Source organism: Hippopotamus amphibius, chromosome 8 (assembly GCF_030028045.1).
Source record: "Hippopotamus amphibius kiboko isolate mHipAmp2 chromosome 8, mHipAmp2.hap2, whole genome shotgun sequence".
Classification (NCBI taxonomy): Eukaryota; Metazoa; Chordata; class Mammalia; order Artiodactyla; family Hippopotamidae; genus Hippopotamus; species Hippopotamus amphibius.
Window position 1 is genome coordinate 64,941,365 of NC_080193.1, and position 540,120 is coordinate 65,481,484.

Genomic DNA, 540,120 nt, shown 5'->3' on the forward strand with positions numbered 1-540,120 from the left:
ATTTCTATTGTTTTAAGCCACCCAGTTTTTAGTAATTTGTTTTAGTAGCTCTACAAACTAATACATTGACCATGTCTTATACTTTTATTTCTTCAAGTTTCAGAGAGTTTTGAGTTTAACACTGGTGATCAGTAATCAATGCTTATTGACTAACAGGAAGATACTTTACAATAATTGTGAAAGTCAGGGCAGCTGGTCTGTGTAGCCATGACTGAGTAGATTTAGGTGGAGACAATGGCCCATTCTCAAGATACTTGTGAAGCAGAAGAGTCCTGCTAGTGATTTCCCTGTGCCATGGATAGATTCAAGTTCAAGAGGTGGACAAGAATAGGTGTTTTTATGGATTTGTTATTGGTGGGGGGGGATTAATACATTAAAAATGTTTTCTATTCAAAAACATTTTCTCTTACCCACATGCTACTTATTTACTCCTCTCTTAAAAGGGAGCTATAGGATTATAAGCAGAGGAAAAGATTTTGCTTCAAGCCTTTGATATGCTAATCTGATCATTAACTTCCACAACCATATATAGTTTTCAAATTTCCCATATTTATTTGATCATGGGTTACTTTGGGTTGGAGAGCATATCCAGGGAATGATATGTTGAGTTACACATTTTAGGAAGCTGACCTAATTAATAACCCTTGCCTCTGATATTGAGACTCTTTAGGCTGAAAGTAACAGGGAAAATGATTTAGAATGGCTTAAACAATAAGAATTATTATCTCATATAACAAGAGGTTCTTCATTAAGTGTCTCCATGGATGGTTAATTCAGCTGATCAGTGGTGTCATCAGGCCCTGTGAACTTCTGTCTCTCTTTTTTGCTTTTTTCAGTGCATCATGTGATTCCCCTCAGGACTGCAGCAACACCAGCCATCACCACTATATATGCCATTTGGAGAGGCAAATCACTCCCAGAAGCCTCTTGTCCAGTTCCCCTCACATCTCATTGGCCAAAATCGTGCCACATTTCCCTGCTTAACCCAACCACTGTCAAGGGGAACTGGGCCACCATGATGGGCTTAAATCATTCACACTCAATTCATTCTCTAAAACTGGGAAGGTAGTCTTCCAGCATGAATGAGTCACACTCCCGGGACAGCATGGAGGAGGAAACTCAAGAAAACCATGATTCTGTTAGTGGGGCTTTGGTTGCCCCTCAACAGCCACCCACCCCTGCTCGCATCCCAGCAGAACCAGCATGTGTGCAGAACAGCGCTGTGCTCAGCCCCGTCATTTGAGTCATTGTCGAAGCCGTTCCTAGAAATCTCGTGTTCGTCAGGTACTAGTTTTCTCAGACTCTTGTACTGTGGGCACCATAGGACATTCTGGCCAGTGAGATATGACTAAAAGTCTTCTGCAATCTTTTAATACATCCAGATATCTATGTCTACTGATAAATCTTATCTGTCTAATCTAGCAATCTGTCTGTAGAGAGAGGCAGAGACAGAAAGAGGCAGACACAGAGAGAGAATTAGCTTAAGCCACTTCTCCCACCTACCGCTCCTCCCGCTCCTCCTTTATGCCTTTGAATATGGTCATGTTCCCAGGAGTTGTGGCAGCCACCGTATGGCCCTGAGGTAACCAGCACAACAGCCAAATACCAACACACTGAGAATGGACAGAAGACGGAAAGAACCTGTCGTCCGTGAGCTGCAGAATCCACCCTGGATGTTCATGCGCTGAATGCTCTTCGTAAGATCTATTCATATCAGGCTGGATATCCACAGGACACAGAAAGCAAGATGCCAGAACGCCCAAATCCTAGAATGAAGACACTGTTGCAACTGAATCACCTAAGCCTGACCCTGTTTTTTTTAAAAAAAAAAAAAAAAAAAAAAAAAAGGAACAAAGAAATATTGGTTTGGGGAACAGTGTGTCAAAGACAGCCAGAAAGCACCTACAAAGGCAGGTATCCCCAGCACTTTGGCTACACAGTTTGCAGGTGTATCTGGGAGGTGCTCGGAGGTGCCCCTGTGCTTCCAGCGTTGTGGGGAGGAGGCACACAGAGAACTGGGGGGAGAGTGCTTCTCTGCTGTGAAGAAAGCAGTTGGAGCCTCAGGGAGGTCACGGATCAGGAGAAGAGGTAAGTGTTTCCCTTAGTGACTCCCACAATAATCATTTTAACCAGATTTTATTTGCACAAATCTGTGAGGTGAAGAGAAATCGCCCAACCAGTATCATTGGCACAGGTTCTGTATCACCCACCTACTCTGACCCCCAGGATGGTCTCAGCGGCAAACCCTTCTTTGGGGTATCTCTCTTCACTCCCTCCCCATAAAGTCCCTCCAAATCTCCTACTTATTTGTGACCACAGTTTTGTAAGATACAGGCAAAGCACTAAACTTCAAAAGTATGCCTGGAAAAGGGGAACTGAAAAATGTCAGTAATGAAATGAGATCTGGCAGAGCAAGCGCAGGCTTGGTGCTGTACCAGTAGCAAAGAGAACCTAGCAAGTGTGCAGAATCAGCCCACTCACTTTCCTCAAACTGTGACCATACCTTCATCCTAATCATTTATACGGAAACAATACACGTTATGCCCTCATCATGCACTTTCATCATGTCATGTAAGTTTAAAATACTTTCATTTATTTGTGTATTAAATTATTCTAAGAAATATACATTGATTCATGGCTTCTGAAATTTTAAAACCTGAGTTCAGGTCAAATGAAGGAGGAGGAAAAGGAAGAATCAGGAATGGAGGATAAAAAAGAAAAATAAATGATTTTCTAACTAGAGGTCTCCTCATTCCATGCCCTTTCCTATTCAGGCAAGGAGCAGAGAAATTAGTTTTGTGCCAGCACAAAAATCCATATTTCTGTAATTCCTTCCCAGTGCTGTTCTCAAGGGACTCATCGTTTTAATTTCAACACCAATTTGTCAGGCCGAAGGGTGGGAGAATTTTAATCATAAATTATTTGCATGGAAGCACATCAAGAACTTGCCGCAAAAATATACATTCCTTGAAATATGTAAAAGTATTGCTTTTCACACTTTCTAGCTCTTTGATTGTAGTGCTGTTAGGCTCATAATAGACCCACGGACTTAAGAAGGTTTCTCAAATGTGACCATGCTGTCCCTCAGGGGACAAACAAGACTGACAAATATTCAGCCAAAAATACCACCTGGAATCACAGTGTTTCTGATAAAGGAGGTTTCTGTTTCATTTAATCGCTGAAGATCTTGTGGTTCTAGATCAATCCCCCCACATCCTCAAGGAGGGATATGGGCAGGGGTGGGTGGGAAGGAATGTCCCAGTGATACTGTAAGGCTTTAAGCATTTCCTTCAGCTCTGCCTTCCAGAACTTCCTTCCCAACCTCTTGGTTCTCACTGGTTTGCATCCTGCATCCATGGCTATGTTACTGATTTCCATATCTCTTCAGTTCCTACATATGAAATTTTCAATTTGGACCAAACATCAGATCCTCACCTGGACAGGCTTTTGGAGCTCCTTGGCTCTGCTTTTGGCAGTCAGTGAGCCAATCCCACCTCCCCAGTGCCCCCTCACTCCCCAGATCCTGCTAGCCTAGGTCAAGCCCTTTGAACCTACAGGGGGATTAAACATTACCAAAAATGAGTCAGCTTAGCCTTGAAAGGTAGGCAAAAGGAAACAAAGAATGAACATAGATTTGACTTTGGTCAACACACCTAATTTGGAAAAATCCTATATCTTACCTGGCAATAGCACGTCTTAGGACTTAGAAGACCTCTAAATAGCTGGATGACCCTTATCAAGGTAGCTCAATTTTCTAAAGTGTACGATCAAAAGATTTGGACCACTCAATCCCCGAAGTCCCCTCCAGATCTAAAATTCCATGGTTGGATGAAGTGAGTGGACCAGAAAGCACAGGTATATAAACTTTCTAATAATAAACATTTCTTAAACAACACAAGATGATGGGGGAGCCCAGGAGGAGGCACCAAGCAAGCAAAACTCAGTATAGCTAAGTTTTCTTCTGTTCTCCCATCCCTGTCCGAGAGAAAGCAACCAAGATATGGTTTTTGGCAGGCCGATTAGCAACCTAGGGGGAAATCAGAAGTACTTACTTACAGGATTCCTAGCCTCAGCCATTTCCCCAGTTCAGTGAATGTTACATCATGATGAGGAAGGTAGATTTGCAGTATTGTAATCGGATTCTTTTAAAGTTCCAGAGGCTTTGGTTCAAAAAGAGCACATTACCAATTTGCATCTATTTGGAACGTCTAAATATTATTTTAAAAGGCCCAAACTTAAAGCATCTATAATAAAATAACAATCCCCTGGGCTATATTCAAGTATAGCACAGAATACATATTTTGTCTTAATTTAATCACATTCTCAATAGGAAAACAAGTACAACAAACATACAAATGTTCAGATTTACCCTGCTAAAGTAAAGAGGACATCCAGAAAGTAAGACTTGTCCTTGACAAATTCTGTCTTCCATTTCCCTGACTGACACATCAAATTTCTGCAGCTCTCCAACCAGTTTTCATTTCCCAGAAGTCTTATTCCTAGCTGACTGTCAACTATTCTTTCTACAGATAATGGCTTTTAGCTGATATTGGTTTAAGGTGTTTCTTTTCCCAGGTGTATTTGCATATGTAAGTGAAAGCTTCAAATCATCAGCCTTAGGTTTAAGAAGCTAATTATGATATGGATGAAGGGAAGGTGGGGGGGGGGGGAGTAGAGTAGAAAATAGGAAAGTGTTTTGGTGGAAAATTCTCAATTTGTCAGCTCCCCTTGTCAAAGTCTGAGAGAGAGAGAGAGTTACAAACAGACATCAAGATACTTAAACCAGAAACTGTCACCTGCTGGACTTTTAGATTTCTTTTAGTTGCAAGTGACAAAAGCACAAATCACCATGAACAAATATGGGACTTTGCTGGCTCATGATAGGAAAGAAAAGAACAATAAGACATGGGAAGAGCAGGGATGCTATTGAACTTGTGAAATTATTGGAATTAGGTACTCAAACGCACAGTGGGCTTTTACTCTGTTTCACATTCCTGCCTCTCTGCCTGTCTACTTCATCCTCTTCCCCCGCAGAATGATTTTTTTCAAATGAGAGGATACATGACCTTTGACAGTTGCTGACTTTTACATATTACAGACTTACCCCTAGAAAGAGGCTGTCCTCAAGCTCTCTCTGGCCCCCAGACCACCCAAGGAAAGTATTCATTACCTCAGCTTAAATCAGTCATGGGACAAGTCAACTAGGGCCAGAGGAAGAGCCGCTGGGATTGGTTCAGTTCCCAGGGTGGACCCAGCAGGTAGAGCTTGGGAATGGAGACATGAAAGGAGACTCAGGTGTTTATTCCTATGTTAACAAAGATGAGGAAAAGGGGAAGAGGGATGCTGTCAGACAGTCCCAGGTGCCAATTGTCCTCCACAGCTGGCACAGCACAATGCTGCTTAGAGACCCAGCGTCTCACATTGGCAAAAAATCCTCACTCCGTCAGTATGGAACACCATGTGGTTTCAAGTCACTGGGGACTGTGAAGAACATAGCCTTCTTGGGTTAAACTTGTAATATAGAGACAGAAATAAGACAATACCATGGGGACACCAGAACAGAAGAAAAGGATTTGGTGGATACTACATGTCATACCAGTACCCACTGGTCCACACCTACCAGACAGTCTCTGGGAATTCCCAGAAATAGTTGATGGTGGGGGCAAAGGGAGCTTTGCTGGAGGCTGGAGTTTCTGCAATAGTAATTAGGTGCTAGAGCTAGCAAAATAATAATTAATGCTACTAGTGTAGGACACCAGGGCATAGGGTTAAGAGCTGGGGCTCTGGGCTAGACAGACTGGGTTTAGATTCTTACTGCACCACTTCCTAGCTGTGGGGTCTTGGGCAAATGGCCTCTGTGCCTCAGGTTTCTCATTTGAAAAATGAGAATAATGACAGTACTTAACTCACAAGGTTATTTTGAGGATTAAAATATGTAATAGCACTTTTAAAAATTTTATTTCTCAGATGCAGACAGAGACCTCTGGAAACTATTACATTTCCAGATACAATGGAATGAATCTCTAATGGTAAAATTACAAATAGTAATAGGATATTTCAGGGCAGAGAGTTATGCCTAATACCTCTGTCTATCCACCATATAGATACCTACCCAGTCTGATTTTGAGTTCACTATGCCAGGCAAGAAGGAGCTATTTCTAACTCTTACCCTCTTCTTACCGTATCTCTAAAGGTCTGATCTCAAGTAGCTTTTTGATGGCTCAGGAATTCTTGGGCCCAGGCCTTGAAGACTTCCCAGTTTGGGCCCCATCCCCAGTGATTCTAGTCTCTATAACCTGAAACTTCAGAGTCTCTAAGAATTACTGGGGAGAGGTGGGAGAGGAAGGGGAGATAAGTCCTGAGAAATATCTCACAATGGCCCGCTGAAGGAGATAAGAAATAAAAAAGAAGGGTATACATTTGTGCAGTCTGGTGCAGCGGTCCAGGCTATCTTGGAGACAAATGATAACATCCAGCTGTTCTCCAGGCCAAGGTCAAGGCAAACAATTCATCTCTGGCTACCTACCATGGCTTTGAAATAACAAGGAGTTAGAAGACAACCAGATTAATCCAGGACACTTATAATCAGAGAGTGGCAACATCCAGGTCAGCTGCCCTACTTCTTCCTGAAGTCAGGGAAATGTCAGCTCAGATACAAAATGGAAAAGTGGACTCCTTTGAACTGTTGACTGAAGATAACCATTGGTTGTTGAGTGCAGTGAGTGTTTTTCTTCCTCTCTCTCTTAAAAGGAAGTTGCTAAACTTGTTACTGGAAAGAGTCAGATTCCTTAGATTGTTCCATATGCCCAAATCTGACAGTTACACTGGCACACTTTGATTCCCCATTTCAAAAACGTGTGTGGAGACGCAACTGAGCGGCGGCTTCCATGTCACATCCTGTTCTCTCAATCCAGCTTTTGACATTTGCAGAGGACTCTTCCAAGGGAGTAAACTAAGCACAGATAAAACTCAGTCTTTTCCCTTTCAGCCATCTCTTCCTTTAACATATTCTTCATCAAAGATGCACTAGAAAACACTGTCTAGTGCGTAGAGAAGGTGTAATTTTTCAGTTTCTCACTGAGACGCAGGTTGGCAAATAGGTTAATTTTAACTTCACAGATTGCAAGGTGTGTGAATAGAACAGCTATATCAAGAACAAAATAGAGCTGAGAAGAAAGAGCTGCTCTGAACCACTAAGCTGTTTCCTCCCTAAGGTCACAGAGGGCATAGGGGCTATTGCATTAACTGCGGAAACAGTACTGAGTTAAAGAACTTCAAAAAGTATCTGCCCCTTTGGTTCTTATCAGGAGAAGAGAAAGGTGTGGAACATGAAAGATAGAAAGAGATACCCAAATTTTTCATGGATAATAATTATAGCTAACGTTGACTAAGTGCTTGCTGCATGTCAGGCACCAGACCAGGAATATAACACACATGATCTCATCTAATTCTTACCACAACTCTATGAGAATGGGACAATTTCAATCTCCTTTTGTAGATGGGGAAGCCAGGGCTCAGAGAAGTTAAAATATTGCTTGACATCATATAACTGGTAAGTGGTGGCGGTGAGATTTGCACCAAGGTCTGTCTGGCTTCAGAACCCATATCCCATTTCTCTATCCTGGCTTGTGCCATAAACCCAAAGATAAGAAAAAATCGTTTGCTGTCAGCCTTCAGTTGCCTGGGGCCTCTTACACAGTTTAGGGATTACCCAGCCTCTCACCTCTCTTCCTAGCGTCAATTTGTTAGATCCTCCTTCAGAAGAGCGAAGCATAGGGGCTAAGGGCCAGGGAAAGAGGAAGAAGCAAGCAATTGATTTGACACACCTGGTACCAAACCCATGGAGGAAGTAATTAAAACCAATGGGTAGAGAGATTTAGGGATTATCTGCATGTTTCAGTTATCAAAAGTGTTCACTGTTCTTCATAAACCTATATAATCAAGTTGGCTCCAGAGCAGTTTTGTTTGCTTTGCCCTTTTACCCACCTAATTAGCCTAGACAAAGACTTCACCTCTGATTTTAGATGAACAGAGTCATTCTGTATGAAACATAACTGGTTCTGCAAGTCGTACAACAGCAGAGGCCCACCCTTAGATTAAATACCATTTAAGGCCAGTAATGAACAAGGTCAATAAGTCATTTTAAGGCCTCTTACTCCTACTGCCAACCTAATCAGGGTGTGTTTATTCATTTTCAAATGCCAGAAAAGTCTAAAGAAGGAGATCTGGCTCATCTTAATAATGCATGAATCTTAAAGGGTGTAACTTCCATACAACCGACTTAGATTCACAGTTTTGTCATTCCCTGGGTATAGACCCTTGTCTCAGTGATAGAAAATACACACACACACACACACATGCACATACACACAAATACACACTCAAAAACAAATGTTTGCAATAATAATGTATTGAATCAAGCAAAGCTTTGTTAAACACTTTGTTTTAAAAAAAGAGTATTAGCCTGAGGATATTAAATGACTGTCTTGGGGGATAAAGGCAGAATGCTATTCCTGTTTGATTTAGGGGCAAAGCAGAAAGCTAAGGCAGCATAGAATGCTGAAGTTCTATAAGCTTGTATATGAAAATAAATATTTCTTCTTGGACGAAGTCACAGTTATCTGAATGCTTTGGAAAAGAGAGCTCCCTTTTAAATCTTTCTGACAAAATTCATCCCTTGAATGAAATATATCTATTCCCACAGGTCACAACAGCCATTGATTGATAAATGGACTGTGGCAGAAACTGCCAGCTGCTCACTAAAATCCCTGTTTTCCACTTCTCCCTGGGAGCACAGGTAGCCTGTGTTTCCCACTCTTCTCTGCAGTTAGAGGTCACCATTTAGCCAGCAAAATATGGGCAACAGTAATGGGTGCCACCTCCAGGCCCATAAGAGCCTTCCATGCTCACTGCTCTCCGCCCTTTTCCCTGCCAGCTGTGTGCTTGGAAGCCACATGTTAAAGATGGCACATTCTCCTTATGCCTGGGCCCTAAATGACTTCATGAAAGAGGGCCACCCTTCTGCCGTGTTCACTTGCCCAGTATCATCATGGGAGCAAGAAATACATTTCATTGTGTTTTAGCCATAGCATATTTTGGGGTCTATTCTTGTGGCCGTTAGCCTATCCTAACTAATACGGATACATTTTTTCAGGCAAAAATCAGCTCCAAATCTATTATAATCATTTGAGTTTTGACTGACCTCCTAGGTATGACTCAGTAGAGGCATTAACCACCTATAGCTAAGTCTCTATTGTTATTTACTTAGCAGCACAGCTACAAGGAGTGGGTTGCCTGCAAATCAACATCTGTAAATCAGAACATCTGCCCTTGAGACTTTTCACTTAGAACTCATTTTGAAACAACCGTTGGTTTTCTTTGTCCAGGGAGCCTTGACACATGCACAGTTCCTTTTCTAATTCACATGCCAAGAGTTTCTAGTGCCACCTCCATCTCAGCCTATCTAGAGAATGAGTACCTATCTCTTTGAAGTGGCCCCCAGGAAACTCACAAGTGAATTTCTTCTTGTGAAATTGTATGCCGTATTGTCTGAGTAAGATTATTTAACTTTCTTTAAACAAATTGTGCGTCAATTCCCATCTCAATTGAAGGCATAAAAAGAATTTTTAGTTTTTTTGAACAATGTGAAGACCAACTAGAAAACAATGTACATAAAACTAGTGTAAGGTAAATGCTGTTTTCTTCAATATTCTATGCAATTACTCTGAAGTATTTTTTTAAAGTGGTTTCAAAAAACATTTTAAGATGATTTTTAAAAATCTGCATAAACAGCATGTATAAATTATCTTTGAAGTATGCAAATTATTTGTTCACATACAAGAACACCAACCTCCCCTGTTCTCCCTCCTCCCCTCCCCATTATTGAAGAACAAGTATTCTGAGGAAGTTATTTGATTCCCTAGTTTCTGACTCCACAGATTGCTGGAGCAGGAGATTAGAATAGGGTTCAGAGCAGAGGCCAGTCCTAGAAATTAGGGAGGGAAATTAGAAGGAAGATAGAAGAAAAAATATGAGGGGAAAGAAAGAAGAGCTAAGCTTGAAAACAAGAGAAAGAAAGTTCCATGCTCAGACAAACAGGCAACATGGGGCTGGGAAAGGGAGCTGAGGGTGTTGGATAGTTAGTTATGCAGTGACTGAAGGGGAAGATGAGTCAGGGACACCCCTTCATAGGCTGCGTGAAGCAGCTTAGTAATGTGACCAGTATGTTATGGTTTCATTGACCCATGAATTATAAATTCAAAGTATATTAACGTTTAGTGCTCAAATCATCATAGTACTCTCTACAAATGAAGTTCTCAGCCTCCTTGCCCAACCCCTGCAAGTTGCTACCCCCACATTATTTGTGGAGCCTCCAAAGAAGTGAGTCCTTTGTGCTTAAAAACAACTGTCCACTAGTCACCAGTTGGTGTCTTCCATGGTTGATGTCCACTCCTTGACTTGAAAGGAGCCTCTTGATTGCCACTGGTAACACATCGCTTATGAGATCACCAGCCAGCTCAGGGGTGAGAAGTTGAGGGCACTTATGGCTACAGTAGAATGAAAAAGTCAAATGAATGGCCCGGAGCTGGACATGAACCTGCCTTCTCACCCAGATTCAGCTTATGTTAATCACTGGCCAAATCAAGTAACTCTTTGGTGTTATGTCCCCTCCACCCTTAGTTCTTCCTCTGTTTCCTCTAATCCTTGATTTTTTGTAAACATGTCTTGAAGGCAAAAGGAATCTGATCTCAGAATGGATTCCTGTTTGGTTTTTGAGGTCTGCCAGTAATTTGTACCATCTAAGGACATCAGAAGCAGCTATTTTGACCATAACCAGATGGCTGCAGCTTCCCAAATTATCTGTATCTTCAGTATAACATTTTTTTCCCATTTGTTTTATGAAACTTTTTGTGAATCTATTGGTATCTTTTATTTTAGCAATGAAAAATTCCCCCAAGGAACATCTTTTCAGTCTCCCTCTAAGCTTTTTCCTAATAGTTGTAAATTGTGAGGTTAAATATGAATTAAGTAATCTGTTCAATTTTATAGTGCTGTGAAGAAACATCAGTAACTTCCCAGTAGGCCGTGCTAATTTATACAGAAAAACTAGTCTGGATCCAGATCTGAATGTTCCAATAAGCATGCCCCGGCTCCTCAAAAGAAAGAAAAAAAAAAAAGAGGAAGAAAGAAAGGAATTTAAAAAAATAATAATATATGCTTTGTGTGCATAAAGTTTTATACATTATATAAATATATATTTGATTTATATGTTGTATCTATATAAAGCTTTATGGAGATACGGTTACACAGAACTCTAAATTTCATCCAAAATTAGGAGAAAATGAAAAGATGACCCTAAACTCTAGTAACTGGACTTTATTTGGAGTTATTAATAAAAATTGATTTGATTAGGAAAGGATTTCAATAGGAGCAACAGAAAAGCTGTAATTACTGTCATTGGACTGATACTCACTATGAGATTATGTAATCTCTCTCCTCTCTCAGTGAGACATGCTCCTCTTTAGAAATACAGCAAGTTTAATCCCCATCTCTTCCTTGCATAGGGCAAGTGTGACTGAGAAGTCTACACGTGACCAGCAGAACTGTCTTTTGTACCCATTCCAGTCCTTCAACTGGATCTTTGTGCAGGCTGGTGTTTCTCTGGCAACACAGTGATAAACAATACCTCTTTCAATGTAGCCTGCCCTGGTAAAGGCTTCAATGGCAGTTAAGGAGGAAACCAGATAAAAAAGGGAAGCTGGAGGATGTTACTGTAAAGCAGTGAGGGTTGGAGTATTAGTCTGCATTTTTTTGCACCTGATTTACTATTCTTATGCTAGTCCTTAAGTATATGAGAAAAGATCACCAACTTGGGTTAAAAGATTATTTGAGGAGTGGCTCAAGGTCATTCTTTAAACCTCTCTGGGTCCTTATTTCTTCCAAGTGTAAATTAAGAATAATTCCTTATTATATTACCAGGGAAACTCTGAGAATTTGAGATGCTAACATGCTGACCATTAAACATTTGCATTTTGCATCGTCAGGATAGGCTAAATTATGCTGAGTTTAAAAAAAAATTTCACTAAAACTTTTTGTGCTTTAACATGTTGCAAGTTGATTATCTCATACACAGTCCAGGGCAGACCTGGGCCACTCTCCAAGGTAGCCGTTCTCCAAGCAGCAGGGCAATCCCTGATACTTAGATCCTAGGGCTCCACCATCTCAACACGTTCCCCTCCATGACAGCCATAGCAGGAGAAGAAACTGGGGCCACTCACAACCTGTCAGCCAGAACTTGTCACCTGACCTCTCTGTGGGGACAGGGTTGGGGGCTAGTTTTCCCACTTACTCAGATGAGTTAAGTGAGAACTAAAAGTCTCTTCTACAGAGTTTTGTAAGAAAAAACATGTAATGTATATAAAATGATATAAAATATCTAAGAAACCATAGATAGTAGTATGGGGAGTTATAAATATGCTCACAAGTACCTAAGAAACCAAATCCTTGCGCCTAAGACTCAGCTTCACACTAGGGAAGCTGAAAAGAGCTCTAACAGTTCCTTCTCTAAGAGAGCTTTCCTTCTTATTGGAGAGACAAGATATCCTTCAAAGAAATGAGGCAGCCAGAAATAGTGGAAAGAGATCTGTGTTAAGAGCCAGACCGCTTGGATTCTACTACCACCTCTATCACTTACTAACTGCATCATATTGGGCAAGTACCTCAGTCATTCTCAGGTTTTCATCTAAAAACTACATAAGAGCATCTACTTCACCTGCCTTATAGGGCTGTGGTAAGGACCAGATGAGATGACCGGCATGCCTAAGAACTGTGAATGACAAAGTGTTCTCTACATATAAGCTATATCTGGAGAACAATACAAAACACTACAATAATAGCACTTGAACCATTCATTGAGCACCTACTCTTTTATAGACTTTATACTTTACATAGGATTTCTCTTCTTGGAGTTTGTCTGTGGATTTAAACAGGAAGAGAGAAGGAAGAGAAACTCAGTTACTCAATTCCATGTGTAGCGAGTGGCTTGAAGCAGATGGAGGGGCTGGATTTGTAACAGTAAAGCCTAGTGTTAAAGACAAAAAGAGATGAGAAGTTTCTGGAGATGTGTGGTTGCACAACAATGTGAATATATTTAACATTACTGAATTGTACATTTAAAAGTGCTTAAGATGGTAAATTTTATATAAAGCTGTGTATTTTACCACAATTAAAAATTTTTAAACAAAAACAAAACAAAACTTTCCAAAAAGAAGGTAGATCTGAATAGTATAAAAGTTTCTGAGAAGCCAGAGTAGTTGTAGGAAAAGGCCCATTGATGAAGAAATTTTAAAGGCAGGTTGATAAGAGTGGCCTAGATCCAGGTGTTAATAGGAAGTCGTAATAGGTTCTTGAGTAAGAAAAATGACGTGACAAAAATGCTGTTTAACAAGATTAATTGGACACAATATTCAGGATGAATATTTATATCTGGAGAGAGGCTGGAAGGATGGACCATATACAATTATTTCTTGAATCTACAGAAACATGACTAGAGCCTCAGCTGGGAATGGGGAGGAAGAAAATGTGGCTGTGAAGACAAAAACCAAGATATTGTGCCACTGATTGGATAAGGAGGATAATGGAAAGAGGAAAGTCAAAGATACCCCCAAGTTTGAATCTGGAAGATGGCAAAAGTGACTTTGCACCTTTCATCTGCTATCACTTAAGGAGGGCCATTCTTAAATATTTTGATGCAAAAGGAAAATTATATGATTACTTAATAATAAAATGAGAGCTGAAGACAAATTGTTCATTTTAATCTGTTTGAAGTGGCCACACAAACTCTTCATCAGAAAAGTGGTGTTGAACTAAGGTTTAAACTGTGGCCATTCCCCTGATGGCCATCTCCCCATTACCTCTGAACAAGTCCACAATCCTGAGCATAACATGCAAGGCCTTGGCTAGTCTGGCCACACCACATTTTCTTGAACGTGTAACTCATTACATGTCATATACCCTCATGCTTCCCACACCAAACTGCCTGAGGCTTCCACAAGCAGGCCATGCAGTTTCTAACCGCATGCCCTTACTTCTTCAGTTCTGTCTAGATGGAACGCTCTTTCCTTGTTTTTTTGTGAAGAAACTTGCCATGCCTTGCCCTGTGCCTCAATATAACTTTGTTCTTCTAGCATATTTGATTCATCTGATTTGGGATTATGACTAACTGAATACATGTTCTTCTGTCTATAGGGTAACCAGTTCATCTGGATTTGTCCAGAACCATCACCATTTTAAAACTGAAAGAACTGCATCCCAGGAAGCCCATCAGTATCAGGCAAACCGTGATGATGGTCACCTTACACCTTTACTGTATCGCAAGCCAAAGGACAGAGAGAGAAGCCTAGGTATTTCTACAAACGCTTTATTTGTATTGTCTCAATCATCACAGCCACCAAGAAGAGAGGTGTCATTATTCCATTTTACAGATGAGGAGACAGAAGCTCAGAGGAGGTAAGTAACATGTTTGGAAAATGGCAGAGCTGGGATAAGAACCCAAGATGTCTGATTTTTAAGCTCATTCAGTGGAGAGCCAGACATCAAGGAGTTGGAGCAGGAGACTGACAAGTGTTTCCCCAAACCCTGCTTTTCTTAATAAAGAACTACTTATTCTATATTCCAAATGTGACAATGACTAGCTCAGTCAATGTTAATTGAACTGAGGTTAACTGATTGGTAGGCACCTAATGTGAAAAAGAAGAGAAATGGATAAAGAATAAAGGAGTCAAGATAGAGAAATAGTAACTAATTTTCCACAGTACAAAGGAGAAAGAAGGATAGCAATGGTGCTTCTAGTTTGAGCTTAAGATAAAATTATATCTAGCCTGAATGCTCTCCCAAGTCTCACCTCCTTTCAATCCGATGAAACCGGGTCCTTTTTTCAACATTTTCTCAGAACATTTCCTAGTATTACTTCTCATTATTCTTATATTATTCCATTTGCATTTTAAGCATACAGTGTAAAGGCTGGAAAACAATGAAACATGCAAATAAGGAAGCTGAAAGTGTTCTTTGAAAAGTTAAGTGATGAAAAGTAATGGCATTCAGGTTCTTTAAATGCAATACATTATCTCTTAAATCGACTTTTCTGTTCCTTTTCTACCTTCCCCCCTCTTTTGTTACTCTCTGTGTAGAAAAAAAAATAAAATTCTACAATAGTATTTTTGCAGGGTAATTTTTAGAGTTTGAATTATTTGTTTTTAACCTTAACCTGGATGAAAAATTCTATAACAGTTCTCCATCGTTACTATTTGAGGCAGTTTATCCAATTAATCCAGATGCACTTAGTACTGAGTATTCTTAAAGTCTGAGCTGTCCTGAAGGTCAAGGCTTTTCCCCTTCCTAGGCCAGGCTTTGTGCCCTGAACTCCACTAAAGGGTGTTTTTAGCCAATTGGATCATCGCATGGCCATTCAGGGCATCATTGTGAGGAGCTACATTTTATAATTTCTATTTACATAAAGTAAGCTTTTAAATTGTTCTCTCTCATAATCTGCAAGCTCAAAAAAAATTATTTCTATGTTATTAACCTTTTTTCAAAGTGCCCAAATTAGCCCTCCACACAGATCAATTGAGAATAAATGTATCTTCATAATGACAGTGATCACAGAAACCTTCTTCAAGGATGCTAGAACGGTCAGTAAAGCATTGCATATCTATTTTTAAATAAATCCAAAAAGATCTCTGCACTCACAGAATGCCAATGTGAGCCCAGCCCCAGTCCTCTCACTGTAAGCCGTGGACTGCTTCCCTTCAGTCTCACAGCTGAGCCCTGGCCAGAGTCTTTATAGATAGTGGTTCTTCTCTCCGCTGCCACTTGGTAGAGAATCTTGGAGAGTATCACCCCTCAGGCAATGTGGCATCAATGTTAAGAAAATTATGTATCTCAGTTAGGACATTTGGTAAGACGAGTCTTGGGGGAAGCAAGATGCAAATGCAGCTTATCTTTAGCTTGACCTTTAGGGTTTTATAAGCTCCTTACTGGGTAGTTTTCCCACCTCCACAGACCTACTTTGTCAGTGCCCATGAAGGGCTCTTCCTATGCCTTCTACCTTCATAAGTGACTCTCCTCAGGTTTTCACCAATTCTCCTCCCAGGAGTATTTGCATTTTAAATACAAAAAATATCCCTAAAAAAAAAAGAAGCAATTTAATTATTTTTAATTATAAAATGATACATACTTACTTCATAAAGTATGGGGAATTATAAAGAAGAAAATAAAAATCACCCACCATCTCTGGATGGGATATATCCTTCTGGATTACTTTGCAAGCCACAAGTAATTGAGACCATGCATATATAATACTATATAATAACCTGCTTTTCCCCCCTGTACTATCTCATTAATAAGAGCCCTCAAAGCTTTTTTTTTAAAGTGTCTTAATAAATGCTGGCAAAATCTGATTCTAACATTTTGTCTTTTCTGGTAGAAAAAGACCTGCTGCTCAATCAGTCTCTCTCTCTCACTCCTTCTCTCTCTTTGCACCTTACTACCAACACAACATTTGGTCAGAATGATACAGAGAACACTCTTTATTCACGAAATAAATCACAATTCACTCTTCAAATAGGATTAAGAAAACCCACCAAATGTGGCAGGTCTATCTGCCCCCTACACTGTGCTCTCTAAGGACAGATGCCAGGCCCTGGTCTTTCTCTTTGTGCTCCTTAGTGCTCAGAACTTGGACTTTTTCATGCATTGAGTAGGCTCTCTCAAGCTGAAAATCCACGTGTTTCAACTCTGGCAGACTGTTTTCCCTCACTGTTTTGAGCATTTCCTCCCCTTCATTTTCTGTCCTTTTTTTCAGAAGATGTTGGACCTCCTGGTTTGATCTCTTATCTCATTGCATTCTGTATTTCTATTTCTTTTTATTATTGTTTTACATTCCAGGAGATTTCCTCTACTTCATTTTCCAGCTCTTGAACCAAATTTCTTTTATATAGGTAATAATATTTTTATTCTTTAAGAGTGCTTACTTTTCTGATTGTTCTTAATTCATGGAATATTTTCTTGACTCTCTTTGAGTATTTTTCTTTTAAAGTTTTAATCTGTTTCCTAAATAATCTTGGTTTCAGGGTTTTCTTTTTCCTATTAATCTTGGTCTTTCTCTTTTGTGGTGCTGTATCTCTGTGTCCCTTGTCTGTCCTATTATATTTAAGAAAAGGGGATTACAAGGCTTCTGGGGGTTCCATTGCTGCTGCATAAGCCAATCTACTGCTTAGGAGAGGTCTGAGTAGGAAACGTAATAGAGAACTATGTGTTCGTGGTTAAAACATAAACTCACAGCTTCATTTAAAAAGTGATGGTAAGAGCTACCTCGGAGGCTACAGACCCCACCCCTACCTGCCCTAAACTAAGAATATAGGCACCATCACCAAAGCCTTAACTTTCCTCCAAGGGTTAGTTCAATTATTCAAGATATGTGGTCTCAGAATATTTTCCTGGGACTAAATGACACTTTAGGTTTCTAGGGATAGAAATATGCATTATTAAAGATGCACAGTCTCTTACCCACAGTTCTGAAATCCAAAGACCTCTAAAAACCAATGTTTTTTCCTCAGTTTGGAGCTGACTTATTAGGTAGCAAATCCAACCTGAACTGATTGCAACTACATAGCGTCTTTATTTGTCTACTTAATATGGAAATATTAAAGAGTTTGGTTATGAGGTGCTGTCCCAGACCTTCCTGAAGTGTTATATAATATATGAGATACATATTTCCCAAGACCCTGTTCTTTTAAAGGGTTTTTTCAAAACAATAGATTTATTGCTCAAAAGGTAAACTAAAGAACTGATTTATACTTTTAAATGGTGCATAACAGCAGTTTAGTTGTTAAAGGTTTTTATTGGTTGGTTTTGGTTTTTTCCATTTGTACCTATGAAATTTCAAAAGAAAAAAAAAGTCTTAGGGCTCAGTTTTAGCCAAGTTACCCCATTTGTACACAAACAGGAAAATTGTCAGTGATCCATTAGTTTGTTTGTTTTATCACTTGGAGTTGATTCTGTACTGAGTTTTCTTATCCTTTTCCTGTTTTCTTTTTATGCATGGACCAGTTTTTTAAAGATCTAGTTCTGTTCCTCCTGACATGTGTATAATGGTGAGGCAAATTAATTTAAAATCTATAGTGAAATACCATGGTGAAAAAATGTGAAAATGAAACTTTCATTTAGAAATGGTTCTTCACCCAGAGCCATTCATATTGGCCACACATAATTCACCAGTTATCTCAGGCAGAATCATTTTTCTAGTTACATGTGGAGTCATAAGGTGGAAATCACATTAGCCTCCCTCTTAATAGAGCCCAAAGCTATTAATAATAAATCCAAGAGATATAGTTTAATTAAAAAAATAGAAACTCTTGTCAGACAGAAATCACCTAATAAAAAAGTAATTTATAATGCACACCCTAATTAATAATTTATTCCTAAGGTGAAAAGAAATTATCAAAAGTAATTACAATTAAAATACACTATTTCTTCTTTAAGGACAATAGAATAACACTAAGAAGCTAGGATAATCTTGAGCAACTAATTCAACTGCTGCTATCTCCAATTTCTGTCAAAAATTATGATTATTTTTTAATGCTATTTTTTATACAGAGTTTTCTTTCCCTCAGCTAACAGTTCATTAAACTGGTAATTGTAAATTTACAAATGGTAAAAGTTTCTAAATATAGTCTAGTATAATTCTACCCAAGAAAGATATCTACTAATTTAAAAGGATTTGGAAAACAATAGCCAAGTGTGTAAGGCTTGGATGAGAGATTAAAATTGGCTTAAATTAGGCTACATTGAGTTACTGACCTAGAACCAATTTTTGATTAAACAAGAGACTTCAAGGAAGGAGATTAAATACAAATAGCCTCCCCCAGGCTATAAACATTACAAGAACAGGAACTTGGTACATATTTTTCATTGTCATATCCCCAACCTCTCACACAGTGCCTGGCCAAAAAAAAAAAAATCACGTTGAAAAAATTTTTCTAATGGAAAGGATAGAGAATTATAATATATACATATATCATATTGTACATCTAAAACTAATATGCCATATGTCAATTTCACCTCAATTTAAAAAAAATACTTTCTCCTAATAAACAATTTTGCCAAATTAAAGGAAAAAAGAAAGAATTCCAGAAAAGAAAATGTGTGAATATAAACAGCTGTGCTGGGTGCTCAGCTATCCCTTAAGGAACAGAGGACTTATCTTCCCCAGGTAGGGGCAGGTGCTGCTAGCTGCTAGCTGTCAGTAGCCCTGTTCAGGTTTTGTATCAGCTAAAGAACACCACCTCACCCAAAATCACACCCCCTTTACCCCAGGGTGGCCTATATCCAGTGACAGATCTTTGTGGGTAGAAAAGGCCCAGCCTCTACCCTACAACTCTGAACAGGTTATCCTATCTGAATTCCCTATAGGACTGTCTGAGGACTCTGTTGAAATTTCATCATAGCTCAGTTTCTTTCCTCTGCCCAATTCTGCCTCCTTCCATTTCCTTCAGAGACATTGATGCCAAGAGCATTCCCTAATAAATCTCTGGTATGCTAATCTCCCAGGGGACCCAACATGTGATAAGAGGTTGAGAAAATTAAATATTTAGCAAAATAAAATATTTTTAAGCATCATTCCCTAAATCGCCTCCTTTATTATCCAGAGTACAACTAAACTTAGTAAGCCAGTAAAGAAAGGCTGGAGAAGGAAGATTTCAGTTAAGACAGACAAGAATCTCCATGGCAGATCATTGGCAATGGCACCTTATTTGAGACCAGTCTTTCAAAACAAGAATGGGCCCAATCTCCAAAATATACAAGCAGCTGATGCAGCTTAATACCAAAAAAGCAAATAACCCAATCCACAAATGGGCAGAAGACCTAAGTAGACATTTCTCCAAACAAGACATACAGATGGCCAACAAACGCATGAAAAGATGCTCAACATCAGAGAAATGCAAGTCAGAGCCACAATGAGGTATCACCTCACACTGGTCAGAATGGCCATCATCAAAACATCTAGAAACAACAAATGTTGGAGAGGGTGAGGAGAAAAGGGAACTCTCCTGTACTGTTGGTGGGAATGTAAGTTGGTACAGCCACTATGGAAAACAGTTTGGAGGTTCCTTAAAAAACTAAAAATAGAACTACCATATGATCCAGTAATCCCACTACTGGGCATATACCCAGAGAAAACCATAATCCAAAAAGAAACATGTACCATAATGTTTATTGTAGCACTATTTACAACAGCCAGGACATGGAAGCAACCTAAATGCCCATGAACAAATGAATGGATAAAGAAGATGTGGCATATATATACAATGGAATATTACTCAGCTATAAAAAGGAATGAGATGGAGCTATATGTAATGAGGTGGGTAGACCTAGAGTCTGTCATACAGAGTGAAATAAGTCAGAAAGAGAAAGACAACTATTGTATGCTAACTCATATATATGGAATCTAAAAAAAAAAAATGGTACTGATGAACCCAGTGACAAGACAAGAATAAGGATGCAGAGAATGGACTGGAGGACATGAGGTTGGCGGGGAGCAGGGGGTGAAGGGGAAGCTGGGATGAAGTGAGAGAGTAGCATAGATATATATATACTACCAACTGTAAAATAGATAGCTAGTGGGAAGTTGCTGTATAACAAAGGGAGATCAACTTGATGATGGATCATGCCTTAGAGGGCCAGGATGGGGAGGGTTGGGGGGAGTCGAGGGAGGGAGGGAATATGGGGATATGTGTATAAATACAGCTGATTGACTTTGGTGTACCTCAGAAGCTGGTACAAGAGTGTAAAGCAATTATATTCCAATAAAAACAAAAAAAGAAGAAGATGTGGCACATATATACAATGGAATATTACTCAGCCATAAAAAGGAATGAAACTGAGTTATCTGTAGTGAGGTGGATGGACCTAGAGTCGTCATACAGAGTGAAGTAAGCCAGAAAGAGAAAAACAAATACCATGTGCTAACTCATATATATGGAATCTAAAAAAAGGGTACTGATGAACCCATTGACAGGGCAGGAATAAAGATGCAGATGTAGAGAACAGACTTGAGGACATGGGGTGGGTGGGGGCGAAACAAAGGGGAAGCTGGGACGAAGTAAGAGAGTAGCATTGACATATATACACTACCAAATGTAAAATAGATAGCTAGTGGGAAGCTGCTGCATAACACAGGGAGATCAACTCTATAATGGATGATGACTTAGAGGGCTGGGATAGGGAGGGTGGGAGGGAGTCACAGGAAGGAGGGGATATGGGGATATATGTATAAATACAGCTGATTCACTTTGTTGTACAGCAAACACTGGCACAACCGTGTAAAGCAATTATATTCCAATAAAGAGCTAGAAAAGAAAAGAAAAAAAGAAAAGAAAAGAATGGACCCAAAGGCCTGCCTACACACACTTGATGAGCCTGGAAGCAGAACTTTCCCTCTACCCTCAAGCTGAGCCTTCACATGAGCCCTTAGCAACTGAACAGCTTGATTAAACCTTATGAGAGATCTTTAGTTAGAGGCACCCAGATACACCTCACTTGAATTCCTAGTCAACAGAAACCATGAGATAATAAATATTTGTTGCTTTAAGATATTATGTTTTGTAATAATTTGTTATCAGTAACAAATAACTAATAAACTGATACTTGCCTAACAACAAAAAAAGAATGGACCGAGTTTGCCTGCTTGATGTCTGAGAATAGTGGTATCCCACAGGAGTATAGCATGGTCATTAACAACATGGAATTGGGTATCCAGCTGACCTGGATTTGAATCCTTTCTCCACAATTTACTGGTTGAGTGCCCTTGGACAAGTTATTTTTTCTGAGCATCGTAATGGAAATAATAACACATAAAGGTGTGAAATGCTTAACAAAGTACCTGGCACCATAGTAAGCACTCACTAAATTGTAGACATTCTTACTACTTTTTAAATATTTATTACTATAAAGGCAGAAAAACAATGCTCTTCCATCGTCAGTCTCCTAACCTGAACACTAAATGACAGCTGTTGTTGCCAAGGGGGAAAATAATCCTCTGCACCTTGGTTATCAGCACTCAGAAATGAGAACACTGAAAATTCATCACAAGGAAATAGAGAAAGAGATATGGGTAGAGCTTTAAGCCTGTTTGCTTCTTGAAGGATGGATGATGGATGGAGTATTTCTTGGTTTGGGACATAATGTCAAATATAGTGCATGACCTTTTATATCCACATGCAAAAGATATGGACAGCTCATCTTCAATGAAGATCTTGTCATTAAGACTAAGTGTAGAAGACTTCCAGCTTCTCCTATGACAGGATAAGGAAATCAAAAAATTCTGTCTCCCAAAAGCAACTGTAAAGCTGGACTAAAACATTCATTTAAGCATTCTGGAATTTAACCAAAAACATATGATAAACTGAGAAGCATTTATTCATGAAGATGACTAAACTTTGGGTAAGAACAGCGCAAGTCTGTAGCATTTTGCCTGAGGCTGCAACCACCCCTCCTTTAGTAGTTCAACCAGAGTGGGACAGGCTGTGAAAATAATAAGCACTGCTGCTGCTGCTGCTGCTGCTGCTGCTGCTGCTGCTGCTGCTGCTGCTACTCCTGCTACTCCTACTACTCCTACTACTCCTACTACTCCTACTCCTACTCCTACTCCTACTACTACTACTACTACTAGTACTACTACTACTAGAAGGGACTCACTTGAGTTGGAGCATTGTCAGTTGAAAAGGATATCTGGTGGCTAGGAAGGGCTAGGGCTCCATTAGCCTGAGATTGCTGGCCTGTTTGGGGCAAGCAATGGATTGATGGACTAGCCAGAGTTTTAACAGAGAGTTGTGGGAAATGAGACATCCATAGGGGATTTGATAAACTTTTCAAATATCCTGGGTTGACCAGAGGCTGTGCACGTGCACAGCTACCCACATGTTCCTGGCTGACAGAGCTGAGTGTGGGCCTATGAAGAGAAAAAGCAAGAGAGCCTGGCAGAAAGTAAAAGCTGATGCAGACTTGAAAATTAACTGAAGTTTGAATACACTTCCTGGCCTACACACAAATCCATTAGCAGTAAATAGAAGCCATACTGAAAGTATTTGAAGACAGCCTCTGATCAATCATTGGCTGAACACTAAGCTACATAGGCAAGAAAAAGAAAAGAGAAAAAGAGTACAGATATCAGGGGCCATGCATTGCAGAGGAGACAGACTTCACAGATTTATTCCAGGCAAGTTATTAAACAAACAAACAAACAAAAATAAATCTTTCAGGGAAAAAATTCAGAATCTAGAATTGCTGCAAGAGACTATCTAAAATGTCCAATATCCAACAACAACAAAATTATGACTATGCAAAGAAAAAGAAATTATGACCCATATTCAGAGGAAAAAGCAGTCAGTAAAACTGTCTCTGAGATAATCCAGATGTTGGATTTAGCAGACAAAGAGCAAAAAATGGTTATTATAAATATGTCCAAAGGATGAAAGGAAACTATTTAAAGAATTAAAGGAAAATATGAGGACAATGATTCAGCAAAAAAGAGAATCTCAATAAGAGATACAAATTATAAAAAGAACTAAAGGGAAATTATAGACTTGAAAAATACACTAGAGGGTTTCAGCAGAAAGTGTAATATGGCAGAAGAATGTGGGAGGTATTTGAAAATAGATCCACAGAAATTATCCAAGCTGAAGAACAGAGAGGAGGTAAAAAAAACAATGCAATTAATGACTAACGTCTTATCAGAAACAATGGAGGCCAAGTGACAGTGGAATGATAAACTCCAAGTATTTAAAATTATTGAATTGTACAATTGCAATAAGTGAATTTTAAGGTAGGTCAATTACAACTCAATAAATCTGTTTTTAAAAAACAACAATAACAACAACCTAAGAGATCACAGCACAAACATATTTGGAACCATTTCTAGAAGTACTCTACCACACTCCCACTCTCGCCTTTTACTCTCTTCCTTGCTTTTTTTCTTACTCTCCCTTTTTCTTTATCTTCCATCACCATTTTTTTCCTTCTCCCAGGCCATGACTTATGGTACCGATAACCCATGGAGATTACTCAAAACCAGAAATAATACTGAAATGTAGTCTTTGAGTCACAGATATTCTAAGACAGGCCTTCTCCATCTCAGATTTTTCCCTTTTCTTTCTGAAAGAAGAATTTCATTCCCACTGAGCAGTCTGTCTTCATACATTTTTACAAAAACAAAAAAAATACCAAAAATGAAAAAGGGACAAGTTGGATGCCCAAAGTGACAATTTCAAGATGGCTAGCATTCAGAAACAGACAGCTTAAGAAACCCAAAGGATAGGTCTCATATGCATACTTGGCTTCGGCTCCATGATTTAGCACAATAGCAATTTTTATGTAAACTTAGATATCTCAACTAAATAGTCAGCTAGTTTGTTATTTATGCCCTTGTTATTTATGCTGATATTGTCTATAGAAAAAATAACTCAATTATATTTACTTCTGTGCATTAATGTGAAGCAGGTTTAGGGGAGGGGAGATCCCTTGAAAATCACTGTATGCTGACAGTAGCATTTTCTGTAAGATTAGTCAGATACAGGAGAAACTGAGCAGCCTTTCAAAATTAAAGCCGAACATGACAGACAGGGGCTAGCATCAGGTGGGAAAAGTTACACAGTGTTCTTGGAGCCTGGTGATGGGACTGTACTGGCTAAGCTGGTACACTTAGTTGGTGCAGTATGCTACAAGGACATTCAAATTAACTTCCTTTTTACAATGCTGAAAGGACATAATGTGATGCAGGCTTCAGAAAACAAACTTTTATCAAATATGAAATATCAATTATTAGAATTCTACCCGAGCCAGCAGCTTGATCTGGTGGGAAAATCTAAGGCAGCAGGCCCTCATAACAAAGCCTTGGGCTGGGAATCAAGAATTGATTCTGGTTCCACAGGTGTTATGTAAGCCAAATTGTGGCATTTACATTCTTTGGTCTTCAGTTTTCTCATCTGTAAAACGAAGGTGTTAGTTCATCTGGCCCCAAGTCCCCTTTCAAGCCTAAATATAAATGAAGCTTATAAAATAGTCTCTAGCCCCACCTCTATTTTGTTAATTGCTAATTCATTTTCTAAACGTTTGCCCAGGAGTGATTGTTACCCTTCCTGAACAGTTTGGCAGATGATGACCCTACAGCAGATCGTGAGGGCTCTGAACAACTTGTAATAAGAATTTACCAAATTCCTTATATTATTAAGGAACTTCTGGAGCTCAGTCATGACTGGATATGAAAGCGCTTGAGATTAACATCCACAAAAAATGCCTCCAGACATTTTTGTCTTTTGTGGAATCGTGTCTGGATTTTCATAACAAGATATTTTAAATATTCCACCCACTTTCCATGGAATTTTTTTTTAAAGGTTTAGTCAGATATGAAGCAGAAATCAATTCACCAGTCTTTTCTACCTAAGTTGTTTGTTATCTATGTGTCTCACAAAATGTACCCCCTTATGCTTTCAACATTCTTTTGGAATGAATTTCCCAATGAGGGACTTAGGAAAATGCATACTGCAAAAGCACATATTGCAAAGGAGAGTCTACCCTAAGATGTTCTGTTTCACTTTCAGCAGATAGTCAACACTGAGGAAAAAGAAACCAGACTAGAGATGAGGAGGAAAAGAGAGAGAATAAAGTCACAAATTGAGAATCTGGTCAATCTGCTCCCTACATAAAGAAATAATTCTATAGTAAGGAAGCCTGTTGCCCCCTATGCTCCTTAACTGAATCAAAGCTCCTATTTCTGTATTTTTCTGTAGGACCTCATTGCTAAGAGGTTTGTGTTTCAAGTTAGCTATTTTCCTGAATCAACCGGGGGAAATTCTCTAATTTGCATTAACTCTAGTCTAGTCCTGGGAGCTTGTCCAGTAGAACAGGAACAGGGAAATTTGCATTTGGGCTGACAGATTTTTCACAATTTAATCAGCAGGTGAAAGAGAATCATCTCGCAAAATGTTCTTTATCTTAGATGATCCTTAACTGTCAGTAACCAAGCTCTTCAGTGATCACATTGGACTAGAAAGCAACATTTGCTTTGCTCTACAGCTGTTGAGGAGTGGCCATGTTGTATAAGAAACTAATGCTTTATTTTGACAAATGGGTATTGTCTTTCTCTAAACCATCTCTCTAATGTTACTACTTATATTTTTTCTATACAAATTCAATTCTTAATAAACCAACCAGAAATAAATTCCTTTCATTGATCGTTCTCCCCACTGCCCCCTCCGTGTAGATCCAAGGTTATTTTACTACCCTGGATTTTTATTGACTATATTGATTCTCACCAAGGATCAGGGATGAGGATTCAACTGAAGATACATTACAATTGGACATGATTCGGGGATGTTTTACTTGAAGAAGTTCTTCATGGTCATACATTCTTACTTCACCTGACCAAAGCTTATATCAGTTCTTGTGGTGAGAAGGATATACTACCATCTGTGATTTTTAGTGAAAGATGATCCCAAGCCATAAGAAGCAGCTAACCCTCACCACAGCAGCTGGGCTGTGTCTCCAAAGAGAGTTATAGGAGAATCACTGCATGCATAGCATTGCTTTGCAAGTATCTGATTAGATACAGTGTGGTAACCGAAAAATGTGAACGAGCACAGCTTCAGAAAGTGAGATTTACCATTCTATTCTCAGTTCCACATACTTTCTGGATTTCATGAGTAGAAAGTCATTGTTTCTCAGATTTTCTCTGAAACGACATTAAGTTATTTCACATTATCTATCTGGAAGTAAAATCATGGAAGAAAATTTAAATGGAGGTATGAAAAATAAAGCCGAGGTTATTCCCCCACTGTTGCCCATAAAGTTGGGGCCGAGATGGGGCACTGTATCCTTTGTAAGTGTGTGAAGTCAGAATGGAATCAGAGGAAAACAATGACATTGTAAGGCAACAAAAAAAAGTAACCTGTCTAATGAATTGTAAGAGGAACTAAACTTTTCCAACCATGTTCCTTGAAGCAAAACCTAAAGAATCACACCATTTTAGAAGATCAAGGGAACAAAACCCAGTCAAGTGCAAGGATGGCAAACCAAGGAAGCTACAGGGCCCAGAAAGTTGCTGCTATTTGAGAATGCAGGCTCCATATTGCCACATCTTTCCATTTCTTAAGAGATACTAGAAATCTTAGGCTAAATTTCCTGACTTTTAAAACAATATGTAGCTGAAACAAAACACCTGTACACATTAGATTTAAGCCATAAGCCACCTGTTAACAAATCTTTCATTTCACAAAATGAAGATACTGAGGCACAGGAAGTTTAAGTTCAAAGTCCAATAGCTGCTTGTGGGCAAATCCAAGCCTGGATTCCAGGTCTCTGTGTTTGGTCTATACCCTTCAGTATAACTGGCTTACCCTAACTATGTCAACAAGGTAAAGATGATGGCAAGGAAAAAAGGGGAAGAAATACAAGTAGATAAGGACCCTTCCATTCTTCCATATTAGTACCCAGTTTGCATTTGCACTGTGAAAAAACGAATCTAACCCTTCCCAACATGCATGCGCTCTGCTGTGAGAAGCAAGATGCTTACAGATCTGCAGCCACAGATCCTTTGAGAGATACACAGGAATACACAGAACACTTCCCAGATTAGAATCTGACTCAAGGAGTTTACAAACCTTTTTCTTCTAGGATTATGACACTTTCTCAAAATGACAAGCGTGTTGACATAAGGCAATAAACACAACTGACCAGTATTTTCTAAGAAGTTTTACTCGTTAATGCCTTGAAATAACAAACACTATTTAAAAGCCTTTAAAAATAACTCATCCTGCAGTATTTACTTGTTCCTGTTGAGAACTGAGAGCAAAAATAGCCACTCATGGAGACTTGCATACGAATAATGTGCTACATCTTTTCAATAAAATCACAACCAATTGTCTAAGGTCAAAGTCACCAAACTTTCACCAAACAAGATAACGCAAACTCAGGGGGATATTTCATTCCTGCAAAGAAAAAAAATGTAATGTTCTATGTGAGAATGTTATTGGGGAGCAGTGACTTGCATCTTGCAAGAGTGTGGAATGCATTATGTATGCATAACAGGTTCGCAGTAAAGTTGGGGACAGGTATTTAACAGGTTTGCCTTAAAGGAACTTTCAGCCATGGGTTCTAAGATGAGAATTTTAGTGTCTAATACTACAAATACTGTAAGTACAAATAAGCATTTTTATTTTTAAATGCATATATTCCTATGCAAATAAAATGTGATATTTGTAATACATAGACACAATATATTTTATAACCAAGTTTACAAAGCATGGATTGGCTGAGTTCACGGGCTGAATTTTTTTATCTATTTTATTTAGAACTATATAATCCATAAGGGAAAATCGTTGAAATTCCTTTAAGAAGAGTTGACCTAATTTCTTATAAAATATTACTATTTAGTTGGTTTGCCTTCTGCCATTGCACAGTCTCAGAAGGCTCTGAGAGTACGAAATAAATTATACTTACCACAGACCATACAACTAAATGTCCTCTTATGTTATCAAAAGGAATCAAATTAGAACACCAGCACTTTGTAAATAGCTGATCATGTGATCAGACATTAAGCTAGGAGGTCATTCTGTAAGGACGTAGGAGCTTTAAAAAGATCTAAGAAGACAGGAAACTGAACCAATAACTAAATACTACCATGATCTCATGCTTCATTTTGGGAAACAGTGTAGTGGCAATAAAGAGAATTTTAGGACTATTTTAGATACAAGTATGCAAGGATGGTGAGCTTGCTGTCTGCAAAGGAGCTAACTGCTCCTTTATAAATGTCAGAACCAACTTCAGAAGGTTCTGGGCCAATATAACATCATCTCAAAAAATAACAACTATTATTATAGGTCATACTGCATACGGTATTCTGAATCATACCATCCATACCAAATAAACTTTCCAAAAGGTAAATCGTGTGCTTCCCGGCCAATTTCAGTGGCATATGTGTAATCCAGTTCTCAAGACCCAACATTCTCACAGGCAACAAATGTTTGCTCACTGTTTTTTGATTGTATTTCCCATAGTGAGAAATAATTTTGCTCTCCCAAACATGCCATACTTCTTTAATGAACATGAAAACGTTCATCCTTGTATTGCAGCGTTTGTCATCTCTTGGGGATCAGGATTTATTCATCTTTATATTTCTTGCTATCTAATGGTATATTGCACGTAGTAGATGCTTAATACGTCTGTTGATTGATATTCATCAAATCCCCCTTTCATTCATCCATTCAATCAATCAATCTAATATCTATTCAGGTCACTTGAATCAAGAAAAGAACATTGAGATATGAAATTTGTGCTATTTGCTTTGTATGCTTTGATATATTTTCACCAATTAAGGCTTGTTTTAATCAGGTTTTCTGCATTCCATGAAGTACGTTCTCTCCCTTGACATTCCTAGATTTAGTGTTGCAATCCAGGGGAAATAAAATACTGATTTCTAATACTGTTTATGACAGGAATATGGTTCTTAAATCTCTTCCCTACATGTAATGACATATAAGAGTTCCATCTTCTCATGGGGAACTTACAAGGATTGCAATACCAATCCCTTGTGTCATGAAACTTAATCCCCCAGCGTCTGGCCAAATTTAAATTGGAGCACATTCACAGTGCTTTCCTAATCCAGCAAAATGCAAGCAGGAGTTCTCGGACCATTTGCTTCATCTTTCTCAGTTAATGGGGGTCACTTTCCCCCTTTACCCTAAGAAATACTATTTGGCATGGTCTTCAAGCCACTGCTGCTTTTGGATTTTCAGTTAGCAGCTTGAGCTGACAGTGTCAAATTCCTACTGTGTTAGGGCACAGACTGTGGCCACTCTCTGAGAATCACACCTTTACCGACTGCCTACCTCGTACAAATCCGCATCAGTTTTCTAAGCAGCATACGGCACCAGGGAGAAACCAGAATTGGAAAGTAGAAGGCCTGGGTTTTTGTCCTTGCTGTCACTATTTTCAATCACAAAGAATAACCCCTCAAACTTATCTCTTCGTGAGTAAAATGAAGAGTTTGAATAAAAGTGTTTTCTGAGATACCTTCCAGAGTTGAAAATCTACAACCTCAATCTCTTATAGTTTTCTCTTCTATTAAAGGGGGCCATGTAAAGATTAAACTACATAGGAGACATACTAGATCAGGAACTTTATCTATTTTGTCATTGCTCTGGCACAAGAGACCAAGACAGAGTCTACCCCTTTGTAGGCACCCAATAAATATTTGTTGAGTGAATCATTAGATGCTTTGAACAGGAGCAACGTGAATGTGATTCCTTCTTCATGGTTGCTACGCTGGTGCTAACCAAGGAGATGATCCAACAGCTCTGCCTGTCTACTGAGCAGTATCAGCCACAACAGCTGCCCCACACTTTATATCTTGCCTGCTTATCTCTGGTGCCATTTAACGCCATGCCTATTTTGGAAAGGTCTCGTGGTTTTGCTCCAAATCTCTTAACGCTTTAGGCAGCAGTGTTACGATTGTAGGATTGGTCTGGATCACCCTGTTTTTAGTATTTTGCACCCACGTTTTCAATGATGCTGCCACCTGCTGAGAACAATAGCAAAGACCTGTGTCTTCAGATGGCTGCCTGGCCAGGTTGCCCAGGGCTACACCATCTCCCATCACCCTCTTAGCATGAGGTATGCGTTGATCAAAAGTTCTGTATTATTGGAGGCAGATCCAATTTCAGATTGTCTTATTGTCAGAGAATATGTCAGATCATGTGTACCAATTTTTATTTCAGGGTATGTATCTTTTCTCTTCACTGTTCTACAGTTCTTATTTAAGAAATTTAGGGTACCATTTACCAAAGCAGTTTCCCCAAAACCTGGTCTTCAGAGATGCTCTCTGATTAAAAAGAGTCTTATGGGAAAATAATTTGAGGAAAATATTGCACACACAATGAATATTACCATGTTAAATGTTCTGATAAGTTCTGTAGAGGAGAAACCAACTTGTTTTTCTAGAATTTTCCCAATCTTTTTTCACTGGGAAATATTTTCCTTTTCCGATAACACTTATAAACACGCTGGAATGAAGGAACTTTTTAAAAGAAATGTTCACAAGTCTATTTTAATTTGGGGCAAAGAAGGAAATGCAAAGAAATTTATGGGAAAAATGACAACCTTCAAATTAGTACTGACAAAAACATTTTAACCTTAAAATTTACCTGTGAATAAGCTTCATAGTAAGGAGGCAGCTCTAGCTTTGATAGATGCTAGCATTAAACTGTTAAAAGGCAGAGCCCCAGTGAGGCATGCTTCCCTCACAAGGGAACAGTCTGTAACCTCAGCTATTATAGCCAAGTGCAGGGGTGGGGGAAGGGGGAGCATTTGATAGCTTGAAACAGTAGACTGCCCCAGAGAAAAGAACTTCTGACCAATAAGGGGAAATCTTCCAGGAGACATTCGGACGAGAGATCATCTTCTCTTTACCCAGATAACTCCTCACAGCGTTTATTTTAGATATGGAAGCAAGTTTTGTTGTAAGGCTGTTTTAAAGAGTGTATTCACATTGGAGGGAAAACACATACCCTACATTTCTCCCATTTGATACAGTTTTACAAGAGCAACAGGAAAAGTTTTTCAAAGACAAATGCAACTGATAGAGGTCACGTGTGAAGTCAGAAATTACCTGCACTAGAGAATGATATCCAAACAGGACCAATTCCTATGTGAGGGCCCTGGCCCCAAGAGGCACACGCAAAACCTCATAACTGTAAGGGCATGTTTGCAGGTCTCTTGGTTGCTTAATCCAGCTGTGGGTGGTCCTTGACTTCTGATTTGACAAGGACACCATGGGGTATTCTATGGTGAATTCGGTCGGCTGCCCTCCGTGGGTTCAGCGTCAGGCACCTGAGTGCCTACCCTTTATTAACTGATTGTGATGCAGTCAGAACTGAGGACCACTGCTCTATTTTCTTCCAGAAGATTCTTAATCTCCCTGACAATGCAGGTTAAGAAAGAAGGAAAGGAAGAGAAGCCAAAGATGGACAAAACCAGAGTCAGGATTCTGGCTCCTGTGGCAGACATTTCACATGTCATGTGGAAACTCCCTGTGCAAGTTGGTGATTGGTTTCGGGTAAAGAGTGATCAGAGCTGAGACTAAAAGTGATTTTAAGTGACAGCAGTTTACAGAATACTGTTGATTATGGTGACAGTGAGCAGAGGGAAAACAAGAAGGCTTTTACGAACCCCAAAAATGCTTTTGTAGTATAGGATTATTCCTTGTAGGAAATCCATTGTAACCAAATCCCTAGAGACCAATTTCTTAATGCCATGACATGAAAACACCTTTATTTTACAGATGCCTTTGTTGAAATTCTCTAGTTCCAATTTCATCTTCCCATCAGATAGCCACTAATAACACCAGCTAACATTTATTGAACTTTCATTACGTGCCAAGCAGTATGCTAAGCACAGTAGCTCACTTTTCATCCCAACCCAGTGTGGTGTGTAATGTTATTCTCCGACTACAGAGAGAAAGGTGAGGCTTGGAGAGTTTAAGTAACTCACTCAAAGTCACCCTGCTGGAAAGCAAGCAATGGAGGCACGGACAAGCTGGCCCCTGTCTGCTAGAGTCCCTGCCCTTAAATTGCCTATGTCAGGCTGCCTGAATAGATAAAGTTTAATTATCTACCACAGTACCTCTAGGGTGTGTGTCCATGTTCTGGGTGAAGACCAAGCAGACCTTGCCTCTCTCACATTGTGAAAGGGTGTTAGAGCTGTCAGACTCTCCTTCTCCCTGAGCTTTTCTGAGATGGGATAGCATTCACTCTGGGTCAGACATCTTCAGAACTCACACATCCAGGTGATCCAACTTTCAGATTTTCTTGGGTTTGTAAGCATCACAGAAGGGTATGTCTGAGAAACACTACATTTCTCCATGTTCGTCTCTGTGGATCCAAGTGTCATCTGCCCAACCTGTGTCCTAGCTCTGTATCTGGTGGTGTCCCTAGTTCCACTGATAGTCAACTTCGGTGCTCCCTGTTCCATGGTTCCCTCTGTTCTGAATGGGTCCACTTCAATGTTCGAGGGTTACATTTATCCAGTTGAGGAGGGAGCCTGTTGTCTATAGACAAAGATCACAAATTTAGGTCCTAAAATATAACAAATGATATATTCCTATCCTCAATTACCCTTGGCCAAATAATGGCAACAATTTTCAAGAACAGATTGTGAGTTTCATTCCAAAGAGGTAAAATACCATTTAATCAGTTCTGTTTAGTACAGCAGTTTCCAGGTCTCCAAGGCTAGGCCATAGTAAACATGCTTTGCTGATCTGGTTTCCACAAAAAAAAAAAAAAGAAGAAGAAGAAAAATCTATTGAAAGAAAATCCTTTAGAACAGATGTGTTGACAAATCCCTGTCCACAAAGCAGTCAGGCTATTTAACAAAAATGTTGGTTCAGTATTTGTTCTCTCTGTTATAAGTGTGTGTGTTTGCTGAGTTTCAGTAGGGGTGGGTTGGAGGAGGCAAGCTGAGGTTCGGGAAAGAAGCATTAGCAGGGCCAGGTGAGGATGAAAGAAAACAGCAGCGGGGTAGAGTGAGAGGGGGTCAGAGACAGAAAGAAAGAGAAGACAGGGCAGGACAATAACAACCGAAGTTTCACAGAAGTTACCAGAGGGCAGAACCAAGAAACCAAGATGTTTACCATTCCAGGCAATGCTAAGTTCAACAGGTCTTCCCCCAACACAGCTACTGCAAATCATGTTCCCCCTCACACCTTCTCCTAAAAGAAACCACTGGATCCTCAGTCTGAAACCTGTATCTTCTAGACTCTTCTGTCTCACTCACCAAGCTGGAATAACTCTTCCACTTTACTGTTGTATAAACCTGTCCCCTCTCTCCATTACTGCCATGGCCTCGAGTGCAGGCTCCTCCAGTCACCCCTTACTGCTCTCCTCCAACCCATTCCTCACCTGGCAGACCAGAGGGCTTTATCTAAAATACAGAACTTAACACCTGATTGTATCTAAGCACACTTTCTACTCCCATCTTTTGCCCCCTCCTTCTGCCCCCAGTGCTAAGGGGATGCTTAAATTCCTGAAATGGTGCCCCCATGGCATTTCAAATAAAATTCCAACGTTTAGAATGCCACGTGACACCCTCTAAGATTAGACTCTGTTTATAATCCCAGGTTCATCTTTTCTCCCATCTCCCTTTCCAGTCCCCATCTATACTCCAGACAGCATCCTCAACTCCCGAATATTCCCATCTCTGTAACTTTGCACATGCACAGCCCTCTACAGAGAGTGGCTCATCACCATCACCAACTCTTCCCACTAGGTACAGAGCTAGAGCACAGATCAGGCTGATTCTCCCAACTGCCCCTTCCCTGAGGTCCCACTATCCTTTGAGCTAGCCTCTACCAGCCCTTGTCATTGTCACACTGTGTTCTAATCTTCAAAATATTTTAATCCCCTCAGGAGCAAAAACTCTCTCAGGACACCCTGAGCATCAGCCTAATACTCACCACACAATAGCTACTTAATAATTGCTTCTGGAATGAAACAATCTTTGCCCCCACCCAAACTTTCAATGTTAATAAGCTGTTATTTGCAAAGAGTGCACACCAAAGCGGGGGGGGGGGGGGGGGGGGGGGGGGGGGGGGGTAAATTTTCCATACCCTGTGGCACTGACTTTTTATTTTAGCATAATTTGAATTTAACAAAACCAACTGAAGAACACATCTGGTTGATTAAACTGAACTTTTTACCTGCAAATATGAATAAGGTTTTAAAATAACTTTATATACTATTTGAATTGTTCTCTCTGATGGAATCCTATCTGCAGTTTAATCACAGTGTTTATTGATGTTTCCATAAATGTATCTGTACCGAACCACAGTTTATTTTCCAGACCACAGAGCTCTAATTTCAACCACCCCAGAGAATACCCATCATTTTCATCCAATTCCTTGACTTCATAGGAGGTCTTCCTTTCTTCTCAATAGGGCAAATGAACCATTTCCCATCATTTAAGCTCACAGTTGCTGCTGTAGTGGAAGTCCTTTGCATAAGAGAGAACAATTCATTAGGCACTCAACAATACTACACTAAGTGCCAGGAGGAGAAATTAAGGACGTAGATAAAGGTCCTGTCATTGAGGAACCTCCATTTTCAGATGCAAATAGTCAGCAACTTGGGAGAAACTGTTCTCAGCACCTTGTATTCTTCCCAGTCTATCCACCTCTTTTCCTGGTTTGGTTTTCTTTCCCTTTTCTGCTTTCCTAGCTTTTGTCCACTCTCTCTCCCCCCACCCCCTTTTTTTTTTCCTTTTTGAGGGTTCCTTCATATATGCCCTTGGCCTTAGGCATGACACTGACAATCCCAATAACTCAAAGCTCCCAGGCTAATACCAAACTTTTCTCTTGCTCCTTCCCTCAACTTCTACTGCCCCAGGTTCCACAGGGAGTCACAGCATCCCCCCCACTTTCTGCAAGTGATTTAACTTCTCTGCAACATTGTTTCCATTGAAGGAAGTCAGGAGAGCACCATCTTTTACAGAGTGGTGCTGTGGAGAAGATAATGAAAATAAAAATATGCTAACACCGTAAAGTGCCACACAAATCCCATCATCATGATGACACTTATGATCATTTTTTTAAGTAAAAAAGATAAGAAATAAGCATGCAACTGTCAAGTGGACCAAAAAAGCTCATTTGATTGATTTATAACTCTGCCTAAATTTTCAGTCCCAAAGCCAACCTTAATTTTTAAGAATGTGTAATGATGAGTGGGTGGGAGTGGTGCAGGAGGGAATAAAATGTGGGGGGAGGGGTAAATTCAGCGACAAATACAGGGATTTCCACACAATCCCTTTGGGAAGCATTGCTTACATTAACTGTAGGGACCATGGTAATAACAACATTAATAATAATAGGTAGTATTTATTAAATAATCTACTATATGCAGACACTCTTTTAAGTGTTTTACATGTTCTACTCTATCCTCCCAACAACCCTATGCAACAGTAAGTGTTATTACTCTTCTTTTACAGAGAGGGAAACTGAGGCTCACACAGTTATGTAAACCCAAGTCTGGAGCCCACACTCCTGACCAGTGTGTTCCATTGCTTTCCAGCATAGAGCTGTGCTTGAGACATGGGCTGTAGAACCAAGCTGCATAGAGTTGAAGGTGCTGCACCACTTGCAATAACCCTCAGATTCATGAGATAATAAATGCCCAGTGCATGGTAAGCACACAGTAGATGTAAGCTAGCAACACACTGCCTCAGTCTGCTTTCTTTGCTTCCAGAACAATGAACTGGCTCTACTGATTGTCCCAAAGCAAAACAGTTTTTGAAGATCATATATTTAAAATAAGATGCCAAGTGAAAACCCATGCAGACACACAGTGAACCAGAGAAACTAGGATCATTAAATACATCAGGCTCAGACCCTCCCAGGCTTGACAGTAGAATGGGGCAGCCAGAAACTAGAAACATTCATCTTGCCATTTGCTCAGTGCTACGAAGGCCCTTTGTGAATAGAAGTAATTGAATTTTTTGGCCCCAAATCAATCCATACAGGGTAAAGCAGACACAGCCTAAGGTCTGTCTCTCTAAACAGATAAGGTGAAAGAGAGAGCAAGACAATTTTAGGTAATTTTAATGTAGTTAGTCCAGTTGAATAATTTAAGCCAAAAATTCCCGTTTAGCCTTAATGAAAGTTTTTTTAAATGAAATAATTTAGGTAATTGTCCCAGATTTTCATTTCATTTTACTTGTATACAGAAAACTTAAACTTTCAATTGGGAAGCTCATTTTTAAAAAGGGCAAGGAACTCGGCTCTCTGTTCAGGTAGAAGGGAGAATCTTTGCAGCCTTCGCTTTACCTGATCAGGACCTTCCTTAGCCAGTTTTCTTTCATGGGTCCTGTGCCGATACTTCCCCTGTAGCTCCTCTTATCATGGAAAAGATATGATCGATTATTTCATAGTAGGGTGTGAGTTACTCAGCATATTATTCCTTCCTGGAGTGTTTGCAATTCAGAAAAGAGCCACTAAATGAGAGAAGAGCTTAACAGCTAGTAATGAATCATTATTGGTGCCATTTCAAATATCCACAGTAGGCCCATATCTTTGATCAGGGAAACTTACCAGCTTCCTGTCAAATCCACAGGCATCTATTTACACTATAGACATTGAAACACTTCAAACTTTTTGGCATTTTGAGAATTAGAAATAATACATCATGATATTATAAATACCAAAACAATATGAGCTTTTATTGATACAAAATAAACACACAAAGGGATTATCTATTCAATATACCAAAAAGCTATAAAGTTAAAGACATTTTATCACTCAAAATGTAGTGGGTTTTTTCTATTTTTTCATATATTATATAAGCTAGAGAAGATATTCTTTTCAAATGTAATGAAATACATGGTAAATCTGACCATGATATTTGGCACCAGATGTAAATTTTTTTAGATATAAGAAAGTATAAACAAGCACATTTGTCACATAGGGAAGGTACTAACTCATTAAATATTACACATTTTTAGAGTAAGTTAAAAATCAGAATATGTGCAGTGTAGCTGTGGGTCTGCATCATATAATGCATGTTTATATGTGTCCCCAAGAAAAACACTGAGTTTTAGAGACATGACACAATGTCTTGAGCTTTCACCAGCTTTTCTTAACAGCTATTCAACACCATGATGATATTTATAAAAATTGCCCGTATGCATTTTTAATATGGTAAAAATTTAAGTCCAGAATTTAGAACAATTGCATTGTGTAAGAATTTGACCATTCTCATTATTAGAACTACTTTCTTTAGCAGCAAGATTACATGTATGTATTGTTGGACATATCATAATACTTACATAAGATTTCAGCCTACCTTCTATGTGTAAGAATTTTTTTTTAATTCTGGTGAAATACATATAACATAAAATTTACCATGTTAACCATTTTTTAAGTGTAAAGTTCAGTGTTGTTAAGTATATTCACATTGTTGTGCAACAGATCTCCAATGCTTTTCATCTTGCAAAACTGAAACCTATTAAACAACAACTTTCCTTTCCGCCTCCTCTCAGCCCATGGCAGCTACCATTGTACTTCCTGTTTCTATGAATCTGACTTACTCTAGATATCTCATGTAAATGGCATCATACGGTATTTTTATGACTGACTTATTTTATTTAATGTAATATCCTCAAGGTTCATCTAGGTTATAACATGCGTTAGAATTGCCTTCCAGAATGGGAAAAAATATTTGCAAATGAATCAACAGACAAAGGATTAATCCCCAAAATATATAAACAGTTCATCCAGCTCAATATCAAAAAAATAAACAACCCAATCAAAAAATGGGCAGAAGACCTAAATAGGCATTTCTCCAAAGAAGACATACAGATGGCCAAGAGGCACATGAAAAGCTGCTCAACATCACTAATTATTAGAGAAATGCAAATCAAAACGACAATGAGGTATCACCTCACACCAGTTAGAATGGGCATCATCAGAAAATCTACAAACAGTAAATGCTGGAGAAGGTGTGGAGTAAAGGGAACGCTCTTGCACTGTTGGTGGGAATGTAAGTTGATACAGCCACTATGGAAAACAGTATGGAGGTTCCTTGCAAAACTAAAAATAGAGTTACCATATGACCCAGCAATCCCACTGCTGGGCATATACCCAGAGAACACCATCATTCAAAAAGACACATGCACTCCAGTGTTCATTGCAGCACTATTTACAATAGCCAGGACATGGAAGCAACCTAAATGTCCATCAACAGATGAATGGATAAAGAAGATGTGGTACATACATACAATGGAATATTACTCAGCTGTAAAAAGCAATGAAACTGGGACATTTGTAGAGACATGGATGGACCTAGAGACTGTCATACAGAGTGAAGTGAGTCAGAAAGAGAAAAACAAATATTGTATATTAACACATATATGTGGACTATAGAAAAATGGTACAAATCAACCGGTTTGCAAGGCAGAAATAGAGACACAGTTGTAGAGAACAAACATGGACACCAAGTGGGGACAGCGGGAAGGGTGGGGGGGAACAAATTGGGAGATTGGGATACCAAATCGTACACTCTAAATATATTAAAAAAAAAAAAAGAATTGCCTTCCATTTTAAGGCTAAATAATATTCCACTGTAGGTACATACCATATTTCGCTTACCTACTCATCCATCAATGGACCCTTGGGTCGCTTCCAAATTTTAGCTGTTGTGAATAATGCTGCTATGAATACAAGAAACACAGGTATACAAATATCTCTTTGAGACCCTCTTTTCAGTTTTGGGGGGTATATACCCAGAAGTGGAATTGCTGGATCATATAATAATTCCATTTTTAATTTTAGGGGGAACCACCATACTGTTTTCCACAGTGGCTGCATCATTTAACATTCCCACCAACAGTGCACCCAGGTTCCAATTTGTCTGTATTCTCACCAATACTTGTTATTTTCTGGTTTTTCAATAGTAGCCATCCTGATGGATGTGAGAAAGAATAATTTTTAAATATATTTTCCTAAAGTCAAAGGCAAAGATTACTTATTAATTGAACCCGGTGCTGCATTTTGTTGTTGAAGAAAACATTTGGAACTAGACACACATGAATCCAAACTGCAGCCCCATCACGTTCTGTTTCTTCTCCAGTGCGATAGGAATATTCACATCTTCCTTATAAGATTATTCTAATGACTAAGTTAATGTAAGCCAAGCACATAGCACAGTGTAAGTGCTCAAAAATGGTATTTGGTACTGATATTGGAACTGATGTTAGAAAAAGAAGACTTGAGTTACACATTCATAAGAATCTTGCTATCTTGTTAAGAGACAACTAACTCACATGGGACTTCTAAATGACAAGACTGAACTCAGGACATCCAGAATGTGTTGTAAGAATTCAACACAGGCAGAAATCAACCTACAGCATTCAAAGCACTTAATGTTCATGGCACTTGTGAACTGGATGAACGAGAAAAAATTATCTCCCTGATTTTTCCATCTGGCATCACACCTCAGGTTAAAAAAAAAAAAGATGCAACTTGACTTTTTCATTCCTTCTACCCCAATACAGGTAGTCAAATAGGGGGTCAGTGGGAGGTTTACTGGCAAACCAAACCAGGGGTGGCAAGACCTGGAGGTCTGCCATGCAGACATGGCAGGAAGGAGGGAAACCTGGAATGATGGGCAAGTTTTAAGGAGTCAGGCAGCTGGCAACAAGCACAGTTCTGGCAAAAGAGATGGTTGCTCTGCTGTCTAGTATCAAGTATTCAGCCACAGAGGCAGGACTCTGGTAACCCAGAAAAGAATCTAAATTAAAATACATCCTAGAGCAACTGCTGTATCAAGCAGCCTCTCAAAGTAGGCCTAGGAAGACAAGGACTCACTCAATTACTGGAATTGGGTACTGAAGCAAAACAAGAGCCTGAATATTAGCCTTACCATAGAAGGTAGAAGGTGGACTAGAAAGCATAAACTTTGAACTCTTGGATCAATCCTCTAAAAAAGACATGTTGCTAATAAAAAAAAATAGGCTTGAGATAGTAGACTTAATGCAGTGGCTCCATCTGAGAATCAGAGGAGCTTTGGAGTCGAGGAGGGAGGGGTCTGTTCAAGAGCCCTGTGCTCTCTGCTAAGATTGAAGTGGCCTGGAATGCAGACTGTTAGGTGAGCTTATGCTCGCGATACTTAATAAATATCTGTTGAGTGAGTGATTTGTGGTTAATGAATCATTAGCTTCACTAGCATGATGTCTACCACCTTCCACTATAGTCAGGTCATCTGTTTATTCATTCCACCAACATTAATTGGATACCTGCTATGTACAGGGTCCTATTCCGAGTGCTGTGGATATGGAGATGAATAAGCCAGTCCCGAATGACTCTCAAAATGTTCCCAATCTGACAGGCAATGGGAATCTCTTGGCAACCAAGAACCTTTAGATCAAGCACACTTCTCCATGGGTGATTTCGGCTTCCTGCCAGTGTTATACAGTGAAACTGGAGCATGTGGTGAGTGATTCTCTGATCCATGTGAGAACACACACTGTGCTTCCACACATGGATATAACTGCCAGAGGTGGAAGTGAAAAATAGGAATGGTTTCAGTAGTTTTCAGAACATTCTACAACCATCCGGGTTTTGGTCAAACAGATGGCCTGGCTCCTCTACTTACTAGCCATGAAACAATGGGGAAGAATATAACTCTCTGTGATTCATCTTTAAAATGGGAACAATAGTAGTATCTACCTCAAAGGTAATATTGTGTGGAACAAAAGCACTCAATAAGGGTTGACCTTTTTAAAATTTATGTTGCTAATAACTTCTTACTACAGATATTAAAATGTTCTGAGACATGAGACTAACTTGGCGACAGTGGTTGCTTTAACCAGTGGTGCAGTTGAAAATAACACTGATTTCCTCTCTTCCAAATTCCTTCCAACACATGTTCCTGGCTCTCCTCACCACAAATCTGAAATATTGGAAAGATTTCTTCAGTATTAAAGAAAAAAAACTTTATATCTCAGTAATATACCATGGCTTAAAAATGTATATCTCAGTAATGTGCCATGCCTTAAAATAAGTACACTGTATATTCTTGAAATTAAAGATTATGAAGGGGAGGAAGGAAGGAAGGAGGGAAGGAAGGGGAAAGGGAAGAAAGGGGTTGCAGTAAAATTTTGGGGTTAAAGTACATTGTGCTTGGTTCTTCAAAACTTAATCTGAGCTTTTTCAAATGTGTAATTACCCAACATCCATTCAATAAATATTTATTGAGTGCCTACTATGTGCCAGGAATTATCCTGGGTGCTGGAGATATTTCTGTGAGCAAACACAAAATTCTGACCTCTTGGGACATACAACAAATTGGGAGAAATGGACAATAATCAAACAAATATATAATATAATACAGGAAATGACAGACATAAAGGAAAATAAAGCAAGATAAAGGCATAGAGAGTGACGAGGGAGGGACTTCAGATAGGCTGGTCTCTCTGAGGAGGTGATGCTTGAGACCAAAATGGAAGAGGAAGCAAGGTATGCAGTAATCTGGGGAAGAGCATTCCAACCAGAGAAACAGCAAATGTGGAGGTTTCTGGGAAGAGAGTGAGCTTAGTGTGCTCAAAGAATAGCAAGAATGCCAGTTTGGAAACTACAGGAAAGAGGGTGATGGAGGGATGACAAGAGATGGAGTCACAGAGCTATGTAGAGGCCAGATCACGTAGGCCAAATCTAGGGTTTGGGGAATTTGTTGTAATTATAATAGGAAGTCATTGGATACCTTTAATAGGGAAATGACATGATCCAATTTGTTAAAAGATTTTTCTGAATGTTGTGTGAAAAATAAACTGAAAGGAGACAAGATTGGGAATGGGAGGCTATTGCAGTCATCTAGATAAGTAAAGATGTTGATGGGACCAGGTTGGTGTAGTGAAAGCAGCAGCAGTAGCAGAAGTGGTAATGGTAGTACTAGTAGTCAGAATTGGTAGATTTCAGGATATGCAATCTAAAGGTAGAGCTGGCAGGCCTACTGATGAATTGGCTGTTGGGAGTGAGACAGAGAGAAATCCAGGATGACTTGTTTCAGTTTGCTCAGCTGGTGGAATGGCAGTTCTCTCTACTGAAATGGGAGAAGACTTGGAGAGAAAGGGGTTAATCAGGAGTTATACTTCAGACATGTTAAATTTGAGATTTCTATTAGACACCTCGGTGGAGATGATGCGCAGACAGTTAGACAAAAGTCTGAGGAAGAGACTGGAGTTGGTGTAAGTTTGGAAGGCGCTCGCTCTTAGATCACTAGATAATGAGTAGAAAATAAAGAAAAGAGGGCTGGAGACTGATCCCTGGGGCATTCTATCATTCAGAGGTCTGTTAAAGAGGGAGACCCAGCACAAGAGACTGAGAAGGAGCAACCAGTCTAGCAGCAAGAAAACTAGGAGGGTGAGAAATCAAGAATTATAGAGTATCCAGAAGAAAACTAGTGAGTACAAGATAGGAAAATACAGCTCCTATAAAATGAAATACGAATGGCTCCTGGAAAAGAAAAGATAGTCAATTTCCTTCATAAGAGAAAATAAAATTTTAGCATCATTGCAATATCATTGTTCACCCATCAGATTAACAAAGATTAAAAAGTTTAATAACATACTATGTTGGTGAGGTTGTAGGGGAACAGACAGTTTCATTTATTGTAGATGGGTGTATAAATTGGCACATTCTCTTTGCAGAGCAACTTGACAATAACAAAATTTTAAGAGTAGATACACTTTTTGACCAATCAGTTCTACTTCTGGGAATTGATCCTCTAGTATATTGATACATGTGCAAAATGATAAATGTACAAGCATATACACTGAAGAATTATATTCAATAGCAAAAGGTAAGAAACAATCATCAGAGAATTGGTTAAATAATTTGACTCATCCTGAAATAAATGTAATAAAATTTTGAGAACTGGTGAAATAAATTATGGCTCATCCCAGAATACTATTCAGCAATTAAAAAGAACATGGCAGATTTACAGGTACCATATGGAAGGCTCCTGAAGATATGTGATTAAGTGAAACAAGTCAAAGTTTAAATTAGTGTCTCTATCATGTTACCTGTATCTTTCATAAGAAAATAAAAGAATAGAGGTACATATATATATTTGTATATGCCTAGAATATCTCTGAAAGGATACACAATAAGGTTGTCTCCAGGCATGAGAACCGGAGAGACTTACTTTCAGTTTATTCCCTTCATACCATTTGATTTTATGGCACGTCCATAGGTTTCTATTTTTAAAATCTTTTTTTTTTTTTTAATTTGAGGAATGAGTGTTGCCAAGAGGTCAAGTAAAATAAGAACTGAAAATTGACCATTGATAAGGCAAGATGCAGTTCCTTGGTGACCTTTATAAGATCAAGTCCACTGGACTGGTGGGGATGAAAACCTGATGAAACATTCAAGTGAGTGGGAGGTGAGTACATGGTGATAGTGAATCCAGAGTTCTATACTGGAAAAAAAGCTGAACTCTGTTTCTACTTCTGACCCAGCCATTTCTAATTCTTTCAGTTGGGACAAGTCACTAAATTTCTGTGAACCCCAATCACTACATGAGTAAGATGAAGAAAGCCATATTTGCCCTGCCTATTGGAGAGTATTCTTGTTGGGCTCAAATGAGAGACTGTCTCTTAATTGATACTTTATAAAACCCCATTAGATATGATGTATCATTGCTGTTATTAAACCCAAGCACTCTTGTACTGCAGAAGAAATTCTGAAAGAAGCATTTTGGAAAGTTGGAGATTTAGTGTTTGCTCTATGGGTCTCTTTTTATAATATAACCTATATTGTATTCTAGGTGTGTTTATATTGCTGCTTTCATAAATGCCTCTTTTTTTCCAAATGAAAATATATTTTATTCTAGCTTAAAGCTCATTGATTTTAAAGCTATAGATTTTTTTAAAAAAGCTTTTTAAAAGTCCTACGGGTTATCTTTAACAATAATAATAATGCTTTAACATTATTTTGATAATATAAATATACATAAGTTATAAAAATAAAATATAATAGTCTCACTTCCCAGAGATAACCACTATTAACTAGTACATTTTCAAATCTTTCCGGATATTACTCTATCATAATCAATATCCTTATACATATTTACTTTGGATTTAAACGAAATCAACTTGACCCTTCCTGGTAATTCTCAATGCAAGCATTAACCACAGTGTCCCCCCAAACATATGACCCACCCAGGTTTGACTTATAATAGGAAAAATCAAGAACTTTTTTTTTTAACGAAGAAAACCCACATCACAATTTGAAAAGAAACCATCAGTTTTAGTTTTAGTCGCTTTCTAAATGTTCAGGTTTCTGTGTCAAGTAGAAGTTGTAGAGCTAATTTTACCCTGCCAGATAATTCTTATCTCATTGGAAGCTGGGGCAACAGCATGGATGTGTACCCTGCAGAATAAGAAATGCAAAACTCCCTCTACTACTAACCCTTTTGACCAAGATAATAAGGGATCATCTAATTTAGCCCTGAACACTCAGTAGTGAGTAACATATTCTCACTTGAAAGAGAAATTTTAAACCATAATAAATATTCTTTTTCATCAAATTAATCTTTGTTTACATAAGTAGATCCATCTCTAGGGAAGGCCCAAGAGTAGAAAGTGCACATAAATCATGCAATACACCTCTGTCTACAAATGTGAACTTGTGAGTTGCAGAAACTGAGTATGCACTGCTGAGATGAAGATACTTCTTTTCTCACCTTCCAATTGTACTTCAGTAAGGCAATGTCAGAACTTGTGACAACACAAAATAAATGAAAAAATAGCCAAATTTAGCCATATTTACCCCCAAAAATGTATTTTTTTCTTGTATTGGTTATATTAGTCTGCTTGGGCTGCCATAACAAAATACCATAGACTGGGTGGCTTAAACAAAAGAAATTTATTTTTTCACCATTCTGGAAGCTTGAAACTCTAAGATCAGGGTGCCAGCAAGTTTGGTTTTCTAATGATGGCTCTTTCCCTGGCTTGCAGAGAGCCACCTTCTCACTGTATACTCACATGGTGTAGAGAGAATCAGCAAACTTTCTGGTGTCTTTTCTTACAAGGGCACTAATCTCATCATCAGGGGCCCATCCTCATGACCTCATGTAACCCTAATTACTTCCATAAAGGCCCTATCTCTGGATACGGTCACATTAGGAGTTAGGGGGAGATATAAATATATGAATTTGGGGGAGATATAAACATTCAGTCCATGACACTAGTTCTTTCTGATATAATTTTACAATTAAAAGAATTATTGAAAGAATGAAAAGTAGTGAAAAATGCCCTGGATAAGAAGTCAAGAGACTTAAGTTGTGTTACAACTCCTGAGTGTCTTTGAATATCTCTCAGTTTCTTCCATTTGTTAAAATAAGACAGATGAATTTTATCAGAGCTAAAATTCCATTTATTCAAAGAAAAAAAAGTTATAGCACTTAACTTTTCTAATGCCAGCTAAAATTAATTTCTACCCAGCTGTGAAAATATGATTGAATTATAACTTCCCTTCCTTTTCAGAAATTATCTTCTCCAAACAAAAATCCAGTTTTGTTCCTAAAAATGTTACAGTATCTATAAGAGAGATAGTTTTAATGTTGCAAAACTGTGTATAATGTATATCACATAACTGTTGAAGAATTAAGAGAGGCTCTGGGGAGCAATCCACCAGAGAAGAAGTTTAAGTGACTTCAAATTTCTTATTAATTTCCTTTCATCATCTCACCTTCATCTCTGAATTTACTCCTTCATACTATGATAATGTTATTACAACTGGACTTAATACAATTAGTTTGTAATCTTTCCACTTCCATAGTGATACATAATTACCTGAGCTTTATTTGTGAGGATGATGTATAGGTTACATGACTGTCACAAGATACTTTTCAGATACTGTGAATTTAGATAAGTAAGTATTTAGGAATTTTGTTACTCATAGGATTCAGACATCTTATAAATTTTAAGAATTATAACATAAACTCCAAAGTTACTCAGTAAGTGTTGAGAGTTTAACAGAGCCATGTAGCTCAAGCAATGCTTAATTTTTTTTTAATTAGAGGTAGGCATAGAAGATATTTATCTATGACACACAGAAAGCCATAGAAATGATTTCTACACAACAGAGCATTATTTTTCATTATTGAATCCAACTAGTAGCTGCTCCATTATGTCAAAAATCCATGGAAATACATAAATTTTTTTGAGTCCTACAACATAGGGCAAATCCAAAAAACTCTTGCGGTTGCAGCAATGTAAGCAAAGAACAATCCCACTCCAGGGACCAAAATGGGGGCTAGGATTTTGTAGAATATAAGGGAGGCCAGGAATCCCCCTTACATTTGATGCAATGATGGATTCGATGCAAATTACATTTGATGCAATTACCTAAAGAAATAGTTTATGAAAATTCTACTTAAAGGCTGTCCTAAGCAACTGTAAATATAACAACTAAATATCCTCTTCCAGTAGTACTACTGAGTCTGAGGCAATGCATGTCCATTCTGAGGCAGGAAGATGTAGGACCTGCAGAGTGTAGGATCCACAAAAGGAGCTATCCGAAGGGGCCAACACTAGGTCAGAGATATTTTTCCGATCCACACTTACCTAGGATTTCACCAGTTCCCTTATGTAAAGAGATGAGTGTCACCATCAGAATAACATTCAATGTTCGTTGTAATTTGTTGGCGTATATTCAAGTATAACTTAGTTTTAAGTATAATAGTACTAATTTCATATCATGGGTTCAGTTATTCTCAATTGCACAAAATTCCTCCAAATCTTATTAAAAAATATGGTCTGGAAGAAGTGATCTCCAAGACATCAAGTAACAACTGCAGTCAAGATTCAGTTGCCCAACGTGATTAGGGTAGGAGTATCATTCCTAGCAGAGGGTGCTTAAACAGGTCTTATTCCTGCCTGGGTATATACCAGCCTTTAACTGGGCACTAAACACATACTATAGTGCACATGGCATTGTTCCTGACTTTCAGAAACGTATACTATAGTTGGCAAGGCAAAATAGATACACATACACTCACAAATTTAGCAAAGGAAGCCCTGTGTACAAGATGCTATGCGAAGAAGAACATAAAGAGAAATGGGACTGCATAGTCCTCGACCTCCAAATGACTACAGTCTTTAAGTGGGGGAGGACATGATAATAGCAACAAAATGATCATTTCAAACATATATTGGTCACATTATGTGTGAAGGACTGCACCAAGAGCTTTACAGCACATATACAGTCTCATTTAATCTTCATATTAACATGATAGGGTAGGTATTACTATTCTTATTTTACAGATGAGGAAACTAAGCTCACCGACTTTAAGTGGTTCAAATTTTTAAAACTAGTTAGCAGGACTTGTGGGTCTGAGCCCAAGGAGAATTAGCTCCTTTCTGTGATATCACACTACATCTCCTACGTGTAGACAAATCACTGTGAAATGGCAAACATCATAAAAGGAGACCCATGAACCACAGTACGCAGTATTTTACAGCAGTCACTTCCAGCCTGAGGGAGCTGGAAATGTTTGGTGGAGGAGGTGACCTTTGAGCTGACCTTTGAACAACAGTGAGGAGCCTAATAGGAGATGAGTAACTGTAGGAAGTTGGATCATTCCAGGAAGCACATAGGCAAAGGCAAAGAGGTAGGATAGCATATATTTTGTAAAGGGAAAATGACTAATAATTTATTTTGGTGCTAACCTGGAAATAATATGATGGTGTGATGGGAAAAGTATCAATAAGGTGGAATCAGGTTTGGAATCAAATGGTAACAATCAGGTCTTGAATACTACTTTAAGGAGTTTAGACTATTTGGAGGGTACCATTGACCTACTGAAAAGTGTTTGTGGAAAAGGGCATAATCTAACAGTGCTTCAGTGTGATTAAACAAGGAGACAACATTAGGTGATGATGCATAACAATTATTAAATATTAGCTCAGTGTGAAGAAATGTTCTTGTCATAATATAAGGAGAGAACTGGTAAACTGTTTTAGGAGTGGTTAGTTAAATAACTAATCACATCTTGACCAGAACTGACACAGTCCAGACTGGGCCAAGAAGGTTTATAAACTCGGTTTCATCCGTTTCACCCCCAATAGTTTGATCACACTGGAAGAAATAATAAAGCAGTGAAGAAAATAAAATAATAATTTATAATAATAGCTAATCTTTGTGGAGCTTATATTATACGTTAGACAGTGCCCTCCAAGCTCTTTATAATAACAGTCTGCTGTCTGCTGAGCCCAGGTTCACTGCAGAGGAGGTTGGATAGTCCTATGAACTATTTAAATCAAGCTGTCTGAGAAATCAGATGATTCATCACCTTGCAAGTGATCTAGTCTAGTTGACTAGTGACATAAAACATAGTCTTTTGCCCCTGTTGAACAATCAAGGATAAACACTGAAATTACTGGCCAACTTTCCTTTTTCCTAAACTCCATAAGCACCATTTGTCTCTAACATGTTTCCATTTCCAGGATTACAGTTTCTTTTACATTAGTTACATTTTATGGTGCTTGTTTCCCGGCACTTCTGTCTCTTCAACAAACTCTTCTCCAAATCAGAGTGTAGGATGGGTTATTTCTAGGAAAAGCTTCTCCAAATAAACTGATTCCACCCACTATGTATTCATTCTGGTGTCTTGTTCCTGCATTTTGAAGCACTTTTGAAGCCTACAGCTCACTATCTATGATTGCCTAAACTTCCTCAATGTAATGAGGGAAAGAGATTGTGAAACAAAAAACTGGATTTATAACCCCTATACATCTTAATTAGCAAAGGAATCTCAGTCACCTATATTCTCACTCACCAAACACCTACTGTAAGTAAGCTATATGTGTAATAAGTCACATTAGGACAGGATGGGGTGGGGGTGGGGGGTGAGGATGACACTAGTTTGAGCCAAATTACTATCTGTAAGTTCTCTAGTAATAGAAGTTATTTCTTAATAATTGTTGCATGTTTGAAATCCCTAGCATGTTTAACTGCACACCCTAGACACCGAATAAATGGATTTTTTTTTTAAACAAACCATAGATTGGTAGAAGGGAGGGGAAATAAAATTCAAACATGAATAACTCACTTGTTTTAACAGCTTGCGTTTAAAATATAGAATAAAGAATGAGGCTAATGGCTAAATTTGAGCAGAATGTTGGATTTTTACAGGGGCTTGATAATCTTTTCTTTTACATGACCAATATAATGAGTATCTTTAATAGTAATACCTGATTATTTAATTTAACAACTCAGGCAGTTATCAGGTGTCCTCTCAGCTAAAATTGAAATTGTATACATCCCTCCCTCTCACCTCATTTGCTTTTCTCACCATCTCCTTCATTTCAGTGAATGGTGCAATGTGTTGAATAATGGACCCCCCTCAAAATATATCCAAGTGCAAATCCTTGGAACCTGTGAACATTACCTTATTTAGTCAATGAGACTTTCAGATATAGATAAGGATCTTGTGATAGAATCATCCTGAATTACCTCATGTGGGGCCTAAGAGAAGCACCCTATGAGACAGAGAGCAGGAGTCAAAATGACCACAGAGGCAGAGAGTGGCATGACATAGCCAAGGAATGTCAATGCAAGCTGACAGCCACCAGTGCTGGAAGACACGAAGAATGGAGTATGTGCTAGGACCTTTGAGCAAGTGCAAGCTTGCCAACACCATGATTTTGAACGTATGGTCTCCAGAACTGTGAGAGAATACATTTCTGTCATTTGAAGTCACCCAGTTTGTGGTAATCTTTTACAACATCCCTAAAAATCTAACACAAAGGACAACTCTTTCCTGCCAGTTGCTCACCAAAACCCCTAGAGTTGTCCTTAACTTGCATCTTTCTCTTGCATCACCAATCCGTCCAACAGTAGTAAAGAATTTATACTTTTAAAATACATCCATAATCTGACTGCTGCTCACTACTTCCACTGCTCCTACCTGTCAAAGTCACAATCCTGTATTATCCCAGTCTTCTTGGTTCCAACCATGCCCTCTACAACCTATTCTCAATACATGAAGCAAACTGAATCTTTTAAAACTTAAGTCATGTCATGTCAAGACACTGCAAGTCCTCCCCATTTTACCCACAATAAAGCCAAAATTCCCACTCTGGTCTATATAAACCCCGTCACCCTCTGACCTCATCCCCCCCACCCACCCACCCAACACATTGCTCTGCTGCAGCCCACAGCCTCTATGCTCTTCCTTGCTCCTCCTCCAATACTCCAGGCATGGTCTCTCCTCAAGGCCTTTGCACTGGCACTTCCCTCTGTTTAGAAAGTTGTTTCCTCGAGTATCTCTGCAAAGTTTACTCCATGACCTCCTTTAAGTCTTGCTCAAATGTCACCTTCTCAGAAGTGAGTAAAAACTTATTGAATAATTAAGTGAATGGATTTCAAATCAATATCTTTTATAATTATCAAGCACTTTTACTTTATAATTATTCTAAGTATTATTTTTTTTTTAACTATATGACCTGGTGTTAGCATCCCATCCACATATTCCCAAACTGTACAGGATCAGATTGTTTTATAATGTCTCATACATTAAATCCGTAACTACTTGATAACTTTGGATGTTTTGGAAGCATACAGTAATGTCCAATATCTTCTGAAGTATTATATCATAACTTGCCTAAGTTTTCATATGTGACCTAAGTGAAGTAGTCTTTTCTTTATAATCAGGGAGACAAGCATGTATCTTCTCATTTTTTCCAAAGTTGCAAACTACTGTCAGAAATATAGATGGCAATTAGTTAATGAATAATGTAAGAGAGTGGTAAGAATAACATAGAAAGTTAGTTCAAAATGAACAAACCTATCAAAGAAAAAGCCATTTCTCCAATATGGTCAGCATGGTAGCAGGTATATTATCTCTAAAGGAAGCAAGTTTGACTGTCAAGTTGATGAAGAATAATTATAATTGTCAGGCAAAGAAATGATGAGATTGTGGGAAATTGAGCATTCCAAAATTCTCACACAATTGTTGACTTCATGTTATAGTCCCCAAACTCATTTTTATGCTATAAGATCCAATTCACTTTTCCAGAAGTCATTGTTGCCAGTTTTCATCCTGCCAATTGTGAAATGTTCCAATGTGATTTTTGTGTTTGTTTGTTTTATTTGTTTGAGAATTCATTATCGCATTGTCAGATTTCTAGGTCATTGCTTAGAGAGGCAATTTTAGTAGTGTTTTAAATCACGCATGTGATAAACCTTTTCTTTGGAAAAACCTCTGTCTCAATCATCCAAAATAATTTCATAATCTCTCTTGGATTGAAAGTTTATAGATTTGAGGCCACATAATTCTTTCTTTGGCTAAGATAATAAATTTTCCCAAGCTGAAAAGAACTTTCCCAAACCATGTTGAAAACAAAATTGTGACATTCTACGAAGTGTCAATTTCAACAGTTCAAATACATTTTCAGAAACTTCAAGCAGATCAAATACGTCTACAAGTTAGGCACTTCTCCTTGTTTTGCTAGGTACATGGTTTGTAGTGTTCATAATAGCACAGTACTTCCTTTGATGTCAGTATTCTTGAAGTCTCCAGAGGCTCAAATAAGTTCCTCAGAGACAGATCTGGTATAATTTGTATAACAATAACAGCCCACGGCATTACCAGTTCACACTGTAATTTTGCCAGACCTTATAAAATAAGCTGGCTTGGCCCTAGTCATTAGAGAGATGGGCAGCCTCCAGGGTAAACCCAATTGCTGTAGAAACTATCATTAAAACTATTATTGAACATCTATCTGGTGCCAAAAATACATCCAACTCATTGTAGTCACTGGGATCTGCAGCAAGACAATGCTTCTGTGCTTCACAAGGGACACATGAATGCTTTGGCAGTTTTAATCCAGGCAAGTGCTGAAATGGAAAAGCACTGGTCCCAGAGGGCTCTCAGGAAACATCATCCTACTCCCTGTGATTCTGGACCACTTCCAGTTCCAGCATCCTTGATCATCCCCTTATGTAGCCAAGAGTCTGAAGAGAGGCCCAGATGTAATTCGATCATGTTTGGCCAATATTATCTCCAAAACACTTCTCAAATCTGTCTCCTCTTCCTTCATGCCAAATACCACTGCCTTAGTTCAGTCCTTCATACTGTTCACCTGGACTAACACAAGATCTTCCAAACTGGTCTAACTCTTTGTCTACCCACCTCCCCCACCTCAGATCTACCCCCTTATATACATTCTCCACATTGCAGCCAGAGTGACTGGCCTAAAATACACATCTGATCCTTTCACTCCAAAGTTTTGAATGGTTCTGAACTCATTCATCAATTCATGCAACAAATCCGCAGTGCTCCAGCACTGGGATACAACAGTAAACAAAATAAAGGCATTTTTGCCTTCTTGAAGCTTGCATTACTGTGAGTAAGACAGGCAATAAGAAGACAACTGTACAATGACATATATGGCAGGAAAGAGAGACGGAGAGTGATGAAGGTGGGGGTATCTTAGAAAGGGTAGTCAGGAGTGAAGGGAGAGTGTCAGCCATGAGACAGATGAACAGGAAGGAAGGAAGAGTACTCCAGGCAGAGGGATTAGCAAGTGCAAAGGCCTGAGTCAGAGAGATGCCAGCATGTTGGAGCACATCACGGCAGCCTGTGAGGTCGGAGCCCAGTGCGTAAGGGGGCTGAAGGCAAAGTGGGGAGCAGGCAGGAGCCAATTCAAGTAAGGGCTTGCCTTCCAGGCCTTGGTAAGAATGTGGGTTTTATTCTAGATGTGAAGAAGCCATTGGAGGTTTGAGCACTCACTGGGGAATGTCATTATCTCATTTATATTTTAGAGGGACAACTCTTGCTTCTGTGAAAAGGGTAAACTTTAGAAGAGCCGAAACGGAAGGAGATTGATTCCCACTATAATTGTGGAGCTATTGCTGTGATCCATTGTAGTTTGGACTAGGATGGTGATGGTGGTCAAATTTGGCATATCTGGTCATGAGGTTTTGCTGAAGGATTGAATGTGGGTACAAGAGAAAGCAAGAAATGAAGGACTCAGCATTTCCTCTAGAATAAAGCCCAAGGTTGTAGCACAGCATCCAATTCCCTCTCAGTCTAACACCTGCTTCCTTCTTCAGCCTCATCTCCCACCCACATCTGAAAAATTTCCCTCCAGGAATTCTGAATTCTGAGAGTTTCCCTGCCTGTGTGCCCATGCTACTTCACATCTCTGCAATGGTTTTCGTGCTGTACTTTTTGTGTGGATTTCCCTTGCCACCTATACAATTCTTTCTCAATCTTCAAGTCTCAGCTCAGGCATCATCTCCCCAGAAAAACTTTCCTGGATTAACTTTCCAGGTTAAACTAAGTACCCCCTCCTGTACTCAACATCCAAAAGTCTTGTCTTATTAAGCATTAATCATATTACGTCAAAACTTCTGGTTTTAGACCAGCATGTCACCTCCACGAAAGAGGGCTCTTGCCTTATGTGTCTTGGCATCCCCAGAGCCTCACTCAGAGCTTACACCCAGCAGAGGCTCAACAAATGCTTGTTGATCTGAACTGAATCTTCCAGGAACTCTTCATGCCATCAAGGCAGCCTTATCAGGGACCAGAGAGAATCATATCACCAAAGAGAAACAGAGAGTGAAACTTTCCTGGATAAATCTCATTGTGCAGATGGTCATGTTGACCATGTGGATCACGTGCTCTGCTTATGGAGTGCTCACGCCTTTGGTCAAAGCAAGCCAGCCCCAAAAGATCTCTGGGTGTGTAAATATAAGGATCAAGGAGTAAACGCTTGGGAGTAAAGGGAAGAGAGAACACAGTAACTTACTTGCTTTTGAACGTGAGGTAACAGGCTTCTAGCAAAATGAAACAAGCAGGCCCTAGCCACCTGTTATCTCTGCCTGTGTCCTCAACACCAGCCCGTGCTGCTTTTCCTGGTCATCATATCTGACAGAGAATATTAAGAGAATCAGTCTGCAAGCTGCAGGTACAGAACAGTGTTCAGGGGACCTATAATCACATTACGTAAAGTGGGGTTTATATAAAGTTGACAGAATGTGCTGATGTGAGCCATTTACAGTTCAATTGTAACAGAGCAGTCTGGCAAGCAGCTAGCTTTATCTGGGAGATGATGTACTTTGGATTCTGCCATGAAGTCAGATTTAGAATAACAATCTGAAATGAATACAATCCCCCTCTTAAAAATCCTGCCTTCTCTTCCTCGGATCCAGTGAAGCAAAAGAAGTTACAAGAGTCTGCATAATACCAGCAGACTTTTCATTACTTTTTATGGAAATGCAACTTATCTAAGGACTTTTTTGTCAAGGGAAACATAGTCAATATACAAAACTTGATTTAATACAGCAGACAACAAACTTTTTTTTAAACAGCTATGTTCCTTGAACTTTAAAAATTTGCCAGGTGAATTAACCAAACCTTTAAAAACTTTTCAGCATAGCTTTACTAGTTTCTATAAAACATACAGCCAATGACAATTCTATAAAGGGACTAAATTATGGAAAAAACACAGATTGTCACTCCATATATGTTGCATGTGTGTGAGAAGATTGAAAACTGTTTTCCTTAAACACAAGAATGTATTGTCACCTGGTTTTATTTTCAGATACATTCTCAAACATTTGTTTCAAATAGTTTTCCCAATTTCTTTTATTTTTTTTTTTCTGTTTTCCATGGTTTCTTTTGCTATAATCATTTTTTAATTTTTATACTTAAATGTTTTAATATTTTTCTTTAGGGTATATATGAGGGGGAGAGAGAGTGTGTGTGTGTGTGTGTGTGTGTGTGTGTGTGTGTGTGTATGCGTGTGCTGGTAAAAGGCTTTCTCCACCACAAGAGTGTAATACTAGCCACTCTTGGTTTTTGTCTTTCAATTCTATGGTTTAGATTTTTACACTAAATCTTTAATCCATTTGGATTTTATATTAACATAATAAGTGAAGTCAGTATTGAGCTCTTTTTTTTCTGAATGACTAACCAGTTTTCTTAACATTATTCATTAAAGAATCCATCTTTTTGATATTGCCATCTTTATTATATATTTTATTCTCCTACTAACTTGTCTCCTTCTAGGCTCATTGTTTTATCTCATCCTCTGTCTATTCCTGTCCTAGCAAAACAACATTGCTTTACTTAATAATGCCTTTTACCCACTTTTCCTTTTCAGAATTTTATTGGCTATTGCATTCATTGACTATTATATTTTTCAGAATATTGTTGGCTATACTTATAATCCAGTATTATCCTTTAGATAGGAATATTTTAGAATCTTTAGAATCATATAGTCGGGTTCCCTCCAAAAAATACTATTTGGAATTTTGACTGGGATTACATCCACACCTTGAATGACTTTGAGATCATGGACATCTTAACATTAGTGATTGTTTCTAGCCAAGAAAAGGTCTTTCCATTTTTTGTCTCCTTTTATTCCCCTCAGCACATTTTGTCACTTTATTCATAGGTCATGCATATTTCATAAGTTTATCCCTAGGTATTTTGGATGTTTGCAACTTAGAAGTTACAATTTGTCCAAATCCTACACATCAAATTCAAAAAAGATCTTAGCTTCCAACTTTTAGTCAGCACATCCTGTTAATGTACCACCTAATTTTAATTTCTAGCTCATCCTGAAATAAATGTGTCCTCACTGTTTCTTTAGTCATAGCCTTTAGAACTTTATCATTTGTAGCTGCCTGATATCTTTTAAACATTCAAAAGATTTTTTTATTATTTTCAATGTAATAAAATTTTCAATAGATTCTTATATTATGAATATAAGAATATTTCAGTAGATTCTTATATTATGAATCTAGCCTTGCCAAAGTAGAATTAAACAAAAAAACAAACGAAAACACCAAAAACACTACTCCTTTCAGTCTCTCTTGTAGCTACGCTGCAAGCATCAGACCTAGGTTGTGCCAAACAGATACACCTGTGGAAGACTCCAGAGGTAAAACATGAAAGGTAGCAATGTGAACCAGTGGCCACATGTGGAGAAATTGATCTTCTGGAAAATGTGGGAGTGGTTGTATCTGATTCTTTAGAAGGTGTCTGGCATGTGGCACCACGCACAATCAGTGGAGGGTGGCAGCATTGTTCTCTTGCTATGACAGTCCTGCAGCATGGTGAAGCAGAACTGCAAGTTATATTGTTTAAGAATGTGTTGCATTAAAACCTGCCCCAATGGCTCCTACAGAAATTTTGTGAGCCACCTGAGATACTTGAATAAATCTCTTTCTCTTTAAACTAGCCAGAGTACCATGGCTTGCAACTAAGACTGGTCAATTTATAGACAGAAGATGGAAACCCATGCAGTAGGCACTAAGAGAAAAAGAACTATAAGCAAAAGTGGATGGATTGTGCCTATGCTTATCTTTCTATTCCCAAGACATTTATCTAATTATGTCCTTTACTAGGGCCTCTGACTGGTAAACAGTTTCTGTTTGAATTCCTCAAGTGCTACTAAACTTGGCTCCCTTGTGTGAAAAGCAAACATACTTTCATAGTACAGGACTTTGATCCTTCAGTTGTGTAATTAACCATGTGTTACAGAGAAAATGCATGAATTTGATAATTTTTTTTAATCCTTATTAATATTGGCCATCAGTATATAGAGAGGAGATTTAAGTATAAGTATGCTTGAACATACAAATTCAGTATACATACACAACTATTTAGTTCACAATAAAACAATAAACACATATATTATTGCTAAACTATATACTTATCTCAGCTACACCATCACCATCAATCACCCTGCATATTTTCCTGGGTTTCCAAGGCCATGTTAGTAAGCTAAAAGAGACCAAGACTTCAGAATTGAATGGGGCTGGGATTTATTGCCTTTGTTATTGGCTCCTCATACTGGAACACCAACTGAAGATAAAAAGCTGTCTTCAAGACTGTTAGGTATAAAATATGGACACATGAAGCTGGGAATATATTCCATTCTCTTTTTGGTCTAATTCCATTTTCTTTTTAAACCTCATGTACGTGGGTGACCCATTTCTCTTTTCAGGTCTCCTTTCCACTTCGTCAACTAGATAGTGAAAAAGTTGTTCTGTTCTCCCTTAGTCAAATTCAGAGATACCTAGGGCTTCTCTATTTGCCTTCACCAAGACCAAGATAACCACTACTCATTCCCAGGAGTGCACTTCATACCCTGTTTACGGCATCTGTTACTCATTAGAAGAACAGCTATTGACAGAGGACTAATTCCCAGAATGCTCACACCCATCTCAGGTGCCATTTATTTCTCTGGTTCCAGAACTGCTAGCCTATAATCTTCATCAGGAAGGAACCTTGTGCCTCTAGAGTTTAGCGCAGTCCCTGGTACGTGTAGGCTTCACAAGCACTATTTGTTAAATGATGTTTTGGCCTTGGATCATCATTGATCAGTTTCTTGGATATATGTGAAAATGCATTATAACTAAATTTCAAATTTCCAAAGTATTTGAAGTGGTTTATGGTCCAAATAGCAAAACATTCTGAATAAGTACATATTGTTTTTCCTTCTGAAACTTATTCTTATAATTTAATTTAGAACCAAGAGGATGAGAAGGAAATTCATATTTATTCCACAATTGCCTTATCTGAATACTTTTTTGAAAACCTTATAGTTCTGCTTATATAACCAATTATATGCACTAGAAGTAGCTTATTCAAGTGAATTAATCAACAGGGACCATCTAACAAAGAGTTGAACAGAAACATTTAACCACTGAGAGTTCGAGGGCTTATCTCAACTATTTTATGTGTTGGAATTGCTATTTCTAGACTCCATATTATAATATAATTATGTGGGAAAATTTCTATCAAACTGAAAAGTCTGACTTTTTTTTGCTAATAGGCAATGCTGTTCAGACATAGTCTTTTCCTATGAGGACATGGCTAAAGTGGATTTTTAAATACTAGTTCCTTTGGCTCTCCGTTTATCCAATTGCCCTTCTGAAAGATAAGCCCTAGCTCAGGTAGCTGCTACAAATTTTCTCTTTTGTGCCATGATTCATTTTTCTCCTACTGACCTTCCTTTTTCAGTAATTGCAATAAAAATTAATAGCAATTGGGAAATCAAGAAGAATTTTACCCAAGAAACTTAAGAATGTGAGAAAAACTGAAAACTTGAAGGGCAGTGTCCTTTACAAGTACTTTCTTGAAGTCATTTATTTATTGCCTTAGCTTAATCATGTGGCTTGGAATTATTGGCTTTCATATAAACACAATTAAGAAACATTTTCTTTTCACATAAAAAACAGATGGATACTTGTTTTCTAATAAAGCAAAATGATGACAGAATGAAAACAGGAAAGAAGGGAAGCTCTCCAAAACCTACAGAATTGTAATTGCTTCTTCTTCTTAAAGAATACTAAAGGGTATTTTTTTGCCCCTTCATTTGGGAATTTATTTCCTAAGCTTCAGTCATGTTTAGCAGGAATCTTACGGTTTAATGCCTGTACCTCACATTGAAAAGAGCAGGCAAAACTGTAAATCAGCATTTTAAAACAATGAGTTTGCTCTTAGAAGTCTTTCAAAGCCACTCTGAAGAAAATCAGGTCCATAATAGTTGGAAACAAGAAAAAATAAGTGACGATTACTGATAGTAAGTGGCCACTTACAAAGCAGAGGCTTCTTTTACGCATAAAGTCTCCATATCATTTACTTCAATTTGGATGACCCATTTCTTTGCTGTTTCAAATTCGTGTCAACTCTGGTGATCCCTTTTCTTTATGTACCACACTGAGATTAAGGTCACTGCTTTTGCATAGAACAAAATGAAGAAAAAAAGAAAAAAAGGAAAAAAAAAAAAAAGAGGACAATTTTAAACAGTTACTGGGAGAAAAAAGGTCAGCCTGTTAACAATTATCTATTAAACAGCCACTATGTGTAAGTGTCGAAAGATTCTGTGTGGGGAAATGGAAAGCAGAAGATAGTAACCATACCTCTTGAAGAACTCAAAATATAACAGGGACAGAACAAATCTCAAAGAGACTAAACAAATACAAAAATAATGACTTGCAAACATATAGGGGAAATGTGTATGACCAGCCTGAGAATTCCATGCAAGACTAAAATCAAAGATGAATCTGACTCACCATCTTACCTTTCATGGTACAGTTCACCTAACTCCTCTTTACTGCTTTGCTGTGCTTATGGGATAGACCCTAGGACAGGAAAGCAGGGTCAAATAGGTGCAACCCACATGTATCAGCCTCTCATCACACAATTGTTGGAACTATTCAAATTTCCCTCCAGAGGCATAAATTCAAAGGGCTGAAAGAAATTTTTTAATCCCCAAACTATATTCTAGAAAGCCATTAACTTAAATCTTCACTGGAGTACGAATGCTCTTGCCCACTCCCCCCCACCACCGCACACAAACTGGTTTAATAAAAAACAATTAAAAGTAACATTTTTCATTGGATTCCTTAAGAAAAAAAGAATTTAAAAAAGAAACAATTCTCCATTTGTGCATCTGGGCCAAGGGAGCAGAAGACGAGGTAAAAAATGAAACATGGCTCTGGTTACCCCATGCAGCACTGGGGAGAGCATGGTGTTACTTCTCCTGTTTATCTTGATAGGGGGCTGTACAAACAGAGGGCAATTTTTGAAAAACAGTAGAAAATGAACACAGAACAGCAACCTGGGAAAATCACCAAGCATGTCAAACAGCTAGTGTTCTTCACTTTTTCTTCCTTCTTTTCCTACATTTGTTGGCAATGAGAGTCACCAAAACACAGGATCACATGCATTAAACTTTTTCGAGATAAAATTCCTATCTCAAAAATGGTAAATTCCTAGTGGGAGCAGGGTAAGAGACATGTTGGTGCTTTTGCAGATAGATAGTTAGTACTGTGGATGCCAGTGTTTTTGTTGATTTTGTTTTTTTTTAAGTGCTCAAAAAAAAATACCATCCATCTGTCCTTAATCTGGAAATGACTTAATGGTTTAGAAGCTTTTGTTTAAAGCTCACAGAATTGCTATACATTGACTTGACTGCCTAAATGTGAAACTCAGGCCTTCAATGAGACACCCAAGTGAGAAAATTATTAGAGTAAGAGAATTATGTTTTTTAATAACCATTTATTGTCATCCAGTGTATTTAACTTTATACCTTATGTCTCTTTGACATCTAGTTAAAATGTTAGTCTCATGTAACTGAAATTGATGAAATCTAAAATGTATAATTAATGACCTCCTTTGCAGAATAGTAGAAAATTAACTTTATTTCTTTCAGAAAAGGTGTTATTCTCATGAATAACCAAATTTCCCTAAGTTGTTGGAAGAAGTTTAGCTTAATAGTCTTATTTGAAAAAAGATCACAGAATTTTTATTTTTCCTTTTGCAAAAGAAATGAAAGCCACATACACTGTAACACTGATACTCAAAATTAGAAATTTTTGCTGGCTACTTCCATTCTCAGCCCCCACACTCATTGATTGCCATGCCCCTTTTTTACCCTTTCATATTATTTCTGTGCTTATCCGTCTCCCCCACAAGACAGTAAGCTCTTGGGAAAGCAGGAAATAGGTCTTCATTATTATAAGCTTTAGCCCTCCCATCACCCAGTCCAACAATGTGTACAGAGTAGGCACTCAGTAAATGTTGCCCCATAAATATTTTAAAACTTTAATAAATGTGCAAGAGACTGCATTTGTTTCTATATACAAAGATAGGGAATTGTTGACATAACAGCCAGGATGACACCAAACAATTCCAAGTGGGCACATGGTATGTAAGCAATACCTTGCCCACCTTCCCCTTCCCCTAGCAGCCTGAAGCTGCTCTTTGCGTAATATAACATTCCTCCTTGCTTATCCCCAAGGCTACTCTTGATACCAAGTATGTACTAAGTGCTACAAGGTTGAGAGTCCCTGCGGGGAGAACTTAGCTTTGAACAGTGCTTTATTCCAAGGACAGATAGAGTCCCAAAGAAACTCCTCTAGACTTTCCCAGCCCTCTAACCTGTGTGGGAATCTAATGCTGCCCTGGACAGGAAAAGGCAAAGTTCCTTAGACAATGTGTGTGTGCTTTAGGAAAACGGTCCCACAGCCTAGGTCTACTTGGAGAAGGGAAGATTTATCAACTGCTAAAAGTTGGCCTAGGGCAATGGTTGTGGGGGGGGAGCATCATGAGTCTGTAGAGTGTTTATCTAAATCTTCTTGGGGTCAGCTGTATTTCTACCATCAGCAGATCCAGTGTTCCAGTACACATGGGTTAGGGTGTTTGGCTTCTCATTTTCATCTGCACTCTGGCTGAAGCCAGGCATCCTCACCAGGGAATGAAAAGGCTGGAGCAGAGACTCTTTGCGTTCAACCTCCCCTGCTCCAAGAGTTGCAGCAGTGAGGAGAAGAATAGCAGGACTAGCTGGAGGCTGTGGTCAGAGGGAATTAAAAGTCCTAGTCCTGGACCAGACAGCCCAATAATCAAGCCCAAGAATCAAGCACAGAACCAGAAATGGTTCTAAGCACAAGATTTGCGATAGAAAGCAAAGGGGCAGAGGGGTCAGAGAGAGAACTGCAATGATGTGCCAAAGGAGGAAGCTTTTGATGCTGTCCCACACACGTATTTACCAGCAGGCAAAGAACTGTTAAGGGCCCTGGCCAGTTTGGACTTCTTTTTTTCTCAGTTCCCAAGGGTATCAGAATGAGAGTGGGAGATTATAGAATACAGGTGCTTGCCCTTCTAGGAACAGTTTTTAGTTTGGAGTGCTTGTTTGTTTGTTTGTTTGTTTGTTTTCCAAAATCAGCATCAGAGAAGCATCCATTGACTTTGAGAGGGAGGGACAGAGCGATGTGGGAGGTGGCAAAGATGAGATGATGAATGCAACATTGGTGAAAGCAGCAGAAAAAGGCTCAGGAAGTCAGCAAAAAACGAGACCTATCTGTGGTTACAGGAGTAGCACCTCTAACTAAGATCAATGAAGGGGAAGCCAGAATAACTCAAATAATTGTACTAACACATTACTTTAGCAAATAATAGCTGGTATGTGAGCAGGTGAGAGGATCCTGAGAGACCAAGGGCGCCAGGGTAAGACATGAGGCCAAGTTTGCTAAAGGAAACAATGGCAGTGCTACACTCTCCCTGTGGTGTACAAAACCCATGCCTGTGCAAACAGTGACTGTCACAATTGGATTGGATGGCTCAGACTAAGACTGGGACTCACCTGGATGCTGTGTGCACACACACAAGGGAACTAGGGGTTTTCATCTGTCATCTGCATCAACATTCCTCAGATATTCACTGAATGACCAGTAGACGCAGACATTGTTCTAGGACCAGGGATATACAGTAGTGAGCAAAAAAGATAAAACCCTGCCCTCATGAAGTTTGCTTTCTATTTGGGGAAATGGGTCAATGATTAAAATATATAATATGAGAATGATAACAAGTATTATGGAGAAAATATATCAGGCAAGGGGGTAAAGGAATACTGGTAGAGAAGAGGTTACAATTATAAATAAGGTGTCCAGAGAAGGTCCACTGAAAAGGGGATGTTTGACAAGTGATATATTCAAATAACTTTTTTTTAACCATGAAAATTTCCTATCTTTAAGTAAATGTTGAGGACTACCTAGAAAGAATAAAAAGAGGAGTGGATGTCTCCTAGGGTAAAGTGTCTTTTGAGAAGCATATGTGGAAACGCGGGAGGAGATGGCTGCCCAGCAACCATCAGCAGGTCCAGTGTTGAAGTATTTACAAGGAGCCCAGGAGCTCCTGGAGTCACTGCCTCCTCCTTCAGGAAAATGGTGGTCTCTGTCCTCTGGGTGCAGTCAGAGCCTGCTCTTACTGCCGTGTTCTCTCCAGGGGCTGCTCCCTCCATGATGGCTTCCCTGTGCAATGCCCTTGAGCACTTGGCATCCACATGGAACTCAGAGCATTACTGGAACCTGGAGAGGAAGGGATCTTTCCTTTGCCGCACTAGCCTTTTAGTTTCCACAAGAATAACCCAGCAGGGACTTCCTTGGTGGTCCAATGAGTAAGACTCCGTGCTCCCAATGCAGGGGGCCTGGGTTTGATCCCTGTTCATGTAACTAGATCCCACATGTGTGCTGCAACTAGAAGATCCTGTGAGCCACAACTAAGACCTGGCACAGCCTAAATAAGTAAACAGTTTTTAAATTTAAAAAAAAAAATTAAATGCCAGCAGTTAAAAAGAAAGGAAAAAGAAAAACCCAGCAGACTGCATAAATTCCAGAAAATTTCTTTCCTAAAGATTAGTGGAATTTCAGAAGAGAATAAAAACAGAGGCAGAACAAATATTAAAATTACAGTAACTTGGACTTTCTCCTTGAGTGTCAAATGTACCACCCAGACACATCTTAGGAATTAAACCTTCAGAAAGGAAGGTCCCTGTGGAACCCTTTCCCCAGCTCCTACCTTGGTTGTCTTACATGCACATAGGCACAGACACACACACTCGTACAACCTTCCTTCCACCACTGTGTTCAAACAGATGCCCGCTGATGATAGAAAAAAAGGAAAAACAATATAGACTAACCATCTCTAGTTTTTATTGACTCCTAAATGTTACCTGACTGGGATGGGGGCATAATTCCTCTTTAATGGGTCTCTTGAAACTTTTTTTTTTTTTCTCACATTTTTAGTATTTTTTAGTATTAACTGAGAACCATCTCCTTATTTACACTGTCTCAAACATATAACCAACCATTTATTTTCAAAACTCTGGGGGTCCATTCTTCCCCAGACTGACTCTGTATTCAGAAACAGCTCTTAGTACAAAAGCAGCACAGAAATCCATGTGAAATCATGTGAAAAAAATGATTTGCAATAAGAAAATGAAGCCAAATTTTCCTTAGTAGTTAGATAATATAGCTTGAAATTCATCTCTGAAAATTCCTTTTTAACTGGACACCCAAAGAATAAAGAAATTTAAGTTACCAGTATATCAGAAATTGAATAGCTGTTGAGTGCTCAGAAGAGTGAAGGTTGACTGATTTGGTATTTCTGAAAAGACCAGTTTGATAGCTATTAGAAAAAAAAGCTATTAGAAAAAAAAGACCAGTTTGATCACAACCATCACTGGACCATGCCTCAGCATGGGAAAACCAATCAGTGTGGCCACTCAAATCTGTCCATGTTTAGCAGAAGAAAATTTTAATATTCCTCTAATATTGAATTAAAGGAATGCTATGTCTGAGAGCTTATGGCACTCATGTTTTCAGCTCCGTCTGATTTGATGAGCACTGTCCCTTTTTCTTTCTACAGATTATTTTCATGTAAGTTTTTCTTGATAAGGTTGCATTTTCATCTAACTAATATTCTCTTTATGCAAATGAAGGTTGTTTACATGTATAAAACTGGTTAAGAAATCAAAATGACATCCAATTGATATTTACAGGCAATTTCATCTGCTTATTTTTCAGTTTCATAGAATTTAAATTTAGCATTTTCTGACTTGGATTCCATTAGATTGATACACTTAAGAGTTAAGCTGATTTTCTTTCATTAAAGTTTAGTTTCTAAGGTTTAATCAGTGAACATATAATTGCTTAAAGTATTCATTTTATAAGATTTTTCAATAAATTATCAAGGATGTTTAAATCTAAAAACCAGTGCTATTTCTGTACTTGTGGTCATAGATACACAGCACAATTTTTGCAGCTAGTCAGCTTGCTCTACTTTAATCTAATAAACCAGCTGGAAAAATGGTTCTGTTTTCTCTCTGCTGGATTTCTTTCTTTTTTTTTTCTATATGAATATGGCCCTTTCACACTTAATCACGCTGTCTCAAAGGCCATGAGCTTTTATTTCATAGCATTCTTTGATTCATCAGGTAGTAGTTAACATTGATTGAGAGTTTACTATATGCTAGTCACAGGGTAATGAATTAATTCATTTAATCCTTATAATACCCCTAAGACATACTCACCTTCACTATCCTTATAAAGATAAGAAAAGTATTGCACAAAGAGGTCAACCTTAGGAAATAACACCTACCTTCCAAGTCCATCATAGTCTCATTAAGTGGAAAAGTATATATGTAAAATATGTAGCTATACAAGGTCTGCCATGTTCTTATTAAATGCAATGAGATATGTGAAGCATGCAGCCTAGCATACTTTTTGCATTGTAAGCATTCAACGAGAGTTTATTCCCATTGTACTCTGTGTATGTTTCTCTATTAGAGCAAGTGGCTCACCCTGTTCCAGGTATTTATTTAGCTAAATGACCTTGAGCAAAGTGCTTAACAGCCAGTAAGTTGCACTGCAGGATTCCTACCCAGGCAGTTCTTGTCTGGAGCCCTAGCCCTTAATCTGTATGATACGTTGCTCAATAAATGATATAGCATTGATAATTCCATCAAATCAACACATTCTGCCTTATTACACTATTGTGGTACACAATGGGTACCTCTGTTCCCACACTGATCTGAGAATATCAACCATAGTCAAATCTAGATGAGAATGTCAAGCTGTAAATAAGGAAGGAAGATATCAAATGGAATAAGTACACACAGCAAAGGGTGTAGGAATGTAATGGACACTCTCAACAGAGCTGGGAACCTAGACTCAAGACTGGATAGTCATGAGTCATCTAACGGAGGAAAGAGAAGGTGCAAAATCTAAATTCCAAAATGTGAGAGGGATGATGAAGCATCTTGTTCATGAACTTAATCATGGAGATGCTTTTAAGTCAGTAAAGAAAGGAGTATAGTAATTGTAATTTAGAAAACTTTTAAAGATATAATCAGTCTTCTTAAATGCTACCAACTGCAACACAAATCTGATATTTCTCTGCCAAAATCTTTCAATGGCTACTCACGACCCATAAGGTCACCATGATCTGGCCTTGTTTCTTGCAGTTTTCGCTCCTTCCCCAGCCTTGCACAGACCACTTGATATGGTGGAGAGAACTTGGGTTTTGAAGCCAGAAAGATGCAGATTTGGATTTCTCATTCTGATACTACAAACTGAGTGATCTAGGGGAATTTAACCTCTCTGACCCTCAAAGCCTCTCTATAACTTGAAGATAATTATAAATACTTTTGTGGTAATATTATTTGGATTGAATGTGACAACATTATTCAGATTAAATAACATAGCATAATGCCCAACATGCCATAGGCATTGTAGATATTCAATTAGCTTTAATCCCATTATACATTATTTGCATATTTTTCCTATAATAATACTTGGAAATACATCCAAGTTTCTTCATTTCTTTAGGATCCATTTTCCTCATCTTCAAACTGGGCACCTAGAAGAGTTTTTATGAGGAATAGAAAAAATAATGAAAGCAAGGTACGTAGAAATTACTCAATAAATGTTAGTTACATTATTGTGACTGCTGCTCCTGTTAGTCCATGAACTCCTTGCAGACAGTAACTATGTCTTATTCCTCTTTTTTATCCCTTGTGTCTTACATAGCACCTGCTTATGCAGTGGGTACTCAACAAACTTTAAACATGTACACAAAGGAGTTTTATCTGCTCTGCTCTTGAGGCAGCATTTCTTGAGACCCACCAACAATACTGGACAGTTCCAAAATCTCATAAAACAGTTCCAAATCTCATATTCTTAGTCCTACTAGAGACTTCAGAATCCAACTTTATTAGTTACGGTAAACAATTACAGTTGCAATAGAAGAGAACCCCTAAACCTCAGTAGTTCAATACGAAGAGTTTCTTTCTTTCTCATGGTACAGTCTAAAGCATATTGGATTCCCAAAGGTTTGTGATGGGGATAAAATTACCAAAAATAAATAAGTTCGTATAGAGTAGGATTAGAATGTATATTTATTTATATGCATGACTTCCTTAATTATCACTACCCCTTTGTCCATAGTCATTAACACGGTGCTTTGTTTTCTATAAGAATTCAGAAAATATTTTTTATTATTAATCAAGCTACACAATAAAGTTAAGCTGCTATCCAAATATTTTAGGGAAAAAAACTCTTATCAAAGAAAAGTTGGATACAAAAGCCTATATTTGCTGGTAGTGTTTAAATTAGGTGGCTTTGCAAGAAAATTGCTTAAATCATATATCACATTGAAAAAAATCTTTTCTTACTAATTTAACGCACTTCTACATTAAAAAAAATTCTCAACTAGCTTCGAATGTGTATGACGGGGTGATAAGTATTCTTTTGTACACTTATCAAGAGTCTGAATCTTCCTGAATTCAATGTGGAGAATGTGTTAGAGTATAATAAATACTGAATACTTTCTCAATGTAGGCACTAAATGCTTTGCTGGTATTGACTCATTTAATCCTCTCAATAAACCCCATGAGAGAAGTCCTATTATTATTCCCTTTTACAGATAAAAGAACTGAGACACAGAGAAGTTTCAAAATTTGCCCAAGGACTCACAGCTGGGGAGTGGCACAGCCAGACAACCTAACCCATAGTCTATGCTCTTTACCACCTCCTCTACTGTCTCCGCAATACAGCATAGTTTGAAAAAACAAATCTTTACAAAGTAGAAAGGACTGTGTGGAATACCACACAGGCAAATTGTCATTCTAAACAATATGTTTTTTATATTGTCTTTTATTTTTTTAACTTTAAAAGAGCTAAAGCTTTAGTATAGCCTAAATTGACAGCACTTGAGTTATGAATTAGCTTGAGAACTGCTTTCTTTGATGCCAAAAAGGCATTTGATTTGCTGTGGCAAAATAATACAATCCAGTTTTAAGGGTAACATTTGAGCCGAACTCAAGATTTGCTTTTTAAAAAACAATCTGTAATCTTCAGTTACCAATGGCTGATTTCCAGGTTCTATTTTGAAAGTGATAATTAGGCCTGGAAATTTTTGCTAACTTTGTTATGTAAATCACACCTTTGGGGGAAAAATTGGACAAAATAACACAATAGCAATAGAAAACCATTTTACCCTGAATGATTTTTTTTCATCTATTCAATCAGATGATATATGTGCCAGGCTTTTTGCCATACTCAATGATTCCTAGAGCATTTAAAAATTCAGCCCCAATTTAAAAAAGAATGGTCTTTGTTTCTGTTTATTCCAACCTCAGATACAATCTTGAGTTTCTCAGATCTTGGTTTTTCACCCCTTGACTGGTTGGAGGCTCATTATAGAATCTTGTACTACCAGAATCTTAAACACTTTTCTCTTTGTCATCACCTCCCAGCCTGCCACCCCCCCCCCATTTTCAACAGCTATTCTCTGGAAAAACATATAAATTAATCTCCAAATCATGTTTTTAAATTCCTATTTCTACACTTCCTAAAAACTTTGAGACTGACCTAATTATACAACTCCAGAAGACTTTTCTTTGTCAAGGTACTCCCCAAATAAAACTCTATAACCTCTCTTGCACAATCAATTGGAGATAACTTCTCTGGGTCAGACAAAAAAAGAAAAAACAACTGTATCAGCTCTGTGCTGCTTCACAGTAGAAGGCAAAATGAAAATGGTCCCGCCAAATAGCACCGGACACCCTATTCTGGTTCCCCCAAGCAGCAGTGTCTGGTTTTGATGGGAAAGTCCAATTCCAATGATAGACTCAAGACATCTGCAAAACTAAATATATCTCTAAATACAGCACAGCTTGAAAAACAGATCAGGTCTGGTTTCAAAACACAATGTCGTTAACCCTTTTCAAGATTCGGAATTCCTTGAAATGATTATCCTCATGGTTAAAGAGAAAAAGTATCACAGAAAATCACTCTGTATCCAAATATTTGCTTGTATCTCAAATATGACATTCCACATGGTGGCTACATTCTACCTTAAATTACTTACGGAATGGCATTCAGCGGTTTACTGATTGCTAAAGCCAAGAACAAAAGCAAAATGGATATAATTCCCCTATTCATATGTCGAGGTCAGAATAGAGAGGCTGACTCATCATAGAGTGGTTATAGCAAGTCATAGGCTCTTCTACCATCAGTCTGTTCATTTGTTATTATGAGCTATACAATTGCTCTTTTTCTTTCTTCATTCAAGGCAGAAACATAAGGTCTAGGCCAGAGAGAGTGGAGTCTTTAATGACTCTTTTCTCTCACTTCCCTACTTGACAGGCTAGTCAGTTGACTTACGTAGCCAGTTGGACACAATGCCTTTGTCATCTCGCCTCCTCATGCCTCCCCGCTTTAATTGTTTGTCAGTGTGCTTTTGTCTCTTGTCTTTTGAGAGGGTAGGTTTCCTGAGCACATATGCTCTCTTTGTTGCTAGATATGATATTCACCATAATGCAGTTTAGTTTAATGTATATTTTAGTAATTTACCTACTTTGAAGAAGTCACCTTCCCTTTACAGGCAGACCTCAGAGATATTGCACGCTTAGTTCCAGCACACCAAAATAAAGCAAGTATCATATTAAAGTGAGTACACAATTTTTTTTGTTTCCTGGTGCTTACAAAAGTTGTGTTTATACCCTGCTATAGTCTATTAAGTGTAAAATAACATTATGTCTAAAAAAAACCAATGTATATACCTTAATAATAAAATATTTTATTGCTAAAAAGTGCTAACCATCACCTAAGCCTTCAGGGAGTCATATTTTTTGGCAATAGTAACATCAGAGATCACTGATCACAGATCACCATAACAAATACAATAAAATGGAAAAGTGAAATACTGGGAGAACTGCCAAAATGTGACACAAAGACACAAAGCGAGCAAGTGAGCAAATGCCATTGGAAAAATGGTGCAGAAAGACCTGTGAAATTAAGGGTAACCTGCCTTCACTGATTAAGCTCCTTTAGCTGTTGCTACAAAAAACTTACATATCCTCCAAGCATCAAGTAGCCTACACAATAAATTGTTTCCCCGAGTTGTTTTTCAGGACTTGGAACCAGCCATGTCCTGTTCAAGCTCCACCAGTTAAGACTGGTTAGGACCACTGACCCTCCAACTGGGAATGTGCAAGTGTCCTCCCAGTGACCTTTCAATGTCAGAGGGCCCAAAATTCCACCCTCAGAAAGCACTAAGGCCATTTTTTTAACGTGAGTCACATAAAGAAGTTTAGTTGCACCTGCCCAGAACGAAGATTATCTCACATTTTCCTTATTTCCGACCACCTTTCCCCATGCCCTCCACACCTCAGCTTTATCCCATAAATATCCTGAGCCACTCAAGTTTGAGGGGGCAGATTTGAGATTTGTTCTTCCATCTCCTCACTTGGCTTTCTCATGAATAATCTCTCTGCTACAAACCTCGGCATCTCAGCATTTGGCTTACTGTGCGTCGGGCAATTAAGCCTGGTCTGATAACACTTGCTCAACACTGGGTTACCACAAACCTTCAGTTTGTAAAAAAAAAAAAAACAAAAACAAAACACGACATCTGAAAAGCACAATAAATCAAAGCAAGGTATGTCTATACTCATATTCTTCCCAATGACTGAAGATTCTATATGAATAAGGGGACTTTTCTTTTTCAAACTCCAAATGCTAGTATATCTAGTTTTTTTGTAAACATGCTGACTCAATGAAATCTTCCCTGATTTCATAATATTTCCCTTTTCTGTTCCTTGGCAGTATTATTTAGAGTACCTATTTAATATCTTATTCTATTCTTTCTCACTCAGCTTGCCTATCAGAGGTTCCCAAATCTGATGCATATCGGAAATGCTTGCGGAAACCCTAACCCTGTAAATTCGGATTCAGTAGTCTCTGAAACCCCCAAGAAACCCTGTTTTTAAAGCTCCTGCAATTTTTAAAATTCTTATGCCATCCCCCCCCACCAAAAAAAAAAGGAGAGAGAGAGACTTCGCTTTGCGTAGTTGGCGTGAAACAGATTAAAAGGGCCACAATATCTATAAGGGTGTGGCCTGGGAATGTAAATTTTTTAAGTTCTCTAGTGATCCTGAGGTAGACACCGTTGACAGTAATTGAGAACATTTGTTAGCACCTTGTAGCAGTAACGGGGGATGTTAAAGTGGAGACGGTAATAGAGAAAAGACTGAGGTGGCTGGAGCACACAGGTAGGGACTAAAGGTTAGATTAGGGTAAAGGGATAAGAGCTCTTAAATGCTAAATTAAGGAATTTAGATTTATTTTGTAAGTAGTGAAATGCCACCAGAGCTTCTTTAGGAAAGGAGTATCATGATTCAGCTACAATTTTAAAAATATAATTCTGAAAGCATTAGAAGGATGGAGTTGATGGGGGAAAGACTAGAGTCGGGTAAAACCATAATAGACCAGAGATAAACTGAGGAGTTCCCGATTAAGGAAAGAGGCAAAATAAGGAACATGTATGAGAAAGCAAAGAAATACTGTCAGGTGTTAGAGTGGAGATGAAGGGTCAAATGGTGGAAGGGACTGAAATGACTCAAGTCTTTAGCTAGATTACAGGAAGACTTGTGATCCCATTTAGCTGAAAAAGGAGGTCCAAATCTTGAGGGAAAGATAATGAGTGTAGTTATGTATTTCTTACTTGAAAATCAGACTCAAGTTATTTTGGAAAGATGCTCAGAAGCCAGTTGGAAATTTAGGTCTGGAATTCAGGAGAGAAGTCAAAACTGAAGGGGTTTAGGTTTAGGGTCATCCACACAGAGGTACTACTTAAAATTGTACACAAGCCTGCTTCTCAGGGAATTTGGATATTTTGAGATTGAGGGGCTTGGGATGAATTGGGGCCTTAAAGTTGAGGGTAGGCCAACTGTAGCTTATGTCCCTCTATTGAATTTATGAGCTCAGTGAAGAGGAAATTGTGAGGAATGTGAGAAGGTGTAAACCAAGAAAAATAAAAGGATCATCTAGCAACTGTCAGTGCCTGTCAGTCAGACTATGCCAACTGCTGTAACAAACAGCCTCCAAATCTCAGGGCTTGACACAACAGTGTATTTCTCACTTATATCACAGTTCAGTGAGGGTTAGTGGAGTTCAGAGGGAGCAAAAGATAGGGCAGATGAGGGGCTTGATTCAGCTCCATGTACCCTCTCAGGCACCCTGGTTTCTTTACTCTTCAACTATGGTGTCAAGACCACCCTGGCTCCCTCCGACAAGAGGATTAGGAAAGAGGAATTATGGAGGATTTATAAGCCATTTAGAGGTCAGGCCCAGAAGAGGCATATATCACTTCCACTCACACTCCACTGGCCAGAACTCAGTTATAGGGCTTAAACTAACTGCAGGAAATGCTGGAAAATATATTTTGCTGCATGCCAGTTGGAAAATAAAGCAGATCTGATGAGCACTTGAAAGTGTCTCTGCCACAGTCTTGGCCACCACATACCTATTTTACCCCTCCTCCCACGTGCAGAACAAAATCACCACCTCCCTTGAGAGACAGCCCCAATTCCCATTCAGCCACTGCATCCAGCCCAAACACAAGGATCTCTGAGTAATGATCGGGCCCTCCACCAGGTCCAGATGGGATTTCTCAAGTTCTTGTAAACTATGAACTAAAAAAGGCACAAATTATCTGCCTCTTAACACATATACTCCCAAAATTCAGTGGTGGAATGGGTGCATAATTACCACCAGAATACTCCCATTTGGGAAAAAGAAACAGACATGAGTTAAAGCAATTCTAAAATTCTGCTCAGCAGACACTCTGAGGGCCTACCACCCTGGAGTGGGAGGTAGGGAAAGATCTTCTTGTACAGGCCCTGATTCTACTCTCTGGGAGAACTCCCTTGACTATTTGGTCCATGACCACTGTCCCTACCCTCTGGGAGCTTCTTCCTTGTCCAACATCTCCTTTGGCCATGTGTCAAATGGGTACTTGGGAGTACTCCCTTCTTACAAGCTGCACAGTTTTTACAGGCTGCTTCCTGTTGGAACAGCTTGGGAACCTAAGAGTTGTCTTACTACTTAAACAATCAAGATTTGTTTTGTTTTGTTTTTTAATAAATTTATTTATTTATTTATTTTATTGCCTGTGTTGGGTCTTTTCTGCTGTACGCGGGCTTTCTTTTAGTTGCAGTGAGTGGGGGCTACTTGTTCATTGTGGTGCGCGGGCTCCTCATTGCCGTGGCTTCTCTTGTTGCGGAGCACGGGCTCCAGGTGCGTGGGCCTCAGTAGTTGCAGCACAAGGGCTCAATAGTTGTGGCTCACAGGCTCTAAAGCGCAGGCCCAATAGTTGTGGCACACAGGCTTAGTTGCTCCGCAGCATGTGGTATCTTCCTAGAGCAGGGCTCAAACCCGTGTCCCCTGCATTGGCAGGCGGATTCTTAACCACTGTGCCAACTAGGAAGCCCAATCAAGATTTGTTTTTAATCCAAGCTTGCAGTTTGCAGTTTCTCCAGTAATATAGTTCCCTCAAAAACATAGAATGCTTCTTTTCTACTGTATTCAGGTTCATCCTGTTCGCTAAGTAAACATCCTCCAATTTTTTTTCTAGGTGTAATTCTCAAATATGCTTTACTCCCCTTTTTCCTCACTCTTCACCTTGCCTTCTCAATTTAATGGCAGTCACATCTGTGCCATCAAGCTTGGTTGGAAAGCCACATCCTTAATTTGATCTTTGCCAAATGCTGGATATAATGGGTTTTTTAATTTTTTCAGTCTTATTTTCTACTGATTGGGGCTTAGTAATGGTCATCTTTGTTAACTCTTCAAGGCCCCAAATTTCTGGGCTCTATTACTTTAATTTCTGCTTGCTAAGTGACCAGTTTTTTCCTGACCTTACCTACCTTTGGAAATATTTTTCAAAAATTAGCCTACAGTGGTCAATACACATTGACAATTTGATTCTTTTCAACTATTTGCTCTAGAGCTATTTGTTCAATAGAGATATCATCTGCCGCCAAAATATAAGTGGTCACAGTTTTCATCAAGCCATTTGCTACTATATAACATGGATTGTCATTTTTTCAGGCTTTAATATTAGTTTCTTTGCTACCTCTCTCTCCTCGCTAAGCCAATAGTTTAGGTTTTGATTATATAGTACACCAGTCTTGGTACCAATTTCTGTGCTAGTCAAGATATCCTAGCTGCTATAATGACACCAACATCCTAGTGAGTTAAATAATAAAGGTTTCTAGCTCATGTCATAGTCAAAGCATGTTAGGGACGAAGGGGGAGCTTAGATCCTCCCAACTATAACATGATGGCTTTTATTGTGGGCTTGTGTCCCCCTCACCAAAATTCATTTAAGTGCTAACTCCCAGTAACCTCAGAATGTGATCATATGTCGAGACAGGGGCTTTACAGAATTAATTAAGTTAAAATGAGGTCATAAGGGTGGGCACAATCAAATATGACTATGTCCTTAGAGGAGGAAATTTAGACAGAGACACATACAGAAAGAAGATGATGTGAAGACACAGGGAGAAAACAGCCATCTACGAGCCAAGGAGAGAGGGCTGGAACAGATTCTTTCCTTAAGGCCCTCAGAAGGAACCAATTCTGTAGATACCTTAATCTTGGACTTCTGGCCTCCAAAACTGTGAAAAATTAAAATCTGTTGTTTTAAACCACTCTGTTCATGGTACTTTCTTATGGCCATCCTAGCAAACTAATGTGACTTCCTAGTTGCCAGGTGTCGTCCTGCCAGCAAGTGGGGAAAGGGAGAATGTGAGACTCTTGCAGGACATCACAGGATCATTTCCTGGAGATTTTAGGGGCTATGTCTCTATATCATGACCACCACCATAGCATTAGCTAGAACTCAGGCACATGGACTCACCTTATTGCAGGAGAGATAAGGAAATGTTTAGTTGTTTGCCTGGGATAAAAAGGAAATGAGTTTGGTGAGCCCATTAAAGTATCTCTGCTAGAGTGGCCTAGCTCAAATTGGGCAGTTTGAATTTGAAGTGGGAATGATTCTCTACTCAGACCAGCAATTAGTGTAATTTCAGCAGAGAACTGGAGAAGGAAGCAAAGGGAAGAGATTCTTCTTTCATTTATATATCACTCTCTTGTTGACTTTTCTCAGATTTTACTCAATTCATTTGGTTCTCAAAATTGCCGATTTAAGCATCCACTGAACAAATATTTGTTGAATTCATTATACATATTAAACACAAAAGAGACTCTCCCTTAAGAATTTCCCAGTCCATTAGATGTATGGGTGAATAGGTAGGTACATAGTTGTAGGGATGTTATTATCCTTATTTATTTATAAGTAAATAGAGTTGTGGAGAGATTGACTTGAATAAGTCACATAGTTAATAACTAATAGATAGTGTCTTTTAAAGAATATGTATATATACAGTTCCTGGCAGGCATATAATAAATACTAGTTACCTCACTCCACCCTTTGCTTTTACATCCAGAGTAGTTTTCACAGATTACACAGGGTAATCAAGTATATTAAAACTGTAAGTGAAAGGTACATTATAAGAAGCATGATTACGTTAAATGCCTGTACCTATACATGTATCTCTTATTCTGTGGCACCACCATCAAGTGCAGACTCCTCAGTCACACGTTCAGATATGACTGCCACACACTGGCCCTTCCCACTTGAGCTACCCAGCTGAAAAGACGCTGCCGTGCTCACCATTCATCCCACAACACATGCTATGAAAGACCCCATTTTCTTGTTTGTTCAGGCTCTTTTTTGCCTGTCATCCCTGTTTATCTAAATTCTACCAATTGCTCAAGTCTCTTAGATGGCCTCCTCCTAACTTTCCCTGCATATTTCAGCCGACCTCAAGCCTCCATTATCTATTCAAACTCACTATTTTTAATCCTGCTTTGGCATAGCATCCTTAGACTTCCCTTATATAACTTTTTTATGCTCAATAGACTTAGAATAAAGCATATTTTTATATTTCTAAACTTCCAGGGCGTTCAAAATTCTTTTTGTGTTTAAAATAAGTTTTGCATGAATTGTCTACTCATTTACTTCTTAAAAAGTCATAAGTTGGAAGATCTTTTTTCAGTGGTGTCTAGATAGGGCCTTCTCTGATCAAAAATGTGAAATAGATTGCCTTGTGTGGCCTTTCAAATCTGTCTTTTCTTTTTCTTTTTTTGCACTTAAAAAAAAAAGGAACCCTGTAGCATCTTCCTCCCACTGTCAGTGTAGCAGGGCTTCCTTGGCCTCGTAGATCTGCCTGGAAGAACCCCTGTGGCCATAGACATTCTCAGTTTTCTTCATCTCTTTCCCTACAAAACGTATCTGTCCTTTCTCCCACCCCCAGGTATCCAAACTTAATCAGGTAAACACATTTCCCATAAGATACAGATGCTAAACATGGCAGCAGTTTTCTGATTGCAATTTCATGACATCTAAGATTGCTTGTGCAAATTGTAGTCAGTGAGGTAACACTGAAAGTAGGAGGATAGGATGTGAAGAACTTTTGATGTCCCTCAAATGACAAAACCATATGCTATGCTATGGACAAAACTCTGATTCCATAAAATATCATCAGTGTAAGGGGGGAAAATTGATTTGAGTAGTAAAACATCATAAAGCATGGCATCTATAGAAATAATTTTAATGTAGAGGTCTTGTATCCCTATTGTAGCTTTCTACATTATTAGTTTATGGCTATAGAGCATATAGAGAAGCTGGCCAGCTACTTAATACAAAAAGTTCCTTGTTGCAATGTTAACACCAAAAGAACTGCTTTTGGACTTAGCATTTAATAAGAGAGGCAATAACATACAATGCTTTGGAGGACAACTTTCTGTTTAACAGTAAATTAGCCTGGTAGAAAAATAATGAATAGGGCTTCCCTGGTTGCGCAGTGGTTAAGAATCTGCCTGCCAATGCAGGGGACATGGGTTCAAGCCCTAGTCCGGGAAGATCCCACATGCTGCGGAGCTACTAAGCCTGTGTCCTACAACTACTGAGCGTGTGCTCTAGAGCCCATGAACCACAATTATTGAGCCTGAATGCCACAACTACTGAAGCGCACACGCTTTAGAGCCCATGCTCCGCAACAAGAGAAGCCACTGCAATGAGCAGCCCGCGCACCACAACAGAGAGTAGCCCCCACTCTCTGCAACTAGAGAAAGCCCGCACACAGCAACAGAGACCCAATGCAGCCAATAAGTAAATAAATAAATTCATTTTAAAAAAAAGGAAAAATAATGAATAGATTTAAGCATGGAAAGCATCTGCCTTCTTTGCAAGTTTGCTGGCTGTTAGGGCCACAAACATAATGGTACAGGCCCTGAATATAGCCCAGGCAGACTCCGACCACCTCTAAGAGAGAGCTGGGAACAGGCAGGTTGTATTTTTAGGTTGAGCTTCAAGTACCTGGACACCATGTCTTGTCCATTCTCTTGGCTCACTCTTCCACAGTACCACATGCATTATTGACACTCAAACATCCTTCTATACTGGTATCGGACACCTGTCTGTTTTTGTTCATTTATCTCAAGAACAGAAAGAAAAGAAAGAAAACTTCACCCCACACTCAAACGTTCCCATACCATGTAAGGCCCAAAAGTTAGAAGTCTTCCCCTACTCCATCATAAAATATTTTATTATGACAATTATGGGAAACCCAATCACTCAAATAATTTATAGTGAGATGGAACAAAGTACCTGGAGAATCAAGGGGAATAATCATAAAACTAGCCATGGATGTGAACAGAATGATATGAACATCTTTCTAATTTCAGTAATTCCTTATTCCTGAAAATAAAGGAAATTATTCATTCCTCCCTTTTAACTACAAATATAGATACAAATGCATTTAAATAGAGGAGTTAGGTTGAACATCTTAACCACCAACTTTCATTATAGATGAAGTCAATTCAAAGAAAGAAGAAAAAGACAAAAACTAGTCACATTCTCTCTCTCATAATAATTTACTATAAATATATAGTAAATCAAGCTTCACAAAATTTTATTTGATTTCTAAATAAAAATAAGGTCTTCACTATAGAACAAAAAGATGAAAAAAGTAGAGTTAGCCTATTTATTTATTTATTTATTTATGGAACATGCCTCCCTGTTTATAAGTATTTCAAAAGCACATCAAAGGGTAAATTGTTAATTATAGAACTAAGATGGCATACTGATTACATGCAAACATTCTTAGCTCTATTTTCCTCTATCACACAAAAATGAAGAAAAATTTTATTATTCTTTTCATTTCCCGTTTTAACAACTTTATCACCAACTACTCAATATTAACATGTTAGTGAATCTTACAAACAAAACCCTATACTCTGCTTTTTTAAAAAAAAGTCTGTTCAATAGCCTTTTTGTGGTTAGAAATTCTTCTTTTCATCATCTTTACTGTATTATAGAAAAAGGCAATCTTAAATCTTATAAATGACAAAAAGTATTTTTAAAAGAAAAAAATAGTGTCAATGATGCTTTTTCAACTCATTGAAGTAGAACCTCTCTGATACACCAATGACAATGTTTTTGTACAATTTATCATTAGTGCTTTCATCTGTTCTGTATCTAACCTCTCTAGCTTCAAATATGCTAAAAAAAAACATGTAAATCACAAAGAAACACACCTTTATGCCTTTCTGTAAGGAAGAATGAAGTTCTGTGGCTACGTTTCTGAATGATAAGTAGTCAGCTTTGCCCTCCGTGTATTCTCCATCTGACCTGGAATGTGCACTCACAAATAGAAGTGGTGAAAACAGGTAGAGGACTGTCATAGGTCCACCCACCCCCATTTATGATTGAGTCAATAGGACCTGTTGTGGCCCCATACATATGTGTGAGGACAGGAGAAAGGAGGAAATGCAAAGAAAGGACTTCTCCAATGCTGGCTATTTGAACACTAAAAGATATCACGTACCTAGTTTCAACAACTCACTGAATGTTACTGCAGATCTCTGTGCAAGTGAAAACATTAGGCCTGAAAGAGTGGCTTTTCTAGTGCTTCAAACAGACAACCCACATCCTCACAAAGAAAATAAATTCTTGTTTATTTAAAAAATGTCTTATGTGCTTAGAATCAAAACACTCCTCTAAACGATATCACGCGGTAGGAAATGAAAGGAACAAAGGATGTTTTAGTAACTGGGTCTTGTTGTGTTAAATAAATGCAGCATGAAGTTTACATATTTATGTGGGCATAATGATGTAATCCAATCTCAGAAAACTCATACATTTACAAGGTATGTTGGGATATAAGCATTCCTGAACACTGAGATTAACAATATGCTTATATAAAGCTACAGACATTGTTGATAAAAAATATATGTATTGCCAATTTTATGGGAAAAAAATGAAGACAAAGACAAGCCATTTGTATAAAATATTTTTAAGCTCTTTATTGGAATATATTTGCTTTACACTCTTGTACCAGTTTTTGAGGTACACCAAAGTGAATCAGCTGTATGTATACATATATCCCCATATCCCCTCCCTCCTGTGACTCTCTCCCACCCTCCCTATCCTGGCCCTCTAAGGCATCACCCATCATCGAGTTGATCTCCCTTTGTTATACAGCAACTGCCCACTAGCTATCTATTTTACAGTTGGTAGTGTAAATATGTCTGTGCTACTCTCTCACTTCATCCCAGCTTCCCCTTCGCCCCCCACCCCAGCCCAGTGTCCTCAAGTCCATTCTCTACACCTGTATCTCCATTCTTGCCCTGTCACTGGGTTCATCAGTACCATTTCTTCAGATTCCATATATATGTTAGCACATGGTATTTGTTTTTCTCTTTCTGGCTTACTTCACTCTGTATGACAGTCTCTAGGTCTATCCACCTCATTACATATAGTTCCATTCCATTCCTTTTTATGGCTGAGTAATATTCCATTGTATATATGTGCCACATCTTCTTTATCCATTCATCTGTTAATGTGCATTTAGGTTGCTTCCATGTCCTGGCTATTGTAATTAGTGCTGCTATGAACATTATGGTACATGTTTCTTTTTGGATTGTGATTTTCTCTGGGTATATGCCCAGGAGTGGGATTATTGGGTCATATGGTAGTTCCATTTTTAGCTTTTTTAAGGAACCTCCAAACTGTTTTCCATAGTGGCTGTACCAGCTTACATTCCCACAAACAGTGCAGGAGAGTTCCCTTTTCTCCACACCCTCTCCAACATTTATTGTTTCTAGATGTTTTGATGATGGCCATTCTGACCAGTGTGAGGTGATACCTCACTGTGGCTTTGACTTGCATTTCTCTAATGATTAGTGATGCTGAGCATCTTTTCATGTGTTTGTATAAAATATTTTGATCAGTTCTTTGTTAGCTTAAAATTGAATTACTCACTTTTCTCCTTCCAGTTTAAGATGGTCCAACAAATTTTCTCCAAGCATTTATAGTTCAGTCTGAATCTTGTTTTTGTATTCTTATTTCTTTTATTTTACCCTAAAACTCCTTTATTTTTTGGCCTATTGTATTGTGTAAAAGCGATGGCAAAACCTCTTTGAACCATGGGGGAAGCATAGCCAATCACATCTCTTCCCAGTCCCGAGAAGCAGGGACACTCAGCTCTACCTTACTGAGAGTCTCTGTGCCCAAAGCGTACCTCCCAGCTGCCTTGGGAAAATTGTTCAGCCCCCACAGCAGCTGCACTCTTAGCTTCACAGTGTCAGGGAAGGGTTTGGGCAGTAACATGGGTCTGTGCACATTAAAATCACCGGGTCTAAAACCTGGATGAGGTACATACAGAACCAGATACCTCATGTTAGAGTCGCTACAGTTAGACTTCTCTCAGGTAACGTGAACTGAATTGTCCTTTCCTATCTCTTCCCCAACACAGTTAAATGCCTAAACAGTAGGATTATGGGCCTAACGTTCTTTGTACCCCTCTTCACATTCCCAAGGATTTCATCCAATGCTGTACACATAATAGCTAATGTTTATTAAGCACTTACTGTATGCCAGGCACTGCTCTGTGCACTTAAAATATATTATTGCATATAATCATTGCAGTAGTACTTTGAAGTAACGTTAATTTTATCCCCATTTTACAGTTGACAGAACTAAGTCATAGAGGTGTTCAAATATGTGTTTGTAAGCCAGTATTCAAAGCAAGAGTGTCCACTGCTGACCACCAAGAAACACCTGCTCCCACTAAGCACATCAGAGATGCTTAATCAAATTTTGATATGAGAATAGATGATTCCAGCAAGCAGGGTCATGGAAATGTGGGAAAGCAGTTTAAAGGCCAATTCTTCAAGTAAAAAGAAAAATATGCTTGATAACTCAGACACTCTGCCTTATATCATCTGTTCAGTCACAGATGGCATCAATGGCATCTCTTGAGCCAGACTGTAGTGTGAACACTGCCCTCATCTAAATGATAGCAGTAACTTCTTATGTGGCCTCTCTGTCTCCAGTCTGTCCCTCTTCCAAACCATGTTCTATGCTCTCCAAATTGATTATATTAAGGGTTTGTATATAGACCAGGTCAGAATAATTTAGTAAAATCATTTGCCTCCCTTATTTGTCTCAAAATTCAACTTCACTGAGGTAGGGACTATATCTTTTTATTTTGCTATATTGCCTTTCAAGTAGTAGACTCTCAGTAAATTGTGAGATTAGTTAAATGAGGGGCTTATCAGATTCAGCTACTCTTTGAGGCACAGAGTAGAGTGATCCCAATTGGCAGAATATTCTGGGAAGAGGCAGTGGTAGACAAATGCAAAATTATGCATACAAAGGCAATTTAGCTTTGATTCTATATTGTTAGGAATGTGCTCAGCTACAAGTAATACAAAACTCAACTAACTAGTTCAGACCAACAAAAAGTATCTTTGTCTTACATAACAAGATCAAGGGTAGCATTTGACAGGATCATTTCTACTGCTCAAATATGTTCTGAGATTCAGGCTCTTTCTACTCTTCCCCTTCACCATACTCAATGTACTGGCTTTTCCTCAGCAGGATTTTCATCTTATGTTGAAGGATGTCTCTGGACGTTATATCCATACTCAGGGCAGGAAAAAGGGGACATGGCAACACCAGCCACCCCTCTTAGGAAAGCAGTACTTTACCAGAAACCCCTGCTCCCATCCCAGGCAAGCTTTTGCGTACATCTCATTGGTCAGCACTTTGTCACATTTTTCCAGATGTCAGGAAATCTGGGAAAGTAAATTCATTTTCCCAGCCTCTTTAGTGAAAGAAGACCAGAAAGGAAGGGAGTTAGAAATTGCTCTGGGTCAGCCAAACAACAGTACCTGCCACAGAGTCTTCCCTTCCCATCTTCTTCTCCCATGAGAGCATCATTTCCAGGAAATTCACATGCATGTGCTCTTTCCATCATCTCTTAACCAGTCTACATATCAAAACTATTTCTATAAAAAGAATATGGAATTTATGGTAAGTTCTGAGTGAAAATGACAACTCCAGTATTGACATGTTAAAAGAGGCCAAAGTCTTAAGCTAGTCTCTGTCAGTGTCTCTCACCACATGCATTGTTGCCATTTGGGTAGGATAGTTCTTTCTTACACATGATTGACTGCTCATTCAGGGCATTTGCCATCATCCCTGTCCTATGCTTCAACTGTTTGTAGTAATCCAAATGTCTCTTCTCATTTCCAAATGCCGCATGGAGAACTCCCAGTTGAGAACAACTGAGCTGAATGTTGGAGCTCGCAGGTGAAATGTCAGAAACCAACAGCTGGGGACTGAGTAAGGAACTGAGTTGTGAGAGTAGAAAGGAAATTTTGAAGTGTAAACAAGAGCTTCTGAGAGCATCTTGAAAAAAAGAGCCTAAATAACGTTTCTTCAGTCTTTGCCATTAGCTCTTAAGAAAAAAAGAGATCATCTGGGGTCCTTGTCTGACCAATATCCCTGCAGTCCACAATCCATCAAAGACCACAAATGGAATGAGGATGGTGAGTAAAGGTTTGCCGTTCAGTTTAGAGAATGGCCAAAGAAGCAGACAGACATTTACACACACACAGACACACACACACACACACACACACGCACCCCACATACATATACACAAACACATTTGCTCACACAGACGTTTTTTAAAAAACAGTTTTATTGCTCTGTCAGCCATATACCATACAGTTCACCTGTTTTTGGTGTGCAAGTGCAGTTTTCAAAGTGGATTTTATTTATCTCTGGGGAATGAAAATGTTGGAGTCAGTGGTCTCTAAGGGCACTTGCAGCTTGGGGATTCTCCAGCTCGCGGAGCTCTCCCACGTGCCCTCCTTATGAGGGGATGGAGGGTCATGGAGAGGAGAGTGACTGGCTCTGCAGTCAGTGCTGTAGGCAATGACTCTTCTCCTGCTTCAAACCCTTGCACCAAACACTTGGGAAATGTGGTGTCCCTGAGCAGTAATCATAACATTTATAAATTGTACTTTCCTGCAAAGAGCTCAAAGCTAATGTTGTTACCGTACAGAAGTATTTATTTTCATATATGCATTAGGTAGCTGGGGTTAAGTATGATTATCTTCACTTCAGTAATAATGAAAGTGAAAAGTATCGGTTTAGAGTGGCTTAGTCAAAGTCCCACCATTTATCACTAGGTTAACTGAACTGAGGTTTCCAGGGAGAGTGCTCTGCTTTTATCTCTTAGGAGAATAAACTTTAATGGCAGTTTTCTACAAAGTTGAAGAGCAAAAATTACAATAGAATACAATTCCTTTGTAAGAGATTCTTGATGTGTTCTCTCTACCTTAATCTTTTGTTGCTAACAATGAAGATTTAGCACTTAGGTAGCACTTTTCATCCACAAAGCACTTTTCAGATGTTAACTAATTAAACATCACAGGCACCTTGGAAATGAGAAAGTTCTTGTACTAGACTTATATGCTTCCTCTAACATGTATATTAAATACTTTATTTTGAGTTTATCAGAATATTTGTGACACTGATGAAGAAAATCTTATTTTAACTAATTAATTGTCTTCTTTACAGAATGCAATAGAGTTATTGAAAGCATTCATTAGAAATTCTGAAATTTTCATTTAAATAGAATAAAACAGGGCTTGACGCTCTTAATATATATTTGGTGTGACATATTGTGATTTGAAAGCATAATAAAATAATATGAATTGGATTGTTTTAAATCAACCCTTGAGAGAGGGCAATAAAATCATCAAAATTGTTAATATTTATCAAGCTTCCTCTATACCAGGCACAACTCTCAATGGTTTACATTTATAAGCTTAGATAATCTTGCCAACAGCTCTATAATGAAGTATACAATGATCCCCATTTCACAGATGAGGCGACTGAGAAAAGAGAGGATAAATAACATGAACAAGGTTAAATAGCTAATAAGGAGCCTAGGCAGGCAGCCTGGCTCCAGAGTCTGTGCTCCTAAGCTCTAAAGTATACGTTTGAAGTCACGATTGAGAGTAAGTTTTTTAAAAGATTTTAAGTTAAAGGGTCATGGACAGTTATTAAGACATAATCTGTCCAGGCCCTAAGAGGTCTTAAACATATTTAATCGTGAATACAGAAATAGAGCTAAAGTTATGGCACCATTACAGATTTGGGGAAAACAATGATAGATTTCATATTTTCAGTATGGATTTTAATGCTTGATAATTATTTTAAATGCACATATATTAAAAATATTCTCTGCCACTAACCACAGTTAAATTTTTGAATTTTTAATTTGTCAATTTGTCTGTTAATAACTTCTAAAACAACTATTAAACTTAACACTGAGTGGGAAAAAAGTGCCATATGTAAAATTTCTTCTTTAGATATGTAAAATACCCAAGGATTTGTGTGTGTATGTGTGTGATATAAGCTAAGAACAAGTGAAGTAAAGCCTTTATACTAGGAAGAAACCAAAAATCTAACGAACCTTGGTCAACATATATTGTTTCAAATATTATAGTAAATTCAGTGGATATTTGACAAGCATTCTCCATGCACACATTATGTATTAAGTTCTGCTATGAATCTTTGGCAAGGAAAATAAAAAATATTTATCTATAATTGAGTATATTAGTGTAAATAACTTAGAAATCTATCCTCTTTATAATTGAGTACATTAGTACATATATCTTGATAGAAAAGGAAATGTTCACTTACTATGATTTAATGTGTCAAGATACATGACTTAACATCTAGGTTGAATCAAAGTATACTGTTATACTATGATAATTTGTTTTGTTTTACGGTGAATTAGATTTATACTTTAGTTCAAATAATGACCTTGAGTAGCTCGCTCATTAAAACACCGAAGAAACCTAAATGATGAATGTAAATTTTACCTCTGTCACCAATATTACGTAACAGTGGCTCCATTTGTATCATCAGAGTTTTAAAAGTCAACATTGAGAAAGCTACAGAATTCTCACCTCCTGGTGGAACCAGCACAGAACAAATCCTCAAGGCTGTTTTCCACTTCTTTTTTCTTTCTTCTCTCACCAAAACCCCTCAACCTTGCATCTCAAAGGGTAAGAGGCTCAGCCTAAGAATCTATGTATGGTCAAAGACATGAGAAAATAACTCAAATTTAAAAAATACCTTAGCTATTATATCACTCATTAGGAAGACGTATGCATTACACCCTTGTGTTACTTTTCCCCTCCTGTTAACAACTCCAGCACTTCCTCTATACTCCTGAAAGCGTAAACATACTCTCATGACAGTTAAAAGCAACAGAATTAGTCATGGAGCTTGCAAATCAACCTGTCAATGACATTTCAGAATTCTTATCAAATTAATGTCAGCTTTATTAGCCCTCCACTTTGAACAACTCATTTCCTTTGCTTCACCAGAAGGACAACTATTGTGAAAGATATATGTCAAGTTAAATTTTAGTAATGATTAGAGAGTACATAGAAAATCACTAAGATATTTTACCCTTACCTTCAAGACTGGAAAGTTTTTCTTTCACTTTCTGTTTGTGTCTGAACTACAGTTTCAGGAATGGGAAACCTTGTACCTGATATATGTGTTATGTAAGGCTGATGGCGATAACGCCACTCACAGGCTCTTATAAATCTTACACAGAACTCTCTAACTCAAGATATGGAGCCGAACCATCAAACAGATCTTCCCATTTAGGAGTCAATCATTTTGATAAAAGCACCAAATTTGGTGATGTTAAAAGAAACTTACAATAAAAAAAAGGAAAATGTGACAAAACAGTAGGGCACACTATATTCTAACTTGTCTCATTGGGGAATTAATGTTCTGTAATGTTTGATCACAATCTAGTTGTTAAGTGAAGTGATTGTGTGACAAATGAGCATAACACAAGTGTCACAAGGACCATCTAGATAGTGAAGGGGTGTTTCATGCCTAAAAAGGATAGCATTCCATGTTAATAGTGCCATGCAGGAAGAAGTACTTTTAATAATGTTTATTAGTTTTTTATTATGAAAGTAATATTTTCCTATGTATATTTACATAGTTGAGATTATACTACAAATAGAATTATACATATATTATATGTGTGTATGTATATAGAAATTTTTTGTCCTGCTTTTTTCATCTAGCATTACATCTTACACTATATTTTCTTAAGAAAGTGTTTTGAAAGTGTAATTAAGGGATCGTTATTCTGCCACACACCCGAAGTCAAAAGGAAGGGGAAAAAACAGTGAAAAATGGGCAGCCAGCTGAATGTGCCACAGTGCTAAAGCAGAACTTTCATTTATTTAAAAACAGATTTTTTAAAAGCTTATCATTAGTATTGATCATTTGAGCTCTTCACAGGGCATATAAATAAGGTTGTGGCATGTAGTACATTACTCTTTATGTTGCAGATAACAGAAAACCCAACTCAAGCTGCTTTAAACAGTGTTTTAAGGACCTGAAATCCAGAGGCCTTTCTGACTCAAGGTTAAGCTGAATTTAGCAGCTTCATGGATTTTACCCGTGAACCAACTTTCTCCATCTCCACACTTTACCTTCCTTGCTGTTGCTTTTAATTCTCCAGCTCCACATCTTTGCCCCTAGTGGCCCCATCTGCAGCAACTGCAAAGCTGACATCTTAATATCATGCCAGCCAAGAAAAGAAAGACTCCAACAGTCAAATACTAATTTTTGGTTCAGGATCTTTTTGGTCCAGATTGGATCACATGCTTAACTCTGAGCCAATCACAAGGGCCACAGGGAAGAGATGCTGATAAGCCAAACAAGGTCCAGTCCAGGGCTGAAAATAGGGTAAGCCCCACCTACCAAACCTTTGGCAAAGGATAGAGAAAAACAGGATGGGAATGAATATTGCCAGAAAAAATAAAATAAAATCATAAACTCATAAAATATGTACTCTATGCCAGCCTATTATTGTTCCATTGTGTTGGCTCAGATCACACCTTCCTTGATCCATAGTCTTCACAAATAAAGTAAGAGATGTGAAAAAATAGTAGGTAATTCATAAGTGAACAGCAAGGAAAATTAAAAGTATTTGGATTCCTTATCCTCAGAAAGGAAATTTTAAATCTGATTCAACAGACTCCATAAGAATAGTTGTAAAAAAAAAAAAAAATTTCGATCTACATATCACTTCACCATGACTTAGAATGGCAGAATTAGCCTGGCCTTTCACCCAAACATTCTGTACTCACAAGAATAACAAATACGACAAGGGCTAACTTCTGTTGGCCACTTATTATGTGCCAGATAGTGTGCTAAGAGCTTTGTATTCATGCTTTCATTTAGGTTTCACAACTCCATTGGGTGGTAGCTATTACTATCTTCATTTTAAAGATGAGGAAATGAAGTTGACTTTCTTCTTCTCCAAGGTCACAGCCTGTTAGTAGTGCAGAATTTTTTCCATGTGTCCAAATGATAAGCAACACAAAGATCCTACTGAGCCAGTTGCAAGGCTCTAAGAGAAGGTTTGTTTTGTTTTGTTTTTTAAAAAAAGATTCTCACTTTTCTTAAGGACATATTCTTGCACTCTTTGAGGATAACTGCCATGTCTTACACACTTTGAATGCCCATTCCAGCTATTTCAGGACTATGACCAGAATTGGTACTTAAGGGCTATGTTAGTGGATGGATTAATCTGACCAAAGAGAGTCTTAAACTATTTTTCGAATCTATCTAATTTATAATAGGCACATCGACCCAAGTGAATTTTAAAGTTTCTTTTACATGCTCAATATGTAAATATATGTTCTGTATTTACAATTAAGCCCCTCTGTATCAGTCAGCAATTGGTCTGTAACAAACCACCCTAGCACTCAAGTCATAGAAAAATAAGCATTGATTCTTAGTCACATATCTGTGGGTCATCTGGAGTGTCTTTGCTTCAAACCGGACCAGAATTGTTCTCATTCACTGATCTTATTCAGAGGCCCAGGCTGAAGAAGCAGTAGCTACTTGGGGTATATCCTTTTCTTGATGGAGATAGAAGAGAAAGTGGGAAAATCTTAGTATGGACGCACATGTCAAAACTTTGCTCATATTTCTAACATCCCATTGGCCAAGGCAGTCACATGGCTAAGATCAACATCAGTGGGAGAGGGAAATACACCTCCCTCTCAGAGACGTTGAAGGGGGAGAGACTAAGTATTATCTGATCAATAATTTACTCTACCACAACTCCTCAAATAAAGAATGAGCAGAATAACAAGAATTAAGCACATACTCGTTTATCCATCAATTATCCATCAACTCCAAAAAAGTATGGAGTAGGTACAAATAGTAATTTTTGAGCTAGATGCTGGGACTGCAATAATGAACAGTAGTCTAGTGGCAAAACAAATGCTATTTCTTTGTGAATCCTAATAGCAATCCCATTGGTAGATATACTCTTCCCCATTTGATAGCTGAAGAAACTAAGGCACAAAGAGATCAAATAAGTTGGCCAAAGACACACAGATAACAAGTGCCAAAGGTAGCAGGTAAAACCTGAGTATAAAGCCTGAATTTTTTCAGCCTCATCAATGTTGTTTCCCAGTAATGGAGAAGCTCTCAGATTGCTTTAGAAATGAATAACACAACAATGAAAAAAGACTGCTTATTAGTTAGTGTTCTATCAGACAGGCAAAGCCAATACAAGTGACAGAGAACAAGGAATTCACTACTGTAGGCATTAGCCTTATACAGTCTGTAGGCATGAGCCTTATACAGTCATGGATGTCTGCTGCCTCTAGATCTGGTGCTAAGCCTAAGTATCAGCAGTAAGGAAGAGAAGAGGGACATGAAGTAGGGCAACCAAAGACAGACTGCAGCCTGCAAGGAAGAACTGAAAGTTCACCTGATTGACCACTGCCTCCAGTCCCAGTGATCTGGGCAACTTGTAAGATAAGCCAGCATCCTCTACTACAGAATCCCCTGGCCCAGGATTCTCAGAAGCTGAAGGAGTTTGATGGGAGCTGCAGGTACTGTGGGCCCAGGAGCTGCTCCTTGCCAACAGCAAGTCTGTGACAATATGCACAAAGTGCAATAGCACTTGCCCTGCAGCAATCCTCTGAACCTAGAAATGGCTGCCCTTTGGTGCCGAATCTCGCTCAAATTTCTATTGTGGCCAACCCTAACCTTGAGCCACATGGGAGGGGAATAGGAAAGTATGAAATAAAATTATTTGCTAGAATTTTCAGGTGTTCTAGGGCAGATGTCCAGAAGCTACTTCCCATACCGTAACAGATCATGAGTTTATTTCTTTAACCCTGACATTTCATACTTAAATAGCCATAACACTTAGTTTTTTTCATCATGTCACTCTGATGTATACTATTTTTGTTGTAAGAACTCAAAATAGCTTAAGAAAAAAAAGAGAGAATTTATCGGCTCAAATACCTCGAAATTTAAGGACCGCTCTCACTTCAGGCATGGCTAGGTTCAGGGATGCAAATAGTATCATTTAGTGTCAAATAGTATCATTAGGGTTTATTCACCATCTCTCAACTATGCTAGTCTCTGCTTTTCTTTGTATGTAAGGTTCATATTTTCCTCCTCCACATTTCAGAAGACATAAGTGCCGGTATTTCCCAAGTGTGCATCTTTACATCTTGAGATGCAAAAAATAAATAAGCCCATCGGCCACATGCACACACACATTGAACGGTTCCAAATTGTCTTGTCTGGGTCACATGCCCACCACTTGCATCAAACACTGTAAGACAAAAGGATGAGATACTATGATTTAACAGCCTTGGGTCTCCTGCCCACTTCGACAGCAGAAGCTGGCAAGACAATGGGACTGTCATTTCCACCAAAACCCATAAAGTGAAGGAGGAGCCACTCCTGAAATAATCCAGGGATCATGGCCAGATTAAAATGGCATCTAATGCAAATACACTTTAAATCAAAGAGTTGTGAAGTCTTTGTTAATTGAGAGAGGAGAGATGTTGAAGTTTATGCTATTATTCTTTTCCCTTTTCTAGAAAGCATGACAGTGACATAAAGAAGCACCTTTATTAGTTCTCTGATAACGGATGAACTGTAGGGGAAAAAAGTACATATTGGCAAGAGAACCAAATGCAGTTTTCTATAGATAGCATTGGCCTGCTGCTATCTCAATTTAAAATACATTCAAAAAATCACCAGCAGATGAACTTTATGACCAGCTTTAGCTTCGAGGCAAATGAAAGAAATCTAATGTCCATCAGCTACCCTGGAATGTTTTTGCCTTTGCTTGGAATTTTTTTTATTAACAAATAATGATGCATGCAGCTGTTACCCATTGGTCATGCACAGCTCATATTTTTAATAAAAAAAATCCATAAGAATGGAGAGGCTTCCTAATAAAGAAGAATGGCCTCTAATTGTAATGGATTTTACTTTGAGGTAAATTGGTAAAAGCTAATTTTTATAGCTTCGCTTAAAATTATCGTTTTTCTTAGTGGCTTTGTTTCCAGACAGAATGTGAATCCAAAAGTAATAGCATTGAAATTGGTTCACAACTAAAAGTACCGAAGGGTTTCTTCATTCCCTCATTTCTTCACTCTGATTTTGAGCCCACTGTGTTGTCATGCACTAAGCTTAGCATTAGGGATACCAAAAAGAAAAAAATATGTCCTTGCCCTCAAGAAGCTCAGAGTGGGGGAGAGGAAAGCTCAAGCAACACAGATAGTACTATGAACCACTGGCATCCAGACAGCTGTGACGGCACAGAGGGGCAAGCACTTATTTTTGCCTGGGGTGTCAGAGAAAGCCTTTTAGATGAAGATCTTGATCGAGAAACAGTAATTTTCTCATCAGAGACCCTAGAATATGGTATTGCAGGAAGAAAGACAGCACCCACTGTTATAGGACATTGGGGATTAACTGTGTTACAGTGGAAGGAATGTCCAGGAAGCTGACAGGGAGTGAGAACAGACAGAATGGGATGGAAACAGTATGTCACTTCAAGGAGCTTGGAAAGATAACTCTGGAATCAGGGAAAAGGGACAATGACAAAGGAGAGAGACGGATTGCATGGAGACATCATAGAGGTTACAGAGAAGCCTGACATGGGGCTAAACTAGACACACTGCAAAGTTCAAATGGAAACTAGTAGTAATAGATTGAATGAAGGCACTAAGGAGGAAGGAGGAATCAGAATTCCTTTCTTGTATCCAGTTTAGGAGACTAGCTGGATGGAGATACCATTAAAGATACAATGGGAAATAGACAAAACAGACATGGGGGTAGAGAGGAGGACAAGGAAGATTAGGAGAGAGAACAGAGCTGTGATCGCCTGTACTACGAGACATTAATTTGTGTTTTAGTACAGTAGCTACATAAAATAATCTATTTTACGCGTAATATATTATTCTTTAGTATATTTTAATGTCCAACTTAAACATATTCATCATGTCAATACACATTAATTAACAGTATGGACCAAGTCATCTGTTTCTAGATTCCCTATACTATATGAGGGGTATACTGTTTTGAGTAGCAGTAATCTCATGTATGTTTAGTATTCTGTCTTCATGAGTATATTACAGATGCTTTTGGGAAAAAATACCATCTCCATGTGACTACACAATACTTTGAGATAAAAAACAAATGTTTCGGACCACAACTAGTGACCTCTTTACAAAAGCCGAGAGCTGTTAAATTTCCTAACCTTCACTTTTCATGTGGCGATATTTTCATCCCTAGGAATAGAACGAGGTTAAACCTTTCAAAGGTTGTCTTTTGGTTTAACTTGCAAAACTTGAGGACTACAGATTCGTATGGATTAGGAGTAAACTATTCACCAGAAACAATAATAGTTACTAGTTGTTGAATACACATAACATTTTTTAATGATGTTCTAAGAAACTTGCTTACTACCATATTATAAAACTTCACAGTGATCTTAGATAAGGCATTAAAACGAATTACAAGAAAGGTAGCTGAGTTTTTTTCACATCAAATGTTGGGGTGGAGAGAGGTTGGTTGTCTAGTCTTATTTCACAGAGTCTTTTTCATTTACTTTCTTAATGCATTCAGAAGTTGTTAAAGTTTCTTATATAAAAATATGATTGATTGTTACAGTGACAGTAATTGCATTTTAGCAAAAGTAACCATTATAGTAATTTTCTTCAAGGAAGAGAAATCTAACTAACTAAAGTAGCTAGTTACTTCCTAACACATTAACTGAAATTTTTTAACATAGAAATACTTGATAAGAGAAGTACAAATTGAAGAACATAAAATGGCATGCAATATTTATAAAACTACTTCCATTAGGTGGTTCTCAATTTCATGTAGCTGTTAATCACGAACTAACTGAAACAAAATATAGGAAAAAGCTAAAATTTCTATACTAGTGGGCCAGCTAAACTAAATCCTCATTTGAAGGCTTTTAAAAATGACTCTCAGGTAGCTCTTATTTTCATTTCTAAACTATAGAAGGTAAGAAATTTTTTGAAACCAATATTTATTCATATCATTCCCTTAGAAGGCTGAATCAAAGGAACACATGAAGATAGTATGATTACAAAGAAAAAAGAAAAAACAACTACACATGTGCATAGACAGGGTAACATATATATATAGTAACAAATTGTACATGTTAAATCACAAATGAAAGAGCATTAGCATTTAATTTCATGTATTCTGCTGCACACCTGAATACTAATTAGCAACTAAAATAGGAAATGTGTGGTACTGCATGTATTGATAAAATCTCAGTTCTGTATCCTTCAGACACCAGCAATTTAACATGAATTGCATACTGGGAAAAGCTACTTTATCATCTTCACGGTTTCCTTTCTAAAATTCTTTTTCGTTATTATTGAAAGCAATATACTAATTTCAAAATCAGTCAAAGGTGACTGAAATGTTGGCTAAATTGCATTTTCTAATATTTATTGTTAACAATGTATAGACAGTAACTGCAGAGTACAAAGCAAGAAGCCTCGAATTCAGTATGCAAATAGATGAACAGCAATTCAAGGTAACCTAAGTCAATTGAGTTAACTCAAATTTTTCATTTTTAAGGGGCCACAGAAGACACTGGTGCTTTGTTTCTGCCCCTCCTTAACCCTGTTTTTGAAATGGCCTCTGCAAAAGAAAGATTTATTTCGATGACTGAGACAGAGGAAAAGGAGTTTAAACTTCATGATTTTTCCCTGGCTGCCTCTATTCATCTCTCTCCATCTCCATTCCTTTGCTAGCCTCTGTATTTAAATTGGTCCTTGCACGACCATATGATTTATTTTGCAGTTATTCTTATAGAAGAGAATTTTATTCACAAAGCCATATTTCTTTGAATTAACACTTTATTTTTCCACTATTCCCCATAGATTACATATCCTCTCCCATTTGTTTGTACCATTTTTTCCATCAACTGCATCTGCAATACAAGCTAGTTCTTATTATGTATGGCACGGAATGCAGTGGGGAAAGTTGTAGGTGTGTGTGTGTGTGTGTGTGTGTGTGTGTGAATACACGTGTCTATTTGCTTTTGAGTTGTATTCTAAAATAAGGATTCAGTATAAAATTGACAACAGTAGTCTTTCATCAAAGTCCTATTTCCTTAAAGTCTGGCTGGTGTCTCATTTGTTAAAGAACACAAAGGTAAAAGGTAATTACAAAATAATTACACTGGTGGACATCAAAATAAGATGTTTCAAAGAGAAGGACCTAATAAATATCTGCTAAGAAAGTTCCAGCAACTATATCATTTAGGATGCTTCTAATTACAAACAATAGAAAAACCAACTCAAACTTGCAGAAACAATAAAGTGAATTTATTGGCTCAAAGAACTAATAGTTCAAAGGATGGGAGAGATTCAGGTGCAGATGACCTGAGTTCCAAATGATTTGGCTGCAGTTGTGTAGTTCTTCCTTCTTTGATTGTTGTCTCTGTCCTTAGGCTAGCTTCTTTCCAGGTTGCAAAATTTCAGCTCACAGCAACCAGGATTCTTCCCCATTCACATCTCCCAGGAAAGGGCATATTCTCCCCCAAAGACTAATAGTCGTGAGCTTCATTTTGATTGGCCCAACTTGGGCCACTCTTTAATCACCTGTAGTGGCAAGAAGGAAAGACCAACCAAGTCATATGCCTGGCACACAGGGATACAACTAACTCTATAGATTCTTAAAATATTGAAACGCTTCTAAATCAGGTGATAAGTAGCTAATGCTCTAAGTCTTCCAGGTGTTCCTCACTGCATCAGCCTGGAATCCCCCTGACCCCTCTTTCAGCAACTAAAAAGTTAATATCTGCAAAGCAGGGATCCACTTGAACACTGCTCCAGCAATGCAGCAGGCATCTCTTCTGTTTGGATGGATCATGCCCTGATTGTTAAACATGAATTTATCCCAGGCCTGCAACAAGGGTAGGATCAATCCAATTGTATTAGTTTTCTAGGGCTGCCATAACAAAGTACCAGAAACTGGGTGGCTTAAGACAACAAAATTTTATTCTTTTATCATCCTGAAGGCTGGAAGTCCAAAATCAAGGTGTTTGATGAGCCACGTGCCCTCCAAAATCTCTAATTCTTTAATCCCTCCTTGCTTCTTCTAGCTTCTGGTGGTTGCTGGCCGTCCTCGGTGTTCCTTGGTTTGTGGCAGCATAACTCCCAATCTCTGCCTCTGGGTCTTCACATGGTGATTTTCCATGTGTCTGTGTCTAAATTTCCCTCTTCTTATAATGACACCAATCACTGGATTAGGGACCACCCTAATCCAGCATGACCTCATCTTAACTTGATTATATCTGCAAAGATCCTATTTCCAAATAAGTCACAGTCATAGGTTCCAGGTGGACATGAATATGGGGGGACATTATGCAACCCAGGACCCCCCCCCCCCCAACCAAGTGTGATGACTGCTCTGCAATGGGATGATGTGATGTTGGGGAGGTTGTCCACTCTAGATGCTGGACCCTCTGGGCCTCAGCTCTCTTCACGTACCTGGTTATAGTACCTATACCAGCAGTATAGTTGACCTGGCATTTCAGATTTTATTTGCATTTTTTGAGCTGGTTCTTATACTGCCTAATCTCATTTTCAATTCTAAGGCCTAAACCCATGGACTTCAAAAATTCATGTGGAGGAGAGGTCTGACAGAGTCCTTAAGTCCACATGCCAGTCCAAGCATTGTCAATAGAGTGAATAAGCAATATATCTCACTTATGTTTTTCAAATGTATGTAGCTGTGATTAATTTTTAAAAATTCACTTAAAATCTTCCTGCATTTATGTCTTTGTCATTATGTATGTTCTCTATCAACAGGTAATAAGTGCAACTACTATTGTATTCATACTTTAGCACACTGGTCTTTATTAAAAGGGCCACAGGTAAATTGGGATACAAGTCTGACTGCTGTCACAAAGGCCAAAAACAATAGCTCAAACAAATAGACATTGATTTCTTTCTCATGTAAGAGCTAGAGCATAAGTAGTCCAGGGCCCATATGGCAGCTCTGTGGTCTTGAGGACCTAGGCACTTACTACTTTGTTGTTCTACCATTCTCAAGTCATGGCTTTCATCCCTGGTCTAAGATGGCTTTTGCAGCTCTCAGCAGTGTGGCTGCATTCTGCTCACATACCATTGGTCCAACCCTAAAATATATGGCCAAACATAGTAGCAAGAGTGACTGGCAAATGTAATTTTTATCTGAGCAGGCTTGTGCTAAGCTAAATGTTGAGAGTTCTATTACTAAAGGAAGAAGGAGAAAATCAATATTAGGAGATAGTTAGCAGTCCTTGACAAAAACTTCATGCATTTGGGAGAAAGTAATGGCAAATGACTGCAAAAGTAATTTGTAAATGATTGGCATATTCCTAATAGATTATGAAGTTTGTTCTAAGATAATTTTCAATATAACTTTACACATCCTTAATATTATAATTTTGTGACATGTTTTCTTTAGATTCTACCTCATCTTACTAACTCTACCTATAGAGTTGACCTAAATATGTCCACAAGATGTCCATAATGAGAAAGTTGTAGAGTCATAAAGAGAATGGTTGCAAATATTGAGGTTAACAGGAAGCAGTGTATGGAAAGGGAAAAAATTACAATTTAGGGAGTAACTGTTTCTGGTAGAATAAGAATTTTAACTCCCTATATCTAGTGACAAGTTATCCAATTACATATCTTCCTCAACTTACAATACAGTTACCTCCCAATAAACCCATCATAGGTTGAAAATATCATAAATCAAAAATGTACTTAATACACCTACTGAACATCATAACTTAGCCTACCCTAACTTAAACACGCTCAGAACACTAGTATTAGCCTACAGTTCACAAAATCATCTAACACAAAGTCTACTTTATAATAAAGTATAGAATATCTCATGTAATTTATTAAATACTATACCAAAAGTGAAAAACAACATGGTTCTATGGGAACAGAATGGTGTATCAGTTGTTTTCCCTCTTGATCACGTGGCTGACTGGGAGCTGTGGCTCACTGCCCAGCATCAGGGGGAAGATCGTACCACATATCCCTAGCCTGGGAAAAGATCAAAATTCAAAATTTGAAGTACAGTTTCTATTGAATGCATATCTGTTTCACACCATCATAAAAGTCAAAAAATTCTAGGTCAAATCATTGTAAGTTGAGGACTGTCTGTAAAACTAATAGGAAGAAAAATTAAGCTAGTTTATCAATATTGAAGACAAACTACACAGTGCCACAGCCAAGTGAGACGTGGTATAGCTTAAAACCTGGTACCCAGCTTAAAAGCAGACTCTTCTCAAGTGGGAGGAGGCATGTAAAGACCTTAAAAATGTTGAACAACAAATTTAAGCAGAACTTTATCAAAACAAAACAAACAAAACAATAATGCTAAATAAAGGAAAGAAGGGGAAAATAAGATGAATTTTTTTTAAAGAATTAACACTAAAGGAGTGAGAATATATCATTCAATTCATGATTTTTCAAAGTTCTTAATGGTGCTAAAATTCTCATCATCTTCTGACTTTTCCCAGAACCTTATTATAAACTTTTTTTGTGGAGATAAGTGTACTGGATGGTTTCTTGTGTCTCTCCATCCACTCTCCATCCTTTTCAACCTGATCTGTGCCCCAGGAGGCTGACTTATATGAACCACATCACTAGATTTGCTTGCCCTCTGGTTTCCCACTGTATCCCACCAATGAGGCTCCAACAGAAGACCAGGCAATGGAAGGATGGTGAGGTTGAGTATTTTTCTCCTGCTTCCCTCCTTACCAGACCTCAGGTGGGCAGTGCCTGTGTTCCTCCACTGAAGGCCACAGCTCCTATCAGCTGATCCTCTCCTGCTACAGCACAGCTGCCGTCCCTGCTCCATGGGCCTACTGAAGGTCTAGCCAGGCCCCCCTTATTGGCTTAACCCTACCTACACCTTTACAAATAGTTCATTCATTAAATTCTCCTCAATTGCTCCTTTTGAGTGAGACTTTTTTTTTTGGGGGGGGGGGAGGATACTGAGTGATAAAATAAGGAAGAAATGACTCACTCACCCTAAAACTAGTCCTACTAACCCAGTGGCTGATAGGCCATTCTTGATTTTAAAACTCTCTCCTTTCTACAAATACATATTCTCTTCCTCCTAAATCTGGACCAAGTCTTGTCTCTACCATAAACCATTTCTAAACCAGCTGCGTGGCTCTACTTCCTAAAGACACTGCCATCACTTTCCCATCCTCTTCATTACCCCACTTTTCTACTTTTGATGTATTTATAAGCCATTTCTAATTTTACTGATGCTTGCTATAGACTTTTTTTAAGGAGTTTCAGTATCTCCAGTGTGGAGATGGCTTTTTAAATCTACTTTCTGTACAAATTCCCTGACCATTTCTAGAGTTATATGCTTCTTAAGCAATAGATATGTATGAGTAATATTTGTCATTTCCAGGAAGCCAATACCTCACTCTCTTAAGGTTTGAATCAAGAAGCAAGGTGGAATATAGATAAATTTCCTCAAAATATATTCCCCTACACTTTCACTTCAAGCAACATATTTGCAAATCAGATAGTTCCTCCTTATCTCCAACACCTCTTAATGCTAGAGCGGCCCGGGACTTCATCTCATGTCCACATGCACTCTTTCCCTGATGGTTCTCATCCAGTCTCATGACTTTATAGGCCAAATGAACGTTTCTATTTCTAATCCTAATAGGCATTTTAATCTTAAATTTTTCAGATTCAAACCTCTGATCTCCATATTTACCTCCATTCCAAATATGTTAATGTTGCAGTTTTTCTCTCTCAGTGACTAGCAACTCCAGTTTCTTGGGCCAAAAATTTTGAAGTCAGTTTTTACTTACCTTTTTCCCCCCACTCCCTACAATAATCCTTCAATAACTCATATCAACCCTATATGCAAAATGCATCCAGTTTCCAATCACTTCTCACTGCTTCCTCTGCTACCTACCACTCTGGTCCAGGCCCCTGCAATTCACTGCAATAGCTTCGTTATTGGTCTCCCCTGCCTCTGCCCTAGTTCTCTAATAGTCTTTTCTCAGCAGAGCAGCCTGAGTGCTTTCTTTTAAAACCTTAGATTATGTCATTTCTCTGTTGAAACCCCTCTACTGGATCCACTTTCACTCAGAGGGACACCTAAAGTCCTTACATATAGCCTAAAAGGTTCCTCATGATATAGACTCTGCTATCTGGCCACATCTCCTACTCCACTCCAGACACACTGGCCTCCTTGCCTCAGGATAATGTACCTAACGTCCCCTTCTCGACCTTAAATAATAGACTGCCAGTTATTTCTCCAGCAAAAATGGGTTTATTCAGGATCCACAAAGAATAGCAATTCAGGGTCTGCAACTGTGGCGAGCCACATGCAAGTCCCCCCAAGCAGGAGAGAAGAACTCTTTTATAGAAGGGAAAAGGAAGTTGAGAGAGCTATAGTAAACAAACAGTCCATTGGAGAAGTTGAGAGTTTGAAGTTATAGTGGCTTTCATTGAATGAGTGTGACAGTCTTTTATTGGCTGAACTCTTGCCCAGGCAAGAAGTTTTCCTCTTCCTGTTGGGCTCTGCTATCATGGTAGGGCATGGGAGCTCCCCCTTGACATTTAAAATAGAAAACTGTATTTTAATTGTGGTTACTGTTTATTTAACGTTTACATCCTCTTCCCCTAGGTATCTACACAGCTTACTCCCTAACCTCCTTTAAGGCTCCTCTCAAGCATTACCTGCTCAGGGTACAACCCCCTTTCCATAGTAGTTATCATCATTTCACATATATTTTACACGCTTATTTTGTTTATTGTCTGTCTTCCCTATAAGAATGCAAAATCCTGTATAAATTTAATATTTGTTAAATATTCACTGCATATTCCCAGCTCTTAAAACTGTGCCTGGCATAAATAAGGTGTACAACAAATCGCTGATGAATGAATGAATGAAAGTATATATTTATTTATTAAACATAAATCCTTTCACAGAAATAAATAAGCATTAGAATACCTCAAATAAATTCAGAAGAATCTCATATGTATAGAGTGTTATCCATGTGTTAGGCTCTGAGTAGTATTTTACAAATGTGATGTCAGTGAATTTTCATAGCAGATCCTATGTGATTGGTCTGATTACAACCAGTTTACAGGTGAGATGTTATATAACTTGCTTAAGAAGTGGAAAAGTCAGTACATGGGGAATATGTGTTCAGACCCTGACATGTCTGACTCTAGAGGCCATCCTCTTCCTAATATGTCTCAAATATGCCGCTTTAAACCTAAAAAAAAAAGGCATCACCACCAACAACGGCAACAAAAAAGATTAAACCAAACTCTAATGTGAAAAGGGGCAACTAAATGCCTGACTAGGATTCCAAGTGTGTGAAAATTATAAATCCCAGCTTTTCAAAGGAAAAACACTGAGTAGGTCAGGCAAAAGGCTGAGCAGAGGTTAGAAAGGCAGAACTGCACACTGAAACCAATGAAGAGATTATAGTTAGAGAAACTTCTCTGAAAACTTCATCTTCTCTTCCCTGTTGTGGTCATCACTGAAGCAGCAACAGCCAAAATGAAGTTCAATCCGTTTGTGACTTGTGACCAGAGCAGAACCGCAAAAATCATTTCAACTCATTTTCCCACATTCTCAGGAAGATCATGTCCTTCCCTCTTTCCAAAGAGCTGAGACAGAAGTACAATGTCCAACCCATGTCCATCTGAAAGGATGATGAATTTCAGGTTGTGTAAGGACACTACAAAGGTCAGCAAACTGGCAAAGTAGTTCAGGTTTACAGGAAGAAATGTGTCTCCTACATTGAACGTGTGCAGCAGGAGAAGCCAATGGCACAACTGTCCATGTGGGCGTTCAGCCTAGCAAGGTGGTTATCACCAGGCTAAAAGTGAACAAAGGTGGCAAAAAGATCTTTGGATGTAAAGTCAAATCTTGCAAAGTGGGAAGGGAAAAGGGCCAAGAAAAGGAAGAAACAATTGAGAAGATGTGGGGATAAAGTAATCTTATATACAACGTTCAATAATACCTGCTAAAGTGAAAAAAACAAAAAAACAAAAATCAAGAAACCCCAACTCTCTAAACCTACCAGCTGCCCCATATTCCCACTGTGCAAAAGGATGAGAAACTGTTTCAAGTTCTTGCTTGTTCATCTGCTAACAATTTGTACCAGAAGACTGAGATAATCAAAGACTTACAGGAATAAAATTAGGCACCTTTTTTTTATTAAAGAGTTCTCTTATTTTGGTCAATCATAAAGTAGTAGAGAAGGCCTTCCTTTGCCCTTCTGCTGGCCATGTGAAGAAACATGAGCTTGGTTCTACTTCTGCTCTTCTCCAAGTCTTCTTTTCTCTGACAGATGCACTGTGTTTGAAAACCACTGTGTTTTAAAAAGAATTCAGAAAAGACAAAGAAAGAGGGTAAAAGTCACAGCACACCCCAGACACAAGGAAATGTTCTTGAGAAGCATTTGCACATAGGTACCTGAAACTTTTCAACACCACATCAATAAAAGGTTACATGAATGACTTTTGAATTTTGAAACTTCAAGCTACTTGAAGTTTCAAATTTCATGTATTAGCAAATCAGAAGGCCTGTAAAATAAGTGAATACACTTTCTAACATGCTGTATGGTCTCTGTATAAACAGATTCTAAAGGAGCATTTATATAAGTAATTCACACTTGGAACCAAAAGAAGCTCCCTATTGATGAGAATATTCCAAGTGACAACATCTCTCAATGCACACACAGTAATGATTTAAGATGTCAGTTCTTCATGTTATTCTGAAGTTTCACTGGTTTTATTTCAGAAGTAATGTCTCAGAGAAAACTGAAATTTATATAAAACTTATTTAGGATTTTAAAAGCATTTTATATCCTGGCTTTATTTTTAGAGAATTTTGTAGATGAGAGATAAAATACTGAAATTCAACCAAAACAGAAACAAGGCAATAAAGTTGAATTTACTAGACCAAATCAGGATCTCAGTACCAAATCTACACGTTCACAATCTTTGGTTCCTCTATTGCATGCCTTTTATATTCATTGGCACACTGCCCAGTACGATTGTGTATATTCTTTTCTAACATGGACAACTTGTGATGTACCTCAAATGAGAAGATTCTTCAACACACCAAATTTCATGTTATTATGGCTAGCTCGCTACTAAGACTTGAGTGACAGCTTCAGCTCTCCAGAAACTAGCACTAAAAGGTGCTAATATCCTAGCAAGCACTTTAAGAAGACTTAAAGTTGTATATATCTAATCTAAGGTTGAACACCGTATATATATAAAAAAAAAAGTTGGTAGGAATTCAGCAACCAGAAATCTGTGTTTCCAAGCAAAAGACAGTTGGACAACTCCTATAAAAGATAGCAAGCTATTACTCAAAAGTCAAACATTTGTTTCTCCATTTACTAGTGAAAATTGTATTCTATCATCAAAGAAAATGTGTTATTGTTAACAATTACATGCCCATCACTAAATGGCTGAGTTCACCTGCATATTTGAATTAACATATCAAACAAAGAAAACAGGCTTGGCCACAAAGTCAATGAAAGTCAAATAAAAGGCCAAACTAAACAGATGAGACACCATGCCGTGAAGATCAACAGAGGAGATCATTGTTAGGTAAGGAGGGTTTAGTAACTTCAGCAAGGAGGATTTGCTGTGCCCATCACAAACAAAGCAACTCATTTAAGCTACTTAAACACAAATTCCACTGCAAGACTGATGGGCAGTTAGTTGCATACAATTGGATTATTTTCTTTACTGTATTGTATTAAACTCCACTGAAGCTTACATAGGTATCCTAGAGATATGTTTGAAATTTTGGGTAATAACAATGTTGGTAATAAATAGGTAAGTTTATATTAGTTAATTTTTTCAATACAAGTGATATTTAAATGTAAGATGTGATGACAATTATGATGACTGAGATTAAGATAATAATGAATTATTTGTTTTAAAACAATCCTTACGCCAGTATATTATTCCTAAAACGATTCTATAGCTTTTGAATACCAGGCATTACTTGGTTTGGTCTAGAGTATCAGAGAGTCCATAATATGTCTATATTTGTCCTTCTTGAGATTTGTCAGAAGGAACTTCCATCCACTAAACTGAAAAGCACAATTTCTTCTCCTCCACAGCATCCATTAGGATTCATCCCACAAAATATTATGATTATATACCTGGAAAACTCAAGAGGCTCAACCAAAATGCTATTTAGCAGTGTTGTGGGGCACAAAATTAATATACAAGAAAGCCAGGGAGGAAGAGAGAGTAAAAAAATATATACATATACACACAAACGCGAGACAACAAATGGCATGAATATATAATGGATTCAAGCACTCATTTAAAAAAGAAAAGAAGATGAAAGGTACATTAATAAACTTGATAAGAAATGTTAAAACACTACTGGAAAACATACAAGAAATTTTGTACAAAGGGAAGATGTATCTAGTTGGTAAATACCAAAAAGATGTCAATTCTTTCTGAGTTAATTTGTAATTTCAACATGAGCCCAGTAAGAAAAATATTGACAGTGGGGTTTTTGAAACAAGGCAAAGTGATCATAAAGTTTATATGGAAAAATAATTAATCAAAAATAGGCAGACTCTTCCCCTCCCCTGCTGTAGTCACGAGGGTGTACTTCTGGGGCCTTCACCTTCACAATGCAGACCTGGTGGGATTCCTGGAGTTAAAGCCCACATAAGTGTTACCCCTCACCCCCAAGACTGCATCCCTGCAGTTTTTCACTTTCACACCAATTCACACCTAGTCTCCAGCACCAGTTTATGGCTCTAGCACCTTCTGCTCCAGGAAATTGAAAGTGGCCCTTCAGCTATGCTAGGTCTATAATGGGAAGTATCACAGTTCGATATTTCTGTTACGGATGCCTTTTTACATTCGCAACCTGGACGGTCTTGCTTATTGTTTATTTCAACTTCAGTGAAGTGACTCAGCCACTTAAGAAAGTGCCCATCAAGGGATCTGGGCCCCATGGACCATTCCCCCAAAAATTTTATCCCCATTTCACTCGAGGTCCGAGTCAAGTATTAGAATCACAGTTCAAAGCAAACAAAATTGTTGATGTGATAGATAATCATATTGAAGATCCCGAAAGAGGCGACATGAAATTCTCTTCTGAACTGGGTATGATTTTTAATGAACGTGATCAAGAGTTGAGAGACTTGGGGTATCAGAAACATGCCTTCAATATGCTTATTAGTAACCACTTGGGCTACCACAGAGATGTGCCAGATACAAGGAATGCAGCATGTAAAGACAAGTCTTACTCGACAGATCTGCCAGTCACTAGTGTCGTTACTTGTTTCTACAATGAAGCCTTGTCTGCCTTGCTCTGGACCGTGCATAGCGTCCTAGACCGCACGCCAGTCTGGCTTCTTCATGAAGTTATCCTCATGGACAATGACAGTGACTTCGATGATTTGAAAGGAGAACTAGATGAATACATTCAAAAATACCTCCCTGGAAAAATTAAAGTAATAAGAAATACAAAGCGTGAGGGACTGATTCGAGGAAGAATGATTGGAGCAGCCCACACAACAGGAGAAGTCCTGGTGTTCCTGGACAGCCCCTGTGAGGTGAATGTGATGTGGCTGCAGCCCCTGCTGGCTGCCATCTGGGAGCACCGGCAGACGGTGGTGTGCCCAGTGATCGACATCATCAGCGCTGACACGCTGGCCTACAGCTCATCCCCTGTGGTGCGCAGAGGATTCAACTGGGGGCTGCACTTCAAATGGGGCCTCGTTCCCCTTTCTGAGCTCGGAGGACCAGACAGAGCTACTACACCAATAAAGTCACCTACAATGGCTGGAGGATTGTTTGCCATGAACAGAAACTACTTTAATGAACTTGGACAGTATGACAGTGGCATGGATATCTGGGGTGGAGAAAATTTAGAAATACCATTTCTGATCTGGAAGTGCGGGGGCCAGCTCTTCATCATCCCTTGCTCCAGAGTGGGACACATTTTCCGGAAAAGGCAACCATATGGTTCTCCTGAGGGCCAGGACACCATGACACACAACTCCTTGCGGCTGGCACATGTCTGGCTGGATGAATACAAGGAGCAGTATTTTTCCCTGAGACCTGATCTGAGAACCAGGAGTTATGGAAATATCAGTGAATGTGTTGAATTGAGGAAGAAGTTGGATTGTAAATCATTTAAGTGGTATTTGGATAATATTTATCCAGAGATTCATATATCTGGGCCCAATGCCAAACCCCAGCAACCCATTTTTATCAATAGAGGGCCAAAACGCCCCAAAGTCCTTCAGCGTGGAAGGCTCTATCACTACCAGACCCACAAGTGTCTGGCAGCCCAGGGCCGCCCAAGTCAGAAGGGAAGCCTAGTAGTGCTTAAGGCGTGTGACTACAGTGACCCAAATCAGATTTGGATTTATAATGAAGAGCCTGAATTGGTTTTAAATGGTCTCCTTTGCCTGGATACGTCAGAGACTCGTTCCTCGGTCGCACCACGACTAATGAAGTGCCACGGGTTAGGAGGATCCCAGCAGTGGATCTTCGGGAGGAATAATCAGCTGTACCAGGTGTCAGTTGGACAGTGCCTGAGAGTGGTTGATCCACTGAGTCACCGAGGCTCTGTCACCATGGCAATCTGTGATGGCTCCTCCTCACAGCAGTGGCATTTGGAAGGTTAGGTGGATGCTGTGGCTGGAACGGTGATCTGTCAGGCTCATCCCCGACATGGAGATGCCTAGGAACAGTAGCAGAGGTGAGATGGCAGATATAGTAGAGGTTAGAGCACTGCGTGACCATCAGGAGGTAAAGAAGTGTGGTTCACCAAGAGGTTCGGGGTCCTTTCTGAACTGTTGTTAAGGAATTTCTTACTTATGCTAGAAAACCAGAATGCAGTGTTAACTCTAAAGAGTCAGATTTGTATAGAAGGATAAAGCCCAGGAAATTGACATGTCTATTCAAATTTATTTATGCTTCTTCTTAATGCCCTTAAATAATGGAGTGGTGTTTATCTGATCAGAAACTGGTTATGATTTCCTTTCTTAGAAGATTTCATAGGTGACAGTTAATTTTTTTTAACCATGTTCTAAATAATTTTAAATAAACTGACTAAATCCACATTACTTTTAACTTCAGAAGGCATCATTTATAAGATTATATTTAAGAGGCAGTTAACTATTATAAATTATTTTGAGAAATTATGGTACTATCTGCATTTACAATAAAAGATCCTTTTGATCATTTACCTAGGAAAAAAAATGGGCAGAAAAACTGAGAGGAAAAGGGGGCAATGAGGGCAAATTAGCACTATCAGATATTAAAACATAAAAACCTAAACACTTGGGACTTCCTAGGTGGCGCAGTGGTTAGAAATCTGCCTGCCAATGCAGGGGACACAGGTTCGATCCCTGCTCTAGGAAGATCCCACATGCTGCGGAACAATTAAGCCCACGCACCACAACTATTGAGCCTATGCTCTAGAGCCCATGAGCCACAACTACTGAGCCCACGTGTCACAACTACTGAAGCCCATGCGTCTAGAGCCCGTGCTCCACATGAGAAGCCACCGCAATGAGGAGCCCATGAACCACAATGAAGAGTAACCCCCGTTCTCCACAACTAGAGAAAGCCTGTGTGCAGCAACGAAGACCCAAAACAGCCAATAAATAAATTAATTAATTAAAACAAAAAAACAAAAAACAAAGACCTAAACACTTAAACAATGTGGTACTGGTTCATCATTAGACAAAATGACTAATAGAATATTATACAAAATCCAGAAATAATTCCAAATGCATACTGCAATTCAATATATGAAAAATATGGCATTTCAAATCAGTAGGGAAGAGGTAAACACCTCAATAAATGATGGCAGACTACTTGTGGGGAAAAGATGTGGATTTGGACCACACACCATACTCTAGTAAAACCAGGATAAATTTCAAATGAATGAAAGATGTTCATACAAAATAGTGAGAGCATATAAGTATTAGAAGAAGTTGCAGGAAGTTCCTGTCTTGTATTTCCGTGGAGAAGGTCTTCATGACTCAAAATCTAGAATATATGAAAGAAAATGATAAATTTACCAACATATAAAACTGTAAACAAAGTCAAAAGGTAAATTACAAACTAAGAAACTCATATCATAGACAAATTCTAATCTCTCTAACACATGAACTACTAGATACCAATAAAAGATCTACCATATAATAGAAAAATAGGCAGAAATATATATATTCAAGTCATAAGAAGAAAATCTAAGTGGCTTGTAAATATAAGTAAGATTTTCATAAGAAAATAAATACATGTTAAACCTACACTGATATTAGAACTTTTCAGATTGGCAATGGTCTAAGAGCTTGATAATACACTTTATTGCTTATAGGAAAACAGGCCCTTTCATGCATTAGGGAGAGTTGAAATTGGTACAACTCTGATGAAAGAAAATTTTGCAAGGTTTATTGAAACTGCATATACCCACTGACTCACAATTGCACTTCTAGAAATTTATCCTACAGATATATTTGCCCACATGTGAAATGATGTTATGTGTAGCATTATCCAGGCCTGTACTGCTTGAAATAAAAAACTGGAAACAACTCACATGCTTATCAATAGGAGACTGGTTAAAAGTCATTGAACATTTACAGAGTAAAGTATTGAACAGTAGCTTTAAAAAAGTGATGCTCTCTCTAGTGTTGATCATTAAGATGTAGATGTATTATTAAGTGCAAAATGGATAAAACAGAATATGTTGTGTGCTACTTTTTTTAAAGAGATGTATAAAGAAACTCTGCAAGAACATATAAGAAAATAATAACTGATATGGCACTCTGTGTATGTGTGTGTAAGAGAGCTATATAAATGGTGGACAAGGTGAGAGCAAAACTTTTCACTGTATGCCTTTTACATTTTTTGAAAATGTTGAACTATGTCAACACAAGACATTTTAGGGCACAAGACAGGGAAAGACTGTGCTACCCAAGAGGAGCTATTCCTTTAGGGCCCTAGTCATAAGCAACCATTTGCTGCTGGGGAGAGTGGAAGGTCAATTCAAACTCTTCTAACAACAGTAAACAAATGGGATTATATCAAACTAAAAAGCTTTTGCACAGCAAAAGAAACCATCAATAAAACAAAAAGGCAACCTATTGGATGGGAGAAGATATTTGTAAATGATATATCCTATGAGAGATTGATATCCAAAATATATAAAGAATTGATACAGCTCAATATCCAAAAAAAAAAAAAAAAACAATCTAATTGGAAAATGGGCAGAGGACCTGAGTAGACATTTTTCCAAAGAAGACAGATAGATGGTCAACAGGTACATGAAAAGATACTCAACATTACTAATAATCAGGAAAATACAAACCAAACCTACAATGAGATACCACTTCACACCTATCAGAATGGCTATTATGAAAAAGACAAGAAATAACAATTGTTGGGGAGAATGTGAAGAAAAGGGAACCCTCATGCACTGTTGGTGGGAATGTAAGTTAGTGTGGCCTCTATGGAAAACAGTATTGGGGTTCTTCAAAAAATTAAAAATACAATCCAGCAATTCCAGCTCTTGGTATTTATCTGAAAAAAAAACAAAAACACTAATTCAAAAAGATATGTACTCCCATCTTTGTTCATTGCAGCATTGTTTACCATAGCCAAGATATGGAAACAACCTAAAGTATTCACCAATAGATGAATGAATAGAGAAGATGTGGTATATATACAATGGATATACTACTCAACAGTAAAAAAGAAAGAAACCATGCCATTTGTGACAACTTGGATGGACCTAGAGGGTATTATTCTAAGTGAAGTAAGTCAGACACAGTAAAACAAATACTGTATAATTTCACTTATATGTGGAATCTGAAAACAAAACAAAGGAACAAAACAGACTCATATAATACAGAAAACAAACCTATGGTTGCCAGAGGAATGGGGGACAAAGGATGGGCAAAATAGGTCAGAGGGATTAATAGGTACAAACTTCTAGTTATAAAATAAGTAAGTTTATAAGGATACTATGCCATTCGTGAGGGCTCCACCCTCATGACTCAAGACCCTCCAAATGGTCCACCTCCTAATACAGTACCTTTGGGGGTTAGGATTTCAACATGTGAATTTGTGGGGGACACACATTCAAAAGCATAGCATTCTTCAGGTCATACTTTACACCTTTTAAATCTTATCTTGTAAGCTAAAATTTTCTCTACTTTTGTTGATTGTGCCATTAATCTTGGTGACTCCTCTATTTTGTATATAGAATTTTAAAGTTTTTTTAAAGATCCAGATGGATACATTGTTTTAGTATAAGTCCATCAAATGAAAAACATAGTGGAAGAATTATCTTGCAAACTGAACTTATGGGAGTTTCTTTATACTTAAACCTCACCTTCTATTTGTCATCTCTGATTCTACACCCTGTTTTCAGACTAACATTTTACCAGCTTTCGAGGTCATTTCTCTCCAGGCCCTAGGACATTAGCAAACCACCTAATTCAGCTCCCTATGAGTCTTACAGTATGCTCTGAATTATTTTATCATCAATAAAGATATGAAGGAAACTGTCCTCATGGCAGTTTTCTGCTAAGTATCATTTGATTCACTGCCATCATGTGAATCACTGGAAACACAGTGATGGCTAACTACTCTTTGTAACTTTGTCAAATTCTTCCATTACCTAGAGGTGGTATAAACCAGAGTACTTTAGCTCTTTGAAAGCTTCTTCCCGCTTATTGATGAGATGCTGCAGCTGTTAATACTTGCTCATAAATAGATATCCCCAGATCCTAACCTGCCTAGATTGAAACTGATTCAATCTTTTGTCCAGAGGTTTCACTGACAAATACAGTGTAGGGTAACTATGACAACACTAGTGTGATAAAAGAAAAGCAAACTCCAATAATCTAGAATTCCCTTCAGTCATTGTTTCAGGGGAGAATTTATACGATATTTTATGTTGCAACTTGCCTTATATGGTAAAGATAATATAAAAGAGATATTCCTGGAATTAAAAGAACTGTGTTCAGTTTGTTTGTTTTTCTTTTTTTCTTCTCACTTTTTTTTCCCTGTGTTTTAGTTTGGTTTCAGGACTGGATTTAGAATAAAAAGCAGATTGGTCATGGGGGATAACAATCTTTGAGAAAGCAATTTGAATACAATACAGTAGCCAAAAATATTTTAAAAAAATAACTATGACAGTTGTAGAAGTTGGGTGATGGATACCTGAGAGTTTAATATAATATTCCTCTTCTTTGAAATATTCTGAACATTTTCTATAACAAAAACATTAAAGTAAGTAAACCTTAAAGTACATTCTCAATCTCTTGCTGTGGTGCATCTTATCAGATATCCTCTAAGTTACCCTTGACATCATCCCCCAAATTGGATCTATGTCCAAAGAGAGAGATCAAAGTATAATTGAGGTGAAATGTACTATCACTTTACTCTATTTAATAATTTGATAAGAAAAGTAGAGAGGTAATAGCAAAGTGGTGTTAATCCCCAAATGCTGGTAACTGGGGGCCACTCAGGTAGGTGGTTGATGTTGTTTGTGTATGTTTAGAGGAGAAAAGAGAGAACACAGTGTGGATTACACAAGGGTGCTGTGAAGAAATAAGGTTTTAAAGAAACTCTAGGTCCAGATGGTAAAGAACATGAAAAAAGAAAGTGAAGAACAAACTCAGGAAGGGCTGATAATGAGAAGCTGAGCTCAGGCAACCTCTGCATATTATCTCTCTGCATATTATCTCTGCATATTATCACATATCCAGAATAAAGGAAGGAAGGCTGATCATGGGATATCTGCAGGTTTAATGCCAATGGCCCTGGACAGACTGAACATTCAGATGCCTACAAGGACTGCAGCTTTAGCCTGAAGCTGATCCGTGCAGAAAAGGACACTGCACCTTCAAGAATATGGTTTTCCAAAAAACCCACAAAAAATGGAAAAAAAAAAAAAAGAATATGGTTTTCCAAAGAAGTTTATCTGCCCTCAGCTTGAGAATGGGGTTAGACTGAACTAGAAAGAAAAGGCAATGATTTCAAGGGTTTGGGCTCAAGGAAAGAGCAGCAAATGAAAGAATTGAAATTGCTTGGGAGAGATGGCTTACTGTTTTCAGGCTATACTAAGTTAATGAAGCAATATCTTCACCAGTAACTCACTTCATCTATCTATAGTTTTTTTCCTGAACTTCTCCAAAAGGATATCAGATGTGGAATTGAACATATTGTGTATACTGTATTTTGGTAGATATAATGGGAAAGGTATGCTCCAGAGAAGGAAAAGGGTATCAGGCATTAGAGAGATAATTGGAGGCGAAATCTCTCCGCTCTTGAATCTTTAAGTGATTGAGAAGGTAAGTTTTTTGCTCAAAATGAGGGGCAGAGAAAATCCAGCTAAAGTTGATTTGTTTGGGATCAGAGAGTGGCATTTCATCAGCCATTTGGAACTTAATTGCAAAAGCATAAATAAACTTCTCAAGTCCCTTATTCTCTTTATAAATAGCACTTTCTCACTTGTGTGCTATTCTTCATTTGCCTGAAAAGCAAATTAAGGCTTTCTAGTAGCTATCCACAAATACATAGCAGCTTTGTAGGTCCTGCTTTATTTATTATTCTCATTTGTGACTTCAGAATTTATGTTGAGAGTATACTTATTAAACTAGCCAAAGATGCAAGGTTAGCTGGCATGTCTATTACTTAAGAAAACATGATTAAATTCAAAGTCATCTTCAAAAATCTAATGACTTTTAATGCGGACAAATGCAGATTAAATCACCTCAATAAAAGAAATAGATGTTAGAAATTTACATAAACATGACACAATATTATCTGGTAATCATGATATATCTGAAACAATAAAAATAATAGCAAAACCTTTATATTGATCACTGACCAGGTCTTAATCCCAGTACTGTTTTCTAGAATAAAGCTTCAAGGCATAGAGAGAATGACAAGAAAAGGCTGTTTTCTTCTTGACAGGGAGAAGTTCAACCAATATATGAATGTTTAGTAAATGACAGGGGGAAAGCCTAAATGAAGTAGGGAAAAGATCATTAATGTGAGGCTAGGTATTCCTCAAATATCAAAAGGAATCATAGATTGTGATCAGTCATTCTATGTTTGAGTAGAAGGCTGAAAAAGAGCAGGCTGCAGAAACAGAGACTAAGTATAATCATGGGACAACTTCCTTATTGTAAACAGTATGTGCTATTTTAATGAGTTAGCATTGTGGAATCTCATCAAAAGATATGTTTAAGTTGAATGACAAATACTCTTGTATCTCACAGAGAGACTTAAAAGAGTAGGTTTAAAATTCTGTCTATTCCTAGAATCCTAAGATTACCTAAAGAATCAAGGATTAATATCATCCTTTAAGAATGATGTAACAGAGAATTCTAAACCCTTGGGCACCCATCTAATTCTGATAAGTTGGTGACTATCAATATGCTAAAGAAAACATGTGTGGTAAAGAAGCATAATCATCTAATAATAAGACACAAAATATCAATCTTTACTATTCGCAAATTCTGACTCTACATCTGAGTTTACTCATAGGAAAAATATAGCATTTGACCTCCAACTTCAAGAGTTGTACAGATAATAATATATGTGAAAGCAATTTAAGAACAATAGAGCATTGCAGACATATAGGTGTCTGTTATTAGTATAAACAATAATATTAGAAACAAATCATTTCTATATCTCAGTGGCACCTATATGAATCTCTTAACTCTGAATACGAAACCTTTTACTCTTTGCATAAAACTCTTTAAGGGAATCTAAATCTAAGAATTAAAGAGGGGCCTGAGGTTAACCATTAACTTCTATTTATTTTTTAAGTTTTTATGAGAGTATAAATTCGTACAGTAAAGTTCACAAACTGTATTCCTCACAGAATTTTAGTAAATGAGTATACCTGTGTAACCGCGATCCAAGTCAAGATATAGAACATTACCAAAATCGTAAGATATTTCCTCATGCCTCATTCCAGTTACCTATCCCAAAGATAACTACTATTCTGGATGTAATCACTATAAACTTGTTTTAACTGTTTTGGAAGTTCATATAAATGAAATCATGTAGTACGTACTCTTTGTGTCTGCTTCTTTGGCTCAATTGTATTTCTGTGAGAGTCACAGTTGTGGTTCCATGAAGCAGTTGTTCATTATTTTTATTGCTATATATTATTTCACTTTAAGAATATACCAAAACAGAAGCATGTTTGGAATGGCACTGTGAAAATCTCCTCTCCTATAGAAGCAGTGAGAACACTATTAAAAATTGTCAAAATCAAAATTTTCAGATGTCTGGAAATAAACCGAAGATTTGCAGCAACCTGAAGAGCATTTATTCAAGAAAAACAATTTAATTTTGGTAAAAATAGTGAGCTTTGTGACATTTTAACTTGCCCTATTTTGATTGCCGTCTCCCCAGATCCATGGTAGCCTTGAAAATAAGCAGCGTCACACCATAGTAGCACCCTAGTAGACACTGAAGGGGTCAGAATGGGTTTGGAGCTCCTCAAAAATCCTCCATCAATTGTCACTGTTTGACCTGTCTGGAACTTCTTGGAAAAGCCCCATTCATGAGGCTTGTCTTTATTTTACCTAATGCAGAGTTTGCGCAGAGAGGAGAGCTGTATCCCCAGGGCATTGTCAAAAACATTCAGCAGCAATTGTTTAACTTCACAGCTATTTAAAACAGAGATACCATTTGAGGCAAATAAGTGGCTTGCCAAAAAACTTAAAAGGGAAATTTGGAAAATAGATGTCCACAGTGGGCTGTGAAAAGTTCCAACATATTCCTGGGGATCTAGAAGGCCACATGCATGTGCAGGGCTGTGTGCATGCCCCAGAAAGACCAGGGAAGGCCATATTCTCTCACCTCTAGCACAACCCGAGGCCCTGTGCAAACAGGAAGTAAAGGCAGACATAAAATGCCAGAGCACAGAAGGCATGCCCCAACACAAACACACAGAGAAAACTCTTGGACACATTGTCTGAATGCATTTAAGGAAATCGTCCTGAGAATGATAACAACAACAAACAGCAGCGACAACAAACCCTGGAAGGAGGGGATTCTGATTTATGAAGTTGCCATGCTATAGTATATAAAACTCCAGTTTTCAACAACAACAAAACAAATTACCAGATTAGCTAAGACAGGAATGTATGGCCAATACACAGGGGTAAAAAGTAGTTAATAGAAACTACCTCTGAGGAATCCCAGATGTAAATCTTACTAGACAAAGAATTTAAATCAGCTACCATAAACATGTTTAAAGAATGAAAGCAAATCATAGCTAAAGATTTAAAGTATTAGAAAGATGGCTCATCAAATAGAGAATAGCAACCAAAAGATAGAAATTATATATATATATATATATATATATATGCCAATAAAACATTTGGAATTGAAAAACACAATAACCAAAAAGAAAATTTCACCAGAGGGGCTCAAGATCTGATTTGAGCTGACAGGAATAAGAATGGGCAAACATGAAGATAGGTCAATAGAAATTATCCAGTCTGAGAAACAGAAATTTTTTCTTAATGAAGAAAAATAAGCAGAGCCTCAGAGATCTGTGGAACACCAACATATGCATAATAGGAGTCTCAGAAGAGAGAAAGAGATACAAAAATATTTAAAGAAACAATGACCAAATCTTTTCCAAATTTGATACACAATATTAATCTTTAGATCCAGGAAACTTAACAAACCCAAGGCATGATAAACATAAGGAGATTCACCCTTTTACACAGATGAATCATAGTCAAACTGTCAAAAGGCAAACAGTAAAAATGTATTTTGTTTGTAATGCTTTTATTTCCCTATATGAATTAAAGGACATATGCATAAATTATAAAACCACATTGATGGACTTATATAAAAATATAATTTGTATGCCAATAATAGCACAAAAGTTGGTGTGGGAAAATGAGCTATAGTGGAGCAAAGTTTTGTACGTTATTGAAATTCAGTTGGTATTAATCTGAAGTAGATTGTTTTAAATTAGTATGTTAATTGTAATTCCCATGGCAACCACTAAAAAAAATCCCTCAAAATAATACAATAGAAGAAACAACAAGGGAATTAAAGTAGTACACTAGAAAATAGCTAACAAAAAAGAATACAGAAAGAGAAAAAAAGCATAAGACAGAACACAACATAATGGTAAATGTAAATCCTGCCTTACCAGTAATTACATTAAGTGTGAATGAATTAAGTATTTGAATCAAGACAGATATTGGCAAAATGAATTTGTTAAAAATGATCCAACTGTATGTAGTCTATAAAAGACAGATGCTTGATTCAAAGAACAAAGAGGTTGAAGTAAAAGAATAGGAAAAAAAAACCTGTTTGGTTACTCTAACCAAAGAGACCTAGTAACCAAAAGAGACCTAGAGTGGCTATACTAATATCAGACAAAGTAGATTTTAAGACAAAATGGTACTAGATACAAAAAAGGGAATTTTATAATAATAAATGGGTCAATGCCTCAGAATGGCATAACAATTTTAAATATATATGCACGTTGCAGCAGAGCTCCAAAATACATGAAGCAAAAGCTTATGGAATTTAAGAAAGAAATAGACAATTCAAAAACAACAGTTTGACAGAAGTAGAGGTACAGATGTAGAAAACAAATTTATGGTTACAGGGTATAAGGGGAGGAAGGGATAAATTGGGAGATCGGGGCTCACATATACACACTACTATATATAAAACAAATAACTAAGGGAAAACAAAGATTAGAGAGGAAATAAGTAAAATAGGAACCAAAACTAGAGAAAACAACAAAAGATCAATTATTTGAAAATATCAACAAAATTGGCAATCCTTTAACTAGATTGATCAAAAAAAAAAACTGAGAAAGAAGACTCAAATTATTAAAATTAGAAATGAAAAATGGGCCATTTGTACCAATAAAGGAATGCTATGAACACTGTATGCCAACAAATTAGATAACCAAGGTGAAAAGATGAAATGAACAAAGTATTAATACTAGAAAGACACAAATTACTGAAACTTTTATATCTGTAATATCATTATTTGCATATTTAAGACTTTATTATTAGGTAAGGTCTATTAAAATTTGTTTATAATCTTGTTGATCCCTTTATCATTATGAAACACTCATTTTTTTTTCTCTAGAAATACTTTTTGTTTGCTTTGCCTGATATGAGTATAGTTACACTGTTCTCTTTTGGTTATTATTTCATGTTATGTTTTTCATAACTATTACTTTATAGATTTAAGAATCCTTTATATTTAGGATGTATCTCTTACAAGCAGCATACAGTTGGTTATTGTTTTTCTGTCCACTTTGACCATCTTTTTCATTTAATTGGAGTTTTAAAAAACTATTTATATACTTATTTTTATTTTATTTTATTTTATTTTATTTTATTTATTTTTGGCTGTGTTGGGTCTTAGTTGCAGCATGCAGGATCTTCATTGTGACATGCAGGATGCTGTGGCGTGCCAGCTCCAGAACATGTGGACTCTGTAGCTGTGGCACACATATTCTCTAGTTGTGGCCCACGTGCTCAGTAGTTGCAGCATGCAGGCTTAGTTTCCCCACTGCATATGGGATCTTAGTCTCCTGACTAGGGATCAAACCCACATCCCCTGCATTGGAAGGCGGATTCTTAACCACTGGATCACCAGGGAAATCTCTTAATTGGAGTATTAATCCAACTAAGCGTAATTATTGCTGTATTTAGATTTAAGTCTACTGTCTTACTATATGTTTCCTATTATACCATCTTCTTTTAGATTAATCAAGTGTTTATTATTCCATTTGCCACATCTATTAGATTTTTAGTGATATATTTGTTATTTAATTGGTTATCATGAATAGGAGATTCCAACATTTATCCTTTGCTTGTTACAGTCTACCTTAAATTAGCACATTTACACTTCTTGGATAACACTTTTAGTGTTGTCATCTATTTTAACCCTGAATATATTTTAAATCCCATAATGCATTGCTACTATTATTTGTGTAGATTTGCTAATTTACCCTTGCCCATGTTCTTAATTTTTCCCTGCAGCTCCATGTGTGAACCTGAAAAAAATTCCTTTAGTCTTTCTTTTACTATAGATCTGTTAGCAGCAAATTCTGTCTGTTTCTGTTTGTCTGAAAATGAATTTATTTCACATTCTTTTCTGATGGATATTTTGTGAGTGTAGAATTTTGGGTTGGGAATTAATGTTCTTTCAGAACTTCAAAGATGACATTCCATTGTCTTTTGGATTCCATAGTTTGTATCAAAAAGTCAGAGTTAAATCTTATTTTTGCTCCTTTGAAAGTAATGTATATACATTTTTCTCTGACTACTTTCAACATTTATTTTTATCACTGTTTTTCAGATGTTTGATTATTATGCTCTGGGTATAGTTTCCTTGTATTTCTCCTGCAGTGTTGTGGAGCTTCTTGAATTTATGACTTCCTGTCTTTCATCAGTTTTATAAAAGTAGTTGTCAATAGTATTTGAAATGTTGCTTTTGTTCAATTCATGTACTCCTATCCTTCTGGGACTCCAATTACAGGTACACCAGACTTTTAAACTTTTTTCCACATAGCTTTTATTCTCCTGTATTTTCCACCTCTTTTAATCTCTACAATTAAATTTGAATATTTTTGATAGCCTTCTCTCTTAGTTTGCTATTCTTCTGTCTGATGTTCCTAATCCATTATAAACTCATCTTTTAATTTGTTTTAGTTCTTGTAATTTCTGGTTCTAGCATTTCCATTTGGTCATGTTTTTTACATACTCAGTAATTTTTAAATTGGATGCTGAACACTGTGTGTGAAAAATTGCAAAGCCTCTACATGAAGTTATCCTTTTCCAGAAAGGATTTATTATGTCCCAGTTGTATAATGTATGGAAGAGGTCTCTCCGGAGACTGGAGAAAGGACCTCTCCAAGGACCAGGTGGCAAGAGTCCTGCACAGGCCTGGGGATGGGTGGGAAGTTGTGTAGTTGAGTTTAGGGGTCCCCTGGGGACACCAGGTAAAACCTGGGGGGGATAGCAACACTGTGCAGCCTGGACGTTGAGTTACCTCTTCAGTGAGATGCACAAGCCACCAGAAGTATTATTACATTACTCCAGTTGATGCTGGATTTCAGACTTTTTAGCATCATCAATTTCCAGCTTGTTCTAACTCTTAAAGCATAGCCTTTAACTTTTAAAGAGTAGATTTCTTGGGTTCTCTTATGAAATCCTGAGGTGTTTGCTTGGGTTCTTGCACCTCGATGGTGTCTAAATTTTCATCTTTGTCTCCAAAAGACTCCAAGACTGCCAAAAATCTCTGCTCACTCTTTAACCTCCAAGCTGTTTCTTTACACTTAGTTTCTCCACATTTTACCCTGCTTGTAGGGTAAAATTTAGGAGTCAGCAAGTGACATAAGGGGAAATTGCACAGAAGTCTGGGCTTCCTCCTCTGTGGTTTTCTCAACTTCTGGATCTTAGTCTTTCAGGTCCTAATCTTCTTGTGAGAATCAAACATTAACATCTATCTTCCTACTCCAGTGAGACTGCCATAAGCCCAGACTGACACTTTCTTAGCCTCTATTACCCATGCCATGAATCTGCAAATACATAAGTGAAAATTTGAGGTGAATATGGAGCTCAATTCATTATAGTTTTCTCCTCTCTGGGATCTTGGTCCCTCCAGTACTGGCTTCCTTAGTTCCTGTCTAGTGACTTCAAACAATTGTTGTATATACTTTTAAATTGTTGTTCTCAGTAGGAGAGTTAAAGTAGTATAAGCTATTCTCTCATAGCCAGAAGTGGAAGTTAAACCATTTACTTCCAATTTGCAATTTTCCTTAATCTCTGCTTTCAACATAGTCTTTTCACTTGTGGTTTTAAAACTGCAGAGTTAAAATTGAGTCAGAAAAATTATGTACCTGATGGACTTGAAATAAGAAAAATGAGTCAGGAAAGCATCTATTGAAATATTAAATAAAATTTGTACAGTTGCTGTTTTTCTATTATTAGCCTAAATCACAAAGGGAAAATAGATTCCTCACTTATGTAGGTGTTTGTCTAATATTGCAAATTCACTGTTCTGTGTATCCCAGGTCTAATGTCAGTATTGGAAAACAAAATCAAAACATCTTTTTGGTGCTACAAGTACAAAATTCAGCCCCTTTTTAATGACATATTACTTTTTGAATATATAACATTTATTTCCTCCTTAAAAAAAGGTGAGATTGACAGTTTGGTGGGTAATTTTTTAAGTGAGAGAAGTAGGTCTCTCTACGATGTAGCATAGGTCTTCTGGGTGGGACATGCTCCATTTAGAGCTCTGTTTCCTGCTCAGAGGGACAATTAATATGCTTACTACTTGAGAAATAGCATGGCTCATTGGACTAAGCTTTGAGTCAGTAGTTTGGAGTTATAATCTTGCTTTTGCTACTGATTCAATTTGCGCCCCTGGGCAAGCCACTTAACCTTTGTATCTGTTCATCTGAAAAATTGGATAAAATTATCAAAGAGTAGCTAGTAATAACTGATTTTGAATATGAAGAGATGCATATAATATATTTTGACCGGTTACGATTACTGCAAACATTCTTACAATTGTTTCCCCTAAAGCCTCAGTACTGCTTTGATTAAAATTCTTCTGATCTAAGTTAAAATGAAGCACAATAAAGTGCAGTTAAGTGTTTTGCTTAATTTGCATGCTTAAACAGGTGGGAAAATCCAGTGTAGTTTAGCCTGAGAAAACAATTTTTTTTTAGAGAGGAAAATAATCTTTCTTCCCCTCACTGTTTCTTTTTTAAATTGTAAAAACAGTATTATATGAGGGTGAGTCAAAAATTATCCACACTCTGGCTGTACAATTTATTTTAATTAACTTTTAGAAAAGACAGTCTCCTTGCTTTTCAATATGCTTTGTCCATCTGTCAACAAGCTTTCATATTCCCTCATTAAAAAATGTTTTAGGCTGAGCTGCGAGCCACAAATGCACTGCTGTTTTCACTTCTTTATCAGAAGTGAATCTTTGTCCTTGTAGGGCTGCTTTCAGGGGACCAAACAGGAGAAAGTCCAGTGGAGCAAGATCAGGACTATAGGGAGGATGCTTTAACACCGCAAAACAAAGTTTTTGCAGAGTGCCGACAGTGTGGGCAGAAGTGTATGGATGTGCACACCCTCACACCACAAAAAATGAATCACTACACACTGCTCTTCTTTCATGCAGATCACAAGTGGGGCATCCATTTTTACTCACACTGTAGTTACAAATGAACTGATGTAACACGTTCATACCTACACAGCAGTGACCAGGGAGACAGTAGCCTTGAACGTAAAGCGCTGATAAGACAGTGCAGTCAACAGAAGTTTTAATATAACGAGAGTGAGGATAATTTTTGACTTGCTCTCATATGTTATACACATGTACTATCCCCTATTGCCAAATTGCAAAAATTCACATTTACACACAATAATAACAATAAATTCACATCTATCCTTTTCTTATTTATAATTCTTCAGAAATGGAGTTTTAATAATAATTATTCTTAAATTTTATGATAATTTTACTTCAGCATAGATTGTTTTAAATGCTGTCACCATGTTATAAAAGGGAAATGCTCAGATCACTCCTTTGCCTGGTACTTTATCTTACTTTGCAGAGTTTATGCTTCTAAAAAAAATATGAAGAGTGAATTTTTTGTATACAGAGAAATTTAAAATATACTTGTCCTTCAGAAAGGTGTCATTGAAAGGGAGACTTAAAAAGAATGCTTTTATATATTTAACAAAGTTTTCTTAATTTATTTCATAAATCTGAATTTAATATAAAATAGAAGACAATAAATTGTCTCTCTTTACCATGTACCTCATTTTAACTGCTTCTAATATGTTGGTAGTTTCTCTGAGCCTCATTTTTTTTTTCTTATCTGTGAAATGATAGTAGTGTTTTCAAGGCTACCTACTTCACAAAGTTGTAATGAAAATTAAGAATACTTAATATATGAAAACATTAAAAATATGAAAACACATTAAAAACCATTTATCTTCTTAGAGATAATGTTGAAAAATGCTGTCATCGAATAGCCTCCACATAACATCCTTGTATTCTTGAAATCTTAACGTTTTTACTTTCCAATCTAATCTTCGTCGCTATTCTAGGTGGTTCCAACATCCTTGCAAATGACCCATCCAGCTCCCCAAAGGCTTTGATATCCAATTTTTTCATCTCCTCATTGCCAGTGACCATTTTTTTCTATCACTGCAATGGTAAATCCCTGGCCACTGTTGTCACCAGATATAACTTCCCTCCAACACGTTAATCCTATAGATTATCACCCCTGTCCTTCTTGCTCACTTGCTTAAATATCTGCCTGGAAGCAAGATTCCTTTGAATGGTGTCAGCCTTCTAATCCATCCCACCTAACACTTCTTTCTATCCACAACAGCCTCTTCTAGACTATGCTTTCTTCTTATGCAATTCAAATTCCATTATTCATTGTGCCAATGACTCCCATACGACTCCCATAACTTCCTTGTTCCTCTCTTCCTCAAATCCAACCATTGAAGAACTCAGTCATCTGCCTTCTCTATGCCTGCCAATAACTATGTGTTCTGGGAAATAACCACACACAGCTGAGCAGACTGGAGTCACGATAAACATGATCTCCAACCTCAAATGGGTGCTCAAGTCTGGCAATTCTACTATAATGCTTCTCTCTCCAGTCTCAGTTAGGACTATTTTGTAACTTTTCATCATGCCCCTTCCTCTTTCAGCTTAAAACCTTGCTTTATATTTCAGGGAATTTAGAGTTCTCAGCTGAGAATATCATCACCCTCCAGCATCAAGTTCTACAAACTCACCTGCTTCTGCTTGCCCTTTCTTCTTCCTACCTGCCTCAGTATGGCTTCTGCTGAAACTACTGTCAAGGAGAGCAATTCTCTCCATGATGCCACATCCAATGGTCCCTTATCTTTTTGCTTGTCAATTTACTTATGTCTCTATTGATTTCAATACTGTTCCTATTTCCCTTTTACAAAACACTTACATGTATGACTTCTGTCTCTCTTGGCTTTTATCTCATCTCCCTGGCTTTTTCATTACGTTTTCATCCCCTTTCCTGGCTTTTAATCCTCTACTTGCTAAATTTCTTTCCTCTGTCCACTCTTTTTTTTTTTTTAAATAAATAAATTTATTTATTTATTTATTTATTTTATTGGCTGCATTGGGTCTTTCTTTTTTTGCTGTGCGTGGGCTTTCTTTACTTGTGGTGAGTGGGGGGCTACTCTTCCTTGTGGTGTGCGGGCTCCTCATTGCTGTGGCTTCTCTTGTTGCAAAGCACGGGCTCTAGGTGCGTGGGCTTCAGTAGTTGCAGCACATGGGCTCAATAGTTGTGGCTCATGGGCTCTAAAGCGCAGGCTCAATAGTTGTGGCACACGGGCTTAGTTGTGCTGCGGCATGTGGGATCTTCCTGGAGCAGGGATAGAACCCGTGTCCCCTGCATTGGCAGGCGGATTCTTAACCACTGCGCCACCTAGGAAGCCCCTCCTCTGTCCACTCTTTATTTAGATGCTCTCATTTCATTTCCATGGCCTTAAATACCATTTGTGTACTGACGGTTCCCAAATTTATATCTCTGAGATTGCATGTTCATCCAAACTTCAGTCACCTACATCCAACTGCTTACTCTACATCTCCATTTGGATGTCTCACAGGCATCTCAAATTTAACATTTTCAAAACTGAAATCTTTCCCTATTCATCTCTTTACTCCCTTCCCTATAATATATCTCTCCCCCTAAATCTTGCCCAACTCAACAAATGAAACTACCTCTGCTCATTTGCTCAAGAAAAAAAGTAGGAGTCATCCAATTCATCAGCAAATCCTGTTAATTTTCTGCTTCCAAAGTAAATCCTAAATCTATCTACTTCTTTCTATAATAGTTCATGGTACCATAATCTCTTGCCTGACTTACTGTAACATCCTTCTAACTAGCTCTCTGCTTTCTTTGGTAATCTCTTGCAACCTGTTCTCCAAGAGTAATCTTTTAAACATAAACCAAACCATATAACTCCCTTACTTAAAATCCTCCAACGGCTTGATGCTTTACTTTGAATAAAACCCAAGAACCTTACTTTGGCCTATAAGATCTTGCAGTCCGGGGCCTGCATCCCTCTCTCTCCTTATTCATACCATTCTTTTCACTGCCACAAGAGCCTCCTTTCAATTTCTCGAACATATTGTAGGTTTTGTACATACTGTTCCTTCTTAACCAGCTCCTCTCATAGCTATCTTCTTTTCATCCTGTAGGTTTCAGTTTAAATGCCATCTCCTTAGTAAGTCCTTCCTGAAACATTCTCATATAAAGACCCCTCTTCCTATCCAGTACTACCACTCATTCTTTATCTCAACATCATGTCAATTTTTATAAATAATCCTTCCCATTTGACAATTATTTGTTTACTTGCTATCTTTATGTCTTCTTTATGATACTGTAAGCTCAATGAGGACAGAGACTATATACATTTCATTTTTCACTATATAGTAGACACCTAGCACAAATCTTGTAGCTAATAATTACTTGTCAAATAAATGAATACCACAGATAAAGATAGCCAATGTAATGAAAATGACTGATTCTTATGCAGTCTTGCAAATTATAGAATATTTTAGGACTATAGCATCAAAGCTTTATTTAAGATTTTAAGCATTTGTCAAAATGGATGAAGGGCACTCTTTGAGAAAGCCTTGGGTATATAGCCTATTCCCTACTGCATTGCCTTTCAAATTTCATTTGGCAAATTTCCAATCTATGAGACTTGTAAAAAACAATAACTTTGAATAACTAAAAACATGAAATATAAATAAAACAAAATATAAGCCCACTTATTTTTATTGGTACCTTCAATGAAGTAAAATTATTCTGTCAAGTTTCTACAGAACTTAAACAGTTGTTGTCAATGTCTATACTAGTCGCATTGAAGATCAGTAACAAGCAGTTTGAGGTTAACACTGGTTTGAGAATTGCACTTTGAGCAGCTTTGGTTTACTCCAACCTGAATGACTTAGGTCATTGGCATAGTTTAGGTAGGGTATCTCAAAGCCTCAGCTATGCTTTGTTATAGAAGAATAGTTGAAAACTATTAGAAATAAAATAGTTAAATTTAAAAAACCAAGCTCTAAAATAGTTACAGCATTTATAAAACAGTTATAAAATTTAAAAATAAAATAGTTAGAAAACTATTAGAAATAAGATAGAAAACTAAGTCCCTGTGGTCATGAATATAAATTGGAGGGTAGGGGAAAAAACCTTCCCTGAATTAAGCCTGTTCTATTTCCCACACATTTACTGGATTTTGAACAAGGTGCTAGTGGGAGAAAAAGTCAAATGTTACCCTTGGGATGTTACAGAAAAACCAATTGGTTGTTGAGATTTTATTACTAGCTGGGTTGGTGTAACCTTTTTATCAAAGTGCTGGATACGTTATTTCCATCATAGCTAGTTTTTCTTAATTCTTCTGTCTCACTTTCCTGACCTAAAATATTTTGTCTTAATGTTTGTTTTATCCCTTAGCCATTCCCACATCCTTATCCTTCTCAGTACGTGTCTTTTTTGCCTCATTGGAACAGTGTAATGCTATGGCTAGGTAGAAAAGGGACGAGTAACAGTAGCAAAAGCTAGGATATAGGGAGTTTTCTTCCCACCATGAGCATTTAGGGTGAGGACGGTATTCATGGAAGATATGCTGATTATTATCTGCCTTCCTTCCACTTACCAAGTTACTAAATTTGTTCCCCTTGTATTATGCCTTACAAGCTTAGCTATATAAAAGATTCTTTACTTGTGCCACTTCAGCAATGTCCATATTATCTGAACATGGGAGATTTTAACAGTAGCTGAAAGCAGCAGAAATGCTTTAAAAATCCTTCATATAAGGGGAATTCAGCATCCCTCATACCCCAAAGGGATTTTGTCATCTTCTTGAAGATGCAGGAAGATTTGGCATGTCTTGCTTATTTGCGGCTCTTGGAATATCCAAAGGCAGGTGAATACCTTAAGGTGAATTTCCTCACCACATATGGCCTACTACCCAACCTCAAAGGCAAGGTCAATTCCAGCCCAGTTCAAATCCAGCCCTACCTTAAAGATTTCAACTTAATCTATACGTTTTTGAGCCATGTGAGTTTCAAGCATAAGAAGAAATCAACCTCTGTTCTGGAAGCAGTCTATGATACTCTTTACCTCTGTTTCCTCATCCAGCCAACACACACTTGAATCTGCAGAGTAAATTGGCTTCTCGAACGTCTTCCAGCTGGGGATAACTGGAAATTCAGTTGAACTTCTGTCAGGCTAGGTATCAGGTTTGGGGACTGAGTAATGTTAGCTAAAGCTGTTTCACGCATAATTGTCTACTGCTCAGGCAGACCAGAATTCCTTTCATGTTTCCTTTTCCTTTCCTCTCCTTCCTTCCTAAATCCAGTTTGTACAGCTTGCATTGTGTTAGGGAGGTGTTGGATTCGTAGATAAGAAGAAGTGATTAGAGAAAATAGGAAGGAAAGAGGGGCAGTAGGGTTAGCTGCAGCTACCTCTATCTTCTTTTCAAGCTTTGGAATTCAAGTGGGAATTAGTCACGTACTCTCATGTCTTATCCTGCTAAATTTTCTGTTTTTCTTTTTCAAATTATTATTTTGCACCTACAAACTAAATATTTCTAAAAATGAAAGAAATCAGCCAAAATGAGTTTCTGGTTCATGTGAACTGGGGAATATTCAATATTAAGTTGATAAATGGCATTAATTTGTTGATCTAGTTAATATAGACATGTCTTTAGAATCATCAGCATTAAGTATAATACTTTAATTATACCTAGGTTTTTAAAAAAAATATTGAAATATAGTTGATTAACAATGTTATGTTAGTTTCAGGTGTACAGCAAAGTGATTCATACACACACACACAGTTTATTACAAGATATTGAGTATGGTTCCCTGTACTATACAGCAGGTCCTTGTTGGTTATCTATTTTATATATAGTAAATATTTTTGAAATTTTAAAAAAATATTGAGAGTGGGGGTGAACACAGATTCAGGAACAAAATGTATAATTACTGTTACTGGATGTTAATAACTTATACCATGGAATTATTTTAACTATTAGAGAATTGACTTGTTGCTCCTCTATCATATTACAGGAAAATATTTTTCATCTTCTCTTACATTCTTATACTGGAAATTTGGGTAGTAAGATAAGGAATATATTTTCAGGTTTTAGTCCTACTGCTGGTTATTCCAGTTATTCCACTTGCTCTGGTTTCACAATTCAAGAAATATTGAAGTGATGCAGAGATAAGACATCAGTGGGGCCTGATTCAGGGCATAACTAACATCAAATTACTGAATGAACTAAATAAAATACACTCTTCCATTCCAGATATCTTAGTGGCAACACTTAATTCAATCAGAGAATGGAAGGTTTATATTTATTCCTCTGACCAGCTCATAAAGTCTAGAGAACTACATAATATGAGATCAGACACCTTGAAGACCAACTAGGGACTTTTCTTAACTGTTGCACAATATGATTCAAATTCTGAGCACCACGACTTGGGAACTGGAAATCTTGGAGAGAGTTTAAAGAGCCAAAATGATTACTAATAACCTTGACAAGTTGTAGAAATGGCCAGATAATTACAGGATGAACTTAATAGAAATACAGAGTAATTCAGAGGAAGAGAAAAATAAGACACTATAAATACAAGGGAGAAGGCTTGGCTTTGTGGGAAAATGTGGGAATAAGTAAACCATAAGTAAAACATGAATTAGCCATATAGTACAGATTTTTTTTTATTAATAAAATCCCAAAGCTTGTAGATTACATGTGAGAATATTATATTTAAGAAACAGGTAGTTATTCCCTATTCACTTATACAATTAATTATTAAGCACCTATCACAGCATGCTAGACTCTCTGAGAGCTGGCATAAAACGGGGAAGAAGACATAAGACCTCCTCCTTCACGGAGCTCGCTCAAGTGTGGTAAATAACAAAGGTTTGTATTCTGTAGCTAACTCGAGTATAGCAAATACTGTGAGGTCCCTGAGGTAGAGATCCTACTTTTACATTCTGGATCCCGTTCCGAGCCTAGCACTGCATCTTTTAGGCAATCAACTTGGATTAAGGGGTAAAAATAAGCCCCAAAAGAACTAAAATTTTAAAAAGTAAATACTTCTCTGATCATCAAATATGTTGATCGAAATCTGCAAGCTTTCTCTTCAGCGCGTAATAAATATTTCAGAACCTATTACATTCAGAACAATTCTCAACACCGTGCTTTGTGTACAAAAGGGAAGGTGGGAATGCATTCATATTGCACATCATGATAACTGCCGTGGAGATCCTGACCGGGTGGACAGCCAATCCTCCGCGAGTTATCCCCCCCGCCCCTTCTTTTCTTTTTTAGCCGAAAGACAAAACGCTTAAAGCAGAAGCCACAGGGGTGGGACGCCTCGCTAGGACTGGGGGTACAAACACCAGCTCCTGCAGCTCTGCAGGCGCGGAGGACCGATTCCCGCCCCCGGCTTCCCGGCGCCCGGATTTCAGAGCGGACGAGGCGTCCCCCCAGAGGAAAGACAGGGCGCCGCAGACGCCCCCCGGAGGAGTCACCCGCCCCCCGCCCGGCCCCGCCCCAGGTCCTGTTTCTCTTGGGCTCCCCCTGACCATTCGGGCGTGCGCGCCGCAGAGAGGCCAGCGGGGCAAGATTAGGAAACCAGGCACTCGAGTCCCCAGCAGCTTTCATTCGCCACCAGCTCGAGCCCCACCGCCCAGCAGGCCAAGCAGGCCGGACGACAAGGCCTCGCGGTAGCGAGTCTCCGTCCGCCCCGCCTCCTCGCCCTCCTGCCGGCCCCGCCCTCGCTCTATCACCCCTCCCCCGCTCCCGCCTCGCTTCCCAGACAATCTCCTCGCGCTCCCGGCCCGGCACGCGCGCTGCGCCCAGCCGCCGCTGCCGCTGCCGCTGCCACCGCCACCACCGCCGCCGCCGCGGAGCTTTCCTCCGCCGATCCTGGCTTCCAGCTTCGGGCCGGAACCGGAAGTTTAGGGGGCGGGGCCGGCGGAGGCCAGGGGACCGAAAACGCGGCCGAGCCCTGAGCCCGGAGCCGGGGCCAGAGCCTGGACCAGAACTTGGCCGCCGCCTGCGCCGCCGCCGCCCGCCGCTCCTTCCCCGCGCCGCCGCCGCCGCCGCCTCGGCCGCCACCGCCGCGAGCTCGACCGCCAGTGTTCCGGGGACTTTGGGTGTCCGGGTTGAAGGTCGGTCCGGACGTCGGACCCAGCTCGGTTCCCGGACTGTCCGGGCGGCAGCGGACGCCGCCGCCGCCGCCGCCGCCTCGTCGCCTCAGCCTGGCGTTTTGTTCCGAGAGACCCGAGAGGCGAGCGGAGCTGACAGTGATTTTGACAGTGATTTAAACCCGCTTTTGTTGTTGTTGGCTTTTCGTTGTTTGGTTTTGTGTGTGGTGTTTGTGTGGCGGTTTTTCCCCCGTGGTGCATTTTTTTTTATTGTTGTGCTCGCTCTTTTTATTTTTAATTTTTTTTTCTTTTTTTGACCCCGTGAACGTTTTTTTTGGTCGGCGCTTCCGAATATGTTTTATGACGGTTGATTTTACACCAGGAGGTTTGTCTCCGAGGAAGACCCAGGGAACTGGATATCTAGCGAGAACTTCCTACGGCTTCCCCGGCGCCTCGGGAAAATGGGAGCTGCTGCAAAGTTGGCGTTTGCCGTCTTTCTTATCTCTTGTTCTTCAGGTAGGTGCATGGAGCGCGGCGCGGCGGGGCTGCTGCCGCTGCCGCTGCCGCCGCCGCAGCTGCTGGCGGCCGCGGCTCTTGTCGGGTCGGCGAGCTCCAGCCGAGCCTGGGGACGTTCCCCCCACCCCGAGCCCCTCGGCTGCCGCCCCCCACCCCCCACCCCGGGCTGATTATGATCTGGAAACCTCCATGAATTTTTCTCGTCTTGAGTTAGGGTGGCGAACTGATAAGAGTGACTGCTCTGTTGTTGTGGAAGTGAGAAAGTCATGGTTTGTGGCTGTAACACTGGATGACAGCGCTGGTTGGGTTGCAATTAAGCCGCAAATACCACAAGTGACAATTTATGCAAAGGTTTGAGACCCGAAAGGCGTATTCCAAAATGTCCTTTAGTGTGGCATCCTCCAGAATAAGGGTTTTGTTTTTTCTTTTTTTAACGTCTTTTAATGAGTGCTTCGGTGACTATCACAACAAGAGATCAAGTCAGTTGCTACTTAATTTTGACCGTGAGAAACAGTGCATTATATCAGCAATTTCATCAGGGTCTTCCCTCACGTTTTCTTCAACTTAGGTGTCCAGCAGTGTTAAAAATAGTTGTAGTTGTTGTTGTTGGAGTATTAACAATAACCCAGTGCATAAGAGGTATGCCGCTGTGTGTCGGTAATGTGCTGGCTTTCAACCACCATTTATGTGCTCTTTTCTGGCATAGATTTTGCTTACCTACGGAATACTTATTTAAAACGCATTGTATTGAAGCATTGTTTTCGCTTTAGAACAACTAGTTTGAAATTGTTCCTAGTGTCAAATACACAATAGTCATAAAATAGGTTTTGGCCCAAGGTTGGAAGAATAATCTGGCCCCTTAACATTTGAAATTTTGATTTTGTGAGAACGTTCTATGGTTGCAACCAGTGGTTGGAAAACTATCTAGTCTTTTGTATTTGAAATTCTTCTCTAAATGCATACAGCATCTAGCTCAAAGGTGTGCATATGTACGTAAGAGGAGAGTTAGTTTCATAGATGAAACAATTTTAAAGTGGCAGTGGATCTGTTTATCATAAAATTCAATATTCAGTTACTAGGTTGTGAGATAGAATTATAGGGGGACAACGAATTGACAGGTTTCATGGCCATGTCTTTATCTCGTTCACCACAGGGAAATTAGAGGGTGGTAGTCTTTTCTTTGTGTACCTCTATGGTGTGTGTGTGTGTGTGTGTGTGTGTGTGTCCGTGTCCACCCGTCCTCCCTGCCCCCCTTTTTCTTTTGTAATGTATAGAATTTTGCTGAATGGTATATTTCCTTGTGGTTAATAAATGGATAAAGTCTAGTCTTATGTCTGTAGTGGTATTGATCAGTTCCGGGTGGGTTGAATGTGTTGTGAAATGGCGATCATTGCCAGAGATTAACCAAAAGAATCATGTCTGTTTAAATGGAAGAAGGAACATGCTTAAGGCAGGCTGACAGTTCTTTTTGTGCACGGTTTGGGGAGGAAGATAAACAATGGTGTCTCTGAAATGAATGAATACTGAATAACATCAAACCTCTTGCTTTTGTGGCATGACTGAACCATGTACTTTTTATTTTTCCTGTAGTACTCTTCCTCCTCTGCCCCTATATGTTCTGGTTGGTGAACTCTTGTTCAAATCCCTATTTCTGATCTCCTGCCGTTGAGGAGGAGGGGCATCATGGACTCTGACCAAGTAATTGTGGACATTATTCCCTCCCAAACCCACCTGAGTCACACTAATTGGTGAAGGAGGCTATTCTTGAGCAGTCTCAAGGTATTACTTTTGGAAAAGCTGGCTGTGGCTACAGATCTTACAGCTTCCTCTGCTTGGCCTGGGAGTAAAAAGAATTGAGCATTAGTTTCTTGTAAGATTATTATCACTGAGTCAGGAGGTTAATAGCTAAAATTTTGAAATAAAGTAATTTTGTTGCTAGAGAGCACTGTAGATGTTGCACTTACATTAAACTAGGTATTGTTGCATAGTTTTAAAAAAAATCCTAGTTGAACTAAAATATAATTCTGTTGAAGATAATTGAAATAAATTTTAAAGACTTTAATCCATATTTATACGTGAAGATTTTTTAGTACTTAAAATGTTTTTTTTTTTAAAAGGGCTTTTGTTAGGCATCAAATGCACTCTAAAAAAGGATTATTTTGTTTCTTTTCCAAAGTGATTTTTGTATGTAATATGTAATCTGGCCTGCTGGGAGCATGAGGATGGCTATTTTTATGAGAACTTAAAAATTTCTGAAGTTGTCTTTTTTTGGTTTATGGATATTTGATTTTTTAAAAATCAAATGAAGAACAGTAGTAAAGAGCAGTTTTATTTCAAGTGTTTAGGATGGATGTTTACTGTTTAGTGTTTTGTGGACTTTGATTTTTCATTTTCCATCCCATGGTATGTATACTGGAGACTGAATATGTAGACTGTTCCTCTAAGATACAGCCAAGTGTATAATTCACTCTTCTCATCCTGGGGGAAGCATTTTTGAGTTTTGCCTGCGTCCTGCAGTGCCTTCAGATTCCCTTTGATTTTGAATTTTTTCATTGCTCTTATCCTTCCTCAGTTTCTGTTTCAAAACACAAATCTACTTCTTAGTTGTTTTGTTTTTAAAGCGTTGTGGTTAATTTGTATCATTCTCCAAATTTGTTAAGATGTGAGGATGAGTTTAGTACTTGCTCTAGTACTTAGGTTTATCCTATCTAGAGTGATGCAGCTATTGTGGTATTTGAGTTGTATTGAATAAGTTGAAAATTCCTTTGGTTTCTGTGGGAACTGGAACAGTCTGGTCCATATATTTGATGAAATAAGAAATGTAAATAAGGTAATTTTGTGCATTTTCTTCAGTTCAGCTAGGGGGATGTGTGTGTGTGTATATACGGATGTGCGTGTATGTGTGGTTGGAGGGGTCATTGGCAGTACAGTGAATCTTCTGGGACGCTTCTGAACTTTGACTAATAAGTGATAGATAGTAAATGCTTTGTTTTCTAAAAGGCAGAATCTCTTAAATAGAGTTTGTGATCAAATTCAAATATAATATCTTGGAACATTAAGACCAGGAGAAAAACAGAACAACACCCTCTCTCCCAGTTCATTTTTTTCTGTTTGTGATAAGCCAGTAGTTCTCAAGCTTGGGTGACTTTTGCTCCCCAGCCCTGCAGCTCTCCCCCAGGGGCCCTTTAGAGACATATATAGGTTGTCACAACTGCGGGGGAGGAGGGGTAGGTGTGCTGCTGTAGGTAGCTGATGGGGATGCTGCTAATCCTGCTGTAACACGCAGGACAGCCTTCTGCAACAAAAAATTATCTGGCTCAAAATGTCAACAGTGTTGAGGTTGAGAAGCCCTATTCTAAACTCTTAATTTTAAAAACTATTAGCATATTAGTAAAAGGTCTCTGCTCCCCCTCCCACAGTTAGTCATCTACATTTTACAAGTACATGGTGTTGATGATCTCCAGGTGACCTTGTATTGAGAGTTTTCATCTTTTCATTATCTTTTAAAATTAGAATGATTAGAAAAATAGACTATAGGTGGTGTATACATTGTTTCATCCTATTATGCTTTAATAAACATACTTTGCTGTCTGTTGTGAATAAATTCTCCAGTCACTTATTATGATGGAGTACTTATGGAGACTGCATATTCATGGATATGACGAGGTATCAAGTTTAATTATTTTGGCTTTTGATCCAGTAGTTTCTTTGCTATAATAATCATCTTTAAGAATATTTAGTTTATCCTTACTGAAATCACTGTGAGTGATGTGGTGGCAGCAGGTGTGTGTGTGTGTGTGTGTGTGTGTGTGTGTGTGTGTGTGTGTGTGTGAGAGAGAGAGAGAGAGAGAGCGCGCGTGCGCGGGCGAGCGCGCGTGTTCCAGCATGTGTGAAGGAATGGAAGCAGAGGAAGGAGGAGGGGGAGGGAGGGAGAGGGAGAGGGAGAAAGATTGATTAACATGGTACCTGAAAGTTTTCTAAGTTTCCTATGGAAGAAATATTTTCACTATTATATCTTTACCGAATGGAAAAACTGAATTTACACCTTGAGTATTTTTTTTTAAAGAATATTTCCTTTATCAGGCAAACTTTAATTTTAAAAAACTTTTAAAGGGATTTCTTAATTACATAATTTTCTTGAGAATCATTATCTGGGTTTTGGTTACCATTAGACTCATTTAGGCTATACTACTAAGTAATATTCTATGATCTGCTGCAGACCCTTGTCCTTTTTGAGGTTAACATTTGACCATAATTAATAAGTGCTTACCTTGTTTTGAACTCTGGTTTTAAGGAAGTTAACCCAGCCAGCCAGGATAAGAATTACAGTGAAATACTTAAAATAAGTAGCACTGCACCATAACGAGGAAAAATTCTGAAGTTGCTCCTGCAAAAAAGTATACAAATAAGTCTCATACTTTCTTGGTTACAAATCTCCCTAGACATATCTCTGGTACTAACTTTTTCACCTTTTGTGTCCATCAGACTCATTGTTTCATGAGAAGTAAAGCATAACTAAACCAAATGAGATTTTAATAATCTTTAAATTGTCCCTTTAGATTCTAAAACTGATTTATTGCTTTTTTACTTTTGTGATTACTCTTATTTCTCATCTTTGGTGTCTCATAAATCTGTGATTTAAGTTTGTCTTTTCATGCTCTGTAATGTTGCCGCTGTCATGGCAACATTTGATATTGAGGTTACTAGTACTCCTCAGTTTTATTCCATAGTCTGTAATTCATCACTTCTTCCATTCCCTTTCATTGTGATTCCCTTTCTAGTTTCCTCTCTTTGTGTATCTTCTCCATCCCTTTTGTACTTCCCTATACTTAGGTTGCTTGCTTGTGGAACCCACTTGTTACTTAGTATCCAGAGTGGCTCAAGAGGCTCACCCTTGGTTTAAAAGAAAACGGATTGAGTTTAGAATGCTGGAGAATTGACTAGATAGTCTTTTTTACTGTTCTTTGGTTTGTTGGTTTCTGGAATACCGCACACACTTGGGACTGGTGTTACTCCCTTGGAAACAAACGGCTTGAACTTTACATTGCTCTTATTCATATCTCTTTAATATTCTGTTTTTCCTTAACTCTTGCTGCTTTCAAAAAGTCTATCTCTTATTGTTATTCATTAATCATTTCTGTTTAAGCCAAAATTTGACCAGATCAAAAAGTATATTTGTCGCCACAGCTGGGACCACATTAGACTTCCTCTGTGCTAGATTTAATTCTGTTAAGTTATAACAGTCATGTCTAGACAGAACATTGATTTCAAATTGACTATTGAACGTGAAAGTTCCAGGAATAGTGTATAGAGGAAGGAGAAGAAGTCAAGAAGGTAAGAAAACTGCAGATAGCAATTGACTTTCTGTCGTTCTTTAACTGGATTTCTGTTGATCACTTTCATGTATGCAACACATCTAGTGGTTAGGCTTTGTTTAATAAGGGGACCTAAAGGAAATGTGTTGATGTTTCTGAGGTTGCATTTCTTAAACTATTAGTATGGTGATCTAAAGGGAAAAATGGAAGGTTCTTATGGATACTAGAAAAGAAAGTAGTTGTGATGGTCAGTAGACTTGGGTTCTTGTGCCAGCACTGCCACTATCCATCTTATCTATCATCTCTTACCTGAATTACTATAGCACCTTTCTAGCTATGACTAGCTTAAGTTGCCTGCCACTAATTCCTCTTCCAATCCAACCACATAACTGCCAGATTAACCTCATTAAAAAATAAGTCTGAGTATGTCACTCCTGCTTAAAACCTTTCATGGACTGTGAGTAACCTTTAACATAAAATCTGAAGTCTTAGAATGGCATACAAGGTCCTTTATCATTTAGATCCTGTCTGTTTTCTCTAACCTCTTGGTATAGAGGATAAGAGTCTAGGCTTTGGGGTTAGACTTTCTTTCTTTACATCCTTGCTTTACAACTTAACCTTAGGCAGATCACTTCAACTTTTGTGCTTCAGTTTTGTCATCTACAAAATGGGGATATAAATAGTGCCTACCTCACATAGTGGTTTGAAGATTAAATGTCATATAAATGCTAGGTATTCTGCTGTGGCTCCTCCTTAGCATGAGTCCCATATTCCAGATATACAAACTCAACTTGCAGTTTCCTGAATGTGTCATCCTTTATTGTATGGTACCTTTGTACATGTTATTTCTTCCTCCTTTACCTGGCTGACTCCTTGTTTTTTAGACTGAGAAGTACCACTTCTTTAAAAACGATACTTTTCTGCTACTCAACCTGGATTGAGTTAGTTGATTTCTGTTTTTTATAGATGACCTTGATTTTAGTAATTACTCTAAATGTTTACTTACATATACACAGTAAAGACTCTGAGCTCTTTGAAGACATCTTCTCTTTATCTGCAAAGCCACTCCTAGAACCTGGTACATAATACATGCTTAGCAGATGTTTATTGAATGAATGAAGTGAATTTTTTTTTTCACTTCTGGGCCTGAGTTTCTTTTGTGTAAGATGATAAACTTGGATTAGATGATCTCTGAACTTTTTTCCGACTCTAAAAGCTTTATGATTCTTTAGTTCTAAGGATAGAGGTTAATAGTGACATTTTATTAAGAAAAAGTGATTTTGCTGGTTGTTTTTTAAGTATCCTTAAGTTCTGCCCCCCTTTTTTAAATGCTGTGTGTCTGATCCTTAGACTAAATCTTTTAATATAATTTGAATTGTATAAATTTAGAAATCCTAGAGCGCTTCAAATTCAGTGGCTTTCAGCATTTTTGACCATAACCCACAATAAGAAATACACATTGCAGGGCTTCCTAGGTGGTGCAGTGGTTGAGAATCCGCCTGCCAATGCAGGGGACACGGGTTTGATCCCTGCTCCAGGAAGATCCCACATGCTGCAGAGCAGGTAAGCCTGTGCGCCACAGCTACTAAGCCTGTGCTTTAGAGCCCATGAGCCACAACTGTTGAGCCCATGTGCTGCAACTACTGAAGCCCACGCGTCTAGAGCCCTTGCTCTGCAACAAGAGAAGCCACGGCAATGAGGAGCCCACGTACCACAATGAGTAGTCCTCACTCACCGCAACTAAAAAGAAAGCCTGCGCACAGCAGAAAAGACCCAACACAGCCAATAAAATAAATAAATAAATTTATTAAAAAAAAAAAAAGAAATACACATTGCATCATGACTCAGTTCTGATATACATAAATATGTATGTATGTGTCAGAAATAGAAGTTTCATGACTTACTGTGTGAAGGACACTGCTTTTCTTTTATATTTCATTAACAAATTTTTGATTATGACCCATTAATTAATTCAGTGACCCACTAATGGGTTCTAAACTCTTAAAAAATATTGTCTTTATTCTCTCCATCCAATATTCTGAGTAGAGAAGGAAGCTGCATAAGTAAATATGTGCACTGAAAAATATGTGCACTGAAAAATATGCTCATTATTTAATCTTCAGTGGAGAACTTGTGCCTAGTTACAGAATATAGGGAAAACTGGTCCCAAGGGAGAACATGGACGTGCCCTGGCCATACTTGTCTCTCTCCTGGACTAGCTGGATGACTTATGCACACACAAAGGTGCTAAAGCAAAATTAGGTTGTAATTTTGAACAGTTCAGATTTTTTCATTTAAGAAAGGCTTGCTGGAGGAGATAGGTCCTAATAGGAAAAAAAAAATTCTTGACAGGAGATTGAGAAGTATATTCATCTTAATATGAGGGAACAAGAACAAAATGGGATCGGGAATACAGAAAGCATTTGTGAGTAAACTTGACTATGGATGCAAGGCAAGTTGAGATGGAGGGAATTTCTGACTAAATCTGAGGGAAGAGATTTCTGTGATGAAAAAAAATCTTTATAACTGCTTGAAGTAGAACAGTCTCAGTTGAGGGGGTTAAATCCAGATGAAAAGTAATTAAAACCAAGAGGAGGTAGGAGTGGATGATAGAGATCCTGATGGATGTCCCAAATACTTATAGTACGTGGACTGTAGAACAGAAAAACATCTTGGAGATTAAGGTAGGATTGTAGCACTACTATATAAAATTGGTAAAGAAATAAGCCAGAAGAAAATAGAAAACACTTTCATAACTAAAGAAATTCTACAGAGAGAGGTGGATTTAGAATATAATATAAGCATGGGTGAAAATATAAACATAGATCTGAGAAAATAAGAGTACGTAAAAAACATGAGAGTAGAGACTTCCCTGGTAGTCCAGTGGTTAAGAATCCGCCTTCCAGTACAGGGGACATGGGTTCAACCCCTAGTCAGAGAACTAAGATCCCACATGCTGTGGGGCAACTAAGACCGTGCATCACAACTACTGAGCCTACGCAGTCTGGAGCCCACGTGCTACAGCTAGAGAGAAGACCGCACAAAGCAATGAAGAGTCCATGTGCCGCAACCAAGACCTGACGCAGCCAATAAATAAATAAATAAATAAATAAATAAATATTTTTTAAAATGAGAGCTTATAATATTCTTTTACATAGATACACTGTGTGGTGGATATGTCTCTATTGTGAGGTTGAGTTAATTCTGAGCACTAGTAGCTCAATATGTTGTTTGTGTTTAAATAATGGTCAGATTGCAGTAATTGCAGTGATTGCTCATACTGGTCATTCAGATTATATTCTTTGAAATCTGTATGAGGCATTTTCTTTCTTTTTTTTATGCATTAAGAAATAAATTTATTAATTTATTTCTTGGCTGTGTTGAATCTTCATTGCTGCACGCGGGCTTTCTCTAGTTGTGGTGAGCGTTGCAGTGCGCAGGCTTCTCATTGTGGTGGCTTCTCTTGTTAATGGAGCACGGCTTCTGGGCATGCAGACTTCAGTAGTTGTGGCACACAGCCTCAATAGTTGTGGCTTGAGGGCTGTAGAGTGCAGGCTCCTTAGTTGTGGCACAGGGGCTTAGTAGTGCTGCGGCATATGGGATCTTCCCAGACCAGGGATCGAACCCATGTCCCCGAATTGGCAGGTGGATTCTTAACCACTGCGCCACCAGGGAAGCCCTGTGAGGCATTTTCTTCACAGTTAATTATACTGTTTTATAAAAGTAGTTTTAGAAACTTTTCTGAAGTTGGCATATGCAATTCAGTCCTGAATCCTGAACCTTTTCGATACCATTCTTTTGGACTAGATAAAAGTACTCTTTTCTTTGGCTATTAGTAGCTATAATCATGTTGGGGATCATTTTATTCTCTAATGTTGCTGAAGAAAAATAAATGTAAAGCAATGAGATAATTATTAGAAGGACTCATGTAGGGAGGGGTTGCCTTTTAAAATGAATCATCTTTACATATTATAGTAATAAGCCTATCTTATCTAAAACTGAGAAAGGGTTTTTTCCTACTTATGATTACTAACTTTACAATTTATATTTTATAGAAATGAGACCTGTGCTGGGAAAAATCTGTTGGTCTTCACATCTTTATGATACATTGTAAATCAAACTTGTTCCAAGGTGTGATTTCAAGAGGAAGAAGCACGGGCAAGTTACCAGATCTTGGCAAGTTTCTAAAACTCCGAGATTAATTTTTTAAAATTTGTAAACCGAGATGTAGTAAATGAAATAATATGTCACATAACACAGTAGCTGGTTCATAATAGATCTTATGTACATGTCAGTTTTTAACCTATCTTTAAGTCTTATTTTTAAAAATATAGTATGTAAAACATTTAAATATACAGATTCAGTTCTTGGGAGGTTTTAAAAATTTGCTGGTAAATTACTTACAAGTTAATATAAAATGATAATCTGACTAAATGATTCAGCCAAAGAAAATATCAGTAACGCTGCCAAATAGGTGCCAGGAAATCCTAGAACATTCAGCTATCATAGTTCTTTTACAGAGTTCTTTAAGGTCTCATTGTTCTAGCATGCATTAAAAGGAAACATTGGCGTAAACCTTCATCTCTATTTTTTGTTGGAATTTAAAGTATTTCTCATAGGCAATTTCACCTATTCCTTAAGTGTTTTAAAACTTTTCATGTAAAGTCTTGAAAGAGTCTCGAGTCAGTTTGGGGTGCTGGTACCAGTTACCAGCAACAGGCTTTGAAAACATGATCAGTAGAGTCTTGAGGTCAATATTTTGAATATGGTATAATATTTTGGACTAAAACTTAAGAGTCTCTCATTTAAATTTCTGCTTTCCTACTGACTCTTTTTTGACCTTGTCAACCATGAAAACTTTACTCATCACTAAATTAAAGAGAATGAAATAAGCATTCATTTCACAAATAAATATTGAACTACGTGCTAGGCATAGTGCTAAGTGGTTGGGATGTAGCTGTGAACAAGACAAACATGATGATGCCTTTACAGAGCTTACAGTCATAAAGTAAGTAGTCAAATGAATAGAATAATTACAAATTGTCATATGTGCTCTGCCAGTGTTCTGAGAGGGTAACCCTTTATTTGCCTCACATCACATCTCACAGTCTCTAATTACTCAGTTTATTTATCTACCTATTTATCATCTGTCCTTTCCACTACTAGAGTGTAAATTCTGTGAGAGAGGATTTCTCACTTATTCATCACAGTACCCCCAGAGCATGGCACGGTTTCTGGCACAGAGTAGAAGCTCAGTAAATATTTGACTGGCTACCTGAAGAAATGAATGCAAGAATGGGACTGGAGAGACCGACAGGGACAAGATCATGCAGGGCTTTTGATCTGAGCTGGGAAAGGGTTAGAATAAAAATCAAAGGGCAGTAGAAAGCCCAGAGTTTTAAGGAGGAGCTTGATCTGGGTTAGGTGTTAAGATCACTGGCAGCTATCTGGAAGATATATTGGAGGTGTGTAGGAGTGAGGCAGTGAGACCAGTTAGGAGACTTTAATGTCAGCCTAAGCTAGAGAGACTCTCTAAGAACCCTTCTAGCTTTGTATTCTAGAACTTGCCTATGCTTACCAGTCTTCCTCTCTTATTTTACTAGTTACCCCATTTTTTCCCCTACTTATTATTACTTAAGAAAAAGGGATAGTTTATTGTGCAAGTGAAAACTAAATACAGTGTCTCGAGAAAAAAAAAAAAACCTCAAAGAAAGATAATAAAACACAGGCCAGAGGTTATTGAATTTTTGTGGCAAATTCCTATCTTTAGATTCTATGCATCTGCTAGTTTCTAGTCTTAATTACTGTCCATTCCTGTTTCTCTCTGAAACTTTGGCTTTACTTTTCAAATGCCTATTTTTAAAAAAAAAAGTAATATCACCTCTTTATTGTTTTAACATGTAATATACTATATTGTTGATATGGCTGAAGATTCAGAAGCAGAAACTCAGCATATTTTGTATCTTAATTCTCAGGAACTTGATATCTTTACTGGTTATCAGGGTCTTACAATAAAGGCTGAAAGAAGAAATAGTTAATACGATGGGCTATTATTTTTACTCAGGGCTGTCACCTCTGTTAAGTAGTTAGCTTGAATATTTTTATCTGAAAGATTTCAAGCCTCTACTGTTGGTGGGAGGGGGAGGTGGTGCTTGGCACAGGGAAATCAACTGTATTGGCAGAAGTTCAGCAGCATCATCGTTGACTAGGAAAAACTGCATTATTACACAGAGATAAAGCCAGAAGAGATGTTAAACTTTACTGAATTTGGAAATACAATGGTGGCTGCCTCTTTTCATTTGGTTTCATTTAGGTTCTTTCATTTTGGAAGTAGGTAAAGCTAACTATCTGTCTTTGGTTAGCCATCTTATGTAAAGAAGTGTAGCTTCACCCTCTAGATATTAAAGGCCATTTTATTTATTATTACCTTAAATAAAGTAGTTCTAGAAGATGAACTGGTTGCTAGGCTTTGTGGAGTTTCATAGAGCAAGATTAGTAAGTGGAATTTGCTAATTATTTTTGTTTAAGCTAAGAGTTGAAATTCTGTAAGTACACTTTAAAATAGTTTGGGGAGAAATGAAAAATTAAAGCTAAAAGAAAGTGATAAAAATGAGTAAGAGTAGTTGCAAGATACTAGTTATTCAAGATGGGCATGGTGATAATAAAGCAGTTTGGTTAGTAGGCATTCAGAAGAAGAATAAAATCCCTTTCTAAATGACCATCCTTTTATTCTATATAAATATTATGTAACAAATCTTGCCAGGTAATCTTTAAAATATTCTCTTCCTTAGCTCTTATAGAGATACGTAATACCTGGCTTGGGTGTTGAATTAGGAAATTAAGGCTAATTATATTGTTTGTTAAAATGTAAATAGAGATTGCCTATTAGCTGAGAGGGTTAGAAATAATAGAAACAATTAAATTAGGAGGGTTTAACTGCTGAGGGGGCCTAACAAACTATCAGCTACTAATTTTGTCCATTAACTACCTCTGTCAGAATGATTTTTATGAAGAATAAACTACTCAAACTGAAGAATGAAATAAAATTAAAAGATTAGGGTCAGGGAAGAATATTGTTATATATATTTTCTCATTTTTTGAATCAGTGAAGGGTAGTTTTGATCTTTTATCTACAGATCTTATCTTTCACTACTGTACCCCAAGAATAGCCCTATATCAAGATTTGTAGTTCTTAGTTAATCTAGCAACGTGTATTTAGCAACCCTGGTTAAGCAGTATTTTTATAATTAATATCTAGTTTTATTTCCATGATATGGAAAGAAATCAGCTCACTAAGCTGGAGAGCATAAGTAGATGAGCGTAGTCTTACAAGATTATAGAATTTTCTACCATTGGAACATGTGGTTAACCAGTAAGGGCTAGTTATAGAAATAGAAGCTAATCTTTTATTAGCTTCTAAATAGCAGTAGGTTCTTCATTTCAAATTCAGTGAAAGTAGTTAATTATACAGTTTGGGAGCAGGTATAGTAGCAAAGAACATTCTGTATGGAGAAAACTTGAATGTTGGGCCTTTCTTTACCATAGTGTGGTATACCATGTGAACTTAGGAAAATTCCGTAACCTTAGTTTATTCATCTGTGAGATGGAGTTTATAATATTGCCTCACAAGATTACAGTAAGGATCAAAGGCTACATGCACAGCCATAAGCACATCCATATATGTGTATACACACACACACACACACGAAACTTTTACAACTTCATAATATTCCAAATATTTGTAATTGTCAATGATTTTTCAAGGAGAGCAATAGGAAGAGTTCAAGTGAACTATAATAACACTTTTAATTCAGAATTTGTGATTCTTTATCAGTAGACATTTATCTTTACCCTGTCTATGAAGAAAAGAATTAATTCTATAAACAACTGAATATAAAATCGTAGAGGAGTGTCTATTCCGTACAGTGACCCATGGTTCCTACAAACAAGTCAACTGTTTCTTATTCCCTCAAGCTTTTTTCCCATTTGCCTTCCATTAATACGTATAAGGGGGACCACATCTGACTTACTCACTGTTTGACACATAATAGGTGCTTAACAAATATTTGTGAATGAATATTGAACGCTTTCAAGTGCTTAGGATGGGGTCCACATACTTTTTTTTTGTAAAGGGCCAGATAGTAAATATTTTAGTCAGTCTCTTTTGCAGCTACTCAGCTCTGCCAGTTATAACACAAAAGCAGCCATAGACAATACGTAAATGAGTCAGTGTGACTGTGTTCCAATAAAACTTTATTTATAGATACCGGAATTTGAATTTCATATAATTTTCATGTGTCACAAAATAGTATATTCTTTTCTTTCAGCCATTTGAAAATGTAAAAACCATTGTTCAGCATCTGTACAAAATCAAGATGCAAACTGGATTTGACCCATGGGCAATAGTTTACCAGCCCCTTGTATAGCACATTGTATAAGTATCACCCTTTCCCAACTTAGAAATAAGTATATTATTTTCCAAAAACTTTGCTTGGAACATAGGAAGCATTTTCTTATAGGATGATTGTCATCTGTGTTGGTTACGTTCCCAGACCAATCTACAAGCCTGTTTTACCTCCGGTTCTGTATTCCAGCAATACAACTTGATCCCCAGGAATAACACTGTCTCTGAGGAAAAATGGATTTAGTATTCCTTTTTGGACCAGAAGACACAGACTCTCCCCATCACTATCAGAATTTCCCTCTTCCCTGATCTCTCATTTCGAGTACCTTGCTCCCTGGGGCTTCAGTAGGGTGGTATGGTGAGAAGACTAAAAAGAGCTTTGTGTATGTCATTAGGGAGGAGAAAGGTGGTGGGGAGAGAAGAATGAAAGAAAATAGAAAATATCAGTATGAATCACACTCATTAAGGGTAGTATTGTTTTGTGAAACCTCAGTTTTGTATGTGATTATATGTATGTATGTGCTGGGTCACAGTGAAAAATGTATTTCTTACTGTGATTTGTGGTCAGAATATTTGAAAGCCTGTGTTCTAAGGGTTTGAGATACTGATCCTGAGATTTTTTTTCCCTTTTATTGTATATGAGAGCCAAATGAAAAATATAAAGGAAGCCTCTTGACCACTTGGGGCGGTGTATTCATGGTAAAGAGTTACCTTATGAGTTAGTTACCTATTTTACAGATGAGAAAACAGAGTCATACAGCTAATAAGCATCTCAGTTGAGATTCAGACAGATTCTTACCTTATTTAAGAATATGTGCTTCATGCATTATACCATGTTGTTTTCCCTGTAGGGAAGGAAGCCATGTATAACTTTCATTCTGTTTCAGAGGATGAAGAACGTCCCAATTGGTGACAGCTAAGATTTCTTGAGACATTGGTTTAAGTATTAGGACAGTCCCACTGGAGGAGAATGATTAGGAACTCTGTATGAAGAATGACATGTGTTAGGAAAGAGGGGGCTCTGTCATTTTACCTTCAATTTTTCTTCTTTCTCCTCTGTACTAGTATCCGTGATCCTTCATACCTCACCACCGATATGGGCTGTTAACTCATACTAGAAACAGTATGGGTTTGAGGATGAGGTTTAGTGAGGAAGAGTAATATAATCTTGTCTTTAGCTGAAAGGAGAATGAGGAGGGAAACCTAAGTAGCTGGGCCACATGGCCACCCAGGTGAATTGGCTGTTCCCCGGTGGCAGTGTGTAAGTGGGTGTAGGTAGAAAAGGACCTGCTATTAATTGTGATACAAGCAGAAGTCTTGGCTTCGGAGACTTGTAGTTTTGATATGCTAATTGAAAATAGTTCTTTTTTTTAGTTAGTAAAGGAAAGCCTCTCTTCAGCAATACTTGGTTAGTCTAGACTTAGTTACCCATTTTAAGTATTTAAAAATCAAGGTACATGTTTAAAACATCTTTCTCTTATGTATTTAATTAGCAAGTATGGTGAAAGCAAATTTATGCTGATTCTGATTTCTGACTTGATTTGGAATTGTCTTGGGAAGAAGTAGATTGATAGGAAGGCTGTTGTTTTTAACTAGAAAAGTAATAAAACTATAGCAGATAGATATCTGGTTAATTGAATGGAAAGATGACAGATCTTTGTAAAATGTATTAATTTTTCTCAAGCTGAGTTGAGATTCTTGATTTTGCAAAGGGAATTACTAATTCACATAGAGAAGGTTTCAACTAGTAATATCTAAAGACTTGGACTTAATATCTTTTAGCCCTATCTCTTACCCTTATGGTACTGCTTACCTTCTGTATTATAATTGCTTGTTATAATGTGTCTGTCTTCCAGCTGACATGGAGTTCTTTTAGACTCATTCATTGTAGTGCTAAGTTAGTATTCGATGTAGGCTAAGAGCATTGGAGCCAGAGTGGCTGGTCATGTATCTTGGCTCCATTATTTTCTGTCTCTGTGACCTAGGACAAGTTATTTAACCTCTCTGTGCTATGGTTTTTTCATCTGGAAAATGGAAGTAGTAATGGTGCTTTTATACAGTTGTTATAAAGTATAGGTGAGTTAATATATGTAAAGTGCATTGAATGATGTCTGGCTGTAGTAGGCATTCTGAATAACTCAATACAAATATTAATTGAAAGGTAAAACACAGACTGGGAGAAAATATTCACAATATTTGATAAAGGATTGTTATCCAAAATCAACAAAGAACTCTTAAGACTCAACAAGAAGAAGATGAACAACCCAATTAAAAAATGGGCCAAAGATACCTCAGATACCTCACCAAAGAGGATATGCAGATAGTAAATAAGCATATGAAAGGATGCTCTATATCATATGTCATCAGGGAAATTCAAGTTAAAACAGTTAGGTAGCACTACACATCTATTAGAGTGGCCAAAATCTGGAACACTGACACCAGCAACTGCTAGCGAGGATGTGTAACAACAGGAACTCTCATTTATTTCTGGTGGGAATGCAAAATGATACAACTACTTTGCAAGACAGTTCGGTGGTTTCTTATAAAACTGAAAATCCTCCTACCATATTATCCAGCAATCACATTTTTTGGCATTTACCCAAAGGAATTGAAAACATTTTCACACAAAAACCTATACAAAGATGTTTATAGCAGCTTTATTCCTACTTGCCAAAACTTGGAAGAACTAAAATGTCCTTCAGTAGGTTAATCAATAAATAAACTGTGGTACCTCCAGACAATGGTATATTTTTCAGCACTAAGAAGCAATGAGCTCTCAAGTCTTGAAAAGACATGGAGGAACCTTAAATGCATATTACTAAGTGCCAGTCTGAAAAGGCTACGTGCAGTTGATTACAACTATATGACATCTGGAAAAGGAAAATGGAGACAGTAAAATGATCAGTGGTGCCAGGGGTGGGGTGGGAGAAGAAGGATGAATAGGCAGAGAACAGAGGATTTTTAGGGCAGTAAAAATACTCTGTATGATTTTATAATGATGGATATATGTCATTATACATTTGTCCAAACCCATGGAATATACAGCACCAAAAGTTAAACCATGGACTTTGGGTAATTGTGGTGTATCAATGTAGGTTGGTCCTAGGTAACAAATGTAGCACTCTGGTGAGTGATGTTGCTAATGAGGGAGGCTCTGCAGGTGTGGGGTCAAGGGGTATATGGGAAATTTATGTACTTTCTTTTCAATTTTGTTGTGAACCTAAAAGTGCTCTTAAAAAAAAACCTTAAAAAAATAGTCACTGATACTGCTTGTTGTTTTTGTCCAGCACAGTGTCTAGCTTTAAACTGTTTATTGAATATGAAAGCATACACTACAGTCAGTCTAAAACTGAGGGCATTCTGATATATTTAGTGAGAAACTGACCTTTGGCAGATGGCCATGCTGTTTTGTTTAGGATACATTAGTGCCTGTTCTATTTATAACATTTACATTTATTTATGTATTTATTGGACTCTGGTGTAATTCTAAAACATCAGCTGGTTTTCAGGGAAGAATACTGTTGGCTCTCCCTATCCAACTGTTGGGTTCCACATCCATGGATGCAACCAATTGGGGATGAAAAATATTTGGGAAAAAAATTCTAGAAAGTTCCAAAAAGCAAAACTTGAATTTGCTGCACACTGGCAACAATTTCCATGGCATTTACATTGTATTTACAGCTATTTCCATAGCATTTACATTGCATTAGGTATTGTAAGTAGTCTGGAGATGATTTAAAGTATACAGGAGAATGTACAGATTTATATGCAAATACTGCACCTTTTTATATAAAGGACATGAGCATCCTTGGCTTTTGATATCCTTAGAAGGCATGGGGAAGGTGTTCTGGAATCAGTCCCCTTTGGATACCAAAGGATGACTGTACTAACATTTCTGGTTATGTAGTTTGTTGGTATTGTTTTAGATAGATATCTGGGGAGATCTTTTCAGAAAACTGTAGAATGGAGTCGTGCATCATTCAATAGTATATTCCCAAGTGAGAACACCACAAAACCTTTTTTCCAACATGAGGTAAAGACAAAAGCGAGTGGGTGGGTTAGGGGAATAACTATAACTTTCAAAAATTTATCTAGTTTTATTTTCTCAATATTTGAATATCATCACTTCTGGGAAGATAACTTCTTTTTATTAATGCTTTGTAGTTTTCTAAGTGATTTCATGTATTTTCCTATTTGATACTATGTAAGCCTATTTGAGATAGGTTTCATGTTTCTCTGTTTGTTTTAGCTCAGACTTGAAGATAATTGAATTAGTCTGAAGTCATTAACCAACGGAGCTAGAACTTAAATCCTAATTTTTAAGTTCTGTGTTCTTTTGCAAAAATAAAGACCAGTTTTTGCCTCATTATCCTCTGCTGTCTCCCACCCTTAGTGGAGGAAATGTTTGCAGCCATTTATACTAGAGGTAGTTGTTTTGCAGATAATCCATGAACCACATTTTGGGAAATTCGTGCTTGGTGCTGGGCAAAGGGAGAGCTGGAAGTAGCAGTACAGCAGTAGGAAGCACTAAAGTGAGCTCTGATTCCCGGGCAGAGGTCGTTTTGCTCTTGCTCGGATAGCTTGATGGCAACCATAAATCCACATATGTTAATTATTGCTGAAGGAAATTTGTAGGTAAATCCTGCCTTTGATTGCTGCAGAAGTGCTTTTCTTAATCATTTTTGCTTTTGATGAAGAATGGCTAAAATTGTTTTCCTGATGGGCCGTTAGTAGGCAAGTCCCATTACATGTGTACCACAATTTTACATTTCTTTGGTCAAAATTGGAACGGGCAAGTTATATCACAGTTCAATCATTATGTAAAATAATGATATTATTAGTGATTATCATTTGTTAAAACAGCCATTATTAATAGTCGCCACTTATTGTATGCTCTGGGCTAAGTGCTTTTAAGTTTTAGTGATAATGTGTGTGACTCACCCTACAAGATAAGTATTATCCTCATTTTGTAGATGAAGAAACTGAGACTCAGTGACTTGCCTAAGGATGCCTAACTAAATACGCAGCAGATCCAGGGTATGTAGCCTAGGTCTGCAAGGGATTAAATCTATTATTCTATTGAATCAGATATTCTAAAGTATATATTAAAACAGGAGTTACCAATACCAGTGCAATGCAACTTTCTTTGAACCTGTTCTGCCAGGGTTCCCTCCCCCTGCTCCCACCCTGACAGCAGCTACTATTTGTGTACCCCTCAAATCCTATGAAGTAGTATAAAATGCTGAGTTATCAGATTGAATTGTTGATAATATATTGTGGGTACTGTAGCTGATATAGTAGAACTTTCTCCAACTCTTAAATAAAAGTAATTGTTTGTCCACAGCTGTTTAAAGACTGAGAAACAGAACTTGTTCCTTTTGGTTATACAGTAAGCCAGAATCAGAACTAGGTCAGAAATCATTTGCTCTGATCACCACTTGAGTAATTAGTGAATCAAATGATCAAAGTAAATGCATCTTTTAAAAATGATTATACCTTGATTCAGAGAGGTTGAATTAATTGAAATTTGCTCATGTAGAACAAAAAAATTCCAAGGTTCTTTTTGACTCATATTTGGAAAAGAATTTAATGATAGTGGTTGTGAATTGTTTACTTGGTGCCTGTTACCTACGATTGGTGGATGAGGAAGAATGTGTTAGGTAGATAAGAATGAGTGGTTCTGGCATATGGATTTGTGATTCTCTTGCCTGCATTCATATTAAGACAGATTGATACAAAGATATAACACATACATTGTTTTTCCAAATCCAAGGACTTCAATTTTCTGTTACTGTAACTTTTATTTATTTACTTATTTTTTCTTTAAGAACTTTTGAGATACAGTTGACATACAGTAAACTGCATATATTTAAAGTGTACAATTTGATTTTTTTTCTTATTAGTAATGTATATATGGCAATCCCAATCTCCCAATTCATGCCCCCGCTTTCCCCACTTGGTGTTCATGTTTGTTCTCTACATCTGTGTCTCTATTTCTGCCTTGCAAACCAGTTGATTTGTACCATTTTTCTATATTCCACATATATGTGTTACTATACGATACCTGTTTTTCTCTTTCTGACTCACTTCACTCTGTATGACAGTCTCTATGTCCATCCATGTCTCTACAAATGTCTTAGTTTCATTCCTTTTTACAACTGAGTAATATTCCATTGTATATATGTACCACATCTTCTTTATCCATTCATCTGTTGATGGACATTTAGGTTGCTTCCATGTCCTGGCTATTATAAATAGTGCTGCAGTGAACATTGGAGTGCAAGTGTCTTTTTGAATTATGGTGTTCTCTGGGTATATGCCTAGCAGTGGGATTGCTGGGTCATATGGTAGTTCTATTTGTAGTTTTTCAAGGAACCTCCATACTGTTCTCCATAGTGGCTGTATCAATTTACATTCCCACCAATAGTGCAAGAGAGTTCCCTTTTCTCCACACCATTTCCAGCATTTATTGTTTGTAGATTTTCTGATGATGCCCATTCTAACTGGTGTGAGGTGATACCTCATTGTAGTTTTGATTTGCATTTCTCTAATAATTAGTGATGTTGAGCAGCTTTTCATGTGCCTCTTGGCCATCCATATGTCTTCTTTGGAGAAATGCCTATTTAGGTCTTCTGCCCATCTTTTGATTGAGTTGTTTGTTTTTTTTGATATTGAGCTGGATGAACTGTTTCTATATTTTGGAGATTAATCCTTTGTCTGTTGATTCTTTTGCAAATATTTTCTCCCATTCTGAGGGTTGTCTTTTCATCTTGCTTATAGTTTCCTTTGCTATGCAGAAGCTTTTAAGTTTCATAGGTCCCACTTATTTATTTTTGTTTTTATTTCCATTACTCTAGGAGGTGGATCAAAAAAGATCTTGCTGTGATTTGTGTCAAAGTGTTCTTCCTGTGTTTTCCTCTAGGAGTTTTATAGCGTCTGGCCTTACATTTAGGTCTTGAATCCATTTTGAGTTTATTTTTGTGTATGGTGTTAGGGAGTGTTCTAATTTCATTCTTTTACACGTAGCTGTCCAGTTTTCCCAGCACCACTTATTGAAGAGGCTTTCTTTTCTCCATTGTATATCCTTGCCTCCTTTGTCATACATTATTTGATCATAGTTTATCTCTGGGCTTTCTATCCTGTTCCATTGATCTATATTTCTGTTTTTGTGCCAGTACCATATTGTCAGCCTGATTCCTCCAGCTCCTTTTTTCTTTCTCAAGATTGCTTTGGCTATTCAGGGTCTTTTGCATTTCCATATAAATCGTAAAATTTCTTGTTCTAGTTCTGTGAAAAATGCCATTGGTAATTTGATAGGGATTGCATTGAATCTGTAGATTGCTCTGGGTAGTATAGTCATTTTCACAATGTTTAGTTTTCCAGTCCAAGAAGGTGGTATATCTATCCGTCTGTGTCGTCTTTGATTTCTTTCATGAGTGTCTTATAGTTTTCTGAGTACAGGTCTTTTACCTGCTTAGTTAGGTTTATTCCTAGGTATTTTATTCTTTTTGTTGCAATGGTGAATGGGATTGTTTCCTTAATTTCTCTTTCGGATCTTTCATTGTTAGTGTATAGAAATGGAAGAGATTTCTGTGTGTTAATTTTGTATCCTGCAACTTTAGCAAATTCATTGATCAGCTCAAGTAGTTTTCTGGTGGCATCTTTAGGGTTTTCTATGTATAATATCATGTCATCTGCAAAGAGTGAGAGTTTTACTTCTTCTTTTCCAATTTGGGTTCCTTTTAATTATAACTTTTTCTTCTCTGATTGCTGTGGCAAGGACTTCCAAAACTATGTTGAATAGTATTGGGGAGAGTGGACATCCTTATCTTGTTCCTGATCTTAGAGGGAATGCTTGCAGTTTTTCACCATTGAGAATGATGTTTGCTGTGGGTTTGTCGTATATGGCCTTTATTATGTTGAGGTGGGTTCCCTCCCTCTGTGCCCACCTTCTGGAGAGTTTTTATCATAAATGGATGTTGAATTTTGTCAAAAGCTTTTTCTGCATCTGTTGAGATGATCATGTGGTTTTTATCCTTCAATTTGTTAATATGGTTTATCGCATTGATTGATTTGCATATATTGAAGAATCCTTGCATTCCAGGGATAAACCCCACTTGATCGTGGTGTATGATCCTTTTAATGTGTTGTTGGATTCTGTTTGCTAGTATTTTGTTGAGGATTTTTGCATCTAAATTCATCAGTGATATTGGTCTGGTTACTGTAACTTTTAAATTATAGATTAGCTTGCATAAAACTGAAAGATGAAGAGAAGAGAAGGAAAAGGAAGTCCCTTATTTTTTTGTTTCTTAAACTAGGAATAATGAATAAAAGGAGGCAAATGAGTAGTAGAAATTAATAAATCCATAGGGATTTGATTTGAATTTAATTGACTGAATTTATAGAAGAACTCTAGTATTGTTGTATCTTGAATCCTTGTAGCTGTAATTGAAATCATCTGTCATTTAAGGGATACCTACTGTGTGCTCTTTCATATGCCAGTTACTATGGAGGTTACAAAAGGAATATGAAGTCTCTGTCTAAGAAACTAGTCACTTTGGAGTGATAAACCTTACACTCTAAACATAATACACATTCTGAAACTGAAAATGTAATATAAAAACATTTCATACATTAATTATTAAAATTAATGTTGTTAGGCACTAACAGACATTTCTTTCTGTTTTTTGTGGAGCGGGGAGAGCTTTGGTTATCTTTTAGGACTTCACTAGGTGAGAGTTGCCTTTCAGATTCTACTTGGTCTAGTCTTCTTGAGTCGTTCTTGGCTTTGTTTCTTTCTGAATTTATTGCTGCTAAAAGAAAAGCACCATAAGGATGGGGATTATGGCCCTCATTTTTATCACTGTGTTCCTAGTGTCCAGTGTTCAATAAATGTCTATTGAATACATTAATGTGAAAGAGTCTCTCTTTTTCCTTTCACTGTCTTGAAAAGTTTCTCTCTCACACTGGCTACTTTCTGTTTTCTCTTCAGTGTTATCCTTAAGTAAGTGAAATAATTCCCTCAAAGATTAATGATTTTCTAATTTCTAAAGAATTCTTGTTATCTATATTCTATATTCTGTTACTACTTGACTTTCCTGTAACTTTGATGCAATTGTCTACCAGTTCCTTCTTGGAATTCTTTTGTCCCTTTAACTCTGTCCGTGTTTCTGACTACAGCTCCTCACCACATCGGTTTTCAGTCTGCCCATCCTTTTAGTTTTGTATTCTTCAGAGTTCAATCCCTATGGAATTCTTAATCTCTATAACCTTGCCTGCTGAAGTAATCCCATCTCTCTTCTTTATTTTTTAACTAAATGTAGGTGTCCATAGTTATATCTCTAACTTTGATCTCCCTCTTGAGCTCCAGACTTATTTATTAGTCATCCAGTAAACATTAAATATATGTCAGACTGGGAATATAGAGATGAATAAGACACAGTCTTTACTCTAGAGGTCTCACAGCATAGTTGGAAGAGAATGATTAGTAAACTAGCAGTTACGCAGCGCATTATATCTATATTAGAGTGCCAGGGACTATAAAAAAAGATAGCCTAATTCAGTTTGGCGGAAGTCAGGTAATGTTGGCCCTCAGTGATGCTTGAGGTGATCGAAGGATAATTAGGATTTTACCAGGTGAATAAAGTGGGAGGACTATTTTATGTTGTCTTGTCAAGTCTGGTGGGTGTGCTTCCTGGTGGTAAGACAGCCATTATGGAAACCTCAAGGTCTGAGGACATAAAGCCTCAGGGCAGAGAGTGAGAACTGTCCAGCGGAGCCAATGTCAGTGCCAGCCAAGCAGTGTGAAGTATTAAGTCCAGAGGGAGAGAGGTGACTGTAAGAACAGGGGAGTCAATTACAGAATCCATTACTACTCAGTCAGAAGCAGTGCATATAAGGGAATGATTTAGACTAAGGCTCTGAAAGTGATGTCTGCTAGGTTTTCTCTGATACCTGTTGTATATTCTAATATTGGTCATAGTAAATTAATGCAGAGCTTCTCAGGCTTTAATAGGCATATGAATCTCTTGGAGGTAATGTTAAAGTGAAGATGTTGATTCATTGTGTCTGGAGTGGGGCCTGAGGTTCTTTGTTTCTAACAGGCACCCAGTGATGCCATGCTCTCAGTCCCTGCACTTTGAGTAAAAAGGGACTAAAGGAGCCAAGAGTGGCCACATGCAGAGGAAACAATTTATATGGGGACATGGATAATTATTACATGTTTGAGGAATTGGAATTAGTTCATGAGACCTAGATCATAAGCCATATTATGGGGCATGGACCAGTGATGGGTGAGTGCAGAGGTGGGCAGGGATCAGGACTTGATTTTCAAAGGAGTATTAAGCTCATGCTGAAGGCTGTGGAAGGGCCATTTTGAGCCAGAGAGTGCTTCATCAGATTAGTACTGTTTAGCATAAAGAGATGCGTTAAGTTTTCACCAAGGTGAGGTCAAAGTACTTGTGGCTCATTCTGATAAAGTAGTTGATGATATAGATCTAAGTTGGAGAAAGACTCGAGTCTTTGGCAGTAGATTTACAGGCATGAAATCAACTTGGCAGAAGGAAGAAGAAAAAAGAAAATCAAAGATCAAACGCTGGGAAATGCTAACTTTTTCAGGATGGGAGAGAGGACAAGAAGACCTTGTAGAGGAGAACCAGCTGTGGCCAGAAAGGTAAAAGGAAAACAAGTATAGTGTCATTGTAAGAATCTAGACAGAAGAAATACTTGACCGTGCCAGAGAGATCAAATAAGATAGAACCTGAAAAGTCATCACTAGATTTGTAAGTTTGAAGATTATTTGTAACTTTAGCAAGAGACATTTCAGTGAAATGGTGGAGATAAAAACCATGTTGTAGAAGATAGGGAGTGAATTGTGGGTAAGGAAGTAGGTTTGGCAGTGGTTGATTACTTTTTAGGAAATGTTGGTTGAGAAGGGATGTGAAGAGATGCGAAGAAGGTTAAAGTTGAGATGTTTATGTGCTTGAGGAGTTGGTTCAGGAGAGAGCTTGTAGAAAGGAAAAGATTAAAATTTAAACCTTTTGGAGCCAGAAACTTGGGTGCCATCTTCAATACTTACTTCTTAGTGTTCTGCCAAATCCAAGAACTTACTAAATCCTGTAAATTTTGCCTTCTTGATATTTGTTGAATCTACTACTTGCCCATCCTCATCACCAGTGTGTTCCTTCTGCCCTTACCATTCCTTGCCTGGACTCTTAAATGGACCTTTCTTTCTCTCCCACTTTCAAACAAAGCAAACAAAAAAGCACCAGGGAAAAAGAAAGCCTGTCTTCTATACTCAGAAGCTTAAATCCCCCACATGGACTTCTCATCACCTACACAGGACGAAGGTCAAGCTTTTTAACATGACATATAGAACCCTCTGAGACTGTTCATTTCCAACTTAATTTCCTGCCATCACCGCCTCCCACTTTGATCCTGTAACACTAAAAAAATCTCCTAATCTCTCCCCTCTCCCCACATACTTGTTTTTTGCCTCCAGACTACTCATTTTATACTTCTTGCAATTCCTGTGGGACCCCTCTTTCCTAGCAAACTGTTAGGTACTCCTTTCTTTATTCCCATAGAATCTTATTCATCCACTTACTTTTATACTTCCTACATTATTGACATTTTCTCCAGTTTTCTCTCTTCCCATTAGATCTGTAAGGGATTTGTCTAATTTGTCCCTGAATTCTTGGTGACTGACTCAGTGCTGGTAGAGTTGGTGCTCAGCTCATGTTCATTGATTGGATGTAAATAGAATTGTATGTGGAAGTAGTGGCATTTGATTGGACCTGGGAAGAATGGTAGGATTTCAACAAGTGGCCTTTTGATAAGGGAAGAAGATTCAATTCAGAGTGGCCAGCATTATGTAAGAGCATTGAGGTGATAAATATAATAATATTTATGGATAGGCTGAATATGTCTTTTAGACAGGAGAGAAAAGGTAGAAAATGTAATGGGAGATATGGTTAGAGAAATAGGTTTGGTATAGATGGGATGGAGCCTTGGATGCTATGCTTTAAGATTTTAATTTTCCTTTTTCCCCCTGTAACAACCCTTGTGGATTGTTAAACTGAGAAGTAATACCAACTCTTGAATTTTGAGGAAAGGCTCAGTTTCTTCTTGAAGTATCAATGTGGAATAACCTGTTTACTTTGTGCAGAGTTTTGGAAATTTCTTTTTTTTTTCCAATTTCCTTTCTTAAAGATTATAAGATGCTGCCCTTTATGGATTTATCAGTTCTTTCTGTTATTTTAATGTTTTTAAAAACAATCCTTGATGACTTCTATTTTTTTTTCCCCTCAGAGAGATTATCATTCAGTAAGGGTAGTTTACATTATTCTTCCTTTAATATTGGAAAATATTCTAATATTATACCGTTATACCCTTAAGAGAACTTTCTAAAGTTGCTCCCTTTTGACATGGTAACTTGCTTCCTAGAACTGCTTGTTGAAATCATTAAGTCTGGAGGTCTTGCTGTACCTGTGCTGTTCCAGGTTATTTGTAAAAATGTTAAAATTGATTTTACATCATTCATAAGGGAGACAGACTATTCGTTCATGTCTTTTGTGTATTCCCTTAACCAATTTGTGACTGTGAGACCCTTTCAGTTGTGTGTTTAAATGTGATATTGTGAAATTGTGGAAGGAAATCCAGGGATTGAGTGTGTCTGGGGAGCTGTGAGACAAGATTAGGTCAAAGAGGGGAATAGCATATAGGGTAACAGTCATTCAGAGGGATGTGCCCTTTATTGTGCTCCTGTAGAGAAAACAGAAGGCTGTGCTTACTCTAGTTCAGGACAGAATTCTATATATAAATCAAAAGTAAATGTTACAATATAGTTTATATTTAAATGCTAAGTTGCATGCGAAACCAGCTGAATACCAGTTGAGTAACTAAGAAGTCCAAGACCAAGAAAAATCATCAAAAGGTAAAGGTATCTTGGAGAGCTTCATAAAGGAAATGGGACTTCAGTGAGCCTTGAAAGATGAATTAAAATTTCGGTAGATGGGAAAGTGGTTGTGTGTGGGGGTTGAGAATTGGGGGAGGAAAGGTGAAGTTAGGGACAGGAGCTAAGTTAGCAGGGGACAATGAGGTAGTATATTTGCATTGAATGAGGTATGGGTGTGCTTGGGAGTATAGGAGAGGGTGGGTATGGGGGATGTGAGAGCTGTGTGGGGGGTGTGAAGCTTGTGGGGATGTGTGAGAAGAGAGCATGTGAGGGTGTGTGGGGATGTGTAAGAGGAAGGTTTGTGTAGGGATGTGAGGGTATTGTGGGGTGTGTGAGAGGAGCATTGTGTGAGGATATGTGTGTGGGGTGTGGTGGAATTCAAGAGAGTGTGTGTAGGATGTGAGAGGAGGGTAGGGGCTGTGAAGGTGTGTTTTGGCGGAAAGTTGTGTGGGTGTGAAAGGAGGGTGTGTATGGAGGGTGTGAGTGTGTGTTCTCTTCAAAGCAAAAAAAAAAAAATTTAGGGGAGTGAAAAATGTCTGAAGTATAAGGAAACCTTAGATATTCACATGTGCCTTGTTAGTCATGGTACTCTCATGTAGCATAACATCAAATTAAGTGTTGGCCTATTTCTTCCTCCCTTTAATATTCTACCTGGTGATCTCTTACTTCTTTAATCAAAATTGTACTTTTAATCTCAAATAACTCTACCTACCTGCTTTTTTTGAATTAGTCTTTGAGTAAACTATAGCTTGCCAGAATGAATTTAATAAGTCACTTCTGATTTTTCTTGTTCAAGCATTTGCAACTTGAGAGCAGGTGTCACACTTTGTACAGTTCTTCGGCCTATCTAGTACTCTGTGGGCTTCCTAGGACAGAGTTTTACTCTTTACGCTTTAAGGCCTGCTGACCTATAAAGTCACTGTGCAGGCACTCTGATACCACAGGTAATTATCATACATCTTTTAGTTGCAAGAACTGTTTTCCCTGACTTTTCTCATTTCTTTCTCCTGTTACTCCACTCTATTGTGAAGACCCCACTTTTTCCTTCTTCCCTTTTAATGAGGTCCCTTTTTCAGTATGTCTCAGTACAGACTGCTTTCTGCATGTGTGCCATTCTTTTCCTTGAGTACCCTCTTCCTTCAACAGGTATCTTTACTTTCCAAATATAGCTAGAATCTTTTTCATAAATGGCTTCTTCTGTGAAGCCTTTTCTGATTAATCCTTTTTATCCCTTTAAATCTTCACATTCCTCATGTACTTTGTTTGCAACTAAGCACAAGTATTATTTTAAATAATTTCTAAATTTTTGATATATCTGATATTCAGAATGGATTGCAGATTCCCCAAGGGCAGAAAAGGACTATTTTATTTCTTTTGGTGTGTTTCCGTAACTCTTTGCATTCTCTGAGCTCTTAGATATGGGTATTGTCTGATGTTTGGAACTCCCCTCCTGTGTCCAGAGCTCATACCTGGAAAGGCGTTTCCCTTGCTGTGTTGCAACTTCTAGTGTTCTTACACTTGTGGATTTTTATGATATTAGGAATTTGTTAGGAAGACACTGTCTCCTTCCTTTTGCTCAGTGTCGAGTAAATGCCAACAAGCTAGTACATTATTACTAAATTAATTGTTAAATAAGCTTTCTCCTACACTTAACTTCTGCTAGTCACTTTCTTTGAATTTTAATACCTAAATTCTAAGGACCTGAAGGGACATCAAGAAATAATTTAATTTGGTCTGCTTTTAAAATCAGAGTTTTATTTAAATAGAGAGTTTTGTATCTTATTCCTCATAGGAAATTTTGCATAATATCTAGCCTGGGTGCCTGTGCATTTATGTATATATGGTGTATTTAATTATAAGTACGTTTTTACAGCTGATATATCAATATTTTGTGAAAGAAGAAAAAAGGTAAAAAGCTGTATTATCTGCTGCAGGTAAGTCCTAGCAAGCAAAAGCATGGAACACCTGCTTTTAAGCCTTGTACTATCTCTTTGGTGTTAGTGGAACTGAGCAGATATGTATTGAAAAACTCATTTTATAAATATTCTCAGGACTGAGTCCTCTACTTAACCATCTGTTAAGATTTCATTTTAAAGACAAACTTGCCTCCTGCTTTTTGGGATCATCTTAAAACGCTGCTCACATTGCCATATTCTTGCTCTTCTTCAGATTGACATCTTGTTTATTTTTCTGCTCATTCTCTTCTCTTGTTACTTCCCATTTGCATTCCTTGTGACTTGATTTTGTTTGTTGGTCTTTGGCATGAGTAGGAGAGAAACAATTTGTTGAGTGGCTGCTGTATTAGGGACTCTTACTGGTGAAGATTGCTTGCTCTCTGATGCAAGTTTTTCTTTTTAATCCCAAGTAGTGGCAAAGCTGATCACATATTTTCCATTTCCTCCTCTGAATTAGCATTGAAAACATAGAGCCCATGGTTTGGTATGTATGTATTCTACCCAGTAAAATTTAAATGATTGATAGCTAACCTCTTAAATGTGTCCTGCCTACCAGTTGTGCACCTATCAAAAAGGAGTCTTAGGGCTTCCTAGGTGGCACAGTGGTTGAGAATCTACTTGCCAACGCAGGGAACATGGGTTAGATCCCTGCTCCAGGAAGATCCCACATGCCGCGGAGCTACTAAGCCTGTGCGCCACAACTACTGAGCCTGCACTTTAGAGCCCGTGAGCCACAACTGTTGAGCCCATTTGCTGCAACTACTGAAGCCCACGCGCCTAGAGCCTGTGCTCTGCAATGAGAGAAGCCATGGCAATGAGGAGCCCACGCACCACAACAAAGAGTAGCCCCCACTCACCGCAACTAAAAAGAAAACCCGCACACAGCAAAAAAGACCCAACACAGCCAATAAAATAAATAAATAAATAAATTTATTTTTTAAAAAAAAGGAGTCTTACATTACATTGAGCACATTATGTAATGCCCAATTAAAAGTAAAATATGCCTTGGTGTAAAAAGCTTCTTATTATATCTTAATGGAAAATTGGAGTCCGTGGATATTCAGTATGTTAAGTATTTGATTTAAAGCATTGGTGGCCTACATTGTACTTTACATTTTCAGAGTATTTCTCAAGAGAAACCTCTCTCTTTTGTTTCTTTATCAGTCTGACATTAACAGACTGCCATAGTTTTTCATCTCATGTTTTGGTTTATCACTGCTACTTCTGCAAATTCAGGAAAGTTGTCATTGATGCATCTCTTGGCTCATACAATTAAAGAAGTATTGGTGTGACTTTCTCCTTTGACAGAATTGCTACCAGGTAACCATGGTAGGAGTCTGAGTCATCTACTACTATCTCCAGGTCATCTGATTGAGTAGGATTTGTGACAGATGTTAAATGCATCCTTTCTGAAAGTTATGATTTTCTTCCTTAATAACATATCTTCTATCTCCCAAAATCTTATTCACCTGGTTTTACATGTAGCTATTTTAGTGATAGAAGTTATAATTGTCTTTCTATGGTTTCTTTTTCCTTTGCTGGAGGTAGCCATTGCCTTACCTTCTTCAGGGTATCTTTTAAGTACAAAGGAGAAAAAGCAATGAGAAAAATTCCAGAGAATAATTTCCAAGTATAAGAGAGGACTATTTTTAGAACAGTCAAGGTATTTTATGTGCCTTTGAGTAGCTCCTTTACTTGACACCTAGTTTGTAGTTCCCACTTCGGAGACATTCATGGTAGCTTCATTTCCAGATGATGTTCCTTAAAATGTGCACGTATATTATTTGTGATAAAACATTGTTTTGGATTTTTTTATAGGATGAACTAATTGTTATAGCTTTTAGGAGATGAAGAGATAGAGCGGGTATGTTCTAAGAAGATCACATGTGGCATGTGTTACAGCGAGGGCATTGGGCCAGTCAAGCTCAGGATGGTGGAGTGTCTAGAGCTGTGCTGCAAAAGAAATATAATGCAAGCCGTAACTGTGAGCCACAAAATGTAATCTTAGATTTTCTAGTAGCCACATTCAAAAAAGTTAAAAAAAGGTGAGATTAATTTTAATAATATATTTCATTTAATGCATTGTTAGAAATATTATTTCAACATGTAGTTAATATGAAAATTATTAAAAAATTTTTGTACTGAGTCTTTAAAATCCAGTGTATATTTTACACTCATGACACATCTTAATTCAGATTAACCATCTTCCTAGTACTCAGTAACCACATGTGGCTAGTGGCTACTGTATCGGACAACTCAGGTGTAGAGTGTTTGGTGAAATTATGATGATGCCAAGAAATTGAGGAAGGCATAAGAGAAGCAAACATGAATCTCTAAGATAGACCTGGTGCAGGTAATTTTGTATGAAATGGTTTGTAATTTCAGGAGGGAGTCAGATTGAGAAACTGGTGTGAAACAGCACTTTGGTAGATGGTAGGAAACCAGCTGGAAGGTGAAAACAGCAGAGATTCAAAAGAAGGTGAAAATAGGAAATGGCAGGACTTGACTATGGACATTATTCTATAAGAAGAACAAAATTGATTATCATTTTAAGGAAAACGTCATTCCCAACCAAGGGCTTTTTAGCCTATGTCCTTATAGTTTGGAGGAAAGCAATAGTTACTCAGAATGGCACCCAAGAGAAACCATTGAGATCAACAGGCAGAATTGATTGCGGAGAAACATTGTGGGGTAGCAAGGAGGCAGGGGAGGATGATTTACACTAATATAGTAGAGAGGAAGGGTCTGAGGTAAATGATTGATTTTTGTGAAATAGGAACTGGATGAAGTTCTTGGTGACTTAAGAGCAAATGAAAAATTATGCAGAATACTATATCAAAATTTATTGCTTAGGCAGTGAATAAGAGAACCTAGTGATAGGGACATTCGCCACAGTATGTAAGTGAGGTTAAGAGTTCATACTTTTAATTTTGGTCCAGTCCTATCCTGACCATTTAATTTTATATTCCTTGGCAAGCTAAAACCACCCAAGCCTCAGTTTCTTCATCCGTAAAATGGGCAGAAATAGCATCTACTTCATAGAATTACATGGGTTGAATAAAATTATGCATTTAGCAGCTTTGGCCAGTATGACACATCTTCCTGTTAACTTCTCTTAGTTTGGAATATCCAGAGGGAGAAAAAAGAGTTACTACAATGTTTTCGTGGATTGCATGCTTAGACCACATCTTCTAAGCTATTAGCCCTTAAAGCAGTTTTCAGAGTTTAGGTTGGTGAAACTTCTTGATTAATAGTTGATGAAAATTTCTTTATGTGTAATTCCTATTAAGTGAAGAAAGACTTTCTAAATCTTGTTTTTTGAGTTGTTTGGATACTGAAAATGAGAACAGAAATCTGGAATGAATTGCAGCTCCACCACAGTGACCTAATCACTTTATCTTTCTGGGACTCAATTGGAATTGAATTGATTAGTGTTTCTCCAACTCTGGCTTGAGGACATACCAGCTTTAGAATCACCTTGAATACTGGGTAAAAATACAGATTCTTGATCCCCACTTTAGACCCACTGAGTCAATCTCTGAGAGCAGAGCCAAGGAAGTTTTATTTAGCACTCAAGTATAGCTGATCTGCCTCACATCTAGTTTGAGAACCACCAGAAAGGATGATTCTGAGATCTTTTTTTCAAGTATGAATCTGTTCATTGTATTATAAGCCTAGAGTAGGAGTTGGATAGGAATAATGATATCTATTCCTATTTACCCTGTAGGATTGTCGTGAGGATCAAGTAAGCTATCTTTCAGTTTGTAAAAATAAGTTTAAGTGAAAAGATAATTAAATTTTAGACTCCTATAGATTGTAGTATTGTAATTTATAATGCATATCTTTGTGTGTGTGTTTGTGTGTATATTTGCAGTGACTCCTAGCTATAAATCTACAGTGATTTCTGTATTAGGTGAGTCTTGGTGGATCACAGTACTTACTAAGTATTTGATACCAAATTCCTATCCAAAAAATGAGTTTATTTTTGTCTCCCCCATTTCCATTTAATTTTTTGTTTTTATTAGTTGCATAGAGGCCTAGTAGGATTATTGACATTCAAACCAGATGAATATATAATTTCAGGGAAAGACTAATGTCTGTTCTAATTTTTAAATTTAGATAGTAAAGTGTTTAATACTAAGAATAATAATAATTCCAAATAATATTAATATTAGGCATAATTTTTTAAAATAATTTTTGTGATTCAATTGTTTAGATCTCCCTATTTAGGGATTATCTGTAGTCTGACTTTCATCCTCTTTTCCATCAATTAAACCCTCTGCTCTCAACAAACAAAAAAACCCCACTCCCACCACTAAGGTATTTTCTGGGGATAAAATATAATCCTCTGTTTTTCTCATTTCCAGGGAGGGCAGACTGTTACAGGGTATCTACTTTGTTCTGGTTATAGTGTTTCATGCTTTAAAACATTCTGATTTTGGTATCTAATCCCTACACATATATCTAATGACAACATACTTTTAGAGAGTTTGATTTAGTTGGTCTGGACTGGGTCCAGATTTCAGCGTTTTGGTAATTTAGATGGAGGTTGTGCGTGGCCCATACTTTTTGAGAAACATGGCTCTGTTTCTTGTTGCCTCCAGAGGCATAAATTGTAGGTACTGGCTGCACAGCATAAATTAGGAATAGTATGCTTCCACCTTGAAAGTGAACATAAAAATGTTGCACATCAGAACTCCACGTGTTTGTGTATGTGGTTTTCATAGGAACTCAAGCTGATGTTAACACAGATGTCAAAATGAAGGGACAAGCTTAACACCTGCAGGTTAAAGCTGTTTAATATCACAGAAAACATTTTTATAAAAGAAAATCATGGGACATGGCTGAATCTTGAGAGAGTCTATACTTCTTAGACTTTCTTTTAAAGTTAGTTTCAGGGATTCAAAGAATGTTACCATCCATTAGTGAAAACTTAAGATTATGTGCCAAAATAAATAGGGAAGCAGAAAATAAGATAGGCAGTGTCTAGTACTTCTATTAAGAAAAGCTTTTGAGGTTTATTGTGTGCCTGGAACTGTGCTCCTGCAAGCATGTTCTCTAAAGCTAGTGTTCACCTCTTGAACTGATTAAATGCCTTTATTCCCATGAACAATCCTCAGCTTTTTGGTCCTTTTTCCTATTTCTTATTTAAACAGTCTGTTCACTCACTGTTACTTCTGTTTTTCTTGTAATTTATCTGAATATTTGTCTCTCTCCCTGGCTTCTTGGTTTCCCTTTTTACTGTATGGTGTAATTAATGAAATAGCTTGTTACAAATTTAAAATTCCTAAGTACCAGACTAAGCAAAAAATTTAAAATTGGTTTGATAAAACCCATTTTCTTAATTTACACTTGTGCTGCTGCCTTTTAGGTATATACTCCCAAACCTCTCCTTAAGTGTTAGGCATATGCTGTAAGTGCTAATTTATATTTGAAAAATGCTAATATTAAAGACAGATCATAGATTGTGGCACCTAGGACATAATTTTCATCAGCCTGTCACTTCCATTCTCTTCATCACATTTATGAGACTTTAAATACCTATTGATATTTACGTTCCTGTTGGGCTCAGACTTTTATTGCAGTCATTCCCTGTCCTTAGTTTGTTTTTAAAAAGCAAAATTGTTCTTCACTGAAAATTGGGGCAGGTGAGTATAAGTGCTCAAAGGGAAGTGGTTATGTAAATTCCACCAGGAATTGGTTTTCAGGTTTAGTGGAGTCCAGGGTTAGAATTGTTGACGCCTGAGTCACCAGCCAGCCAGCTGCTTAACCAAGAACAACTCGGATGGGTGTAGTTGTTCCTCCTGTCCTTTCAGCTGCTTTTTGTCTCCATCCTTTTCTTCTCTCTGGTTGCTCCTGTCCCTTCTCCGTCTCCTCAGTGCACAAATACATCACTGAGTATGAAAAAGGGCAACAACAGTTGCATTATTATTAAAGTTTTTGTGTCTCTGAGTGCCTTTGCTTTCTGCTACACGTCTGAACCCAAATTTCCTTTTCTAGGGTAGCCCTAAACCTGCACATTGGCCAGCTGTGGCCTTAGTTAGATTCTGGCACTGGGTAAGTAGCTTTTAACTTGGAGGAGAGTGCACTGTATTTGAACTTTTTTGAATCTTATTTTGGTGTATTTCAGTGGCTTACTAATAAGAATTTTTTACCTTATGTTTAAATGTTTAACAAATAAAAGACTGGGAACAGCCCGGATAGTTGTTACAGTTCTGTGGATCTTTGTTCCTTAAGAAAATGGTGGATATAAACATTTCTGGGTCGCAGAATGTTGAAAAAAACGGTGGAATGGCATTTAATGTGGGCCAACAATTCTTTTTAGACATTTAACTTACTAAACTTACTAGGACATAAGCAAGGATGTTAACCCCCCTCCACTATTGGATTTAAAAGTAAACAGTTTAACTTTATTTACTGTTCTTCAGTTGTACATTTCCGAGGTTTTCTGTCATACTCCTGAACACAAAAATTTCCTTTTACTATATTAAGTAAACAGGAGCTTTTCTGATTTTATTAATAGGGTATAGGTGGTAGCTTATTAGAAAATAGTTTAATCTTTCATATAGGGTACTTCCCTGGCAGACCAGTGGTTAAGACTCTGTGAGTCCATTGCAGGGGGACACGGGTTTAATCCCTGGTTGGGGATCTAGGATCCTGCATGCCGCACAGTGCAGCCACAAAAAAACAAAAACAAAAACAAAAAAACACCAAAAAACAATCATTCATATAAATAGGAAATCTTATCAGCTGTTGGTTATTGTTGAAGTAGACATAGCTTGTTTTCAATGTAAACATAACATTTCAAATGAAAGTTGTATTAGGGAAGGTGATAAAATTTGTGGACTAATTGTGAGTAATATGCTTTATAGAGGTTTACATGAAAACTTTCTGAAGGAGGCTAGTTTAGAATGTGTTCTGTTGTTACTTTGATACTTGATGAAAACTGTTAGTGCCACATTTATCACTCTGCAGCTTTACTCTTTGAAAACTAAATTTCTTTACTGACTGGTTATACAGGCTTTATTGCACTGCATGGATATAGCGTATTTTACAAATTGAAAGTTTGTGGCAACCCTGTGTTGAACAAGTCTAGTGGCACCATTTTTCCAAATAGCATTTGCTCACAGCGTGTCTCTGTGTCATGTTTTGGTAATACTCACAATATTTCAAACTTTTTCATTATTATTTGGTATTGTGATCTGTGATCAGTGATCTTCGATGTTACTGTTGTAATTGTTTGGGGGCACCACAAACTGTACCCACACAAGACGACAAAATTAATTGTTAAATATTATGTATATTCTGACGACCCCACCGATCAGCTGTTCCCTCATCTCTCCCTGTCTCCTTGGGCCTCCCTATTCTCTGAGACACAACAATATTGAAATTAGGCCAGTTAATAACCCTGCAGTGGCCTCTAAGTGTTCAGGTGACAGGAAGAGTCATACATCTCTCACTTTAAATTGAAAGCTAGAAATGATTAAGCCTAGTGAGGAAGGCATGTTGAAAGCTGAGATAGGCAGAGAGCTAGGCCTCTTGTGCCAAACAGCCAAGCTGTGAATGCAAAGGAAAAATTCTTGAAGGAAATTAAAAGTGCTACTCCAGTGAACACACAAATGATAAACGAAGCAGCCTTATTGCTGACATGGAGAAACTTTCAGTGGTCTGGATAGAAGATCAAACCAATCACAAAATTCCCTTAAACCAAAGTCTAATTCAGAGCAAGGCCCTAACTTTATTCAGTTATAAGAAGCCCGAGAGAGGTGAGGAAGCTGCAGAAGAGAAGTTTAAAACTAGCAGAGATTGGTTCCTGAGGTTTAAGGAAAGAAGCTGTGTCTAGAACATCAAACTGCAAGATGAAGCAGTGAGTTATCCAGAAGATCTAGCTAAGATAATTAATGAAGGTGGCTACACTAAACAACAGATTTTCAGTATAGACAAAACAGCCTTCTATCAGAAGAAGATGCCATCTAGGACTTTCATAGCTAGAGAGGAGAAGTCAGTACCTGGTTTCAAAGCTTCAAAGGACAGACTGACTCTCTTATAAGGGGCTGATGCAGCTGGTGACTTGGAAGTTGAAGCCAGTGCTCGTTTACCATTCTGAATATCCTAGGGCTCTTAAGAATTATGCTAAATCTACTCTGCCTGTGCTGTGTAAATGGAAGAACAAAGCCTGGACATTTGGTTAAAACATGGCTTACCGAATATTTTAAGCCTACTATTGAGACCTATTGCTTAGGGCAAAAAGGTTCCTTTCAGAATATTACTGCTCACTAACAATGCACCTGGTCACCCAAGAGCTCTGATGAAGATGTATGACGAGATTATGTCATTTTCATGCCTGCTAATACAACATCCATTCTGTATCCCATGGATCAAGGAGTAATTTCGACTTTCAGGTCTTATTATTTAAGAAACATAGTTTGTAAGGCTATGGCTGCTATAGATAGTGAGTGATTCCTCTGATGGATTTGGGCAAAGTTGGAAAACTTCTGAAAAGGATTTACCATTCTAGCTGCCGTGAAGAACATTTGTAATTCGTGGAAAGAGGTGAAAATATCAGCATTAGCAGGAGTTTGGAACAGTTGATTCCAGCTCTCATAGATTGAGGGGGGTGGATTCAAGACTTCAGTGTAGGAAATAACTGCAGTTGTGGTGGAATTGGCAAGAACTAGAATTAGAGGTTGAACCTGAAGATGTGACTGAATTGCTGCAGTCTTATGATAAAACTTGAATGGCTACAGATTTATTTCTTATGAATGAGCAAAGAAAGTGGTTTCTTGCGATGGCATCTACTTCTAGTGAAGTTACTGTGAAGATTGTTGAAATAATAACAAAGTATTTAGAATATTATATAAACTTAGTTGATAAAGCAGCTGCAGAGTTTGAAAGAATTGACTCCCTTTTCTTTTTTTGGCAGTTTTTTTGTTTTTTTTCACTTTTTCCTTCCTCCCTTCCTTCCTTCCTCCCTCCATCCCTCCCTCCCTCCCTCCCTCCCTCCCTTCCTTCCTTCCTTCCTTCCTTCCTTCCTTCCTTCCTCTGCGTTGGGTCTTCGTTGCTGTGCGCAGGCTTTCTCTAGTTATGGTGAGCAGGGGCTATTCTTCATTGCAGTGCGCAGGCTCTAGACTCCAGGCTCAGTAGTTGTGGTGCACGGGCTTAGTTGCTCTGCGGCATAATGAGATCTTCCTGGACCAGGGATCGAACCTGTATCCCCTGCATTGGCAGGTGGATTCTTAACCATTGCACCACCAGGGAAGTCCCTTGACTCTCATTTTGAAAGAAGTTCTGTTGTGGGTAAAATGCTATCAAACAGCATTGCATGCTAACAGAGAGATCATTCATAAAAGGAAGGGTCAATCGATGTGGCAAATGTCATTGTTGTCTTATTTTAAGGAATTGCCACAGCACCCCCCCCCCACCCCCAACATTCAGCAACCTCTAACCTGATCAGTCAGCAGCCATCAACATCAAGGCAAGACCTTCCACCAGCAAAAAGATTACAGCTTGCTTAAAGGCTTATGTACATTGTCTTTTTAGGCATGATGCTTTTTGTACAGTTAATAGACTACAGTATAGTGTAAGCATAACTTTTATATGCACTGGGAAGCCAAAAAATTCGTGTGACTTGGTTTATTGCGATAGTCAGTTTGTTGCAATGATGTGGAACCAAACCCCAAGGTATGCCTGTACAGAGAAGTATGAATACTTACAGTAAAAATTGTTGCCTGTAGTATATATATTTTGTTCCATTAAGTTGTGGAGGGAAAATTTTACTGAGCTACTATTAGTAATTCTTTTGTGGTAAGTAACATAGAACAAAATTGTTAGATTTTGGGCAGTGTTAATATAGCAAGACTATTAAAGTGTTCAAGAAAAAAATGTTTTCTTTAAGTTTAGAAGAGATTTGGAGGAAATGTTTTAAAATTTTAAACATGAAAGATTTAGATAAAATACACTACATAATATTAAATAAAAATGAGTATGTTAATCTGATTTTACTATTCCTGCTACTACTCTTTTATAAGATTCAGACAAGCCAATATCTAAAACAACTTTGGTAGTTGTTGAAAGGTGTTAGATGGATGTATTTATTTTTAAAATGGGCAGACATGACCTTTACAAATACAGCTTTTACATTTTTACACAAAAGGCCTGTAACTGTAACCTAGAATCAGATTTTTGCTTAGTTTTCTCTGGGTTTTAGATGAAGGGTGCATGTTTTGTACTGTTGTGATTTAGGGATTTTTAAAGAAAGGTTATTAGATTTAAGGGCTTTTTCCCTTTTCTCTTATGAATTAAGTAGCAAAGAAGTCTTTCATTTTTGGAGGGCAGGGTAATAATTATAGAAATATCACAGAAAGTTAAGTGAGTAGTGATCTCTTAACTTTAAGAGCTAAGAGATCAGTAGTTTCTTAAGAGTGGGGAAGATGGTAAATACATGTGTTTTTAAAAACTTACTAAATATAATCAAACTGCATTCACAGTTATTTGAGAAGTATTTCCAAAGTAAGAGTTTATATTCTGCCTTTTTTCATTTCATTATCTGATAAACTTTTCCAAGCATTTTCTCTCTGTTTACTCTACTCCAGTATCTCACCCATTAAAAGGGGTTAGGTTTATTCCTAGCTATTTTATTCTTTTTGTTGCAGTGGTAAATGGGAGAGTTTCCTTAATTTTTTTCTTCTCTTTCATTGTTAGTGTATAGGAATGCAAGAGATTTCTGTGCATTAATTTTGTATCCTGCTACTTTACTAAATTCATCGATTAGTGCTAGCAGTTTTCTGGTAGAATCTTTAGGGTTTTCTATGTATAATATCATGTCATCTGCAAAGAGCCACAATTGTACTTCTTTTCTAGTTTGGATTCCTTTTATTTTGTTTTCTTCTCTGATTGCTGTGGCTAAAACTTCCAAAACTATGTTGAATAATAGTGGTGAGAGTGGGCACCCTTGTCTTGTTCCTGTCCTTGGGGGGAATGCTTTCACTTTTTTACCATTTAGAAGGGTGTTGGCTGTTGGTTTGTCATATGTGGCTTTTATTATGTTGAGGTAATTTCCTTCTATGCCCATTTTCTGGAGAGTTTTGATCATAAATGGATGTTGAATTTTGTCAAAAGCTTTTTCTGCATCTATTGAGATTATCATATGTAGAACACTCTATGACATAAGTCAAAGCAAGATCTTTTTTGACCCACTTCCTAGAATAAGGAAAATAAAATAAAAAATAAACAAATGGGACCTAATGAAACTTAAAAGCTTTTGCAGAGCAAAAGAAACCATAAACAAGACAAGAAGACAACCCTCAGAATGGGAGAAAATATTTGCCAACGAAGCAACTAGCAAAGGATTTATCTCCAAAATATACAAGCAGCTCCTGCAGGTTAACACCAAAAAAGCAAATAACCCAATCCAAAAATGGGCAGAAGACCTAAATAGACAATTTTCTGCAGAAGACAGGCAGATGACTAACAAATACATGAAAAGATGCTCAACATCATTAATCATTAGAGAAATGCAGGTCAAAGCCATAATGAGGTATCACCTCACACCGGTCAAAATGGCCATCATCAAAAAATCTAGAAACAATAAATGCTGGAGAGGGTGTGGAGAAAAGGGAACCCTGCTGCACTGTTGGTGGGAATGTAAGTTGGTACAGCCACTATAGAAAACAGTATGGAGGTTCCTTAAAAAACTAAAAATAGAACTACCGTATGACCCAGCAATCCCACTTCTGGGCCTATACCCAGAGAAAACCATAATCCAAAAAGAAACATGTACTATAATGTTCATTGCAGCACTCTTTACAATAGCCAGAACATGGATCAACAATGAATGGATAAAGAAGATGTGGCACATATATACAATGGAATATTACTGAGCCATAAAAAGGAATGAAATTGAGTTATTTGTAGTGAGGTGGGTGGACCTAGAGACTGGCATGCAGAGTGAAGTAAGCCAGAAAGAGAAAAACAAATACCATATGCTAATTCATATATATGGAATCTAAAAAAAATGGTACTGATGAACCCAGTGACAGGGCAGGAATAAAGATGCAGATGTAGAGAACAGACGTGAGGACATGGGGTGGGGGGTGGGCGGGGGAGCGGTGAAGGGGAACCTGGGACGAAGTGAGAGAGTAGCTTTGACATATATACACTAACAAATGTAGAATAGATAGCTAGTGGGAAGCTGCTGCATAACATAGGGAGATCAACTCGAAGATGGGTAATGACTTAGAGGGCTGATATAGGGAGGGTGGGAGGGAGTCGCAGGAAGGAGGGGAATATCGGGATATATGTATAAATACAGCTGATTCACTTTGTTGTACAGCAAAAACTGGCACAATAGTGTAAAGCAATTATATTCCAATAAAGAGCTTTAGAAAGCGGTTGGGGGGTTAGGGATGGGGAGGCGGTAGTAGAAAGAATGTATCAAGGCCTGAAGGAGTTTGATGTTTGAAGAAAGAAGTTTGCTGCCTAGTGTGAATTAAGGCTGGACAGGAGCCAAATTGTGGAAGGCCTTATCGGATTTGTTCAAATTTTAAGGCCAAGTGTAGTGGGAAGCCATTGAATGGCTTTAAATTGGGGGTAGTGACTTGATTTTGTTTGCTTTAATGAAGGATCTGACTTATGGATGAAGACTTGCTTGAATAGGATAAAGTGGAACTTGGGAAATCAGTTAGGGAAGCTATTGCTCTAGTCCAGGGAGAGAGATTGGTGATTTGCAGTAATAACTTTCTTACTTCACTGACACTCACCTTAAAAAACTTAGATTTTTTTTGTAATTCTATTTCTTATGACTAAATGATTTTGCTCTTTTTTTTTTTTTTGGTGTCAGTTATCTATAAATTTTCATTTGACAAGCTAGGTAACATTTCATTGTTTTATTCCTTAAGAGTGCTAGTATGAAAGTATGATTTCTTTATAGCTAGTATGAAGGCCTTTGTAGAGGGTTTATTTGCTCTCTAAGGTATCCATGCTACCTAAGGAGTTGGTGGTGTGGCTGTTCTGTAATACCAAGCAATGATAACTAGTGAGCTCTTTTGTATGTTGTCAGGATATCGCATTCGAATTTTATATTTTTTTAGTCATCTTTTTATCTTCCAAATTCAGTTTCAAGCCAAAATCCTACTTTTTTAGAGGCGATAACATGACTTTTTCCTTTAAATGAGGTACATTGATAAAGAAGCATACTTGAAATTCCCTAGTCTTTGTGACCTTCTGATCATTTATTTATCATTCCTGCCTTCCCATTTTCACCTTAGAGGAGAAATTAGAATAAGCCTTAATTGAAGTTCAAAAATATCTAAAGATTTGTACTTTTCTCTCCTACTTTCTACTTGTTAGTGTCTTGTTTTGAAAATTAGGACTCATTTTTTCTTTTTCCCAGGTTGAGGTTAAAGATATCTCAAATTTTGAAAATATTTCCCTTTTTCTATTTCTGCTTTGTACTTAAGTATCAAAGTGCCTACCAACACTATATATTTCTTGAATGTAGAAGATGCTTTACCTCTGTGAAAGACATAATGTCCTCTTAAGATTTCATGTAGCATGTTACCAAAAATAGGCTTTAAAGTGTCCTGCCAAAGGGCAGAGGCATAGAAGGGTAGAGTTTTCTAAGTTGTGAAGGGGAAAACATTGGGCTTGTATTTTTCTTGTTCTTTGTGGAAGTTTCTCCCTCATAATGTTATAAGAAGCCTACTTATATTGGTTAAAATTAGAAGAAAGCAAGTCTTTTCCTACAACCATTACCTCTCCCCCCCCCCCCCCCCCCTTTAATTATTAAAAAGGCACAGGGAGGTTGAGGTCTGAAAATTTGCCAGGCTTTCTTGGACTGTCGTAGAAAAATAATCTTAAATGTGTTCCCAGATGCTAGTCAGTTAAATCACAAATTTGGTGTTTAGTGATTTGCTCTTTTCTGGTTCCTATTATTCTATGTATACTTAATGTATTCAGGAAAATGAAATTCTTTGCTGGGTGATGATAAAATCAATGCTTTATTCCAGGCTACTAACCAAATATACCAACTTAAAGTATATTTCTGCCCAAAAAGATGTTGTCATTCCTTAAGAGAATGAGAACAGTTACCTTTAAAGGTGTAAAGATGTTACTTTCAAAGAAACTTTTCTTTCTTTTGGCATAGAACTTTATAATGGATATCTTTTGTTATTTAGTGTTTAGTAATTCAGCACAGGTTAGTTAGCATCTTTTATTGAACAAGACAGGTATAGAGCATCTTTTGTACTTAGCAAAGAAGAGTTGAAAAAATGAGGTTCTTTAAAAATTTTGCTATACAGAAATGTACCTCTTTGTATTGAACTAGATCTACAATTAAGTGAATTAAAAATAAAAAAATTGTAAGGGATTTATTTAGAGGGATTTTGCTTGCCTCTTTTATAAAAGGAAATTCTACTATTACAAATTTGGTGTTCTCTTTGGACCTCTAAAATTTTAAGGCTTTTTAAGAGAGGTTTGAGAAACTTATGTTTTCTTCAAGCCTTGGTCTGTATAAAGGTATATGTAAATACTTATTTTGGAACTATCTATATGAGGAAAATCAGTCACTTATGAGTTAACAGTGTTAAAATACATTTTAGGTGGTTATCTTAGTAATTTGTCAGGAATTAACATTAGGAGTCCTTAGATAACCAGTGGTTAAATGTTGACTTCTACTTTTATTCGCCTTCTCACACCCACGCATGCACACACTATGTCTACTGTCACAACGTACAATGTTTATATTTTTATTTTATTCCACATTGTTGTGTTTTTAGTTTATATTACTTAAGCTAGATGGATAGAATCTTGCACTATTTTGTCAGACTGATAGTACTAAGTACAGAGTATAGCAGGCAAGGCAAAAAAAATTTCTGGGAAAATTGCCAGAAAGTGTTTGTGTTTTTCTTTGGAAGTGATTGTTTGGTGGTAAGAAGGTGCTTAGTTAAAAAAATAATAATAAAAATTTAGATTGACAGGGCCTGAAATGTTGCATTGCCATACAGAAATTTTATTTCAAAATTTATTCTCCTTGCTCATATTTCTAACTTGTTTATCAGAAGTCTTTTGGGACATTGTGGACTTTACTTTTTTTCCTAATGCTTAAAAACAGCCCAGGGCAACCAAATAGGGAAGGTGACTTGTCTTCCGTGATGTTTATTAATATAGAAAAGAAAGGATACCAGAAGACCTTTGATGTGTTTATAGATGCATAAAAACAAATTATTAGAATGAGTTTTAAAGTGGGGAAGAAACTACATAACACACAGAAGTAATAAACAAGAATTTTAGATTTTTCTTTTCTAACACTAAGAATCTTAGTTATAAATATGAAGGCTATTATTGATTTTTAAAATAAGGCTAGTTAAATGATATATCTGTTACTTAATATCATAGTGAGTTCTCAGATTGTATTCTTTTCCTTTAATAGAAGCTTATTGCCATTTAAAACTTCTCTAATATATATTCCCAATTTTCTTCAGTTGCTGGTTTTAAGTTGCCAGATGTTACTTTGATGAAAACTTTGTTGAGTTTTTTTTTTTTTTTCTTTTAGTTTCTCCTTAATACTGTTGGTTCCTCAAGGGTAATATTTCACATTACTTTCATAGCAGCTGAAGTGATCTGTTTTTACATCAGAGTTTGATGATTTACTGAAAAGAAAGCCTGCATCTTCCCAAGTAAATAAAGCAGTAAAACCCCTTAATGTACCTAGTGTCTTTTCAAAGTAATTGAGACTTGTAGATTGTTTTAAGTAGAAACTACTTTATGTATGTGTGTGTTTCCTTAATCTGTCTTAGGATGTCCTGATTTTGAGAATTTACCTTTTATCTCTTATTCTTCTAAATGTATGTCCAATTTTGGCTTTTGTTCACTTTTAAAAATAGTCCATTTGTTCTGATGGGAATATTGGCCTCCAGCTGTAGTCACTGTGATCTCCCTGTTGCCCGCAAAATAAACATGTAATATCAGAAATCTGTTTTATACGGTCTAGGTAGTACTTGTAGCTACTTGGACCGGTTTTGATGTAATTCATATTTTGAGTGAGTGCCAGAGAACTGCATAGAACTATTTTAATCTTGAGATCTGGGCATTTATAGGTAGCCCACACATTTTGTGGCTATAGGCAAAACCACTTTTCTGTTGTGCTTTATCTTTGAAGATATCTTGCTTATCTTGGACAATACATATCTTTCATGACAGTAAGAACATAACATCAGGAAGAGAGTTAGCAATAAAGAGAAACAAAGGGTAGATACATATGGAATAAGGCTTTATTTTGTCAGATGATGTAAGATAAACACTTATCAACAACCAAATACCTAACTCAGATCACTTATATTTTCCTCTCTTATGCTTAGACCGAATAAGAGACTATGTAAAGCAGAAACTTGATCTCCATATTCTTTTTTTTTCTTTTCTTTTCTTTTTTCTTTTTTTTTTTTTTTGATCTCCGTATTCTAATTTGCTAATCCTTTTGATACCTGTAGCCATCTGGTAAGCATGGATATTATATAGACTCTTGGTTTTTAATTGGGTAGTTAGTATGGCTTACTGAGTTTCTTTCCATTCCAACATAGTTTACTGATTTTCATGTTAATCTTAACAATATCACTTCTACTCTTAACTTTTGATGTCTTGCAAACTTGCCTTGATTATACCCAATACTAAAGAATGTGGAACTTTCATGTTTAGTGAAAGAATCTTGTCAAACACTGATTAACCACAGCCCTGTTTATTTGGTCATGATCTTCTCTGTCTTAGAGAAGCTCAGTTCTGTCTCTTTCCTTAATAGTCCTGCTTTAGTCCCATTTCCTCCATAAAACTTTCCTTTTTCATTTCTTTGTAAATTGATTGATTTAGTGCATGTTTATTGAGTTCCCGTACTGTGCCAGGTACTGGTGATACAGCGGTAATAACAGGGCTTGTTCTGGAAGCTCATAGTCTAGTGGAGGTCCAGGTTATCATCTCCAGAGTCCTACTGCATTTATCTATAGCCTTTATCTTGGTGTTTTGATTTACAGTTCAAGCATACGATCAATTTTTTATCTGTATATGTTCAATATAAAAGCAGAATTTTCTCTAAAGATTATTCCCAGAAAGTCATTTTATATTTGAGACTTTGCAGAGTTTTTAATATTTTGAGGCTCTCTCTCAATAATTTTGAGTAGAAGTATAATGTTTGTAGAAGAGAGACAGGCTTGAAATGATGCCAGTCAATGCTAGTTTTGAATGTTTATGAAAGTTTCCTGAGGGAATAGGTAAAGGGGAATAAAGAGTTCACAAATAAGAAATTATTTGGGGGGGGGGTGATTTACTATCATAATTTGTTGTAAACTATTCACAAAGGTTGTAAAAAAAAAAGACTTTAAAATCTCACTTTCAAGAGCAATATTGTAAGTACTTTATGAACATCACAATATGTACTTATAGAACAGTGGGGAAAAAAGTGTCTTATGTGAATGGAAGTTTGTGGCTTGGAAAAACATTTCTGGTGACAGTATTCTGTATGACTTCAAAAAGTATTGTTTCTCAAAACAACTTAAATGGAAATGAAGATAATTCAAGTTTTGATACTTTTAAATGACTCAAAAAGAAGGTAATGAGATAATACTTGTTGAAAGATGCATATGAAGTTTGAACAAAATTGTTTTTAAAATTTTTATGCTTCATGATTTTAAAATATTTATAAAACTAAATTAATGAGTTAAAATAAGTATACATTGGGCTTTTCATACAAATATAGAAAGGTTTGTATATTTCAAGTTGGTCAGAAGATTTTAAAAATATCTTCTCATTGGGGAAAATTAGGGTATCCATCATATTGAGGGTTACATGATACTCATTTATGGTAGGTAGCTTGCAAATTTCTGGGTTGTTGGATGACTACTTAATATAGTGAGCGACTGTTAAAAAATACCTGTTGAGCTGATAAAATGCTGTATACATTTACTTACTTAAGGATTACTTGGTGCCACGAGGGGTGGTATTATATCAGAACTTCCCAGTTATTTGCCTAAAATAATTCTTTTATATAATGTTTTTGATATAATTTTATTTTTTATTTGTACTATAAAATGTTTTGGATTAAAAGCATCATTCAGTTTGATCTTCCTTCCATAGCTGATTCTCTTTGGACATGTGTTCTACCCCTAGAGTGAATGTGAAGGGGAAACAAGAATTGCTTTTCATGTTGTATTTGTTATTTTTGAAACTTCATTAACCCTTTCTAGTGAACTAAGTTGCCTTTGGGAGGCATAAAGGTTAGGGAAGGCATTCAGTAGCCTGTTTGCACTCTGTTCTCAGTGACTTGTTGATAGTTTCAGACAGCATTAAAATACTTTTCCAGAAGGAAGCCTCAGGTTTGTAAGGTGTCAAAACAGTTCTTTCGGGGTGTGAGAGCCGGCGCGAGTGCGCGGGCGAGCTGGGGACCGTGTACGCGCGGCACGTGTACCTGGGCCTTGTGCGCCCCCGGCGTGATTGACTGGGCGGGAGCGGGTGCGGTCGAAGTGGGGGGGTGACCGTGTGCGCGGCTGCGCCGGCGCAGCAGCGTGTGTACCACGATCTGTGGACCGCGTGTGCGCTATAGGTGCGGGGCGGGGGGGCTCCCCTGGCGCAACTGGGTGTGCAGTTCGGCAATTACGTGTGGGACACAGTGCTCCCACCTTCCTGTGTCAAAGCTGTGTCCTTATAACCCGCCTGACACGGCCGTGAGAATAAATGTGGGAAACTGCCTATGCCTGTGTGACTGACAATACTCAAGTCTACTCTCGCAGAAAAAAAAAGAGAAAAAAAAAAAAGAAAAAAGAAAAAAAAAAAAAACAACAACAGTTCTTTCTTTCTTTCTTTTTAATGTTGGTTGCATACATAGGAAAATTGTGATAGGATAAGGCTGGTCACAGAGCCGTGAAAAACATGGTCATCTTAATCAGATAAGAAATTAATACAATTTATAATTGTAAAAGATTCTTTAATTCCATCTACCTGTTTCAGAGGAGATGGGGGGGTGCAGTAGTAGTTGGCGGATTTTTTAAATTCAGTTGTTACATCACATTTTTTACATTTTAATCATTCATTAAGTACTGTTTATGTTTGGAGGGCAAGTAAGGTAGTCTTAGACCCAGTGGCATTCTGATATGTGAAAGGACATGTATAGACAACTAACTAAAAACAGTGAATAAATATGAAATAAAATATTTTATATTGGATTGCAAATAGTGTGCATTTCATGGGAAGGAGGAGTCCTGATGAGAAAACTAGAAAATTGTCATATATGTCAGATTTATGCTGAGAGGCTTTTCTGCAAGAGCTGGGCTTTCAGAAATTATTAGAATGATGATAGATTGCAAAGGGGAGGGCATTTAAGAAATATTTGTTTGAACTATGTCCATTGCTCCAGCACCATTTATTGAAAAGTCTGTCCTCCATTGAAATTCTTTTGCTCATTTGTTAAAAATTAATTGGGCATATTTGGGTCCATTTCTGGGTCCTCTGTCTGTTCCATTGGTCTTTGTGTCTATGTCTCCACCAGTACCACACTCTCATGCTGCTGCAGCTATATGATAAGCCTTAGCATCAGGAAGAGTGATTGCTCCCTTTATTATTCTTTTTCAGCCAATTTTAGAATAAGCTCTTTTTTGTGTCCACAAAGAAATTTGTTGAGATTTTGATATGAATTGGATTAATCCCATATATCAGTTTAGGGAGAATTGACATCTTTATTATGTTGGCTTCTCCAGTCCATGAACACAATATGTCTCTCCAGGTGTTTAGGTCTTATTTGGTTTCTTTCATCAACGTTTTATAATTTTCTTTATATAAATCCTATACTTGTTTTATTAGACTATATGTAAGTATTTTATTTCCTTAGGAGCAATTATAACTGGTACTTTTAGTTTTTAATTTCAGCTCCACTTGTTCATTGTCAGTATAAAGAAACACAATTGATTTTTGTGTGTTGATTTGTATTCTGTGAACTTACTGAACTCACTAGTTACAGCATTTTTTTGTTTGAAGATTCCTTGGAATTTTCTGAATTGACAGTCATTTCATCTGCAAATAGAAACAGTTTTATATCTTCTTTTCTAATTGGTATGCCTTTAATTTCTTTTTCTTGCCTTATTGCAGTAGCTAAAATTTTTAGTACTATGTTAAATAAAAGTGGTGGGAGTAGACATCATTGCGTTGTTTCTGATATTAGAGGGAAAGCATTCAATCTTTCACCATTAAATATGATGTTGGATGTAGGTTTTTTTGTAGGTGCCCTTTGTGAGTTTGGGGAAGTTTCCCTCTATTCCTGTTATACTGAAAGACCATATGATTTTTCTCTTTTAGCCTGTCTGTTTGGCAAATTGCATTTATTGAGTTTTGAATATCAAGCCAACCTTACATGCCTGGAATAGATTGTACTTGGTTGTGGTGTATTACTTTAAAAAAAAAATACATTTTTGGATTTTGTTTGCTAAAATTTTGATGTGAACTTTTACATCTGATTTAGTGAGAGAGATTGTTCTATGTCCCTACTTGTCCTTTTCAGCCACTCATTCCTGAGGCATACAAATGGCACTTAAACATGAATTGGAGAAAACACATCGGGGATTCTGATGCACATCATTTGTTAAGAACCATTATAATAAAACCTGCACACAGACCTTTTATGTCCATTTATTTCTTTTGAAAATTGTACTATTTGGAATTACTCTGATAGAATACACCTATGGTACAAATTTAAAGTTTCAGAAAATTTTAAATTGGGAGATGCTATTAAAAACTAGTAAACATAGCTAACTTTTGCCATCCTTTTTAGAAATACACTTTTGAAATCACTATGCGATCATAAGAACATAAGAATACATGTAACTTGGTTTATTTTATAATCATCATGTTATTAAATTTAGTGGTCAGAGGCAAAGAATAGATACTGATGTTTTCCCGCCTCCTTCTATACTAATTTCAAGACCCTTTACCTCAAAATCTTTCTCAGTACATTGCTCCTGGCAGCCACTCTTAGTTGATTGGAATTGACACCAAAGATGAAACCCATTTGGCATTTTTGTTCTATTCAGTGTTCTTTTGGGGGGCTCAGTTTTATTTAGTTTGTGTTGTTCCTATTCCTCAATGGAGTCTTCTTTTAAAAAATAAAAATAATTAAAGTGGTTTTTAACATGAATTACACAAGTGATAGTTCATAGAAGACCCCTCCCCAACAAACAAACAAAAGGCAGGTTAGCTAGACTGTGGGAATCTTGTTGTTTCAAGAGGTAGCCAGCTGCACAGCCTGTGGACCACATCCAGCCTGTGAACTAAAAATGATTCTTACATTTTTTAAATGGTTGGAAAAAATAATATTTTGTGATGTAAAAATGACATGAAATTTAGTTTTCAGTGTCCATAAATGAAGTTTTATTGGAATGTAACAGTGTTTATTCACTTACTGTACTATGGATGCTTTTGTGCTACAATGGCAGCATTGAGTAGTTGTGAAAGAGACCATATGGTCTGCAAAGTCTAAAATATTTACTTTCTGGCTTTATACAGAAAAAGTTTGCCATCCCCTGTTTTGAGATAATGTAGGCAGAGTATGATTGCTTTTGGGTTATTTAGAAAAGGAGGAAATTTAATTTGCTATTATTTTCAACAGGTTTGTGAAAAGGAGTAATTTAGAAAATGGCTACTGTTTATATACAGATGAATAGCAGTAGCAGCCCTTCTTTTATAGAATAAAATGGACGTAGAGTTACCAGGGATAGTTTACAACATGTCCGCTCACACTGTTATTTCTTCTGTAGTTGAGAAGTCCACAGCACCATTACTTCCACAGATTCTATCAGCTTATAATTATATCTCTGTGCTAGAGCATGGTAGAGCAGCAGTTCTCAAATGTTTTGGTCTCAGGACTTTAGACTTACCCCAAAGGGTTTTGTTTGTTTGTTTGTTTTTAATGTGGTTTGTATCCATAAATATTCATCATATTAGAAATTAAGGCAGAAAATTTAAAAATATTTAAAAGTGACAGTAAATCCATTACATTAACAAAAGAATAGATTTTTACGAAAAATATTTTCCAAAACAAAAAAATTAGTGAAATTGTTACAGATCTCTTTTCATAATTGTTTTAGGAGAAGACAACTGGATTCTTTTATCTGTTTTTCCACTCAATTTGTTGTGATAGAACAATTTGTTGTATTGCTTTGATGTGAAGGAAATCTGGCCATACACAGATATATAGTTAGAAAAAGGAGGAATGTTTTCATAGCTTTTTTATATAATTGTGGATGTTTTCCTTTGATACTATACCAAAACTCAACAGGTAGTAGTTTCTTTGATGTTTTTTTAAGTCAGATTGATTGAAGTATAATTTCAGAGAATAAAATGTATTTTGTTTAGATATACAACTCTGTGAGTTCTGATTAACCCATACAATCATATAACCGCCACCACAGTAAAAATGTGGAATATTTCCATCACCCCCAAAAGTTTCCTCATGCCCTTTTGTAATCAGCCGTTTCCGCTCCCTCCCAGCTTCTGATCTGATTTTTGTGCCTGTACTTCTGCCTTTTCCAAAATACTGTGTGAGTGGAATCATATACAATATGTAGCCTTTTCATTGTCTTCATTTTAGCATAATGTATTTGCAGTTTATCCATTTGATTGCAGCTCTCACAAGTTCATTTCTTTTTATCGTATAGATGTTTATTTTTCCATTTACCAGTGTTAGATGTTGGGTGGTTTCTGGTTTTTTGGCAATTATGAATAAAGCCACTCTAAACATTAATGTACAGATTTTTCCATGGACATGCGTTTTCATTTCTTAGGTAAATACCTAAGCATAGGATTGCTGTGTAGTATGGTAGGTGCATGTTTCACTATAAGTTGGCAAACTGTTTTTCCTAAGTGGCTGGACCATTTTGCATTCCCACCACCAATGTGTGAAAGTGCCAGTTGCTCTACATATTTACCAGCACTTGAGATTGTACGTTTTGTTTTTGTATGTCATTCTAATCAATATTAGATCTTGTTTTAGTTTGCATTTCCCTGATTATTAGTGATATAGAGTATCTTTTTATGTAGTATTTCCCATTCATTTTGAATTTGAATCTCTTGCTCATTTTTTAGAGGTTGGGTAGTATGTTTTCTTGTCATTGAATTGTGAGAGGTCTTTATATTTTCTGAATATCAGTTCTTTTTTAGGTATATAATTTGCAAGTATTTGCTCCCAGTCTGAATATTTTTCCTTAGTTTTCAAAGAGAAGTTTCAATTTTAATGAAGTTCATCTTAGCAGTTTTTTCTTTTGTTGCTCATATGTTTTGTGTTCTAAGAAATCTTTCATAATTTAGGGTCACAAGATTTTTTTCTATCAGTTTTATAGTTTTAGGTTTTATTTTAGGTCTATGATATGTTTAGAGTTAATTTTTGCATATAGCATGAGCTATGAGTTGATATGAGTTGAGGTTCTTTGTTTTGCATATAAATGTCCAAATGTTCAGTTGTTGAGAGACTTTGTTTTCTCTGTCTAAATGCATTGGTACCTCTGCTGTGTATCAGTTGACCATATGCGTATAGGTATATTTCTGGATTCTCTGTTCTGTCCTGTGGGTGCATGTGTCTGTCTTTTCACTAAGACTACACTGTCTTGACTGCTGAAGCTTTAGTATAAGTCTTAAAAACAAGCAGTATGGGGAGTTCCCTGGCGGTCCAGTGGTTAGGACTGGGCGCTTTCACTGCCATGTCCAGGGTTCAATCCCTGGGTGGGAATCTAAGATCCAGCAAGCCATGCAGTGCGGCCAGAAAGCAAACAAACAGTATGAATTCTCTTTTGTACATCTTTTTCAGAATTATTTTGAATACTCCAGTTTGCTTTTCCATGTAAGACAAGAGATGGTTTCTTAAAAGTTAGTTAGGAATCTGAAACCACTAATGAACTTTTTGTCCTCTATAATGTTAAAATCTACTTGGCCATCTTGGATGTTATATGGATTTTTTTTACCCATGAGTGTTTTTCAAACATCACACATAATTCACTTGGAAAATAATGGTTTTCTGAATTATATAGACCTTCTAAATACTGGCACATCTCATTATTCTGTATTTAAAAGTCATATTTGTTAATATCACCACTGATCTCATCAGAAAATTCTTTAAGTATTGGGAGGGTGTCAGGCTAATGATGGTAAATACAAATTTTTCAAAATTCTTATTTTTGCTTGAAAAGTTATTTTGATCATTGGCAATGTGTACTGTCAGTTGTTTTTCTTGAAGTAACAGGTTTACTTGGTTCATTTTGAGAACATTTCTGCCAAATACTCAAGTCTGAATAACTTTGGTTGGTTTAGTTCACAACTCAGTCATGCAATGGCTTTTTCTGGAAACAATCATTGTACTTCAATGTGCGGCAGAAGTGCTTTTGGTTACCTCCCATTTTGTCACGCAGAATATTGAGAAGTCTACTCAAGGGTCAAGATTTAAAAAATATTAACCATTTTACTGCTTTCCATCAAGGACATTCTTAAGTGAAACTGGCCTTTTACAGAGAAAACTTGTGATACATGTGGTCGCTTTCTATTATTATATTGTATTTAAAATACAGAGATTGGAGGTTTGGGGGGGCGGGGGGTGAAGGGGAAGCTGAGACGAAGCGAGAGAGTAGCACAGACATATATATACTACCAACTGTAAAATAGATAGCCAGTGGGAAGTTGTTGTATAACAAAGGGAGTTCAACTCGAGGATGGAAGATGACTTAGAGGACTGGGATGGGGAGGGTGGGGGGGAGTCGAGGGAGGGAGGGAATACGAGGATATGTGTATAAAAACAGATGATTGAACTTGGTGTATCCCCCCAAAAATAATAAATAAATAAAATTTAAAAAATAAAATAAAATAAAATACAGAGATTGACCTGGAAACCTGAACCCAGTGTTACAACACTGGTAAGACAGTAAATTATTGACATTTTAGGAAGATCTGAAGTTTGGTATACTGGGAGACAATCTGTTTATGAATGAATACAGTTATATTAAAATTTGTCATTTTATTATCTTATAGGTGCTATACTTGGTAGATCAGAAACTCAGGAGTGTATTTTCTATAATGCTAATTGGGAAAGAGATAGAACCAATCGAACTGGTGTTGAATCCTGTTATGGTGACAAAGATAAACGGCGGCATTGTTTTGCTACCTGGAAGAATATTTCTGGTTCCATTGAAATAGTGAAGCAAGGTTGTTGGCTGGATGATATCAATTGCTATGACAGGTGAGAAAACATTTTATTTTTTTATAATGGTGTTGAATAATTTTCATTTCTCCCTTTTTTGTAAAAGGAGAAAAAGATCAATGCATGGATTTTGACTTAAATATTTCTTTTTTAAGGCGGGATTATGAAGACCATTATAACATGTTGTAATGACAAGGTATATATTTTAAAGTAATAAAATAAAAATAGCATGTTTATGTTTTATCTTTGATATACTTTGAATAACATTTCTTTCCATATGTTGTAGGGTTATAGATTTTTTTTTAAACATCAATTTTAAGGAAAAAGATTTTTTAAATTGCTTTAAAGAGAGTATATCTGTTGAAAATCTATCCTGAAGGAGAATAAAGCTTAATCATAGTATTTAATTTCCTTTTAGTTTCCCTCTTTATGTATCTGGGAGAAATTGATCTCACTAGTTTCCCCTTTTTTTCCTTTCAGAGTAGGCCTTTGTTCTTTATCCCAAGAGACATTTTATCCTGACATTCAGAATTACATCAGAAGTAACACAGTCCTCACAGAAAGCTACATTTTATTTAAAAGATCGTGCTTAAATTGTTTTACTCTGTTGGAAATAAAATACAGTGGATATATTACTAACTGCCTGTGATCTTTCTGCAAGGTGTCCCTAGATGTTGGGCTGATCGCTTAAACTGCCTAGGTCACAAATTTTCACTGTGGGTGGGTGCTCGTGAATGCAAAAGCTGCAAAATCCTAGATGACCAGACTTTTTGGAGCCAGATAACTAATACACTCACGGAACTCTAGCTCCGTTCTGATCCACTTTTAGGAGCTTTAATCGATTACCATGAATCTGTGGTTGATTGGCAATATGTGATTAATAGTGAAATGTGAGTAAGCTCATGAAAATTGAATTAGCTCCCCTTTTGGTGAGAAATTAAAATAGTCATTTAGGTATATATTTAGTATTTAGGATATACTTCTACATCTTTGAATTTTCTGGGGATTATTACTCTATAATTATACATTTTTAGCCATATTTCTGATTATTAGCTTCTTTATTAACAGTGGTGATCAGTAAGTGACATTTGCTATTATGAAAGGGTAAGTAGGGCCACTAGGGAAACAGTATAGAGGTTCCTCAGAAAATTAAAAGTAGCAGTGATATAGCAATTCCACTTTTGGGTATATATCCGAAGGAAACGAAAACGCTAACTTGAAAAGATACATGCACCTACATATTCACTGCAGCATTATTTATGATAGCCAAGATGTGGAAGCAACCTAAGTGTCTGTCAGTGGATGAATGGATAAAGAAAATATGGTCTATGTATACAGTGGACTATTTTTCAGCCGTAAAAAAGAAGAACATCTTGCCTTTTGCAACAACACTGATGGACCTTGAGGGCATTATGCTAAGTGAAATAAATCATACGGAGAAAGACAAATGCCATATGATCTCACTTGTATGTGGAATTTTAGAAAAAAAAAAAAAAAGAACCCATATATATAGAGAACCATTGGTGATTGCCAGTGGCAGAGGGTGAGGGGTGGGCAAAAGGAGTGAGGGGAGTCAAAAGGGTAATTGTAACTGTGTGGCGATGGGAAGTTAACTAGACTTATTGTGGTGGTCATTTCACAATATATGCAGATAGCCAGTCATTAGGTTGTACACCTGAAACTAATATAATGTTATATGACAGTTATAGCTCAATTTAAAAAAAAGAAAAATAAGGAGGAAGAAGGGAAAAAATGAGGTTTGGAGGTCATCTGTATTCAAAACTGTCTTTTATTAATTAGTTGAAATCAGGGGTCCCTGTTCTTTTTATTATTAAAAAGTACTGTGCTTCTCACCTAAAACCAATATTGCTGGAGATTAAACTTTGCTAAATAATGTGAGTGAGTTGTTCAGTACAAATGCCTGTGCTTACAGCAGTAATTACTATATCAGCTTTGTTTCTAGGGGTTAACTGTTAATTTGAAAGTATGTGAACTTCTGTTTTTATGTTCTGAATTTGATTTAAAAATATTAAAGACAGTAAGATAAGTAAGAGAAAGGAAGAGAAGATTCAGGAAATGTCAAAGTGTGGAGGAAAAAACGGTAAAAAGAAGAATGAAATTGAATGGTGAAAAGTATTGATAATTTACTTGAGTTAATTAGGCTAGGTATTTAGTCACATTAACCTATAGTTTGATCCATGATTCTAAATTTATATATTTCTCTTTATAAATTGTTAAAATTTAGCTTTCATTTGTCTTTTACTTTCTACTAAATATTATTATAGATTTTATTTCAAAGTTTAATTTTGTTAAAATTGCCTTCTCCCTGTGATTTCTTGAGCTTTTCACTTTAGAGTTAAATTCAACCTTATTATTTCTAATAACCATTATAAAAGTTCACAGTTTGTTTGTAATATATGTCTTTGAATCTACCTGATGTTGTTAGCAATATTTAAATGTCTGTTTTTAAAAAATAGGTGTAGCTATTTTTTTAGTGGTTGATTAGGATTTGATCTAGAGGCTAAATCCCTGTCTTTTCAGTAACTCAGGTCCTATATAGAAGGCTTCCTTCCTCCTACCCACTAAATCAACCTAACTCCAGTCAGTTTTTGAGTTACTAAGGCCTGTATGTTTGTTGTTTCATATTGCTCTTTACTTGTTGCTTATCCTTAATCTTGTTCATTGTGTTCAGGGAATTTAAATCTGCTGCAAAAAGAGCTTAGTTTCCAAGTCTGGGTCTCAAGTTTAGGTCTCTGATGTTGAAATATGTTCTGCCATGAGATAAGGGCACGAATTATTTTGTGCCTGTGTATTTATATGTATTTATATATGTATACACACATACAATTTTTTATATATAGTGTTCAGTTTTTGTATTATAAAATGGGAAAGCTATATTTCCTGTGAGAAAAAGCCCTCCTAGACCAAATTTCTTCTTTGGCTTTAAGTTCATCTTCAAGCTTTTCTAATAATTAAAAAAAAAATTAGAAAGATGGTTGCCTTAGATTGATCATTAAAAACCAAATTTCAAGGAGCTTATGTGATTGTTATAAAATCAGTTGTTGATTTTTTTTCTAATGAGATTTAGTAATAGGATTCAAGGAACATTTTTGACTTTTAAGAATTGATTACTGAATATTAATAAAAATCTTAGAAGTTGACTATAAGCGACTTATTCATTATTTTATCTCTGAGAACTTTAGAAAAACACCTATTATAGATTCATAGTAATGTTTATTTTAATTATTTCTCCTCTTTTTGTTTATAGGACTGATTGTATAGAAAAAAAAGATAGCCCTGAAGTATATTTTTGTTGCTGTGAGGGCAATATGTGTAACGAAAGGTTTTCTTATTTTCCGGAGATGGAAGTCACACAGCGTAAGTTCACAGGAAAAATGCATATGTCTGATCAACTAGTAGGTTGAAAACAAAGCATATTTGTGTTGATGGAGTAATTTACTCCCACCTTCTCCTACTCTTTTTCTCCTAAAATTTGACACTATAAGAAATATTTATTGTGGAATTTTGTTAACCAAATCTGAGTGGTTTTCTTTCTCCTCTTTTTCACAGCTACTTCGAATCCAGTTACACCTAAGCCACCCTATTACAACATCTTGCTCTATTCTTTGGTGCCACTTATGCTAATTGCGGGGATTGTCATTTGTGCTTTTTGGGTGTACAGGCATCATAAGATGGCTTACCCTCCTGTGCTTGTTCCAACTCAAGTAAGTTACTGTCTTGTACTTCGTACTGTTTTAGATTGTATATTTTAAAGAAATATTGCTGTGGTGAAACCACAGTACGTTGTTGCAAATCATTTTCCTTTGGAGTTAATTTTTGAATGTTTATTGTCATGGGAATTATAGCTAATTTTGCAAACTTATTAATTTGCTGTGTCCTAAACTTAAGGGTTGAGGTAGAGTAGAGTAAAGAGTATTCCCATTCCTGTTCTTCTTTAGAGAGTTTTACTTTCATTATAGTACTTTAAAATGTGGGATATACTCTGCTTTCTTTCTTGAGAAGTAATTGATGATGAAGTGGTAGCATAACCCTCTCTCTCCCTTCTATTTTCTCCTCCATTCCTAAGTTTTTGTGCCTTTTTGAAAACTACTTGCCAAAAAATCCTTTTAACCATGGTGAGGGACCCAGTAAGGTAACCAAGAATGTGGAATACAGAGGTTTTCACAGAGGCATCAAGAGGATATATCCATGAAAATGTTGTTCTGGGGAAGAGGAGCAAGAGCTCTCATCATGTGTTGTTTGTAGTTCCCAGTATGTGTGTGTGTGTATATATATATATATATATTTTTTTTTTTTTTTTTGAAGTGTGTACTGAAGTCTGAAAACTTTTTTAATGCCCTTGAATCTCCATCCCTTAACACTGAATATATCTGAAAATACAGGTGTGGTGGGCAGTCTGAATAAGTTCATGAAGTTTTCCTCACTGTCTATCATGTGGAGAGTTGGAGCTGATTGAGTGCTTTACAAGGACTTTTAATATAAGTAATTAACATTCTATAGGCAGAGGAAAGGTGATAATTTTTGGTTTACTTCCTTGAGATGTCTGTAAACTCTAGTTTGTGTTTCTTTTGACTCTTAAGATCAGATTACCTCAGCCTTCTGGATCTCTTGGTTTAACTTTGTTTCTCTAATACCAGTAGGATTAATGGTTAAAACATGGTAGAAGAAAATGGTGAAGTCCTATAATTTAATGACCAAAACAACTTCTTCCCTTTAAGCTTTATTTACATAACATATTCCTTTCTCGGTGCTTGAAGCAGTCTGTTAGCATTAGATCATTGATCCCTGTAATCTTTGTAAGATGTGTATATGGAGAAATAAGCCCGAAGGTAAACCTCCTTATGTAGTAAGTTAGGTGAACACACTATTTTGTACAGCTGAAATATTTTAACTTTTAACATTACTAGATAAATTGTGGGTGAGTTAAAAATCATCTTTAAAAAGTACTTAAAATTTTAAAAGTTTAGTGTCTAATAAATATATGTAGTTTATTCCAAAATGTCCATAGAATACACTTCACCTTCTGTCGGTGGTAATTATTTTCTATTTAATACCTACATTTGAAAGAAAAAATACTTACTGTTGGTGACATGCGTTGATTTGTGAAGCCGTCTCGTTCAGTAACCTAAGAGCAGTTGCCTTTATTAACATCACCAGCAGAAATAAATGTGGGAGCTAACTTCCTTCTCAACCTCCAGTCTGAATTTAATCTATCAATTCAGAAGTCTGTGATCCTGGTTCAAAAGGAGAGTTACGGACAAATGTAAATTGTTTGGCACATAAAATATAATGATAGGGGGTTTTAGGAAGCTCCATTTTACTTACTTTGATGGTGGATACAACAAAATAGTTGTGCAAAGATTATTTTAAATGTAGTTGTGCAGATTGTAGTGGCATAAATAATGATGCTGCCTTGGGCTTGTGTAATTCTGTTTTCAAAAATGATTATTTCCTGTACATGATTTTGCAGAGTAGTCAGTTTGCTTCATAGAGATCTACTTTTTGTTTCGTTTTGTTTTCTTATGTTGTCTCTAATTAGTGATTAAATTGTTTTGAATACATATTAAAAAAAAAAAGAGTATTTAGTACTACAGTAGTGTCTGAATTTACCCTGGATTTGTGATGTGATAGAAACAAACTAGAAACTGCATTTAAAAACAAAACTGTTAAATTTCTTAATAGAACTTTAAAAATAATAATGGAACCCTGTAGATAACGTTGATTTATATAAAATTGTTTAAAAAAAGTGTGGTTGGACATTTTTACTTAAAGGGTTGGGTATCCTATATTTGAGGCCACTTTATTTAGAAATGCTAATTAGTTCAAGGGTTTGGACTTTTAAAAAGGAAAGATGGATTATTATTCATAAATAAGAACTAGGAATGTTCAATGAGTATCCATCCCTGTGGGTTTTAGATACTTGTTGCAATGGTTAATGTTATTGTACACATTTATTTACTGTTCTGTTCTGTAGTGAATTTGCACAAATTGTACGAATTACTGAAAAGTAAAGAATGAACTTAAAAAGGTTTTGTGATGGAATGACCTGGAGTGGTCAGGCTTTGTTATGAAAAATTTAAGACATGCCTGACTTGATGCTTTCCTTCTGTCATAAACTTTGCTGTGGAAAAGGAGCATTGTCATCAGTGTGGAACTTCATGTATGTCATCTTTCACTGTTGCACACAGTATAGTGTCATGCTATAAGTCTCATTTCTGGTGACAGGTTTATGCAAACTACTTCTGCAAGATTACTTAGTGGCCATCTTGTTACAAAATGCTGGGTTTTATTTCTACTTCAAAAAACTGATGATTGTATCAAGCATTAATTGAGCATCTACAGTGTACTAGAGTACTGATAAGTTACATAGATGTATTAGTATATACAGTACATAAAAATATGCAAAAAATACATAAAATTTTCCCATGATTTCCAAATTGTGACCAGTATGTAGGGTCTTCTTTGCAATTTGTTAAGAAATACAAATTCCTGGACTATGCCACTGAAAGTATCAAATGGGGCCTGGGATATTATGATTCTAACAAGTTTCCCAGGCAGTTCTGGTAACCAGCCAGGTGTGGAAAGCACTGATCTGATTTTACCTAACAGGCTTGTTTATGTAAGGTTATAATCCCCATTTTATAGATAAAGAAATTGAGACATAGCAAAGCTCACAAGTATCAGAGCTGGCATCAGAACCAAGGACTCTCTGACACTAAAGCTTTGCTCTTACTGCTTATGCTCTTCTGCCGCTCTTTTTTCAGAAAGCAGATGCTTTTGCTGTTTCACATAATTCAGTAAACATCCCTGCCATCTCAAAATCATTCTGTAAGCGAATTTATTTTCCTGCTTTGGGACATTGCATAGTTTGACTGCTTGTTTCCAGTTCTGTATCTCCATCTATACCATGGCTATACAATAACATTTTACATGTTTGATTATGTTACTTCTGTGCTTAAAAATATTTGAGGGCTCTCAGTGATCCAACAGCAAGAATACAGTTTGGAGCATGACATGTGGTCTTCCATACTTTGCCTTTTGATTCTTTTTCCCATTACACCCTAAACCATGCATCATATGCATCTAGAATGGTATTAGTTACGTGCCATCCTTGAAAAAATTGAGAAAATAGTGCTGAAGTGAGTTTCTCTTTTTTGTGATTCAGATGAATAACCTAGGTTGAGAAAGATTCTAGTCATTTGTAAGCATGTTCCTTTCTCATGCTTGATTATAAGCTCCTTAAAGACAAGGTATGTATTGTAATCACTATACAGTGTTTGTATGTAATAACCAGTCTGTAAGCGATGAATTGCTGAATTGACTTTGTTTCATTTAGTGTTATACTAAGATGATAATGCAGTATATCCAGGAATTGTTTAATAAACATTTTATGTGCTTTAGCCCTGTATTTCTCGGGGATAAAATAAGTTGAAGTATTTCAGGGTTTAATAAGAGAATGGCAACGTTCAATTCTTTCTGTAATCACAGGTGTGAAGCATCCTTTTAATTTGTTTCACCTGGGTCACCTTTCTTTTGCCTGTCCTGAAACTGTCCTTCCACTTGTAGGTAGATGCTCTTATAATCTCCAGTAAGTAAAACTGAATGCAGACTGGTTTTTCTACTACCAGTGAGTCACGAATATGAGGGAATTGATACATTGACTCTATTATTAAGACGTCTTATTGTGGTTAGAGTTAAATGTGGTTTCAATAAAACTGTTTGCATTGCTTTCATAACCATATGTAAGCTTAAGTTTCCTGCTTACAAAATCCATATTTGTGCTGATAAGAAATACCACTTGATAAGAAAATTCAATTTAGGGACTAGAAATTACCTACCTTTAACAAGGTATGAAGTTAGCTTCTTGTTAATTTTTGAAGGCTGTATAATAGCACTAGAGTATTGCAGCATTAAAACTTTTTAAATGACATCAGTCTCTTCAGTCCTGACATCATGACATTTTGTCTAGGTTTTGGTCTGATAAGGACTAAAGGCTTTCAGATCTTTGGAATATTGAGTTGTGCATACAAAATAATCCTGTTGACCTTAATATTAAAGTAAGAATAAGTTGTCATTTCACGCTATGTCAAATTACTATCCACTGAGAAACCAAGCCATCTGTGACAATGCTTTGTAGGATTTTCCTGTTGAACATGAGTCTATATATGTGCCCATTTAAAATAAGATACTAAAGAGGTAGCATAACATTATTCAGCCAAGTCAATTTAGGAAAATGTGCTGCTTACTTATTTGGAGAGGATGCAGGGAGAAGTTTACTGAATTTTATTGACTATTTAATATGATAATATTAAGTTATACTTACAAAACAAATATTACATCTGTAGAAGTGCATCTTCAAACAGGTTGATTGCTAAATGGTAGGAATTTAAGAACACATCTCTCTCCTTTGATTTTTCTCTCTCTCTCACTTTCTCTTCTATTTAAAAATTAATTACAAATGCTTGCTTGTTATAGCCAGACAAATTTATACAGAAAGAAGTATGTGCAAAAAAAAAAGAATCATTTGTTCTTCCTCTTTTTCCTTTATCGATTTCCTGAAATAACCAGCCTTAACAGGTTGGTGTGTATCTTTTGACATCTTTCTCTAATCTCATTTGTTTGACTATATACTGTTCCCTTTTTTATAAACTATAAAATGTTATTCTATAGTTGCTTTCAGCAATATACTGAGGACAGCTTTTCAGCTCAGTACTTTTAATCTATCTCATTCTGATTGAATGATGTGTTTTTAAGTGAAATTTAGTGGAACTTTAATGTATGCTCATGAAATACCAATATTTGATGTTTTATTAGCTTAGAGTTTGTGTTAAGTTTCTGTTAAGAACTAGAACCTGCATTTCACAAATAGTTTTTAATTGTATTATTTTAGGATATTTAAAATATGGTGATATAACGCTACTAACCCTTGAGCATCTTTTTTTTTTTTTTCCCTGTATATGCCTAAGAAACAGTACAGGCCTGCTACAGATGTCTCTTTGTGTCATGATTTCTGTGTTGATAACCTAAATTACAGTGTACTTTTATGTATACTTCTAAACAAATTGTAGGGAGAAGTGTTATAAATTATCCATAGATATGCAGCTTGACAAAAGTATTACTCTAGTTAGGTGTGCATGAGTTGTTTCTCTTACAGATGTACACACAGGCCCGCTTGGAGGTTGGCTGAAATTCCACGTCCAAAAACGAGAAAGAAGGGAAGGGGAGAAGGAGTTTGGGGGGGGGGGGGGGTTCAAAAAGCCTAACACAAGTTAAAGCTGCACAGTAAACTTAATCAAAGCACCTTATTTCTAAGAATGACATACATTTTAAAATCTTGAGATCAGTTTTCCTTTGGCCAGTAGAGGGCCCCACCCTGTTTGCCAATTTACAAATGGTACTGATTCATATAGACAAGAGTGCATAATATCTCCTTTTTCTTGTCTGGCAAGGAGGTGGTAGATAGGAACAAGTGAGTTTGCTTTTCTCTCTATTTTTTATTTCCTGGACCTCATCCTCGATCTGTTCCATCTTTCCTAGCTACTTCATTGCCATCAAACCTTTTTCTATTAATTTGAGATAATAAAAATGAAGAATTCCATTTGTTAGTGAAAGCTGCTTGAGTCAGATAGGCTGGGAGGTGTTCAAGTTCGTTGGTTTATTTTTGCTTAAATATTCACCAGTTGCTTGAGTGCCTACTGTATGCCAGGCACTGCTTGATGTATAGTGTTAAGGGGCTCAGGGACAGTCCTTGCTGGCCCTTTTGAAGCCCACAGTTAGGTGCACTGAAAATAGGTTGGTTGATTGGTTGTTTGACTTCGCAGCTTGTAAAGGAAGGGTAAAGAGAGTAAAAAGGGAATTGTTTCAAAAATTTTCGGCAAAGATGGAGTGAAAGAAGAAGAAGTGTTTGATTCCAGTTTTGTAGTGATTGGGAGAAGAGCCACATCTGTGGGGAGCTGGGCTAATTTTAAGTGCTCAATAAGTGTTAGCTGTTAATTGCCAACAACTTCAAAATTGTACTCCAAAGAAGAATTTTTGTTAAAACCATTGATTTCAATATCAAAAATGATTTATTAAAATCATTTTACTTGAAATTAATTTCAAAGTATTGACATATATGTGTCATTTTGAAATTAATTTCAAATAAAAAATTTCATTTTGAGTACTCTGTCAAGCACTATACAGAGCACTTTACACGTATTAACTCATGTAATCTTTCAATACCCCATGATGTATATTGTTTTATTAAGTTTATTTTATAGATAAGAAAATCAAGGCACAGATAGGTGAAGTGACTTGGCCTAGAGTAAGCCTGCTGAGTGACAAAGCCTGGGCATTTATGTCCAAGGATTATTGTCCATTGAAGTAATTTTAATTGGATGGCTTATTGCAATAAATTATTAGGTCGGGGCGGTAAAAAACTAAAGTAGGATAAAGGGAGGGATCAGAGTACATAGATTACATTTAAAATAGTTTTTATAGCGACTATATATAGCCTTGCCGATAAACATAACCATTTTATCACATCACAATTTATTAATGTGTAGTACAGTCCTTTTCCTTTTTTCCACTTTACTTGCAGAATCACAAATGCTAAATAAAAATAAATTTCTTCTGTATCCAGTAAAAAGCCCGATGCTTCTGAGCCACAGCCAAAAGAATGGGCACGTCTACAGTATCTCTTTCAGACTTGTAACCCCAATGCTGGCTACCCTGAGGAGCCAGTCACTTCTTAGGGAAGTTATTCAGAATCAGTCATCCACGTTGGTCTGTGTTTGCTTTGCTTTCGGAAGGAGTTAGATGAGAGAAACTGTGGGAAGTAGGAGCTGATATATCACAGAGGAATTTCAAATATCTGATTGGGTAGAATCATGGCTGTGCATTTGGCAGTATCAGTATTATTGAATCTGTTAATGTATAATGTCTTGCTTTCCCTAGCTCAGAAACATTTGTCCTGATACCCATACTGTATTATTTCTTTACATATTCTATTTCTGTCTGCTTGGCAATAGTCTTTTAAAAAATTTGCAATTGTAAAATTTCTTAGAATGTAAGATAATCAGATGGTTAAGAAGAGGCAAGTTCATAATTTATCAGTTTTCAAATGCTTTGTTTAGGGGTGCTTAATTCTTCTTGACCATCCAAAGAAGTTGTTGAGTTATTAAAAAAGTTATATATAAATATGTCTTGGAATGGTTTAAATAGTAAGAGAAAATTTATAGTACATTTCATATATATTAATTTGTAGTATGTAATATCCATGTTTCTAGAAAGATTTCTTTGTATTCTAGTTCTGTATATTTAATTGCCTACTAAATATCTCCACTTAGATGTCTCCGAGCACTTAACATACAAGGGTAATGATCTTCTCTCTCAAACCTGGTTCTCAGCAAATGGAACCAGTAACCACTTGGCTGCTCAAGTCAGAAACCTAGGATGTGTCCTAATACCATTTTTCCCACCTAATCTGCCTCCCTCTAATGCTTATTTCATTTCTCAAGGATCCTCTCCTCAGGAAGTCCTCTCTTACTTATCTTGCCGCAATATAAGTTAGGTTTCTCCTTGCAGATGCTCAGGGTAACTAAATTCCTTTTTATTGCTCTTCTTTTATAATTATGCATTCGTTAGTGTGATTCTTTGATTAGCCTTTCTTCCCCACACTATAGTAAAGGTCCTGAGAGCCTGGGTAGCCAGTGCCTAGCACAAACAAGGTGCTCAGTAAAGATCTGTTGAATGAATAGAGAAATATTTTTCATTCCTTTCTGATGTTTGTCAGTAGTTAATTTCTTTTCCCCTTAAGGAATAAGCAGCAAGTCTCTTTGTCATCCAGCAACCTAATTACTGGACATTAGTGTGCTGAGTTGGTTTTCACTGTTCTCTCCAGTCACAGTGCGTGATATTCACATTTCATTTTCCAAGTTGTGAATCCAGATTATTTTGTTTGGTTACTCTCTATCTATTTGTGTATTTCAGTGAATTTATTTTTTTGAATTCTGTTTTGCCTCTTATTTTGTAATGTATTTTATGCATTGAGGCCTGTTCTTGGTGTCTCTTGTTTAGTTTGGATCATTCTATAGCTTATTCAAATATTCATTTATTGAGAGGTATATTGAGCAAAGATAATGGACAGGACCTACTTGCACAGTGTTACTACAGTGGCATCTTTGTCTCTGAAAGCACTGGTATGAAAACAAAACCTGAGAGATGCTTAAGCCTTGGGAAGCTACAGTCTAGTTACTCATTTGGCATGTATTTCTTTCAAGGGATGAATTTTACTCTGGAGTACTGATGAAATGTTTTGATAGTGCGATTAGCTAAGCCTTTTAGATGAATTATTAAATAATCCTGAATCATTATCACAGAAGAAAATCAAGAAGCAAGAAAAACTAGTTAAGCAACTGGTACATGTAAGCAACTTGTCAAATCTTTTTCGTCAGTGCTGTTGTTCTTTGTAGAAATATTGGAAACTGGGGACTATAATCAGTGATTGGAGGAATTCGAAATCTTTCTTTACAGTGGTAAACAGGATTTCTCTTGATTTTAAATTAGGGCCCTTATCTGTGGTGGGATGACTAGGAAAATGAAAATCTTGTTCTTTGTCAGTATCTGAGTGTCCTGAGCCTGAAAAATATGTGTGGTACTTCTTCCTAGGGCCACCACTGCTTGACTTTTTCACTCTGGATGTAGTTGGGGAAGCAGTTAGCAGTAGGCCTGGTCTGTCACCGTGTTCTACTCAGTTTTGATCTTACTCTTGTCCCATCTTATATTCTTAACCCTGGTGTATTATTTGTGTTGCACACACTCAGGCACCAGAAATATTTCTCTGTCTCACTCTAAGGATTCTCCTGTCTTCTATGGAAGGGAAATGAAGCAGTTCAGGAACTTGGAAATTCTAGATTCTTAAGACAACTGTCTGAGAAACTTACGCTAGGTATATAAAAATTTCTTGTGCTGCTCCTAGTTTTTGTTAAAGGTAATACTGCCCTCTGGTGTCCAGAAGCCAATTCCAGTACATAGCATCTCAATTAATTCGCTTTTTTAAAAACTCTTATAGTTTAGACCCTAGAACTTCTTAGGAAAATAAGTAACAATTATTTAAGACTTGGTTTAGTTTATTTGTTGGCTTAAAGTCTGTTGGATCAGGTAACTCAGGGTCACACTGGAGTCATCTATATAATAGTAACTCTTATCTGATAGGTAAAGTCCAAATTTTTTTAAAAAATATATTACTTTCCTCTGTTTCGAAGGGAAGTGTTCTCAGTTCTCATTTTAAAAATATAATATATTGGATCATTGCCAACTTTTAAGAAAGCTAAATCATTCTCCTTCCTTCATTTTTGTAACTGATGTGTCATTTTTCATTTCATTCTGGATATAAATCGTAATTTCTTTTGCCTGTGTTTTTTCTTCACAAGCACGCCTTTCATATAATGATAGAGGTAAGATGCATTGATGTTTGTTTTATGGTCGTGGAACTTTTTGTGGATGCATACTTAAACATTTTGTTCTCAGATTTTTGTTGTTGTTGTTGCTTTATTGTGCATCCTTTATAGTTTATAAATTTATGTTATAGTTTTTTTTCCACTTATACTATTAAAAACGTGATTGACTTGTCATAGTAATAGTTTTTGGTTTTAAAGGATTGTTAACAGTGTTTATACTTATCTAAGGTGAAATGTAGAAACAACTGTTTTAGTTGATTAAAAGGTAACACCTAGATTTTTAGCCTTCCAAACTTGTACTGGTTAATTTTTTTATAGTATGTCATTACCTTAAATGTCAGCATGTGCTCATTTTTAACAGGTGCTGACTTTCTGGTTGAACCCTTTATCTTTTAATGTGAAATCTGTATTTTCAGGTAGTTTCTTTCCCCTTTGGCATCTTTAGCAAATGAACTGGCTAGAGAAGTATAACTTGATCTTTTACTGTCTGGAAGTTTAAATAAGGCTTTATTTAGATTAGAATTCACCTTTCATATGGAGAACTCAGAATAAGTAAAATGGTCGCTGACTGCTTTACAGCTCTTCACTTCCAATCTTTTATCCACTATTGGTTATAGTAATGATACTGGGAGTGGTGCTGGGGTGAGGGCACTTTTTCCAAGCTATTGTCATTTGTCACTTTTCAACATGTTGCCTTCTGATGCCGTAATTTCCGCATACAAATAGGTAAAGAAGAGATGTAATCAGAGCCATGTTCTAATACATATCTTTTTAACTGTGCAAAATAGCATGGGTACTGCAAGAGAACTGAAACTTAGGGAAAGTTTTCAGGAATTCTGTAGTCCTTATAGTTGCCCCTCCAAAAGTGGTTTTTCTCTGTAGCAGGGCAAAGCTGTGTTTTATGGGTAACATCAGAATGTTGTTGTCATTGTGAAGTTTAAGTCTGAATTTGTCTCCGCAGGCGTTCATATATTTTAAAGGTATACATCTGTATTCCTAGAAAAAAATATTGAGTATTTTGTGGGTAGATTAGTGTAATGATGTTAATGAACTAAAAATAATTTCTAATCTTCTTAGATTATAGGATAAGTAAAAGCTAGATATGAAAAGTGGTTAAAGCGTCCCATAAATGTAGTGAAGAGCTGAGAAGTATGAATTAGAAGACTATTCTAGTAATTTTTATTAGGAAAGCAAAAAGCTATGTATATTGATATTATAGATTTTATAGAGTTATAATTTGTTACAGTTCTCATTTTTGAACCTAATCTTTCCAAGAATTATAGAATATTATTTGAAAACACATATCATTTCTAAAAGTTTTGACATTTTGTACGAGTGTGCCTTTGTAGTCCTTTCTCTCTGAAAATTGGCCTGTGTTCTTATTTTAAGCTTTTCACCTATAAGTAATTTTGAGAAAGCATATTTTCAGGCTGTTAATATATAATGCTGACTATAATGGTAATATCATTAGGAGAGTGATCTAAGGTTTCTTATCGAAATAATGGTAGCTTAGAAACTTTGTAAAGAGAGTCTTGGAAACTTATGGGAACTTTTAAGTTTATTGTATGCATTTGGAAAAGTGTTTTTTTTTTTTTTATTCTAAACATAGGCATTGGAAATTTTTGTTTTCTAAAATTAAGGTTAATATTATATTAAAATCTTAATTTGAAATGTGGATTAAATTATTTAAATCCTATTTTATAGACTGAATCATATCCATGTGGTTGGTACTCTTTAGAATAGAGAATGGGTAATGTATATGTTATCTAGAGAGACATTGTCAGTCAATTTATAAAAGTTATTAAAAATCTTAGTGTTTACATATATTGCCATATTACTCTTTACCTAGTTATTTTCCCTTTTCAGCTTTCAACCCTTATCTGCATGCTTTAATTTTTGGCATCCCTGCTTTGCAAACTCAACTTTTCTAAGTTATCTGTAAAGAAGGGGGAAATCATTGACTTTAGCCTTATGGTTATTTAAAGTTTTTCAGATTGAACTTTTTCTGTTTAGTTAGCGTAATTATTCTTTTATGCAGTTATCCAATAATTCTTGAACTTGAGCACTGAGTGGTTTCCTTTGCCTCTCAAAGAATGATTTTCAACTTTTTTCCCTCCTGTCTCCACATTCACATGTCATATACTCCTATCAGTGGGATCTCTTACTACAGATATATATGATCAGTTAAGGAATGAAGGAGGGAGGGTTTGGTTCTGGTAAAACTTCTCCGGAGAGTCTTGTGTCCCTTCCCACTGAGAATCTTAACTTGTGGGGCCATTCTTCTGTAAGATCTGACTCCCTTGACTTGTCACTCTGTTAAACTAAAATAATCTTTAGCTCTACTAACCTCTCATGTGTGAATGTGTGAAGGAAAAGCAACTTTTGTAGACATTTAAAAAATGAATATCTGATGTTAAAATGGGTCACAGGAAGTCTTCTGGTTTATCATACTGTTTTAAAATAGGAATTCTCAAACCATTTTAGAAAGATTGTCAGCTTGAGAAGATGACATTACATTATTTTTTCTCTTTAATACTTTGCAGTGTTTCTCTTGCTGAGGGTCTTTCTAATGTAGATGTCAACTTTAAAAAAATCTTGAGTGGCGCCCAGGGGCTGAATAATGCCTAAAGGGAACACAAACTGTCTTGAGGCATCAGAAGAGGAGTTTTTGTTTGTTTTATTTTTTTAAAGGAGGAGAGTAAAGGCAGAGAGAGGCATGCGTTGCTAAAGGGATGACATACAATTTCCAAGTGTCTTAGTTGTCACCCAGTGTCATAAACTGTTGCCATTGCCACAGAAATTTTAGTTTCTCTTTACAGTACTCATTATGCAGTCCTGCAGAAATGTTTCTCCTTTTCTCTGGAAGCTTTCCAAAAGGCTTCTTACCTCTTTCTTTAGTTGCAGACATTGAGCTAATACAATGTGTTCCGTGAAGAGTTACCACTCTACTTTGTATAGGAGGATTCCCTGGTGATGCTGTACTCCTATTTGTGTATTATATTTGCTCCATTTTTAAAAACTAACTATAGGAGTATATTTCTCTTCCATTTACCATACGTTGTCATCTAATATGATGACCACTTCTTTTCTGAATTATTATTTGTGCTTTCTTTGTCAATTAGTCCCAGAATACTAATATTATCTCAGATCCATTCTGGGAAGTAATTATAAGCAGAGGGATGAATTGTTACTGGGTGGAAAAATTAGAATCAATGGAGCAGTTTGGCTACAACAACACTAACTTACACATTTCTTTTATGTTCTTTGTATTTGAAATACTATTTGTAATGTGTATGAGAATAGATGTGGGTATTTCTGATATTAATGAAGAAAGATTTAAACACTCACTGGGGAAAGTAATGGATTTTGAGGAGTGGTTTTCTATGAGACATAACTGTCATTTGCTGCTTCTGGCACTTCTCAAATCCTTAACCTATAAGGAAATATCAACTGGATGAAACTGAAATACTGTTAGGAGTATCCTGAAGGTCACAGAAAAATCTTAGGAGAATTAGTGAGACTGGATCAAAAAGATTCAGATCTTTTCTCCTGATTGAGATAGATGAGTATATATATGTAGCGTCGAATGTTATCATGAAAACTCCTAACTCGAGTTCCTTGCTTTGTGATCACTATAGGTGATCAGTGATGCTTGAGAACCCAGTTTTGGCAAGATTGAAGTTAATGTCATTTGTATGTGTTTACTGTTTCTGTCAATTGATTCCTCAGTATACTCACTTTTTTCTGATATTTAGAAGTGATATGTATCATATGCTGCTTTTTAAAATAATATTATTGTTGTTTATCTGTAGGACCCAGGACCACCCCCACCTTCTCCATTATTAGGTTTGAAGCCACTGCAATTACTAGAAGTGAAAGCAAGGGGAAGATTTGGTTGTGTGTGGAAAGCCCAGTTACTCAATGAATATGTGGCTGTGAAGATATTTCCAATACAGGTATGTTTATTGCAGTTTTCTAATCTGCGTATGTTTTTTAAAACCTGCAGCGGGTCATTATAATTTAGAAACAGCCTGAGAACACAAGCCATATGTCTCATGGTGGTTCTTTGTGATACTGGGGAAGTGGTTAGCCCTTATTATGTCTGCCTTCTCATCTGAGAAATTAATGGTACAACAGTCATGTTTGTTTGGAGTGGTGGAATTATAATACATGAGCATATAGATTTTTTGCCAATAAAAATTCTACAGAAATGCAAAGTGAGGATGAGGATTCTAATTAAAAAATATAATTCATTGTCTGAGTGGTTAAATTTTAATGTCCCATTGACATTATCAGAAAAAGCAAACAGAATAGTGAAAGAGTTGTGTGCTTTGTTTTAGAATCGCTATTTGGCGATATATTACCTGACTGATTCATTCTTGTTAAACTTTGAGTATTGATGTAATCATTTCAGATTTTGTTTTGTGAATTTTCAGAAGCAGTGAGTCAAGACTCCAACCAATTGGTTTACTGTTGACTTATTTTTCTTTTAAAGGGGGCCAACCTCATAAAACCCTGGTCTCATACACCTCTGAGATATTCTTTAGTTTTGCTGTATTGGTGGTATAGATCTGTGATGATTCCTTTGTTCCTGTCTTCTGCTTATACACGACTGTGGCTAATGCCACACGTGGTATTGCAATCCTGGCTGGGTTTTTTGATGCAGGCTCTATCCCTGCACTTATATACAGTAGGTCTTCCTTATACCAAAATTATTCAATTTCTTTGTCTTAATATACCTAGATTTTTGCCCTCTTACCTCCTTGAGAGCCTCTTTCTTAGAGTCTGTGAAGAAGTTTATTACCTTTTTTTTTTTTTTGGTAGCAATACAGACTGTTAATTATAGTTTAGTTCTCAGAGGAAAAGTCTATTGGGCCAAGATTCACAAAGATCAGGGTTCTTATTTCATGTGAGGAAGCTTTAAAATTAGAGAAGGGAATTTGGATGCTTTTTTTTTTTAGAACTTTATTTCTTAAATTAATTAATTTATTTTTATTAGCTGCATTGTATCTTCATTGCTGCACACAGACTTTCTCTAGTTGCGGCAAGTGGGGGCTACTTTGTTGTGGCACGCTGGCTTCTCAGTGTAGTGGCATCTCTTGTTGCAGAGCATGGGCTCTAGGGATGCAGGCTTCATTAGTTGCAGCACGCGGGCTTCAGTAGTTGTGGCACGTGGGCTGAGTTGCTGTGGCTCACAGGCACAGTAGTTGTGGCTCATGGGCTCTATAGCGCAGGCTCAGTAGTTGTGGTGCACAGGCTTAGTTGCTCCCACAGTATGTGGGATCTTCCCGGACCAGGGATGGAACCTGTGTCTTGCATTGGCAGGTGGATTCTTTTATTTTTTATTTTTTTTTTAATTTTTTTGGGGGTACACCAAGTTCAGTCATCTGTTTTTATACACATATCCCCGTATTCCCTCCCTTCCTTGACTCCCCCCCCCTCGAGTCCCCCCCCCCCCCCCCAGTCCTCTAAGGCATCTTCCATCCTCGAGTTGGACTCCCTTTGTTATACAACAACTTCCCACTGGCAGGTGGATTCTTAACCACTCTGCCACCAGGGAGTAACAACAACAATAACAGTAGCTAACTGTTTTCTTGTGGTTCTATTGTGAATGGTTCTATTGTGTCAGATAGAGGTACTTTATATACCTGAGTACTCATTAATATGATCCATATATTACCCACATATAGAATACAACACACAATATATAATACAACAACACACAATATATAATACAACAACCCTGTGAGGCAGACTCTACAGTCCTTGTTTTGCTCTGAGGAAATTGAATGATTATGTAACATGTCAAAGGTTCTTAGATAGTTTGGATGCAGAATGTTCCTAACCATTATGCTATGGTGCCTCCGACTTTAGTTATTCTCCTCTTGTGAAAAGAAACTAATTCTTTATAAGTAGACATGTAAAAGGCATGGATCACTTGCAGGCACAAGAGAATCTGTGGTGTTTCAGATTATTGTATTGCATATTTATACCCCATTACTCTCTGCAGGGTATTCTAAACATTTTGATAAGCATGTTTGACATACTGCTAGTCTTTGAAAAAAATTTTTCTGTTTAGATGAAGTCATTCTCCCTGAATTTCATCTCTCAGAGAGATTATTCTTTAATAGTAACATAGGTAACGTCACACCGTGATGAAATTACACTGTAGTACTAAGTTCTATGTGGAATGTGTTGCCATTGTTAAGATTCAGAAGTGCAGCATTTCTAATCAACTTCTCTGTTTACAAATTGCAAACACAAAAAAGTATGTTTGAGGGAATGGGGCAGGGCAGGCATTTGGTATAGAACTGTTACCTGTTGTCAGAGTCTTTTTTATTATTATTATTAAAAAGTAGGACAAAAGAAACTAAAGAATCTTTTAATACTTAGCCTTTAAAAAAAAATTGCCTTAGAACTTACTTGAGTAATCTCTTAGATATGGTTTATTTGCCTGTGTTCTTTGCATTCTTACTATTCTTTTTAACTCTAGGACAAACAGTCATGGCAGAATGAATATGAAGTCTATAGTTTGCCTGGAATGAAGCATGAGAACATATTACAGTTCATTGGTGCAGAAAAACGAGGCACCAGTGTTGATGTGGACCTTTGGCTAATCACAGCATTTCATGAAAAGGTAAAACTACTTTTCATTTTAACTCAGTAAAGTCAGGGTTGGCTTACCTTCCTAATGTTGGCTGCAAAGCCCTCACTTATTTTTCTGGGAACACTGTGTTATTATAGTTGTTTAATATTTATAAGTAAAACCCTGTTTTAAAAATAATTTATTTTAGTAGAAGAACAAAGATGACAACTTTTTCACCTAACCCTCTACTTATATAGTACCAGTCCTTCATCCCTGATTTCTTGTGCTGCAATTACTTCTCTTACAAATAATTATTTTATTACAGCCAATGCTTAGTCATTTTCATTTACCATTTACTATCCACTTTTATTACGAGCCATTTTTTCAACTTGAATTTTGTTTCTTAAAATTCTTTAATTGATGTCACTTGATGACAAAATTAGGGTCAGGAAAAATATCTGATCTTTGATCAGTCACTAATTTGTAGGGTAATTACCACCAAAACATGCTTGCTATTTTTCCTCAGTTTTTCTGCTTTCACAGTTAATATGGAGATGTACATTAATGAAGTAGGAAATCGTATTCTTCTTGGCAGTAGGTTTCATCATTATCAGAAAAAAGTGTCTATTTTATTTCCTTTAATTCTTGACCAAAAGGTTGGCAATAATCTCTAAAGAAAGATTCTTTAGGTTAGTTATTGTTTATATGTCTTAATTTTTTGTTCTCCTAGTCCTATAATATAACATCTCTATAGTCAGTATATTTGTAACTTTTAAAATATTTTCTAGAATTTTAGATTTTCAGTAATTTTTTTTTTTAAATTTTGCCTTCTAAATGGGAAATCGACCAACTGTGCTTATAGCAAACCTTTAAAGATTAGTGGTATTCCTTTCAGATGTTTATTAATGTGAAACTCGAACCATTCCAGAAAGATTGCGTTTTGGATATTATTCACTGAAAGGAAAGATACGTTGCCTTCCATGACCTCTTAAAAGTAAAAAGGAAAGTCTCCATATACATATGGCTTTTGTCAAAAACATAAGTTGTTTTTTTTCCCCCTTTCTTTAGGGTTCATTATCAGACTTTCTTAAGGCTAATGTGGTCTCTTGGAATGAATTGTGTCATATTGCAGAAACCATGGCTAGAGGATTGGCATATTTACATGAAGATATACCTGGCCTAAAAGATGGCCACAAACCCGCCATATCTCACAGGTAGAGCTAAATTTATATTATTTTCCCCAGTAGTTCAGTATTTGTTTATCCTTTAAACTTTCCATCCCCTGGGCAAAATTTATTTTTCCCCTAGTTATCTAATCATGCTATAGGAGGCATTTGATTTTCATTTGTTTTTCAAATTAGCTTTGAGATTGGCCAGGCAGTATTTTGGATAATGTATATATTAACATCATTACTAAAGGTTAATTATTGACTTATGTTTCAGTTTGTCTCATTTCTGAAAACATAGTTAAGAATGAAAGTGTATTTTCTTTGTCTCAAAGGAGAAACTTGTTTTACCTCAAAACATGATTTACTTCAAAGATGATTATAAATAGGTATAAGGGAATGTAATTAGTGAGAGATTCTGAGTGTCTTTTTTGCTTGGGTTTTGAATGACCATGTAATCATTCCCTGAGCTGAGGTGGAGAGAGGTATTATTTGAATAATTGGGTTTACTAAATTTCCTTTTTCAGTGAAGAAATAGTACTTGGATCCAACAATTGTCAAATTCTTAAAAGGGAAACTGTTCGCTCCCTTAGACGTAGGACTCAGTTTGCCATTGTGTATTTAATTTCCTTGAACATGGGATCAACTCGTCACCAGTTTAAAGATAGTTGTTTTAAGTTAACTGATTCATTTAACACATACTTAGTTGATCGCCATCAGGTGGTGTTTTAGTTGCTGGGAAGCATTACTTTATTCCAATTCTAACGTAGATTCTGATTTTGAAAACTTTAAGCGATTTCCACCTCAGAAATAGCTTCCCTTCTCGCCTTCCTGCATACAGTCTAACTGCCTCTTCCTGGATTTTTGCGCGCCTCACCTAGTCCTGTGGGGAACTACTCCTTTGGAACCCCCAAAGGTTATTATAAGTAGGGTCCCTAAAAATTGTTTGAGTCTAAAACTGATTTTTGTAGTAGCATTTGTGGGTGTCTACCTGTGCCTCCTTTGTCTCACACTTGATCTCTGTGTCTGCACACATAAATTTAACCATTGCTCATGGCACAGAAGTGTTTAGCTGGGGTATAGGAGTCTCTAGGATGAACTAGTTGAGGCTAGTGTGTAGAGGGGGATATCTGATTGCCTTAAAATGGTTACTCTTTCTGGAACACCAGGATCCAGCTGGAGCAGTGTATGTTTATGGTGAAAAATGTGTGTTGTACATTCGTAGAGGTGCTTTTGTACAGCCAGATTGGTGAAAATAATAAGAACCTTTAAAATAACGTTTTAAAATGTAGGCCTGTGCCAACTGGCAAAAGGCTCCAGTTCAGCTATTATTGAAAATTCTTTGGTTTTTAATTTCAGTTTCAATGAGAATTTCTAACTATAAACTCTGAAATATGCTTATTATCTTAAAAAACAACAGTTTTATGATTGGTAGATAGGAGTGACAGATACCATGTAGCTGGACAGTATTTTTGGAATGGCAGCTCTTTATAAAACTGCTTTATGGAGAGAATCCCTCTTATTGTCCAGGTGATGGATACGACTTGGTCAGTGTACTCTTGTGCTTCAAGCTGTATGGAGACTTTACTTACGCTTTTTCTCCTCCTCCCTTTTTCTGTATTTCATACTTTGAAATAACTATTTTTTTAATAGCATACATAGTTTCTTTTCCTACTTACAGTCAAAAAAATTTAAAAGATAACTTGTTTGAACTAAATTTGAATACTTTATCTTTCTGTTTGCAAGGGACATCAAAAGTAAAAATGTGCTGTTGAAAAACAATCTGACAGCTTGCATTGCTGACTTTGGGTTGGCGTTAAAGTTTGAGGCTGGCAAGTCTGCAGGTGATACCCATGGACAGGTAAGGATGATAACTATAAACTGTAAGAAAAAAGAATCTTGCCCTATATTTTCTTAAGATGGCATATCTGGGATCAGTTGGTCTAAAATTATTGTGGTGGTTATTAAATTGGTATCTAATATAAAAATTACTCTTTTAAGAGTAATATGTTAAATTTGCTGAGGAAGATATTTTCATATGGTAATGAAGGACTGTTAAGATCTCAAGTGGTGTAGATCAAGCAGTTCACAGAACAACTTAGATGTCTTAGGATTCTGTTTTTAAAACTAATCAAAGAAGAATCCAACACATTTTAATAGGCCTCATTCTTTTAGGGAGTTCTTAGTATTAACTCACTAGTTTTAACCTGTTAATTCTTTCACTGTCTTAAGAGGAATGGAAGAATAATTAGTCACTATTCATTTTACAGTGCATTAAGATCTAGTGCCTGTTTTTCCAGACAGCAATGATAGTTTCTTGCTTCTTGGTCTTTATTGCTTCTTTAACTCTTTAATCAACTTTATAGCTTTCCTCTGAACTCTCTCCAGAGTTCAGAGCACTTGTAAGGCCCTGAGCAAGGAGCTTAACTCTACTAACCAAGGTCTGCACAGAGATCTCAGCAATGGGAGCCTTTAAGGAAGCCAAAGAGGAAAAGAACATTATCCATACATTTTATTCTCAGAAACTGAGGCTAGGAAAGGTGTTTTCAAACCAGTTTGACCTGAAAGATGATATTTCTTTACAAAGCCAAATGATTTTGAATAATCATTACTTCATCTTTCAAATCATGCAAATTATTTGATCATCTGATTCTTAGCTTCCTTTTTCCCAGTGTGTCCTATTGACCTCCAGGAACACAGCACAATAAATTTTGGCAGTATTGACTAATGATTTAAGAATTTAGTCAGCAGTCATAGTTCTAGAAAAGTTGACAGCATATGCATTTGGGAAGGAAGGCAGTTTTGTGGGAACTATTACTGAGATGGGAGATTGTGCAGAAAGCCTAGGACCAAACTTCTGAGCTGATTGTCTGATTATCTTAAAACTAAATTTTGGGAAGAGTTTAATCCTTTGGTACCTTATAAACCTCCACACACCATCACCCCTTTTTAAGAAAAAAATTGGGGGATTCATTCATATCTTTTAATGCCCTCATGATTGGGTTACATGATGAGGGTAAAAATAACTAATACATAATAATTACATATATACATAATAATAAATAATATATCACTGATTCCTTGAGTTTAGATTTCATGGACCAGAAAATTTCAAAATGCTTGTTATTGCATATTTTATATATTGCAAAGAACACTGGGGAAAAAATTAGATTTTTATCTTTTATCATCAATTTATAAAAGAGAGGACATTTTACACTAAAAAGGAAGATGTCATCATTTTATAAGAAAAGAAGTACTTTGGATGGCATACATTTATCTTTAGGAGAAAAATAGACTTTTGGGAAAAGCTCACTTATAGTACAATTAAAATAATTATTTATAGTAGCAAAAAAGGCAAAGCTGCTTTTCTTCCCCCTTTCTTTAAAGTGTTCTTATTAAATGAATTAAAAACTTGAGCTTTAGGGTCATAGTGATCTATCCTTATTTTTTCTTAAACATCTCCATTATATTTGCAGATAATTGTCCAACTTCTAGTCTGTAGATCACAATCACTTAACAATAGAGCATTTGGAAATACCAATATCTGGGCCGCTCCCTAGACCTACTAAAACTCAACTGGGTTGTGATCTGCCCAGCTATCTCACAGAAATTTTTTAAGCATTCATGTATAAATCTTGTCAAGTACCAACCAAAGTTAGCTGTACTAGCTTAGTAACCGTAGTAACATTACTATGAAACACCAAATTGTTAGAGGCAGATATCAATAAAGAATCTTAAGAATTCATGAAGAAACAAGTACATAGATTTTGTGGAAATAGAACTGTAAAACGTTTATCCATCCTTTACTTGGCTAATTAATTTTATGTTTTGTGTTGTTTATTAGTTTTTTTCTTTAATAGAGAAAGAGAAACCCTCAAAGAGAATATTTTTTTTTAAAGGATACATCTCAAACAGTGTAGAATTGAAAAGTATACAGCTTTTTTTCTCAGTTCCATCCTCTCTCCACCAGTAACCATTGTTCAGTTTCTTGTGATTACTTCCAGAAGGGGGAAAAAGTCTAAGCCTAAATCAGCATGATGTCGGCAGATATATCTATTAAGTGTACCCAGAAGGGATCTTAGTATATATACTGCTTTGTTCTTTGCTTTATTTTTAGAACTCTTTCCATGTCAGTACTTACAAATTTACTTTGTGTTTTTTTTAAGAGCTGCAGAGTACTCTTACTTGTTTAAGCAGTCCTACTGATGGTTGTGTCCACTGTTTCCAATGTCTTGGCTGTTGTATTACTTGAAATGGAATAAAATTCTGGTGGTTATAATTTAGTTATCTTACCTGATATTAGACCACACTTGGTTTTGATTATCTTTACAAAATCATAAAATGATAGTCACATTTTATGTGACTATCACAAAGTTAGTAAGTGCTCTTTGCTTTCAACATCTTTTTCAGGTTGGTACCCGAAGGTATATGGCTCCAGAGGTATTAGAGGGTGCTATAAATTTCCAAAGGGATGCATTTTTGAGGATAGATATGTACGCCATGGGATTAGTCCTGTGGGAACTGGCTTCTCGCTGTACTGCTGCAGATGGTAAGGGAACAAATATTTTTTAAAAAGACATATACATATGTGTGTGTGTGTGTGTGTGTGTGTGTGTGTGTGTACCTACTACACATGTATGAAAGTGTTGATTACTCTCTAGGAAATATTTCAAAGTACATTTTTTTTTTAAATTCCAAGAGGTGGTAGCATAAAGAAAATTCAGGAGGCAGGGGACAGGGAGGACAGGAGAGGAAAGGTATTGATATGTACTGATCCATTACCATTGCCAGATGTTTTGCTGGGCACTTCACATACCTTTAGTTTATTTCCTAAAACAACTTTGGAGGTCATTATCACCTTTTACCTGTGAGGAATTTGATGCTCAAATTTTAAGTAGAAATTAAGTAGCTTGTCTATTTTAGCTGCAAGGTGGTAAGTGGTGAAACCTAGATTTGAAACTGATCCAGATTCAGGGAGAGGGCTGCTACTTTGGTTAGGTCACATGGGTCCTGAGACACCTAGGAGTTTAAGTCAACTCTTGGGTAAGAGGATGTGCGTGTAGTCAGGGGATTTTGTCTCCCAGGATACTCAGGCTGTCTATTCAGCACTCCTGTGATGGCAGCATATACCTAAGCAACCAGACTGAATGAGCATTCTGTCCTCCATGACCAGAACTGAGCATGTGTTCCACCAGAAGTTAGATTCTGCCTCCTTAAAGCTTTGAAAATCTGATCCGATATAGACATTATTGTGAACGTAAGTTACATTCCCTAGCAGATCACCTTGGTTCTAAGGGATTCCTAGTCATTGTTTTTGTTCTTGGAGTCCTTTTCAAGTCTTAAAAATATTTGCATTGGTTGATTGATTATAAACCTGCATATTATATTCCTGGTGTGACAGAATGATAGCATGCTAGGTTCTCTGTCTTTAGTGCTCCTCAGAAGGTCTCTACTCTCTCCAATTATGTTACATTTTTTTGGACGTGAGGATATAAGACAAACTTCCTGACTGTTAAACTCCCAAACCATTGTAAATTAGTTTGATCTGTTTTTTTAAAATTTTAATTTATAAAAGGTATAACCATCTTAACTTCTGTATATAAAAAGAGTATTTTCTGGGTACTCTAATAGTTTCTCAGTGCAGGACAGACTACCTCTGGTATGTGAAACTTAATTTGGGATACTCTGCTTTTAAAGGGAATTTGATGGAGAGTGCTCAGGAACGGACAGCCATTCATTTTTCCAGAATTGGTGTGGGAGTGGATCCAGAACCTAAGAAAGGTTGAAACAACTTGGATATAATTTTAGCTTAGAAGTCTGGGAAGAAGAGTAAGCTGTTCAGTGTGTTTTGGCTCAAAGTGGAAGACAAAATGCATTTATGGAGGCACAAGTAGGTTGGATGGCAGATGTTACAGTAAAATATGTTTCTTAAGAATTTCATTAACATGAACTCTCCAAAGCAAACCAATTGTATATAGTGTTATGGGGGATACACAAGTAATGTACAGTTTAGTTAAGGTGATAAACTGTATCCTGGACAATTAACTGTAGAGTAAGGTAATTATGAATTGTCTATGTAGGTAAATGTTTTGGATGAACGTTAATACCTGAGAAATGTAAGGGAGTGTTATGGGAGTTTAGAGGAGTGAGGAGTTCCTTTGTTTGTGGGGAAGAGAGGTTATCAGGGAAGTTTTTATGGAAAAAGAAAAGGATAGATGCTTACATTTCTTAAATGCCTTGCATGTGCTATGAAATACTCAATTGCAGAGAGTCAGGCATTTCTGATTCAAGTCAGAAATTGAAGCAGAGGGGACAGTGTGAACACTGCTGAAGTAAGTGTTTTTCAGTTTTTTTGATGGCTAATTGTTGATGGTTCAGTTCAATGATTCTCAAACTTTAATGTGCAATCTCTCGGGAATCTTGTTAAAATTCCCATTTTGACTCAATAGGTCTGGGGTGGGGCCTGATATTTACATTTCTTACAAGCTACCCGTCAGTGCCAGCACTGCTGACTTGTAGACCACGCTCTGAGTAGCAGGGGTTAAATAGACACCTTAGAATGTCAGTACTCTAGGTGACTGGAAGTGCTCAAGCAGAGACTGCCTGTCCAGCCATCAAGGATTCTTACATTTAAGCAGGGTTGAGTTAGATGGCCTTCTTGATCCACTGTTTATAACTTATATTCTAGGCAGGAGTATTTGGTGTGTTTTGAGAACTTGTACAAGGTTTATGTCTATATACAGACACATCTGGTCACTGAAATTGCTCATTAGTGACCAATTTCTGTCAAGGGGAGACAGTTTAGTGATTGAAAGCACAGACTTTAGAGTCATTCAGAGGTAGATTCAAATTCCAACTCTGTTACTTAACAGCTGTATGCCCTTGTGCAAATTATGGAACTTTTTTTTGAGCTTATTTCTTATCTGTAAAATAGAGTAATGCCGCCCTCACTCTGTGAAGATAAAATGGAAGTAAATAATATAAAGTTCCTGGTCAGCACAAGCGCTTATCAATTATTACTTACTACGAACTCCAAACTGAATTTCCATATTTGAGTAGGCCTAAGAAAAAAAGGAATCATGTTGCAGAATATATCTTGTCTGTCTGTGAAGGCACATTCTGACTTATTGGGAACCCTGTTTGTAGAGTAAATTTGTGATTTTTAAAAACTAAATATTTGGCAGCTCTTTTGAGGGCAGATAAGAGGTGTGACTCTGGGGTACATAATTCCTTATGTGGAGTGTGTAGAGGGCTGGACGTGTCAGAATAAAGATGGTTACAACAGACGGAACCCAAAATCTTCAGAGATGAAAGCACTACTGTTAACAGTCTGATCTGAATTGCAAGAGTGGGTACCTCAGAGAGCTATTATGTCCTTAATATGCAAATATCCATGGTTTCCTATGTCCTATATAGGAACAGAGATAGACGTTCCGTAGACAGTAGGTAAGAAAGCTCCTTACACAGTCCTTAGCAGAGTTACGTGCCAAATTACAGACTTTTTGATTTCCTCTAGATTAAAGTTTGTGTCACACTGTGGCGTAAGTACTGTTGAGCGTTTCTCTCATTATAGCATACTGTATCACGGTATCACTGTCACTGGGAAGAGGTGATACAGAGTATGTTTTAGAAAGCTTGTTCCAGTTTGGAAGAAAGATTTGAATTAAAATGATCCCCCCCCCTTTTTTTTTACATTTCAGGACCTGTAGATGAGTACATGTTGCCATTTGAGGAGGAAATTGGCCAGCATCCCTCTCTTGAAGACATGCAGGAAGTTGTTGTGCATAAAAAAAAGAGGCCTGTTTTAAGAGATTATTGGCAGAAACATGCTGTAAGTTACAGTTAACTTTTCACTTGAATTTCTAATAAAAAAAGACTTTTCAGAGGAATGATTTATATCTCTGCACATTTTTTTTTCTGGGAGGATTTTCTGAGGCAGTGATCTTCATACAGGATATTCTGTACTAGAGTTTTAGAAACAACAGAATGAAGGCTATGTCTGTATACTCAAGAGATCATAGTCTTGTGGAGCTGAGCTCTGTGGTCTTGTGCAGATGAGTATGTCCCCTGTTTGGAAAGCTTCCCAGGGACAAGAGTGCCTGGCTCTGAGCCTGTGAGTAGTTGGGTAACCTTGCTGATCACCACCTTCCCATATGATGTCATTTAAAAAAGTGAAGCACCCAGTTTTCTCTCTTCATGACAGTTTTCTGCATTTTGATTTGGGATTGGATGATTTTCAAGTCCTTAAGAGCCTAGGTAGGCAAAGGCTAGAACAATACTGCCTTGGTTATCTTGGGCTAGAAACGTGCATAAAGCCAGGTAGAAAATCCTTAAGTATGGCTTTCTAATTTTTTTTTTCCTACTTAATTGCAAGGTAGAAATGCTGATATTAACTAAGAAAACAATAAAAATTGGTAAACTTCTTAAAGCCTTGGTTTTGAATCCAGTTCAGAAGTTAGCATTTAAGTTACCTGGTTTATGAACAATGGTCAGGGATTTTTGGAATTAAAAAAACAAACCACCTGCTGTGATAGTCCCAATGCTTAAAAAAAAAAACATATAATAGATACTCAAATGTAAATGCTGACAAATATCAAACTTGGCTAATCTTGAAACTTTCTTTAACCCACAAAAATAACAATTTCTTTGTGAGGGTTTTATTCTATTTCCTAATAGAAAACAAAAATTGATGTGGTGTTTGAATGTGTTCCTTTTTAGGGAATGGCAATGCTCTGTGAAACGATAGAAGAATGTTGGGATCACGATGCTGAAGCCAGGTTATCAGCTGGATGTGTAGGTGAAAGAATTACTCAGATGCAGAGACTAACAAATATCATTACCACAGAGGACATTGTAACAGTAGTCACGATGGTGACAAATGTTGACTTTCCTCCCAAAGAATCTAGTCTATGATGGTTGCACCGTGTGTACACACTGAGAAACAGGACTCTGAACTGGAGCTGCTAACGAAACTGCTTACAGTTTATTTTCTGTGTGAAATGAGTAGGATGTCTTCTGGACATCTCAGAAGACCCTCGTTTCAAAAGGTGGCTCTGGGAGACTTATGGCATTGCCTGTAGCAGAGACATGAAGGACATGAGACTAAGAGAAAAGTTGAAAACTCTATAAAGAAACTGTTGAAAAAGTGTACATGAAGAATGTGGCCCTCTCCAAATCAAGGATCTTTTTGGACCTGGCTAATCAAGTGTTTGAAAACTGACATCAGATTTCTTAATGTCTGTCCGAAGACACTAATTCCTTAAATGAACTACTGCTATTTTTTTTTAAATCGAAAACTTTTCATTTCAGATTTTAAAAAGGGTAACTTGTTTTTATTGCATTTGCTGTTGTGTTTCTATAAATGACTATTGTAATGCCAATATGACACAGCTTGTGAATGTTTAGTGTGCTGCTGTTCTGTGTACATAAACAAAGTCATCTAAGTGGGGTACAGTAAAGAGGCTTCCAAGCATTACTTTAACCTCCCTCAACAAGGTATACCTCAGTTCCACGGTTGCTAAATTATAAAATTGAAAACACTAACAAAATTTGAATAATAAATTGACCCATGTTTTGTAACAAGGTATTACAAATTCACTGTGTTATTTAAGAAAAAAGGTAAGCTATGCTTAGTGCCAACAGTAAGTGGCCATTCGTAAAGCAGTGTTTTAGCTTTTCTTGTGCTAGCTTGTGATTTAAGGGAAAAAAAGTGTTTTGAAATGAAAAAATGGTGTCTTTCCCCACTTTCTCCCATGTTTTAAAGCTTCACCTTATATCCAGTTCCCAAAATACTGCATACTTACCTACGTATTTTTTTTAGGTGTGCTGTGCTTGGGGACTATTTGAAAATTTAAAGCATGATTTAAATTTTTTAAAGTGAGCTGTAACACTGGAAAGCTCTTCATTTTTATTCTTTTGAAATAGGTTTTTTTTCCTATTTATATATGTAAAATTGTAGTGTATTTCTTTTCACCAAACAGTGTGTGGGACATTCTTTATCACTGTTTTAGGATCACCTCAGGAAGTGTCATTACCCAGAATTCCTCACTCTCTGCTTTGAGACTTGTAACTTTATCACTATATTTCTGCTTGGTGCCATCTCGTCAGAGTAATATTTGATGTCTGTGATATGTCAAGAATTATCCTACGATAGAGATTTAAAATTTTAAGCACAGATTTCAGATGTTACTGCTTTAAAACAAATCAGGGATAACAAGTTAAACTTATAACTTAAAATATGCAATGGCATTTAGAGGTAACCAATGTTGATATAGGTAACATAGCTTAGCCTCCTCCTGCAAATTGCTTTTACAACTAACTCTGATATTAATTTAGGATAGTTCATGCCTTATCCTTGATAAGCAAATGGAATTGATGGTAGGTAGGTGCCAAAGTGCTTTTCAAAACAATATTACATTAGAATATAATTGGATTCCTTCTTAAATGTACAGGCCAAAGTAAAACATTAATTTCCTAAATTTCTAGATTACTGATGACCAACAAATAGCCAGTATTATGCTATGTACTTTTGTCAGGTCATTTTAAAATCCATACATTAATTTTACAAAAGAATTTTTTACACGTCACTATCAGGAGCTCACTGTGAATGTGTTATCTTGAAATGGCTTTTTAACCACACAGTACACTACATTTTACATAAAACATGCACTTAATCTCTGGGAATAATAAATTATATTATTTATAAATAATACATAGGTCAACAGACTCTAAGCAGGGAGGGAAAGAAGAGCAACAGCATTGCTGTCTGTGTGCCACACACCATACAGAACTTTGTGCTCTTGGTCACATAATGTACCCAAGGCTTTGTTGTATTTCTAAGAATTCCCATTTCATTGTTGAGTTCACCTTAATTTCAAAAAGTACTTAGCTTCTCAGTTTCTTGGTTTGGTTTTGCTTCCACTTGGAAACTGATTTAGAAGAGAAAATAATGAGAATGTTCATACATGAAAATTGTTAATTATCCTTAAGACTAATTTCTACCTGTTCTGAACATTTAATCCTGTTTTTAAAAGTTAAAAAAATCAAATCAAAACAAACAAGGACTATTATGATGAATGTTTGGCTTATGTGAACACTTAGAGATACATTTTCTAAGACCAGTTATTCACAACATAAAGTTTTCTCTTCATGTTAGAAAAAGTTTTTAGAAATCCTGGGTATTGTACTTAACTCTAGCTAACCAATTTTAAAACCTGTATCCTTTTGAGAACTACATTGATAGAAAAATACTTTTTATAAGCAGTAAAATAAGAATGTTCCAGTGACTACCTGTCCTGATACCTAGTTTTGTTAAAACTTTCTTTTGCAGGGCAATTTTCATGTTTGGTTTACAGTCAGCGTAGAGTGGGCAAGTTAATAAAAAGTTTGAGCTTAGGGATACTGAAAAAAAGAAAGATCAAAGAAAGAAAAATGATGATTTCTTTGTTTTGGGGTAAACTGAGACCCCAGTAATTTTTTCCTCATGTGTATGGTGCTCCTTATGATTCGTCTTGTATTTTGCCTTTATGACACCCATCAGAACTGCTGCTCTAACTTATCTCTTTACCTTGCCCAGATCTCCGTGTAAGGAATGCTTTATGATCAACTGCCATAGGACTGATGGATTAACCAGTGTTTGGCTTTATTCGAAATCTATGCCCTGCACAGCTCTTGTATGTATTTTAGACGCTAGGAAGTTTTTAGCATGTGATGTGTGATTCTTGTTTGAATGTCTATTACAGGTACCTTGTGAATCCAGAACAGAGACTGTGCCTCACAATTGTTGGTCCCGTGAACTTGCACTATCCTTCATGGTGATGTTTCAAAAATACAATCAGGAAGAAAAAAAAAGTTTAGAACTTAAAAATGAATCACATATCATGAAACTAAAAAGAATCTCTTCTTCCCCCTTTTCTCACTCCTAGGTAACAGCTACATTTAAGTAAAATGCAGGTGGGTAGGAGAAAAAATCCTGGCCAGGTGATAGTGGAATAAACTGATTACTGTTAAAAAAAAAATGCTTTACCACAGATACTTTCCAGTTTCTCTTTTTTATCTTTTTAAAATATTACTTTTTAGGAACATTTGGTATAATGTGCATAAAATTATTTACTGATTTATGGGCAAAATGATACAAGTAGCATCTTGATTGAACATCATTTACCTCAGATATTCAACCAGCAGTACATTTTTTATGCAGTCTCAACCCATATCCTATTTGTTACCTCTCAAAATATTGGTAAACAATTATTTTAGCTTTACTCTGTATTTCTTGTCAGTGTTTTGGGCACAGGTTGTTGTACTACTGTCAAATTGTACTTGCTATTTTTTCTGCAAGTATTTAACAAAAAGTTAAAAAAGAAAAAAAAAAGTCCCTTAAAACCCCACCTTGAGTAAGTGATTGTTAAATATTGTACAAATAAAATGTATGCTATCCCCATTCCATTCCCAAGTTAAATAAAAAATAAATATGGTATGATTTGCATATGAAGTTTTTCTTCAGTTATATGTTCTTAAAGTGGGGAACAGTAGCTTTATAATTTATAGTTTACACTTTGAGATTTGCAAGAATGGGGATAGGTGAAAAGCTTGTCAATTGTGGCATTTCCTACTAAAGTACGTATGTTGGTCCTGCCAATTTTAAGAGAGGCTAAATGGCATTAGTTACCTTGTCGTTCATACAGAGATTTTTAAAAAACATGGCTTAGGTAATAGACATCAAATATATAAATTACATTTCCCAACTAAGTTCACCAGTTGAACAGAAGAATTCTGGTATTTTCACTTAGGGTAATCAGTAATAGTGATCAGCAAGGAAGCTAGCTTTTGTTTACATTTTTAGTGTTGCAAATTCTCTTATCCCAACTTTCAAAGAAAATGAGGGTGGAAGAGCCCCACCTAGTCACATTGAGTGTCACACTTCACACCAATGGATTCTCAATTTTTTTAGGGTAAAGGTGAAGGAAGGGGCAACACTTGGGTTATGGTGGTTTGAAAGAACCTGCGTTGTCTTCTAAAACCAAATGAAAATGCAAATCGTGGTGGAATCTGCAAGGAATCTCTACAGAAAGACCGAAACTGTTTCCACAGCATTGTTCTGCAAAACAGATTCTTCAGACAGTTAATGGTGTATAATCAACACATATATAGCATTATGATGTGGTAAGTTTGGACCAACATTTCTTAATTCCCCAGAGCCATTCACATTGCGTGCCCTCAAAACTGGAAAGACTTGTTTTTTTCTTAATAAGTTCTGGTTTTTTGTAGGGCACTTGCAGGGATCACATGAGTGAAAACTGCACTGGTGGTGCTAACTTTGCTTCTCACCTGTTTTTCAATCTTTTGACTGTGCTGTTAATAGGCTACATTCCTCCTCTAGGAAATGCAAGTATCTTTAAGCCATATTTGTTAACATTATTCTCGAAACTTTTTACTAGGGCTTTGTCAGATTTGATTTTTATTTTATTGATGATAGTGTAAGAGATGAAGTTAGTTTAAAATTTTTAAAGTATATTTTACCTTCTCTGTATTAGGGAATATGGAAATGGGAACATGAACATTCCTCCTCTGAAAAAATGCCTTTGAAATGTGGGCACATGCTTCATTTATATGACTTTTGCTAACCTATTTTTTCTAGTTTGTTTTATTATATATAGCTCTTTCACTGATGTTGATGGATTTTTCTGTAGCGCTTATGTAGCCAGGGAGGCAGATGAGGGCTCTCGACCTTTTAGTGGCATCTCAAGCTGATAAAAATTTGCAGTCTTCAAGCCAGTTCTTTAGGTGCTTTTTTATGGTCAGTGCCTTTAAAGCAGAGGGTACTTCCCTAAAACAGTTCAGAAAAATTTTTAAAGGGACAATTTTAGTTCAAGTGCAAAATCCTTGCTTTTAGTAATAGTGATGCTACCGTGGTAAGTATTTTTGCAAAATATCCCTCCCAAAACTTTAGACTATTGCCTAGAACCATGATGCAAGCCTTAGCTTTCATGAGACACTGCTGAAAAGTAAATGACAGTGATCTGAAAACTTAGAATGCTTTGTATGCAAAGAATAGGTTACAACTACTGAAGAGCTATTTTTATGCACAGAAATCTCATATTCCATTCTAAACGTAATACTTCTTAAAAACCAAGTAAATAGTTTCTTAGAGTATACTTTTAAAAATACATGATAAGCAACACATTACTGAGCTTCGGTGTCAATGAGATAAGTTGAATTCCAGAGTCTGTCAAGCCTCTGGATGGGCCATTACTGTTAGTTTTCTCACCTGTAAACAACAGTAACTAAATATCATAGGGTCTTTGACAGTTAAAAGGATTACAAACTGCACAAGGATAGGGACTCTGTCTTTTGTAAACCTTCCATGAAAATAATAGAGTTAAATATTCTTGAATAAATGAAGTCACTAACACTTAACGAATGCTTATTAAATTTCACTTCAAACATATACTAGTATTAGTTCATGGATTCCTGAATTTATAAGGTGATGCTTTGACATTTCCACATTCTTCCTAGGGGGTCTATTTTTTGATACAAATAGATTTAGTTAACACTGTCATACACTTTCCATTATTTGTGGGGATGGTTTTATAAGAATTTCTAGTGCCTGGTAGACAAATGCTAGTGCCTAGAACAGGTCCAAGAATCTACAATTTAAAACATCCTACAAAAGATTCTTCTGTAGGTGGTATGAATACCATATTTTAAGAAGTCTGGAACAAAATGTTCAAACTTTTGGCTGTTTTCTTCCATGTAAACCATCTTCTAGCCAAACTGATCAGTCTCCTGAACTAGAAGCCCTGGTTCTGGGACAGAATCCCAAATTTCCATGAATACAGAAAAACTGCAGCACCTCCCAATGGACCAAAAGATTATTCATTACACCTCAACTCGTACCATTGTTTCTTTACTGCTTTGTTTAAGGTTTGTAAAAACATCTGGCTGCTGGGTTGAAATGAACTCAAATGTACCACATAAATACTTCACAAGTGTTAAATAAGCATATGGTTCAATCCCTAAAATAGTCATATTTATTTTTTTGAACAGCTACTTACAACATAACCTAAATCACTAGAATTATAAATCATGTAACTGCTCATGATTCAAAGGCAAGGCACAGCCATGATACTACATGTGTAACAGTCTCCATAAATACAAAAATACATCTTTATAAATATAAGAAAATGTATTAACATATCTTGTTAAAGGACAACAGCTTTTAGTTCTTTAGAGAAGTATGCCTGAAACTCCATAACTGAAGCATGGTTATATTCATAACCAGCTCAGGGAGGATGTTGCCCACTGCCTAACATCTGTAGGACAGTTAGGGTATTTCTGCAAAGCATTCATAATTTGCGTATTATCCAAAAGTAGTTTCATCAGCTGGTACTCCCTCTGTGCATTTACTGATGTTCTTTCCATGGGCCTTATTAATTCTAATTGTTGTAAATGTTCAAAAGCCTGAAGGATGAAAGAAATAGTTGGTCAGTTGTGGAACAGAGTACCAGGAAACAAAACTTAAGAGATAGCAGTAAGTTTCAAAAACAACTCTCATCAACCTCATAAAAACTTCACACATCACATGAGGCAGTGTTGATATACAGTTATCTGTCCCTGCATCACTGAATAGAAACAGGGCAAACTTAATTCAGTTTGTACAATATGGCTTTTGTTCCTAACCTCATTCTATGTCATATCTCTTCCTAGTACTTAAGTTAACAGTTTGCAGTTCTCTATAAAAACCTAAGATTTGATAAGACCAGTACTTTTTGACTAATTGCCTAGGTTACTCAAATTTGCCTTTATATATTGTTTCTACCTTTGTAAGACTTTGCTGTGTAAAAGTTTAATATAGATGTAAAAAGAGACGGAAGCAGGAAAGACCCCTAGTATACCTGTTCAGCTAATCCTATACACAAATGATTCAGCAGAGTGGTATGAGTATGGAGGAGAAGAGAGGGTCCTGCTTCCCTAAGTCTGACAGAGACTACTACAACCTGTCCAAAAGTCCCTTTCTTTCATCTTCCCCACCTTAATAGGGCTCTTTACTGTATGCTTCCTCTTACCTCTAACACCATTTATTATGTCTTTTCTAACCATGATTGTTGTCTTAGGTATTTTATTAGGGTATGAAAAAAAACCCCATTATATCATGACCTACTAACCATTAAGTAATGATACACTGAAATAGATTATGAGCTTTCTATTCTTAAGCCTCACTGTGAAAAGTACTATTGGAATGTATTCTTTATGTAGTATAAAAATTCTTCTGATGAAAAGAGAAACAGACACCATTAATTTCTGAAAATGAGAAAATACTAGAGGCTGCAGGTATTGGTTGAATAAAATTGAGATTTAAGATATTTCTAGGTAGCAAAATACTTTCTTATTTAAAATGTAGAAATGAGCAACTTCAAATTACTCATAGAAATTTAAGTGCTCAGCTTACCCCTTCCACTCACATACAACTACCACAAACTATGACTATCAGACAAATATGGACATTATGAAGGGAGGAAAAAACCAACCTCCAGTAAACTAAATACTTTTCCTTTTGTTTTGAAGAAATGGTAATGCCCTGATCTCACATTTTTTGGCTGCTGTAAGAATAAAGTTCTGACTACTAATCCCTTACAAAGGATGCTAAAGAACTTATGGGGCCACTGCCTAAAAAAAAAAAATCAAAAAAGGTGATTCTTCCCATAAAGTTCTCTACAGCTATGCTGTCCAATAACCACTAAGTACACAGGGCTCTTGAGGATCTGAAATGTGGGACTTTTTAATTTTATGTAATTTTTATTAATTTAAAAATTAATATTTAGTTAGAAAATTTTAAGTATGTTTGAAACAATTTCAGAATGTAAATCTACTGCAGCTAAATAATTTAAAGAATCTAAAAAATATAAGGAATCTAAAAAGCAATTATTTCCACTGAATATTCAGTAAATTAAGATGTACTTTAAGTGTAAACACACAGAATTTCAAAGCCTTAACACAAAAGAAAATAAAAAACTTCATTAATAATTTTCTACATTGACTGTATATCAGAATAATTTGGTACAGTAAATAAAATTTATTGTCCAAGTTAATTTCACTTTTTTTTTTTTTACTTTTTTGTTGCTACTAGAAAATATAAAATTAAATTATGTGGCTCATATTTCTGGTGGACAATGGTATGATAGAATAAAGTTCCTCAAATTCTAAGCTCATGCCTTACCCAACCCTAACGAAACTTTCTCTGTATACCCTCACCAGCCAATGAGATTGTTTTTTATTTTCTTAATGACTCATTCTCTCTCTTTTTACTGCTGAGATTATAAAGCCAACCTCAGAGGTATAAAGGGATAGGGTTATCTTTGTCTTACATAGACTGTAATGAGTAGTTCAGGATGCAAGTGCTAGAAGAGACAGTAGAGGGCAGTATACTCCCACAAACTGTAAAACACTGCATTCTTCAAAATTATTCAAACATTTCATTTTTAGATTGACTTGGTCTGTTTTGAATAAAATTCCTATGATAATACCTAATGTTTCAAAATTAGTGAAATTGCAACTACGATATATACAATCAAATTAGATGTAAAAATAAGCATATCTGCAGAAAAATTAAAATCTTACCTTCATGACAACAGGTTTCTCAAAATTATAAACAGAATGGGCCTTCCTTTGAACAAACTTCTGAAACTCTGGACAGAAAGCAATGACAATGTTAGTACCTTCAAATAAGCAGTGGGGTAGAGTCAGGTAGAAACTTACCAATGTCTAATCTCACCATTATAAACCATTTGAAAATTAAAGGGCTCCTCTTCATAGATGTCATTTAAATGTTTCATTGCTATGATAAGACAGATTTCTAAGACTGAAAGACCTATAATAAAAGGATAACAAACTATGAGTTATTAGTTTATTTACTGATACATAAAACTGAAATAAGTGTCCTACAAATAGAAGGATAAAGTAAAAGATTATGGTTTTGAGGGTTGGGGAGAGGTCAAGACACCCTGCTAGGTTCAAATGTGTTTCAGTCACTTATCTGAATAATCTTAAGCAAGTTACACAACCTCCCTGAGCTTAGTTTTCATATATGTAAAGTAAGGGTCCTTCTAAACTTCCACAGATGTTATAAGGATGAGAGACAATACTATCAAGCACTTACCACATGGCCCACAGTAAACATAAACCACAGCTCCAATTATTATGTAACTTCAAATCACATAGGGCCATCGATTATTCAGAAGAATCTCTAATCCCCTGGAAATTATATCTAATTTTTTTTTTTCCTGGAGAGGAGAAGGTTCATTAGATTCTCAAAAGGGATAGTGAACTCCAAATGGCTAAATGCCAGTGCTCTTCATTAGCACTTGCTGCAATGAGAACACCTGCAATACAGTCTTAGCTGAATTTCCAATGCAGCAAGAGAGGCAGTGCCTCAAGCTTCTTTTAGTTTAAATGGGAGTAATAATACTTTTTAAAGGGCTGAGTTAAAGGATATATGGATATAAAAGCATTCTGTACATAAAACACTATAACCAATGTTAATTATAATTTTGAAAAGCCTACTGTTATATAAACTTGAACTTATTTAAAAAACTACTAATCACGCAGGTTTCTCACCATGTACAATGTTTGCTTTGGAGTCCATGCTACACAGCTGGTTTGCCTCCATCAGATCTGCTGCAGTCATAAATGGGTGTGCTGGTGTTACACGATTTAAAGCAAGCATCTATGGAAATGCAGATCAGAAAAACAACTGCATATTTACTTGGGCATTTTGGAGATATCACTGAACTAAACTTCTTAGAGAGTTATAAAAGAGTAGACAGTAATGCTCAGGAAAGATATTCTTATATTTAGCTCTATTAAAATATAGTATTTCAATTCATATGCCATGTAACTGTATAAATGTAAAGTATTAAAAAGTTCTTGCTGCTCTCTCTGCCCCTTTCCATTTGCATATCTTGTTTGTTTACAACTCCTCAAAAGAAAAACATTTTAAAAGGAGTAGGGTGAGGAGAAAAGACCAAAAATAAGTAAGAATACTATTTAAAGCCACAAACTAAACCAAACCAAAAAGACAGAACTGTGACTTATAAAAACTTTCTTACCACCCAATCAACCAATCAAGGTTAGCCTTAAGTGATAGATAGAAGTCAGCTACTTTATGTTCAATTGTATTAAAAAGAAAAAAAAACAACAAAATTACACCAAGAAGCAACTCTCCTTGAAAACAAGGAGCAAGTTGCTTTCATGTAGCAAGTTCTCTGTCCAACAACTAGCAAAACTTCTGCATTTGAAGATTTCTTTACTTGTAACTTTCATAACATCTAAATTTTACTTAATTTTTAAAAAAATTATTTTTCATTGAAATATAATTGACTCAGCATTTAAATTTAGTCATATAAACAGGGTTAGCAGATTAAAATGCATGACCTCCGATTAAATTTGAATTCTAGGTAAACAATGAGTAATTTCTTAGTGAAAGTATATGCCATGTAATATTTGGGACATTTACACTAGAACTCCCTTAAAAAAATTTTTTTTTATTTATAGTTGATTTACATGCTATGTTAATTTCTACTGTAGAGCAAAGTGATTCAGTTATACATCTATATACCCTCTTTTCCACATTCTTTTCCACTATGGTCTATCACAAGATATTGAATATAGTTCTCTGTGCTTTACAGTAGGACCTTATTGTTTACCCATTTACATATAATAGTTTGCATCTGCATCCCAAACCATCCCTCCACCACCCCACTCTCGCCCTTGGCAGCCACAAATCTATTCTCTATGTCATGAGTCTGTTTCTATTTCATAGATCAAGTTTCATTTGTGTCATATTTTAGATTCCACATATAACTGATAGCATATGGTATCTTTCTTTCTGATGTACTTCACTTAGTATGATAATCTCTAGGTCCATCTATCTATGTTGCTGCCGATGGCATTATTTCATTCTTTTTTATGGCTAAGTAGTATTCCTTTGTGTATATGCACCACATATTCTTTATCCATTCATCTACTGATGGACATTTAGGTTGTTTCCATGTCTTGGCTATGGTGAATAATGCTATGAACATACGACTGCATGTATCTTTGAATTATAGTTTTGTCCGAATATATGCCCAAGAGTGGGATTATTGTATCATATGGAAAATCTGTTTTTAGTTTTTTGAAGAACCTCCAAACTGTTTTCCATAATAGCTGCAGGAATTTACATTCCCACCAACATAGTAGCTGCAGGAATTTACATTCCACACCCTCTCTGGCATTTGTTATCTGTAGACTTTTTAATGATGGCCATTCTGACTGGTGTGAGGTGATACCTCACTGTAGTTTTGATTTGTGTTTCCTTAATAATTAGTGATGTGAAACATCTATTCACATGCCTGTTATCATCTATATGTCTTCTTTGGAGAAGTATCTATCTAGGTGTTCTGCCCGATTTTTGATTGGGTTGTTTTGTTGTTGTTGTTGTTGTTGTTATTAAGTTGTAAGATATGTTTGTATATTTTGGAAATTAAGCCCTTGTCTGTCACATCATTTGCAAGAATTTTCTCCCAGTCCATAGGTTGTCTTTTCGCTTCGTTTGTGGGTTTCCTTTGCTGTACAAAAGCTTGTAAGTTTGATTAGGTCACATTTGTTTATTTTTGCTTTTATTTCAATTGCCTTGAACTGTCTCCCTTTTTTAACCAGGGCCAGAGTCCTTAATTGAACAAAAGAGTTTGGTAATCCTTGTCCTTCATTCTCCTACTGGGAGGGACCCAGGTACCCAGTAGCTCCTTCCCTTTCTCTTACCTTTTCATTTTCCTTTTCTTATAAAATATTTTTGACATATAAAAAGGCAAGAGAATCATATAATGGCTATCCATGACCACTTCCTCAGCTTACAAAATATAAGTTTACAGAGTTGGAGCCCCTGTCTCTTGCCCTGGTTGGACTCTCTACTCTTCTCTGTGCAAAAAGAAATCATGCACGTCTTCATCCTTCTACTACATATCTTTGTATTCCTAGAAAATACAGAGTAATTTTCAAGTCTTATATAAATACCATATTGTACTTATGCAACTTTTTCTTCACTAAACATCTGTCATAATGCATCCATGTCAAGATGTCAATTCTGGTTTTATTCCTTTGTAATATACTTACAAGTTAATTATTCTTTCCCTTTTGATGGATAGCTATCATTTTGGGGGGGATTATAAACAAGGCTGCAATAAACAATCCTGTACATGCCTTCTTGTGTATTTGAGTCTCTCTAGACACCTAATTTGCCCTATTTCTCTCCAAAGTACCTATACATATTTACATTACTAGCAGCAATAAATAGTCATAGACACCATACCATCAGACATAAACTTTTGACACCCACCAGACTGGCAGAAAAGAAAAAAAAATAAGGTTTAATTGTAAAGTTTAAATTGTACCATTTTCCTAATTACTGGAGAGGTTAAATATCTTTGCAAATTATAAGTCATGTGGGATTCTACATAGGTGGATTGCTTGCACTCATATTCTTAGTTCATTCCTTTACTGATTACTACAGAAGCTCTTTATATATTATGGAGAGTGTTGATGATTACATACATTGCATTTTTCCTCTCCTAATCAGGCTTCACTTCTTCTATGGTATCTTCCCAGTGTCTAGACATTTAAAAATTCAATGTAATTAACTTTAACCATCTTTTCTGTGTGGCTTGTGATTTGTGTAACTTCTCTAAGAAATCTTTCCCTACCTCGAAAGTGGGGGGTTGGGGGGGGGTGGCGAGGGGCTGGGGTGGGGGATGAACTGGGAGACTGGGATTGCCATACATACATTGCTAATAAGAAAAAAGATATCAAATTGTAAACTTTAAATATATGCAGTTTATTATATGTCAATTGTACCTCAATAAAAGTTCTTAAAAAAATAAAAATTAAAAAAAAAGAAAATTAAAAAAAAGGGAAAAATAAAAATCTTTCCCTACCTCAAGAATACAAACATATTCTCTTATATTTTTCTTCTAACTAAAAAAAAAAAAGTTTTGTTTTTGTACATAAATATAGGTTTATCCAGCTGAAATTTACTTTAGGCTGTGCAATGAGGGTGTTTTTTCTATAACTTCTGATTTTTTTGTTGAAAAATTATGCAAAGTATATTTAAACTCAGTCAAGCCTCTTTTCTTTACAATTTCTACCAACTCCAAAACTTTTCTTAAATAAGAAAAATCAAAACAAAAATTGAGCCATCACCTTGAATTAAAAATGTAACAGGAAACTGGCAAAATAATGGTTTTTCATGTTGACAATTTTGAGGCAGGGATATTTTCCCAGGATAATAAGAGGTATGTGTTTATGTGTATGTGTGTGTGTGTGTATCCTCCATATATCATAAGTTAGTAAATGAAGTCTAATTTTGGTACATAAATAACTAAAATTTCTACTTTAAAAATTCTTAGTCTCTGTAATAGCTCTGTGATAAAGAAAGCTGTTGCTGAAAATGGCAGTATGGCTTTGATAAATGAGAGGGGGATGTGCTAATGAGAGGGAAAGTATAGGGTTGGCCAAAAAATTCATTCTGGTTTTTCCATAACATCTTATGGAAAAACCCAAACAAACTTTTTGGCCAATCCTATATTATAGAGAGGAAAATGCTCTTAAGTTTTCTAAACAAAACCAGAAATGGGGGAGAATCTGTTAAAAAGTGGCAGAACTGTATAGTAAAGCTGGATAAGCTTGAAGCCAGACAGCCTTGGATTTGAGTCTTAGATTTGCCATCAACTAGCTGTGTGACCTGGGGTAAGTTATTTAACCTCAAAGAGCATCGGTTTCCTCAAAGGTAAGGCTAAAATACACCCAAAGATAAAAAAAGGATTAATATAATGGTTAGATATAATGCTGGTAAAGTAACTAGGTCACGTGACTCATGTGCTATTTAACAAATGATACCCATTATTATTATAAATGGAAGTGACCAAGAAGAAACTCATGAAACCAAAATTCTTTTCTCATTGAAAGGTGTTTGCCATACCTTTCGTAATAATGAATAATTTTCTAGAAGTACTAGGCTAGTATCAAGTACTCTTAGTGAAGGAAGAACTTTACTTTTCAGAACAATTAGGTACCCCTTTCTTGATACTATTTAAGAGATAAGTACTTGGTGAAAGACCATGACCAGGTAGAATTTATCCAGGCATGTAAAGCTAGTTCAAAGTTCACAAAACAAGCAAGGTAATTCAACATATCAACAGGCTAACGAAGAAAAGTCATAGATCATATTCGTTGATACAGAATAAGCATTTGACAAAATCCAACACAATCATAATAAACTCTCAGCAAGTTAGGAATAGATGAGAATTACCTTAACTTAATAATAGAAATGTATTAAAAACCTACAGCTTACATCATACTTAATGGCAAAAGACTGAATACTTTCCCCCTAAGATCAGGAATTATCCACCCTCACCATTCTTATTCAACATAGTGCAAGAAGTTCTGGCCATTGCAAAAAAGACAGGAAAAAGAAATAAAAGATATACAAATTAGAAAGGAAAAAAATAAAACTCTGTATTTGCAGATGACATGATTATCTACATAGAAAATCTCAAGGAACTTACTTAAAAAACTCCTAAAATAAATGAGTAAAGCAACACTGCAGAATACAACATCAACACAAAAATCAGTCATATTTCTATATACTAACAATAAGCATGCTAAAACCAAAATTAAAAACCAAATATCATTTATAATTGTCCCTAAGGAAAGTAAACACTTAGGTATACACTGTAAACAATGTACAGGATCTCTGAGATGAGAATTATAAAATGATGATGAAAGAAACCAGAGAAGAACTAAAGAAGAGATGCACCATATTCAGGGATTGGAAGACCTAACGTAGTAGACATGTTAATTCTCCCAAAATTTATCTAGAGGTTTAACCAATTCCTGTCAGAACGTAACTACCTGGTGAAAGAAAATGAGTGATTAAAAGTAAAACTAATACAAACCAGTAGCATGTGTAATGACCGCAGGTTTTTGCTGACATTGAAATGCTTCTGCAGCACTTCTTGCACACTTCTATCTTCTGAGAGACTCTAGAGGAAAAAAATCAAAACAGAGTAAAGGAACGATGCAGTTTAAAACCTAAATATAACCTCGTGCCTCACTGGCTGGTGTACCTCATTAACTCTGTCTAGTATTTATTCATTATTAAATACGTGCTGGTCTTATTGGTGGAAAACAAAAATCAAAATCAAATTTTCCACTCTATTGATTTTTTTATCCCTTTAGGTTAATTCCAAAGATACAAAGATAAAACATAACCCTTGCTACCACAAAACTTCTAGTCTAAAAGGGAAAATTATACAGTCATACTAGTGGAATGATCAAAATGCAACATTAAATGCAACAGAGAATAAGGGTTATTTACTATACGTCAAAACAAGGTAAAGTATTACAAAGAATGCTTAAACTGTATGAGTCAATACGCTACCAAGAAGAAAGAGCATTCCAGTTATTGGGAACAGCATGAGCAATGTAGGAAGACTGGGCATATGGATAGAAGATAAGTAGTCATGTCATCCTGAGTTTCAGTTATTGGCAAAGTGATTGTATAGAAAGACAAAGGCAGGCAAACCTAACTGGAGGCAATTGCAGTTGCCCATATAAGTAACAAAGTAAGAGATTGAGAAAGATACTGAAGACTGGAATAAATAAGAGGGGAAGAAAACAAGAGGGACATACTTCAAGAGGGAAGTGGTGATCAACAATGTAAACTACATACTTTGAATAACTAAATTAAGATATATTTTGAGAAGTTGATGGCTTTGGAAATTTAGAGATCAACAGGGCCCTTTGAAAAAGCACTATCTAAATATATATTTAATATATCAACTTTATAAATGACTTGGTAAGAGTCAACAATTGCAGAAAGAAGGACTACAGTTAATTTCCAAAAGTTTTTTATTTGTAATACTTTTATTATTTTATGTTCATCTAGTATATTTCCAAAGGGTATTCAACCCTGTTTATGATAAAAAGATATATATAGCAACAACAAGCCTTGCAAGAGAGAAAGAGAAGACTAAAAAACAGTGACTGCAGTGAATTAGGATTAATGAGAGGTGAGGTTCACTTGGCACTGAAGAAAAGATTAGACAGATGAAAGGACAGTAAATTCAGACTTGGCAGAGCCAAAAAAAAAGGCTTGGGTAAGATTGATATAATTTTTCAAAAATCATCTTCAAGGAATAAGGATTCTTTTTCCCAAAAAAAGCCCAGAAAACTAAGTATTTCTATGTTTTCTAGAGCTAAAACTATATGTCTCTACTTCTTCCACTGTAAGAATATCCAGATTCAGGAATAAGTTCTAGTCTAATGGGATGAAGTTTTATGCTCTCAGTAAATATATTATCCTAGTTATATCCCCATTCCCTTGCTACTGTTTTTAGTCTTCTCTCTTATCCAGGGAAACTGACACAGTTCCTTTTCACTGATGTACTTTTCACAAGAGCAGCAGCTGCAGAAACAAGTTCTTAAATTTCCTTTGAGGAGAATTAGCTGTGGTCCTTTTAAATGCTCTTTTATACAAAGGTTTTTCTTATACTGCCATGCTGAGATGGTGTTCAACCTGCTTACTTATATATTTGGGATAGGGCTAAAACAAACATTCAAGTTAGGAAGAATGTCCCGGTTCAAGTCTATCCTGAAGATATTTCTTAGATGAGATGCCATAGGTGACCTGTTATCTATACTAATGCTTTTTAACCTTGTAATTAGAAAAACTTGCTGAATAGTCAGCACTGAGTGAAAGGATAGCTCCTTCAGTGCACACCCCCCCCTTCCCCCCCCCCCCAGGCAGGGCCTCTGGCCATGGTGCTGACATATATTTTTTTAAGTGAAGCTCATTTATTAGCATACCCCAAAGGGAGATGACAAATAATGATTAGGATAGAGCAAGAAAATATTAGAACTAAGAGACACAAACTCCAGTGGTACTAATTCTATCTTGTGAAAGAAAGAACTGCAAGATTATCAAAAAGATGACAAGTGAGTGTTCACAATCACTCCTATCATCCTATCCCTAAATTCAGTGATCAGCAAAGAAGGACCAAAAACCTAAGGGTTAGCCATTCTACATCACATGCTTACCATTTTCTGACTCATCCAGAGTTATGCTTCACAGTAACTGTCACCATCTACTTCCTTTATATACCCACTCTAAGATGCTCAGAATACAACATAGTTGGGAAGGACAGAAAATGGATGACAGTACAGTACAATCTGGGCTTATGTAGTCATCTTAGGAAAAGAAAGTGGGCAGGGATGAGAATAATAAACCCGGGGAAAGCGCAGACATTTAAATACTAAGACTGCATTTGACCACTAAATCAATCAGAAAAACACACTGTTGTTAACCAGACAATCAGTTCAGGAGTTGTAAAAGGTGACAGTCTGTGATGCACTCAAAAGTGGATTCAGAGGCCAAAGATTCAGAGCTCTGACTCACTCCAGACCCAAGTAAGGGAAAAGACAATATGAGAGCACCAACTATAAAGTGCTCTTAAAGCTTGGACTCTTATAATTAGACATAGTATCAAGAAAAACTTGCATAAGCTAGTAATCTGAGTCCCAGGCAAAATTAATTTGGGGAGGAAGGTGGAAGGGAGGACCCACATCTAATTATATCATGACACAATATCATGATTTAAGGATAAAGTCGATCATTTTGACATACAAATCTGTACAGTTATATTAGGAAAAATAATATGAAATTAACAATTAGAACAAAGTAAAACAGGTAAACCAAAGAATAATATTTAAGGTTTGAATCCTTTATGTAAAAACAAAGTTAGCATGTATCAATATATAAGGTCTGAAATGCTATGAACCAAATAATTACTTTGTAGTGAAAGGAGGGAAAATGGGCATAGACATAAGGGAAAATTCTTTTACCGTATATTTTTAAGCACCAATTAAATTTTGTTCAATGAACTTTTAATTTTAAAAAACTGTCAAAATTAACAGTGCTCTCATAAGCTATTCTAAATAAATCAAACTAAGAATCAAGTTTCAGTTATGCAAGTTAAGTTCTGCAGATGTACAGCAACATGATTAGAGTAAACAATACAATACAGTACTATATATCTGAAATTTGCTTAGAAGATATAACTGCTTTACCACAAAATTAAAAACTATTTGAACTATCACTTACAATCAGCAATGCTTATCCTGTAATACAAAATTTTTTAAAAAAGGGAGAAAAAAGAAAGAAATCTATATGAGGTGATGGATATGGTAAATAGCTTGATTGTGGTATTTCAAATGTATACCAAAACATCAAGTTGTATACCTTAAATATATAAACAGTTTCTAATTTTGTCAATTATACCTCAACAAAGATAGGATAAAAGAATCATTAAATATCAAAACAAATGCAAATTCTCACTTTTAACTTGGTATTGATATTTAAGATTTTATAGTAAAAAGAATATAATCTATCATTATTGCTATAACATAAAACAATCTTTATAGAGCCAATGAATATACTGTTTAAGCAGATCTAATCATCCTCACTCATTAGTATTTAATATTATACACCAGTTTTCCCCATTTCTTTCATAACCAAGGACTCTATATTATTTTCCACTTTCACAAGGCCCATATTTTTGACATGTGAGACTTACTCAGTAAATGTTGTTTTTCAAACACGTTATTAAACTCATTCACACACATACACTCTCTCCCTTCTCCCTGCCAACTAAAACTTGTCAGTATAAGATAAACTGATGCTAGAACGCTTAGTTGATACAATAGCCTGTACAAGTTAGGCTGTTCAACCTAAGTAAGTAAATTTGCAGAGTCCACAAGGTCCACTAGGGTTTAGTAAATATTTAAAACAACAAGTGAATGTACATTTGCAACTTAATACCCTCAGGGCTCCAAGGACTCAAAGATGGGATTTGTCAATATACATAATTATAACCAAAAGTGCCCAAGTCTGAAATGCCTCTTAATAAACCCAATGAGAAAAAAGCTTAAGTTGTTCATGAAACTGGAAAGGAAAAATCCACACTGGATAGCTAGGTATGAACCTTATTAAGTTAATATACTGCTAAGCTTGTAAAATAAAGAAAATAAATATTTAATGATGAAATTCATTAACAGAGTAATTTAAAATATAAATCAGATCAAATAAAACAAATCTCATAAAAGTTCTTTTGAGAAAAAAATTTAGGAGATATGACACTTCAACTGTTTTTTAAAAGAAAATACACACACAAAAGAGTATAATTTGTATTAATGCAGTTTTGTGCCACAGTAACATTAGAAACTTTATGCTAATTTACAGATTTTAAAAAATTTTCAGGTTTTAATTGCTTTCAAATGGTACAACAAGACACAAAAGTTACTTTAATGTTACGGTCTTTTTTCCAAATTACCTGAATATTCTCATTCCACTTCTCAGCAAAAATCTTGTCTGGAAATACTGCAGGTAGAGATAACTGTTCTTTAAATATTTTAAGATACTGTGGAAAACCAAATGAATTCATTAAGTGTATCTGCCGGTGAGAAAATCGCGACTTCACTCTTTTTTCTAAGAGTTCCAAAATATCCTTAAAAACAAACAAAAATATCCATAAGATACACGTTTAAAATAACCATACCAACGTTAGATTTATAACTATTTGAACTATCACAATCAGCGATGCTTATCCTATAATACATAATTAAGCATTAAAAAAATTTATGCAAGCTTCCAAAAACTTTAATTATTTCCTTGATCTACTTAGGGCTACAAGGTAGTACAGGTAAGAGAATGTGGCTTGGAAATACACTAAGCCTCTAAAAGTATTTTTAATGCAAGCTGCTTTTAATCCCCTTCTAAGCTCTTGTAGGCCTGGTGATATCAAGCTTTTTTCCAACCATGTTTTTCTCAGCTAATCTTTAACACTGCAAGATCAACAATAACTGCTAAAAAATTATAGCTATATTGAATAAGTTATATGCCACAGTAACATCAAGAGTTTAAATAAGGAATTGTATACATTCTACGAAGAATTCAGATAAAAAATTCAGATAGTAAAATGCAGTTAGACTTATTAACATTCATGAAAATTTAAACATCTTCTTCAGACTTAAGCTGAGTGTGTAATGGAGAAAAATTCGGTTCACTAAACTACACAAATTTAAGCTGAAGCCACCCTGGACTTAAGGAAAAAAACTATAGAAGAAGAAACTAGCAGGAACACAGCATGACATTGGTAAATTATTCTGTCTTTTGACTTTTTTATAGAATATTTGAGAAACTACTTGCATTTGTGCTATTTTTTCTTAAGAAGTGAGGGAGCAAGTTTACTGTCAATTTTCTATAAAAAAAGAAAAACAAAAAGCTGTGGAGAGGCCCAGAAATATGAGTTTTCAAATCTACCCAGATGATTCCAGGTTAAGAAACCAATGATATACAGGAAAGAATTAAAGTGATCAAGAAGGCATCATGACATTATGGTTAGTGTGGAAAGGAACACAGGAAAGATTAGTAGCTTGGGGTTAGAGGTGGGGAGGGTAAATGAAAAACCTAAGATATTTTTATAGGTTAAAGAAAAATACAGTGCCAATATAACAGAACTGAAAGTTATGCTCAGAGACAGAAATATTATACATTTATTTTCTACTAAGGAGCAGTTCTAGATCATCCACACAGGTAGGTGGTTGAAAGGTACTGGAATCAACACTGGGCAAGCAATAATTAAGAGCCTGAACTGGGAATGGAAAGAGATGGAAGAAAAAGAATTTCAGAGGCGAACAGTAACATATTTTGGTGGTGAACAGTAATGACAGAAATTGGGGGGGTAGAGGACTAGTAAAAAAAAAATTACTGCCACAGGGAAGAATTTATTTGCTAGCAAAATCACTACACAATTGATCCTTTTGCTCTTTCCCTTATATAAACATGGACACTTAGACTCAGACTTGAATTACACAGCTGGAGAATTATACGTACAGAATAAAAATGAGCCTCTGATAACACGGCTAAGGAGCTACTAACCCTTTATTTGGTCCCTCACTGGGTCAACAGCATTTGCCACTGCCACTTCCATCCAAAGGAAGACCTCTTAGCAAGAAGGAACGTCTTTCCTTAACCAGTGTGTTAGATTGCTGATTTTCAAAAAGAGGAATAAAAATACGTGGAGAACCAGCCAGAGAAAGGCTTATTATGAAAGCATACATCATAAGCTCTAGAGAACTGGGGAAGGAGGACACAGAAAGCCACTTCTTAGAGAAACAGCACTAGCAGGACTGTTGAAAGATGACTTAGTAAGAGTTTTACGTTTCTAAAAAAGAGAAAGAGCTGTAGAAAAGGAAAATAAGTAAAAGGGACTGACATAAGCCTGCCAAAAATGAAAGAGGAAAAAGGATGAAAGCTACAGATGCATGGCAGCCATAGTATAAGAAGAGAAGTGACTCTTAAAAACTAGTTTTACCTGAATTCAATAAGAAAGTTCACACTAGGAGAGTAAAAGAAGTTAAACACACTGTTTCTTGGCCTTTTGGATAAGATCAAGCATAGCATCTGTTCTCAGTTTAATATCTGATATGCCCTCTATGCAAGGACAATGAATTAAATGGATTTTTGGAACCAGGAGATGGAATAGGAGCTTGCTCCATCCACTCAATCCATGCACCAACCTGATATTACAGTACTTCCAAGAATGGTGCAGCAATTTTGGTGGAAAATTAAAAAAAAAAGAGAGAGGGAGGGAGAGAAGGTAAACACAAAAAGACCTACATAAGCTGTCTGAAGGTACACAAAGTTCAACATTCATGGAGTCTTCACAAAGTAATGTGATAGTGACATTAAGACTACGGTTAAAATCATTCTAAAATCCCCCAAGGAGCAAAGAAGCCACTATCTACTGTGACAATTTGATAGAAATAATCCCTTCCATTTCCAGAGATGTGTACTTACAAAGTTGAAACAGTATCATTTTGAGTTGATTTCAAGCACTTTTAAAATATGGAAAGAATCTTAAATGTAAAAGGTAGAAACTACTAGCAATTTTTGTGAAATGGTGGTGAGGTTATGTAACTTTCTCTTTACTTGCTAAAGCAGACATTTTATTTATTTGCATAATCTCACTTCACATTTTTTTATTCAGTAATTTGACTGGAGGGAGAGAGGTATTATTTTACAAGCATGTGTGATAAATGTTTCCTTGTTTTCCTCAATTTGAGCTGAAAAGTGGGTTAAATGTACCAAGCATTGATGAAATCATTTGAAAAATGACCTACATAGTGACTAAGTCAGTAATTAAGCTTTAATTTTCTAAATATTGTAATCAATGTTTTAAATAGAAAGACTTACCAATCTGCACGTAAGACCAATAACTGCTACTGGAGTCTGTGCAGACTGAGAAATGTCAAAAAGATTATAGAGGAGTGTTTGGTTTTTGTGATGAGCAAAAAGATCAAATTCATCTAATATGAAGATCACTGGGCAGCTACTAGTCCGGTCACCTAAAGTAAAATAAGAGCTGTATATTAACAAGCAGTTGTATCAGCCTTTCTTCAATTTCTTTCCAACCTATTTACTATATTTCATTTTTTAAAACTCAATTCAACAAAAATATATTTATAACCTACTTTGGGTAGGGCACTTACCATTGCATGTACATTTATTTGACAAAAAAAAAATTATTCAAAGGACAAAATAGCCCCTCTATTGCCCTCAAGTATTTCACAGTCTAATTATCAGACTCTAGTAGCTTTACTGATAAAAAGAAAATCATTTAAATGACTGAAGACTATTGTTTTTTAAATTATGTAAACATAATCCTTCTAGCATCAGAAAAGTGACAAGGATCTTTTCACACCTACTTAGACCAAAACAATTCTGGATTAAATATAAAGGGACATAAAACTATTATTTCAAAAGAGACTTATTTTTAGTTAGTAGAAATGCAGAGTAAATCTTTCCATAGAAATAATTTTTATAAATGGTTACACTATGAAGTTTAACCAAAGCTACTTTAACTCCTAACTAATGACAGTTTTGACGTTTCAACAATAGGGAAAAGTTCAACATGACTGTGGATTCCTTTTTCTCATTACAACAATGGAAACTACTTTAGCAGAACAATCACTATTATCTTAAGGTCTAAGGCATAAACAAGTGAAAAAATTCTAATAATAAACAGTTTTATTAATAATAATTATTAATTTTATCAGACATTATCTTTCAGATAATTATCTATTAGACAATGTCTGATAATATTATCCAACAGATAATGAAACATATGTATTAACCTAATTGACATTAAAACCACAGGGACCACTCAGAAGTCTAGAAACAGACCTACATAATATAGAAATTTAGTTTTTGATAAAACATAGCATTACATAACAATGGGAAAAGTGGTATATTCAAGATTAGATCTCTACTTTACACCTTGCCAAAATAAATTCCAAGCAAATTATGAATTAAATATACTGGAGGAAAATATAAGTGAATGTCTTCAAAGTCTGAAGGAGAGAAAACTTTTGACTATGTAAAAAATTTAAAACTTCTATTCAGCAGAAAATCCAAACCAAATTTAAGAAAAGAAACAAGTGTAAGAATTCCCACAATAAGTATGAGATAAACCACTAAAATAAGGCAAAGAACCAAGAGGAAATACACAAACCAGGAAGTATCAGTGGCCAATTAAAATTTGATATGAGCATCATCAGTACCCAAATTATGCAAATTAAACTAAAAATTTTTTCTACTAAATAGGAAAACATGAAAATAATTGTTCTTGAGGTTCTCGAAGGAAAAAAGTACTTTTAAATATCTTTTAAAAATGGACCTTCTAGATAGGATTAAGATGGCGGAGTAGGAGGACCTGTGCTCACTCCCTCTTGCAAGAGCACCGGAATTACAACTAACTACTGAACAATCATCGACAGAAAGACACTGGAACTCACCAAAAAAAAGACACCCCACATCCAGAGGCAAAGGAAAAGCCGCAATGAGACGGTAGGAGGGGCGCAATCGCATTAAAATCAAATCCCATAAATGCTGGGTGGGTGACTCACAAACTGGAGAACAGTTATACTGCAGAAGTCCACCCACTAAAGTGAGGGTTCTGAGCCCCATGTCAGGCTTCCCAACCTGGGAGTCCAGCAACGGGAAGAGGAATCCCCAGAGAATCAGACCCTGAAAGCCAGCGGGATTTGATTGCAGGACCTCCACAGGACTGGTGGAAACAGAGACTCCACTCTTGGAGGGCACACAAAAATATGTGCTCACCAGGACCCAGGGGGAAGGAGCAGTGACCCCATAGGAGACTGAACCAGACCCACCTGCTGCTGTTGGAGGGTTGCCTGCAGAGGTGGGGGGCAGCTGTGGTTCACCGAGGAGGCAGGGGCACTGGCAGCAGGGGTTTTGGGAAGTGCTTATTGGTGTGAGCCCTCCCAGAGTCCACCATTAGCCCCACCAAAGAGCCTGTGGGCTCCAGCGCTAGGTAGCCTCAGGCCAAACAATCAACAAGGTGTGAAGACAGCCCTACCCATTAGCAGACAAACAGATTAAAGTTTTACTGAGCTCCGCCCACCAAATCCATTAAAGTCTTACTGAGCTCCGCCCACCCAGCCCTACCCACCATCAGTCCCTCTCACCAGGAAGCACACAGGAGGCTCCCAGATAGCTTCCTCCACAAGAGGGCAGACAGCAGTATCAGCAGTATTTCATCTTGTGGAACTGAAAACCACAGCCACAGAAAGATAGAGAAATGAAAAAGCAGAGGACTTTGTACCAGATGAAGGGACAGGGTAAAGCCCCAGAAAAACAACTAAATGAAGAGGAGATAGGCACTCTTACAGAAAAAGAATTCAGAATAATGATAGTGAAGATGATCCAGGACTTTGAAAAAAAATGGGATGCAAAGATCAAAAAGTTTACCAAAGACCTAGAAGAATTAAAGAACAAACAAACAGAGATATGCAATACAATCACTGAAATGAAAAATACACTGGAAGGAACACATAGCAGATTAACGGAGGCAGAAGGGCGAATAAGTGACCTGGAAGACAGAATGGTGATAATCACTGATGCGGAAAAGAATAAAGAATGAAAAGAACTGAAGACAGCCTAAGATACCTCTGGGACAAGGTTAAACGCACCAACATTTGCATTATAGGGGCCCCAGAAGGAGATGAGAGAGAGAAAGGACCTGAGAAAATATTGGAAGAGATTATAGTTGAAAACTTCCCTAACATGGGAAAGGAAATAGCTACCCAAGTGCAGGAAGTGCAGAGAGTCCCAGGCAGGATAAATCTAAGGAGAAACACGCCAAGACATATAGTAGTCAAGCTGACAAAAATTAAAGACAGAGAAATGTTATTAAAAGCAACAAGGGAAAAACGACAAATAACATACAAGGGAACTCCCATAAGGGTAATAGCTGATTTCTCAGCAGAAACTCTACAAGCCAGAAGGGAGTGGCATGATATATTTCAAGTGATGAAAGGGAAGAACCTACAACTAAGAATACTCTACCCACCAAGGATCTCATTCAGATTCGATGGAGAAATCAAAAGCTTTACAGACAAGCAACAGCTAAGAGAATTCAGCACCACCAAACCAGTCCTACAACAAATGCTAAAGGAACTTCTCTAAGTGGGAAACATAAGAGAAGAGAAGGACCTACAAAAACAAAAAACAATTAAGAAACTGGTAATAGGAACATACATATCGATAATTACCTTGAATGGAAATGGACTAAAGGCACCAACCAGAAGACACAGACTGGCTGAATGGATACAAAAACAAGACCCATATATATGCTGTCTCAAAGAGACCCACCTCAGACCTAGGCACACATACAGACGGAAAGTGAGGGGATGGAAAAAGATATTCTATGCAAATGAAAATCAAAAGAAAGCTGGAGTGGCAATACTCATATCAGATAAAATAGACTTTAAAATAAAAAATGTTACAAGAAACAAGAAAGGACATTACATAAAGATCAAGGGATCAATCCAAGAAGAGGAGATAACAATTATAAACATATATGAACCCAATATGGGAGCACCTCAATACATAAGGCAAATGCTAACAACTATGAAAGAGGAAATGCAAGGCAGAAATAGAGACACAGATGTAGAGAACAAACACATGGACACCAAGTGGGGAAAGCGGGGAGGGTTGGCGGGGAATGAATTGGGAGATTGGGATACCAAATTGTACACTCTAAATATATGCTGTTTATTGTCTGTTAAATGTATCTCAATAAAAGTTCTTAAAAAAAAAAGGACCTTCTAGGGTAGAGTGGTAATTAATATTTATTCTTTTAAATGTGGAACGTTTTAATCCAGAGTTCTACTCATTGACATTTACCCCATGAAATCTGGATGATCATTTAAGCACTTCTTCCTAATTATAGAAAATGAGAAATAAAAGTTGATAGCAGGTGATTAATAAGTTATAATTTATTACATTAGAATTTTAAATTATAGTTAATTTATATTTTTAAAATGAAATACATGAGTACCATAAAAATGATGATGCACCTTATTATTTACTGACATGGAAAGCTATTTACAACATACTGTAAGTGAAAAGATGTATATCACACAACAAAATAGAAAAGATTTTATTCTTATGGAAAATTATGTCTATTTATATCGATGATATACCACAGGTGAATAAAGATATGAAATCAAATGTTCATTGGAATAACCACTATTATTAGGGATTTCAGTGATCATTATTTTATTCTTTTTTATATTTCTTCATTTTATTTATTTTTTTGTAAAAGCACATAATCAAGGGAAAAATAAAGCTAAACAAACCCTTTGATACTGTTAAATGTGCTAATATTTACCTTTTTTTAAAGCTTCCAGAAGAAATGAAAGGTTTTCAGCAAAACTTCCCTGAATAACAAAAAAAGATACCATGACTAGAAGTTTACTGAAATAATAAAAGAGGACTGTATGGCTCTAGACACTGTATAGACACTGCATCTATTTTTTTCCCCTAGTACATGAAAGTCATTGCCCAGATTCTGAGCTGAATATCTCCATGTTTACAATCTAAAACTTAAATACACAAGTAGAGATGGCATAGCACTGAAAATGGCATTATTATGTCATGTCCAAAATTTTATATCTTCTGGATAAAATCTGTAAAAAGGTAGTCTTTAAAGAGTTGTTATATTCTAAATACAGTCAGAGAACAAGAAATCCATTGCACTTTGTATCTTCAAACACACCAGTCTCTTGCAAGTCTCAAATTTGTACCACTAAAAAAAATGACCATGAATTTAAATGAGATCCAAAAGGAAAAGGGAGAAGAAACTTGCCTCAAATATTAGACAATACAACAGTATTTCTCTATTCAAGAGCATATTATACAATTTGTATATATCATATCAAATTTGGCTATGTTTACTTGGAATACAGCCAAAACATTTTTGGATACAACTTAAGTATTCTGGATGGAAATTAATAGAGTAGCAGATGCATTATCCAGATGTTCCAGCTTGTGGATAAAGGCCCCGTTAAAATATTTTTTCAATGAAGTCCTTAATTTTTACTTCATTCAAGTTTCTTAATTTAAAGAAACAGCCAACTTTAAATTTCAGGAGATATAAAGGAGAAAAGAAACCCACTTGTTCCCCACTTGAGAGAACTGATATAAAATAGTATAATAGTTTTTAAAGAGCTTCTACATATTTTCTGATGATCACATGCTGTCAAAGCAATACTATTTCCAAGTTAGGCAGGGCAAGAGGTATTTACCATAACATAAACAAAGGCTCAGAGACAATCTGTTGGAAAATCAGTGGTCAAAGTTACTCAAAGGTTGAGTAACCTTTCGATATTTTTTTTAAAGACTATTATACCTGACATTAAGTGTAAGTATATACTTAAATTCATATGCACATATTATAACTATTTATATAAGTACATATTTATATAAATATACACACATATGTATATACATTCATATATAAAATAATATATGTATACATACATATATATTCATATACATATATATGTAAAAGAAATACAAGTTTGCTCTAAGTACATCAAAACAGAAAGGGTCTGATTAAATCACTTAGGTTCTTAATGTCCAGCCTTTGTCATTTTATGACTTTAGGCACACTAATTATGTCCTCTTAGCCTCAGGTGCCTAATCTATACAATGCAGAAGTTAAACTAATAATCTGTATATGTGAGGATTATGATAGCAACAGTGATGACCAGGATGATAACCAACTGTGCCTCATATTATTTCATATGAATCCAATGCAAAAACCAAAAGCCAAACAGAGTCTATGTAACAGTAACTCTCCTTTGCCAAGTGGGCCACTATCTTCTACATTACATTCTAGACAGGAGGTAGAACAACAAATTTACAGAAGGAGCATCTGAACTTGCACTTCAAAGACCTGAAGATAATGGAAGAGTAACACATGATTGGCTCAACTTTTTATAGGTAATTTTTAAAGAATAAGATTACTAAATGTTAGGACACTTACACAAATATGACAGTGTTACTGAAGAACAGAGTACACAGTTTAGAGATTAGAGTGACACCACTGTATGATCGCCAGTGACCAGAAAATGAACTTGGAACTTATACAACCCACTTCAATTGCATTAAGCAGGTGAGTCATTTCATTATGAAAATTAAGGCAGCTGCAAGTTAAGGTAATTGTGTTTCCCTTCAGCCTTATAAATCAAGTGATAGGTAAAAAGTTTAATAAAAGTTCCAAAACATTTCTAATCAGTTTAAATTATTGATGTTCACTGAGCTGAGATTCCAAGCTACAATAATGAGATGTGGGTAACTTTCTGAGAACATTTTACTAATAAGAGATAACTTACATTTGCACAGTATGTTACCATCCAATTTTTTAAAAAAACATAAATGATGTTTAATACTTCTTTTCATCTTTAGAATAAATCTGTGAAGTAAGTATAATAAGATAATGCCAATTTAACAGGTGAGGAATCTGTAATTCAAAGATATTTATTAGCCATGATTACCAGGTAGTAAATAGTTATAGGGCAAGACTCAAATCCACCTTTTGTAGCTTCAAATTCAGTGAATTTTCCACTACTCCCACACTATCCAAGTCTCGTAAGATTAGAAATAGACTGCTAGAGTGTGGTATTTTTAAAAACATATTAATCTATCTCCAAGGGTAGAGAATCAGAATATTTATCTTACAGATAAAGAAACAAGCTCAGATAGTATCTAAACAAACCTAGATTTCTTAAACTATTTTATAACTAGTATAATCTACTTGAAAAAAAAAAACCCTAAACATAAAGATTTGATGAATAAATGCATCCTAGTACATCGTATATTCTTATGATAAGAATCTTGCATATTTCAATTTAGAATCTCTGAACCCTTCCTACTCTTCCAAAAATATAAACATTATCTATGCCATACAGACTTTACTTTGAAGCCTATTTAATAAAATAATAAAAATGATACTTACAAAAACTTTATCTCCAACTACATTTTCCAGATTTAACTGCCTTGTGATTTCCTTTAGGGCAATTTTATCATTGATCTGTAGCAGTCCTGAAATGAAGCCCATTTAGAAGTATTTAATAAAAATGAAATATGTATTTGATACATTGCATATATTTTCCAGTGAAGTAAATTTTCTAATGCTTTACAAAATTTAACTAGAAAGAAAAAAGTCAAAGCCTGTTAGTTTACATTATTTCCTTTTAAAAACTCAACAGTGAAAACATTTAATAGACTCACAGAACCATCTTCCTTAGGGTTAGTGTTATTTAAAAAAAAGATAAGAAAATCAAGACAAAAAACAAGAGACCTTATGTGCCTCCTTTATTAATATTTTTTTAATATCTAATAATATTGTGCATAGTGTGCTAAAGTAAAAGTTGTTAAACAAGGATTTAGTTTTTAAAATACAGTTATTAATGCAGATTTAAACATATGAGTAAATTTAATTTCATAACATGAAAAGCTCACATAGCTTACATCATTTCCATTGGCAAAATGAGGACATACTTACCATTTAAGTGAACTTGTAATACATTTTCACTCACTTCTTCAACTTCCATTAGTTCTTTCAAAGCATGGTTTATTAACTGAATAATATTAAAAAGTTTAGGAAATATTTAATAATAGGCAAAAGATGATAAGCCATATTCTTTTTAAACTAGAGTAATAGGAACAAAATATAAACAGACTGTCATTTAAAATTAACAAATTTGCAGATTCTCTACAGACAGAAGGTTTAACTAGAACTTCTAATGTCTGACTCTTAGGATGCCAGAGCCAGGATTGATGCCACACTCTCTCCATCAGCTACCCAAATTTTTAATCGATGTTTAGAAACAATCCTTCCGTTTTCAAGAAAATACTTCTCTACAGTAGATGTCACACAAAACTATGCTCATTTGAACTTTCTGTATCAGTTCATTATATGTCTTCACCATTTACTCTACAAAATTATCACTGAAATCAGTTAAAAACTATTGAAAATAAGTACCAGGACAATGCTAAATGATTGGAAAATTTCTGCCCTCGATACATCAACTTCTATGAAATCCTGTGAACTATGTTGTATGTTACCTTGAAATGAAAATCAAAAAAGAAATACCAAGAGGTTAAGCTGAAAAGAGATATTGTTTTTGCTCGCTGCTAGGTAAGCAGAAAAAGCTCTTATTAAAGAAACTTACAGCTAACAATAAAAAAAAATTACTACTACTAATAATATACTTAAAATATAATAGTAATTACTACTAAAAATACCCATAAAGTGTTATGCCACCTTAAACTGTTCAATTATAAAGCTTCACATTTTTATAACTATAGGTTTCTATGCCACATACTTTCATTCTTTATATTTTTTGATTTGTAACATCACTCATATTGCACTACCATATATATATCTCTTCATATTAACACTACATATATTTTCTAAAATTTGAAAATAAATAGAATTAAGAAAAACCAAAAAGCTTTTTTAAAAGGAAGAGTAATGGTGGATTATTCTTTTTAAAATGAAAATAGAAATAGAAGGGTACTATCACAAAATATATAGTCCAGGAAATTAGGCTATGTATATAATAAAGAAGGCATCAAAATTGAGTGAGGACAAAAAGGATTATTCAACAAAGTCACTGAGACAACTCGTAAGCTACTCTGAAAAACAAAATACTACTTGTATTAGCAATATTCTACCTTTATTTGTCACTACAATATCTTTGCACAATAGAAAAAAGCAAATACCCTCATTTCAAATTAACAGGTCGAATATACTGATTTCCTAGATCTCATTTTCTCCTGTACTGATACAAGAACATCACTATGGAGCTCCTTGAAGATTTAAAGTATTACGTAAAAATGTTCCTCAAACATAAGTATGATAATGTGTTTTCCAGACAATAAAACAATGAAAACTGGAAAAAAAGGAAAATTACCCTTTACTAAAGAAAGACCTAAATTTACATTATGAAGGTTTACAGAGTTTCGGTTTTTATGACCCAGAGTTGGACACAGCCTGTGAAATTTTCACACTGCTAAGACAGAAATATTCTACAAGCATCCAGACAAGGAAAAATCACAAACAAACTCAAAACAAGTTAGCTGTGGTGGTCATCAGTGATGTTCACCATACTTCTGGTTAACCTCCCTTTCTAGACTCCTGGGAAAAATGCACTTCCTCGCTCTCTTGAAATTAGGTGTGACCATGTGACTCACTCTGGTCAGTAAACTTTGAGATGTGCTCCCTATCACCTCTGCGTAGGAACTTCAAGAGTGTCCGTGATTCATCACACTCCTTTTCCTCCACTGGGGTATTTGTGGAGGAACATGCTGAGATAACATCCACCACTTCTTTTGAGTGATTACAGAGAACAGTGTCCCCTTGCTGATCCACACTGGACAAGCAACAAAAGTAAACAATAAACTTCTTTTGCGTCAAGACACTGAAATTTCACGTTAGTTTGACTGCATAATCTAAACTATCCAGATTGAAACAGCAGTTTACAAAGGAAAAAAAAGTCTGCCCTTGGAGTTTTCCCACAAAACACAAATTGAATAAAATCTATGTAATTCCAAAGGAGAAAAAACTGTGACCCAAGAGTTCAATTCAAGCCATGTTGGGATTTTTGATGTATTTAAAATACTTTTTTTTTTTTTTTTTTACATTTCCCCATATTACTAAACTTCCTTTCTCTTTTACATTTCTGTAGTCTGAATGATTTTTGTGATTTGTTCTGTTACCCAGGTTGTTGGAGTTTTTACCCTTGCCTTCAACCAACTTGCCATTCTTTAGTTTTTAAAATAGGTTGTATGGTCATATAGTCCACTCTTTAAAATGTATGAAAAGATACACAGTGAAAATATTCCTACCTCTGTTCCCATATTCCCCTCAACAAATATCCCACTACATTATTGTTTAATATTTCAAGGAGACACACAGGCGGCCAAAAAGCACATGAAAGGATCTTCAGCATCACTAATTATCATAGAAATGAAAGTCAAAACTACAATGAGGTATTACCTCACACTAGTCAGAATGGCCATCATCAAAAAATCTACAACAATAACCTAATTCAAAAAGATACAGGCACCCTAATGTTCACTGCAGCACTCTTTACAATAGTCAGGACATGGAAGCAACCTAAATGTCTACTGACTGAGGAATGGATAAAGATGTGGTACTTATATACAATGGAATATTACTTAGCCATAAAAATAGAACAAGATAAAGCCATGTGCAGCAACATGGATGGACCTAGAGACTGTCATACTGAGTAAAGTAAGTCAGACACAGAAAGACAAATATCATATGATATCACTTATATGTGGAATCTAAAAAAGGGTACAAATGAACTTATTTACAAACCAGAAAGAGAGTCACAATGTAGAAAACAAACTTATGGTCACCAGGGGATAAAGGGGCAGGGATACACTGGGAGATTGGGATTGACACATACACACTACTGTATATAAAAAAGATAACTAATAAGAACCTACTGATAACCCAAGGAACTCTAATCAATACTCTGTAATGGCCTATACGGGAAAAGAATCTAAAAAAAGAGTGGATATGTGTATAACTGATCCACTTTGCTATACACCTGAAACTAACACAACATTGTAAATCAATTATACTACAATAAACATTTTTTAAAAAACACATTTTAAGGAATTTTTGGTTTACAGACAAACCAACAGAAATATGAGTTTTTTTTTCTCTTCCTAGTCTTTATGGACTATCTACAAATGTTTCCTTACTCTTTTTTACTGCTGTATCATAGCCCATTATATGGATCGATGTACCATGATTTATTAACCATTATTCTGTTGATGGGCATTTATATTGTTTCTCATCTTTCACTATTAACAAACAGTGCTGGTGGCCCAGTGGTTAAAAATCTGCCTGCCAATGCAAGAGACGCAGGTTCGAGCCCTGGTCTGGGAAGATACCACATGCTGCCGAGCAACTAAGCCCAGGTGCCACAATTACTGAGCCTACACTCTAGAGCCCGCGCACTGCAACTACTGAGCCCACGCACCACAACTACCAAGCCCACGCACCACAACTACCGAAGCCCGTGTACCCTAGAGCCCACATGCCACAGCTACTCTAGAGCCCACATAATGCAACTGCTGAAACCCATGCATGCGCCTAGAGCCCACACTCCACAACAAAAGAAGCCACCACACCAAGAAGCCTGTGCATCGCAAGGAAGAGTAGCCCCTGCTCGCCACAACTAGAGAAAAACCTGCAAGCAACAACAAAGATCCAATGCAGCTAATAAATAAAGAAATAAACACATTATTTTAAAAAAAAAGAGAGAGGAAAAAAAAAAAAGAAGCAGGTGACCTGCAAGTTCTGGGGAATCCAGCTTTAAAAACAAAACAAAACAAAACCAAAAACAGTGCTGTAGTAAATAACTGTACACATATTTCACAACGGTAAATTCCTAGAAATGTTGCTGAGTCAAAGGGTATACGCATTTGTAATGTGGTTAGATTTTGTCTAATTCTAATTTATACCACCGGCAAGAACATCAGTATCTTACCAATCTTACAGATTTTTCTTGACAACCTAATAGAGAAAATTACTATAGTTATTTAATTTATTAAATTATGAGTGAAACTGAACATGTTTATAAACTTAAGACTGCTTTGTATTTAATTTCCTATGACCTTTCTGTGCATATCTTTGCTCAGTTTTTCTACTGTTAATAGAATTGTTAATAATTTTCAATAGTCTAATAGCTCAAAAGCATATTACTCACATAGTTCTCTTATAAAAACTACCCCCAAATAGCACTGAGGTTCTCCTGTAAAAACTATCCCAAATAGCACTGAAGTCAAACACAAAGGAAAATCATAATAAAAAACCAAAAATAAAGAAACAGTGGTTGTATAGGCCTGATCCCAAGGACTGAACCAAATTTAAACAGCCAAAAATAAATATTATTGTAAATGTGATTATTATAAATGAAAAACTCTTAAAGGATTAAAAAAGAAATTATCTAGATCTAAATCCCCAATTCATGTACTTCAAGCAATACTGCAAATGGTTGATAACAATAAAATCCTAAAGTCCTAATTTCCTCATCTTACATAATGTACAATCAAAACATATTGCTTAAAAAATAAAAACATAATTTTATTTCTATTTTACATAACTACTTAATATAAAATAATACATAATATATAATTTTACTTATACACATTAATAAAAAGTGTTTGCAAGAAATTTAAATTTATTGCATGGAGTATAGAAGAAAACAGAATTTACAGTTAAACAGTAATACTTGCAATGTAACAGCCATAATCTCTCTTGTATACTGAATAAAGATGTGAAAAGAGAAAATGAGGAAAAAAAGCAAGAGTATCTTTTTGAGGTGACTAAGCAAATATAATAAAGAGGGAAAGTAGAATAGAATTCTAGAAGATGTGAGTGTACATATAAGAAAACTGCCTGAGTTAGGGTTAAACAATAAACTAAGAGGAAAAAAAACAATGCATGGTATGATAGTTACCTAATCTACAAATAGAGACAATACCATACCTACCTTGCAGGGTTAATGTAAAGAATAAATAATAGAACATAAATAAAAGGCACAATATATATGCTCAATAGATGCTAGTTTGCTTTCTCCCAAGCACAAATTCTTCCAAGATAACAGACCATGAGGAAACAAACATAATTTGAAAATTTGTTACTGTGAGGAAAAATAAGGTAAAAAAGATTGCTCAACTCAAATATACCACTCTAACTTTACAAAGGCTTTGCATGTCTTTTATGATTTAAATTTTTTAAAAAAGCAAAATATTAGTAACACAATGATGAAAACAATGAAAAACATCTTCAGTGTTGACCATAAGAATCATCACATGCCTCCAAAGCAAAGGAACAACAGAAATCAACAGTTTTTACCATGGTCTTTCCTGATCCTCGGGGCCCAATAATGAGAACAGAGTTACTTTCCCCATGAATAGCAGTTCTTTTTAGCAGCTCAATTAAGTGTCTGAAATGATATAAATGGGCCAAAATTTAAAAAGGAAAGCTAAAATAATTTGCTAGGTAATACTTTTTAAAAGCTGAATTTGAATATGAATAAAAAACAGGCGTTCCTTTTTTCTCTTCTTCTGGGCACTTGACTTAGGCTCTAAACAGTCCTACAGAGAAGAACACAAGCACTGATTCTCTGGAAACCTCAAGAAGAAACCAAGTAAGACTGAAATATCTTTGTCTTTATGATGGCAAGGAACAAGAGACAATAGTGACAACTCTTAGGACTTTTCACTCCACAGCTGGCTGCTGAATATTAGGTGCAACCTCAGAATTCTCTCCATAATACCAGATGACAGAAAGGATACATGTTTGAAAGTTAAAGGGTTTTTTCACTATGGGAATATTTATATCTGCTCTTGCTTCACAACAGTCATTTTTTTAATACACAAAGCTATAAAAATGTTGGTTAGCCTTGTTTAAGATAAAATCTGTATGTGACAATTTCTGCAAAACCTAAAGGGCATCTGTAAGTAACAGATAAGCAGATAGCTAAACTTACTTATATTGTACTTGTACTCCAAACAGGTTACTATGTGGACTCTGATGACAGAATCTTTCACGTAAAATTCTTTGTACCTGATAAAAATAAAGTGAATCAATGAAAATATTATACATGCAATCAAAAAAGAACAAGAATATACATTTATAGCAGTCAGAATTAGGTATTAATGAGTCAATTCAACCTTCCCTAAATAACTTGTCATCAAGAGGTCTGGCATTTTCCTTAAGCTGTAAGATTAACAGTTCTTTTTACCTATCTCAAGTCCCAGAGAAAGGATGAAAACTTAGTTATGAAGCTTTCAACAAGAGAGACAATTAGTTACTTTAGCTACATCAGCAATTTGAGGGCTGTTTTAATGCATGTGAATGAACAGACACCTCACTTTGTGTAACGTATCAGCCAAGGAACAAAGACAGGAGAGAATCTAATAATGTACTCCAATTTAATAATGCTCATGAACCACACCTCAGTCTCCAGAGACCAACACATCTAAACTGGCTTAGCTCAAGCCCTATTAATCTGTATCTGTCACAGAAGTCAGGATTCTGAGGAAATAAAAGAAATCCAAAAGTCCATATACTTATTGAGGGCCTACTAGATGCAGAGCACAATACTACTAAAAGAGCACAATCTATGCCTAAAGAAACACTGAAATATATTGGGAAGAAATGACACATTCAAAAAACAACATGCAAAAAAGCAGAAACTCAGCATATAAGGATGTGCTCAATTATATGGAAGAAAACATATTCATCTAGGATATAAAATTAGAATTAAGAAAAAATTCCTGTAAAGACCTAAATTTTGAGTTTGCCTTAGAATGAAGGGCTTAGACTTAGTTGTAAAAAGTCAACCTATCACATTCTTTAAAAAGATGAAGGAAAAAAAAAAAGATGGACCATTAAAACCATTCCTTTTCTGCAACTGCTGCTAAGACAAAGATCCTCCAGTGACAAAAACCTTAGGAAGCTGTTTCAGATTTATCCCCATCAGCAGAAACAACAAGTCTCCAAGATTATTTGCTTCTCCCAGACTGACAGCATGGGACTGATCCTTCATGTAGCAAAGAAATAAATCTGAGTTCTCTTTACATGTACCAGAGGCTCAGCAAAGCAAATTATTCACTGGGGATACAATAATCCATACTTATCATTATAGAGGAAGTGGAAAGAATAGGAAGGCTGGTGCCAGAGAGACAATAACACTTTTCTGGCAGGCCTGTTTTGAAAATTAAATAAGACAGTTATCTGTAACAATAACTGTATTACATAGGTAATAGCTGTTATCTGCAAAAAACTTAAAGGGGCATATATAGATTCAACTAATCATAGTGTGTATTCCTCCCCCTAGATAAGATCACTAGAAATCAAAACACAAACCTCAGTTCCTTTTCTTTTTTTTTAAACTTCATTCAAGTATTAGAGAGACAGCTATGTATAAAATAAGGTGAGAGATAAAGTGAAGTCAAGCTATAGTGATTACTCAGAGGTGTAAAAATCCTAAAGTGATCTGAGATGAAAGTTAACAGGTATATACATATAAAGAAACCAATTAAGTTGCACATGCAAGATTTGTGTACTTGACAAAGATATATAAATTATACTTCAGTTAAAACCTTTTAAAAAACAGAATTAAACATTTTACTTCAAAAAGAAGGAAAGTAAGGTCTTACAAAGTAATGTCAGTAACATTTGTTTTAATAAAATGTTGTTCTGGTTAAGCCAGATAAATAGAAATGCCAGTGCAGAAATAAGTCTATTCCCTACTTGACTCCTCAAAAGAGATATATATGCACTAAAGAAACTATTAAATGTTCATGATAAAAACACTCAACATACTAGGCATATAAAGGGACTTCCTCAACCTGATAAAGAACATACACAAAAACCTATACTTAATATCATACTCAATGGTGAAAGATTGAACACATTTTCCCAATATCAAAAACAAAATAAGATTGTCTGCTCTTGCTAGTTTATTCAGTATTATACTAAAGGTTCTAGTCAGGGCAATTAGACAAGAAAAAGAAATGAAAGGCATATAGATTGGGAAGGAAAAAGTAAAACTATTTCTACTTGCGGATGACATGATCTTATATACAGAAAATCTTAAGGAATAAACTAAAAAACTATTAGAATAAATGACTTCAGCAAGGTTACAGAATATAAGATTAATAAAGAAAAATCAATTTCATTTAGATACACTAGCAATGAACAAATAAAACATAAAATTAAGAAAACAATTCTGTTTACAACAGCACCAAAAGCAATAAAATACTCAGGAATAAACTTACCAAAAGAAGTACAAAACTCTGAAGGTGACATTAAACTAAATTGAACTAAAGCACATTTAGGAAGACATGAGTAAAGGCAGGATTCCATCTATCCAAAGACTTACAGAGGTTGAAATCAGGAAGTGGCAAAGACACTCTCCCCTTGAGAATGGAAAGAGTGGTTCTTCTCATGCATGCTAAGAGGAGAATTCAAGTTAAGAAGATGACTACTTCTATCACCTTTGCATGGTAACAGACTTTCAGATTCAAGAAAATATATACTAACCTGTGAAAGGTATTCTGCTTGTATTAAGTTGTTACTCTTTGATTTACGACTGCTCATTTCAACAACTTGAAATCCTTAAAAAAATAAAAAAATTTAGCATGAATATAAAGACTACTGACATACAGAGATTAAGATTTTACTATTATGGAATCAAAATAAACAAGTTTTAAAACATGAAAAATGTTCAAATTTCTCAAACTTTAAAAATTCTCAGTTGAACCTAACTGTGGGAATCATTTCATAATATATGTAAATAAAACCATCATGCTAAACATCTTAAAATTATACTGTGATGTATGTAAATTATTTCTCAATAAAACCAGACAAAAAAAAAATCTCAATGGTTCCTCTTTGTCTAAGTACAGGTTTACTTGACACGCCCATTCCACATTTTAGATGGCTCTTAACAATTACTCCTACCTTTCTTTTCAATCTACTATTCAGCTTCTCTTCCTTCCCTTTAAAAACAAAAACAAAGGGAGAAGAATCAAGATGGCGGAGTAGGAAGATGTGCGCTAACTCCCTCTTGCAAGAGCACCGGAATTACAACTAACTGCTGAACAACCATCAACAGAAAGACACTGGAACTCCCCAAAAAGAACCCACCCCACATCCAGAGACGAAGGAGAAGCCGCAATGAGATGGTAGGAGGGGCACAATCTGTTAAAATAAAATCCCATAAATGCTGGGTGGGTGATTCACAAGCTGGAGAACAGTTATACCGCAGAAGTCCTGAGGGTTCTGAGCCCCACATCAGGCTTCCTAACATGGAGGTCCAGCAACAGGAGGCTGAATCCCCAGAGAATCAGATTTTGAAAGCCAGCAGGATTTGATTGCAGGACCTCCATAGGACTGGGGGAAATGGAGACTCCACTCTTGGAGGGCACACAAAAAAGTGTGCTCACCAGGACCCAGGGGGAAGGAGCAGTGACCCCATAGGAGACTGAACCAGACCTACCTGCTGGTGTTGGAGGGTTGCCTGCAGAGGTGGGGGGCAGCTGTGGCTCACCGAGGAGAAAGGGGCACTGGCAGCAGGGGTTCTGAGAAGTGCTCATTGACATGAGCCCTTCCAGAGTCCACCATTAGCTCCACCAAAGAGCCTGTAAGCTCCAGGGCTGGGTTGCCTCAGGCCAAATGACCACCAGGGTGGGAACACAGCCCCACCCATTGGCAGACAAGCAGATTAAAGTGTCACTGAGCTCCGCTTGCACCAAATAAAAGTTTTACTGAGCTCCACCCACCCAGCCCAATCCACCATCAGTCGCTCCCATCAGGAAGCACCCACGAACCTCCTAGACAGCTTCCTCCACAAGAGGGCAGACAGCAGAATGAAGCAGTATCAGCAGTATTTCATCTTGTGGAACTGAAAATCACAGCCACAGAAAGACAGAGAAAACGAAAAGGCAAAAGACTTTGTACCAGATGAAGGGACAAGATAAAACACCAGAAAAACAACTAAATGAAGAGGAGATAGGCACTCTTCCGGAAAAAGAATTCAGAATAATGATGGTGAAGATGATCCAGGACTTTGAAAAAAGATGGGATGCAAAGATCGAAAAGTTGCAAGAAAAGATTACCAAAGACCTACAAGAATTAAAGAACAAACAAACAGAAATATGCAACACAATAACTGAAATGAAAATACACTGGAAGGAACCAACAGCAGATTAACTAAGGCAGAAGGACGAATAAGTGACCTGGAAGACAAAATGGTGATAATCACTGATGTGGAAAAGAATAAAGAAAAAAGAATGAAAAGAACTGAAGACAGCCTAAGAGACCTCTGGGACAATGTTAAACGCACCAACATTCGCATTATAGGGGTCCCAAAAGGAGACAAGAGAGAGAAAGGACCTGAGAAAATACTGGAAGAGATTATAGTTGAAAACTTCCCTAACATGGGAAAGGAAATAGCTACCCAAGTGCAGGAAGTGCAGAGAGTCCCAGGCAGGATAAACCCAAGGAGAAACACGCCAAGACATATAGTAGGCAAACTGACAAAAATTAAAGACAGAGAAATGTTATTAAAAGCAACAAGGGAAAAACGACAAATAACATACAAGGGAACTCCCATAAGGGTAACAGCTGATTTCTCAGCAGAAACTCTACAAGCCAGAAGGGAGTGGCATGATATATTTCAAGTGATGAAAGGGAAGAACCTACAACTAAGAATACTCTACCCACCAAGGATCTCATTCAGATTCGATGGAGAAATCAAAAGCTTTACAGACAAGCAACAGCTAAGAGAATTCAGCACCACCAAACCAGTCCTACAACAAATGCTAAAGGAACTTCTCTAAGTGGGAAACATAAGAGAAGAAAAGGGCCTACAAAAACAAACACAAAACAATTAAGAAACTGGTAATAGGAACATACATATCGATAATTACCTTGAATGTAAATGGACTAAAGGCACCAACCAAAAGACACAGACTGGCTGAATGGATACAAAAACAAGACCCATATACATGCTGTCTACAAGAGACCCACTTCAGATCTAGGCACACATATAGACGGAAAGTGAGGGGATGGAAAAAGATATTCCATGCAAATGGAAATCAAAAGAAAGCTGGAGTAGCGATACTCATATCAGATAAAATAGACTTTAAAATAAAAAAAGTTACAAGAGACAAGAAAAGACACTATATAAAGATTGAGGGGTCAATCCAAGAAGAAGAGAAAACAGTTATAAATATATATGCACCCACTACAGGATCACCTCAATACATAAGGCAAATGCTAACAACTATGAAAGAGGAAATCAACAGTAACACAATCATAGTGGGGGACTTTGACACCCTACTTACACCAATGGACAGATCATCCACACAGAAAATTAATAAGGAAACACAAGCTTTAAATGACACACTAAGTCAGCCTGATTTAAAAGATATCTATAGGACATTACATCCAAAAACAGCAGATTACACATTCTCCTCAAGTGCACATGGGACATTCTCCAGGATAGATCACATTTTGGTTCATAAATCAAGCCTTGGTAAATTCAAGAAAACTGAAATTGTATCAAGCATCATTTCTGACCACAATGCTATGAGATTAGAAATCAATTACAGGAAAAAAACTGTAAAAGACACAAACACATGGAGGCTAAACAATACGCTACTAAATAACCAACAGATCACTGAAGTAATCAAAGAGGAAATCAAAAAATACCTAGAGACAAATGACAATGAAAATACAACGATCCAAAACCTATGGGATGCAGCAAAGGCAGTTCTAAGAGGGAAGTTTATAGCGATACAATCCTACCTCAAGAAACAAGAAACATCCCAAATAAACAATCTAACCTTCCATCTAAAGAAACTAGAGAAAGAAGAGCAAACAAAACCCCAAGTTAGTAGACGGAGAGAAATCATAAAGATCAGATAAGAAATAAATGAAATAGAGACAAAGAAAACACTAACAAAAATCAATAAAACTAAAAGCTGGTTCTTTGAGAAGATAAATAAAATCGATAAACCTCTAGCAAGACTCATCAAGAAAAAGAGGGAGAGGACTCCAATAAAATTAGAAATGAAACAGGACTAGTTACAACAGACACCACAGAAATAAAAAGCACCATAAGAGATTACTACAAGCAACTGTATGCCAATAAAATGGACAACCTGCATGATACGGACAGATTCTTAGAAAAGTATAACCTTCCAAGACTGAATCAGGAAGAAATAGAAAATATGAACAGACCAATCATGAGTAATGAAATTGAACCTGTGATTAAAAATCTCCCAACAAACAAAAGTCCAGAACCAGACGGATTCACAGGTGAATTTTATCAAACATTTAGAGAAGAGCTAACACCCATCCTTCTCAAACTCTTCCAAAAATTGCAGAGGAAGGAACACTCCCAAACTCATTTTACGAAGCCACCATCACCCTGATACCAAAACCAGACAAAGATACTACAAAAAAAGAAAACTACAGACCAATATCACTGATGATTTTAGATGCAAAAATCCTCAACAAAATACTAGCAAACAGAATCCAACAACACATTAAAAGGATCATACACCATGATCAAGTGGGGTTTATCCCTGGAATGCAAGGATTCTTCAATATACACAAATCAATCAATGTGATACACCATATTAACAAACTGAAGGATAAAAACCACATGATCATCTCAATAGATGCAGAAAAAGCTTTTGACAAAATTCAACATCCATTTATGATAAAAACTCTCCAGAAGGTGGGCACAGAGGGAACCTACCTCAACATAATAAAGGCCACATATGACAAACCCACAGCAAACATCATTCTCCATGGTGAAAAACTGCAAGCATTCCCTCTAAGATCAGGAACAAGACAAGGATGTCCACTCTCGCCACTACTATTCAACATAGTTTTGGAAGTCTTTGCCACAGCAATCAGAGAAGAAAAAGAAATCAAAGGAATCCAAATTGGAAAAGAAGAAGTAAAACTGTCACTGTTTGCAGATGACATGGTGCTATACATAGAAAATCCTAAAGATGCCACCAGAAAACTACTTGAGCTAATCAATGAATTTGGTAAAGTTGCAGGATACAAAATCACACACAGAAACCTCTTGCATTTCTATACACCAACAATGAAAGATCCGAAAGAGAAATTAAGGAAACAATCCCATTCACCATTGCAACAAAAAGAATAAAATACCTAGGAATAAACCTAACCAAGGAGATAAAAGACCTGTACTCAGAAAACTATAAGACACTCATGAAAGAAATCAAAGACGACACAAACAGATGGAGGGACATACCATATTCTTGGATTGGAAGAATCAACATTGTGAAAATGACTATACTACCCAAAGCAATTTACAGATTCAATGCAATCCCCATCAAATTACCAATGGCATTTTTCACAGAACTAGAACAAGAAATTTTATGATTTGTATGGAAATGCAAAAGACCCTGAATAGCCAAAGCAATCTTGAGAAGGAAAGACGGAGTTGGGGGAATCAGGCTTCCTGACTTCAGGCTATACTATAAGGCTACAGTGATCAAGACAGTATGGTTCTGGCACAAAAACAGAAATACAGATCAATGGAACAGGACAGAAAGCCCAGAGATAAACTATGGTCAACTAATCTATGACAAAGGAGGCAAAGATACACAATGGAAAAAAGGCAGCCTCTTCAATAAGTGGTGCTGGGAAAACTGGACAGCTACATGGAAAAGAATGAAATTAGAACACTTCCTAACACCATACACAAAAATAAACTCAAAATGGATAAAAGACCTAAATGTAAGGCCAGATACTATAAAACTCCTGGAGGAAAACATAGGAAGAACACTCTTCAACATAAATAACAGCAAGATCTTTTTTGATCCATCCCCTAGAATAATGGAAATAAAAACAAAAATAAGTGGGACCTAATGAAACTTCAAAGCCTCTGCTCAGCAAAGGAAACTATAAGCAAGATGAAAAGACAACCCTCAGAATGGGAAAAAATATTTCCAAATGAATCAACAAAGGATTAATCTCCAAAATATATAAACAGTTCATCCAGCTCAATATCAAAAAAATAAACAACCCAATCAAAAAATGGGCAGAAGACCTAAATAGGCATTTCCCCAAAGAAGACATAGGATGGCCAAGAGGCACATGAAAAGCTGCTCAACATCACTAATTATTAGAGAAATGCAAATCAAAACGACAATGAGGTATCACCTCACACCAGTTAGAATGGGCATCATCAGAAAATCTACAAACAGTAAATGCTGGAGAGGGTGTGGAGAAAAAGGAATGCTCTTGCACTGTTGGTGGGAATGTAAGTTGATACAGCCACTATGGAAAACAGTATGGAGGTTCCTTGCAAAACTAAAAATAGAACTACCATATGACCCAGCACTCCCACTACTGGGCATATACCCAGAGAACACCATAATTCAAAAAGACACATGCACTCCAATGTTCACTGCAGCATTGTTTACAATAGCCAGGACATGGAAGCAACCTAAATGTCTATCAACAGATGAATGGATAAAGAAGATGTGGTACATACATACAATGGAATATTACTCAGCTGTAAAAAGCAATGAAACTGGGACATTTCTAGAGACATGGATGGACCTAGAGACTGTCATACAGAGTGAAGTGAGTCAGAAAGAGAAAAATAAATATTGTATATTAACACATATATGTGGACTATAGAAAAATGGTACAAATCAACCGGTTTGCAAGGCAGAAATAGAGACACAGTTGTAGAGAACAAACATATGGACACTAAAGGGGAAAGTGGGCAGGGTTGGGGGGGGGGGGGAACGAATTGGGAGACTGGGATACCAAATTGTAAACTCTAAATATATGCAGTTTATTGTAAAATATAAACAAATAAAAAGTTAAAAAATAAAAAAAAATAAAAAAATAAAAACCAAAACAAAACAACCTATGTGCTTCCTTTTTATAGAATGTTTCTCCCCACATCCATCCCACAGGATCATCCCTTCCAGAAAACCTTTGCTTTCTTGCTCCACTCATCAATCATACACTGTCATTACAGACTAGGTAAAATGTCTCTTCTGTAAGCATACAGAACTGCCTGTACTTCTCTTTATTTATAATCAAATCATACTAAACAAAATGTCAGTGTCCCAAAATTGAGGATATTTAAAAATTCCAAGCATTTTAGCATAATGTCCAAAATAAAGTTGGCAAATATAACTGGAATGAAAAGTATACATACTAACAAAAAAAAAAAAAGTTTTGTAAAATTCTCTTTGAGGGCAATATACTTATAGATAAAAACCTCTGGCTAAAAGATCTAATTTTCTCATCAATTTCCTATAGAAGTACTTTACTAATCAGGTAATAATAGCTTAGTCACAGGAACTGTTACACGTGCTTTGCGTTTATGAACTCATTTAATCCTCAGAATAACCCTATGGAATAAGTATGATCATTAATACCACTTTCAGATTAGAAGACATAAAAGGGTTAAGTAACTTGACCAAAACCAAACAGTGTGTAAGTCACAGAGTAAGGATTTAAACCCAATCAAGTTATACTTGATTATATATAACTATTATATATATAGTTTATAAGTGTGTATACTTGGTTATATATAACTGTTACTTAGCCAACTGTTTTTTAAAAGTACAAATTTCAATAACTTGAAGGAAGATCAGCCGCTGCAACATATTTTATAGTCATATTTATTAATTTCACATACTGACAGTTATACTCCAACCTTTGGAATGCTGTTTCTAATAGGAAAGCAGCTGAGCAATGCTTTGGACATTACTGAGCAAATCTGTCCCCCTCTTCTTAAACTCCAAAGGGCTTCTGGCTCCAGGCACTCAAACTGGAAACTCAAAAACAGAGTACTCTACTGATGTCTTGGTCCCTTAAGAAGCTTCTTTCTTAGGAGAAAAGTGGTTTTCTCAGCTGCCCTAGAGGACCTTTTAGCAGACTTTTCTCTATACGGGGCACCTTGCTTGAGAATCTTCACATTAATTATTTTAATTTTATTCTACATATTTTAATTTTTCCCCTTAAATCAGAGTTGTGTGTGGGCAAAAATCCGTTTAGCAACAGGAAATGATATCCTCATTCTGGTTTAAGGTACTCTTGACTGTGGGAAAATGTCTACAAGCCAACATTTGAAATCACAGGAAACAATGGAACAACTGTCCCCTAGACAATAAAGAGAAGTGAATTTTTAAAAAGTGGGGGAGAGCTTTTATAATATACCTTTTTAGAGCTATATTAGCTATTTCACACTATTAACGGAATTACAATATATTTCTCCCCATTTCATGGGTTGAGAAAACATGCTCAGAAGAGCTAAGTAAAATGCCTGAGGTTGCAGGGTAGGTGTCTAATCTGCCTTTTTGCATCAAATACAAATCACGTAAGCCACTAAAAACATGCATGTTCTTCACCTGGTGATCACTTGTGAAACAAACATACACATACACACTACTTCAGTGCCTAACCTACATAAATTTTGACTGCAAATTGAGTCTTGATCAAAAGATTGATTTTAATACCTCTATCACCTCCAAGTAATAGTCAAACCTCCACTCTATTACACAGAATATTTTAAAAGACAATACTAATTTTATAGATGAAAAGTTTCAGACTGAGAGATGCAAACCACATATCTGACGAAGGACTTATATATAAAGAATCTTCTAATCTCCACAGTAAAGAAATAATCTAACTAGAAAAGTGGACAAAGGGCATAAAAAACATTTCAACCAAAGAGAGTATATGGATGGAAAATAAACACAAAAAACACATTAGCCATTAGGAAAACGCAAATTATAACCACAACAAGGCATCTGTACACACCTATTTAAACAGCAAAAATAAAAAAGAGAAAACACCAAATGCTGGTGAGGATGCAGACGAGCCAGATCTCTCTCACAACTGGTGAGAATGTGAAATGACACAGTCATTCTGCAAAGATTCTTTTTGGCAGTTTCTTAGAAACATACACTTACCATATAACACAGCATTGTACTCTGGGTATTTATACCACGGAAAAGAAAATTTATGCTCAAATTAAAACCTTTTATATGAAACTTCATAACAAGTTTATTTGTAATAGCCAAAAATCTGAAAACAATACAGATGTCCTTCAATGAGCCAATGGAGTTTAAGACACTCTGAAACATCCATACCTACAGGGGGCCTATAACTGAGGGGAAAAAAAAAAGACAGATTAACTACTGATACATGAAATAACTTGGATGGCTCTCAAGGGCATCATGCTTAGGAGGAAAAAAAAAAAAAGGCCGATCACAAAAAAATTATATATGATTACATTTAAAAAACATTCTTGAAATGACAGAACTATTATAAAGATGATGAACAGATTCATGGTGGCGACGAGACAGAATTGAGAGGTGAGTATGACTATAATAAGTAGTTACATGAAGAATTTTCTTTGTAATGAAGGAACAGTTCTGTATCTTTATTGCAATGAGAGTTCACACAAATCTATACATGGGATCAAATCACAGAGAATTATACAGACACAAAAATGAGTACAAGTAAAAATTGTTAGAACTGAATGAGGTCTGTAGTCTAGTTAACAATGTTATACCAATGTCAGTTTCCTGGTTTTGACATGCACTTTCATTATATAAGATGTTACCCATAAGAAAACCTGGGTGAAGGGTTTGTGGGACATTATGAACTATATTTGCAACTTCTGTAAGTCTATAATAATTTCAAAATAAAAATTTAAGAAAAATAAAATTCTAATTTTATAGTTTTTTTAACTGCTTAATGATAAAAATGTATTAGTGGTATAACTAAATATTTATTATCTGCAAATAGATTATTAAATTAACTTTGATTGAATTTCTCCTCAAATTCACCAGTGGATCATGGGATACCTCCTTCTACTTCCTACTGTGCTTTTGATACTATGATTTTACTTACTATTCTAAATAGTAGGACTAGATATAAAGTGTAAAAGGAGCTGAATGTCTATGTATGACTAAGTCATTGCTCACGTTGTTATCAAATGCAATACATGACTACATTTAGTTGTAGAAATTTTGGTAGAAGCTACTGTTTTATTTATACTATTAGGAGGAGCAGTGAAACGGATAATTCCAAAGAATGGCTTACCTTCATAGTATTTCTTTACCATCTGTACTTTCTATATTATTGGTTTCCAGTAGATCCTCCTCTCAATTTATGTTTTGGTCAAGTCAATAAGCCTAATTTTCAATTTCAGAGTTTCAAGTAACAATTGGTCTATTCTATAGCCTAAACAATTTGAACCCAATCCACTCCTGTCACTAGCTGCCTCTATTCCACTTTAGGTAACCATTATTTCTTGACTGGGAACCTACGCCGGCTTCCTTGTCTCCAATTCTTAACCCCATTTTCACGTAAAAACTCTTCAATTCCATCCTCAACCCCCAAAATTCTAAATTCCAAATTCCTTAACATCATTTATTCTGAATGACTAGTTTTCCAGTTTAGCTCACTGGCTCCTTCTCTTAATCTGCCCGGAAGAATCAACAATTCTTCATACCCTGACTCACTCCAAACTGAGATCTTAGTTGAGATTATTTCCTTCGTAATACTACCTGTGACACCCCTATACACTCCTATTCTGGGCAAAGTTTGGGGTTTATGTATCCCTCAAGTGCTATCTTCCCCTTTCACAGAAGTTAATTAGCATACAGTGATGTAACTAACTCTATGTTTACTTATGTTTGCTCCACTGGATCACAGCCTCCTTGAAAGAAAGTCTCAGAAATCACATTAACATTGCATCCAATGCAAGTAGTGCAAAAATGGCATATAGTTGGTTTTCAAGAAAATATCTGATAAATGAATGAATGTTAGGCAGCGGAAAATATCCACAGGTAAACTAGCTGCTAAAAAGGAGCCAGGTTAGGTTAAATCAACTGCATAAATTTTATTTATTTATTTATTTAGTCAGATTCCAAAGTTTCTGCTTTCTCTACTCTGATATGTTGCTATTTAAATCAACTGCTTAAATTTAAAAATTTTGAATAATTACACGCCATGGCTCTCAAAAAAACCTGCCAAGTATGAAAGAATAGTAAGTTACAGAAATATTATATATATACTTATATGCATTTATAGAAATATCATACAAAATACAGAATGATTTATACCACAAATAAAATACATGCAGTACAATATTATCATGGTAGTGACACAGCAATGTTAATTCAAACTGATTAAACTAGTTAATTTGGTTAAGAAATTAATTTCTTTTAACAGAAAAGTCCCAAGAGTAACAAAAGATAAAGTACATATTTTTTTAACAAATAATTTTTAAATACCTTATACAGCTGTTAAGTCTGATGATGTAAGAGAAGGTAAAGTCAATCATCTTTAGAAAAAGATTATCAATTATTTTTTTTTTAAATTTAAGCTCTTTATTGGAATATAATTACTTTACGCTGCTGTGCCAATTTTTGAGGTACACCAAAATGAATCAGCTGTATTCACACACATATCCCCACCCTCCCGCAACTCCCTCCCACCCTCCCTATCCTGGCCCTCTAAGTCATCACCCATCATCGAGTTTGTCTCCTATCAATTATTTCTATTATTTTACAATCTTGGGTTGACAGTTTGCTAGTAACACATTAAAAAAAAAGACTAGTGATATATTCTCCTTTCTGGAATTAGGCTAGCATATTTCATATTTTATTTACACTGCCTTCAATTAGGACTTGGAAGAGTAAAAGGAATATCTGAAATGAATATTAAATTTAGTAGTCAAAATCTATACTTTTGCTTATTTTATTAATATTTACAAGTACTCTGGCCACCATCCATTTCATTATTTTAATTTTGCTGTGATTTGGAATACTCTTCCTTCTCATTTCAAACTTGCAGTTACTGAATGTCCATTTTAGCATGTCTAAAAAATTAGGCAACACAGATTTTAAATCTAATAGATTATAGTAATACTGAACATACGAAAAAAAAACAGAGTTCAAGGTTTTTATTTCTGAAGTTAAATCAGAAAAGCAAAGGCAGAAGTGAAGTAAGTCCCAGGTGATGAAATAAAAGAAATATTTGAGGACACTATTGAAATCAGAACTGTAAGCAAGGAGAAGCCTCCAAAAAGGCAACTTATATAACAAATCTAAGATAAAGGCAAATTTGACAGTCAAGGAGAAGCAGAACTTGAAAACTGAGATTGATGGTAATATCAGCTGTCCTTAAGAGATCTGTCATCAACTGAGCTTAGATTTCAATTCTTGGTCTGTGGTGTGACCTTTGCAAATTAACTGTCCTAAGCCCCAGTTTTCTCCTCTGTAAAATCTGAGATAAAAGTATTATTCAATTCACAGGATTATTGTGGGGATTAAATGAAATGTTTTACCTGATAACCCAGGCTGTCAAATGCCAAGTGGGTTGATAGAGTACCCTTTATAAATGATCATATTACATTGAAGAGAAGAACCAAGACAAGAAAACAATTAGAGTGGGGGGGGGGGGTGAATGAAGACAGAATCAGACTCTTGTTCTAAGCAATTTCTTTGAGAGTGCTTTCACAGTGCAATAAAGTATCGAGTACAACTTCAACTAAGGTACCCCAGAACTACCATGGCAACTTCAATGGTATAAATTCACTGAATATTCCTCAAAAAAAAAAAAAAAAAAAAAAACCAAAAAACAAAAAAACCCACAACCAATTTTAAATACTAGTAATAAAAAGAAATTATAGGTTGATCAATCTATATAGAGTAACATGGACCCTAAAGACTCCACATCACTAGCGCCCAAAGCCATTCAACACCTGGAAATGATTAAGACTGCTGGGCCTCATCCCCAGAGTTTCTAATTTAATAATAGGTCTGGGGTAGAGCTTGAGAATTTCATTTCTGATAAATTCCCAGATGATGTTCCTGTTGCCAGTCCTGGAACCACACTTTGTGAGCTATTGAGAAAACTGACTTGATTACTGTGCATTCCACATCAAAGCTGATAAAACTGTTAAGAGGCTACTGAAGATGAAAAAACCCATGGGTATAGACAGCATCTCTTCAAACCAAGCTAAGCCTAAGGTAAAAAGTATTTGAGGATCATGAAGGGAAAAGAGGAGACTATGGAATAAAATAGGCATCAGGAGGCCAATGGACTTTAATCATGGTAAATAAATAAATAAGCTTTGAAGCCCTATAAGACTTCTGAGTAGACAGAAAAAGAGATCACAGATCATAAGCCATAAGAGGAAACAAAGAGTTTCTCTTTCCTTCTGTTACTGAAAAGTAACAAAAGGTTTTTGTCCTACCAGCTGATAATTTAGAGAGCCTTCTGAGGATATTCCCCAAAAGTATACAGTTTTGTGATCTACTTGCGAGATTCTTTTGGTTGCCTGAATATTCATATAAGCTTTTTAAACAAAAGGGTGAAAAGACAGGAAAAAACATTTGCCTGGGTATTTCATATTTATATGTCATCCCCTGATTAAAAAAAACAACAACAACAACAAAAAAACCCCCAAACCTTTTTTTCCTACAAAGGATTTTTAAATTGTTTTTTGCTAGGTATATTTTAACAGCATAGAAGATGATGTTTTAATAATAGTTTTTGATTCAATAGTTCTTGGGACAAAATAAATATGCCTAGGCTAAAAAACTTAAAAGTAAAAATTAGTACTTAAAAAATAAAATCCTTTTAAAAAAGTTATCAACCAAGTACCAGTATAGGACTGGTATCAAACAACATGAAAGGCTCCTAACACAAGGCCAAAAAAGATGTGCTTGATTCAGCAGATGAGGACAGACATTTGTTCTGATGAAGCCAACTAAATACTGGAGCTAACAGAAAATTAGTCTCACTGTCCAATAACAAGATGAATGAGGAATTGGTGAAGCACTAATGCTGTAACACTGTTGGACAGGCTATGTCAGTCACTATGATGCAAAATGTAGTATCCAGGAAGACAAGAGCAAAATGGGTAAATGTTCATTTGAATAAAAAAAAAAATCCCTGGGCAACACACTTGAATCTTTAGGGATAGAAACCACCCCCCCCTCCTCCTTTTTAAAGCAGTAAATGTTAAATTCTGATATAAAAGTTGGGGAAACAAAATGGATTAATGTCATGGAGCATGCCTGTAGAGTTCTTGGCAAATGTCAGTGGGATATTTTTTTTAATGGTTTATTTGTTTGTTTGTCTGTTTGTCTGTTTATGGCTGCACTGAGTCTTTGTTGTTGCGCACAGGCTTTCTCTAGTTATGGTGAGCAGGCGCTTCTCACTGCAGCAGCTTCTCTGGTCACGGAGCACGGGAGGGATTTTTTATTTTTTAATAAAAACTGGGCAACTTAATTCTGCTTTGGTTTGCCACTTCCTCTGGACATTGATCTCTTGAGCAGTGTCATATATGAGATCCTCACAGTTGTAGTGAAAACAGAAAGGAGAAATTTACTGAGATTCACAGAAGAGAGATACTTTTCTTTGCCAAAGGCTAGGTGCTTCAAATACTGCCCAGAATGAGACTACTGGATGGAAAATCCAGGTAGACCACCACAGATAGTCTATTAAGAACAGTAAAGCACGAAAACAAAAAACATACTTTTTCTTTCTCTTTATTGTTTCAATGTGTTGGTCTTGGTTAATACATATTTAACCAAGTAACTTATCTGCTTTTAATTACTATATGTGTTTATGTGAGATGTAAAGTTGACTCTGAGTTATATGACCTTTCCTGTACATATTACCACCAGACCAAACGGTTCAGAATACAAATATGGCAGTGACTATTCTTTTAAAAAAGTGAGTTGGAAGAATTAAAAACTCAACCAGACAACTAAAAATAAACAATGGCATTTTACCCATGCATAAATATGCACACATGAAACTATCCAAGCCAGTATACTCATTTATACAATAATCAAGTAAAGCAAACCATTTGCTGAACATGCACATACACATTTACAAATAATAGATATAATTTGTTTTACACTAATGATCTTTCCCTTAGATGTTCTAAATGTCCAGATCTAAGGCACTAAACTGAAAGGCATCCTGGCTATGCTATTCAAATATTTTATCTTCATTGGGAAGCTGTCAATAGAAAAATGGCCAAAGCTACAGAGAAAACTAACAGGTATCTTTAAAATTTCTCTGAATTCTAATTATTCTCCTCAACTCCGTAATTATAACATTCTTAAGGACTACATAGTAGAATAGTAAAGAGACAAACCATAGAGCAGTTAGGTTATAGACAATTCATCAATGATGGGATTCCACTATTATAAATCCCAGGACACCAAGCAAGGTTAATACATTTAATGTGGTATATACAATGAAAGAATTCTTCCTCATAAAACAAGAATACAAACACGAATTATTACATTTTTTATTTTTAAAAGGCAAATAAAAATCAGCTGACATTGATGAAATTTTGGACACAAGGGTAACTGTAAACTCTAATTAGAAAACATAACAAAGAACAAACTGTTTTATTCTGTATCAGTTTCCCAAATACATCATAATCACCTGGGAAAATGCTTTTAAAATATGACTTCTGGGTCTGTTATAAATCTGGAATCTACACAATGTTCCCTGATTGAAGGGCAAAAAATGACAGTAATTATTAAAATATGCAACCTGAAACTGCCTGCGCAGAACAGTCTGTCTATATTTCCTACGACACTAAAATCCCTGCAACTCACACCTTTATCACTGAAGGGATGATAAAGGTGAAATATTGAAATGTATTCACTGGCCACTACTTACCATAACTATATTTGGAATTTCAGACTTTTAAAAACATGTTAACCAAAGCTGGATGGTTAAACAAATAAGTTCAAGACTCAATCATGTGTATATTCAGCTTCCACTTATCAACTGAGGTTGTGTATTTATCATGATAATTACCTGTTCCTATGCTTTCCAAAACCTACACGTTGATAAATCCCTGAGAATTATGAGGCATGTCCTTTTCTACTCCTGAGATTTCATGAGCAGTTATAGATCTTTTTTCTAATGGTGACTTCCTCAGTTCCAAGCCTATATTCTATTTCTACTTCATTGTCTCTACATCATGTATTTTAGATTAACTCTATTTGGCCAACAATAAAAATAATTATTTACGGAAATCTCTTCAGTTCTAAAAACATAACTAAAAACAAATATAACTTATTTTCAAATACAGTTCAATATCCAGTCAGATGTCAAGTGTTTTCCCACTCTACAGATGTTAAACAAAAATCTATTTGGTACATACAGTTAACTTCTTCATTTTAGTTCAAATCACTGTCTTTCAGACTAACAGAGTACTAAACCATTGAGGGAAAAACAATGTGGATAGACTCCTGACACAGTCCTTGAAATCAGATTTTTTTCTGATGTCTAGTCAACTAACCAAATACCTCTCAGCTTGCTGACTCACAGCAACATACAATGTTTGTATTAGGACAAAATTCAACCTAATTTTGAATATTACTGTCTTAACTTAGAATTATCAAATACTACAAGGGCATAAATCATGAGACTTGCTTTGGAATACCACCACCTATATCTAAGAATAAGCTGCTCAAAAAACCACTGAATTAATACAATAAGGTTTCAAAGTCAGAAGCAAATTATTGCTTCATCAAAATGATACTGTTGTCTTAAGTCATAAGTCTTTTCATGCCACAGATATTAGGCACTCAACTTGTCAGTTATGTAAACTAGATATAAAATTTTTGGTGATATTGTTATGTGGTGATAACATTTAATGATTGCCCCTTTGGCCGAAGAAATTAATAACATGAAATAACTGGCCACACAACATATCTCTGGCATATCAATTGTTGTGTGTGTGTGTTTCTGCATGTATACATGTACAGGTGACATATATATGTGAGCTTATGGCTTCAGTTTCAGACACTGCGCAAAGAAACATTTTTGCTACAATGAGACACAAACTGTTGCTGGGAATGACATTTCAAATAACAGACAATAAATACATTCTGAAAAGGGATTAAATAAATGCTTATTCTGTATAAAGGCCTGCTTGTGTTATATTAAATGAGACAACTAACTAGCTCCAAGTTTATTTCAAAGATTCTCAATGAACTCAATCTAACAAGTATTTAGTGAATGTTTACTTATTAGAAGGCCATGTGACAAACATTACAGGAAGGAGGAAATGTAAAAGTTGGTCTCTATCCTCAAGCAGCTTAAAATCTGACCAGAATAAGATTCATGAATATAAAAAGCAAAAAAGGCAATACAAATATAAAACAAGGGACAAACTCATGGATTTAGCGGTGAAAAAAACCATAAAGAACATACAGTCTATCTTTTATAAGAGTGGAACGTGGACAGAGAGATTTTAAATGACTTGCCCAAGATTCCATAACTTATAAGCAGCAGCAATTATATCTAGTGACACCAATACAATGGTAATTTAGTCTCAAGAGGAAGAGGGGAAAAAAATCCTGCAAACATCAGAAAAGCCATCAAAATCATCACTGGACTTTAGGGGAATAAAAATAGCAAAAGGACACATTCTGAAAGAAAATTATTAGTATTTCAGAACTTCAAGGCTGATAATCCATTTCTTCAAATGTGTGTCTGTACATTTCATGTTTTTTACAGGCATCTATATTTCTAAGACCATAAAATTATTTTTTTTATTCATCAGAAAGTAACACATGTTTATCACAGAACCTTTGGAAAGCCAATAAGGAATCATGTAGATAAGAACTGTGGTGCAAAATGGAATCAGATAATCTCTAACCTTGAAATGTCTGTTTTTTCAAACTGAAGTATAGTCGATTTACAATGTTGTGTTAGTTTTTGGTGCACAGCAAAGTGATTCAAATATACATATATATATTCTTTTTCATTTATTATATGATATTAAATATAGTTCCCTGCCTAGGAAGTATACAGGACCTTATTGTTTATATATTTTATATATAGTAGTTTGTATCTGCTAATCCAAACTCCTAATTTATCCCTCCTCCAACCTCTTTCCCCTTTGGAAACCACAAGTTTTTTTTCCCCATATCTGTGACTCTGTTTCTGTTTTGTAAATAAGTTCATTTGTGTCATATTTTATATTCCACTTATAAGTGATATTATACGGTATTTGCCTTTCTCTTTCTGACTTAAACTTCACTTAACATAAGCTTTAAGTCCATCCATGTTGTTGCAAATGGCATCATTTCATTCATTTTTATGGCTGATAGTATTCCACTGTGTATACATACCACATCTTCTTTATCCATTCACCTGTTGATGGACATTTAGGTTGCTTCCATATCTTGGTTATTGTGAATAGTGCTGCCATGATCACTGGGGTGCATGTATCTTTTAGAATTAGAGTTTCCTCTGGATATATGACCAGGAATGGGACTGCTGGATCACATAGCAACTCTATTTTAGTTTTTAAAGGAACCTCCATACTGTTCTCCATAGTGACTGCACCAATTTACATTCCCAGCAACACTGCAGGAGGTTTCTCTTTGCTGCAAACCCTCTGAGCATTTATTATTTGTAGACTTTTTCATGATGGCCATTCTGATTGGTGTGAGGTGGTACTTATTATAGCTTTGATTTGCATTTCTCTAATAATTAGTGATGTTGAGCATTTTTTTGTGTGCTTTTTGGCCATCTGTATGTCTTCTTTGGAGAAACGTCTACTTAGGTCTATTGCTCATTTTTGAGTGGGTTGTTTGTTTGTTTGTTTGTTGCTACTGAGCTGCACGAGCTGTTTGCATATTTTGGAGATTAATCCCTTGTCGGCTGCTTTGTTTGCAAGTATTTTCTCCCAGTCCATAGGTTGTCTTTTCATTCTATTGATGGTTTCCTTTGTTCTACAAAAGCTTATATGTTTGATTAGGTCCCATTTGCTTACTTTTGCTTTTAATTCTATTGCCTTGGGAGAATGAGCTAAGAAAACACTGCTATGATTTATGTCAGAGAACATTTTGCCTATGTTCTCTTCTAGGAGTTTTATGGTGTCAGGCCTTATACTTAAATCTTTAAACTGTTTTTAGTTTATTTTTGTGTATAGTATGAGGGTGTGTTCAAACTTTATTGATTTACATGCAGCTGTCCGGCTTTCCCACCAGCACTGGTTGAAAAGACTGTTTTTTCTCCATTGTATATTCTTGTCTCCTTTGTCAAAGATTAATTGACTGTGTGTGGGTTTATTTCTGGGCTCTCTATTCTGTTCCATCCATCCATGCCTGTTTTTGTGCCAATACTACACGGTTTTGATTACTGTAGCTTGGTAGTATTATCTGCAGTCTTGGAGGGTTATGTCTTCAATCTTTGTTCTTTCTCCTCAGGATTGCTTTGGCAATTCTGGGTCCTTTATGGTTCCCTATAAATATTAGGATTATTTGTTTTAGTTCTGTGAAAAATATCATAGGTAATTTGATAGGGATCACATTAAATCTGTACATTGCTTTGGGAAGTATGGCCACTTTAACAATATTGATTTTTCCACTCCAAGAGCATGGAGTATCTTTCCATTTCTTTGAATCACCTCTATTTCTTTTACCATGTTTTATAGTTCTCAGCATATAAGTCTTTCACCTCCTTGGTGAGGTTTATTTCCATTTTATTTTTTTGATGTGATTTTAAAAAGGACTGTGTTTTTGATTTTTGGTTTTTTTTTTACTTCCTGATATTTCATTGTTAAAGAAATGCAACAGATTTCTGTAGTTAATCTTGCATCCTGCCATCTTGCTGGATTAGTTTATCAGTTCTAGTAGTTTTTGTGTGGAGTCTTCGTACTTGCAGTATCTAATAAGAGAGATGGTTAAAAAGAAATGTGCTAGGCAGATTATGAGAAGAGAGTGGAATAAAAAGCACCAAGAATCTATCTCTACACCAAGAAAGCAATTGCACTTGCACAATCTGATGAAACTATTTTAGAACCCTAGAGTATAGTAAATTAAAGGTCTGCAATTTTCAAGGGAAGGTGTGGAAAGCAAATTGCCAGTAATTTCAGTCAATTTCAGCTCTTAGCACAGTGGTAGCTACCCATTCCCCATTCCCCAGTTCAATGGAAGACAGTTATATGCACATGTTCCTGGAACAGCTTACACACAGCTTGTGGTGACAGAGTGGGTAAAAAGGACCCTATTACTCAAATGTCAAGGATCTGTGATCTGATCACTACTTCTCATCTCAGAGGAACAGAGACAGACAGGTAGGCACTGCTGTTTCAAGTCCCCTGACTGTTTCAAGTCCCTCTTGTTCCTGCTGAAGTATGCTAGGGGGCATGCACCCTTTTGACCTCCCTTCATTTTACTCTTATTCTCTTTTGGGAAGACAAATATCAAATATTAGGACATTAAAGAAAAAAAAAACCTGCTTATATGAGGGAAATTGGAAAGTCACCATGCATGCCCAGGGAAATGTCCAGGCTCAAAAGCACCTGAAAAGACCTTAAGTATATACCTCAGGTTGATCTTTGGCACAGAGACAGACCACAATAATTTTTAAAAAGTAAAACAATAAACAAAAATAACAACAAAAACCCAGCAAGCCTTGCAGAATGGGGAAATCTGATTTCCAGAGTTACCAAATTATTAAATTCAAATGTCCAGTTTTCAAATTAAAATTATCAAGAAATACAAAGAAAAAGGAAAGTTTAGCCCATTCAAAGAAAAAATATAAATAAATAGAAGATGTTCTTTAAAAAGACCTGATGGCAGATCTACTAGACAAAGACTCTAATGCAACTGTCTTAAAGATTCTCAAAGAACTAAAGTGAGATTTGCAAAAAGTCAAGAAAATTATATATGAACAAAATGTAAATAATATCAATATAGAAATAGAAAACTGAAAAAGAAATTCTGGAACTGAAAGTATAACTACTGAGATGAAAATTATACTACAGGAATTAGAAGGCATATTTGATCAGGCAGAAGAAAGAATCAGTGAACATGAAGACAGGACAATGAAATGATCAAGTCAGAGAAACAAATAGAAAAAAGACTGAAGAAAGGTGAACAGAGCCTAAGAGACCTGTGGGACACCATCAAAAGGATTGACAAATACACTGTGGGAGTCAGAAGGAAAGGAGAAAGAAAAAAAGGGATGAGAGAATATATAAAGAAATAATAGCTGAAACTTTTCAAATTTGATGAAAGAAGCTCAATGAACTACAAGTATGATGAACTCAAAGAAATCTACACAGAGACACATTATAACCAAATTTTCAAAAGACAGAGAAAGTCTTGAAAGATGCAGGAAAGAAGCAACATTTCACATACAAGAGCTCCTCAATAAGATTATCATCAGAGTTCTCATCAAAAACTTTGGAGGCAAGAAGGGACTGGGCCAATATTTTCAAAGTGCAAAAAAACAAAACAAAACAAAAAACCCAAAACGAAAACCTATCATCCAAGAAGCATATATCCAGTAAAATTGTCCTTTAAGAGCAAGGGAGAACTTAAGACATTCCTAGGTAAATAAAAGAAGGAATTTGTTACCATTAGACCTGTACTGCAAGAAATGCATAGGGGTGGACTTCCTAGGTGGCGCAGTGATTAAGAATCTGCCTGCCAATGCAGGGGACACGGGTTCAAGCCCCGCTCTGGGAAGATTCCACATGCCACGGAGCAACTAAGCCTGTGCGCCACAACTATTGAGCCCATGTGCCGCAACTACTGAAGCCCACGTGCCTAGGGCCCATGCTCCACAACAAGAGAAGCCACTACAATGAGGAGCCTGTGCACCACAATGAAGAGTAGCCCCCGCTCACAGCAACTAGAGAAAGCCCGTGGCTGCAACGAAGATCCAACACAGCCAATAAATAAATAAATAAATTTTTTAAAAAAAGAAAAAGAAAAAAAAAAAGAAGAAATGCATAGGGGAGTCCTGCAAAGTGTAAAAAAAGGACACTAGACAGAAATACAAAACCACATGAAGAGAAAGATCTCAGTAAAGGTACATGAACGATTTTTAAAAAGCTAGTATTACTGTAATTTGGTTTTTAATTGCACATTTTGTTTCCTACATAATTTAAAAGACTAATGCATTTCAAATAACTTAGTTTATATTTTGGGGCACACAATGTATAAAGATGTAACTGAAAAGGGTAGGTTTGGAGCTGTAAATGAGCAGAGATTTTGGTATGTTATTTAAGTAACATAAGCAAACTAGAGTGTTACAACTTTAGAATCTTAAAAGCAATCCCTATGGTAACTGAAAAGAAAATACTTATGAATATATACAAAAAGAAATAAGAAAGGAATTTAAATGTTCCCCTACCCCCCCCCCAACCAACTAAGCACAAAAGTAGACAGTAATACAGAAAATGAGGGACAAAAAAGCTGTAAGACATCTGGAAAACAAATAGCAAAATGAAAGAAAAAAATTCCTTATCAGTAATTAGGTTTAATGTAAATGAATTAAACTCTACAATCAAAAGAGACTGGCAGAATGGATAACAAACATGATATAACTATATGATATCTACAAGAGATTCCCATTAAATCCAAAGACACATATAGTTTGAAAGTGAAAGAACGGGAAAAGATATTTCCAAAAGAGAGCAGAGGTGTCTATAGTAACATCAGACAAAACAGACTTTATATCAAAACAGGATGCAAAAGAAATTAGTACATTAATAAAAGGTTTAACACAAGAAGATATAACAATTATAAATATTTACATACCAAATAACACACCATCAAAGTATATGAAGAAAAAAATTAACAGAACTGAAGGGAGAAATACAGTCCTACAATAACAGTTGGAGATTTCAATATCCCACTCTCACTGGCAGAACAACCATATGGAAAATAAATAAACAGAGGACATGAAGAGCATGATAAACTAACTAGATATTAACAGGCATATTTAGAATACTCTACCCAACGACAGAATATATATTCTTCTCAAGTACACATGGGTCGTCTTCCAGGATATACCATATACTTGGACACAAATTAAGTCTCGATAGATTTTAAAAGATAGATATCATACAAAGTATCTTCTCCAACCAAACTGGGATGAAGTTAGAAATATTGGAAGAAAAGCAGACAGTTCACAAATTTGCGGAAATTAAACACATTCTTAATCAATGAATCAAAGAAGAAATGACATGGGAAATTAGAAAATACTCAGAGATAAATGAAGATGAAAACACAACATACCAAACTCCTAGCACACATGTAAAGTGGTGCTAAAGGAGAAATTTAGAGCTATCAACTCTTTAATTGAAAAAGAAGAAAAATCTCAAATCAATAATATAATCTTCAACCTTAAGAAACTAAACAAAGAGTAAACAAATTAAGCCTAAAGCCAGATGGAATGAAATAATAAAGATTAGAGCAGAAATTTAAAAAAAATAGGGAAACGATCAACAAAATTGACAAATCTTTTATCTAGATGGAAAAAAGAAAGGAGATTCCACTTAATAAAGTCAGAAGTAAATGTGGGGACAGTACTACCAATTCTACAGAAATAAAGAAAAATTATGAAAGTACTGTAAATTGTATGCACAAATTGAAAACCCTAGATAAAATGGACAAATTCATAGAAACACAAAATCTACCAAGACTAAAGCACAAGGAAATAGAGTAACTGACTAGACATATAACTAGTAAAGAGAGTGAATCAAAAGTCAAAAACTCTCTTGACAAAAGCCCTGGAATTCTACTGAACATTTAAAGAAGAACAAGCATAAATTCTTCCCAAACGTACCCCAAAAACTGAAGAAGGAACACTTTCTAATTCATTCTTTGAGGTCAACATTACCCTGATACCAAAGACACTATAAGAACACTACAGACCTATATTCCTTATGAACACTGATGTAAAAATCCTCAACAAAATACTGCAAACTGAATTCAGCAGCATATTAAAAAGACTGTACATCATGACCAAGTGGGATTTATTCCTGGAATGCAAGGACGCTTCAATATATAAAAATTGATCAATGTAACTCTTCACAGTAACAGAATTAGGGGAAAAAACATATAATTATCTCAACTGATGCAGAAGTAGCATTAAAAATTCAACTAAACAAACCAGGAACAGAAAAACTATGTCAACATAATAAAAACTATATATGAAAAACCCACAGCGAACAACACGATGAAAAGATTGAAAGCTTTTCCTCTATGATCAGGAACAAGGCAAGGATGACTGCTTTCATTCCTTCTAATCAACATAGTACTGGAAGTTCTAGTCTGGGCAATCAGGCAAGAAAAGAATTAAAGGTATCCAAACTGGAACAGAAGAAGTAAAACTGTCTCTCTTCACAGGTAACATAATCTTGTATGTAGAAAACCCTAAAGATTCCATGAAGAAATTGTTAGAATAAATGAATTCAGCAAAATAGTAGGATACAAAATCAACGAAAACAATTCAGCTGCATTTCTACAATAATCTGAAAAGGAAATCAATAAAACAATTCCGATACAGACTACTGTAAATAAACAACAAGGACCCACTGTATAGCACAGGAACTATATTCAATATCCTGTAATAACCTATAACGGAAAGGAAGCTGAAATGTATATATATATAATTATATATATCTATAAACTGAATTTTTATATATATATACACACACACATATATATAAACTGAATCACTTTGCTGTACATCTGAAACTAACACAACATTTTAAATCTACTATACTTCAATTTAAAAGGTTAACTACCCGCCCCCCACAAAAGAAAAAGAAAACAATTCTATTTATAGTAGCATTAAATAGAATAAAGTACTTAGGAATTAAATTAGCCAAGGAGGTGAAAGACTTGTACAATGAAAACTACAAAGCACTACTGAGAGAAACTTAAGACATAAATGGAAATACACCCCATGTTTGTAGATTAGATGACTTAAAATATTGTAACATGTCAATACCACCCAGCTTGATCTACAGATTCAACATGTCTACCAATATCCCAATGATGTTTTTGGAGAAAAAGAAAAACTCACGCTACAGTTCATGTAGAATTTTAAAGGACCCTAAATAGCCGAAATAATCCTGATAAAGGAACAACAAAGCTGGAGGACTCACACTTTGTGATTTCTAAACTTACTACAATGCTACAGTAATCAAAATAACAAAGTACTGGCATAAAGACCAACATATAGACCAATGAAACAGAATAGACAGCCCAGAAATAGATACATACCCACACACATGCCCACATATATGATCAAATGATTTTTGACAAGGGTGCCAAGGCCATTCAATGGGGCAAAGACAGTCTTTTAACAAATGATGCAGAATGAAGTTGGATCCTTATGAACATTATATACAAAAAATCAACTCTAAATGCACCCAAGAGCTAAATAAATGACCTAAAACTATAAATCTCTTAGAAGAAATTTAAGGTAAATAAATGCAGGGTAAAAGCTTCATGACATTTACTTTTGCGATGGTTTCCTGGATATGACACTGAAAACACAAGCAAAAGAAAAAGAAAAGATAAATTGGACTTTAAAATGGAAAAATTTTAAATTTGTGCACTAAAAGGTACTATTAACGAAGTAAAAAGGCAACCCACAGAATATAAGAAAATATTTGCAAATCAATTATCCAATAAAGGATTAAAAATACATATATGACAATTAATATTTACAGAACTCTTAAAACTCTGCAACACAAAAACAAATAACCTAAATTCAAAAATGGGCAAAGGATCTGAATAAGCATTTCTTCAGGAAAGATATACAAACAAGACATGCAAAGATGCTCAACATCACTAATCATTAGGAAATTTGAAATCAAGACTACGAGATACCACCTCACAGCCATTCAGATGGTTACTACATTTAAAAAAACAAAACCAAAAAAAAAAAAAAAAAGGAAAATAACAAGTGCTGAAGACAATGTGGAGATATCAGAACACTTAGAACTATTAGTTGGGAATGTAAAATGGTACAGCAGCCTATGGAAAACAGTATGGCAGTTCCTCAAAAAATTAAAAACAGAGTTATCATATAGTGCAGTCGTTCCACTTCTGGGTATATATACTGAAAAGAACTGAAATCAGGGTCTCAAAGAGATATTTGTACACTCACGTTCACAGTGGTATTATTCACAATGGATAAAACATGGAAGCAGCCCACGTGTCCAATGACAGATAAATGGATAATCAAAATACAGCATATACGTACAATGGGATATTAAATCTTTAAAAGGAAGGAAATTCTGACATATGCCAAAACATAGATGAAGCTTAAGAATAATACGCTAAGAGAATTAAGGCACTCACTAAAAGACAAATAATGTATGATTCCACTTACATGAAATACTCGGAAGAGTCAAAATCACAGAGATAAAAAGTAGAATGGTGGTAACCTGGGGCTGGGGGGACGAGGAGAATGAGGAGTTATTTTTTAACGGGTATAGAGTTTCAATTTACAAGATGAAAGAGTTCTGGAGATGGATGGTGATGATGGTAGTGTACTTGTATGAATGTATTTAATACCACCAAACAGTACATTTAATAATGGTTAAGATGGTAGATTTTATATTATATGTCCTTTCCCACAAAAAAACTTTGAGAAAAAGAGAAAAGGATGTCCAAGCAGTAACTAAAGAACGAAAGAGGCAGAAGTTAATACTATAACGAAACAAAAGCCTAGAAAATTCTAGAAGTGTTCTGCATAGTTCCCAACACTCTCAAAAGCCCTCAAATGCTCACAAGTGCATCAAATAAGGAGAGAAGCAAACTGTAAAAATCATAATTCATTTATTAAACTTTAAAATTAAAGAAAAAAATTCATCTGGCATAAAGGCCGAAAAACACCTTCAAGTAGAAAAATAAATGCTGAAAGACAATGGATTAATATTTACAAAGTTCTAAAAGAGTGTAAAGACTCATAATTAGTAAAGATTTAATTCACATATAAAGGTATAACAGGTATAACCTTATCAAACTAGAAGGGACTCAATAAATAGTGCAAATAAAGCTTTGTGGGGGAGGGGAGGATGGGGAACTCAACCATGAAATTCAGCCATTTAAGCATGATGCACCACCCTCCCCACGCATACACATGATGGTGAGCTTTGAATTCACTAAAATGAAAAATTAAAACTAAACAACTATAAACATTATAGTTGTATGATTTATATTTATCACCTAAATCTTGACAATGTGAAAATAATTATACAAAACAAAGGAGTGAATACATAATGCAAATTTCTTCATTTTTCTCATTAGGAAGACAACAGGGTCTAAAATTGAAACATGCATTAAAAAAAAGGAACTTTATTTAAACCTTAGATTGCAATCTTTTATAAAATCACCTCCTGGGTTTAATAAATATTCAAAGTTCAGCAATTCCTACAATTTTTACTTGGTCAAATTCAGTGAAACCCAATGCAAGCAATACCACTATTGGTATAAGTGTGTATGCACGCACAAACACACACTTTTCACCAAAATGGAATCTCTAGATACTGCTTTATAATATTTGTCACTTAAAAAAGCATGAACAACTTGCCACATTTATACATACATATACACATTTGTACACACAGACACCCCTACACAATATTTTTTTTTTAAGTTTTCTTAAAATCTTCTGAAGCACCATAAAATGATCTGCCTTTTGAATGAAACACTGCAAAAAGAGGGGGCAAGTTTTATCTGTTTGCTATTTGTTTTTGGTTAATGCAATCTGGATTGAGTGAAGCACCTCAAGCAAGCCCTACAGGAGTATACTTGTATTTGAAGTGAATGGAATCAATGAAATGACAAGGTAAAGAGAAAGGAAAATTAGATGAAGGCCATAGTAGTAATGTGAGTAAGACCTATAAAACATTCTACCAAAGAACACTTACAAGAGAAAAAAGCTGAGAACATGTCCTATTAGCTTCAAAGTTTTCTAAGTAGGTCAAAGAGATGAGAAAGTTTTTCCCAGCCTGCAGATCAACGCGTTTCAAGACAGCTGGTGCAAAACAAGCCTCTCAGGTAAAGAAAGTATTTTAAAACTTTTACTTATCCAAAGTAAATATTTATCCAAAAAAATTATAATCTTAGATAATATTTAATATATAAAATTACATTAATATCTTTATTTTATCCCTCTGTTAGCAGGTCATGTCATGTCACTACCAGCAACCCAGGAGTCCTCAGGAAAGAGTGGGAGGTCAGTAGCAGATAGGAGTTACAAGCGGCACCATCACACATTTATCAACTTTTAGCTTATAACTACATAATGTAGGTATATGTGCACAGCTGGATGGAATTAATAAATCCAGTTGCCTTGTTGAACTAAATTATTGTTATGATGTTTTAAATGAAAGAAAAATGATTCAGATGCTCCAATAAATTGCGGATTGTTCCTGGAATGAAAAGTATCTGTCTGTCAAAAGCACGTTACTTAGCAAAAAACAAACAAAACCCCAAACAAAAATACTTTATGTAGAACTTTCATATAAAAGTAGAAAAGAAACTGCTTTTTGAAAGAAACCTGTGCTATGAAGAGAGCACTTGGAAAATGTTTTCACCTCTGATTTTGTGGCTGAAAATGGTAATATTATGTATAAAAATTCTCATGCACTTAAAAACAATTATGAAAGAGAACTTTCTAGTCTATTAACAGATATTTCTAAAAGGAGTATGAGTGAGTTTTATAACCATTTGTTAAAAATATAAAAACACACCACTTCCCAATCAGTTTGCAAAAACAACTAATTTACATGAAAGTAGATGAAATTTACTAACAAAATTTACAAAAAACCTTTGTAAAACTGGAGGATGGGACTGAAAATTAGAAACATACAATGATCATTATTTTAATAACCTTTTTTGGGGCAAAACTATAAAGTTTCATTAGAGGGGCACATTACTTTGTGACAAAAACTCTTGGTAAATTAAAAAAAAAATGTAATACTACTCTTTCCGAAGATGACTGAAGAAAACTTTGAAAATAATATCACTATCAACTTCCATCTAATTTAGGTGAAAGTTAAAAAATACAAATTCTACTACTGTTTATCTAGGGTCTAACTCTGTATGGTTGACATTTTTCAAAGAAGAGTAAGAATGGACAAAAGGTTAGAACTTTGCCTCTTTTTAGTTAGAAAAATGTTCTTCATTACATGAACGGTAGAATAACAAAAAACAAAAGGTATTTTAGAAGAAATCTGTGAGTGGTTTCAACATTGTGTTAATGTTCTCTGAGATGAAACTTAGGTAAGAACATATTTAAGCTGTTTATCAGTCAGCTAGAATTAGTTTTCCCATATCTCTTTCCATATAGAGCACTTGTAGCAAGGTAATGATTAAAATAGAGTTAAGAGAAATGTTGAAGGTGGGGGAAATTAGCAATAAAATAGGTATAAATTCCAAGTTAACAGATAAGCAAACATATTTTTAGTACTCCTAAAGGGATCAGGTTGAAAATGTTGTCTATGAAATGATGCAGATTTAGTAAGTCAAGTTGCGGATCAGTTTCTGGTGAGATGTTTCCTTGAGTTCTCCAGAGCTGAAGCATAATTCCAAATAAAATAACAACTTTTTTGTGATTTCTAGATAAACTTGTCCTCAGTGAACTAACTGTAGTAATTGTTGACAATTTTATAAAATCTTTTTTTTCTCCTCACTTGTTTCCGGCAAATACAGAGGGGGTACAATTTACTTAGGAACTCAGATCAAATGAATCCAAAGTTTAATAATCTTTAGTCTAATCATATGATGACATGCTATTTTCTGCACTGATATTAAAATGAAGAAAAATATTTTAAAATATCTAATATACTAAAAAATAACCATATGGAAATGTTTGCAATTCTCCAGAAAAGCCATTCTCTCACCTCTGAGTTTTCAACACTGCGTAACAGTGTGCCTGGAACCACATATACACATGGAGACACACCTTCACACATACACTTGCATATATATGCATACATGTATCTGCATAGATACTATGCATACATATCTTTTAGTAAATGTATTTATTTGTAAAGTACCCATTAGAATCCTGACATCAAATATGCCCATTGAGTTTTTCTTGAAAACACGGTGGATCAACAGTCACAAAATAAGTAAATAACTTCAGTGGGAAAATCATAGGTTTAATAACATGAAATCTTCAGAAAAAAAGGCATTTATAAGTTACTACAGTATTTTATAATTATTAACCATGGAACATCCCTTGTAAATGATGAGAAGTATAAACTTTGCATTAGTGAAAAAGAATAAAAAAGAAATAAGGGAGGATATCTAAAACTAAAATATATTCACTTCTGAACTATGAAATTAATGAAAGAAGCTAATGAAAGAAGCAACACAAACTTGCAAACAATCTAGAAACCCTTTCAGCTTTTGGAATGTACTATATCACTTTATTGGCACTGACTAGGTTATAACTACATCTTAAACATTATGCTGGCTAACAGTAGTCTACATTCTCTGAGCACACAAAATCTGACTAGAAATGTGCTTAATAGGGGTAGGAATTAAGCTTTTGAATCAAAGCTAATGTGTTTACTTGGATGGATAAAACAGTATAAAGGAAACAAAGATTTGAATTTAATGAAAACATCATATTTTTTGGAAAGAGGAAGGTGTCATACAAAGGATTCAACATTTAAGACTTAGGCACTAAAGTCACTGAGTAAGGAGAGAGCACATATGGGCAAATATTCTCTGAAAAGCCCTGAACTGCTTATAAAGTAGTATTGTACTTTTTCGCAAGAGCAATTACTTCATGGCATATGTTCATTTGAGAAAAACGATGAATAGAATCCTCCCCATATTAATTTTTTCCTTTGACATGCTCACAGTTGAATTTATGTAAATATGATATGCCACAACCCCAATGAATTAATTAGCAAATGTTAATTAAACTATTTTAGTAAGGAGAAAAATTGAAAATAACATTGCCTTAGAGAGAAACCATTCGAGAAATTACTCATGTGAACACAAACTCTTGGAGTTTTCCCTAAAAACTTAAGAACAGTATGTTTCTAATGAGACTTCCAGCTTATGTAGGAAACATAAGGAGATCAAATTCCTACAATCTGACTATTAGGGCCAAAGAAATTATGTTCTCCAATTGTGTTTACTAATGAATACACAGCCCCATTCCTCCCCATCAACATGTTTAGGTAACTTTGCCAGGACAGTTAAAACTTCAGTCTAAACATTTTAACTGTAATAAGATCTTAAAAGAGTTGGCTTTTTTTTTTTTTATGGAAGAGTGCTAAAAAAAGTTTTTTTTTGTTTTTTGGGGTTTTTTTTTTTTTGCTTTAAAAAGACAGCTTAGAATTTTTTCTTATACAACATCATACAACACAGAGGAAAACGTAATCTTCTTCAGACTCCCAACAGGAGAATGCTCAAAAAACTTTAGTTATTCCTTGCATTGCAAATAACCACTCATCATAATCACTTTAAGGCCATCGAATATCCAAACTGTCTTCATAAAAGTTATAGACTCACTTATTTTTAAAAGATCACCAACTACAACTCCCTCATTTTCATATAGGAAAAACTGAGACACAAATATACTAACAGATTCAGTTGCAGGCAGACCTAGGTTAAGAACTCAGGTACAATACAACCACCCTTTTCTGCAAATCTTTTTCCTCCCCAAGGTTAAAGGGCTGTGAGATGACTAGCGGATGATCAATCATGAGCAGATAAGTTAAAATATACAGTTTTGTATATTGATGTCATTCTTTATACAGCTTTTCTCATGTACACACCATTCTCTGTCCTGAGAAAATACTATTTTTTGACCACTGATGTAAGGAAAACAATAAAAATCACCCTCATTGAAACAAAAAACGCCCAACAACCATAAATAAAAGGACCAGTCTCATTAACTGGCTACAGGGAGAAGTCAGTATTTTAGTTGAAAAAAACTCAAATACATCCTAACCAATCAATTTCCAAAATCTCAAATAAGACAGAGCTGGCTCATGATATCCAGATTATTCCACTGAAAAGGCACCAGGTAAACAAAAACATGGATTCGCCAACACTGGATTTGTGGTGCAATCTACTTGCTAATAAAAACTGGTCTTTTTTAGGTAAACACAAGAAAGCACACAGGGAAATAGTCTTTTCTCCCTTTGGAGGTAGACCAGACTGCATAAACAATGAGTCAAACCTAACAAAGGGGCAGGCTCAGAAGCTGAGGCTTCCCCTTTAAGAAGGCTGACTGAGTACACCAGTTTACCTTGACTTCCTTCAGAAATGTCACAGAAGAAACAATAGAAGAAACGACAATAAAAAGGATAAATTTGTGCCATCAGGAAAGCTAAAAAGCTGAGGTGATCACAATGCTGAAGAATATCTGGAAGATATAAAGCACGTGGGTTAAATAAAAATCCACCAGCCCAATATTAATAAAAGAAAACTTTTAAAAAATAAGTTTGCTCAGTGGAACTACAGAATAACTGTAAGATCTAAAGTAGCAGCAGGACAGGAAATTCCCTGGAGGTCCAGTGGTTGGGACTCTGCGCTCTCACTGCGAGGGCCCGGGTATGACCCATGGTCGGGGAACCAAAATCCCAGAAGCCATGTAGCACGGCCAAAAAAAAAGGCAGCAGCAGGACAAAGTTCATAAAGAAGACAAGGAAAATGAATGATAAAGCAGCATACAAATCTCTAACTCTGAATACACAGTAGCTCCATTAATCCCAATGGAAGGCAACAATGGTGAGAGCCGCTTCAAAAGATACCTAGAGTAGGTACTGAGGTCTGAGAAGGGGAGGTGGTGCCCCAGATAACTTTCTGACCCTCTTAAGAGAGGAGATCTTTTTCTTCAAGTGCAAGGTTTTATTTATTCCACTTTAGCCTCCAAAATGGTTCTCATCTCCTAGTACTCATTTCTTTGAGTAACCCCCTATCACACTACTGAGCTGGCTAGTAATAATGGAGTGTAACTTCTGAGGACAGAAACTTTGACTTCCCCTGGACCACATGCTCTGGGTGAAGCCACCTGCCATGTAGGGAAGACAGTCAGGCAACCCTATGAAAATGTCCACATGGTAAGGAACTGAGGACTTCTGCCAGGAGTAAGTAGTAACTTGCCAACCACATGAGTGAACCAGTTTAGATGCAGATTCTCCAGCTCCTGTCAAGCCTTCAGATGACTGCAACTCCAGCTAACATATTGACTATAATCCATGAGAGACCAAGAGCCATGACTATATATCTAAGCTGTTTCTGAATCCACAGAAACTGTCAGAAAATAAATGTTGTTTTAAGCAACTACTGGTTGCAACTGTTTTGGAGTAGTCTGCTGCATATAAAAAAATAACTAATACACTTTCCAGAATTTATTAAAAAAATAAAAGTACTGATAATCCAATTATTGATATTGAGAATCCATCATGAATACTGTTAAACTTCCTCTTTAAAGAAAAAGAAGAAAAGAAAAAGAAAACCACAAAAATATCACAAAATCTAGAGGATGTGATCAAGGTAAAATTTAGAGAAAAACTTATGGTAATTACGAGGTAATAAAATATATATATTGCTATCTGCCCCTGGTTTCTGGCACAGAGCTTCAGAAACCCTTGTAATTTCCTAAGTGATAAAAGCACCAGGAACATTTTTTTGTTCTAATATTGGGTTATTAAACCCAGTTCCTGACACAGGGATCCTAAAACCCTTGTGATTTCCTAGGTGATAGGAGTGTCTTTTGTTCTCATGAGGCAACTCTCTGTGGGCTCCTGTATGGGTCCTGGATGAGGGCTAGTCAGCAGAAAGACCAAACCGTGATTAGAAACTTGGAATTTTTTAGCCTCGCCTCCCATTCTCTTGAGTAATGAGAAAGGCTAAAAATGGAGTTAATGATTCATCATGCCTATATAAGGAAGCCTCCTTCATAAAAATCCCCAGAGTATTGGTTTTGAAGAACTTCTCGGTTGGTGAACATGTGGAGGTTTGGGGAAAGAAGAAGCCACTCTGAGATGGTCTCAGAGCGCCACTTCCCTTCCCCATACCCTGCCGTACACATCTCTTCCAAGTGACTATTCCTGAGTTACATCTTTTCATAATAAACTGGTTATCTAGGAAGTAAAGTGTTTCTCTGAATTCTGTGAGCCACTTGGGCAAATTAATCAAGCCCTGGGGGGGGGGGGTGGAGTCATCACTGGAACCTCCAAACTATAGTCTAGGGTTGATCAGGAGTACAGGAGACAACCTTGACTGGCAATTGCCATATTTAAGGGGCTGGGTGTGTCTTGTAGGACTGACTCATTAACCTGACGCTAGAATCAGATAGAATCTGATCCTATCTCTGGGTAAAAAGTGTGAGAATTAAGTTGAATTGTAGGACACTCACTTGCTCTCTACCATAACCCTAGGTTGGAACTGGGTGTGGAACTATACAGTATTAAACAAACATTATTAAAGAAGAACAGAAATATGCAATTTGCAACAAGTAACTTACACAGAAAATTAAGTAAATCAGAAGACTGCATAACAGAAAATAAGGATCAAGGCACAAAACTGAAGAAATAATTACTAGTAAAATAATAAATAGCAAGAAAAATAGAGGCAGAAAACCTGAACAAATTAGTTACCACAAAAAAACGGAAAGGGTGTTCAAAACTAAGTCCCAAAGTGGCTACAGACCAAGGTAGTTTGGGAATATAATTTTTAACCTAAACACTCAAAATAGAAGTTCAAAAGGATTTAAACAGTTCCAATATCTAGAAAAATAATACAGGCCTTTTGACTTTATTCTATATACCTGATATAACCTCTGTTAACAGAACTAGACAAAGGGTAAAAAAATCTTTATAGATAAATCTCACACAGAATTCATAAAGAGAAACAAAGACTCTTCTTCAAATATTTATTACCAAATATAATATGTAAATACGAAAAAGCATCTTTCAGAATGCTAGAAACCTGGTTCTTTAATTTTAAAAAGAATAGGTATGAAAAACTCATCGTAATCAGTGTTTTGCAAATAAAACCATGAACAATATATTCACTAACTACTACTATTTAATAGCTTTCTAGAGAAAATAAGCAACAACAAAAGCTCAATAACCCAATTTTAAGTGGTTCTTATATATAACATGAGTTTAAACACTACCACTCTTCCCAATAAAAGTTAGACCATAAGATTCCTTCAAACTGAAAAATGTTCAATTTAAGTTACCAAACTATCAATTTAACCATTTGAAAATGTTTATATTTACTTTGTTAGATTATGTATGCTTCTTGATGAGTATATACAAATTCATTAGAGTTTACTGTATTATATAATTATCTGTAAGAAGCTCCTATTTCAGTAATTAATTAATGAAGTATATTATAACAATATTAAGGTAGTAAACTGAAAAGTTTCATTGTTTAACATTCCACTGCCTTATTAGCTATCATTGATAAGTGGCAAAATTACTCACTGATATTCTGATGTTAATACAAAATAACTTAGGAAAACAAAAAGTAAATCTCATCTTTAAAATGCAGGTCTTTATTAAAACTAAATGAAAAAAGATTATATGAGGTGTGATTTCTAGCATACAAAAGCAGTGTTTTGTTTTAGTTGAGACAATAAATACTTAGGGTTGGTGAAGTTGTGGTTAATGGAACTAATACACAATAATGGTACAAACATATAGTACTAGAAGCCACAATTTTACTGCCTTCCATTCAGCAATTCCACTTTTAGAATTTTACTCAAAAGAAATAATCACAGATATGCACAAATACTTAGCTGAAAGGATGTTTAATATAGGTCTGGTTATAAAAAGAAAAAATAAAATATCCAGTACTAGAAAATTAGTTAACTAAGTCACGATAGAAACACAAAGAAAGACAATTACTTCACCTTCAACTCAAGTACTGATGAACTTGGTTTAAAAAAATAAAAGCAATTTATTTTTAAAGATTAATCTTTCCTCATTGAATTTTTTTTAAATTTTTAAAAAATGTATTTATTTTATTTTTGGTTGTATTGGTCTTAGTTGCAGTGTGGGCTCTCTCTATTTGCAGCACACAGGCTTAGTTGCCCTGCAGTATGTGGGATCTTAGTTCCCTGACTAGGGATTGAACTGGCATCCCCTGTATTGCAAGATCGATTCTTAACCACTGGCCCACTAGAGAATTCCCTCAACATGCAAGTTTTGTTCAAAAAGGATCAACACTTTCTGTCTACCATGTAAGGAGCTTGGAGGTTGATACTCTTGTCCTCACAAGAAAAAAGCTGAACAAACTAAAAAACAACAACTCTTCCTTGATCCATAAAAGAATGAGGTCATAGGGCAAACTGTTTCCTCTAAAATTAGAGACACACAGGCAGATACAGAGAATCACAGCTTATTGGAGCAGAAGCCCAGAAACAGAAATTACATTAAAGCAAGTTCCAAAGTATGAAAACTTAAATTGTAACAGACAAATTACTAGATACTCAACATAGACAAGTTAAAAACTCCAAGAGGGCCCAGTCTGAGGGAAGCCTCCAAATTTTCCTGAACATTACCTCCAGGAATCCCACTAGGTTCTCAGAGAAGACCAGACAAAAATCTCCTCCTGCTTCAACAAGGGTAAAGGAAAAGTAGCCATACTGAAATGTATCCAAGAGCATTTTGTCCTCCTTAACAGGGTTTGCCCTGAAAGGAAACTATTTTACCAGAGCCTAACTGACCTGGGGAAAAGAAATATACAACTCCAGCCTCTTCTAGCCTTCTGGACTCACCAAAAGAGAGTTGTGTGTGTGTGTGTGTGTGTGTGTGTGTGCGCGTGTGCGTGTGTGTGTGCGCGTGTGCGTGCGTGCATGGGGGCGGGGGGGGGGGGGGGGAGCTGAGAAGCACCTGCTATGAAGGTCATACCCCAGACACAGAGGCTCTATCACAAACTGAGACCAAATCACAGAAACATGGAATGTTTTCCCTCCCCTCACACCTTACCACATCACTAGGGCTTGGGTATTTTAACAGGGGATTACAACTAAAGGAACAACTCTCAGACCTTATTTAAGAAATTCCAAGAAAAGACTGGAGACAAAAGAAAGGACACAATAAGAAATTTTAGCTTCAGACAGCTACAGGTAAACAATAAACATTGCCTATCTCTGAGATAAAGGAACATAAAATATCACACTAAAGACCTATTTACCACAGTTCCTTGTATCTAATACATCATGTCTGGCTTTCAACATAAACAATACAAGACATAATAAAAGGAGAAAAAAACTCACACAGTTTGAAGAGACTGAAGAGACAGAATGAGATTCAGGAATTTGGAATTAATAGACTGGGAATTTTTTTTTTTTTGAGGTACATCAAGTTCAATCAACTGTATTTATACACATATTCCCGTATTCCCTTCCTCCCTCGACTCCCCCCCACCCTCCCCATCCCAGTCCTCTAAGACATCATCCATCCTTGAGCTGAACTCCCTTTGTTATACAGCAACTTCCCTAGACTAGGAATTTAAAACAACTATGACTGATATGCTAAGGGATCTAATGGAAAAAGCAGACAACCTGCAATTACAGATGGGCAATGTAAGCAAAGAATGAATCAAAAGGAAATGCCAGAAATCAAAAACAGTGGCACAAAACTAAAGAATACCACTGATATGCTTAACAATGTAGAAATAATGAGAGAAAGAATATTATAAGGGACAGAAGTAAGGAATTGGAAATACTATTATATGACACTTGCATTACCCAGTAAATGGCATAGTGTTACTTGAAAGTGGACTTGTATTGCTTACAAGTGTATACTGCAAATACCACAGCAACCACTGAATGAAATTTTTAAAAAATATAATTTATAGCTTGAAAGAGGAAAAGAACTTGAATATAAAATGCGTGGTTAAAACCAGTGAAGGCAGAAAAGAAAAAAAGAGTAGAGGACAAAAAAGAAACAAAGGGCAAGAGAAACAAAAGAAAACAGTAATAAAAGTGGTAGATATAAACCTATTATGTCAGTAATGACTTTAAATGTCAACGGTCTAAATAAACAGACTGATTAAAGACAGAGTAGGTAAAAAAACCAACCACAACTTTATGTTCTCTATAAGAAACTGACCTTAAAAATAATGACACAGATTACAGAAATGGAAGAAGACATACACTAATTCAAAGAAAGTTTAAGTAGCTATGCTAATTTCAGATAGCGCAGAGTTCAGAGCAAGAAGAAGTATTGGGAATAAAGAGGATATTACATATTGATAAAGGAATTAACTTTCTAATAAGACAATACACATTCTTCTCAAGTTCACATTCACATTCACCAAGATAGACCACATTCTGGGGCCATTAAACACCTAAAATTTGGAAGACTAGAAATCATATTAAAGTATGCTCTAATACCATGATGGAATTAAACTAGAAATGAATAATAAAAAGATAGCTAGAAAATTCCACAATACAGAGATTAAAAGTCAAACAAGAAAAATCAAAAATTGTGAATGACAATGCTGCTTTTTTTTGTTGTAGGTTCGTAGCCACTCCAGATGCTTTAGGCTGCTGGTGTCTGATCTTCGGATAACTGAGGCATATCTATACATGGATTAACTGTGTTTTATAGCACCTAGCTGCAAGGGACTACCACCTGCACACCCAGACGATGACCTGGTCTGCATAGGCCTCATGAGCTCTGGCAAGACCAATCTGTTGTTCAAGCGCTGCAGTGAAAGCCCTGACAGCATAGGGTCCACCACTGGTTTTAAAAGCAGTGCCATTCCAAAATGCCATCTTGAATGTAAAAGAATGTGGAGGAGAGAGCAGCCAAGGTGGCAGAGTAGAGAGACCCTTAGCTCACTTCCTCTCATGAGAACACCAAAATCACAATTATCTTCAGAACAATGATGGATGAAAAAGACTGGAACCTGCCAACAAAGATATTCTACAATTAAAGACATAAAGAAGGAAGCACAACAAGAGGGGTAAGAAGGGCAGACTTGTGATATAATCAAATCCCATTCCCCCCAGGTAGGTGACCCACAAAATGGAGACTAATTATATTGCACAGGTTCTTCCACAGGCATGAGAGTTCTGGGACCCCATGACAAGCTCCTATGCTCAGGGTGTCCAGCACCAGGAAGATGAGCCCCAAGAGCATTTGCCTTTGAAGGCAAGCAGGCTTAACTGCAGGAGCCCCTCAGGGTTGGGAGAAACAGAGATTTCATTCTTGAAAAGGGCACACAAAATACCATGTGCACTGGGATCCAGCACAAAAGCAGTAATTTGACAGAAGCCACGGCCAGACGTACTTGCTGGTCTTGAGGAGTCTCCTGGAGAGGCAGCTGCTGTCACCTGGTGACACAGACGCTAGTTGTTGACATGTTTGGGAACACTTAACCACGTGAACATGGATGCCAGTGGCTGCCATGTGATGGACCTCCTCTGGCCAAATAACTAACTAGACAGGAACACAACTGCACCCATCAGCAGACAGGATGCTTAAAGACTTTCTGAACCCACAGCTGCCTCCAGACATCTCTCTAGACACAGCGTTGCCCACCAGAGGACCAAAACACAGCTCCACCCACTAGTGGGCAAGCACCAGCCTTTCCTACCAGGAATCCTGCCATAGCCTCTGAACCAGATTCACCCAGCAGGGGACAAACACCAAAAAAAATACAATCCTGCAGCCTGTGGACACAGCTCACCCACAGCAGGCCAGACCCTACCCTGGAACCAGCTGGACCCTGGTTCTGTCCACTAGCAGGCAAATGCAAGCTCTGGGACACCGCGAACCCCATACCCAACTGTGTCAGGAACCAACGGCCCCTCCCCAAACAATGACCTGAAATGAGCTCTGAGACCCCAGGGCCTATAGCCAGATTCCAGGAACCAGCTCTGCCTGCCAGTAATCCATCACTAATCTGAGATCTGGTTCCACCTGTTAGGGGGTGGGCAATAGTCCCAGAGTCTTGTGGACCCTGATTCTGCCCAGCAGAGCCAGTACTAGCCCCAGGGCCGCCTAGGGTTCTGCAACCAGCCACCCTGTGAACAGGCCCCACTAAACAGCAACCAGCAGCATCCCCCCAAGGTAGGGTGTGGCAACCAACCAGACTAGAGGGCAACCAAGCCTACCAGACCACCCACATAGTCAACCTACCACAACAGAAGGACCTATGCAGCCCTCTTAGAGGAAAAGTCTAGAGCATGTAGCTTGGCTGATGAAAGGGGAGTGCACTCCTGGGACACAGGATGTCTCCCACAGAAGGCCACTTTTCCAAGGTTGAAAAACATAACAACCTACCACATACATAAAAATACAAAAAGCAACTCAGCAAAATCAGGCAGCAGAAAAATATATTCCAGATGCAGGAACAATATAAAACCCCAGTAAATAACTAAGTGAAGTGGAGACAGGCAATCTAACTGAGAAAGAGTTCAGAGTAATGATTTTAAAGATGATGAAAGAACATGGGAGAAGAATGGATGCACAGAGCAAGAAGTTATAAGTTTTTAACAAAGAGTTAGAAAATATAAAGAACAACCAGAGGTGAAGAATACAATAACTGAAATGAAAAATACACTACAAGAAATCCATAGTAGACTACATGATACACAGGAACAGATCTGTAAGCTGGAAGACAGAGTAATGGAAATCACTTGCACTGGGGTGGGGCGGGGGAGAGGGAGAAAGAAAAAGGAAGGAAGGAAGGAAGGCAGGCAGGCAGGCAGGCAGGCAGGCAGGTGAATGAAAATATATGATGACAGTTTAAGAGTTTATGAGACCTCTGGGACAACATAAAGTGCACTAATATTCACAGTATAGATGTCCCAGAATAGGAGGAAAGTGAGAAAGGGCCTGACAAAGTATTTGAAGAGATAAAAGCTGAAAACTTCCCTAACCTGGGAAAGGAAACAGTCATCCAAGTCCAAGTAGCACAAGAGTCCCAAACGGGATTAATCCAAAGATGAACATACCAAGAAACATTGCAAACAAAATGACATAAATTAAACAAAAAGCGAGAATAGGGCTTTCCCTGGTGGTCCAGTGGCTAAGACTCCATGCTCCCCATGCAGGGGGCCCAGGTTTGATCCCTGGTCAGGCAAAGAGATCCCACATGCCGCAACTAAGAGTTCACATGCCGCAACTAAAGATCCCACATGCCGCAATGCAACTAAAAAGATCCTGTACGCTGCAACTAAAGATTCTGCATGCCCCAACTAAAAAAAAAAAAAAAAAATAAGATCCCACATGATGCAACGAAGATCCCACGTGCTGCAACTAAGACATGATGCAGCCAAATATATAAGTAAATAAATGTTGAAAAGATTAAAAGGAGAATATTAAAAGCATCAAGAGAAAAGCAACAAATAATATAGAAAGGAACTCCATTTTTCTGTTGAAAAATCAGGCTATCAGCTAATTTTTCAACAGAAACTCTGCAGGCTAGACTAGAGTGGCATGATAAATTTAAAGTGATGAAAGGGAAAAACCTTCAACTAAGAATATGCTACCCAGCAAGGCTCTAATTCAGATTTGATGGAAGAAATTAAAAGCTTTACAGAAAAGCAAAAGCTAAAAGAATTCAGCAGAACCAAACAAATTTTATAACAAACGTTAAAGGAAACTCTCTAAGCAAAAATAAATAAATAAATAAAGGGCCACAACTGGAAACAAGAAAACTGTGGAATGAAAAAGCTCACCGGGAAAGGCATCCATACAGTAAAGATAGGAAATCATCCACACACACAAAGCTAGTAACAAGTTTAAAAAACAAAAGTAGTAAAAACATCCATGTTCACAATAAACAGTTAAGGGATGTACAGAACAATTAGATGTAAAATATGATATCAAAAACAGTATATGTGAGGGTAGAAGAGTACAAAGGGTTTGAACATGGATTTGAAATTAAGAGGTCAACAACTTAAAATAATCATATGTGTATGTATGTATGCATATTCATACGTATACACATACAGATATATATACATATATACACACACATATGTATATACACTGCTATACAAAAACCTCATGGTAACCTCAAACCAAAAATCTATAATATACACATAAAAAAAGGAAAAGGAATCCATACATAATACTAAAGACAGTCATCAAGTCACAAGAGAAGTGGAGGAAAAAAAGACCTAAAATAAGAAATCCAAAACAATTAACAAAACGGCAATAAGAATATACATATCTATAATTATCATAAATGTAAATGGTCTAAACGCTCCAAGCAAAAGATAGAGTGATACAAAAACAAGACCCATATACATGCTTCCTACAAGAGACTCACTTCAGATCTAGACACATACAGAAAGGAATGAGTGGATGGAAAAAGGTATTCCATGCAAATGGAAATCAAAAGAAAGCTCAAGCAGCAATACTTATATCAGACAAAACAGACATTAAACACTAAAGCAAAGACTGTTACAAGAGACAAATAAGGCCATTACATAATGATCAAGGGATCAATCCAAGATGATATAACAACTGTAAATATATACGCACCCAACATAGGAGCTTCTCAATATATAAGGTAAATATTAACATAAAAGGAGAAATCAACAGTAACATGATAACAGTAGATGACTTTAACATCTTATTTACATCAGTGGACAGATCATCCAGACAGGAAATCAATTAGGAAACACAGGCCTTGAATAACACATTCAACCAAATGTACTTAATTAATATATAGAGAGCATTCCATCCAAAAGCAGAATACATGCTTTTCAAGTGCACATGAAACACTGTCCAAGATAAATCACATGCTATGCCACAAAACAAGCCTTGGTAAATTTAACAAAACTGAAATCATATGAAGCATCTTTTCTGACCACAATGCTATGAGACTAGAAATCAACTACAAGAAAAAAAAAACTGCAAAAAACAAACACATGAAGGCTAAAGTATATGCTACTAAACAACCAATGGATCGATCACTGAAGAAGTCAAAGATGAAATCAAGAAATACCTAGCGACAAATAAAAATGAATACACAATAATCCAAAACCTATGGGATGCAGCAAAAGCAGTTCTAAGAGGGAAGTTTACAGAGATACAAGCTTACCTTGGTAAACAAGAAAAATGTCAAATAAACAACCTAACTTTACAACTAAAGAAACTAGATAAAGAAGAACAAACAAAACTCAAAGTAGAAGGGAAAAAACAATAAAGGTCAGAGGAGAAATCAATGAAATAGAGACTAAAAAAAAATAGAAAAGATCAATGCAATTAAAAGCTGGTTCTTTGAGAAGATAAACAAAATTGATAAATCTTTAGCCAGACTCATCAAGAAAAAGAGGGTCCAAATCAATAAAATCAGAAATGAAAAACCGGCACCACAGAAATAGAAAAGATCATAAGAGACTACTACAAGCAACTTTATGCCAATAAAATGAAAACAATACCATTTACCATCCTATCAAAGAGAGTAAAACATCTAGGAATAAACCTACCTAAGGAGGCAAAAGACTTGTAATACCAAAACTATAAGACTCTGATGAAAGAAACTGAAGACACCACAAAGAGGTGGAAAGATAAACCATGTTCTTGTCCTGGAAGAATCAATATTGTTAAAATGACCATACTACCCAGGGCAAAATACTGATTCAATGCAATCCCTATTGAATTATCAATGGTATTTTTCACAGAACTAGAACAAATAATTTTAAACTTTTTATGGAAACACACAAGTCCCCGAATAGCCAAAACAATCTTGAGAAAGAAGAATGGAGTTAGGGGAATCATGCGCCCTGACTTCGGACTATACTACAAAGTTACAGTAATTAAAACAGTACTGCACTGACACAAAAAGAGACAAACAGGTAACTGGAACAGGATAGAGAGCCCAGAAATAAACCAATCCACCTACGGTTAATTAATCTATGACAAAGGTGGCATGAATATACAATAAAGAAGAGACAGTATGTATATGTGTGTGTACATATGTATATTACACACACATGTATTTTAATAAAGGAATACCACCTGGCCACAAAGAAGAATGAAATAATTCCATTTGCAGCAACATGGATGGACCTAAAGATTACCATCCTAGGTGAAGTAAGGCAGACAAGAAAGACAAATATCATATAATATCACTTACATGTGGAATCTAAAAAAATGATACAAATGAACTTATTTACAAAACAGAAACAGGCTCACAGACATAGAAAACAAACTTATGGTTACCAAAGAGAAAGTAGAGAGGGGAAGGATAAATTAGGAGTTTGGGATTAACAAATACACACTACTATATATAAAATAGATAATCAATATGACCTACTTTGTAGCACGGAGAACTCTACTCAATATTCTGTAATAAACTATATGGGAAAAGAATCTGAAAAAGTATATACTTTTATGTATAGCTGAATCACTTTGCTGTACATCTGAAACTAACACAACATTGTAAACCAACTATATTCCAATATAAAATTTAAAAATTTAAAAAAAAAACCTCTAATGGAAAAGAATCTGAAAAAGAAAATATATATATACATCTGAATATATATATTTGAATATATATATATCTGAATCACTGTGCTGTAACCTGAAACTAACACAACATTGTAAATCAACTATACTTAACTATACTTCAACTTTAAAAAACTGTGAACAAAATGAAAACGAATGTAGAACTTAACAAATGCATGAGATGCAGCAAAAATATTCCTTAGAGGGGAATTTATAGCACTAAATGCATTTATTAGAAAAGAAAAATTACTGAAACCAATAATCTTAGTTTCAACTTTAGGAAACTAGAAAAGAAAGAAAAGTAAACCCAAGTAAGCAGAAGAAAAGAAATAACAAAAATGAGAGTAGAAATCAGTGAAACTGAAAATATAAAATTAATCAGGAAAATCAACAGATGAAAAACTGGTAAATTTATTTTCTAAATTTTTTAAAATAAATTCATTCATTCATTCATTCATCCATTCATTTACTGGCTGTGTTGGGTCTTTGTTGCTGCTCGCAGGCTTTTTCTAGTTGTGGTAGGTGGGGGCTACTCTGTTGCGATGCACGGGCTTCTCATTGTGGTGGCTTCTCTTGTTGCAAAGCATGGGCTCTAGGTAAGCAGGTTTTAGTAGTTGTGGCACATGGGCTCAACAGTTATGGCTCATGGGCTCTAGAGCGCAGGCTCAGTAGTTGTAGCACATAGGTTTAGTTTCTCCGCTGCATGTGGGATCTTCCTGGACCAGGGCTCAAACCCATGTCTCCTGCATTGGCAGGCATATTCTTAACCACTGCACCACCAGGGAGGCCAAAAAACTTGTAAATTTAAAACTAACAAACCTCTAGCTATGCTAACTAAGAACAAAAGATTTAAAAAGAGCAGAAGTCTCAAATGATTATCAGAAATGAAAGCAGGGCCATTGCTACTAGTCTTATTAAAATTATGATAATAAAGAAAAATTATAGACAACTCTACACCCACAAATCTGATACACAAATGAAATGTACCAATTCCTTGAAAGACACAATCTAACAAAATTCATACAAGAAGAAACAGATAGTCTGAATAGGTTTATATCTATTAAGGAAATCAAAAATAACTTTCCAAAACAGAAAGCATTAGGCCCAGATGAGTTCACTGGTGAACTCTACCAAACATTTAAGAACAAAATGGTATCAATTCTCCACAATCTCTACCAGAAAACAGAAGCTGAAGGAATACATTCTAATCTATTTTATGAGACCAATATTACCCTAGAGAAGACATTAATAGAAAGGAACATCACAGACCAATATCTACCATAAATAGAGATGAAAAAATTTTCAGCAATTGATTAAACTGAATCACAGAACACATAAAAATAATTATACACAAAGAATAAGTGGAATTTACTCCAAGTATACAAGGTTAATTCAACATTTCTAAAGCAATGGATGTAATCTACAACATCAACAGGATAAAGAAAAATCATATTTTATGAATAGATGCAGAAAAAGCATTTGATAAAATCCAACATCCACTCATGATAAAAAATTTCAGCAAACTAGGACTATAAGAGGCCTTTTTAACTCAGTAAAAAATCTGAAAAAGTCTATAGCTAACAGAATTTTTAATATTAAGAAACGACGCTTTCTCACTAAGATCAAGAACAATGCAAGAATCGCCACTGCTAATCAACATCATACTGTAAGACAAGAAAAGAAAATAAAAGGTACACAGATAGGAAGGAAAGAGTAAAAAATGTCTGTTTGCAGATGGCGTGACTGTATATGTGGAAAAAGCCCCCAAAATCTACACACACAATAGGTACCATTGGAATTAATGTTATTGACACAGGGTGCAGGTTATAATATATGTGTATGTGTGTGTGTATATATATAAACATATCAAGGTTAATATTATCAGTGTCAATTGCTTTCCTATGCCAGTAATGAACAACTGGAAGTGGAATTCGGAATTAAAAACATAATACCATTTACATTAGTATCAAAAAAAAAAAAAGTCCCACAAAAAATATATGTATAAATCTAACAAAATGTGTATAAGATCTATATGAGGTAACTACAAAACTATGATGAAAGAAATCAAAGAGGATCTAAATAAATGGAGAGATATTCCATGTACATGGATAGGAAGATTCAATAGTGTTAAGTGTCAGTTCTTCCAATCCTGACTTACAGATTCAATGCAATCCCAATCAAATTTATAGTAAGTTATTTTAAGAATATAATAAACTGATTTTAAAGTTTATATGAAAAAGCAGAAGACACAGAACAGCCAACACAACACAGAACAGGAACAAAGCTGCCGGTCAGAAACTATTCCACTTCAAGACTTACTCTAAAAATAAACTAATAAATACAGTGTGGTAATGGAGAAAACAGAAAAACAAATCAATGGAACAGAATACAGAGCCCAGGTATAAACTCACATAAATATAATCAACTAATCTGTGACAAAGAAGCAAAGTAATTCAAAAGAGAAAGATGTCTTTCTCCATTTAACAAATTGTGTGGAACAACTGGGCATATGCAGGCAAAAAAATGAGTTGACACAGACCTTATACCTTTCACTCAAAGTGGACCAGAGACCTATACATAAAACACAAACCTATGACTTCTAAAATGGAACACAGGAAAAACGTTGGTGCTCTTGGGTTTGGCAATGAATTTTTGGTTACAATACCAACACTATGAACCATGAAAGAAAACGTGATAAAATGGACTTTATTTAAATTAAAAATTTCTGTTCTGCAAAAGACACTGTTAAGAGAATGACAACAGCCACAGACTGAGAAAAAATAAATTTGCAAAATACATATCTGACAAAAGACTGGCATCCAAAAGATACAAAGAACACTTAAAACTCAACTATAAGAAAATAAGCAATCTGGCTTAAAAATGTACAAAAGATCTGGACACACAACTTAACAAATAAGACATACAGATTGCAAATAAGCATAAAGAAAGATGCTCAATATCATGTATCACTACGGAATTTCATATTAAAACAACAATCTATATCTGTCAGAATGGCTAAATGCAACACAACGACAGGACCAACTGCTGATGAAGACATGGAGTAATTAGAACTCTGACTTACCGCTGATTGGAGTGCAAAATGGTACATCCACTTTTGTAGACAGTTTGGCAGTTTCTTACAAAACTAAACATACTCTTATCACATAATCTAGCAATCATGCACCTTGGTATTTACCCAAATGAACTGAAGACTTACATCCACACAAAGACCTGCACCTGAATGTTTATGATAAACTGCCAAAACTTGGAAGCAATCAAGATGTCCTTCAGTAGGTATACGGATGAACAAACTGTGATACATCCATAAGATGCAATATTCTGTGCTAAAAAGAAATAGCTATTTAGCCATGAAAAGAAATGGAGGAAACTTACAGGCATACTGCTAAGAGAAAAAGCCAATCTGAAAAGGGTACATATACACTGTATGATTCCAACTATATGACAATTTGGAAAAAGCAAAACTGTTAGGTAGTTAGACATTAGCAGCAAGCAGGTGACAGTGGCAAAAAGACAAGAGAGGAGTATTTGAGTCACACCCCAACCATCTGAGGACCTTTCTCTGACCCCACCCAGAACGGGTGAAACTATGTTCGGGTGGTGGGCAAACTTACCTTGATAAAGAAGGGGGCACAGTAACACGAGGGAACTTCCCCAGGCTGAGCATGCCCAGACTAGACAGTAAACCCAAACTCATTATAACATCATTATAATAAAACCTGCATGCAGTTTTGCCCCCCATCCCCACCCCATGGGCACTTCTTGGCAAATCAAGGGTAAGAATGAACTTGTTACATAGCTCAGGACTATCAGTCAAATACTCATCCCTTGTCACTCACCCTGCCTTCCCGCAGAACGCTCCTTACAAACTCCCTTAAAGCCCATACAGGAGCACTGGTTTCACTTCGCAGAAACAGCCTGCTCTCTAAGTGTAACTATGCTTTAAACAAATTTTGCTTTGCGCTTAAGCCCGAAGTGCTAGTCTGCAATTCTTTGCTTGCTATCACAAGGACTGAGATTGCTGGTACGGGTCTTTCACTGACCTCCTTGGTTGGAGCCGTTTGACACAATGCACGCCAACCATGTAACAAAACTATGGAGATAATAAAAAAATCAGTGGTTGCAAAGAGTTCAAGGCATGCATAGGAGCATAGAGCATAGGGGACTTTTAGAGCAGTTAAACTATTCTGTATGATACTGTCGCAGTGGATATATGTCATTATACATTTGTCAAAACCGATAATGTTCAGTTCAGAGTGAACCTTAATGTAAACTGTGGACTTTGATTAATAATAACATATCAATACTGGTTCATCAATTGCAACGAACGTACCACACTAAGGCAAGATGTTAATAATAAGGGAAACTAGGTTAACAGTAAGAGAAGCTGGGTGAGTGTGGATACATAGCAATCCCTTGTACCCTACATTCAATTTTTCTGGAAAACTAATAAACAAACAAACAAACCCCCCCCCCCCCCCCAAAAACCAAAAAACCCCACATCCATTAAAAAATTTCAAAGAAAAAAAAAAGGCACAAAGTCACAATTTGTGAAAACACCAGGTGGGAATACAAGCTTATAGAAGATTTGTGAAAATGAAGTGTAAGCACAAAAGGTAGTTAGTTAATGTCAATAAGACAATCTATAAAATGAAGTAAAAAAATAAAATGTATGGGCAAAATCTGCTTTAGCAGATTGTGACCCTACAGGAATATTTACAAAACAATGGATGGGAATTCAAGGGAAATGTGAGCTACTTTAAACTACTTTAAAATTAATTCATCTGTTTGTTGTTGTTTTTAAAGAAAGATGCTTGAAGAACATTTATAAGGGAGTGAGAAAATTTTTTATATTTTATTTTCTCTTGTGAATACTGATCATGGCATTATTTAGGAATATAGCTCCCAGAGGCTGGCAGATTTCTGCAATATAAAGCAAATAAGCATCATATTATTTTACACAAGTACTTAATACAATGGAAAGATGCTAGCTACATGTTATTTCTTTTAAAAGTATACAACAGGGACTTCCCTCGTGGTCCAGTGGTTAAGAATCTGCCTTCCAATGCAGGGGATGTGTGTTCCATTCAGGTCAGGGAACTAAGATTTCACATGCCTTGGGGCAACTAAGTCTGCACGCCACAACTACTGAGCATGCAGGTCACTAGAGAGGCTGCAAATACAGGGCCCACGTATTCTGGAGCCCATATGCCACAACTAGAGAGAATCCGCGTGCACTGTAGTGGAGGATCCCACAAGCCACAGCGAAGATCCCACGTGCCACAACTAAGACCAACTCAGCCAAAAAAAATTAAATAAATGAACTATTTTTTTAAAAAAGTATACAACAAAACTCTATGATCTAGCCTTGTTAATAAATGTACAGAAACATAAGTAAAAAAATACTAAAATTACATTTATCAACATCGTAACAGAATTATTTATAGGTGATTTTCATTTTTCTTGTGACTTTTACACTGAGTGTATATTACTTTTTGGTAACTTACAAAATAATTATCTTGTGTATTTAAAGTAAATAATGTATCTTATAATTTGAGTATACAAAGTAATCAGTGCTAAATGTGACAGTAAAAAACTTTTAAAACATGTCACATATATAAAACTTACTTCAACATAAAATTTTAAATAGATTATGCCCATCAGACATTGCTTCAGAGTGGTGCTACAACATAACTGGACATGACACAAACCATCCCAGCTTTTAGAGGAAATATTTTTGGTATTTACTCATTATAAAGTAAGTTGATTGAGACATGTATTGAACTAGAAATGATTATTTTAAGAGAGCAATATAAGTTGACATTTCTGGGTCATCTATATAAAAACATGCATATTTTTACAAATTGTGGAAAGATGAAAGCACTAAGGAAAGATGAAAATGTGCATGTGTGTGCCAAAAGAAAAACATTTAGGAATTTTAATCTTGCCAAGTCTGACTTCAACCTTTCAGTCAAAATGTCATAATAATCTTAATTCCAATATTAAACAAGGAAGCAGTATAAAATAAAAAAGACTAAGATTTTATTGTGTTTTTACTGGAGGTGAAGAGGGAGACAGAGAAGAATGTGAGATTAAGGGGAAAAAAATTAGGAAAAACTAGCACCCCAACACATGCTTGTATGAAAATAAGCATTTAAGGCAGATGGGAGTGAAAAGGGGTAAACAAATTGAAATAAATGGATGGGGAACAACTGTCTATTCCACATTTCATTTACCTCCTAGTTTATAATGTTTAACTAATAATTTATTTTCTCATTAAAGTACTAGTAAAATGTACAAAGCTATTCAGACACATCAGCCAATCTTGTTCAAATAAGATGAACACATAACATCAAGGTCACTCAATAACCAGTTTTTAAATTTGGGGTAGAATTCATTGACAAAGCTATCTTCAAAAGACCTGCAGTGCTAAAATGGTTAAAATTAAACAGAATCTCTATTCCATCCCAACAGAAGACAAGCAGTTCTATAGAGGATAATATAGAAAGACTCTACACTAGGAGCTAACAGGCACAGTAGAGGGTGACAGTATGAAAGAATGAAAATAAAAAATAAATAAATAAAAAAAATGGAATGCTGAGATTCCTGAGCTCTGCTTTCACCTGGTTCTCAGAGCACTGGAAATCAGGCTTACACCTTGAAGCAGGATTTCTCATGATAGGCAATACTGACATTTGGCTACCCTGTTCAAGTTCAGCAGCACCTGAATCATCTACCCACCTGTTTTCAGTAGCAACCCATTCTTGATAATTGAATGTGTCTCTCAGACATTGCCAAATATCTCCTGGGGAGACCATATTTTCACAGCTGAGAACCACTGACTTAGAGGCAGAAGACGGGAAAATCCTTCTTGTTGGACTCTTACCAGCCCAAGAGAAAAAGTTTCCCAATACCTAAAGAAATTGATATCAGGGTTTTCCCCCTTAAATATGTCCCAGCCAAATCTTTCCACAGTGAGAATCATCAATAGCTAGCAAACCCTAGTTAACATACATGAAATAGGTCTCCAATGCCCCTTACATAAATTTGAATGCACAATCAAGGATCACGACACAGCTGAGGAAAGACTCTAAAATGAGACTAAAATATACCAACAGAAAAAACAACTTAGAAAACACAGAGCACATAGGGAGGAATAAATCTCAAAACAAAACTTTAAATCCAGAAAGAGAAAAAAAAATTACCAGAATGCCATGGAAAAAATACAAAGATAAAAAAAAAGTACTGAAAATTAAAAATATGAAAGGAGAAACAAAAATTTCAAGGTTTGAAAAATCAAGTAAATTTCCAAAAAGTGTAAAGCAAGAGACTGGAAAAAGATGAAAAACGAGAGAAAAGAAATAGGTCCAAAAGTACAATGTTTAATTGCAGTTACAGAAAATACAAAGGCAAGGAAATCACAGAAAATGTATCAGAAACTTTCTCAGAGCTGAGATAGAGGTTGCCAGGCTGAAAGAACACATTAAAGGCACAGCAAAGTAGATTTCTACAGACTCATAAGTCACCTCACATTACTATGACATTTCAGAACTCTGGGTAAAACAAAGAGAAGATTCTGTAAGTTTCAGACAAAAAGGTTGTAGAAGCTTCTATACAGAAGAAGAAAGTAAAGTGCAGTGTTAAAAATAAGAATGGCTTCAAATTTTATATCAAACACTAAGAGTTCCTTCTAAAATCTGAAGAGAAACGTTATCAATTTTGAATTCTACACCCAGTCAAACTAATGGGGTACAGTGAAGACATTTACAGTAACATAATGCTTTACAACATTTGCCACTCAAACAGCCCATAAATTTTTGAAAAAAATGCTCAACCCCATTAATAACCAAGATGTGCAAATTAAAGCAGTAACATTAAGCTACCTTTATCAGATTGGCAAAAACAAAAAATATCAACTGTTATCAAAACTGTAGAAAAAAAGGATCTATCATACGTTGTCGATGGGAGTCTAAATTGATATATTCACTTTGGAAAGTTTGGCATAATCTACACTCTACAGAAATACATACTGTGTGCATACAACGCACGTGTAAAAATGTTCACAGTAGCATTGTTTCTAGGTGCTAAAAACTGGACACAATCCAAAAGCCCTTAATACTAGACTAGTTAATTTGTGGTTATTCATAAAAAGACTTACCACACTACACTTACTATACTATAAATATTACTATACAGCAATGAAAATACACGAACTAAAGGTAACAGGATTGAAATTTCAACATATGAGAAAAATTATACATAAAATATAGTTATATATAGGTAAAAACAGGCAAAACTAGTGTATATTGTTTAGGAATGCTGACAAAGGTGGTTAAAAATACTTGAAATGAAAGCAGGAAGTCATTACCATAAAAATCTAGACAATCCCAATTAACCATTGGGAGTGGTGAGGAGAGAGGAATGAAAAGGAATGAATTGCGGGGGGTGGGGGGGTGTCCAGCACTGTTCTAATTCTTCGCTTTGGTTGTGCCTACAGTGTTCACTTTACAATTATTCAGTATACTGCATATCTCTGATTTGTGCACTTTTTTGGACATTTTGTATTTTGCCATGAAAAAAGATTTTAAAATTGTTATCTAAGGCACTTTGATGGCTCTGCTATAATTTTTTTCTGTTCTAAAGTGGCAAACACTTGGTTTCAATATAAACAAAACTTTAAGGCACAGGAGTCTACTTTATATTTCATTTGACAAGATTACTGCACACACAAAATGGTAAAAGCAGTAGTCGATGATGCATAAATAGGATGCACTGCCAAAACATACAAGAAAAATAAATAGTAACTTTATGATAGAGTACCCTAAAAGAACCACTACAGACTTAAATAATACCAACATAATAAACATGAGGAATTTCAGATCCTCGGTCTCAAAGGAACTATACATGGGTGATAATCTTTCAAAGCATCTTTACAAAAGATAACTGAAAGACTGGAATGGTTTTGGTTATGATTATATGGACTGAATGTGAAAAAGAAACGGTGCTATTTTACTAAATAAAACTTTATAAACGAAAATCCACGAGTCTTTTCTTAAATATTCTGAATTAACATGAGGGAAACATTTCCAGCAAAAATAGTAGCATTTAGTTGAGAAACCAACGGCTCTAAATCCGAAGCTTAATAACCAAAGAAACTTAAAACACCCTTTTAAAAATCTCTCATCTACACTATAGAAAGGGAAAACTTTGATGATGTCCCTTCCCTAACAATCATAACACACAATGTCAAGGATTACACAATCTCATATCCCCTTCTGAGAACAGCCATAGGCGTTGTGTTGCGGCAACAACGCAAGACATGGAGGGAAATTCCACTTAAGAATTCCCAGCTTGCTCCCTCCCCAAAGCTACTCCAGAATTCCTGGAAGGTTAGCGAAGTAAAGATTCACGGTCGTAACACCCAATATAAACAATACGTTTGATGCCAGAAGTTGTCAAAATTCACACAGCTTCTCTCTCTCCCTGGACAGGTGCCCTACTCTGAGCTGAAGAAGCAGTTACCAGTCATCCGCTGAGTATCCTGAGATCCCATTTCTCTCTCACACCTGGACCGTCACATTCCTCTCCATCGCCGGGTGTAGTCACCACCTGCCACAGACCTGGTCTCATCAGGACTCCATACGCTCGTCAAGGATTCGTCGCCGGCTGGCTCACGGGGAAGCCACAAGAGGGAAGGAGCCCGCCTAGTTTCTGGCCTGCCTGGCCTAGACAAGCCTGCTCCCCTTCCCGCATTCCCAGTCTCCACAGCCTTCCGTCCTCCCCTGTTCGATTCGCCTTTCGCCACCGGAGCCCATGGCTTTCGTTCTGAGGCCAGCCTACCCCATGTTACCTCTCACGGAAAAGCCTGCCTTTACTAGGGCAGAACAGGATTCTAGAGACCACAGGAATAGCTTCACAAGCTCCACTCGCCGCGTACTCTGCTCTGCTTCACCTGCTGCTGCCAACGATACACCAATACTCCCGGCATGCCCTGCGCAGGCACCACCTCTCCCACCCCGCCCCCTCCCGCCCAAACACGTGACCTCCTTTAGCCTCCGTCTACGCCCACTTCCGTTCCTCCACTTTCCTTCAGGAGGGAGGAGGGGACTGGGGGGGTGTTAAAGAGTAGCGACTTCCTCCTACTCCCCGCCCCCGCCTCTCTACCCCCTGCTACAATGTCTTCCGGGTCGCGGTCGCCTCGGAGCCTTCTGGGAAATCATCTCATTTCCTCCCCTCCCCCTCCTCTTGCCGTCAACCAACCAGCCTCCCGTCAGAGAGGGGCATGCGCAGTGGGTGCCTCCCGTCTCTTCTACCCGAACCCCCCCTCCCCCCCCCAGCAGAGAGACCCCAGCAGCAGCAGCAGCTGATGATGAAGAGAGAGGCAGTGGCAGAGGGGGGGCACCTTTTATTTCTATTTTTAAAGGGACAGGACACTAATTTTACCCCACTTCAACCTTGAATTGAGGGGGGTGGGGGGAAGGCGGCTGAGTTCCTTCCCCCACCCTCCAGCCCTGAGACCTGAGAGGGGGATTGAGCCTGAGAGAGAAGGAGAAGGAGTTTCTTCTTCTTCGAAAACCCCCATCCACGACTCCTACCCCCTCACCCCTCCACAAGCCTCCCTCCCGAGCCCCCTCCATCCTCCTCCTCTTTGGCCGTGAGAGGAGAGAAAGAGACCAAAAGCCTCTTAGCAACACAGACCCTTCCTTCTCTGCTGCTGTTGCTGCTGCTGCTGCTGTTGCTGCTGCTGCTACTGCTGCTGCTGCTTGGCCCTGGCTGGAGACATCTCACTACACCCAGGAGCAGCCACTTCCCCAGCTCTCCTCCTCCTTCGCCTCCTCCTCCACTCCCCCCCCCCCCCTTTATTACCCTTTGTGTCATCCTCCACAGCTCCAGGGAAGGCACTCAAAAGTGGGGGGCAGGAAAGGTAAGTGTGTCTGTGGGGGCTTCATTGCCTTCCTTTGGCTCTGACTTTAACTCCGGGGCAACAGTAGCACCAAACCACATACGCAGTGGAGCTCCGGGGTGAGGAGGGGGTGGTGCTGGGGGGGTGGTGAAGGAGGGGTTGGAGTGGGGAGGGGTGTGTGAGGTGGGTGCCCATCCTGTCAGAGGAGGAAGGGCACTTTTTATTTTTATTTGCTGTTGTCAAAAGTGGTTTCTCTCCTCCAGCTAACATCTGATTGTGTCTTGCTCCAATGGGGGAGAATACAAAAACAACCCCCTCCTTCCTCCAATGAGGCGCCAGGGAAAGAGACAGAAAGAGGCACACTTTCTAGATGTCACTTTAAAAAAATCATTTGGAGAGCTTTTTTCCTTTTTCCCTAGGAAAAGCTCCACTGCATTTGTTTCTGAGTGGGAAAATGTCGGGATCTGGATTGTATCGGAACTGCTTATCCATTTGTAGACCTGTTTTCCCCTTTTTGGTGCTGTATGTGATTTGGATATTGACTTCAGTGTTGGAACAGACTTGATTGGTTTTGCTTTCTGGGTATAATTTTCCTTTTTTTCGTTTTGTCTGACTTGCCTAGAAAATTTCAAATTTTTGGTTGCTAGAGGCCTTTGGTGAGGTTTTGACTTGTATTATTGCTCTTTTTGTTAAATGTTTGTTTCATATATCAGCATGTAAAGTTCAAAGCTTAAAATGCTTAAAGTTTAAATACCACTGGTATTGTCTTTCCCTATATACGTTCCTGGTATTTTACATAAGATGAGAATATTATCTATTTCATAATTAATCTGGGTATTTTTCTAATCTTTGTAACTTGTCTGAACAAGTAATCCCCATTGAAAACTTTTATGTTGTTCTGGCTTCATGGAAGGCCAAACCTCTCCATCAATAGTTTGCTGTATTGGTACCACTTTCAGTTTTAACTGAATTATTTATTTACTGTTGTAAATTGAGATGAGTTTTTCATCTCTTGGGGGTACTGAACCAAATTGCTCACTATATGTGAAAGGAGACAAATTTCTAAAATATGTTTTCATGAGTCAAAGAAATCATGATGTTGTAGTTAGTATATGCATTGTAGTGAGATGTAAAATGAAAGATAAATCCAAATTTAGGTTTATAGAGTAACAGTCTTGATAAAAATAACTATTCTTCATTTTCACTTGGTATGTTCTTAGTGAATGGTTTTCAAATTCAGTATTGTATTTGATTCCAGAAATGCTAGAAAGTATGTTTCTGATGTAGGCCTTTTACTAGGGCTTACATTGATTGGAAAGTGGTATTTTTGTTTCATATGTACATTTCTTTATCCTTTCCTTAAAGATGGATGCACACATTCTCTCTCTCTCTCACACACACACCCTTTTCTGTAACAGCATTGGTATCTCTGATCCCATAATTTATGTCAGCAAAAAATATTCTCCTGTAAAGTAGCAATTTTGTGATCAGACTGGCAATATGAAAACAGCAATTTGATCAACTAGAAAGGATTCAAGAAAAATACATCTAGAAGGATATTTGACATAAATATTAGAAAAACATAATACTTTTAATTTTTTGTTTTCTTGATGGTAAAGCCAAAACACAATATACTTATACTTTAATGACAGAAAAGCATTGCGTATGTAGAAACTTGTTCTGTAAAATTTTAATTACCAACTGTGTGCAAAAGTAGACATTTACACACAGGGGGAAAAAATAAAGCTGTGTAGCAGTAAACAACATGGTCCTATTTCCCTCTTTCCTATTATAAATTTTAACAATTTCTTACCTTTCTCTGAGGTGTAATTGGTGCCCTTAAGTAGAAATCTGTGCCAAGTTGAAGTTTGTCTCCCAATACTACTATTCCAGGTCCACCTAGGATTTCTTGTCCTCACCTTAACACCTGAGCAACCTTAACATAAAAAATGGACAGTAGAACTTAATGAAGAAATCACTCTTAAGTAAAGCAAATTGTGTGGATAACTGGGGTGGTAGCTTCTCAGTAGGCAGCTGAGTGAAAATTTACAACTTGATTTACTTTACTTTACTTTAAAATTTACACCTTTACTTACTTTCTGTTTTCCTTTGAAAGCATTTCTTATCCCACCACCCTCAGGGTAACCCTATATGGTTTGAAGATTCCAGAGCTCCTCTAAGTTGGATAATGACTTACCTTTAGAAAACTGTTTATTTTTATTATTTTTTAAGTATTAAGATATATTTTAGAATTGTAATTTTCAACTAGGTGATATCTTGGCGGTCACTTTAACTCTTCATTTACCATATTGCTGAAGTTCAGAGAGTTTGAGGAACTTGCACGTAGTTCCAAGGCCTGTAAGTGGACAGCACATGGACCAGAGAATTCTGATGTCTTGACATTTGCTGTGGTACCCTACCTCATTTTCTTTTGTCAGAAATGAAACTACTGTGCACAATTCTGTGTATCGCACTTAAGGATATTATATGGGGGACTATTCCAAGAATATTGAGGTAAATAGCTATAAAGCCATGATTTTGTCCATTTATAACTCAGTAATTTGTTGTTGATTTTTTTAGGAGATTCTGATTTCTCTCATTGTGGATTATTACTATTTGAGAATTATTTCAACTTTCCCTAATGCTTATTTTTCCCCCGCCCTTCCAATTAATCAGTGAATACACTTATTTTGTATTAAGGACCCATATGTGTATAAGAAGAATTCATATTATATTATAAATATTTACTTGTGATTCATACTCTATGAACTACTTAAGTAAGACTAAAGATTTTTTTCTTGTTAACATTTATATACTTCACAGCACTATGTCTTGTACACAGTAGGCCCTACTGGTTTTTTGTCATAATTGATATTAGAGTTAGGCATATTTGAATTTCTTGACTCTCAGATGTAGAATTTCTTCCTTTTCTTCCATTTTCCTTTCCTTCCTGCTACAATTTATTCACAACCATGAATTTTTTTTCTTTATCATTTCTGTGGTTCTCACTTTTTCTAATAGCCAAATTAAATCCTATTAACAAATAGTACTCATAATAAGTAAAACATATTCTGTACAGGATGCAATTTCACAAAAGTGATTTATTTTAAAAAAGGTATGAGAAAAAATTCCAGTTAAGAATGTACTAGCAAATGTTCAGGATACACTTAAATTTCATTTCATTGAGTAACTGGTACAATAGGTTATTGGAATGATTAGGCTGCTTTTACCAGCTCTTTAAAGCAACTGATACTTAGGTGACGTGTTTTCCTGACTTTGTTTTTTTGGTCCTTACCCAGACAATTATCAACTTTCCAGTTTTCTATGGATTTGAAGATTTATCCCTAGTCATCAGTGGGACCCCAGGAAGTCAGCCAGAAGGCCCTATGTCCAACTTATGTACTTTTGCAAACTTGTCTGTATTTTGAATGTATGTGCAAAACATATTGTACTTAATTATTCATTAAATGTTTATTGAGCGTCCACTGTATGTCAGGCACTGTGCTAGGCATCTGAGAAACAAGGATGGGTCCCTAAAGTTTAAAATGAAGAGGTATCTTAATTGTATTCCACAAGTATATTTGGTCATATCTTTATTTGATGTCTCTACCTAAATAAATTTTATCAACTAAATTGATACTGTTAGGTGGGAAAATGCATGTTTAAAAAGGATATTGCTGTATTTTATTAGAACAGAAAAATTTCCGCTTGATATTGTATTCTGGGGATTTCTATTCTGTATATAATTCAGTAATGTTAGACCATGAAGATAGTATATATGGCTATCATTGCTGGTATTTTATTGCTTTATACTTTTATTTGAAGGTGACCTACACTATTCGTTAAGTATCTCTTATTCAATTATTACAAAAAAAAAAAAAACCCAACTCTCTAATCCTGAACTTTTTTCCCTCACAAGTAACTTTTTTCTCTTTATATCTCATGTAAGAGGTTATCTTTCATGGTTCATTGGCAGACATTGTACAGTATCATTTTGAGTATTTAGTTATTTTCTACTATAGTTTAAGCTGACAGTATGAATTAATTATCATGGAATAATTATAGTATGCACCATTTAGGAGTTTTGAAATTTTTAATGTGTACTAGATGTGTTTCTCCAAGATGCTCGTAGGAAACTTCCCAGTTCTAGTATTAAATCAATTGCAATTTTTTAATCTTATTATGTGATACCATTTCTATTACAACCTTAGTAAAATGAGTTGGAAATTTCTTAGTTGAAGGATGTCTTAAAAACAAAAAATATACTGTCATAGTTCTGTCATAGTTTTCATATGTAAATTTAAAAGTTTATTAGAGAGAGAGATTTCCTGAATTTCCTTTGCTTTTATATACCTTTTAGAATAATATTGATTCACAGTTTTAAAAAAGGAGGGGATCCCCTGCTGGTACAGCATCTTGTGAAGGTAAATAGACTTCTGAGGGTCAATCAATTCTGATCTCTTTCACGTTCATTCTTAACTTTCTATTTTAGTAATAATTATACTTACCATTATAAGTGCCCTAGCACTGTGATATGTATTATCAGTCTCAGTCCTTTCTGTGGTCCTGTGAACTTTATAACATTGTCCCCATGTTATAAATAAGGAAACCTATTACTGACAAAACAAGATTTTTTCATGTGGCAGCAAAATAGTCCATCATAGTAAATTTATGACACTTTCTAATTAAAAACACAGTCACAATAAAGAGTTTTTATCAATCAGTAAGTACTCTGGTAAACATTAGTAAAATTATGGCTCCAGTAGCTTATTTATAGAGCGATGGAAAATTTCTAAAAATTTACAAATACAGAAAACCAAACCAAAAAATCCAATCCTTTATAAGGAACATAAATGCAGACAACTGAGCAACTTGAAATAAAATATACATAAAGTCAGTCTTCTATTTGCATGGCAAAAATGACATGTAGGCCTTCTATATATTGAACTTCCTTTGTCTTGCATGGAGTTAAATTTGGCATTTTGTTTCATGAAGTTTGGAGGTTCCAGCAATTTGTAACCCAGTGCATATTTACTATAAAAATTTTTATATAACTGTTGATAATGGAAAACTTGTAAGCAAAGGAGAGTTTATATTGCCTAATGTTTTGGTGTGTATGTATACATAATTCTTGGACCCTCTATCTTACAATATTTTCATAATTACTACATCATGTGTATAGAATTAAGTTTTATATACTATTCTTAGTATTGCTTAAAGTCAAATTTTTTTACTATAAGAATGGACAACTTGGATTCTCTAGATGCCTAAATTATTATACAGTTGTTCTTTAAAGCAGCTACTGAATTAAGATAATTTTTGACCCAGCTAATCAGAGTTGATTTTTATGTCTGTTGCTTTTAGGAGAAAAGAGTAATTTTTTTAAATTCTATTTTATGAATCAAGTAACTTTCATATCCATTCTAAGTAATGCAATTCATCCTGTATACTTACATTGACTCTAATATCCTATAAATGTTATGCCAAAGCATTATGACCTGTAGAGTTTCGAAATATTTTTAAATGCTAAAGAACTGCTCTATGTCATCTAGTAGTCTTCAGAAAGGAAAGTTAATAACAAATGTGATTTCTTGCTTTTAAACCAATCTGAATAATTGGTGGGATTGAATAAGTCTGTGATCCTAAATAATCTCCGTAGATAACCTAAACATAATTCAGTTAAAAGTAGAGATTGTAACACTTAAACATTTCTTTTTGAGGTATTTCTATATCATGTAAGATTTTAGAAGTTGGAATGACTCAGTATAATTCTTCAGAGGGACAAGGTGCAAGCCAGGCCTAACATATATTAAGGTATATCTTCTAATGTAGCTAGACATAACAGAAAAGAAAATCACTAACGATATCATACCTGGTGAAAAGCATATACTTCATTCATAGTTGGTTGTGAGTAATTCTGGTTTGAGTGCTTATTTCACTTGACCTATATAATCTTTTCTTAGAGAACTTGTAATTAAATTCTGTGATTTTTTTTTCCTTGTATTCAAAGCTATTGTTTTCTATATACCGTGAGTCCAGAAGTGTCTACTAATCTGTTGACCACGAATTAACTTAATCTATACATTCTTAATATTACTAGTATCTAAAAATAATAATCTAAGTTCACTGGTTTTGGGGGAGTGAGGTATTCCACATTCTATAAAAGAAAGTATTGATTTTTAAATAGCTGCTTTACTTGGAATATACTGATCTAAAAAATAGCTGCTATGTAAAATAAAAAGGATTTTTATTTATTTGGAAAGTAAATATAAAGTTTATCATTAATGAATGTTAAGTGACATCAAAATATTTAGGAAATCAATTACATGTTCCAGTAATGACAGAAATTTAGAGGCTGTTTTTTAGCATTATTCCAAAATCATTTTCCTTCTTCCACATTTGTCACACAGGAGTTTGTGCTGAAGGATTTCTTGGCCATTTTAGAGACTGTAATCTAGTTAAAAGGTTTGTTTATGCTTCCCATCTCTGTTCTGCTGATGGTATTAGAATGCAGGCCAGAGCCAGACATCTAACTGTTTATAACATTCAAACTTCAATTAAAGCTACAGTGTTCTGTTCACTATGTATCAGAAAGCTCTTACCAGCTACAAATACCGCCAGTAATAATGGCAATGATTTTGTGAAGCCATAGGCTTTCCTAAATCATGGCACTCCTATGAATTCCCTTTTTTTTTTATTGAGGAAGTATTAACATTTAATTATTTCATACAATTCTAAAAATGAAGCTTTTTTTCTTCTAGAAGTAGTATAGCATTTCCTTCAACAATCTTTTTTGATAATAAAACCTAGCAGCTTATATTATTGCACAACTTATGTAAATGGTCCCGTTTAGCTTTTTTAAGATTAGTAAATTCTTAGTATGTGTTAGTTTGCCATCCAATTGATTTGACTCCTGTTTCTAGTTTGAAGAATATAGCCATATTTTGTCTATTAGAAAACAAAAGTAGCAGTCACATTACTACAGTATTCTCATATGTGAGATAGGAGACTAGATCCACATAATACAGATTTTAATTTAATCTTATGTTGCTTTTCTGGTCTGCTGCTCCAACTGTTTGTGGTTTCTGTGTTTAAGTACATTGATAAACTGTTTTTAAAGGTTTTTTTTAAGCTGTTAAGAATTCTCTGAAAACATTTTTTCAGCAGCTTCTCTGTCTTTTGTACAGTTTACCTCAGTGAGTCAGAAAATGAATTGTGTATGTGTCTAATTTTTCTAATTAGCAGGCAAATTTGCTATATTATATCACTTTTGCTTTTTATAAAACTAAATTTTAGTTTTTATTAATTTTAGGCCTTGACTTACTAAATGTATATACTCTTTACATATATACATTTTTTTTATTAAAATACAAATTTAAAGGAGATTTAAACATTTTAGGTTTGATGAAAATTATATTAAATTGAATGAAAACTTGCTAAAATGCTTTTAATTAAGAAACATTACAATGGAAAAAAGCTGTATTCATTTTCCTTGGCACTGAGAGTAATGATCTTATTTTGGAATTATTATAGGGTAGAACATTAGGAAATGCTACCTATGGTATCTAAAGATAAGAGCTGACAACAACCATGCAAAATTTGACTTGCAGGCTAAAAACCTGGAAAGATCTGTAAGATAAGCTAAATTGAAACCAAGTCACAAAATAATGTGCACAGTATGATCCCATTTATATAAAAAAAACACAGATTAATATACATACAACATATAAGAATGTATATATTTGCATACATATAATACAGTTTTGTGTATATGCATACATATTTATAAAACTAAAAATTGTATAAAATATATGTTTTATATTTATGTAAATACATTAAGAAATGATCTGGAAAATATGTACCAAATTGTATCCTTAGTTTATAGAAAGTATATAAGTGGGATGCTGGAAGGTTGAAGAACTCTTAGTGTTTTGCATACTTTAGTATTACTTGGATTTATTTTTTAAAGAATAAGCTCATATTCATGTAATAATTTTATAATGGGAGAATATACTTGTGTATTAAAAGATTGAGGAAAAGAATGATGCAGGAAAATTGCAGTCCTAGCCCCTAATCATCACATGGATATATCTTATGACTACCTTGAAGAGAATTGAGTATTGGCTAACAATCATCATAGCTTGATACAGAATAAAGTCTGTTAGACTGATCCATTCTTATCCAACAGGGTGAAAAGCCTAGTCATTTGAGGCAGGAACCATGGATGTAATCTATCCTGATTTTTAAATATTTTGCTTCTTATTGCAAAATGCATTTCTCACTTCCTGGGAAAATATAGACTGGAGAACCAGTGGTGAATACTATCAGTCTTAAAGTGGTAGACAGTAAGCAGTTTCAGTCTGAGATAAGATGTAATATGTGGGCCTAGGATGGACTTTTGTTATTTTAATCAGTGATCCAAAATTTTGTATGCTTATTCACAATACAGATGGCATAGTCACTTAACATTTTTATAGTGTTTTCTGTGTTTAGGTACTGGTTTGAATAGAAGAAAAAATAAAACAGGTTTTAAGATTAAGTCCTTTTTTTTTAAGTGATTGAAACTTGTACTTTAAAAACACTTTAGGAGCCTTTGTAAAATAACATCAAACTGAGTATGTAAATATGCAGAGTAAAGAAGCAATTAGAATTCTATAGAGTTAATCACAGTGGACTTCCTGGGAGAACATGAATTAATCAGAGTTTAGGTAGAGGAGAGATTCTAGGTTGACACAGAAGAGAGTAATTCAAGTAAAGACAAAGTTTCCAATGGGATAGGGGGATGGAGACATATTTTTACTAGTTTGGAAGCTAGGATTAAAATTCAGAATAACCTGATAAATTAGGAAAGTGGTTAGAAATAATATCCTTTGCATTCATATTTTTAAAAGTTTAATTCCCAGAATGCAGGTCAGAAAAGGAATAGGGGAAAAAATAACTTGCATAAAAAATAGGACAGTGAATAGTTCTTTGCAATTATGACTGGAATATCCGTCAGAGTCTGAAGCAAGTGTATTGTGAATATGAATTGGAAATGAAACACTACAGTTAAAATAGGAAAATTTTATCCAAGGTTACTGAGGTTCTTTTTCCCTTCATAATTAAAATTCATACTCAGCTTGGTCTGTAGGATCAGCAGTAAAGAATACACAATTAAAACTATAAGTCTTACCTATAAATAAATTCTAAAAATAACAAAAAGATATAGCTTATGTTTCCTCCATTTACTTTATAAGGTTTATTTGCATTTATTTCCAGCTGACCCCATCATGTAAGTTACCATCCCACCTACCCCTTACCACCATGTACTGAACTTTTTTTTCTGAAAAATGGCAAGTTTAACAACTTATATCAAATATGACTCTGTATTTTGTTTTGTCAAAAAAGTCATAAAATTTTTTTCTTTTAAAACTGTGTAGGGATCATTGATTCAGTGTTTGTTATCTCTTTTTTTTTTAAATCAGCAGTGAGACAATGTCTTTTTTCAACAAATGTAGGTTGACACCTTTTATGTGATTACCAGAATAGTGAGGAAAAATAGACGTGGGTCTTGTTCTTCTAAACTGAAGTCCTAGAAATAGGGAAGGATAGTAATTACATAATCATATAAATAAGTGCAAGTTGGAACTGTTTCGTTTGCTGTTTAATATGAGGACTTTTAGAAAGATAATTAATTAGTGGGACAAAGGGAAGCTTTTGCTTTGTTTTGTTTTGAGAAAGTGTTTAGTTAACTGAAATCTTGATGAATTTGCGTTAACTTGATCAAGAGGGAGAAGGAAGGAACAGTATGTACAAAGGTCCTGATGTGGGGAGAGTATAGTACCTAACATTAAATGAAGGTCAGAGTGACAGAAGAACTAGGGAGCGCATGGTAAGAAGCGATGCTAAGGAGTTATGTAGGAGCCAAATTGCAGGATGTTGTAGGCCAAGATTTTCTTATCCTTAGGGTTACTATTTAAACTTAGACTAATATTCTTTACACTCAGCACAAAAGCTTACTACCACAGGGGGTTGAGGATGCCAACCTTCAAGCAGTCAAAAACCTGAGTGTAATATATAGTCAGTCTTTTTCTCTGAGGTTCCTCTGTATGGGAGGATTCAGCCAGGCGCAGATCATGTAGTACTGTAGTATTTACTACTGAAGAAAATCTGTGTATAAGTGGACCCACATGGTTCAAGTTCTTGTTGTTCAAGAGTCAACTATACTTATAAAAAGGTTGTTATAGGAGTTCATTTTATTTCAGTTTAAAAAATAGTAATGTAATGCTTTTTCCCAAAGAATCATTGTTGTAGTAGTCAGGTCTCCTAAAACCCCTTTAACACAGTTAACAGTGGAAAGTAGTGAATATAATGTTGTACCCTAAACATACCTAGGTGGAAGTTAGAAGAGAAAAGCAAAACAGGAGATTAAATTGATGTCTGTATGTGCCCAAGAGTGTGTCCTGGGTGTGACTAAGTTTGAATAATGAAGAAAAAGAATACATCTGCCAGTATACCAGGCTAGTGTAAGAGATCATAGTAAATGATTGTCACATTCAGTTGGACAACTTGAGAAGGCCCTCAGCTGGCACCTGGATGTGAAACAGTGTGATGTCTGGAGCATACCAAGACAGAAAGTAGAAGACATCACATTCACAAATTGAGTGTTCCAAATCTTAACGTATTTGTGTCAACATTATTGGAACACAAAATTTTTTTAACTTCTTTTAAGAAAAGTAGAATTGCAAAATGGTAACAATACAATGCCAACTTTATTTTGGTTTTTTTATTTTTTAGAGTAATTCATACAGTCAAAAGTAATTATAAATTACTAAGTTATGTTAACTATTTCAGGCCTTTATGTTAGCCTTGGAAATATTGATGTATCTCCCTTGGAGTAGTACCTTTAAAGACAAAGTTGAAGAAATTTAATTTTTAATTCTTATTTTCCATTTAACTTAGAGCATTGTCAATAAGACATTTTCATTTCTTGTTGATCTTTAAACTTTAAGCCTCTGTGAACACCAGTTTCTGTCTGTATTAATAAACAATGTAGTTAATAACTAAAACTTCAAGAAATGCCCCCAAGTAATAAGAATATTATAAAAAAAAATGGATAGTTACTTGAATTTTACTAAGACCAAAATATCACAAAATGTGTTAAAGTGTAAGGAAAAGGCAAAAGATAATGCAAACATTTGCTGAATAGACAGGGTGCATTACATTACTCTTGGTTGATGGGTTCTGCCAGTGCATTGTCCTTCATCAGGTGAACTTGAACTTAATTTCCTGGCATTCTCAAGTATGACTTTTAAAACAAATTAACATCTAAAGTTAAGAACTACAGAACTGAGTTTAGTGTTTATTTACTTACGTATTTGCTTTTTTACTTATTTATAAAACATTCTAAATGAGACAGTATCACTAGCATTGATTTATTATAGTGTCTAGTGAACTACCAATGATTCATAGACCATAAGTATTTGGGAAGTTTATTAGTGTTTGAAAAGACAGTTTACTAAATTTAAATAACTCTAAGGGGTCATTGTACCTTCTAAACAGAAATGAATCACTTGGGAATTATTCTGTGATTGATGTGTTCCCTCTGTTTTACAGCTTTCTACTTGTCTGTCTGTCAAAGTATATTACGAAGATCCCTAGTTCTGTGACAAGTTAATAGGTATGATCCCTCTCTACCCCCCCAACCCCCCAATAGGTTTCATCATGAAAGTTTAGAAAACATGATTAAAGTATGCCGAATAGGATTTTTTTTACTGCAGTAGTAATCACTAACATTTATTGAGTGCTTACTTTGTGCCACTCACTGTGCTAAGCATTTTTCATACATTATCTTATTTAATCTTAACAACCAGAAAAAACATTTCAAGAAACACACTTCAGGAAGTATTTCCTCATATTACTTCACAGCTTGTATGCACCTATGCAAGAACTTGTGTTAAGAACGTAAAAGTGAGACAAATACCATTTTCTGTTGTTAAAATCCTACAACTTTGGGAAAGAAAGGTTATGAAATTTATCCTTAAAATTAAATGTTAAACTTAACAGTATGTTTCTATACTCTTCTAACCACTATATTCACAGATGATCAGTGATAACCATTATACTCTTTTTATCAATAGGGACAACCTCTACAGCTTCAGAGACATGCCTAGATTTGAACACGGGCTCAATATACTGATTACTGTAGTATTCAACCTTTGGTGAGCTGTTATGGTTCTGAACTTTAGTTATCTATAAAATTAGTATAGTGATGCATTTCTCACTGAGTTGTGACTATTAAATGATAGATACCAAGTGCATATGAAGTCCTAGCATGTCGTGGACGTTCACTAAAACTTGGTTTCCTTTCCTTTTCCTTCTCTGCTTCTTCCATTAGTAATAATGATGTTTTAGAATCTTTGCGAAATTATGTGTACATTAAAATTTTAAATTGTTTACCTTTTTAAAAAATAAAATAATCTGTTATTCCTAAAACTGTTGTAAGACTTTCCTGAAATTCTGCAGATGAGGGCTTGATTTACTTCATCTTTTTGTTTTTCTGTACATTTGCTAATAAAATGGGCACATATAAATGTTGAACTCAGATATTAGAGAAATTTGAGTAAATGGTCACACTGTTAATGTAGATACTCTATTGTCTACTGATAGCTTACAGTTGTACTTTTGGTAATTCTTATTAAGTGAAATAGTATTAAATAGATTTCCTTATTTTTAAAATCTTAATTACCCCACTTTGAACAGGCAATATTGGAAAAAAGTTAAAAACCTGGACTCTAGACTACCCTGAGGTGGGCACATGTATTACACCTATTTTACTGATGAGGAAATTGAGGCACAAAATGGCACATAGCTGGTGAAGTGGTAGAGTAGAGATTTGAATATATATATATATCACCTTTAAAATGCCTCGAATATACTGAATGCCATAAAAGTGTTAACTGTTAATATTGTAATATAGAAAAAATTTGTGACTAATTTTTTTTTAGCATTTTATTTTATATTGGAGTGTAGTTGATTAACAATGTTGTGTTAGTTTCAGGTGTGCAACAGAGTGATTCAGTTATACATATGTATGTATCTATTCTTTTTCAACATTCTTTTCCCACTTAGGTTGTTACATAATATTGAGCAGAGTTCCCTGTGCTATTCTGCAGGTCCTTGTTGGTTATTCATGTTAAATATAACAGTGTGTACATGTCAACCCCAAGCTCCATAACTCTTCCAACCCCTCCTCCCCCCCCCACCATAAGTTTGTTCTCTAAGTCTGTGAGTCTGTTTCTGTTTTGTAAATAAGTTCATTTGTATCATTTTTTTCTCTGACTTATTTAGTATTACAGTCTCTAGGTATATCCATGTTGCTGCAAATGGCATTATTTCATTCTTTTTAATGGTGACTAATGTGTTTTGGTAAGAGCCTAATTTAGTAACTTTTCATTTGGCAGAATAAAGCAAATTCAGTTTAATTTACAGTTCCTTGAAAAGTATATCAGACTTCTATGTTGCATTTTATATTTGCCAAGTTCTTTACACTATTTTTTACTTCTTAATCTTATTATTTAGAGATAGAGGGAAAAAAAATCCCTACTGTTTCACATAAAGAAAGTGAGACGTAAAGAAAGTTTGGGATCTTTTAAAGCATGGCAGTATTTAAAATCAGTAGAAAGACTAAAGTTAGAATTCAGAATATTCCATGTGCCAGTATGTTGAACCACACATCTCTACTCCTTATTAACTATTCAAACAACAAACTTATTAGTTGACTAAATGTTGAAGGTATATTATTCTGTTCTACAAAACTTGCATTGGCTTGTGTCTCCTTTGGATGTGTGCTCTTATTTAAGGTTGATTCACTGGGAAGATTCTATGAAAAAAAAATTGTCTTAACTGGAATTAGACTAATTAAAGCTAAGTGGTGGCCTGTCTATCTCTTAGGACATTTAATGGCTGAGTATCTTTTCATAGTTATCAGCTGGCTTCTCCACCTCCCACCCCCGTTTGATGAGCTAGGTAGAAAACTTCTCTCCTGTTTCTCATAGTAAATACTGTAGTACTATTGCTTTGATGTGCTTTTCTGAGCCACCCAAGAAACTTAACCATCATTCTTAATGTTTAGTTTCTGTTAAAAGTGATTCCAAGTTTCAAAGAATAAATTATTGTACAGTGAACTTTTGAAAAGCACTATGATTATAAGAAGTTTCTTTTTTTTAGAAAGATGTATTAGAAAAACATTTGAAATAAATGTTTGTTTTTACTCATGTAAAATATTGCACAGGTCTATAATTCATCAATTTAAGAAAGTGATGAACAGTTTGAGATACAGAAAATAGTAAATGAAGATGACCAGAAAACTCAAAACCATCTCTTTTAAAAGAGAATTGTAAATGGTTGCTTAGACAAATAAGTAATAGAAGACTGTCTAATAGTCACTTAGGAGGCATTATTATGTAAAATAATTTATTATGAATTTTCTCTTTAAAACTAACAATACTTAAAATTTAGTATTTTAGTCTAATAATTTGCAAACCTTTATGGGGACTTTCATATAAACGCTACTTTTATTATAGAAAACTAAACAAAGATAACTCTATATGTGTTTAAAATAGCAAGGTATTGACTCAAAGACAAAATGTCCTTACTATTTTCCACATGAAGTAATGTTTAAAATTTTAAACAAGTTCTGCAAAGTGTTTTTTCTCTCCGTATCTCTCCCTCTCTCTCTCCCCGTACCCCCCCACCCCTGGTATTTTCATATATTCATTCTGCCAATTATTAGGGGCATAGACTCAGGGAACTTAATTGCCTAATAACCCAGTTTGAAAATTCAAATTATTTTGTAAGTCCTGATGTGCTTAAACCACTTTAAGTTGCTAGTAAAAAATATCATTATGTTTAAATAATCTTTTTTAAAGTTATGGCTTGTGAAAAGGATTATTCTCTTTAAATGAGAATGTTGTGGACATTTTAGAATATTAATTAAGACTACCATCAGCTGCTAAGGGACGTCAAATCCTGACTCAAGAAAATAGTAATATTTTCATAAGTCGGACTTTTTTTCAAAGAGAGAAAAGATGTCCGTTATGTCTGTGTGTTCATATTATGTGTGCAGTTAGGTAAAGAGAGTCCTAGGACTAAAGAAGCAATCTCAGGTTTTTCATAGCGGTATACTCGTAGTAAAGCATATATATTCATTCAGTTGCTTGTTCTACACATGTTAACTACTTGCTGTGAGCCAGATATTCAACAATAAATGGGACAGGCAGGGACCATGGAGCTTAAGAGTGATCAACTCTACAAAGAACAGTTCTTTCAAGTGCTTAGAGAATGGAGATATAAGTTGAGTTGTAAGACAGACCTTTCTAGGTAATAATAATGAATTCATGTAATTTTCAACCTCCCAATTTTATTGATGAAGAAATAGAGACCCAGAAAAGGTAAACGATTTATCCAAGGTCATATAGCAAGTAGTATATTTAGGACCAAGGTCCCCTGCCTCCTAGTATATTTATATTTGCCACTTGGATTAAAGCAGGAAGCTGAAAGAGAAGGAAATAAGACAAAGTGCCTAGAAATTTGGGCCAGCACGTTGGACTTGAGTGTAGTTAATATACTATGAAGAATTGTACTTTTTAAACTTATTTCTACATGTTTGTTTTATTTGAATTTAAAAAAATTTTCTTTTTGTTCTCCTTTAACATTTGCTAAATGATCTTTCAGTGTTGCAAAGTCCATATTTGTACAAAATTTTTAGAAGGAGCTCTATGCCCCTGGAAGACACCAGTGCTGGTGCCATGGTTCCTGAAGCTCTTGTCTACAAGAATTTTTCAGGGGTATATGTTTCTTTTTCTCAGTGAAGAAAGTTGTTTCCTTTAATTATCTTGAATTTACTTAACTACAGCATACTTGTTGCTGGAAAAAAAGAGAAAAGCAGAGGATGGTGGGAGATTAAAGGCACAAGTTTTTCTAGGATGGTTTTAATCTAACACTGTTTTGAAATCCTGTTACCATAGACTAATTCTGGTTATGCCTGATAAGAAAATACTTTGTAATAAATTATTAAAGGGTATTCCAATCACATATAAGTTTTTGACTAAACTAATAGATACATGGATTTGTAAGAAAGTTATATGATTTCATCTTTTCCATTATAATTTTTGTATTTCATTTTCAGTGTTACTGTTTAATTCCTTTAGGTTAACAAAGAGTTTGAGTTTTGTTTTTTGTATTTTTTTAAAGGATATTAACTAGAAAAACTAGGTACACATCCTAGTAACTTACTTTGACTTAGGGACAGCAAAGCACAATTATAGGATCACAGTTTGAGAAGTAAATAAACTGAAAGTTGAGTCTGCAAAGCTAGACATAGTAACAACAGGAAACATCCCACCTACAATGCATATGGCAAAGGAGAAAGATGGTACAACAGACTAGAGACAAAAATAGTAACTGAGAGTTAAAAACACATATTCTGCTTTACAACCTGAGATCTGTCATCTCAGAAATAATAATACTGTATCATTCTTCCAGATATAATATGATGATATGGGTCTATTTTAATTTATAAGAAAATATTTTTTTCTTTGAGTATATCACTTCATATTTATGCATTATTTATAGTTAGGTTATACTGTCTCCTGTATGTTTTAAACTTTACCTTTTTTCTGGTATATATTTGTGGTTTTGTCTCTTAGGGACACATACTGTTTTCCCTTTATTGTTGTGCAAGATTTTAAGAAATTTGTTACATGAAAAATTGAACATGCAAAGGCTGTAAAGTAAACGGTGAGAAGGGTTCACTGAAGAATTCCTTTAAATAGAAAGCTCTTCTAATGTACTTAAGTATTTTAAAAATCATTTCCTACCCTTGGCTAAAAGAAACACAGGAAAACTCAGTGCTGAAATGTCAGAAGCCACTGCTGCTTGAATAGTAATCAGAAATGAGGATAAAGTATTTCTGAAATTTTAATCATAAACTAATGAAAAAGTGTTTTGCATCTAGAAACTCCATTTGCATCTAACTTCTGAATATATTCATTTTATCAACTAAGTTAACTACAGTATACTGTGTAATTTTATTATCTTTGAAATTAGTTTGTAGAGTCTATATGAAAATAATATATGAAATAGTTTTATATGTTAAAAAAGACATTATTATGTGAATATCAATTAAGCACAAGAATACTGGTCTATCAATTATGTTTCAAATATTTGATACTTAGTTTGGACACGTGCTGTTGCTACTCATTTAGTAAAAGGGAATTCAGTGGTCTATAATGCTGGGCTATTGTCTAGTTTGATATTTAGTCAGAGCACCCTATTGATAGGTAATACATTCTTTAATTTTTCTAAATTATAAATAAGGTTCATGTCCATCAAATCTGAACATATAGTATATAGACACAGTTAAATATCTAGCCCTATGATTCTCTGTTTCTACAAGTCTATCTAATTAAACATAATTAATCTGATGTGTATTTAATGGTATTCATAATAAGGCAAATAGGATAGATAATTGCTGTAAATGGCGATAATAATAATAGTTTTTTTTAAAAATACAGTTGTTTTTTCTATTTTATTTGTCCAAACTCTGTCAGTTTTGATAACACATACAATGTAATCTTTGTCATATACACATCCATTAGTTTAATAATTGTTTATCCCATCCTTGACAATTTGGCATGTTAAAGCAATACTTTCATATACTCTTCTAGGTCTAGGATAGTTCTAGGGAATGCACGTTAAAATCATTCAGGGCCAAGCTCTAACATTTAAATAAGATAGTATTGTCATTTTTAAAAGTTCCTCAGATGATGCTAAAGTGCAGCCAGTATTAAGAATTATTGTTCTCGAGCTAACTGCTGCTATCTTCATATTCTCATACCTTGCTCTTGAGAGATCCTTAAACATCAGTTTCACAGGGTGCTGGAGCGCTGATGGCACTGTAGAATCTGGACTCAATAACTTGTTTTGGGTGTGACACTAGAGTGATGAATTCCTGTGAGGAGGGCTTCTGGATCCTCAACTCCAGTAGAGACTAGAGCTCTCTGAGCCAGAGCAAGATGACTGAGATCACTCATTTTGGCTCAACTAAGGGAAGAATTTGGAAAGGGACCTTCTGACTAGATAGGTGAAATTGAAGTGAGTTTTGAAGTTTCAGGAAAGTAATGTTTAAAAATAATTAATTATAAAGCCATTCATGCCCTGAAGTACCTGAAGGATCTCCAGAAGAGCCACCACCCAGCCGTCATAAATAGTCTTTCTTAGGGAGAAAGATGAGAACCAGTATTAACAGCACTCCCCCTTGTCCCAGCACACACATGTACACTCATACATGTCATACATAATACCACCCAATTCTTGTAAAGTGAATAAAGTTACACATATTTTGTTGCAGAAATTGATTACTGCGGCAGAAGCCTTTTTTCTGCTTTCCCTCTACCTTCCCTCTCTCCAAACGCATAAACAAAAAACTTTTAATACCTATTGGCTTATAACAACGTTGCTTAAGGGGAATGGACTTTGTCTTTAGATAGTTAGAGATGAAGAACATGGAAACATACGCATTGAAGTCTTCTCACAGCATAATACAGTTTTTTAGCAAGTTAAATGAATCTTTAGTCAGTATTTTACTCTGGGAGTGAGGGGGATAGAAAAGCTCTGCAACCTAAGGGACACTGCTCCCTTCCTGGTTTGCTGCTTACCTTTCATTGTGGACAGATACATAAGATATGTACAAAAGTACAAGTTAGCTACTAAATCTCAGGTGAGCAGTTCAGTTGCAAGTAAGTGATTAGCATATAGTATTCTTACTTTAATAGAATTTCTGTTTTATAATAATGTATGTGGGTATGAATAGTAAACACTGTTATAGTGAGAGCTGTTAAGTGGATGATACCAAAATTCAGAAAAAGCATGCTTTTTTCTTCCTTTTCTACATAATAGTCATTAGAATAACTAAGCATCCTGATGAACAAAGTGCTGCTGCGTGAAGCTCAGTGATTGTACATCTCTACCTTCCTTTTCCTACCATATATTTTTAGTGCCTATATAACAATTTAAAGTTGTATCTTCCTTTATATGACTGATGAGAAGCATATGCCTCTATGAAGAGGAGAGAGGTTTATGACTTACAGATAAAATGTTTCTCACAGCTGTGAGTAAGCTATAGAGAACGTCAAGTAAAAGGCCAAAGACCCTTTATATATTTTTATTTCTTATGTAAAATAATGCCCTTGAATACCTAAAGAGATTTAGATTAGCGTTTCAAAAAAAAGGGACAATTTTTAAAATTTTACATGGTCAAGATCTGCTCTATTATTTTTTTCAAAAAAGCTGTGCACTTCCTCTAAAATCACCATTAATAGCAAAATAAAATTTATTTCAACAAATTTGGGAAAAGAAAAAGGAGTTGAAAAAAAAGTTACAAGTAGAGTCGCAGATCTCATAGTCTCCTGCAAAGAAAACAGTGATGTTGATAAAGTTTCCATACTAGCATTTGGTAATTTTATTAAAAAGAAAAAAATTGCAAGGTGTCTGCCTCTACAGCTGAAAAAGGCAAAGGATACCAGACTAGTAATGCTAAAAGAAGTCTTAGAAGTTATGGGAATCCTGTTGCTGAACAGGGATTTTTTTTACTGGGACTTCAGGGCTTCTGAAGGCAAATGGCTTTTACCCTCTTTTGGGTCTTGACTCACTTTCAGAGTCTGTTAAAAGCATTATTCTCTGGAAGGAGGGTGTGTGTGAAAAATTCTATATTACTTTCTTTATGTATCGGGGGTAACTAGTAATTAACTCCCTTCAACCACTTGCATCAGAATCACCTGAGTTGCCTGTTAAAGCACAGACTACTGCTTTGATAGTACCCCAAAGCTGCTGTAAGAGAATTTCCAGTGACCTGGGTTCTGAAATTTGCATTTAAAAAAGCATTTCCACATGATTCTTCTGTTTACTACTAAAATTTCAGAGTCACTGCTCTAGAGCTTTATGTATTATTACCAGTTCTGCCATTGGCCTAGGAGCAAGATTTTGAGTGATGGTGATACTTGACTTACCATATGTTACCTACTAATTTCTTACCTACCTACAAAATATCAGCTAGATGCCTTTAATGTTAATGAGCACCAGGACTGTAAAGAAATGAAATTATTTGTGCTGGGTTGATCATTTTAATTAAAATAAATAAGTGATGAGAGCAACATTTTAGATTTCCAATGGTAGCTCCTTGAAAGTGCTGCTACCCCAGAATAATTGAGGTTGGACCCAGTGTGAAATTTGGGAAAATGAGACTTATAGGATTATTTTAAAATATATAAGTAAATGTAGTTCAAATAAATGTGTGTAGTGATATGAACTATCTCCAGGAGTCATCTCTATATCCTAATGAATTAGCCTTATTTGTAAGGCATGTATTAAGTGATAATGTATAAATTATGCTGATAAAACAGTTTAAAGACTGCTTGAAAGTAGTATGTAAAATTTGGCCAAACATTTCCGTCCAAATCTTGTTAAGGTCTTAATTTATTTTTGCTGGTTTCCTTCATACATAAATTCAGGGTTGAACTTTAATATGGATGTGCTGTTATCTTAAGTTATTGAATCTGGATTAATGAGCTAGTATGCCCATGTAGCTGAACTATTTAGTATTAATGCATAAACACTTTTGTACTGTGACAGTGAGAGACAGGTTATGAGTCCAGTAGTCTTAAGACATTTCTTTAAACACAGAAGAAAAACTTCCCTAGTCAACAATTATACCATATATTTTAGTCAACTTTCTCATTAAACATGTTGTTGAGAGTCAGGGAAGATCAAGTAAAATGATGTAAATTGCTCAGTGAAGGCTTTTTATTGCTAAGAAGAAAAAGTTATAAGGTAATCAGTGGGTAAGTGAGAAATACCATTTCTGTGTGGGAATAATATTTGTGCTATTGTTATATTATTCATTAGTAAAATAAAAAGTCCTATTAATGTTCATCTTATATTGCTTTCTTAAAAGCAAATTAAAGTTAGTTCAGTGAGTATTATGTAAAAATCTGTTATTCCTAAGGTTTCTGGAAAACATATGAAACCCTATAGATTTTTTCATGTCTCCTGTGATCATCCAAATTTACATAAAACAACATTTTAGATAGTTGTTTTACAAAGATTAAAATTTAGTTTGTGATTTTCCCACTGCATCTTATTTCTGAATAAAAATTCATCATACAAGAATGTACTTCTTTTTATGGTATATTTTTCAGTGTATTGAATTCAGTTTCTTGATTCCCTTTGACTTCCTTCTCATGTGTCCCTCAAGGGCACACACACATGTATGTTCACATGGAGAAATGATATACAGAATATACTATACACAAATAGTATAGTTTATCTCTTCAATATAAGAATTATGTTTCCATATTTGATAAAATGGATTATAATGGTTGTAATAGCTAACTTTTTGATTACTGTGCTAACTGGTGCATAGTAAGTATGTATTTTATTTGCGTTATGTCATTTATTCCACACAGTCACTTTCAAAGTAAGTACAATTTTTATTCCCATTTTATAGCTGAGAAACCATATTGAGGTGAAGTAACTCAACCAAGGTCACATGACTAGTAAGTTTTAAACTAGGTTTAATATCACTACTTGACTTCTTTGTTTTGCTAACTTGGAAGATGGCTTTGAAATACAGTTGACCCTCAAACAACGTGGTTGTTAGGGGCACTGACCCTCCCTGCAGTCAAAAATCCGCCTGTAACTTATAATCAGCCCTCTGTATCTGTTTCCTCCATATCTCCAGTTCCACATCTGCAGATTCAACCAACCATGGATCATGTAGTACTGTAGTATTTACTATTAAAAAATCCACATGTAAATGGATCTGCACAGTTCAAACCGTGTTGTTCAAGAGTCCGCTGTATATCCAAAGTCTTTATATGAAAAACAATATTTTTCAAAAAGCTAATGTAGATTCTTCCCACTCATAAAGACAGTTGAAGGAAAGATACTAACTTACCTGCTTGTTATGTGCCAGACATAGTTATAGATACTTGTATATATAGCATTTAATTGTTATTTCTAAGATAGGCTTTGTTATCCTCTTTCACAGATTTTAAGTAAAGGTCCACTTTTGTAACTTCCTAAGGTCATAGATTATTTGGCAGAGCCAATATCTGATACCATAGTGCTTGGGAATGGTGAATAAAAAAACTGAACTTGGATTAGGTCACTTTCTTAAGTAGCCTGGAGACTAATTATTCCAGGATAAAAGGCAGGCTAAGAGTTAGAGGGGGAAATGTCTTCTAGGTACTAGCAGATGTAAAGAAGAGATGTCATTTCTCTTCTTTCTCTCCTGTCTTCATGCTATTAAGTGTATTAGGATTCTTTGTACATAGCAATTAAGAAATTATGAAGATTTTTGCTCCTCAATCCTAGAATGGATGATAAAATTATATCTTGATTTACATATACAATCATAGTCTATACAAATCAAATCAGTTCACCAAGGGTTTGTTGTTTTAATGAAGGCTTCCTATATACCAGTGATGTTGTGAAACAAATACAATATAAGATCTTCAAAGATCTTATCATTGGTTGAGAAGTCAGTAAAAACATCTAATGTCAATTTGACAATATATGATTAAGTCCTAGAGTTAGTGGCTAACAGTATGTCCCAGAGGTCCTTCAAAATCAGCATTAATATAATTAAACTTACAAATATCTCCCTCAAACCTCTTTTTTGCTTATATTTACTTGGATGTTGTCATCCCTGTTCACCCCAGTTTCCCAAGTTAGAAATGTCACAGTCCTCTGCCATCCCTTCCTTTTCCTCCATAGTCAAGACAGATCCTACAGAATCCGTTTCCTTTCTAATCCATACATCTCTTCAGTTCTATCTTCGTGTTAGGCCTATTGCTGCTTTCTTAGCTCATTCCTTGGCTAGGCAATGATAGTATTACATAGTCTCCTTAGTTAATTAATTTGCCTCTAGCTTTCTCTGCACTAGTCCATATTCTATCTTTTACTGAAGTTAGTTCCCAAACATAAATATAATTATGTCACTGCCCTGATTAAAAACCTTAAGGGGTGCCTTTTCATTTTGGCTTACATAAAATCTTATTTTTAGTCTGGCTCTTAAGTCCTTTATCTTCACTATTTTACTTGAACGTAGACCTCCAGCCTCATCTCGCATTACTTCTCCTCTTATATTTCTTCTTACAGCTCACCCAACTGCTTCCTCTCCAAGGTTATGTTGTGCTTCTTCAGGTCTCCTTGCATTTACACAAGTGCTGTTTTGTGTACAATGCCTCTTTCCTTGCCTGCTCCCCTCCCCCACAACCCAAAAGGACATAGTTTTACTACAAGTCCTAATTCAGATGTCACTTCCTATCATATCATCCTAACCCTCCTCAAGCAGAATTAATTTACTCCCTCTTAGTTGATGGCATGCACATTTATCTTTTATCATCATATGAGGTAATTATCTCTACTTTTAGTGTTTAGCTACCCCCAGGATTATGAAGTGTTTGCTTTGTTTTTATTTGTGCTTTCAAATCTAGCACAAGTCATTATAGATGCATGTCCTAGGTATATTGTAGTCATTAAGAACATAGGCTCTGCAGAGAGTGAGACAGACCTAGATTGAAATAAGGGCCTTGCAACCAAAAGGAGTAGAATACATGTGGTGTGGAGAAAGGGAAAGTTTTGAAAAGGAAGGAACATGGGCAATGGCAAGTCTAGATATTTTTAACGTCCTGCTTGTCCAGGGTTAGAGGCAGGTAATACCTCAAAACCTACAGAAGGCCCAAATGGGAGACAGAAATTCAATCAGTCAATATTTTTACTAAACACCTTGATATATGCATGGCTTTTTGCTACACAAGCACTGGTGGCATGAAGATGAGTGAGACAAGGACTCTGCTTTTGAAAAAGTTCAGAGTGAACAGGGAAGGTAGACATGTAAGTAAATATAATATCATTTACAAATATACATTAATAAAGCAATTGTAAGGAACAGAAACCCCTTATGAGAATATTTCCTTTGGCAGAAAAACCTCAAGTCCAAAGTGATGCCCTAGCAAAGTTGTTTTTTTGTTTTCTTGGTTTTTTTAATTTATTTATTAGATTTATTTTTTTGTTGGCTGTGTTGGGTCTTCATTGCTGCACACAGGCTTTCTCTAGTTGCTGTGAGCAAGGGCTACTCTTCATTGTGGTGTGTGGGCTCCTCATTGTGGTGGCTTCTCTTGTGGAGCACGGGCTCTAGGCGTGTGGGCTTCAAGTAGTTGCGGCACATGGGTTCAATAGTTGTGGCTCATAAGCTGTAGAGCACAGGCTCAATAGTTGTGGAACATGGGCTTAGTTGCTCCGCAGCATGTGGTATCTTCCTAGGGCAGGGCTCAAACCCATGTCCCCTACTTTGGCAGGCAGATTCTTAACCACTGCACCACCTAGGAAGTCCCCCCAGCAAAGTTTTAAAGTATGAATTAGAATTCTACAGATGGGTAAGATGGTAAGGGCTTGGTAGACTGAGAATAAATGTACTAAGGAATGAGGTACAGAAACAGCAAAAGTGGAGAAACCGTTGTTTATAAGATTTCATGCATATGATTATCTTGGAAAGCCTTATAAAGCAGCCTCTACTAAGATACCATAGATAATTTCCAATTTAAATGTTTAAATATGCTCTCTTGAAACAATCCTCATATCAGTGTGTTATCCTTTCCCTTTGAACTGTTAAGTAGGTAGGAGCATGAACTTTGAAGATCAGAATTTGAGTTCAAATTCTGAAATACTTAGTTTTGCTAAGCATCATTTTACCCATTCATAAAAAGGGGTTTTAAGTGTGTTTATCCCAGGGGGTTTTTGGGAAGATTCAGAGAGAATGCATGCAAAGTTGGCACAGTGCCTGGTCCATAAGAAGGTCTCAGCAGGACTCCATAAATGTTAACTATGTTGTGACTCCTGATAGACCTTTTTAAAAAACTTATTTATTTAAGAAGTGATTTATTGAGTGCTTATTACTATTTATTAGGTGCTGGAATTACAAAGATGAGTAAGGCACAACCTCTGCCCTTGAAGAATTTATAATTCAGTGAGTACATGCACTATATCCTATTACATTTTGAAAATCAACAGTTAACCTGGAAAATGCTTTGGGGGTGGTTATAAGAAAAAAAAAACACTTGAAGAAGCACTGGAATCTCTTTGGGGATATTAGGAAAGTGTTTATATGGGAAAACTGTGACTTGAAGAATGAAGAACAGTTTGCTGGTTTGGAGTTGGAGGATGGAGAGGAGTGAGGCTTTTCAGGGAAAAAGGAAGAGCACATTTAAAAGGAAGGAAAAGGTAACATAACTCATTCAGAGAAAGACAAATGGTAGAAAGGCAAAGGTAACATAACTCATTCAGAGAAAGACAAATGATAGAAAAATCTCTAAAACAAAACAGGATGGGAGTAAAAAACATGTAGGGAACTGAATCTTCTCAGGTGAAACTCTCTGTGGTTGAAAAGTTCCCCACAGGGCCTAAAGTTACAACTTTGCTCCTCTAGGAAAGAGAAGTGATAAATCCTTTAGGTTGAGTATGAGAGAAACCTCTGAAAAAATTGCCCTGTCTCAGCCTGGGATGCTGGGGTGGTCCACTCATCAGGCATGAAGTCTCGCCTAGTCTAAGAAAACACTGCCAGTCCTCTAAACAGTGAGCATTGAATAGCAGGTCAAAGGATGAGTGGGGTAGGAGGAGCAAACAAATGGGAGTTCATTAATGATACTATCTGAGAGATGGTGCCAACAGCAAAAGTAAAATTGTCAATGTTGTAAGGAGACAGTAAGAAAGAAGAAATGTCCTATGGTTGCTGAAAGTTTCTGGAAACGTGTGATAGATTGCCTGACTAGACTGTGGTTTGATGGACAGTGGTGTATTCACTAGTTCTCAGCAGCCCAGTGGTTTGTACCCCAAAATTGGACAGCACCTTAGCTCTCTAGAAGCTAAAAATCATGTGAATTTTGTGGGATATCCCATGGAGTCAGCCATTCTTAACCTTTCCTTTGAACCTTTGGATAGGCATTAGCCATAGAATAATTGTTGTGCTTTGGTTTTACACTCCAGCTGTGTTTCCAAGACAGTGAAGATCTTATGGCAGTGTCTTGAACAAGAATGCAAAGAGGAAAATAACTGAAATTTTTTGAGCATTTACCTTGCATTGATTGATTGGTTATTTTGGGGTGAAGGAGGTATGTGTCTTTGACATAAGATGAACTTCACCATTTTAAAGCGCATACAATTCAGTGGTTTGGAGTATATAAATGATGTTCTGGAACAGTCACCACTAATTCCAGAATATTTCCATCATTCTAAAAAGAAATCTTTTACCAGTCACAGTTTCCCCCTCCCCCATCCCCTGGCAACCACTAATCTATTTTCTGTCTCTATAGATATGCTTATTCTGGACATTTTGTATAAATGGTACCATTCAGTGTATGGCCTTTGTGTCTGGCTTCTTTCAGTTGACATGTTTCATCCATGTGGTAGTGTACATTAATTCTTCACTCCTTTTTATGGTTGAATAATTTTTTATTTATGGATATACCATATTTTGTTTATCCATTCATCAGTTGATAGATATTTGAGTTGCTTTCACTTCTAGTTTATTGTGGATAATGCTGGACAAGCTTTTGTTTAATCCTGTAAGTGGAATTGCTGGGTCATATGGTAACTCTATTTAGCATTTGAGGAACTGCCAGATTGTTTTTCAAAGTGGTTGCACCATTTTACACTCCCACTACTAGTATGTGAGGGTTACAGTTTCTACACATCCTTTCAAACGTTTATTATGTCTTTTTTATTATAGCCATCCCAGTTGATGATGTGAAGTGGTATCTCATTTGATTTAGATTTAATTTTCCTGGTAGCTAATGGTGTTCAGCGTCTTTTCATGTGGTTAATGACCATTTACATATCTTCTTTGGAAAAATATGCATTCACATCTTCTCCTATTTTTAAAATGTCATTTGTCTTTATTGTCTTTTTATTATTGAGTGTAGGAGTTTTATATATATGTCTTTGGGGGTGGGGGGCATTAGACTGTTATCAAATATATATATGCAAATATTTTCTCTCTGTGTATTCTTTCACTTTCTTGATAGTATCTTTTCATACACAAAAATATTTAATTGTATATTTAATCTATTTAATAATACACTGAGCTTTTAGTGTATTATTTAAGAAACCAGTGCCTAATACAAGATCACAATGATTTATACCTCTGTTTGCTTTTAGGAGTTATATATCTTTAGCTCTTGAACAAAAGTCCTTGATCTATTTTGCATTAACTTTTGTATATGGTATGATGTAGGGATCCAAATTCATTCTTTTGTATATTTAATTTCTCCAACACAGTTTGTTGAAAAGACTATTTTTTCCTCATTGAAGGGGTCCTGGCACCCTTGTGAGAAATTAATTGACCAGAGTTGTATGGCTGTATTTTAGACTTGCAATTCAATTCCATTGGTTTTTACATTGCTCCTATGTCAGTACCACACTATTTTGAGTACTGTGGCTTTGCAGTAAGTTTTGAAATGAGAAGTGTGAGTCCCCCAACTTTTTTTATTTTCTAAGATTGTTGATAAAGATTACATTGAATCTATAGATCAGTTTAGGGATTATTGCTGGCTTAATAATATTAACTTTTCAATCCATGAACGTGGTATGTGTCTCCATTTATTGTAGGTCTTTTTAAATTTCTTTAAACAATGTTTTGTAGTTTTCAGTGTACAAGTCCTACATTTCTTTGTTAAATCTACCTTTGATTTTTTTATTCCATAATGAATGTTGTTGTAAATGGAGTTGTTTTCTTCATTTCCTCTTTGCTTTGTTCATTGATCGTGTTTAAAATTACAGCTGCTTTTTGTGTATAGATCTTGTATTCTACAGCTTTGCTGAGGTTATTAGCTCTAATAATTTTTTATGGATTCTTCAGGGTTTTATATAGATAAGATCTTGTCATCTGCAATTAGGGATATTTTCACTCCTTCCTTTTTAGTGTGAATGACTTTTATTTTTTTTTCTTAACTATTTGCCCCAACTGGAACTTCTAGTATCATGTTGAATAGAAGAAGCATGAATAAAGATCCTTTTCTTGTTCCTTATCTTAGGGGCAAGCTTTCATTGTCTCATCATTAAATGTGATCTTATTTGTAGGTTTTTCTTAGATGCTCCTTCAGGTTGAGGAAAGTTCTATTTCTACTTTGTTGAGTATTTTTTTTTTTTTGTCATAAAATATTGTTGGATTTTGCGATATTCTTTTTTTCATCTACTGTGATGATTGTATTTTTTTCCTTTGTTCTATTAATATGTTAGTGTTTCACATTGATTAATTTTCAAATGTTGAACCAATCATGCACTCCTAGGATAAATCCCACTTGGGTATCTTGTGTAATCCATTTGGATGCTGCTGGATTTGATTTTTAGTATTTGTTGATAATTGTTGCATTTATAGTCATAAGAGATATTGGTCTGTAGTTTTCTTGTGATTTCTCTATTTAGCCTTGGTATCAGGGAATAGTGGTCTCATAGAATGAGTTAGGGAGTATTCTTTCCTCTTTTTTTCTGGAAGTGCTTAAGATGAATTGGTTTAATTTTTCTATGACATTGATAGAATTCATCAGTGAAGCCATCCAGTCCTGAACTTTTATATTAGAAATTTTTTGATTATTGATTTAATCTTTTGACTTATTCTCGTATATATTGAGATCTTCTATTTCTTCTCAGTCAATTTTGGTTATTTGTGTGTTTCTAGAGATTTGTCCTTTCATCTCAGTTATCTAATTTGTTTGGCATATAACTATTCATAGTATTCTCTTGTAATTCTTTTTATTTATATAAAGTCCGCAGTAGTGTCCCTGCTTTCATTCCTGATTTTAGTGATTTTAGTCTCCTCTCTTTTCTGCTAGGTAAGTCTAGCTAAAAGTTTGTCAATTTTGTTGATCTTTTCAGAGAACCAACTTTTGGTTTTATCAATGTTTCTCTTTTTCTTTCCTATTTTTATGCTTTATCTCTGTTTTAATCTTTATTACTTTCTTCTTCTTGCTTTGGGTTTAGATTACTCTTTTTCTAGACTCTTCTGTTTTTTTGTGTTTTTTTTTTTAAATAAATTTATTCATTTATTTTTGACTGCATTGGGTCTTTGTTGCGGCGAGTGGGGGCTACTCTTCGTTGCGGTGCACGAGCTTCTCATTGCAGTGTCTTCTCTTGTTGTGGAGCACAGGCTCTAGGTGCACGGGCTTCAGTAGTTGTGGCATGTGGGCTCAGTAGTTGTGGCTCACAGGCTCTAGAGTGCAGGCTGAGTAGTTGTGGCACATGGGCTTAGTTGCTCTGCAGCATGTGGGATCTTCCCAGACCAGGGCTTAAACCCGTGTCCCCTGTATTGGCAGGTGGATTCTTAACCACTGTGCCACCAGGGAAGTCCTCTTTTTTCTAGTCTCTTAAAGTGAAGATTATGTTATTGATTTGAGATCTTTTTCCTTTTTTAATTTGGACATTTACAGCTGTAAATTTTCCGCTTAACACTGCTTTCCCTGCATACCGTAAGTTTTCACATGTTGTGTTTTCATTTTCACTTGTATTATTTTCTAATTTTTCTTGTGATTTCTTTTTTGACCTGTTGATTATTTAGAAGTGTGTTGTTTAATATCACATATTTATGAATTTTTGCAAATATTCTTCTGCTGTTGATTCTTATTACATTCCATTGTGGTAAGAACACACTTTGATGTCAGTCTTTCAAGCTCAGATATACATTTCCACTATCATTGAAAATTCTCTTGGATAACACTGCTGTAACATAATGCTCTTTAAAATATTCCATGGACCAGTACTGATCTGCAAACTGTCACTGGTCTGTGGCAAAATAAGTTCAGAAGTTGAGACTGTTTAGAAACTTTCATAACTGCAGCATCCAAGCACATGGCCACTTACCTCATAATTAATTTTTATTGTATTTTACATACTATTGATCTGTGATAGATTGGAAATTTAAAAAAATACAACTGATTGTTCACAGTGGATAATTTGAGAAGTACTGCCCTAAGGTAGGTTTACATAAGAATTGCAGGATCTCAGTCTGTGCATATGTTCAACTTTTACAAGATAAATTCAGTCTTTTTTCTAAAATCATTGTATCAGTTTATACTTCCACCACCAGGGAATGAGAGTTTCCATTGCTCTGCTGTTTCTCTGACCCTTGGTATTGCCTACCTCCCACTTTTTTTTTTTTTCCTGAAGTTTTGCCATCTGGTAGGCATGAAATGGCATCTTGTAGTTTTAATTTGCGTTCTCAAATTACTAATGATGTTAAATATATTTTCATATGTATATAGTACATTTGTGATTCCATTTTGTCATCCTAGGAATTATTTATATATCTGGATACTAATCTTTTGTTGGTTATGTGTATTGCAAATATCTTCTCCTGTTTGCAGTATATTTTTATGGTGCCTTGATGAGCAGAAGTTGTTAGTTCTTCTTTTTGTGTCATGTTTAATAAATTCTTCTGTAATTTCTTTTTGTTTTAAAGTTTTGTCTTCCACATTTAGGTCTTTATGTCCACTTGCACTTGAATTTGATTTCTGTGTAGAATTTGAGATAAGGATCTAATTTTATTTTTTTTTTCTTCTGTGATTAAGTGTTCCAAGATTGTCTATTGAATAGATTCTCCTTTACCATTGATTTTTGATATCCAATTGGCCTTAAATTGTGTTTTAATATATGTATAGGTCAATTTCTGGACTCACCTTTGTGTTCCACTGGTCATTTTGTGTAATCCTTGCCTTAATTGCTACACCTTTAAAATAGCAGATAGTGTAAATCTTGTCACGTAGTTCTTGTATGGAAATTTCGGAATCAGTTTGTAACTTGTCTTTTGCATGTTTGTTATTTATCCAGAAGGCTTACTAAACACTCTTTTTTATTTTAATAATTTGTACACTCTTGGGGTTTCTTTAAAATAATCATTCTCAGCAAATAATAAAACTTTTGTTTGTTCCTCTCCAAACCTTATCCCTATTATTTCTTCTCTTTGGCTTCATATGGGGGCTAGAATCTACAGTGCTGATGGTAATGGACATCCTTATAGTGTTGCTGATCGTAAAAAGAATGCTTACCACATCACCTCTTTAAGTATGACTTTTTTTCTTTTGGATGCCTTTTATTAGATTTAAGTCCTCTTCTGTTCCTAGTATTAAAAGTTTTTATCATGCACAAATACTGAGTTGATTATATGATTTTTCTCCTTTAATCTGTTAATGCTGATGTTAATTTAAATTACATTTAAGTGATTTTCTAAATTAAACCACTTGACGTTCCTGTTATAAAACCAACTTAGTCATGTTGTAATATCTTTTTTATTCAACACTGGATTAGATTTTAAAATGTTTACTTTGGGCATTTTGCGTCTCTATTCATCAAGCAAGACTGTTCTGTAATTGTCTCTTTTTTGTAAAATTAATTGATGAGTTTATCCTTTTTTAAAATTTTTTTCTATTCTCTGGAAGTGTTTGTATAAGATTACAATTTTGTTTCTTGAATGCATAGTGAAATTCACCTGTTGAATTTCAGCAACAACAGTCAGAGCTGTTGTTTTCTTGTGAGAAAATTTATAAGTTTTAAAATAGTTACTTTAGTGGTTAAAGTACATTTAGGATCCTAATTTGTTCCTTAGATAATTCATTGGATTTTGGGGGGGTTCGTCTGTGTCTTAGGTTTTCACATTTATTGGCATAAAGTTTTTCCTAATAGTTTATCTGTTTAATCATATGCATTATCGGTTATATTCAGTTTTTCATGTATAACTTTTTAATTTATGCTTCTCATGTTGTTCATGATTAATCCTGTAATGGCATTATCAATTTTGTTCATCTTTTTGAAGAACTAGCTTTTAGGTGCAGTAAGTCCCCTGCATACGAACAAGTTCCATTCCAAGAGTGTGTTCGTAAGTCCAGCAAAGTTAGCCTAGGTACCCAACTAACACAATCGGCCATATAGTACTGACTATAATAGGTTTATAATAGTTTTCACACAAATAATACATAAAAAAAAGAAACATTTTTAATCTGACAGTACTGTACCTTGAAAAGTATAGTAGTACAGTACAACAATTGGCATACAGGGGCTGGCATCCAGTGAACAGGCAAGAACAGTTACTGACTGGAGGAGGGAGCTGAGATGGGAGATGATTGAGCTGAAGGGTCGTAAGCAATAGGAGATAGAGGGCAAGCTGAGATTTCACTCATGCCTGCCATTGATGGAATGCATGTTCACATCTTTAAAAGTTTGCAACTTGAAGGTTTGTATGTGGGGAATTTACTGTATATTGATACTTACTATTGGATGCTTATTTCCTACTTAATTTTTTTCTGTAACTGTCTGTATTATTTTCTTCCTTTTACTTTTTAATTTTGCTTTATTGATTATATATTATGCTGACTTTTAAAACTTTAATTTAGGTGCTTTCTTATTAATTTTCAGCCATTTATCTTTCCTAATGTAAGCATTTAAGGCCATTCAATGTACACTAGGTATTGCTTTAGCTGTATCCCACAAGTTTTGATATGTACGGTTTTTGCTAATGTTTTCTTATAAATATTTTCTGATTTCTGTTGTGATTTCTTCAGTGACTTCTGAGGTTTCTTAAAGTCTTTTTGGTTGTTTTTGCTTTTGTTTTTGTTTTGCCTCAAGCCTGAAAGAGTATCTTTCTTGTTACTGATTTCTGCATTGGAAGGCATTGTAGTCATGGGATGTAAGCAGTATGAAGACCTAGTTACTTACTTAGTAAAGGGACTATAATTCTTAGAATCCCGTACATAATACTGGGATCACTTTTTCCAATTTTAAATCCAAAATGCTAAAATAAATTTTATATATATATATCTCCAGTATACTTTAGGGTTTGTAACTTAGTCAAATGGATTTGCAGTACTATCATTACTTAGGTTTTTCCTTTAATCTTAGATCCTAGATATTAGCAGTAGCATGACGAGAATGTCCACAAAATCATTCCCATACTTAAAAAAAAAATTAGATTCTAAAAACTCTTATTGAGTTGTTGTTTTATTTTCTAATTTGTTTGTTTTGTTTTCTGGGCCCTGAAATGAGTAGTGCTGTAAATCTGGTTCAAATTTATTGATTATAAAGAACAGACATTAAAATCTTCAATGTGATTTATAGTTCATTTCCAAAGACATTATATCAATAATGATGTAGTTTACCCTGTACCTTTAAGTAGTTTAAACTCCGCAAAGAATATTGTTCTTAGAGTGCTGTTTTAAGAGAGGAAGGAGTAACTCTCATCTCTCTTACCTTTTATCTCAGAGTTTAGGTCACCATTTTTTCCTTTGTTTTTTTTTCCTACTTCGATCTTACAATCTGTATTACATTTATGTAATGTTGAACTTTTATGTATTATTTAACAGTGTCATGAACTGTTTTCTCTGATACTATATCTTAGATACTCACAGAAAACCTACAAATTAGGTAGTGTCTGTACTTTCCCAGTAATGAAACCAAGACCAAAATGCTAAATTTGTTCCATGTCCCTTAACTGGTGAATGAGACAAGCCAGAGTTCAAACCTATCTCACTCTAATGTTGCCAACATTTATATTTGTATAAGTTTTGTTCTGTAGATCTTTCATAGTGTGTGTGATCTCATTAAGAAGCAAGTTTTGACCATGGATGGCTTAACATGTCCTAATATATGAATAGTTATTTTGATTTTTCAGATTGCTATAATTTTATTTCCATTGCAAATGCTTAAAAAAGGTTTTCAGAGGCTGTAACTTGTTTAATATTTTTACTAAATATTCCCTGCTGTCGCTTACATTTAGTTTCATCACTTCATTAAAAAAATGAGCAAAGTGTGGTCATAAAGGTTGATCAGTCTCCCCACATACTTTTCCATTTATCTCCACCTTCTGTATTTCAGTGCTTGAGATTTTCCTCGAGTAGATTTCATTATTTCTGTCTGACCTTAAAAGATTTGTTCAAAGAATGTCTGTTAGGCAAAAAGTTTGCCAGAGTTACTAGTTTAAAAACTTCCTGCAAGAATGCATTTTTTTGTGTATTAAACATGGCATTCCAGAAGAACATAGTGGCCTTATATGAGGTTGGCCAAAACCTCTCCTGGCTATTTCAAAAATTAAGTCATTGGAACACAGTGAAACTGTTTCATGAAGTATATTGGATGGATGGTTGCATGCATGGATGAATGAGAGAGTAAATAAATGAAAACTTTGCATATAAGTTTTTACTGTAGCTCGTCTCCTGTGTGTGTACCTTTGCAATGTTGCTAATGTTATAGATACAACAGTAGCAGAACGACTTTCTGGATGAAGAACCCTGGCAAGAACTTCTTATTGATCCTTCACTGTGGTATTAAAAAAAAAAGTCATATGTCTATTTTTGTAATTTGCATATCTTCATCATACCATCAATTATAAATACAGATTTAACCCAAGAGTTGTCAGTGGCTTTTTTAACATGAATATATTTGCCCATGTGTGAAACCTGGTTCTGACAATTGAAGAAAGTATAATTTACTATTTGCTTTCCATATATATAGTAAGCTGCAACATTTACACATTTAGTAATGGAGTGCCCAGTAATTAACTTTTCTGCCCTATTGGCATCACCAAACTCTTTTTATTTTCCAGCTTGATTGAGGCATAATTGACAAAATGTAAGATATTTAAAGGGTATGGTGTGTATACATATACAAGGTGAAAAGATTCCATCAAGTTTACACACCCCTATCACCTCATATGTTTACCTTTCTTTCCTTCCTTCCTCCTCCCCTCCCCTCCCCACCTCTTTCCCCTTTCCTTTCTTTCTTTTTCTTTCTTTCTTTCTCTCTCTCTCTTTCTTTCTTTCTTTCTTTCTTTCTTACATTTAAATTCTATTTTCTTAAGAAATTTCAGTTATACAATACAGTGTTATCAACTGTAGTCACTATGTTATACATTAGAACTATCATCATACTCGTTTGGATATAGTACAGCAGTTTTACTTTAATACATTAGGTTAGTAGAAATTTAATTACTATTGAGTGAGCTGTGCCAGTATACTAGTATAATTAAAATTTGTTTAATAGTCTGAATTTAAATACATTTAAAATTACTTTTCAATTAAGAAATAACCAAAGGAAATTCTTCCAATTCTTAAAGGATTTCTCTAGAACAGGGCCTGGAGAGATCTTGGTTCTTCATAACTGGTGACGTGTTTTCACATATTTGGAGGCCTCAAATTCATGGTCCTATACCTTAACAATGTTCCACTAGGGAGGCCGACTTTACAAATCTTTAATTACATATATGTTTTGTATAAAACCAGTTTTTTTCATTCATTCTTGTGGGGCTTGATAAATTTCTTCCTTACATGTTCTTTCCATAGTAGTGAGGATTAATTGTACTAGTCTGCTTTTACATTGCATACACTTGTAAACTGATTATTTTAGGGGTTAACACTGAGGTATGGCCTGCCATTCCAAAATTCATTGAAAACTTTAAAGTAAAAGGTATTTATTTTGTTAGTAATAATTTGTTAGTTTAAAAACTTCCTTCTTAATAATGCCCAGAATTTAGAGTGCTAAACAGAAGACTTCACTAAGGACATTGAAAAAATTTATTATTTCCAAGTTTCTTTTTCTTATAATGACTGATTATTTGTTCTATAAATGTATTTTTGTCATTTCTCCCTAAACGACCTTACCTCAGTCAAATCTTATATACCATTTTACCTGGCCTTTATAGATGGGAGTATGGTTCTGCTGTTTATCCTGTCACCTTGCCATTTTGTTATCTGTTCATTTTCTAACTAAAGAGGTTTTATACATGTTTCCACCAAGATATAAAAACGTTAGATAGGACTTATTTCTGATGATGATACCCTTTATCCCTCCTTATATTCTTTGCATGTTATACAGTTTCTTCTCCATTGCAAAAAAGTTTCCCAATCTCTGGGTGATTCAGTTTTTCAAATAGTTCTTGAGGTTTAATTTTGTCAAGATGTTTAAAAATAATATAAATAATTTTTTACTAATTTCTCATTTTTTGAACATATTTGCAATCCCATAGAATTTTTATTTAGAATGTAACTCCTTTACAAAATGTTCTTTCATTTTCATAAATAACCCTGCTTGCCTATTAGAGGTACAAGTCAGACTGATCTGTAATTATAAGATTATTATAAGTAGCTAGTAATAGTATTTAAATGATCAGTGGCGCAAGTGGTGAGTTTTTTTTTCTTTTTATGTTTCTCTTTTCTGTTTTTAAGCCTACTTCATTGTCACTTTGGTAAATCTAGGAAGTACGTAAAATTAGAAGGAACCACTGTTAAGACTTTGGCATGTTTCTTTGATTTTTCTCTACCCTTTCTTCCTTTCAAAGACTAGATTTCTTGAAAATGAAATTCCTGAATCAAAGTTTATAAAAATTTTTTGTTTGTTTTATGTTTTGGCCGTCCAGCACGGCATGTGGGATCTTAGTTCCCCAACCAGAGATGAAACCGCGCCCCCTGCATTGGAAGCGTGGAGTCTTAACCACTGACTGCCAGGGAAGTCCCTATGAAGATTTTTAAAGCTATCTTTCATATTGTCAATTTACTTTTTAAGAAAGATTAAACTAATTTACACATCTGATCTGGCACTATATGAGACTGTCTTATTGTACCATTGAAAGCTTTGGATTTTCTCCTCTTTAAAATCTTTGATTTTTATTTCTTTGTCTCCTCAAAATGTTAAATATTTACCATGTATTTTTTACCATTGATGCTTTCTTTTGTTTTAATGGGATCTCCATTGATATTCACTTTGTTCTTTTCATCTATTGAGGGCTTAATTTTTTATTAATGAATACATAAGAGTGTATTGTATATTATAGATATTAAAATTTTGTGTTGGCTGAAAATATTTTCCCCATTTATTTGCATATTAGATTGAAATCAGAATTATGAAGTCGTTCCACAAATTCTCTTTCTGTTGGCGGTCTTAACCTTGAGATGAATATATGTAGTAATATGTATATACACATATATAATATCATTTTCGCTTTTTTTTCTTTTTTTGATTAAAGTTGCAAGATGCAAAAATTTGACATTGCTTCCTAAAATCTTAATTTGTAAAAAGTAAAAAGACAATGTGGTTCTTGCTCTTAAAACACTTATAGTCTTTACTCCAAATTTGCATGTTTTCTGAACTATTCTTTTGAGCTACCCTAATCATTGAAATTTGAGTCCCCTAACATGCTTTCAAAATGTGTATAATTTTATATTTTGTATTTAGTAACTTACGTATTTAACACTTTGTATTCTATAAGTGCAGAATAATATATACAGTTTTGCTAAATTATTTTTGTTTTACCTTCATGTAAATGATATTTTGTTTTACAGATGTGTGATTACTATTACAGACAAATGAATTTCTAGTTTGAACTTTGGTTTAGGAATTTTTAGTAATTAATGGTACTCGAATCATAAAAATCACTCCTGAGTTTTATTAATTATGTTAGTATGATTTTTGGGGGGATGTAATTTTTCTTTCCACCCCTGGTATATTCTGATAAGGATTTCTAAAATTTTACTATTGTATATACTACTCTAAAAGGAAAAAGTATGTATATTGCAAATTCTTTTCTAGAAAATTGCAAATTGTCTTGGAGAACACAAGAATTTCTGAGAAGATATTTACAGATTCCTTGGGATCTGTGACCCAGTTTGAGAAGCAATTCACTTAGTCTCTCTCTCTTCCAGTATTCTAATAAAATTTTTGAGAATTATCTTGATCACTAACAGGGAGAAAAAGCACAAAATGTTTTTAAAGATATTTGAGGTACATATTACTTTTGGAATTTGTTGGATTGTGGATGGATTGAGTACCAATATTTCTTTGGTTTCTTCAGAATTTTAAGTTATTCTTAAAATGTTTTGAACTTGTGTCTTTCCTGAAATTTTAGGACCTTTATACGTTTATTATTTCTGTTTTAGTTTAAATCTTGCCATTGAAAAACATCCAGATTTTAATTTACTTGAGAAATAGAAGTAAAATAAATGCCAGGAATGGAAGTTGGGGCTCCTTAGGATTCTTTCTAAATTGTATGCCCTAATGCAGGGGTCAACACTTTTTTCTGTAAAGGGCCACCAGGTAAGGCCCTGTATGTTTTATGAGCCAAACTCAACTTTGCTTTTGCAGCACAAAAGTAGCCCCTGACCACACATAAGTGAATGAGCATGACTGTGTTCCAGTAGAATGTGTTTTTACAAAAACAGACATTGGGCTTAGTTTGCTGATTACTATGCTAATACATATTTTGGATGAGACTGCCCATGTGTGAACAAGGGCTCACTTATTTTAAAAAAAGATCTTGATGGGGTCTCTCTAATGGCAGCTTTTGCCACCATGGTACACTTTATGCATCCTGTAAAACCTATGAATGTACCAATTATAATATTACTACTGTCTTATTTACCGGTATCTGACCTTTGACTTACCGACCCTGACCAACCCAGTTCCCAGTCAGGGTATTAGTGACCTCATTCTTGCGTGGAGATTAATCTTTCTGGGTTTTAGGCCTTTATCCAAATGCTTAGGTTGAGTCTGTAAGTGTCTAATGCCAGTAAAGTATACCCTTCTCCCACCATTGTCACCCTGTTTGATCAGACTAGAGACTTGATAGTTTGTCCAATACTGGTAAACTTCCTCTTCCTGGAATCTCATGGGACTGCAGCCTCTTATACCAGGCAGAGAATCCTTATGCCTCTGCCTTGTATAGGGTGGATCTCAAGGAAACTTACGCTCCTACTACTTATCTTCAAGTGTCACCTCTACACAAACATCCCTTCCGTATTGCTCCTTCTACCAGCTAAGATCATTTAGAAGTTGGTGCTACCCTAGGTCAAATCTACATTTTTTTTTTTCCTCATAACACCTTGGGCACTCTAATTTTCGCTGCTCCTCACCTTTCTCGGAGGATAGGTAACGCCCCCAGCCCCAACCCTGTCCGTTCCCAGCCATTTTTCATAGGGCCGTCAAGCCTCACAGCTGAACTCACGGTCCTCCTCCTCTTACCTAGTGATAAACAACAGAGCACAACTTTGAGATAACTACCTGACAAATAATTGGAGGCTTTATGTTGGCCAGTTTCCCCTCCCTTCTTTTCTTCTTCCTTTCCCTCCTTGTTTCCTTCCTTTATTCCTTTAGTAATTCATGTATGAAAAACAATACTTAAAATATTGACAGCAGTTTGTTCTTACGTATAGTCCATTGCTTTTATATTAATGTATTTCTGATAACATACTTGAAAGCTGGAATTATGTATTGTGGTCACTTCTTGATACCTAAAATTATGGTTCCTGCTTGTCTTAGCTCCTTCAGGCCCTACAACCCAGTGATCAGGTGAGATTCTTCACTACTTTGAAGTCTGACAGAGATGGAGTTGCACAGCCAGCATCTGAGAAAATAAATTTAAGCATTACTACTTTCCAAAAGGAAGATTTGGGACTAGATAGCTCCCAGCTTCATCCCCAGTTTTCACATGTATGAGGCCCACCTGCTCAGAGCAAGAACAGGGGAAGGGTAAAACATCTTCGCTTTATTCTGGAGCACGTACCAAGAAGGGCCCAGCAGGCCTTTTTCCAGACTGATAGGCCCCTGTATTGAGGCTTTCCTCTCTTCATATAGGCTCGTATTTCCCACCATTGTTAAAGCAGAAGGGAGAGGAAGGTGCCGTGAGAATAGCTTTAAGATTGGGGGAAGCTGGACCCCAGTAGGCTGTGTGAACCTATCTATCAGTTGAGGTTCTAGCTATCAGTTTAGAAGAGCAAACCTATGAGTGTGTGAGGTGTTTCTGTGTTTTCCTAGACTATGAACATTCTCTATCTTGTAGTTTAAACTGTTAGACTGTTTCCTTTGACAGTAGCAACTCAGAAGCAGTGTCATGAGCACTTCAGATCATCATTCAAAAAAGATGTAGGACAACCATTCTTAGGAAAGGAAATTAATATAGGGATATCACAGTATGAGTTAAAGTGTGAGTTAAAATGTGAATTTTTTCAAAGCTGAATGTGTTAAATGACCTCCAGTTAGATAAATGAGAGATGACATGGAAAGTGGGTGATAGGAATGTTACAAACTAAAATGCTAAATTTGAATGTTTTATGGATTATAGAGTTTTTTTAGTAGAAAACATAAAGTCTGCGCCTCGTGATTTTTCTTAAAGGTAGGAAGATTGTTGATGCTCATTGGCTGGAATGTATACAAAGCAGAGCTGAAAAGGTGAATTTAGCATTTAATTGATGTGTGGTTAATAAAACATATGTTATTTGTATGTTCCAAAATTAAGCAGATGGTATTGTTAAAGCTTTGGGGGTAGGGAGGGCCAAGAGGCATTTACAGCATAATTTTCGCTGGATAGATTTATAGATACTTATTGATTTTAAGTTCTGTGTGTTAATAGGTAAATATTTTATGTCATCTCATAATGATGCCTTACCTCTCGCAATCTACTCACCTTAATATTTAGTATTTCCTTCAGAAGTACTAAATTGTTTTTAAATCTACCCCATACACTATGTTTTTTCTCACCTCCAGGCTTTTGCTCAAGCTGTACCTTTAATGAAGAATGCACTTCATTTATCTGTGCTTATTTCATTCTTACTTGTTATTTGAGATTTGGCTTGGACATCCTGTCAGGCTACTTTTGTTCTTCAGAGAATTTTTGGCACCATCCAGTTTTGTACCCTGTCATGTTAGAATTTCCTAGGAACACCTAATAGAGAGCGAAGACAGCATTCCCAGCACCTAGCATAGATCATGACACATCAAGGTGCTCAATAAGTACTTGTGGAACTGAAAATCTTACAGATTTAAGACTAGTTGTACCTATTCTGGTTAATACTAAGAAACACTAGTTAATGTTGATAGAAGTTTTGACTCTATTCACAATAACTGTGCAAAATAGAATACAAAGGGTACACTCTGAATATTCATTAATTCAGTACATTTATTGAGCATTCACTCTGAACCAGACACTATGCTAGACACTGAAATATCTATGAACTTTACATGTATCTAGATCAATAAAAGTGTTTTCAACCCTAAGAGCCCACTCAGTGATTGTTAGGCATTTTTGTTATATTTTATTTTCTTTACAAATTATCATTAGACATGGAGCAAGATAAAATCTTCAAGAATTCAGCAAACACCTTATTTCATTTATGAAGACAAATTTTTTCTTAAGTTCAAATACCTCCAAGACTCAATAAATTAATCTGTATTCTATAGGTTCATTCCAGATGACTTGTTACAGAAGTAAATATCGTTTAGGATCTCACTCTACCTACTTAAAATACAAAAATATTGAGTTTAGATTCTATTTTTATTGAACTGTTAACTGGAATTTAAACACATGGAAATAGGATGCTGTTCAGGGTTACAAAATAATTTTTTTCAATTCCTTTCCCCAGTCTTAACACTACCCCCTACTTCCATCCTTGCCCCAATCCTCCAAAGCTGACTTTTAAAATCTCATGGAAACTGAGTGATCATTCTTACTCTTATCTCACACCGGTGCTGTAAGAAAGCATCTTGCCCTGTATGGGCAAAGGTTTAACAAAACCTTTTCCCCTTCAGCATGAGAGTTTGACCTTCTGTTAACTGCTTGCTCTGTTTCCTTGGTAACCTGATAAAAGTAATATATCAGCTGTGTCACTAGGCAACGTTGCTTATGGTAAAAATTGATAAACTTCATCTGTACTGATAGCACTATAAATACCTGGCAGGAAGCTATACCTTTGGGTTTTCCTGAATGTGGTGACTCTTATTAATGGATGTGTCCCTTGAAGGGATCCTGGAAGTGCTGCCTATGGAGTTGTTACAAGAGATACTGCCACCTGGCGGGGCATGAGGCCTCTAAATCAGTGCAGCTTCCTCATCTGTCTCATGTGGGTCTCATCTTGTACTGCAGCCATGATCTAGGAGGCCATTACGTGGACTGCTACAAAGACTCCTGCAGGAGAGGAGCAGCTGACACTGCCCTGCTGGCAACCATCTGTGCTTGTCCTGTAACGTTCTGGGTAGACTGTTGCATGGGGTAGTTTGTGGTTGTCGTGTGGATCTGCATGTTCAGTTGGATCTAAGAAGATTTTTTAGCGCAATTTGAGGATCTGGCAACATACTCTTTGTTTCTGGGATCATGCTAAGGAGAAAATTTATTGGACGAACAGAAGCAGATCTTAGGTTAGTTAGTTCACAGTAACGCGATCTCTTTGAGATCATATCTGAATCCAAGAGTTTTTTCCACACAAGATTGTAGAATACTTCCAACAAGTAACTTCTGTTGGAAAAAAGTCTGATTTGGTTGTACACTGCAATATTTATTTGTTCATTCGTCAAGTATTCCCACTGATGGTGCATGGCTAGTTTCCTTTTGTGTTGCTTTTTTGAATTGGGAATCATCTTAAGAAGTGAGGAGATGATAAGTAATGATTGTAATTAATTAGCACTTTGTGGGTACCTCATTTCACTTCACTATGTCGTTGCTCTCTGTAACATGTTGATAGATTCTTCATCTAATTTTTCATCTAGTTTTACTAACAGTTATTCAGTTTTTTTACTTAAAATCTGACCTTTGAGGTCATTTATAAGAAAGGATTTCATTCTCTGGTTATAATTTTAAGTGATGTGTTGTTACCAGTAGGTAAAGGAAAATATCACAAAGGTTTTTAAGAATTGAGAAAACACTTATACTGAAAACCAACTTTATAGCTAATGCAGGATTCATTCCTTTAATTTTTTGTGATGTTACAGAAACAGCGTTCTCTTTTGAAAAATTATAATGTATGGATAAATGAGAGTAAAGTTTCTAGATGTGTAATTTCGTTGTTCAGAGATACCCACTGTTAGCATACATGTTTTTCATCACATACCTTTTGTTACTCTGCGTGAATATACAATGTGAAGGTGGAGGGAGAAAGTGAGAAACAGAGAAAAGGAGACTTATCTATTTCTATTTTAATTTTTTTATGGGCTCAAAATGTTCATACTGTTATACAACCTTTTTTCATTTGATACATCATAAATATATTTCCATGTCAATACATATTTATCAACATAATTTTTAAATTCAAGATAGAATTGTATTAAATGGGAAAACCATAATTTATTTGATCAAGCCACTATTGTTGACATTTATGTTTTTTCTTTATTGGCAGGAGTTTTTCTTAAGAGCTCACAGAAAATGGTTATCCAGCCAGTGCTTTTTTTCTGGATTTAACACTTATATAAATGTCACCTTATACTATGTCACTATATTTAGCAGCTATGTCACAATGCTAGATAATAAGGAGCTTGTGGGAAACTCTACAGTAGGTGGTTCCTATTTATATAAAATATTGCTAAGCCATTTTATCCTTATCTTTTCAATGTCTTCATTAATTAAATAATACAAACACTGAATAAGATCAAAGGACAAAAGCATGTGACTCTTCCTAAAGACTTCTCTCTATATCAACATAGCACTCTACTCTAGAGGTAAAATTAAGTAACTGGTGCTGTTATATGATGATATATGTAATATCCATTTCAGTACTTTGATATTTATAGTATGTTTGCTACTAGTAGGACAGAGAATTAATCCCAGCTGCTTTATTCAAAAGTATCACCACAATTGTTAAAACTTAAATCATTAAGAGAACCCCTGGAAAAACAAGCCAACAAAAAAATTCTCAGACAAAATGAGCATTCTGTTTTTATCATGGTGAAACCAAGGTTCTTTAATGGAGAGATGCATAGAGTACCAGGTGTGAAATTTTTTAGGGCATATCTCTACTTCACATTTCACCATCTTGTCCAAAAGTGTATTTTGGAGATTTTTTTTTCATTTTTGCATTGTTAAACTTTATGCCATTCTCTGATACTGTCTAGCACATTCTAGATTGTTAAAATTATAAAGTCTGGCAACTTCACTACTGTGAAAAATGGAAATACAGAAATAACATTAAACAAAATCTTAATAGTATTATTTTGTTTATACAACAGTCTTAAAATATATGCGTGAAACTTTAGTTTTCCCATAAATTGATAATAACTCCAAGTAAAGTAATAATTTAACAAAATGATAGACATAGTTTAAAATATTGAGAATTATTTTCATTGAAAGTTAAAATCACTAATATCAGCCTAGTCGATTATGATATTCTCTCCCTCTTTCTGACATATTCCAACTGTCTTACGTAAGTACATATACATAGATATTTATGTATGTGGTACTTTTTCTGTGTGTGTGTGTGTGTGTATGTGGGTTTGTGTGTATGTGCGTGTAAACATGTAAGGGCCACAATTATCGAGGCAGACATTGTGCTAAGTCACTTTATATTCTCATTTAATCCTCCTAATAATCCAGTGAAATAAGTACTATTCTTATTGTCTTTCTTTGAGATGAGAAAATTGGCATATAGAGAGGAGAAGTGACTTGTCCACGGTTACACAATCATTAAATAATAGACCTTGGGGCTCAAACTGAGGCCTCTCAATGCTTTATGGTATTATAGCTAATATATATGCCCAATACGTTTCTTCCTGTTGGACTGTCTGTTCATAAAGATGATCTTAGTTATCTTCTCTATGCAAATTACCCATTTCTGTCCTTGAGTCCTTTTAGGCTGTCCTCTGTTTTTAAAATGTATTCTGTTTTAAACACTATTACTAGTTGTTTTTGTCTTACAAATTCTTCATAGAAGATGTTATGTTACATAACTCTCTTTTTAACTGAAAATGGAATAAATGGTTAATATACTGTAAATTGTATAATCATTGTTTTGTTTTTAAATAGTGTTCATGGTAAGATCGAATACTATATTGGAAAGATTATATAAAGAAAAAATTTGAAGTTCTTTAGGTAGTACATGTTTACAGAATGTCTTACATGTTCAGGTGTTATCTTCTGGAAGAAATTATAGCTAAATATACATATCTGTTCACTTTGTTTTAATCATTATATGCATCTAGAGAATTCAGTATGCTAATTCAAACATAGGTTCTACCCTGCTCATACTATCCAATATAATAATAACATTTATTATAATAAAGTCTTCAGATCTACTGAAAGTCAGATTCCAAACACCTTTAGGTAATGGGACTTCGTATACACATATTGTAGTTACCTGAAATCTGCATAGTGAAAATGAGTCATCTTATGGTTAAAAATAAGTTTACTAAATTATACCATCTCACACAGTGTCATCCCTTGGGATAAAATATTTTTAGATGCAAAACAGATTCCTGTTTTACCAGGGATCAAACATTTAAAAAATGTATGGGCCAAAATGCAGACTTTTGTCTTTATAGGTAAAATTTCCATTTTAGAAATTATTAACATAGTTTGCTCTGTTTCTAAAAAATGCTTTTCAACTTACGTTATACAGCATACAGAAAAATGCTGGATCCTTTTATTGTGATTTATTTCAGCTTATCAGTTTTTTTCTGGGGATATAACCTGTATACCAACCAAGGGTTTGATTGAGTGGTAAGTTGAATGCTTTTAGATTTAACATATCACATAACATATCACTATAGTTCTTCAGAGGGCACCTGAATTAGTTGTATAAAAATTGAATAAAATGGCACTTGATTGCCCCAGACAATAGGTCATTACTTTCCCTAACAAACTCTTGTGTTATGAATGTATCAGATATATTTATTAACTCAAAAGTTTTATCATTCTAAATTTTCATGTCCCCTGAAAGCTAGATCGGTTGGGTCTGACTGGGCATAGTATTTCCTTTACCAGGGGTAAATGTTTATGTATGTTTTCTGTAAGTTTTCTAAACCACAATGATTTGATTGAGAAATACAAATTTCAGTTTAATTCTGTTAATGTTCTGTAGTCACATATATAGCCCTAAAGTTTACCCTTTTAACAAAAGTGGCATATAGGAGATGAAATAAAGCAGTAGGCAGATGGAGTGTATACTCCATCTGGGATTCTTTGAAAACCCAAGGCCTTAGACCCCTCCCATAGAAACGGCCAAGAATCCTCACAAAGAAATATTTTAGTCTCTTACTTAGTACCTGATTTATCTAAGTAGCCTGCTCTCCTTAAAAGTGTGAGATTCTCACTGTGATGATTTTTTGTTACTGTAGACAAGAAGATAGACCAGATCAAGATCCTATTGTAGTGACAAAGTCAGTTTAGAAGAGGAAAAGGTCAATGTTGCATTAATTTTAGATTTACTGTGCTTTTTTTTTTGGCGGGGCATGGTGGGGGGGTTGTAAGTCAGACTGCCCATTAAACCTTTTCTCTTGATGTACAAATAAAACTCATGGACGTATAGGAAGGGAACATTGTGAAAATTGATGGATTTGAAGTTAATGTTAAAATTCAGTGTTGTAATTGTTTTTCATGAATCAGTTTAAAACTGTGAATTTTTATCGCTTTTGCTTCCTTTCTCCTACATTTAAAAACATTGCCTTTGTGGAAACAAAAAATGTAGTGGGTATGTATAGAAGTGGAAAGTAATAAACCTCAAAGGAATAGAAGTTTTTACAATAGTAGATGGCAGTAATGATTTGGAAATGAGTGGCTGGAGGAATGCTGACCTCCTACTTCCCCCATCCTCTGTTATGGTGTTAATACAGGGTGTGGGGAGAGTAAAGGCTTCCTCCTCTAGAAAGGGCTACCAGAGAAAGGTGTCCTCTGGGTTTCTATTAAGGCAAATAGGTCTCTAGATGGAGCATTTTATGAAGACAGTGAGGCATAGGGGATTGTCAGTTGTTAATTAGTAATTATACTAGGTAACAGAGGTGCAGTAGAAGCATTGTCGGAAGGAATTATTGAAAAGATGGCTCAGGGAAGAAGCCAAGAGTAGAATGAGGCAATGAAGGAAGACTATAGATGAATCAAGGAGTGGTCAAAGATAATGGGCTGTAGGGCATCCTGGGATAAGCTGGATTTAGCTCAGTTTCTTGGAATTTTTTGGTAGTCACAAGCAAAAGTAAAAACTGATTTACTCTGTTTGAAATCAGAATAGAACCCTGCCTACTTACCTTTTTCCCTTGTCTGACCTCTATCCCATTACCTTTCTTTACTAGAAATAATTGTCCTGAAAGTGTTATAACATTAGCTATTAGAACTTTTTTCATCTACACATATTTCTATATGTATATCTAAAAGCAGAAACTCAATTTTCTAAAAAACCATATTACTGTCACATTTTAAAAAGTTAGAAATAGTCTTTAATTATCATCATACATGTTAGTTTTCAGATTTTTCCAGTTGTAAGTTTGGCTTTTGGGGGTGCTCTTTTGTTTGTTTGCTTTTTGGTTTTTTAGAGTTTGCTTGAATCAGAATCTAAATAAGATTCATACATTGCAATTGGTTGATGTATCTCTTAGGTGTTTCTGAATCTATAGCTTTTCTCTCTCAGGATTAATAATTGATTAGACATACTTTTATAGGTAGAATTTCTCTTACAGAGATTTTAGCAAGTAGCAATCTATATTGTAAGAAATATATGAGAAAGTACTTATTCAGTTTTTTATTGTCTCCACATCAATGTATTAATGATCAAAATAACTAGTTTGCAAGAAAACAGGAAATGTTAGTAATTAGCCAGCTTATTCAATTGTAAATAACATCTATATAGTTGTTTTCTTAATTTGCCTTGCAAGTGTGGTCTTAGAAAGTAAGTATCCTAATTATCCGATCCTGGTTAGGAAAACAGGTCATAAAATTGAAATAATTGGTGAAACTCAGAGCACTTGATTTTTTTAGCCTACTGATAAAAATGCTTTTGTCATTCTGCTTTTTACTACAGCCAGGTGTGAGTTTTAAGATAGGTTGCATGTAGCCTGAAGATGAGTGTGATTGGTAATGTATCAATCAGGATAGACTATATTATGAAGTAGTGAGAAACAACCAGAAAACCTCAGTGGTTTAAAACAACAAAGGTTTGTTTCTTGTTCTCTTTGCATGACCATCATGATCAGAGGCATCTCTGCTCATAATAATCACTTAGGTACCTTATGGAGCAGCCACCATTTCAATCATTGCTGATCATCAGACTGGAAAGAAAGGGGGGGGCAAAGAGCCCTGTAAGGTCTCACATCTAAATTAAATGATCCAGACCAGAAATAACACATCCAGTCACGAGGAGGTTGTGAAGTTATGCCTCAAAGTGAAGAGCTAGCTATTGGTAAGCAGTACAGAAAAATAATATTGTAAGTAATAATTCTGTTACTGGACTGTTGAGAGACCATTCATTCATTCATTCATTTACTTGTTTGTTCATTCATTAATCAAATGTTTATTGGATGGCTGCTATGTGCAACTCACTGTACTGAACATTGGAAATATTAAAGTGGGCTGAACATTTTCCATCCCTCTTCTCTAGGTTCTTGGAGTCTGATAGGGACAATAAGCAGGTTATTCCAAATTAGGGATCAGCAAAGTATCACCCACAGGCCAAATCTGGCCTGCAGCCTGTTTTTATATGGTTCTTAAGCTAAAAATGTCTTATATTTTTAAAGAGTTGAAAAAGCAAATGAACAGAAAAGAATATGCAGCAGAAACTGTGAGTGGCCCAGGCAGCCTAAAATATTTACTTTATGACCCTTTACAGTAAAAAAGTTTGCTGACCTCTGTTCTGTAACATATGTATTTAAATTTGAAGCTTCTCAAACTAATTGCTATCTAGCCCATTGTCAGATAAAAGACACACAATCATCTTGTAAGCTCAGGATATCTCAACAGTGTGCCTTTTGTTTGACCTGATACTGCATTTCTATGTAAATATAAATATTTTTGGAATGGTGACTTTATTGGCATCTGGAGTGGTCTTGTTGCTGGACACTGAAGACAAGGGATCTGTATTAGATTCGATGCATAGTTAGGTAGCCACAAGACAGTTTGACCGCTAAAGTGGATATATGCAGTATTAAGTAATGATGTGTTTGGGAATGGGAAGTAAAGCAACCATGAGGATATCTGCCTCCTTGGAGAAGTAAAACCTAAATTTTATTATGGGCTTAAGAAATCAAAGGCAGTGCATGGAAGTACACATAAAAGTAGGTTTTTTATTTTCCATTCTATGGATTGAGCTTCTCAATTAAGGATTATAATTGTAGTTATTTATTAAACTGAACAAGAGGCTGTGGTTCAAAGCATGTGGGATTCAAAGACTATACATAAAGTCCTTACTATGAATGAGGCACTTGATATGGAAGGACAAGTGAAAATCACTCCTGGCACTTCAAGGTCAAAATAAAGGAAGAGGGTATTCTGATTCAGGTTAAGAGGAATTGTGTAAAACAAACCTGGTTTATTCTACAGCAATTTTAGAGGAAAAGCCTCCAAAACATACAACTTTTATAGCATGAGAGAAAAGATGCCTTGAGCTTATACTTCACACAGTCTTATATTGACCATCAGAGCTCAATTTAGTTATATCCCCAGTTTTATTTATTTATTTATTTATTCATTTATTTATTTGCATTTAAGATTTTAGAACTCTGATAGATTGCACACCAGTTTTATGGTCTACTTAAGTCATTCTAATATGTGGAATGTAGATTGTCAATGCCCAAAACACCTGTTTAACAACAGTCTGTAGAATTCTAGTCTTGGTCAAGGTTAGCTTCTATCCTATTCAGTTTATAGGAGCCAAATTTTTATAGATTTACAGGAAATCCTCTTTCATATCTGGAGCTTCAGAGCTTGAGCCCTTAAATGTTCCTCTCCAGTATTTTACGAGCACTAGAGTTTGTTTTCTTAACAATAGGAATCATACTTTTCCAAGAGATTCCTAAGGATCTTTCTGGTTTTATGACTATGACTGGGTGACAGATGAGGCTCAGGTCTATGATTCCAGTAACTCTAATCAGAATCTGAGCTTGTATACTAAATGGTCTGTGTATTTAGTGGTGCTTGTTGGCATAGTATTTTACTAGCCTTCTGTTTGAGGACCAGCAGATTGCTCTAAATACACCAAAGGTGCCAGTATTTACTATGGATTATGTATGATCTACTTCCCATGGCTCTTGACTGCTGCTGTATGTAATTCTGAGGTTATCACTTAAAATCACCTTTTCTTTATGTAGTCGTTTTATTGTTAATTTGCATTAAGTGAACTGCCCTGCAATTTAGCCACTGCTAATGTACCGTTGCATAAGAAAGTCATGTGACTGACTGCCCTTTCTGTGTTAGCTAAATAGTCCAGTGTAAGTATATATTACCCATACTTCTTTTAACGCACATCCTTTGACCCTTTCAGATCTCTAATTTCTACTTTACAAATTTAGTTTTTTTGTTGGTAATTGTGAACTTCTTTGGTTAATGCTAATTGCAAATATAATTTCACATAACTAGATATCATACCTATAATTTGGAATAAGGCCAATAATCCTGTCATTATGTTGGAGAACTTAATACCATTAAAGAAAATGGTGTGTAATTATTGTCAATATTTGATTAACAAAATATTTTATCAAAATATTTTATTCATGGGGATGAATGCTACACAGACAGGAACTAATGACCCTATACCTAACCTTCCAAGACACGTTTAAAGAAAATTAATGTTTAATATTGTTGACTAATCTCTCACATCTATTCTCGATGTATAGCTTTTCTGTCTTCATTTTGAGAAATCCACTGAAATATATTCCCAGGTCAACCTCATTAAAGTTTTTAAAACAAAATTAAAGTGATTAAATGTCTGAAGTTATTCATTGCCACCTAGGCCAGTTCTAATTCATAAAATGCTGACCTGGAATTTCAGCAGAATTGTGAATAGTTTAACTCTAATTTCCATTGTCAAAATCATTGGCTTTGTATTGCCAATATCCTGAGTACTGGGTTTGGCCTAACTTATATCAGTGTTATCCTGTCTTATATCAGTGACTTTCAAATGTTTTAGATGGTGATGGTAGTGTTGGCAGGAGTAACTGGCCCTGAGGATATTGTAGTTAGAGAAGCAAAGTAAGATTTGATAATACAAACAAGAGAAAGTGAAGCTTCATAGAATATTTTTCTATGAAGCTTCACTTAGTGGGTGAATACAGAAAATAAACCGTTTTCTATGTGCCTGAAATTCTCAAGTCATCCCTGTCCATCCATGGCATCCCTATCTCAATTATAGTTATAACGACTCTCCTGCCTATTAAAACTTGCCTTTGCCCATTTTCATTAGTGTCCAGATCCCAGAAGCTAATTTAATTTTAATTTAATAAACCATGTTTTCATGTTGATAAATACTACTTTATCTCTAGTGGATCTTTGGGGATTATTAAGACTAAATCAAAACAAACAAAAATTTAGTCATTGTATAAAGGAAGTTTAGAATCAAAGTGAAGGTGAAGTCTGAGGTATGGAATTAGGGGCAAGTGATTTATCTTTCTCTCAATTAGAGGAGACAGGTGTCCATATACTGAATTTATGAGTGAGTAGTGGTCCAGCTGAGGTGTTTATATCTCATGATGCAAAAGATGTATTAAAATCATAACCCTTCAATAAAATCAGTATGTATGGAAATTCAGTGTATTCTGCACTTAGTTTTAAACTTTAGCAAGTTTAGCTAACATCAAAAAAATGATCCAGTCAAAAAAATGTTGTCATGAGAGAAGCAGCAGTTTAATTTGTATAAATATTCTTTTAATTTAAAAGTGTGATTCTTTAGTTTTCTGAACTTCTGAGTTATATGTTTAGAACCTAATATTTTATTGGTTGCTAAATAAATGTTTATTATTGAAAAAAATGATCTCATGGATTTTCCCATTTTGTCCAACAGCAAATCTAAAGTAGTTATGTATGGTAATGTAAATACAACATTTACTATATATAATAATACTTGAAAATATGTATGTAGCATCACATTTTGACCTAGCATTGTTTAGGCTTAAAACTTTTAGCATTGAGCCCCAATTTAAAGTCTAGTTAGGCTTAAAATAGACTTTTTGCATTCATTCTTAAAGTTTTTAGATGGTCTGGGAGAAAGGTAAATACATATGTGGCTTTTTTGCTAATTTCTGGATCTGCTAAATTTTAAAGTAAACAAAAGTTATAAAGTAAGGAAAAATGCTTAAAATAAAACAAAAATTCAAAAGTGTTACATAATTACAACTATGTAAATATACAACTATTTAAACATTAAAAATGTTACAAGGAAATGTAGCGAAATCCTGAATGGTAGTATTAAGGTGCTAAGATTAGGGCCTTTTTTTTTTCTTCTAGATTCCCAGTATTTCTGTAATATAGTTGTTACTTTTATGAGAAGAATAAATATGTTTTTACAAAATCCAATAAAGGATGCTAGGATTAAATATATAAAATATATATAGAAATATATATATAAAAAAGCATTTGCTGCTTCTAATTATGGCAGATGTTTCAAAGGCACTTGTATTAAATATAAGAGTAATTCATGCACCCAAAAGACCATACTTTCTTTAGAGTGTATATCAGTATAAGAAGGAGCTCGTGGCTCGTAGTGTCAGAGTGCTAGGCAATGTGAAAGTGATTAAATAAATGTTAACTGGTTTATTGTCTCCTCCAAATCTCTGCATTCCCCCAAATACCTGAATAAAAACTCTGCGAGGATGGGGTTCTTATCTTTTTAAATTGTTATATCCCTAGCATTTATAACATTTCTGGGATATAATAGTAGCATAATAAGTATATGTTGATGAACAAATAAATAACACATGAGATATGCAATTAACTCCTAATTAATTATGCTCCAGTGTAAATTACTTAACTCTGTTCCCTTACCATCGCCCCTCTTTTTAGCTATAAAACCAAAAGAATATGAAATTTGTCACAAGGATTAAAGATACCTTGAACTACAGAGAATGTATCAACATAGAGCCAAGCAAAATCAGCCTTGATAAGCAGTTACATCTCCATTATTCACAGCAAAACATCTGGCTCTGAGGAGGAATGAGAGTACAGTCGGCCCTCGGTAACTGCAAGTTCCAAATCGGTGGAAGCGCCGTCTGTGGAACTTGAACATCTACCTATCCGCAATGGGTCCTGGAACCACTCCCCTGCAGGTACCAAGGTACTGCTGTACAGTTAGCAGGGCAGAGAGGTGATAGGCACATCCCATAAATCCTAATCTACTTTGCATAAATTTACGCTGTGTTGTAGCACAGGCCAAGGCGGCACTCACTCAGAAGGCTTCCTAAAATGGTTCCATGTATGCTTAGATGACTTGATGCACCTGACTTTGGGTCTGCCCCAGAGTCATAACTTTAATCCGTTTCTTCCATATAGTGCCTGCTGCACAGTTACTCATGCTTTTGTGGGGGAATCTCAGGTATCTTAGCACACAAACCTTACAAAATATCAGTAACTGCTTATTTTGAAACTGATGACATTAATTTCATACGTAAATCATGTAATCCTTCTCATGAGGCTGGTATACTCATTATTTCCTTTTATTCACTTCAGTGTGATACTATGTAAGTAATTTTGAGACTCTTCTGAATCTTTCTGCTTTCATTTGTTCTGTAGCCTCATTCTTTTTGGTTGCTGTGTCCTTCCATACTTCTTTCCTCTTTAAGGAAATAGTTCACCCTTCTTATGCCAAACCAGAGGCATTTTTCATGGATCCTTTAGACTTTGCAAAAGTATAATTTCCTTTCTCTAGTCCTACACCTGTGTAGTTTTAGGCTTAAACTGCTCTCTCCAGAACCACTGGAATGTTTGTATAATAGGATCTCTTATGAACCTGAATTTTCTGATTCTTGTCACTCATTCATTGTTTTCCTGTTGAATCTTCCCTTTTCTAGGGCACATATCCTTCTCCCTGTCAAATGTCCTTCAAGTCTTTTTGTACCTTTTGACTCTGACAGGTTCTCTAAACACCTCAGGTCTTTGCCATTTGCCCAGGAACACCAGCATCTCATTGTGGAATGTTCTTCATCTCAGATGGTCATATTTCCCATTATTCATCTTTTGGCCCTTCTGTATCTTCTCTGATTAACATTAGCTCATTCTTTCACTTATTCATTCAACAGGTGTTTACTGAGTCACTACCATGCAGCAGAGCTGTGCTAGGTATTAGGGTAAGTGGTAAAAGAAACAAATGTGGTCTGAAACCTTATGGAGTTTTCTGTCCAGTGAAGGATAAAACATTAACCTCATACTTATACAGTTATTATACTTGCATTCCTTAATCTGCATGTGATTTCAGGGGAAGGAGATTTTTTATTACAGAACTATCTTGTGCATTTGCAACCCAAAAAGGAATAAAATAATCTTTCCTGTCTGCTACTGGTTGCCTTGGCACAATTTCAAGACCATTTGACATGTTTCCAACAAAATGAGTAAGTTATCCTCTATAAAAATCTTGTTAATAATTATAACCAATATTTACGAGGCATTGTGCTTCATGCCCATTTAGGCATGATTTCCTATGATCCTTACAACAAATTTATGGAGAAATGGGCACAAAGAAGTCACTTGCCCATAGTTCTTCAGATACTGTGTGAGAGATTGGAGATTCAAATCCAAGTCTGTTCAGTCCCAGAATCTGAACTCTTGTTGCTCATGTTTGCTGATTTCCATCACAAGTGAAATTAATCAAAAGTCAAATATGTAAAATTTGTGCTGACCCTTTGCTCTATCCATCCAGTATATCTGCTCTATAATATGTTAGAGAATCTTAGTTTCAAAAATCAAGATATAACCGTATTTACAAAGCCACTTTTTGGTTGGTTGATTTTGATTATGAAAGACATTATGACTTTTGAAACAATGGGAAATACTCTCAGGTGGAAAATATTTTTGTAAAAGGATTGATTGTATATTAATATTATTTACAATTTTAAATCATAACCTCTGCTTGATTGAGAGTCACTAAACATACTTTCTTTATTAAAAATTTTTTAAATGAGAAGATGAAAAGCTGTCGTACATGGTTCCCCCCAAGTATATTATGTATGTTTTTCAGTTTATAGATATTTCACCCAAAAATTAGATATGGAGCATCCCAATCAAGGCCCTATATTCCACCATGCCCTTATTGAAATATTTCTCTTTTTATCCGTTGTTTATATCATTTATAAAAAATAATTTTTAATCCTTCACATTTTCATTATCAGGAAATTTTTTTCTACTAGATAAAGATAGCACACACAAAAAAATGAAAACCTGCCTTAGAAATACTATATAGTCTTTTTTTGCCTGTTTGCAATTTAATACTTAGTTTCATTTTGTAGAATACATATTTATGTATTACTTAAAAGCATTGGACTTGAAGTCAAATAATAAGATTTCTACCTTGTTTTGCCATTAATATTGGGCAAATTACTTAACCTTTTCCATGCTTCTCTTCTCATATAAGATGCCACCAACTCCCTGTGACATGCCTAACTAGAAGCTTCATCTCTATTTTGGGATTATAAAATTGATCCAGTTAGAATTTAAAATATTCCCGAAACAAGGACATATAAAACAAAAGATACTATATTATAATAGCCATTGAATAAATAAAGCAATTTTGACAGATCTTAGGTAATATTTTTGCTTATTTTCTAACTCTTAAAATGTAATTTTTTAAAATATTTTAAAATGTCAGCACATGTTTGTTGATTTCCAAGTCATTATTTCAGTATGTATGTTTTTCATCATTGTTACATTGATCTTTCAGTGGAAACTTGGGCCTGTTAAGATTTTTGTCTCAGATAAAAAAAACTATCTTTAGTAGACTGTGTTTTTCGTTTTGTTTTGTTTTTTAGAATCAAGCGATTAACCTTCACTGTGGAAATATATACATTTAAGAGTGATTCAAGCTTACCCTATATTGGCTCATCTTCCTTAAAAAAAAATTGTCTTCACTTAAAAGAAAATGCATCACCATGAATTCTTTGGAAGAAAGCCATTATGTAAACAGGGGATCTTGTTACTATTTATAGAATATTTTTGCCATTTAATGGTGGCTGATTTTTTCTTCCCCCCTGAGGCCTTTTTCTCTCATTCTCAAGTGATCCACTCCCTTATCCTCCATCTCCAACTAATAACATTTTCTTGTTTCCATCATTTTCCCTTATTTATTTGGTTGAAAATTGCCACTGTTAATGACAGTGGGTTTTTAAAGAGTTGTATTAAACATTTTTGATTGTCTTTAAATTTGTTCTTTACTTTTTTTTCTAATATAAGATTTTTGTATTTTTTTGAAATATTTGGCTAATGGCTCCCATTTTGTTTGATTATGGAAGTTGATGGGGAGATCTGTGAAGAAGAGAAAACATAGGAGGAAGACATATTTTATAACTGTAAGCCCATACTTTTAGAAGAGTAACAGCACGTCTCTTGCTACCAGTGACACAGGATGAGGCAGGCCAAGAGAAGCCCAGGACCAAAGTTGATTTAGGCTGATAAGCGGTGACATATAGTGAGGGTCTCTGCAAACACAGAGCTTCAAGCAGAAAATTAGCTACTCTAGAGAGAATATAAATTCTCAAATAGTAGAACGTGGAGTCTAATTTTAAGTCAGAGAAGCCCCTGAAAACAGAAGTCAGTAGATTCCAGCTACTGAGTTAGAAGCTGGCAGAAAAGGGGTCAGAAGGAAGGAGGGAAAAGGAAACACTAGGCACATTGACCCAGGGATGGATCTTCTGTGCCACAAAAATGTATTTGGTCTGAGTAACCAACACAGCAGGTCCTGACCACTAAAACAAGGGTAGGATTAAGCAACACTGTCCAGGTTCAGGGCATTTCTGCTTGAGTGAGAAAACAAGGAATGGCTGGTTTTCTTGGTTTCTCACATCACTGTTATTCTTATTACAGTAATTATTGTTGATTGTGGCAGAGAAGCTAATCTAAATCTCATATTTTGAATAATGGCATTTTCTAACATCCAGTCCAAGAGAAACTGTTCTCTTCTTATTACCTCAGCATTTTGAAATCTTTGCAATAATCCTTGGGCACTAGAACAATTACCGTTATCCAGGGCTTTTAAAAGCTTTTTGGCTATTGTCACTGTCTTTAGCTAGTTAGGAAGCCTCCCAAATTTTCTTTTTTTAAGATGACCATGGATCATGTTGAGAGAGTAACACTTACAGATACTGATATGTGTCCATAGTTCCTTATCTATGATTCTGAACTTTAAAAAGTTCAGAGGGGAAGGGGAGGAATCCACACTTTTTTAATAAAAATCAAGTAAAAGTGTATTTAGTTAGGGCAACAAAATCTGACTTGGACTTGATGGCAAGTGTAAAACTTAATTTATGTGAGGCTATGTATGAGCTTTATGTTTCCCATATGTTGATACGACTATATTTTACTGCAGAAATATTTATGTGTTTGATTCTCAGGTGCTGCCCCAGTCACTTCTGGGGATGTCACCTCATCTATAGTATATGCACTATATTGCCTTTCTAAAATTAAACTACATATATATCAGTGCTGAAATTCTGCTGGCCCCAGTGGTGTTGAGTGAGAGGTATTGTGACTATTAGTAGTTTTAGTCATATGACCTTGGGGTCACATATTTAGTAACTGTTAACTATGATAGGCCTCATCATCCTGAACACAGTAATACAGGCAGTCTGTAATTTGTATATCAGTTTTGTCATTTAGAATCTGTTTATCACAGAAATGCTGTTTTAGGTGGTTATGCTTGATGGTATTGTGTCCCTTTAATCAATCCATAGTGTATTTAAGTCATAATATTGCAGTGTTTCTATGGAAAATATTTTTAGATGGTACCTATCTCCTTTACCCCATCTTGGCCAGTCCTCAAATATAAACACACCCCTACTGCAGCCTTCATGTGACTGAGTCTCACTTATCCCATCATTAAAGGACAGTAGCAATTCCAAAAGGCCCAGACCATTGTTAAAGTCTCTTTTAACCAACAGAATGCAGGGTGGAGATGGAGTTCTCTTTGCTTCTTCTGGTTTCCGTATCATTCTTTTTTTCTTTAGACTGTAGGAGCTGCCCTGCCTAATCCTTTTCCATTTATTTACCATCTATAGTTCTCATGTTTATTTGGATGTAATGCAACTATTTTCCCTTCTTTCTTATGAAACATTTTATCTTTAATTTTGAACTATCCACTTAACTCTTCTCTATGTCTCAATTTTCCTTTCATAAAGAAATTTATTTTTAAAACTACATGATAGGCGGTTAGAGCTGTTAAGTAACTGAGGCCAGGAAGAAAGAATATTAGAGCACTACTACCAAGAAGTTAGGAAAGCTAGAAGCATGACTTCTTGTCCATCATGACCTTTTATTTTCTTGCAGATTATTAATTTATATGACAGTTTCCTAAGGGATACACCCATTAGTACCTTTTCCTATAAGTGATTTCCCAATTTCACTCTGTCCTGTACATATACACATAATGTACACGTTGGTCCTGTTTTTAAACGAGTATCCTAGAAACCATTCATGCCAACAAGTATCTTTTCTTAGAAAGTAATCATATAAGAGGCTAGGTACTTATTTCAGTGCTGCTGCTTTGCTTAAATACTTTTGGAATTCCTTAGCTTGTCTAAACAGTGTGACATTATTTTGAATGTTATCTTTATTATCGGTCATTTTTTGAGGACTAAGTTTGAATTTATAAACAACTGTCTTTCTGAGTAATGTCTAATAAGCAAGCTTTTGTTTTTGTGCATTGTTTCTTGGTCAAAAACAAGTGAAAGTTTAAAATTGGTAGACCTCTGTGGGGCTTTTAAATAGATTCTTACAGTAGTTCTAGAAGAGGAGGTTCTAAGCTATTCGGAACAACTGAGCCCTGTAATCCTATACTTTCTTTTTTGTTTTTTGCATTTTTGTGGCTGCACCATGCAGCATGCTGGACCTTAGTTCCCTGACCAGGGATCTAGGGATTGAAACCCCCCCCCCCCCCCCCCCGCCCCCTGCAGTGGGAGCAGGGAGTCCTAACCACTGGGTGGCAAGGGAAGACCCTGTAATCCTATATTTTGAATGGAGCAACATTTATTTGCTGTATAGGTTTTTGTATGTTGATTTAAAATACATAGTATTCTTAGGTTTATTATTATGTAACATTTAAACATTCAGATATAGACACTATGTGATACAGGATCGCTGGGAAGTTGAAGCTATGGAAATTCAGATACAAGAGTTTTTTTGAAAACCTAGCATGTTTCAATCCTTTCATTGCTTTGAGCTGATGAATTTATCTGGAAGAGCAGAAGAGACTGATCTGGAATAACATTTTATTAAGTACCCACAAAATAATGGGCAATTACTGGGTACTATATATTCATTTTCTTGTTTAATCTTTGTAACAGTTCTTGGAGATACTTAACTTTGTTCCCTTTTATAGATGAGGAAACTGATACCCAGAGAGCTGAAGACTTTACCATGTCATTGATTACATGGCTAATAGGTAACAGAGCCTTCTGCCTCTCTGACTTTTGTTTTTAGCCCTAAATTTTTTAGACGATGCCTACCATCCTTTGACCGATTAGTAGTATATTCTATTATTTATAGAGTGAGACAGTGAGACCTTTTCTTACAGATACGGTGTCATCAGATTAATTACCATTTTCATTATTTGTACCCTAATGGCAGAGTTCTTCAGTATGGTGTATTGGAGCTCTTCACTTACAGAAAACTCTCCAAACCATTTATCCCATCCCAAGTGATACTACATGATTGACTTGGCCCCTGACTATCCACCCTCATTTGCAATCCAAATTCACCTATTTCTTGACACACCAAGCTTTTTCTCCTTTAGGACATTTACACAAGTTGTTCTTTCTACCTAGAATGTTCTTCCCTTAGTCTTTCCATGGGTGGCTCTAATTAGTCAGAGCTCAGCTTAAATGTTAATTCCTCAGAAAAGTCTTCTCCAGCCACCACCAAATTGAAAGAAATCAGTCAAGTCACATAACCTTATTTTAATTCTGTTTATGGCACCTGCTACTATCCAATATTTTCCTGAACTAATAGAATGTAAGCTCCATGAGAGCAGGAACCTTGTCTATCCTGTTCACCACTTAATCACCAGAACCTTAAACAGCCTGGCCAAGAAATAGCTGTAGGAATAAGTGAATGGATTGTGTCTAGAAAATATAACAGGTTATTGAGATTACAGAAGACTAGGAATAACATAGATTCAGAGATTTTTGGACCAGTGGTTCTCACAGCCTGCTAAAACAACCTGGCTAGCAGCATCAGTATCACCTGGGAGTTTGTTAAAGCAGCGAATTCCGAGGACCCACCCAAGACCTATTGAATCACAAACTCTGGAGGTGGGACCTCGCAGTCTATTTTTTATTAAAACAGAGACTAGCTGCTCCAAAAAGTAATTAAATTTTTAATAAGTTGCAGGCAAAGCTTGATCAAAAAAGTTCAGTGGCATTCTAAGGATTAGTATAGTCTAGTATCTCCTGTAGATCTTTAGAAGGAAAATTCAGTACATAGCCCTGTATTTGAAGCCCACTGCTCTAAACTGAAGGTTTACTGAAGGATGTTAAAATATTTTTACAGTCCACTTATATTTTATCTGTCTTGAAATATTAATTTCTACTGTCATTTCTGTATGTACCCATTAAATAGTATTCAGCTAAGTTTAGTGGTATGAGTACATATAAAGCAGTTCAAAAAAAGAATGAATCCAAAATGGCATCTGCGTTGATATTTTGAGATACCGATATTTTTTCTCTCAGGCACAGTACCAAAGCCTTATCTTTTTTAATCTAGAAGAGAATACTGTGAAAAATAATATGCTTAGTTTTCTAAAAGTCTAACCATTTTTGAAGAGGAAGAAATGTATTGTAACTTATGGAACGGCAGCCACAAGCCAGGTACATACAGGTATCAGAGCTAATAGGTATAGAATCTGCTATTCAGAGAGTAAGATCTGCAACGTGATCAAAGTTCCATGGGTGCTATGCCAGAGATAGGATTCAAACCTAAATATGTCTGTTTCTAAAGCCAGTGCTTTTTCTACCGTTCAGTGCTACCTCATAACTCCAATGTAAAACACCAGGTGAATCATCTTAAAACACTACTGGAAGCTAGCAGGGTTTAAATAATAAATGAAAAACAAAATTATGGCAAGTTATACTCTTTGTTCACTAAACATAGTTAAAAGGTTAACATTACTCTCAGCATATGTCTAATCACTTGAAAATGTTGGATCACAATTAAGAAATCCAGATTCAGCAACTCTTTTTAACAGGTGGGAAAATGTTGTTTGTCAAAGAAATGTTCATTTTCAAATTCTTGAAAGAACACTGTGAATATTAAGATAACATTATTTAAAGAAGTAGTTGAGAGTGAACAAATTTTCCCTTACTGTGTTGCTTTAGAAATTAAAACTACTTCCTTATGTTATTTTTACATTAGATCTTGAAGGGAATACAAGATTAAGTATAATTGCTGGGAAATGATTTATAGCTGACCACCTGTCATATTTTCATATTATTGTTTGCATTATTTAATCCCTTTAATACATATACAATGTGTATTTAAGTAAAAATTAATTTATTTATTTAGTATTAAGTGCTTTAGTAATATGGGGTGTATTTTAAGGAAATACTTTTATTTGAAGACTTCGTTTTCAGGTACTTAAAATTTATTCCTTTCTTATGAAAGATGGGAACACTTAATAATTAGATTTAACGTTTATAAAGTGTTTTGAGAGTGTGTGGAATAATATAAATACAAATTACCTATTATGAGCAATATATGTCTCCATGCATAGTACTCATTTTAAAGTTAATTCCATTAATTTGAGCTAGGTTATTTTTGGAATATTCTTGCTACCTTCAACAGAGTTGGGAAAAAAAAAATTCAGAGTGAAGAAGCAGTTTCAGGTGTTTTTCAGTGTTTGCAGTGTTAAAGGTTAATTGGGGTCCCTGAGCCCACTTGTGGTCATTTGTGGGAGAAGGGAAATTGAAGTACCCTTTTCTTCTTAAAAGAGAATATAGAAAAGTAATTGAAATACTGTTAAAACTTAAAAGAGCAATATTATCAATTTTTAATTACCCCAGGACAAATTGTATACTCAGTTTAGCGTTTACACTTTTCCATTTTCTTTCTTTGATATGATTTTGACTATTTAAAAGCAAATTGCAAGAGAACAGAGAAGGGAAAGGAAAATGATGCAGGCAGACTATAAACATTTAACCTGGTAGCTTGTTAGGAGTTCTGGAAAAATTGGGGGATAAATTGCTGAAATAACAAAGCTATATAACTATAAAGTATTGTTCTTCTTTATCTTAATTTAAAGCAGTGGTTCTCAACCCCCTTATAGCACATTTCACAATGTTTGGAGATATTTTTGATTGTCTAGGAAGATATTACTACTAGCATCTAGTGGGTAGAGGTCCGATACGCTACTAAACATCTTACAGTGCACAAAACAGCCCCCAACAACAAAGAGTTATCCATTTCAAAATATCAGTAGTGCTAGGCTGAGAAACTCTGATGTAGAAAGGGACACACCCCTCTCAAAAATAATAGAAATACAGAGAGATTATGCATAAGGCCATACTACTACTAAATGAAGTGGCCAGAACTTGAACTTGGATCTGCTGATGCCAAGCATTGTGCTTTCCTTGGTTCTTACTGTCCTTAGAATCAAAATTTCAGTTATCTTTGGAGAATTATGGTGGAGTAGGAGCAAGAGAATCATCAAAGTCAATTTATGTCTCCATTTCTGTTTTGTTCCTCTTAATTGTAGTATAATTGGATTTATATTTTGTTTGTTCAGATGTCTTGTTTATGCAATATCTGGTAGTACCCTTTGTTTTGGAATTCATAGCTTCAATTTTTCCCCATTAAAAATTAATCAATACATACTATCAATTTTTTTTTCAATTCAAGGCATCTAGTAAGGCATACCATAAAGGTATAAGAATTTTAAGACAAAATTCTAGCTTTGAGGGAAACTGCAGTATTAAAGAAAATGAAACCTTTAAAATGTGGGAGAAATTATTCAAAAGGTTGGTTGAACAAGGTTAGAAAGTATCTTGCATCTGAAATTGTTTGCAGGAAACCACCTAAATGTCCAAGAACAGGAAATGTTTGGGTACATGACAGTATTTATACATAAAGGATTATTATGTACTCATTATAAATGTTGTTTATGATGAAGTTGTAATAACAAAGGTACATGCTCATGTTAAATGAAAAAAATAAAACAGGTTACAAAATATATGTACGAGTAGCTGCGTTTAACTAAAAATAAAAGATTCAGAAAAAATACTGGCAGATAAAATATCTGGTATATAGTATTACTTACAAATTCAAACTGGTGGTACTATAGTATTGTATTAAACAAAGTAGGTTATATTGATCCATTCATTCATGTACCAAAATATTTTCTTAATGCCTTCTGTGTTTCAAGCACTATGCCAGATTCTAGAGATAAGGCAGGGAACAGGAGAAGCACAAAATTTTCCTTAAAATGCTAATAGTCTTCTCAGGGCAGACAGACAAATAAGCAATAACAAACTGTGCTAGATAGTAGAGGAGTCCTGTGGGAGTGTATAGCAGAAGCCCTGTGTTGTTATTAGTAAGTATAGGCTAGGTTAAGCTTCATAGTAAATTAACCCAGAAATCTTAGTAATTTACTATACAAGGAATTCATTTTTCACACAAGTAGTGTCCTGTTTATATCAGGCATTTCTCCTCCATCTTGCAGAAACATGTGGCATATTCAGGTGTCATGACAGAGGAATTAGGAAGTAGAGAACTGGACATTTTTAAGGACAGTCTTGTAAGTTGTTTACTTCCTCTTCCTCCACATCTTACTGGCCAGAAATCAATCTCATTCCCCCAGCCTTACTGGAAGGCATGCTAGAACATGCAAAGGAGGTACATTTGAGCACCAGCTCTGCCACTGGTCTTTACCACAGATTGGACAATTTAGGAAAGGCCTCCCCAGAAGCTATGGCGCTTAAATTGAGACCTGAAAAATAAGTAGTTAGCTAGAGCAGTAAAGACATGGAAAAATTATTTCAGGTGGAAATAATCTTGTACCAATGCCTATAGGAGAGAGAAGGATGACCCTTCAAAGAACTGGAAGTTCAGTATTTGAACTTTGAATGTAGGAGGAGGGCAGACAGGGTCACAGTCATAAAGAACTTTATAAGCTGTGTTAAGGTATTCAAAAATTATTCTAAAGGCAAGGAGAAGCCACTGGAAGGTTTAAAGTATGATAAAGTTTGAATAATGTGAGTACAGTAATGTAATAAAGTTTACATTTTAGAAAAATCATTCTGGTTGCAGTAAAGAGTACGGATTGAAGGAGAGCAGGATTGTAGGTGGGAGGCCAGTTAAGAATCTCTAGCATCAGTCCAGTTAAGCAATGATGGTGACCTGTAGGAAGAACAGGAATAGAAAGTAATAGATTGGGAAGATATTTAAGAATTAAGAGTTGTTGGAATTTAGTAGTTTATTGGATGGAGAGTGGGTTATATGGGGGATGGGGGCTGATTAATTCATTTTGAGATGTTTTTGAGTTTGAGACATACAAACCATCAGAGTGTTTCTGTCTAAATGAAAGGTTTGAATACATAGGTAGAGAGATCAGAAGAGAGATCTGAGCTGAAGATACAGATTTCAGATTTAGCAGCATGTAGATCATAACTTAAGCCACAAGAGTAGGTGAGTTTGTACATGCATACTGTAAGAAGGAAAGAGGGCCTGTGGCAGAGCCCTGTGGATAACATTTAAGGCAGAGGTTCCTAATTTTCACACTGTATCTGAACCACCTAATGACCTTTCTAAACATATGGTACCTAGGCTCCACACTCCAGGGATTGTGATTCAGTTAGCCTTAATGTGTCCAGAGATATCCTATGTTTCAAAAGCTCTGCCAGTGATTCAGCCAAAGTTGAGAACCACTGATGATGAAGGGAACACAAAGGAGACTAATAATCAGTGAGACAGGGGGAGAACTATGTCTCCAAAGCAAAGAAAGCTGAGTCAAAAGCTCCTGAGAAGTGATGAAAAATAATGATCAGAAAGTGTCATTGAATTTGCCAATATAAATGTGAATTAATGACCTAAATTAATGGTCATGGTAGCCTGCTTGCTGTAATCGAGTAGTGAGTGAGAGGTGGAGAAAAGGAGACAGTTGCTGTCTCCACTCTTATATGGAGTTTGACTGTATAAAAGAAGGAGAAAAAAAGGGTACTAGCGGGAGAGAACTTGAGGTTGAAGGAGGGCTTTTTTAATAATGGGAGAGACTTAAGCATGTTTAACTGTTAAGGGCAGTGGAGAGACTGAACAAATTAGCAACAGAGATGATAAACAGGTAAGAGAAGTGAAACTAAAAAAGCAGGGCACAGAAAGAAATATCTTTCCTGTAAATTGATACAGCCACTATGGAGAACTGCATGGAGGTTCCTTAAAAAACTAAAAACAGATTTACCATATGACCCAGCAATTCCATTACTGGGCGTATACCCAGAGAAAACCATAATTCAGAAAGACACAGGCACCCCAATGTTTATTGCAGCACTATTTACAATAGCCAGGACATGGAAGCAACCTAAATATCCATCAACAGATGAATGAATAGAGAAGATGTGGTATACATATATACAGTGGAATGTTACTCAGCCATAAAAAGGAATGAAATTGGGACATTTGTAGAGACATAGATGGACCTAGAGACTGTCATACAGAGTGAAGTAAGAAAGAGAAAAACATATCGTATATTAAGCATACATGTAGAATCAAGAAAAATGGTACAGATCAACCGGTTTGCAAGGCAGAAATAGACACACAGATGTGGAGAACAAACATATGGACACCAAGGGGGGAAAGCGGGATGGGGAGTTGGGGGGGGGGATGAATTGGGAGATTGGGATTGCCATATATACATTACTAATAAGAAAAAAAGTATCAAATTGTACACTTTAAATTATGTAATTTATTATATGTCAGTTATATCTCAATAAGTTATTAAAAAAAGAAAAAAAGAAATACATTTCCATACTAAGAGGAGGGAGGAAGAAATGTTGGAAATTATGAATATTAGTTTGTAGCATTGGTGGTAGAAAATAGAGGGAGTTGAGTTCTCATCTAAGGGCAGTTACCTAGCACTCTATATGATCTGCTGGGAGTGAGGAAAGAGGTGGTAAGGACAGAGTTTTTAGAGACGTGACAAATGTTTGAAACAATCACTATGGAGAATGAGAGAGCTAAAGAGGAAAAGCTAATCATTGAGGCCCAAATTGAGGGTACTAACCAAGGATTTATGGTGGCCACTACCTGTAGAGTTTTATATTTTGTCATTTTTCTCTTGAAGCACTCAGGAACCCACATACAGTGGAAGGACAGTGGGCCAGGAAAATTGAATATATTGATGGGGAGTGGTTTAAGTGACTTATAACACAATAAAAACAGTAAGGAAGGCAGTAAGGAGAAAGAACAAAAGATAGAAAGTAACCAATGAAATGGTCTCCAATTTTTTAACACATACCACCAATGTATATATGTATTTATAAATTATATGTATTTACCTCTGTGCTTATATACTTTATATAAAGCTTATTAAAAGTATATTAAATTATATAAGTATAATAAAATCTAACCTGCAACCTACTTTATATATTCTGCAAAAACAAATTATAAAAATATAAAATAAAAATAAATTTAAAGACTAAGAAGTTCTAAAACTTTCTTCCTGTACTATACTGGATTGTCTTACACTTCATACTTTGGAGACAGATGACTTGCCCTGAGAATGTATGTATATTGGATTGTAATTAGAAGAGAATGCTGGGATGTTGGGATGTCTTGGTCAGAGAGTAGAATGTCTAAATTTATTATTTTGAGGGTAGAGCAGTAATGACAGCTGGGGCATGTCCATGGAAAGAAATGGTTGATTGAATCACCAAGAAAAATCAAGAAATGGAAGATAAATATGGGGTTATTAATGTAGCATATTGTGGTTACTCTGGTTGATTGCAACTTTGGGGTAAAAAGAAAAGCCTATGAGCCAGGTGCAAGAGGATAGAAAATGAAAGGGGTTTTTGAAGAGGAAGTTACCTAGTAGGTGACAGCAAAGAAGAGGGATAAATACAGAAGCCTGCAAAAAGCATGGACTTGTACTCCCTGAGAGACTTTTTGTATAGACTACCTGAGATAGACAATGGATGCTGGAAGATATTCCTAACTCAAAAGTAATTCTTTACTGGGTGATTTGTTTAAGGAAACAAGTCCCTCATTTCCTGTTGATAATCCCCGGGAAGGAATAAAGTGATTCGTACTCTAGAGTTAATTGTTATAATTAAATCAATACTTAGTTTAAATCAGTACTAAGGAATGGAAGCAAAAACTTCCAAGAATTGGAGTGTAATTTTGGAATCTTTAGTCAGATGTCCTTGTTTTCTCTCCAGAAAATTGGGATCCATCCATTGATCTTCTATCAATTCATGAATGTGTTTATATGGTAGTTTTTATAATGATACTGTTTCATGTAGATTGATGTTTAAATGAATGAAAAGAAAAAAATGTGTGAAATGAGTACCATCTTGAAACCTGCCAGGTGTATGATCCTAAGTATGGGGCATTTTTAATGGCAGACCTGGATAAATTGGGAGATTTTAAATTTCTGGAGGTTATCATGAGGGTCTACAGACCAGGGTAACATGAGGAAATGAGAGTGCCTATCAAGAGAGAAAGGTAAAATAAACTGAGGGAGAACTGAGTCTGATTTGCAAAATTTTCGGAAACCAGAATGGAGACTGCTTTATCTCTGAAGTTCATCAGACCTAACGACTTTAGCTGCTAACTTCATTGTGTCTTTGTTCATTCCTGTCTAACCTACTGCAGTTTCTGAATATCTACTTTCTCCAAATTTTCTGAGGTCTTCCCTTTCAGTCCATGTGCTTAATATCAGGGTAGAGGTAGAAAGGAGCATTCATTCACTGATTTTTGTTGATCACCCGTCACTACATGATGCTGGAGATGCAGTAGTAAATAAGAAAGGTCATACCTTCAAGGAGCTTACAGGCTAGTAGAATAAATAGAGAGATAAATAACTGGAATATAGTGTGATAAATTCACTATGATACAGGATCATTGGGAAGTTGAAGCTATGGAAATTCAGATACAAGAGTTTTCTTGAAAACCTAGCATGTTTCAATCCTTTCATTGCTTTGAGCTGATGAATTTATCTGGAAGAGCAGAAGAGACTGATTTGGAAGTAACATTTTATTAAGTACCCACAAAATAATGGGCAATTACTTTCAGTAAATAGATGTTAAATTTTAAACTACAACTCATTACATTTCTCTTTGTTTTTCTTTGTTTGGCTCTGATTTTCCCATGCTTAGATTTATCCTATATGTGTTTGAGTAAAGCATGTGTGTATACTCACACGTGTGTATGTACATACACAAATATGTTAAACAGTCTCTGTATACATACATAATACATACCCATAAGCTCAAATCAAGCCCTTTCATGTTTCACTTTCCTATCTTAGCCATTCACAGAATCCTTCAATTTAAAGTGATCCGTGGAGGCCGGAATTAAATTAGAAGGAAAATGTTTAAAAGTCATGTATCTTTTCTTGATTTCAAGTTTGCTGTTCAAATCTATCCCATCCTCCTTTCTTCTGCCTCAAAAATATTGCAGGAACAAGGTTGAACTGGGCACGAAGTTAACTTAAACAGGATATTGCTTTCATCTACTTCAGTCAAATCTCAAAGTCACTGACCTAGGAAAGACCTCCCCATCTACTTTGATAAAAAGCATAGTTGAAAATGGTAATGTCCACTATTTTTTGCTAGTGGTTGTACATTTGTTACCTCATTTAATCCTCAGAAGAGTATATGTTATTCTTTCTATTTCAACGGAAGAAAGCAAAAGGCTAGAAGAAATGAAGTAGCTTGTCTGTTACACAGCTGTGACCTAGTGGTGACAATAAGATTCTAGGCCAGATCTAACTCCAAATGTTAAATTCTTTCAGTTAACCATCAGTACCTGTAGTTTTTCTATAATATTTCTCAACTGAATATTTTGATTTTGATGTAACATTTCTGTGAGTGATCAGAATCACTTGTTTTATTCAGCTAGCTGAATTTATAAACCTGGATTGTTTGTATAAGGCATTTACAAAGCAGAACATTGGCCTACTAGGAGCTCACAGTCTGTTCATTGGCAAATCAAAGAAATTTTAAGTCTTTGTTTTGACCACAAAAGTATACAAAAGAAACCATGGAAAGCATAACTTATGTTGTATAAGTCTAGAACATTCCTACTCACCAAGAGAAGATAGATGGGAAAAATTTAATCAGAATATAATAAGTTCCTGTAAGAAAATATAACATTCTGTGAGAAATTACTGTTGCCTTAGAATACATTCCTTATGTATCCATGTAAGCAGCATGAAAAAACTAAAATGTAAATTTTCTGCATGTATTATTTTTTCTTTATTGTACCAAAGCCAAACAACAGCCCCAGCTGTGTTGCTACTTACTACATGAGCTTTCTATTATTTTGCTTTCCATCAGTGACTTTTTTCCTCTTCAGAGTAACAGATATCCCTAACAGTAGGGTTGCATTTCTTACAGAGATCAAAATTAATGTAATTGAAAACATTACAGCCTTGAAAATATTTTAATATTTAATTTAGTGGTTCATGGGTAAATATTACTGGAGTCATAGAAAAGTTAAGATAGAAGTAGTGGTATAACAACCCCCAAAGCCAGTCACTCCTGGAAGAAGAGCGAGGATGGTGGCCTTAGTTCAGAGAACCTTTTCAGGAAAACACATAACCTGTTGATGTTCTGATACATGCTACATACTAAGGTGGCAAGTTAGCACATGGAATAGTTTGGAAAGATAGCCTCAGAATTCAGTGAAGTGCCCTTTCTTTGTTCTGGACCAGAGATATGCCCAACTTTCCCATCCCATCATAGATCCCTTGGCTTCTTATAAATTTCTAGCTATCCCAGTGCATGGAAGATTGAAACAAGGTAGGCATGATTTTTTAAAATTTCACTGTATTTTAGTCAAACATGGATCTCTAAAGTTTGATTTCAAAATAAATTTAAGGTATCTTGTCAGGAGAATAATTTACATACATTATATAACTCACATTATTAAAGCTCATTTTTGGCATTATCCAATAGTAAATTTAAAATCCTGTTCTTTATGAAATGATTTATGTGACAGGCACCATGCTTGAACAATGTAATATAACGTGTGTGTGATGAGGTTGTAGAAGGGAGTATGAGGAGCTGTGGCAGCAGTGCCCTGAGTTCCCTCGTCCTAGAATGGCAGCTGCTCCCCCTGGCTAACTCTAATTTCTTCTCTCATATAAGCTTAGAAGTCATCCCTTCTGGGGACATTCTCTGATCTTTTCATTTTGCATTAGGTGTTCCTCCTCTGTGAACATCCATTAGTGTGCCCTGTGCATACTCAGGTACTTCTCTTTATCTTTCTCTCCTTCACTGGACTATAAAATTGTTGTGAGCGTCACTGTTTTTCATCTTTGTATCCTCAGCATCTAAACTTGTGCCTCATACCTGGTAAGCACTAGCATCTTTGTTGAATGACGGCATACATGAAAAGATGAATATGAATAGATTTACAGCTATTTTATGAAGTGCACAGTCATCGAAGATTATGTTTTAAGAGGAAAATAGCATTAACTCATTACCCATGAAACATGTCTTATTATGCTTCTTCATCGCATTCTGCAATATTATTTTTTTCTCCTTTAGATCTTTAACCTATTGCACTAAACAAAAAATAGTTACTACTTAAATTACGTTCTATAACTTTATCAGTACGTTTTTAACACAATGTTGACTTTTTAAAAAGGTTAGTCTAAAATTTTTCAGCATTTTTAATTTGCAGTTTTATTATTTTGTGGCCAGTTTTCCTCCCAAAGAATGTATCATTAGGTATTTAGTGGATACAGTTGCAAAATAAGATTTGCCTTAGGGGGAAAATTTGACTTTGTGGAAGGTTCTTTGGCATGTGTGTATTTTTAAAGTTACGGGCTTTCTGATTTTAACCTAAAATTGGGTAAATAATATTTATAGTTTTTGTAACACCTTAGAGTTCACAGATTGCCTTATGTACTTCTTTATATAATCTTCAAATTAAATTGCTTGTGAGATTGTATAATACTTAAGAGATAATATAATGGGATATCATAAATAAGTAAACTAAGAATCATAGAGGTTAAATAACACCTTAGACTGTACAGCTGGACCTGAAATTTTATTTGTGGGGTGATTTTTATTATTGATTCAATTTCTTTAATAGTTGTGTTCAGATTTTTCTATGTAATCTTGAATCGGTGTCAGTACTCTTATTTTTCTAGGAGTTTGTTCATTTCATCTGTCTTCAAATTTATTGGCATGAAGCTGTTTTAATATGCACTTATTTTAATGTCTGCCACATCTGTAGTTATGTAGTTTCTGACATTAGCTATTTCTACATGCCTCTCTTCCTCCTTCTCTTCCTCCCTTTCTCTGTCCCTCCCTTTATTTCTTCCTTTCTTCCTTACAACACTTTGCTGAAGCTCTCCAGAGGTCTGAAGTTTTAGGCTTTTCAAAGAGTCAACTTTTAGCTTTCTCATCACCTCTATTTAATCTTTATTTTCTATTTTATTAATTTCTGTTCTTATTTTAATTATTTCTTGTTCTCTGCTTTTTTTAACTCCTTTTTTTTTAAGTTTATTGTGTTTCTCTTATAAAACCTATTTTATTGGATTGTCAGATCACTAATTTTCATTCTTTTCCATAGCAGGCATTTAAGTTTATAAAATTCTTGTCAATTATTGATTTTGGTATACACCACAAGTTTTCATATTAGGTTGTCACTTAATTCTGAATATTTAGTTCGAATTTCCATTTTGAGTTATTTAGAAGTATGCTGCTTATTTTCAAAACAATTGAATTATTTCTGATAATCTTTTTGTTATTAAACTCTATCTTAATCTCGTTGTTAAAGAATGTGGTTTGTATAATATCAATTATTTAAGTTGCTGAGCCTTACTTTTGTGGCCTAATGTGTGATCAAGTTTTGAAATGTTCTGTTTTGGAAATGTACTTGAAAATAATGTGAATTTTACAACTCTGGGTACCATTTTATATATACTTCTATCAGATGAGGGTAATTGTTCAAAACTTTTACGTTCTTATGATATTGTCTTCTTGACCTTTCAGTTACTAAGCTAAACTATAAATCTCCCATTTTACATTGTTTGTTTAGTTTTCCTTGTCAAGTTTTGCTTTATGTATTTTTGAGATAGTTAGTTGCATACAACTTTGTTATATTTTCCTGAAGAAGTAAACTTTTTGTCATTTAACGGTGATCCTCTTTATTTCTACTAATGCTTTTTACTGATATTAGTATAATTTTGATAATATTTGCTTTAATATCTTTTTCCACTGTGTACTTTTATTTATGTTATATATGTATCTTTTGAAAAGAAAACAATATAGCTAAATTTTTTAAAATCCAATCTGAAAATGTTTACCTTTTAACTGGAATATACAGCCCATTTACATTTATTGTAATATTTATTGCAATATTTGGGTTTATTTCTACCATTTTATTTAGTATTTTTATTTTCCCATCATTTCTTTGTTTCTTTTTCCTTCTTTTATTGACTTCTTTTTACATTCTTCATTTTTTTCTCATTCATTTTTTTTCTCTACTAGTTTGGAGGTTATACTTGCTTACCCTAGAAATGTTATTATGTATACTTTTAAAATTATGTACATACCTTTACTCTCTACCCAAAGAAAAAGATCTTAGAATATTTTAACTCTGCTTACCTTTTCCCAATTTATATAATTTTCTATTTGTGTTTTTAATTCTGTAAGAAATAAATATCATATTTTATAATGTTAATATTGTTTATTTATATTTACCACTTTTTTCCCCTCATCATTCCTCAGGCATTTCACAGCTTTTGATTGAGAGTAAATTCAGTGAGGCTTTGAGAGTGATAAACCCTCTTAGTCTTTATCTCTAAATGACCTTATTTCACTCTCATTGTTAGAAGAATTTTGTTGGATATAGAATTCTAAGTTACTAGGTTAATTTCTTTTAGCCCATTAAAGATATTATTTCACTGTCTTGTGGATTCTACTGTTTCTTTAAAAAGTTTAATTATTGGTCTGTCAGTCCCTTGAATTTTTATCTTTTTTTCTGCTTGCTTTTGATATCTTTTTCTTGTATTAACAGCTTCACTCTTCCAATATAGCCTCTACCTCTTTTCTCTCTTTGCTAGAGCTCTAATTCAGATGTATATGAGATCTTTTCACAATACTTTCCATGCCTCTTTACCTCTCATAACTTGCCATAATTTATTTCACTTCTCTATTACAGTTCTCTAATTCTCATTTCAACTAGACTGAAGTTACTGTTTACCTATAGATTTACTTTTTAGCTTTGATGATCATACTTTGCATTTTTAAAAGTTCTCTTCTTTTTCAGAATTCATCTTCTTATATTGTTAAACTTTTTATTTCTTGAAACATATTAAACGTATTTATTGTGTGTGCAGTAATTCTAATACCTGGCAACTTTTTAGGAGTGATTCTGCCATATGTTGTTGTTTATTTGTTTTACATATGATGCCTTGTTTTTTAATATATTTAAATGATTTTTTAAAATCTTGAGCTACGCATTTTTCTTTGAATTTTACATGTGAAATATTTTGATACCTGTGTTGAAAGTGAGTTTATCAAGGTTTACATTTGTTTCTATCAGATGCCTGACAGTATTAGTATGACACTATTAATATAGGACCACTTTAAATTCTTGGCTTGAGATTTTGTGGAGCAAAAGAATAGTGAGGCTCCGTACTGCAGACTTCAGTGAGGGTTAACTCGTGGTTACAAATTATCAGAGAGGACTTATTTTTCCCATTCATTCAGTGGCAAAGTTCTGTATAGGCAGTTTCCCTTACATTTCCTCTTAGGGAGGGAAGCAAGGGATGGGGGTGGTGTGACATCTTGCTTAAGCGCATTATCTCTAGACCCAGACCATCTGAATTTGCATTTTGGCTCTACTACTTGAACAAATTGCTCAACCTTTCTGTTCTTCAGTGTCTTGATCTGTAAGATAAGGATTATAATGGTGCCCTTTTTATGGGTTTTATGAAGATATTATGAGTTAATATCTTTGAAGCACTTAGAACACCATAAGTTCTATAAGTGTTCCTATTATTATCATCATCATCATTATTATGTCTAATTAGCTCCTATGCTAAGTGAGTAGTTCTTTGTGGCCCCAGCACTCTTGGGGGGTCTGCTGTTAGACATCCTACCTCTTGAAGCCACAAATATTAATACTTAACTTCAGCTGATTCAGCAAATATTCTTAAGACAAAATACAACTCAAGTGCTTACCTTACTACTCTGAATAGCAGTCTTTAGCCTTGTCCTCAGAATTCTTTACTTTTTTTCTTACCTTATGGGATCATTTAAGAAATATTTTTTATATTTCTTATTTTATTTTAGTTGTTTTAGTTGTTTTCGAGTGATACTCGTGTTACAGGAAATAGAAGTACATTATATAGTTTGTAAATTACAAAGCCAAGACTAAAATCCCAAATTGACTCTGAGCATGGTGCTTCAAGAAAACTGGACAAAGCACATACACAGACACAAATGTTTCAAATATTTAAAATCATTATTAATCCAAGAAATATTGATGAAGGTAACTATATAGTACCATTTTTCTTATCAGATTAAAAAAGTAAGGAAGAAAAGAAAGGAAGAAGGAAGGAAACAATTTAAACCCCCAAATTAAGCATTCAGAAATCCAGATACCTTCTTATCTATTATTGGCAAAGACATTAATTGCTACAACTCCTCTGCAGAGCAATTTGGCAGTGTTTCCAAGTTAAAAGATTTATATTTATGACACATAAATTTCACTTCTGAGAATTTATAAAAACAATTAAAGGTATGTATAGAGATTTAGCCATAAACATGGTCATTACATCACTTTGTAGAAAATTAAAATATTGGAATCAAATATTTACCTCATAATAAGAGAGTGAGTTGAGTGTGAAATATCCATACAATAAAATAAGATGTGGCATATATATACAATGCAATATTACTCAGCCATAAAAAGGAATGAGATGGAGCTATATGTAAGGAGGTGGATAGACCTAGAGTCTGTCATACAGAGTGAAGTAAGCCAGAAAGAGAAAAACAAATATTGTATGCTAACTCATATATACGGAATCTAAAAAAAAAAAAAAATGGTACTGATGAACCCAGTGACAGGACAAGAATAAGGATGCAGATGCAGAGAATGGACTAGAGGACGCAGGGTTGGGGGGGCGAGGGGCGAAGGGGAAGCTGGGACGAAGTGAGAGAGTAGCATAGACGTGAGAGAGTAGCATAGACGTATATATACTACCAACTGTAAAATAGATAGCTAGTGGGAAGTTGCTGTATAACAAAGGGAGATCAACTCGATGATGGGTGATGCCTTAGAGGGCTGGGACGGGGTGGGGGGGGGGGGTTGCAGGAGGGAGGGGATATGGGGATATGTGTATAAATGCAGCTGATTCACTTTTGTGTACCTCATAAGCTGGTACAAGAGTGTAAAGCAATTATAGTCCAATAAAGAACTTAAATAAATAAAGAAATTTGAAACAAAAAAAAATGCAATTTTAAAAGATTTCTTTGAATGCCATAGAAGAAAGTTTGTGATAATTTGTTGAGGGGAAACAGAGATGGTTGCAAGTTACAGTATGCAAACAATGTAATAAAAAGCAATGGGGGTGTGTGTGTGTATATATATATAATCATAATCAATCTCAAAAGTTAAAAGTAATAGCTCTTGGACATGAGGTTTGGGGTGATTTTTAACACATTTTCTTTTTACTTATTTGTAGTTTCTGCAGTGATCTGAACACTATTAAAAACAGATAACATGCCATTAAATAAATTCTTAAATAAGAAACATAATTCAAGATGCCAGTACTCTAATACAACTATTTATATTTTTGTATATTGATTTTTCAATTCTAATGCTTAGGCTTATGTATTTTTATGCAGTTAAAATTATTCTGTACATATATTTTATAATCTGCTGTTTTCTTTGACAATTTCTAATTATTTTTCCATGTTTCTACATAGCTTTGCAGTAATCAATTTGATGACCACATTATATTGATATTCTATTTATTTAATTACTAAAATTTAACATTTTCTATAATTATTTAGATATTTACTTTTTTAGCATTTATCTATTATGGCTAGCACCGAAATACTACAAATGATAATTCAGAAAATAATGGTAATTTATCAGAGACATTTTTGGTGTTCCATAAAAGTTGTATTTAATTCTTAGAAGAATTCTATGAGTTAGGCATTATTATCCTCTTATTGAAATGAAACAGGTTTAAAGAAGCTAAATAACCCATTGATTACAAAGCTAGTGAAAGGTTGAGCTAGAATTCAATCCAGGTTTGTCTAATTGTATGTCTGATTTATCTAAGCTTTTTCCATTAGAGTTTGTAAAACTGTGTTCCATAATCGTTAACAGGAAATATTAGCAGGGATGAAAAATAGTTTTAATTCAGGTTCCTGAATCCCATATCTATTTCAGAATTTTTAAGTCTTTTAGTTTCTAGTATTGTTGTTAAAAAGACCTTTCAGAGTCTCATTTTAGGCACACGAGTTCTCCCTGCCCAGTCTCTGGAATCTTTTAGAATCTTCTCTTTTTCCTTATTGCTTTCTACTTTCTTAATGATTCACCTTGTTGTTTGTTTGATTTTTATCCTTTGACTTGGGTATTCCATTTGCAAATTTTTTATGTTTTATTTCTTTGATCGTTTCCTGTCTTCTAATTTTGCTGTTATTGACGACATTATGTTGTTGTATTTTTGGAACTCCTTTTATTTGGCTACTGGACCTCTTAGACTCTGACTGTCCTATCTTTTGTTTCCTATTGTCCATTTCTCTATCATTTTGTTTCTACCTTGGAGAAGAGTTTTTAGCTTTATATTGGAATCCTCTTTATAACACCATGCTTTTTTTTTTTTTATTCCCCATTTCTGATCTTTCTTGTTCTCTGAGAGTTTCTTTTTTATAACTTATGATTTTTGCTTCCTGGATACACTATAGTTTCTTATTTCTGTGAGGTTTTTAAATATATTTCTTTGAAGTTTATTCTGTTCCCTGAATTGTATGTTTCTCCATGTTCACTGTTTTTCTGTTTCTGTGGTTTGGATTCCTGTCTCTGTGTGCTATGAGCAGAGCTTGCTGATTGGAGAGCTTTACTGAGATTTGAATGAGCAATGAACTGATCTCTTTGTTGGGAAGTCACCAGATGTCAGTATCTCCAGGTATTTACTCTAAGGCAGTTCAGATTACACAGAGAGGAATTTTCCAGTATCTTGTCTCTGGAGGAAAATCCTGGATGCCAGCAGTCTGGGAGGCAATCAGTGGAAAGGGAGGAAAGGGAGTTGTGTAATAAACCTTTGCTTAATCCCAATTGTTAAAGACAAATTGTTTCACTCTCAGCTCTTCTTGGTGACTCATAATCTAAAGCCTCTCGGTTCAAACTTTTGCAGAATAAAACTTCAGTCAACTACCTAAGTAGTCACCTGGTTCCAGAGTAAGGAAGATCAGTTTGGCATCCTCTTTAAAAATAATTGTGAACCAATCTTTCCATTTAAAGCCCTACCCTATTATACCCTTCAAAAATTCTGCAATAAAACTGCCTTCTCTCTCTCTCTCTCTCTCTCTCCCCTCCCCCTCCCTTCCTCCCTTTCTTCCTATCTACCTCCTTCTCTTTCTGCCTTACCTTTCTCACCCCTCGGGTTATCTTTAATCAATTCAGTTACCAGTTTCAAAAACTCTATTAATATATTCTGTTTTTATCTCCTTTCTGGTTTTTTCTTATAGTATAATTTAAAATGTATACATACATTTACTATAATTTAAATGGTGTTTCAGGAAGGAGTAGAAAGGAACATATGTTTAATCTACTATGTTTAACTAAAAAACTCATTTTATAATATTATGGCCACCCATTCAAGAATATGTCTCCATTTATTTAAGTCATAGTTTAAATCTACTAAGTTTAATGATTGTCTTCATAGAGATTAAATGCAGCTCTTATTACATTACATTCTAAATAATTCAGGTTTTCTTTGTTATTTGGAATGAAGTCTCTTTTTCCTTTCTATTTTCTACCTAGTTGTAACTTGATGATGTTACCTTAGCATGTTTAACTTATATCTGGAAAAATTATTAAACTCACTAGTTCTATAATTTCTGCACTGATTCTTTTAGATTTCATAGCATACATTTTATCAAAATATTATTTTGTCTCCCTATGTTACATTAATTCCTTGTGTCTCTTTTTCTGTTGTTTTACATTTGTAAAATATATTCAAAACTATTTTGAATAATATTGCTAATAATTAATATCTTTATTTTTATGCCTGAGTTTGGAGAGAGTACTTCTAGTAGAGTTCTATTTGATATAATGTTGACTTCTGTTTTGAAATGTCATTATATTTTTAAAATGTATTTTGGGACAGGCTCAAAAACTGAAGAGACATAGCCAAAGGACATAGAAGCTAGCTTTCAGAGGACTCCCTTTGAACACATTTGGACAATTATGTCCCAGATCAAATAAATAATGATACAAATGGATTATAACACACTGAATTAAAAACAATAATCCATAAGTCCATACTGATCCATAAAAGAAATTAGGGAGAAGAACGGGTGAAGGGAAAGTGCTTTTTTTTACAGAATGCCAGCTAACAAATGTAGAAAGGATACAACAAATGGAAAATCACTTTTATTTACAATAATTGTATTTATTAATTAAAGCAGCAGTCACCAATTGATGCTAAAATTATTGGGTAAAAGACTGCTTGGAAAAAGGATATTCACATGGTCTCCAAATATCACCTCACAGATGACTTATTAATTAGAAAATACCTATAAAATGGAGAAATCTGGCAGCTACCATTTAGCCATATGATTAAACTTCAAAACACCAATAAAAGGACAGTGTGTCATCATGTGCCTCCCAATATGTAGCACTTCAGAAGGAAAAGATGCCACTTTTGTTATAGTCCTGCCAGTAATGTTTAACCTAAATCATCTATCTATCCATGAGGAATTAACCAGGCAGATTCAAATTGAGAAATAGTCAGAAAAACAACTGATCTAGACTCTTCCAAAATGTCAGCGATGTGAAAAGGTAGATAAAATTAGAGAATTGCTGTAGGTGAAAGGAGAATGAAGGCTGATTGGATACTCATTTGAAAAAGAAAAAAAAAAAAAAACAGCAAAAACAACAAAAGACAAATAACTTGGGAGACAAATGGTAAAATGGAAATATGGATTGTAAATTATATCATATTAAATATCAACCTGAAATGTCCTGAATGTGATGATTATATTATCACAGTTGTGTAGAGAATATCATTATTCTTGGGTGATTCTTACTGAAGTATGTGTCAGTCAAGTGGCACAGTGTGTAGAGGTAACTCTCAAATAGTTCAGCAAAAAGAAAAGTATATGTATAGATACAGATATGCAGACATACAGGCACATACCCATAAAGCAAGAGGGCAAATGTGGTGGGTGGTTAAAAATACACTAAGCTAGGTGAAAGGTATTAGGTGTTCTCTGGAAGTACTGTTATTGGAACTTTCCTTAATTCTGAAAGTTTTCAGAGAAGTTAGAATAGTGAAATATATTTTTGTAACTTTGATATATAGTGTCACAAAATTTAAATTTAGCTATTCTGTATCTACAACTATATCTCTTTAGTAGTAATTTCCCTAACAATTTGTTTTAATTCATTTTTTTAGCCTATATAAGAAATTATGTGTGTGTGTGAGTGTGTGTGTACACATACTCATTTGTGAGAACCTCTAACATCTCTAACTAAAATCCTATTCTCCAAGAATCTCTTCCGCATGTATATTTTTTATTGGAGGTTCTGCTCTGTCATAAATATCCTGAGCTAAAATGCTCTTTCTTTCTTTAAAAATCTAAACCATTTATTAGCTTCTCTAGAATTGTTTTCCTAAACTGGCCTAGCAAACCTTTGCACCAAATACTTTCTGCTTAGTGCAAACTGAATGTCTTTCTGAATTTTTCACACATTTCAAAATAAAAAAAGCATGAGGAATTATCACATGAGACTCTTTGCAGTTCATGGTCTCCAATACTTAATAAAAATAGAGTCTAAAGTGCTATTTCTTCTAACAAATTTATAATTTTTAATTGCTTATCATTGAGTCATTATCTACTTTGCCACCCAATTATACTAATTTGTATTTAAATCTAATCCCCATTCATAATTCTGTTTATGGCTTGTCAGTCTCATTTTGTCTATTATTATAGTGCTGAACTTGAAATTTAAAAAAAATCTTTCAGGCGGATTCAGAAATCCTTGGAGGCCCAGTTCTGCCACTACTAGGTCTAAAATTCAGGCATCCGTTTGGTAATCTAAAAGTTTTATTAGCCCGGATATGTAGAAAACAATCACCAATATTACTTGTACTCCAACATACTAGTTGGCCCCCTCTATTGTATGGCATCTGCAGCTATTCACTTTCAAACCATAGCTAAAAAGCTTGTCGATTTTATCACACAAATTCTCTCCATCTCTAACCTCAGGTGATGTTGGGGTTGGTTGAGAAACAGTTGGTATGACAGAGCATCTTCTTACTTCTCATAATAATTCTTTCAACGATTGATGTTTCTCTTTTGCCTGTAAAGTTTAACTCTTAAAAAAATAGCAGGTACATTGTATTTCATCTGCTGGGAATATTACTTTGTGGGAAACCTTCTGATTTATAGTAACTACTCTCAAACTTGTACTATTGATATTTTTGGCATTTACTGTTAGCAGCTTCTAATCTCTAATTCAAATGTTATTGACATCCCCAGTTTTGTTAGAGGAGAGAGGAGCTTAAAATGACATGTGTGGAGGACCCATTCACTACTTTCCGTGCTACAGTGGAATGTGAGCAGCCTCAGTACACCTTATTCTGTTGTGACAGCCAGTTTTCAGCATGGAAGAGGCCGCTAGGAAGAGTAGGGCAAGATAGTGAAACTGGATTAATAAATGATCATCACTTTGCTTTTGTACCCATTTTTTCCCCTCTATGAATAATGTGAAGATGACTATATACCATATGGTAAAATATAACACAGCATACAATTTTGATTCTTTTCAGTTTCTTAAACTACTAATTTTGTTATTTCAAAAGTAATCTTTTTTCTTTTAGAAAATATGGAAAAGGAAAATAAAAATCACATGTAATTCCACCATCCAGAGATAATCATTTTGGTGCTTACCCTCCCAGATCTTTCTCTTTAGGAATTTCTATTTTTGAAACGACTTCAAGTTGTATTTGCCACTTTGTTACTTGAATTTTGTCATTAACAATATATTGTGGACATCTTTCCATGTTACTTAATTTTTTCTGCACTGTTATTTTATATGGCTGTATAATAGTGTGTAGTTGTTCCATGACTTATTTAAATAACTTCCTATGATTAATTTAAATTTTTTATTATACTAGTGCTCTGATGACACTGAGGAAATAAATCTTTGGTCACAATTTCTTTTGAATGAAAAATCTAGGTATTGCTAGATCAAAGAGGATTGAAATTTAAAAATTTATGATACATATTGCTCAACTACTTTTTTTAAAGTACTCTATCCTGAAATGGCTTAATGTAATTTTTAGAGAAAACCAATAAGGAAGGTGGCTGAACTAAATGCTGTGAAAACTCTGTTGGTTTTTCTCTTGGATAGTTTCTTTTTTATAATTTTTATGGGAGAATTTTTTATATTAAGAATATTACTTACCCCTTGTTTTTAATTTATTTATTTTTATTTTTATTTATTGGCTGTGTTGGGTCTTTGTTGCTGTGCACATGGGCTTTCTGTAGTTGTGGAGAGCAGGGGCCACTCCTCGTTGCGGTGCGCGGGCTTCTCATTGCGTAGGCCTCTCCCGTTGTGGAGCACCATCCCCAGACACGCAGGCTCCAGCAGTTGCGGAGCATGGGCTCAATAGTTGTGGCTCAGGGGCTCCAGAGCACAGGCTTAGCAGTTGTGGCACACGGGCCCAGTTGCTCCGTGGCATGTGGGATCCTCCCGGACCAGGGCTCGAACCTGTGTCCCCTGCATTGGCAGGCTGATTCTTAACCACTGCGCCACTAGGGAAGCCCTACTTGTCCCTTTTGTAAGTTATAAATATGTTTTCCCAATTTATCATGTCTACATTTTGGTTTAGACAAGTGTGTCAATCTTTTATGATTTCTGGTCTTTGTGTTATGCGAAGAAAGGAAATCTCTTCTGCAAGGTTATGAAATTGTCATCCTATATTCTATTCTAGAGATCTTACTATTTTTATTTTCTGCATTTAAGTATTTACCTCTTGTGTGTGTGTGTGTGTGTGTGTGTGTGTGTGTGTGTGTGTGTGTGTGTGTGTGTGTGTGTGTGGCTAGTACTGCTCCTTCTCAACTCCCTTGTCTATTCCCCCAAGGGACAAATTGGAAATGCTAGGGTCCTTTTTGGATTATCACCATGATTGAGAAAGCACTACTGGTATTCAGTGGTCAGGAGCCACGGATGTCTGCCTGACTTCTTTAGTGCACCGAACTTTCCTTGACAGAGAATTCCTGTGTCCTGCTTGACTTTGAAATGCCCTGCCAGACCTCTGAATCTTTTATCATTGCTTTCTGCCAACCACAAACATCTGAAAACTAAACATCTAGGAATTAAAAATAAAAATAGCAGTGGATTTAACCCATTACTTCTCAGATTAAGTGAGTTTAAAAATAATAACACCTGAATGTGTAGAGAAAAACCTAAATTTCATGTACCAAGGGGAGTATGTAGAATAGTACAACCTTTTTTGTTATTGTTTTATTGTCCATTGCCCCCTTTTCCATGGGAGTTTATTCTTGTTTTATTGCCATAGTACCCCTCAAATGTAACTGAAAACAAAATTAGAAAATTTCAATCACCTCTCTTGTTTCTTGCATTGTTTCTCTTCATTGGATGCCATTTGCACAGCTTGTTCACATTGCTTTCTCTTTTGAGCTGCTGATTATTCTTTTATATCCAGTAATTTTTATTTGTGTAGATAGATCTCCATTAATGGTATTGTTGTCTCTCTTTGGCTTCTTCAACACGTTGATAGGTCTGACTGCAGGGGTTCCCTGGCAGGAGGGGGCTGGGAAATAGTGAATTTTTATTACTGAATATGATCAACTTGTAGAATAGAGGTTTGTTCCTTTTCCATAAATTACAGTGGTCCAGTAAGTCATTATTTGTTATTTTATACCTTTTTATATAATGTAGGTAAGATAATATAGTTTGAGTTTGTACCCTTCTGGTAGTGAAAGTTTAAGAGTACTACCTAAAAGAGTTGAAAAGAACATAGCTTACAAATAATTTTCCATAAATGTCATTTCTCTTACTGTTTTTTTAAGTAATTACCCATAAAAGAAGCTGGGGGGTAAAGACATTTCTAGAATGTGAAAGCATCTTTGGAGATAATGATGAAAAGGTACATAGCTATAACATCTACAGAATTTCAGTAGCAAGTGCTTAAATAGATTTCTTATGGCTATTTATTCTTTACTTTTTCAATAAAAAATGGAGTTTCTTCAAAGGGCAACCATTATCCCCGTTTTGTTGATGTTGAAGTTAAGGCACAGGGAATCTAAATAACTTGTTCAAGGTCTTATAGCTAGAGAAAAAAAAAGTCATACAGATTGAATTAAAAATTCATGCTGCCTCTTCAGTAATTTTGGATCTGCTCCAGGACATAGGAAAAAACTGTTTGACTGAGTCCTGGGAAATCTTTACCATAAAGTATAAAACACCACAAAGCATCTTGTCTTGCTTATTATTAGAGTAGGCATTACCACTGTTTCACCATACCCCTCAGAGAATGGTCACCATTGAATATCCAGCACTTATCCAGTGACAAGCCCCTGATCAGTACTCAGTAAGTATTCACAAAAGATGAGTGAACCTATGTAATGTCCCCAGGGACTGACTAAAACAGTAGGTGACATAGTCTCATTCTACCAAATAAGTTAGTTTCAAAAATGAGCTCTTGATTACAGGAATGAATTAATTTGCTATATTAAGTTATTGTTATAAATCAATTGTATTTTCAAGAAAAACTTAAAAGCTAGTCATTTTAGCTTCACAGTCATTAATATGAAACCATTATATCTGATAATAGTTTAATAGTAGAGCTGTTCTTGCTTGGTCAAAGTAGGGAGCACGTGACAAAAAAAGATTTTAACCTTTTTATTCTCTTTCACAAACGGGCCATCTCCCCAGGTCACCTAAGGTAGATTCATTCACAGGTAATTTATATGAGGTAAAAATGTGATATTTAAGTTATTTTAACAGTTTTATTGAGCTATAACTTATACTCAATATTGATAATTCACCCACTAAAAGTGTATGATTCAGTGATTTTAATATATTCACATAATAGTGCAATAATCAACACAATTGATTTTTAGAGTATTTTAAGTACCCCTCCAAAAGCCCATGTTGCCATTAGTGGTCATTCCCTATTCTTCCCTACCCTCCAGCTTTAAGAAATCACTAATTTACTGTTTGTTTTTTCCCCCTGTGGATTTGCGTATGCTGGACATTTCATACAAATGGAATCATATAATATGTGTTCTTTTGTGACTGGCTTCTCTCATTTAGCATAATGCTTGCCCATGTAATAGTATGTATCCTAATTTCATTCCTTTTTACTAATGGATAATATTTCAATATGTGGATATAACATTTTGTTTATCCATCCATCAATTGATGGCCATTTGGATTGTTCCTTATTAGATACATGATTTACAGATATTTTCTCCTTATCTAGGGGTTGTCCTTTTACTTTCTTGATGGTATTCTTCACAACACAAAAATTCCTGATTTCGTGAAGTCTTTTTTTTCCGAGAGTTTTGTAATTTTATCTCTTACATCAAAATCTGTGATCCATTTAGAGTAAATGTTTGTGTATGGCATAAGGAAGTGGTCCACTTTTTCTTTTTCATATGGATATTTGATCGCACCCAGCATGATTTGTTGAGAAGACTATTCTTTCCCCATTGAATGGTCTTAGAATCCTTGTCAACAACCAGTTGACTGTAAATGTAAGGGTTTATTTCTTGACTCTTAGATCTGTTTCATTAATCTACACATGTATCCTTATGCCAATTATGTGAAGTGTGGGTTCTCTAACATTGTTATTCTTTTTCAAGATTATTTTAAAATAGTAAGCTTGTCAGTTCTGCAGAGTTGGATAGACTTTTTATAGGGATTGCATTATTCTGTAGACAGTTTCAAGAATTTTAGTGTTATTGTCTTATTAAGTCTTCTGATTCAGAAGTGTGACATATTCTTCAACTTATTTAGGTTTTATTTAATATCTTAAAATAATATTTTGTAGCTTTTAAAATTTGTCATACTTTTTTAGAAGTTTATTCCTAATTATTTTCTTTTCATGCTCTTATAAATAGAATTGCTTTGTTAATTTCACTTTCAGATTATTCATTGCTAGTGTATTGATATACAGTTGACTTTCTTTTATTGGTATTTTATCCTGATATCTTACTGAAGTCATTTATTAGTTCTAATAGTTTTTATAGTGGATTCCTTAGGATTTCCTACATATGAAATCATGTCCTCTGTAAATAAAGATCAATTTACTTTTTTCCTTTCAAATCTGGCTGTCTTTTCTTTGTTTTCTTTTCTTTCTTTCTTTTTTCTTGCCTAATTGCCCTCACTAGAAACTCTAGTACCATATTGAATACAAGGAGCAAAAGACTTGTTCACGATTTGGAGGGAAAGCATGCAGTCTTTCATCATTAAGTATGATGATAGCTGTGGGTTTTTCATAGACGCCCTGTATCAAGTTGAGGCAGTTCCTTTCTATTTCTAGTTTGTTTGGTAAGATGTTTAAATTGTTGAATTAAAAATACTCATTACTCCATTTTTACATTGGACTTAACATTTTGTATTTTAGAATTTGTATCATATAGAGACTGCAGTAACTAAAATATCCTTCAGTTATATTATCAGCTGTTCTGCTTTCTATTAAACAGTTCCTCTACTTTCCAGTTGTGTGAACTTGGGCAGCTTTAACTTCTGTGCACCTGAGGTTCCTCATCTGCAAAATTGGGTTTGATTGATTTCATTACCTACCTTACAGACCTTTTTAAAGACTGAACTATTTACAACTAAAGCATTTAGAATAGCTGATGGCCCATTGTAAGCAATAATATATCTTAGTTCTTATTAAGGATATGCATAATTAATGCATGCGTTAATCCCCAATATGTTTTTTCACATGTACAGCTTATTTAGACGAGATTTCTTTAAGAAAATAATATTTCTTTCAGAGCTTATTTCAATCTCGTTGTTTTTTACAATGATACATATCTCTCATAGTAGAAGAATGTTCAAGCACGCTTGTCTAAGACTTCATATCTGGCACCTACAAAATTAGGCAATATGAGACTCAGAAACCCTTGTTCAATATTGGGAAAGTTTTAAAGTTCTTCAGATTGTGTTTCTTTTTTTTTTTTTTCCTTTTTTAATACATTTATTTATTTATTTATTTATTTATTTTATTGGCTGTGTTGGGTCTTTTTTTGCTTTGTGCGGACTTTCTTTAGTTGCGGTGAGTGGGTCTACTCTTTGTTATGGTGCACAGGCTCCTCATTGCCATGGCTTCTCTTGTTGTGGAGCACGGGCTCTAGGCGCGTGGGCTTCAGTAGTTGCAGCACATGGGCTCAATAGTTGTGGCTCACGGGCTCTAAAGTGCAGGCTCAACAGTTGTGGTGCATGGGCTTAGTTGCTCTGTGGCATGTGGTATCTTCCTGGAGCAGGGATTGAACCTTTGTCCCCTGCACTGGCAGGCAGATTCTTAACCACTGCGCCAGCTAGGAAGCCCCAGATCATGTTGCTTTTACAAAGTCATGCACTATGCCTAAAAAAACTTGAGAGGCATCTTCCTGGTTTTGATGTTTAGTTATTTAGCTAAGCTACTTACTTAGAGAATGTGAATGAATAGCTATGAAAAGCAACACATCTTGTCATGAGGGACTAGATTCATTAAGGACATCCTAAAATTTAAAAAACTGAGTTTCTAGGCTTTGTATATCACAGTTTAAAAAAAATCATTTTATGTTCTGAGAATTCCTTTGATGAAAATTGAAAGAAAGGAGACAGATATAATGTTTTCTTATTTCCTGTTGTTATGAATTAGACATATAGATCTAAGAAGTTTTCAAATGAAATTCTTTGCATTTCTTTGGAGTCAACTATGAGAGCATTAGTTTCAGCATGTGAAACTTGCCTTATGAATAATCATGACATATGATTTACTCTTATCTTTTAAGATTTGAATAACAACTTAAATTGTTATTTTAGCTATCTAGAGAAATTCCAGAATTAACTGATCTCCCCACTTTTGATAGGAAATACATTTTAGCACAAGCAACCATTTGAGTACAACTCCTAATACAGAGATAAAGTAATATAAAGACTCAGAGCACTGAAAATAATTATCATGAAGCTATTGTTTTAAAGCAGTTTCCTTTCTCTTTAGCCCGTCACTAATTTTATTCAATCTTAACATCATTTTCTGATTGTCCAGTACAAAGATTAGAAGCAATACCTGAATATAGAGATATGTAAATGTATTTGGATGGAAAAGATACAAGCTTAATTTAAAAAGAAATCTAAAAAAATGAGGGACACAATAATATGACAGTATATCATAACAGGTGACTGAAATCATTAAATAAAGTTAATTTATATCTTTCTACTTAGCAAGGTAGGAATGTGTATGGTATATTTTAGGATACTTTTCTTCAAAAGTGGTTAAATTTTTTTAAAGTGTGACATCTAAAGAAGTAAACATCTCTTACTTAGAAAATTAGTTATGTCAAACATTTTGTTTTTTAAAAATTGCATAAATGATATATTTTATTTTCTTAACTTTTCCTTAGGATGGCTTGATGAAAATAACATATACCTTTACCTATTTATTAGGTTGACTCTTTTGCCTGTAAGAGTAAACTATGCTATGTTAGACTCAAAATGCCAAATAAATGGTCAATAATTATGTTAATGCATAACAATAATTATGTTACTTTTGTAAACTCTAAAGAGTTATACAGAGTTCATTCTTGGCCATTTTTATCACCTTTAAGCCTGTCCCTTAAAGAAGAAAGTTAGGTGAATATTAGAGGCCATATATGAGCCAAATGACTTGCCAAAGGTAGGGTAAACAGATGGAGGTGGGCCGTGGTGAGTTGGGTGGGGAGTAGTGATAGCTAAGAATATGCAACTTTGTGGTCTCATCAAATTCTGTTCTTCTCCTTGGCTTTTACCTCCAATCCTAATTTTTTGTAAAGTCTTTCTCCTCTTTATCACATATATAGGCACATTAAATTTGTGTGTACTTTTTAAAAATTTGTGGAAATATTAGGAACTGAGGAGTTGGATCTTTATAATGTGGGAAGCTTTTCAGATTTTCGGATGAGGAGTATTAACTGAATAGACTTTCTGTGTTTTAGGAAAGTGATTTTAATATGAATTGGCATGGGGAGATTAGAAACAGAAAACTCAGAAAGCTATTATGAGTTGGCCAAAAAGTTTTTTCGGGTTATTCTGCAACATCTTACAGAAAAACCAGAATGAACTTTTTGGCCAACCCAATATAATCCAAGTGAGAAATGTATGCTATTTATGAGACTTTGAAAGGGAGAGAATGTTAGAAATAATTTAGGTATAAATTCACCTTTGTTTGGTAGTTGCTGACTGGTGACTACCTATATTGGGGACCTTGTAACCTTGTAAAAAGGATAAGAATCAGAGGTGTTTCTGAGATTTCTAGCATGGAAGTTTGATTCATTAACCAAGATGTAGAACAATTATCAAAGTAGGATTGAGAATGTGTAAGATGGGTTGTGTTTTGAATATGTTCATTGCGTGTTGACTGTGTGATATCCACTTAGAAATGTCCCCCAGACCACTGGTAATAAACTATTTCCAACTGTATCTATTATTCACATGTGAGAAGTGAAACCTAAGGAACATATAGATATGAGCTGACACCATTAAATAGGTGAAGTCTCCAAAGGAGGTATCTGTACAGGAAGAAGACTGCTGAGAACTGAAACATGGGGGAACAAAAATAAAATTGGGCAGTAGAAGGGGATCCAGTGAAGGAGACTGGATAGAACACTAAGGAAAGCAGGAACTCAAAGAGTGAAGGATCCAACAAAACAGAGGATAGATCACTCAAATGATAGAAGTCAAAACAAATGTTCATAGTGATTTTTTTAACAAACTTTAATTTCAAGAGTAATATATATATTTTTAATTTCTGAGTTTTAAAAGGCAGAAAGTGAAAAATAAGTGCCCCTCTCCCCACTATGTTCTTCCCTAGAGTATTAAATTTTTATTTTCTCCTGCATCTTTCTAACCATTTTTCTTGCATATATAAGCATTACTGTATTCCTACTGTCTCAAGTGCAAAATTTTTCACATTGTAACATTTTTGAAATTAGGATATATCTTACAATAGACATATATGTCAAAGTTAATGCATTTTTTTCCAGAAAGAGTGATATTAAATGAATACCATCTGAAAGTCTAGGAATAGAAATAATATATAAGTGAATAAAAAAATGAAAGTACATGTATATTTATAATATATCAAATCAAGAAAATGTAGTTATGTAAATATAAGAAATATATATGTATGTAAATAAAATACATAAAATGATATACAATAAAATACATATAAGCACATATACTTTTTCTATACAACTGGGACTAGGAATATATATATTTAGAAGTGCTTTATAACTTTAAGATGTTTTTGAAATACAAATTTCATATATACATAATTTCATATTTCATCAATTCTGAGAGGTACTTTTTTCTTACTTTAACATTTCTTACTTTAACATCTTTAACATTGAATCCAGGTTGTGTTTTTACTGTTTCTAGCATCTTAGACTCAAAAATACAGTGATTAATTCTTTCCCTTTGCTGCATATTATTCCATGGTATGAGTCCTTCATAATTTTTTAACCAGTCTCTTACTTACAAATTAGGGGTTTTTGTTATTGTTAATTATGACTTTTGGTTTTCGTTTTGCTTTTAGCTTTTTACTATTACCAAAGATGGCTTAATTAACATTCTTTTTCTATGCTAAATGTTGTGTTTATTTCATTTTATATAAATGTCTGTAAGCTGTATTGCTAATTTATATACATTATCAAAATGGAATAGTGGTTAACTTCTTGGTTTTTGCCTTTTTCTTTATCTTTCTTTTTCTTTTCATTTATTTATTTTTATTAATTGATGTTTGAGTAGAGTTGCTTTATAGTGTTGTGTTAGTTTCTGCTGTACAGCAAAATGAATCAGTTATGCATATACATATATCCACACTTTTTAAAATTCCCTTCCCATCTAAGTCACCACAGAGCACTGAGTAGAGTTCCCTGTGCTATACAGTATGTTCTCATTAGTAATCCATTTCATATATAATAGTGTGTATGTGTCAATCCCAATTTCCCAATTCATCCCACTCCCCCTTCCCCCCCCCCTTAGTATCCATAAGTTTGTTTTCTACATCTGTGACTCTATTTCTGCTTTGCAAATAAGTTCATCTGTACTGTTTTTCTAGATTCCACATATGATATTATACAATATTTGTCTTTCTCTTTTTGACTTAATTCACTATGTATAACAATCTCTATGTCCATCCATGCTGCTGGAAGTGGCATTTCGTTCTTTTTTATGGCTGAGTAATATTCCATTGTGTATATGTACCACATCTTCTTTATCCATTCTTCTCTCAATGGACATTTAGGCTGCTTCCATGTCCTGGCTTTTGTAAATAGTGCTGCATTGATCATTGGGGTATGTGCATTCTTTTGAATTATGATTTTCTCCAGATATATGCCCAGGAGTGGGATTGCTAGATCATATGGTAGCTCTATTTTTATTTTTTTAAGGAACCTGCTTACTGTTCTCCATAGTGACTATACCACTTTACATTCCTACCAACAGTGTAGAAGGGTTCCCTTTTCTCCACACCCTCTCCAGCATTTATTGTATGTAGATTTTTTGATGATGGCCATTCTGACCAGTGTGACAGATACTTCATTGTAGTTTTGATTTGCATTTCTCTAAGAATTAGCGATGTTGAGCGTCTTTTCGTGTGTTTTTTTGGCTATCTGTATGTCTTCTTTGAAGAAATATCTATTTAGATATTCTGCCCATTTTTTGATTGGGTTGTTTGTGTTCTTGATATTGAGCTGCATGAGCTGTTTGTATGTTTTGGAGATTAATCCCTTGTCAGTTGCTTCATTTTCAAATATTTTCTCCCATTCTGAGGGTTGTTTTTTCATTTTGTTTATGTTTCCCTTTGCTGTGCAAAAGCTTTTAAGTTTAATTAGGTCCCATTAGTTTATTTTTGTTTTTATTTTCATTACTCTAGGCTGTGGAGGTCTTTGCCTTTTTCTAATCTATTTTCCATATTTTAATCCTAGTCATCTTTCTAAAAAAGTAAATGTGATTATTACAATTACATAATGTAGTATATAAACTCTTATGATACTCCCTCCACTTGAACTATTCCCCCCACTTTTGTTTGCCCATGAAGACTTCAGGACTCAGCCTTGCTGTCTTCTTGGAAGACTATCTTCAACTTCAAAGGTGTCTCCAGCATAGCTCAATAGCTCCCTGAGCTTAACACCTTTCAGCATTTATCATAATTGTACTGCAGATGCCTTATTTATTTTTCTTATTTATTTTTCTATCTCTTGTATTAGGCTTCCTTAAGATCTGGGACTGTGTAGCTAGCATAAGGAGTATCTGCCACTTTATAGGTCAGTGACTATTGAAGGAATAAATAATGCTGTGAGTTTTTTAAAATATTTCCAAATGTTTTAAAAATATTGGCTGTGAAAAGTTTTTGTTATGCTGAAAAGGAAAGTAAAAAGAGAAATTTACAAAGCTATATGACTACCTTAGAAGGAAATGAAAAATATGTTGGTGTTACAACTACATGCTTTCTTCTGTTTTTAGCCATCTTAAGAGGAAGCAGTAACTGAAATAAAAATGTGTTCAAGAGACTCGCTATCTACTAGCCAAGGCATTGAGAATTATGGGTCAACAAGTAGATACCTTTACAAAGGAAAAATTACTAAAGGCTTTGGATAAAGAAATATAACTTTAGTCATTAGATGGCTGAATATCACCTTCCATATGTGATAACCAGGGTGTTCATGTTATCTTTCACTAAAATACAGTGAGTGCTTACTCCTAAATGCTTCCTTCCCATGCTCCACACATACACCAAAGGGAAAAAACAAACAAAACAATCCTGTGTACTTAGATTTCTCAGAATGATGTATTATATGAATTACAGCCTTAAGAGGAGGCCTCTAACCTGGGCTATTTTAATAATAGGAACAATAATACCATCTTTTTCCCCTGTTTATACTTAAGGAAAAGTCAACAATCTCTTATCCAACATGACTACATGATGGGTAGTAGTCACATGTACAACACATTCCTTACTCAAAAAAGCATATCAGAATGAACTTAACTGAAAGAGAGAATATAATTTACAGTTTAATGGTAATATTAAATATTCCTTACATTAAAAATAAATTTTAAAATTTTTGCAAGTTTCAGTACTTAATTATTAATAATAAATTACTGTGACACCTTAGTTGAGAAACTCTACTTTAAAAACCACATCTACATGTATTACTTTACATGCATATAATACAATATATATATTATTGACCCTTACAATAGATCTATATTTTGGGTGGTAAAGGTACTGATATCCTGAAGGCCAATGACAAACATTTGTCTGTCCAAAGTCACATGTTAATTAGGATTGGAGCAAAAAGTAAGTCCCAAGTTTCTTGCTTCATGGGCCTGTCCTTTTTCCTTCATTCCATGTAGGCATGTATGGACTGAAAATGAATATCAGCACAAAAAAGTAGTGTATAAATTTTCATACACACACATACTTGGATACACACGTTCCTGTGTATGCATGAATTGCCAGTGAGTCACTCTTTAGATATCTGAAAACTGTTCTACCAGCAGCAAATGTGTAAAGCTTCACTTCCACCTCTCTCTTAGAAAAACTTTAAAGTTAATAGGGTTCATGTGTGTGAAATGTTTGCACTTATCCTTATTCAGTATACAAGCACAATTCCTGTTTCTTTAAGAAAAAAAAAATCTGGCATCTAATTGAATGCTCTTATCAGCACAACTATAAGATTTGGTGCAAAGTTTTGATCATGTAAGAGTTGAAGCTTTAACTCTTATTTTTTTTTAGGCTATCAATTTCAGATTGCTTTTTGTCATTTTTATAATGATCTCCAAAATGCCATTACCTATCCAATCCCAATTTTAAAGATCTTACAGTTCAGTATAAGTAAAAGCAGCGAAGAACCATCAGCAGTCCTGAACAAGAAAATACAAGCTATGGCTGAAGGAAACCTAAGGAACTTTCTAACCAAACTAGTGACTCAGATCATAGTGTTACGTCTTACAAGGTAGGCTCAGTGGAAATACAGCTGGTGCATTGTACAAAAACGTTGTCACTGGATTGAAAGTATCACTGATCATTAAGAAAAAGGAACATTTTGTTGGTAATAAGTTTTAAGAACTTGGCAATTGATGAAAATACTGAAATTTAGAGGAAGAACTCATTAGTTCTACATCTACTTAGCTTTTTTGTGGCTGTACGCTATAAAAACTGATAATTCAGATATAAATATATTTTACTAAATAATTGACTAGACAAACACAAAATTTGGTATTAATATTTAATTTATTATTAAATAATACAGAACTCTAAATTCTTTTTACTTTCTGTACTAACTTCCATCTATAGAATACATAAATGTAATTTAATAGCCTTTGGAAATTTGGACTACCTACCTCCCTAATTGACACTGTCAAAAGTTTTAATTTTCTACTGTTTAAATGTATGTGATTCAGATTGTTTTCAAATTTAGGAAATTTTGTGACATCACAGACATTTTGGTGTCTTCTTTAAGCTCTGATAAAATGAACTTTGTCTTCTGGTTTTTCTGACAGCTCTCAGATGTACGTGATACATAGTACATTAAAAACACTGTACTTCTAGAAGTTGACACAGTATAGCAATGACCCTGTACATCTAAAATGCCTCTAGAGTATCATCTTTTATAGAGCAGTACAGTAAGTGATGAACTAGGTCAATGAAATCATGCAAATTTATTTTCAATATGTTGCTTCCTATGACAGAGGTATTTCTGTTTGTTACCATACAGACATCTAGAAATAAGCATGTAGAAAATTTTCATCAAAATTCATCAACTTTGAAACGTTTGTTTGTGATCGTCTGTCTAACTTAAAATATAAGCTGTGTGATATAAACAGAATTCACTGAACCCGAGGAACCTATCTCACAAATCAGTTAAAGTATCATACTAAAGAAGTTCTTATGACTCCTGGTCAGGAGAGACAGGCATGTATTTTAAGACACTCTACAAGGAGAAAACTGGTGTTAAATACATATGTCCAATCAAATGTCCCAAGGATGAACTTGCCAAATTGCAGCCCTTGATTTGCTATCCAGCTTTTTCTCATATAGCGTGCTCCAGAGAGTAGCAGCAAGGATTTACTCACTTAATGATGGTTAATGTTTCTCCTGGGCAAGGTTGAGGAGACCAGATAATATGTAATATGTTTTAGAAAGCTCGCCGAAAGTAATTGGAGTCAAAATAGTTTGGGCAGTTATTAAGCGAAGCTTCACTTACCTGAAAACTGCATTCATCCCTAACATCTTATTTTCTCATAATAAGAGATGAATGAGAAATTCTTAGTCATAAAATGCGGTATAGAGGCCATTCAAAAGGACTTATTTTGTTCCTATTTTTAAAGAGAGTTTATGGGTCAAGTTAGATTATCAACTAATTGCAGTGATCACTTGTCCATGTTCTAAAATAGAAATTAATTAGAGCTTATCAGGTGAAAAGACTATTGATTTTGCTTTCTTTGAAGAAGACTAAGCTTTTTTAGTTTAGGGACTATCTCTTGGTCATCTTTATACTGTCAACATCTAGATATCCTATCCCTGTTTGACATATAATGAGTGTTCCATAAATCTTTACTGAAGGAATGAAAGAAAAACCTTCTATGAATGTAGGATAGAAGATCTATTTTGACTTAGCCGTAAGGGTATTTTGTTTCTAATATAGCTTCCAGTTGTAGCTGTTTATTTTCAAGGAGTATGTTTAGATTTTTCGAAGTGAGTTTCTTAGAAATGGAGATTCTTGTGCTTAGGTCCCGCATTTTCTAATTCAGTAGATCTGGGATAAGGCTGAGGAACCCACCTTTTATTAATAAGCCCTGTGGGTGATTATTTCATAGGTACTAAGTGAACCATGCTGAGAGATACTGCACCCAAACCCATACCCAGTTCAACCTGAACTGCCACACCCATTCTCTTTTCTTTTTCCAATTTGTATCAAACTTTTTTAAAGTATAATATTGATACTATTTTCCCCCCAGTTTCCTGTAATATTGTATTTAACAAAATGTGGATCCTGGACCCCCAGCATCAACATTGGCTGGGTGATTTAATAAAGTATTCCTAGGAGAAATTATCAGTCATTCATAACTGTTAGAACACAAAATCTAATTCTAACCAGCATCTAGCACAGTGCTTGGATCCTGAAGTAGCCACACGATATCTGTTGAACGGATAGAAGAGAGGAAGGATGTTAGAAGAATTAAAAGATCTACTTGTTTTTCTATTTCCCAACCTGCAATTATTTAGGGATTTTTTTTTAAAGGAATGAAGGGCATACCAGGGAGAGGTAGACATGCTTGCAGTAGCCAACTAATAAGAGAAAATAGGAAAATATTAGAAAAGATTTAAGAAATCAAAAACCTGGGTCACCTGGGTTCTATTACAATAAGGGCAAATAGCACTGCTCTCATTGACAGCTAAGGTCACCACTATAATTAGAGCACAGTCACTGAATTTTTTAACCAGAAGAGATTCCCATTTTAATAAGAATAAATTTGCATTATCAAGAAAAGTTATATTATTCTAAAAAGTTTTTTCTATTAAGAATACAGGAAAATGTATTATGTGTATTTAGAAAAAATCCCTTAAATATTTTAAATGATGAATAGAGTGCTGTGTTTTAATTATCTGGAAAAATCTCCTTTACTTAAAGTTTCTAAGTCCTTGATGGTTCTAGATGACTGAGATGCTACTGTATCTTTTCAGCATGATGACCTCTTAAGGGATCTATGTGTGTGTGTGTGTGTGTGTGTGTGTGTGTGTTCCTTTTGGGGTACTATTCACTAATGACTACTTTGCACCTTGTCATCTTAGAGTTAAATGTTTTTGATAAATGACCTTTATATTATTTTAGAGGAAAGAGCTTTGAAATCAGGCTTGAGCTATGATTCTGCCCATGTGACCCCTCCAATTTTGTTTCCTCACTAGCAAAATGGGAATAATTTGCTTGGTGCATAGATCTGTTGTATTATGGGATTAAATGAGATAATTCACTGAGCCTCACACATTGTAAGTTCTCAATAAATAATCAAATCTATTTTTAGAAGATTGGAAAAGGAGAATTTTATATGTATTGTGGTAGTTTTTTAGGATCTGCTGCTTCATTTTTTTATTTTTCTATAGACTTAGTCTACTGTTCAAAGTCTAAAATTGGAATGAAAATAAAATATACGTAGACAATGCATAAATTACCCTCTGTTGCTTTTACCTCTTATTGTAAACAAAAGTTCTCTAGGCTTTCAGTAGGAATAGATCTTTAGTGAAGTACATCCATATGGCAATTCTAAAATGTAAAACTGAACTGCTTTTTTAATATTGAATAAGCATAAAAATCAAATTATGTTGCTCAAAAAGGAATACTTATACATCTTTTCCCATCTTGCATAACACAAAAATAGCTAACTGCTTTTGCTCATAAAAATCATATTTAGAGGGTGACTAAGCATGAGACAGTTCCCAAACAAATCTTTGAGAAAGTTATGCAGGAGTGAAAGTGAGATTTCAGTTGTAATCAGTTTCTTCATCTAAGTTAGTTCAGTGAAGGTAGACTGGTAAATTTTTTAAATAATCAGTCATACATCATTTTTCAAGATATTTTATATATCACTAAAATATTAAAACCTAATGTGATTTTTTTTTTTTAACCAGAACCTGGTTTTGTAGGCTCTAGATACTATATACTTCTTTCTTTTACAGGCACATGAATACATTTACGTAAGAATATTTGTTCATTTACATAAAATGCATGAAACTGAAACCTTATCTGAAGGATGACTTAGTAATGTAACATATCTTATGTATTCATATACTATCATTGCTACATAAAAATAATTGGATGGTCCATTATTAGCAACAAAATTTTTGTTAGGAGGTTGGGGTATTGATGGCACCATACCAGAATGTTGCTTCAGAAAAAAATTCACAGTATCCCAGAATACATAATTTGGAGGGATTATACAGTCATTTATAAAGGAAATAAAACAGTTTACCTCTGCTATTTCTGAGGTACAATAGTAGTTTAATTTGTTTCTTCATCTTTTAAAGAAGCATACATATCATATTTTTAGGACAATCCTTGTATAAGTATTTCTTGGGGTAATTAAATGTCATTTAGAGTAGAGTGTATTTTCTTTTTTCATATTTCAAGAAATTCGGTTTTGTAGTTTACCTTAAAAACCTTATATTTACAAATTATACTATTCCAAGTAGGTTATTCTCAGTAGAATATTGACTTATGAATTTGCCCTTGTTTATCCCCAGGTTTTAATTTTCATTTGGATGAACTTTCCTACTGTGACATTTCTGCCTTCACTTCATTTTCTTCTTTGTTTTTCTTGTCATTTTGGTTGTCAAATATAGAAAATGGTAAGTGTAAGTAAAACCATACTATTTTCAGGAAAAAAAGGCAAGTTAAACATACTGTTTTTAACTTATTTTGCAAAGAAAAATAATTGTCTCAAAAACTCACATTACATCAGGAAAATTTATTTGCAAAGCAAGGGTAATGAGGAGAGATATCCAAATTGCCATGAATGTCACAAAGAAAATATCCTCTAGAATATTCCGGAATATGAAGGAACTATTTTTCTGCTAAATAGCTATATGTCATCCAATCTTTGAACAAATTTTGACTTTACTTACTATTTACCATGCCCAGCTCTTATTTATCTTAATGTTAGATAGAGAGAACAGACAGACATATATATGTTTACATTTATATTTTTAAATTCTTAGCACTGAAACAAGAAAGATACATAGTAATTTCTTTTAAATGTGCTTTTTATAAAATATTGTATCCCTGAGTTTTGCTTTTTAACCCTGTCTGAAACTCCCTCTTTTTATGAAGAATCCTCATGTCACTGTGCAGAGTGACAATTAATATACTTCATTGGACTTCTTCCATATTACTTTATGTTTATTATGTTATTTCATTGTTTGCTTTTTTCCCTTTCCTTTATTTTTACTAATTTGTTCAAATTACTATTAATTTCAATTTTCAGTTTGTTATTATTTCCTTTTGTACCTTGTTAATCTGGAAATAATGTGCTTTTTAATTTTAATACTCGATATCTAATGTATATTTCTCCACAGTTATATGAAAACCAGAAACCAAATAAACTCTCCACCAAACTACACTGTTCCCCTCTCCTAGATGAAAGCTTTAGTCTGTTTTATTTCCCCATTCCATTCCCCTTCCCAAATGACCTTCAGGGTGCTTTTGCTTTCTTTTACCCGCTTCCAACTCAATTTTCCTGATATAGTTCAATACTTTTAGTTCCGTATTTATTAGATTTTTCCCTTGCCATGTCTCCTCTGTTTTAAGAATCCTTACTTCATAGTTACATTGCAAATTCTCAGACAATCATTATCTATTTAGTTTTAACATATGTATTGCAAGACTATTGCACTGTTTTCTGTTATTCATCATCTTCTGTCTTGAGATTTCTGTTCTGATTCATAAGTTGTTTGGTGCAAGTACTTTTTTGAATATTTTATTTAAATGAGGAAATACTATATTAGAGGAATGGTGTTATCTCTCATGGTTGTATATCCACAATTCTTTCTTCTAACCTGCACGATGTATGAGATACTTGATTGGGCATAGAGTTGTTTGTTGGCAGTCTTTTTCTCTTTGTCCTCAGTATTCTAATATCTTCCATTTTCAAGTATTGAAAGATGTCAATCTGATTGTTTTTCTTTGCTAAGTAACTTGTTCTTTTTTCTGGAAATTTGTAATATATTCTCTTAATCATTATAATACAGAAATTTTCCAAAATAAGTCTAGTTGTATGCCTTACTTTGATTAATCTACCTAGAAGTGGCCCTTTCATTCACAAATTCAGTGTCTTCAAACCAGGGAATTTTACTTATATTACTTCTTCATTCTTAACCTCCATCTCTTGTTTTTTTTGTTGTTGTTGTTCTGATTATTATGTTTCTTACCTGCTGTTTCTCTTGGAGTTATTTTCCCAGTCTGTTTTTCCTGAAGTTTTCCCTCTCTGTATATTTGCTCTGTATTTTGAGATATTTCTTCCATTTGGCCTTACAAGACTAATTCTAGGCTCAACAGGTACATACTTTATTTCAATTCTTTTTTTTTTTTTTAATTTTTAGTGTGGTAAAATATAGATGCCTTAAAATTTATAATCTTAATTATTTTTAAAGTTATTATGAAATATTAGCTATATTCCCCATGTTGCACAGTGTATCCTTGTTTATAAATAGTAGTTTATATCTTAGCTTAGTTTATAAATAGTAGTTTGCATCTCTTACTCGCCTACCTCTATAAGCCCCTTCCTCTTCCCTCTCCCCACTGGTAACCACTAGTTTGTTCTCTTTTTTTAAATTTAAAAATCATATTTCTAAATTCCAGAGTATGTTTTAAAGCTGATTGTTTTTATGTATTACTTTGTTGATTTTTTTTTTTCTTTCTCCTGTAGCAATTCCAGACACTAAATGCTTCTCAAGTGTCAGGGTCCTGTTTGCTCTTTCTTTCTCTGATTATTGAAGCCCTTGTGTACATTATCTCCCTTTGCCTAATAATGGCTCTGTGCTTTGAGTGAGTGGTGAGAGGCCTAATATTGTCCGCTCGATGATCTTTAAATATACCAACTACCAAGCTTATTCACCGTTTCTTGAGGCAACAGAAGGATTATTTGATTTAAAGTTCTCCATAGGAATAGAGAGTAACTCTTACCATCTTTATGTCTGCTTAGAAGGTCTTCCACAAACATCAGCCAGAACTCCAAGGACTACACACATTTGTCTGTACTTACTTTCAGCAAAGATCAAGACCTCTCTCTGGGAGTTTTGGTGATACCCTTAGGCCTGTCAGCCACAGCTCCTCCAGCCTCGTCAGTCCCAGAAGGGAACAAAATTGGGTACTTGATCCCCACTTCTGGAATCCCAGCATATGGCATGGCCTTGCACATTTTCTGAGCTATCTGATCACCAACCTGGTACTCATCAGAGGGAAGGGTACTAGAATTGGGAGATGAAGGCTCCAGGGACACACTCTCAGGTGGCCACTTTCTCAGCAAGTTAAGTGGAAATAATTTGTTTAATTTTAATTTTCAGCTTTTCTAGAGAACTATAGAATCATAGTCTTAGATGTACTCTAGTTGTGATGTTTTGGTTTACAAATAAAGAAACTATATTCTGAATGTTAGTATATTCAAATCAAATTTATAATTTGGAGGCTAGAGGGAAGGAATGGTCCAAGACAAATTATAGATAGAAAAAGGTGAATTAGAAATTTTGGCTAAAACAAGAGAAATGTAGGGAGATTTGATACTGATAAAACTTACAAATGAACAAATTAGACAAAATGTGATAAGACAGTGGTCTCTTTCTGGGTACATTTTTTGTGACTGTCATTAAGAACTTCATGTCTCCTTCCAGAAAATCTTTGATCCTGTAACTCTCTTAACTTCTCCCTTACTGAAAAGAAGGCAGTCATTAGGTCAGCAAAGTTACTTGACTAAAATGTGAGGTTTTATCTAGATGCTAGTCAGAGCAGTAACTAAATCAGGCAGTAGCTATCTTTAAGCAGAAATCTTATATACAATGGAATATTACTCAGCTATAAAAAGGGATGAGATGGAGCTATATGTAATGAGGTGGATAGACCTAGAGTCTGTCATACAGAGTGAAGTAAGTCAGAAAGAGAAAGACAAATATTGTATGCTAACTCATATATACGGAATCTAAAAATGGTACTGATGAACTCAGTGACAAGAACAAGGACGCAGTTGCAGAGAATGGACTGGAGAACTCGAGGTTTGGGGGGGGTGGGGAGTGAAGGGGAAGATGAGACGAAGCGAGAGAGTAGCACAGACATATATATAGTACCAACTGTAAAACAGATAGCCAGTGGGAAGTTGTTGTATAACAAAGGGAGTTCAACTTGAGGATGGAAGAAGCCTTAGAGGACTGGGATGGGGAGGGTGGGGGGGGAGTTGAGGGAGGGAGGGAATATGGAGATATGTGTATAAAAACAGATGATTGAACTTGGTGTACCCCCAAAAAAATAATAAATTAAAAAAAAAAACAGCATTGCAATAATTGGATACAGAAACAAACATAATCATCCACTCTTTTCTCCTAAGTCATGTGTTAAAGAGATTTCTAAAAATATAAAAACAAAAACAAACAAACAAAAAAAGCTGAATGGCCTAAGGTAGTAATATCTTCCACGTTGAGTTCCTGTGAGAAATAGGCTCCGACTCAATGCATGTGTTTAGACTATATTGTATAGAGCATGTGTCACAGTAGACACTAAAAACTGTATCTCTTTGTGGTATTCTTATGCCTTTCCTGTGTTCATTATTCAGTATATATGAGATTTTCTGCAAATTGTATGTATTGTACTCAATCCTTTAGACTTGTTACACTGCTGCCAGTTTAGAGAATTTGTATATGCTGGTAAAATACAGGTATTAATTTGTGTAAATAATCAATAAAAACAATTTTATTATCACATTCAGAAAAAAAAAAGAAAATCCTTAGTGCAAGAATCCTCTATCCAGCTCATTGAATCCAACCCCTTCTTAATTGAGCCTGTGTATACAGAATTATCAGAGACTTGCTTCTCTTTTTAATTTCCTTTGAACCCTTTGCCCAAGGTGCCTAGGTTCTCTTGATTTTAGCCAAAAGATCTGTTCCTCCTGATTTTCTCACTTAACATACAGCATTTGCATTCACACTTCATATACATACCTAATACATACTAGGTCTAATCTTTCTAAAACTTTTTCATAATGTTATTCACTAGTAATTTTTTTGATTGCTAAGCCCATTCTACAACTAAGTTTGAACCCATCTATATCTTGACCATTATTTCTCCGTTTTATCCTGGGCTCCCTTCAAATAGGCCCATTCTTCTGCTCTCCACAGATCCCTGCATTACCCCTCTCTTGTTTGTGGTGATCTTCCCTCCTCCTTGGGGTCCTTTTTTTCCATTTTTGCCTATTAAAATCTTACCTGTCCTTCAAGATCCATTCTAAAACTCCACCATGTACAGTGAGATGGATGAAATTGTGTATTAATATCAGATTGTGAATTGTAAATTATTTTTCAGAAGACTAATCTAATAAGGACCTACTATATAGCACCAGGAACTCTACTCAATACTCTGCAATGGCCTCTATGGGAAAGAATCTAAAAAAGAGTGGATATGTATAATACATGTATAACTGATTCACTTTGCTGTACACCTGAAACTAACACAACATTATAAATCAACTATACTCCAATAAAAATTAAAAAGAAAAGAAATTTAAATCTCAAATAATAACAATGATAAAAATAATGCTGATAAAATATAGTGCCAGTAGTAGTACTAAAGTTTAGTGACTTCCTACTGTGTGAGAGGTCACCTACTAAGGCCTCATACACAATGTCACATGAGTTCTAAGACATATGTATTTTCACACGTTTTGTCCTTAAGCAATCCTATGGGATATTCCTACTCATCTAATTTTACAGATGTAAAAAATGAGGCACTTGATAGGTAAAGACACTTGTCCAAGTTACATTCAAATCCAGGCAGTCTAACCAGAGAGTTCAGGCTTAAATCTTAATCAGAATATAGGAAAAATAAATTTATCAAGTTATTTTATTTAACTCATTAGGAATAAATCTTAGTCTTAAAATGCCATGTCCACATACATTTTTAGAATGTAGCATACATGGCATGACTTATACCAATGTAGAAGAATGTTGTCTAAGGAAACATAATGGGGAAATTTATATTTAAAGGGATTATTATGTAGCACAATCTGAAGTGGGAGGTTAGAAAGCTATTACACTAACCTAATCAAAAATAGTATGACTTTAAACTAACTGATGCAGTAGGAAAGCAAAGGAGAATTTCAATGCTTGATATATAGAAGTTGAACATATATGACCTGACATTTGAATGGTTATGGAGAGCAAGGGAGAGAGAGTACTTAATTCAAATCCCCCAATTTTCCATCTGCTGAACTCTATAAGATTAAACCTTTTAAGAAAGAAATTGGTAAAACATCAGGTTTTGAAATTTCAAAAAAAATTTACCTTAGAAGAATGATTCAGATGCTGTTTCCTATTCTACAAAATAAGATAGCTGATTTGGAGTAATAGCTTAAAATCTTGTTCTGTATTTATCTGAATCAGAGTTTTCAAAAACCTGAATTTTAAAATGCTGTGTCATGCAAAATACTTTTTTTGTAAATGTCAGATTAATTTTTGTAATGTCAGATTAGGTGAATGTGTTTATGAAATATCCTTGAAATTGCTGTATGTTTTGCAAAGCCTGCTCAAAGTAGTTTCAACCTGTACACCAAAACAGAATAAGGAAATAGCACTTTACTCTTGATGCCTCTTAAGTATCCCCAGAGTAAGAGATCTTCAGATACTAACATTTGGAGATGATCCTACAAATAGAACATCTTATCTGATTAAGCTGATGAACTCTCAGTGAAGCCCACAGTTGGCAAGTCCTACCCAGACACTTTCTTCTGGTGTTTCATTCTTAATTTGAGTGAATGTCCAACAGTTCCTTCCAACAATTATCCAGTAATTTAAGGAAAGCCTCCTTAAATGAAAAACATAATAAAGCTAAACAAACAGAGGGAACTGACAATGAAGGTAGCCAGATAATTAAAATACAAAATCAAAAAGAAAAGAAACGTACACAAGTTAGAGAAAAACCAACCATCAATATAAAACAAACTATGTCCTCAGAGAGTTAAGAGGAAATATGGAGTCCATTAAATAAGAAAATACAAAATTCATTAAACAAGGTGCCTCTTAAATTTTTTGAAATTAGAAAAGGCAGAACTTTGACATTAAAAATATTATAACATAAAATTTTATTTTAAACTTAAATAGGCTGGAAAAGAAAGTATGGAGAGCTCCCAGAAAATAGAACAAGAAGCAAAGAGAAAAAAAACAAAAAGGCAGAAAAAACATGAGATTCAAGGCTTAACCCAGGAGGCCCATGATATTGCAAATAGGACTTCCAGAAAAGAAGAACAGAAAAAAGTAGAGGCGGAAAAGGAAATTATCAATGAAATATTATTATTCAATTTCTCAGAGCTGAAGGATATGAGTCTTTGCATTGAAAAAGCCTACTGTATATCTAGCACAATAAATGAGAAGTGTCCATAATGCAGAAAATCATCATAAAATTTCAGCATTCCAAGGATAAAGAAAAAATGGTAAGAGCTTCCCAAGGGCAAGGAATGGGGATAGTTCACATCCAAAGGAGTATAAGGGCACTGGACTTCTCCACAAAAAAGCTGTGGAACAATTTCTTCAAAATTGTAAGGGAAACAATTTTATTAGTAGAATTTTATTCCCAGATAAATCAAGTGTGATGGTGGAATAGAAAGAGTACTCCCTCCAACCCCCAAAAAATACTTTCCATGGACTGGTTCCTAAGAAATTAATGCAGAATGTGATTTTGCTAGATGATTAAGTAAATTATGAAGGAAAAAGACAGGCAACTGAATAAGGGATCCCACTCAGGAGAGGGATAAAGAAAAGGGTCAGCATGGCTGCCGTTCAACAAACCAAAAGGACAACCAGTTAACCTTGTACTCTTAAAAAGAGAACCTTCAGGAAGGAACTCCCCAGGAAACAATGGAAAGTGATATGTTTGAGCATATAGAAAAAATATTGATATGTATGTTGCAGTAGTACATAATTGTATTAAGTAACTAGATAAGTAGGTTAGTAGAAAAGATAAGGACATTATTAACTCCAGGAGAAAAAAATAGGCTTGGATCTAGTTCACTTCTTGCCCTTCATTGTTTATAAGTCATAATATGTAAACAATGGCTATTCAGTTAACCCAAAATTATAACATTATTTTGGCATCAAAGAAATGTAGAAATGTGGGATAAGTGTACAGAAGAGTTAAGTCTTCATATATGATTGGGAATCAACCAGTTGTGTTTAGAATTGATAAGTGATGAAATAGAAGAATAAGAATGTCATTTAGAAGTATATAGGTTAATCCCAAAGGAAAAAGCCAGAAGAGTTGAGGACAATTGCCTCTGGGGACGTAGAATAGAAAGGTATGTGGCAGAAGAATGCTGTTTTTTTGTTGTTTGTTTTTTTTTTGTATTTTTTTAATTTTATTTATTTATTATTTTTTGGGGGGTACACCAAGTTCAATCATCTGTTTTTATACACATATCCCCGTATTCCCTCCCTCCCTCAACTCCCCCCCCACCCTCCCTCGAGTCCCCCCCATCCTCCCCATCCCAGTCCTCTAAGGCTTCTTCCATCCTCAAGTTCAACTCCCTTTGTTATACAACAACTTCCCACTGGCTATCTGTTTTACAGTTGGTACTATATATATGTCTGTGCTACTCTCTCGCTTCGTCTCATCTTCCCCTTCACCCCCCACCCCCTCCCAAACCTCGAGTTCTCCAGTCCATTCTCTGCATCTGCGTCCTTATTCTTGTCATTGAGTTCATCAGTACCATTTTTAGATTCCGTATATGTGAGTTAGCATACAATATTTGTCTTTCTCTTTCTGATTTACTTCACTCTGTATGACAGACTCTAGGTCTATCCACCTCATTACATATAGCTCCATCTCATCCCCTTTTATAGCTGAGTAATATTCCATTGTATATATATGCCACATCTTCTTTATCCATTCATTTGTTGATGGGCATTTAGGTTGCTTCCATGTCCTGGCTATTGTAAATAGTGCTGCAATAAACATTATGGTACATGTTTCTTTTGGGATTATGGTTTTCTTCGGGTATATGCCCAGGAGTGGGATGACTGGATCATATGGTAGTTCTATTTGTCGTTTTTTAAGGAACCTCCAAATTGTTTTCCATAGTGGCTGGACCAACTTACATTCCCACCAACAGTGCAGCAGAGTTCCCTTTTCTCCACACCCTCTCCAACATTTGTGGTTTCCAGACTTTGTGATGATGGCCATTCTGATCGGTGTGAGGTGATACCTCATTGTGGCTTTGACTTGCATTTCTCTGATGATGAGTGATGTTGAGCATCTTTTCATGTGTTTGTTGGCCATCTGTATGTCTTCTTTGGAGAAATGTCTATTTAGGTCTTCCACCCATTTGTGGATTGGGTTATTTGCTTTTTTGGTATTAAGCTGCATGAGCTGCTTGTATATTTTGGAGGTTAATCCTTTGTCCATTGTTTCATTGGCAATTGTTTTTTCCCATTCTGAGGGTTGCCTTTTAGTCTTGTTTATAGTTTCTTTCGCTGTGCAAAAGCTTTTAAGTTTCATGAGGTCCCATTTGTTTATTCTTGATTTGATTTCCATGATTCTAGGAGGTGGGTCAAAAAGGATCTTGCTTTGATGGATGTCATAGAGTGTTCTGCCTATGTTTTCCTCTAGGAGTTTTATAGTGTCTGGCCTTACATGCAGGTCTTTAATCCATTTGGAGTTTATTTTTGTGTATGGTGTTAGGAAGTGTTCTAATTTCATTCTTTGACACGTAGCTGTGCAATGTTCCCAGCACCACTTATGGAAGAGGCTGTCTTTTTTCCATTGTATATTCGTGCCTCCTTTGTCAAAGATAAGGTGCCCATGTGTGTTTGGGCTTACTTCTAAGTTCTCTATTCTATTCCATTGATCTTCCTTTCTATTTTTGTGCCAGTACCATACTGTCTTGATCACTATGGCCTTGTAGTATAGTTTGAAGTCAGGAAGCCTGATTCCACCAACTCCATTTTTCCTTCTCAAGATTGCTTTGGCTATTTGGGGTCTTTTGCGTTTCCATACAAATCGTAAGATTTCTTGCTCTAGTTCTGTGAAAAATGCCATTGGTAATTTGATGGGGATTGCATTGAATCTGTAAATTGCTTTGGGTAGTACAGTCATTTTCACTATGTTGATTCTTCCAATCCAGGAAGTTTTTTTACTAGAACTCTTTTAATATTATTTTACTTCATAAACTACATACATGTGCTACCCTGATAAAAATAAAATCAACTTGAAAAATATAATACCCTACTTTTTGTGAAAGTAAGAGTTAATTATGTGTTGTTTTGACACTTTGCAGAACTTATAATACACAAACATTTAAAAACAACAAAAAATAACTTTAATGAATGCCTATTTTACCTAGGTTATCTTATTTCTTGGCATGCAATTGTTTATAGTATTCCCTTATAACCCCTTTTTTTCCTCTGAGGTTGGTAGTGATACTCCTCTTCTGTTCCTGATTTGACTTGAGATCTTATTTTAAAAAAAAAGGCATTTACAGGTATAAATTTCCCTCTGGACACTACTTTAGTTGAGTCATACTGGTTTTGGTGTATTCTGTTTACATTTTTATTCATTTAAAATATTTTCTGATTTCTCTCTTGATGTCTTATTTTACTCACTGATTGTTTAGGAATGTGTCATTTAATTTCCTCATTTGTGAATTTCCATGTGCATTTAATAATGATAGTCTACTGTTGTTGGCTGGAGTGTTCTATAAATCTCTGTTAGGTCCAGTTGACTTTTAGTACTCTTTAAGTCTTTTATTTCCTTATTAATTTCCTTCCTAGTCTGTCTCCAACTATTATTGTTCAATTGTCTATTTTTTCCTTTCAATTATATGTTTTTGCTTCAAGTATTTTGAGACTTTTTTGTTAAATGCATGTATGTTTACAACAGTTATGTCTGATAGAATCTCATTATTATAAAATGTCTTTCTTTATCTCTAGTAAAAATTTTTGTCTTAAAGTCTCTTTTGTCTGATATTTGTGTATCCATTTCAGCTCTCTTTTGGTTACTGTTTGTGTATGGCATATTTTTTTCATCCTGTAAGTTTCAACTCGTTTTTGTCTTTGAATCTAAAGGGTTTCTCTTGTAGACGATATGTAATTGTATCATGTTTTTTAATCCATTCTGCCAATTTCTGACTTTTGATTGGGGTGTTTACATCCCATATATAATATAGTGACTGATAAGGTAAAAATTACATCTGCCATTTTGCTGCTTACTGTCTGTGTTTTTTATGTCTTTTTCCCCCTCTTTCTTCCTTATTGCCACCTTTTGTGTTTGATAGATTTTTTTTTTTTTTTTTTGGATACCATCTTAATTCTCTTGTTGCTTCTTTTGCTGTGTTTTTCAGCTATTGTCTTAATGGTTGCCCTGGTGATTATTATTAACATCTTAACGTAAAACAATCTACTTTAGATTAATACCAACTTACTTTCATTGCAAAATCTTTACTCCACTGTAGTTTCACTCCCTTCTTTACTTCATACTACTGTCATATAAGTTACATTTTTATACATTATCAACCCATCAACAAAATTTTTAAATTATGCAGCTGTCTTTTAAATCATATAGAAGAAAAGACTTACAATGAAAAATATATTTATACTGTCTCTTCAGCTTATCTATGTAGTTACCTTTGCTGGTGCTCTTTGTTTGTAATGTAGATTACAGTTATTGTCTAGTATTAGTTTGAAGGATTCTCTTTTTTATTTCCTGGTCAGAGTGCTGGCAGCATATTCCCTCAGGTTTTGTTTTTCTGGAAATATCTTGATTTCGCTTTCATTTTTAAAGAATAACTTTGCTGGATGTAAGATTCTTTTTTGACAGTCTTTTTCTTTCAGCACTTTGGCTATGTCATGCCAATGCCATTTGGCCTCCATGGCTTTTGATGAGAAGTCAGCCTTTAACCTTATTGAGGATCCCCTGTACGCGATGAGTCTATTTTCTATTGCTGTTTCCAAGATTATCTCTTGTCTTTGTTTTTTGACATTTTGACTATGGTGTGTTTGAGTGTGGATCTCTTTGAGTTTATTGTAGTTTTGTTGAGCTTCTTGGATATTGAGATTAATGTTTCTTTTTCAGTATATTTGGGGAGTTTTCAGCTGTTATCTCTTCAGATATTCTTTCTGCTCCTTTCTCTCTCCTCTCCTTCTGGCACTTCCATTTTGCATGCATTGGGATGTTGGATGGTGTCCCACTGGTGTCTGTGGCTCAGTTAATTTTTTTAAATTCTTTTTGCTTTTTGCTTCTTATATTGGATAATTGCAATTCAACTGCCTTCAAGTTAACTGATACTTTCTTCTGACAGTTTATGTATGCTGTTCAAACTAGTAAGGTTTTTCATTTTAATTATACTTTTCAAGGCCAGAATTTGTTTTATTATTTTAAAAAAATTTTCTCTATTGTGATTCAATAGTTGGTGAAATATCATTTGCATACTTTCATTTACTTCTTAGACTTGTTCTTTTTTTTTAGTTCTTTGAATTTATTTATTATAGGTGATTTAAAATCTTTGTCTGATAAGTCTAACTTTGGGAATTCCTCAGAGACAGTTTCTATTGACTGTTATTTTTCCTATATATGGGCTATACTTATTTACATATCATATTTTTGATATGCAAATAAGTTGAAACTTGACGTTTTGAATAATTGCCAACTCTAAAAGTCAGATGGCATCCTCCCTAGGGTTTGTTAATGTTGCTGTCTCTTTTGTTGTTGCTGCTACTTGTTTTTTAAGTGATTTTTCTGTAAAGTCTGTATAATTTGTTATTTTTGACCACTAAAGCCTCTGTTCTGTTACCTTAGTAGCCATCTAGTGATTGATGGGAGATCAGACTAATAAATCTCTTAGCCTTTGCTGAGGAGGCTCTGTGTATGTGTTGGGGTATTTTCTCAATGTGCCATCAGACAGTTTACAACTCCTCCTTAGGCTTGAGCTTCACTTTCTGCTTATACAGAGCCTCAAACTCAGCCAGAAGTGAGAGCTTAGAACCTTCTCAAGTCTTTCATGGTCATGCAGAAAGCTCTAGGCCTGTTCATGACCCTCCAGGTTCTCAGAAATATGTTGGACCTTTTCATAGCCCTGTGTGGACATCCCGTTCTCCAGTTTTCCCTTTAATTTTTTTGATCAGCCTCTGGTTAGCCCCAATTGTCAAAGCCACCTCCAACTGCTTTAGTGTTAAACAGTTGCCACTGATTGTCCTCAACAAATGCCCTTGGGATAGGACTGTTTTTACAGAGGTAGGTCTGAGTCAAATGAAATGAGGTGCCCTGAAAATGGAACCATTTAATGACCTGCAAGATTAGTCAAATAGTGACAGTTCTCTGGAGATGGACATTTTGGGGAACTCTAAATCTGTACTACTCCCTTAAGTGGCTGCTAGGCTGCAAATTTGTATAGCTACCAGAGTTATGTGGCTCTTGGTTTTCAAGGCTACTCCACAACCTGAGTGGGGAATGGGGTTAAGGAAAATTAAAATGTCATAAGATTTGCTCTTCTTACCAAGATTCAGCCATTTATCTTGAATAAACGGTCTTTGGATTGTCATTAATCCTTCAGCTAATTTCCAGAGTTTTGATAAAGGTGATTTTTGACAGTTTTTCCAGTATTATCATTGCTTTTATGCAGAAGATATTTTTGGAAGTCTTTAGTCCACCATTCCAAATATTGAGCTGTGTTTTCTAAAAATAATTCAAATAGTACAACTTGAACAAAAGAGTATTATAAATAAGATTTCTACCCTAAACACCTTTTCCCTCAGTCCCAACTGGAATATTAACTATGTTCTTCATAAATATATGCCTAGAGAAGCATGTATGTATATAAAGATAAGATCTATGTTTCCTTTTAAACTTCTAGAAATATACTGTATACTGTATTGTATACCATTTTCTTTGCATTTTGTAATTTACCTTGGATATTGGTCCATATTTATCCATACTGATGAAGCTATCTCAGTCTGTTATTGCTGCTGTTGTAGTTGTTTGGTATTTCTTGATGGAGAGTCCATTATTTACATGTTTTGTAGTATCAAATCTTTGGGTTGGTCTACTGTTTTATTTTAAACAACATTATTGCATTTACATCTTGACCATGTGTGCTGGTATTGTTAAGGATAAATCGCTACCTATTTAATGTAAGATGTATTTGTTTTTAAATTTTCATGGATGTTGATAAATTGCTGCTCCAATGATGTTTCATCAGTTTATACTTCTGTCCCTGGTAAAAGAGAATGCTGTTTCTCCTCACCCTTACCACATTATATTACAATGTACATTTTGCCAATTTCAACGATGGAAAAATATCTTTATCATTTTACCTTGTACATAATTGTAAATCTTCCTCCACCACCACACACCACCCCTAAGAGTGCCCCTTTTCATATCCTTCATTCGTTTTTGTTTTCTTTAGCGCATTTTTCATTTTTAACAGATCTTTGTGAGTTAGGGTGATTAGACTTTTGGTCTGTTTTATATGTTACACATATTCCTATCTCTAGTTGATAATTTATCATTTTGCATAGTATACAGTATTTTTTTTCTTAATTTTTAAAAAACAGTCAAATTTTTCAGTCATCTTCCTATGGTTTTATGTCTTTTTAGAAAGGTCATTGCTTCTCCATTTATGAAAATTCAAACATAATTTCTTCCAAGAACTTATTGTTCCATTTATTCATTTATTTGGATGGTTCGTTGTTTGTGAGTGCTAATGAGTTGTCTCTGCACCATGCCCCTCTGATTTAAAATGCCACTGTTTTGGAGTACTAAATTCTTTTCTGCATAAAGGATATTTCTGGACTCTTCATTCTTTGCCATTGATGTCTTTGCCAGTTTGTCCCCTCTCTAGTGCCAAATTTTAATGTTTATTTTTCCATAAGACCTTTAGAATCAGCTTGTCTAGTTCGGTTTTCTTCTTGAAGAAAAAATTCTGTTGTTACTTTTGTTGAGATTACATTAAAAAAAACAATGTTAAATTTTTGCGTGTATCAATCAGGATCTTGTGGAAAGCTTAATAAAACAGTTTATTCGGACCCACTTGTAGAGATTCTGATTCACTAAGTTTGGGTGGGGGCTTGGGAATTTACCTTTCTAGTAAATTCCAAGGATGACGTTGATGTTGCTGGCCATACTTTGAGAAACACTGCAGTAAATATATTTATACATTAATTTTGGGATAGTTGTTACCCAGTGTTAACATCATTCTAACAACAAGGTATTTATTTCATTTTTGTCGTCTTTTCCCAGTAGTTTCAAAGTTTTCTTTGTATTGATCCTACTTGTTTTAAGTTTATTCCTGTGCAGGTTTTTTGTTGTTGTTGTTGTTGCTTTTGTAATAAAGAATGGTTTATAGTCTCACTTAATATCAGAGACATCCTTCCTTTATTTGGCAATTTGTGAATTATTGTTTATTTATGGTTAACAGTTCCTCCTTGTTCAACTTCTTACAGTGGACATGGGGTAGTTTTAACTTACCGTCTGGGAAAGTGGAGGAAACAGGGAAAGAAAGGAAGGTGAGCTACGATAAGCAGGTGATACCAAAGTTTTCCCTGCTTAAGTCTTAAAATGTATTGCCCTCATGTGTTTCTACTGCTGGAAAAATTAGTTGGGATAACTAGCTCTTCTAAACTAGAGTAAAACCTCTGAAAAGTGTAGTCCTTCCTTAACACTTCAGATGAATTACTAATATTTTTAATTCAAGTAGCTTGAGTTTTTATTGTATATCTATATTTAAAGGCCAAAGGGCATTCCCAGACAGGGTGAAAGTCTTTGTGAATTCCTAGGGCAAAGCATGAAGGAATGACAACTAACAAAAAGATACTTTTACAGAAGGTAAGTACCTTTCAGGACCATAGCAATATGCTGCTAAATATTATTGCTTAGACTGAGGATATCTGAAGATTATTTTTAACATCTGCAAGATAGATTTTTGAAATTCAATCTAAATTTTCCTGCCATATAGTGTAATCCAATTTAGTATTTCCCAGTCAGCCTAGTATCTCTTTCATTCTTTTTCTATTGGTAAAAAAATAAAAAGAAATGGAAAACACCTCTCCACCCTGTTCTTCAGTAGTAGGGTAATATCATACTATGGTTGAGGATTTTTTGGTTGCTCTGCTAGGCAGAATACCAAAAATGATAATCCGAAAAGATGTCCATGTTCTAGTCTTCAGAACCTGTGAATATGTTACTTTAAATGGCAAAGGGGAATTAAGGGTGCAGGTGAAGTTAAAGTTGCTAATCAGCTAAACCTTAAAAATGGGAGATTATCCTGGATTATGCAGGTGATTCCAGTGTAATCACAGGACCTTTTAAAAGTGAAAGAGGAAGGCAGCAGAGGAGTTGAGAGCAATTTCATGTCTCATGAATCCTCAAGGAAGGACTCAACTTGCCCTTGTGGGCTTTGAAAATGGAGGAGGAGAACCACAAGCCAAGGAGGGTGTGAGGCCTCTAGAAGCTGGGAAAGGCAAGGAAACTGATTCTCCCCAAATGCCTCCAGAAAGCAATGCAGCTCTGCCAACATCTTGATTTCAGCCCACTGAGACCCATGCAAGATTACTAACCTACAGAACAACAAGGTAATAATAAGTTGTGTTGTTTTAAGCCGTAAGTTTGCAGTAATTAATTTTGGCAGCAAATAGGAAATTAATGCAGTTATTAAACGATTAGAACAGAGCACTTGCAAATATTGAAAATTTGCTGTGTTGGTAAACATGTAACAGGCGTGTAAAGTTATGCTTAATATGCTACATGCTTCCATTTTTTTTCTCAGATTGTTAAAATTTGTCCAAAATTCTAAAGGGTTGACTTTTTTTTTTCCAGGTGACATTACATTTTCTGAAAGTTTAATAACTCAGTTTATTTAGGGCAATACTTTTTCTATCTGCAATTACTTATCTGGAAATCTGGGCTATCTACAAAGTAACTAAGGACCTCCTTGGAATGTTAGCCTAGAAAACAGCTGAGTCAGAATTTGAGCTTCAAAGTTGGAGGCTCAGATACGAACAACATTTGCTAGAACTGGCTGTGTGACATTCGATAAGTTATTTAACCCCTCTGTGCCTCCTTTTTCTTATAGTAGAACTTAAATTATAAATATGTGGTGAGGATTACCTAAAATGACATATGTATAGCAGTTAGCATGGTTCTGGCCCATAGGCAGAAAAATTATAAAATGAAAATACATACTCAAATAAAAAAAATCATTGTAGTGCCTTTCATCATAAAAGCAAAAACTCTAGACAACTCAAGAATTCCCAAAGGCATAAACACAGCAACTGATATTCATAATGCCATTCTTGAGTTATCAAATATAAGATATAAAAAATTTTTTTAAAGATCTTTGAAATATGTGAGTTTTGGTGCTTCAAGTGGCAAGCCTTTTGCGCCTGGAAAATTAATTTATGTTGAATGTATATTGAGTGTCAAATGAACAAAATATTTTTATGTATTTATTTATTGGCTGCATTGGGTCTTTGTTGCTGTACACAGGCTTTCTCTAGTTGCAGCAAACGGGCTGCTCTTCGCCATGCGCAGGCTTCTCATTGGGGTGGCTTCTTTTGTTGCAGAGCACAGGCTCTAGGCTCACAGGCTTCAGTAGTTGTGGCACATGGGCTCAATAGTTGTGGCTCATGGGCTCTAGAGCACAGGCTCAGTAGTTGTGGCACATGGGCTTAGTTGCTCCACAGCACATGGGATCTTCTGGGACCAGGGGTCAAACCCACGTCCCCTGCACTGGCAGGTGGATTCTTAACCACTGCGCCACCCAGGGAAGTCCCTGAACAAAATATTTTTAAGTGTGTTTTCATTATGACTCAGACCTTAGCTCCTTCACTTATTATTCATCTATAGATCTATGAGCCATTTATCCTTTCTGAGCCTAAGTTTCTTCTATAAAATTTAGGTAATAGAATAGCTACCTGGCTGTGTGGTTGGGAGGATTCGAGAAAGGATATATTTTAGCATGCAGCATCTTGCATAGCATGTAAGTAAGTGCTAAGTAAGTGGTAGTTATTCTCATGGTTATTATGTGCTCTTCTAAGACTGCATTGCCTCAAGTCAACACTGACCTAGTTAGGAAATCCTAGGGATCGTCCTCGTCCTTTATTTTAGTTTCTATTATATTTGATACTATTGAACTTCTTGAAATTGTTTCTTTTCTCCTTTTCTAGGGTTCTTCCTACTCCTATGGGTATTCTTCTTCAGATTTCTTTGCTTGCTCTTCTTCCTTTGCCCATTCCTTAAATATTGGTGTTTCCAAATTTCCATAGGTCTTTATAATTTCCTTTTTCCTGTACACATTGTCTCTGGGTGTGAAATGTTTCACTGCGCCAGCTGAAACCTTTTCCCTAAGCACCAGTTGGGATATCCCAGAGACATCTCCTAATGGAGTGTATCTAAGAATGAACTTATAATCATCTACTGCATACTTTTTCTTTCTTCTTTCAGCCCATGTGGACAACATTGTTCATTCATTCATTCAATTAATTCAGTATTCACTGAGTGCCTACTATGTTCTAAGCCCTGAGGATATAATAGTGAAATAAACAAATTACAAATCCTTACCCCTCAGGGAACCTATTTCTAGTGGGAGACAAAGCAAATAAAATATGTTGTGTGTCTGCTATTGATAAATTCTGTGGAGAACGATAAAGCAGGGAAGAGAAACTAAGGAAAGCCAAGATGAGGATAAGGGTTGCAATTCTAAGTAGAATTTTGGGGGAAGTCAATCACTGAAAAGGTACCATTTGAGCAAAGATCTGAGGAGGTGAGGGAGCCAGCATGTGGATATCTGGAGGAAGATTATTTCAGGATGGGGAAAAAGCAGCTGCACACTGTTAGGCAAGGGTGTGCCTAGCACTTTGGGGAAACAACAAGGTAGCCATTGTGCCTGGCTTGTGTGAGGGAGAGAGCAGTAGGAGAGAGGTCAAAGAGTTATAGGAAACATGACTGTGTTGGTCCTGTCTACACATTTTCTTAAAAATTGGGAATTATCCTTCACTACTTAATCTGTCATTCTCCTTTCATTTCCTCCTTTCCAGCTCTAGTAACTCACCATGTTTTATGGATTACAGCTTCTGTATTACTCTCCTGTCTATCCTCTTCATTCTCACTGCTTTTGCCTTCATTCAAGCCTTTATTATTGATCAACTAACTGATCTGCTGCTAGCCTCACACTTCACGTCCAGCACTCATTCAAGGGATTGTTTTGAACAACTTCTGTGTTCCAGGCCCTGCATTAGGTATTATAGATATAATGGTCATCAAGCTAGACATGACCATTGTCCTTAATAAAATTCACAGTAACTGGAGAGAAAATCATACAGGCAGTTAGTAACATGACTGTGTAATAAATGCTTGAGGTGGGAAGTATAAGCAGTCTGAGTACTCAGTGGTGGGTGGGCAACTCCGATTTATGAGGATTAGCACAGGCTTTCCAGGAGAAATTGTCTTCTGGTTGAGATCTGAAAGATAAGTGGGAGTTAGACCCTCAAAGAGAAAAGTGTTTCCAAGCAAAGAAACCCCTTGTGTAAATGCCCAGAAAACAGAACCGAATGTAGCATACTATGACCAGCTAGAGAACAGAAGAGAGTAGCTCAGACTCAGCTGGAAAGGTACAAAGGAGCCAGATCATGTCTGATATTTTTAGGTCCCTTTAAAGTGTTCAGTTAATCCATTTGTTACCAAAATGATCTTATTACTTGAATACAGTAACTTATCTCCCAGAATTAAAACCCAAACCCACCAATGACTTCCTATTGACTTTAGGTTAAATTCAAGTTCTATAATATAGCACACATTCTCTTTTTTTAAATTTATTTTTTATTTGAGGTAACACTGGTTTATAACGTTTCATACATACAGCATTATGATTCCACTTCTGTATACGCTACAGCGTGCTCACCACCAAAAAATGTAATTTCCATTCATTACCATCTGGTTGATCTCCTTTACCCTTTTCACATACCCCTGCCACCCACTCTTTACCCTCAGGTGACTATGCCTATGTTCTCTGTATGTACATGTTTGTTTTGGTTTGTTCATTTATTTTGTTTGTTTTTTAGAGTCTCCATATGAGTAAAATAATACAATATTTGTCTTTTCTCCATCTAACTTATTTCACTTAGCAGAATACCCTCAAGGTCCATCCATGTTGTCACAAATGGCAAGATTTTGTCTTTTTTATGGCTGAGTAGTATTCCATATACTTGTATGTGTATATATAAATATAAATAAAAACAATATTTTTTTTCACATCTTCTTTATCCATTCATTTGTTGATGGGCACTTAGATTATTTCTATATCTTGGCAATTGTAAATAATGCTGTGAAGAATATAAGGATGTATATATCTTTTCAAACTAGAGTTTGGGGATTCTTTGGATACATACGTAGAAGTGGGATAGCTGAATCACATGGTAACTCAATTCTTAATTTTTTGTGAAATCTCCATACTGTTTTCCATAGTGGCTGCACCATTTTACATTACCACCAAAAATGTATGCAGGTTCCCTTTTCAGCACACAAGGTTCATTAATCTGGCTTTTGCCTCTTCAGTGTCAGCTCCCTCAGGTCCCACTCTTAGGTTTATATGCTAGCATTGTGGAACTGCTTGTAATTACCCTCCAGAAGACAGAAATTTTAAGTCTCCAGGCCTTAGCAAATACTTGGAATATTCTTTGGCCCTTGCCAACTTCATGAATTCATTTTTGCTCTCAAAATTCATCTCAAATGTCATCTTCTCTAAGAATCTTTCCATGAAAACTCAAAGGTAATCATTTCCTCTTCTCTGCTACCACCCACTTCTATGTGATCTTTTCACTGCAATTATCTCAATCTATAACAGTTTGTTTACATGTTAAACTTCTCCACCAGTGTGAACTCTTTGAAGGTCTGTGGGATTTTTGTTTTTGTGTATCCTTAGCCCCAGTATAGTGTATGGAACTTAGCCACACTTAATAAATGTTTAGTGAATTTAATAAATTCTTAGGGATATAAATCCTCAGAGTCTACCCCACCTAAATCAATCTGATGTATGAATCTGAGTTGCATCTTTTTAAAGAACCTAAAGGCATTATGGTCTTAATTTAGCATTATCTTTAGTTTTGACTTTCAAAACTTGCAGAAATTTCCCTATCATACTTATCCACTATTATTGTTTTTATTAAATTTAGAATTGCTTTGCTTTTGGTCACAGAGTGATAGGTTCACCATTAAATATTTAAATCATTTTTTAAGTTAATATTTGAATCAAAATATTTGTTCACTTTTTCTTATAATAATGCTTTATATTTTCCATCTCTGCTTACTATTTTTTAAAAACCTAGTATTGTATCATAGGCAATAAAATGATTTCACCAATGTAGGTATATAAGTACCCTGAAACACAAAACTAGCCTTCCTGGCACTTCGGAAGACCTTGAATAGTCTCAAGTTTAACCTTATCTGAACCCATGTATCCCTTACATAGAAGCCTTTAAAGCATCCACCGTAAAAACTACTGCAGAGAGGTGGAGAACAGACTTGAGGACATGGAGGGGAGAGGAAGCTGGGACGAAGTGAGAGAGTAGCATTGACATGTACACACTACCAAATGTAAAATAGGTAGCTAATGGGAAGCTGCTACAGAGCACAGTGAGATCAGCTCCATGCTTTGTGAAGACCTAAAGGAGTGGGATAGGGAGGGATGCTCAAGAGGGAGGGGATATGGGGATATATGTATACATACAGCTGATTCACGTTGTTGTACAGCAGAAACTAACACAATATTGTAAAGCGATTATACTCCAATAAAGATGAAAAAAGAACAAAAAACAACAAAAACCAACTACTGCAGATGCCTCATAGAATCTCAGAATTGTCTCATCACTATGGAGAGTTCCAAAAAGAAGAAACATAGATGACAAGTAAATACTTTTAAAAATTGAAACCTTACTATTCATCGCTTTGAAATAAATGTGCTAAGAAATGGGTTCTCTCAGATACTGATGAAAGTATAAATTGGCCTACTTTTTTAAAGGCAGTTTAACAGTATATATTGAAAAAATTTTTTAATGTTCATTCTTATTAATGCCTCAAAATATTCATCCTGATGGAAATGTTACAGAAGGAATGGTGGTGGTTGCACAACATTGTGAATGTACTAAATGCCACTGAATTGTTCACTTTAAAATAGTTAATTTTATGTTATGTGAATTTTACGTCAATAAATTATTTTTTTAAATATTCATCCTAAGGAAATAATATAGAAATGTTAATGAATAAGGATATTCCATTTAGCATTTTTTATAATAGCAAAACTTTATAAACAAAAATCAATGCCTAATCGAAAGAGAGCAATTATATATGATACATCTATATGCTAGTCAACTATGCAGCCATTGCAGATAATGGTAAAGAATTTTTAATGCAGTGGGGAAGTGCTCAAGAGATATGTCATATGAAGTACATTGAATACAGAATTATACCATTGGACAGTTCTGTAAAACAAGCATACGTAGAAAAAGAGGGGAAGAAAATTGTGAGTATTCCTTGAGCTCCTTTAAGCACATCAAGCCCTTGTCCCAGGGTTTAAATGGCAGACTTTCCATTCGAGTCTCTTGCAGTTGACTCTATGAAGATCATCGGCCATGGGGGCGCCAATTTTGTCAGTGGTCTGTTCATTATATACAGAACCTTAACCATCATGGTACAAAGAGCCAGAATAGAGAAAATGTTATCAGCATACTAAATTGGGAGGTTATACTTGGCAGTTTATACTGTCTTTTAGTGGTAAATAGGTTAAATAGGATTGGGGGGCTCATTTGGGGAGAACATCAAATTTATTGAATATTCACCATGTGTCCAACTGTATACCTAATACATTCACATTCATTGCATGTAGTCTTCACAGAAACATTGCAGAGTTAAAACTTTATATACCCCCTTTACAGATAGGAAGACAAAAAGTCAAATGTTTTGCTCTGGTTTACATACAGCAAGTGTAAATTGAGTACACCAGAGTACTAAATTGAGTGAATTTCTAAATTGAGTAGTAAATTGAGGCTCAAACACTAGTACCCTACTTCTAAATCCATGTTTTTTCTACTACACAACATAGGTTTTATTTTTCTGTGCCACGCTGTAAATCACTACCACAAAGCCTCAAATACAAATCGTCCTCAGTTTGCAAATAAATTGTGTTTTAAGTGTGTTTCTAAATTAGAAGTGTACATATTAAATGTCTTCTCTTATAGGTATAGCATTAAATTCATTAACTTTCAACCCCCAAGATTATCATTTCTCAGGTCTGAATTGGCAAATACTTAGTACTTAGAATGCCACTCCCATGACAATTGCTAATATTTATTGAAATTTTCCACGTGCCAGGCCACATTCTAAATTCTTTACTTAGTAACCTTTTTAATCTTCTCAGCAACCCTTGTAAACACCGGTATTATTCATGTTTTCATATAAGTAAGCTGAATACAAAGTCACACAGGTAATGTCAAAGCCAAGGTTTGAATCCAGACAATCTGAGCTTGCACTGGCCCTCGTATCCTTAACATGGTGTTCCTGGCAGTCACTGAGAAATCCAAATTGGCGCTCATGCTATTTAAAATTTGTCTGTGTTCTAAAAGTGTGTAATGTACATTAGCTGTCAGCCCTAGCCATATATCAGAAATACCTGTGGGGTTTTCTAGACATGCAGAGGCCCAATCCAACTGTGGATGAAATGAATCAATGTCTTATAGGGTGGGTTATGGATATCTGTGTTAAGATGTTCTACCAACGATTTGGGTGTGCAATTGTCTCATGTATACACAAAGCAAATGGAATTGTCATGGTATCTCAGGCTCTCATGTCCAGAAGTTTTTAATATAACATTCACAGCAATGTTAAGCAAGGTAGTATTACTTCTTGATTAGTAGGGTGGCCTCTGGAGCTAGACTTCCTGACTATGATTTATTAATTTTGTTAGTTTGAGCATGTGACTTAATTTGTGTAAATCTTAGTTTCTTTTTTTTTTTTTTAATTTTTTTATTTTTTTTAAATCTTAGTTTCTTGATACATGAAATAGGGTCAGTTCTGTTAAGCAGCATGCAGGGTTGTTGTGAGGATTAACAGAATAAATTCAAGTAAAGCAATTCTACACAGTACCTGACAGTTAAGTTCCCGAAGTTTAAGGTAGTTATGTAAGTGTACACTGATACCATAAATAGTAAGTAATGTGGGTAGGGTAGTCATTACATGTTATAGAGAACAATCATAGCATTTGAGACCAAGTAAGAGAACTTCCTCGAGGTGATGGCATTTTCAGAGGTCGTGTGAAATATGACAGGAAGCTGTTGAGTGGGATCATTCCAAGACATTGGATCTGTTGTGGGAGATATCTTTGAGAAGGACAAGCAGAGGAGTTTATGAGATTTGTGTTGAAAGTTATAGAGATAGACTTGCATCTGAGTTCCTTAGTATTGGATTTTGAGTCTCAGTCCACCAGAATTTGATTTGCTTCATATCTTAATTCTTTAACAACTACAAAGGAGTTATTACTCCCTCCACCTCTTAGCTTCCATGGTATTTTACTTGTATCTCTGCTTTTATGGTAATTTTTTTCTTAATAATTGACTTTGAATTGGGGTGTTTAGACCATTAATTTTTTTTTTTTTTTGGCTGCATTGGGTCTTTGCTGCACATGGGCTTTCTCTAGTTGGGGGGGGGGGCTACTCTTCTTTGTTGCAGTGCTCAGTAGTTGCAGCACATGCGCTTCTAGGGCCCGTGGGCTTCAGTAGTTGTGGCCGGCAGACTCTAGAGCACAGGCTCAGTAGTTGTGGTGCATGGCTTAGTTGCTCCTCAGGATGTGGGATCTTCCCGGACCAGGAATCGATCCCGTGTCTTCTGCATTGGCAGGCGGATTCTTAAGCACTGCGCCACCAGGGAAGTCCTTTGTGGTGATTTGTGCACATTGATATCTCCCACTCTCTGTACTCCTTAAAACACTCAAGAACACCTGAAACTGGTCTTGCGTATAGTAGGGTTTCCAAATGTTACTGTATTGAATTAAGAGAGAAGACCCAGTTATGTTCTTTAATATTAGTTTAATAGAGGAACTATGATGTGTATATAATGCTAACAACATGGAAGTCTAAAATGATGTACATGTTGAGATATCTTCATTGAAGTTAATAAATTATTTATAGCTTCAAGAGCCAGGTCTTATTAACAAACCAGGAATGCTTTTGGTAGATGAGCATTTTTTTTAATTCCAAGGTATATTTTAGTCATAATACTTAAATTTTAATGTCAAACCTAGTGATGCCTATTTATTCCCATAAGTAAGTCATACCATATCTAATCTCTATCTTTAAAGCAAGAAAGAGAAGAAAGAAAAGAAAGACAATAGGTAAGTAGGTGAGCAGAGAGGAGAATTTAAAATGTATGTCATGTGTAATTTTGTCCCCTCACAAGATATTACAGTAGCAGACTTGGAAGTAGAGGACCTGGAATGTCAGATTCTCAGTAAACCACACATGACTGCACCTACTCAGAAATCAAAGTTTGTGCTGAGCAGGAGCATATCATGCAAATGGGACTGAGCTGGGGTGGAGTTGAACTTCTTTCCCTTTGCACTTTTTCTACTTATATCAGTCATTTTAGAGGCACATGAATTTAAGTTCTGACAAATACACTTGACACTTCACCCTTTTGCCCAGTTGAGGAGTGTGTCAGCTTTCTTCACCATAATGAGGAATTTGTTATGTCACAAGATCCAAAAACATTTATAGGATAAAAGCCAGGCTTGTAAACCTTGTTATACTGTATGCTATTTTTGTGCTGTGTTAAATGAATACATTCTGTTTCTTCCCAGGAGGAAGTTGTAGTTTGAATTCTAATTAATAAGTATTTAATTGAAAAGATGTGTTTGAGATGGATTGCATAGGTGTTTTTCTGGAAAGTGCTAATAACCCTTAGGAGAAGTTAGGCTTTGATTTCTTCCTTCTATTTTCCATATATAATATGTAATATACCTTCCAGTTTTCACAATATATAATGTGATCAAAATTGGGTATTATACTAATGTAATTTATTGGAAATGAGTTTGATCATATTTGAATTAAAATCTCTCTGGAAATGAATATGTTAGGAACTAGAAACATCTGTGTAGATGTTCTTGGTCACTGTACTAGTTCTCCTGTAGACTTTCTGCATTATTCCATCAAATAGGGAGTAACTGAAACCCCCAAGCCCCAAGTTATACTTGTTTTGTTTTGTTTAGTAATTTACTGTTTTGGAATTGGAAATACATTTCTACCTTTGAAAACCATTTAGTAAATGGAACTAGGTTCCTAGGGCAGAGTTCCCAGAGAGATTGCATCATCCTGGCCACCTGGGAAAAGGGAGGCTTTCTCTGATTTTTGGATCATTGTTGATAACTACATCACTGGAAACAGAGGAACTCATAGAAAAGAGAATTCCAGAGGGATTACACCTTACAACATTGCTGAATTAATGATACTTTGAAAAAAGCACTATGTTGCTAAAGCAGGTCTTATATGTTAATATGTTCCTGTACTGTCATCATAATGATATATAAAAACACATTCATTTCCTACAACTCTTTCTTAATCTCAACTTTTTCCACTCATAATTTTTCTTTGTCTCAATTTTCTCACTTATTTCCATTTTAATATATGGTACTGGTACTTTATAAGCTATCTCGATCACTTTGTAATAAAAGAAATAATTTTAAAATGTAATAAATCTAATTTTTGACACTAACAACTAGCAAAACAATGTGGAAAGATGGAGTCAAGCACTAGACTTGGGCTCAGGTTCTACCACCACAGTTTTCCAATCCAGGGCCAGAGTTTTGGCCTTTCTTAGTCTCTTGGTTTTCTCATCTGCTAAGTGAAGATGATAACACCTATACCCTAAGGTTTTAATGATGGTTAAATCACATTATATTAAGGAAAGTATATGGCATAAACTAGAAAGTTAAATATTTGTTGAATCCAGGTCTTATTTTCACAGGTTGGGAAAAAATTATTTTGAGTTTGTTCATTTAAAACCTATAATTCCTGTGACTGAAGTGTTATAGTTTGTCCCATTCACAAGGAATGAGTCTAGGCATTCTGGATTCTGAGCATCTGATTTGTGAATATCTAATGAATGCCATGTTTGTGCTGTGCCCAGAGAGCTCCCTTTAAAGAAGGCGGCTTATTCCTTGAGCCTCCATGTTGCCTCTGTGCCAGTAGACAGCAAGAGGAAGACATTCTCCAAGCCTCCAAAGCAGGAACGTAAAACACATCTTAAAAAAGCTGTGCTGTAAATAGGATTGATTTGTCATGCTTCCCCCCCGTTTTACTCTTAACATAACTAAACAACTGTGCACTTGTGAGAATATAACTATACTCACTGTATTTCTTATTGTAAATGGGCTTTTCCCTCAGGTGTATCTAGGCTAGTTATCTTCATGTTGGCCTTTGTTCTGAGCCAGCATTTTCTTCAGTCTGGAACTTCTTTCAACTTGTTTCATGTCCAAGCCAAAAAACTCTCTACCCAGAGGACTTGTTAATGAAGTAGAATTATATTGTTGATTAAAAACCTTTTATGGATTGATGAGTTGTTAGAAGCACTTTTCTCATGTTATTTATATGTAGTTTTGGAAAGGAGTGAAAAACAATTAAAAAGAAAACGTGGTGGGGAGAAAAACTTTGGGTTAAAGTGCCGGGATAATTTGTTTAAAAATTAGCATGTCTACATCCCCCTTTTCCACACTTCACTTAATTTTAGAAGGTAAGACTTTCAGAAAATAGCTTTATCTTTTGAGACTGATGACTTGCTGTAAATTTTAGAAGAATTATAGTAGTTAAGATGTATTTCATATTAATAGAATTGTTAACAGTCAGGGTGTAGTTCTTAATATATAGCCATACACAAACATCTTTTCACAATTGTTCTTTTAGTTAGAAAATGAATTAAAAGAGATCTATAGATTTGAAATATGCTCAAATTGGGAGGTGGCGCAATGCTTATAATCCTTCTACAAGTATCATATATGAAGAGATATATTGTGGAGCACAAATGAAAAGCTCTGCAAATAGCATACAAACTATGTTAATAGTATTTTAAAGTTATTGGTGAAAAGGACATTTGAGAGGAAATGAGGAGACCTGGATCCTAGCCCTTTAATTGCTGTTACGACCTTCGGCAAGTCGACCGTTTAGCTCTTGAAAACAGACCAAAGCTCTGTTTTTTCTTCTGGAAAATGAAACAAGGTCTGGGAGATTGCTAAGGTTTCTTCTAGCTGTAAATTTCTTCTTTTGAAAATGTATTTTATTGAGGTATAGTTGATTTACAATGTTACGTTAGTTTCTGGTGTACAGCAAAGTGACTTCAGTTTTACATATATATATATTCTTTAGAATACTCTTTTCTACTGTGGCTTATCACAGGATATTGAATATAGTTCCCTATGCTATACAGTATGATCTTGTCATTTATCCATTTTATATATATAGTTTGCATCTGCTGATCTCAAACTCCCAATCTATCCCTCTCCCACCCTCCCTCCCTGCTGGCGGCCACAATTTTGTTCTCTATGTCTGTGAGTCTGTTTCTGTTTGATAGATAAGTTCATTTGTGTCATATTTTAGATTCCACATGTACGTAATATCATATGGTATTTGTCTTTCTCTTTCTGACATTTCATTTAGTATGATAATCTCTAGGTCCATCTGTGTTGCTGCCCAGCTATAAATTTCTGTTATTCTTGTTGTTAAAATTTGACGCAGTAAGAAGTTAGGCATATTGTACATAAAATGGTTATTTTACTCAAGTTATTAATGGTATATAATTTTATATTGCAAACTGTTGTTTTAAAAATATACAAACGTACTATTTTATTCTTTTTTCCAAAGTTTTTACTGCTTTATGTGCTATATCTCTTTATCAGACTTCATTTTGAGAAGGAAAGTATTTTTCTAAGGTGAATCTCTTATCCTTTTCATTTCCTACTACCTCTCCCCCAGCCCCACCCCCCAAAAATACCCTCCCTGTGCATTCACACTTTAAAAGTGTGTCTGACAACCACAGAACCCACAGAGTGATAGCAGAGGTGCCCTGACAAAGTCTGGGGCACTATTCTCTGCAGTAGAGACACACCAATGCTTGGCAACTTTGTTGTAAAAATATAATTCAGAGGAAATAAATATATGCATAATTGTTCCAAATAGGATGATAAGTAGCATAGCACAGTTTAAGGGGAAACCTCATTTCTTTATGTCACACACACACTTGCTTTCCACCTTTTTTTGTCTGTTCTTTGTAAAGAAAAATCACAGTTACAAATCAGTTTCACAGCTATAGTATTGGTCTTGCTTGTTACAGATACATAGTTTATATACAGTTATTTTTCTCACTGGTATGTTTAGCTTTTAAAAGATCACCACTCTTTAATAAACCTACATCAGTGGATAATCTGTGACCAGAGATGCCCCTATATGGCCCATGGGGCTCAAGTCTTAGCCATCCAGTTTGGTTTAGCTCTCCAGTTGGCTGTAAGCACTAATCCAAAGTGAGACATTGAGCAGAGTGAAGTCAAATCTGATGGATTACTATTTCTGGATAGTAATCCATCAGATTTGGCATCCCATTGAGCACAGTAGCTCTGGCATTATGGTAACACCGGGACCTGGACCTGAGCTCTCCTGGTCAGCACCTATCACCTGACCCCAAGAAACATAAATGCAGCAGAACACTTCTAAAGGAGGAGGCTCTAGATGCAACTCGGACGAATACTAATAAGAGCCAAGAAAAACTTTAAAGCTGAGAAAGAATTCAAATCTGAGTAAGAGAAATTTTACTTAGGTCAGGGCAGTACTGTCTTGGAGCAAGTATTTGTGGATCCTCCAGATGGCTTTATCCATAATTTGATTTTTTTTAATAGTATGGACCTTCAAGTTGCAGTAGGAAATGTAGCCATTTATTGACTGATTATTTGGTATGATGCTTCACATTCTTTGTTCTGGTGGATGTTGGTCCTTGCTGTAGTTTGGGACATTATAGGAATCTGTAAGGATTATTTCTTGAAAGAGTTAAATCATAGGCTGGTATTATTCCTTGAACTTATGTATGTTTCCTAGTGTCTTTGTACCAGTCTCTTCTCTTGTGAGCATTTTGAATTGAGAAGTTACAAACTGTCTTATTAGTAGTAATACTTAGATATTGTCAGCATACTTTCAGCTTCCAGTTAAAACTAGTTTGCCAAAACTTCACCAACATTTTGGGCTAAACTTACTTTGTTGGAATGATCACTGTGGTGATTGGGGGCTACCTACCAGCTTTAATAGGTAATGTGGTACTCTGTCCATATGCTTCTGTAGCCCTTTACTACTTTGTACACATCAGCCTTCCAAAGGCCAGCACCTGCATCTAAGCCATAGGACTGCCTTGGAGCTGCTGGAAGCCACTGGGGGAAGACCTTAAGCAATGACTGACAGGTTTCAGCTTCCTTGGCCCTGGCTTAGACAATCCTGAGACATTTATCTTACACCATTTGCCAGGTTCCCCCATTAGATTGTTTCCATTGGCTCCTGTGATAGCTAGCTTAATAATGTATCCTGTATTAGCTGCCTGCCCTTCTCTTACCACCTTTCCCACTCCCCTACCAGTTATGCTGAACCTCCCAAATAAATTATGTCCACTCAGTCCTAGTCTCAGGGTTTGCTTCCTTAGAAATCCCACAAGATAACTGATAAACCCAAAGGTGAGAATCCTTCCCCTTTTGCTAGTATGATTTATTTTATATTGTTATGATAAATTGTTTAGCGTAATGGGCAGTTATAAAGGTTATCTATTAATTGTTTGGGACTGAAAATATTTAGTGTGATAGATCCTTTTCCATTTATTGTGACACAAAACTGTTAAAATCACTAGCCATCAAATACTAGTAAAAATTAGCAAAGTTATGTAGGTAAAAGGATTGTATATGGTCACCCTTTATTAAAATCTAATCATAACTTTAAAATGTTAGAATCAATATAAACAGTAAAGTCTCAACACTGGAAGTAAGAAAAAATGCATTTTAACCAAAAAATTGAATATAGTTCTAACAAAAAATTTACCGAGACCCACAGTCTAAATTAAAACAAACCTTAATACCCTTAAAATGCTCAAGTATAAATGTTTAGGGATACCTAAAAATGCTAAGAATTGAAAACAAAATAGTAAAGTAGTAAGATCGTAAGAGACTAGAAACTAGTATTCAGGGCATTTAATATACCAAATAAATGAATAAAATACTTACTGGCCACCTTGATACTAGAAATAAAATGTAATTAAATGCTCAGAGGCAAGTATTAAGAGCAATCTAAAAATACTAAGAGTGTTAGAGATAAGTCATTTAGCACACCAAAAGCTGAATCTACAAAGCAATCTTTCAAAGCCAGAAATGGTAACTGAGCATTCAGAAGAGTCTCAAGGGTAAAAGGAAGACCTAGGTCTAGTTTGAAGAAGATGGGAGTCAGGCAGTGGCTGAATTTAACCCCCGTGGATCAAATATGCCCATTCTCTTAATCTGTGGGAAGAGGTGCCAGGCAAGAGCCTGGCCACTGTTGATAATTCAGTTTTGGGAGCTCAGGCCAAAACCAGTTGCAGACCATCTTTAAAAAGACACTTACTCTGAAGAAAGAGGGAGAAACCAAGCCCTTTTAAGGAACTGCAGACTTCCTGCTGCATTTCCCACCCTTTGAATAACATTTTATGAGAGCCTATGATGTATATGTAAATAAGAAAAGGAAAGATAACTCAGGAACTTTAACTGTGATGCAGGACCAATGATAGCAGGACTTAAAGCCTTTGGCAATAGACAATCCACTTTATATCTCCACAAATCTAGTCTGTTTTAGCCTGCTTTTCCTCCAGCCACCAGCTTGCAAGATAAATTCAGTGTAGCACTTTTTTCTTCTTTTGCTCCTTTTGACCAGTCTTGTTTATAATGCAAATTGAGAAACTACTGTGTATTTTCTTTCAATGTTTTGATTTTTATAAGTATTTATAGGTTTTATGATTTAAATAACTCCAAAGACAGTACAGTACAGCGATTGGGAACATAGGCCCTTGGTCCAGTCTTGACTCTGCCACTTAACTAGCTAATGTAACCAAGCACATGTTACTTCACCTTGCCTTGTTTTCCTTGTTTGTTAAGTAGGCATGATAAGAACATACTACCCTATAAGGGTTTTTGAGGATTAAATAAATGTAAAATTCTAAAAATAGTGTTTATGTTTACCATATATGAATGCCCAATAAGTTTTTCATGTATGAGAACAGTGCATTATGGATAAAATTGGAATTTATAAAATTGTTGAGATATGTAACTACTTTCTATAATGATTACTATGGGGAAAATGCATTCTAATTCTACTCATTTAAAAAATCAATACTTAAAACATGACCCATTTGTGATAAAGGACTACAGTTTTTGCTTACATTTCCATGTAATATTTACTATGTTCCTAGTAAGGCGAGGAGAAAGTAAATGATATGCCTACCATGTGCTAATAATAAGCACTTTATGTCATTTCACGTAATCCACAATCAGTCTAACAAAGTAGCTAATAATAACTTTATTTCAGCAGAAGTTGAAATTTCAGAAAGGTCCAGTGATTTACTCAAACAGTAGAGCTGCTATAATATAGTCTCTCTGACTCCAAGCTTAAAGCTTGTGCTACTATCCCTGTCTCATTAACAGAGGAGAGGTTCAAATTATGTAAGGACTGGTACGGCCCAGGCACCAACCAATCTGAGTGTATGCCAGGGTCTTGGAGGCCTTATGCTCTGCCACGTGTTATCTCCTTAGGGATTAGAACATGGAGAACTCTTGGTGGGGGAGAGGTCCCTAGAAAAGCGAACATATGGAGAGGTTAGAGCAGTGGCCATTTTCCAACAAGTATGAAGTCTTTTACTATTTAGTATTTAACAACTGGTACAGCCAAGCTGTTCATTCTGACCAAACATTAGATATATCAAAATACATAATTTTGATACATCTAATCTTAGGATAGGTATGTAAAGATTCAAATACTGTATTAATTTTTATTGTTGTTTTTTAAGACACATAGGATCAGGCATAATTGAGAATTTTTTCCTTGAGATTTCTGCTAAACTTTTATTGTATGGTCCTTTTTCAATTATATTGATTGATTGATCGATCGATCTCCAGTTAACATACATTGCCTTTATTTATAGTCAACAATTTTTTTAAAATTATGAAAAGAAGCTTTCAGTTTATGGTTCTTTGCCAAAAAATGTATTGTTATTATAAAGACTTTGTTGGTTTGCTTTTCCAAATGTGAATTTGCTCTCATAATCTTCTTCTTGTTACATCTTCTTTATCCACATCCAAGAAGAATAAAACAATGATGATTTTTACCTAATAATCTACACAGTGTATGTTCAAAGTTGCAAAAAACCTAATCTCTTAATTTCATAATCTGGGAGCAGCAGAAATGACTGAGAGTATTTATTCTTTCACCTTTTTGTGGGGTAGAAAAATTATTTGAAATGCATATGTCAGTGAATGAATACATTGTTTCTTGGTTTGCATCGCAATATTTCTTGGATTTAAATGAATTAAATATGTTAACTAATGCTTTTACTTTAAACCTTATGTAAGTATGTAATATTCAGACTTTTTTGAACAGTAAGGACAATTTTACCTTGTTCAATCCAATAGAGAGACATCTATTGCCAACAGATTCACTGTTTTGAGATCATTTGTTTCTATTATTTTTATATGAAAGAACTGACTATTTCATTTTATTTTTCGCTTCATTTGCTCTGTTGCAGCCAGCCAATCAGTAGATATTTTAAATGTTTTATATTTATATTTTAGATATTTTATATTTAATTTTTTACTGCACATAAACCCACCATACTAAGTTTTCCTTCCACATATTGATTTGCAGTTTACTGTACTTAGTTTAAAAATCTACTTACTATATATTTATATAGGCTGCATTTTATTATTTCTGTATCTACCATGGTACCTACAGCTATATTCTCAGTGCTAAGGAATTATCAGAAAATCACAGCATTTTAAATGCTGGCAATACTGGGAACATTTAATATTTGATTAATTTTAAGTAACATTTAAAGCTATATGTGAGAGGTGGTATTAAGACTTAAATCACTCAGAGCAAAATGGCCTATAATGTTTCGGTTTAAACATGCAGATATTTTTCTGCATAGTCATTCAGTTCATTATAAACACAGAGAAGATGGAACAAATTTCTGGAAATACTTCGCATTTTGTATGTATAACATTTGACTTGTCATCTTTGAAAGATCTAAAATGATATTCCATTAATTTTTCGTACATCTGCAAAACCTTAACAGGACAATCCTCTAAACCTGAAAAATCTCTAATAAACAAGAGTGACTCAGAAGCTCTTTTTGGTTGCATTTGCTCATATTTGGATTTCATTTTTTTATTTTTCAGTTATCTTTCACTGAGTCAGTAATGACCCCATCTTTGTTTACTCCTAGAGGTAATTTGTGTAATCCAGACATCTTTTTCTGTTTATAAGAAATTTATTCTTTTGTCAATGTGTTATTTTCTCTAACAAAACTCTTTGTTCTTTGACAGGTTGGCATAATATTGAGCTGTTCTTGGTAGGATTTGAAATATTGTTCTTTTGGTAAAAGATGGCTGTTTCCAGACATTATAAAATCAGGCATTACTACTGGCTCGCAGAATTTCTCACGTAATATGGTTTCTTTTGCTGTTTTGAGTGCCTGCACCAAAAATCTGCAGAAAGTCAGAGGATAGTGTTTCCCCCAAACACTGGTAGCTTTGATACTTTTGTGCCATTAATGTGTTTTTCAGACATCACTAAGGACAGTCTTCCTAATCTTCTGTGCATTTATTTGTATTTTCTCTGCTTGTCATTTTATTGTTTCAATGGATTGACATATGGGGACTTTACCTCCTTGCACAGAGCTCTGTCACCGCTCCTTACTATCTTTTTGTTTCTATTGGAAATTGTGATAGAAGTTGATTTGGTTATGTAGGTAATTTTCATTTTTTCCCCTCCACTTCTTTCTTTTATAACTTATTAATAATTTTACCAAGATGCAACCACTTGTTGCTTTTTTCGGTTATATTGGCTAAAGTCTCTTTTCTTAGGATATTACCTTGAGTATTTATTTCCATTAATGAGGAGTGATGATTCATCATTTTGGAGGGTTGTTTTGTTTATAATTTGAAAAGTCACTTTGGCTTTATATGTGTTATATAAAAGATATGTTATATATAAAGTATATGTTATATAAAAAGATTATGCTTTTTTTACATTATCAATGTTATAAATATTGGAAGGCGAGTATTTCCATATTAAAGGACATTTAAAAAGCCTTACAGCATGAATTTGATGTTTGCCTAGGAGCAGTTTGTATGCTAGTTTTAATAACCTATAGCTGTATTGTGAAGCTGCTTATTTAAAAAATATCTACGAGAGAGCAGTTTTTATTCTGTATGCACATACTTTAAATTGTATTTATTTAAAAATTTTCTATAAGTTAATTTAAATATATCTTCCCTCTAATTAGTTTTCTCTCAAATTAGTCTTAATTAACAAGTACTAATGAGTCTAGCATATCTTATTAATTTTTTAACTTTTATGATTTTGTTTTTTGATAGCAAACATCTTCCAAAAAGATTTTTCTGAGTTCTGATTTAATATTTTCTGCTAAAACTCCTATAACACCCTAGTAATTTGTTCAGTTAAATATGGTGGACCTATTATTTTAGACCTATTATTATCTTTGTTGCCACCATGTAAATAAAACAATATGGTTCATATTCTGGATCTGGATTTCTTTTTAGTCATTGAACTGGATTTGTGATAGCTTCATGAAATCTTTCTTCATAATAGTGTTTTTCTTTGAGATGTCAGTGTCTTTTGTGTTAAATGCCCCAGAATGTTGTTATAGCACCGTTAAAATACTTGAAAATATGTAAAACTTCTTTAAGGACTCCTAATTTGGGGGCACAAAAACAGTGTTGTCTCTGTCTCTCTGTCACACACACACACACACACACACGGGCATGGACCCATTTTCTATCTCAGCAGCAGCAAACATCTTTTTTGTTGGGTGAAATTCCAGTTCTTTCATTTGGTGGCATGAATTTCAGCATCATTCCCCAGGTTTTTGTTTTATTCTTCATGTTGGCTCACAATCAATTTATAGAATTTTTTTTGTTTTAACCTTAGGGTTAGTTAAATATGTTAGATAATAAATTGCTGACTGGTAAAACTAATGCCTATATTTTGCCATATTGCTTTAGAATTTAAAAAATTTATGATACTCTGTTATATTCATTAATTTCTGTTGTGTTCCTCCAAAAGGAGGCAGTACAACTTTGGTGTTTGACTTGTGAATGTTTTTTTCAAAGCATCCTTCTCTTGTTTGCTTATAAAATTTGTTGTGACTCCTAATCATAAATTCAAAGAATCATGAAGATGGAAGGGGCCTTCAAGATTACCATGTTTCAGAAGGAATTTAAGCATACCCTCTGATGTTGAAATTCCGTCTTTGATATCCCTGTCTCTTGTCCACTAATTCCATCTAACTTTTAGCATAACCCTGAACAGCAAAATGAGTAGTTGTTGTCACTCTTGCTTTTCTTCCCTTCATTTTCCTCCTCTATAGAATTCTCCAGCATTGAAAAGTACTTCATTTCTGGTGTTCTGGAAGTGTTGGCAACTCCTGTTGGCAATGATAATCAGAGAAAGAGGAATATGGTGTTTTAGAAGAGAAAATTGAGGTGATGTCAGTGGTAGTGACCTTTTAAGGAGGCTATAGAGAAGATAAAGGCAGGATAAACTGCTAGAAATGTGGTGAGAGGCTACTGAGTCAGGACTCAGGAGGCAAGAGGCAGAACCTGAGAAGATAAGAAGATAGCATCAACATCATCATAGTCGTAAACTTCTAACAGTGCCAACATTTGGAGGCAGACAGAGAGCAAGGTCAATAGTATTATTTCCAAAAGTAAAATAGCTTTATAAAAATATAATAAAGCTATATAAAATAGCTTTATAGTGTTTTTCTATAACACTGCCTCTGAGGAAGTCCTTGAAAATTTCTAACACATGGAAGTACAAATGAAATGATTCTTTTTAAAAATGTTTGTTTTATTGAATGTAAACCTATTAATACAGACCTTCATATTCACATAATTTCATTCTCCCAATCCTTTTTTCTTTTCCTCTACAACATACTCATTTTTCTCAACCTTGAGTTCTCATTTCATGGTAGTTGAGGAATGAGAACTTTATTTTAGAGATTGAGAGAGACTGTATAGAATTAGAGTAATAAATGAGCTGCCAACCCATTTACTGGGTCCCAACTCTACGAGCTCACTAATTGTCTATCAACAAGCCCAATAGGATAATAAGATTAAAGTTGAATTTATTACACCAGAATATTAATATGTATGTCCTTGGTACTATGTTTGGCAAAATGTTAGAGTATCCTCTTCAAAAAGGTTAGTTCTCAAGGTGTTTGCATATTAGTGTAGCCAAAAAATCACTCTCTAGTATTCCCCAAATAACAGATGTAATTAAGGAGGTCTATCAGAACCAACTTGATTATTTATTTTAGCTGAAGAGATACCCTTCCTAGAGTAGATGGATGTTTTTAGAGTAGGGAAAAAAAAGATAAGGAAAAAAGGGAGTGGCTTTTTTTTTCTTTATTTAATGAAAATATATCATTTACTGTGAACACCTTGAATAACCTGGTTATTATTAACTTTCATAGAGAGAAATTCAGTTGCTTTGGACTTTAAATATAGTTTCTTACTGAAGCCAGATCATCTGGACAAGTTGCAGGAGGGCTAAAGGCAAGGCTTAATTTGGTGGACAAGATTTAGGATAACCTCTTGTTCTTTGTTTTTGAAAGTGACTTGGGCATTCTCAATAAGGGACTCTTAGGCTGTTTACCACAAAATATAGAATAGCTACCAAAAAACATACATAAAAGTTATTCCAGATCCACTAAAAGAATAACCTGGAATAAATCTAGTAAATGTCCTACAGCTTCAATATGCTCAGGCTAAGATTATTCTCTGTGATAAAAACAGTTGAGAAAATAAATCTTCCATGAAGTGCATGATTAGAGCGCTTATTGTACTGAAGAAATTTGGAAACTTTAAAAAAACAAACACAGGTTGGAAATGTTTTTAATTCTTTGGATATTTGTTTTCTGTTAAGACTTTGTGAGGCTTTATTCTATAATTTCTTTCTGTAATCTGTTTCTATTCAGCCATATGTGAAACTTGTGAATTAAAAAAAATTTTAAAGCTATTATCAGATCAGAATAAATGGGATCTTGAGGGCTATGAAATTGCATACTGCTAATGGTATGAAAGCAGTCACCTGTAAAAGTTTAGGTTGATTATAATTCCATAGCTCAGGGAAGTAGAAAGTATGTTTTCTTCCTGTAAAAACTGCCATATTTTAAACTTGGGAGTGCAGTAATATTTTAAGAAGGCAGGTTTTTTTGTAGAAAAAATTGAGTTAAAAGCTGTAAGTTTTATATCCCAGTATTGAACCATACTTCATGGATCTTAATGTGATTAGGCTTATAGTACATTACATTCAGAAGGAAAACTGAGGTTTTTAGGACAAACCCTTAATATCACAGAGGCTTTATTATATAAATGGTACAGAAATAATAGCATGTAGAGCTAAATGAGAACTTAGAAATCATCTTATTGTGAGGAAAAAGGGTTGGAAGTAGACCACCATGGCATTTTCCTTTCAGGGGGAAACCTGATAAACTGCAAATGTGTGGAAGGCATAAATGGCAGAAATGATATGAGGATATATTGGGTAAGGCTTCCAGAGCTACTGAAGATTTTAGTTTAATGGATGGAGCCTTCAAGAAATGCTATAGGTAATTGTAGACTGCTTGAGTTGGAAACACAGCTCTGTTGGTTATTAGCCATGGAACCTTGGGCAAGTAGCTCTCTGTTCCTCAACTTACTTATCTGTAAAATGTAGATGATAAAAGCATTTCTTAGGATTGTTGTGAGGATTAAATTAATTAATGCTACTTAGAATTTAGAAGTCAATAAGTGTTAGTTCTTACTACTGTATTTAAAAACAAGGAAGACGTTTTAGCAACTTATATGCCAAATGTTGGAGATCCTAATGTCTATTATCTAGAAGTCTATATTTTTAATTATTTAGGAGTAAGACATATAGGTTGAATTCTTTTGTGATGTAGAGTATTGTGTGATTTACAGTTTTTGGTTCTTCTTAAAATACGTAGGTTTCCTAAGGAAACACTAAACCATGTTCCCTATGACTTCTGTGCTAATTATATTTAAATAGATTCTAATTTACTGAAAATTGTTCATTCTTCTTAATTTAGTTATTAATACCAATAATTATTACACTATTACTCTCAGTCAAAATTACCTGGCTTATTAGACATTAAGAGAGTTGTGGGGGATAATCCTCAGAACATATAGGAAAGTTCATGCAGCAAAGGGAGATTACAATTTTTAAATCAGTCATAGTCATAAAGTATACTAAAGAGAAAAGCTGGGTGCCTCATCTAATCACTGTGAAACACTATATTTAATTACTAGAAAGACCAACAAACAATCATGCCAAATCTTAAATAACAAAAGGTAGAAATAAGGGACCATAAGTAAGTACCTGATTAATTACCTGAGTAATTTGCAATAATGAGTGTAGGAAATCAGAACAGAAAGATAGGTTTAGTGTCAGGTTGATGGAAATTTCCTTTAAGGAGAAAGCAGTATTTGAGCTAATTTTTGGTTGGCCAAGAGATGAGAGATAAACAGCAAAAGGCAGCTGAGGTCAAAAAATAGAAGTTCAACCAAGAGTCTTGCCAAAAGACATTGGGACTTTTATTTCATAGCTATAAATCACAGAGGCAGACGTACAGCCTCTGCTACCGGTTTGAGAGGTGGAATAGCTCCCTGTTTGTGAAAACATTTGGGAAGTCCATGACTGTTGACCAGCTATTAAACAGCACCAAGCCTCGTTGGGGGGGGGGGGGGGGGGGGGGAGATCAACTTTAGTCACAAACTTAAGATTGATGTTAACTTTGTAGAAAAACCTAAAGTCTTTAGTGGCACATGTATGTAGAAAGAATACTTTATTAGGAGCACTTCCATCTTAGGCAGATAAGAGAAAATATGTATAGTTTTCTTTCAAAATTTAGTAGTTGTTGATCACCATCCTTATTGTGTATAGCAGAGACTCTGATATTTACCTCTGTTTATTAGACTTTTCTTTTTCAGAAATAATCTGAAGAGTATGTGATGTGGAATATATTTTTTTTATTGTGAAGGACTTCTGGACCTGTTTATTAGAATTTTCAAAACTAAAGTGTTAACAGCCTATTTCATGTTATTTTTAGTGTTATGTTTGTGTGTGTGTGCTTGAGAAATATGAATCGAGACTTCTTCTTTTAAAAATTTTGGCTTTCTATTTAAACAGAGCAAATGATATTAGAGGAGCTTCCCCCGTCACACACACACTAAGTTAAAGACAAAAAAAATTTTAATTTTGAGACTGTGAGGGCATGTTTCTAGTAATATATGAGGTTTTAGGTTAAATTTTCATTATAGAATGTAACCTAGTTTTCTCTTTTGTGTGCCACAAATATTTTATCAGTTACCTACACAGTTTATTTAGGAGGATAGAAAAGCTCTCAAAATATACAATCCATAAACATTATTTTAGCTTAACTACATTGATGTATTACTGAAGTCCTATTTACTCTTAAATTTATAGTTACTTTTTACCAGTGGGTTTTAGGGTTATCTTTTAAGATTAAAAATGTAATCTCAGAATAAACTCAAGAAGTTTTTTTTATAAATGCTAATGATGAAGTTCTAGTGATAGTCACCATTTACGAGGGTGAGTCAAAAATTATCCGCACTCTGGCTGTAGAATTTAATTTTAATTTTAGAAAACACAAATACATAATTTTTCAGCATAATCTCCTTGCTTTTCAATACAGTTTGTCCATCTGTCAACAAGCTTTCATATTCCCTCATTAAAAAAATGTTTTAGGCTAAGCTGCGAGCCACGAATGCACCACTCTCTTCACGTCTTCACGTCAATAAGCGTCCGGCTCCTTCTTGATGGCTAACACTTGTGTGAGCTTCCTTGAACTTCTCTATCCATTCATATACACTTCTTCATGACAAAACACTCTCCATACTGTGCACAAACAACAGCACCAGGTACACCCTCAGACCACAAAAAACGAATCACTGCACGCCACTCTTCTTTCATGCAAATCACAAGTGGGGCATCCACTTTTGCTCGCACCGCAGTTACAGATGAACTGATGTAACATGTTCAAACCTTCACAGCAGTGACTGGGGAGACAGTAGCCTTGAACGAAAAGTGCTGATAAGACAGTGCAGCCAACAGAAGTTTTAATATAACTGGAGTGTGGATAATTTTTGACTCACTCTCATATAAATACTTAGAGCACTTTTTTTGTTTTGTTTTGTTTTTTTGCTTTTGGCCGTGGCACGCAGCTTGTGGGATCTTAGTTCCCCAACCAGGGATTGAACCCGCGCCCTTGGCAGTGAGAGCATGGAGTCCTAACCACTGGACTGTCAGGGAACTCTCTTAGAGCACTGTTTGACAGGGACTGTAGACCTTTTGTATTATAATCACCAGAGATATCTGTAAAGATAGAGACTCCTTGGCCTTAGTCTAGTTCTTCCGAATCGAATCTCTGGGCATGGCACCTGGGAATCTACGTTTTATTTTAAAATAGTACTTTTGGTCCTTAAGTGCAGTATAGTTGGAGATTCACTGCAACCACCATTTATGCTGTGCTTGGATCCATATAATATAAAATATAGATTATTGAGGTAGGTTTATGTATGTTTATGTGTGTCATGGAAGCTTTGAAGTCATTTTAAATATTGAGTAGACAAATTAGGGAAAAGTATCTTGCTACTTTTCATAGACATCTGTAGTATTTTTTTAAGTTAGTCTTATTAGTTATCTGTAGAAACGAAGTCAGATAGTTGCAGTGATTTTATTTCTTAACCTGCAGAACAGATATCCTTCCTTAATGCTTTTGAAAAATAGCTAAGTTCTGACCCCCGTGTGATACCAATTAAATCAGAACATTTAGGGAAGACACTGAGTCTCCATACATTTAAAAGTGTCTTACATGTTTTTAATGTGTAGCTGCAATTGAAACAGGGATCTACACTAATGACCAAAAGGAACAATGATGTTCCTAATCAAAAAATTTTTGATTGGCTTTGGAATCCATAGTACTCAAAACCACATGCTAAAGGCATGGCACTGTAACATCCAAATCCTGTTTCCCTAACTGCTTGTCTCAGGCTTCTTTAAAAAATCAAAGGAAATCAGTATCAAATTATTTCAACAAAGAGCATTTTCTCTGGATAATCCCGTTTCTCTGTTAGAGGCAATTTCTCTTAAAAGACCTCTGCTAGGACTTCATAGATGGCGCAGTGGGTAAGAATCTGCCTGCCAATGCAGGGGACACGGGTTCGATCCCTGCCCCAGGAAGATACCACATGCCTCGGAGCAACTAAGCCCATGCGCCACAACTATTGAGCCTGCACTCTAGAGCCCGTGAGCCACAACTACTGAGCCCATGTGCCGCAACTACTGAAGCCCACGCGCCTAGAGCCTGTGCTCTGCAACAAGAGAGGCCACCACAATGAGAAGCCTGCGCACCACAATGAAGAGTGGCCCCCACTCTCCACAACTAGAGAAAGCCTGTGTGCAGCAACAAAGGCCCAACACAGCCAATAAAATAAATAAATAAATACATTAAAAAAAAAAGACCTCTGCTAAGCTTTACTAGGTTAATGTAAAAGCACTGATTGGACAGTTGAAGTGATAGGGGTAAATAATACTGACCTTTTCATGAGGGCAGAATATTTAATTGATTTCTATGATTTTGAGTTTTATAGGCAACTCACGTGTAATCAAGAATATATTTTTGGTAATTCATTCTGAACAAGGAAAGTATTTTCTAGGGTAGAACTACGTTCATGTAGGACATTAGAATCAATGTGTTTAAAATTATGTTTCTTAAAAATGTTGATAGAAACTAGGTTAGCAAGATAAAATTAGTACTTAATAGAAAGTACTAAACTCTGTGCCAGGGATCAAAATATATGTTTCACAGAACCTTCTGATTCTTCTAACGGGAAGAATTATTATTACTGTTTAATTACATAAAATATGTCCTATGATACACACCTCCCTTTGCCCATACTTATTGAAGAAATCATAAAGAATAATTTCAAGATCTCCTTTAATAATTTAAAATAAGTGAAAAAATATAACCTCAAAGTCATGATATCTTCTTGTTTCTCTTTTAGATGCTTATTGAGAATATCAGTTTCTACGTGTGGGAAGTAGATATTGAAGGTTATACGGTTTACAGACAAGATCTTTAGACACTCAAGGTAAGTAATAAATATAGTCTCATAAATAATCTAAATAATGGTTAGAGTTACCAGATTATAATTTAATTTGCTAAACTTGCTTACTTTTTGTCACTGGCCCTGCTCTGCAACCTCACAACCACATTCATTCATATTCAGACACAAATTTTTATGCACTAATACCATCTTGACAGGAAGTATCAGATTTCATTTATAATGGGCAGTTGATAAAATTGATGTATTATGGAAGAGTGCACACCAATTAAGAAGAATGGAGAATAGATTAAGTAAGGTTCCATCTAAACTGTGTGTGTAACTCAGTAGAGTTTAAATTGAAAAAATAATTTTACAGAAACTTGTGTCCACTGTATTTGTTAAATGTATTTTTGTCCTTAACCATGTTAAGAACTTGTTTTTTAACCACTCCAAAAAACTTTGTAATAATTTCAAATACTCATAGTGTTACCTCTGAATACCAAACTTCTTTTTCATTATTTCTTGAGCCCCCGAAGATTTGTCTTGACCTATGATATCCTTCTACTTATCATATTCTGTTCGTGTCTCCCATGACTGCTTACATGCTTATGTTACTAAGTAAATGTCTGAGTACATTTGGTAAAATTTGGAATGAGATACATAGAATACAAAATGCAAAATAGGTATTTTAAATAATTTTGTGTGTCAACTAGGTACGGTGGAACCTTGGAGAATATGTGATTTGTTAATGGGACACTTCTGTTTAGCTCTAGAATCCTTTCTATGTGGGAATAAAATCAGACCAGTAAAATCAAATCTCATTTTTTTTTTTTTTCAGAAGAAACCAGAAATACAGATTTTGAAAAGTCCTAATTTTTCAATATCAGCATAAAATTTTTCCTGTGACAAAATCCACTTCCACCACTGTGTGACTCGAATAAAACAGTATACAGCTTCTGGTGCAGGAATTTTTTTTCCTTTGTTCTATTTTTTATTCTTTTGGAGTGCAGGTACTTAGAAGTAGTCTATTTTTTTTCCTTAATTTCTGGTTAGCAGTTTGGTAGTTTTTGCTAGTTTTCTGTGATGAATATTATTGTCAGAAATGACTTCTCTTGAAAATATAAATGATATTACATATTTTTAATTCATTTCTGTAGTTTTTTATGGTGAGCTGGTTGCTTAGAAGAGCTATTAAATTGTTTTCTGAATTATAATAATTAGACAATTATTTTTATAGTTCCTTTATCTCCACAGTCTAACACAGATCCTTCTGATTTAAAAAAAAAAAAAGTTCCCTTTTTACTGTACCTTTTGCATAGAAAATAGAGTTAATCGCATTCCTTAGTTCATGGCACACTGTCATCACTGGTGCATGCAGAGCACTTTATTTATATATTTTCTTTTATTCTCATTTCCACTCTAATGCTGCTGACCTGGACTCATAGGAAATCATTCTAATATGATAGTCTAATATCTGTTGCACTGTTCTCTTTTGTTTATATGTATTTTCAGAACATGAGTGTTGTTTTATATATGTATTTTTAAAATATTTTAAATGGAAAATTTCAAATAAATAAAAAAGAAAAGGGAGTATAATATCATGAACTTTCATGTGCCCATCTCTCGGTTTCAACAGTTATCTAATGGTTGAGCTTGCCTTAACTATACTTCTACCCTGCTTTCTCCCCCACTTATGCACATTAAACTTTAATATGCATAAATGATATTGTGCTATGTATCTCATTCTCTTTATTACTGTTTTATTTTACTTACCATTTATTTATATTGTCATGTTTACCTTGCTTCCAACTGCTGCATAGTATTCCAAGGTTTGTAGCTGTCATGTTTTAACTATCCATATTTCCAATGATTTCCACCCAGATTGCTTCTAGTTTTCTGTCACAACAAACAATGCCAAGATGAACATCCTCATATTTCTCCTATCATGGAGCTTTGCAAGGATTTCTTAGGGATAAATACCCAGGAGCAGACTTGCTGGGTAATAGGATAGATGTTTATACTTAATTTGGCTGAGTCCTGCCAGATGCTCTGCCAAATAAATACTTGGACCCACACTTTCACCGACAGTAACCACTCATTCCTGCCATCCCTTGACATTATCTAGCTGTCTAATGTTCTCTAACGTGTGTAATTCTGTAGCTCATGGTTATAATTTGAATTCTTATTGCTAATGAGTTTGAGTATCTCTTTCATATTCTTGTTGGCCTTTTTGGCTTCCCTCTTGTGAAATGCCATGTTCATATTCTTTATTTGTCATTTTGGTGCCTATTTGTTGGTTAATGTTCTTTAAGAGTTTGTTATATATTTTAGATATTCATTTCCTATCAGTTTTAGATATTTAAAAAATCTGCTTCCATATTTTCAACTTTTTAATTTTATGCATGTTGTCCTTTAAGTAGGTATTCATGTTTTAATATTCAATTAAAAATACTGTCTTGAAGTCTACTGCTGGTATACTGAAATGCTACTGTTTTCTTTTTGAAATTTGACCTTGATTCTAACATTACTGAATTCTCATTCTTAATAACATGAATGAATTCTCATTCTAACATTACTGAATTCTCATTCGTTTTTCTAGATAGATGATCATATTATGAACTATACATAATGACAGTTTTATTTCTAATTTCCTCATCCTTAAATACTTGTACTTCTTTCTTCTTTCCAATACCTTTGGTTGGTTCCTCAGGAACTATGGTAGTAGTGACAGTAGGCATTCTCATCTTATACCCAGTCTTAAAGAGAATATATCTGATTTCTCACTTAAGCATAATGCTTGCTGAAGGTTTTTAATATAAAACCTTTACCAAATTAAGAAAGGTTCTTCTCTGCATTCTTACCATAAGTAACTGTTGAACCCATAAAATGTTTTTTTATGCATCTGTTAAAATAATCATGTGATATTTATCCTGGTATATTAATGTTGTGAATTACATGGATAGAATTGCTAAAGTTAAACCATCCCTGCATTACTAGTTTACACCCTACTTGACCATGGTACATTATTTTAGCACAGTATTGTATTTGGTTAGCAGATATTTCATTTAGGATTTTAGAATCTACATTCTTTTTTTATTATTATTTTATTTTATTTTTTTTGGGGGTACACCAGGTTCAATCAACTGTTTTTATACACATATCCCCATATTCCCTCCCTTCCTTGACGCCCCCCCCTCGATTCCCCCCCACCCTCCCTGCCCCAGTCCTCTAAGGCATCTTCCATCCTCGAGTTGGACTCCCTTTGTTATACAACAACTTCCCACTGACTATTTTACAGTTGGTAGTATATATATGTCTGTACTACTCTCCCGCTTCTTCTCAGTTTCCCCTTCACCCCCCGCCCCCTCCCATACCTCGAGTTCTCCAGTCCATTCCCTGTATCTGCTTCCCTGTTCTTGTCACTGAGTTCATCAGTACCATTTTTAGATTCCGTATATGTGAGTTAGCATACAATATTTGTCTTTCTCTTTCTGACTTACTTCACTCTGTATGACAGATTGTAGTTCTATCCACCTCATTACATATAGCTCCATCTCATCCCTTTTTATAGCTGAGTAATATTCCATTGTATATATATGCCACATCTTCTGTATCCATTCATTTGTTGATGGGCATTTAGGTTGCTTCCATGTCCTGGCTATTGTAAAGAGTGCTGCAATAAACATTATGGTACATGTTTCTTTTGGGATTATGGTTTTCTTTGGGTATATGCCCAGGAGTGGGATGACTGGATCATATGGTAGTTCTATTTGTAGTTTTTTAAGGAACCTCCAAATTGTTTTCCATAGTGGCTGTACCAACTTACAGTCCCACCAACAGTGCAGGAGAGTTCCCTTTTCTCCACACCCTCTCCAACATTTGTGGTTTCCAGACTTTGTGATGATGGCCATTCTGATTGGTGTGAGGTGATACCTCATTGTGGCTTTGACTTGCATTTCTCTGATGATGAGTGATGTTGAGCATCTTTTCATGTGTTTGTTGGCCATCTGTATGTCTTCTTTGGAGAAATGTCTATTTAGGTCTTCTGCCCATTTGTGGATTGGGTTATTTGCTTTTTTGGTATGAAGCTGCATGAGCTGCTTGTATATTTTGGAGGTTAATCCTTTGTCCGTTGTTTCATAGGCAATTATTTTTTCCCATTCTGAGGGTTGCCTTTTAGTCTTGTTTATGGTTTCTTTTGCTGTGCAAAAGCTTTTAAGTTTCATGAGGTCCCATTCGTTTATTCTTGATTTTATTTCCATGATTCTAGGAGGTGGGTCAAAAAGGATGTTGCTTTGATGTATGTCAAAGAGTGTTCTGCCTATGTTTTCCTCTAGGAGTTTGATAGTGTCTGGCCTTACATGTAGGTCTTTATTCCATTTGGAGTTTATTTTTGTGTATGGTGTTAGGAAGTGTTCTAATTTCATTCTTTTGCATGTTGCTGTCCAATTTTCCCAGCACCACTTATTGAAGAGGCTGTCTTTTTTCCATTGTATACTCGTGCCTCCTTTGTCAAAGATAAGGTGCCCATATGTGTTTGGGCTTACTTCTGAGTTCTCTATTCTGTTCCATTGATCTTCCTTTCTGTTTTTGTGCCAGTACCATACTGTCTTGATCACTATGGCCTTGTAGTATAGTTTGAAGTCAGGAAGCCTGATTCCACCAACTCCATTTTTCCTTCTCAAGATTGCTTTGGCTATTCGGGGTCTTTTGCGTTTCCATACAAATCGTAAGATTTCTTGCTCTAGTTCTGTGAAAAATGCCATTGGTAATCTGATCGGGATTGCATTAAATCTGTAAATTGCTTTGGGTAGTACAGTCATTTTCACGATGTTGATTCTTCCAATCCAGGAACATGGTATATCCCTCCATCTGTTTATGTCATCTTTGATTTCTTTCATCAATGTCTTAAAGTTTTCTGCATACAGATCTTTTGCCTCCTTAGGCAGGTTTATTCCTAGGTATTTTATTCTTTTGGTTGCAATGGTGAATGGGAGAGTTTCCTTAATTTCTCTTTCTGCTCTTCCGTTGTTAGTGTATAGGAATGCAAGAGATTTCTGTGCATTAATTTTGTATCCTGCTACTTTACTAAACTCATCAATGAGTGCTAGCAGTTTTCTGGTAGAGTCTTTAGGGTTTTCTATATATAGTATCATGTCATCTGCAAAGAGTGACAATTTGACTTCTTCTTTTCCAATTTGGATTCCTTTAATTTCTTTTTCTTCTCTGATTGCTGTGGCTAACACTTCCAAAACTATGTTGAATAACAGTGGTGAGAGTGGACACCCTTGTCTTGTTCCTGTTCTTAGAGGGAATTCTTCCAGTTTTTCTCCATTGAGAACAATGTTGGCTTTTGGTTTGTCATATATGGCTTTTATGATGTTGAGGTAATTTCCTTCTATGCCCATTTTCTGGAGAGCTTTGATCATAAATGGATGTTGAACTTTGTCAAAAGCTTTTTCTGCATCTATTGAGAAGATCATATGGTTTTTATCCTTCAATTTGTTGATATGATGTATCACGTTGATTGATTTGCGTATATTGAAGAATCCTTGCATCCCAGGGATAAACCCCACTTGATCGTGGTGTATGATTTTTTTAATGTGCTGTTGGAGTCTGTTAGCTAGTATTTTGTTGAGGATTTTTGCATCTATATTCATCAGTGATATTGGTCTGTAGTTTTCTTTTTTTGTGACATCTTTGCCTGGTTTTGGTATCAGGGTGATGGTAGCCTCATAGAATGAGTTTGGGAGTGCTCCGCCTTCTGCAATATTTTGGAAGAGTTTGAGAAGGATAGGTGTTAACTCTTCTCGAAATGTTTGATAGAATTCGCCTGTGAATCCATCTGGTCCTGGGCTTTTGTGTGTTGGGAGATTTTTAATCACTGCCTCAATTTCCGTACTTGTGATTGGTCTGTTCATGGTTTCTATTTCTTCCTGGTTCAGTCTTGGAAGATTGTATTTTTCTAAGAATGTATCCATTTCTTCCAGGTTATCCAATTGATTGGCATATAGTTGCTTGTAGTAGTCTCTCATGATGTTTTGTATTTCTGAGGTGTCCGTTGTTACTTCTCCTTTTTCATTTCTAATTCTGTTGATTTGCATCTTCTCCCTTTTTTTCTTGATGAGTCTGGCTAATGGTTTATCAATTTTGTTAATCTTCTCAAAGAACCAGCTTTTAGTTTTATTTATTTTTCTTATGGTTTCTTTCCTTTCTTTTTCATTTATTTCTGCTCTGATCTTTACGATTTCTTTCCTTCTGCTCACTTTGGGGTTTCTTTGTTCTTCTTTCTCTAGTTGTTTGAGGTGTAAGGTTAGGTTGTTTATTCGATCATTTTCTTGTTTCTTAAGGTAGGACTGTATTGCTATAAACTTCCCTCTTAGAACTGCTTTTGCTGCGTCCCATAGGTTTTGGGTTGTTGTGTTTTCGTTGTCATTTGTTTCTAGATACTTTTTGATTTCCTCTTTGATTTCTGTAGTGATTCCTTGGTTGTTTAATAGTGAATTGTTTAGCCTCCATGTGTTTGTATTTTTTGCAGTTTTTTTCCTGTAATTGATATCTAGTCTCATGGCGTTGTGGTCTGAGAAGATGCTTGATATGATTTCAATTTTCTTGAATTTGCTGAGGTTTGATTTGTGACCCAAGATGTGATCTATCCTGGAAAATGTTCCGTGTGCACTTGAGAAGAACGTGTAGTCTGTCGTTTTTGGATGGAATGTCCTATAAATATCAATTAAGTCGAGATGGTCTAATGTGTCATTTAAAGCTTGTGTGTCTTTATTTATTTTCTGTTTGGATGATCTGTCCATTGATGTAAGTGGGGTGTTCAAGTCTCCCACTATAATTGTGTTACTGTCGATGTCCCCTTTTATAGCTGTTAGCATTTGCCTTATGTATTGAGGTGCTCCTATATTTGGGGCATAGATATTTACCATTGTGATATGTTCTTCTTGGATGGATCCCTTGATCATTATGTAGTGCCCTTCCTTGTCTCTTTTAATAGTCTTTACTTTCAAGTCTAATGTGTCTGATATGAGTATTGCTACTCCAGCTTTCTTTTGACTTCCATTTGCATGGAATATCTTTTTCCATCCCTTCACTTTCAGTCTATATGTATCCCTTGGTCTGAAGTGGGTTTCTTGTAGGCAGCATATAGAAGGGTCTTGTTTTTGTATCCATTCAGCCAGTCTGTGTCTTTTGGTTGGAGCATTTAATCCATTTACATTTAAAGTGATTATTGACATGTGTGTTCCAATTACCATTTTCTTAATTGTTTTGGGTTTGTATTTGTAGGTGTTTTCCTTTTCTTGTGTTTCCTACTTAGAGAAGTTCCTTTAGCACTTGTTGTAAGGCTGGTTTGGTGGTGCTGAATTCTCTTAACTTTTGCTTGTCTGGAAAGCTTTTGATTTCTCCCTCAAATCGGAATGAGATTCTTGCTGGGTAAAGTATTCTTGGCTGTAGGTTTCTCTCTTTCAGGACTTTCAGTATATCCTGCCATTCCCTTCTGGCCTGCAGAGTTTCTGTAGAAAGGTCAGCTGTTATCCTGATGGGTTTTCCCTTATATGTTATTTGTGCTTTTCTCTTGCTGCTTTTAATATTTTTTCTTTGTGTTGAATTGTCGTTAGTTTGATTACTATGTGTCTTGGTGTATTTCTCCTTGGGTTTATTCTGTATGGGACTCTCTGTGCTTCTTGGACTTGGTGAATTATTTCCTTTCCCATGTTGGGGAAGTTTTCCACTAGAACCTCTTCAAATATTTTCACAGACCCTTTCTTGTTTTCTTCTTCTTCTGGGATGCCTATAATTCGAATTTTGGTACTTTTAAGGTTATCACTGAGGTCTCTGAGGCTGTCTTCTAGTCTTTTTATTTTTTTATCTTTTTCCTGCTCTGTGGCGTTTATTTCTTCCATTCTATCTTCCAACTCACTTATTCGTTCTTCTGCCTCAGTCATTCTGCTGGTTAGAGCATCTAGAGTATTTTTAATTTCAGTTATTTTGTTATCCATTGCTGTTTGTTTTTCTGAGTTCTTATGAACTGTTTCTTGTACTTTCTCTAATTTGTTATCGAGATTTTGTATCATTTTTACTATCATTACTCTAAATTCTTTTTCAGGCATTTTTCCTATTTCCTCCTCATTTATTTGGTCTTGTGGGTTTTTTTCCTGCTCCTTTGCCTGCATGGTGTTTCTTTGTTTCCTCATGGTTGTCCAAGCTTTTGGGGTTGCTTGTCCTGGTGATAGAGGTGTTTATAGAAGACTGTCCAAGCCTCAGACTAATGTCCAAGTATTGGATTAGACGAATATTCAGTCGGCTATGTCAGGTTCTCCGCAGCCCTTTCCGGTGTCCGAGGCCGTCTGCTGGTGTTCAGCTGGTTCTCTGTGGGAATGACTGTGTCCTTCCGTGCATTCCCAATGCATCAGTGGAGAGGGATGCACTCCACGTCTCTCTACTTCGCCGCCATCTTTTTCTCTCTAGAATCTACATTCTTAAGTGAAATGTGCTATACCTTTTTTCTTCATTTTTGTTGTCTGGTTTTGCAATTAAGGTTACACTGGCCTTATAAAATGAGATGAGCAGCTTTTACTCTTTCTGTTTTCTAGAATAACTTTGTATAATATGAATTTATTGTTTCTTTAATGTGTGTTAAAACTCATATGTAAAAGTATCTGGTTGTGAGATTTCTTTGAATATCTTCAGTGCTTTTTGATCTTTTCCAGTTTTCCCCTCAGTTCTTTCCAGTTCCCCTCCCATGGCTACTGATAACACCTGATGGTCTTACCACCTGCAGGTATAATATCCCAGATCCACTTTCCTTTCAGTCAGGAAGTACCTAGACAATCTCAGTGTCCACATCTGAGCCATGTAATAGTTTCTTTTTTTTGAGCTGACCAGGAATTTAATGTCCTAACCCTGACCAGTAGGCTCCAATCTGCCCAATCTTACTTGACTTAAATTCCCACTGAGATACCTAAATTAACCCTGAGCTCCAATAATTTTCTACTGTTCTATAACTAGAAACTGGTTAGCAGTGCTCTAAACTAACTTCTTTACATCTCTTAAAATGTTTGCCATACTGCTGGTTACGTGTGTCAAGGTTGTGTAAAAGGTAAGTATTTGACAAAAGAACAAGTAAGGTAATTATGTTCAGGGAAGGTAAGTGTTCAGAAAAAAATAGGCAACCATCTGGTCTAATGTCCTGTACAGTATATATCAAATTGTTGTTAACTTTGGAAGATTTTTACTTTATCTCCAGAGTTTGACACTTTTTATAACCATTTATTATCAGAAGAATAATTAAAGGTATTTCCATGTATAAAAAGGAAAAAGAGTAGAGGGCACTAGCAGGAAGTTCATAGACCCACTAACAAAAAGAAATGATCAATAAACATATAATAGTTATTGTAATTTTTGATGCATTTGAAAGTGTTTCTGCCATCTTGTTTCAGTTTTTCTTACATACTTTCATAGTGTGTCTTTATTTCTTTTTAATGTTTTCTTACTAAAAAAAGTATATATATATATATCTTTTTAATGTTTTCTTACTAAAAAAAGTGTATATATATATATGTATATCTCCCCTAAAAAGATTCTTACAGGGGCAAGGTATGTAAGGGACTTAGAGATCTTATTAAGGATTTTAAAATTGGGGTTTTATTTTAACTGTACAAGAAGCCATTGGTGGCTTTTGAGCATAGGATTGATGTGATTTGTGAAATTTAAAACATCTTTGGAAAACATATTGAATGATAACTGTGACTTTAGTATTTTGTTTTAAAAACAACTCTTTAAAAGCCATAAAATAATAGATTTGTAATTTTTACTAAAAAAAATCTTAAATAGAAAAATCTATAAATTAAATTAAAAGGCACTTGAAAACCTAAGAATTATAGTTGGCAGCTACAAGGAAGATGCTGATTTTCTCAGTGTATAAAGCATGTCAACAATTTAATATAGGAAAGAAACCCATTTTTATAAAAGACTTGAACATGTAGTTTATCAAAGAAAAAATGCAAATGGCTAATAAAAATGAAAATATTAAATTTTCCAACCTCTTCCTTGCATTGTAGTAACATTTTGTTGGTGTTCAGTTGATGCCTATCACTATGTTTTGCTGTTCTTTTCATCTGCTTAGAGCATCCTTGTTATCAGTGCCGTTCTAGTCCTTTTTTTTATTACTCGTAACCAAATGTAATGGTTTTACCTGGCATGTACGCATGTGTGTGTGTGTGTGTGTGTGTGTGTGTGTGTGTGTGTGTGTGTGTTGGTGCGGAGGGTCTGTAGTATTGTTCCAAATTTGCTTTTCAAGGAGTAGTCTTCTCTGCTGCCACAGACACAAAATATTTCCTGTAAAATTGGCTTGTTTGTGTATTCTTTGTGTAGCCCCTACCTTCTTTACTTCTCTAAATCTGAGTCTTCCAGATTCTGCTGACAACTCAACTCACCTTTGTTCCCATACCTGTGATTATAAACAAGGCCTGTCACAACTTAGGGTGTGTTATGTACCTTCAGGGCATATTTTTTGCAATCATTTTCTGAGATCCACACTGTCCTTTACCACTACCTTTCTCCAAAACTACTTCTCTTCACTTACTCTAATGTGGCTCCTATCAGGTCTCAGCTGCTTCTGCCTATTTTAGAGTCTGGTGATTACAACTGAATCCTCCTAATATTACTGAAAATATATTAAGTGAGTTTCTCCATAAAGAAAGAAAACAAAAGAGAAACAGGGAGGGATGGATAGAAAGACAGAGGGAGAAGAGAGAAAAGAAATAAAGCAATCAACTCTAGAAGCAGAACTGATCCAGAAAGCAAGAACTCTGGGAAACATGTTGTAAAATGACAGAAGGTGAATTATGAGCTGGCCAAACAAACTTAAGAAACACTTACTTCAAAGATGAAATTGGAAAGAACAGAAGAGAGGCTAGACATTATAGAAAGTACTTTTAAGGAAAATAAAAGATTAAAATGAGAAGAATGAATAAAAGAAACCAAAGAAAGAATAAAATAATTATAGAGAAAATTTTGTGTTATATGTATAAGTATTGATAGATAAATTGAGATAAATACTAAAGAAAAAAGAGAACAAATATTTAAAGATAAAATTTAATATACTTTATAAAATAGAAGGCACATATGGAAAAGACACATCATGCGACAGGGGAAATTAACCTAGGACTGTCAACACTGAGACATAGTTTCATGAACATTCGAACTTTAAACATGAAGAAAGAATGGTAGTCACTGATTAAAGGGAAAAGGGCAAAAATATGTGGTCTTGTCTATGATTTATCCACGTCAACATTAAGGCCAGCTGACAGTGGAGTAACATCTACATGGTCATATAAAAAAGTATTTTGTATTTTAAATGTAAAATGTCTTGAGGTGTAAAGATTACAGACAGTTTTGAACTCAAACAATATTGTTTTGAAAAAAATTCCTAGAAGATGAACTACTGCCATTCAGATGGAAATAACTTAAATTACCACAGAAGGTCGCACAGTGAGCATTGAAAGGATTTAACTGTAAAATAAAGATGAGAACAAAATGTAAACACTATATTCTATTCTCTAAAAATAGAAATGATGTACTACCTTGACCTATTTTCTACCCTTTTCCTGTGGGGTTTTGTAATTGTAAGTTTGTTGATTTCCACCTCTTTAATACTTGAAATTCAAAGAATGTTCATTAAAGCTGCAAATAATAAAAGTGTAAGCAAAGTTTAACAGTACAGAGAAAAATACTAAAAAATATTAACTGAAATATGATGAAGGAAAGAGCAGGACAGAGTAACAGGAAATATGCTAATATCTTAATTGCTTACAGAAGTGAACTAATAGATTTTGAATAGAGAATTAAAAGACCAAGTTGTATAAATTAAGTAAGTTAATTTATAAATACAAAGTTACATAGAATTATAATTATAAAAACATAACTATTGGAACAAAGATACAGAGAAGCTACACATGGAGCGATACATGATAACTAATGATAACATACTTTCTTTAAAAAAAAAAAATCCCTAATGTAAGTTAAAATAAAAAGAATGAAAAGCAGTTCTATTTATCAGATGCCCACAGTCACAATCATCATTTAACATTTTACTGAAGGAAATCAGCCAAGAGAAAAATTAATGTAAATGGGCTTTTAGTTTGTGTTGGTTTTTTAGAAAGTGGATTTCCAACTGAATCACAGAGCAAAATGCTATTTTCTGGTATATGCAAGAAACACAAGAAATTGCTTTTAAAATGTTGAAAACTAAAGAAAGATAAAGATTAAAATTAAGCCAGAAAAGACAAGCAAATACTTAATGTCAGACCAGATGAATCAGTCCACATATGCATCAAATGAGATGAACAGTCATTTTTAATGCAAAAAGTGCAATTCACAATGAAGATGTAGCAGTTATGAATATCTGCAAACCAAATAATATGACGCCAACACTTATAAAGCAAAAACAATGCAGGTACAAGGGAAAATAGTCAAAAACACGCTAGACTTGGAAAGTTTATTAATTCTCTCAGTCCAGAACAGATCAACCAGGCATGGAGGTGAGGGAAGAATGAGGAAACATTGAAGGCATTTGTACAAGTCAGGAACGTTGCAGAGATGCCCAGTGTTGTGACTATCATTTGACATTGTGATGAGAGGAAAAAGCCAAGAGAAAAAAATACTAGAACTTTTAAAAGAAATTTAAAAAGATGAAATTAAAAGCTTCATGTGCAGAGCATAGGATTATAATAATTACCACAAACTTGATGGTTTAATACAACAGATTTTTATTCTCTCACAGTTCCAGATGCCAGAAGTCTGAAAGCAGTGTCACTGGGCCACAATCAAAATTGTCTATTCTCCCTCTAAAGCCTCGGGGGTGTGGGGGAAGAGAGGGATCCTTTCCTCACCTCTTTGAGCTTCTGGTGGCTGTCAGCATTCCTTGGCTTATTGCCACATCACCACTTCTTTCTTGGGCTCCATGGCCACATTGCCTCCTCTGTTTCTGTATGTGTCTGCTTTTCTCTTGCTCACCTGTATAATCCAGGACAATGTCCTCGTTTCAAAATCCTTGATTTAATCACATATGGAAAGACCCTTCTTCCTTATACAGTAACATTTACAGCTTACAGGGGTTAGAATATGGTATCTTTGGATGGCCATTATTTAGCCAATGTAGTGAATTAACTTCCTATGCATCTAGAATGGCACTAGCTATGTACCATCCTTGGAAGAGTCAGGAAAGTACTATGCTTGGGATAGTTAAGAAAATTTTAGTCACATATTTTTGTAGAATTTAATTCTCTCACAGAAACCTAGTTGGAAAAGTTTATACTGGTGTATGAAATGACAGAATGAACAGGATTATAAACTTCAGCAATAGACTTAATAAATGAAGGAATATTGAAAATAATAAAGGTGGCATCATATCAGTGGGCAAAGATCTATTGTTTAATACATGTTGGGACAGTTGGTTAGCCATCTAGAAAGAAAAGTTAAATCCATACCTCACACCACACACCAAGATATATTATAAATGGACCAAATTTTTAAATGTAAAATATGAAGCCACAGAGATACTCAGAAAACACAGGAGTGGTTTTTTTTTTCCTTATTATGACTTTAGAGTAGAAAAACTCTTCAAAACAAGATCTAGAAGCCATAAAATGACATGATTAATAAATTTGACTGCATTTTTCAACACACACACAAGCAAAAATCAAAAGACAAACTACAAACGTTGAAAAAAATTCTTTAATAAGAATTTACAATTCTTATTAAAGTGGCTAGATTTAAAAAAAAATTTTTTATTGTAGTATAGTTGATTTACAATGTTGTGTTTGTTTCAGGTATATAGCAAAGTGATTCAGATATATATATGTGTGTGTGTGTGTATATATATTCTTTTTCAGATTCTTTTCCATTATAGGTTTTTACAAGATATTGAATATAGTTCCCTGTGCTATACAGTAGGTCCTTATTGTTTATCTATTTTATATATAGTAGTGTGTATTTGTTATTCCCAAATGCCTAATTTATCCTTCCCCTCCTTTCCCCTTTGGTAACCATAAGTTTGTTTTCTATGTCTGTGAGTCTGTTTCTATTTTATAAATAAGTTCATTTGTATCATTTTTTTAGACTCCACATATAAGTGATATCATATGATACTTGTCTTTCTCTGTCTGACTTCATTCACTCAGTATGACAATCTCTGGGTCCATCCATGTTACTGCAAGTGGCATTATTTCATTCTTTTTATGGCTGAGTAATATTCCACTGTATATATGTACCACATCTTCTTTATCCATTCCTCTGTGGATTAACACTTGGGTTGCTTCCATATCTTGGCTATTGTAAATAGTGCTGCTATGAACATCGGAGTACATGTGTCTTTTCGAAGTAGAGTTTTCTTTTCCAGATCTATGCCCAGGAGTGGGATTGCTAGACCATATGGTAACTCTGTTTTTAGTTTCTTAAGGAACCTACATACTGTTCACTACAGTGGCTGTACCAATTTACATTCCCACCAACAGTATAGGAAGTTTCCTTTTTATCCACACCCTCTCCCACATTTATTAGCTGTAGGCTTTTTGATGATGGCCATCCTGAACAGTATGAAGCGATACTTCTTTGTAGTTTTGATTTGCATTTCTCTAATAATTATCAATTTTGAGTATCGTTTCGTGTGCCTGTTGGCCATCTGTATATCTTCTTCGGAGAAATGTGTCTTTAGGTCTTTTGCCTATTTTTTGATTGGGTTGTTTGTTTTTTAATATTGAGTTGTGTGAGCTGTTTGTATATGTTGGAAATTAAGCCTTTGTCGGTCCCATTGTTTGCGAATATTTTCTCCCAGTCTATAGGTTGTCTTTTTGTTGTTTATGGTTTCCTTTGCTGTGCAAAAGCTTGTGAGTTCAATTATGGTTCCATTTGTTTATTTTTGCTTTTGTTTCTTTTTCCTTGGGAGATTGGTCTAAGAAAACACTGTTATTATTTCTGTCAGAGAATGTTTTGTCTGTGTTCTCTTCTAGGAGTTTTATGGTGTCATGTCTTTAAGTCTTTAAGCCATTTTGAATTTATTTTTGTTTATGTTGTGAGGGAGTATTGTAAGTAACTTCATTGATTTACATATACCTGTCCAGCTTTCCCAACACAAAAGTGGCTACATTTTTTTAAATATACCTAAAAAATACAGCATGATAAGTTAAAAGACTAATGTTGCAGTCAGAAAAATGACAAAGTATATGAACAAGCTATTTACAGAAAAAGAAATACAAATACCTCTTAAGCGTATGAAAATTTCAACTTCACTATTAATAAAAGAAAAACCACCATGAAATACTCCTTGTCACCTATTGGAATTTCCAAAATTCTCAAAATTGGATATAATAGTTATGGTGAGAATGGAGGCATTCTGTTATGTTCCTGGTGGAATATAAATTGACACAAGTCATATGGAGGGTAATTGGCAATATCTGTCAAAATTAGAAAAGCACATTTCCCATTGATCTAGTTAATTGCTTCTTGGAGTTTATCCACAGATATATTGCTTTATGAGATAGGTACAAAGTTATTCTTAGCAATATTTAATAGCAAATGTTGGCGAAACCTAATGTGTGCGTCTATATGGGGCAGATTTAACTATGGGCTATCCAGATGAAATATTATGCAACTGTTAAAAATCAAACCAGGAAACTTATTTCTAATAAAGAAAAATCTTCACAGTCTATTCATTTTTTCAAATTACAATTAAAATTACAGTGTAACAAATGCAGAACAGTATTTATAGGATGCTACCTTTGTGGTTCAAAGATAATGGGGTCGAGAATGTTCGTTTATATATGCTTACTTATGCAGAAAAATCACTGCAGGGGTACACAAGGAAATAACAGGGGTGACATTATCTCATGGGCAGAGAGTAGGAGTTAGATAAATGGAGAACAGGAATGAGAGGTAAATTTTACTGTAAAATATTTTAAGATTTTAAAAACTTAAAATAAGTATGTATCTTAAATATTAAATGAATAAACTTTTGTTCATTTTTTTCCTCAAGTATTTATTGAGAGCCTACTTTGTGCCAGGCACTGTTTTAGGTGCTTGGGATCAGTGAACAAAACAGACAAAGATCTGCACCCTTATGGAGCTTAAATTCAAGTGGTGGGAGACAGACGTTTAAAATAATCATAATAAGCACAAAATGTTGTATGTACCTCGGAAGATAATATGTGCTGTGGAAAAAAGAAAACATATAAAACAGGGTAAGTTGTATTGGCAGTGTCAGTGAAATTAGGAGGAGGTGTTGCAATGTTAAATAGGATTAGCAGGGTAAGTCTTATCAAGAAAGAGCAGATTTAAGCAAACACTTAAAAGAAACAAGGGAATTAGTCATGTGGATATCTGAGGAAAGAATGTTCCCAGGTAAGGAGAACAACCAGTGTAGACTCATTGGGAGAGGAACATGTCAGATGTTTTCAATAAAAGGATTAGAGGCCAGTGTGTCTTGAGCAGAGCAAGAGGAATAGTGGTAGGATATGGGGCCAAAAAGATGATATCTGTTGGACTCTGTCTTAGCAGAGGAGTAACATGATCTGACAAATTTTGAAAAGCTGACTCTGATTTTACCAATGATAATTATTACAAATAAGCTGATGCAGAACAAGGGTAAAACCTGGGAGGTAATTTGAAATATTGATGCCTTAGACTAGAGGAATAGCAGTGGAAGTGGTGAGAAGTCATTGGAGTTTGTATGTAATTTGAAATTAAGTCAGTGGGATTTCTAACAGACTAGACTGGAGTGCGAGAGAGAGGACTCTGAACATGGTTTTTATATGCTCGCTCTAGACATAAATGTACGAGCATCAAACGGTCCTTAGTAAACCATGCTTCTTATTATATTAGCAGGTGGCAAATATAAGATAGGTCTCAATTTAAAAATTGAGGTGGGGGGGAGGGATGGACTGTAAGTTTGGGATTGACAAGTACACACTGCTATGTTTAAGAGGGATAACCAACAAAAATAAATTAATAAAAATAAAATTTTCAGAAAATGAGATGACAGGTGGGTAGTGACCATTTTAAAGGCAGGAATGCATGTCAGAGTGCTTACCTAATCTTTTTAAAATCAAGCTTATATTGTGCAGTTTTAAAAATGAACTTGGTACTTATTTTGAGCTTAATATAGTATATATAAAATTACTTATACAGGTTTATGCATTTCTGATCATTTGTTAACTGAAAATGCTTAAAAATTTTAGTGTGTAAAAACTTTATGAAACTGTGAAACAAATGCTTACAAAATATAAAGAGTTCAAAAGATTATCAGCCAGATTGAACATGTAGTGAAAACAGCTGGTAAGAGAACGTAAAAAGGAAAAAAAAATAGTTGAAAAAGAAAGGCAAATATCAAAGGCTGAATCAAACATATATAAAAATTTTTAATAATTAATAACTCACAATCAATAACAAAGAAGCATTATGGGTGGGATACATCTAGAAGCAATGTAAGGCATGATTTTGGAAACAGTAGTTGGACATTGAATGAATATAGCACATGACATGTGATAGAGCATCTTCACTTGACCCATTATCTGAGTTCTCTTTTCTGAATTGTTTTTATGAGCTGCTTCTAGGAAATATACACAAATCCAGAAATAACTTGGCAATGAGAACCTTTACTAGTGGGTACTAAGTTACTACCTGTATTTATTAGGAAGAGTCAAATATGTCCTGCTCTTAGATTTCAGTCATTGAACACTGAGACTAAGAACAAGATTGTGTTTCATTTATAGTGAATCATATGAATGAATGAAAGGATACAATTTATCATTTAGGTATATGGCAATATATCATTTTTCCATGGGTAGAGTTAGTACAGATCTATAATTGCAATTCTAAAAGGAAAAAAGGCTTTGAAATACAAAAGATTCTTTTTCCCTCAGTACATTTTGGTGGTAAAACCTGACTGACCTGGGAAGCTTAAGGGCCCACTTAAGTTCATCAAGAATTTAAAAGCTATTTATGACCACATACCAGATAACAGGTTAATATTCAAAATATATGAGGAACTCATACAACTCAATAGCCAAAAAATGAACAATCTGATTAAAAAATGGGCATAGGACCTGAATAGACATTTTTCAAAAAAAGACATAAGGTGGCCGACACATACCTGAAAAGGAGTTCAACATCACTGATCATCAGGGAAATGCAAATCAAAACCACAATGAAATATCACCTCACACCTGTAAGAATGGCTATTAAAAATAAATTTTAAAATAAATAAATAAATAAATAAAGTAATGTGTTGGCAAGGATGTGGAGAAAAGGGAACCCTAAGGGGGAATGTAAATTGGTACATCCTTTATAGAAAACATTATGGAAAAAATTGAAAATATATCTACAACATGGCCCCATATCTGCATATATATATACCACTTCTGGGAATATTTTGGAAGGAAACGAAATCATTATCTCAAAGTGATACCTGCACTGCTGTGCTTATTGCAACATTATTCACAATAGCCACAACATGGAAACAACCTGTGTCCATCAATGAGTGAATGGATGATGAAAATGGGATAAATATGTGAAAATGTGGTATAAATATTACATATATAGTCACACATGACTATATATGTATGTATATATGAATATTATTCAGCCGTAAAAAAGAAGGAAATGCTGCCATTTGTGACAACGTGGATGGACCTTGAGGGCATTATGCTTAGTGAAGTTAAGTCACACAGAGAAAGACAAATGCTGCACGATCTCACATATATGTAGAATCTTAAAACAACAACAACAACAAAAAACTCAGAAACAGATTAGAAGGGGTGATTGCCAAGGGCTGGGAAGTGGGAGAAATGAGATCTTGGTCAAAGTGTACAAACTCCCAGTTATAAGAGGAATGAGTTCTTGGGGTCTAATATTTAGCATGGTGCCTATAGTTAACAGTACTATATTATATACTTGAAAGTTGCAAAGAGAGTAGATCTTAAATGTTCTCACCACAAACACACTCACACAAAAATAGTGTAATTAGATGAAGTGATGGATGGGTTAACTAACCTTATTGAGGTAATCATTTTGCACTATGTGTATCAAATCATCACATTGTACAGAAATATACCAATCATATCTCAAAGCTGGAGGCAAAAAAAAAAGTGTCCTGCGAGGACAAAAGTAAAAGCTACTTGTTAATATGTGAAATTATTTGTGTTCTATGTTTATATCAAAGGGTGACTATTCACTACAGATAACATGAATGTCTTTGATGGCTAGACACCATTGGCTAGTGTTAGAGGTAAAATTCAGAAAATGCATCAAATTACCATTCTAAATCTCAAAAACTCCAGATTCCTAAATATGTTTGTCCACAAGAGTTTCTAAAATGTGTATAAAATCTATAGAATGAGATATGAAGGACATTATAATGGTGTTCATCTATGGTGAAGAGAGATGGGGCTTTTATTTTTCACTTTACAACCTTCAGTGCTCTTTGAATTTTACCAATATTATGAACTACTTTAATAAATTTTAAAAAATGACCTTAGAAATAAACATATGATGTATTATCTCTGTGCTATGGGAAAAAATCAGTTTACTTTTTGCTCTATCGCATGATTTTTAAGTGGGTAGTACTCTCAACCAAGTGTCCAGAGGAAGGGGAGCATACTATGGGCTAGAGAGGGTAGGATGACCTGTATAAATTTGGGTCTTGGGCAAAGTTTTAAAATATGAGGGGGGTTAGAGAACAAGAAAGGCAATGAAGAGCAAACCAGAAGGAAGGGTGATATTAGATGAAACTACATATAGTGTATAATTTGTTTGGGGCTTCTTGCTAATTGTACGTCTGTTTATTTTTACTTTATATTATGCAGTTATACTTTAATTATACTTTAATTCTACAATGTGGAATTAGTAGAATTTTCATTGCTTTATTCCACATTAGTTAATTAATGGATTTTACATAGCTTGCATGTCATATAATTGTAAAGACATGAAATAAAGACACTGTACTATGTTTTTGCTTCACCCAGATAACTTCTTTAATAGGCTTAAATTATAAGACTTCATTTCTTCTAGGTAAAATGTGTGACTAGAAACAATTTTGTGGTCTTGCTATATACCTAATTCGTGTGTTACATTTTTAGCTGTCAGTTAATTTTTTTTAAGTTGCCTATAAGTATCACTTGACTATTTGTTATTTTTATAGATTGTCTGTCACTTATATGGACTCGTCATTCCCCAACTTTTCTCTTTAATTATTTTTCTTAGAAACTTTACAGCAAAACTTTTAATAACAAAGCACATACTTTCATGAAATATAAAGTTAATAGAAATAGTGTCACCAGGTGCCTCTGTTCTACAAGTTATAGTAAAATAATTTATTTGAAGCAAATTAAATTTTAATTGTCTCCAGTAATGTTCCTGCAGAGGATTTATTATTGTATTTAATATTGAAAATATCCAAATCCAAATGTGATTTTTTAGCCCTATTATTACTTCTCTTTTTCATTAATATTGGTATAATGTCACTTCTTCATTTGATTTCTCCATGAATACAGAAGGTTTTTTCTTTCAGGTTTATTGAGATATAATTAACATATAGCACTATATAAGTTTAAAGTTTACAGCTTTAACTATATACTTTAACTTAAATGATTTGACTTAAGTACATCATGAAATGATTACCACAATAAGTTTAGTGAACATCCATCATCTCATATAGATATAAAATAAAAAGAGAAGTGTTTTTCACTTGTGATGAGAAAGAACTCTTAGGATTCACTTTCCTAACAACTTTCATATATAGCATACAGCAGTGTTAATCATATTAATCATGTTGTATATTACATCCCTAATATTTGTTTATTTTATAACTGGAAGTTTATACATTTGACTACTTTCATCCAGTTTCCTCTCTCCCTCCCCCTTCCTCTGATAACCACAAATCTGTTCTCTCTTTCTATGAGTCTATTTGGTTGTTTGTTTTTTGAAGTATAATTGACCTACAGCACTAGTTAGTTCCTGGTGACAACATAGTGATTCCATATTTCTATTCATTACAAAATGATCACAGTAAATCTAGTTACTATCTGTCACCATACAAATATATTGCATTATTATTGACTATATGCTTTATATTTTATTCCCATGGCTCATTTATTTTGTAACTGGAAATTTCCCTCACCTGTTTCACTCATCCTCCCACCCTCCTCCCCTCTGGCAACCACCTGTTTGTTTTCTGTATCTATGACTCTGTTTTGTTTTGTTATGTTTGTTCACTTGTTTTGTTTTTTAGATTCCACAGATCAGTGAAATCATATGGTATTTCTTTCTCTGTCTAATTTATTTCATTTAACATAATACCCTATGGGTTGATCCATGTTGTGGGAAATGGCAAGATTTCATCCTTCTTCTATGGATGAGTAATATTCCATTGTGTGTATGTGTGTGTGAGATATATACATATCTCAGAGTCACTTAGGCTGCTTCCATATCTTTGCTATTGTGAGTAATGTAAATATGTAGGTGCATATGTCTTTTTGAATTAGTGTTTTTGTTTTCTTTGGTAAAATATCCAGAAGTGGAATTGCTGGATGATATGGTAGTTCTAATTTTTTGAGATACTTCTATACTGTATTCTATACTGACTACACTAATATAATTCCCACCAACAGTGCACAAGAGTTCCTTTTGCTCCACATTCTAACACTATTTATTGTCCTTTTGATAATAGCCCTTTTGACAGGTATGAGGTGATATCTCATTGTGGTTTTGATTCGCATTTCACTCATGAGTAAAGATGTTGAGCATCTTTTTATGTGCCTGTTGGCCACCTGTATGTCTTCTTTGGGAAAATGTCTATTCAGATTCTCCCAATCTTTTAATAGATTTTTGGTTTTTGGTTTTTTGTTGTTGTTGTTTTTGATATTGAGTTGTGTGATTTCTTTGTATATTTTTGACATTAACCCCTTATCATATATATTGCTTGCAAATGTTCTCTCCCATTCAAAATGCAGCTTTTCCATTTTGTTGATAATTTCCATTGCTATGCAAAAGCTTTTTAGTTTGATATAGTCCCATTTGTTTATTTTTACTTTTGTTTCCTTTGCCTGAGGAGACATGTCCAAAAAAAATATTGCTAAGACAGATGTCAGGGAACATACTGCCTATGTTTTCTTCGAGAGTTTTTATGGTTTCAGCTCTTGTATGTAAGTCTTTAATCCATTTTGAGCTTACTTTTGTATATGGTGTGACAAAGTAATCCAGTTTGATTTTTATGCATATAGCTGTCCAGTTTTCCCAACACCATTTATTGAAGAGGCTGTCTTTTCCCCATTGTATGTTTTTGCCTCCTTTGTCATAGATTAATTGACTGTATAAGGGTGGATTCATTTCTAGGCTCTGTATTCTGTTCCATTGATCTATGTGTCTGTTTTTGTGCCAGCACCATACTGTTTTATTACTGTAATTTTGTAGTGTAGCTTGAAGTCAGGGAGCTTGACACTTCCAGTTTTGTTCTTCTTTTTCAAGATTGTTTTGGCTATTCAGGGTCTTATATGTTTCCATACAAGTTTTAGAATTATTTGTTCTAGTTCTGTGGAAAATGCCATAGGCATTTTTATAGGGATTGCATCAAAACTGTATGATTCAATGAACCTTGGGTAGTATGGTTGTTTTAACAATATTAATTCTTCCAATTCATGTGCATGATGTATCTTTCCATCTGTTTGTGTCATCTTTTACCCATGTCTTATAGTTTTCCAAGTATAGGTCTTTTACCTTCTTAGATTTATTTATAGGATTTTATTCTTTTTAGTGCAATTATAAATAGTATTGTTTTCTTAATTTCTCTTTCTGATAGTTCATTGTTACTGTATAGAAATGCAACAGATTTCTGTATATTAATTTTGTATCCTGCAGCTTTACTAAATTTATTTATTAGTTCTAATTGTTTTTTGGTGGAGGGTTTTCTCTCTAAAGTATCATGTCATCCTCAAACAGTCACATTTTCTTCCTTTCTAATTTGGGTTTCTTATATTTCTTTTTGTGGTCTGATTGCTGTGGCTAGGACTTCCAAAACTATGTTGAATAAACTAGCAAATGTGGCATCCTTGTCTTATTCTTGATCTTACAGGAACAGCTTTCAGCTTTCACCATGAAGTATGATACTGGCTATAGATTTGTCATATATATCCTTTATTATGTTGCAGTATGTTCCCTCTATACCCACATTGTTGACATTTTTTTTCAGCTCTTTATTGGAATATAATTGCTTTACACTATTGTGCCAGTTTTTGCTATACAACATAGTGAATCAGCTGTATTTATACATATATCCCCGTAACTCCTCCCTCCTGTGACTCCTTCCCACCTTCCCTATCCCAACCCTCTAAGTCATAAATTTATGTTGAATTCTGTCAGAAGCTTTTTCTGCATCTATTGAGATGATCATATAATTTTTATTATTCAATTTGTTAATGTGGTGTATCACATTGACTGACTTGCTGATATTGAACCATCCTTGTGTCCCTGGAATAAATCTCACTTGATCTCAACGTATGATTCTTTTAATGCATCGTTGAATTCAATTTGGTTATATTTTGTTGAGAATTTTTCTTCATTCATCAGTGATATTGGCGTGTTATTTTTCTTTTTTTGTGTTGTCTTTTTCTGGTTTTGGTATCAAGGTGATGCTGACCTCATAGAAAGGGTTTGGAAGTGTCACGAATACATATTTTTTTTTATTATCTTCAGAAACTGATTATGTCAACAAAGTAGTCCATATAGCTCAACTTGCTGTACATGATTGTGTATATATAAAAATAAACAAAAACTACTACCTATTGAAGGAAGGCCATTAGCATTACTTTTTCATTGTTTTTCAGTTTCATCTAAAATTCTAAAGTAGATTTTATTTAATAAGCTTAATAAATACTATTTGATCATAGTATCTTTATGTGATGTGGTTTTTTTTTAAGAATTTTTTGCTGTAGATCATTTTTAAAGTCTTTATTGAATTTGTTACTATATTGCTTCTGTTTTATGTTTTGGTTTTTTGGCCGCGAGGCATGTGAGATCTTAGCTCCCCTACCAGGGATCAAACCCACACCCCCTGCATTGGAAGGCGAAATCTTAAATGGACTGCCAGGGAAGTCCCTCTTTACATGCTATTTTAACATCATTTTCATTCCAAAAAGAAAAGGCTTAAAGCCAGTTAATTCCAGCTGTAAGCATTAACCAATTTCTTCATCCTAAATAGGACCTATAGACTGATTTTCGTGCAAATCAGTTGCTATTGCTGTGTTATCCTCACAGACTGATTTTTATGCAAATCAGTTGCTATTGCTATGTTATCGTCACATGTATGTATCATCCTTTTCTATCTCCAGTGTTAAGAGTGTACTACTTATGAAGTAATTCTGAATTCTTTTTTCCTAATACTTCAAGCATACCTTAATTTATACAAACTATTCAAGAGATAGCAGGTTCTATAAAATTACTGGGAAGCTCACATTTTGCTAAATTACCTAGATCGAATTATATTTTATACTTTATATTATTAAACTTTTTAGTAATAAACTTATATTTTGATCTTAAAAGACCAAAACAAAACAAAAAAAGAATATTTAATAGTGTTGTTGTTACCATATATTAAAATAAATATTGGGAGCTGCTTGAATTTATCTCATGGTCATTTACTAGAATCTAGTAATCACATTATGTTATATTTATAAACTGAAATTTACTTATTTTACTTATATTTTCAATATGAATAAAACAGAAATTAATGAATAAAACAAATTATAAAAAATATATAACTAAATATTGGTAATTTAGTAAGAATTTTATCCTGTTTCAATTTATTTTCTATGAATATTAAAGAAAGTGTTTCTTCCTACATACATATAAAGCTTTTTGATTCTTATAAATTTTTAGTATACCTATATACATATATATATATAAAGATTATGCAGTTGTAACTTCAGTGGACTTTCCCAATCCACTGGAGTAAATTTCTCTCTTTACCTATTGCTGACTGGTTGTGATCTGCCAGTGGAAGCAGTCATTCAATTGATCTTAACACCCAAATCATCAAGCCAATTTATGTATTTTAGTTAGTAATATCTTCAACTTAAGCCTGACTAGAACATCAGTATGGGACCCAAGTAGATGAACAAATAGGTTTTGGTGGACTTTGCTGTCCCTTTCTTTTCTTGTTTCTTTTTTCCTCTATAATTCACCTTTCACATGTTAAAACTTCACGTTGTTCAAGTTCAGACAGATTCTAATTTCTTTATTCTTTCATTCTTCTGGTTGAATCTTCAATTTAAAATGTATTCCAGTTTCCAAAAACCATTGCTCACAGTGACCCTATTGTAGTGGTTTTAGATTGGTTTGCAAATATTTCCTAACTTATTTTCGAATAAAAAGAATTTGGGCTTTGAATTTAGAGGGAAAAAATGCCAGATTAACTCTATTTTTAGCATCTGATTGGAATTTTTTATTTTTGTTATGTCTTTGAAGTAAGGACTAAACCAGCTTTGGTCTATTATTTGATTCTTTTCCTATGTTTCTTTACTTATCCATACGAATTATATGTGTTCCATGTTTAGATTTTTGTGTGTTCTTAAATTTTTAAATGTGCAGTTTCTGAAGAGCTTATTACTACTTTCTTTTAGCTTGATCTTACAAGATCAGTGTGGCTATTCACAGTCACAAACAGAAATAGTTCCCTAGTATAGTTCATCTTAGCAGTTTATTTCTAATACTTTTGAGATTTAAAATTCTGTGATAAAATGAGTTCATTCTTTTTCATAAAAATGTTTTTCATGATAGCTTTATTAAAATATGTATTTGCTATAAATTTTGCAATTTTAAATTGTACAATTCAGTGCTTTTTGGTGTATTCACAGCGTTGTGCATCAGTTACCACTTACTCCAGAACATTTTCATCACACTGAAAAGAAACCCTGTACTACTCTTTAGCAGTCACTCTTCATTCCCCTCTACTCCAAACCCCTGGCAATCATTAATCTTCTTTTCATCTCTATGGATTTGCCTATTCTGGACATTTTATAGTCATAGAATCATACATTATACTGCTTTTTCTGTCTTGCTCCTTTCACGTAGCATAATGTTTTCAAGTTTCATCCATGTTGTAGTATGTCAGAATTTCATTCCTTTTTATGAATATAAATAATATTCCATTGTATGGATGATGCTACATTGTATGTATCTATCAATTCATGATAGTTTATTCTTTTTGAATCAGTAATTATCAGTGACAAGAAGCCTAATATTATCATTTGGTACAGAGCAGTCTTTGATGTACGTTTTAGGCATTAAAAACTTGTTTGTTTTTTTAAATTTTGGTATGTTTTTTAACAGTTGTAATGGATTTAAACTTACCTTTCAAAACTAAAAATTTCTTAATTCTGAAACACATCTGACTCCCAAAAGTTTTGGATGAAGGTATTGTGTATACTATCTGGAAATTAAGGGAAAAGGAGAATTTGGTCATCTGTTGAGAATATTTAATTTATCCTTTTTTCTAGGTAAACATTCACTAGACCCTGCCTTCCTTATATCTGTAACTAAAGTGCATCCTTTCTGAGAAGAGAGTCTCCCTTCTGTTTTTACCACCGTGAACTGAGTTCATTTTTTCTAGATTATAAAGTAGCAGCTTCTTTACATCTGTGAGCAGCTTACTTTACATCTATTAAAGAAGTTAACAGACTGAACTTTAACAATCTGTTTACTTGTCAGTTTTCTAGCTACTGGCCTGTAAGCTCCTTGAAAACAAAAACTATCATTTATCGCTTGGCTTTTTTCTACAAGACTGGCAAAGAGTTTCTACTCATCTGTTTGCTGGAGGAATAATGAATGAATATGTAGAGTGAATAAATATTATCAGTTATTTTTCCTATTCTTTGGTACAGTGTTTCTCAACATGTTTTTAATAGATAAGTGTTAAAATTTTCAAGAAGAATGTCATTGTTTTTCAGTTACAAAAATGCTTGGAAACCTATATTATTAAAAATTGGATCACAACCCAAAACTTTATGAAGTAAGATTGCAAGTCAAGAAGAATTGGACGTCTATAATGAACATTCAGAGAAATAACATTTCTATATATGATAAGCTGCAAAAGCATAAATATTTAGGAAACTGTTGCATAAAACTCCTATGAAGCCTATAAATCTGTTTTCAAAATCAGCTGATTTTAATTTCTAAATAAGAAAATTTTACTCAAAATTTTGAATGTGATCATCACCATATTCTTTTTAATACTGACTTTTAGAATATTTGAGTCATCTAGGGGTTCCTTTTGATTAGATAAATGCAACTTATAGACTTGATGACAGTCATCTTAAGGCAGATTTGCAGGCTTCAGAGGATTCTTATGCTCCTAATTAATTATATGTCACCAAAAGTTTCTTTGTGCTTGCTGTCTTTAACCAGCAATCTGTGTGACAATAAATTTGAAAATGTAGGACTGATAGTTAAACAAAAGTTAAACCTCTATAATAATCACAAACACCATAGTGTCATCCAAGTAATGAGCTGCCTGAGCGGCTGAGATACAAGCATGCTTCTCAGGCCCCTAGAATAGTCATTGACTCACATGCCTTGGGTGCTCTCAACTCATTCCATTAAATAACTATGCAGTTATTAATTTCTTAAAAATTTAAACAGATGTTATTACCACTTTTAACATTATGAACTCCTTGTAAAACTCTGTCACCTTCTAGATCAGGGATCAGCAAACTTTTTCTGTTAAAGGCCAGATAGTAAATATTTTAGGCTTGGCTGACTGGCAGGTCCTCAACTGCTATTGAGGCGTGAAAGCAGTCACAGGTGATACATGAAGAAATGAGCATGGCTGTGTTTCAGCTTTATTTATGGACACTGAAATTTGAATTTCATATAATTTTCAGGTGATGCTTTTTGAACCATTTAAAACATAAATACCATTCTTGGCTGGGGGGCCATACAAAAACAGGTGGCAAACCGGATTTGTTCACTGGCTGAAGTTTGGCAACCCATACTCTAGATGGTTAAATCTATTGGTTGGGGAAGATCTGCTGTAGTAATACATTCTGAAACTCCTCCACTACCAATTCTATTATTCCATCCCAAAGTGAGTTGAGCTTACGCCCAGTGACAAAAGATGTTCAATTTGTTACCAGCAGCTTCTGTGTGACCCCAATAATGTTGCTTCTTTGTCCCATTTCACAAGTAGCTCACAGAAGTAAATAAAAGGAAATTTCAACACTGCCTGCTGTGAAACTAATTGTCTTTTGTTAAGATTATGTACTGTGGTATAATGGAAAGAAAAGCTGGGAAACTTAGAAACCAGGCTGTAGTTGCTTCTACCGCTACTCAAAGTGGTCAAGTTTCTCAAGCCTCTGAGGTTCCATTTTTCTCTCCTGCTCATCTGAAAGAAGTATTGAGGTTATATTGTAGTAGTGGATATGAAATCACTGGTAAAGTAAAAAGTGTAAAAAAACATTGCCATTGTGGTGGTGGTTCTATTGAATACTTTATTGTTTACTCTTAAATAGGATTTCTTGCAGGGTTCCCTGGGTATGCTCATATAGTCCTCTTGAAGATTAGGTATAGACTAAAGATTGCTCATAAACTTTCCACAGGCATTTTATCTCCATACTCTCACACTTTTAAGCTACTCTCATCTCCTTATGGTATATAGATATACCAAGTTCATTACTAATAGTACTAAGAAATTTTTAAATTATTTTCTTCTTCTTTCTTATTCCTTTATGAAGGAAGAGACTTCATCTCATCCCCATTGTATCTCCAGTACCTAAAACAAGGTCTAGAATATATTTCGGTCTCATAAATAGTTTCTGAGTAAATCAGTGACAAAAATAATCCCATATGTTTACTTGCCTTTCATTATTAAAAGGAATATAAAAAGCTGCTTATGAACAAAATGTGTTTAAATACATAAAATACGTAGGATTACAAAGGAAATCTACTTTTTTGCAGCTTTACTAACATGTAGTTCTATCCACAGATCTTTTAGGGTCCATGAACCCTGGTTTTTAAAATATGGAAGGATTTTCACCTAGTATCAGGGGACACACAATCCATAATTCTAAATTGCAAAAATACTTTGACAGGATCAAAAAACAAATGCAAACTTTACTTGGTCTTTTTAAGAAATCCTTCCTCTGCACTTTTAAATTATACCAAAAAGAACAATGAATTTTTTTAAGCCTATTTTGCTTAAATTTATTTTGGTTGCAACAAGAAAAACAGAGTTTGGCAAGCTTGTTTAAAAAGCTTATGGCAAACCATCATCCTGTTACCAAAACCAGACAAAGATACTACAAAAAAAGAAAATTACAGACCAACATCACTGATTAATTTAGATTCAAAAATCCTCAACAAAATACCAGCAAACAGAATCCAACAACACATTAAAAGGATCATACACTATGATCAAGTGGGTTTATCCCTGGAATGCAAGGATTTTTCAATATATGCAAATCAATCAATATGATATACCATATTAACAAACTGAAGGATAAAAATCACATGATCATCTCAATAGATGCAGAAAAAGGTTTTGACAAAATTCAACACCCATTTATGATAAAAACTCTCCAGAAGGTGGGCATAGAGAGAGGGAACCTACCTCAACACAGTAAAGTCCATATATGACAAACCCACAGCAAACATCATTCTCAGTGGTGAAAAACTGAAAGCATTCCCTCTAAGATCAGGAACAAGACAAGGATGTCCATTATCTCCACTACTATTCAACATAGTCTTGGAAGTCCTTGCCACAGCAATCAGAGAAGAAAAAGAAATAAAAGGAACCCAAATTGGAAAAGAAGTAAAACTGTCACTGTTTGCAGATAACATGACACTATACATAGAAAACCCTAAAGATTCCACCAGAAAGCTACTTGAACTAATCAATGAATTTGGTAAAGTTGCAGGATACAAAATTAACACACAGAAATCTCTTCCATTTCTATACACTAACAATGAAAGATCAGAAAGAGAAATTAAGGAAACAATCCCATTCACCATTGCAACAAAAAGAATAAAATACTTAGGAATAAATCTAACTAAGGAGGTAAAAGACCTGTACTCAGAAAACTATAAGACACTAATGAAAGAAATCAAAGACGACACAAACAGATCGAGAGATATACCGTGTTCTTGGATTGGAAGAATCAACACTGTGAAAATGACTATACTACCCAAAGCAATCTACAGATTCATTGCAATCCCTGTCAAATTACCAATAGCATTTTTTGCAGAACTAGAACAAAGAAATCCTAAAATTTGTATGGAGACACAAATAGCCAAAGCAATCTTGAGAAGGAAAGACGGAGTTGGTGGAATCAGACTCTCTGACTTCAGACTATACTACAAAGCTACAGTAATCAAGACAATATGGTACAGGCACAAAAACAGAAATACAGATCAGTGGAACAGGATACAAAGCCCAGAGATAAACTATGGTCAACTAATCTATGACAAAGGAGGCAAGGATATACAATGGAGAAAAGGCAGCCTCTTCAATAAGTGATGCTGGGAAAACTGGACAGCTACATGTAAAAGAATGAAATTAGAACACTTCCTAACACCATACACAAAAATAAATTCAAAATGGATTGAAGACCTAAATGTAAGGCCAGACACTATAAAACCCCTCGAGGAAAACATAGGAAGAACACTCTTTGACATAAATCACAGCAAGATCCTTTTTGACCCACCTCCTAGAGTAATGGAAACAAAAACAAAAATAAATGGGACTCAATGAAACTTAAAAGCTTGTGCAGAGCAGAGGAAACTGTAAGCAAGACGAAAAGACAGCCCTCAGAAAGGGAGAAAGTGTTTGCAAATGCATCAACGGGCAAAGGATTAATCTCCAAAATATATAAATAGTTCATGCAGCTCAATATCAAAAAAACAAACAACCCAATCCGCAAATGGGCAGAAGACCTAAATAGGCATTTCTCCAAGAAAGACATACAGATAGCCAAGAGGCACATGAAAAGCTGCCCAACATCACTAACAGACATGCAAATCAGAACTACAATGAGGTATTACCTCACACTGGTTAGAATGGGCATCATCAGAAAATCTACAAACAGTAAATGCTGGAGAGGGTGTGGAGAAAAGGGAACGCTCTTCCCCTGTTGGTGGGAATGTAAACTGATACAGCCACCATGGAGAACAGTATAGAGGTTCCTTGAAAAACTCAAAATAGAGTTATCATATGACCCAGCAGTCCCACTACTGGACATATACCCAGAGAAACACCATAAATCAAAAAGACACTACCCTCCAATGTTTCTTGCAGCACTGTTTACAATAGCTAGGACATGGAAGCAACCTAAATGTCCATCAACAGACGAATGGATAAAGAAGATGTGGTACATATATACTATGGAATATTACTGTAAAAAGGAATGAAATTGGGACATTTGTAGAGACATGGACCTAGAGACTGTCATTACAGAGTGAAGTGAGTCAGAAAGAAAAACAAATATCGTATATTCACACATATATGCGGAATATAGAAAAATGATACAAATCAACCAGTTTGCAGGGCAGAAATAGAGACACAGATGTGGAGAACAAACATAGACACCAAGTGGGGAAAGTGGGGGGGCGGGGGATGAATTGGGAGATTGGGATTGCCATATATACATTACTAATAAGAAAAAATCAAATTGTACACTTTAAATATATGCAGTTTATTGTATGTCAATAAAAGTTCTTGAAAAAAAAAAAAGCTAATGGCAAGGTTTTTCCCATTTGCCTGGGAAGATAATAGTGTGTCATGAAATCCACATGTTGGAAGAAAAGGAACAAGGGTAGCTCTGGGGATTTCAGCTTTCTCTAGAGTAGAGCCATTGATGGGGACTCCCACTCACATGTCCAAATTTCAGTCTTCTAAAAAGAAACCTGGTTGATTCAGCTTGGATCACAGATGCATGCCTGAATTTATCAGCCAAAGTCAGAGGGTAGAATCATGCGGTAGAGCTATCGGCACTGAGGGCCACTGTTATCAGGGTGAGCTGGGAAGCTACCTCAAGAGATATATAGTCTTATTAGTTCGACTCCAGAAAATGGTATATTTATTTTATATTTATCAGTGTCTCAAGATGATACATTACACTCGAAGCTACATCTTTGTCCACTGACCCTTAGATAGACTACATTTACAATTATGAGTTTTAATATTTGCCAGATCACCCACTGCCATATGCCATATTAATGAATGGCTTAATATCTTATAATACAGCCAGTATAATGTAGTGGCAATATATCATAGAGGCTTAGAGTGTAGGCCCCTGAGCTAAACTTGCATGGCTTCATATCCAACTCTACCACTTTATTAGCTCTGAAAGTTTAAACAAATTACTCAATCTCTGACCCTCATTTTTGCCGTCTATAAAAAGGAAGCTTATCAGTGAGCTTTTGCTGCAGTACAAACCACCACAGAAATCTCACTGGCATGCCATAGTAAGCATTTAGTTCTTGTTCAGAAGTCTGTGGGTAAGCAGAAGGAGGTCTGATCCAGGTTGGGCTCAACTAGACTTGGTTCCAAGTAGAGGATGGGCCTTGGTCTGTGCCACATGTCTCTCATCTTCCTTGAACCTATGGCTACCTGAAACATTTTTTTCTCAGAGTAAAAAGCAAGAGAGCGAGGAAGAAGCCCACTTGCTAAAGCATACATATTTCAAGGCTCTGCTTGTGTGTTGTCTGCTATTATCCTATTTGGTCAAACAAGGCATGTGTCCAAGCCCAAACTCAAAGAGCAGAGAGATACATGTGCACCACCCATGGATGTGTGGTAGGGAAAGAGAGGAATAATCCAGTATACCACAGAGATTTAATATTTAATATTAGTATCTAGCTAATAGACTTGTTGTAAGTTTAATACTGTACATACAGAGCTAAAATAGTACTTGGCACACAGTAAATGCTCAATAAATAATTGTTATTATTAGGCATACTCAACTCACACAGAAGTTCAATATTATGTATCTGTGATACATTTGAGTTAAACATGCATGCTAAAACTTAATTAAAAACTTGTCTCTAATTTTTCAATTGTAGATTTTTGAACAAGACTATATGTCTTTCAGTCGGGCCAGCCAACTTCTGGGTTATTGCCTCAATTACTTGACTCTTAGTAAAATCATAGAACTACTAAAGATTGAGTTCTGCCCTCTCATTTTAGAGATAATGAGTTGGGCCAAGAATGGTGAGGTATCTAAATCAAAGAGAAGGAGATAGATGGATGGAAGATGGATAGATAAATGATAAATAGGTAAGTAATTAAATAGAAAATGGGAATGCAAGGAAGTACCTAGGTCTCTAGAGTTCTAGTTGACAACTCTTCCCACTATAGTACACAGCCCAGATGTTGTTTCCTGTAGTTTTATCTAAGTGCTGTTTATCATATTTTTTCTTTAGTGAGCCATACAAGAAGAAATAATTTTAAGAAGCTTTTAAAATAATTTTTTCAACTGTTCCTTCAAATGATAAGAATATTATTACAAGATAGGGTTTACTTATAATGTTAAAAAAAAAAACTAATCCTTACAGAAGCCTTCACTTATCTACTTAACTAATATTTATTGAGTACTTATATTTTAGGCACTTTGGCATACAGCAAAAAAAAAAAAACTGGTCTTGTGAGCATACATTACATAGAGGAGACAGGCAATAAACAAATTAATATGTAGTATATTCCACAATCCTTTATCTGCAATTCCAAAATCCAAGAGCTCTAAGACTGAAATTTTTTGCAGTTCATATAGTGGTAAAACCTGACCTAATCTTAACTTGTTTAGTGGTAAAACTGATATGAGCTATTTATTGTCTTTTTACAAACCACTTAGAATGGATGTATGTTTTGCTGTAGAAATATTAGCATATTTTATTTGAGTGCTGTCCCAAACCTCTCAGACTAGGGGGAGAGGCTGCATAATTATAGTCCATTTACCATATTACCTTTAAAAACTCTAATAATACTTAATCCCAAAACACATCTGACCCCCTAGGGATTATGTTGGGTTGTATGATATCTAGAAATTGTAAATACTGTGACTGGAAATGAAGCACGTATAGGTATAGAAAATGAGGGTCAATAGGGAGAGGGACGAGTGCTGGAAGGTAGGAAAGTTGTTTGCTAGTAGTAAAAGACCTCTCTGGGAGGTGACATTTGAGCAGATTCTTGAAACACGCAGTGGAGCTCTCAGGGAGAAGAGTGTTTCAGTCATCGGGAACAGACACGCAGCTGTGTGGAGAAGTGTTCCAGTCTGAGGAAGAACCAAGGTCAAAGACCTTAACCAAAAGTGTGCTTAGCATATTTAAGGAAGAACAAGAAGACCACTAGGCTGTAGAATGCCCAGCAAGGGGAAGAGGGATAGGATAGGCTCTCAGAGGTAGCCAAGGCCCAATCATCTAAAGCAAGATAAGGTCTTTGGATTTTATCATGGATGTTCTGGGATTTCTGTGAGAGGTTTTGATCAAGAGAGTGTCTAAAATCCAATTTTCCTTTTAAAAATATTGCTCTTGATAATAAAAATATCCCTCTTTTGCAATATGGATAATAGATTGCTGCAGTACCACAGATTAGAAAAAATAAATGGTCATAACTGGTTGAAATTCAGAAATTTAATGGTGGTTGGTCATTTTTAATAAAATAATCATATTTTAATAAAATAGCATCTTAGATGTTCATGAGCAAGTGCTGCGCTTTGAATTAATAACCTAAATATAACTTAACTATCATGTTCTTTCTTCCTAGATTTTTCTCTAAGCATTAGGGCTTAGAAACTAGCTTAGTCATGATAATGCTATGCCCAATCTCCCTCCCTCTTACAAAAAGTCTTCTTTTCTACCTGCTGGGAGATAACTGGGGGAAAGAGCCTTGAACTTGGAGTGATAAAACTAGTTTCTCTTGCTGGCTTTGCCACCAGTTGATTGTAACAGTGGTTGAGTCGTTTAACCTGCCTGGATTTTAGTTTCCTATCCTGTAAGATACAGGGATTGAATCATCTGATTTATATAGCTCTTTCTTACCAGAAGTTATAAATTTAGCAAGTCCTGTGTGTAAGACTAAAATGCTGAGATTCTTAATCAGACCTCATTAAGAATATCAAAATGTCCTTAAATATGAATCTAATGAAATATAGCATAAATGGCTGTCTGTTCAAAATTTACCCTTATTTCCTTTTTAACAGGACCAAGGAAATATATACCAGAAGCCAAGAGCACAGAATATTTTCCTTCATCAATCTGTAGAACCATGATACTCCTCTAATTCCATCAAACACAAAGGAATGACCACCTTGACAGATGGCCACAAAGGATGTCAACAATTTTTTGGAGGCAAGCAATGAAATATTTGTGCTATGAGTTTTCTATTATTAAATATGTAGAAACAAGTAGAATCATTTTACGTTTTGATGAAAAAATAAAAAGTATTCTTTAATAGAGCAGTTTATATAAGCAAAGCTGTTTCTCTCTTCCTTTTTTTTTTTTTTTCCTGAGCACTATTGCATGTCAGAAATTACAATAAGCTGCTTTTATCCCTACCTGGAGTACCATATAGTAGAGGACTACATTATATCCCTAAATACAAAAAATTTAAAAAATAAAAATTAAGTACCCATGTTTGAAAACAGGGCTTTTTGCCTCTATCTTGGACACACATATCATATAACTACAAATTCTAAATAGTTTGGGAAGTTAGAATTACTTTCTACTTATTTTAAAATTATCCATACCATGTATGAATTTTTTTTGTTTAATTTCTATATTTTTTCCCTCACTTATTTTAAACAGCTATTCTGAAGTGCTCCAAAATCTTGGGATGTCATCCCTTTACATCTTTAACAGCTTTATATTTTATGAGAATCATACATCACAGGATCCCATTGAACTTTTCCTTACTTTCACAGCAGCTCTTATTGCTCCTGGAAAAATAGCTAGCCAAGAATTATGGACCATGGTGCCATCTTCAAAAATGAAATTAATTACATTACCCTTTAAAGGGGATTTGTTTGAAAAGAAATTGACTGGATTATAAAGAAAAAAATAATAAATATAAGGAATCTGTCTTCTCTACTTTCATGAAAATAAAGACTTAAGTAGGTGAATAGAAAATGAAATAAAAGTAAACTCATAAAAACTTGAGTAGAATGCACTAAAATTGAATTTCTCCAAGCATCTTACACAAAGAAACTGTAGATACGTTCAGAATGTTTAATTTAGTGTTAATTCAATGCATAGGCCTAAGGTCATCCAGCAAACAAGTCTGCTCTTTACATTGTTCATAAAGGGATGCTTTTTAAGTAAAGGAGACCATAAATGTTTAAAAAGCCCAGTGTAAAGCTTCTGAGTTTTCTTTCGGTAACTAGAGTCAAAATTAATTTTTGCTTTTCTGTTGGGGAAATTTTCATCTAATTACATTCAACTTATTCTGCAACTTTTTGGACAGCATATCCTGATCACCAAAGAAAAGAAAAAGCAGCTGTGTTGCCCTTTCCTCATAGTTATAAGAATAGCATTATTATGCAGTCAATAGGCTTTATAGAACCATAAGTGACTATCCACTGACTGCCTTCTGACAGAGAGACACCTAAACCTTTCTGAACTGCTGATAATGTATGCCTTCTCTTTTTAAGGATCTTCAAAGAAATTTCATTGCTTCCTTCAGTAAACCAATACTCCTGAGAGAGAATAACAGCTCTCAGGAGTAGGGAGATCTTTCTTAACCCTTTTATTAAGTGACTGTTTCTAAAACTTCTTTTCTCAGAATTACACTGTAATCATGATTAAAACTTCCCTTACTTTGATATATGTGATTCATCTATTTAAGAAAATACTTAAAATCGACCATTGCTAAATTAATGGAAATAGTTCCTAAAAACAGTGCTTCTCTATAAGCAACCTGTAGTCAAATTTCTTCTTTCTCTAATATTTCCTTTTTTAACTCATCCACATGTTATACCTTATTTTGATCTTCAGTTATTCTTTAACCACAGCAACATATCTTGTGTCAGATAGCTGTAATTTATATTTCTTCCACATTATATTAAGAACCAACCCTTTGTTCTCTTTGAATTACATTCTATTTATGACCATGTCATTAATAAGCCACAGATATTTATAATTCTCATCAAAAGTGCTGACTATTTCATTTATTTCCCACATTTTAAGGTTTATTTGCAAATTATGCTTTAAAAAAATTATAGTAGTTAGAAAGGCAATTAGAACATAGCAGGTATGACATAAGCTTGCTATTCAGGAACACAAATTCATAGAACAGATTAAGACTGACTGATTAACCACAACTGTGCCACCACCACCACCCATGTGACCTTGGGCAAATATTTATTCTCTTTGGCTCCCAAATTGTACATCTTTAAATTCGATAATAAGTGTAAGGGTCAAATAGGATGGATAATATAAGTAAAAAGCTTAGCTATCTAGTACTTGTGTAGCACATAATTCAATGAATAGGTGATGCAGTTATTCTACTTTTTGCAAAATGAATAAAAACAGGTTAGCTCAGAGTAGTAAGTTGAACTCTTACAAAAGCAATAATGAATTTGGCCGTTATACTCATGCCAAATTTCTTATACATCATGTTTATTGTACTGCTAGTAAATTTTATTCACATTGAAGTTTCCCAATGAGCAGTTTAAAGTTTATTTTTAAACATATAAATTACAGTTTATCCAGGAAAACTATCTATATTCCAAATTTTGCAAGAAAATTTACTTGGATGTTCATTAGCTCATTGCCTGTTGTAAAATTTTAACTTCATATCAACCACTATTATTTGGAGAAATAGTCTATGTGCAAGGCAGAGTGATTTGAAGAATTTTCTTATTTGGATTAAATATCTTTTATGTATACATTGATTAGATATTTAGTCTGAGAAACTGATTTGATATTTCACTAGAAAAATGAAAGTAAACAGGCAATTTGGTTCTCTGTTAAAGTTTCCTAGGTTTCTGTAACAGATTACCACAAACTGGGTGGTTTAAATTAACAGAAATTTATACTCTCACAGTTCTTGAGACTAGAAGTCTAAAACCAAGTTGTCCACAGGGCCATGCTATTTTGAAGGTACTGGGGAGAATCTGCTCAATGCCTTTTCTTAGCTTCTGTGGTTGGTGATGTTCCTTGGCATTCATTGTTTTATAGACTCATCACTCCAATCTCTGCCTCCCTCATCACATGGTTTTCTCCCTGTGTGCCTGTGTCTCTTCTCCTCTTATTTTAAGGACACAGTCATGTTGGATTCAGCATGACTTTATCTTAACTTGATCACAAGTGATAAGACCCTATTTCCAAATAAGGTCACATTCATAGGGGTTGAGGGTTAAGATTTGAACATATCTTCTGGGGGAACACAATTCAACAGTAACACTGTCTTTTATATATATTTTTTTAATTTATTTATTTATTTATTTATTTATTTTATTGGCCAGGTTGGGTCTTTTTTTGCTGTGCACGGGCTTTCTTTCAGTTGCAGTGAGTAGGGGCTACTCTTCGTTGTGGTGTGCGGGCTCCTCATTCCCGTGGCTTCTCTTGTTATGGAGCACGGACTCTAGGCTCGTGGGCTTCGGTAGTTGCAGCACATGGGCTCAATAGTTGTGGCTCACGGGCTCTAAAGCGCAGGCTCAATAGTTGTGGCGCATGGGCTTAGCTGCTCCGTGGCATGTGGGATCTTCCTGGAGCAGGGATCGAACCCATGTCCCCTGCAATGGCAGGCGGATTCTTAACCACTGTGCCACCTAGGAATCCCTATATATTTTTTTAACTGAAAATAAAGTTAGGAAGAAAATTTAATTTTAAAAACAAAGAGAAAAAAATTAAAAAAATAAAAACAAAGAGTTTTTTTTTTCTCCTAGGAAAGAGGTTTTTACACTTGTGAAAAGAAAGATTTTGCTTATAATGATTTGGCAGTATCTTTTCTTGAACATAGTTCCTTGATACTTTTCCTGACCTACTCTATTTTTTAAAATTATAGAATAATAGCTATCATTTTGTTTGTTTACTTGAGATCAAAGTTCAAATAATAGCATACCAATCAACAAATGAAACACCCTAAAGACTGTAGAGGTTGTATAACATTTGCATTTATAATTATACTGATAGTTGTACTTTGTAAATGAACTCAGTTTTTCCTTTCCTATACTTGATTCAAAGTAAGATTACTTTTCATTTCTGTGAGTAAGAAATTTGCTTTAAATAAAGTTAAGAAAAATTGATGACCTTTCAAAATGAACATAGCCACTATATATTTTTAACATTAATTCTACTGTTTTTTCTAGTCAAGTCTTTCTAATTTATACTTAGTATGTAGATTATATAGATCATTAGTACGTTTATCGTATCTTTTTTACATTCATTTCCCATGTATTTAGACAATTGTCACAGATTTTTCATGTAATAAAATTTATACAGGGTGTACACTCTTATTTCAGCACGTCAATAACAGGATTTTATGTGTATTTTCTTCTCTTTGAGCTTCTGAAAGGAAGGAAGGTAAAGCATTATAAAATCCTATTGTAGGGTCCTTGTGTTTTTCCATTCTTGCATGAAGCACATAAAGTTTCCAAAACATACTTTTCTTGCAGGTAAAACCTGCTTCAAATTATTCTTTGCATGTAATAGGCACTCAATAAATGTTTATGAAGTGAATGAAGAAAATTGTAATTAGGCCCTGTACCTGTAGACAGCATCCAGAAGGCTTACTGTTGCAAGGTAAGTTAATTCTAAAGCAAACTCAGTTATACGTCATTCATGTTAAGTATTTTCCTTGAATTTGGTATGAAAGATAAACAGAAGTAGGAACTAGAGAATTTGCAATGTTGAAAAGTGGTGATATGTTCTGTATTTCCCAGAACTTAAGCCTAAAGGACTTGAGGCTTTGGTTTATATTTTTATCTAATTTTCCAAAACAAAGTTGAAACTTTGGGAAAAAAAACAAAATGCATGGTTAAATGAACAGTTGACTGTGTGTTTAAGAAGTGGGATTTTCTAGACTTTGGATCAGGTTAGTAGAGTGGTAGTTCTCCACCCTGACTGTGCTTCAGCGTAAACTGGAAAACTATAAAAACACACGTTTTGGTTCTGTCTCTACTGTTTTAATCTTGATTCTGCCAATTATTAGCTGTGTGACTTTGAGCATTACTTAGTCCCCAGAATCAGATTCTCTACAAGTGGAGATGATACAAAGGTAGTAGACTTTCCAGACAGAGAAAGACAAATATCATGATATCACTTATATGTGAAATCTTAAAATATATATATATACACAAAGGGATTTATTTACAAAACGGAAATAGACTCACAGACATAGAAAACAAACCAAAGGGAAAAGATGGGAGAGGGATAAATTAGGGATTTAGGATTAAGATATACACATTACTATATATAATATAAATAACAAGGACCTATCGTATAGCACAGGGAACTATATTCAGTACCTTGTAATAACCTGCAATGGAAAAGAATCTGGAAAAGAATGTGTGTGTGTGTATGTGTGTGTGTGTGTAACTAAATCACATTGCTATACACTTGAAACATCAACTATACTTTTATCAGTCAATCAATAGGAACAGTAGACTTTTGGATGAGAGTGTATCTCACAAAAATTGGGGATAAAGTATTTACTTAGAGATGCTGACCTATTTAGGAAAACTTCGAACTGAAAAATAGGGGATTTGAGGAGATAAATAAGCAAATAAAACAATAAGGACTTTATAGTACAAAGAGGATCAGTAACCATGAAGTGAACACCCTGTATCTCTGGTAAAAATTACCTGGTGGAAATGTAAGGTAATTGTACTTTTGCCCTAAAAAGTCTATATTCAGAGGCCCAGGGTACATCTGAAACTGGAATAGACTGATTTCTTAGGTGGAGGATTTAACATCAACGGAGTGTTCCCAGTGAGACTGAATAACCATTTGCTAGGAGTATGACAGTAGTATTTATGGTGGTGTTTAGGGATAGGATAGGGGTGGCTTATGGAATTCTTATGTGCTGCAAACTTCTAAGGTCCTTTTCAACTCTAATGTACTATATTTGTAAATAATAGTCCTTTCTTTGCACTTACTTATTTTTGTATCTGTTTTGGACACTTTTATGTTTCAGACTCCATACTGGAAGATAAAATTTATGGATATGAAGAAAAATAGAATATACTAGATTTGATAATCACTACAATATAGTATTGTGGAGGCAATTAAATGACGTAATTGTATTTCATTTATATGTGTTCTGTTACCATTTAGGAGCTAAGTGAAATGTATGAAAGAAATTGCAATGTAATTAAATGTTCAGAAAGAAATTACATTATGACTATTAGAAAAAGTGTCATTTTTTTAAAAATTGAAGTATAGTTGATTTACAGTATTATGTTAGTTTCAGATATATAGCTCAGTGATTCAGTATTTTTACATATATATTCCATTAAAAGTTATTATAAGATAATGACTGTAATTCCCTGCGCTATACACTATATCATTGTTCCTTGTCTATTTTATGCATAGTAGTTTGTGTCTCTTAATCCCATATCCCTATCTCCCCCCCCCACCCACTGGCAACCACTGGTTTATTCTCTATATCTGTGAGGCTGTTTCTCTTTTGCTATATATATATATTCATTTGTTTTAATTTTTAGATTGCACATATGATATACAGCATTTGTCTTTCTCTGTCTGACTTATTTTCACTAAGCATACTATTCTCTAGATCAATCCAAGTTTCTGCAAGTGACAGGATTTTATTCTTTTTAATGGCTGAGTAATATATTCCATTGTATAGATGACCATGTCTTCTTTATTCATTTGTCTGTTGATGGACATTTGGGTTGCTTCCATATTTTGGCTGTCGTAAATAGGGCTGCTATGAACATTGAAGTGCATGTATGTTTTTGAATTAGTGGGTTTTTTCCGGGTATATACCCAGGAGTAGAATTGCTGGATCATATGGTAGTTCTATTTTTAGTTTTCTAAGAAACTTGCAAGCTATTTTCCATAGTGGCTGCAGCAATTTATATTCCCACCAACAGTGTACAAGGGTTCCCTTTTCTCTACGTTCTTGCCAACATTCGTTATTTGTAGGCTTTTGGATGATAGCCATTCTGACAGTTGTGAAGTGAGATCTCTTTGTTTAGCTTTGCATTTTTCTAATAATTAGCCATATTAAGCATCTTTTTATGTGCCTGTTAACCATCTGAATGTCTTCTTTAGACAAATGTCTATTCCGGTCTTCTTCCCATTTTTTGATATTTTAGATATTAACTGCTTGTCAGTCATATCATTTGCAAGTATTTTCTCCTATTCTGTAGGTTGCCTTTTCGTTTCATCAGTGATTTCCTTTATTGTGCAAAAGCTTTTAAATGTAACGAGGTCCCATTTGTTTATTTTTGCTTTTATTTGTTTTGCCTTAGGAGACAGATCCAAAAAAAATATTGCTATGATTTATGTCAGAGGATCCTGCCTATATTCTTCTAGGAGTTTAATGTTTCAGGTCTTACATTTAGGTCTTTAATCCACCTTGAGTTTCTTTTCGTGTATGATATGAAGAAATGTAATCTCATCCTCTTACATGTAGCTGTTCAGTTTTCCCAGCACCACTTATTGAAGAGACTCTTTTCTCCAGTCCATATTCTTGCCTCTTTTGTCATAGATTAATTGACCATAGGTTTGTAGGTTTATTTCTGGGGTCTCAGTTCTGTTCCATTGATCTATATCTGTTTTCATGTCATTATCATGCTATTTTGATTACTGTAGCTTAAGTATAGTCTGAAGTCTGAGAGGATGATAACCTCCAGCTTTGTTCTCTTTTCTCAAGATTGCTTTGGCAATTTGGAGTCTTTTATGGTTCCATATGAATTTTAGGATTATTTGATCTAGCTCTGTGAAAAATGACATGGTATTTTGATAGGGATTGCATTAAATCTGTAGATTGCTTTGGGTAATTATGGACATTTTAACAATATTAATTTTTCCAACCCAAGAGTATGGGATATCTTTCCATTTCTTTGTATCATCTTCAGTTTCTTTCATCAGCATTTCATAGTTTTCAGAGTATAATTCCTTCACTTCCTTGGTTAAGTTTATTCCAAGGTGTTCTTCTTGATGTAATTTTAAACAGGAATATTTTTTTTACTTTCTCTTTCTGATGGTTCATTATTCATAATATACAGAAAGCAGTAGATTTCTGTATATTAATCTTGCATCCTGCAACTTTGCTGAATTCATTTATTAGTTCTAGTAGTTTTTAGTGGAGACTTTACGATTTTCTATATATAGATAGTATCATGTCATCTGCAAATAGTGACAGTTACTTTTTCCCTTCCAATTTGGATGCCTTTTTTTTTTTTCTCACCTGGTTGCTGTGGCTAGGACTTCCAATACTATGTTAAATAAAAGTGGCTAGAGTGAGCATCCTTGTCTTATTCCTGAATTTAGAGGAAAGGCTTTCAGGTTTTCATCGAGTATGATGTTAGCTGTGGGTATGTCATAAATGGCCTTTATTATGTTGAGATATGTTCCCTCTTTACCCACTTTGATGTGACTTTTGATCATGAATGGGTGTTGAATTTTGTCAAATGCTTTTTCTGTGTCTATTGAGATGGTCACGTGATTTTTATCCTTCTCTTGTTACTGTGGTGTATCACATTGATGGATTTGTGAATATTGAACCATCCTTGTGTCCCTGGAATAAATCCCTCTTGATCATGCTATATGCTCCTTTTTATATATTGTTGGATTCAGTTTGATAATATTTTGTTGAAGATTTTTACATCTCTATTCATCAAAGATATTGGCCTGTAATTTTCTTTATTTGTAGTATTTTTGTCTGGTTTTGGTATTAGCATAATGGTGGCCTCATAGAATGAATTTGGGAGTAGTCCATCTTCTTCAATCTTTTGGAATATTTTGAGAAGGATAGTTATTAACTCTTCTTTGTATGTTTGGTAGAATTCCATTGAAGCCATCCAGTCCTGCACTTTTGTTTACTGGAAGTTTTTCTTTTAATTAAAAATTCAATTTCACTACTTGTGATCAGTCTGTTCAAGTTGTCTGTTTTTCTTTATTCAGTCTTGGCAGATTGTATGTTTCTAGAAATTTGTCTATTTCTTCTCGATTGTCTAATTTATTGGAGAAAAAGTGTCACCTTGATCCAGCATCTTTGAGGAGAAACTGCTTAAACTCTCTACAATATGCAATATACTGTGTCTCAAATTACTCTACTTAATGGGTCAGACTCAGATCTTTACATCAATTACTGTCATTGTTCCTTGTCTGCATGCTCTTTAGTGAGCATGCAACTGATCATGTTGCTTTTGATGCAACTATTGCTTGTTAATAGCTAGAATCTTGGGAAGAGAGACCAGTTTCCTGGAAGAAAAACTGCTGAAGATAGAGAAGACGCATTCTTAAGAGAGAAGTCTGAGTGTGATGGGTCTTGAAAGGCAGGACTTGATTGATTTTGGAGTCCCAGAGGGAATGAAGAGAAAGGATTTCTAGACAAAACTCTCTAGTTCTGACTTTAAAGAACCAAAATGAAAACAGCAATAATCATTTTCTTTTTTCTGCTGTATATTTCAGAAACAATTTAAGGATAAAAAAGTTCGTAAGTAAAATTGTGGTACCTCTATTTAGTAAACTCCCCTTATCTAGAGTTTTACTGCTTTTTGTTTTATTGGATTTTACTAAGTTACTCCCTTTTTTGAAATATTTTTAAAGCCATAATAGAATTCAACATATAATGTTGTCAGTGAGTGAGAAGCAGGACCACAGAAATGAATATATTGGTTCAAACAGTCAGTATATTACTGGTGGGGTTCTACAGAAGTAATGTGTTTCTATTAGGTTTTGCTTTTGAATTATAAAAGCAATACATATTCATGGTTTTTAAAATAAGAAACAAATAATTTGGAAAAGTATAAAATAAAAAGTAAAATTTGAAACAATCCTGTTTCTACTTCCCACAAGAAACTTCTATTAAATTTTCAATGTATCATTTCAGAAATCTATCCATATGCAGGTACATATGTGCACAAACATGTGACACACACATATGCATATACATTTACACACACACATATACTTTTATAGGCCTTTTTTTTTTTACACAAACAGCAGATCCATTGTTTGCTAATGGCCTTTCAGCTGTTTGTCTCTTCATTATTGATTTCTTTCTGTCTTTCTTTCTTTCTTTCTTTCTTTCTTTCTTTCTTTCTTTCTTTCTTTCTTTCTTTCTCTCTTTCTTTCTCTTTCTTTTTTTAGAACTTTTATTGAGATGTAACTGACATACAATAAACTGCATATATTTAAAGTGTACAATCTGGTATTTTTTTTCTTATTAGTAATGTATATATGGCAATCCCAATCTCCCTCTTCATTATTGATTTCTGAGAGCTCTTTGTATACTAATAAAATATGCCTTTTTCATGAGTATCACGTTTAATTTGAACATTAATTTGTTGTTTAATTTTATCCTTCAACTTGATTTATGGTTGTCTATTTTTCTCACACTGAAATTTCTAATTTTGGCTTAGTCAAATTATCATTGTTTTCTATTTTGGCTTTTGGAATTTATGTCAAAGATTATAAAATATATAACACCATTTTTTTCTTCCCTACCCTTATGGCTTAATTTTTGTTCAGACATTTTGTTTTATGGCAGTTTTAGTTTCACAACAAAACTAAGAGGAGGGGCTTCCCTGTTGGTGTAGTGGTTAAGAATCCGCCTGCCAGTGCAGGGGACATGGGTCTGATCCCTGGGCCGGGAAGATCCCACATGCCTCGGAGCAACTATGCCCGTGGCACCACAGCTACTGAGCCTGTGCTCTAGAGCCTGCAAGCCACAACTGTTGAGCACATGTGCCACAACTACTGAAGCCTGCATGCCTGGAGCCCCTGCTCTGCAACAAGAGAAGCCACCACAATGAGAAGCCCATGCACCACAACGAAGGGTAGCCCCCACTCTCCTCAACTAGAGAAAGCATGTGCGCAGCAATGACGACCTAACGCAGCCAATAAATAAATACATAAATAAATATTAAAAAAAAAAAAAACCTGAGAGGAAAGTACAAATTTCCCATAGACTCCCTGCCCCCAAACATACATGATCTCCCATTATCAGTATGTCCAACACAGCAGTACATTTCACAATTGATGCACCTACATTGACACATCATTATCACCTAGAGTCTACAGTTTACATTAGGGCTCACTATTGGTATTATATGTTCTGTAGATTTGGACAAATGCATAATGGCCATCATAGTATCATACATAATATTTCACTGCCTTAAAAATCTTCTATGTTCTACATATTCATCTACCATCCCCACAATTATTTTATAAAATTTTTTTGTGTTTAAGTCTTTAAATCACCTGGCATTTTGTTTCACATTTTCTTAAACTATCTTATATATGTTATAGTGTATTTCAGGATTCTCATTATACATTTTCTATTTGTCTATTTCTTCTCTAGAACTAAACTCTTTAATTACTGTACCTTTGCAATGTTTTTACCATCTGGAAGAACTGGTCCCTTCTTTACTCCTCTTTTTTTCTTCAGAATATCCCTTGATAATGGCATGCTTTTAGTCATATGAACTTTGGTATCATCTTTCAAGTTCTCAAAATAAAAAAATTCTATTGGTATTTTCACTGGAATCATTAAAATAAAATATTAGTTTAGGAGAATCAGCAGTCTTAGAATATTGACATATCTATTCTGAAAGCAACTTACATCTAGCAGGTATCTGGATTTGTTTATTTTGAGTTATTTTTCTTGTGTTTTTCATATTAAATGGGTTTATTTCTAGTTTTTATTTTTTTAACTTGGCTTGGCTTATAAAGAGAGTCATTGAGTTCCATATACTATTTATATAACTAGTTACCTTTCTAAATACTTTTTTTCTTAGGTTTTCTGTTGGTTTTCTTGAGTTTTTCAAGTATACATGCATGTCATCATGAAAACTAGGATATGATTTTCCAGTTTTTATTTTTAAAATAAATTTTTTAAATAAATTTTTATTTTCTCCTCTTTTTATTTTCTCAGATTTATTGAGGTATAATTGACATACAATATTGTGTAAGTTAAATGTGTACAATGTGATGATTTGATATATGTATATACTGCGAATAACTACCACAATGTTAGTTAACACATCCATCACCTCAGATAGCTACTGTGTGTGTGTATGGTGAGAGCTTTTAAGATCTGTTCTCTTTGCAAATTTCAAGTACATAATACAGTATTGTTAACTATAATCACCATGCTGTACATTAGATCCCCAAAACTTATTTATCTTATAACCAGAAGTTTGTACCCATTTCCCCAACCTCAGCCTCCCTACACCTCTAGCAGTCACATATCTATTCTCTGTTTCGGAGTTCAGTTGTTTATTTTTTTGTTTGTTTGTTTTTTAAGATTCTGTGTATAAGTGAAATTGTTCCATAATGCCCTCAAGGTTAATCCATGTTGTCACAAATGACAGAATTTCCTTCTATTTTACAGATGAGTACTATTCCATTTATTTTTATCAACATATATCTGTCATATTTTCTTTATCCATTCATTCATTGGCGGACACAGGTTGTTTACATGTCTTAGCTATTGTAAATAATGCTGCAGTGAACATGAGGATGCAGATATCTCTTTCAGATACCGATTTCCTTTTCTTCAGCTATATACCGAGAAGTGGGGTTGCTGGATCATATGCTAGTTCTATTTTTAACTTTTTGAGGAACCTCTATATTGTTTTCCATAGTGGCTGTGCCAATCTACATTTCTACCAACAATACGCAATTCCCTCTTCTTTACATCCTTGCCAGCACTTGTTATCTCTTCGTCTTTTTGATAATAGCCATTCTACCAGGTGTAGAGTGGTATCTCACTGTGGTTTTTATTTGTATTTCCCCAGTGATTAATGATGTTGAGCACTTTTTTTATGGAACTGTTAGCCATTTGTATATCTTCTTTTGAAAAAATGTCTACTCAGTTCCTTTGCCCACTTTTTAAAAATCAGGTTTCTTATTTGTTTTTATGTTTTTTGTTTTTTGGGGGTTTTTTGCTATAGAGTAGTTTGAGTTTCTTATATGTTTTGGATATTAACCCCTTATAGATAAATTATTTATGAATATTTTTTCCCATTCTATAGGTTGCCTTTTCATTTTGTTGATCTTTTTTTTTTTTGCTGGGTAGAAGCTTGTTTAATGTAGTCCCACTGATTTATTTTTGCTTTTATTTCTGTGCTCCTGATGTCATAGCCAACAAAATCATTGCCAAGACCAGTGTCAAGGATTTTTTTCACAGCATTTTCTTCTAGTTTTATGGTTTTAGATCTTACATTTAAGTGTTTAATCCATTTAAGGTTAATTATTGTGAGCTGTGTAAGATAGAGGTCCATGTAAGATAGAAGTCCATTTTCATTACTTTGCATGTGAATATTCAGTTTTCTCAGCGCTGTTGAAGACACTATCTTTTCCCTACCAAATTTTCTTGGTTCCCTTGTCAACGTGGTACCTTGCTGACCATATGTGTGGGTTTTAATTCTGGGCTCTCGATTCTGTTCTTTTGGTCTCTGTGTCTGTTTTACGCAAATATCATGTTATATTGATTACTTTAGCTTCTTAATAGTTTGCAATCAGGAAGCATGATGCCTCCAGCTTTGTTCTTCTTTGTCAAGGTCGCTTCGGCTATTTGGGGCCTTTTGTGTTCTATACAGATTTCTGCATTTTTTTTTCTCTGTAAAAAATGCCATTGAAATTTTGATAGGGATTGCATTGAATCTAAAGATGGCTTTTGGTGGTATGGACATTTTATTTAATAGTAATTCTTTCAATCCATTAACATGAGCTATCTTCCGACTTATTTCTGTCTTTAACTTCTTTCATCAGTGTGTTTTGGTTTTGGGTGGGGGGAGGGGTTCTATTTTTTTTCTTTTTTTCTTTTCATTTTTTATTTATTTATTTTTTGGCTGTGTTGGATCTTCGTTGCTATGCTCAGGCTTTCTCTAGATGTGGTGAGCGGTGACTACTCTTTGTTGCAGTGTGAGGGTTTCTCAGTGCAGTGGCTTCTCTTGTTGCAGAGCACGGGTGCTATGCACACGGGTCAGTATTTGCAGCACACGGGTTCAGTAGTTGTGGTACGCAGGCCCTTGAGCACACAGGCTTCAGTAGTTACAGAACGTGGGCCCAGTAGTTGTGGCATGCAGGCTCTAGAGTGCAGGCTTAGTATTTGTGGCACACTGGCTCAGTTGCTCTGCAGCATATGGGATCTTCCCAAACCATGGATCAAACCCCTGTCCCTTGCATTGGCAGGTGGATACTTAACTGCTGCACTACCAGGGAAGACCATGTCTTCTGGTTTTTAATGTACAGATCTTTCAGCCCCTTGGTTAAATTTATTCCTAGGTATTTTATTGTTTTGGATATTATTGTGAATGGGATTGTTTTCTCTGTTTCTTTTTCAAATAGTTCGTCGTTAGTGTTTAGGAATGAAACTGATTTTCGCATATTGATTTTTCTCCTGCAACTTTAACTAATTCCCTTATTAGCTTTAACACTTTTTTGGTGGAGTGTTAAGGTTATCCTATATGTAAAATCATATCCTGTGCAAACAGGGAAAATTTCACTCCTTTTCCATTTGGATGGCTTATATTCCTTTTTCTTGGCTGATTGCTCTGATTAGGACTTCCAGTGCTATGTTGAATAAAAGTGGTGAAAGTAGGCATCCTTGTCTTGTTCCTGATCTTAGAGAACAGGTTTCAACCTTTCACCATAAGTATGATGTTAGCTGTAGGCTTGTCATATATGGCCTTTATTATGTTGAGATTTTTTTAAGAGTTTTTATCATGAAAAGATATTAGATTTTGTCAGATGCTTTTTTGGCATCTATTGAGATCATATGATTTTGATCTCACTGTATTAATGTGATGTGTCACACTTATTGATATGCATATACTGAATCATTGTTGCATCCCATGAATGAATTCCACTTGCTCATGGTGTATGATCCTTTTAATGTGCTGTTGAATTCACTTTGCTAATGTTTTGTGAGAATTTTTCATTAGGGATATTGGCCTGCATTTTTATTTTCTTGTGGTATATTTATCTGGTTTTGGTATTAGGGCAGGCTGGCCTTGTAAAATGAGTTTAGGAGTGTTCTCTCCTCTTCAGCTTTTGGAAGAGTTTGTGAAGGATTGGTGTTAATTCTTCTTTAAATGTTTGGTAGAATTCACCAGTGAAACCACCTAAGCCTACTTAGCCTTTTGTTGGAAGGTTTTTGGTTACTGACTCTATCTCCCTATTCATTATTGATCTGTTCATGTTTTCTATTTCCTCCTGATTCAGTTGTGGTAGGTTGCATATTTCTAGGAGTGTAATCATTTTTCTAGGTTGTCCAACTTATTTGGGTGTTATTGTTCATGGTAGTTTCTTATTATCCTTTGTATTTCTGTGGTGTCTATTGTAATATCTCCCCCTTCATTTATAATTTATTTTACTTAGTCCAGGTAAAGGTTTTTCCATCTTGTTTATCTTTTGAAAAAACCAACTCTTAGTTTTGTTCATCTTTTCCTATTTCTATTCTGATCTTTATTATTTTCTTCCTAATGCTAATGTTGGGCTTAGGTTGTTCTTTTTCAAGTTCCTTGAGGTATAATATTAGGTTGTTTATTAGAAGTCTTTCTATTATGTATGCATTTGTAGCTGTAAACATTCCTGCTAGAACTGCTTTTGCTGTATCACACTAGTTTCAGTGTGCTGTGTTTCCATTTTCATTTGTTTCAACATTTTTTATTCCCCTTTTGAGTTCTTCATTGATCCATTGGTTGTTTAGCAGTGTACACTTTAATTTCAATGTATTTGGGTATTTTCCAGCTTTCCCCCTGTTATGATTTCTAATTTCATACCATTCTGGTTGGAATACATTCTTGATATAATTTCTCTCTTCTTGAATTTGTTGACATTTGTTTTGTGGCCTACTGGATGATCTATCCTAGAAAATTCTCCATATATACTTGAAAAGAATGTATATTGCACTCATGTTAGATGGAATGTTCTGTACATGTGTCTTAGGTCCATTTGATCTGTAGTGTTATTGAAATCCACTATTTCCTTCTTTGGTCTCTGTATGGATTGATCTATCTATTATTGAGATAAAGTAGTGTCTTTTCCTTCCTAATATTTGGATCTTTTATTCTTTCTCTCCTTTCTAATTAGCTAATATATTCAGAATAATATTAATAAATTGCTTTTAATAGAATTACTATCTCTTTTTCCCTGTGGCTACTTTAAGATTTACTTTTTTTTTTAAGCTCTCTACTGGAATATAATTGCTTTACACTCTTGTATCAGCTTATGAGGTACACCAAAGTGAATCAGCTGTATTTATACATATTTCCCCATATCCCCTCCCTCCTGCGACTCCTCCCCACTCTCCCTTTCCTGACCCTCCAAGGCATCACCCATCATCGAGTTGATCTCCCTTTGTTATACAGCAACTTCCCACTAGCTATCTATTTTACAGTTGGTAGTATATATATGTCTGTGCTACTCTCTCACTTTGTCCCAGCTTCCCCTTCGTCCCCTGCCCCCCCAACCCTGTATCCTCCAGTCCATTCTCTGCATCTGTATCCTTATTCTTGCCCTGTCACTGGGTTCATCAGTACCTTTTTTTTTTTTAGATTCCATATATATGAGTTAGCATACAGTATTTGTTTTTCTTTTTCTGGCTTACTTCACTCTGTATGACAGACTCTAGATCTATCCACCTCATTACATATAGCTCCATTTCATTCCTTTTTATAGCTGAGTAATATTCCATTGTATATATATGCCATATCTTCTTTATCCGTTCATTTGCTAATGGGCATTTAAGTTGCTTCCATGTCCTGGCTATTGTAAATAGTGCTGCAGTGAACATTATGGTACATGTTTCTTTTTGGATTATGGTTTTCTCAAGATTTACTTTTTATCTTTGATCTTCAGAAATTTGACATGATGTGCCTAGAATATGTTTCTTTGTATATATCCTTCTTGAGTTTTGCTGAGCTTTTTGGATCTGTAGGTCGATTTTTCTCACCAAACATGGGGAATTTTCAAATATTTTTACTTATTCAAATATTTTTTCCTGCCCCATTTTCTCTCTTTTCTCCTTGAGGGACTCCAAATACATGTATGGTAGATTACTTGATATTGTTCCATGGGTGGGTACATAAGTCACTGAAATTGTGGATTTTTTACCTAATATTTTTCTGTCTGTCCTTGAGAAATTTCTATTCATCTGTCTTCAAGTTCTCCAGCTAGTTTTTCTGTTATCTCCAATATGCTGTTAAGCCCAACCAGTGAATTTTTCATTTTGATACTGCACTTTTTATTTCTACAACTTCAATTTGATTCTTTTTAAAAAAAAAAATGTATTCTGGTAAGATGTACGTAACAAAATGTATTGTTTTAACCATTTTTAAGTATACTGAATTCTTTTTTATTTTTTCTGTTTCCCTAATAAGATCTCTATTTGTACATTCATTATGATGATATTTTCCTTTATGTTCTTGGTAATATTTATAATAGTTTCCTTAAAATACTCTGAGTCTTCTCAGAGTTTGTTCTATGGGAGGCTTTTTCTGTGGGCTTTGGGTCACATTTTAAAGTTTGTTCATATTTTTTATTGTATACTGGGTAGATGATATGCATTAGAGATTCTGGATTCTGTCATCTTCCTCTGAAGAGTATTGACTTTCACTGCTGCTTATCTTTACCTAGTAAAGGCTTGATTTCATGCTTTGTTAGAGTAGGTATCTTGGGGATTTGCCGTTAATCCTAGGGTGACTCTTGTTGTACAGGGATATAATCTTTACTCGTAAAATGTGGCCCTTCAGGGATTTCTGTGGATAGCCTCAGTTGTTCACCAAACTGCTTTAATTTGGTGGGATTCAAACTCCAAACCATGTCTCACACAGTGGGCAGCAGTAGAAATCCCTGTTTCAACTTTCCATCTGTTACTTTCCACTGGGTTCCCTAAAAATGTACAGTTCAGGGGTCAACCCTGGTGAGAATATATATGCAAATTTTTAACTCCTCCTCTGTGTTTCCCTTTTTTCTGAAATCCACTTCCCTGAACACTCAGTTGTCAACCATTATCTCAACGTTGAGCTCTGGCCTCTGATATACCTCAGCCAATGAAAGTGTGGCCTTCTGCATTAATTCTAGCTGCTCCCCCATCTTTTTACCTCAAGGGAAACCCATATAAATGTAGATCTTGCCCAGTGATGTTCTCCTCTTTTGAGGGTAAAATTGTCTTTCTGTTTCTGCCTATTTTTCATCACTCTCCATTGTATTTTCAGGTAGTTCTTTTTATTTGTTTGTTTTAGTATTTTTCCACAATTTATAATGGTTATCAGTGGGATCACAAGTCTGATTCAAATTACTCCTCAATTACCATAATTGGAGTTCCTGGGGTTTTTCATTTTCATATTTATCTTCTTCATTATTTCACGAATGTGAAATAATGAAGTAGATAACTTCGTGATCAATTTAGTTACTTAGACCTAGATTTGGTTCCTGACTCTGACATTTATTATGTCGTTACTTTAAGTTTCTGATCTTTAGTGTTGTTATATGTAAAATGGAAATGAGCCTATGTACCTTAAAAGGTTGGTTGCTTTTGAATATTAAATGTGAGAATGTATGTAAAACATGTGGCACAAGGCCTAGAACATCATTGACCCTCATAAATACTGCTATTCTTCTTAACATAATTATTCTATAAGATTGGAAGGTCAGATATTACTATATGTGATGACGTACCTAAGATCTTACTGCTAGGTAATAGGAGTACAAATTAATTAAATCAATTCTGCAAAATAAACCTCCCAGAGGTTCCTGTGTCAGCATTATCCATATATGAAGGAGAATCTGCCGGATTAGGATTCAAAGGAGGAATAGCAAAACAAGGACTAACAGTAAAGCTGCATGGTCAATGTTCTGGTCCTTAAATGCTCTTTTCTTTGAGCATTTAAGGACCAGCCAACTGACTGGTGACCAGAAGATACTACTGTAGCTTTTTTTTTTTTTTTTTCCTCTATTAGAGAAGAATGAGGCTAAGTAAGTTTCCAATTTTAGAGCCAGCCAGAATATTCAGTGAGAATACTTAGGCCCGGTAGAATAAGTGATGCTCATATATATGCTCAGTAAATAGTGTATACCACTATTTAATGAACTATTTCCTCCTCCGGGTTTACTTGTGACTTACAAATGGGTAATTTGTAGCCTGGGCAAACATGGAATTTGAGATATCAGCTATTGAATGAGCTTTTCTATGAATAGTTAATATCAGTATTTGTTCTGTCTATTGGAATCATGTTACAATATGTATTGTTTTGGGTTATAATTAAGCAATGCATAGGATTTTGTGTTAAAGTATCTTGCTATAGTGGAGCCATTTAATGCTGTAGATAAGAGGGGAAACTGGTTGATGCTGCATCAGCTCTCTCTCTGGTAAGCATTATTATCGTTACCATTCACATTTATGCCCATTCAAATAGAAAACCCATCAATCATGTAAACTTAGGGCTAGATTCTGATCTTTAATGCATAGTATGAATTGCCACGTATTTTTTTCTACCAAGAAAAAAAAATCCTCAGTAGCATCTGAGTTTAAAATCTGTCCTTTCAAATTGATTTTATTTTTATCTAGACTAAGAAGCAATATGCAGTGTCAGAAGAGGAAATAAAATAATTCCTGTCAAGATGTGGGTTCTTTTTTTATATATAATTCTTAGGAAATCAAGTGTTAGTATATTTCTGTGATCATAATAATGGCTCTGAGAGGAAATAGAAAAATTATTATTTATTCCTTTTAAAATGGAATCTTTTTATCCTTTTGCAATCATATGCACAAACTTAGATTGTAGGGAAAGGCCATATTTTAAAAAGAACATTACCTAGGATTATAATATATGAAAAGCAAGCAAAGCCTATTTACATAGAACATGAAATTTATAAGAACAGATTTTATTTTTATGAAAATTTAACAATTTTGTTAAAACTTACCAATAAAATAAAATACTTAAAAAATAAAACTGTCTTATTTGGGGCATTTATGTTTGTTTTTGTTTTGTTTTGTTTTTTCCTCAGATCTTTTTTGGAGTATAATTGTTTTACAGTGTTGTGCAGTTTGCACTGTACAACAAAGTGAACTGGCTGTATTTACACATATATCCCTATATCCCCTCCCTCTTAAGCCTCCCTCCCCTCCTCCCTATCCCACCCCTCTAGGTCATCACCAAGCATCAAGTTGATCTCCCTGTGTTATGCAGCTGCTTCCCACTAGCTATCTATTCTACATTTGGTAATGTATATATGTCTATGCTGCCCTCTTATTTCATCCTAGCTTCCCCTTCCCGCACTGTGTCCTCAAGAACATTCTCTACGTCTGTGTCTTTATCTTTGTCCCTCCCCTAGGTTCATCAATACCATTTTATTTTTTTGGTTTTTTTAGATTCCATATATACATGGTAGCATACAGTATTTTTTTCTCTCTCTTTCTGGTGTACTTTACTCTGTATGACAGACTTTAGGTCCATCTACCTCACTACAAATAACTCATTTTGCTCCTTTTTATGGCTGAGTAATATTCCATTGTGTATATGTGCCACATCTTCTTTATCCATTCATCTGTCCATGGACATTTAGGTTGCTTCCATGTCCCGGCTATTGTAAATTGTGCTGCAATGAACATTGTGGTACATGTATCTTTTTGAATTAGGTTTTCTCAGGGCATATGCCCAGTAGTGGGATTACTGGGTCTTATGGTAGTTCTATTTTTAGTTTTTTAAGGAACCTCTATACTGTTTTCCATAGTGGCTGTATCAATTCACACTCCCACCAACAGTGCAAGTGGGTTCCCTTTTCTTTACACCCTCTCCAGCATTTATTGTTTCTGGATTTTTTGATGATGGCCATTCCGACCGGTGTGAGGTGATACCTTATTGTGGTTTTGAGTTGCATTTCTTTAATAATTTGTGATGTTGAGCATCTTTTCATGTGTTTGTTGGCCATCTATATGTCGTCTTTGCAGAAATGTCTATTTAGGTCTTCTGCCCGTTTTTGGATTGGGTTGTTTGTTTTTTTGATACTGAGCTGCATGAGCTGCATGTATATTTTGGAGATGAATCCTTTGTCAGTTGCTTTGTTGGCAAATATTTTCTCCCATTCTGAGGGTTGTCTTTTTGTCTTATTTATGGTTTCTTTTGCTATGCAAAAGCTTTTAAGTTTCATTAGGTCCTATTTGTTTATTTTTGCTTTTATTTCCATTTACTCCCGGAGGTGGGTCAAAAAGGATCTTGCTGTTATTTATGTCATAGAATGTTCTGCCTGTTTTCCTCTAAGAGTTTTATAGTGTCTGGCCTTACATTTAGATCTTTAATCCATTTTGAGTTTATTTTTGTGTATGGTGTTAGGAAGTGTTCTAATTTCATTCTTTTACATGTAGCTGTCCAATTTTCCCAGCACCACTTATTGAAGAGGAGACAGAACTATTTTTCAGAGACAGAGCAAACTAAGCATTTGCAGTTTTGTTTCAAGTTTAATTTCTTACCAATAGGAGGATTTGGGAAAATCTGCTTGTCCTCTTTGCTCAGCTGTAAAGTGCAGATGATAAAGCTCACTGGATAGTTATGTGATTCAGATTTCAAAATAAAAACGATGGTTTGGAAAGTATGAACTCTGGTATAGCTGGCTTTTGTTTTTATTGGCAAGAAATAATGAATAATTATAGCAACCACTATTAATTAAGCATTTTCTAAGTGATATATGCTTCATATCGATTGTTGTTAGTCCTCACAGTAACTCTGCATGATGGGAATAATTATTGCCTAATTATATGTAAAAGAATATGGTCTTCAAAAGCATTAACTGACTTTCCCATAGGTATTTTAAATAGCCAATTGCACAGCCAGAATTCAAACCCGTGTTTGTGTTGATCTGAATCCAATGCTTGTTGCACCATATTGCCTCTATTGGATGCTAAAACACAGAAGTGGAGTGAGAAAGCATATGTAGCCTTCGATTCCCTTTTATGGCCTTACTCTTTTTACTTCTTTTTTTAAAATGTACTCATTATAGGAACATGTTAAATCAAATAGTATTGAGTGTCCCCTCCATAGGACTCCACCTGAAGATAACTGCTTTTAGTTTTTAATCGCTTTAAATTTTCTCAAGTATTTAACCACCTGATTATAAATAATGTGTTTTTTTACTGCTATATCTAGGTTTACCAATATTAGACACTATTTATAGATAGAAATTATAGATTATTTATTGTAGATGATGACCTAGCTCACTTATACCACATAGTAGCTCTCTGCCCCTCGTCTTGCCAATATAGTTTCAAAACTTAATGTTTGCCTTGTTGATGTTATGTAAATATTGTTCACTGCAAAATCAAGTAATGCATTATAATTACATTTCCTTTCCTGTACAACAATTTTTATTGCCTAGAGTTTTTCTCTCATTCTCTGTTATGAGCTTTTTATAATTAGAAACTTTCTTTTCACCTGTTCCTTTTCCTATCTCCATCACTATTCTTTGAAACCATGATTGATATAAATGTTAATTCTTATCCAGTTAGTTTCTTTATTAAACTTGCAGCAGGTTTTCTTACAGAGTCTGCAACCCATCCCTGCCAGAAATTCATTTTAATTCTTAAAGAGCCAATGCTCTTGCTTCCAGAAGTTTGCCAAAATCCACATTTAAAACATCTTTTGATAGACAAAATTTAAACAGAGTTCTTTGCTCTTTTTCTCGCAATAAATATCTTCTATGGTAGGAACAGTATTTTGTTTTAATCAATAAGTACTTTAAGTAAATTAGCATGGGTTTTCATCTCAGCTTAAAAATATGTGTGTTGGTACCCTCTTGGTTAATGAACCTCCAAAATATTGAAATAGTAGATGTCATTAATTGTTCATTTGATCCCTCAAAAGAGGTATGCTTTTGCAGCATATAGGAACAACCAGAGAAGATGGTAGCTCAAAGCTGGTGAAAATATTGAGTCCCTTTAGGGAATATAACAACTAGTTTAAATCTACTTAGTGGCATTTGAAATTAAAATTTATATAGTATATTGAGCATATTGAGAATATTTTATAAGCCCACTATAACTAATGACTTATAAAATCCTAAATCCATTAGGGTTAGTAACTCCTGATGATGGAATTTTATGAAAAGAAATGAGAATGTAAAACCTTGAAAATTGTCATGTTGGGTCTTTTTATTTATTTTTATTTTTTTTTTATTTTTATTTTTTGGGGGGGTCTATTTAAATTATTTATTAACAAATAACATGTGAAATGATGAGTGTCGGTCTGCAAGGAAAAATTGCATATTCAATAAAGCACGTTAAAATATACTTTCAGACTGTCTTTCAGAAAGTAGGATTCTAAATTGAAAAAAAGAGAAATAAATTCAAGATTTGCAAGACAGTGTTTTATTTTGAAAAGGTTCATGAAAAAGAGCTATAATTAATGTGTTAAATTCTACCTGACACAGTGTTTATTTTTTAAAACTATGTTAAAGAACAATAGGGGAATATGAGTAGATATACTATTTTGTAAAAATTAAAATATATATCGTATGAGAGCAAAGTATTAACAGTGTCTTTTTGATAGGGCTTTGTGGGGGTTATAACTTTTTATTTTTATACTTCCATATCACGTGAGGCTTTTTCAAGATGAGTATCTGAGTTTTTGAAACCAGAAAAAAAAAATAGAGGGAGATGTTTTAAAGAAATAAGTAAAGGATAGATATGTCTGAAGGAAAAAAATTAAAAGTAACCTTTATGTCTTGTTAGTATAGTGAACTACATACTCTAACGTCTCAGGGTAAACAACTAAAAATGATGCGATTGATATAAAAATAGTGTTTGTATGCAACTGTGAACTGGAAAGGTGGTGTGGAAGATGATGATGGTTTGTTTAGCCTAAGAGGGTAAAACAAAGAAACAAAAACAAACAGCAACAAAAACCTAGGTAAAAATGTGATCCAGAGAGGTACGCCTTGGAGCATTTGTTGAACCTGATAAACCCTGAGGTAGGGTTTTCACATGCTCATTCCTTATTGAAAGAGGAACAGAAGACAGTCAAACTCCAGGTTCTTCTTTGGTGGGAAGTTTAAACTTAAGGTCCCCTCAGCATAGACTTCCAAATCTCTGTACCTTCATTGTAAGAGTGCATAATAAAATCAGCCTGTCACCTCCCACAGCACTGCAGGAAAAACCAATTGGTTCAAATCTTAGCACTGAATATAGTGAAAAGAATATTTCCATGATGACTTGTACTCACAAGCTGGTCTTGTGGGTTTGCTACTGAAATTCACAGTACATGGTGTTATAAAAAAGAAAATTAAAATGAGAATTTATAGTGGTACTAGGTTTAAAATCCCCAAGTACCTGGCAGAAGCAAACAGAAATCCCCTCTGAAGGACTCTGCCTTCAATACAGGACTCAAAAAATGCACACAGGTAAAATTTTTTTTAAAAAATGAGTTTGCAATCAAAAATTACTAAATGAGTTATCATAAATGAGTATCAGAAACAGTATTCAGGAGAATAAGTAAACATTTCAGATATTTAAATTATCAAACAATATAAAACAAATCTGTTTAATAAAGAAATAAAAGAAGGGATTAAGGTCATGAAAGAAGAATAATAAGTTGGGGAGACTTGACCTACCAGATATAAAGATTTGGTATAAAGCTTTAGTAATTAATACAGCAGTATACTGGTACAAAGATAAATGGATTGGCCAGTGAAACAATATAACTCAGGAATACCTCTGTGGGTGGAAACTTAGTATATAACAGAGCTACTGTTATGATAAGGATTGACTTTTCAATAAGTAATATTGGGCTCATTGATTATTCATTATGGGAAAACAAACAGAAAAATGGGCAAAAGACTTCCTATATTTTGATCTGATTTCATTTTCAAATGATCTTTTATTTCCGATCCTCTTACTTGTCTGTCCACCTGCCCACTTACCTAAAGCGACAAAATCCTCAGTTACTGTTTGGGGGAAAGAAAATGAGAAAATTTAAATTGTTACACTGGAAAAGTTACCTCTGAGCTGACTCACTCCCACATCTTTGGGTACCCCCACCCAATTCATTAGTCCCTTCTCTCCAGTTCTGACCTTTGACACAATCGCTACATTACCTTCATTCTTCTGTAATGTCAAGTAGATACTGCATTATCTACTTCAGAGTTATTGCTGATAGTTTTCCCCAGACATGATTCATATAAACATACTTCATTTTTGTGTTGATAAATCTTTTTAAATTGTGCCTTTTTTTAACTGTGTCTTTTGGACAGTATTATTAGTTACCTCGCTCTTTCTGTCCCTGCCACTGTTACCATCTAAATCAGTGGTTCTCAACCAAGGGCAGCTTTTCCCTCTAAAGGAACATTTGGCAATGTCTAGTGACATTTTGGCTTGTTATGGGTGCAGTGATATGAGGCCAGGGATGCTCCTATACATCCAACAATGCACAGGACAGCCCCCCATAACAAAGAATTACCTCACCTAAAATGTAAATAGTGCCACATTTGAGAAGCCCTGCCCCATATAACTGCCTTTTGAGCTAATTTCTTATCATTCTTTTTTTAAATTTTGACTCTTTTGGATGTACTTGCCCTCCTAGGCCATCTTCTTAATGTAATAAAACACTAGGTTCTGAGTTCTGTTCCTACACCTAGTATCTAGCCATAAGATCGCCTTTTTCTTCGCTGGGTCCCACAGAATAGTACAGAAAGTGGAGAATGGAGTGGCAGAAATCAGTTTGAATGAAAATAGCTAGGGCTTTCCTGCTCTCCTATATCAGTGTTTTCCCCTTACAGATTATGAGCTTTAGGGAAATTAATAGAACACAGATAGTGATCCTGCCTTGTTTTTCATTCCCAGACTACATGGAAGAGAAGCATTTACTGGGTTGCTAGTTATGTGTGCCAGTCATTATGCTAAGCCAGTGCTTTCAGAGATTTAGCTCATTGATTCTCAAAACAACTGTAAGAGAAATGTTATTATTCTTAATTTACAGAAGAGAAAACTGAGACTTAAAAAAAGTAAACATGTATGTCTTGCCCAGTTTCACACAGAAATTGTAATTTGATCCTAAGTTTTCTTATTCAGGTTTAGTGTTCTTTCTACTATCCCCCTCAACCACTGTAGACTTTATTACTTGCACCACGCCCATTTTATCTAGTCATTTTTTAAGACTTTGTTCTCCAGAAAATAAACTATCTGAAAAATAGTGTGATTTTTTAAAAAAATAAGTCCTCGTTACTTGTTTTCCTTCATTTTTTAAAAGACTATTTTTAGAGCAGTTTTACATTCACAACAAAATTAAGAGGAAAGTACAGAGATTTCTCACATACTCCTCGACCCCACATATGCGTAACCTCATCCATTATCAATATCACTAACCAGAATGGTACATTTTTTACCAAGGCCAAACCTATGTTGATACAACATAATCACCCACTTAGGCTTTACTCCTGGTGCTGTACATCTATAGGTTTGACAAAAGTACAACAACATATATCCATCATTATTTTATCATACTGAGTGTTTTCACTGCCCTAAAAATTCTTTCTATGTGCTCTGTTTATTCATCCCTACACCTGCCCCACCCCTAGCAACCACTGATCTTTTTAGTGTCTCCATAGTTTTGCCTTTTCCAGACATAATGTAGTTAGAATCATACAGTATGTAGCCTTTTCAGATTGGCTACTTTTACTTAATACGCATCTAAGGTTCCTCTATGTCTTTTATGACTTAATAGCTCATTTTTTTTTTAGCACTGAATAATATTATTTTGTCCTGATATACCATACTATATCCATTCATCTACTAAGGGTCATCTTGGTTGCCCCCCAAATTATGGCAATTACAAATAAAGCTGCTGTAAACATCCATGTGCAGATTTTTCTGTGAATGTAAGTTTTCAACTCCTTGGGCAAATACCAAGGATTTGCTGGGTCACGTGATAAAAATATGTTTAGTTTTGTGAAAAACCACCAAACTGTCTTCCAAAGTGACTGTACCATTTTCCATCCCCACCAGCAATGTATGAGAGTTCCCTTTGCTCTACAGCCTCCCTGGCATTTGATGTCCATGTTCAGATTTTGGCCATTCTAATAGTGTAGTGGTATCTCATTCTTGTTTTAATTTGCATTTCCCCTTTTCTTCATTTTTCACCCTGCCATAATTTGGAGTGTCTTGTATAGTGCTATGGGTACAAAAGTGCTCAGTAAATATTCTTTAAAAAAAAAACCAAAAAAAAAAAAAACAGGTGGAGGTGGGCAGATGGGTATAAAGAAGAAAGGTGGGAATGCTTACTTCAAAACAATGTAAAAAATCTGCCAGAGCAGCTATTTCAAAACTGCTTCAAAAAACCCTTCAGAAAGGGCTAGGTTTGCATTATAAATTAGGACTTTGTTTATATTTCCTTTTGATTCAAGAAATCCTGTACTTCAGAAGCTTTTATTGCTTGATGTATTTGAGTCACTTGTTTTACTGATTTGTGTCTTCTGGTTGCAGTGAGGTTAAGTGTCATGATGAGTAAGGAAAGGCGAGACCTCCCATGCGTTATGGCGTTCCTTATGACTCACCATGCTTGTTATCACCAAAATAAAAAATGATCGGGCGTCACTTTCATAACATTTTTGGTTTGTATGACCGTTTTGATGAAAATGACAATAGTCATTTGAAAATATTCAAAACCTATTCATAATATTTTAAAAGGTTTTCAGTAGCTTACTATACCTAATAAGCTAGGGGTAGAATTTCTATATTAATTGATGTAAAGCATAAATTTTACATAATTTCTATTCAATTCAAAGTATCTGTTAGGCATAGTTTTTTTAAGAGTTGTAGTCATTTTTCAGAAGCATTATTTCCTAATTTTTAAAAAAATTGTTATTTATTTATTTACTTATTATTTACTTATTTATTTGACTGCATTGGGTCTTCGTTGCTGTGCCCAGGCTTTCTCTCTAGTTGTGGCGAGCAGGGGCTACACTTCATTGTGGTGCGCACAGGCGCTGCTCTTCATTGTGATGTTGGGGCTTCTCATTGCATTGACTTCTCTTGTTGCAGAGCATGGGCACTACCTTGGCAGGTGGATTCTTAACCACTGCACCATCAGGGAGGTCCCTATTTCCTAATTTTAATAGGGAGTGCCGAGTTCCGCATGTGTTAACTTAAAACTGAGTAAATTTAACACTTCACAGTTAATACTGCTTAAATGTACACATATTCAATAATTAATGCAAATGTTGATTTCTCTTAACATTTTACTTATTTATGTCAAGAGTACAAGTCATTTTGAGAGTGTAAATAAATAATCATAACCTTTACAACTCTGGCATTGCTTTCATCAATAGGAAATCAGGGACAAAGTATGTATTAAGTATATTAGAGAAATGAATATATTTTAGAGGTTATGTGAATGATCTTACTGAAAAATGATTCTCAACTAAGTGTGATCATTTTCATTCCCCCTCATCCATGCCAGAAAGAGTTTGGATAGGTCTAGAGGCATTGTTGGTTGTCACAGTGGTTAGAGGGAGCTGAGCACTATTGGAAGGGTCCAATGGTGTTAAATTTCTTGCAGAGCATGAAACAGACCTAGTTAACAAAGATTTTTCTTAGCCAGTGTATCGGATGTGTCCCCATTAAGAAACACTGGAAGATGTTGATTCATATTTTACTTATGAACAAGTGTAAGATACTAGGTACCTTTATGAGAAATCTCTAAGAGTTAAGGGATCTCCAAGGCAAAAACTTCAAACTGAACAAACCTTCTCCACTCATGAGGATGTTTACTGGAAAAATCAAGTTTACCCATGTCACATGGCATTAGGTGTTTGAAGAATGTATCCTGAATTTTCCTAAGAAGCATTTTTCTCCAGTGTTGGCCCTTCAGAGAAAGGCCCAGAAATGGAAATAGAGATTTAATCTCTCATTACAAGGAGATTATTAAGATTGGGCTACTGAAACTCAGCAATGACAGTTGGTTTAGATCCAGGTAAAAGGGCTCACTAAATGGCCTGGTACTTTATCTGGTACAGGTCAAGATTCAAAGCAGAAAGAACTCCAGTAGGAGATTGTCATACTACCATCCCCACCATAGACTGAGAAAATTGATAAAGGGAATTGACATATATTGACCATCTACTATTTGCTTGGCATTGGGAAAGGCACTATGTATATATTCTTTCATTTGTACAATAGGGTTTTGCTATGATACACAGTAAGAAAACTGCTGGGGGATACATAGCTCCTGCAAGTCAAGAACATCCAGTGTGATGAGGGAGACACAGAAGCAGTCAACTGTAACTACATATGATAAGTGCTATGATATGGAGTACATATTGGTACAGTGGAGGCATATACATTTATTCCTGACTGGAGAATTGGGAGGTCTGGAAATGCTTTAACAGAGAATGTGACATCTGATATGAGTCTCTTATATCATCTAATATTAAAAAAAAAGTACGTATTTTTCCATTTATAGATGAGATTGAAGTTACAGAAGGGCTATCTAATCTATATAAGGCCATATGAAATAATAGCAATTCTTCATAATGCTCTTAATCTTCAAGAGTGTTATATTAATTATTGAAATCCTCACAACCACTCTATAACATAGATGCTTTTGTTGTTTCAATTTTACAATTAAGAAAATTAAGCCCAATAGGGCTAAGGAATTATCCTATGATCATATATTCATAAATGTTGGGATTTGAACCAAGGCAGCAAACTGTAGAGTCTATGTGCTTAACCACTGTAGCATACACTCTCTCTCCTAGTTGATCATTAAACCAGAGTTCAAAACTCAGCAGTCAGACTCCAGAGCACATGTTGTTAAGTGACAGAATGAGACTGGCATTTCAGAAAGATTGTTTTGACTATAGTAAAAACAATGAACTGAAATGAGACAGACTTGGAGACAGGAAGACGAAATAGAAGAAAAAATGGATGCTGGTCTGATCTCAGGTAGTGGCAGCTAATGTGTACAGTAGTGTACACATTCAAGAGATTTTAACCATTAGAGAGATCAGGACTTGGTGATTAACATGGAGTATGAAGGAAACAGGAAAGTCACTCCAGGGCTTTTTGTTTGACTAAGTGAGAAGTTGATAGTTGGGATGGAGAATACAGGAGGGAGAAGAAGATTTGGAGAGAAAGTTATTGTTTTCCATTCTCTTTAAATTTTATGTTTGGAATTCATCCAAATGAAGATGTCCTAAAAACAGAGGCATTTGTGAATCTGGAACTCAGGAGAAAGGTCTGGGCTGGGAAATGGAGAAAAGAGGACCAAGCAGTGAAATGTAGGATTGCCAAGTAGTTTTAAAGACACAATTGAGGTTTTAGGTCAAAGTATATCGTGGCCCAAATCTATACAATTGTGGTGGGTGTGTGTGTGAGAGAGAGGGAGGTGGGGAGAGAAAGAGAGAGAGAGAAAAATGATGGTGAGAGAAGAGGGAGGGAGAGGAGAAATCTTGGAAGGCATTGGGGAGGATAAAAGATTGTAAATACTTAAAAAGTTAATAAATCTTTTCCTGCTTGCCTGCTCAGTTTTGGGGCCAATTCTTTGTGCTGTTTTATAATGTGGGAAGGGAGGAGAATTGAAAGAAGCTGAGAGAGCTTGATTGATTTACATTAGGAAGTTAGAAGGAGAAAATAATCAATGCAGAAAGGCTGGAGGAGGGGATGTATTGGAGGAGCTTGGAGAGAGATTTTGAGGAATATTTGGGGGTATGAGATGAGATTCTGGGGCAGCTGCCTTGCTCTGGACAAAAGAGAATTTTAAGATCTTTTACTATGCCTTAGTAATGAAATCCTTCATTAGTGCTTCTTCATGAGAGTTCAGTAAAGATTTAAAATCTCTTCACTCTTCAGTGCTTTTTGGATATAGGCTGCTATTTTGTTTGTTTGTTTTTATCCGAACATGGCATTATAAGTCTGGCCAAAAGACAGCTTGGCTTTATATAGTTTACTTCTAATTTCTCTACCAAAACTCCAGCAACTTCACAATTTCTACTAAACATCTTGCATGAGTTTTAGAAGTATGTACTGTTCCGTTGTATAGATGTATCATAATTTATTCAAAAATCACATATCTTTAAAAACTTAGGTTGTTTACAGTTTTTATCATAAACAATGCTTTAAAAAAATGTTTTTCATTAGATTAGATTACTTTAGAAAAATAAACTGCTAGAAATACATTTGTTTGGTCAAAAGGTATCATGTTTAAAGACTTTTGGTTATCTTCAAATTACTCTTCAGAAAAATTTTATGAATATATGCATATAAATCTGTGTTCATTTTTCCCCAAAGTCCCCATATGGACATTTCAAGCTTTTTGTCTTTGCTAATCCGATTGATGAAAAGTAGGATTTTTTTTTCAGTTTAACCTATTTTTGAGCCCCTGCTGTATAGACTTGACACAGGCCTAACTTCTGAGAAGAAACACGTTCCATTTCTTGTGGAGCTTATGTTTTAGAGCATGTGTGAGATGGTCAGCTGAGAGTAAGAAAAATGGGTTAGGAAAGAGAAGAAATAAATACTTAAATACATTTGAAAAAAAAAAGGGAGGATTAGAAGATAATGCAGATGGTGGTTTAGACTAGGGTACAGGAGGAAAGAAGGGTTTCAAGAAAAGTGAGAAAGCTTTTCTGTTTTTATTTTAATATCAGAATCAGGCAAAGACAAGTCTGAAAAGTTATAGACCAGTCTCACATGAACACTATGATGCAAAAATCCTAAATAAAATATTGGCAAATTGAAGTGACTAATGTTTTGCATGAGTGTTAGTATCTCCAGACCATGTAGGATTTATGGAAGGAATTCAAGAAGAGTTCAGTTTTGGGGGGCTTCCTAGGTGGTACTTTGGTTAAGAATCCACCTGCCAATGCAGGGGACACGGGTTCGATCCCTGCTCCAGGAAGATCCCACATGCTAGGAGCAGCTAAGCCCATGTGCCACAGCTATTGAGCCTGCGTTTTAGAGCCTGTGAGCCACAACTATTGAGCCCATGTTCCACAACTACTGAAGCCCATGGGCCTGGAGCCTGTGCTCCGAAACAAGAGAAGTCATGGCAATGAGGAGCCCGTGCACCACAACAAAGAGTAGCCCCTGCTCACCACAAATAGAGAAAGCCCATATGCAGCAATGAAGACCCAGCACAGCCAATTAATTAATTTTTTTAAAAAACTTAAGAAAAAAAAAGAACGGTTCAGTTTTTTTAAAAAATCTATCAATGTAGTCTACTACATTGAACAAATTAAAGTAGAAAGTTATACGATCATCACAATAGATGTGTAAAAAGCATTCAGTAAAATTCAACAATAATCATAAGAAAAACTTAAATTAGGAATAGAAGGAAAATTTCTTAACCTAATAAATGGTATCTACAGAAATTAAATAAGTAAAACAAAAAGAGCAAGCATGCCATTTAAAGGTCTGAATAAAAGAAAAGGTTGCCTATTATTTCAACTTTTAAACATATTGGAAGTTCTGCCCAATAAGAAAAAGAAAGAGAAATATACAGACTGGCTAGCAAAACACAGAATGTGATTATTTGCAGATGTTACTATTATCTTTGTAGAAATAAAAGAACATATCAGCAAGTTTGCTGAATAAAAAACAAACTCAAGAAATCAATAACTACCTACTAATAATTTTTTAAAAGATAAAAAGGGTATCAATAATAACAAAAATTATACCAAGGATAAACATAAAAGGAATGTCCTGAACAGTTTATCTGAAGAAAGTTATAAAATTATAAAATTTTGCTGAGACATTTAAAAACACATTAACAAATAGATATGTTGGCTTGACCAAATACAAAAAAGGTACAAATTCTCCTCCACATTAGTCTATAAATATAATGTGATCCTAGTTTGTCAGGGTTTTTCATGTTTTGGGTTTTTGATGGTTTTGTTTGTTTGTTTCGGTGCAATGAATGAATTTACTGAACAGAGACTTACTCAGGGACTACCCTATGTCAAACTCTGTGGAAGCTATGGGGATACAGAGAAAAACAAAACAGGGAAATCCCTGTATTCATGAAGCTGAATGTTTCCAAGCTTCACAGCTCTTCTAACATTTACTTTGAATGCTATGAGGAACAGTAAACACACAGGAAGTACAAGGTTAATGCTGATTTAAGAGGAGGAAAGGTGGTGAAGAGAGGGAGGAGTAATGCAGGCTGGGCTGTCTGTATATTTTCAACTCAGTTATAAAAATATTTTTGGACTTCCCTGGTGTCGCAGTGCAGTGGTTAGGAATCCTCCTGCCAATGCAGGGGACACAGGTTCGAGCCCTGCTCTGGGAAGATCCCACATGCCGTAGAGCAGCTAAGCCTGTGTGCCACAACTACTGAGCCTGCGCTGTAGAGCCCATGAGCCACAACTGCTGAGCCTGCGTGTTACAACTACTGAAGCCCATGTGCCTAGAGCCCATGCTCCACAACAACAGAAGCCACCGCAGTGAGAAGCCTGCTCACCACAACTAGAGAAAGCCTGCGTGCAGCAACAAAGACCCAACACAGCCAAAAATAATTATTTTTTTTAAATACTTTCTTTAATTGAGATGTAATTGACATACATTATATTAGTTTCAGGTATACAACATGATTTGATATTTGTACATAATGCAAAATGATCACCACAGTAAATCTACTTAACATTTGTCACCATGCAGTTACAGAATTTTTTTCTTCTCATGAGAATTTTTAAGATTTACTCTCTTAGCAACTTTGAAATATGCAATACACTATTAACTTCAGTCACCATACTATACATTACATCCCCATGACATTTATTTTATAACTGGAAATTTGTACCTTTTGACTTCTTCACCAGTTTTGCCCATCTCCCCACCCCCTGCCTCTGGCAAACACCTGTCTGTTTTCTGTATCTATAAGCTTGGGTATTTTTTTGTTTGTTTGTTGTTTTTTGTTTTGTTTTTTACATTCAACATATAAGTCAGACCATATGGTATTTGTCTTTGTCTGTCTAACTTATTTCACTTAGCATTATGCCCTCAAGGTCCATCACATTGTCATAAATAGCAAGATTTCATTCTTTTTATGGTTGAATAATAGTGCATTATATATTCTTTATCCATTCGTTTGTCAATGACACTTAGGTTTTTTCCATATCTTGGCTTTTTAAAATAATGCTGCAATTAACATAAAGGTTTTAATAACTAAAACACAATTGTACTGAATACCAGAATAGACAAATAAAAAAGAAAGACAGAAATAGGCCCAAGTGTAAAAAAAATTTACAATATGATACAAGTGGCATTTCAAATTAAAGTAGGAAAATGATGGATTATTCAATAGTGTTGTATCAATTTGGAATGAAATTAATACACTAGTCTCATAATTTACACCAAAATAAAGATCAAATAGATAAAAGATGATTCAGTTTTTCTCACTTTAGTTTTCTCTGTGAAATATTTCAAATATACTGAAAACTACAGAGTAATTAACTTTCAATTGAATCAAATTACATTTAATTCTGATTTTTCTCTCACTTTTAAAAAAAGTAATAGTACATTACTGACAAAGCTAATGCCCACTTTCCATCCCTTCTCCAGTCCTCCCTTTTCAGAGGTAACCACTATCCTGAAATTAATATATTCAAATGTATGGATGTTTTTATATATTTTCTAAATATATGTTGATAAACAATAGTATTCATTAATTTTTAAAAATCTTGTGTTTGTCTGCTGTTCATATGTAGGGCTTAAATCCACCTAAAATTGCCTTACATATGATTTAAGGTAGGGATCTAATTTTTCAATGTAAATAGTCTATTGTCCAGAAGAGTCCATCCTATTCCCACTGATTTTACTGGGTGGACCAAAAGGTTCATTCAGTTTCTTCCTTAAGGTGGCTGTAGTAGCACTTAGTTGTCTTTAACTTCCTTTGAAACAATTTTATTACATTATATGTGACAGCTGTCATATCAGCGTGCATTTAAAAACAACATCAAAATTGGTGAATTTTTGTGTAGCCATTTTAATATTGAAGATGGAAGAAAAAAAGGCAACATTTTGGCATATTATGCTTTATTATTTAAAGAAAGGTAAAAATGCAACTGAAACACACAAAAAGACTTGTGCAGTGTATGGACAAGTTTCTGTGACTAATCAAACATGTCAAAAGTGGTTTGCAAAGTTTCATGCTGGAGATTTCTCGATGCTCCATGGTCTGGTAGACCAGTTGAAGTTGATAGCGATCAAATCAAAACAATAATTGAGAACAATCAACGTTATACCACGTGGGAGATAGCCAACATAAAAAATTTCCAAGTCAAGCATTGAAAATCATTTGCACCAGCTTGGTTATGTGAATCACTTTGATGTTTGGGTTTCACACAAGTTAAGTGAAAAAAACCTTCTTGACCATATTTCCACATGCAATTCTCTACTGAAACGTAATGAAAACATTCCATTTTTAAAACAAATTGTGACGGGTGATGAAAAGTGGATACTGTACAACAATGTGAAATGGAAGAGATGGTGGAGCAAGTGAAATGAACCACCACCAACCGCACCATGGCCTGTCTTTTTCCAAAGAAGGTGATGTTGTGTATATGTTGCGGTTGGAAGAGAGTCCTCTGAGTTCCTTCCAGAAAACCAAACAAGTAATTCCAACAAGTACTGCTCCCAGTTAGACCAAATGAAAGCAACACTCAACAAAAAGCGTCCACAGTTAGTCAACAGAAAACACATAAGAGTTCTGATTTATCTGCTGTATTCACCAGACATTGCACCTTCAGATTTCCATTTATTTCGGTCTTTACAAAATTCTTTTAATGGAAAAAATTTCAATTCCCTCAAAGACTGTAAAAGGCACCTTGGAAGAGTTCTTTGCTCAAAAAGATAAAAAGTTTTGGGAAGATGGAATTATGAAAAATGCCTGAAAAATGGCAGAAAGTAATGGAACAAAAGGGTGAATATATTGTTCAATAAAGTTCTTGGTGAAAATGAAAAAATGTGTCTTTTATTTTTACTTAAAAAACTGAAGGCACTTTTTGGCCCACCCAATAATAGTATAGCTTCTGTGAGGTTTATGACCATTACCAAGTATGTATGCTTTTTTGTTGCTATTGTGAACTCTTTTTTCCTATTACATTTTCTACTGTTTCTATTTATATGAAACTCTTCTTGTTCTTATTTTTATTGTACATTTAGTTTTTAACAGGCCACCTTCATGAAGTATCGTATTAGTTTAGTTAGTACACTAGAGTTTTTTATGTAAATAATTTTATCATTAGCAAATAATGATAATTCCAAATCTTTTCTAGTATTTGTATCTCATATAATTTTCTTATTCAGTTGCATTGGCTAATTCTTACAAAATAATATTGATAAGTGTACAGTTTCTAATTTACTTAGAGTATTTACAGTAGAAGTAGATACTGAATTTTATCAAATACTTGAGTTGTTTATGGTGATAATCATATGAGGGGGTTACCTATTAATTTAATAACATTTTATTAATTTTCTCAACATAGAGATCTCATATTCCCCATGTAAACTCTCTTTGGTCATATATTTGATTTGCTTTCTTTTTAAAATCTAATTTCTGTGGAGGTAGAATGGGGATTTGTCTTTTTATTTACTGTTTTGTCCTTAGTTCCTGATACAGTGCCTGGCATAGAGTTTACACTCAGCAAATATTTACCAAATTAAAGAATAAGTGAGATAAGTTTTCAGTTTCTCTTTTTGTCTTGTCATTGTCATGTTTTATAGCACAGTAAAGTAGTTTAATAAAATGAATTTAAAGACTTTTCTTCTTTCACTAAGATCATTCAAATTATTGACATAGCACTAGAACTATCTGTTTTATTGGTCTTAAAAAGAGCTAGTTTTGTTGTGGTTATTCAAATCTAACTTTTGGTATTTTATTTCATTTATTTCTATCTTTATCACTCTTTTTTTCTCTTTAGGTTCTTTTTTGGCTTTTTGAATTAAATGCTTGGTATATATATTTCAAACTTTATTTCTTTTTTAATAAATGGGTTTAAAGCTCCATGTTTTCTTCTGAGGTAAATTGTTTTTAAACAGTCTACAATTTATTTTTTATTTGCTCTTTAATACAGACATTATTTAGGAAAATGCTTTTTCTTTTTCTTTTTCTTTTTCTTTTTTTTAGTTTGAAGGGAATATGGTTTTAACAATTCTTTTCTTGTGGATTTATAGTTTTATTTCTTAATTTAGATAATGTGGTCTGCAAAATTTCTTCTTGGGAAATTGATTGAAACTTTCTTTATGGCCTAATATATAATCACTTTCTGTGGGCATCTAAATATAATATATATTCTCTCCTGATACAGCTTGGTTTTTCTGCCATGTATTTTTAACTACTAGATTGTTGATTTATGAGAGCACTCTATTTAATTTCCCACTATGGTTGTAGATATGACTATTTCTTCTGTATTTATAGCAGTATTTATGTGCATTTGAGTGTGTGTGTGCACACATACATATATTGTTAATAGTATATTTATATTTATGTAGAGAGAGAGAACATATTTTTCTAAATATGACTTTATTATGAAGATTAATATGTATTTTTGTTGGAATTTAACTTTTATTAATTGATATATCCTTCTTGTCCCAATTAATGAATTTTGTCTTCAATTTTAAAACTTTATTCTGATATCTGCTTATTCTTGTTAACATTTTCATGGTTTATCTTTTTTATTTTTTTTTAAGCTGGAGTCTTTATCTTTCAATGAAGGAATAAAATTTATTAGTATGCATTGTGACTATTGATAACGCTTGTATACACTGTTTTGTGCCCCATAATTGTTTCATTTTCTACTTATTACTTTTTTTGTGTATTTGTTCATCGTTTCTTTTCGTGTTTTTTGTTGATGATCTAATTTTCTTCTTTATTTTGGTTTTTCTTTTGATGGCTTGGAAATTTTGTATTCTGGTTTCATTTTTGCCCACGCCCATATATATAAACTTTTGTTTCCTAAGAAAGTATAGAGGTAATCAGCACATCCTTACAAAACGAAAAGCTTAACATGCTTGGATTTTCCTCACATTCTCTCCACCCACAACCATTATAGATTATTACTAAATTTCATTTTGCCAATGTACAACTGTAAGTTTGCATGTGGTTTTGCTCAATGTTCTTTCTTGACACTCATCTTTCCTTCAATCTCTCCATTTCTTTCCATTTGCTAGACTGTATTTTAGTCTGACACTTAAGCATGCGACTGTCTAATCAACTCTCCTGAGTGAGATCTGCCATTTCTTACATTCCCTAGTTTTCCTCTTTCTTGATTCCCTCTCTTTTGCTACATGCTCAAACTCAAATAATCATCCAAGAAAAGGTAATAGGAAATTCTTGTATGCCTGAAAGTCTGTTTGACTTTCATATTTGAAAACTGCTTTTGTTAGATATCTGAGTTCAAAGTCATTTTCTCACAAATTTAAGATATAGCTCCATTTCTTTCAGTGTTGCTGATCAGGTGATTGATATGTGACTTGTTTCTTCCTTCTGGAAGCATATAAGAACTCTTTACCTGGTGGTCCAAATTTTCATAAAGATATGTCTAATTGTGGGTATTTTTTAAATCTATTGTACTTGACATACAAGTCTCCTTAAATCTGAGGTCTTATATCCTTTTTGTCTCTGACAGTCTACCTTCTATTATTTCTATGATTATTTTTTTCATATCTATGTCCTCATTTTTTCTCATTCTGAGACTTAGTTGAATGTTAACCCTTTAGAGTCAGTCCTTAGTAACTCAGCTTATTATATTTGTCCTTGTACTTGTTATTCTACTTTTAAAAGGTTTTTCTCAACTTTACTTTCTAAATTCTGCTTTATCACTTACCACTCCTTCTACTTTCATTCTATCTGAAATTATTAAACTCCCTTTTCCACTGATAGATGGCCCCTCATCTTCTTTCCTTATTGTATATTTTCCCTTTAAAAAAGTATTTCATTACTAGTATTTTAATGAGATCTCAAGAGAGAGGAAATAGGAATATGAGTTCAACCTATCATCTCGTAGCAGAAACCCATCTTAAGAGCCTTTTGACCGCCTTTATTGTTCTTTTCAAAGCATGGAATCTGCAATTTATGCTTCTATATCCTCTTTGGAAAATGATTTTTAGTCTCTAGATAGTATTATTTATTCTCTTTATCTTTAGTCAGTAATGTCCAGTTTTATTGCCCTGTGATTAGTGGCTGGCATAAATTTTTTAATTTTTGGAGTTCAGCGAAGTTCTACATAGTGAAGTTTTCTACATAGTGTGGAATATAATCAATTTTGATAAACATTACATGGATGTTTGAAGAAAATATGTTTCTATTATATGCAAAGTTATGCACATCTATTATATTGGTTAGTCCTTTAATTTACTTCTGGATGCTTGACTTGTAAATGACTATGTTAGAGAAGCTATTTTCCCGAAGCAATTATTTCCATCTTTTCGTGTTTTCCTTGAATTTCAAATACCTTTGTTTTGTTTCCTGTTTTAATGCTATGTTATTTTTAGTGTAAAAGTTCATATATATATATATATCCTTATTGTAGATCTATACTTCTAATCAGTTTTTTAAAATTCACTGTCAGTGAAAGTGCATTTGTTTTGCTTTCTACAATTGTGCTATTAATGTTGCCACTCTTCCTTTTTTTGTTCATGTTTGCATGATATATCTTTATCTTTTCCTTTAATTTTGACCTTTGCTTAGAAAATTTTAAAATGTGAATATTATAGCATATAATTTCTTATATGGCATAGAATTTCTTTCTTATAGCCTAGAAAGCAGCATAGAAATCAATTTTGTTGTTTAGACTAGCCTAAGGATCTTATTTTTCTAGACAAAGAACTGAATGATCTCACTCTTATTATGAGAAGAAATACATTTGTTTCCATGTTCTCTGTTTTTGCACTTACTTTTAGAAAGCATTTCTCTTTTTCTCTTTCGTTATATCTCTCGTATGTGCCCTAGGAAGTGAGAATGCTTGAATTCGCCTGTGTCCCTTACAAATATGAGCAGTTCACTTTCATCACATATACTTATTAGTGCTGGACTGTTTTTTTTCCTTCCAGTTTTATTTAGATATAATTGACATACAACACTGAATAAGGGTCTAACGTGTAAAGCATAATAGTTTGACTTACATACATCATGAAATGATTATCACACTAAGTTTAATGAACATCTACCATCTCATAGATACAAAATTAAAGAATTAGAAGAAAAGAATATTTTCTTTGTGATGAGAACTCCTAGGAGTTACTCTCAACAACTTTCATATATAACATACAGCAGTATTGATTAAATATCTATCATGTTGTACATTACATCCCTATTACTTAACCAGGGAGGTTGTACCTTTTGACTGCCTTCATCCAATTCCCCCTCCCCCAACCCTGCCTCTAGTAAACACCAATCTGATTTCTTTTTCTATGAGTTTGTTTTTTTATTTGTTTTTTTTGAAGTGTAATTGACATGTAACACTGTCAGTTCCTGTTACACAACTTAGTGATTTGATATTCCTATGCATTACAAAATAATCACAAGTCTAAGTTACCATCTGTCACCACACAAAGATATTTCACAGTTATTGACTATATTCCCCACTCTGTACGTATCGTACCCATGACTGATTTATTTTGCAACTGGAAGTTTGCTTTATCTCCCTCACCTGTTTCTTCAGCCACCACCCCTCTGGCAACCACCTGATTGTTCTCTGTATCTATAACTGTTTTCCCTTTGTTATGTTTGTTCCTTTGATTTTCAAATTTCACATATAAATGAAATTATGCAATATTTATCTTACTCTGTCTGACTTATTTCACTTAGCATAATACCCTCTGTTCCATCCATGTGATTGCAAATGGCAAGATTTCATTCTTTTTATGGTTAAATAATAGTCCATTATATATTCTTTATCCATTCATCTGTCAATGGACACTTAGGTTGCTTCCATATCTTGGCTAGTTGTAAATAATGCTGCAGTGATCATAAGGGTGCACATATGTTTTTCAATTAGTGTTTTTGTTTTCGTCGGGTATATAACCAAGGGTGGAATTGCTGGATCAATATGGGTGTTCTATGTTTAGTTTTTTTTGAGGAACCTCCATGCTGTTTTCCATAGTGGCTGCACCAATTTACATTCCCACCAACAGAACATGAGAGTTCCCTTTTCTTCTCATTCTCAACAATTCTTTTTATATGTTGTCTTTTTGAAAATAGCAATTCTGACAGATGTGAGGTGATATCTCATTGTGGTTTTGATTTTCACTTCCCTAAAGATTAGTGATGGTGAGCATCTCTTCCTGTGCTTGTTGGCCATCTGTATGTCTTCCTTGGAAAGATGCCTATTCAGGTTCTCTGCCCATTTTGTAATTGGGTGGTTTGTTTTTCTGATGTTGAGTGGTATGAGTTTTTTGTATATTTTGGATATTAACCACTCGTCAGATATGTTGTTTGCAAATATAGTCTTCCATTTAGTAGGTGGCTTTTTCATTTTATCGATAGTTTCCTTCACTGTACAAAAGCTTTTTAGTTTGATATATTTTCATTTGTTTTATTTTTCTTTTATTTCCCTTGCCTGAGAAGACATATCCATAAAAATATTACTAAGATTGATGTCAAAGAGCTTACTGCATATATGATTTTTTGGAGAGGCTGTCTTTTCCCCAGTGTATATTCTTGCTTTCTCTGTCATAGATTAATTGACCATAAGTGTGTGGGTTTATTTCTGGGCTCTCTATTCTGTTCCATTGATCTATGTGTTTGTTTTTGTGCCAGTACCATACTGTTTTGATGGCTGTAGGTTTGTAGTATAGTTGAAATCAGGGAGCATGATACATCCAGCTTTGTTCTTCTTTCTCAAGATTGTTTTAGCTATTCAGGGTATTTTGTGTTTTCATACAAAGTTTAAAATTATTTGCTCTATGAAAAATGCCATTGGTATTTTGAAAGAAATTGCATTGAATCTGTAGATTGCCTTGGGTAGTTATGGACATTTTAAAATATTAATTCTTCCAATCCATGAACACAGTAAATCTGCCCATCTGTTTTTGTCATCTTCAATGTCTTTCATCAGTGCCTTACAGGTTTCCAAGTACAGGTCTTTAACCACCTTAGTCAGATTTATTCCTAAGTATTTTATTCTTTTTGATGCAATTGTAAATGGGATTGTTTCCTTAATTTCTCCTTCTGATAGTTTGTTGTTAGTGTATAGAAATGCAGTTGATTTCTGAATATTAATTTTGTATTCTGCAACTTTACAAAATCCATTGATTTGCTTTAGTAGATTTTTGGTGGCATCTTTAGGATTTTCTATGTATAGTATCATATCATCTGCAAACAGTTACAGTTTTACTTTTTCCTTTCCATTTTGGATTATTTCAGTTTCTTATCTGATTGCCGTGGCTAGGACTTCCAATGTCTAGAGTGAGTATCCTTGTCTTGTTCCTGCTCTTGGAGGAAATACTTTCAGCTTTTGACCATTGAGTATGATGTTAGCTATGGGCTTGTCATATATTATTACATTGAGACAGATTCCCTCAACACCCATCGTGTTGAGAGTTTTTATCATAGATGGATATTGAATTTTGTCAGAAGCTTTTTCTACATCTATTGAGATGATCATATGATTTGTATTCTTCAGTTTGTTATTGTGATGTATCACATTGATTGATTGGGGGATACTGAACCATTCTTGCATTCCTAGGATAAATTCCACTTGATCATGGTATATTATCCTTTTAATGTATTGTTGAATTCAGTTTGCTGATATTTTGTTGAGGAGTTTTGCATCTCTTTTTGAACTGTTTTTTTAGTTCGCTCTTTTATTTTCTCTTCCTATATTTTGCTATACCTGCAGAGATTTTCTTGATCTTTCTTTATTCTAATTCCCACTTGGAAGTTTTACATTATATTTTTATTCCTTTAGTGCTTTATTCTTCTTTCAAGGTCATGAATAAAATTATGTAATAGTTCCCTATATGTACAATGAGAGATTTAACATTTTTACTTCCTCCCATTCTTACCCTTGCCACAAACACACACAAGTGCATGTGCGCATGAACACATACCACTTTTTTGTTGTGATAACCTTAACTTTTAGCTTTAGATTAATGTTGTCTTTTTTTACATTACTTAAATTTTGTTAACTGATTATTTTAACATGTTGTTTCCCTTAGAACTGTGTTAAGTTGGGCATATAACCCAAAGTTTTAATAACTGTATTGGTGATACTTCATTATTAAAATATTTTTGCATTTCTTAAATTCATTTGCTTTCATGATGGATAGTAAAGTTTTTGAGTCCTTACATGACTGTGAAATAGTTTTGTGTCTTTGAAAATGAATGATAGAGCTAGGCTAGTTTTACATTCTTGGGTACAAATCTTTTACTTTTCAAAATTAATTGATTATGATCTATTGTCTTCTATTACATATGGTATGAGAGAAGTCTGGTGTCAATCTGATGTTTTTCATTTAGATGACATGTTTTTTCTGCTTCAAACCAATATAGAGTTTTGTCTTTCCTTTATTGTTTAAATTATTTAAATTTTAATGTATCACCAGGGTTTTCTATGTGTAAGTCTTCTTTGCCTAAGTTTGAGTAAGCCCTTTTATTGTGAAAATTCACATTTCACTTTATCTCAGGAAGATTTCTAGTATTATTTATTTGACTATTGCTCCCCTCCCATCTACTATCTTTTATCCCACTCAAATTCTTATTGTCTTGGACCTCCTGGATTTCTCCTCTATATGAGGGTTCTCCAGAGAACCAATGGGATGGATGGATGTACGTACACATCATATGTATGCATATATACATATTTGTATATATAAAGAGATTTTGTGTATATGTAAAGTGATTTATTTTAAGGAATTGGCTTGTGTAGTTGTGGCAGCTGACAGGAAAGTCTGAAATCTGTAGGCAGATTTCAGTCTGAAAATTCCAGCAGAAGTTGGTATTGCAGTCTTGCATCCCAAGGCAGTCTGTAGACAGAATTCATTCCTACTTGGAGGACCTCAGTCTTTCCTCTATATGCCTTCAAGTGATTTGATGAGACCCACCCAAATTACCAGAGTTATCTGCTTTACTGAGCATCTCTTGATTTTAAATGTTGATTACATCTAAAAATTACCTTCACAGGAATATCTAGACTGGTGTTTATCAAACCACTGTGCACCAGAGTGCAACCCAGTGAACACATAAAATTAACCATCATATCCTCTAAATCACTTTGCCTTTTATTTCTTTTTCCTTTTAGTTTGAATTCTAGGAGAATTTCTCAAAAATGTCTTGTAAATTCACCTATTTGCTGTTTGCAGCATTTATTGCTTTTTATAAATTTGTTGATCATGTTTTTATTTACAAACCATGTTTACTGATTTCATATTTTTCATAGTTATAAATTTTCTGTTTTAATTTCAAGTATTTCTTGGATAGTTTTTTATTTGTTTTGACTTTTTTTTTCATTTTTTTAAGCCCTTTATTGGAATATAATTGCTTTACACTCTTGTACCAGCTTTTGAGGTACACCAAAGTGAATCAGCTGTATTTATACACATATCCCCACATCCCCTCCCTCCCGTGACTCCCCCCCACCCTCCCTGTCCTGGCCTTCTAAGGCATCACCCATCATCAAATTGATCTCCCTTTGTTATACAGCAACTTCTCACCAGCTATATATTTTACAATTGGTAGTGTATATATGTCTATGCTGCTCTCTTGTAGTATGGCACTATGAAGCATTTTGAAAACCTACCTCTTTACTTGAATTCTGTCAGGTTAAAAACACAGGCAAACAGGCATAAATTGTTCAATTCCTCCAAACCACCAAATATGTCCTAAAGTTTTTAATATTTTGTTATTTTTCACATCTACCTTATCTGTGATAGTGTCCCCTTCTCATTCATAATGTTTTTTGCTTGTTTTATTCATCAGTCTGGCTAGAGATTGGTTTACATTGTTATCTTTATCATTTCCTTCCTTCTTTTTTTTTTTTAAGGCCACATCACGGGGCATGCGGCATGCAGGATCTTAGTTCCCTGACCAGGGATCGAATCAGTGCCCCCTACATTGGAAGCACAGAGTCTTATTAATCACTGGACCACCAGGGAACTCCCCTTCTTTCTTATATTTACTCTTTTTTTCTCACTTCTGTGATTGAAACATTTGATTGATGTTTAAGCTTTTTTCTAATTTAATAAATGCATCTGAAGTAATACCTTTGTTACTGTTTTAACTAATTCAGCAGGGTTTCAAAATCAGGTTAATTAGGGTATAACTTGCACAAAATAAAATTACCTTTTTAGTGTACAGTTCTGCGCTTTGGCAAGTGTACATATTCATTTATCCACCACCATAGTCAAGTTATAGAACCTCCATCACCAACAAAAATTTCTTTGCACCCCTTTGAAGTTATCCCTCTCCTCAACTCCAGTCACTGGAAACCTGCGGTTTGTTTTCTGTCCCTACAATTATGTCTTTTCCAGACTGTCATATAAATATAATCGTACCATATGTAGCCTTTAGGTTTTGTCTTCTTTCACTTAATATGATACACTTGAAATTTTCTATATTTTTACATACATGAATCAGTAGTTCATTATGATCAGACAACTTGTCTATATGATTCTGAATCTTTGACACTTATTGAGGCTTATTTTGAAATTTATTATGTCCTCATTTTTATCAATGGTCTCATATGTACTTGAAAGGAATTCTCTATTTTTTGGTGCTGTGTTCTATATACAGCTGCTACAAAAACATATTAATTCTGTTGTTCAAATCTTCTGCATTCTTACTTCTTTTGTCTAGTACTGCCTGGAATATCTTTTCTGTTTTTCTTTGTTTTTATAGCACTGAATCATTTAGTTCTAGATGTTTCTCATCTGAGCATCATAAAGCTGGATTCATGTTTCTAATTCCATTCTTATATTATTTTTAAGAAATTAATTTAATGCATTTATATTTATTGTACACATTTGACTAATTTTTACCATTTTATTTTGGTTTTGTTTAATTTTTCTTTCCTTTTTTTTCCTCCTTTCATGCTACCTGTTGAACTGATTTTTTCTGCTTTTTTTCTTCCCTCCTCTGCTGGTTTGGAAGCTATAACTTTATATTTTGATCTTCTTAACCATTACCCATAAATTTTAATATACATAAGTACTATAGTATTTTCTCATAAATTCTAAAATCATTTAGTCTGTCCTTTCCCTAAGCAATGTTTGCCTGTTTTATCTCCCACCTTTCTTAATAATTTTTTCTGGAATTATAATAACACCTTTTTTTTTGTTGGCTTTATTTTTTTGTTTTTTTTGTTTGTTTGTTTGTTTCTTTTTTTTTTTTAAGGCGCACAGGCTTAGTTGCTCCGTGGCATGTGGAATCTTCCCAGGGCAGGGCTCGAACCCGTGTCCCCTGCATTGGCAGGCAGATTCTTTACCACTGCGCCACCTAGGAAGTCCAGTTGGCTTTATTTTTTAAAGATTAATTTGATTTCTGTGCTCAGAGTTACATCTTATGTCACATGCTTTGCCTCAATGTCCATTTTTTTTCTTGCTTTAAGAAAACTATTTCAACAAACATGTCTAGCAGGTAAACTAGATCTTAAAGGCCTAGAAATATCCTTATTTTGGCCTTACTATTTAATGGTAGGTCATTTTAAGTGTTTAGGTTGCAGTTATTTTTCCCTCAGTACTTTGAAGATATTCCTCTAATATCTTCCAGCATCTTTGGATACAATAAGAAGTCTGCTACTTAATTATAATTACTTTACAGATAACCTTTTTTCTCTCTGATAGAATTAAGATTTTCTTATCCACCTTGACTTTTACATTTGTTCTGTGTGGGGGTTGAGGTGTCAATTTATTTTCATGTATCTTTCTGTAGATTTCATGGTGATGATGCTTTCGATCTTAGATATCATATTGATCTTTAGTACCAGAAATATCTCAGTCACATGTCTAAACCATTGCTTATCTGCCATGCCTTTTATATTCTACTTCTGAAGTATCTGTTGATGTATGTTAAAGCCTGTATCCCCTATGACTGTTAATAGCTGTTTCACAGTTTTCACCTCTTTGTATCTCTGTATCTCACTTTTTGTGAATTCCTTAATCCTGTTTTCCAATTTATTGTCTTTTCCACTATATCCAATCTAGAATTTCTACTGTATGCTAGGATTTTCTTTTTCAACTAATATATTTTCATCTCCAAGAATTTTTATTATATTTTTCCATATACATCTACTCTTTTCTTTTGATTTTGCTTTGTATTTTCTTTTTATTGTTTATGTTATTTATTCCACATTTCTTTGTGAATCTTAAACTCTTATTTTTAAATAAGATGTTTTCTGATTCCTTCATGTATATATTAGTTCTTACATACTTTTTTCTTTCTTTAACTCTGCATACTCTTTTTAAATTTTTATTTTATATTGGACTATAATTGATTTACAATGTTGTATTAGTTTCAAGTGTACGGCAAAGTGATTCATATATATATATATATATATATATATATATATATATTATATATATTTCAAATTTTCCCATTTAGATTATTATAGAATATTAAGCAGAGTTCCCTGTGCTATACAGTAGGTCCTTGTTGGTTATCTGTTTTAAATATAGTAGTGTATATATGTCAATCCCAAATTCCAAGTTTATCCCTTCCTCCCCACCTTCCCACTTTGGTAACCATAAGTATGTTTTCAAAGTCCATGAGTCTGTTTCTGTTTTGTAAATAAGTTCATTTGTATCATCTTTTTAGATTCCACATATAAGCAATATCATATGACATTTATTTTTCTCTGTCTGACTTACTTCACTTAGTATGATAATCTCTAGGTCCATCCATGTTGCTGCAAATGGGATTATTTCATTCTTTCTGCTGGCTGAGTAATATTCCATTGTGTATATGTACCACATCTTCTTTATCCATTCATCTATCAAGGACATTTAGGTTGCTTCCATGTCTTGGCTACTGTAAATGGCTCTGCAGCGAACAATGGGGTGCATGTATCCTTTCAAACCATGGTTTTGTCCGGATATGTGCCCAGGAGTGGGATTGCTGAATCATATGGTAGCTGTATTTTTAGTTTTTTAAGGAACCTCCATACTGTTATCCATAGTGGCTATACCAATTTATATTCCTACCAACAGTGTAGGAGGGTTCCCTTTTCTCCACACCCTCTGCAGCATTTATTGTTGATAGACTTTTTGATGATGTCATTCTGACTGGTGTGAGGTGATATCTCATTGTAGTTTTGATTTGCATTTCTCTAAGAATTAGCAATGCTGAACATCTTTTCATGTGCCTCTTGGCCATCTGTATGTATTCTTTGGAGAAACATCTGGAGCTGGAGGAATTGGACTCCCTGACTTAAGACTGTACTGCAAAACTACAGTCATAAAAACAGTGTGATACGGGCACAAAAACAGAAATACAGAACAATGGAACAGGATAGAAAGCCCAAAAATAAACCCATGCACCTATAGTCAGTTAATCTATGACAAAGGAGGCAAGATTATACAATGGAGAAAAGACAGCCTCTTCAGTACAAGGTTCTGTGAAAACTGGATACCTACATATAAGAGAATGAAATTAGAACACTCCCTAACACCATACACAAAAATAAACTCAAAATGGATTAAAGACCCAATTGTAAGACCAGATGCTATAAAACTCTTAGAGGGAAACATAAGCAGAACACTCTTTGACACATAAATCACAGCAATATCTTTTTTGATCCATCTCCTAGAGTAATGGAAATAAAAACAAAAATAAACAAATAGGACCTAATTAAACTCAAAAGCTTTTGCACAGCAAAGGAAACCATAAACAAAATGAGAAGACAATTCACAGAATGGGAGAAAATATTTGCAAATGATGTGACTGACAAGGGATTAATCTCCAAAATTTATAAACAGCTCATTCAGCTCAGTATCAAAAAAACAAACAACCCAATCAAAAAATGGACAGAAGACCTAAATAGGCATTTCTCCAAAGAAGACATACATACTCTCCTAATTGCTGAATTTTTTTCTTGGCTTTAATTTGCCTCATGTACTTTGGAAATTATTTTGCAGGTTCATATTGAAGGGAAACTTTTTTCTCTATCTCTTTTTCTACTTTAATCACTAAGTCAGTATGTGGCTTGACCTTTGTTTTAGGAAGTAGATTTTGTGTCCTCTGGTCTACTGGGTTTTTATAACTGTTAGCTCTAAGAGCTTTTTTCAGCCTCTTTTCAAAGTCTGGGGAGTCATTCCTTAGTGCAGATATCATGCACTGAGACTGGCTCAAGTCTTTTGCCGGGTAGTTATTTTCAATCCCCACCACCATGCAATATCCAACCCCTGATGCCTCTGAATGCTACCAGACATGGAACCAAACAAGTCTATGCTGTCAGCCTTGCTCACTAGTTTGTGTTCTGTTACATGGCAATCTTTATTTTTATACAGTTATATCTTTTAATTTTTTTCTCTAGATACTTTATCTGTAATTACTAAGTATTTGAAACAGAAAAGTCTCTAAAATGTGTACTCCCACTGCCATCTTGACCAGAAGTCCTATCAGCATAGTTTTTATGTAAGAATTGGGAAGTCAGGATATGAATCTTTGTCAAACCCATCATCTTTGATATATATAAGATTCATTCTCCTGCCTTGTTTATTGCCATAGATTTGGCACATCAGAACAGGAATATGAACACCAAGTCATATTCTAGGAGCATGATTTCTAGACTCAAAGTGAATGGATTCAAATCATGGCATTGATATTTACTCCCTGTGTGACTCAACCTTTTGAAGACTTTTGGTTCCTCATCTGTATTAATGAATTTGTGTCTACCTCATAGACATCTGTAAAGGATTAAATATGGTAGTATATAAAACATTAGTATAATATATGACTTGTAGTAAGCCCTCAGTGAATGTTAGCTATTATTTTTACAGTGAAGTTCATGATATGCACATTTAATTGTATAAATTCACCTAGAGCCATTCTCTTTTGTGAAATATATGTAAATAATACATGTATAAAGTTATATTTAGGTATATACCCTAGTAAATGTGATATGTTGATTTGTACTTTGAAATTAAATATTACCAGGATTAATCCCCCCATACTATGTTTATACTTTATGGGTGATTTAAATTATCTTCAAAGATAATTTTGACTACTGGATATTTTTTCCTTTCAGACCAACCTTAAGACTTAATCATCTCATCAGATGTAACTATCACTAGTTATATCTAAACATCATTTGTGTATTTATGACAGGCATTGATAATTATATATAACTGCGTGATAGTAGAAAATCACTTGAGCTCAGAATCAGAAGATCTGGGTACATGTCTGGACTCTGCCAGTCCCTGGAGGTGGGATTTTCTCTAACAGCATCACCTCTCTGAACCTCAGTTTCTTAATTTCTAAAACAGAGATAATAATACCCACATACCAGAGTGTTTGTAAAAGTTAAATAGGATATGAGAATGCAATCTGTAAACTGTAAATCACTCTAGAAATATAAGCTGTGATTGCTTGCCTTTGTTACAGCAGTTTTACAGAGCTCATATGGAAAGCAGGTTACCCTGATCCTGTAAAGTTTGTTTCATTTGCAGTCCATCCTGTACTTTTGTAATAAGGAAAAACTCTCAGAGAGGAGTCTATGAAGAATGATTCTTAGGGGATGGCAGTGAAGTAGATATACATTATCTAGTGTTTGTATTTGACAGTTTAACTGCTGAGACCAAAGTTTTAGAATCCTTTGCTCTTTCAAACACAGCATACAATATTTAGTTCTTAGCAATTTGGAACAGCAATAAAGGAATCCTAATTTTAGTTCTGGAGTTAGCTGAGCAGACATTTCCTTCCCTATTCAGATGAAATTATTACATACCTTTAGTGGACTATGTTGAACAAATCTAAGAACTGAGCTGTTTAATCCTTAGTTGATGGCTCTATTTTAAGTCACAAGAAACATGTTCCCCACCTGAGTCTCCAATAAAGTTTTTCCCTTCTTTCTCCAGATTCAAATGTAGCAGAAACTATTGTAAGTGGAACATGCTTTGTTGTTACGAGAGCGGGATAAACGTTAAGCTAAAATTTCAGTTCCTGAAAGCCCAGTAAAAGGTTAACACATAAACTTGTAGTTCCACTCAGCTCCTTTTAACCCCTTTCTTAACTGTCTTATTAACTTTTCACATATGGTTCAAAAAAACAATATGAAAAAGTAGTCACTGAGAATCTTACTTTCACTCCTGTCCCCATCTGCTCCCACCATCACCCCCTTCTTGTCAAAGATATTACTAGTTTCTTATGTATCCTTCTGATATTTGTTTATACACACAAACACAACAACATAGATAGATATATTCTTACCTTTCTTAAACAAATGGTAGCGTACTATATATAGTGTTTTGCGCTTTGCTTTTTTTTACTGAACATTTTATCTTGGAGTTTTGTTTTTGTTTTTGTTTTCATATCAGTACATAGAGACCTTCATTCTTGTTTATAGTACCATTCATGGTATTCCATTGGAAGTACTTGCCACAGTTCATTTAATCAGCCCTTCATAAAGGAACATTTGAGTTATTTTCACTCTCTGCTGATATAAATATTGCTACAGTAAAAAAAAAAAAGTGAATATTGTTATTTTGTACATGTGTTGGGTATCTATAGGATAAATTTCCAAAGTAGGATTTATGGAGTGAAAGAATAAATGCGTTCTTTTAAAAATGACTATATTAGGGAGTTCCCTGGTGGCGCAGTGGTTAAGAATCCACCTGCCAATGCAGGGGACATGGGTTGGATCCCTGATCCAGGAAGATCCCACATGCCACAGAGCAACTAAGCCCGTGTGCCACAGCCAGTGAGCCTGCACTCTAGAGCCTGTGAGCCACAACTGCTGAGCCCATGTGCCGCAACTTCTGGGGCCCACACGCCTAGAGCCCGTGCTTCGCAACAGAGAAGCCACCACAATGCTCAACTCAACTAAGAGTAGCCCCCCCCCCGCCACAACTAGAGAAAGCCCGCATGCAGCCAAAAGATTTTTTTTTAATTTTAAAAAATTTTTAAATTAAAAAAATAATAATAACTTTATTGTTTCAACCACCTCAAAGCAAGAGAGAGTAGAGGCATCAGGGATAGAGCCTATTGGAATAGTGCAGACAGCCTGAATTTGGTCCAGGCTTCTTTACTCCCTGGTCATAAAGGCTTGGGTGAGTCGTATCCCCTCTCATGGAGCCTTACTGTACTTCTCCACAAAAATTGGAGGCTAGTCTCTGCCTCAATTGGGTGAGATAATGGATGGGAACTCTCAGCATTGCCCACCTTTAAGGTATGGTGATTATCAACCTGAAAATGTCTGCAACCCTGATGCCCACATGCTAGGCTCACTTGCTTTGTTTTCTTATTATACAGTGAAACAGACTATTTTCTGTCTGTCTTTCTTTCTTTCTTTCTTTCTTTCTTTCTTTCTTTCTTTCTTTCTCTCTCTCTCTCTCTCTCTCTCTCTCTCTCTCTCTCTCTCTCTCCCTTCCTTCCTTCCTTCCTTCCTTCCTTCCTTCCTTTCTTCCTTTCTTTCTTTCTTTTTTTCTGATGTCCCATTCTATAAATTTTAACACATATAGATTTGTGTCACAACTACCATAATCAGGATACAAAATAGTAAGTGCATTTTTATTTTAATAAATAAAATAAAATGGTGAGTTGCTCTCCACCATCACTGGACTGCCCCCAACAATATATGAATGAGTTTTTCTCATAGCTTTGGCAAAAGATAGAGTTGATTGTTTGCTGTGATTGTTTGTTGTTATAGCATTCTCCGTGCAGAGACATAAGCAGTAGACAAAGGCTGCAGCAGCTGTCTGATCCTTCTTCTCTTGATTAAAGTTGCTTAAGCCTGAAGTCTGAAGCTTAAAAAGAAAAACAAATACTTAATGGAGGACTCACATTTTAATCATATTTGAAAGTAGCTACTTTTCCCATCTGCTCCTGAAACAGACAGCTCAGTTTACAGCACTCTGTCTTTCTGAGTAACTAATGGATAAATGAAGGAAAGCAGAAAAAGTCTAGACTGGAGTTGTATATCTTTGAGATGGTAACTGTTCTTCACTAAATGTTGCCAAGTTCAGATGCACTTATATCTTCTCTTTCCTCTTGCTTCCTATCAATGTCAAAACATTTAGAAATGGATAAAGCGATATTGCGGTTTTGTATTTTCATTTGTAAATTTGCTAAAAAGAAATAGTATTAATAGGATTGACATGAGAAAGTTGGACTAAGGTATTTGAAACATTTTCTTTCTGTACTATAAATGTAAATCAGCCATAGATAACCAAAATAGCATTCCTTTATACTTGGTTTGCAAACGACTGTCCTACAGGCCAGATTCAGCCAGCAGGCTTGTATCACCTGTGTCACATAATCTTTCAAAATTGGGAAATTTTGCATTAAAAGCAAATCGCAAGTTTCTCTTGAATAATCAGAATATATGGCCACAATTACCCATATTATTGCATAGCCACTATTGACTGGGGCGTACATTCTAATTCACTACATTTCTATACGTGGGCACTTCACTTATTTTTTTCCTGAATCCTCTTCAGAATACTATATAATTTAGTTAAAGTTTTAACAAGTTTTAGTATCAGCAAACACTTGTTTTTATTACCAGTATTTTTAGGTTTCCGTAGAGTATTTAGCAGTAATATTTCAGCAAAAAAGTATAGTTATCATGATTAAACTATTTGTTCTTACAAACATGAAATCTGACAGAGTTAATGGTTAGACAACTTAACATAGAGTTTTTTTTCTTCATAAATGAACGTATTTTCTTACCATCTTGGAAAACTTTCATTGATTTTTATCACTTTCCAAGTGATTCTTACATTTTTCTCACCTGATAGATTATCCTATATCCATGTCATTTGACTTCTAATATGTATCTTTAAAATACTTTAGTATTTAGAGAATTTACTTTTGAGAAAGATGTTACAGCAAAGTTCATCAGAATTATGATCCTACTTCTGTATTTCGATCCCTGAGCTGACAAGCTAACTTACTATATAACTTCTCATTGATTTTAATCTTCCATACTTTGCAGACCTCTGTTTATTTAGGTGAGCTTTAATCACTTGTTCGCCTAACACCCACACTCCTAAGATCTCTCCTGGTATAAACAAAGATTGAAGATGATGGATATTGCTTTCTTTGTTACACTATACCAGAACTATAGAATGCTTTGTTTTTGAGCACATTTAAGGTTCACATCTTTGTTAAAAAGAAATTCATTTAAATCTGTTTTTATTCATTTTTCAAAATCAAAGTTCTTTTTATGACTTGTCCTATATTATTGTTATCTAAGAATAATTGGTACCAGGACAAGAAATCTACTTGAAATAGGGACTAAAGATTTATGGTAAATAGCAAGGGCATGGGAGTGGATAGGGAAGGTTTAGTAAGACTTTATTATGAAAAGTATTAAACCAAATGCTATTTAAAGACAGGTTATAATTTTAACTGTTGGAATAACAAAAATCAACAAAGAGTGAATAACTTTTTTCTTTTTTGTGATTTCTAACACAGTTGATAACACAATATAATATCCTGTCCTTAATGTTTAACTTTCTAGCATGCTTTTTAAAAGTTTCCTTTTTTGCAAAAATATTCAGAGGATTTTTTCAATTTTCCCAATGGCCTCTCCAATCCTTTGATATTCAAATTATTCTCCTTTGTAGTACCCATTGAATCATCATCCATTTTCTCTATTTCATTTTAACTGGTCTGACTTTATGTGTGATTTGAGTAGTATTCATATATCACTTTCATTAACCTCATGAAATTCTGCATTTTTCCCAGTATTGACTTTGAGTAAATTTGCATTACATTATTTATAGCCATAAATAGCATCCCAAAGAACATATACATTTATATCATCAGTTATTAAGGAAAGACTGAGCAGCAGAACTTTTGCCATAATGGGTAAGCACAGGCCCTTTAGTGTTGAGCTGGGAAGAATATTTGAGTAGGGAACATTCAGTGAGTGATGCATGCATTAGTCAGTATTTTATGGTGTGAGAACTCTTGCTTGGGTGATGAATATTCAGGTAACAGGAACTCTGTTTAGTCTTCTGGATATGGAACTGTGGCTTTCTGGGTGGTAGATTCTGAAGTTTTTCGAATTTAATGTAAAAGCTTCCTATCTAACAAACTCATCAACTATATATTTTTTTAAGTATCAAAAAGATGTGTGTGAGTGTGTAAACTTTAGACTTTGAAAGCAATGAATTGATTTCTTCAAAGTAATAAGATGGAAATTCATTCATAGCATTGGTTAAACTAGGCTGCCAGTGTTGATACTGATATTCATTTAGCATGAATAATATTCTGCCAGCCAAGAAAGATATTTTTCTGTGTAATAGATATTAGACAAAAGAAAGTAGCACCAGTTGACTCACTACTGCATTACAATAGATGCTCCAAAGACAAAACCATACCAGGGAAAAGAAACCCCTGATGACAGAACTAGATGAACCTCACCTGCAGTTAACCACTCACTGCAAGGATAAATTTAGTTAATCTGTCACAACCTAATTTGTTGGAAGTGAGTCTTAAAGTAGAAATAATAAAATGAAAGAACAGTAAGCGAGAAATGAGGGATATAATGGCCAAATGTTATAAAACACTAGTTAAGCAGAACTTTAAAAATTCTGACATTTATTGTTCAAAGAGTTTTGAATAATGTTAAGACAAAGACTTTTCTAGGTTTCCTATATACGTAGCAAGTTCTATGATTAGCAAATAAATCTCATTCTAACCTTAAGTGATTTCTGTTTCCTGTGAACTTCTCAAAGTTTCTTTCTCGATATTGCTTCTTTGACAGATAACTTTATGCCAACCATGGACAACTTTTCTGCTATTTTCTGAAACGTTTAAATCTTACATTGCTATTGAACTGCTTTTGTGCTTAGACCTTTCCAACCAAACTCTAAGCTTCTTATAAACCATCATACTCTCCAACTTCTACTATTTTGCCTTGTTAATAGTAGACATGGCCAAAATATTTATTTGATTTGACCAATACAGACCCATTCTTTTCCGGAATAAGAAAAATTAACTTGATTCCTATTTAATATATGGTACAATATTCTCATGAACCTACACAAAGCCTTTATAGCAAATATCAATCAATATCCCATTACTAAACTTATGAGTTCTTCTTCAGTATGCATTGCGAGCAGAATTGCAGATTCATGCTCTAAAGACTTTCTAAGACAATAGTGCTCAGGAGGGTGAGATGACATGTTGGTGAAAGTGTGCAGGAATGAGTATTTTCTGACACTGCTGGTGGATGTAAATTGGTACAACTCTTGGAAAGCAATTAAGGGGTGTGTGTGTGTGTGTGTGTGTGTGTGTGTGTGTGTGTGTGTATACCAGAAACCTAAAGATATTATCCTTTAACCGAATTTCTACAAATCTGTTCTAAAGAAATATAGAAAAAGCATTATTCCAAGGAAACTGCAACATTATTTATAATCATCAACTTTGGAAAAAACCTAAATAATAAAGAAGAGTGAATGGTAATGGGCAAATTACAATGCAGTGATGTTATAAATAATGTTTGCAAAGAATTTGTTGAAACATGGATTTTTTTGTTTAAAAATGTATAAAATTTATGTATAGTATTACACTGCTTTACAAAAGAAAAGCATAGGGGGAAATGTCTGGAAGAAAGCTATGCAAAAAGCTAACAATTTAACAGTGATTTGTTTTTGAGTAGTATAACTTTCTTACACTTATTTGTATTCTCTAATAATCCTATAAAAATCATGTATTATTTTTAGAATAGAAAAAATAAGCTGATTTTTTTTTCTAATCTGAGAAGCAATACTTAAATCATAACTCTTTTGGGAAATATATACTTTTAAAGAAATGAAGACCCTACCTTTTAATAGTTTTTAGGAATTTCAAAATAAAAAAGGAAAACTAGAACTACTTTAAATTACTGAGGACCTGATCAAATTCACAGTCACATTGCCATGACTCTTCCTGCTTCCAAATGAGAGAGGCCCCAATACATATCACCAGTCTCCTTTTCATGCCCTAACAGGCCTTCTCTCTTCATATATACACACACACATATATATATATATATATATATTTTATTGGAGTATAGTTGATTTACAATGTTGTGTTTCTGCTGTACAGCAAAGTGAATCAGTTATACATATAGGTCATTACAGTATATTAAGTAGAGTTCCCTGTGCTGCACAGTAGATCCTTACAGGCCTTCTCTTGACTTATAAGAGACTAAGCCAAATGCCTGCCCATTTCAGTGTGGCAACTCCAGACTCGTGCCCTTACTAACCATTATTTGCTCTTCATTTCCTTATTATGAGACCAGATAGAATTGCACCTCACAGCTTTGACCTAATTATGTGTGCTGAGTCCAACCTTATGTTTTAAAAAACAGACTAGCAAACGACCAAAGGAAAGCTTTACTTCTCTTTGAGATGAACTTCTCTTGATCTCTCTAGTGTATTGTTTTAATGTCACTCACATGGGTGGTTCAAATCACTAACACAAAACTTTATTTTCTGAAACTCAACTCATATCAGAGTTCTAGTTCAGGCATTGTTGTTTATAATTTGCACATACTAGTATAGTTGGGACATTAACTTTTTAAAATATATAACAGCTTTATTGACATATAATTCATGTCACATAATCCACCCAATTAAATTATATAATGCGCTGTTTTTAAGTATATTCACATAGTTGTGCAACCTTCACTACAATGAATTTTAGAACATTTTCCTCATTCTAAGAAGAAACCTATACCCGTAAGCAATAACTCCTCATTTCCTCCCAAGTTGTGCTCCCCCCTTTGCACCACCTTAGGCAGCCAATAATCTCCTT

General features: G+C 35.3%; 3 protein-coding genes, 1 long non-coding RNA gene, 1 other non-coding gene and 1 pseudogene across 19 annotated transcripts; 5 read left to right on the forward strand and 1 right to left on the reverse strand.

Annotated features, from left to right (window-relative positions):
• The first annotated feature begins 100,640 nt into the window (after window positions 1–100,640).
• On the forward strand, window positions 100,641–101,076 carry LOC130859172 (60S ribosomal protein L26-like; annotated as a pseudogene).
• Window positions 101,077–103,944: 2,868 nt separating this feature from the next.
• On the forward strand, window positions 103,945–105,771 carry LOC130859302 (polypeptide N-acetylgalactosaminyltransferase 11-like). Of its 2 annotated transcripts, XM_057746589.1 has the most exons (2): window positions 103,945–104,529; window positions 104,656–105,771. In XM_057746589.1, the coding sequence occupies exons 1-2, from the start codon at window positions 103,945–103,947 to the stop codon at window positions 105,769–105,771; spliced, it is 1,701 nt and encodes a 566-aa protein (XP_057602572.1). The 2 variants fall into 2 exon arrangements, with proteins under 2 accessions (XP_057602572.1, XP_057602571.1); XM_057746588.1 differs by having other exon boundaries at window positions 103,945–105,771.
• A 22,500-nt stretch (window positions 105,772–128,271) lies between these two features.
• On the forward strand, window positions 128,272–215,166 carry ACVR2A (activin A receptor type 2A). 3 transcript variants are annotated; one of them, XM_057743952.1, is made up of 12 exons: window positions 128,322–128,888; window positions 138,259–138,379; window positions 182,556–182,763; window positions 185,993–186,102; window positions 186,295–186,449; window positions 199,997–200,140; window positions 202,678–202,821; window positions 203,839–203,984; window positions 205,683–205,797; window positions 208,347–208,485; window positions 211,637–211,767; window positions 212,655–215,166. In XM_057743952.1, exons 2-12 carry the CDS (start codon window positions 138,304–138,306, stop codon window positions 212,847–212,849), a joined length of 1,563 nt encoding a protein of 520 aa, XP_057599935.1. In that variant the 5' UTR covers window positions 128,322–128,888; window positions 138,259–138,303; the 3' UTR covers window positions 212,850–215,166. The 3 variants fall into 3 exon arrangements, with proteins under 3 accessions (XP_057599937.1, XP_057599935.1, XP_057599936.1); XM_057743953.1 differs by having other exon boundaries at window positions 138,259–138,361; XM_057743954.1 differs by lacking the exon at window positions 138,259–138,379 and having other exon boundaries at window positions 128,272–128,888.
• Window positions 215,167–218,823: 3,657 nt separating this feature from the next.
• On the reverse strand, window positions 218,824–306,140 carry ORC4 (origin recognition complex subunit 4). 10 transcript variants are annotated; one of them, XM_057743958.1, is made up of 15 exons: window positions 306,039–306,060; window positions 251,975–252,012; window positions 251,555–251,628; window positions 248,994–249,070; window positions 248,357–248,447; window positions 242,960–243,035; window positions 242,411–242,496; window positions 239,780–239,828; window positions 235,279–235,430; window positions 232,355–232,528; window positions 227,921–228,007; window positions 222,549–222,657; window positions 221,707–221,802; window positions 221,553–221,620; window positions 218,824–219,395 (listed from the first exon to the last, which is right to left on the reverse strand). In XM_057743958.1, the coding sequence occupies exons 3-15, from the start codon at window positions 251,609–251,611 to the stop codon at window positions 219,207–219,209; spliced, it is 1,311 nt and encodes a 436-aa protein (XP_057599941.1). In that variant the 5' UTR covers window positions 251,612–251,628; window positions 251,975–252,012; window positions 306,039–306,060; the 3' UTR covers window positions 218,824–219,206. The 10 variants fall into 10 exon arrangements, with proteins under 10 accessions (XP_057599941.1, XP_057599946.1, XP_057599938.1 ...); XM_057743963.1 differs by lacking the exon at window positions 306,039–306,060 and adding an exon at window positions 305,252–305,331 and having other exon boundaries at window positions 232,355–232,441; XM_057743955.1 differs by lacking the exon at window positions 306,039–306,060 and adding an exon at window positions 305,252–305,331.
• LOC130859756 (U2 spliceosomal RNA) lies at window positions 234,448–234,639 on the forward strand. The gene has a single exon (XR_009055307.1). It is a non-coding gene; the product is annotated as a U2 spliceosomal RNA (small nuclear RNA).
• On the forward strand, window positions 305,603–482,574 carry LOC130858112 (uncharacterized). 3 transcript variants are annotated; one of them, XR_009054997.1, is made up of 8 exons: window positions 305,603–306,264; window positions 309,543–309,673; window positions 310,604–310,667; window positions 312,654–312,708; window positions 317,839–317,902; window positions 318,363–318,443; window positions 447,014–447,100; window positions 482,296–482,574. It is a non-coding gene; the product is annotated as an uncharacterized LOC130858112 (long non-coding RNA). The 3 variants fall into 3 exon arrangements; XR_009054999.1 differs by lacking the exon at window positions 482,296–482,574 and adding an exon at window positions 473,605–473,900; XR_009054998.1 differs by lacking the exon at window positions 309,543–309,673.
• The last annotated feature ends 57,546 nt before the right edge of the window (window positions 482,575–540,120 follow it).

Coding starts and splice junctions, on each gene's coding strand:
- ORC4 (XM_057743962.1), bottom strand. CDS start 251,611: ATGAGCAGTCGTAAATCAAAGAGTAACAACTTAATACAAGCAGAATAC. Junction 239,829..242,410: donor TAGTTGGAGATAAAGTTTTT/GTAAGTATCATT, acceptor TTTGTTATTCAG/GGAAGTTTTGCTGAAAACCT. Junction 221,621..221,706: donor TTTTCAAATGGTTTATAATG/GTGAGATTAGAC, acceptor CTTTCTGTCCAG/AGTTTCAGAAGTTTGTTCAA.
- ACVR2A (XM_057743952.1), top strand. CDS start 138,304: ATGATACATTGTAAATCAAACTTGTTCCAAGGTGTGATTTCAAGAGGA. Junction 205,798..208,346: donor CAGGTGATACCCATGGACAG/GTAAGGATGATA, acceptor CATCTTTTTCAG/GTTGGTACCCGAAGGTATAT. Junction 211,768..212,654: donor ATTATTGGCAGAAACATGCT/GTAAGTTACAGT, acceptor GTTCCTTTTTAG/GGAATGGCAATGCTCTGTGA.
- LOC130859302 (XM_057746588.1), top strand. CDS start 103,945: ATGGGAAGTATCACAGTTCGATATTTCTGTTACGGATGCCTTTTTACA.